The sequence below is a fragment of the Chrysemys picta genome, chromosome 2 (assembly GCF_011386835.1).
Source record: "Chrysemys picta bellii isolate R12L10 chromosome 2, ASM1138683v2, whole genome shotgun sequence".
In the NCBI taxonomy this organism is placed as follows: domain Eukaryota; kingdom Metazoa; phylum Chordata; order Testudines; family Emydidae; genus Chrysemys; species Chrysemys picta.
Genome location: NC_088792.1, coordinates 114,485,364 through 115,022,130, shown reverse-complemented (window position 1 = coordinate 115,022,130; position 536,767 = coordinate 114,485,364). Strand labels below are relative to the sequence as shown.

The 536,767-nt window shown below is 43.2% G+C and overlaps 1 protein-coding gene, 2 long non-coding RNA genes and 1 other non-coding gene across 11 annotated transcripts; 1 reads left to right on the top strand and 3 right to left on the bottom strand.

The window, feature by feature from the left end:
* The first annotated feature begins 49,852 nt into the window (after positions 1 to 49,852).
* On the top strand, positions 49,853 to 425,553 carry MOCOS (molybdenum cofactor sulfurase). Of its 8 annotated transcripts, none has more exons than XM_065584014.1 (16): positions 49,997 to 50,133; positions 50,559 to 50,611; positions 99,010 to 99,099; positions 103,969 to 104,035; positions 205,955 to 206,596; positions 274,337 to 274,413; positions 334,791 to 334,990; positions 375,446 to 375,562; positions 378,398 to 378,808; positions 385,684 to 385,846; positions 394,696 to 394,777; positions 402,596 to 402,720; positions 403,364 to 403,463; positions 409,113 to 409,239; positions 413,754 to 413,858; positions 425,302 to 425,553. In XM_065584014.1, exons 3-16 carry the CDS (start codon positions 99,012 to 99,014, stop codon positions 425,446 to 425,448), a joined length of 2,451 nt encoding a protein of 816 aa, XP_065440086.1. In that variant the 5' UTR covers positions 49,997 to 50,133; positions 50,559 to 50,611; positions 99,010 to 99,011; the 3' UTR covers positions 425,449 to 425,553. The 8 variants fall into 8 exon arrangements, with proteins under 8 accessions (XP_008167553.2, XP_065440086.1, XP_065440085.1 ...); XM_065584013.1 differs by lacking the exon at positions 50,559 to 50,611 and adding an exon at positions 50,241 to 50,343 and having other exon boundaries at positions 50,003 to 50,133; XM_008169331.4 differs by lacking the exon at positions 50,559 to 50,611 and having other exon boundaries at positions 49,853 to 50,133.
* Positions 171,909 to 171,991, bottom strand: TRNAL-UAA (transfer RNA leucine (anticodon UAA)). Its single transcript has one exon. It is a non-coding gene; the product is annotated as a tRNA-Leu (tRNA).
* On the bottom strand, positions 302,428 to 311,166 carry LOC135981447 (uncharacterized). The gene is made up of 3 exons (XR_010598471.1): positions 310,785 to 311,166; positions 303,638 to 303,836; positions 302,428 to 302,506 (listed from the first exon to the last, which is right to left on the bottom strand). It is a non-coding gene; the product is annotated as an uncharacterized LOC135981447 (long non-coding RNA).
* On the bottom strand, positions 342,469 to 345,499 carry LOC135981448 (uncharacterized). Its single transcript, XR_010598472.1, has 2 exons — positions 345,266 to 345,499; positions 342,469 to 344,264 (listed from the first exon to the last, which is right to left on the bottom strand). It is a non-coding gene; the product is annotated as an uncharacterized LOC135981448 (long non-coding RNA).
* Positions 425,554 to 536,767: the final 111,214 nt, after the last annotated feature.

Sequence of the window (536,767 nt, the reverse complement as noted above, 5' to 3'; positions counted from 1 at the left end):
TGGAGGGTGGCTAGAGTTACAAACCACACCCTTACGATGAAAGAAATAAGAGGAAACTCCATGATGACAAACTCCCCTGTTCTAATCCCCCATTTGGGTTATTCCTTCAGTAAGGCAAGGGGTTCTTTAATCATAAATTATAATCTTGGCCAGCTAGTGAATAGGAAAGTCTTGAGTTTTCAAACTTTAAATAATCAAATGTCTGTGGTGTTTGAAATTCACAGCAGGATGCATGTTCAATATATGAAGTTTGTTTTTTGAAACCTAAGTTCTTCATAAAATTAAGATTTACCTGCCATTGTTCTTAATTGTGAATACACACCATGCACACACACATTTGCAGACTGGAATTTGTTTTAGGGGCAGACCAAGAAACTACGAAGACACTCTCAAAGCCAATCTCCAATCTTGCAGAGTTGACCTCAGCATTTGGGAGCTCTTAGTCCATGACAAGATCTGAAGGCAGCAGCTCTGCCTCCTCGGACTGAGACATTTCACGAGCTCGTGGATTGATGCCCTCAAAGAGAGATGTGTGAGCAGATAGCTAAAAGCAGCACGCATTCAGCTACAATTGTCTTCTCCTGTGGCACTTGCAGATGGGGTTGCAGGTCCAAAACTGGTCTTTGGTCTCATCTCAGGACCCACAATAAGTGGCTACAGCTCATCAGACTCAACTGGAGATTCCATTACAAACACATTTAATATTTACTTTTCAAACCCCATTTTTTGGCTTGATCATGGTGGCTGGTGAGTTTTACTCCTGTCCTTCAGTACTGTAAAAATAACTTGCAAAAGGCAGGTGACAGGCTATTTCACACCACACATATAGTTAACAAGATACAGGGCTGTCAGTTGCTCAGATTTCAAAGGATTGAGGCAGTATCCAGAAATAGGAAGACAGCACTGATTATATTCTGAACCCTCATATTACGGTATATTCTATGCCCTAATCAGCTAAATCCCAAAATAGAGCACAATAAATTTTGCTTAGCCAGAAAACAAGTGGCTCAGGAAAAATTAAATCAAATGGATTTGACAAACTGATTATATTTTTATTTCCTAGTAATTATTTATCATGTCATATAATTTAAGTGAATGAGAAGGCTCACGTTCCCATTGTCCCATGGTTAGATAGGATTAGATTGTAATTTTACAATTGGAGCTGGACAGGAAATAATTGTCTTGTACCATGACAATTTTCAATATTTCAAAAAACTTTCCCATCCCAAACTGGGACGAAAAGTCAATCTCAAAAATAATAATAATAATTCTGGGATGTGACAGTCCATAAGCAGCCTGTCATGAATTATAGCTGCACAGAATCTGTTCCAGTGTATGAAGATGCTCCTAAGAATTATACACTCTGTCCATAAATTTCTAATGCCATCACTGTAGTACTGAGATCATATATACATAAATGGCACCATATATTTTGGCTAAAAATAGTGTAGATATTCCCTCTTTTAGGACTCTATTTTCCCACATTTATATCTAGTACTTTGCTCAATGGGTATTCCTGTTTCATTGATTTTAATAACTCACGGAATAAGGTACAATACTACATAACATAAAAAAGGTTGGCAGAATTGGACCCATTGTAGTTCCCCTGATTGGGATCGTTTCAGTGATTGCTTTCAGGAAAACTGAAACTAGTCATTCTGTAGCTCTATTACTGGCATCTCATTGTTGGTGTCACTAGGCATAGCTACCAGGTAACTTGGGGGGTGAGGGGGTGGAAGGCCATAAGTGCTGATGAAATCTCCCTGTTCTGGGTCTAAGTGAACCACAGAACTCCATCTTGTGAACTTTCACCTACTTCCATGCTAACAGCCTATGTTGAAGCAGAAATGTGATGGTCAGCTTTTCTAGCAGACAGCTGCAGTTTTGCTCGCACTAATAGAAACGGTAGTGATAATGCGGGGGGAAAGGGGGAGGGAAAGGCCTAGTGCATAGGCCTTGCAAGGTCAAAGATAAGCATGTAAATGGGAAAGTTTCTAACATGCACAATGTGTACCTGTTGGGTAGGGAGGGGTAGAGGGAAGAGTAACAGAACAAAGCTTACACACAAACAGCTTGGAATATAAAAGGGAACACTTGCTTGTATGTGCTGTGCTTGATTTGACACGTTCCTGTCTCCCTGCACCACTTTGAGATCTCAAATAAACTTTGTTTGCTTCTCCACCCCTGGTGTGTCTATTGGTGCGGCGCACACCGGGCAACGAACCCTGTTGCCCCCTCGGGGCCCATCTGGGCCGGCAACATCATGAACTCCCCAAATGGGCTTATGTAGATTTTTAAAAGTATGGATCAGCCCTGTAGGACAAGAAGGAGTTGCTTCTCGTGTCTCTCTGGGGTCTGTTAGAGAGGAGTGAGCAGACCTAGATTGAAGCACCTCTATATTCCTTTGAAGTGTTGTAAATAGACAATAGCAACTCATGGTAATTGGTATCAAAAGCATTGTCTTTGGGTCTAGGGCCAGAAGGAAGTCATACTTCAATGCCACCAGAGTTGTCACCATGTCATATCCAGATTTGAAGCCTAATTGAAAATGGTCTTGAGTATCGGTGGATGTCTAATGATGCCAGTATCTTTCAATGATTTGGCCCAGAAAAGAGAGGTTGTAGATGGATCAGTATTCACAAGAGTTGAGAAATGGCTTCTTTAGCACCGCTAAAACTTTAATTTGATTCTAGGTGGTTGCCAGGTTGCTTTCCATGAGTGAGGTAATGATGATGTCAGCATTCTAGAATGAAGTATTCCTTACTGGTTTTAACCAGCCAGAGAAGTGTGGGACCATTTTGCAGGAGGGGAAAGAGAATCCCATAGAACCTTCAGACCCTCCGCTTATTTTGTTGGCATAAATTCCACCAGGGATGGTGATACAGCCACTTCTGCCTATTTTGACATGTTTCCATTAAGTTGTTGAGACACACTCAAATTCAATGGAATTCATTTGTATGTGAAATATGATACATGTTCCATGTTTAATAATATTCTTTGTCAACCTGGCACAGGACACCCTATCAAAACCAAATGTCCCAAACCTAATGGCACTATATATTTAATCTGTACCATTCAAAAGCCTTGAGTTAATGAATTTGTAACTCTTACATTTGTATTATTCAGCATCAACCCAGCACTGTTTTTTTCAAATATTATGCTCCCAATAAACATTTTTCCTTCTTATTTTATTTTCCCTTTGAAAAAAATCTGATCTATTAGCATGTAAATTACTTTCATGAGTATAATGACATTGTCTTTGTCAGATTTTGAGGAAACCATCTGACAATATTAAGTTGTTTCTCTTAAACTGTAGTCCTAGTCTGAAAAGTGTCCCCATAAAAGAGCACCATCTTACTCAGCAGATCTGCTCCCCATGTGTATTCAGAGTCCTATCTGCTAACTTTAGCCACTCAAATACAATTGCACTGCTTTTTATCCCTGTTTGCCCTGCAGAGCCATCACAGCTAAGAGGGTTTTTCTTGTGCACCAACAGACTTTTTCACTAAAAGCCAAAGAGTTCCATCAATTGATGGCAATGGGTTGCATAACTGTCACTGAGATCACAATTTAAAGGCAATAGGGTTGTGCGGGTGTAATTGGAGCTCTAATCTGGTTTTGCAGAAAACCTTTTATGACTAATGAAGATGGATGAAAAGGAAATAATCCAGTCTGAATGTCTGATACCACAGGAAATTTTCAGGAGGGCTGATGGAGGGGGGTGGAGGATGGACAGAATTACTTGTAAACTGAACAAATCTGAAACTGAGTAATTGAAACATAATAAATAGAGCTAGTCAAAAAAACAGAATTTCCATCCTGCAGGAAATTCTGAGATTATGAAATTGTATTTAATTCTGAATTGGGACAAAAAGACTAAATCTTGGAATTTTTTGCAAAACAAAATATTCTGAAATATTTTGTTTCGACCTTATTGAAATGAAATGTGTCTAAGGTTGAAACATTTGATTTCAACAAGGTTCAAATGTTTCCTTTTGACTATCATTTTGACTTTTATGAGTTGTATAATAAGCCAAAAGGAAACATTTCAACCTTATTGAAACATTTTGATAACTAACTATTGAAAACTGGGACAAAATAAATTTGTTTCTATGAAACATTTTAATGTCATCAAATCAGCATCTTCCAACAGAAATTTTTTTGACGAGCTTTAATAATAAACCTGGAATCCTACAAAACCATTTTCACAGTCAATTCTGAAAATTAAGCGACTTCTTTAGATACTTTACATGGAAGTGTCTAACTTACCAAAACCAGATAAAGAACACATGGAATATTTGCCATTACATAAAACACAATCCTGAGGCCCTAATTCCCTAATTCTTAGGAAAAATTTACTTGGTTAACCCTCACAGAGATGTTAAAAAGGATGAGTAATGAAGCAGGCCTGGGGACTGAAGGCCCAATCAGGCCGTCAGAGGGAGTAAAGGACACTTTGAAAAAAAAGCCACTTGGTAAGAAGTTGAGAATGCCTTTCAAAAGGTTTATTGTGCCCATAGTTTTTCTGCTTTAGCTTTTGTTTCAGTACGTAAGTTATGTTATGTCTTAATTGGCATCATGAAGACTTGGTACGATAAATCTCATAACTGGAAGTACAGGCAGGACATACAGGCAGGAGAAAAAGGAGGAGTTGTTGCATTATACATCAAGAATATAGACGTTTCTTCTGAGGTCCAGAAGGGGATGGGGAGCAGGCAAGTTGAGAGTCTATGAATTAAGATAAAAGGGATAAAAATAGGGGTGATGTCATGGCAGGGGTCTACTAGACCACCAAATCAGGAAGAGGAGATGGATGAGGCATTTCTTGAAAAAAATAACAGAAATATCCGAAACACAAGACCTAGTACTAATGGGGGAATTTAATGACCCAGATGTCTGTTGGAAAAATAATATGGCAAAAACCACAATTTCCAATAAGTTCTGGGAATGCATTGGGTACACATTTTTGTTTGCGGAAGAAGTAACCCTGGTGGACATCCATTTTCGACTTCATTCTGACTAACAGGGAGGAATTGGTAGCGGATCCGAAGTGGAAGGTAATTTGTATGAAAGTGATCATGAAATCTGTAATTTCATGATTCTAAAGAAAGGCAGGAGTGAGAGAAGTAGAATACGCACAATGGTCTTCAAAGGGCAGACTTTAACAAACTCGGAGAACTGGTAGATAAGAAAATCTGTGGAAAAAAGGAGTTCAGGAAAGCTGGCAGTGTCTCAAGGAGATGATATTAAAGGCACAACTGCAAACTATCCCAGTGTGAAAGAAAAATAGGAAGAAGAATAAAAGATCAATATGTCTACATTAGAAGCTCTTTAATGACCTGAAAATAAAAAAGGAATCTTGCAAAAAGTGGAAATGTGAACAAATTGCTAAGTGGGAGTACAAAAGAACAGCATAAACATTTAGGAACAAAATCAGAAAGGCAAAATGAGTTACACCTAGCAAAGGACGTAAAAGGGAATAAGAAGATGTTCTTCAGATATATTAGGATAAAGAGGAAAGTGTAGGTCATTTTACTTAGTGGGGAAGGAGAACTAAAAATGGGTGACATCAAGAAAGTTGGGGTATTTTGCTTCATTCTTCTCTGAAAAGGTTAATGGTGACCGGATACTCAATACCAATCTTATATAACAACAAGGGGGAAGGAAAGTAAGCCAAAAATGGGGAAAGAAGAGGTTAAAAAATATTTAGATAATTTAGATGTATTCATGTGACCACGCATGATGAAATTCATTCTAGGGTACCTAAGGAACTAGCTGAAGCAATCTTGGAACTGTTAGCAATTATCTTTGACAATTCATGGGAGAGATCCCAGAGGACTGGAGAAGGGCAAACAGGTGCTTATCTTTAAAAGGGGGAACAAAGATGACCTGGGGACTTTTAGACCAGTCAGCCTCACTTTGATACCTGGAAAGATACTGGAACGAGTTATTAAATGATCATTTTTTAAGTACCTAGAGGATAATAGAGTGAAGGAATAGCTAGCATGGAATTTTCAAGAACAAATCATGCCAAACCAACCTAATTTCCTTCTTTGACAGGGTTACTGGCCTAGAGGATAGGAAGAGAAGCAGTAGATTTATTTTAGTAAGGCTTTTGACACTGTACCACATGACATTCTTATAAGCAAACTCAGGAAATGTGATCTAGATGAAATTACTGTAAAGTGGGTGCACAACTGGGAGTGTGTATCTTGTGGGGCATGAAGGGATCAGTCCTGGATCCAGTACTAGTCAATGTTTTCATTAATGACTTGGATAATGGAGTGGAGAGTGTGCTTATAACATTTGCAGATGACACCAATCTGGGAGGGGTTGCAAGTACTTTGGAGGATTAGAATTTAAAACAATCTTAATACATTGGAGAACTGGTATGAATTCAACAAAATGAAATGCAATAAGGACAAGTGCAAAGTACTTCATTTAGGAAAGAAAAATCAAATGCACAACTACAAAATGGGGAATAACTGGCAAGGTGGTAGTACTGCTAAAGAGGATCTGGGGATTATTGTGAACCAGAAACTGACTGAATCAACAGCATGATGCAGCTGAGAAAAAAGACTAATATCATTCTGGGGCCTATTACCAGGAGTGTCATATGTAAGACACAAGAGGTAATTGTCCCACTCTATTTGGCACTGGTGAGGCCTCAGCTGGAGTACTGTGTCCATTTCTGGGCACCACACTTTAGGAAGGCTGTGGAAAATTGGTGAGAGAATCCAGAGGAACAAAAAAAATGATAAAAGGTTTGGAAAACCTGAACGAGGAAAGGTTTAAAAAAAACCTGGGCATGTTTAGTCTTGAGAAAAGAAATTGAAGAGGGACGTGTTAACAGTCTTCAAATATGTTAAGGGCTGTTATAAAGAAGATGGTGGACATGGAGAAAAATTGATCACAGAAGGTAGGACTAGAAATAATGGGCTTGATCTGCAGCAAGGGAGATTTAGGTTAGATATTAGGAAAACCTTTCTAACTTGAAGAGTAGATAAGATCTAGCATAGTCTTTCGAGGGAGGTTGCGGAATCCCCATCATCAGAGGTTTTTAAGAACAGGTTGGACAACACCTGTAAGGGATGGTCTAGATTACTTTGTCCTGCCTCAGCACAGGAAGCTGGACTTGATGTCCTCACAAGGTCCCTTCATGTCCTACATTTCTATGATTCTGGCTATGTTACACAATTTTGTTTTCTGGTTAGTGTTAAAACTCTCTAGCCCTCAAAAATAAAACCCCAAGGAAGAGTTCCTTCTGACAGTGATTGTGCTTATTTTCCTTTTGCTGTTGACCATGTGGATTTGAATATTCCACAAGTTTGCATTACATTGTTAGACATTTGTGACAAAAACAGAATCCTCCAAGCACCAAAGGCTCAGAAAAACATTGAACTTGGAGGCTGCAAAGTCACATTTTCCCTGGATTCAAGACTAGAAATGGTTAGCATAAGAAAAGACTTTAGTCCCATGAAGAAAGGATTCTTGGTTTTGAACACTGCAGCAGCTGTCCTCTGTGTTTCTCGTTATCATGATTCTTTTCAGTCAAGACACAGAGATTCAATTCTGAGGTACACAACTGGGCTTTCCTGATAATACCTGCACTGCATGAGTATTCACATAGTGTAAATTTAAAATTCCCAAGCCTTGTCCCAGCATGCACTGGGCTTAGTGTAAAATCAGGGATGAATTCTTGCTTTTTTGTAAAATCAGGAAAATGTAAGAAATGTCCCCCAAACTGTACACCATCTTCTGTTAATAAAACTGCAGAGGTAAAACATATATTCCAGAATATACTTTCTATGAAGCAGCTCCTAAGGAAAGTCAAAAGAAGAATATTGAACTGGATGGGATGGTATTTGGAACAATAATGAAGATGAAGGCTTTCATGGATTCTTTCAGGTGGCTGCTTTCACAAACAATTTGGATAAAGGTATAGATTTGTTTTGTTCAAATGACACTAATCTATGCGGAGAGCTTACCTGAAATTTCTTCTGGTATTCTTTAAAACTGCACTCCTATTACAAATTATTATAAAATTAAGTAAGTTCATGATGTCTTGGAGTGCCTAGTATATTTTCAAATGCAGAAAGAGAAACTCTCTCTGAAATAAACCCCTATATATAATCATTTGCATTTAAGGGGGAAAGTACTGTATATTCTATTTGATTATGCTAGTCCAGTCTTTATTTGATTGTGCTAGAAGTCACAATTTTTTAACAGGGTAATAAACCATTGGAGTCACCACAGGTTGTGGTGGATTCTCCATCCCTGGCAATCTTTTAATTAAGATGGGATGCTTTTTCTAAAACGTATGCTCTAGTTCAAACAGAAATTAATCAGCCCAGGTGAGTGTTCTAACCATTGGGCTACAAGTTGTAAGGTTGGCACCGCACAGCCACCACCTCCTCATCCACCTAGATTTTGAATGGGATCCAATCTAGCAGGTACCTTCTGAGCACACCTACAGGATTAGGCCCTGCATGAGATTTAAGCAGTCGAACACCTGTCTTTCCCTGGTCTGTGACTCACTCTGGGGCTTAGGCATGAGATAGGCATCCGCTTGCCTAGAGGGAGCAGCAGTGCACATGCACATGTAGAAATATTGGCACTAAGGTAACTTTTTCCCTGAAAACTTAGGGGCCAAGTGAGTTTAGGCACCTACAGGGTTTGGTAGGAGCTTTGTGGATGGCAGTGGAGTGTAAAACTGTAACGCAGGTGTCTAAGTACCTTTGTGGAACCCACCCTAAATTGCAGTCAAAGTTTCTAAAAGACAACGGCATTTTAACCAGGGTGAACAGGTACAACATTGCTGCTTGATAGTGGATTCCCTGGTGCCAAACCCCAGCTTGCCACATAATTGTCAGCATCTCTAACAAAAAAAGCAATAGATTGGATAAATTCAGGTACAAGCCATTAGAAGCACCTGCCATTCTTAAAGTTACATTAAAAAAAACAGTCCTGGTATTAGGAGAGAACTGCATGATATTGCCATGATACTTTCATTCCATATTTCTATTATTGTTCCAATTCACTTTTTTATGTAGAGAAGTCCCAAGAGACATGAGGGTGTAGGGCTTACTGCCTGTTAAAGCTAATTACCCTTACCATTATCAGCCATTTAACCCCAACTAATGTCAGAAGGAAATGCAGTCAGTGTCAAGCCATTTTCAACAACTCTATACAAATGAGCTTAGGAGAGTTGGTAATGACCTCTTCAGGATGTACAATGGAAACTCAGGGAGCTCAAGCAATGCATTCCCATGTTAAAAACAGTCTGACCACAGGGAAAAATCACAACTCTCCTAATCTCCTGTAGAAGAAATTTAGAACTTTAAATGGGATGATATAAGTAATCTGAGAAATGCTGACATAAAAGCCCCAAACAGATAAATACTTGTTTAGAATTAGTCATGTGAGAGTATGTGGGGAATCAGATACGACTAATCTAAATCATAAAAAAAAAATTCAAAGGAAAAAGAAAACCACTGTTAAACATTTTAATTCCCAATTTCTTAACATACATATCTCACTCTTTAATTTTCTGTGAATCTTTTCTACACTAGGTGGGGCTAGTGGAGACCAGCAATCAGTGTTTTTATGACCATGTCATCTAATAAGGGCTTGTCTTCATTGCATTGTTCGCTCAAAGGATAACAAGTTTTGCCCCTCACCCAACTCCCATCCAGGCACCAAAATTGCTTTAAGCTTGAGCTCACTGGCCCATCAGGGGCTGTGGATTGAAGGCAGACACACAATGGATAGGCAGCAGCAGCTCAGGTTACAACTCATCAGTTGCTGATCCAATAGGTCTTTCTGTCTGTGCTAATCAAATCATTCTGCAGCTCCAGTACTGTTTCACAGTATGGCCTCTCTCACTCAGGAGACTTTCACAACAACCTCACTATAGACATAGGGCTGGTTACAGAAGAAAACGTAGGTTGACCCAGCTACATTGCTCAGGGGTGTGGATTTTTCACACCCTGGAGCAACATTGTTAAGCCTACCTAACCCCCGGTATAGACAGCCCTAGTTGGAGGGAAGAATTATTCTGTCAACCTAGCTACAGGGCTGCAACTGTGCCACTGTAGGTTTCAGTGTAGACATAGCCATAGCCTTTGACTCTGAGGCCTGGTCTATGCTATAAAGTCAGATTAACTAAAGCCACCTTGCATCAAACTAGTTGTGCATTTGTCTACACTTAAATTTGTCTCCCACCACCAGGGCGAGCTCCAGGCACCAGCGCAGCAAGCAGGTGCCTGGAGCGGCCAACGGACAGGGGCGGCACGTCCGGCTCTTATTCGGCGGCGGGTCCCTCAGTCCCTCTTGGAGGGAAGGACCAGCCACCAAATTGCTGCCAAAGAATGAAGCGGCGTGGTGGAGCTGCCACCGAAGTGCCACCGATCGCGGCTTTTTTTTTTCTTTTCCGCTGCTTGGGGTGGCAAAAACGCTGGAGCCGGCCCTGCCCACCACTGTAAAGGCCATGAGTGGCACTGAGCCATGGTCAAGGTACTATTGTTGATGCAGCATGAGTGTAGGGACTGCATTACCTATGTTGATCCCAACAGTCCTCCAGCAGCTGTCCCACAGTGCCTGATTCTGACCACTCTGGTCACAGTTGTGAAAGCCACTGCCTGGGGGTCATGGAGAGTGGAAGGCCCCATCCTCTTAAAGTCCCACGAATTTTTGAAATAACTTTTTCTCCTGATTGTTCAGTTTGGCGAGCAGGCTTAGCTTCCATTGTTGTATGGAAATACCCAGCTTACCATGCTGGTGACATGCTCCAGCTTGGAGTACACAGGAGATGTTGGATTTCCTGGGCCTATGGGGAGAAGAGACTGTACAAGCACAGCTACAGACCAGCTGTAGAAACATGGACATCTACAAGCAGATAACCTGGGGCATTCAGAAGAAAGGAGACAACAGGGACCTGCAGCAGTGCTGCGTGAAAGCAAAGGATCTGTGTCAGTTTATCCAGGAGGCCAACAATCGATCTGGTGCTGAGCCACAGACATGCCGCTTTTACAAAGTGCTGCGTGCCATACTTGGTGGAGACCCCCACCAGCACCCTACAGACCACCCTGGATACATCCAAGGAACCTGAGTCACAGGCCCCTGGCATGAACAGCGAGGGTGAGGATGGAAGAGGAGGAGCATGGGGAACATGTGACCAAGGGGGTACAGCTATGCCACGATCCAGGATCTGTTTTGAGACTCCACTACAGTCCAGTCAGTCCCGGCAGTTGAGCACAGATGAGTCTGATGCAGGCCAAGTAACTTCAGGTAAGTGTGTAAACCTATTTCCCCTTACACTGATGGTGCCACCCAACTTTGCAGGACACATCAATAGACTTTTCATTCATTTACTCATACTACAATGGGCAGCGGTACAACAAATTGAGGTAGCGTTTCTTATCTGGGTTTCATTCCCCTGTAGAGGTAGACAGGAGGGCCATGCAGAGCAGTTTGTTTATGGATTCAGGGATGCCCCTTGAATTCTCTTGAGAGATCTCGATGAAACTTTCATGGAGGTGTTCTGCAGTCTGTGTCTACAGATGGCAGCCTTATTTCTTCCTCTGCAGTAGGACATTTCCCCATGCAATTTAGCAGTAACTTCAGCAGGCACCATTGTAGTAAACAAGCTGGCAACATAAGGCCTAGGTAGCTTTGAGACACCACCAGCAGCTGTGTTCTCTGTGCCTTTGTCACCCTCAGGTGTGAGATATCAGCTAAAATCATCACCACCTGTAGAAAAGGGTGCCAATATTCAGTGCCACTGCCCTCATAGTTTCATGCAACCAAAGAATTCCCTCCTCATTTCCCTCACCCCTGGTGGGCCGAACTCACCATGGCTGGGGCTGTGAGTGGCGCTGTGCACGAGCATTCCCAAGCAGAACGGTTAATAAACAGGTCCTGTTTAAAATTTTAAGGGAGCAAGGGAAGGAAGATCTAAATCTTAACTCTTGCTTTCCTTTGTGACGACATTGACAGGTGTACCTGTGATGGAATACACCCTTGTGTTCACACTCTAAACACTATTGTAATCTTTGTACAAGGTATGCCTGGTAAGGTATCATTTGAAAACTCAAATTTGGTGGTCAGTATTGTTCTGGTAAAATAAGTCTGGGAATATTGTATGTGAAGTGATAAGATTGCCCTGTATGATGTTATTAATACATGTCCAAACCCCATAGCTCTGCCCAAGCGGATGTTGGCAAATGGTCTGTCCCAAACAAAGAAATGTGTGCCTGCCTTAATTCGCATTGAAGCGGTAAACAGTCATCAAGCAGAAGGGAAAACAAAGGAAGTTCAAACAGGTGAAAAAAACATCTCCACGTAGACTTTTTCTCTCCTGGGTCTCAGCTGGAAAAGTTTTTCAAGAGGGGGACTGAAACTATAAAAAGGAGGGACAAATATCCCAAAGGACCTCTCTCTTTCCCTGCCTATCACATTCTCTGCATCTGAGAAGACAAAAGGAAACAGCTGTTGGACTTTAAGGGAGGGGTCCTGACCTAAAAAGTTTGATCAGTAATCTGCTGGAGCATGTGGTGAGAAAGTTTGCTTTGCAACTACAATGGTTTCTTAAATAGATATTAGTATATGTTTTATTTTTATTTTTCTTGTAACCATTTCTGATTTTTATTCCTCATGACTTATACTCACTTAAAAATCTCTCCCTTTGTAGTTAATAAACTTGTTTTACTGTTTTTATCTAATCCAGTATGTTTAAACTGAAGTGTCTGGGTAACTATTTAAGGTAATAATCTGGCATATTATTCCTTTATAGGAATAAGAGACTTAATACATTTGTACTGTCCAGGAGAGGGCTGGGCAGTACAAGACATACATTTCTGGGAAAAGATCTAGGACTTGGGGAGTGTTGTGGTCACCCTGCAGTATAACCAAGGCTGGTGAGAACCAGGGTGTAGCTGGCAGGCTGCAATTACACACACACACTCAGGGTGTTGCTTGCATGTTGGAGGCTGTTTGTGAGCAGTCCAGATGGGAGTTACTTTAGCAAGGCATTGTAAGGCACCCAAAGTTTCAGGGCAGGGGTGACACAGCCCCCCACTGGTCTGGATTGTGCCCCAGTATGTCACAGTAACTCTGTGTGTTTTATCTGTAACTGCTGTCGTGGCATTGAGGAGTTCTCTCTCTACGTCAGCAGAATGCCTGAGCCAGATTTTCCTTTGCACTGGTTTTGTTACCTTATAAAAGTCTATTTGGAAAATAATTCATCATTATTAGTTCACAGCATATGCTTCAGAGTGCCTAGCAGTTCATAAAGCACTCACTTACTTGTTACTGGGCAGTGTGATACAACTCACAGGATGAGTGACAAATACTGTCTAATAATCATAAATGTACAGCAAGCACCGCAAAATTAATAGGTGCACTGACAGTGTTATATTTATAGATGTACACCAAACACCACATAATTCCTAACAGTCCCCAAAACAGCAGGGCCAGGCAGAGCACTATGCATTACTATGGCTTAGTGTTCAAATGCTCTTTGAAAGCATCCTTGAGCTGTATAGCTCTGGGTCAAGCTCTTCTAAGAGCCCTTCTGGCTGCTCAAACTCAGCGGACAGCCACTCCACCTCTGCTCTCCACCTCAACAGCAACTTCCCCCTTTTGCTTCACAGATATTATGCAGGACACAGCAGGCAGCTATAACCACTGGGGTGTTTTTTTCATTGAGATGTAGCTCTTAAAGATGCAAACATCATGCACCTTCCCTATCCAGCCCACACTGATATTGGTGAAGCATTCCTGGTGATCCACCAGTGCTTGCATAACCATAGAAAAGTAGCCCTTTCTGTTGATGTGCTCTGCGGCAAGGTGGTCTGGTGCCAAAACAAGGATATACATGCATCTATCACTCTACCAGTTTTGGAACCCCATTGCTGCAAATCCATCTGCTATGTCCTTGCATTGCCGAGAGTCCCAGTCCTGAGGAGCAGGAGACAATGAATGGCCTTGCACATTTGCATGACAACAGCCCCCACAGCAAATTTCCCAACTCCAGAATGATTTTCCCATTGACCAATAGCAATCCGGTATTGCAAGTTTCCACAGTGCAATTGCCACTTGCTTCTCCACAGTCAGTGCAGCTCTCATTCTGGTGTCCCTGTGCTGGAGGGTAGGGTGAGCTTAGCACACAGATCCAGGAATGTAGCCTTGCACATCTGAAAGTATTGCAGCCACTGCTCATCATCCTAAGCCTGCATTATGATGTGATCCCACTGGTCAGTGCTCAGTTCTTGGGCCCAGAAGTGGCACTCCACCATCTGCAGCTGCTCCATGAATGTCACCAACTTTGAACTAGTTCTTGCTATGTCCCACAGCAATCTGTCCTCCATGAAATCATCATATTCCCCACTGATTCAGTTCTTCCTGCGCTTCTGCTAATACTGAAGGATCATCCATCCTGTGCTTGCAATACTTATGACAATAGTCCAGAGCTGTGCAGACTCCATGCTTCTGTCAGAGATGATGGACAGTGAGGAAGGCCATGCAGTTTTGTGGGACTTTTTAAAAAAGACGTGTAAATTATGGGATATAGATGACATTATAGGTTGAAGACAGCTGCATACTGTTGACCCCTTGCTCCCAGTTGCACCCCTGAGCAACTTGTTTCTGCCCCACCATGCATTGCCAAAACTTCCCATAAGACCATGCGCTAGATGGTGGAGGGTTGCACACTGGGATGTGTACCCATGGTGTGCCATGCTGTGCATTGCCACAAGCACTGCTGGTGAGTACTTGCACCACTAATGCAAGAAGCCAAGTATGTACACATGTAAGTGATATGCTAACTGTGGCAGCTTTATGCCTACGTAACTTGTGTTGGCAAAAGGTTGTACTAAGGCCAGGTCTACACCAATTGCTCTTCATTTTGTGATGCACACGATTCATTTTCATTGGGCATGAAACAGTTTTACTGTAGAAAACTGATTTTTGTCTTAATTTAGTGTGTGTGATGACATGCATTTTGTACAGCTTTTCAGCTCTTGAACTTCTCTGTTGCAGTCCTGAGCCTGATCTTGCCTTCCTCATCCTCAGACCAATCTTCCACTGAGGCAGGATTAGTCTTCCTGTTTTACAGAGGTCCCAAGTGCAACTGATTTTGTCGTTCTCATCCTAGTCCATTATGCACATCAAAAGAACCACAAAACCACTACCCAATATTCAGCACAGCTGTAATTCCCAGCTCAAGAAAGCCCTAGGGCTGAGCTATCATGGGAACTGCAGATCAGGAATGAGATGTATTGTTACAACTGTGTGGTGAAAACTGCACAGCTCCCTCCTACACCGTCTGGCAACAATCCATGCTATTAGTTGCTCACTTTTAAATATGTTCTAAAGTTACACTTCAAATTTAATCCTACAATCATAGAAATGTAGAACTGGAAAGGACTTCGACAGGTCAAGACTAAGGTGTTTGTCTAACCTGTTCTTTAAAACCTCCAATGACAGAGATTTCACAACTTTCCTAGGTAATTTGTACCAGTGCTTAAATACCCTAACAGAAAGTTTTTCCTAACATCTAACCTAAATCTCCCTTGCTGCAATTTAAGCCCATTTCTTCTTGTCCTGTTCTCAGTGGGTAAGGAGAACAATTTATCACCTTCCTCTTTATAACATTTTTACATATTTGAAGACTTACCATGCACCCTCCCTCGCCCCCTGAGTCTTCTCTTCTCCAGACTAAACAAACCCATTTTTTTCAATCTTTCCTCATTAGGTCATGTCTTCTAGACTGTCAATTATTTTTGCTGCTCTTCTCTGGACTTTCTCCTCTTTGCCCACAGCTTTCCCAAAGTGTGGTGCCCAAAGCTGGACACATCACTCTAGCTGAGGCCTTGCCAGTGCTGAGTAGGGTGGAAGATTTACTTCTTGTGTCTTGCTTACAGCACTCCCACTAACACATCCCAGAATGATGTTTCCTTTTTATGCAACAGTATTGTTGACTCATATTTAGGTTGCGATCCACTGTGACCCTCAGATCCTTTTCTGCAGTACTCCTTGCTAAGGCAGTCATTTCCCATTTTGTATGTGTGCAAATGATTATTCCTTCCTAAATGTAGTACTCTGCATTTTTCTTTATTGAATTTCATCCTGTTTATTTCAGACCATTTCTCCAGTTTGTCAATATCATTTTGAATTCTAATCATGTCCTCCAAAGCACTTGCAACCCCTCCCAGCTTGGTATCATCCATAAACTTTGTAAGTGTACTTTCTATACCATTATCCAAATCATTTATGAAGATATTGACGAGACCCAGACCAGATCCTTGTGGGACCCTTTCCAGCTTGATTGTGAACCATTGATAAATACTTTGAGTACAGTTTTCCAACCAGTTGTGCCCCTGCCTTATAGTAGATTTGTCTAGGCTGTATTTCTCTAGTTTGTTTATGAGAAGTTCATGTGAGACAGTATCAAAAGGCCCACTAAAGTTGAGCTATATCACATCTACTACTTGCCCCCATCCTCAAGGCTTGTTACCCTGTCAGAGAAGGATATTAGGTTGGTTTGACATGATTTACTCTCGACGAATCCATGTTTACTATTACTTATCAACTTATTTCTTCTGCTTACAAATTGATTTTGATTATTGCTCCATTATTTTTATGGGTGTAAGCAGAGTCAGGATGAGTTCTACCCTAACTTCTGGCGGTGAATTGTGGCAAGTTGTGGAAAAGAACTTCAGGGGCTGATCTTGTTTGCATAGGCACACCCACCCCGCCTCGCCTGAGCCCACGGCAGCCCAAATGGTCACTTTGACTGCTGTGGGATCCCCAGTTTCTCTGTTATTGGGGCAGGAAGAATAAAGTGTTTTTACCCTGATTATGTGAATCAAGGGTAGTAGAACTGTACTTGGCATTTTATGATGGAAGGACTCGCCATCAACTATGTAGCACTTGCTAGACAAGGGGCATGGGTTCCAAAACCCAGTGAATGGAGAGAGGCTGGGGACAGGTATTTGTACCTGATGGTATGGGGTGCTTTTGAGGGCCTGAAACACCAATTGCACCACCTCCTCTCTCCACTGTTGAATAGTAGAGCTAATTTTGATTCTATTAAGAGTCTAGCTACAGGCTGCTATGCTGAATTCACTTTGGGCCAATGGTGCACCAACACTAGGGCTCCTCTACTATGAGCTGAAATCACTAAAGAGCTAAAATTACTGAGAGCTGAGATCACTGAGAAGTCTGGAGAAGTGGGAGAGCCTGAAGATATATTGCTAAGCAGCTGGCAGAGCTGAGCAGTTTGCGGGATGATTGGAGCGGCTCACGGGATGGCGAGTGGAGTGAAAGGGGGCGGAGCGGTGCAGTTGCCGGGACAGCTGGAATGGCTCACAGGACAGCTGGTGGAGCAAAGCAGAGCAGCTGGCGGAGCGGTGCTGTTGGTGGGACAGCTGGAGCGGCTTACGGGACGGCTGGTGGAGCAGAGCAGCTGGCGGAGTGGAGCAGCTCACAGTGAAGGCTGTAGCAGAACCCCCCGGAGAGGCGGGGCAGTTGGCCTGGGACCCCGTAAGGTGCCCCTTAACACCCCTGCGGGGGGGTAGGGCGGCGCATTTCCACCCAGGCTGGGAGTAAAACTTTTGAACTCTGGGGCTGCACCAACCAGGGACAGAGACTTTGGGTTGTTGGACTTTTGGGTGATTTTTGGGTTGCTGGACTCAAGAGACTTTTGGGGTGTTGGACTTTTGGGATTTTGGGTGATTTTTTGGGGTTGCTGGACTTAAGACCCTGAGGGGAAAAGGACACTGCCAAACTTACTTGGGGGGGGGGGGGGTCTTTTGCTCATGGTCTGTGTTGTGAATCCTGTTTGTGGTGTTTCCCCAACATAATGCCACATTGTTTCCCTCCTTTATTAAAAGGATTTTGCTACACTCAGACTCTGCTTGCGAGAGGAGAAGCATTGCCTCTTAGAGGCACCCGGGGGTGGTATGTAATTGTCCCAGGTCACTGGGTGGGGGCTTGAGCCGGTTTTGCATTGTGCTATTGAAATGGAACCCTTAGATACTGAACCCGGCCCTTGTTGCTGCCAACTCAGACGGGCTGAAGGGTTACATGGGTACTGAAGTTAAGCTGACTGGTCTATAATTCCCCGAGTTGTTCTTATTCCCCTTTTTATAGATAAGTACTATATAGGCCCTTTTCCATGCCTCTGGGATCTCTCCTGTACTGCATGAGTTCTCAAAGATAATCGCTAATGGCTCAGAGATCTGTTCAGCCAGTTCTTTAAGTATTCTAGGATGTATTTCTGCAGGCCCTGGCAACTTGAAGACCTCTAACTTGTCTAAGTAATTCTTAACTTGTTCTTTCCCTATTTTAGCCCCAGGTCCTACCCCATTTTCAATTATGTTCGCTATGTTAGGCATCTGATCACTGCTAATCTTTTTGGTGAAAACTTTAACACTTCAGCCATTGCTGCATTTTCTGCTATTGTCTCTCTCTCTCTCCTCATTCAGTAATGGGCCTAACCTGTCCTTTCTCTTCCTCTTGCTTCTAATGTAATTGTAAAATGTTATGTCTCTACTAGTTTAATCTCGTTTTGTGCCTTTGTCTTTCTAATTTTGCCCCTACATACTTGTTTTCTTCTTCTTTTTTATATTCAGCTGTCATAATTTGACCTACTTTCTATTTTATTTATACTTTTTTTTTTTTTTTGGAGTTTCAGGTTGTTGAAGATTTCCTGGTTAAGATGGGCTGGTCTCTTGTCATACTTCCTATCTTTCCTACTCATTGGGATAGTTTTTTTTTTTAAATAGAAATTAAGGGCACAAGAGCAAACTACCAATGCTGATCTTTTATTTTTCTTTTAGATTTACCTACCAGTTCTGTGTTTGCTAATATCTGCCTTCTTGAAGTTCATTTCAAACAAAACAGCAAAATGAAAAAAAGGAAAAAAAAGGAAAATCGCAAAACTGCTTTTGTGGAAAGTTACTTTCCTGAAGCCAGTTAAGAGTACATTAGATAGTTTGCCCAACAGTGGTCATCATTAAAAAAATTACAATTTTGTCTAGTTTGCTTTGAGGTATTCATAATATTCCCTATTACTACTATCGTTTAGTTATCACATCCTAATATTTCCTATACTTATTAAAGGAATAACATAAATATAATCGCAACATTAATTCAATAATAATCAATTGCAAGTCTTCAAGGTTGCAAGTCTGTCTAGGAGGATGTGGTCACACTGTGCAAGATTCTTGCAATATTTACTGAGCGAATGGCTTCAATCAAGCCACAATGCATAGCCCAGAAAATAGGCTGATCTGGCCAAGATAGGCGGGTGGGCAGGGACATTCAAAAGATCTCTAGCAGCCTCCAACAGTGGAGCTCCTATGGAGTCTCCAGTAGAGTTTATCGCAAAAAGGCTGTGTGATAAGGCATCTCCTTACTGGCCCCACCTGCATCAGTGGGAGTGAATCCATCCCACCCTTTGTAAAGGATTTTAATGATGACCATTGTATAGCTGACTTTTTCATATATTTAATTACAGGGTGTGTAAGCCAGAGACACTATTTTTTTTACATTATTCTGTTACTCAATATGCAGGATGACAGATATTGTGATGTTGACAATAGTTATTCCAATTATGATTATTTTAGTGCTTTTTAAAACAAAGGGTGGAGAACATAGCATGTTTAATCTTACTTATTTTGTAACAAGAGTAAGTTACAGTTTTTTAGTAACTAAACAAATTCTTCCTGGATCAGAGACGGTACCGTACAAAATACACACCCGGTTAGTTCCTTTTACTTTGCTATCTTTTTTCACCTGTTAAAAGGGATCATGTTCCAACACACCATAATGTGTGCCAAAGTCATTTATTTCAGGGGAGAGTATCATACATATAAGTTGTTTACCATTGTAATATTTATCTTTGAAACTGAAATAAATGTATAATATTTCATTTCCTACTGGACTACAAATAGTAATGAATACAATAAAAATATTGTATTCTATGAACAGCTGTGAGGTGACTGAATGGTATTAGACATAACGGAGGGCATATGATCTAGTGTTTAAAGTATACAGCTGAAAATCAAATTTGTACTGCAAACTCCCTGCATCGTGTTGGCCAAGTCACTTTATCTTATTTTATCGAATTTACGGCACCTATCACAATAGTATTCCAGCCTAGTTTGCTATGCCTTAGCTTTCCCGTCTATAAAATGGGGACAATAGGACTTATAATATTACCATACTGGATCAGACCAATGATACATCTAGTCCAGTAACCTGTCTATAACAAAGGCTGATGACAGGGTTCAAGAAACTCCAAAGTGGCAATTTATGGAGTAACTTGCCTCTAGGCAAACTTTCTTCCAAACCCAGAATTAGCGATTGACTTATGCCTTTAAGCATGAACCTTTCCATCCGTTCCAGACTTTAATCTTTGTCGAGTATTTTGATCGCCTTGGGTGAAAGACAGTGCATGAGTGCCAACTATTACGGATGTTAACTCTTCTATAATACAGCGCTAGACAAAATCTGAAAACCACATTTCCTTTGGAGCAAGTGGTAGAAGTGAGCAGGTTGTACAACCCAGAACAGTAAGCATGGAGACGCTGAATTGCCTTCATGTCACTTACAGCAATGGCGGTTTCAGGACTTTCACTTTTCAGGTTCTTCCAGCATGAAGATTCTTCTTCTGTTTGCCTATGATAAGTGCAAGTAGCTCTTTCACTACCTGGGAAAGGAAGAAAACTATGTGAGAATCATAGAATGTCAGGGTTGGAAGGGACCTCAGGAGGTCATCCTGTCCAATCCCCTGCTCAAAGTAGGACCAACCCCCAACTAAATCATCCCAGCCAGGGCTTTATCAAGCCTGACCTTAAAAACTTCTAAGGAAGGAGATTCTACCACTTCCGTAGGTAACCCAGTCCAGTGCTTCACCACCCTCCTACTCAAGGTGAAATAGAGGCTTGTATCATCTGTTGCTACTGTGAAACTGTCTCTGACCCTTGAAGCAGACATATATATATTTTGTTGGTGTATTGTACAAGTAGGACTCTACCTATGTTGTGACTTTGCTGTGCTTTCTCCTGTCGCACCTGACCTTCCTGACTGGTGAACTGACATATGAGATTTAAAATCTTTAGATGGTGTCTGATTCTGAATCTCACAGGACTCAACTTGGCATTTTGTGTAAAGTTATTTTTTTCTTTCCTACTTTGAATATATGGAACTTGCAGCAGTAGAAGCAGCCACATAAGACATGCAGCCGCTAAGGCCTCTATATTTTATGAGCAAGAGACTGAAAGAAATACATGTACATGTCTTCTCCTGCAATAAGGAGTCTGCTTCTGCTCCCCTCAATGGGAGCTTTGCCAATGGTTTCAGTGGAAGCAGGACTGGGAACCAGGTATATTTTCAGTTTCTATGAGAGATTTTCCTTGAATCCCCATGATAACCTTCTTTCCAGTTAGGATAGATTCCCTTTAGAATGCCACTTCTAGATGACATGACAGTCACTGAAGGTGACATGAGGTGATCCTGTCCTTTTCTCCCTAGAGCCTGAGCACCCTGCTTCTGCAGCACTCCCAGGTCCTCCTAACTCAGAGAGCAAGAAACTGAATAATTTGCATGGTCAGTGCACAGCACTAGCCAAAAAGCCACAAGGCTGGCTTGAGAGCTATGCATCCGGAGCCAAGTCTTGCCCTCAGTTACACACTGTGCAACTTCAGTGAAGGATGCGAGACAGGGCAGAATTAGGCTGATGCTTGACAAGAAAGGTCCAAAAGTGGACGGACATTGTTAAAATCTTTACAGGGCTGAACACAGAGAAGGTTTTCTGTTGCTGTCCAAAGCAAGCTCTCCAATCCAAATTGATATTTTGCCATCATATGACACATTAGAAACAAGACTCCAGTCAAATATTACACAAACTTCATTAATAAAATGAAGTAACTTTGGACACACAACATTCTTTTCACTTAATCTTCTTGATTTGTCTGTTGCTTAGGTATGGCCACATGTCTCAGCAGTAGCAAAGGTAGGAAGTCAATTACTGGAGAGAAAGGAAAGTTGGTATCTCAAGAAACATGTGATAGGGTGGTCTCCCTTTAAGGGCCAGGAAGCAACTGGCCCTGTTCTGAAGGAAAGTACAGCAGGCAGGTGCTGGGAATCAGCCAACCCAAGTAGACAGCAGCTAATGATTGGGTCTGATTCCTATCTGGAGGATATAAATGAGGACCATGAGGGAGCCTGGGACCAGGGGAGAGCTGAGTGCAACACCCCTGTGGCTGCAGCAGAAGGCCCCAAGAGGGAAAGCTAGTCCTGTGTACCTCGCCTGGGCTGGGAAAGTACAGACCCTTTGGTTACTAGAGGCTGAGGGCCTCCAGAACCGCAGGCAAAAACAGGATTATTGTTTTTGTTGTTGTTCTCCATTTCATTTGTTTTGGTCTTGAGCATAAATAGAGCCCAGGGAAAAGTGCTACTAGCGGAGCCAGGCATGGCTGATTGTTGCGTTGCCCTAGGCTGGTGGTCAGGACCACCAGTTTACAGTACAGTGGTTTAGTTTGTCAATGCATCCTTTGAAATATCTGTGTGTTACACACTCTGTTTCACTGCAAGCTAAGCTCAGTCAGAGAAACAAAAATTGGAGGATGGGGACAAATCACACTTAAAAATTTTACTCTTTCAGTGTCAGATTTAGCTTTTCATAATTTACAAGAAGAATAAACAGTGTTAGTTTTGATCAGGAGACACATGCACGATTTCTCTGAAGTTAACTCCTAGAACACAGATCCTGTTATTAGGAGTAGCTTGTAATGCAAAATCTTTCTGTGAGGAAACATTATGTTTTGGCCACATCTTTTCTAGCTAAGAGAAGTAGCTAATTTTTATGTCAATCCCTGGCTTTAGCCTCCTGACCAGCCTCATTCAAGAGCCCACATGGTGTGTACAGAGTGAATTCTGACTACATGGATGCAGAAAAATTTAAAGTGAAACTATATCACACCATTTCCTTGGAGTGAAAATCTCTTCAGATAGGAGCTTATTACAAATTCCAGAACCTCAGTTTCTCAGGTAGCAGACACATCTTGTTCTCAGCATAAGACCTTATAAGCATGGCTCATACTGCTAAAGCCCCAGGAGAGACACAGATTGCCAGAACAGAAAGATTTTACTTTCATTATTTACTTTACATTATTCCATTTTGCCCAGATATTGTTCAAACTGCATAGAGATGAGAGTCTGAGATATGTCTCTCTAATATCCTGGGACCAACACATCTACAACAACAAAACAACAACATGGCAAACAACAGTCTGAGATGTGTCATACTAAGGACTGTGAACCCTTTATTCAAACTAGTGAGCAGTGACAGGAGTAATTCCAAGAGTAACTGATCACCATCCGGAATAAAAGGCTCATAACCTGGTTCTTTATGAGGGCCGGGCCCCTTAAAAATGTTCTGTTTGTACACCTACTGCTAACAAAAAGAAGCTTGTCATCACAAGATAACTTCTCTGAGCAATTTCTGTGTAACAAACACCATTGACCGCCCAGCCAACGTCTGATATGAACTTCTTTTGCTTAAATGACAGCTGGTAGGGGGGAGTCTCATTTTTGTTAAGGGGGTTCCTACGTTATATTGCCATTGGCATTTAACTTATTTACAAATTACTACTGCAGTCCTTTTCCCTTAAGCTGATAATATTTTCTACAAATCTGAGGGACACCAGAAATTGTTTCCCTTTTCAATTTCCTTTTCACAAATCATCTAAGGCTTTGTTGTGTACTATAAATAATATCAGATTGTTTCCAGCACTCTGCAGGGATATTCTGGCAAACTGAATACCTGACTGAGGGCTCCTGTCTGGCAATCAGCTGCTGTTGAGTGATGCTTCCTTTTGCAGGCAGGCAAGATGAGAGACAGACATACTGGCAACAGCAAGTATACATGTACCGATTGCCAAGTGTCAACTCCAATTACAGAACACTACCTCCAAATTGTTATAAAAATCCAGTCCCTTATAGAAGTACCCAAAGTACTTCTTAATTGCAGGAAAATTCTATTTCTTTAAATTTTTTATGAAGTAAAACATAAAAAAATTAAATGAAATGTTTTAGGAGCAATAGCTTGATAAATAAAGTGTATTTGTACTATTGCTCTAGCATGTCTGATACTAAGCACTATCCCATAAATTGGCTTAACAATTTTCTGATAAAATATTTCATGGCTGTTTATTAATACTTGTTTATATTTAATGTCAGGTGGTTGTTTTTGTGGCTGGAAAATGTAGCTTCTTTTGATTATACATGACAGGCCTGATTCAAAGTCTGTTGAAATCAGTGGAATGAGTCCCATTGAATTCACTAGATTTTGGATCAGCCTTTTTTTAGGTCATTCTGGTGTCAATCATACAAACCTTTTCAGACCCGTGAATAGGTAAAAGAGAAAGTTAAAACAGCCATGCTTCAAAATGAGTACAACCTGAAAAAGAAAATCAGAATGTGCCAAATCCGTCACTGGTGTAAGCCCAGGCATGAATTTGGCCCGCCGAGTTTAAGTATTGTTGGTATGGTCTATAAGCAGTCTATTAAAAATATAAATTACAGTATAACAGCACTCCTGCTACTTACAGTTTCATGACTTTCCTAAACAATATATCTACCATCCAGCAACAGATTTACTACCATCCAGCTGAGTTATCTTCAGCCATAAGACAAGAGAAAAACAGCTTCAGCAGAAAAACTATCACACAGATTTTTACCAAAGATTGCTTCAGATATCTTTGGAACTGGGCTACCACGAGGCTGGCCTGATGCTGACCACCTCAATGTCAAGGATGACATTGTCAATCAGAGTTTGTACTAATGGTCTTTGTGTGACTCCACAGACCAGTGTGGGAAGAACAACATTTACTGCACTGGCCACAAAGCCATTTGTCTAGTTGTGGTGATGGAGCTGCATGTTATTTCCATGCCTGGTGCTGTCTTCCAGCTGCTCCAGGTGATTCTTCTCAAAGTCAGGGACACCCACCCTTATGGTGTGGCGCCATGCGATGCAATCAACTGCCAGTTGCCCAAAGGTAGAGTAAAAAATGTTTGTTTTGTGCAGATTGTTTCAAAGTATTTTTGAAGTGTTTCATCTGCCCTCCATGCTTATGACTGCAGGAGCTTAATTCAGAATAGAAGACTTGTTTTGACAGATTGGTATCAGGGAGGTATTTGAATTACGTGGCCAGTCTATCTCAACTGGGCACAGATCAAATAAGCCTTTATACCAACCACATCAGCTGTGCCCAGGACTTCCATGTTGGAAACCCGATCCTAACTTCTGATACTCAGCAATAGTTATAGATGTTGCAAATAGAAGCTGCCAAGCTTTTCAATGTGTTGTTGATAATGGGTCCATGTTTCACACCCATTGAGGAATGTTGTGAGGACACCAGCGTTCTAGACTTTGATTTTTGTTCTCTAGATAAATTTCATGTTGCTTCCAGATTCAGTGATAGAAGCCACCAGACACGGCTCTAGCTTTAATTCACGCACCCATTTTGTGGTCAATTCTTGCTTCATTGTTCAGCGTGCTGCTGAGATAAGTAAACTGTTTGACAGCTGTGAGAGCGATGCCTTCTAGGCTTATTGATGAGTCTTGGTAAGGTTGTTAAACTGGCAGGTACGTAATCTGTTTTTGTTTGGAGGATTGTGAGGCCAAAGTTACGAGCCCCCACAGCAAAAAGGCTTGTAAGATCTTGTAGTGCTGCTTCGGAATGTGCTTTCAAGGCACAACAAACAGAGAAATTCCTGGATCAACGCTTCTATCACCTTGGTGTTTGCGCATAGATAGGAAAGATTGAAGGGCTTGCCAGTGTGAAAGTGTAAAAAATGTCATTTGAAGCTCCCTGGCTTTCTCTAGCATCACAGGAAAGAATAGACCAAAAAGGCTAGGAGTGAGGACACATCCCTGCTTCATCCTGTTCATGACTGGAAGTGGATGTGTTAGATCACCACCAACTCTAGCTTTTCCAGCCCTGCCTTCATGGAAATGCTGAATTATGATAATTAGTCTGGATATCCAAATTAGGTGAGCAATTCCAGAGGGCAGGGCAATGGACTGTATCAAATGGCTTAATTAGTTCGAGAAACATGATGTACAAAGGTTGATGCTGTTTGTGATATTTTTCCTGTAATTGTTGAATGACGAAGATCGTGACCACAACACCCTGCTGAGCATGAAACACACTGGCTAATGGGGCTGTGGCCGGGTAGACCAGGTTCATTAACTTGTGTAATTGGGCAACTGGTCTAAGAGAAGGTTACTCCAAATCTGCAGCCAGCAAGTCCTCCAATTGTTTTGGTTTACCTTGCCACTGGAAATGGTCTTGTTGGCCAAGAGAGTGTGCAAGTTGGTGCAAAACTGCTTGTCAATTTTAAACAAATTCTCAGGCACCCTTCAAAAATCTAGTAAGTCTCATGGAGATGGGGGAAATGGCAAAAGTGATGAACACTGCTGGGGAGGGGTCAAGACTTTGGTCACTCAGCATTGACCTGGTATGACACTGTAGTTCAGCAGCATCTTGATTAACTCAGCTGCTTTATTCTGGGATGGTACAGCTGACCTCAATCCAAGGAGATGGCTAGAAAAGGTGCCCTAAAAATTGCTCATCCCGAACAGCCATGACCAGCTTATTGTGGCTGGAGGGTATTCCATCATGTGGCCAAAATTCAAACATACTTCAAATGTTTTTTTTGTCTCAATGTTGTGACAGGGTTCACTTCTTGATCGTCCAAACCAAACTGACTGCTCTTTCAGGTGGTTTGTTCTGGTTGCTCGACAGTTCGAAAGACATTGTATTAACACTATGGCACTGAGCGAGATGCAACATGCTGAAGAGAGAGCTGAGTATACTTTCTTCTGGAAGGGATGCCCACAAAATGAGCCATGCAACACAAGAGGCGGCTTTGCAGTCAGAAAGAATTTTGTCTCTTGTTTGGAGAGCCTACCCCGGAGTATAAATGCCAGACTGATGAAGCTCTGACTGCCCCTGAGAGGTGGGTGTTTAATATGAAGATATATCTATTTCATAGAAGTGGAAGGGACCTTGAAAGGTCATCGAGTCCAGTCCCCTGCCTTCACAGCAGGACCAAGTACTGTCCCTGGCAGATTTTTGCCCTGATCCCTAAATGGTCCCCTCAAGGATTGAACTCACCCCTTGAGCTTCACTGATCAGTACTTAGGAACTTACAATGACTTATTCTGATGAGTGTAAGGAAGAATTTAGTTTGGAATAAAATGACCTGATCCAATTGACTTCCTGAGAAGACAAGTTAATTATTTTAGGTGACTTTAACCCTTGTGTTGGTGGTGAGGATTTTACGTGGAGTAGTATAGTTGGCAAACATGGCATTGGCAAGATGAACACTAGTGGTCAACTTCTACTGAAGACATGTGCCGAGCATCACATACTGTCTTTCCAACAAATACAAAAGGATCTGGATATACCTTTGCTCATGTCATTTGCATCTGATTGACTGACAGCAGGACCTCTGAGATGTGTGTATGACTCTGGTATTATGTAGAGCTAATTGATCAAACAAGATGTTGGTCAGTCCAACAAAGCTTTCCCTCTGTTTGGCCAAAATGCATAAAAAGCCATCGGTTAAGTGAGTAAATATTGCTTGGCAGAGTGATCTGTCAATCACCAAACAATTTTCAACACAGCTAACTACTGTTAGGAGAATCTGGGGAACTACAGAACAGTCAGTCTCACCTCAGTCCCCAGAAAAATCATGGAGCAGGTCCTCAAAAAATCCATTTTGAAGCATTTGGAAGAGAGGAAGGTGATCAGGAAAAGTCAACATGGAGTCACAAAGGTCAAGTGATGCCTGACCAATCTGATTGCCTTCTATGATGAGATAACCGGCTATGTGGATATGGGGAAAGTGGTGGACGTGATATACCTTGACTTTAGCAAAGCTTTTGATATGGTCTCCTACAGTATTCTTGCCAGCAAGTTAAAGAGGTATGTATTGGATGAATGGACTATACGGTGGATAGAAAGCTAGCTAGATTGTTGGGCTCAATGGGTAGTGATCAACAGCTTGATGTCTAGTTGGCAGCCGGTATCAAGTGGAGTGCCCCAGAGGTTGGGCCTGGGGCCAGTTTCATTCAACATCTTCATTAATGATCTGGATGATGGGATGGATTGCATCCTCAGTAAGTTTGCAGATGGCACTAAGCTGGGGGGTGGGGGAAGAGGTAGATACGCTGGAGGATAGGGTCCAGAGTGACCTAGACAAATTGGAGGATTGGGCCAAAAGCAATCTGATGAGGTTCAACAAGGCCAAGTGCAGAGTCCTGCACTTAGGATGGAAGAATCCCATGCACCGCTACAGGATGGGGACCAACTGGCCAAGTGGCAGTTCTGCAGAAAAAGACCTGGGATTACAGTGGACAAGAAGCTAGATATGAGTCAACAGTGTGCCCTTGTTGCCAAGAAGGCTAACGGCATATTGGGATGCATTAGTAGGAGCATTGCAGCAGATCGAGGGAAGTGATTATTCCCCTCTATTTGGCACTGTTGAGGCATCTGGAGTACTGCATCAATTTTTGGGTCCCCCACGATAGAAAGGATATGGACAAATTGGAGAGAGTCCAGCAGAGGGCAATGAAAATGATTAGGGGGCTGGGGAACGTGACTTATGAGGAGAGGCTGAGGGAACTGGGCTTATTTAGTCTGCAGAAGAGAAGAGTGAGGGGGGATTTTATAACAGCCTTCAACTACCTGAAGTGGGGTTCCAAAGAGGATGGAGCTCGGCTGTTCTCGGTGGTGGCAGATGACAGAACAAGGAGCAATGGTCTCAAGTTGCAGTGGGGGAGGTCTAGGTTGGATATTAGGAAAAACTATTTCACTAGGAGGGTGGTGAAGCACTGGAATGGATTACCTAGAGAGGTGGTGGAATACTGCATGCAGATGTGGCCACCCCATCTCAAAAAAAATATATTGGACTTGGAAAACATTCAGAAAAGGGCAACAAAAATGATTAGAGGTATGGAATGGCTTCTGTATGAGGAAAGATTAAAAAGACTGGGACTTTCCAGCTTGGAAAAGAGACAACTAAGGAGGGATATGATAGAGATCTATAAAATCATGACAGGTGTGGAGAAAGTAAATAAGGAAGTGTTATTTACTCCTTCTCATAACACAAGAAATTAATAGGGAGCAGGTTTAAAACAAACAAAAGGAAGTATTTTTTCCCCATACAACGCACAGTCAACCTGTGGAATTCCTTGCCAGAGTATTTTGTGAAGGCCAAGACTATAACAGGGTTCAAAAAAGAACTAGATAAACTCATGGAGGACAGGTCCATCAATGGCTATTAGCAGGATGGGCAGGGATGGTGTTCCTAGTCTCTGTTTGCCGGAAGCTGGGAATGGGTGACAGGGGATGGATCACTTGATGATTACCTGTTCTGTTCATTCCCTCTGGGCCACCTGGCATTGGCCACTGTTGGAAGACAGGATACAGGGCTTGATGGACCTTTAGTCTGACCCAGTATGGCTTTTCTTATGATTAAACAATAGAATGTCATTTAAATATTTTTTACATTTTCAAATATTTTTATTTCAATTACAACACAGAATACAAAGTGTACAGTGCTCACTTTATATTTATTTCTGATTACAAATATTTGCACAGTAAAAAACCAAAGAAAATAGTATTTTTCAATTCACCTCATACAAGTACTGTAGTGCAATCACTTTATCATGAAAGTTGAACTTACAAATGTAGAATTATGTACAAAAAAACTGCATTCAAAAATAAAGCAATGTAAAACTTGAGCTTACAAATCCACTCAGTCCTACTTCACCCAATCGCTCACACAAACAAGTTTGGTTACAATTTGCAGGAGATAATGCTGCCCGCTTCTTGTTTACAATGTCACCTGAAAGTGAGAACAGGCGTTCACATGGCACTGTTGTAGCCGGCATCACAAGATATTTACATGCCAGACAAGCTAAAGATTCATATGTCCCTTCATGCTTCAATCACTATTCCAGATTCTTAAACCTTGGGTCAAGTGTTGTAGCTATTTTTAGAAGTCTCACATTGGTACCTTCTTTGCATTTTGTCAAATCTGCAGTGAAAGTGTTCTTAAAACGAACATGTACTGGGTCATCATCTGAGACTGCTATAACATGAAATATATGGCAGAATGCAGGTAAAACACAGAACAGGAGGCATAAAATTTTGCCCCATTTTTTTTTTTAAACGAGCATCGTCAGCATGGAAGCATGTCCTCTGGAATGGTGGCTGAACCATGAAGGAGCATACGAATATTTAGCATATCTGGCACGTAAATAACTCGCAACGCCGGCTACAAAAGTGCCATGCGAACGCCTGTTCTCACTTTCAGGTGACATTGTAAATAAGAAGCAGGCAGCACTATCTCCCATAAATGTAAAACTTGGGGGGAGGGATAGCTCAGTGGTTTGAGCATTAGCCTGCTAACCCCAGCGTTGTGAGCTCAGTCCTTGAGGGAGCTGTTTAGGAATCTGGGGAAAAATCAGTACTTGGTCCTGCTAGTGAAGGCAGGGGGCTGTACTTGATGACCTTTCAGGGACCCTTCCAGTTCCGAGATAGGTATATCTCCATATAACTTAGTGATTGGCTGAACAAGAAGTAGAATTGAGTGGACGTGCAGGCTCTAAAGTTTTACATTGTGTTTTTTTAATGCAGTTATGTTGTAATAAAAAAAAAAATCTACATTTGTAAGTTCAACTTTCATGATAAAGAGATTGAACTACAGTACTTGTATGAGGTGAACTGAAAAATACTATTTCTTATTTTTACAGTGCAAATAACTAATCAAAAATATAAAGTGAGCACTTTACATTTTGTATTCTGTGTTGTAATAGAAATCAATATATTTGAAAAATGTAGAAAAACATCCAAAAATAAATTTCAATGTGTATTCTATTATTTAACAGTGTGATTAATAGTGATTATTTTTTATCACGATTAATTTGAGTTAATCGTGTGAGTTGACTGCAATTAATCGACAGCCCTAATATAAAGTAAAGAAGTGAATAAAAAACTAGAGCAATCAAAATTATGAAATTAGAGCGTGGCACCCACTTGCCACAATGGGTGGAAGATTTGGTTGGGCTCATGGTGACTGGGACAGTCCCCGCTGAAAGGAGGAGGAGAACATACGGGGGGAGGCAGAGGTGACCCTTCCCGCTCCAGAGTCTCTAGCCACTCATGAGCCAGCCGAGGGAGGAATGGAGCTGATGGGAGGATGAGGAACCACTTTCATTAAATTAAATGCTAGCCCGGGCCTCTATTTGTTCCAATTCAGTAGCCCCATCCAGTATTGATAGCTTTGGAGCGGTGTTTTGTGGCTGCTGCAGGTTTGACCAATCACCTCTTTTAAGGAGGTCAGAGGGCCAGGAAGGATTTTTTTTTTCTTCCTGTAGGGACCAAACTAGCATAGGCTGATTGGGGGCTGGGGGGTCATCCTTTCTCACACCATCCTGGAGGCACAGTTAAGTTAAATAAGAATAGGATTTAGTAATTAGTGGGAAGGATGTTAGTTTCTTACAATTTGCGACTGGTTTCCAATGTTGATGGGCCTTGTGCTCCTGGGATGGGGGAGAACCTATGGCCTTTGCAGGCTGAGGATCACCTTTTCAGTACCCTCTGTGGGGTCCTAGAACTCAAATGAGCTAGCTGAGTCCTAGGAGTTGGCTGAGAAGAGTCTACACTGAGTAATGTGTTATATGTAGAGTCCTACCAAATTCACAGCCATGAAAAACACATCACAGACCATGAAATCTGGTCTTTTGCATGCTTTTACCCTATACTGTACAGATTTCACAGGAGTGACCAGCGTTTCTCAAATTGGGGGTCGTGACCCAAAAGGAAGTTGCAGGTGGGGTCACAGTATTACCAGACTTACTTTTTCCACTGCCTTCAGAGTTGGGTAGCTGGAGAGCAGCGTCTGTTGTCCAGGCGCCCAGGTCTGAAGGCAGCGCCCTGCCAGCAGCAGCGCAGATGTAAGGGCGGCAATGCTACACCAAGCCATCCTTACTTCTGCTCTGCTGCTGTTGGTGCTGCTGCCTTCAGAACTGGGCTCTCTGCCAGCAACCGCCGCTCTCCAGCTGCCCAGCTCCAAAGGCACCTCCGCCACCAGCTGCAGTGCAGAAGTAAGGGTAGCAGTACCGTGATCCCCCCTACAATAACCTTGCGACCCCCCTACAACTCCTTTTTGGGTCAGGACCCCTACAATTACAACACCGTGAAATTTCAGATTTAAATAGCTGAAATCATGAAATTTGTGTTTTTTAAAATCCTGTGATTGTGAAATTGACCAAAATGGACCGTGAATTTGGTAGGGCCCTAATTATATGGGAGGAGCCCTGTAATCCGTGCACTGGAACCGCTTCAAATATTTGGTATGTACGTATGGGTGACAGGACAGGTAGTGGCCTTCCCCTGTGTTGAGTTTAATTAAATCCATCCCTGTGTTTGTCCTCATTCATCACCATGTTCAGATCAAACCAAAAGGAGATCATTCAATCAAACAAACAAATCGTCACATCACACAGACAGATGAAGGCTAGCAGGCTGATAGCTATCTTGCACTTGTACTCTGCTTGCCACCCCTACAGGTCAAAATTTTCACATGTAGGTGCTTAATCCCTGAATCCATACATACACACCTGTCATCGTCTCTCAGTGGGTTCTCTTGAGGGGTCCAGGGTTCTCCTGACTGACCCTCCTTAGTTTGCCCTCAGTCAGATCAGTTCCTGGACCCTCACATCCAGTTAATCTGTCAGTCCTTCACTTTTCAGGCTTGCAGTCTCCCAGCTGTTTCCTTGGAGGCAGCCTGGTACAGCATTGTTGCTCCTTTGCTCTCCCAGGCCCTTTTGCCTCCCTTTCCTGCGCTGTACTCTCCCTTTTATAGCAAGCCTTGTTTCCTCTATTGGTTGTAGCTGTGGGTGTCTGTCTCCATGATTGGCAGCTCTGACACTGCGAGGAGTTGTGATCAAGCTGCTTGCCTGTAAACAGGAGACACTCTTCCCGCCCCCCCCCCCCACTCCATCTGTGCTCGGTATTGGGTTTGTGGACCCTACTACAGCACCTAAATAAATGGCCAGATTGTCAGTGGGGGTGAGCACCTACAGCATCCTTTGAAATCAATGGTGTTACTGCAGAGAGAACTTGGCTCACTAAGGCTCCTTAAATGAGCTGGTGTGCTGTATTCCCTGTAGCAGAATGGACTGCAAACTCCACTGCAAAAAGATCCAGCCTGTGAAGTTTCACTAGAGAAAGTGGGTGCACTTAAAATTTTTTCTTCTAGAGTTATCCCCCATTTGAAGTATATATAAGGCTATATCTGTGAAACCTTTCCATCTCCAGAATCAAAAGGAACCATGTACCCATTGTAGATGTATAGTTTGAACTTCCACCAGCCAATCAGATTCTCCTTTCTCATGACACTTTATAAATCAATGTACTGAGCTAATCATTTGAGATTAATTACCATGGTCAATGGAGATTCTGAAATCAGCATTTACACTGTCCTTCTTCAGGAAACCTTCAAAAGAAATGAATCGAATGAGAGTGACCAATCAGCAAAGCCTTTCTAATACACTCATGGAGATTCTCTGATTAAATGAAGTTATAGCAAAACTTTTTCTATAACACCCTCCTTTCCCTGTAATGGAATTTGTCTGCACCCCCCCAGGAGCTGCAATTGGGAGCTGGGGCCAGGAGCGGAGTCATGGATGGGAGCCAGGCCAGAGCCACGGTCAGGAGCAGGCCCACATTCGGGAGCCAGAAGCGGAGTTATGGCGGGGGCTGGGAGCAAACTTAATGCTCGGGCTGGAGCCACAGGGCTGTTAATGTGATTATATTTTTCTCTTTCTTTTTTCCTGATTTATCTTTCATCTCTCTTCCTTAGTACAGTAGATTATTTCCAAGCATGTGAAATCCTGATCCCATTGAAGTTAATGGAAGTTTTGTTATTGACTTCAATGAGGCAAGGATTTCACCCTTGGTGAGTAATTTTATCAATCAAAGTCATTGATTTTTACCTGGAAAATCATGGATTTTACCAACTATTTCTAATCACATACATATTGATAGACATAGAAATCAGAACTAATATAGCTAAAGGAATGACTATGACTGCTGAATTACATGATATCTTTTCATAGATTCCAAGGCCAGCAGGGACCTCTATGATTATCTAGTCTGACCTTCTGCGTAACACAGGCCATAGGACTTCCCCAGCACAATGCTGCTGTTTGAACTGGCGCCATCTTGATTTAAAAGTTTCCTGTAATGGAGAATCCATCATAGTTCTGGGTAAAATGTTCCAGTGGTTAATTATCCTCATTGTTAAATTATTCACTATTTCCAGTCTGAAATTATCTAGCCTCAGCTTCCAGCCATTGGATTGTGTTGTACCTTTGTCTGCTAGACTGAAGAGCCCATGATCAAATATTTGTTCCTCACATAGGTACTTATAGACTGCGATCAAGTCATCCCTCAAGTCATAATAGACTGTGATCACGTCACCAAAGAGATTGAGCTCCTTGAGTCTATCATTTATAAGGAATGTTTTTCAATCCTTTAATCGTTCTCATGCCTCTTTTCTGAACTCTCTCCATTTTTTCAACATCCTTCTTGAAATATGAACACCAGAACTGGACACAGTATTCCAGCAGCAATTGCATCAAATATAGAGGTAATATAACCTCCCTTCTCTTATTCGATTCCCCAGTTTATGCATCCAAGGATGTGTGTGACAGAATTGCAAGTTGCTGAGAAAATATCACCAAAGAAACTTGAATTAAAGAGGTTTATTTATGAGACAGCAGCTGAGCAGAAATCACTATGGGAAAAGTCTAAATTCAAAATAACAACAACAACAATCAGCTATGCTAGATTCCATTTAACAGCAACCCAGACATTAACAACTTCAGATTAATAGCAACATTTTGCTGGGAACCAATTGCGTACCATTGACTTGAATGTTAATGGGATTCAGATACTGGTAGCAGTATGCTGCTCATTGAGAACATCTTTTGGAAGAAAGGCCCCAGGTGCAGGCAAGTTTGCAAGTCTGCAGCCAGAGAAGGAGTTGCTGGAATTTGTCTTTTCTGGCTGCAGCCACCCAAACCTGCCTGCGCACAGGGACTGCACAGGAGGTAAGGACTGCAGGCTGGGAAGGGAGGCTGGGGCCAGGGCAGTAGCAGGGAGAAGGGCTCCAGATGCCAAAGCTGCACGGTACCTCTCCCTGGGTTCTCCAGGCTGCAGCCTGCTGGAGGCTGTAATCAAGAAAGGAAGTGCTGGGATGTGCTAAGCCCCCTACCCCTGGAGAATGCATGGCGATGTACCATGCAGTTTTGTGGGACCCCAGGACCTCCACTCCCCATAGAAAACCCCAGCATCCAGCCTGCAGCCTCTTTCCCCGCTTGCAGGGCTACGGCTAGGGAAGGCACGTCCCAGTGCTGCAGCCCTGCAAATCTGCCTTCTACTTACTGGCAACAGCCAGATAATGGCAACTTTTGGCTGTGTAGCCTTTTATTATATTTAAAGTGAATTTAGTAGCGTTGTATTACGCTACTGTGGGTTCAGCTCTGGTGGTTACAGTTTCAAGCTTAACAGAGTGAAAGTCACCTTTGCTGCTTGCTTCAGATTTAGAGTCTCTAGGAACACATAAAGACCAAGGGTAGTGACCACACATACATTTCCAAGTGCAAGATCTAGTTTGTTTTATCAATTTTATTAAAGTTACAATTAAGGTTATGATTACCCAAGCATACAGAAATCCTATAAAGACCTATGCACAAATTACAAATATAGTCATACTCACATCCTTAATGATATTCTTAAGGTTTGATGCACGTCTTGCCAATTAATCATCAGTAGAGGGACGGTTCCTGTGGAGTTGTTCTACAGGGAACTCATTTTACCCAATCTGGGAACCCTCTTTTAACTTGTGTTTCTGACTATAGCAAATACTCTGTACATGTGTGTGTGTGTTAGAAAAATGTGACTACGGGGTACCTTGTAATAAAAAAGTAGGGTTAATTTTTGCACATCCTTTCCCGTAATCTTGTAGCATAGGGTAATTCTTTGGTCACTTATGTCAAGCATTTCTTAACTCTAAGCCCTAGTATGCCTAAGCTAAAACCTTACATGCCTCAGCCTGTAGGTCTTGTGTTACAGCCTTACTTACTTAGATACCTAATGCATACTTATCCCTTCTGACTACTGATCAATCTTATACTTCTATAATTCTACAATTTAAATCTATATAGCATACAATGATTATATATAACATAGCATGTTAGTTAATCATAACATCACACAACACACAATAAATCAGTGGTTCTCAACCAGGGGTACATGTACCCCTGAGGGTACTCAGAGGTTCTCAACCAGGGGGTACATCAACTCGCTTAGATATTTGCCTAGTTTTACAACAGGCTACATACAGACAATGACTTGGTTATACTGCTCTCTATATAATGAAATGTAAGTAACATATTTATATTCCAATTGATTTATTTTATTCTGTGGTAAAAATGAGAAAGTAAGCAATTTCTCAGTAATAGTGTGCTGTATATCTCTAAGGGAAGGATTCTATATAAAGCAAAATTCTAATAAAAAAGTATCATTATTCAGAACGTCTCATGGTGCTTCCAGAACTGGCAAAATAAAATAAATAAATAACAGCAGCAAATGTACTTTAACTTTATGTTTGGATAGATATGTCAAATATGGCATCAACATAGACACAGGCAGTAGTTAAAAAATAATTCAGAACAATATATTCAAAAAAATGAGACTCAACTGCTAACAGTAGCTCATCATATAATTGGTATTGTTCAAAGACATCTGAATTATTCAGGCAAAAATAATCAAGCTGGGGATAGCAAACCTCTAAGAAAGAAAAAAAACATTTTTGCATATCCAAAGAGATCTCTTAAAAATTAGAAAGAGTATCTCAAAGAAATATAAAGGAATATAGTTTCATATAAAGATGCCAATATGTTATAACTTGAATTCTGATATTTTTTTACTTTGTACTACATGCTAATATAAGGGTAAATCATAAGCCTCCATCATAGATGTAAACACCATATACATGAATCTGTTCTTGCTATCATCAAAAACCTCCACTGCAGCTCTGTATGCTGATATATATGAAATGTCACAGAATCCCAAAACAACAGAAAGCAGTTTATCATTTAAAGTCAGTATCACTAAGCCTCAACCAGCAACATTATGATTCTTCTATCTACATTAATAACTCATAATAAGTGTGAAATATCTTTGGGTCTCTTGTAGGCCTAACATGCTGTCAGAGATTTAAAGAGTTTACATTTTCTGGGTATGGTATACTATAAAATAAAAAGTGCTAGTATGCAAAATTATTGTCATGGTGGATGTGCTATGATATGAAATCTAGAATTCTAAAAGCTACGTTGTATTATCATTAACTTTAGTTTCTCTTTAGTTACAAATTAGTGCAACACATGAAGCCATGGATGTACAGATGGAGGCAATTTAGGGTTGCCAACTTTCTACTCGCACAAAACCAAACACCCTTGCCCCGCCCCCTGCCCCACCCCTCCTCCAAGGCCCTGCCCCCGGTCACTCCATCCCCCCTCCCTCTGTTATTCGCTCTCCCCCACCCTCACTCACTCGCTCATTTTCACCGGGCTGGCTCAGGGGGTTGGGGTGAGAGCTCCAGCTGGGGGTACGGGCTCTGGGATGGGGCCAGATATGAGGAGTTCAGGGTGCGGGAGGGGGCTCTGGGCTGATGCAGTGGGTTGGGATGTGGGAGGAGGTGAGGGGTCCAGCTGGGGGTGCGGGCTCTGGGGTGGGTCTGGGGATGAGAGGTTTTGGGTACAGGAGGGGGCTCCAGGGTGGGAGGTGGAGCCGAGGGGTTTGGAGTATGGGAGGGGCTCTAGGCTGAGGCAGGGGGTTGGGGTGTGGGAGGAGTTATGGGCTCTGGGCTGGGGGTGCAGGCTCTGGGTTGGGGCCAGAAATGAGGGGTTCAGGGTGTGGGAGGGGCCCCTGGGCTGGGGAAGAGGGTTGGTGTGTGTGTGTGGCGGGGTGAGGGCTCTGGCTGGGGGTGTGGGCTCTGGGGTGGGGCTGGGGATGAGGGGGGGTGGGATGTAGGAGGGTGCTTTGTGCTAGGACCGAGGGGTTGAGAGGGCAGGAGGGCTGGGGCAGGGAGTTGGGGCACAGGAGGGGGTGAGGGGTTCAGGCTCCAGGTGGTACTTATCTCACGCGGCTCCTGGAAACAGCAGCATGTCCCCCCTCTGGCTCCTACCATGCAGAGGCGCAACCAGGCGGCTCTGCACACTGCCCCATATGCAGGTGCCGCCCCTGCAATTCCCATTGGCCGCGGTTCCCGGCAAATGGGAGCTGTGGCTGCCCCTACGCCTGGGGGGGGGGGTCACACCGCTGCTTCTGCGGGCCGCGCGGAGCCACAGCAGGCAGGGAGCCTGCCTGCCTTAGCCCTGCTGCACTGCCAACCACACTTTTAACAGCGCTGACTGGAGCCACCAGGTTCCCTTTTTGACCGGGCATTCCAGTTGAAAACTGGGATGCCTGGCAACCCTAAGGCAAGTTGTAAAATTTGGATCTGTTTTTTGTCTCTGATTAGCAGAATTTGTTTATTCTTGTGTTTACTTCAGCACTTACCTAACATTTGCCTCCTGTCGCTGCTCAATACCTTTCACAGTGATAAGAAGGCAGGCAAATGAATATCTCTTCACCCAAATTTGCTTGGGCCATTAGGTGACCAGTTTGGGATGACTTAACAAGAAATGTACTAATCATGGTTTGCCAAACCTCTGTGTTGTTTTTGCAATAAATGCACTCATCCTTTTGACGGCACAGACTTGTGTGTTCAGGTCTTCCTTTGAAATCCTGAATTCTATTTAGTGGTACAAACCTTTGTCTTGCTGTTGTTTTCAATCACATTTTAATAAATATTAAACTCCTGATAAAGTTCTATAACAACATTTTCAGAAATTAAATATTTTTAGCAAATCATGGTGCTTATGGCCTAATCTTGCTAGGTACTATAAGGGTCCAATCACCCAACCACTCATTATTACTGTTTTATATAGATAGATAGATAGATAGATAGATAGATAGATAGATAGATAGATAGATAGATATTATGGTAGTGTCTTGGCACCAGCTGAGAATGAGGCCCCATTATACTAGGCATGGGACAAACATATTTAGCAATAGTAGACAGTATGAATAGACAGTCTCTGCCCCAGTGCTTGCACAAGACAGATGAAAGGTAGGGGAAAGGGACAGAACAAGCTGAATGAACAGAGTGGTTCATGACATGTTAGGTGTACAATTTTTTTGGAGGGGTGAAGGATGGGGCTAATTCTTTAGGTGGGGGTTATGTGGGAGTGGATTAGCTAAACAGAGAGGAAAAGGGAGTGAGGACATTGAAGGGATCGAGCAGGGGAGAAGACAGGAAGGAGGGGAGGATGGAGGACAGGTGCAGTGAGGCAAAGGAGAAGAGACTGTAAGCAAAAGGGCAGAAGAGGATTGGAGCAGACAGACAGCACAGGGAAGAGAATGTCCAGCGTGAGAACTGTAGAAAGCAGTCTGATGACATCTTCAGTGCCTGAGAACCTGCTGAGGCTAGTTCTGTGTCTGCTCTGTTGACTTAAGAGTTGCTGTGGTCCTCCGATCTGGCTCTTGCCTGGAATTTCTTTTTTTTGGTGAAGCCCATGTGACTTAGGGGAGGCTGAATGCTGCATAATTCCTACCTCCCGGGGAGGGGAGGAGTTGACCATTTTGGGTCTTTGGGGTGCTAGGGTGGAGAAGAGCAGCACTGGCTGGATCCCAATTTTCCCACTTTCACTGAGGGCTGCTTCTGTGTCTGCTCATGCTGGCCTGAGAGTTTCTCTGGCCCCTCCCTGGAATTTCTCTGCCACTGAAGTCAGGAGGACACTGAGCACCTTGCAGAGTCAATGCATTAATCAGTTCAGTTTACATCAGCAGCACATGTCATCACATGTGGGGAGGGATAGCTCAGTGGTTTGAGCATTGACCCTGCTAAACCCAGGGTTGTGAGTTCAATCCTTGAGGGGGCCACTTAGGGATCTGGGGCAAAATCAGTACTTGTCCTGCTTTGAACAGGGGGTTGGACTTGAGGTCCCTTCCAACCCTGATATTCTATTCTATGATCACCCATGCTCTATAGTTATGTTCTGTTTGCCACTTGGCAGGCGGGGAGAATGGAATAGCACAGAGATTCTTTTTCTAATAATTCCTTAGGGATAAACCTAGCTCCCAGTGAAGTCAATGGCAATAGCCTTATTGACTTAATTCAGGCCAGCATTTGACCCTTAACTGCTGATACATTTTCTATGATTTGATCACATAATATTCTTCTACAGTGCCACCAAAATTCATTGTCTATGCCTTCCTCTGTTATAACTGCAGCATGATATTCAGCTTGTTGGGGAGTATTAAAGTGGTTTTAAAAAAAATTATAAATGGGGGAGTGCAACAGGCTGACAGTCTACATGTTTTGCAGTCTTAAAGCCTAATCTCAGGAGAAATGTGCACATGTATATTACTAAAGACAATAATCTGGGAGGGCTGTATATCATCCTACTCTTGAAACGATAGCTTTGTTGTTATTCTGATGTCCAAAAATTGCATGGTAAGACAGCTACATCGTGTAAACCTATACTGGAATATCACTGGTATGGCACATGATTTACCCAAAAGTGGGAGTCTCAACTCTTAGTCAAGGGTTCTGAAACTGGGGTCATACGGTTTTTACATGGGAGGTCGTGAGCTGTCAGCCTCCATTCCCAAATCCCGCTTTGCCTCTAGCATTTATATTAGTGTTAACTATAAAAAAAAGTGGTTTTAATTTATAAGAGGGGGTCGCACTCAGAGGCTTCCTGTGTGAAAGGGGTCAGCAGTACAAAAGTTTGAGAACCACTGCTCTACATTTTGTATCAATTATTCATATCCTACAGTCTCAACCAGATGTATGAGAAACACTGTTTCTAGTAATTAATTTTATATACATGGTGAAATGAACAGCACACCTGAACCCCCTCAGATAGCAGTCAATAGGCAATCAGCTTCCTCCAGTACCCAAAGTGTACAAATTATTCAGTTAAATCAGACCCAAAGGCAAAGACCCAGTATTCAGTGGACCTGTAATGCTAATTGGGAAATCCTGAGGACCATAAACTATTGAATGAATTATATTACACTATATATGTAGTCTTTCTTGAGTGGCAATTATTTGTGGCTAATCTTAATTTATTAAGTAAGCTGCAATCAAAATAAGATATTAATTTAAATTAAAAATCAGGGATGGATGTGACAATGCAGTTCTGGTGGAACCCAACTGAGAGTGCCAACTCAGGACAAATTGCTAAAACAGGGCAGTTACAGCCCAAGGCTGGGGTTTTTCCACCTCTAAGGCAAACCAAACCAGCCAGACTAGGAGGACTTCGGTCTCATCCCACTGGCTAACCGCAAGTCTCACAAGCAATCTCCTTAGACACTCCAGTTTCCCAGTATTACCACCAGTGCCACTCGTTATGGGGATGAATGGTTATGAAAACCAATACCCCAGTAAAAGAAAAAGGTTCTCCTGATCCCAAAGGACCAAGCCCCAGACCCAGGTCAATATACAAGTCAGATCTTACCCACAAATCACGCTGCTGCCAATCCTTTAGAATCTAAAATCTAAAGGTTTATTCATAAAAGGAAAAAGATAGAGATGAGAGTTAGAATTGGTTAAATGGAATCAATTACATACAGTAATGGCAAAGTTCTTGGTTCATGGCTTGCAGCAGCGATGGAATAAACTGCAGGTTCAAATCAAGTCTCTGGAATACATCCCCAGCTGGGATGGGTCATTCAGTCCTTTGTTCAGAGCTTCAGTTTGTAGCAAAGTTCCTCCAGAGGTAAGAAGCAGGATTGAAGACAAGATGGAGATGAGGCATCAGCCTTATATAGTCTTTTCCAGGTGTAAGAACACCTCCTTGTTCTTACTGTGGAAAATTACAGCCAAATGGAGTCTGGAGTCACATGGGCCAGTCCCTGCATACTTCGCTGAGTTACAAGGCATATCTGCCTTCTCTCAATGGGTCCATTGTATAGCTGATGGTCCTTAATGGGCCATCAAGCAGGCTAGGCAGAGCTAATCTCAGCTTGTCTGGGATATCACCCAGAAGCATAGCATAAGTTTGCCCTACAGACAGTATAGAGCCAATATTCATAACTTTAACTACAAAACTGATACACACATATAGACATCATAACCAGTAAACCATAACCTTGTCCTAGACACCCCATTTGACCCCCTTTATACAAGATTTGGGTGCCACTACAGGACCTTGGTTGCAACAATGATCTAGACGGTCCCAGTTTATGTCAATAACGTCACACCCCCAATGCAAAATTGATGCAGGAAGGGATGACACAAACATCACTGACTGCATCCCAAGAGCTCCCCATCCTGGGTTCTGTCTCACTACCGCTAGTATTGGGTTAGAAGCCATACCAGTGTATAACAGAAATGTTTTATCAAAATCATGTTCAACCACATGAGTGAACCTCTTTACAAACTCAAGGTAAAACTTAGTTAGAACAATAGTGGATTGGATCTGCTCTGGCAGCATCGTTCCTGTATGTCTCATGTGATCTTGCCAAGAGCTAAAGAAAACCGCTACTTTATCCATACAAGCTCGGGCAAATGTTTGGAACCCCATTAACATCGAATAAATGCAGATATTAATGTTCTTCATAGTACAGGAATCTTGGCATTTAGCCATGAAAGCAATATGGTAGTGTGCCTCAGTCTTCCTTTTCATACAGCACATTAGGTCTGGAATGTCTTTTCCCCTGTGAAAAGTTCCCATATTGTTTATAGGCATGAACTGTGAAACACCAGTGTAACAAGGCCTTTTAACATAACGTGTGTTCTCATGTATTCCTTTTAACATGTTCAAGGGATTCTCCAAAAGATTAGGCACATTGTACATTTTCACAGTTTGTGGCAATAGCAACACATTCATTACAAAATTTAGCAATAACAACCAGTTCATTGCAAGTGTCCATCTACAATCATGTTTGTCATGCCACACCTTTGGCTCAATACCATTGGAGTTTGGGCATTTTAGGGTTAACCTGTGGCTTCCCTTTGCAAAATTCAGTTTTCTCTTTCCTCCTTGTCCTGCAGGATCAAACCCTGATTTCTCTGGCTCAACAGAATTCACTGGCTGATGGGGTGGGCCCTCTGTGCTAACAGCTATTAGCAAGTCCTTCCTCTCCCAGCCAGGCAGGTAATTTGCACTACCCCAGACCAGAGCCAGTCCACCAGTTTTCATATTCGTACCTGCTATCATTTCCAAGGCTGGACTCTGTCTTAAAGCGATACCACAAAAATCTAAAGAGTCTGAGGGTGAGAGTTTGCTTGCTCTCCCCCGCATCCTCAAGCATTTAGCCATAAAACTGCTGGCATTTTTACTGTGTTGTCTAGCTCCAGAGCTAGTTTAAATGCTATGGTATTAAACGTGCTGGAGACTAGTTTACATTAGTCTTGTCACCTTTTCTAGCATCCATGGAGCTACACCTGTGCTACAGCAGTGGTTGGAGATTTTGAAACATAGCTCAGTGTAGATATAGCCAGTGGTGCCTGCAGCTATACACACGTTATGGAAAGTATGTGCCATTGGCAGGGGCAGAGCCAGCAGTAGTGAGGAGAAACAGCTCTGGACGTCCCACTGCCACACAGGTTTGGCCCCAAGGCCCTTCATCCTGACAGGAGTCAGTGGAGCCAAACTTGAATGAATGGCATTCTGATTTGCCACATGTGGGTCTCAGCACCACTCAGGTCATGGGAGAGGGCTCCAGGGCCAAACCTGAGTGGTGCTGCAATTACTATGCTTCAGGTCGCAATGCGTTTTGGCCATGCTGCACCCAGTCATGATGGAGAGGCTCTTGGGCCAACCTGAGTGGGCTGTGTGCTGGCCAGCACTGCTCCTCCTCGCCGCTGCTGTGGGACCAGCTCTTGCACCAGAACTCCCTGCCCGCCCAGTCGCCTTCCTGGCCACACCCCACTTCAAACAGCCCATGTCCCCTCTGCTCTGCCTGTATGATTCACTCAGTGACAGAATCAAGACCTGCTACAAATAGAGCAAGCTGCGATGAGAGCCACCCAGGAGAAGGGCAGTGGGGAGCCCTAGAGGGTGGTGGACACAAGGGGATTTTGCGTCAGGAGCAGTGTTGGGTCTCGGTAGAGGACTCCATTTTGTTTCCATGCTCTGGGTTGGAGTGTTTTGTGAGAAGAAACTTTGGGTCAGAACCTGCAGAGGCACCATGCATTGTATGAACCATGTAAAAAATTTCTGGAAGGCGTTCCTGGACATGGTTTAGTGACAGTGAGCATGATTTGACAAAGGCTTCAGCACTGGAGGTTTATGATACCTGGTCTTCATGTAATGAACAACATTTTAAGTTGAATATATTGTCTAGTATGACCATCAGGAAATATGTCAGGCTGTCCATGGGAACCTTGATTTCTCTGCAGTTAACATTAATAAATCTGCTCAATATATTTGTTACCAATACTATTTATTAAAATTTAGCCTCTTTCTTGGTTATCACATTCTCTGTCACCTGATCCTGCTTTTCAAATATATTCCCTATTTATAAGTGCCCTCTGAATAACCGGGAAATACTGTTCTAATTATTATTTGTTATCTGCATTGCAGTACCACGTCTAGAAGCCAATCAATTTTGTGACCCCATTGTTTTAGACACTGTACTAATGTAAAAGAAGACACAGTCCCTGCCCTGATGAGCTAATAATTTTCGGAATATGCGTTGTTTGTAAACTGTTTGCTGACATTATTCTCTATTGACATGTTTGTGGTATGTGATTAGTTACAAAAGTCACATGATATTGTCTCAGCTCCCTGATTCAACCTTTAAAACAGGAGAATAAAAAATAGTAAATATTACATAACAGATTTCTGGTATGAATTTTTAGATGAAAAGTAAATGGTTGTAAGAGTCATGAAACTTTCAGGATTCACAAATCACTGTGCTTGCTATTTGACCACCTCTAAACATTACTACACTGCAAAGAAACAAAGGAATGAGTGAGCTAAACTGCTCCCTCTTGCATGTGGTTTTAGGCCTCCAAAGAAAAGAGAAGAACTCTCAGTCACTACACTGCGAGTGTGTGCATGTGTATGGCATTCCTTTCCAAAACTGAACGTTATGGAAAGGAATGCCACACATTTCAGATCATTTCAGAATTTTATTCTTGTGAAGTAGAATCTCTATATAGCATCTCCATTTTTATCTGTCTAATCTAATCTACCTATATACTTATGTGGCCTAATCACATATTAACAAGCATCTGATATCATTTGTTCCCTGAGATATCAAGAGAACAGGATGAACTCTTTAGCCACCTATCCATAATGCATGGAAAGAAAAATTGTGTTGTTATGGGGGACTTCAGGTTGTGAGAGACATGCCAAAAGTCTCCCACAGCCAGTGCTAAAACATTATTAGAGTTTCTAAAAATTATAGATGGTAATTTTCTAACACAAAAGGTATTGCACCCAACATGAGGTAACTCTATTTTGGACATCATTATGACCAATCAAGATGAATTAATCACAGGACTGGAAGTTGGTGGTTGCCTAGGAACCAGTGATCATGACCTGATTACATTCAATATGGGCAAACAGAGGACAGTTACTAGATAGAATATACTTGTTGCTTCAAAAAGTCTAATTTTCCAAAGCCGAAGAAAATTATGAGTGAGATTGATTGCGAGGACAAATATAGACAGAAAATGTGAGTGAAAATTGGGAGTTCTGTAAAAAGAGTTTATTAGATGGGCAAAACACCATATTCACAATGAAGGAATAGGACAAATTTGGGTAAAAGCCCATCCTGGTTCAATGGGGAAGTGAAGGTAGCAATGAGAAATAAAAATAATTACATAGAAAAAAATCTAATGTTACTGTGTTAGTGTCAGAAAATATTTTCAATATTTTAATAAAGCTGCTCAGAAAATTTTGTGTGTGAAAAATTTTAATAAATATGTTTCTTTTTTCATTAAAAATTTTCTTGGAAATTTGTTGAGTTTTCATTGAAAATCTGAAACTACGAAAACTGAATATATTTTGGTTTTTTGTTGCTGCAAACTGAACTTTTTTAAGGGGGAAGGTCATAAAAACATGAATGTTTTTCAATTAAAATTGATATTTTTTTTGGCTAAAATTTTCATTACATTGAAAAGGTTTTGACAAAAAGATTTTTAACCAGCTCTTGTTATTCTGAATGTATTTAAAACAACTGGAAATGAAGGTAGGGAAAATATGTTGTTTTGCTCATGTTACATTTTGCTGACATTTCCAAATGGTAACCTCCCATGTTGGATATGCTGATAAGGCCCAGATATATATTTAACTTAGAAAAGTGATTCTCAAGGTTTATTGATTCCCATACCACATTTTAAAAAATAGATTTTTGAAGTACCACATTCAAATGTTTCCTTTTTTTGCGTGCATTTATTTTAGGCCTTGGTCGGCTTAAGTATTTCTGAACTCTATCTAATAAAATAAATGACAAGCAAGCCTAAAATGTTTGATTATAATAGTCTTTTTAAACATCCGAGGTTTTAGACATCAGAAAGATATACAATGAAGCAGCCCTTATGATTATTATTTGTCTCTAGTGCTATTCAAGTTACAAGAAACAATGAAATATGTCTTCAGTGACATTGATGTGTTTTGATACGCTGCTGAACTATATTCAGTGGCTTGACTTTTTAACTTGTCTAATGTAAGTTCAAAGCTCCTGCTAATTCTTATCTGGATTGTTGTTGAACACAAATCGGAGTTCACTTTGCTTCCCTTTCACAAAACACAAATCAAGAAAGATACACAACGTTTTGAGTCGCTCTTGGAGAAAATGGAAAAAAGTGCCATTAATAGGGTGACCAGACAGCAAATGTGAAAAATCAGGACAGGGGTGGGGGGTAATAGGAGCCTATATAAGAAAAAGACCCCAAAATCTGGACTGTCCCTATAAAATCAGGATATCCGGTCACCCTAGTCGTTAATAAGAAGGGGGTGTGTTTGTGTGGTAAAGGGTAGGAGGGCTCTGGTGTGAGAGTGTATGTGTGTGTGTTTTGGTCCACAGTAGCTCCACCCTCATCCCAAGCAAGGCCTTTGGATGTCTGCAAATGCTGGACAAACTGCACAGTGCCTCCGCCCTGCTAGGAGGCTCATATTGCAGCCAGCCATCTGCTATGCTCCTGAAGAGCCAGAGGACTCTCAGTCCTGTAGCCAAGCTTTTATCCACCAGACTGACCCCTATGCCTCCAAACTTCCCTGCAGAGCCAGGAGGGAATTCCCCATGCACCACCTGCCTCTCAGCCCTGCAGAGCAATCAGTCAGTGCAAAGGGAGCCCCTGCTCTGCAGTGGCTTCCTGCGCGAAGGCCCTTTGATCTTGGTGCTTCATGAGACTACGGGTTATGCAGCTGCTCTGACTCATGCCTGTATGCATGTGTCTGTTTGGACAAGAGAAGTTCTGGTGGCATGATATGGAACTTTACAGGCTTATCTCTGTAGCTCAAGCTGTGTGGCCCAGCACAAGCTGACAGCTAGGCCTAGCAGAAAGCCAGCCAGCTTTGCAGCAAATGAGAGTACAATGCCCGCCTGCACAACAACAGTGTACAACACATTGCTAAATAAAACTACTGTGCTGGCATGATTGGCGAGTGTTATTCACCATTATGTATGAAAGCAAATGGGAGAGTGCATTTTGCTTCCTGGGTATTTTCTGATTCACTGCAGTGCATTCGACTGTTCGTTTGATACTGAAAGGTTTTGTTTAGAGTTTTTGTGGTACCACTTCTAATAAGCTCACGTACCACCAGTGGTACATATACTTCAGTTTAGGAGCCCCTGATTTAGAATATGTAAAACTTCCATGTTTCTATAATAATGTCTGTTTGGATTTGATATTTTTCCTGAAATATGATTACCAGGTTGACCTGTAGGGCTCACTTGCTGCAGTTTTTAGAGGGTGTAAGGTTTTTTTGGAGACCATTTTTGTAGGTGACAGTAAGACAGAGAAAAATAGAGGAGGGGGGCAGAGTTCTGTGGGACACAGATATACGGTACTGGGGTGGACACAGAGGGATCTAGACCCTGGTTCAGGGGGGAATTAAGTCCTGGGGTGGGACACAGAGTGCTATACACACACATAGTCACAGTCATGCTCACACTCAAACAGATAGCACACCTTGATAGTGGTGGCAGCTGGTAGAAACACCATAGCCAGGGTTGTATTCTAGGATGTTAAGCCATCTAAAGTTGTTTAGGCACATTATGATGACTATCATACACCACAACATTAACTCTGCCCCATAGGGATGCCAGTCATCACCCCCCTTTACCACTACCCCCTCCCAATACCACATCCTACTACACCTAACATCCTCAACTAACAAAATTAGGTACTTTGGTAAAGGAGCATATACAGAAGGTTGGGCTGAATGGGCAGAGTTAAGGTTGGGATGCATAGTCTCCAACACCCCAAATACAAGGAAGTATGAGTGTGACAAAGATTTCCTTGAGCTACCAGGAATCGTACAAGATGTCTCGACAAAAAGGGATGAGGAAAATCTGTGCCTCAGTCTGGGAGAAAGGAGAGAAATAGCAGAGATGGCATTACACTACATAGCACTAGATCAAGAATGGACGGTAATGATAAATGGACACAGCAGATCAAACCCAGGTGTGTAACTGAATCCTTGGTGGGTCATACTCACCTGTGCGACACCTCAGGGGTCTGTCATTCTCCTACACCTTTATATCTTGTTATGCCTGGACTATGTAAGGTGGCTTCACTTTTCACTACCTTGCTTAGTGGGGGTGGGAAGATGCAGGTGTCAGGCATATTGTGTGTAGTAACATGACCTGCTTTTGTATATTAAAGAGACAAGATGGGTGAGGTAGTAGCTTCTCTGAGACCAAGTTCTGTTGGTGAAAGAGACAAGTTCTGACCATACACAGTGGCCATGGTGCTACTTAGAAGCTTTCAGGAGGAGGGTAAGTGAGCTCACCTGTGGAGCCAACTCTTTGTTCCCCAACTTTGAGATAGAAAACTACTCTGTTATCACTTTATTTTGGTGGTTACATTATATTTCTCCTCTGGAAGAACCTCCTGCCCTCCCCCTGCTATCTCTGCTTCCTTCCTGCCAAAGAAACTCCCTCCTGGTCTGTCTTCTTCGTTCTTCCCCACTTGCCCCCCTAAATCCAACTTCACCACTACCAACTTCTCTGAGGTGCCTTTAGAGTTATTGCCGAGGGCCGGGCAAGTTGCTGGTAATTTTGCAAAGTCAGCCTTCAACTTGCTTCCCCCGACCCCTAACCACGTTCATGTGGGTCTGACAGTGCAATGAATAGGCACCCGGAAGAGGATTGTCTTTTCTTTTCTTTCCAGAATACCTTGGCCATAGGCCCTAGGGGACTGTCACAGTGACACAGGGAACATCTAACCTCAGATCCAAGCCAATCCGGAGTCTGGGAAATGCAATATAATAATTAATGATTATAGCATTGGGTTCTTTCACCAAGGGGCTTCTCTCAACAACCTAGAACAGGCGCTTCCCCTCCTCCGGCAGCGGGACAAGGGCTCTGAGTGCGCACAGGGAGGAAGCCAGTGGTAGGAACAGGCCTTGAGAGCAGAAGCAGGCGCTGGGTGGAGCGTCCTTTGCTGGGGGCGGGCGGCAGGAGGAGCTCGCCAGATCTCCGCCTGCCCCCGCTGAGCGTCCGTCATGTGCTGGGAGGGGTTCGCCCCGACTCCTATTTCAGGAAAGTTTGCAGCAGCTCAGGGCTTGCATCATGGCAGGGCAGGCGCAGAGCAGGGCTGAGCTGCAGCAGCAGGCGGCGCCGCCATGGGGAGAGCTGCTGTCCTTCCAGTACTTCCAGCGCTTGTGCCCCCCCGGGGCCGGCTACGGCTACAGCGGGGGCAGCATGCAGGGGATGCGGGAAAGCGAGTTCCGCAGGCTCGGAGGTAACCCGATCTGTAGTGAAGGTGGCTGGGGAAGGGGCTGTGAGCTCGGCTCGCTCACTGAGAGGGCCTAGGACAGGCAGCTGCTTATACAACTTCTGCCCCCCTAGGCACAGTCCCTGTGAGGCACCGCAGCTGAACCGAAACTAACACACCAAGTTTCCTTCCTTCGCAGAAGTTTGAAGAAGCGCCGGCAAGTTGAGTGGTTGGAGTGTAAGTGCAGGCTCCTTGCAGGAGAGGACCCCAAAGACTAGGAACGTCCTGTCTCTACGCCCCAGAGCTAGACAGCCCAGATTTTACCCCTTCAGAGGTTGGGTGTTTGCTGTAGAAAGGGTCAGGCCCGGTCCCTAGCGTTTGAGACCAAGGGCTCTAATCAGTCTGATAAAAAATATTCTCTCCCTACTTTCTTTGTTGGGCCTGCCTTGTAGGAAGTAACTGGGTACTCGTCTGGCTCTGTCAATCTGTTTTTTCACTTCAGCAGGTGGGTATCGTAGTTTTAAGAATGCTTGATGGAGATCTCTCCCTACTTGTTCACCTTTCCCTCCCTTTGCCCTTTGGATGTCACTATGTCACCTGTTCACCATCCTAGGCAGGACTTGACTTTCTAATTTAAAAAGCTAGGGGAGAAAGCCTATTTAAAAATAAATAGCAATATTGTATAGGGCTATAAGCAGCAAAAAAAAGGACACAAACCCTGCCTGTTTTCCCACCTTTTCAGGTCACCTTTAAACAGGACTTAAATTTTCTTCATTGGTCTTAATAGTGACATAAGTAAAGGACATTCTTTTTTATATAAATTTTTAAAATTGTATTTGTGTAAAATGATACAGATCTTCACAGGGAAATAATGACAAAATGCAGCAATAGCTTTAAAAACAACAGTACAATTCACAACTTTTAGGCGGGTAAAGATTTTAATCTCAACACTTCTCTAAGTGAGTGACATTTCTCTTTGAAAAAAAATTTATTTTTCAAAGTCAAACTTTGCTTTCCCATATCCAAGCTGATATTATATTGGCAATAAGAATAAAGGGCATACCAATGGTGTACTGTTATGTTTTAAGATTCATGCCCATGGCTGCTGTGACCACAAGACTTTTGGAAAAATTAAAATAACACAGGGAGCAAAGTAAGTAACATACACACAGTTCCAATGCTAGATTTGTGATCAAGTCAATATGCTCGTTTTACTAAGAATATTTTTATCGTGTCTATTCTCTTTCATTACTTCTGTGAAAATGTTTCTTGTAATAGATTATAGGATCTGTGTTTAAGTCGCTAATGGTTTAATGTGTGACGCTGGCCTTTAAAATTTACATCAAAAGGCGAAAACGAGTGAAAGAGAGCAAGGGATAGTTTGAGATGATTGAGCATTTTTTCTTTAAAGAAACAAAGATTTATAGAATTTTAATTTGAAGGCATCAGTTATTCATATTTGTGAAAGTTTGAAAACAAGTTTGTGTGTGACGAATAAACTTGGACCAAAATTTTAAAAAACGGTGCTTAAAGTTAGGATTCTAAATCCCTATAGACCAGTGGTTCCCAAACTGGGGTTTGTGAACCCCTAGGGGTTTGCAAAATGTTACAGGGGGTTCATGGAAAAAAAATCCCTAATAGTGGACAGAGCTGTCCTTGGGGCCCCGGGCAGCATGGGGCCAGCAGCCCGGACCCCTGGACTTCCAAGAGCTAAGCAGATCAAAGCAAGCATATCTATCACACTGAGGAGATGTAAACTTCAAGACTCATAAGAAATGGAAAGGGAGGTGGATATTTTTTGCTGTTTTTAAAATTAAATAGGCAGCTAGTATTGTTTTTTAAAATTATTTTGAAGAACAAGTTTAAGCTTTGTTGTAACGTGCGTTGTTTGCCTGGACTGCTCAAGACCTGAATGTTTGTGTAGGAGGAATGATTTGAGTTGGCTTCTTAAATACCTTCATGCTGTTTCACATCTAATACTCCTTGATGAAACATAAGAGCCTTGTCTTATAACAGGCTTATTCAAAGTGATACAAGCTACGAAAGTGAGATATTGGAAGAGTGTTGCTGTTTTCATAATGTAATAAAATACTGTGATGATAAATAATAATAAATAGCGTGTAATAAGCATGTCATAAAAAACACATTTTATATTTCCAAGATCAATGTTTTTATAATTTATACTCGGGTAAAGGAGAAAATCCCTGGAAATATTCATTTTTAGGAGGGGGTTTGCAAGACTTGACATTTTAGTGAAAGGGATTCACAGGTTGTTAAAGTTTGGGAACCACTGCTGTAGACACGTATACAAGTGACCTGATTTTCAAAAGTGCTGAGAACCCAGTAGCTCCTATTAACTTCAGTACTTTTGAAAATCAAGCCTTTTAAGTGTCTATAGCTTGGGTCTTTCAATGACCTCTCTGTGAATAAATCTTTGCACCCACGTTGCAGAATCAGGGTCTAAAAAGAGAATTAGGATCCTAGCTTTAGGTATCCATTTAACCGTGTGTGTATGTGTATATATGTGTGTGTGTATGTGTGTGTATATATATATATATATATATGCCATGATAACCCTAAATTGCATGTTAGTCTGTGGCAAGGTGACCTGAATTGCCCAATCTAGCTGGCATTCAGTTATCTCTACTTTTTTGCCTGTCCCTCCCTCCCTCCCCCCGCTTTCAGTATGTAATTTTTTTGAGTGTTTAAAAGGCTCCAGAGCATTTAGCCAACCAGCAGCTTTCAGTAACCTGTCAGGATCTCCCTACTGGGGCCATGACTAGAAGCTTCATATCATGGAGAGTCCCACGTCATCTGTAAATATGGGTCCGGAACATACAGAGTTTTTTCAAACTAACCTTCAGATTGTCCCTTCCTCAGCTGAATGAATGTTTTTGGGCTTCTTCATTTCTGCTGCAGGAAAACTCATCCCTTCTGGTACAGAAAGTAATTGAGCAAGAGGTGAAAGAGGGGGGGGAAAATATTTCTAGTCGTTCCTGATAATGAATAAGACAATAGGGTTCAAGGTATATGTGGTCAATAAAAGCGTTCAAGATATTCACAGGGAAATCCTCATGCCATTTCTAGAGGATGGCAAGGGACTATGAACTTTGGACCTTGTAGAAGCTTACATGCACATAGGAATACTCCCCAAGTACTTAGAAATATCTTATTTGTAGAGGAACAGCTCTGCCAGTTCAGTGTTTTGCCTTTTGGGTTGGCTTTTGTGAAAAGCTTAGTCATGACTATCTGCACAGGCTAGTATTGCATGTGTTCTCCTGCGATGACCTAGTCCTTCTCCCCATGCCAGGCAGGAATCAAGTAGACCTAGACCATCCCTGACTAGTATTTGTCTAACCTGTCCTTAACTGACGGGGATACCACAGAATCCCCACGTAACAGGCTCCAGTGCTTAAATATCCTTAGAGCGAGAGAGTTTTTCCTAATATCTAACCTAATTCTCCCTTGCTGCAAACTAAGCCTATTGCTTCCTGACCTACCCTCAGTGGGCATGGAAAACAGTTTATCACCGTTCTTTATAACTGCCCTTAATGTATATGAAGATTGTTATGAGGGCCTCCCCAGCCTTCTCTTCTCTAGATTAAACATGCCCATTTTTTTTTTCAATCTTTCCTCATAGGTAATGTTTTCTATACCTCTTCTCATTTTTATTGCTCTCCTCTGGACACTCTCCAATTTGTTCATATTTTTCTTTAAGTGTGGTGCCCAAGCTGGATAGTACTCCAGCTGAAGCCTCACCAGTGCTCTGTACCGCCAAACAATTATCTCCAGTGTGTTTTGACACTCCTGTGAATGCATCCCAGAATCACGTCAGTTTACAAAAGGAGCGAGCTTCAAGCGTTAGTGATTGATCCATCTTATACCAGATTTTACAAAGTGGTCCTTTGGAGTCATCCAAGATTCCTCTCCAAGGTGGACAGTGTCCTTATCTCACCTTAATGAGCTTGTTGTCTTGACAACATTTGCCCCTCACCCCCCACCTTAGTATAGTCATCCTAAAGCCTTTCTCATAATGCAAGAGGATAAAGTGTCCTAGAGTTCTACTTGGAGTGAACTAAAGCATTCAAAGTCCTTCCAACTGTTTGTTTTCAATTGACATCAGTTCCTTAGATGATGCTGTCACTAAATGGACTATGCTGAAATGCTCTTTGATTGTAGCTTGCGTTGCTATGGTGTGACTGGCCTAAAAGTTAGAAGGCCATATCAAGGCTTTCTCGATCTTACACAGGGTGGCTTCCACTGCTAGCCTCAGGATCTTTCCAACAAAGACATCTACAAGGCAGCTACAAGAGGAATCCTGTTTTGATCCCTCAGTTCTGCAGAACCTGTCTCTAAAGTAGGGAAGCCCAAACTTTCTTAAACCTAGAGATGTCATTTCTTTATGTATATCTGAGTTCATCACTTTGTGTTATTTTTAAGCCTATGCTTTTTTGGAATCCTCCTACAGGCTATATGTGAATTAGGGCTGATGTTTTCTTGGGAAGCATCTTACTCCTTTACATAATTCAAATCAAGCAAAACCCCCATTATAATTTTCAGTTCAGTTTCTGCTGTCTGTTGCACTTGTTTGATGGTTTGCACTGAGAAGCTCTGCTGTCACACCATGACCCGGGGAGAGTAGGGTCCCTCACCCTGGTCTCTATACAGACATCCATCTCACAGCCTCACTACTCCCCCTTGGTGCTGGGTTGAGCGATTGTGGCCCTAAATGCATAATGGTTCTCATGATTATTGGAAAGAAATCAAAGGTGGGTATGAAATACAGATCTGCTCTGCCTAAAATAAAGGTGAGATTTGCCAGAGTGCTTAGCATTGGCCTAACCCTACTCCCATTGAAATCAATGGGAATTTCACCACTGACTCCAGCAGGAAAAAAAAAGTTGCCCAAATCCCACTTGTAAGGCTTTGTGAAAAGATAAAAAGAACTAGAGCAGCTCCTTAAATCATCAGGGGTCTGTTATGCTTAACACATAAGCCTTAAGACTTTCCTTTTAAGCAAAAGTTTATCTGTAAGTTTCTCCTTGGAGGACTATTAACTGACAGATTGGGCAATACTTTCTAAACGTATGCGTGGAGGCTATTAAACTGATCCCTATCTTATAGGCAAGAGAATACACAGAATGTGTGACCTTGGCCTTAAACTCACGAGCAAAACACTTATCTATAACATAGGGTCAGAGTATTAAACCTTTAATTTAGAAACAGTTAAAAAATCAACAGTGTTTCAGAGTCTGTTCTTAAGTAATAGGATCTAATATATTTTATATTGAATGATTTGCTCTAATGAAATCACAGCACTAAAGAAAAAAAAAATCATGTTCTAGCTGTACAGTATCACGTCTTTGAGAAGAAGCGGATGTAATGTATATAATTTACATTTAATCCCAAAGTACTTTTCCAGTTATGGGTCTGTTCCTGTACTCCTTTCCTAGAAAAAGCTCTCATTGACTTCAGTGGGAGTTGTTGCAAGAATAATAGGGCTGTGCTCATATACAGATGCACCCAGAAAGAAGAATCAGCAGGGCACTAGAGTGACCACCTGTCTTTTAAGAAATAAATAATCCTCACTTGCTGCCTAATGTCCCAAATCCCATATCAAGTTAATAGATGGTGCTCATCCATATTTCAGCAACAGGCATGCAAAAATATCATACAATACTAAGGTGCTGTGAAGTCTGTTGTGCATAATTTTGTACAATTGATAAAAAACATCATGGGTGTTGGTCCTTTAATAAATTTAGTCTTGAGTTATTAATAAAATTGTCCTTTATTTCCTTGAAATGCGGGTGGTCACTCAAAGTTGTCACCTATTCTCATTCTGTTTTTCAATAACAAAACAAATAACATTTAGGTATTTGACCTTTTGTCTTCTCCAAATAATTACGTTTTCATATTACTGTTAACAGTTATCTTGGGTCTTTGTCTCTAAATAGGATAGTGGGGCAAATAGTTCTTCTCAAGACAGCATTATTCTGTTGTTGAGGGTTATTAGACAAGCAGTGTCAGTTCTGTCCTCTGAGAGGAGAATAATCATAGGCATGAGTTTATCTCCTATTATGTCCCGGTTGAAATCAAGAACTAGTGAATGAAGGTTGGAAAGATTTTTTTTTTTCTTCTTCAAATGCTGTGAATTAATTTTTAGCCTTAAATCTTTTCATAATCCAGCACCACTCAGATTTATTATTTACTCCGCAATGGTAAAGATGAAATCATTTTGGTGTTTGATCTGAGAGTTGTGTCATATGTATATGAATCCCTGCTGATTTGCAGAACAGTAATGATTTGTACACTGGCACGTCTGCCCTTTTAATCTTTGTTTTGTAGGCTGAGACCTGCTTTCCCCTTCAGCAAAAACTTCTGTTATTTACTGTTGGCGGTGAGAACATGTTAGTAATGGTCTAGTCTCAATATGTGTGTAAAGATTACTTTGATAATTAGGATTATATTTATGTCACTAATTTAATTATCACCCAACCGGGTTAAAAAAAAAAGTGCAGGCATGTTCTAGTCAGACAGAAATAGCTTAATTATGCCTTGTTGAAAGCTGAGCCACCCATGCCCTGACAGTGGCTGGAGATATTACACCTTTTGAAAAAGTAAAAGGTCTTCACTGGTATGAGGGGGGTGAGCATGCAGGTGGAAACCAGTGCTCCCCCCTCCTGCCACAGTGGAGCAAACCTGAGGTGCAGGGGAATGGATGGGGCCTGCCCAAATGTCGCAGGGTTCACTCACTGCAAGTCACACCTCCTCTTGACCATCCTGGGGATTAGCTCTGGCCAAGCATTGTGCCCTCTTCCAGCAATGTCTCTCCCACCACCCTTTCCTCCTGCAGACCCTCTCGCTCCAGGAACTGCGACCTCCTCTTTGTGACTTTTTTCCCAACTTCCTCCTGAAAGGGGGGGGGGATTAGAAGAAGGGGGAAAGCAAACTCACCCCAATTTTTTCATTTTTGAATTTCAGTACAAAAAAAAATTAAAATTCCTAAAAATCTTTTATAAACTTTTTCATTAGGCCTTTTTTCCCCCTGCCAACCAAAAGAAATGTTAGTTTAAACTTTGTCAGCTCTGATTCACACTCATGAATCCTCAGTCCTTTTAACAAGAGAAACAAAAGCCAAACAAGTATGTGAAACATAGATACAAACAAGCGACCTTAAGCACAATGGAGCACTGAATAGAATACAATGCTACCTAAACTTATCTGGGAGATTTATTACTATTTGTATGATCGCTGCGTCAGACACCTGAATCAATGATCAGGGCTTCATTGTGTTAGGCGCTATACACAAATCACAAAAAGGTAGTCCCTGCCCCAAAGAGCTTACAATCTAAGGGCCAGAATATGACCCGTCCTATGTGCCAATGGAAGGCAGGAGAGGGGGCAGCAGGTGACCTTACTTTCTTGGACTGGTTCACTATACCACCACTTCCTGTGCAGACTTTGCAGAGCGTTGTCCAGGTAGGTGGGAAGGTCAGGAGAAGGCATGGAGTGGGTGGGAGCCTAACAAAAATTACTACTGCCCAGAGCCAGGTCTAAATAACAGGCTCCCCCCTTGGGCTGCTCCAGGGGCAGTACAACGCCACACTCTGGGCTAGATCACACATTGATGGTTTACCCCAGGTAACGATAGCATACATGGAGTGCTATAAAGGTGTACCAGTATGAGTCTGGGAGTGTCACACACAACTGATAAACCACACGTCCGTAATGGCAGTCATCTCAACAACATGCTAGTATAACCTCTATACCACATCACACTGTCATGTGTCCTGCATAAGCCACATGTTTTACAGGGAAAAACCGTTTCAGAGAATATACAAAAATCCTTGCGGGACTATTTTGGCATGTTTCCTGTGAAGCTAGTTGATCCAATGGACTTGAAGGGAGAGGAAAATTATAACAAATACATTTTTAAACCCGCTAACAATGATCTAAAGTATCTTTTCTAGGCATAAAAAAGGTCATGACTTAAAACCCCAGCAGCTCAGAAACTACTGGTTAGGGAGCGTGAGTAGAGGAAACTGGGATTTGCTCTCCCCAACCACACAGAACTTGCGTTTCTAGCTCCCATTAGGCATGAATTACGTGACAGTAAATCTGTCATGGGCCAGTACTGAATGTTTCCTCATGCTGCACTGCATTTTAGAGGGGTACATTTTGGTTTGTTAGGGGAAAGAAGCTGGTGTTTGAAGGTTTGTAACATTAGAATACACCTCAAAGAAGATGGATTATGGGTGGAGTGCTGGTGGTGAGAGGACCGTGTTATATGCAGCTTATTATATGGCTGTTCAATTGATTGCATTACTAACATGACAACAATGTGATATGACACAATCTTACTAACAGTTCCTGTAGTTTGATTGTGTAAATGGTTAGCTGAATATGACCATTTCTTAATGTATTTGTCTGTGTTATCTAATGATCTCACACTGAGAAGTAGAGTAGGAGCTATTTGAGTGTAAAAGGATTTAATACAGAATATAAGCATAAAGTCAACAATGCATAGATGTTTAAATTTTTTTTTTCCTTCACAAATTTTTAGAGCAGCAACATGTCATTAGGAAATAGTCATCTGGCGCATCATGATTCAAAAGGTTATCACTAGTACACATGGTGTAGCACATGCAGTGCTGCTTGATCTTTTGCTCTGGTGTTGATGGACTGAGCTCCAAATAAACAGTAGTCCCCATCATGAAACTGCCATAATATTTCAACATTGAAGGAATTTTTAGTTTTGGAAGAGGAAAAAGATTGCCCCAAAGATTCAGGGATTGTTCTGTTTCTGGCAATTGCACTACTCAGATTGATGTATGGAATGTAGTTTCTAACCTCAGCTTTGTCATTACAATACATTTCTCAGAAGTATTTGAGGAACCATTGTACTGGTTCATTTAAATGCATGTGTTCTAGTATGAGGCTTTTAAAACTGTAAGCTTAGCTGAAGAGTCTAGGAAACAAGTCTGTAAGTAACAAGTCTGCTGCTGCTGTAAGTAATGGTTCAAGTTCAGACTTCTCATTTGTACTTTACAAGTACAGACAGGATCAGTTGTGACTAGATCCTTTGGCGAAAAAGGTTCAGATTTGGGTGCCTTAGGCACTTCTATCCACATTTAGACTCCTGTGTCTAAATCAATGTCTTGATTTAGAGAGGAGCCTCTGGGAAGTCAATGGGTGTTGCACATTCTCAGGCACTAATGACTAATTTTCAGCACCCGAATTTGAACATTTTAGTTTTAATGTTCAGATATGTTAGTGTGGGATCCCTGTAAGGGATATCTATATAAAGCATAGTAGTGTTCACTTTGTTGTATAGTATATGAAAATGTCAGTACAGGGAAGAGATTATATTGTAAAAGGAGAAGCTGCTTTCTGATCGTTCACTGAACAAATTGAGCATATATGAAACTTTTTGTTGCTCAAATACATTCTTGCTGTTGAATTTTTATATTCAGCAATGACTATTTCCAATTAAGGTTTTTTTCATTGTAATGTTGCCATGTGGTAGTTCCATGTGTAAGATAGAAATACACTGGTAAGAAAACACCTATGTACATATTACATTCCATTGTATTAGATATAGAGCTATTTCTTTTTTAAAAATAAGGTTATTAATCCAAAGAAATTTCATACATTTTAAGGCAGAGACATGGTCAAGTTGATATCAGTGGAATTGCTACTCTAGATTTACACTGGTGTAAGTGAGATTGGAATCTGACCCACAGAAGCGCTGCTATGTCAGGGGTGGGCAAACCTTTTGGCCCAAGGGCCACATCAGGGTGCAAAACTGTATGGAGGGCCTGGTATGGGAGGCTGTGCCTCCCCAACAGCCTGGCCCTGCCCCCTATCCGACCCCTGCCACCCCGTGACTGCCCCCCTCAGAAGCCCCCACCCATCCAACCCCCCTCACTCCTTGTCTCCTGACCGCCCCCTCCCAGGACGCCTGCCCCTAATCTCCCCCCAGGACACCACTATCTAACTCCCCCTCTTCCCCATCCCCTGCCCCCCCAGAACCTTTGCCCTATCCATCCGCCCCACCCAACCACCCCCTGTCCCCTGACTGCCCCCCAGAACCCCCTGCCCCTTATCCAACCCCCGGCCCTGTGGCTGTAGGAGAGGGGGAGCAGCGGGGGAGGGGCACGGGGCTAGCCTCCCGGGCCAGGAGCTCAGGGGCCAGGCAGGACCGTCCCCCAGGGGCTGTAGTTTGCCCACCTCTGTGCTATGTCCATGTATTATTAGTGATTTGTTTATTGTAGCACTTACCATAAGTGCTAGATGCTTTCCAGACATTCAAGAAGGGATGGGTACTTGCTCCAAGGAGCTCCCAGTCTCAGGACAGACACAAATAAACAGAGAGGGGAGGGGCAGTTTATATGCCAATCAACTTGATTCACTATATACATCATAGCAGAAATGGATCTTTAAGAGGATCTTAAATGTGAAAAGAAGCTTTATGGTTAAGCTGGGGAAGATCATACCAGGCACAGGGGGCTGCCTTGTAGTAATCACCAATGAGAGATGCTGACAAATGGGCAGACAAGACTAGGAACATGGGCAGAGCAGAGAGGATGGTGAGGGAGACATGAATCTTGGCCAGGGAAGATATTTGGGGAGGGGGAAAAGGGGGCATGTAGAGCTTTTTAAGATGTCTCGAAGGCATCTATAACAATGGTTTCTAAGCACAAGTATGAATGTATACTAGGCATATTTTACTTAAAATGGCATTTTAAAATATTTTGTTAGGAATGTTTCTGTACTTCACTGAGGTCACTGATTCAGAACACAGCAGTTCGAAAAGGGAACTGAAAGTGTTTATGAACAGTGAGTCAGTTTTGTGCCAGTTTTGTGTTTTTGTGCTCTCATATTCATCCTTGATAGCAAAATAAGTTGTAAAATATACTTGTCATGGGACTGCTACCCTACACAACCACATTAGTTTTCTATCTGGTGTATGAAATCTGGGTATGAAACCAGATAGAGAAATTTCCCCAAACAAGATCTATCATTCTCTTATTGTCCTATTTCTTATTATCTTCCTCTTTCTCTTTCTGTGTAGGAGCCAAGGGAATATTATGTTTGCAAGAGGAGGAAGAAGATGTGATTTCAGTGTTCATTCAGACCAGGCTCTGAAGCAACATGATCTAAAACATTTTCAGAGCAGCTTAGGAACAATGTTAATCAAACAACGTTTTTCTCCGTTCTGGATTCCCCTGAGTAGAGACTTATCCAATTTTGTGACATGCATAAATGAAAGAGTAGGATGACAACAACAAACTCACTTTTACTAGTAAAATAACTAGTACTTGAACTTGAGTCTCTGGAGATGGAATCATGTGCTTGTTTAATGTTTGGAAAGATGACAACCTTATTTTAACAAGTATTCATTAATGTAATGTTGTGAGATAATTTTAACAACATATGACCTTAAGATACTGAATATCACTATGCACATCCCTATGCATATTTGTTAGGAGTGCAGCTGAAGGTAAAAGGCCACATGAATGACCTGAAGTAACGATGCAAGCCAAACATCCTACCTCCTATCTGAGAGAGAAATCGAAAGTGCAAAACTTTCCGATTTTTAAGACTCTTGTGCTCTTATACCACTGCGTATAAGAAGTTGTCATAGTTACTGCTTTTGTTGGGTAGTTACTAATAGTTTCAAGGATGCTGTGATGTGTAGGCCTTTGTGTATGCATATCAGTGCCCTTCATTAAAACAGGATAGACCTGATGATGAGTAATAGTCCCATCCACTAGTGCCATTATGTCTCCAACAGCATATTAAGCAGAGGCCTGTGATTGGGAACAACATTTTTTTCCCCCTTTTATTTGTACTTGACAATAATCTCTTTGTGAAATCATGAATGTATTTTACCAAATAAAATGTAAGTGAAAAAATGTATGACAAGATCTATCTTTTGAAGCAGAGAAGAGTTTGGAGTCATTTCCTCCCCTCCCCCTGCACTTTTACCACAAATCTGTGAGTAAAACCAACAAGTGACCAAAATGAAAAAAAAAAGTGTAGTGTAAGAGAGCAGAACACGGCCTTTTCGTTTCCCCCTGCCCAAGCCATATAGAATGGAATAATTTACCTTGTCTTTTAGGCTGGTGCCCCAGTGTGTCAGCATCCCCCTTTGGTCAGACAGGGCACTGCGGAGTCAGACAGAGCACTGCAGAGTCTGCACACCTTTTTTGAGTGTTTATAGTCCTGTTCTGGAGCCAAGGATATTAATATCTGTCTCACAGGAGTATACAGGTTTCCCCGTATGTTGCTGGGGATTATCTGGCCCTTGCCCTGAAGGGACCTGGAACCCCTTTTGCTCTTAAGTCCCTGTTTAGAGTCAGGTAGGGGAACCCAGGCCCACCCATGCCATTGGATTCCAGCTCAGACCTCTTAAACCAGGCAGGCAGAATCAGTCCTCCACATTTCTCCTGTTATACCCTGAGCTCCCTCTTGCCTCCTTTGGTTCTGTAGGCTTCACCAGCCTGTGGATCTGGGCATCCCTTCTTTGGATTGTTGTCGCAATCACAATCACCAGCTTACTGGGCAGGGCCTTCTTTCTCTGGCCTGCTTGTTCCTCTGGCAGCCATTCCACCCCACTGCTTCTCAGCTCTTTTATTCTCCGAGCTGTTGTGAGGCTGCCAATCAGCGCTGGCCAGCAGTTGCTGCATTTACTTCTTGGTTGGTGGTGACATGCCTTCTCACACTGAGGTTGGATCAGAAGCAGATAAATAAAAACAGGAAGGCTCTGTGTTTATGGTGCTGACTGGAGTGAAACTAAGGATTTTACCAGAAATTATCTTCTACTTCTTCAGAAATTGCTCTTCACTTCTTCATATATATATATTGTTCCATTCAAAATTTATATAATATATATATTAAAAAAAGACTAAAAAGAGTTTCAAGTATCTCAATGCTGCAAAGAGATAATGTCAGAAAAGCTGCAGTACTTAATACTGCTATTCAGGAGAACATACCCAGGAGATATAAAAGGTACTTGTGTTTTGAAAACTGGGAAGTGAACCAAATTGACATTCATATGAGAATGTATGGGGATTATTGTACTCTGAGGAAAAGTATACTACTGGAGCATCATGTATTCAGTGCTTGCAACCAAACAGATGAAACATTTGATTAGCTAGCAACAGACTTTAAATGCTGTCCATAAACAATGTGAACATCTTAGAGGTGACATTTCTTGCTAGAATGTCATAGGGGATCATTAGAGATAATAAGAGCACAATTTTCGGCACACCTTAACCACAGAAAGATCGTGACAGATACGTAGCGCTGCAGAAACTGCACAATAATAGAAATGGAAACTGATTGATGGTTATACATCAAGCTGTACTAAAGGAGACCATATAGCATTAGATCAAGTAAATAAAAGCAAACTGCAAATACTTGTTAACACATAACAGGTGAATTGGATTTTGGGAGGTCCAAAAATGATCCATGTGGTATATGATGCCAAAAAATCATGTAAAAGCACAGTAGGCACAACACAAAATAGAGTGTGACATATGATATTAAAACAAGTAAAAATATCCATGTAGAAACCACTTTACAAAAGTTCATGAGAAGTTGTGACACAGCTGACTTTGAATGGTGCCTGGGACAGTGCCATCCAATTAGCCTGGATTTGTTTGTTCTCCATTCTGCTGCTGACAGCAGTTTGTGTCTTGATTAGGTCTCTTTGTCTCAATTTCTCCACCTATAAAATGAGGACAATAAAAGTTGACTACTTCAAATTGTGAGGATTAGCCAGTTAGTTTGTATAATACTTTAAGAACACCAAATATTAATGTGGTTTTGTCCATCTGAGTAGCTCTTTAAACTTGTCAGGGAGGGAGGATAGAGGAAAGGGGAAAAACCTATGAAAGCATCTTGGAAATTTTTTTCCAAGGTGGGTTAACTAACTGCAAGAGCCATACTTTCAGTGGAAAGCCACTGGTCATATGATTGTGTGTTTTTGGTGGAGTTCATGTGTGTATCTAGATATTATTGAAAACATTATTCCTGATTTATCCATTAGTGGGTCAAATTTATTACTAATTTCAGCAGAGTTATGCAAAGTGGTACAACCTGGAACTGTGGGACTTTAGTGCCCCCTTAATTCCCCAGCCTGGGCTGTCTCTCACCATGCTGTGCCACTGACAAACAGAAAACCCTTCCAGGTGCTGTGATCACTCAGCCATCAGCGTGTGGAGACTCACACTCAGCGAAATTGCATAAAGGCTCTCTAAGCCATTCATGAATCATACAGAGAGAAGCATCAGCCAATCAGACCAGCCCCGAGCCTTGCACCCCAGGAATATACTGTCTGACACTGCACTGCCCCCTTGGACCATGCAAGCTCATTAGTATGCCACTTTGTCAAAGGAAAGTGGACATGCACCAGCCTTTGTAATCTGAGCTGAGCTTCCCCAAGCATTTCAACCAAAAGGTGCTATTTTGAGGTACAGCGTTACAGGTACAGAGCCATGTTTCTATGCAGACTAGGATTCCAGTTAAATGTAGTTATACTCAGAAAGTACTCTGGAAAAACATTGTTGTGGGATTCTGTGTTTTTCAACGATTTCCATATCTAATTTGCTCAGTTTTTTAACAGTCATATTTTTTTCTAACTACTTGGATCTGAAAGTCAAGTGTATTATCTCTGACTTGTGCATCGTCACCAGTAATAAGTCTGTATTTGGAATGTAGTTCATAATTCTGTCATGCATGCCATCAGTGGAATAGCAGCCAGTTCATATACTTTTAGCTTTATTGGCTCTACAATGCTCTTATGACTAACAAATATTAAAGGATTTCTTCTGTGTTCAAAATAAGTACACTAGCTATAACTCAGAATACAAGGGAGCAGATCTCTTGAGTAAGAAATGGCCAATTTTACATAGGCATTTTTTCAACCATTATTTTATACTGTGAAATAAACTTGTAGCTAATGATGGTGAACACTGATCCCCAATTCAGCAAAAGTTTGAAGTTCCCGATGTGCCTGCAAAATGCACCAGCTGAGCTGGAGGGATGAGGTGGCAGGATGGGAGCACAAGGGAAAGAGTATAATATTTTTATATTGTTCTTTCCTATGGCACAGGCAGCTCCTTTTAGTAGCAACCCCTGACCATTTTGATAGCTCATTTGTAAGTAAAAAAACAGCCACCACATAATTTGAGAGATACTGAAAATGTCATTTTGGTTTTTCAATTAGAAAACGAGTTTGGAGTGGCCTCTAGGCTTGAAGCAAAGCCAGACTTGTGGTCAGGCAGAGTGAGAAAAGTGCTAATAGGCCCCAGAATACACTAAGTGTCAGTGTATAGACAGTCGCAGAAGCCAGCGGCGCTATCTAGGTCTCCCTGATGTAGAAACAGGGAGGTGGCAAAGCTGCCTCCTACTCAGAAAATATCTTGGGAACGCGTGGTGGTGTGGGGAATGACCATTTCCTGACAGCCCTGCTCACGGATGGGGAAACGGGCCAGCTAAATCTACCCTGATGCCCTGAGAGGCACCAGCCTGAGTTCCCCCTTAGAAGAATTGGGTGTAGCTGGCCACTTGGCTGTTTCTCCAGAAGAGAGCACCAGGTAAGGGCATTGGGGTGGTTGTCCCATGACCTACGAAAAATTTGACTCCAGGTGCGTTATGATAGTTTCATCTTCAGTCACCTGAGTTTCCATGGTTTCACCCGGAGTGTTGGTGCTTAAATAAACCCGAGAGTTGTTAGGAAATGGGAACTTTTTCCTAAGCATTTTAGTTAATTTTTACCCTTCATTTCTCATTGGAACTTTGTTTTCAACAACATTTCTGATCTGCTCAACTGAAATACCAGGATAAACTCTGGGATCCTGATCCCATGTGAACCAAATCCATCAGTACGTTGTGCCAAAACTCCAGCGCCTTGAAACAGGTGAGTTCTGCACAGCTGTAATAGCGTGGCACACTTCTCAGTGTATGAAAACACCCTAAGCATGTCAGGTCTTCTGCAAGATTAAATTGCTGTTTCTATGAGAACCACAGTCAGCTTTTACTTATCCATTTCTGCAAGTACAGAAAAGGACAGGGTGTGTCTGTAAGGTGTCACCGTGATTACCCTGGAGTTAATTCAAGCTAAAAAGAGTACTGTTGCATTAGGAGAACATTAATGCAACTAATCTCTTGAAAATGTAACAGTTCTTTCATAAACTGGGAGTGCAAAAGTGAATAATTAAATTATCCTATCTTAGAGTCAATATATACTGGTATTTCAACATTTAACGTTAATTGTCATTGTTTTTGTTACTGTCCACTGTGGCAGTGGCATGTAAATATGATTACACATTGAGTGACCAGATGGCACTTACATGTGTTATAACAACAAAACTCGCCTTCAGATTTTAATGTTCCACTCTGAGCGCCTTTAAAGTACTGGCACTAAGGAGGCAGAGGGAACAAATGCAGAAGTGGGTAATTAGAATCTCTTCACAAAAAGACCTTTAATTGTATTCATCAACGTGCCCATAATGTCTTTAAGAACAATCTCAGTTTTTATAAGGACTCCATCAGCTCAGTATCTGAGTACTTCAGCTGAATAAAATTGTTAACAATCAATAACATAATCTTCCTGAGTACAGAGGAAAATGGAGAGAGCTCCAATATCCTTTTTAGTCTCTTAGAGTAATCTTTAGAAAATGTATTCACATCAGCTAGTTCTGTTTCAGGTCTCAGGTGCCAAAGAAAATTGTTGTCCCCCTGCCCATGGCAAATTTCAAATTTTTTTGAGGAGGGAGGTTTGGGAGGAGAGCAGGGAATGGAAATTCAGAAACCAAAATATTTCAGCCAAAAATCTAAATATTTCTACTTGGAAATGCAGCTGTGGTGCTTCAAGGGAGTTATAGTCCAGGTGTTTCATGCTCCCAGTCTCCTCTATACACTGGGCTCCTTGGTTGGACAATATTTCCCATGATGCACCATGGTATATCCTCTTGAAGAGGAGAAGCAGTCGATCAGGGAAGTTTCTGGCCACATTGAATCATGGGAGATGTAGTCTGGCTGGACAGCTTTGCCCATAAAAGAGAATGGAGACAGTAGGCAACTGAACTATTATTCCCATGAGACATCCTGGGAGTATGTCCAGCTAGGAATATTTTGGTTTTCAGGCTTTTTTCTTTTTAATGAAAAATCAAAATTTTCTACAGAAATCAGACACTTTTAATGAAAAATTTTGTTAAGTTGAAAACCCAATTTTCCATTGAAAGCCATTTTTTGACCAGCCCTAATGACAACCCATGGGGAAACAGGTGTTGTGAAACTTTGGTCTGGGTAGAAGAGAGTGGGAGAAAAGAAGGGGACAGTAAGGAAACAATTTCTATATTGCTTAGTTGAGGGCTCAATCCTACTTTGGTTGACATCATCGGGAGTTTTGCCATTGACTTTACGGAGAACAGAATGGCTTATTCTTTCACAGGTCTGGATTTGAAAAGCCACTTCTTTTTAGATGATCTTGGCTGTAGGTATGTGTTTTAAGTAAAGTATTTGGTTTGTTTCTCTAGTTATGCCGTGTTGCCAGTTCTCCTGATTTTATTGCAAGTCTCGGAATATTGAGAGCTTTTCATAAGGCACATACAGTTATACAGTTGTCTGGCTATACTGAAAGAAGGACAGGAGACATTTGATATGAGTTTAAGCAGGCCGTAACTTTATTAATAGATGTCTGGGACTACCCAGCAGATAAGTGTACAGTATAGGTAACCCCATGTTTATTCTGTAATTACCAAGGGTGCTTCCACCAGCTCCCCCTCTTTTTCCATTCAGGTGCCCCCAGCCAATCCATTGTTGGGATCTTACCATCCACCATCCCCTGACCCTGTAGGAGGGCTAAGGTGGGCTATAAGAAAGGGGGTTGGCTCCCTGTGTTATCCGGGGTTTTCAGAACCCCCAACAGGGGCAACTTAACTATTTCACTCCTGGCGGTGTAAGGAATAAATCAACAGGAACACAGCACTTCCATCTGATAGAGCACACTTACTTGCATGAAGTTTATCTAAAATTGCAGTTTATTGGATTTAAGCACACACAAACATAAGCAATAGGTTTAACAGAGGTTCTCAAACTTTTGTACTGTGACCCCTTTCACATAGCAAGCCTATGAGTGCGACCCCCCCCTTATAAATTAAAAACACTTTTTTATATATATAAGAACATAAGAATGGCCATACTGGGTCAGACCAAAGGTCCATCCAGCCCAGCATCCTGTCTGCTGACAGTGGCCAATGCCAGGTGCCCCAGAGGGCGTGAACCTAACAGGTAATGATCAAGTGATCTCTCTCCTGCCATCCATCTCCACGCTGTGACAAACAGAGGCTAGGGACACCATTGCTTACCCATCCTGGCTAATAGCCATTAATGGACTTAACCTCCATGAATTTATCTAGTTCTCTTTTAAACCTTATTATAGTCCTAGCCTTCACAACCTCCTCAGGCAAGGAGTTCCACAGGTTGACTGTATGCTGTGTGAAGAACAACTTCTTTTTATTTGTTTTAAACCTGCTGCCCATTAATTTCATTTGGTGGCCCCTTGTTCTTATATTATATTACTTTTCCTTATTCACTTTCTCCACACCACTCATGATTTTATATACCTCTAGCATATCCCCCCTTACTCTCCTCTTTTCCAAGCTGAAAAGTCCTAGCCTCTTTAATCTCTCCTCAAAGGGGACCCATTCCAACCCCCTAATCATTTTAGTTGCCCTTCTCTGACCCTTTTCTAATGCCAGTATATCTTTTTTGAGATGAGGAGACCACAGCTGTACGCAGTATTCAAGGTGTGAGCGTACCATGGATTTATATAAGGGCAATAAGATATTCTCTGTCTTCTTTTCTATCCCTTTTTTAATGATTCCTAACATCCTATTTGCTTTTTTGACTGCCGCTGCACACTGCGTGGACATCTTCAGAGAACTATCCACGATGACTCCAGGACCTCTGTCCTGATTAGTTGTAGCTAAATTATTGTATATATAGTTGGGGTTATTTTTTCCAATGTGCATTACATTACATTTATCCACATTAAATTTCATTTGCCATTTTGTTGCCCAATCATTTAGTTTTGTGAGATGATCCTGAAGTTCTTCACAGTCTGCTTTAGTCTTAACTATCTTGAGCAGTTTAGTATCATCTGCAAACTTTGCCACCTCACTGTTTACCCCTTTCTCCAGATTATTTATGAATAAGCTGAATAGGATTGGTCCTAGGACTGACCCTTGGGGAACACCTCTAGTTACCCCTCTCCATTCTTAAAATTTACTACCCTACCCTTTGTACCCTTTGTTCCCTGTCTTTTAACCAGTTCTCAATCCATGAAAGGATCTTCCCTCTTATCCCATGACAACTTAATTTACGTAAGAGCCTTTGGTGAGGAATCTTGTCAAAGGCTTTCTGGAAATCAAAGTACACTATGTCCACTGGATCCCCCTTGTCCACGTTTCTTGACTCCTTCAAAGAACTCTAATAGATTAAGCAACAAAGAGTCCTGTGGCACCTTATACGCTAACAGGTATTGGAGCATAAGCATTCGTCAGACACATGTAATCTAATCGATTAGTAAGATATGATTTCCCTTTACAGAAACCATGTTGACTTTTGCCCAACAATTTATGTTCTTCTATGTGTCTGACAATTTTATTCTTTACTATTGTTTCAACTAATTTGCCCGGTACTGACGTTAGACTTACCGGTCTGTAATTGCCGGGATCACCTCTAGAACCCTTTTTTAAATATTGGCATTACATTAGCTATCTTCCAGTCATTGGGCACAGAAGCTGATTTAAAGGACAGGTTACAAACCATAGTTAATAGTTTTGCAATTTCACATTTGAGTTCTTTCAGAACTCTTGGGTAAATGCCATCTGGTCCCGGTGACTTGTTATTGTTAAGTTTATCAATGAATTCCAAAACCTCCTCTAATGACACTTCAACACCACTATAAATGCTGGAGGCAAAGTGGGGTTTGGGGTGGAGGCTGACAGCTTGCAACCCCCCATGTAATAACCGCGTGACCCTGTGAGGGGTCCTGACCCCCAGTTTGAGAACCCCTTAACACATCCCAGATATTTACCTAACATCTAGAACGGTATTGAGTAATTAACAGCAGGTTTGCAGTGGCCACTTGCTCACCCATCGAGGAGAAAGAGTGTCAGGAAAAATGTCTCTCAATATGGCTTCAGAGGACTGCTCTAAAGTACACTCTATTAGTTAATCTTTTATAACTAACTTCTACAAAACTCATAGGTCGTAATAACCCCTACTGGATCATCACTTTTCTAAATTTCAATAAACTTTTAATATCAGAGGCATCTAGACTTAAGGTTTTCCAACCACCAAGGTTTTCAGTCTCAGTTGTTTACTTGTCTGTGCCCTCCTCCCATTCTGATTAGCAGAAACTGTAGATAGGCTTTCAGCAACAAGGTTAAAACTGTCTCCACATTAATCCATAACTATGTAGTGTTCTATTTCATTAATTCAGAGTAGCTGAATGCACATAATATGGTTGCAATTAGCTTGATAACATTCTGGGGTATACACATCCCTCAAATCCAGGGCATCACTTGCCATACCTATCATAGGAGTCCCCAGACCCCTCCTGTTCATTCCTTTAATGAACCCTTCCTTTTTAAGTCCTTTTCCAAGCCATTTATCTGGTCACTGTATACCTTTCCTATGGAGTACCTGCACTGGACATCCGCCACACACTTACATAATGAGTTGTGACAAATGGACTACCGCACTTCATACCATGCATGAACAGAGCCCTTCCTGAACCTGCTGGGGGGGAAGGTGAAAAAAACCCAACTGCGCCTAGGCCAATATGGTGGTAAGGGAAAAATTCCTTCCCAGGCCCCCTAAAAAGGGGGTGGCTAGCGTAATGCCCACAGCAGGTCTTGACCAAACCTGCTATTTCACCATCTGAAGGGAAGGGAGGGTGGGTACTGCCTCAGCCTGCTCCATGTAAAAGGGGACTTCAGACACAGAGCTGCCCCTTTTAAGCCCTTCATTTCCAGGGGATGAGTCAGAGACCATGCTGACCCCTCCTCCGCTTTTGCAGCAGTTTTCCTCTTCCCCCCCGCCCCCAGCCATAAAACACTGTTCCCTTCATTCGGCCAGCCAGCCAAATACTGCCCCTCCCCAACCCCTGCTTAAAGGTGCAGTCATTGGGTGAGATTCTCAGTTTTCATTAAAGAAAAAAGAAATTTCTAGCCCTTGTGGTTGTGGAGAAAGCTTGAAAACATACCTACATACATACCCTCTAGAGGCTCAAAAGGCAAAAACCAAATAAAAAAGAACCCCAGATTACTATTTTGAAGCCAATCTCATGATTTTGTGGGGCCTGATTTATGTTTTTTGCACCCTGGGAGCAGGCAATCTTGTGTATGAATAAAAGCCTGTTTAAAGTCAAAATACACTTAGAAGACCTCAGGGGACAGGGATCATGTCATCTTATGTGATTGTACAGCACAATGGGACCCACTATCTTGATTGGTATCTCTAAGAGCCACTCTAATATACATTTTTGTCAATCATAATAAGCCCAGGAAAATATAATTCAACAACATAATATTAAAGTAACCCAGAAGATGACATGAGGCATCAAGAGAAAAACAAGAAACTTTCAGCCTATGGCAGGCTCCAGTGAAAGTGACAGGCAGATGTGTATGCTAACAGTGGGCAAAAAATAATAATACATAACTCTTATATAGCACGTTTCATCAGTAGCTAGCAATGTGCATTACAGAGGAGGTCAGTACATTATCCCCATTTTACAGATGGAGAAACTGAGGCACAGAGCGGTGAAGGTCACTCAGCAGGCTAGTGGCAGAGCTGGGAATAGAACTCAGCCCCAGTCCTTTGCTCTTTCTAAGGGGCCACACTGCCTTTCTCAAAAGCAAGATACATTTTGTATGACCGGACTAATTAAGATCAGAATACATACTGCAGATCAAGAGTGAGTGGCACTTGTGAGCATTCATGTAAAACTTAAAAAATACACCTAATTTGGCAGCATTTTTTAATTGTGCGACATGAAAATGGCTCCCAGGCTCCAAAAGAAGCAGTCGTTTTACAGCAGTATCAGACTTCTGAGGGTCTATGCTCTAGCACTGCTCCGTTTTCCTTAGAAGCCAAGTATATTAAAAAGAGAAAATAATCAGAAAGCGAAATTATTTCCTCTCATCATTTCCTAAGGCAATCATGACAGGTTTTCTTTTCAATAATTTATTTTTCCTTTCTCCTCTCCATTCCCTTCTCTTCTCTGTTTGTGGTTTTATTGTGGCTGTTGAAAAGCTAAATCAAAAGTGAGTTTTACACTTCCTTCTGAAGGCAGCGAGATTTGTGGTCCTTCTAGCCTCCTGTCATTAAGAGTTCTAACCCCTAGGCCCTTCTCTTGATAGCACACCTTCTGAGCACCTAATTGCCTCTGCATTGTAAAGCTTCACTGTTTTATGATTGGGGAAAGGCAGGAAGGAACACAAGCCACAATAAAGAAAAACAGGTTGAAGAATATTTGGATGTATTCAAGTCAGCTGGGCCTGATGAAATTATCCAGGGTACTTAAGGAACTAGCTGAAGCAATCTAGGAAATATTAACAATAATCTTGTGAACTCATGAAGGACAGGTGACGTCCCAGAGAATTGGAGACGAGAAACATAGAATCTATTTTTAAATAAGGGAACAAAGAGGACCTGGGAAATTATACCCCAGTCAGCCTAACATTGACCCCTGGAAAGTTACTGGAACAAATTATTAAAAAATCACTTTCCAAGCACCTAGAAGATAATAGGGTAATAAGTAATAGCTAGTATAGATTTGTCAAGAATAAATCATGCCAGACCAACCTAATTTTCTTGTTTGACATGATTACTGTCCTAGTGGATAGGGGGCTGCAGTAGATATGATATAGCTAGATTTTAGTAAGACTTTTGATACCATTCCACATGACATTCTCACAAGCAATCTAGGGAAATGTGGTTTAGATGAAGTTACAATAAGGTGAGTGCATAGCTACTTTAAAGATAGTACTCAAAGATGGTTTGCTGTCAAACTGGCAGGATGTATCTAATGGGGTCCCGCAGAGGTCTGTTAATATTTTCATTAACTATTTGGATAATGGAGTGAAGAGTATGCTTATAAAATTTGCAGATGACACCAACCTGGGAGGGGTTGCAAGCACTCTGGAGGACAGGATTAGAATTTAAAACAACTTCAACAAGTTGGAGAATTGGTCTGAAATCAACCAAATGAAAGTCAATAAAGACAAGTGCAAAATACTTCACTTAGGGTGGAAAAAATCAAACACTCAACTACAAAAGAGGGAATAACTAGCTAGGTGCTGCTGAAAAGGTTCTGGGGTTTCTATAGATCACAAACTGAATATGAGTCAACAATATGATGCTGTAGCTAAAAGGCTACGATCAATTTGGGATGTATTAACAGGAATGTTGTATTGTCCTGCTGTACTGGGCACTGGTGAAGCCTCAGTTGAAGTACTGTGTCCAGTTCTGGGCACCACACTTTAGGAAAGATGTGGACAAATTGGAGAGAGTCCAGAGGAGATTAACAAAAATTATAAAAAGTTTAGAAAACCTGACCTATGAAGAAAGCTTAAAAAAAACTGGGCATGTTTAGTCTTGACAAAAAAAAGACTGAGGGGTGATCTGATAACAGTCTTCAAATATGTCAAAGGCTGTTGTTCTCCAGATCCACTGAAAGTAGCACAAGAAGTAATGGGCTTAATCTGCATCAAGGGAGATTTCAGATGGATATTAGGAAAACCTTTCTAACTATAAGGGTAGTTAAGCACTGGTACAAGCTTCCAAGGGATGTTGTGGGATCCCCATCATTAGAGGTTTTGAGGAACAGGTTACACAAACACCTGTCAGGGATTGTCTAAATATACTTGGTCCTGCCTCAGCACAGGGGATTGGACTAAAGGTGACCTCTCGAGGTCCCTTCCAGCCCTACATTTCTATGATTCTAAGAGAAAGCCCAGTCTCCTGTTCTCACAAGCTTCACTCTTGCTACTTACACTTTCATTCTTATTAAGGAATGTAGCTGCCACGGAATGTGGTCATCACAAATAGTGGTGACCAAGCTTGTTACACAAGCTTGTTACAACCTTGTGTGGGCCAAACAGATTCTACGTGGAGTGGAGATATTTGCCTTCTTGTAAATCCTCAGGGAGTAGGCTTAGTTAGAGATGTCTAGAATCCAGTCTGGCTTAGCAGTTCCTTTATAAAGGTTGTACTGTTGTTGTTTTGCTTTTTGAAAAAGTGGTTGCTGCTGAAGCATAGGGCTAGGGAAATATAATTTGCATGAGAAAAAGGACAGCCCAGAATTAAAGTGTGATGTTTGCCTCAAATAGATTTAAAATTCTTAAACATTCTCTATAACAAAGCCCATTGTGTGTATGTGCGCGCGTGCGCGCGCATGTGAGAGAGAGAGCAAGAGAGAGAGTCTTTTAAAAATACATTTTCTTTCCCTGTTTGCCTCTTGTCAAGCGATTAAAAAAATTAATCACAATTAATCGTGCTATTAATCTCTATATTAAGCAATAATAGAATACCATTTATTTAAATATTTTTGAATGTTTTCTACATTTTTAAATATATTGATTTCAATTAGAATACAGAATACAAAGTGTACAGTGCTCATTTTATATTTATTTTTCATTACAAATATTTGCACTGTAAAAAAGAAACAAAAGAAATAGTATTTTTCAGTTTGTCATACAAAGACTGTAGTGCAATCTCTCTATTATGAAAATTGAACTTACAAATGTAGAGTGATGTACAAAAGATAAATGCACTCAAAAATAAAACAATGTAAACTGTAGAGCCTACAAGTTCACTCAGTCCTACTTGTTCAGCCAATCGCTCAGACAAACATGTTTATTTACATTTGCAGGAGATGATGCTGCCCGCTTCTTGTTTACAATGTCACCTGAAAGTGAAAACAGGTGTTTGCATGGCACTTTTGTAGCCAGCGTTGCAAGATATTTACTTGCCAGATGTGCTAAAGATTCATATGTCCCTTCATGCTTCACCAGAGGACATGTGTCCATGCTGATGACAGGTTCTGCTTGATAACGATCCAAAGCATTGTGGACTGACCCACGTTCATTTTCATCATCTGAGTCAGATGCCATCAAGAACGTTGATTTTCTTTTTTGATGGTTCGGATTGGACGGTTGCTCTTTTAAGACTTCTGAAAACATGCTCAACACCTCATTCCTCTCAGATTTTGGAAAGCACTTCAGATTCTTAAGCCCTGGGTCGAGCGCTGTAGCTAGTTTTAAAAATCTTACATTGGTACCTTCATTGTGTTTTGTCAAATCTGCAGTGAAAGTGTTCTTAAAACGAACAACATGTGCTGGGTCATCATCCGAGATTGCCATAACATGAAATATATGGCAGAATGCAGGTAAAACTGAGTAGGAGACATACAATTCTCCCCCAAGGAGTTCAGTCACAAATTCAGTTAATGCATTATTTTTTTAATGAGCATCATTGGCATGGAAGCACATCCTCTGGAATGGTGGCCAAAGCATGAAGGGGCATACAAATGTTTAGCATACCGGGCACGTAAATACCTAGCAATGCCATGGTGCCGTGCGAACACCTGTTCTCATTTTCAGGTGACATTTTAAATAAGAAGTGGGCAGCATTATCTCCCGTAAGCATCTTTGCATGTAATAAGGAACTTTTAGGGTAGATTTTAGATTCTTTAAGTAAAGTATTTTTCAAGTTTTGCTAAAAATAAGCAGAAATTACAAATTAATATTAACCTTAATAACAAATAAGCAGCTTTAAAATGCAAATGATAAGTAACAAAACACATAAAAATGTTCAGTTGAGCAGTATATATACTTATGTTTTAGATCTTGCACTATTATAATTGAATTAAAAAGCAAATTTATACATTTGCACAGTAATATTAGGGCTTACACAAAAACGTAGACCTACATATTATTCCATGATATCACTTTTAGCTAGTTACTCTGAGGATGCATTTAAAAATTGGCCAAATAGAAATTAGCTCCGAAATATTAGCAAATTACTACCACTTTTCTGCTTGTGATAACATTTCTCATTATTAATTTAAACATTCATTGTCATTAATAATGTTCAGCTCGCTGGAAAGTCCTTTCCATTCTGATATCATTGTTTCATGTTACCAAGTTAATTCTTGCATTTTTTTAAACTCCTTCCAGTGTTTCCTTTGCCAACCAACGTGCCTTCTCCATATAAGGAATCTATTTGCTCATCAACCTATTTCATCTAGAACAGCCATGGGCAAACTTTTTGGCCCGAGGGCCACATCGGGGTTGCAAAACTGTATGGAGGGTTGGGTAGGGAAGGCTGTGCCTCCCCAAAAGCCTGGCCCCCGCCTCCTCCCACTTCCCGACTCCTGACTGCCCCCCTCAGATCCCCTGACCCATCCAACCCTCCCCCGCTCCTTGTCCCCTGACCACCCCCTCCTGGGACCGCCAACCCTAACTGCTCCCCTGGAACCCCACCCCCATCCAACCCCCTCTGCTCCCTGTCCCCTGACTGCCCCAACCCCTATCCACACCCTCGCCCCTGACAGGCCCCCCAGGACTCCCACGCTTATCCAACCCCCCCCATTCCCTGTCCCCTGACCGCCCCGTCCCAGAACCTCCACCACATCCAACCCCCTGCTCCCTGTCTCTTCACTGCCCCCTGGGATCCTCTGCTCCTTATCCAACTCCCAACCCCCTTACCATGTCGCTCAGAGCAGCATGTCTGGCAGCCATGCCGCTTGGCCGGAGCCAGACACGCTGGCGCGCTGTCCTGCAGGAGCTCGCAGCCCCACCGCCCAGAGCGCTGGTGGCACGCAAGGCTGGCTCCAGCATTTCTGCCGCCCCAAGCAAAACAAAACAAACAAACAAAAAAGCCGCGATCGCTATCGTCAGCGGCAATTGGGGAAAAAAAAAAGCCGCGATGGGCGGCGGCAGTACAGCGGCAGGTCCTTCGCTCCTAGAGGGAGTGAGGGACCTGCCGCCCCCGAATTGTCGCAGGTGCCGCCCCTCTCCCTTGGCCGCCCCAAGCACCTGCTTGTTAAGCTGGTGCCTGGAGCCGGCCCTGGTGGCACGGCGAGCTGCGAGGGAGGGGAGACAGCAGGGGAGGGGCCTGGGGCTAGCTTTCCCCGCCGGGAGCTCAAGGGCTGGGCAGGATGGTCCCCGTGGGCCGAATGTGGCCCACAGGCTGTAGTTTACCCATCTCTGATCTAGAACTACACCTCCAGAAGAGACATCTTTTCAGGGAGGCAACATACTCTAGTGAACAGGGCACAGGCCTGTTCCAATTTCTTTTGCCACTGGCCTTCTATGAGATTTTGGACTAGTTAATAACTTCCTTGTGCCTCAGTTTCTGCATCTGTTTAACAGGGAAAATGATACCTTCCTATTCTTGCATATTGGTTTGTGATTTGCTGATGAAAAATGCTATACAGATACCAAATATTTATTATTCCTGTGAATGTCCTACATCCAGAATATGTGCCCTTTTCCTTGATGCTTCTCTGATGTCACACACTTTCATTGGTATTGGTATTCACTCTCTTCTGATTCCAGTATTCAGCCATTGCATGCGTGCCCTCACTGCTTGTACTTGCTGGTTGATGTCCTTGCCTTCTCCCTGGTGGTAGGTTGAAGAATAATCACATTGATTGGTTACAGTCTTCTCTACACATATACCAGCTGTTTCTTTACTTATAATAGTTAAGCTTTCCAGTGCAGAGGTGTGTGTGTGTGTGTGTAATTTCAAACTATATTGGGATGCCACAAGTCTGAAAATCAGTGGAGAAAAATTCATCTATCTATCTATCTATATATATCCATTTAGGGATCTGCAGCAAAAATCTGTCTGGGGCTTGGTCCTCCTTTGAGCAGGGGGTTGGATTAGATGACCTCCTGAGGTCCCTTCTAACCCTGATATTCTATGATTATTAAAATGTTTGTGTGCTTCAAAACATCAGATCTGGCGTTATTGTCTGCAACTCAAATTCAATACAGTTGTAACTGCACTTACTCCAGGTATGAATTTGATCCATTAACTTCAGGCTCTGAATCTGTTCAGGATATATGGTGTGTTTTGTGGGTTTTAATCTGCTTTGTTTTTTCAAGGATTTCTCCTCCATTAACAAAATAAGATATAATTATTACAAATGAAGAGTCTGAACTTGTCACATTGAAGTTAATGACAAAACTCCTACTGACTTTAGGGGGATCAAAATCAAGCCATAACTCCTAACTTTTTGTACTACCATACCTAGAAACAAAATGCAATAGCTGATTTTGTGATAGTGAATTGTGATAGTAGGCTCAGAGTTTTGTGATTAGGGAAATTTTGGTGTTTTTGTGGTTTTGTCAAGCATGACTGTTTTCTCCAAAAATAAGTATAGCATAACATTAATAAGGCCCTTCTCCTGTACTCCAGTGAGGATAATTGCTCATCTCAAGCTGTTTATTTTGAAAGTAATTCTCCCAGACTTCTAATATCATTAGTGTTCAAAGGAATTCTTTAACCGAGAAGAATCAAACTGGAAGCAGGAGTTGGTCATGTGCAGCACACTATTTCTGTACATGTACATTTAAACATTAGACAAATTTTTTTAGCTGCTTTAATGTAAGACCTAAGAATGAGTAAAAGGATCTGCAATGCATCTTCATGTTAGCAGAATGAGCTTATCCAGAAGGTCATTTCCAGAAATAAAATTCTGTTTGTATCATTAGTGAGCCCCTCTGTATCACTGTGCTCAAGACATGAAGATACCATGTTTTCTTAATTACACTAATATAAATCCAGATGAACTCCACTAAAGACAGAGTTCCAAATTTTGCTTTCATTTAAACCCACTTGACTTCACTAATCTCAATTGGGTTGCCTGGATGTAGGTGAAATGAGAATTGGGCTGAATGGACTAATTTTGACCTAAATTATATACTCAGGTTTCCTTATTCAAAACAACTTTATTAAGTGGTTTATGCCCATAATTTAAATGACCTTAAAGTTGTCTTCTGATAAGGCATAATCATGTGTTTTTTAAGCATCTTTATTTAAAAACAAATCAACAAAACAAACAAACAAAAAACAAAGTAAAAAATCACCACAAATTCATTTAAGAAATTTAAAAAGCAAATGTTAATTTTTGTGCAGCATTAAAAAAAGACCACTTTTGTTGTGTAACCATTAGAGCAGGTTGGGAACTTTTCAGTTAATTTTTTTTTGTTGGAAAATGGAGATTTGTCAAAACTGAAATTATTTGCAGAGTAGGATCAGATTGACTAATTCCTGGAAAGTGTTGTTGACAGTATCTTGTAGGATCTTATTACCGTTAGCTAGTAAATGATTTTCGTTCTTTTTCATTGCTCATTGAATTGATTTGAAAGAATCCCATCGATTTCAGCTAGCTTTTTGGTCAGTCCTCCTGTCTCTTTCCCACTAACATAAACATGACAAATTGACATAGGAGATATCTCTCTCTCTCACTAGGATAAGATATTCTTAAGGGTAAAGTATAATAGGGCATAAAAACACCACAAACCATTGTGTACTGCACTGTAATGTTGAACAGTATTTCAGGCTTTTCTAGTCTGATAATTTCTTCAAAGTTTAATGGTGCATTAGAATTAAGAAGCACTTAGTGTTAGTTTTAACAAGAGTCCCCATGTCCCTGAGCAGACTATGATGTAAGCAACCGTTGTGGGACCGATTTGAATCTCACCCCAGTTATACACTATTGTAACTCCACTGACTTCAATGGAGCTACTTTTAATTAACATCAGTGTAAGTGAGATGGGAATCAGACCTTATATTTGAAGCTTCTTCATAGGAAAGTAGGACAACAGCGTGATTGTTACCTACCTAGAAAATCCCCTGATAGGTGCCTACAATGGATGAAAAAAAAGGGGAGAGAGACAACTCAGGCAAGGAGAGAGGGTTCTGTATTTATACGATCCCCATCCTCTTACATGTTGTTTCCCTAAATTTTGCTATGTGAAGCAACTGAATAAACATCATTAGGATCTTAAGGGATTTTATTTATTGATTTTTATATATCTTTAACTATGCATGGATGTCTTACCTAATTAAAATTAAATACAAAAGTAACAAAAAAAGATGCTGGGCCAGATCCTCATTTATATAAATCATAGAGCTTCATTGCTGTCAATGGAGCTATGCTGATTTAGGCCATCCGAGGATCTAGCCCTCTGTATGTTATCTGCCAGTATTGCACCTAAAAGTATAGGTGGGTTAGTGAAAAAACATGATCAAATAGTTACACCTTGCACTAAGCCTTGAAGTTCCCCAGACTTGGGCTCTGGGCTTCCAGAGGGCAAAGGTTCCAGAGACTGAGAATGTCCAGTGGAGTTTACCCCAAGAATGGATAGCAGAAGGAAAACAGCAAGTTTTCTATAAGAAGAGAGGTTATCTCTCAGGATCCAAGATCATTTAGGGTCTTCTGTAGATCAGAACCCATGGGAACCAAAAAGAGTGTTGAGAGTGGCACTGATATTTTTTTTATGCCCATGAATGGCTTATCTCACAGATGAAGGCAAGCTGCTGCATTCTGCACTAGCTCCAACAGAATGATTCCCATTACTTCAAAGAACTTTGGATCAGACCCATAATGTATGTTTTCTTGTGCAGTTTGCTTAGAGTCTGTGACCATTCCTCAGAGATAGGGACTCTGACAATAATCCTCACCTCCGTGACTGCAAAGCTAGCTGATTGCAAAGCCCTTTACTGTGGGCTATCATAAAAGAAACTGAAACGGAAGTGCCCTGAAAACCCGTGGCGGGGGGTCCTTACGGCCCGGGACCAGCTGCCGAAGTGCCGGGTCTTGGGCGGCAATTCGGCGGCGGTGGCCCACTGCTGCCGAAGTCCCCAGGCCCCCTGAATCCTCTGGGTGGCCCTGGACCCTATGTGCCATTGCTGTCAGTTGGGGATCAAGGAGCAACAATGGATCTGATAATATCACCAAACTACAAACTGTACTGGCAATAGTCTGGCAAATAACCCCAACAAAAAGCATCCTCATGCATACAGCCCAGTCCTCCTGACTGTCAGCATCACTTCAGTATTGAGTCTAAACCATCTTACTTCCACCCAAAGCCCTGCCTCTTTCAGCCACCCGAGGAGGAAAGAGTCCAGAGTGTCTGCGTTTGGGGGAAAGAACCTGAGAGAGCCACAGGTTCATTCCACCCAACCTCTATACTATGGTAATGAATTATGGTCTTTCCAAAAAAATGATATGTGGTGTATCCTGTGCCCCACATGATGGTAATTTTAACTTGGGTCCTTAAGCATTTGACAGTGTCCCTTTAATTAAATCATTTTATTCTACACTTACTAAAATATATTGTACTGCATTTAACCTCCAAAATGTGTAAGAGCCATGCACTGCTATTTTTATTCAAAAAAGACCCTTGGTAGGTAGAGTTTTCATTATATAAGGCTGTTCAGGCAAGTTCATTAGCAAGTTGATTTCCCCCCCCACACACACACACACACTTGTCATGAATAGTTAGTGAATCTCTACAGCTGTCATGTTATTTCAATATAAGGAAATGTGGTTTGCAGCAGCATATAATTTTTCCGGTAAACTTACTTTTCTCATTCCTAACACCCCCCTGGAAATGGTCATTGGAGACTGTTTGAATCTGTGCTGAGAATGGTACCTAATTAGTGGAAAACAAGCTGTAGTAATTAATTTAGGCCAGATATAATAAAGTATTAATGAAATAGCTACACAGATTTATAATTGCATTCCTATTAAATTATTGACAATAAGCACAGAATTTGCTTCTGTCAGATTTTTTTTGTGAGTGGGAAAATGTAGTTTTAAAGTCTGAAGACATTTTCCGTAAAAAAAATACCGCACCGTATATGGAGATCTTAGAAAATTAGGTCCAGTCACACATGGTTCTGCATTAGTATTTGAAAAAACAGCACCCCTCCCAGTAAAGTAGATTCAAAGAATAATGAGTTGGTATTACTGAAGCATATACATATATAATATATAGTCTGTGAACTTCAGTGAAGTGAAAGTAATTAATTTAGTTTAGTCTTTTGATTAGATCACTGCATTCAACAATTAAATAAGTGAAAAAGTCTCCATTCAAGCAACAGCTAAGATCAAACTAATGAAGAATAAACATTAAACGGGCTCACTATCTGGGGAAATAGCTTCTCACCATATACACCTACACTTGGGAAACATTTTTTTAATGTAGCTTCCCTGATCTCTCCAATGTGTAACCATGTTATATATATATATATATATATATATATATATATATATAAAAACATCCGTAGTTCTGTAGTTTATTTAAAGAGGTTCTCAGTATGAATAATTAAAGGTAAATATAGGTGTTTTGTTTTGTTTTGTTTTTTTATTCTAAGTTACAGCCAGGGTCTCGCTGCAGAAGACTCTGTTGTCAAAAGCAGCTGCTGTGTTTTACTTGTGGTCCCAGTATAAATTGGTGACTAGGTTCAGGTGAAAAGCTGACCTGGGAGATTGTGATAGGCTGTTTCAGATTACCCCCTTTTCAAGCACAGCTAGTTCCTGCTATAGTCACTTTGTTTCCCCTGACCCTCAGACAGAACTGTGCTGGAGTGGAAAGAAGGCGTTTAGGGCTCTGGTTTACTTTTTTTCAGCTTCCCAATTTCAAAGAATTATAGAAATGAGATATAGTGAAACCAGTTAGTTCATCTAATAGATCACATGGGGTCTGACAAAAGTGTTCCCTACAATATATTCTCCAATATTAGTTCAGCTGAGTTTAAATCACTAGTGATAGGGCTTCCACCATTTCTCATTGGAAGCTATTCCACTAACAGATCACTCATTACTCAGTTTCTCTTTGTTCTTAATTTATACCTTCTTAGACTACTCCTTACTATTTCTTTTCTTTCTTGATGTTCACATACGGAACAATAAATCACTTACAATCTGATCCTGACACAAGAATGTCATTCATCAGTATTAGGGTTACCATACTTAACAAATAAAAAAAGAGGATCCTCCACGGGGTCCTGGCCCCGCCCATTTCCCACCCCAGCCCGCCCCAACTCCGCCCCTTCCCCGCCCCAACCCCGCCCTAATTCCGCCCCCTCCTCCCTCCCACTCCCATCCATGCGGAAAGGGCTGCCCGAGTGCTACCGGCTTCACGGTTTGCCAGGCAGCCCCCAGACCCTGCGCCCCCGGCCGGTGCTTCCCCAGCACAGCTGGAGCCCGGGAGGGGAAGGGCCCAGCCGGGGGCGCAGGGTCTGGAGGCTGCCTGGCAAACCGTGAAGCCGGTAGCGCTTGGGCTTCGGGCAGCCCCCTTGCCTCCAGACCCTGCGCCCCCAGCCGGGCACTTCCCCTCCCGGGCTCCGGCGGCGCAGGGTCCGGAGGTATGGGGGCTGCCCGAAGCCCGTAGCGCTCGGCTCTTAAACAGAGCCGAAGAGTCGGGGAGGATCAGAGCTGCCGCGTCCGGAGGCTCTGCTCCTCCCCTGACTCTTCGGCTCTGTTTAAGAGCCGAGCTGCCCCAGCGCTACTGGCTTCGGGCAGCCCCCATGCCTCCGGACCCTGCGCCCCCGGAGCCCGGGAGGGGAAGTGCCCGGCCGGCGGCTGGGGTCCGGAGGCAAGGGGGCTGCCTGAAGCCCATAGCGCTCGGGCAGCCCGGCTCTTAAACAGAGCCGAAGAGTCAGGGGAGGAGCAGAGCCGCCGCGGGAGGGGAAGTGCCTGGCCGGCATTTTCCCGGACATGTTCGGCTTTTTGGCAATTCCCCCCGGACGGGGGTTTGAGTGCCGAAAAGCCGGACATGTCCGGGAAAAACCGGACGTATGGTAACCCTAATCAGTATAAGCAAATGACTTCCCTATCCACAGATGCTATGGTGGTGAGAATGGACTGAACCCAGTAACTCCAGCAACAAAATACGAGTCTCTGCTACTTCAATTAAAGAATAACTTCATTCTCTCATATGTAGCCGGCACATATCTGTGCTGGAGCTTGCCACTGGAGTGAGATATTGTCACGCACTCTAAACCAGTGTATGACAAAAATCTCATCACCAACAAGAAATAGCTATTACAATTTTTTTTATCAATATGGCTGAGGATAAATACATTAGACAGTGAAGTGCTTTGAGATACATTAATGAAAAGGGCTGTATAAGAGCTAGATATATTATACTGATTTCATCTGCATGTCATTTACAGTTTCTTGCCCTCACTAATTGTTAGGCAAGAGTTTTTATTCTGTACCAAGGTTATTTGTTGAATCTGTTGATGCTGTCATCTGCAAACCCTACAATGTTTATTTTGATATTCGTATGTAAGGAATTATCTTGAATGTGTTTTATTTTTCTGAATGTTCTGGAGACCAGTAAAAATCATTTTTAAAAGGGCTTCCATATGTCAGTGCACATTTCATTTGATGTATTTTGCTAGTGAAAGTTTGGAGTAGTTAATTTGTACCAAGGTTTCATATGAATCTGATTAATCCAGGTCATAGCACATTTCTGGTCAATATCCGGTATTATCTTCACATATTGCAGTGAGCCTTTGGATTGGTTATGTGACTAACAAAAAAAAAGCAGAGTCAGAGAAAATGATAATGGAATAGTTTTAACTAATGATCCTTATTGTAAACAAATATCACTAAAATTCCCGAAGCCCTGCCTTCACAATTATGGTTTCAGTTACTGATAATTTTACAAAATTGAAATCTACCCAAAGGTGACTATTTTGTGAAAGTTCGCACAAAAACAATTCAGGCATTTTATTGTGAGAGGAGAACATAAAAACACTTTTCTATTATTTAAAAAGAAAGTGCTTTCAATCTTTCATTTGAACAATTGCTCTAGTGACAAAGGGTCTGGGGCTAGAAAATGGAAATTTGTCAGGGCAATAGTCCTCATTGTGAAGGGAGCAGTAGTGCCTTTGAGTTTTCCCCTGCAAATTGGATTTGATATGGCTGAGCTATGAGGGTTTGAAGATCTTGGCAAATTTGCAGTGTTTGAGGTTAGTATTTTAGCTTTTTATATATTTATTTCAAACCAACATTATGAAGCTGCACCGCTTTGTGCATTCCTTGTATGGCTTGCTTGTGTCATGTACAACACGTAAGTGCCTCAAACAGAACGTAGTGAAGTCTATGGAAATAATCTCATTGACTTCAACTGGCACTGAATTAGGGCCCAATTGTGTAGAAAAGTTCACATTGAATTTGACAAAGGCATCATTCCATGAGCAGTGAAGTGCATTTTGAATAAAGCAAAGTATCATAGATGATGCAGAGAGACCTGGTAAGGTGGGCACTGAATGCGTCATCTGCCCTTGCCTCATTCAGCATACACCTTGTGCAGGAGGTAACAAATAATTCAATATGATATCATACAATACTTTTATACTAGCTCTTTAAGATGTATCTTGTATGATGGGAAGTGAATGAGGCAAAGGCTCAGAAGATGAAATCATTGACTCTTTTGCTGCTCATCTGGACCCCAGTCCAGCAAAGCACATAAACACACGCTTAATTTTAAGCAGTTGAATTCTCCCGACTACTCATGTCCTTGAAGTAAAGCATGTGCTTGAGTATTTTGGTGGAGTGGGACCCAGATATATAAATAACTTTCATGGAATCTGTCTGATTTTTACAGAGAAGTAACATATAGTAGAAGATTCTGCACAAGTATACAATGTTCACTGTTAAACTGATTTTAATATTCTCTATTCTTCACTGCTGACAACACCACCATGAGCAGAAATAAAATAGTCCAACAGAAAGTGGAGAAAAATAATTGGGAAGTTGGCATACCTAAATGTAATTATGCATTTAGTTGTTGTGCCTTTTATAATCAATCTGAACCCCAAATGCATTAATTAAATACTGCTTTTCCATAGTGTCTAGTGCAGTGTTTCCCAAACTTGGGACGCTGCTTGTGCAGGGAAAGCACCTGGTGGTCCGGGCTGGTTTGTTTACCTGCCCCGTCCACAGGTCCGGCTGATCGCAGCTCCCACTGGCCACAGTTCGCCACTCCAGGCCAATGGGAGCTGCTGAAAGCCGCAGCCAGCACGTCCCTCGGCCTGCACTGTTTCCAGCAGCTCCCATTGGCCTGGAGCAGCGAACTGCAGCCACTGGGAGCCGCGATCGTCTGGACCTGCGGACGGGGCAGGTAAACAAACCGGCCCGGCCCGCCAGGGGCTTTCCCTACACAAGCGGCGTCCCAAATTTGGGAAACACTGGTCTAGTAACTTGAAGCAGTCTTTTAAATATTGATACCAGGGTTACATGCGGACAACCCAGATTAGCATTTGAGAATCAAGTAGCGTTTTGATCAGTAAAATTGACAAACTCTGTAGATTCACTTATAATGGAACCTAGAAACTGCCCCATGGCAGCAGATGGACTACTCAGTTACTTAATAGAGCCTGTATCAATAAATCAGAGATCATGCTGAGGAACAGTCTCCTTTATCTGCCTAATAACTGTTCAAGCTTTCATCATCTATGGCTTGTCAATCACACTGTTTTAGTGAGACAAGGTGGGTGAGGTAATATCTTATGCTTTTGTGGTCTTTTGAAAAGTTCCCTGCTGTAGCAAGAGAAAAAAAAACAGCACCTTGTCTAGTAGGGACTTTAGGTAAAAGACACATTGACATTCAGAGAACAGATTCTGGTTTTGATATTTTTTTGTCCAAATCAATGCCTAAAAGGAATTGAAGGTACAGATAAGGGTCGGTTTACAGTATGTGCCAAATCTTTTGCTCAGAATACATCTAGATAAAGTGAATCCCAAGCCTTATGCCGTAGTGTTTTTTTTCCCCCCTCATTAAACCGATTTCATGAATGGCTTATCACACACAATCTTTAGTTATCTGGGTATATGCACTCCCACTGTGTGTGTATTATGCGCTGCATCATATGTGCCGATGCACTTATTAGAGGTGGAATTCATTAAGCTACTTAGGCATCTAAACCCAGATTTAGGCACCTAAATCCCCCACTGTGATCCACAAAACTCCAGACAAACCCTGCTGCCTCACTCTAGGCATCCAGGCATATATTTCTCACCTAGGTGCGAGTGATTCATGAAGCAGGGGAAGATAGACATTAGGCCACCTAAATCACATGTAGGCACCTGATCCAGGTGCCATTCTAAATCAGGCTCCATTCTAAAGCTGGCAGGAGGAGGCAGTGGGGATGGTGCTGCCACCCTATAACCTTTAGCCTAGCGGGTAGAACACTCACCTGGGATGTGTGAGACATAGCTTTGATTCACTCTCCCTCCCAGTGAGGGAGGATTGGAAGAGGTGTCTCCCACCTATGAGAGAGTGCTCTAACTACTAGTGCTCTAACTATCTAGGGATATTCTGATGTGGGGTTCCCCCAATCCCTCCTGTTGAAGCTGTTCTCTACTGTGGATAAATAATGAAAGAGTGATTGGATTAGGGGGACTTGGCCCAGGGTCTTCTGCCCCTCAGGTGGGTGCCTGACCCACAGGACTACAGAGTCATTCCTTCTCTTTTTCTCTGGCCCTATCACTTTTAAAGAAAGGGCCATGGGGGGAATCAAACCCGTCTCTCCCAGACCATAGATGGGCGCTCTAACCATTAGGATAGACACTATCAGATCAGCACCCTCCCTCCTCTTCCTGCCATTTTGAGTGGAGCAAGGCAAACGCCTAACTCACTGTCAGAAGAAACTACGGAGCCACCAAAGCCAGGAGAGAGGTTCCTGTTTGTGTAGCACTAGCAGAGCGAAACGCCTCCCTGCAGCCTGGCCTTAGTCACCTATTTATGAGAAAAGGGTGGGACTTACCACATCACTGTTTCCCATTGACTTGCTTAGGTGGGAAGCTGCCTAGCATGTTGGATCACAGTTTAAAGTGCATCTCTCTTCCCCATGCATTGTATAGGGAGTTTAGGCACCTACCTCAGCTTTGTGGATCGCAGTATTGTTCCTATGTTTTGCTAGGTGCCGGGATGCTCAGCATTGCAATGCCTACATGCTTGCACAGGTTGCACCCAAAGGCTGTCATGCTTACTCCACTGAAAGATCTGCCTCAGCCCTCCTTCCCCACATTAAAATATTAAATATGCTTCCGTGTCACCGTTGTTTCCTCTATTAATAATTTTCAGTCCCTGTGGCGGAGTCCTTCCCCTACTTACCTGTTTATATTGATGCTGCTTTGTTTTGCATTCAGTTGAGTATTTTTATATTGTCTGCTTCATTTCAAAATGTGCAATGCATATATATTCTCTATAATTGTATTCTTTCAAAGTTTGATAAAGATTGCAATACTGTTATATTAGTTTTTGGACTGGTTTGTGCATTTCATAATTTATTTCTCTTTTATCCTTACAATTAATTCTTTGAATAGTGAGTTCTAAAATGCCTAACCTGTCCTAGCTGGAGTAATTATCATTATTACTTTTATTACCATATTGTGCTTTGTCATTCATTATTTAAAGTGGTACAATCAAATAATCGCCTTCTAGAATGTAAATTTAGCTTGTATTCACCTTAGCAGTGCCAGTTTTTTTTAAAAACCCGTAGCTAAACACACACCTTTAGACACTGTGCAGATGAAGGTCGCTTATTTTCAAATTGTAATTTTAATTATATCTGTAAAATAACTTAAAATTCATACAAAAATAAATGCGGTTCCAAGTCTGATACTAATAGTGATGATGGAGTCAAATGGTAGTGAGTCACGTATCAGCGGCTCTCAACCAGCTGTCGTGGGCTCCCTGGGGGGGCCGCAAGCAGGTTTCAGGGGTCCACCGAAATAAACCAGATAGGGGCCGGTTAGACTTGCTGGGGCAAAGGGTGGAAAGCCTAAACCCGAGCCCCACCGCCCAGGGCTGAACCCGAAGCCCGAGTAACTTAGCTTAATGGGCCTCCTGTGGCCTGGGCCCTGGGCAATTGCCCTGCTTACTAGCCCCTCACGCTAACCCTGGCTTTTCATCTACTGGATATGCATAAAAACCAGTTGTTGTAGCAGAGGCGGGCCGTGGAATTTTTATAGCACGTTGGGGGATCCTCAGAAAGAAAGAGATTGAGAACACCTGACGTACATGATTGTGATTGGTAAACATAAACGCTAAAATAATTAGAAAAATAAATGTCCGTTCTTAATCAAAGATTAAAAATCCCTTAATCGTGTATGTTAAAATTAAGTTAAATATGTTTTTAGCGGAGTAAAAAACAATCGACTAAAATAGAGTAGTTAATGGCAGTGACACAAAGTATGTCTGTTAGAGAACGTAAGCAGATTTTTTTATTTTTATTTATCTCTACTAAAGATAGTGTACAAAGGATCAAATTTGCGTTTCTGATATTTGTGTTAAGGCTCCAGAAATGATACCTCAAGGCTTGGGATAGGGAATATCTTGCTGTATTATCTCCTGATTATTCTAAACTTATGTGTATATAAACTTAAAATATGGCTTTAATTGGTGTTTGTCTATATGTTTTTTTCTTTATATAGGAATTATGTATGGTGCTCCTGTCAGCTAATTTCTAAGTTATTATCTGCAAAAAAATCTAGTTTTCAGGTACCTAAGTAGCCCCTGGGCTCACAGTTAAAGTTGCTCCCCACCCCACCAGAATCTGAACTGGCACCTCTGCTTCCTCCTGACCTGGTTCACATCCCTAGCATGCAGCTCCCTGCCACGTGCCTGCTGCTGCTGCACATGCTCCGGCCCAGGCTGAGGACGCTTAGATTTGCAAATTGACTAGGGCTCAGGAGCCACAAAGACCCGCATCCATCCCCCTTCCCTCCCACTGCCTCCTCCAGTGGCTGCTAAGGATGGAGGACAGAGCACCAGTAACACCTCCTCCAGCACCTGGGATCAGTTAGCCCTCTCTAGCATTGAGGCCCCTGCTCCAGACTGACCGCAGTGTGAGTTGTTATATTATGGCTCTGAGTTGCCAAATCTTCCAAATATCTTACATGTGCAAATGGTTAATTTTAAAATATAATACAATACATTATCCAATGTAAAGTAATTTGCTATTAGTATTATTTAACCAGTAATTTTTTCCCAGTAGTTGGCATTTGTTTATTGTTATTATTAGTTTGTTTATTTAGTTATGGGCTTTTTTTCCTGTTGATTTTCAGTGAATAAATGTTGCACCAGTGAGCTGCCATAGATGAAGTTTAAAACCAATCTGTCTGTATATAATTTTTATTCTCCGTTTGAGGATAACATAGATAAAAACACACAGAGTTTAAGTGTGTATTGTTAAAAAAATAAATGTGTGCCCACAAGATGTATAGCACAGTCCCCCAATTTTCTGTCTAGCCCACCTCAGCTCCCCCCACCGGGAAGAGGCTGGAGCTGACCCCGTTGAAGGCTGCGTGTGTGTTGTGTTTGTATTTTAAATAATATGAAGAGTTGGGAGGGACAACAGAAAAATAACCCATGTTTTATCAAGAGAGATTAATTCCAGTGCATGAAGAGAATAGATAAGCAATAGAGACCAATAGAGACTGTTTCAAAGAACTCCATATATAGAATTCTTTTGCAAGTATATTGAGATGCAGGCATTTAACCATCAAAATAAACTTTTGTTAACCAATTTCCCAGAACTGGTAGTTAAAAATTAATCCTTTTGGAGAGACATATACAACAGCTTCATCTAGGATGTAGATTTCATCAAACGATCAATACATTTCTGGAACAGTGACATAAATTACACTTTAAATATGCAGTGTTGTTTTCTTAGACCTGAAGAAGAGCTCTATGTCAGCGCAAAAGTTTGTCTCTCTCATGAACAAATGTTGGTCCCATAAAAGAAATTACCTCACTCACCTTCAATATACAATAGTTTTCATGTCAATTATATTCAATATGGTATTAAATTCCCCTCCACCCAGGTAAAACAGAGGGTCTCAATACATATTATATTTTAACTTTCTTTCAATTGATGCTTTTAATAAACAATACAAATCTTCACTGTTGACAGATTGTGTACTGTGTACCACAGAGAATTAAAGGGATCTAAATTATCCAGTTTGTACTAACAAATCTGTTTGGTTAATGAGGTTATTTAATAAAGTTAAAATAGAAGATGTTATTAAGAAAGGGGAAAACTGCAAATAAAATAACATCCTTAGCTTTTGTATGACTCTTATGCATGTGGGACTAATGTTTCTGTCTAGAAATAAGCAAGTCTATTGAAATGAAAAGAGAGGAAAATAAAATTATCATATAATAAAGATTCTATTCACTTGTTGAATGCAATCTCAATTTACATAAAATTCTTCTTTCACTCAGTTAAGATTGAATATTAAATGCTGTTTACTGTCTTCAATTAATCAGCAAACATTAAAGATAAAAAGAAAGAAATGTTTAACAGTTAGTAATTTGTTTCAGTCTCAAGCGAACTTCCTGTAAACTGTTCCAAGAATGCATTCTGGGGTGAAACCCTGGGCTCCTTTGAAGTCAATGGCATTTTGCCATTGATTTTAATGGAGACAGGATTTCTGCCTCTGTACTTAGCCACAGAATGAAACAAGCTTAAATACTCATTTCTGGGCACTACAAGGAACCTCTTGTAATATAATTTTGAGAGTGTTCTGCACAGGATGGGTTCTCCCTCTTGCCAGCAGGATCCCTTGTTTTACTAGTGTCCTAAGAGGCTGACTTCAGTAGGCCTCTTATTGTTCTCTGTGTAATGTATAGTTACGGTAATATTTGTACATTCATAAATGGTCCTGTCAATGTGAGGATTCTCAAAGTGTTTTGCAAACTCTGGGCCATTTTTCCCAACAAATATGTATATCATACTGCAGTTAACATCAAGATAACACGGGTTGGGTATAGGTATCTAGGGGCAGACTTTGACTTCATGTATTATCCTTCAAAACAGCAGCATAGGTCCCAACTCCTTGGGTGTTCCGGGGCTGGAGCACCAACGAGGAAAAAATAGTGGGTGCTCAGCACCCACCAGCCACAGCAATTCCCCGCCCGTGCTCATCAGCTGATTGGGGACTGCTGCCAAACAGCTGATTGGGCAGCGGTGACACTGCCAAACAGCTATTTGGCAGCTCAGAGAGGAGCTCGGGAGGGTGCGGAGATCAGTGGGTGGGCAGGAGCCTTGTGGGTGGCGGAGTGGGGGCAGGAAGAGGTGGAGCTAAGGTGGGGCCTTGGGGGAAGGGGTGGAGTGAGGGTGGGGCCTCAGGGTGAAGTGGGGTTTGAGCACCCCGGGAAAAAGGAAAAGTCAGCGCCTGTGACAGCAGCCATTTGACATCCTAAAATCTATTGCAATGTTATACAACAGGCTTGGAAGTGATGAACATCTTTCCTGTTTGAAAGGATTTTTAGGTAAACAGAATGGATATTTTTTATACATCACCTTGGGGGAAAAATAGAAAAATCTTCCCCAAAAGATGAGGTATTAAAATTTCCTGGCTGCCAAATTCCTATGCCTCTTTTTCTATATATCTATGTCAATTAATAATTATCTATCTATGCTTTGATTTTAGTCCAGAAAATAACTCTGAGATACGCTTTTTTGGGGGCAAAGATGGGGGGAGGGAAGTTAGAAGACTTTTCAGAAGTAAAAAAACAAGAAAGAGAGGGGAAAAAAAATTTTTCCCTGAAGCCCTCCAAAACATTTTTCCTGATTAACTTCAAATAATTAAAAAAAAATCTTTTTGGCTAGGGACTACGCATGAGAAATTTGAAGCAGAAAGTTAAAGGGATAAAGGGTGTCCAGATTGGTTTTATAATTGAAAGTATCTCACATCCTCACCTACTGAGTTACTGCTGTAGCACTATAGTAATATATATTTTTCAAGTGTCAAGGATTCCAGTTATGAGCTTAACTGAGCCTTAAATCCTTGTGGAAAGGAAAGACCTTTTAAAATACTTATTAAATGCTAATCTTAATCATATTCATCGTTATTAAAATTTGAAATAGGTTGAAATACTTACATTACGTGAAATGAAAGACTAGCGATGGATCTGAGACACTCTGAAGAAATGGGAGAATAATTGCCAAAGATTAAGAAAGCAGAAATGGCCAAACAAGAAAAGACCTTAAAATGTCCAGTTAGATTATTTTTCATTAGAATAAGCTTTTCTTTCAAAATTTTACAGTAATTTAATAATAATAAAAAAGAGCTTAAAAATTAATTGAGACTTAAGTGCAACGAAGTAGGAAGAAATGTTTAAATTCTTGTATTTGGGGTTGTTAAGGATGCTTCAAACTTTCCCATGCACACTGTTCAGGCCTTACTAATTCTTGAGACTGTTGATTAGTCAATAAGACTCGGGGCAACATTATTTATTTATATAACGGTAGTACCTATGAGTCCTGGTCATGGGCCAAGAACCCTGTTGTGCTGGGTGTGGTACAAACACAGAACAAGAAAATAATCCCTGCCCCCAAAGAGTTTACAATCTAAGTCTGGTTAAAATAAAAGAAATGGCATTAAAATAAGTTACTTTAATTTCAAAATGTAAAGAGATGATCAAAACTTTGTATATGTGCAGTACCCTCCTTCCTGGTCTACACTACAAACTTATGTCGGTATAACTACGTCGCTCAGGGGTCTGGAAAATCCACTTTCCTGAGCGACACAGTTATACCGACCGAACTTGCAGTGTGGTCAGCGCTATGTCGACAGGAGGGCTTCTCCCATCAGCATAGCTAATGCCTCTCAGGGAGGTGGGGTACTTACGCTGACAGGAGAAGCTCTCCCATTGGAGTAGATAGCATCTTCACTAAGGGTATGTCTGCACTACGAGAGTAGTTTGATTTTACTTAAATCGAATTAGTGGAACCGATATTACAAAGTCGAACGTGTGTATCAACACTAAGAACAGTAATTCGACTTTGTGAGTCCACACTAATGGGGCAAGAGTCGACATTGGAAGCGGTACACTGTGGGCAGCTATCCCACAGTTCCTGCAGTCCCCGCTGCCCATTGGAATTCTGGGTCGAGCCCCCAATGCCTGCTGGGGAAAATAATGTGTCGAGGGTGGTTTTGGGTAACTGTCGTTATTCAACCGTCACTCCCGCCCTCCCTCCCTGAAAGCGCTGGTGGGCAATAAGTTCGCGCACTTTTCTGGTGAGTGACAGCACAGACGCCACAGCACTGCGAGCATGGAGCCTGCTGCGACCATCGCTGCAGTTATGGCCGTTGTCAACACCTCGCACGTTATCATCCACCTTTTTCAGAGGCAGATGCTGAGAAATCGGGCGAGGAGGCTACGGCAGCGCAGTGAGGACATTTAGTCTGAGAGTGGCACAGACCTCTTGCAAAGCACGGGACCCCGCGCCGTGGACATCATGGTGGCAATGGGTCATGTTGATGCTGTGGAACGGTGATTTTGGGCCCAGGAAACAAGCATGGACTGGTGGGACCACATAGTGCTGCAGGTCTGGGATGAATCACAGTGTCTGCGAAACTTTCGCATGCGTAAGGGAACTTTCCTGGAACTTTGTGAGTTGCTGTCCCCTGCCCTGAAGCGCAAGGACACCCGGATGCGAGCAGCCCCGACTGTCCAGAAGCGAGTGGCCATAGCCCTCTGGAAGCTTGCAATGCCAGACAGCTACCGGTCAGTCGCGAACCACTTTGGCATGGGCAAATCTACCGTGGGGATTGCTGTGATGCAAGTAGCCAACGCAATCGTTGAGCTACTGCTCTCAAAGGTAGTGACCCTGGGAAACGTGCAGGTCATCACAGATGGCTTCACCGTGGTGGGATTCCCAAACTGCGGTGGGGCTATAGATGGAACTCACATCCCTATCCTGGGACCGGAGCACCAGGCCAGCCAGTACATTAACAGAAAGGGCTACTTTTCAATGGTGCTGCAAGCACTGGTGGACCATAGGGGACGTTTTACCAACATCAACATCGGATGGCCGGGCAAGGTTCATGACGCTCATGTTTTCAGGAACTCTGGTCTGTTTAGACGGCTGCAGGAAGGTATTTACTTCCTGGACCACAAAATAACTGTTGGGGATGTGGAGATGCCTATAGTGATCCTCGGGGACCCAGCCTACCCGCTAATGCCCTGGCTCATGAAGCCCTATACAGGCGCCCTGGACAGTGAAAAAGAACTCTTCAACTACCGGCTGAGCAAGTGCAGAATGGTGGTGGAGTGTGCTTTTGGACATCTCAAGGGGAGATGGAGAAGCTTACTGACTCTCCCTGATCTCAGTGAAACCAATATCCCCATTGTTATTGCAGCTTGCTGTGTGCTCCACAATCTCTGTGAGAGCAAGGGGGAGACATTTATGGCAGGGTGGGAGGTTGAGGCACATCGCCTGGCTGCTGATTACGCCCAGCCAGACAGCCGGGCGATGAGAAGAGCCCAGCGGGACGCGCTGTGCATCCGGGAGGCTTTGAAAGCTAGGTTCCACAGTGAGCAGGATAACCTGTGACTATTAAGTTTGTTTAAAGAGAAGCTGAACCTGCCCCTGTTTCTTTACCCACTTAATGTTGACTATCCTCTCCAGTTACATACCCCCTTCACCCCGTTGCCCCCCTTCCAACACACCTTTAAAAATAAAATAAATGGAACTTTGTTCATTAACACCATTTTCTTTATTAAGGGTTTCGTGGTAAAGGGTTGAAACTGGGACGCAGACTGTGGTGAGGAGTGGGTGTAGTGATGGAAAGGACGCTTCTAAACTCGAGGAATGACAGGCTCCGGCTCCTAGAGCGGTCCGCAGTGGTGGACTGGTTGTTTCAACGGAGCCTGCCACCCCTCCTTTTTGGGACTCTGTGTGTGGGGGCTATGTGACTTTGTGGCGGGGGAGGATGGTTACAGATCCTCTGCTGCGTGGCTCTGTCATCCAGGCTAAGGACCGCTGCATAAGATCTGTAACCGCCCTCCCCCCGCCACAAACTCACATAGCCCCCCCCACACAGAACATGAAAACCACCTCCCAGACTGACCAGGGTGCCTAGTGACTGCAATGTGTGTGTGACCTGCTGCTGAACCTGCCCCCGTGTCTGTACCCTGGTAAAGGTGACTGTCCTCTCCAATTACCAACCCCCTTCCCCCGCTTCAAACACACTCTCCTCTAAAAGAACCTGACGGAAACAGTAATTAACAGAAACTTATTTTTTATTAACAACTACACAGTTAGGAGATGACACTGGGACGGGGGCTTGGGTGAGGTGCTTTTGGAGTGAAGGAAAGGACTTATCAAAACTTTGGGAATGAGAGCCATCTGGTACTTGAGCAGTCTGCAGGGGTGGAGTGACTGTTTTCACGACCCCTGCCGCCCCTCCTTCTTGGGACTTTGGGTCGGGGGGGGGATGGGATTTTGTGGTGGGGGAGGGCGGTTAGAGAGAGACTGCAGCGGGGCTCTGACCTCCTGCCTCTGGTCCTGAAGAACATCTACAAGGTGCCGGAGCATGTCTGTTTGCTCCCTCATTAGTCCAAGCAGCGTTTGAGTCACCTGCTAGTCTTCCTGCCGCCACCTGTCCTCCCGTTCGCTGTGTGATCGCTGGTATTGCGACATGTTCTCCCTCCACTGGGTCTGCTGTGCTGCCTCGGCTCGGGAGCAGCCCATAAGTTCGGAGAACATCTCGTCCCGTGTCCTTCTCTTTCGGCGCCTAATCTGCGCCAGCCTCTGGGAGGGGGATGCTGGGGTAGGTCGGGAGACACTTGCAGCTGTGGGATGGGAAAAAGGGAGTGAATTCCTCACAAAGATAATTTGTTGTGAACAATGAACATAGTCTTTCTCTGTGAACAAGACCATGCACAGCACCTATCACATGCGCACTCAGGACAAGGTAGAATTTTCGGCCTTCCCATTCAGTGCCTGGGGTCTTGGAGTACAGTTCACACAAGCAGGGCAGGACGGTGGAATTCGGGTAGCAGGCGGACATGGTAAGCTGTAGAATTTTGGCTGCTGAAAGCTTAATTTATAGTAGTGCCCTCCTTTCATGTTCAAAGCAATGCCCCTAGCGTTGGCCAGTTCCTGTTGCCGGCAATCCAGCCAGCATGAACTCTGCCCCTGTCCCACCCTCCTCACGGCTGTCCCCAGGAAAGATCCCTGTATGCTGCCCCTGTCCCGCCTCCACCGCGTGGCTGTAAACCACCACAGTTACAGTTATGTAAAGGAACAGGCAATCAGTCCCAATACTAACATTCCCCTAATTTAAAACAGGTCACCATGAGTGATATCACTCTGATGAGGATTTCGGACACAGAGAAAGACCGCATGCTGCATGAATGCCAGCAAAAACCAGGGCCGTATGCGGCCATGCTGTGCGAGGCACTGATCCCGGAGTACTTGCTGCTAGCCTGGCGCAGAAAAGTTTCCTACCATGGAGGACGCAATAAGGCCGCTCTCCCCAGGAACCTAATGCAAAGGCTTTCAAATTACCTCCAAGAGAGCTGCGTGGAGATGTCCCAGGAGGATTTCTGCTCTATCCCCGGATATATTGACAGAATTTTCCAGTAGCTGCACTGGCAAGGACTAAAAAGTAGAGCGCCTAGGGCAAAGTTATCATGCAAAACTGGACATTTTGAGATACTTTTGCAGTAGTTGCACTGGCAAGGACTAAAAAGTAAAGTGCCTAGGGCAAAGTAATCATGAAAAACCTATTGTTAATATTCCATTCCTGTTCTGATCAAAATAAATGTTTACATGTTTAAAACACTTACCGACTGATCCTTCCCCTGATTCAGGGTCAGGGTTAACGCCTTGGGAGGGTTGGTAAGGGATCTCCGTGAGGGTGATGAAGAGATCTGGCTGTCGGGGAAATCTCCAAGGAAGCGGCCGTCGATAATACCCCATCATCAGAGTCCACGGTCAGTGGTGGGGTAGTGGTGGCGGCCGCACCTATAATGGAATGCAGTGCCTCGTAGAAACAGCATGTCTGGGGCTGAGATCCAGAGCATCCGTTTGCCGCTTTGGTCTTCTGGTACCCTTGTCTCAGCTCCTTGATTTTCATGTGGCACTGCGTTGCATCCCGGCTGTATCCTCTCTTTGTCATGGCTTTGGAGATCTTCTCGTAGATCTTCGCATTCCGTTTTTTTCGATCGCAGCTCCGAAAGCACGGACTCATCGCCCCACACAGCGATGAGATCCAAGACTTCCCGATCAGTCCATGCTGGGGCTCTCTTTCTATTCTGCAATTGCATGGTCACCTCTGCTGGAGAGCTCTGCATCGTTGCCAGTGCTGCTGAGCGATGTCCAAACAGGAAATGAGATTCAAACTGGCCAGACAGGAAAAGGAATTCAGATTTTTCCCGGGGCTTTTCCTGTGTGGCTGGTCAGAGCATCCAAGCTCGGACTGCTGTCCAGAGCGTCAACAGAGTGGTGCACTGTGGGATAGCTCCCGAAGCTATTAGCGTCGAATTCCATCCACACCTACCATAATTCGACATGGCCATGTCGAATTTAGTTCTACTCCCCTCGTCGGAGAGGAGTACAGAAATCGATTTAAAGAGACCTCTATGTCGAACTAAATAGCTTCGTTGTGTGGACGGGTGCAGGGTTATTTCGATTTAACGCTGCTAAATTCGACATAAACTCCTAGTGTAGACCAGGCCTTAGTGATGCAGCTACACCACTGCTGCAGTGCTGTAAGTGTAGACAAACCCTCCTGTATTTTGCTGCTTATGAGCTAAAAACTTACTGGGGAAGCACTTAGTGATGGCTGCGACACAAACTCCTTAGAGAAATAAAAAGCCATACCTATGAGCTTTTGGACAAAATGGACTTGCCATGGTATATACTGTAGTTTTTTAATTTGCTCAAGTGACTTGTGCTTCACTTTGGTAAACCTAGTCTCTATGGGAGGTTAGAATTTAATATTAAGAAGCTTAATATATTTATTGTACTTTTTTATTTTAGGAATGACATACCTTGACCATGCAGGCACAGCACTTTTCCCACAGAGTCTTCTTAAGGAGTTTACTGATGATCTCAGTAAAAATATTTATGGTAAGTACCAAGCAACTTTCTCATTGTTTTCTGAGATTTAATCTAAATAGGCTAGCATCATATGTACTTACATTCTTTATACTGCAGTGGTCACGTGACAAATATGATGGTCTTTGTCATAGTTTGGGACAACTGCACCTCCTCAACCATCACCTCTATTGGGCAGAGACACGCGTCTCACTCCTTCCTGACCGGGTTTTTTTTCCAGACTGTACAGTTCCCGCTCTACACTATGATATTCCCAGCAAGCCAGATCACCTAAACAGGCCAGCATCTCTGTTTTGCTTTCTCTCCAGAGGCTATGAACAGTGTAATTGCCACAGTTATAAGTTACCACATACCTCTTTATAAGCAAGCACATTTATTCTTAAGGTGAAAGCATTACAGAGAAAACATTAAAAACAATAAAAAAACATACATGTATGCTAAAAAGCTTGCCAGACATCACCCCAACTCCAACTTCAGGCTCTGGTAGGAATCATTCCTTCAAAACCCACAACTGGGTTTTCCCTGTGGTTAGGAGTTCATAACAGTCTCAGATTCAGAACTAGAACCACCATGAATTGTTCAGTCTTTTCTTTATATGGCTTGGGCCTTTGATCTTGGCCTCATGTAACAGGTGATCAGCAAACAGTGGCCTGCTCCTCCAGCTTCAAAAGGCTGGGTTTTGGCATAACCAGAGGTGTAGAATTCCCATTGACCTCCTCCTAGATATTCCTCAGAAAAACTACTTCATACTTTTTGTTCTAAACATCCATTCTTGCCGGTCACTTTCTTCTGTATAGTCCTTTGAACCCCCAGATCTCACATCCATCTCCTGACTTGAGAGGTGACATACAATCCAGGCTCACAATAATACATAAACCATTAATTTAATATAATGGACCCCAAAGATACTTACACTTAATTCAGTGAGGTCTTCCAAGGATATTGCAGGAAATTGCCACATCTGTCAGTCATATCTTGACTTTATTCCCAGCTCTGTCACTAGCTCACTAAGTAACCCTGAGAAAGGCGCATAAACTCTCCAGGCCATCTTGTCCTGACATGTCCTCTATACACAGTTTTTTGCCGTGTTTCATGTGCAGGGGGAGGCAAGTCAGTCTTCTTTGTGGGTATCTCAGCAAGTTCAGGACTGGCATGGGAGGAATGGGCAGGAACTGGGCTGCCAGAAAGTGAGTAGCCTCATCTTGGGTGGACCCTTTGTTTATGGTATGTGCTCCCTGCAGCTCTGAGCAAATGATTGCTGGCTTGGGAACTAGCCATTACCCTTTAACCAAAAAGCCATATTCTTTAAGGCAAGGGACACACATCAACATATTTGTGGGGTGTAATGCTGAGGTCACCTGTGTGCAGGGCCGGATTTAGGGGCAGGCGACCAAGGTGACTACCTGGGGTGCCGGGCTTGGGGGGGCGCTAGGCTCAGGGTGCTGTTTTTGTTGTTAGCGACAAAAGGGAAAATAGAACGTTCAAAGTAAATGTTTCAGATATATGAATGTTTTGAATGAGAATAAAATAAAGCCTCTGGACTGCCGTGGCCACGATTACGACAATGGCATAAACATGAAGGGAAGAAACAGTGGCATCCAGGCAAGGATCCTTGCACTGAATCCAAGAGCTTTCTTCCTGCCTTGTGGCTGCCACTCCCTCAACATGGCAGCATCATCTTCTTTAGATACAGTATCTCTCTTCGGAGTACTGCAAAGGATATACATCCTATTTTCAGCATCAACTCTCAGGACTAAGATCCTCATGGATAATGTTACAAATCTGACTGTGAAGCTGCTAAGTGACACTTGCTGGGAGAGCTGCATTGAAAGCATAAGGCTAGTGAGATACCAAATGACTGAGGTTTACAATGCCCTAATGGAACTGGTGCAGGTGAGTAAAGTCGAGGCTGGAATCTGACATGAGACGCAAAGCCTGGCAAACCAGATCACTGACTTCACATTTCTGGTCTCAATTGTGGTTTGGCCCAATAGTCTGTTCCAAGTAAACATTGTAAGCAAAGCATTACAAACTCAGTTGATGGACATCACAACCACTACTACCTTGATGAGAAGCTGCCTTGATTTCGTTGTGGCCCACAGAGAAATTAATTTGAAGATGCCATTACTGCTGCCAAAGAAATGGTGGAAAACTTAGGAGTTGAGCCTGCCTTCAAGGAAACTCATATTCATTATCAGAAGAGACAGTTTGGTTACGAGAGCAGAGATGAGGTGATGGAAAGTTCGGAAGAAAAATTCAAGAGGGAGGTTTTTTTGCTCTCTTATTTTGCTCTAATATCCATCAACGAAAGATTTGGTCAAATGAAGCACCACAAAAGACCTGAATTTTTTTGTATGATGACCTTAGTAAGCTGCTGACGGACAGGAAAACACTCTTGAACAATTGTACAGAACTCCACCGGATGCTGACACATAGGGAATGTTCAGACGTCAATGATAAAGACCTGTATGTTGAATTGGACAACATCCATCACATTCTGCAATGTGGGAAGCACTCTCTATTCCAAGTTCTCCAATTCATTCATGAGATGAAGGACACTTTTCCTAATGTGTGGATAGCTTTGAGAATTCTTCTGATGCTGCTGATCTCAGTCACGAATGGTGAACGCACCTTTTCGAAGCTCAGGCTCATTAAAACATATCTTCAATTGATGATGGCCAATGAGAGACGGACATCACTTGCTATTTTATCACTTGAAAGTGCAATTGGCCAGTCTTGGGATCTCTCTGACACTGTGCTTCAGTTCGTGAGGGCAAAGGGGAGAAAAGTTACCTTTTGAACTAAAGGACTAGGGTTAATATTCTAAGACTATCACCTACTGTAACACTATTTAATACTGGTCCACTCAATGTTGGTGCACAGTTCAATTTCTTGATGTTAGTACATTTCAGTTATTCTTAACATTAAAAAAATTCTATAAGTTTAGAGGAAATGAATTCTTTTATTTGCTTATATTTGGCATGAATAAATACAGATTTACAGATCCTAGTGTGCAAATGTATCATTTTCTATGACAGGGATAAATCATGAATGCAAACTGTGCATCAAAGTTGCAGAATGGGCTACAAATCTAATAAAAAAGAAGATATTCAAAAGTTTATCAAATGGAGGGAGAGAACTGAAGACATTCCTCGCCTGGGCTGCCATTTGGTCCAGGACTGGACCTGCCTGTGTGCCACAGATGGATTCTGGCTGGTGCTTATTTTGTATACAACTGTTTCCTCTCCTTCTCCATTGCCATGCCAGGGCAGCAGAGGACAGAATTTAGAATGCAGCTAAGTTCCACTAAGGCTTAGAAATAATTCCTAGTGTAGAGGTTTTAGCTTGAAATGTAGACCAACGAGTGAGTATTATAATAGTATAAGTTGATTTGATCTTAGCAATGTGCTTTATTTCAGAATTTTTTATTCAAGTGCATATTAGTGATATTAAAATTAATGTTCTGTCACTATAGTCATTATAAAGCCTAATATTTGTAGTCTAATCTCAGCTATTTCAAATAACATTGAGCTGAAATCTGATATATAAATTACTGTCCCCGATGGAAATTTTAAAAATATTTCTGTTAAATTAGTGAGTCAGTCTAATGCTCATGCATGTGAAGTAACATCTTAATCCAGAACTTTATAGGATCTGCAGTGCTATGGAAGAATGAGCTAAATCCTAATATTTTTTCCCCTTTTCATCAAAATTGTCAATTAAATTTCAATTACAGGGCCAATTTCTCTCCCCAGTTACACCTGTGAACCTCATGTAGTGCTGCTGGGTGACACAGGTGTAAAGAAAAACAGTATTAAAAGACACTGATGTAAGTAAGTAAGGGTAGACCTTGTTTGCAGATCTTAATTTTTGGTGATTATTCACAGCTCTAAAGGACCACAACTTGCTGAAAGCTTGTAAATTGAGCAGACTCTATTTGGAAATCACTGAGCTACAACAAATATGAGAGCCCATGGAACCTATTTTAGAGTCCATTTTCACAATGAAACTTCACTTTAAGATAGAACGGTATTATTCTGTTTAAGGTCTCCACTCTAATCCCTGCAACAGTAAGAAACCCAGTGATTTTAGAAACCATGTAAAATAGTTAAGACCATGCCCTTTTACTGCAAAAATTATATGAATCTAACAATTTAACTTTTTAAATTTTATTTCTCAAATGTTTAGTCATTAGGTGAATGTAAGTGCTTATTAACATGAAAGAGTGATGTGCTTGCCTTGAGGTCCACATACTCTTTCTCATAGAGATCTACCACATTAACTTCAGTGAAATCTTATTGCCTCTCTGTTATTTAATTTCTAAACAAACCCTGCCAGTTTGTTTTGAATTGTGTGAAGCTGGCTGATAATATTGCGATGGAGTGGATATCCACTAAGACCTGCAGTCAAACCACAAAAATTATTTCCATTTAAAACATAGGATAGATTAAACCCAGCTGACCAAAAATTAATTGGTTGTCACTTCAACATACCATACCTTTTAACCCTCCGTTATTGGCTTCGTAACTGGTGTGTGTGTGTGTGTGTGTGTGTATTTATTACATATGCATACTCTATAGCTTCCTTCTAGCGGAATAGTAGACAGCTGTAATTTCCTTCTAATGGAACTCTCTTAATATTAGTAATTGATCTAATTGTATCTGCCAGCTGAAGTTTCAAGGTCTGTCATAATTGTTTTCTTCTGTTATATGTCTCTCCTCTTGACTAACTACTCTAAGAAGCTTCAGGGCAGCACTGTGAAATATTCATTAAATCTCTTTTTGTCATCTTTTCACTGGCTTGGTCTAGTACTTTGATAAAGAAAAAAAATATTAACAAAACTAATTAATGATTGTCTTCCATGTCTTTGTTGTCTCCTAGGCAACCCTCATAGTCAGAACATCAGCAGCAAGCTGACATACGACACTATTGAGCATGTCCGATACAGGTAGAATAATCTTTATTTTATTTTGCATTTTGGTTTCCAATGTACTGTTTGGATTATTCCTTGAAGTTTTTGTGGATTTTTCGTTGCATGTGATAGTACATCTAATTTATAAATTCCATGAGACATTCGTCAAGCTCTTGTTGGAGGGATTAGGAGATCACCAATGCTTTCCCCCACACTGTCAATATCACACCTTTATTTATGTAACTACATGATAATGGAGCCTGAGCCTGCAGTTGCATTAGGATGTAAAGGCTGAAACCTTAACCCCATTTTGGTCATAATGATTAACAAGAAGGTGTGAGAGTGCAAGGTCATGGTTCAAATGTAGGAGGCATGCTAAAAATGACCTAATAGACTGCAGGAATTCGTACGTTACTTTTACAGAAATTACTAAACTACTTTATATATATCTTAAAGTAGTTTTAGTTTTAAGGAGAACAAAGAATATTAAATGAAGACTGTGAGATACTGAGTGTAAGTGCTTTTTGTTCTGGTTTAGAGGGGGAGCTCAAACATAAGACCATTTCTGTCTCCAAATAATTCTGAGATAGGTATGCTAAGAATTTTCTTTTAGCCATTAACTTACCAAAATAGAGGGAAGCTGGGATTAGTTTAGCCAGTCATTGATTTTAATTGTTGGCACTGGCAACTATAAAATTAAGGTATGTATGTAACTAAGTATAAAAAACTTTCATAGTAGTATAACAGTATGCTCTGGGCCTTTGCCTTTAGTGCACTGTTTGCCCAAAGCACAGAGGTCTTGGCCCTTATTCTGTATAGCATCTTTCTTACAAACTATGGTGTATCCCAAAGCACTTTACAGAATTCAAATCCATAAAGCCATACCACTGTGATGTTTGAAAGTGTTCTAATTCTGAATCAACAAAATCTGCAATTTATCCTTTTCCTCTTTGATCTCATAATGGAGATTTACAAAAGTATAAGTCTGACAAGACTGTTCTGAAGAGATTGCAGTCCATGACCCAAATCCTGCTTTCTTTACTTTCTGAAAATGTAGCCTTTGCTTATACCTGCCACAGCGTCTGTCCAATGGGATGCAGGATTATAATCTATTAAATTAGGCCAACATGAAATAAATTAGACTAATTAAGTGAGTAATGATTATTCACAGGCGTAAGGGTTCCATATCAGGCCCATAGATTGCAATGCCCATAACATTGTCCAGTCCCTGTAGTAAGAAGCAGAGTTTTACAGAGATTATGGGCTTCCATGGGGACTAATTTCCACAACAATTGCTAATTCACCTCTAGTTTTCCTAGCACTGATTTTGTGAGGGACATTCAGTTCCGCTACACATTTGTGTGTGAAGCAGTCTCTCTAACATGTTCAGCTCAGATCTGTAGCTGCTGACTTATAAAGAATCATTTCACAATTAAACAGTTAGGGCTAGATTGTGATTCCCTTAGGCCTTGGCTACACTTACCTGCTAGTTCGACGGCTGGAAATCGAACTTCTGGGTTCGACTTATCGCGTCTAGTCTGGACGCGATAAGTCGAACCCGGAAGTGCTCGCCGTCGACTGCGGTACTCCAGCTCGGCGAGAGGAGTACCGCGGAGTCGACGGGGGAGCCTGCCTGCCGAGTGTGGACCAAGGTAAGTTCGAACTAATTCGAACTAAGGTACTTCGAACTTCAGCTACGTTATTCACGTAGCTGAAGTTGCGTACCTTAGTTCGAATTAGGGGGGTAGTGTAGACCAAGCCTTACATACACTGTAGTAGTACCTTATGTGGCAAGAAGTCTCATTGACTTCAGTGGGATTACTCAAACTGTAAGGTACTGTTCAACATAGGTGAGGGTAACAGGCTAACCCTTAATAACTGCTTTAAGACCATTTTTGAAATAGCCAGTGCATTATCTAGAGTCATGGCTTCATAATCATATTGTATGTGGGGGGGAAGAGTGATGGTATCTTAAAGTTCTGCTAATATTTGGGGGGAGTGGGCAGATTGCTTCAAATTTCCATATGTTTGTTATATATTCTACCATACTTTTAATTTCCACTGATTAATAGAGGATTATATAATCCACTCTTTCATGTTCCTTTTTAACTGATCTCCTCTCATGCAAGCATACCTGAAGATGTACTTTACTATAGTTTCTAGAAATATTGTAGTGCCCAATTATTATTATTTTATTTTATTATTATAGGGTAAGAAAGAATGACTTTCAAATTAATGCTTGTATGGATTTCTCTAAAAGAAACTAGCATTTTCAGCTAGATTTATTTTGGACCTTGATTTGGAAGAGTATAATGATTTTGTGTGTGCGCAAAGAACAGCAGGAAAGAAGTTTAGAAGCATCTTAGTAAAAACAGCCCGTGCCCTTCTGCCCCCACACAGACATGTACTGTACTACACCTAATAGGCTTTGTCAGCCAGACAGACTGTTAGAAAGTTTGTCGTTATTTCTCAATAAAAGTTTGAAAAGCACAATCATCAAAACAGCCTATTCATAAAGGTTCAGGAAAAAAGAGTCCAATAAAAGAACCCTCCGTAAATCAGCTATCAAAAAAGCAATAAAAATATAGTTTAAAAAATCTGTACTTTCATGACATTGCTTGTTTTTGATTAGTTGCAATGTGACAAGATGAGGAGGCAGGCAGCTCTATTCTGCATCACAGCCACCATCTTTGATTTCCTCAGTAGAGGAAAAAAATCCAGCTGGCAGATTTAGATGTTTGAAAATGCTAGTTTGCTTTTAAATCTGCTGTTTGAGCAGAAACTATGCTTAGAGAATGGCTTTTAGAAAAGTTCGCAATATTCTGACATAACCAGAATGGGGCAGCCATTTTAGATTTTTTTTTCTCTCTGACAGAGGATCCAAGCAAGTATGTTAAAACAGAAATTAAACGTTTACGTTTTACGTTAACGGGATGTATGTTTTGCTCCAATAACATACAAATTGTTCCATAATACAGAACTATATGACTTGATCGCTCCTCAAACTTTGTCAGCTACAGGACATTCTTGGAGTATAGACTTGCATTCTATTAACATTAGAGCTTAAATATTGGAAGCTGTAGAATATTTTTGAATTTACAAAATTTCAACAAATTTTTCACAAAAATTGCTTGCTGTTTTTCAACCAGGTCTATTAAATAAAACAGAGTAAAAATAATAATGATTCATTCTTTATAACAGCATCAACATTTGTCTTGGATACCTTTTCCCTGCTTGAAGATGATTATCTATTGATAAATCTCTTAAATATTAAGTATACTCTATATACTAAGTGACAATATTGCAAACAGACACCTAGCTAATGATGCTACTATGTTTATCTCATGACAGTCTTAAATAAATGCTAAAAGTACCTTAGTGTACTTAACTGATGTCTTGTGCACTGGAAGCATGCTCCTTTCTGTTGTTCATCCATGATATGGAAATACCATCACTACAGTTTCTTTCATGAAGGCTAAAGAGTATGACTGTAATTCACACCTCTGGTGCTGTATAAATAATACCCGAGTTTGCAAGTTCAACAGTTGTTACATTGTTTTTAGTTAGTTGTTTTGTTTCTCATACAGGCATTTTAAAATATTTGCTTTCTGAATATTTTAAAACAGTTGCTCTTTTAGATCTTGAACTTGCAATCTCAGACGTTGCATCACTGTTCTCTCGCCATTAAATCAGACAACTGCATGAGAGGATGTTATTCTTTTTCTATATCTATGTAATGTATTAAAATATAGGGTCAAATCATCAGCTAATGTAAGTTGACATATCACCATTGAATTCAATTGAACTAGGATAGTTTATGCCATCAAGGGCCTGGCTGTAAATTAAAAAAACAAACACAAGAATCTAAATATGAAAAAAAATCAAGAAATTCCCCAGCAAAGGTTTCAACACCAAACTTGGATCTCATCCAAGACAATAAATAGTACAGAATGGAGTGGGATCCAGAGAATGAATCTGCTCTGATTGAAGTCAATGGGATTTTTGCCATTGAGATAAAGGGGAACAAGTTTGGGTCCAGATCTAGACCAATATACTTTTCATGACGGCTGCTCTCAGCTGAAAAGAACTCAGTAACTTTTTTTATAGGTCTACAGAAACTACAGGAGAAGAATAATCTCTCTTGCCTGGGAATACTAATTGAAAATGTGAAAGAGGAGTAAAATTAATGTAAATGGTTAAATTTAGTTATTACTGATGAAAATGGTTGTGCCTCTGTAGCAATATATACAGTTAAGAATTATTGGGTTTTGCCAAGAAAATAGCCTTACATATTTTTTGGATAATTTCTCTATAGTGTATTTCAATAAACCATTTAGCAACATGCAGAGCTTTAGTTTGCTACCCTGTACGGACAGCATACATTATTTATCAAATAAAAGATGGTGAGTTTCAAAGCCAGATTTATTTTTAAAAATAGTTATTGTGGGTTCTGGAATATGATACACAAGATCAGAAATCTTTCTGTACCATAGTTCTCCAGTGCTAAGCAATCTGTGTCAGAAAACAGCAATGTTGGAATGGTTACATACATGGAAATTGCTTGACCTTTCATACACAGTAAGAAACAGCAGATACAGTATCTTCTTAGTATTGATTTGTCCTTTCTAAAGGTCACTAACTGGAGACTGTATGGATGAGTGAAATCTAAGCATCACATTCTGCCCTTCCTAATGGTGCACACCTGCGTGGAAACCTTGTTTAAAAATCAGGGTGACTCAATTCTTTTACAATACTGGGTTTATAAAATCTTTCTTTTGCAAGTGCTGCTTCCTTCGGTCCACCTGGCCATACTGAAGTAACAGCACTTCTATTATTCAGTAAGGAGAAATGCTACATGTTTAAAGAGCTAAGGGTTCCATACTACTCAGTGAGTTAGGAGAGTGGAAACACCTGAAGTTCCCTGAAATTCTTCCATCTGGAGGGGTTTTCTTCCTTACCCCAGCCCTGCAGAACCAGCCACTTGCAAGCTTTGCACATTTAAAGTGGTGCATATTCAACTCAACATTAATGTCAAAAGTCAAGCCAATAGAAGCTGTATTCAGTATGATGTTTGTCAGTAAGGTACATTTTGATGTCCTTAGCAATACAGGATAATTAAGAGAAAAAGAACAATTTTGGGGGTGAGGGACTCATTTTTGTGCAGAGTTTAAATAATATCAGTCTTTCACAGGCATGCACAGAAGTGATCTCAAGTGTACATGGAGATGTCTTATGCACTGTTGTCATAGCTGTGTTGGTCCCAGGATAGTAGAGGGACAAGGTGGATGAGGTAATATCTTTCATTGGACCAACTTCTGTTGCTGAGAGAGACAAGCTTTCGAGCTTACACAGAGCTCTTCTTCAGGTCTGGGAAATGTAGCATGCACATAGGAGAGTGGAAAAAGCCGTTGTGCCCATATAGACTGACCCCGTGACCACTGGCCTGAATTCATGTTCCATAACACGTTGAGTGACAACAAAATGGTGATGTAAACCATTCTGTTCAACAAAGCCACACTTTCAATTTTCCCTCCACAACAAGCAGCCTTTCACCTATTCGCTGAAACATATTTTTTCTAAATACTAAAGAGGAATTCCCACGGGAGTTAGGCGCCTAAATACTTTTGAGGATTTGGGCCTCAGTTTTGCAAACACTTGTCTCTGTGATTCATTCCTTTGGGGACTGCTCATCATTGCGAATACTGAACTGGCTAGTAAAAGTTTGCAGGCAGGCCAACAGGTACCATTCTACAGGAATAAATTGGCAGACCAACCCATTATGCTTGGAATTACATTCACTTGCAACGTCAGAGCTAGTGAAACACCTCTTTATTCCACTTTGTTAGCTTAGCTCCTGGACTTTCATCTCTGTGGTGATAAATTCATTAACTGCTTACTTGATAAGTAGGAGCTTTAGGAAGTAATGTGTTAATGTTCTCTTTTATTCATCTGCTAGCAAGCTTTATGGCATCTGCACTCCCTATAAAGAGAATGTGATAAACAACATCTAAACATTCATAATGTTTCTGTCTTGGCATGCTAAGAAATCCCAGTTACATAATCTGAAATGCTAAATGTTATTTAAAAAAATAAGCAGTGAAATATGTAAAATATTATAAAATCTGGAGTCTGCACCTGATAACATTTTGCAACACACACAGGGTCAATTTTTTTATGGATTTATTCAGACAAATCTCCAATTGATTATAACCAGAGATTTACTTACATAAGGTGTACAGGATTGCGCTCTCTCTATATATTTATATGTGTGTGTGTGTGTGTGTATTTTTATATATATGTGCCCATGAATCTGAATGTAAGGACCCACCAGGAAGTAATTGTGACCACCATTATACTTCCTCTGAGGCTTATATGTGAGAAGTCTGGGTGACGCATGTAATTCAGTATTGGGGAAAAATCTTAATTTGGAATTTTGAGTCTGATTCCCTCTGTGATGGATTTGGAGGTACCTTGATAATTTATGAATGCTGTATGTTGACCTGGGTAGTGGGAGGTTTACTGTATGAATATAATGGTTTTGTTTAATATGTGCTGTTGGGGGACAATGAGCATGAAGGAACAGAATGCTTCAAGATGCCTCCACAAATACTTATGAGACCATGATTAGCTTTGATTTTACCTCTTGCTCCAGCCAAACTAAAAACTGGTTTTGACCAAAAAGGCCAAGGCCAGGGAATGCAGAAGAGGAGAACATTGATAGTTTAAAGAGGGAGTCTCTTTCAAGAGTGGGGCAGTTGTTTAGGGGAAATCTAGTGAGATGCAGGGTTCCTGCTGGGGAGTATCTGAAGAAGTTAGGCCTGCCTAAATTACCACTCAGGATGGTAATCCTTTAGGGAAAATAGACTTGAGTAGGCTGTTGTGTTAAAATCTTTTTTTCTCTAAAAGCTTTGTTCTTACTGCACAATAAACAATAACTTAAGAAGGTGGTTTGGGGTCACTGTATACACCACTGGTCACAGATGGCCACAGGGAAGAATCGTGGGTGCTCAAACCCAGGCAGCCCTGTTTGGTAAGCATGGTTGATACATAAGGTACTGCAGCCCGGGGTCAGGTTCAGGAGTGGGAGTATTGTGGGATTGATAAAAGTATGAGGTCTGACACCTAAAGGGGCGTGCTCTAAGAGACCAGAAAGGGGACAGAGGTGCAGTTATAACACATTCTGCCTTTTCTGGAATCCAGACTGCAACAATCAAGCCAGATTGACACCCCCTTTGATGAAGGAACAGCCTCTGTGGCAGTGAAGTCAAGCTTTACCTGGACGGATCCCTAAATTGTTCCCTAAAACAAAGTAAATGTTATTTAACTCAGGTTCTGAATGAGAAAGATGGCCCTGTGACCTTCAGTTTTTCTGCTGCATTTGGAAGAAAAGTCACAAATTTGCTGCCATAATATTGCTGGGCCAAAATAGCAACAGAGTTTAAAAACTATACAGACCAGGGAAGACTGAGAGAGAATTAATTGAGAAACACAGAAGTTACAATTCAGGTGATTAAAATTATGCAACAGAGAAAAACAAATACATTTTGTGGCCTCAGAAGAATGGATGAGTGTTGGTGACGGATAAAGGTAAGACAAAAATTGGCAGTGGTAAACTAATTGGGGATGAGGTGAGAAACGGAGAGCCCAGTGATGTGCAGGGATCATTGGCTGCCAATTTTCAGCTAAGCCAGATCAGAAGAATCATGCCAGTCTAGGTAATGCTGTTGAAGATACAGTAACAAAAGGGGTGCTATTGACTGCATAAAAAACAGGTTTGATTGAACATCTAACTTGATTGACGTGCTCTGGATTCCAGAAAAGGCAGCATGTGTTATAAAAGCAAAGGGGAATGACACAGGGACATCTCAGATAGCTGAAGGAAAGCAGAGGCACAGTATAGGTTAGAACTTTGGTTCAAAGATCAGATAAGTTTGTACAGTCCAGAATGGATTGTAGCACGTGTTTTATTGAATTGGTTATATGCTTTTGGCGAGAGGGCCTGGGGCAGAATCCTTAGAACTTGCTGGAAGCCAAAGCATTTGCTTTTCTTTGCAGAATGCTTTTGTTTTAGAGTTTCATACCAGAATGATGTTGAACTGATGATCCGTAAACTGGCTGAGATTGATTTGAGCGCCAAACTGAGCAAAAAGAGAGAACATGCACAGACAGATGTTACTCCTACATCTTCTTGAAAGGAAAAATCATTTGATTGATCTGATTCTCTGTCATACAGAGCAACTAGTTCTTTAGAGTAAAATGCATTGGCTTTCATGTGTGGCTTGAAAATGCACAGCAAATGTGTCAGTAAAAACTTCATGGAACTTTGCAGATTGTTGCCAGTCATATAGAATTTTCTTTTGACTTAAGAAAAACTGCTCCTTTTCATTATGCCCAATCAATCTGGAAGAAATTCTGACTTTTATCCCTCTACACAGTTCAGTGATTCAAGTTTCTGATCTGCTTTAAAGATACTGTTTCTTGTGTTATGAGTGCTGCAAGTAATGAGAAGGAAGAATTCCTTCAAGAAGCAATCTGAGCCATGATAGGATGTAGGAGCATGAAAGATGTGTAAAGAGTTGGGCAACATCTGTGCACATAACTGCTTCCTTTTTTGTGAGGGTTAATAACCAGCTAAGAATTAATGTTTTGGTGTCTAATTTTCTAATGTATCTAGATTTTATTTGTTTGTTTGGTATTTTTCAGAGCAGGAGGAAAATGCATTGGTCTTATGTGAGATTCTCCAGCTGAGTAACATGTTTCTAATATTTAGAATTTGTTTGATGCTTTTTAAAAGGTAAACAAACCCATTTCAGAGACTAAGACATGCACATCATGAAATCTTTATGAAGACTCCTGCTTGGAATCCGTTCAGTGTTCACATCCAACAGTGTCTAGCTTAACACTGACATTTTTCAGCCATCCTGCTATTATCTCTCTCTATTTAATTTCCTTTGCCTTTTTAAAGTGATTTAGCTTTCTCTGATGTTCATTCATTTTGAAGTTTATAAAGTCATCTCTGTGGATTTACATTGAAATTTTGCCTGAATGCACATAAATCAGTGCCCATAATGTGGTAGGAAAGATTCTAGACCCTTAAGCCACCAAACGTCCACTGAGAAACACCCATATTCTAGTTGCTTAAAAAACCTGGCACTATAAATGTGCACTCTATTTGCTTATGGGTTTTGGACTATATTAAGATTTCTAACAGCATTGTTTAGCAATGCACAACAGTGACAGAACCAAAGATGCTCAAAAACGCTAAACTCAAGATCTGGAATGCAATGCCAAGGCTTTGCATGCTGGACCCAGACCCATTAATGTGGCAGATATTTGTGCTGACCTATCTTTGTCCTCTTTGAATCAAAGTGTCTGGCTATTGCTAGTGAAACACTGCTTTGTAGAACACTCCTAACAAGCAGTACTCATACTCTGTAAATTGTACTGAATGGATGAGTATGCCTCTCCTCCTGAACAGTGAGTAGCATCTCAACCTTCCACCAATCTGCCGACCCCTCCTAGTACCACTGAGAAGTGACCCAGTCCCCTTCCGCTCTCTGACCCTTGTACAATACCTCATCCTCCAAAGAGCCTTCAGCTGCCCTTTTCCAGCTGCTGATTCATCTCTCCCACCTTTCAAATGCTCATCTCCCTCTACACTGTATTAAAACTCCAATTCAACCTGCTCTCCACTTTCATCCCTTCTGACTTAACCAATACTGAATTAAATCTGCCTCTTAGATAGAGCTGGTCAAATTCTAACAACTAGTTTTGTGGGAAATTTCTAAATGTTATGGGGGGATTCGTTTTGGTTGAAATTTCACACCACATTTTCTTTGGTTTGTCAATGAAAAACTGAAACCCTAATCTGAAATGTTTTTATTATTATTTATTATTATTGTACTTTTTGAAAAAATGGTTTAGTAAACATTGTGGGTTTTCAACATTTGAACATTTTTACTGAAATATTTTTGGTTTAAAAATGGAAAATTTGATTGAAAATGATGATTTCTGTAAAATTGTTTCTGATGAGAAGCCATTTTCCATCAACATTCCTTGTCACGTTTTTTGTTGTAAAAATCTACTGTCAGTTGCCAGAATTTTTCTCAATGCAAGCCCTGACTCAACTCACCTCCAAGTGTCAGATGTAGTTCCTCAGTATGTCTCATGGAGCATGCCTAGGACTCAATAGCTGGCTACTTTTTTTTGCAATTGTACCAAAACATTTAATGCAAAAAAACGGATGCAATGAAGACCCTATGTATATAGTGTAATTTATGTGCTGTATTATATTTAAGTAAAGTAATTAGAAAAAAGTATTCTATCCTTCAAAGTGATATGATGTCTTTTAGCCTTTACTTGGTGCTTTCCATGTTCAAACCATTGTACAGATATTGAATAATCATTGAAGCATGCCAGTGAGCTCAAAGTATTATCATCCCCACTATTCCGATGGGGAAACTGAGGTACCGTGTGGTTAAGTGGCTTGTCTAAGGCCATAAAGTAAATCAGTGATAGAGTAGAACTCAAGACTTCCTGACTCCCAATGCTGGGCTATTCCTCCCAGACATATTGTATACTACATGTAGGGGTACTACAGATGTGAGGGATCTCTGAAAGAGCTTGTCAGAAGTACTGAGACCATTTTTTTCTGAGTCTATCTTTAAAGGTTAGGTAAAGTAATTACTGAATAGCCTCAGCATTTATTTTTTAGCATAAGCCTTCAGCCCCAGCCATTGGAAAGCTTTTGTCTTGAGATGAGGGTATTCCTGCTTAAAGAAGTGTGACTCTTAGTACACAAAGTATCTGCTCGCTTCTTTTGTTGGGATAGGTCTGTGAGTTCCCCTACTCCCTCAGGGTAGAAGCCAGGAGGAGGATTCTGTCCCCTGGACTCACAGGGATCAGTGAGTATCAGCACAAAGACCACTGATTCCAAACTGCCTCCCTGACCGTTCATGTGATCCATAGCCTGTGGAGAGCACTGCCACATAATGGGGATTCCACAACCCGGGGTGTGGGGAGCAGCACACTTTGATGCCCCGGGTGTGCAGGAGGGAGGCAAAAATCTGGCTGAGACCTGTGAGCCCTTCACCCATGCCAATTCTGAAAGTGGTGTCCAGTAACTCCTCCCTGCTGTCAAAGGGCTGATTCAAACATTTCTCTTTTAAAATCACAGTGTGCAACATTTTCAGCTCATAATCAAATTTATATTTTCATTTTAACCCAGTTGCCCTTGAGGGCTACAACTCAGTGCTTTTGGCAGGCCACAGGTTAGAAGCCAATAGACTACGAAATAATCATTTTTTAAATTAAGCCATATTTAGCAACAACCTAGACGCATAGACTTTAAGGCCAGAAAGGACCATCACGATCATCTATTTTGACCTCCTGTACATTGCAGGCCACAGAACCTCACCCACCCACTCCTTTAGTAGACCCCTAACCTCTGGCTGAGTTACAGAAGACCTCAAATTGTGATTTAAAGACTTCAAGTTACAGAGACTCCTCCATTTACACTAGTTTAAACCTGCAAGTGACCCATGCCCCATGCTTTAGAGGAAGGTGAAAAACCCACCAGTGTCTCTACCAATCTGACCTGCGGAAAGATTCCTTCATGACCACAACTATGTGTGGGCACGACCCACCAGCCAGACACCCGGGAAAGAATTCTCTGTAGTAACTCAGAGCCCTCCCCATCTAGTGTTCCATCACCAGCCATTGGAGATATTTGCTACTAGCAGTCACAGATCAGCTACATGCTATTGTAGCAGTCTCATCATACCATCCCCTCCATAAACTTATCAAGCTCAGTCTTGAAGCCAGTTAGTTTTTTGCCCCCATTGCTCCCTTTGGAAGGATGTTCCAGAATTTCACTTCTCTGATGGTTAGAAACCTTCCTCTAATTTCAAGCCTAAACTTGTTGATGGGCAGCTTATATCCATTTGTTCTTGTGTCCATACTGGTGCTTAACTTAAATAACTCCTCTCCCTCTGAGGGTATTTGTCCCTCTGACTCTTACAGAGAACAAACATATCTTCCCTCAGCCTTTGTTTGGTTAAGCTAAACAAGCCAAGCTCTTTGAGACTCTTCTCATAAGGTAGGTTTTCCATTCCTCTGATCATCCTAGTAAGCCTTTCTCTGCACCTTTCCAGTTTGAATTCATCTTTCTTAAACATGGAAGACCAGAATTGCACACAGTATTCCAGATGAGGTCTCACCAGTGGCTTCACAAATAACAAAAGTTTTTTGGGTGGAGTTACACCAGGAATGAATTTAATCTTTCGACTGTTTAGATTATACACAATAGAGTCTTTTTAACTCACATGGAAAACCCATTGTCACTTAGCGAATTAGCAAGTAAATGAACAAACAGGTTAAAGACAGAGAGCAAGAATACTGCATTACAAAATTTATATTATTTATTTGACAATTGTCGTTCTCTTTTACTTTGCAGTAATATGTTACAGGACAGGCATTTTTATACAACATCAGTGAATGAGTCCTAGTGGCTCTTATAAAAATAAGACCTACTAAAATGAGACTTCATTTTGACACTGCATCTGCTAAGATAGAGAGAGAGAGAGCAATTTGCATGTGTGGTTTATAAGGTATGTGCATTAGCAAAGTCCTAGTGAACAAGGTTGTACCTGCTGTAGCTTTTAGTGATGGAGGGAGACAGGGCCAGTGTTACCATTAAGGCGAACTAGGCAGTTGCCTAGGGCGCCAAGATTTGGGGGCGCCAAAAAGCGGTGCCTCCAATTTTTTTTTACAGCGTTCCTCCCCGAGCGCGCAGTCGCAGCTCCACTTCTTCTGCCTCCCAGGCTTGCAGCGCCAATCAGCTGTTTGGCGCCGCAAGCCTTGGAGGAGAATTAGAGGGGGGGCGGCATGCTTGGGGAGGAGGTGGAGCAGAGGTGAACTGGGGTGGGGAGGTGCTGCACGGCTCCCCAGGCTGGGGGGGGTGGGGAGCTGCCACGGGGGTGCCTCAAGGCGGGGGGGGGAGCTGCCACAGGGTTCCCCAACCCAGCTCACCTCTGCTACGCCCCCTTCCCGAGCACGCCGTCGCTGCTCCACTTCTCCCAATCAGCTGTTTGGCGCCGCAAGACTGGAAGGAGAATTAGAGCGGGGGTGGCGTGCTCAGGGAGGAGGCGGAGCAGAGGTGAGCTGGGGTGGGGAGCTGCTGCACGGCTCCCCATGGAGGGGGTGCTGCTGCGGGGGGGGAGGGGGTGCCGCTGGGCGGGAGGGGGCAGGGAGCTGCTGCAGGGCTGGGGCAGGGGCGCAAGGTGGAAGTTTCGCCTAGGGCACGAAACTTCCTTGCACTGGCCCTGGAAGGAGATTATGCAACCCATCCTGATATATCTACTCTCTGCTCACTGTTAGTAACCTGTTATCTGCTTGCCTAAGTCTTTCTGGCAGGCTGTAGGTAGGTAGATCCTGCCTGATCCCTCACACTATGCACTTGAGTTGTGTATTAATGAGCCACATCTGTCATGCCGTATTGCTTGAATGTATATCCTTTCTGTAGGCTACATTATATTTTTATACCTCCTTTACTTTTAGGAATTGAAGATCATCCTAAGGAATGAAAATTATTTCTTATTGCTACCAGGGCCAGCTGCAGCGTTTTTGCCGCCCCAAGCGGCAGAAAAAAACAACAAAAACCCACGATCGGCGGCACTTCGGTGGCAGCTCTACCGCTGCCGCTACATTCTTCAGCGGCAATTAAGCGGCAGGTCCTTCCCTCCAAGAGGGACTGAGGGACTCGCCGCCGAATTGCAGCCGAAGACCCAGACGTGCCACACCTTTACGTTGGCTGCCCTAAGCACCTGCTTGTAGCGCTGGTGCCTGAAGCCGGCCCTGATTGCTACCTCCTCCTCTTACCATAACATGCTTTTGATTTGGGCACACTCATATAAGCTGAGGCTGCAGTTTTGTTAAATCAACCAAGCCTTCTGAAGGGCAATGAGTAGAAGGGAAAAAAAGGCAAACACTGGTTGCCCCAGTCAGGGTTAAAACCTAAACATCCCCAATCAGGACCAGGAAGCCAAGCCTTCCTGTACCACCCATTTATTCCCCCAACCTGACCCAAAAGGGGTGTGGTCAATGCCCTTGCTTCTTACTACTCCCACATGGCTGACAAACCTGGCCAAGGGAGAGAGGAAGCACTTCTGATCCTTCTAGGTTTCCTAAGGATGTCCATTCCCCTGCCTGGTCCAGCCAAAGCCCCACTACAATGAGCAGTGATGGGTGCATAGTTTCCTGTAAATCCTCTGTGCACGGATTTAATCCCCAGTGTGGGGTAATTTTAGCATGCCCAAAGCCTATAGAGAACCTTCTAGGGGACCAAGGTCATGCATATTGTGGGAGGGTGAGCCAGGAGAGGCCCGGTGTTGGCAGGATGGACTGGGAGGAACATGCATCTTTCCTCCCAGCAACCAGTGGGAAGTCCCTTGTTATCCTCAGATAATGAGGTTTTGACCTGTTGTTTCATCCATCTGAAGAAAAACTCTGCCGCTCTGACAGGGTTTGGGAACAGGTACACAATGGGGAATCTTGTGCAGTTTTCCTCCTCCTTGATCCCCTCCTGTGGGTTTTGAATATGGGTGGATATAATCTGTCTCATAATGACAGGTCAGCCACAAAAGGTTTGATTTGAAAAAGCAGAAAGTATTCAGATGCATCTCCAAACTTGTCTGAACACGTTCATATGTATAAACATCTCAATGGAAGGAAATTATTCCAGTATATAGTGCTGGGAATTTAGCATTTGTAATGAACTGCAAAAACGAGTTTGATGAAGTGTATTTTTAGTATACAATCAGAGATCAGCCATAGAGCAAAAATGTGATATTATAGGTAGTATTCTTAACAATGCAGTGCAAATGAAATTCTGCCAGCTTTAATTAAACAAGCTTACACTTCACTGAGATTTTGAAATTTAATTCTGTTAAGCTCAGGTCTCAGATCCTGTAAATTGAAAGATATTTTGATACGTTTCAAAGGCTGTTTATACTTACTACAACAGTCAGGATATTTCAGTATGTTAATTGCAGCCATTTTAGTTTCTTTAGGCACTTTACTGTTGAGTGAAAATGAAACACGTTAACCTTCCATTAAATGTAGCCCAAGAAGGTCACAGACGTAACTGCAATTAGTGTGAGGGTTCAAGGTGTTAGAATTTTAGTATAACTGTCTTGTGCATGTCTAGTGTAGCTGCACAGTGAGAAGTGTGAAGCAATACATTGCGGTGAAGCAATAGGGACAACGAGTGAGTAAGAGCTCCTGTGGATCTTGTAAAGTGGGAAGGGTTTGAATGAAGATTCTTGCTCACTTTGTAAAATGCATTGGAAGGAATCCTACCGTGGTAATCTTTAGACGTGACATCCTGGCCCCATTGAAGTCAATGGGGAGTTTTGCCAATGATTTCAATGAGGCCAGAATGTATGCTAGAAGCTCCATAGCTCAGATACCATTTTAATGGGCATGGTGTGTGGCATTAGTTGTGAATGTTTAGAGCCACTATTCATAGTGGCCACTAGAAGAAGGTGAGCGTCTTTGTAAACAGAAAAGGAAAACAGTCTGGCATTCATCCCAATCACAGTCTCCTGGGTCTATGTCATCTCCACAGGACAGCTAGGGAAGGCACTTTGTGGAGCTCCAAAACTTTGTAGGAGAGTGACTCCTTGCTGCAATCATAAGGTGTGAGGGCAGAGACATTCTAGTAGTGTCTAGCCCAATAGCTCTAGATTATGAAATTACCTACTAGTGCCAATGCTAACTGCTTCTTTCCTTGCATTGCAAGTAAGAAACTGCTGCTGATTTGAAAAAAAAAAGTATGTGGTGCAAGAATTCTGATGAAATTATTAAAATATATTCCTTAGAGAGAAGAGAATGGATTGCATCATTAGGGCAATGAAATTTGTGGGAATAGAAAAGGATAAACATGTTATTACTAAATGCTACACAAATGTATTTAAGGTGTTAAAAATGATAACACTTATTTTAAAAGCACTATGCAATTATGTAAGTGAAGACAGTAGCATAATACATATGTGCAAGAAACAGAGTTAATATTTCCTGACTTGAGTGCTTAACTTCATAGCATTAATGACCTGAAGAAGAGCTCTGTGTAGCTCAAAAGCTTGTCTTCTGCACCAACAGAAGTTGGCCCAGTAAATGATATTACCTTATCCACCTTGTCTCTCTAATATCCTGGGACCAACACAGCTCCAATGCTGCAAATAGCATTAATTTTCTCAGTGTTGGTTTTTGTATGCAATTATATATAGCTTCCATGTTTATTTACGTCAGCTACTGAAGTAAATTAGCTATGTAGCTACAAGCCATTGCTAGGGTAACATTCAAAAACGATGTATGAGTCAACAGTGTAACACTGTTGCAAAAAAAGCAAACATCTTCCTGGGATGTATTAGCAGGAGTCAAGTATCAGGGGGTAGCTGTGTTAGTCTGTATCCGCAAAAACAACAGGGAGTCTGGTGGCACCTTAAAGACTAACAGATTTAGTCTTCAGAAGTGAGTTTTTTTACCCACGAAAGCTTATGCCCAAATAAATCTATTAGTTTTTAAGGTGCCACCGGACTCCTTGTTGTTTTTATTAGCAGGAGTGTTGTACGCAAGACACAAGAAGTAATTCTTCTGCTCTACTCCACACTGATTAGGCCTCAACTGGAGTATTGTGTCCAGTTTTGGGCGCCACATTTCAGGAAAGATATAGACAAATTGGAGAAAGTCCAGGGAAGAGCAACAAAAATGATTAAAGGTCAAGAAAACATGACCTATGAGGGAAGACTGAAAAAATTGGGTTTGTGTAGTCTGGAGAAGAGAAGACCAAGAGGGGACATGATAACAGTTTTAAAGTACATAAAAGGTTGGTACAAGGAAAGGACAAGAAGCAATGGGCTTATATTGCAGCAAGGGCGGTTTAGTTTGCACATTAGGAAAAACTTCCTAACTGTCAGGGTGGTTAAGCACTGGACTAAATTGCCTAGGGACTTGTGGAATCTCTGTTATTGGAGATTTTTAAGAGCAGGTTAGACAAACACCTGTCAGAGATGGTCTAGATAGTACTTAGTCCTGCCTTGAGGCATGGGACTGGACTAGATGACCTCTTAAAGTCCCTTCCAGTCCTACAAAACTATGATTCCATGATCTATGAGATGGCAAATTTTTGAAAGGGTAAGTAATACACTATGGCTATGAATGCATTGGAGTCACTTCAGACAAATATTTTCATAATCTGAAGTATTTTGTTGGTCTCCATCATGAGTATTAAAAATACAAAAAACAAAAGGAAATTTTTTCAAAAGCACGTACGGGCTAGATCTGCAAAGGGAACTTTGACTCAGCATTACAATGCTTCATGTTTAGATGCCCTGTCACCCAGTGGAATCCTCGGATCCAAATAAGGATTCCAGGCTCCCTACACAATGCATGAGGAGAATCAGGCACCTAAGAATGGGAGTCCCAAAAGCCAGAATGCTGAGTGGAGAGCCACCTAAATTAGTTAATAGGAAACGCTGAGGAGAGGGGGCTAAGCCCTGTCCCTCAAAGGGAGTTAGATGCCTAATTCTGGGCCAAAGGTAGACATCTCCCTCCACTTGGAATTCAAATGTGAACTCCCTCCAGGAGTTTGGTATGTATGCCAGGTCATCCCTTTCTCACAAAAAAATTGAACCATGCTTCAGCAGGAGACATGAAGACTGCCAACTCCAAATAAGTTATAGCCTGGTGGTTAGGGAACTCACCTGGGAGATGGGGGACCTGGGTTTAAGTCCCTGCTCTGAATCAGGCAGAGGCGGGATTTGAAGCTGGGTCGTCCATATCCTGGGTGAGTGCTCTAACCATTGTGCATTAGACAAAAGAGGGCACCACCTCCTCCTTCATTTTTGGGTGGGTCTCAAATTGGTAAGCAGCCTTGAGCACGCCCAGCAATTGGACCCACAGGCAAGAGAGGTGGGGGAATGCCTAGTCTGAGGATCTCACCAAGGCTTAGATGGTTTCAGGATTTAGGCAGCTTTGTGCCTGGCCCACCAGTAGAAATGCAGGTGCCTCAGGGATTTTACCAGTGGAAATTTGGATCAAAATTGTGGATTTGGTGCCTAAGATGGCAGTTAGGTCCCTATATTCATTTGTGATGCTAGCCCTAAGTGGCTTATCATTTAAGTCCCATTGAAACTATGACTTTCAATGGGCTTAAGTTCCAGAGTCGCTTAGTGTGAAAATGTTATCTAACATTACTTTTGAAGAAGACAGAATTATATTGTGTAATTAATACTATAATGGTCCATGAGGAACCTCCTAGTAGTTCACTTTAAATGAGACTGATTGCTTGGCAATGTTTAATAACATCTGATTATATACAATCTGTAAAATAAAGGCTTTAAAATAGGCATGTTCAAAAGTAATTTCTTTCAAGTACACATGGTTGGTTAGAAAAAGAATATGGGTGGACCTGATAACTTAGAGTATAATTACTGAGGGGAAAAGCATATAGCATATCATTTTAAAATTTGTGAACAGTAGCTCTGTGGGAAGGTTCAAAGTATAAATATTGCTGTACTTTTCTTATAACCATATTGAAAGACATTCCTTTGGGGAGAAATTCTCCATGGTATACAGATTGGAGTCTTTTTCCAAATGTGTTAACCATAAAATATACTTTGAGGAAAGCAAGTGTTAGCATAGCACTGCACCAATAGGTCCTGATTCAGCAAAGCATTTAAGCACATACTTACGTTTAAGTACATGCAATGTGCTTAAGTGCTCTACTGACTAGCAATGGAATGTCTTATGTGTTTGTTAAGCATGTGCATAAGTGACTTGTGTAACTAGGTCCATAGATTTTAACTTGGTGCCCTACCTGCAAAATATTTATTGAATCACCACAACAAGAATTCTCCCCTTGCATCTTTTCCTTTTAGATTTTTTTATAAGTTTGTGCAGGACTGTTCTTTAAACTTGTCATTGTTCTATCTTTTTATAGTATATAGCGGGGAAGGAGCAATCCTTATTAATTAGGGTGAGATTTTTCCTCTCAAACTGCTGAACATCTGTGTAATTCCACTGAAGTTATGTCTAATTTACACCATGAAAGTGAAAGCAGAAACAAGACTGAGGCTCCAACCCTGCAGTTCACTGCATGGTCGCACGTTGCAGGAAGGGGTCCTTATTTTGGGCCATATACTTCTCGCCTGACTCACACAATATTCTCATCAGTGGGCGTGCAATCTGATTTGGCTGTGTCACTGGCTCTAACACAGACATATAGGACTAAGAAAGGCATGGCTTTGTACAGGAGAAGCAAAGCCACTAGAAAACTGTAAAAAAAAAAAAAAAAAGAAAAGAAAAGAAGATGAGGAACTTTAAGGCAACCTGTGAGAGTGTTGTTATCACATTAAGACATAATGGGGTTTGTTTTATTGGGCAATGAATGCACATTCCTTTGATGCATTGAGAGTCAAATGCCACTGGTTGGTGGCCTTCAGGAACCTAGGACATCTATAGACCAATAAGCACAACCTCTGTTATGTCTCCATGGTATGAACATATTTACTTATTTTATTTGTTATTATATAATAACTAGCTGCTTCATAAAAAAATTAAAAACATAAATTACTAAACTACCAGCAATGGGCAGAAAAAACCAGGGCTGTTGATAAAACAACCATTTCTGTTTCCAGAAAAAACATAGATAGCCTAGTTGCCTGGAATCAAACAAAGTGAAGGGAAAAGCACCTTGCGAAATGAAACGCGAAACAAAATGAAAGTCTTGTGTCCTCCTTGAAGGCCACCATACTCAGTTTGTTGTAAGCCAACAAATAGGAGCTCTATATATGGACAAGTGAATTGTAATTACATTAAAATATATTTTTCTGTATTTTTGATAGATCTTTCCATTGTGAAAAATAACTTCTTTGAAAAGTGACAATGTAAAAATAGCATCATTTCTCTCCGCCAGTCTGCTCCTTGTGTATGTCCATAGGTTAACTGCTGACTTTAGTAGTAATGCAAATAAGCTTTTATTGCTTTTGACTCCTGTTAGCCCTGAAGAATTGACACAGCTACAGGAGAGAGAGAAGGGTAGAACTTGCACAAGGAAAACAGAATCTAATTTTCCCCCTCTGTTACAGCTGTGCAATCCCAAGGATTTGGCTTGCAGAACCTTGATTACAGCTGGTGATGTAAAAGAAAGAAAGAAACCCCGTCTTGAGTTTGTGGTGCTGGCCAGCTGAAAAGAAAATCTCTTCACTTGTGACCTAAGCAAATTGATATGGAAGTCACTGAGAGATGAGAGGGAGGAGATTGTGTGCTGGACCTCTAATAGCACAGAACTCGCAGTGCGGGGGAAGAGGTGGAGGCTAAAGTGGCATAAAGGGTATAAACTTTTATACCCTCTGATCCCGAGCTGCTCTAGGAACTGGAGAGACCCAACTGTAATTCAGACAGCTCTTGGGTGGGGCTGTCTGTTACAGCGGCCTCTCCATAGCACTGTGGGCCTTGCCCCTATCACGCCTCTCCCATCCCCCCTGCACTGCACCCGAGCCAGGGTTTGCAAAGGGTCCTTGACAGGCATGGTTATAGCTATATTCACAGTACCTGCATTGGGGAAATTTCTCCCGGTTGAAATCAGAGCTTTTAGGGCCCCTTATCCTGGTCTTACCCAGTGCGAAAGGGCTAGAGTGGTGGTGAGGATCTCCAATTTGACAGGGGAGACTCATACTTGAGTAGTAGAATAAGAGAAACATGGCTATTTGTCACTTTGTTTTCCACAGCTTTAAGATGTTTCCCAAAATACATGTTTTGTGTCTTTAAAATGTGATTTTTCTTCTCTCCCCGTCACAGACTAGCTTGCTTTTGCCTGCTGCAGTCTCTGTGCCACCTGTTCAGCAGGGTCTCGCTGACAGCTCAGCTGCTTTTGAGATTTATTTTCTATTTTTTTTTAAAAAGCTACATTGAGAGCTCACTCTGCTCTTGATATGCCCATAGTGAAACAAATCTTGAAATCAGCCCTTGCTGCTTCTGAAGAGCTGCTGGAAAAGCATCAGATGCCAGCCTCTGGGGAGGATTGTTAAGATGTCTGTCTCTATAGCACTCAAAAGGGATGTTGTACACTGCAATATGGCGCTCTTTCAGCGTAAAGTCAATCAATTGTAAGTATCCTGCACAAAGTCAGGTGAAATACCGGACATGTATTTCTGCCTCTTAAAGCTTCCGTCCTGCAATTATAGTCATGCAGGTGTATCTGGTGTCCATGCAAAGTCCCTTTGACTCTTTGGGTGAATAGCAGAGGGCAGAGGCCCACCTACATGGATCCAGCTGTAGCACTGAAGCTGCAATCTGGAGCTTCTGCTCCTGAAAGCTGAACTGACCTGGGAACAGAAGCATTTTGTTTTAGTCAGTGTTACCAACTTCTTTAATTTTATCCCGAGTCTTGCAATAACTGGTGCTTTCCTTACAACCCCATCTTCTGGATAGAAGTTATTAGAGGAGAATCTCTGCTATCATTTATTATAAAGTAAGTTTCTAGCTCTTGGGGTTGCAGAGAAAAGCTTGAAAATATGATCCAAGTGCACTCTGAAGGCCCAGGAAGCATAGAAAAAGAATCTGAATGTTCTTGGTTTAAAAAAAAATCATGATTTTTAAGCCAATCTCATGATTTTTGATTATTTGGGATTGGCAAATTGAGTGCTTTGAGATTACTGTGACAATTCTAACTTTGGTAGCAGTTTCCTTGTTTAAATTGCTGATTAGTTAATAGAATCATACAATATCAGGGTTGGGAGGGACCTCAGGAGGTCATCTAGTCCAACCCCCTGCTCAAAGCAGGACCAGTCCCCAACTAAATCATCCCAGCCCAGCCTTTGTCAAGCCTGACATTAAAAACCTCTAAGGAAGGAGATTCCACCACCTCCCTAGGTAACTCATTCCAATGCATCACCACCCTCCTAATGAAAAAGTTTTTCCTAATATCCAACCTAAACCTCCCCCACTGCAACTTGAGACCATTACTCCTTGTTCTGTCATCTGGTACCACTGAGAACAGTCTAGATCCATCCTCTTTGGAACCTCCTTTCAGGTAGTTGAAAGCAGCTATTAAATTCCCCCTCATTCTTCTCTTCTGCAGACTAAACAATCCCAGTTCCCTCAGCCCCTCCTCATAAGTTATGTGCTCCAGGCTCCTAATCATTTTTGTTGCCCTCCGCTGGACTCTTTCCAATTTTCCCACATCCTTCATGTAATGTGGGGCCGAAAACTGGACACAGAACTCCAGATGAGGCCTCACCAATGTCAAATAGAGAATGATCACATCCCTCGATCTACTGGCAATGCCCCTACTTATACAGCCCAAAATGCCACTAGCCTTCTTGGCAACAAGGGCACACTGTCGACTCATATCCAGCTTCTCATCCACTGTAACACCTAGTTCCTTTTCTGCAGAACTGCTGCCTAGCCATTCTGTCCCTAGTCTGTAGAAGTGCATGGGATTCTTCCGTCCTAAGTGCAGGACTCTGTACTTGTCCTTGTTGAACCTCATCAGATTTCTTTTGGCCCAATCCTCCAATTTGTCTAGGTCCCTCTGTATCCCATCCCTTCCCTCCAGCGTATCTACCACTCCTCCCAGTTTAGTGTCATCTGCAAACTTGCTGAGGGTGCAGTCTATTGAACAAAACTGGCCCCAGGACCGACCCTTGGGGCACTCTGCTTGATACCAGCTGCCAAGTAGACATTGTTCCTGAAGACCAGCAAAAAAAGCATTGAGTACATTAGCTTTTTCCACATCCTCTGTCACTAGGTTACCTCCCTCATTCAGTAAGGGGCCCACACTTTCTTTGACTTTCTTCTTGTTGCTTCTTGTTCACTGCTCTGAGTGAAACATCTCCTTTCTATCTGTTTCACCAGTAATGTATTCCTGGTGCCTTTTCTTCGTACGTGTGTTTGTTAAGGAGAGCTGAATCAAGTGCCCATTTTCTGTTAGCGTGAAAAGGAACCTGCACCAGCAGAGTAGTGATGCTGGAAGGGGCAGGGTTGGATGATGAAAGAGGAGAAGATGCACATCATCTAGGATCCTACAACAGGGCTTTCTTTTGAGCCTCTGCCTGGCTGTGGTCCTGAGCAGCCCTTCCCTGACCTTGTGGGCATCCTCATAACTAAGTTCCTAAAGAAATTTTTTGGAAGCTGTCTGAGGTAGCTTCTGTCAGCTACCGGGTTACCCCAAATCCTTCCCTCCAATAACATGTGTCTGGCAGAGCTGCTACCTTTTCTTCTAGGTGGCAGCCAATCTCAATCTCCTTGTGTTGTCACTTTGGACATTCCAGCCAATCTCTTCTCTGCTTAATGAAGAACTCTGCACTAAGGGCCATGTTTGGGTGTGACAGAGTGCTGAGAACCAGCAGCTGAACCAGCATTTTGGTCACTGGAAGTCCAATTAGTTTCCCTGGAGAAGGGTTTGATTGAGGGAAGTTGGGGCTAATTACTCAGATGGATCTGAGGTGAGGCGAGCTAAGGAGCTAGTTAACCCTTAACTGGAGGAATAGAAAGGCAGACAGGAAGGAAAGACAAGCGGGGGGACAGGGAAATGAAAGAGTATGTGGGAAAGGCTAGCAGGGCCAGGGTAAAGAGAGATCTTTGCATAGAGAGCTCTCTTCCTCTGACAAAAGGGGATGATGTTGGTATATCACTGTAAATGGAGCAGATGCATGGGACTATAAAAAGTGGTGGTTGACATAATGTAAATAAAGTACACATTGGTGTTTACAAACCAGAGGTGTTTAGAGCCATTTGTATTGTTAGAAGGCTTTCCCTTCCCCCCTTCCCCTGGTTCTTGTCACTCAGACAGAAAGCAGAAGACCAGAAGTCCGAAGTGCAGGCAATGTGATGCTTATTGGGGTTAGTTCCAAGCAAGCATATCCATAGCTCTACATGCCGGCAGAGTCTGTTTCCCCGTGTTCCGTTCCCAGCTCTGACACCGCAGAGCCTTTACCCCGGAAGTGGGCAAACTACGGCCCCCGGGCCACATCCAGCCTGTGGGACCGTCCTGCCCAGCCCCTGAGCTCCCGGCCAGGGAGCCTAGTCCCCGGCCCCTCCCCTGCTGTCCCTCTCCCCCGCAGCCACGCCGCTGCACAGGCAGCGCTCTGGGCATCAGAGATGCATGCGCCTGCCGAGCAGAGGGGCAGCGTGTCTAGCTCCAGCTGAGTAGCGCAGCAGCCAGACATGTTGCTTTGAGCAGCCTGGTAAGTGGACTGGGGTCTGGGCCGGGGGGTTGGATAAGGGGCGGGGGATCCCAGGGGACAGGGAGCAGGGGGGTTGGATGGGGCGGAGGTTCTGGAGAGGGCGGTCAGGGGATGGGGAACAGGGGGGTTGGATAGGCATGGGGTGCCGGGGGGCCTGTCGGGGTGTGTGGATGGGGTTGGGGCAGTCAGGGGACTGGGAGCAGGGGGTTGGATAGGGGGTGGAGTCCCAAGGGGGAGGTTAGGAGCAGGGGTCCTGGGAGGGGGCGGTCAGGGGACAAGAAGCAGGGGGGGGTTGGATGGGTCAGGGGCGGATAGGGGGTGTGAGCCAGGCTGTTTGAGGAGGCACAGCCTTCCCTACCCAGCCCTTCATACAGTTTTGCAACCCCACTGTGGCCCTCAGGCCAAAAAGCGTGCCCACAGCTGCTTTACCCCATGTCCCCCTTCCCAGCTCTGATGCTGCAGAGCCTTGCCTGTGTCCCGATTCCCCCTTCCCTATTCCCATCTCCTTAGCAGGCCCAAATATACCTGCCCCATCTGGTTGTGGGAAATTCAATACTCAGTGTCTTTGTTCATTGTTCTTCACACATATTAGTATAAGATATAAGAGTATCAAAAATCAAACCCCAAATTCTATCTCAGGCTGACAAGCAAGCTTATATACGAACATGTATGAGAAGACAGAAGCAGAGGGCTGCACCCTGTCACAGGTTCCTACTCAGGTTTGGGTAGATCCTGGCTCATCATTACACTGGAAAACTAACATAGCCAGTGTGATACAGGAGGGTTAGGGAGCAGTGGGAAGTGGTAGAAGGGAAGTATATAAACCTTAGGCTAATTAAGGTGTGGTTCCCTGTAGACTAAGGAGGGTTGCTACAGGTTAATTGGAGCACCTGTAATCAATTAAGACCCTGTTAGAAACCTAATAAAACCCCCTGCTTCAGGCAGTCAGGTGGAAGGAGAGAGGACTGGAGTCTGGAGGTTTGCTGTTAGACTTGGAGGAACAGAAAACTGGAGTAAGGGAGACCCTTCCCCAGTATTTAAGGACTGAAGGTACTCCACCCAAGGGAGAAGAGGGTAAGAACCTGCAGGGGTTGAGAGGGGTTGGGACTCAGAGTGAGGAGCAAACCCAGATCTCTCCCCTGCTTTCCTCCTTTACCACCTTCCTGGGCCACTAATGGGGCCCTTGGTGCCCCAAGAGCAGGAGTAAGGGATGGTATTTTAGCCCCCTCCCCCCACACCAAGAAAAGTGCAGGACCCACCATACTATATTGCCCATCTTGTCACACCAGGCACTCAAGAATGTTGGTAATCATCTTTTAATGTTTAGATAAAAAGTACAACTTAGAAGATGTGGATCTTGTATCCCCTGTTAGTGGGAGCACCATAAACCATGGCACTGAAATTGACAGCAAGAGACATAACTAAGTTATACTGGTAAGCTCTTCCCTGTGTGACTATGTTAAAAAGCTATGTGAATGACTTGTGTTTCAGTTTGCTGGCTGTTCCAAAAAATGGGAGAAAAAATGCATTGTGGGTTCAGGGTATTGAGGCGAGTAGACTGCACAGGCCCCCTAAAACACCTTGCTGCTCAGGGAAATGTTGATCCTCTCTGAATCACAAGGCCCCCTTAATTTCCCCCATGGCAGTACAAGTCATCACCCGAGCTGGCCAGTGGCCTAATCCCACAATGTGGCTGAAGTCCTATATCAGTGAGCACTGAGCTCAGTGTAAAACATGGGAAGAATTATCTGGGAATGCTCTTCTTTACTTTGGTAGCTGCAAAGTCCTGGTAAGCTATTTGGAAGACTTGTCCCTCCACAGTTGTTATAGTGTCTGGAGCATCGGTCTTCTTTTCTAGCCAAGTTGTTAGAATTGTTTCACTGCCAGACACATGAAGATGTGGCAGGGCAGTGTATTGCCAGTAAAGGAAGTATCCAAGCAACGGGACATGGTTGATGTTGCAAAGTGTTTTTAATATTGGATGCTTCAGTTGAGATGGAGTCTGGGTTTTTATCCATTAAGAATCAATAAAACGTGCCTGCTTTTCATCACTAGTTTTGAATTTAATTATTTACCAGCAAGTCAAATTGATTACACAATACAAGTGTCGTACAGCTTCAAAGATTGAATTGTAGCAAACGACTGGTTGTATCATCTAGAAATTGATAGATTTAAAGTACAAAGTACCAGTGTTCTTAATTGGAAAATTCCACATTTTTGTACTGCAGTCTACATGTTTGATATGCATGAAACTGGGAAATATATTCTGTCACAAAAATGCAAATGGCTGCTAATTTGTTTTGACCTTCCATCTTGCGTGTTCAATTATCAAAGGATACATGTTTGTTTATGCACCCGCTGTAGTTTGGGCATGCTGCAGGGGGAAATGCAGGCTGTTCTAGTTCAGCTCCCTTGATTAAATCTATGTAGATGTTATGCAATGAATGACAGGAGGGGGAAGGATAGCTCAGTGATTTGAGCATTGGCCAGGGTTGTGAGTTCAATCCTTGAGGGGGCCATTTAGGGAACTGGGGTAAAAAAATCTGTCTGGGGATTGGTCCTGCTTTGAGCAGATGGTTGAACTAGATGATCTCCTGAGGTCTCTTCCAACCCTGATATTCTATGAATTGTCTTCCAACCTAGTCAGGAATGTGCTGCCAATATTTTAACAAGGGGTTTCTATGATTTTTATTCTGTACCTCTTATAAACTCCATAAAACAAGTAGTGGGTGGAAGAGGTGTTAGAAATCATATTAACATATATTCCCATTTAAATGAAAATGTTCTCTCGCTATCATAGCCAAGAAAGGAGGCAGCAGTGCATGGCAAACAAACTTGTATTCTGTGCATTACCTAGAAATATTTCCTTTTCTTTCATACACAGGTGTTAGACTTGTATAATTTGAAATGGGAGGAAGGGAAGCAGAAAATGGGGACAAGGAACTTTTAGCCTTGCAGAGGAGTCTGAGAGTATCTGATTTCATTTTTTAAATACCTGAAACTCAGTGCCATGTGGTGCATTCCAAAGTTAAACAATTGCTCTTCAGAAGCATTTCTATGACCCTCAGGGAAAAGTCACCCCTTTTCAGGATGATTTTGCATATTCCAGAAAAGAAGTGATTCTATTAGAGGCAAGGAAATTGCTCCAAATTTATCTTCAGTTTGGTGGCAGAGTTTTAATAAGGGAATCCCATTGATTCCTCAGGAGTACATTTCTGAATCTAGCTGAATGCTGGTACCATTATTTATTGTTTGCATTTCAGTAGCTGAAGCTGTTTCAGAGGACCCAAGAAAAATCAGTGCCCCATTTTGCTAGTTATGGGACATACATGTAGGAAGAGACAGTATCTCCTCTGAAGACCTTAAAAGCTTAATGTACAAGACAGACCAGATGGAAGAGAGGATATATTATCCCCGTTTCCCAGAAGGGAAATGGGTATGGATGGAATAAGTGACTTGTCCAGGATCATACAAGAAATGTAGGGCAGAGCTGGGGAATGAACCCAGATGTCCTGAGTCCCAGTCAATGCCTGAACAAATCTACACGTCATCTTGTACAAGGGTACGTAAACATAAAATGTTAATTCCTTCACACAACAGTATCCAGAATACTTTACCATACCAGATTTCAGTTACTTTGTGGTGTTGACTGAAAAAATCCATACAATGAAATATATTAAACGAAATCCGTTTAAATTTCTGGGGAAGTTCTTACACTGATCTTATATATTTGATACTTCTAATCATCATTTTAGCTGTTGCTCTCACTAAGAAGTCATGCTAAGCACTAAATGCTTTCAATAAATGGAGACAGTGAAGCCATGTCCACTTGTTCAAAACTTGAAATAGGTGGATGCTAAAAGCTGGTTGAAATTTTCCATAAAAATATTTTTGAGAAAATATTTTTGACAAATGGAAATTTTAGTTTAAAAAAAATTCAAAATCCATTTTGTCAGTAATATTTGGGGGGGGGGGGTCTGGTTTTCAGTTTTTCCATGAAAGCCAAACATATTTTCAAGAAAAATGTTGAAAAGAGAATGTTTTTATTTAAAATTTTCACAGGAAAAAAATAATTTCCTGATCAGGTCTACTTGACACTAGTTCTGTCCTAGCTGATCAATCATCTAGAAGAATAGATTGGTTATCAAATGTCTGGGACAGTATCATGTGCCTGTTTCGGGTCCAAGAGACTGCTCAGTCAAGAGGAATTCTGATGCTACATTACATTATGGCAAAAATGTACTGTATAAGTAATGAACAGTACAATATTTGGTGAGCAGATCCTCTCTTCTGTAGCTTTTTAATCATGTCAGTCAGACTGTAAGGGGCAAAAAGGTGATATGAAGCATAAAAATAAATAGAAATATTTTCAATTGCTCTGAGAAACATCAGCAGGTCACCCAATAATATGGTAAGGAAAAAACAATTTTTGAAATGACAGAAGCAGAAAATATTGACACTAGAGACACTATTGGCAGTTGTTGTTACTATAATTCTGAAGCCGGCAGAGATACGGTGATATTAGCATAATACAGAAACTTGAGTAGAAGGTCATGCACAAACTTTTGGAGAAAGTCAATTGCTGAGAGGAATGGTAATATATGATGGAGAAGCCTTTATTTCTGTGTCATTGATGTGAATCCTGCCTGGGTTGAGCAGTGGCAGCACCCTTAGTCTAGTTCCTAGTGGGTAGGGATCTCAGGGATCTGATCCAAAGCCCATTGAAACCAATGAAAAAACTGATTTTCAATGTGTTTTGTTTCATTCCTTTATTAGCCTTTTATATTAAAAAAAGTGACAAAGTTGTAATGTTCTCAGCCATTGCCGGTCATTCCCCCACAGCCCTTAGGACAATAGATTTTTCCTTGTGATTGCTAGGTAAGTTTAACTGAATGTGTGATTTGAGACTGGAAACAAAATACGCCAAGAGGAATATATTTTGTTAATGACCGTTCCATCACACATTTAAATAAACAGAGCTCACAGACTCAATAAAAAAAAATTGCCACCAAGAAATAGACCAAAATGTTGAGAGATAAAGCCACAAATCTTTGCCATTTTGCAAACCTAGCTAAAACCTATTAATCATGTCTATTTTTGCAGAGGATGTGAACACTTTCTCATAGCTCTTTGGGAATAATGTTTCATGGAGTAGCAAGAGACAATATAATTCTCAGCAAAATGTTGGGGCTTTAAGCAGCTAGCTAGAAAATATGGTCTGACTTCAAATTTCTGCTGAATAAGCTGAAAATATGAAGAGCTCTTAACAGCAGAATTCTATACAATCTCTCTACAGTTGTGCACTTAGGGACACTGAATGATGGTCATGGATTTGTGCGTGTGTTCACTAGCATGTTATTTTTATCGTTCAGGTTTACACATTTTAAGGAGCAATTCCCCCCAAAATTACTCACATTCCCAATAAAAAAATTTGCATATAAATCAGTGCATGTCAATTGGAATAGAAGATTCATTTTTAATAGTAATGTATCAATATAAGAGACAAAATATCTTTATTTAATGTATATTTGCATTTTGCTGCATATTTAATTTTAACTTTATCCTGACCCGACATGATCTGAAAAATAAGGTCACTTATTGACATGAAAATCAGTAGAGTCTTGTGTTCTTTGTTCGGTTTCAATTGTAAGGTGACCAATTAAATTTTAACACACAGATCAATACAGTTTAAGGGCTTTTCTGATTTGCAGAATCATTGTTAGAGTAATGGATAGAATATTATCTGCAAAACTTTTTAATGATATTCCATGCTGGGGTTCAGGGCTCATGGTTGGAGGATTGTCATAGCTGGATATATTATCTTCTACTTTAGAGAGACATTTTTGGCCATGATGCTGCAAGGTGCTGAGCACCATCAACTCCTTTCTTTCATAGTAATGCAACCTCCAGGCTGGAGGACTTGTGCCAGGAAAAATACCACTTTGCATCACACTGTAAGATGCATCTTTTCATCATGGCTTTGAGCCAGAGAAGAAAACCTGAGCTGGTGCTCAGAGGTAGAATTCCATGATTAAGCCAAGAGGAGAGGGGAGAACTGGTTGCCTTGAGGGACAGTCTGATTGTTCCCTATGTTCCATCCTCACAGCAAGTCTAACTGACTAGGTGTTTAACAACTATGTGTCCAAGGGAGCCTCGTCTACACTAGGGCTCCCACTGTTTGTACAGGGTTTAGCTGGGCTGGTGTTAGCAACAGGGGGAAATGTCAAGAAGACTGACATAATGTAGTCAAGGCTTCATCTGTATCTAAGATGTCTCACTCCCACAAATTGCCTTCAGCAAAGTACCGTCTTTTCCCTAGGCATTCAGAAGGGCATAAACGGAACAACTCATTTTCTTGCCAAGCTCAGGCCTAGGAGTGAGGAAAGAAGGAACAGCAAATTTTCTTCTGCTACCTACAAAGTGTTAGGAAGGGGATTTGCAGCAGGGGATCTTCTTCTCCCCTTTCATCAGAGCTATTAATAATAATTATAATTAATAATAAAATCCCTTTATACAAGTGGAAAGCTGAGGAGCAGCAACAACAGTCATGAAGTGCAGACCTTGTATCAAGTTACACGGTTTACAAATCCAATTTCTAAACTGATTTGAAGTGTTTGTCGTCACATGGGGTTATTTTTCCACTGGCATCAACAGAGTTAAAATCAGCTGAGAGGATCACTAATGCTCTTTCACAGATGCCACATAAGCACCCTTAATACACATTTAAATAAATCAAAGGAGGAAAATAGTTCAGTAAATAGTGAAAGCCACTAGCATTTGTAATAAACTGCAAACCAGTAAGTGTGTTCAAGTATATTTTTAATGTACAACTGGAGTTAAGCCATAGAACAGAAATGTGGTGATATAGGTAGTATTTTTAACTATGCAGTGCAAATAAAATTCAACTTGCTTTAATTAAACAAGCTTACGCTTCACTGAGTTTTTGAAATTTAATTCTGTTCAGCTTAAGTCTCAGACCCTGAATAACTATTGTAATTTGATAGATATTTTGTTATGGTTGTGAGTGAGTTTATGCTTATGGAAATATCCTTGCTGTTTTATAGTGTAAACCTCTGAGGCCACTTAGTTTCTTCAGGCATTTTAAATTTTGTGAATAGAAATGTTAACGTTTTTAAAAATATATATAGAGAGAGAGAGAGAGAGAGCACAAGAAGGTCATATCCGTTACTGCAGGTATTGCTTTTAAATGTTAGAAATTTGGCAAAATCCAGTCCGCATCCGGGCTCTTAATATCCTTGATTGAAATGTCTGCTATGAGGCGTTAATGGCTAACATGTGCATTTTATTTTTCTCTGATTCATTGGCTGTTAGCTGGAACTGGAAATAGAATCCGCAATGTTAACCAAATTGTTAAAAATAGGTAGTGAAATACATGACATGAAGGAATAATACTGTATCTCTGGAATGGTCTACACCTACCCAGTCCGAAATAGCCCAAATCTATTGACTTTCCAGGTATGCTGCAAGACCCATCTATATCTGCAGACAGCTGCAGATGTGGACTTTTGAAAGGAATCAGATTTGGAGTGGTAGTTTTGAGATCTATGAGAACTTAACTTTTATTTGTTGTAATTTATGCATAAAGGTGCCTTTAGCCCTATATAGGTGTCTCTTCATTTTTTCATATAAAACCTAAATAAATAAAAGTGCTGAGTAGCCATTGAATTCAGTGGGGACTTGTGGGCAGCCAGCACTTCTAAACATAAAGTAATTTATTTAGGACCCTAAATAGGGATTTAGAGCCTAAATTTAAGCACCCTTTAAAAAACTGATGTCACATAATTCCTTTGTGGTATTGGACACATCTCTTAACCTCACTTCCCCATCTGTAAATTGGGGATATGTTCCTTCCTTAAATGGATGTCATGAGTCTTCACACAGTAACAGTTGCCAGCACTTTGAGATCTTTAGAGCAAATACTATTATTGCCATCGCTGGTAGCAAAATAAGTGTCACTAAATTCTATAGCAGTTGTAACAAATGGAATTAACATGAGGGCCTTGTTTGTACTCCCAATTGTATGTGAGTCATTGAAAAATCTGGTTTAACTAAACCAGTGCAAAACACAATGTTAGCATCCATAATTCATTTTAAACCCAGCTTATATTGATGTATTTATAGTGTTTATATGTAGTAATGGGGGCCTCACAGTCTTGAATGCATTTATCCTCAGAACACCCTTGTGAGTTAGGGAAGTACTGTTAACCCTATTTTACAGATGGGGAACTGAGGCACAGAGAGACTAGGGGCCATATTTTCAAAGATATTTAGGCACCTAAAGACGCAGGTAGGTGCCTAGTGGGATTTTCAAAAGTGTCTAGGCACCTAACTCCCATTGAAATCTAGGGAAGTTTGTGGATTTGAACCATGGTTTCCTGAGATTCAGGCTAGCACCCTAACACCGGACCATACTTCCTCTCAATTCCTTAGTAAGCTAAATCAGATCGGCCAAGTTTAAATTGGGTTTTGCATTGATTTAATTGTCACCTTTTTAATGATTTTATGTTTAAACCAAATAACTGAATATAAACAAGACCTGCAAAACTTGTTTAGCTTTGGTATTCTCCATCATCATCAGTGAAATACTGTGCTTTTTCCAGGTACAGAACAGGCCATGTACCTGTTTCTCCTCTCAGTTTCATTGGTTTTACAATGATGTAACTCCGCTGATTTTAAGGAGTTGTTCCTGATTTACACCAGGGCTGACTGAGAGGATCAGTTTAGTACACGTTACTGTGACACTGAAAGGTATAGTGTACTGCTTTAGACCGTTGCTAAACAGACAAAACAGGCATTCTAGACTTTCTTCTTATGTATAGAAGAAAAAGGTGCACACTCGTGTGATTCACAAACCCCTCAATACCCACTGGCAAGGATGTTACAAGAATATCCCAATTTATCAAAGAATATCATGTGATTTCTTAGATGAAAGCCAGGGCCACACTGGTCGTTAATATTAAATGTATGTGCAGATACTATGCAGGTAGTTATGTATGTGTGCTGACAATGTGTTCCTAAATTCTATATCAAAACAGGGTTGACAAACAGGTTTTCTGCCAGACAAGAAATTTTTTTTCCACTTACCTCTTGGTCAAGATGTAAATCAACACAATCAAAACTCGATCTAAATAGTCGTTGTTTTCACTATAAATATATCTCAGTGCTGTGATATTATACAAGGAGCTGATCCTGAGTTGAATCACACAAGCTGGTGGTATACTCTTCCTCTGGGGACAACAGACCTGGTATTTCATTTTTGTGTTCGGTGGATAAGGGGCTGAACACTACACAGTAATGTGCCAAAGGGGCTCAGGGAGTGGGCTACACCGGATGTTAACCTGCAAGACAAAGTCAGGGCTGGCATAAGTCAGGGAGATTGTTTGGGTAGCTAACCGATTGGAGAAATCAGGGAGCTGACACCCTAGTTAAGCACCAGCAAGGTGTTACCTCCCCCCACACCCGCCCCAGCAGGGATGTAGGGGGAAGTAACAAGGTGACTCACAGTCCTGGGTACCCCCAGAACCAGTCACAAAAGACAAAGAATGACTTCCTTTTTTATGTATTGGGGGGGGGGAGAGGGAAGGGTGCAGAGTTTTGTGGGAATTGTCTTTGTGAAAACCCTGGATTGTGATATGTAAAAGAGATGAATAATTCACATCCAAGTTGCAAAGTACAATGGCTTCTTTTTGAGATAATTTGCATCATCTCCTTGAGCTGTGCACTTTGGTCTCAGCAATGAAATAAAGTGAGGTTTTGTTATCTTGCTTTATGAATAACTAGCTCAATCTCATTCATCACTACTTCAATCAGTTGTAATCCACCGCATGTATGTGCTTTTATTATCTTCACCATCCTTTCTTGTGTAAGGGTTAAATGAGCAGTTTACTTGGCTGTTTCTAAATAATTTCAAATTGATTGTACATATTGTGTAAAATGATGGGTTTTAAATTGCACACATCTGAAGCTAATTTCTACAACACACAGATGGCTTTGAAAGTCAAAAGAAGTAGTATGAACCTAATAACTTATTTCAGAGGAAAATATGTATGGTATCATTGTGACATTTATGTAGCTTAGTGGGATGCTTCAAATGTGTCTCTTGAAATGACTATGGCTTATAGAAGCAAAGGATATTTGATCTCCTATGAAGAAATGGGATGTCTTGAGTAACTTTAGGCCAGTTGACATGACACTGATCGTGGGCAAAATCATGGTAAGGCTAATATAAGATGCAAACAGTAAAATAATTAAAAGATGGCAGCATAATTAATGGCAGTCAACCTGATTTTCTGGTAAATAAGTCTTGATCTCAAAAAATGAGATTACAAGTTTAATTGGTAACTATTGACATAATGTACTCAGACTTCTGAAAAGCATGTGGTTTAGTACCTCATGACATTCTGATCTTAAAAAAGAGCACTATGCAAAATCAATGCAGCATATGTTAAATTGGTTAAAAACTGGCTAAGTGATCTCAAAGTAACTGTAAATCAGAAATCCTCATCCAATAGGAGCATTTCTAGAATGATCCTGCAGGGATCTGTTCCTGGCCCAATGCTGTTCAATATCTTTATCAATGATCTGGAAAAAAATTAAAATTATTGCTGGTCAAGTTTTCAGATGACAAAAAAAGGTGGTAAATAAAAGCAGGGTTTACAGAGCAATCTGGATTACCTGGTAAACTGGGTTCACTAACCAATATGTGTTTAAATATATCTAAACAAAAGATACATTACACTTACATGATGGAAGATTGTATTTTGGAAAACAGTGACTCAGAAAAAGACTTAGGGGTCATGGTGGATAACAATATGACCAGTGGCTAAGAGAGCCCTTGTGATCCTTGTCTGTATAAACAGGGGAACAGTGAGTAGAAGGGAAGTGTTTTTACCACTTTATGAAATATTCATGAGACTTTACTGGAATAGTACTATGCCCAGTTCTGGTGTCCACAGTTGAAAAAGAATGCTGAAGGTTTGGAAAGGGTTCAGAAAAGGGTTACAAGATTGATTTGAGAAAAACAATTTATTTAAAGGAAGAAGGTGAAGAGGTGACTCGATCATGGCCTACAAGTATTTACAAAAGGATTTTTGGTAGTAGAGGACTCTTTAATCCAACAGAAGGAAAAACCTAAAAATCCAGTGGCTGAAAACTGAAGTTAGACAAATTCAGATTAGAAATAAAGTGTACATTTTAAACTGTGAGGGTAATTAACCATTGGAACAATTTACTAAAGGATGTGGTGCATTCTCCATCACATGAAGTCTTTATATCAAGATTGGATGCATTTCTAAAATATATATTCTAGCCCAACCAGAAGTTAAGGTCTTGATGCAGGAATTCTTGGGTGGAATTCTATGGCCTGTGTTATGCAGAAGATCAGATTAGATGAGCATAATGGTCCCTTCTGGATTAAAATCTATGAAATGCCAGTACAGCAAAAAGATTGGCCACAAAAAAAGGAGTGTTTATAAGTTTCAAAGCAAGCCAGGACACAGCATCACAAGTGCCTAAAGTTAGTCACTCACCCAATTTGGGAAAACTGGCAGACACCAAGATGAAAGGGCAAAACTTGGAGGTACAAGGCATATCCCCATGCTTTTTGTATAATCCACGCAGCTAAATAACAATGGCAGTTTGGCTACTGAATGTGTACTAATGACTGTGAAATGCAGAGGAATTGTGGTCACAGGCTTGAGTAAGAAACTAAAATGTTAAAAGATCCAAAAATTGTGCAGCCATGTATGATACAATATTGTGAGATCATCTCCTAAAAAAGAGCATGATAATAGGCCAGATTCTGGTACCCTTATTCGTGTTGTCTATTACCTTATTCCACTAGTAGTTCCCAATAGGCCTCAGAATTTGGACTGATAGGAGTAGTTCTCAGGTTCAAGAGAGGATATATGGTAAGCTTGTTTGTAGGCTAACCACAATAATCAAAGCCTCAGGAGACTGACTAAACTATCCACATTTTTATTTTCTGGTATTTGAAACCATATTCTGTACTTGCTGTTTGTTTTCATTCATTTCCCAGAAATTCCTAATTACAAGACAGAGTGTGTAAAACATGCCAGAATGTGTATCGCCACCCTTCTTAAGTGCTTTGACAGTGGTTGCACATTGACACTAAAAGGCATCCTTGTCCAGAAGAAGGACATTCTCTCATTTGTTGTTGACACGATTCACACAATAGACTCAGCAGTGCCAGGTCTTGAAAGCCTTTGCCATCTGCAGGTGGCCTTGCAAGTGTTTACAGTAAATGAAGACAAAGAGAGTCTATGACCACAACCCTCTGAGTACCTGCATCAGACTCTCAAGGCTCAGTGTGCTTTGATTTTTGCACAGAGGGGAAGTGAAATCACAGAGGAATGCTGTGCTGCATTAAATATGCATCCACCAACCATTATTCACAACCACTGGAAAGGACATAAAATCCATAATTCCCCTCTCAGATCTTGGAGTGAGAGCAATAGACTTGTCATGATGATGAGTTCTCAGGAAGTATTGTTTCTGTCCTTAAATATGTGACACGTAAATGTCTTATATTTGGGCACTTGTGACAATCTCATTGAAAGCTGCACTTTTTTTGGTGGGGGGTTGGACTCATGGAGTTAGTCAAGGTAGGAAAAGGAGTGGAGATAAAAACAGGGATGATAACTATAGAAATTGTCTTCAGAAATTGTCACCCTTTTTGTGTAAAAAGGGGGGGGGGGAGAAAATGTCACCAACAATCTGTCATCCTCAAGGGCCTGGTTACACAAATGGTTTTTAGTTTCTCATTAGAGGTATGATCCTAAACAGTATCAATCTCTTCTTTTGTTCTGGTGCCATATATAGAGGGTATGGCCAGTATCCAGTTTACTGACCACAGTAGTGCAACTTGCAGATGCCATGCTGTCCTTTTCATTTGTGGTAGAAATAACTGGTCCAGATTCATTATGACTAAGGTGTTCGTCACAAAGGCTGCCCCCAGTCTCACTAAAATGATGTGTGATTGGACTGATGGGGGGGGGGGGTCCATGAAGATGACTCCTGGGGCCCTGAGAAAGTTAGGGACAATGGGACATGCACATCTTCCCCCTCCTGTACTGTCCAGAATGTGTATGAAGGTCGGGCCTGGGAGGTGGGGAAGGGGTTGGGGGAAACAGATTTCTCAGTCTCTCCCTGCTGCCACTGGCTAGGTCAGGAAGGTGGAAGGGAGACTTGATTGTCTCTTGCATCCCCCTCTCCCACACCTAGGGCATGCAGCAGCATTTCTACTGTGGTTGCTGCCCCACCCTCCCTGCCGTATAACGGAAGCATAGTGTGGGTCTGTGGGTCTGACTGATCACCAGGAAGGAACTGATCCTGGTAGGATTGACAAGGTGTCTGGTGGGTTTTCTTTTACCTTCCTTGCAGCAGCCGAAGGCCCAGTTGTAGGCTAATGAGCAATAAGGGCAGGATTTAAAAGTTGTAAGTTTTTTGTATTTTTGTTGCAACTTGTGGCTGCTGCCCAGTGTGGCGAGGGAACAAAAGGGGCCCAGCTCCCAGAGATAAACGTGAGACCCGAGAGATTACTGGTGAAGCCTATGAGCCTGGAGGAAATAGGAAATTTTTTTTTTGCAGAGTGAGGTACCTTACAGGTATACATTCCTGCCCTCCCCCTGTGAAAGGGAATGAGGGTTCAGAGGTGGGCTGAATCCTAGGGGTTAGGCTGAAGAGGGCCAACTCTGGCATGGAGGCCATTGAACACCACACTGGACCCAAGTAAATACATGGTGTTTTAGGGAGGAATTAGTTCCCCCACCCACCCCTCCAAAGTTTAATGTTAATAAAGTTGCAACCTTCCATTTTAAAATCCATCCCTGGGTTTGTTTTGTTCTCCTGTGTGACCTGATCAATAGGCTTAAATAATAAGTGTATTGAACAAGGAAATAATGTAGCCACTTGCTCTGCTTTTTATCCACTTTGTTCTTACATTCTACAGGAAGGAGAAGGGGTTGTGGATCCATTATTTATGGATGCCAATCTTTAGAAGAATAGGGGCATGAAATTATAGTAACGGTGGTAGTAGTACCGTATCTTGTAAGCACCAAAGACTTGTCAGTGCTATTACTGCCAATTTTGTCTTTAGCTGTAGCAGGTATCACTTCTCTTGTTATGGCTTTAACTTATCTGATATAGAGCAATTGACCCAGTATTAATGCTTCTGATGGGATCCTGGGAAAAAACATCCTCATTCTGATTATCACCTCACTGCTCTGCTGCACGACAGTATGTTATCTCCAAGTTCCTCATTTCCACAATATCCACCTCCAGCAACAGAAATAACATTAATTTTTCTAATCTACCACAGCTCTGGTAATTTTAGGAAATCTGTAATGTTGTAGCAGCCACAATACATCACATCAGCCCGGAGAGTGGCTGGACAGTATATAAAGAAACAAGGTTAACTTTCACAAGTGACTGTAATGAGAACTAGGGGTGCTCAATGCCACTGAAAATCCGGACATGTTTTAGGTATATGAATAGGGATTTAAGGATGTCTGCACTGCAAAACAAAAACAAAAAACCTCACGGCAGCGAGTCTCAGAGCCCGAATCTCCAGACTTGGGCTCATGCTGTGGTGCTAAAAATTGCAGTGTAGGCGTTCCCACTCAGGCTGGAGTCAGGGAAGGGGGGAGTCAGACTGAGCCCAAAATCGAGCCCAAGTGGGAATGTCTACACTGCTATCTTTAGCACCACGGCACAAGCCTGAGCATGTAGACCCAGACTCTGAGACTAGCGGATGCATTTTGGGGAGGTTTTGCAGTGTAGACATATCTTAATAACGAGCACCTACTGCTGCACCTTTTACAGAGCACTCTTTTTTGTAAGACATTTTTTTTCTTCTCCTGTTTTCCTGTTCCCTCTCACTCACATCTCCCTTCAGATGACTTCAGCACAAAGGGCCTGTTTCCCCTTTCATTTAAATTGGTTCTACTCCAATTTGAGCTCTGACTTCAGTAGAGGAATTCCTGCATATAGGTGGCTGAAACATTTCAAAGTGTGTGTGTGTGTATGTGTATTTGTTTGTTTGTTTTGTTTTTTGTTGGGGGGGGGAGGGGATCTTTTTCACAAAATCTTTCACAGAAAAGGTTCCCATTGTCTGACCTGTGCTATTTATTTATGGGTTAGAGGAAAATCAGGTCAGCAGCTGCCATATGGGGTGAGAATCCCATATGACTGTAATTCTCCTTTTGTATCCAGGGTTGGAAACAAGAAGTCTCTTGACACCAGCCAGTGACTACTTCCTCATTCAAAATAGGAAAGCCATTTTCCAACCAGGATGTCAACTTGTTTTGTCAAGGTGACACTGAACTCCAGCCTTGGAATGAATGAATGAATAAATAAATGAGAATTTTCAGTTCTATTTCACACTCACAGGGCTATAATAGATTTGAAAATCAGTAAAATGTGTTCACCCATCCCAAATATAAATGAAAATCCCTGTCCACATAAGAGAAGCACTATTTTAAAAAGTAAGATTGAAGCTCTTCAGGGATATCAAGAACCAACGTTTTATCTGGCCTCCCTCAGTGACATGGGAGGAACCATTATTTGCTTTATTAGTATGTTCAAATGCTTTTTTCTTTTTCTTTTTTTTGTGTAAAAAATAAAATAAAAATAAAATAAAATAAAAAAAATTTATTGAGCACAAACAATCCCCCCACATTTGCCTGCAGCAGTTAAGGAGCTCAGCTGAATATTTGTTCCTAAGTGTCAATTGTTAGAATATTAGTTATTGAGAATTCTCTTTGATTTTACTTTTGATCTGGCCTCGGATTTTGGAGGGGGCCTCCTGTATTAATAAAGTCTGTAAACATATTACATTCTCAATGAAGTAAAACAAATCACCAGCCCCCTTCCTCTAGCTCACCTCCACCAAAAACAAAAAATCTGCTCTAAAACTCCACTGGCACCATCTTATCTTTATTTTTTTATTTTTCATTTATTTATTTATTTATTTTAGAAAAACCTCATAGCCTTTCTTTGTTGCTGTGTAAAATGTTAGATGATTTCCAGGCCTAAAGAAAGTGTATGTTTGGGTGGAAAGGAGCTCAAGGAGGGCGATAAATGTGTTATTTTTCCATATAAGGAGTGAGTAAAATTCTCAGTTAAAGTTTAAGTCCTTCCACAAGTGTAGCAGTTACCAAGACATTTTGCATATTGTTTATTTTCGGAAGTGATCCCAATGAAGATCTAGACTCTTTGCAACTTATGACTTGATCCAAAACCTATTGAAGTCAATGGGATTCTCTCCATTGACTCCAGTGGATGTTGGATTAGGCCCTTGGAGACTGATTTAAGTAGAACTTAGATTGGGCCCATAATTAGGAGTCAGTTCTAAAAGTGGGGGGTATTTATGCATTTCCTTGACATCAGGAAAAGAACATAACACTTACTGTAATTTTCAAGCTGCAAGACATTGTTGATGTTCTAAGAGGTTTTTCATATTGGCCATTTACACAACCTATGTGTCTGTGTTTTTTTTAATCCATTTGAAATCAATACATCTTGTCTAGGGTTTTTTTACTAACTGTAATTTACTTATCTGCAAGCAAGTCAAATTCATTACACAATACAAGCAACTTACTGCTTTGAAAAGAAATGGTTGCATCTTTAGATTTGACTAGTTATCATGTGCTAGTGGCTAAAAGCCAATATAACCACTATCTATTAAGGTTCTTAATAGGAAAATAGCACTTGGACTGACCGTTTTATACATATGATGCATAGAAATATACTGTCATAAGAATGAAAATGACTTCATTAATTTTGATCTTCTCTCCTGAGTTCTCCATTATTAAAGAGTACTTGTCCATGTATGTACCCCTTGTATTTTGGGTGTATTGCAGGGGGAAATACACTTTTATAGTTCAACTCCCTCATTTTAATTTATTTCATCTTTTTATTTTTTAGCTAGGGTCAGGGGCATCATTTGCTATGGGAAAGGGGGCCACTGCCTCCACAGATCTTGAGCTCCTCACCTGCTGGTACACCTCTACCCTGATATAACGCTGTCCTCAGGAGCCAAAAAATCTTACTGCATTATAGGTGAAACCGCATTATATTGAGCTTGCTTTGATCCACTGAGGCGTGCAGCCCCGCCCCTCCCCCCCTGGGTCACGTTATATCTGGGTAGAGGTGTACTATAGTGTCTAACTCTGGCCTGCCAGGCATGGAGCCCAGGCTGGGCCAGGGTTCCTAATTGTTGCATTGTTAGTGCAGCCCCTGGCCCCCTCCCCGTTCCCCGGGATAGGACCAGCACGCCACTCCCCTCCCCCTTCCTGGATGGGATCGGCCTGACGAGCAGCCACAGCCTCAGTGGGGAGGCAGAAGCAAGGATGCTGACCCAACTTCACCCTTGCCCCAGAAATGTTCTGAAATGGTGCCCCTGGCAAGGGTCCCAGTGCAGCATAGCACTTAAGCATGTGTTCATCTTGGTCAAAGCCCAGGAGAATCCCATCTTGTAGAAATTAAGTGTAGAAGTGGGTGGGTGTGAATCTATATAGTGACAGACTTGATCCAAAGTCCATTGATGTCAATGGAAGTCTTTCAATTGACACAAAAAATTAACAGCTGTTTTCCCTTGGGTCACCCCTTTCTAGTCTTTACTGAATTTCTTCAGACTTAATTTGAAAAAGGAGGCACTTAAAATATTAAGGTAATGAATGAACTTTCTCCAAGGAGAGAGAGAACGAACAAAGGACCTCTAAAAGTGCGAATGTAGCAAGATGTGGAATATCCCAGCGGGAAACAGGATCTAAGGAAGAAGAAAGGAGAACTCCTGGCCAAGTAACAGATGTTCTCCCTCAAGGATAATGATGGAGCAGACACTATGGAAAATGATCCAGAGGACAGCAGAATTGTTTTTCCACCTGCAATGTCAGAGGGATGTGTCTAGAGAAATGTGACAAGAGGCATCACCTTTGATATTGAAAACACAAGATAAAAAAATTGATAATTACAAATCTCCATGTAGGAAGACAGCAGAGGGAAAACAGCACAGTACATGAGGTCAAAAGGAGGAGAAGGCAGCTCCTACATAATAAAAAATTGCAACTCTTATTTTAACATGTTTCAAAGAAAGTGTTGCCTGGGACTGGATGGTAAATACTAGACTTGCTGTTCTAGTACCTGTAATGTACAAATATTCATTAAGGTCATGCTTCAAAGCCTGTGGAAGTCTTTTCATTGCCTTTCAGGAGTTTTGGATCAGACCTTTTAGTGCGGAGTAGTAAACAACTAAGGTTAGCTGGTAGCAAATATTTGACTATTTTCTTGTGACAAATTAAATTGATTTTTCAACTAGTTGAAAAAATTTAGCAAAACAAGTGTGCACCTAGCTATACCTATCCAACAGAAAATATATTCTTCTCCCCCTCTGTTTTTGCCTATTGGAATGCATCTTGATAGCACAACAATAATCTGTGAGCCAAGTTTTGCCCTTTGATACACAGCTCCTGTTGGTTGCAAGTCACTGGGGACCATCTGAGGACAAAGTTTGTTCTTTTGGGATTATGTAATTTTAATGTAGGGCCTGGTCCTGCCATTATTTATACAGTGAAAGCCCCTAGTGACTTCAACAGCAGCTTGAGGATCAACCCCTGTAATTTTCCCCTTGTAGGGCTTGCGGCTGTTGGAAAATGCGGTATCATGCTGCTCCTGAGACTGAGCGGCTGTGATCATGTTACATTCTACCGGTATTCTTTACACTGATGGTCTATAAAGTGATGGACTGTTTTTAAGGTGCCCCTGTTGAATTTAAAGTCTGGTGAGGAAGATCCTGTCTCTATTTAAGCCCCCTTCCATGAACCTCACACAGACAATCTCCTCTGCTCTGATACCAACTAACCATAGGGGTCCCATTATCACACTATAGGTTGTCAGGTGATTGAAATTTGCTGCAGAGACCCTTAGGGTTTGGAACTTGCTCCTCTGAACACCTGTCTCATTTTTTTCTTCCCTCCCGCTCCTCCGCCCTTTTCAAAAGTGATGGAGAAAGCAACTTTTTCTAGAGGTGTCTTCAGTTTCAATCACTGTCATCTAACATGGAGGAAACCCCTGCCTCTCCCCATATTTTTAATGGTATTACTTATTTAGCTTTTTAAATATTTCATCCGTTTTCTGTATTGTTTGTGTTTTCTTTTGAAATAAGAACAGCCATACTGGGTCAGGCCAAAGGTCCATCTAGCCCAGTATCCTGTCTTCCAACAGTGGCCAAGGTCAGGCACCTCACAGGTAATGAACAGAACAGTAATCATCAAGTGATCTATCCCATATCACCCACTCCCAGCTTCTGGCAAACAGAGGAACACCATCCATGCCCATCCAGCCTAATAGGTCCATCAATAGCTATCCTCCATGAACTTGTCTAGTTCCTTTTTGAACCCTGTTTTAGGATACGTCTATACTTACTTCCTGGTCCAGATGTAAGTGATCGATCTTCTGGGATTGATTATCACGTCTTGTCTAGACACGATAAATCAATCCAAGATCAATCCCGGAAGTGCTTGCCATTGACGCCGGTACTCCAGCTCAGCGAGAGGAGTACGCGGCATCGACGGGGGAGCCTGCCTGCCGTGTCTGGACCCGCGGTAAGTTCGGACTAAGATACTTCAAATTCAGCTGTTATTAACGTAGCTGAATTTGCGTACTTTAGTCCGAAGTGGGGGGTTAGTGTGGACCAGGCCATAGTCTTGGCTTTCACAACATCCTCTGGCAAGGAGTTCCACAGGTTGACTGTTTGTTTGTTATGTGACTGTTTGCTCAGGGCCCCAAGTGCCTGTGCAGGGGAAAAACAGTTTTATTATTTACAGTATCATGAATGATAGTTTTGTGATATCAACGCAGTCAGCATTCATGTTGATGCCTAGATGCCATGGCAATAGGTGCACAGGAAATACTTTCACAGACAGCACTGCTTCAGGTTGGGGGGCTGTCTGTAAGCAAGGATTGGCCTGCCTTCCAAGACCTGTAAGAGTGGGGGATCATTTTCCAGGATAGGTTAAAGATGGTTGATGCGCTGGAGAGGTTTTAGCTGGGGGCTGTACGTGATGGCCACTGGTGTTCTATTATTTTCCTTGTTGGGCTTGTCCTGTAATAGGTGACTTCTGGGTTCCCGTCTTGCTCTGTCAATCTGTTTCTTCACTTTCCCAGGTGGGTATTGTAGTTTTAAGAATGTTTGATAGAGATCTTGTAGGTGAAGCAAATACTCACCAGCAACTACACACCACACCACAGAAACACTAACCCAGGAACCAATCCCTGTAACAAACCCCATTGCCTTCTGTCCTCATATCTACTCTAGCGACACCATCATAGGACCCAACCACACCAGCCACACTGTAAGGGGCTCATTCACCTGCACATCTACTAATGTGATATATGCCATCATGTGCCAGCAATGCCCCTCTGCCATGAACATTGGCCCAAACTGGACAGTCGCTACGTAAAAGGATAAATGGACACAAATCAGACATCAGGAATCGTTACATACGAAAGCCAGTATGAGAACACTTCAATCTCCCTGGACATTCAATAACAGATTTAAAAGTAGATTAAAACGGATTCTTCAACAAAAAACTTCAAAAACAGACCTCAAAGAGAAACTGCAGAGCTACAATTCATTTGCAAACTTAACACCATCAATTTGGACTTAAATAGGGACTGGGAGTGGCTGGCTCACTACAAAAGCAAATTTCCCTCTCTTGGTATTGACGCCTCCTCATCAATTATTGGGAGTGGACTACATCCACCCTGACTGAATTGGCCTTCAACATTGGTTCTCCACTTGTAAGACCTCCCTTCTCCTCATGTGCCAATATATATATTTATGCCTATATCTGTAATTTTCACTCCATGCATCTGAAGTGGTGTGGTTTTTTTTTTTGTTTTTTTTTTTTTTTTAACCCACAAAAGCTGATGCCCAAATAAAGCTGTTTATATGGTGATTTTCCTTCATTGGGACCAATGAGTTTTGCACCATCATGCTGTAATCAATTGTCCTTTGAGTGCTTGTTTTCTTAAATTGTTCTTCTCATCCTTTATCTTGTTCTTTCATCAAGTCTCTCAGGGAATTATCCCATGCTGGTTTTGGTCTCAGCTATCTTGTCCCCATTGATAGGTGCCTGTCTCATCTTTAGAGTTGTCAATCTGCCCTCCTCTGACATTTCAATAGGGGTGCATTGCAATCTCATGGTGCCCTTAAATTCCTCCCTAGAACATCTGGTTGGGTGATGGCCTTCACACTTACCTTCTAACACAAACATTCCTCATTCACACACAAAACAGGATCGATTTACACAGAGCATTTGAACAGAAACATCAAATTGCAATGCAGGAGAAAACAATCATTGCATTCTTTTACTTTATTTTAAAATGCTAAACCTACAACAAATTGGTAACCCTAAAGGTCTGTCACTGCCTTGAAATCAGCTTCAGACACAGATTCTGGCTGATGCATCTTTACCAATGGCCCATTAGGCCATTCCTTTCTGATTTCAGAAAGGGTGGCTGGCAGGATATGGTCAAATCATACACCAATACATTTAATACATGCTATATTATTCTTTATCCTTCATTCCAAATTATACAAACCTAAAATCCCACTGCTACATCTTGCCTGGATTTGGATCAAACTCAAAGGCCATGTGTACACTAGGCGGTGTCCTACACTCTATTGTGGCTGGTTTCCAGTTTCCTCTTTTGAAATGAGGGTTTGTGGTTGTTCTCTCAGCCACACTCTTACTAGGAGGTGAATTTACAGTTGTTAAGGGATATTCCCCCTATCCTGGTGCATCTTGAATAGTGTCCTGTTCACTTGCTTGTCCAAATTCTTTGCTGACATACATGCTTTGCAATCCTTTTGACTTCAGTGCAGATGTGCAGGGTGTAAATCAGGGCAGAATCTGACCCACTCTACTTCATATCTCCTTGAAACAGCAGTAAAAAATTTATTTGTGTTTGGAAATAATTTTCCTAATAAGTTTAAGGTTCACCATGACTCAATTTCCACACAAGCATTTCTTTATTAATCCAAAGGCCACTTGGTATCAATCTAAGCATATACACCCTCATAGTCTATATCCTTGCAACAATACAGTTATAAGCATTAGCCGAATATGCACGACCTGATCAGCCCCAGGAGACCCCTTCCTATCATGGCATGACTCTAGAGGGATAAGGAAAAGTCGGACAAAGAACCCCTAGAAAACCTTGCTTTTTTATACACTAACAAGTGATGGCATTTCTAGCTAACTTATTGAACCTTCGTGAAAGCCAGCTGAAGCAATTTAGGGCCAAACCCTGCTCTTTTCAAGGGTTTTTTTTCCATATCTGACTTTGCCATATTTTCCCCCCATTACTGGACTAAGCACCAATTATTTACTACTCCTGGTGCCCGATTAACTGTTTCCTTTATTTCCCGAACCTTAGATATGATAACACTGGTATTCCAAAGAGTCACTACAAGTTTAACACAAATGATCTTTCTCATGAGTTCATTCTTTTTTGTCATGTGCTTTGGGCGTGATTGCTCATGTGAATATTCAAACTCAATTTAAAACCATAGTTCACTCAGGCCTAATATGGGGTCTATATTCCTACAATTCAGGAAAGGAAAATGTTTCTTAGGGCTGCTTTTATGAGGTATTGAGTTTCCTGGAAGTCCTGAGCCCCTTCAACTTCTAGGTCAATGGAAGTTGAGGGCACTTTGCATTTCCCAGGGAGCACTCAGCACCTTAGATGAGCAAGGCTTTAGTGGGCAATGTCACCATATAAGTGAGAAGGTTTCTTGTTTTGTGTCTCTGAAATGTACATGTTGTACAATAACATATGTTCTTTAATAAAATAAATCTAGTTTTGTGACTAGTGATTTCCTATCTTGGGTTCAGGTGTGTTTGCAGATGTTTAACCACTTTAACTAGACAAAATTCATTTAAATTATAAATAGGGGGGTATTAAAAATTGACATAGCAGAGGCCAAAGATCAGTGATTTCAGAAAGCAGACTTCTGCTTGAAGATGAACGTTAAGGTATCAAATGGCATGTCCTCTTAAGAGGCAAGCAATCTTTCCTAGAACATCAGCATTTATATGGCAGTAAAACTACATATTAAAATGGAGGAAATTATTATCAAGGCGCAAAGCCCTGGACACTTAAAAACTGAGCAGTCAAACAAAGGGAAGAGAACATTCATATTGGCAGAAGTACAGAAATGGCAACTATGGTTTATCTATTTACAAAAATGCTTGTTTTAAAATGGAAAGAAAATTAACATAGACATCAGTGTAGTTTAATTCAGTAGTTCTCAAAGCCAGTCCGCTGCTTGTTCAGGGAAAGCCCCTGCCGGGCCAGGCCAGTTTGTTTACCTGCCGCATCCACAGGTTCGGCCAATCGCAGCTCCCACTGGCTGCAGTTCGCTGCTGCAGGCCAATGGGGGCTGCAGGAAGTGACATGGGCTGAGGGATGTGCTGGCCGCCCTTCCCGCAGCTCCCATTGACCTGGAGTGGCGAACCACGGCCAGTGGGAGCCGCAATCTGCCGAACCTGCAGACGTGGCAGGCAAACAAACCGGCCCGGCCCGCCGGGGCTTTCCCTGAACAAGCGGCAGACCGGCTTTGAGAACCACTGGTTTAATTGATATTTGACGGTTACACATTTCTACTGTAAGTCTGTCGTTTCAATGTCAACATTTTAATTTAAAATGCATGGATAGATCTGTGCCATAAGCTTAGACAGACCACACAGGGCCAGATTCTGACCCTTGCTGCTCATTCATATTGAGGCAAAAGGGTGGAAAGAACTCTTTTGTTTCTCTGCACAAGCTGCACCAATAAAAGGGCTGGTTCAACTTACTTCTCTCATGCAATATGCTAGCCCTGCCTCTGAAAGCATGAGGACATTTGAATCCAAACCTAAATTTCACAACTGGTCCCTATTTCTAGATTCAGCCAACCCAAAGCTTCAGATCTTCATTAACAACTTAGATATTGGCATAGAAAGTACGCTTATTAAGTTTGCAGATGATACCAAACTGGGAGGGATTGCAACTGCTTTGGAGGACAGGGTCATAATTCAAAATGATCTGAGGTAAACAGGCTGAAGTTTAACAAAGACAAATGCCAAGTGCTCCACTTAGGAAGGAAAAATCAGTTTCATACATAGAGAATGGGAAGAGACTATCTAGGAAGGAGTACAGCAGAAAGGGATCTAGGGGTTATAGTGGACCACAAGCTAAATATGAGTCAACAGTGTGATGCTGTTGCAAAAAAAGCAAACATGATTCTGGGATGTATTAACAGGTGTGTTGTGAGCAAGACACGAGAAGTCATTCTTCCGCTCTACTCTGCGCTGGTTAGGCCTCAACTGGAGTATTGTGTCCAGTTCTGGGCACCGTATTTCAAGAAAGATGGGGACAAATTGGAGAGGGTCCAGAGAAGAGCAACAAGAATGATTAAAGGTCTTGAGAACATGACCTATGAAGGAAGGCTGAAAGAATTGGGTTTGTTTAGTTTGGAAAAGAAGACGAGAGGGGACGTGATACCTGAAAACTGCTATCTAAAAGGGTGTCATAAGGAGGAGGGAGAAAACTTGTTCACCTTAGTCTCTAAAGATAGAACAAGAAGCAATGGGCTTAAACTGCAGCAAGGGAAGTTTAGGTTGGACATTAGGAAAAAGTTCCTAACTGTCAGGATGGTTAAACACTGGAATAAATTGCCTAGGGAGGTTGTGGAATCTCCATCTCTGGAGATATTTAAGAGTAAGTTAGATAAATGTCTATCAGGGATGGTCTAGACAGTATTTGGTCCTGCCATGAGGGCAGGGGACTGGACTCTATGACCTCTCGAGGTCCCTTCCAGCCCTAGAATCTATGAATCTGAGCACCCCATCTCAAGGAGAGTTCAAAACTGGGTCTGAGTTTTCCCACTTGGGCCCATCTTGCTCTAACACTTTATATTTATATAGGCTACTAAGTTGGCGCCCAGAGCTAGGCACTGAAGTAATAATAATCTGTATTATAGTAGCACCTGTATAGCACCCAGCTGAGAGTGGGACCTCATTGTTGGAAACACTGCATTTCCTGCCCTGAACACCTTGCAGTCTAAACAGACAAGAGGAACAGATGGTGGGAGAAAGACAATAGTCTCCCCTAACTATTCCAGATGGGGGAATAGAGGCAGAGATTAAGTGACTTCCCCAAGGACCCACAGGAGGTGTATGGCATAGCTATGGATTGTACCCAGGTCATCAGATCCCAGTCCAGTGTTTTGACCCCAAGACCATTCATATAAAAAATAAACAAGTGGATGGATTTCAGAGGTACAGTAACTCCTCACTTAAAGTCATTCTGGATAACATTGTTTCATTGTTACGTTGCTGATCAATTAGGGAACATACTCGTTTAAAGTTGCACAATGCTCCCTTATAACGTTGTTTGGCAGCTGCCTGCTTTGTCCACTGCTTGCAGAAAGAGCAGCCCCTTGGAGCTAGCTGGTGGGGGCTTGGAACCAGGGTGGACCAGCAGCCCCCCTAACAGCTCCCCACTCCCCTAAGTTCCCTGTGCGGCAGCCGCCCAGCAGGCTATCAATTGCCGGCAGTTCAGCTGTCCCTCCCCCAACTTCCATGTGCTGTTCCTGCCCTCTGCCTTGGAGCTGCTCCCAGGAACCTCCTGCTTGCTGTGCATGGGGGTGGGAAAGAGGGGGGGCTAATATCAGGGTGTCCCCCTCCCTCCTGCCCATCTCCAAAGAGCAGGGCTCAGGACAGAGGGAGCATGCTGGCAGCAGTTGCTGTCTCAACTTCCTGGTCTACTTAAAAAGGCAGTGTACTTAGAGTCGTTCAGCATACTTAAAGGGGCAATGCGTGTCTCTCTCTCTCTCACGTGCAGGGGGTGTGTCTCTATCTCTGTCTGCTATACTGCCTCCCTTCCCTCCATTGGTGCTGCCTTGTAGAGTATGAGGCCACATTAACAATGTATTAACCTTGAGGGCTCAGCTGAGTTCTAGCTCATCATTTAGCAGTAAGGCATTCCCTGGGAAATATCCCACCCTCTGACTCCACCTCAACCAAGCTTCACAATCATCATTGCTGTGTACAGTATTATTTTTTTTGTTTTTAACTTATACTGTGTATACATATATAATACAGTCTTTTGTCTGGTGAAAAAAATTTCCCTGGAACCTACCCCCCTCCATTTACATTAATTCGTATGGGAATATTGGATTCGCTTAACATCGTTTCACTTAAAGTCACATTTTTCAGGAACATAACTACAACATGAAGCAAGCAGTTACTGTACTGAGCATCTGTAGCTCCCATTGTTCACAAGAAGCATTTCACAACAATATGCTTTATAACGGCACTGCTTCTGTTGTAGGGAGCAATACAGCCAGCCGGCATCCAACATGCCACACACATTTTGGAGTGGCATATTTGGTCAGTTTCCCTTGCTACATGGAGGCTGTACAGCTTATTCTTTCAGTGTGATTGCAAGCTCCATGGGGTAAAATCATCTATCTGTCTCTTTAATTATGCTAAGCAAATGATTCCTCTTCCATTCTGAGGATAGAAATAGCCAGTTTTGGCTTCTCTATTTATGCCATATGTCCTGGCTCTGCTGAACCCAATTAGACCTAATAGATGTATTGTCGTGTGACCTGACAAGTTTTTATGCTTTTACGTATTTCTTTTTTTGTTTTAGAGCAGCTGTTCTCAACCCGCAGCCCAGTTAGCGCACAGCTGCAGCCCAGCTGTGTGCTAAGGGCCGCCTGGCCACGCAGCAAGGTCCAGCTTCCCAGCTGCCTGGCCGCCCAGCGTGGCCCAGGACTGCTGGGCGGCGCGACATGGTCCGGGGCAGCCATCCGGCATGGCGGGGTCCAGGGCTGCCAGCCAGCCCCACACAGTCCAGAATCCAGGGCTGCCGCCTGGCCCCACAAGGCTTGGGGTCCAGGGGCTGCCCTATGGGGTTAGGGTCTGGGGTCGGCGTTAGGGCTTCTGGCCAGCTCTGCGGAGTCAGGGTCTGGGCTGCCACCTTGGGGGGAGGGATAGCTCAGTGGTTTGAGCATTGGCCTGCTAAACACAGGGTTGTGAGTTCAATCCTTGAGGGGGCCACTTGGGGATCTGGGGCAAAATCAGTACTTGGTCCTGCTAGTGAAGGCAGGGGGCTGGACTCGATGACCTTTCAAGGTCCCTTCCAGTTCTAGGAGATGGGATGGGATATCTAGCTGCCCTGCCACCCGGCCCGGTGCCCAGGGCTCCACTCCTAGCCCCACTCTGTGGAGGGGTCTCTGGGTGGGAGATGCTGGGCATAGTGGTCTGGGGGGGGGCAGATTCGGGCGGATGTGTGCACATTGTGGTTCTCAACCTGCGACCAAGTAACACATTGTGGGCCGCATATGCAGCCCACGATAAATAGGTTGAGGACCACTATTTTAGAGTGAAGTTGGTGAGAGTGAAAGTTGCTGAATGAAATTTCCTCCACAGAGTAGCAGGTAGCACCTAGTCAGTAGCAGGGAGAGCTACCACACACTACCTTGGCAATATATTTCAACTAGCAATGACTGAATGCAACAGAAATAATATTGATGAAAGTAGGGTAGTGCTTTCGCCTTTGTTACTTCCTTGTGTTTGTTCACAGTAAATGCATTATGATGTTCACAACCATAAAGGACATTACCTAACAATTCACGCTACCCGCGCAGCTTTCATATTTTGGAGGTCTCCTATTTACATTAAATAAACATAAGAGCAAGTATTTGTTTGACTTCCAAATGGCTGTCCTGTTGAACCATGTTTGTCTCTTTTAATTCACTATTTCTGAATCTTCCTTGAGTGTGTTTGGTTACATGACTGATTTGGACCATAGTGAATGTTAGAAATATACTCTGCCTGTATGATTACAGATAAAAATTATTTGCCAGGTCAAAATAATAAATAATGCATTTTTCTTAAATATTTATTTCTATTATGCTATTTCAAAACTTGTGAAAAGTTCTTATTCTTGGAGGGGGGCAGGGGTTGCATGTTCAGTGCCATTGTATCATCTGTCTGTTTGTACAGTGGTTAGCACAATGGGATCCTCGCCCATGACTAGGGGTCCTAGGTGCTATATGTGACAGGCTACCCGCCCACACACACTCCGGGGTGCCACCTGATATATTGGGGTACCACTGAGCCTGCCTATTCCACCAGCCTCCTCCAGCACACACGCAGGTTGGGACACACCTAGCTACAGAAAGACGCAGACATTGAAATCAGCTCTGCGTGGGTAGGCTTCAACTAGGGAATTGCCCAGCACTCAAGTGCACACCCCCTCTGGAGTGTAAACCCAAAATTGTATTGTCTTGCCTTGCACAGAAATCTGTACAGAGTGAGCTCATGAGATTCACTCCCTCCCTCAGTGTGGTGAAAGATATGCACAGCTTTTTGTCCCCCACCCACAGTTATGAATTCCACAAACTGGATTTTAGAAAACAAAACTCCTTTATTAACTACAAAGGATAGAGTTTAAGTGATTGTAAGGGTTAGCAAACACAACAAACCAGATTACTGAGCAAATAAAACAAACATGCAAACTAAGCTCAAGTCACTAAAGAAACTGGTGACAAACCCCCCCTGCTGGACTCTATCCCCTGAACCCACCAAACCTAACTGAATACCACCACGTGAGGGTCACCTCATCCCCATTACCCAGCCCGCTTACTTGTACCCATGACTGTCTGTACTTTCTGTATGAGTGATGGACCCTCACTGCTTGTCGGCTGTATATTGATCCTGCCCACCATTTATCCCCCCACTGGGGACATTGCAGTCTGTATATATTATGTGTGCTGCCTAACCCCAAAATACTAGCATCCCCCTATACCCTGTATGTTACTCCCAATGACCAATAACTGACGCTTCAAACCTTCTGTATCGTTTATTTTTTAAATATTTCTCACCCTGAATGTTGTTTTAGGCATCCTGTTTAGCAGTTATCCTGGGTCGGGATTCAGTGAAGTAGGAGCCCTGATTAACTCACTTCCCTGCCTTAAATAGGATTTACATATGGCGGGATTCCTTTGTTTCCCCAGTTTGGTTTCCACCCCTTTTGTGGAAAAATACTAGCACGCCAAGATGGGTCCAGTACCAGGTGACACGATCATATGACCCTGCAGTGTCAAAGCAGCATCCCAGGAAGCTTCTCAGGAAGGTGGGAGATTAGCATCTTCAAAGACCTATAGTTCTCCCTAATGGTTTATTGCCTAATCAGCCACACTGATTGCATTTTGTCTGGTGGGCATTCCCCAGGTACAAACACTTTTGCAACTGATACATAGTCAATATTTCTAACTTCAGATACAGAAATAATGCATACATATAAATAGGATAATCACATTCATTAAATCATAACCTTTCCAATGATAACTTACATGACACATCTTGCATGAAACATATCTTAGTTATGCCATATTCCTATCATAACTATCTCTATGAAGAATATGGGGCGTAGTATTACAAATAGTTAATAGTAATAATGGGCTATAAAAACCCAGCGCTATTTGGCAGTCCTCCAAAAAAAAAAAAAAAAAAAAAAAAAAAAAATTAAAAATGAAAGTTTAATCTTCAGAAGAATTTAACTGTGGCCTGTTACCAAAATCAATAGGTACTTTGTGCTTTTACTGTCTAATAGATGATCTGTTCCCCAACATACCATCATAAATACTAAAATCAAAAACAAAAAAAACTATGCACAATTCATCCCCCACACCTAGTGATCACTTCACCTGCCACTGAAGTTAAGTACAGCAGCTGTTTTGACAGTAACACTATACAAGAGTATATTAGAGGAAGTGAAAAAGAATAGTATAGCCAAGTGATGAAAAGGAAAAATATATTGTCATTATCCAAGTCAAAATTAGGCCAAAGTGCAAGGGTTAATTTAACAAATTTCTATTGTTGTGAAATGTGCCATGGGATCTGTAATAACCACAAGTGGTTGGTTACTTCATTTTTACATTTTGTCCACGCTAATGCACATCTAAAAACCCAGTGCACTCTAGCTCTGATCAATGCACAGAAAAAGCCTAATGTCTTGGAAAAACTCAAAAGTGACACCAACCCACTAATTTTTTGGCTACATGTTTAGCTGGTCATCTCCAATATTGTGTACATAGTGGGTTGGCCATGTATTGCCATGGCCAGGGGCTAACATGACCTTAAACAGGACCTACGATTGGCATTATATGCATGGTAACAAAGATTGATTTCTTTGTAGATACTCTGTGGGGAAAATAATTGACTGAGTGTGCTGAGGTGGTACATTTACAACATATTCTATCAGCGTGTTCTGTTCTGTTTTTTCATAGGCTAGTGTTCTTGATAATTCCCGAGGTACATCTTAAAGAGAAATCCAGTGAATATCATGAACTAATCAAGTGGAAAAGCACAATAGGCTACTGTATATTCTAATGTGAGAAACAGACATCCAAATATTTGTATTTTAATAAATAATTACCTGATTTTAATGAATATGCAACTATTATATGCTGCATTAATTAGCTGTTGATTACTGCTACATAAATGTGTTTCCAGTACAATAATCATATTTCTTGCTCTCATTATTGAACAGGCCTACCAATTAGTTAACAATGTGAAGGTGTAGGCACTGATTATAACTAAGTTATACCTAAGTCAAAAGAGAATGGGGCTTCTTTGTTTTAAAATCTGAACCTATTAATAGCCCTCTGGTGTATAGCCTTTTGATTACTATTGCTATTTAAAACAAACATGCATCTGTGGATCTCTGTTGTTCTCTGGATAGAAGAAGATGCTAAGAGTGGAGTTGTTGGAGCATTCTGAGCACTCTTGGGCTATGCCATGAACTCTCAACACCTAATGTTACCACTGGAAGATGAGCGTGCTCAGCCCTTGGAGGAATACTCAGCACCTTTTTCTAATCTAGCTCCAGCTGAAGTCAATGGAGTCTTTACTCTGACTTTACTGGGCTTTGGATCAAGTCCTTAAGATGTCAACATTCTTAGAATAATTATACACTGACATTATAAAATACATGGTATTACTTCATTAGTCTTCTTTATTACCCTCTATATAAGAGTCAATATTTATCTTGCAAAATTTGGTGTAAAATTTTAATTTTCCTTGGTTTAATGAAAGCATTTAAGTAAAATTAGTATTACCCAATCAAAATATTAAAAAAGGTTAATTGATAAAATGGTTTAAAAATTTCCCATTCCCTTAGTTCAGATTTAAGGCCTGTTGTGATTTTGTTGACGGTGAGCAAGCCAGAGCACACTTTCTCCTAATGGGACCACATCATAAATCAAATAACAAAGATGCTTTAAGAGCACTCTAACTACTGTTCTTCCATGTAAATCAATAGGCCAGATCCTCAGCTGATCTAAGTTGGCCTAGTTTGAATGGAGAGAACTTCAGTAGAGCTATGATGATTTACAACAGCTGAGAATCCTCTGTAGGGATCCTACACTTCACTAAAGTTCATGAGTCTAAAGGCCATTGATTTCAATGGGACTGCTCATGTATTTAAAGTTAAACACATGGGTAAGTGCTTTGGTGGATTGGGCCAGGATGCTCGGGACCCTGCAGGATTGAGCCCCATAAACAGAGAGCAGCTTTCTTGATCTAAATTAAATTTAATTCTCCATCTAAGAAAACAATCATTGTTCTGCTTTTCTTGGTATTTAATGTGAAGTTGTTTTAATCCTGCTCAGCTCTAGGGTTGGTATCTGAAGATGAGAGACTATTGCATCTCCCTTCCCATCAGTGATATCTAAGGAAAATTGTATGCTGGTGGGGACTCAACACTTTAGGTAGAGGCCCTGGATTTGCTATGTTATAAAGAAGCAGGAAAGTGAGGTTGGGGGTGGCTAAGAATTGAATCATAAGTGTATTGTTTGCTTCTAGACTTGTCTGTGTGCCATCTTTTTACAGGCAGTCTCTTTTGTTAAGCTTCTCTTATTGTTTGTTCTGTTGGTTTCTTTACTCAGAACTGGGTATGTTAAAGAAGTGTAATTACTGAAGCTGATCAGAGTTCGAATACAGCAAACCCTTAAGATACCAGAACCGTACTGGGTGTACCATGACTTCAAGGCAAGCACAGAAGGTGCTTCAGCAGCTAGGCCTTATAGGAACTAGCCCCGGTAGGTCCCAATAGCCTTTCAGGTAGCCATGTGTCTGAATGGTTATTTTACTAGGGCTGTCAGGAAATAAGTAGGTTGCAGATACCTTAGGTACAGAGGCTTAACAGTACAGTTCAAGTTAGCAATAGTGGTAATTGTTTTCGGTCTCTGGGGCAGTCCAGTTGAGAGCTAGGACTTTTCAGGGCTACTGCCTGGGGTGCTCTATTCAAGCAGATAAGATAGTGGTATTCAATTACATTTTATGGCAGCCTGGGTAAGGCCATATCTACATCTTGGAAGGCCAAAGGGCTCTTCAAGTTTTTGCTCTATAGTGAGCCTGCCACTGGCCAGGGGTCACAGTGACCATTTCAGGACAGTGTGCTGGACTGTATTTATTAATCTCAAAATAACAGGTTAAACATGCCAGTAGACAAAATACCAATAAAATTCTACAAACAAATCGTTATACAGATACCCCGTAATGCTATTTAAACAGCATGCTATTAATTCTATTAAAACGATGAAATTAAAATTAGAAGTTAAACTTCCAAGAAAAGGATGGACATCTAATTTCCCTTTCTTATTGCCTGAAATTTTGACACTTGCTGTGTTTTAAAAAAAAAAATATTGTGCAGCTATCAAGCTAACTAATGAAGGCATGTCAATTACTGATCGCTTTATGTTGTATAAGCACCTGATTAAGTGCCTGATTAAAAGGGCACCACTGTAAGTTGAAATAGAGCAACACCGTCTAGCTCAAATATGTTTACATGCAAATGAAAAGTTTCTAAATTAAATACAAGGCATAATGGTAAACAGAGGGAAAATAAACTGAAGTGCATCTACCCAGCCCCCCTCAGTTCAGGCCTCCATCAGGTCTGCCCTCTAGTCCACCCATCTGCTCAGCCCTTACAACTCCCAGCTCTCCAGCCTCTGCTCCTATGGGGGTTCTTTACCCCTCCTCTCCCAGGCTGGGAGGAGGGCTGCAGTGGGGAGCAGCTCTAGGGTTCTTCCCCGGCTTCATCTTTCCCAGGCCAGGTGTTACAGGGGGGAAAGAGCAGAGGAACCATCCCTGCTCTCAAAAACAGAAGGGTGAAGGAGAGGAGCCATCCAGAGCAGCAGGGCTCTTTCTGTTCCCCACTCCACTTCTGGGAGCACAAACTGCTCCTCCTCCGCCCCTGCCCCTGCCCCTGCCCCTGCCCCTGCCCCCCATGAGAACAGGCTAGGATCCTGAGGGGAGGGAGAGAATGCTGCTGCTGCTTCCCAGGAGGCATGAAGGAATAGCTGACACCTGGCGGTGGGTGGGCTGGAAGTGGCCCTTGGCCACCAATTGAAGAACACTGAGATAGGAATCCAGTAAGCACCTGCCAGGCTCAGTTTGTCTCTCTCATTGGGGCACTTCTGCATTGGCTCCCTGCCCAGCTGCTGCTGCTCCCCCATAGGTCTCACACAGACCTGCACCCAGCTGTGATTGGCTGTCACAGTCTGTCTCTTTCCATCCATCTTCTCTGCAGCTCCTATCTCATCATGCAGCTGCTGCTTCGAAACAGAGCCTGGCCATTTCCTGGGTTCCCTGCCTGACCAGGTGAAGGGAATGTGCAGCAGGGAGAGGCTCATGGGAGTTATAGTCCCCTGCTTAACAGATCCTTCACAGCAGCAACAAGAACTTTTTTGTTGTGTTGTTAACATTGCAAAAGAGGACAGGGAGAATGAAAATGTGGAATTATATAAAATATCAAGGTCATTTTCCCCAATCAATAACAAGTCAGCATGATAAGGTTCCAATTTAATGTCTTTTTAGAACTCTGCAGGCTCTTTTTTTGCATTTGCAAATGCACTATTAGCCAGCAGGTTCCCCAGTGGTACTAGAAGCTACAATCAGTTAACATTATTTCCCTGTGCTACTTGGACAGCAGCAAGCTGACTGAATCAACCACATCTATTGGAAGGCTGCTTCATCAAATAAACCCTCAAAAATGATGCTGAAAAAGGCCCTCTTGTTCCTCAGCAAAGGAAGGACAAAAAGTTTGCAAGAGAAACAGATCTGAATCAGGGTGACAGTCCATTCTGGTTTTTACCGGTAGTTCTATTTGTTTAATGGGTTAGATTAAAATAAACCTCCAGCTCCAAACATGCCATATAGCTCAGGTACAACAGAACAGGAGCTACAACAGGAGCTTGGGAATAGAGAGAGGAAATTTAAAAAAAAAAAAATCAAAACAAAATGATGATCTGAATAAGCCAGTGGATGTTACAATGCAGTGTTTTCTCAGGGTATGTCTATACAGGAGCTGGAAGGTGTAATTTCCAGCTCAAATAGACATGACTATGCTAGCTTTGATCAAGCTAACGCACTAAGATTAGAAGTATAGCTTCCACAAAGAGAGGCCAGCCTCCTGAGTATGTACATATAGTTTCAGAGGGGCTGTTCTTGAGGAAGCTAGTCCTTCCTGCTGCCCACACCAGTGTGGCTACATTTCTATTTTTATCGCACTATCTCAGTCAGAGCTAGTGCGGGTATGTCTGCTCATGCTGGAAATTACATTTTCCACTTCCAGTGTAGATACACCCATAGTTGCTTATTTCAGGGCAAGCATCCTTCTGAGCTGAATGAAAGATGGAAGAGGTTCATGCTTATGTTCCTGGACCTCATGCCATTGAAGAATTGAGGACTCCAACTCATTCGTGCAGACACAACTAAAAATAATAGATAAGAAGGAAGGAGGAGAAAGAGAGAGAGAAACTATTTCTCTCTATGGGGGTCACCAAATGAAATTAATAGGCAGCAGGTTTAAAACAAATAAAAGGAAGTATTTCTTCACACAATGCACAGTCAACCTGTGGAATTCCTTGCTAGAGGATGTTGTGAAGGCCAAGACCATAAAAGGGTTCAAAAAAGAACTAGATAAATTCATGGAGGATAGGTCCGTCAATGGCTATTAGCCAGGATGGGCAGGAATGGTGTCCCTAGCCTTTGTTTGCCAGAAGCTGGGAATGAGCAACAGAGGATGGATCACTTGAAGATTACCTGTTCTGTTCATTCCCTCTGGGGCACCTGACACTGGCCACTGTCAGAAGACAGGATACTGGGCTAGTGGACTTTTGGATTGACCCAGTATGGCCATTCTTATGTTCTTATTTTATTATCTTAAATCACTGACTATTTTAGGTGAAATAAGGTGGGAAATTAGATCACTGGCCTTTTGGCATTTAATATTACTATTCTCTTCTGGAAAGCACTCCTATACTGTGGTGATGGGCACTATAAGAACCTAAATAGATGTAGCTAGAACTTGATATAGGTAGTTTTATCACTAGAATGAACTCCCCCCCCCCCCCATTATTTGGAAAATGTTGTTCTCTCAGGCCTTAGTTCAGGAAAGAAGTTAAGCACATCCTTATGTTCATTGCTATTCAGGACAGCACTGAAGCATAAGTTTAAGTCCTAACTGAGCATCTCAAGCATACACCTAACATTAAGCATGTACTTAAGTGCTGTCCTGAATAGGGATGCTCTTCCAAATCAGGATTCAATTTTGTAATATAGAAACATATAAAAGAAAATACATTTTATAGGTTTTTGATTCTTTTTTGTGTTCAGATACCTCAAATATTGCTAAATAGGATTTGAAAAGCACTTAGTCCTTAATGGGGATAGATCACTCTCTTTGAAAACTAAACAAACCCATCTTGTTTGTCTGATGAAAATGAAATGCTTTAATATCAATGGCATGAGATACCCCTTTCCCAACCACTTTCATTTCTGCAGCCTTGCAAGTATACATTATGAGTAAAGTCCTCTGTTCTCTTGCATCTCCTGCTGTCCATTGTTAAAGGCTTTCATCACATAATGACATAGACATTCGTATCTGCAAGAAGGCAGAATGGTGACTATAATTTTGGCTAACATTTTCAAAAATATGGAAATCAGTGGGCCTTGTGCTCTTAGGTCACACAAGTAGTTCCGAAAATCCCACCTGTATGAACTTTGGAGCCTGACTTTAGGCTCCAGTGTTTAAAAACGTAGGCCTTTTTTTCTGTGTACTTTATTGTTACATTTCTGAGTCTCCTGGGGCAGCAGCCATTGTGTGAAGAGATACACACTATCTGCTCTCATTTCACTTTTGTTCTTTCTTGTTTTGTTGCGTTCTCTTAATGTAAAAAAAATCAGCCTAGAAGTTTCTCTGGGTGTATGGAAAAACGAGCATAAAGGGAGTGGTAGGGAAGAAAGGGATCAGACACAGTCCTAATGGGGGCAAAAAAGTAATGAGGCAGGGCATGAAGAAACTTTATACCAGATTTTTGTAAATGTACATCTTTGACTTGAAAAGGGAATATCAGTTAACAGGGAAAACTCTGAAAACTAGCCAGTCCCCAGGTCAAATCTATCTGGGGAATTAGCTACTTCCTCAGAGGCTGAACCACCAAGAATTAGAAGAGTTGGTCAACTATTTATATTTAACGAAATTCTTCAGTCCTTATTTTTAGGCAAAGCTTCCATCTACTTCAGTATGAGATTAGGCTGTCTATGGACTTAGTAAAAGCTGCATTTGGCCCTTCGTATATTCAATTAATTTTAGATGTTCTTTGCTTACTTCTTTTTAGCTACAGTACCTGCTAATCCCCAGTGACAATGACCTGCTATTTTGAGCACAGAGGTAATACATTATTGATCAGCCTAACACAGACTGCACTTAGAGTGGTTGCACTTTACTTACATATGGTATCCAGAAATAATAGCTTAGCATTTCAGAATCTTTTTGGGATAGATGGGTTTTCTGTGTACTGCACAATGTTTCTTTTGAGTCTTTTTTTTTTTAAAGAAAATATTTTAATGGGATAGTAGATATTCTTTTAATTTAGTTACTTTTACATTACAATAATTTGTCATTAGCAGTCTTTTTCTGTGTGGATGTTTTGTTTGAGTAGAATAATAGTTTAGCTGGCATTATGTTGTTCCATGAAAATAAATACAAACTGGAAAGGGACTGCATTAGAAGAAAATGGTTTATAAATCAGCTGACAAAAGACAGAATACATGCAATGCTTCCTTGAAAGGGGCAACAAGAAGCCAGTCAAACTAGGTGGTATGGAGATAAAGTCTGTGCAACAATTTAAATATCTCTGTTTAGTTTTGAACCATGATGGGACTGTGGATGCAGATTAAATCTCAGGAAAAACTTCCCAACTGTAAAAAACAGTAGGACAACAGAACAGACAGCCTAGGGAGGTTGTGGAAGCTCCTTCACTGGAGGTTGTCAAAAGGAGGCTGGATTGCCATCCAACTTGGATGGTTTAGACACAACAAATCCTGCATCTTGGCAGGGGGGTTAGACTAGATGACCCTTGTGGGGTCCCGTCTAACCCTATGATTCTATGTTAGAAGCCTCATGAAGCATGATTAATTTAGATGGGTGAAGTTGACAGGAATTCTGATAGATATATAATGATTCATCGGCGATCCCTCGAGGTTGAGGATGATCTTTTTCACAGGTTTTATTTTTCATGGGTCCTTTGGTGACTGAGGAGTCCGATCCTTGAGCCACAAGCTCGCTGGCAGATGTTGCAGGTGGGGTTGGGCCACAATTGCTGCATGACAGTTGTCTTTCCTTTCTTTTCTGGCGGTTTTCTGCGACCAGGGCAAGGCGATTTTCCTTTGGTGAGTTGGGCGTACAGCAGTTGTTTTGGTAAAGCGTATATCAGGCATGAACCCACAGTGCCTGCTCCACCTCAGCTGGTGCTGGATAATCAGGGCCTCAAGACTGAAAATGTTGGCCTCTGTGAGGATACTGACATTAGTGCGACGATCCTCCCACTTTATATTGAGGATCTTCCGAAGAAAGCTCTGGTGCTGGCATTCCAGGTTTTTCAGGTGTTTTCTGTAGGTCACTGTAGCGGGGTGGTCACCCGCTCCAATCCTGGACAGGGCCATTCAGAGGGGGAGGGCAAGTGGGGCAATTTGCCCTTGGCCCGGCGGCGGTCCGGGTCTTCGGCGGTGGGGGGCCCTTCAGTGCTGTCGAAGACACGGAGCAACTGAACCCCCCCCCCCCCCCCCCAAAATGCCGCTGAAGACCCAGACCGCCGCCGGGTGAGTACAAGCGCTGCTGCTCCCCCGCTTTGCCCCAGGCCCCCTGAATCTTCTGGGCGGCCCTGGCCCTGGAAGGGTTAAAGGCTAGCCCTGGGAGAGGGCTGAGGCTGTGAAGCAAAGCCTGGGCTGATAGGGGAAGGCAGTAACAGCTGGGGCCACGCCCCAATCAGGCCCAGCTGGTCCCTAGAAGAGGCTGCAAGACAGAAGCCCAAATACTCTCTGCAGGTAGAGAGAGTGTGGCCTGGCTGCTAGGGAGCCGAGCAGGGTACTGGGAGTGGAGCAGGGCTGGGGGAAGGCTAGAGGAGCTGGGGAGCTCCAGCCTGGAAAACCCCCAGGCTGCAGGCCTAGCTGAGGGCCTAAGACAAGTATTGGGGTTGCAAAGGGGCAGCCCAGCAATAGGTAGAGGCAGCAGGTCCAGACCCAACCTTGCCTATGATGAGTGGCTTACAGTGCAGTCTGCCCCAGTGCGTGGGGGCGAGTTGGTGACTGGCAGTAGCCTACGACTGAGGTGGGGGTAGTGGGTGGAGGTTCCCCTAAATGGGGAGACCCGGAGAAACAGTGGGGGTACTGCCAGGGGTCAGGGACACTAGCGGCAAACTGAGACACCAGCCAACAGATGGCGCTCCGGAGGCTGGAAGCTAATGCCCTGAGATGACCAGCAGGAGGTGCCGCCAGGCGAGTCTACGCACCGTTACAGTCACCCAAGTCTCACAGCCATTGAGGAGAGCTGGGATTGCCACTGCTTTATAAACGAAAAGTCTAGTATGTGTTTTGATGTTCTGTGCTGAATCTTGACATCTATGTCTGCCCTCTGTGAGAGATGGCTGCCAAGACAGGCAAAGTATTTGACATTTTCCAGTTATTCTTGGTCAATGTAAATCTTCCTTGCTGGGTCTGATGATTGACCAGGGACTGGCTGTTGGAGAACGTTTGTTTTGCTGATGTTCAAAGTGAGCCCTTGGCTTTTGTAAACTTCAGAGAAGCAATTAAGGGCTCCTTTGAGTGTTCAGCTACAGCACGATCACCTGCATACTGGAGTTCAGTTATTGTTGCCAATATTACTTTAGTCCTGGCACAGAGATGAGAGAGGTTGAAAAGGTTGCCATAACTCTGATATCAGATGCCAATGCCCTGTGGCAGACGGTCTTGGGTTAGTGTTTTCATACCTGCTAAGAAAATGGAGAAAAGGGTGGGTGCCAGTACAGTCTTGTTTTACGCCAGTTTGGATGACAAATGGCTCAGAGGTAGAGCCACTGCACAGGATGGAGGCAGTCATCTGGTCATGGAAAAGTCTTACAATGATAATAACTTTGATTGTTCAGCCAAACTTTGACATGATTTTCCACAGAGCCTCATGGTTGACAGAGTCAAAGGCTTTGGTCGATGGATAAAGGCCATATACAGCTCCTGGTGTTCTTCTTGACATTTTTCCTGGATCTGCCTGGCTGTGAAAATCATGGTGGTGGTGCCTTGTGATGGTCTAAAGCAGGGATGGCCAACGTGTGGCTCCAGAGCCGCATGCAGCTCTTCTGAAGATAATATGCGGCTTCAGCTAGGAGCCAACTCTGGGGAAAAAATGGTGGGTGCTCAGCACCCACTAGCAGCCCTATCAGCCCCCCTCCCCTTCCTCCAGTGCTTCCTGCCTGCTGGTGGCCACCGTAATCAGTGCCTCCTCCTCTCTTCCCCCATGTCTCCCGCCTATCGCAATCAGCTGTTTCGCGGCATTAAGGAGGCTCTGGGGGGAGGAGGAGGAGAGAGGATGTGGTGTGCAACCTCCCCCCTCCCTCCCCCAGCACCTTCTCCTCCCTCCCGCCCACCATGATTAGCTGTTTTGTGACTCGCAGGAGGCTCGACAGGGGTGAGGAGCGAGGACACAGCTCACTCGGGGGAGGGGGGTGGGAAGAAGTGGGGCATAGGTGGTGGTGGTGACTTGGGGAAGGGGGTGGAGTGGGGGGCAGGGCCTGGGACAGAGCCAGGGGTCCAGCACTCCCTGGCCAGCACCAGTGTCTCCTCGAATAAAGCACATGGTAACTAGCTGGTGTGGAAATTTTTAATCAAAATTTTTCTTACATCATCAAACAATGGAAGGCAAGTGCAAACAGAAAAGAAAATACACAGATGAAAATCGAGGGCTCTAACAGGAGTCAGAGAATAAGTACTTTTTTGTTGAACATAATGGTAAGGCCATGTGTCTTCTTTGCCAGAAGTGTGTGTCTCAGTTCAAATCTTCAAATTTGCAGCATCATTTCGATTCGAGCCATGCACATATGGATCAAGAATTCCCACAAGGTTCTGAACTCCACACTTTAAAACAACAAACAGCTGTAGAAGCCCAGTTCTTCACCAGATTTGCCAGCTGATCGCAGACTGTGACATTAGCCTCCTATTATGTGGCCTGGCACATAGCCCATGCGAAAAAGCCCTAATCTGAAGGAGAGCTTATAACAACATGCCTCACTGATGTGGTTTCAATCCTCTCACCAGAGAACGAGAATCTACAGAAGAAAATTTCTGGCCTGCAGCTTTCACACCACACAATAGAACGCAGAATCTCCGACCTGAACAGTGACATCGAATAGCAACTGCACTCACAACTTCAGCAGTGTGAGTATTTGAACATTGCTTGGGATGAGTCGCGCCATGCACAGGATAAACCTCAATTATCGGTATTTGTCCGCACTGTGTCGGACGACTGTGTTGTAAGGGAAGAACTCCTCAATATCATGTAATTAAAGGACAGAACTTGTGGACGAGATCTAAAGGAGGCCTTGATGTTGGTAGTTGTGAAAAGCCACTTGCCTTTACAGAAGTTCACTGCCATTGCAACAGACTCCGTCCATGTGAGGATCTCTGAATGGATTAATAGGGCTTTGTAGGTCTGACGAGAGCTTTCCCGAATTTTGGACATTCACTGTATTGTTCATCAGGAGCAACTGGTATCTAAAAATCTCAAATTTGATCACGTCATGAAACCTGTCTTGCACATTCTGAATTTCATTCTCTCAAATGCACTCAATCACAGACAATTTCAAAATTTTAATTGAAGAACTGGATAAAGACGACTCCCCTGCCATTTCACTGCGAGTTCAATGGCTCTCAAGAGGTAAAGTTATTTCCTGTTTTTTTTTGAGCTCCTTCAAAATAGTTCTTCATTTGTTTAACTGCTTTTCAGACCTGCTCAGGTGTCGGTGGGTTGGCAAGAGTTTCCCAATTTGGGTGCTGAGGGATGAAGTCGATGGTGTCGTCAGTCACAGTCGATTCTCAGTTTAGTAGTAGTGTTCCTTCCATCACTCTTTGGATTTGTTATCTTTAAGAAGGGTCCTACATCTTCGCATCCCAGAGGTGTGAGGCCACATGAGCTTGGTCCATATAAGGTCTTTGTCTCTTTAAAAAAAAAAAAAAAAAAAAAAAGGCTCTACATATCATGTCTGTCTGCGAATGTTTGGATTTCTTTTGCTTTGTCCTTCCACTATTTGTTTTTGATTTCTCGGATCCTCCTTTGAACTTCAGCTTTGAGCTGATGGAAAGAGCTCTGCTTCTGACTAGATAGTGGTTGGTTTTGCCAGTCACAGAAAGCTTTTCTCTTCTGGCCCAAAAGGGCCGTAATCTCAGGGTTGTTGTCATCAAACCAGTCCTGATGGTGGCAGGTAGCAAGGCTGATGGATTTCTCACAAGCCTCCTGGATGGTCTGTTTTAGGGCTTCCCAGTCTTCAACACTTGTGTGGTCATGTCCAGATGTCCATATGGTCCGTTTGTCACTGAGGGGTATTTGGAAGTTCTCTTGGTGCACTGAGGATTGAAGTCTTTGGATGTTGTATTGCCGTCTGTGTGATATGGGTTGCTTTCTATGTTTCGGTGCAATCCTTATGGACATGACTGACCTCACCAGGTGGTGGTCAGTCCAGCAATCATTGGCTCCTCTCATGACACAAGTGATTTGGACATCTCTTAGATCCTGTGTTTTTACAGTGACATAGTCTAGGAGCTCCCACTGTTTTGAGCAGGGTTGTTGCCAAGTTGTTTTGTACTTGTTGCTTTGTCTGAAGATTGTGTTTGTGATCACAAGGTCGTGCTTTGCACATTTGCTGAGTACAAGGATGCTATTGGAATCGGTCTTGCCCACTCCTTCCCAATGGTGCTATTTTTGGAATGGATGACAAAATTTTGTCAAGGTCAGTATAGAAGGATTCTTTCTGTTCTTCTTCAGCGTCAAGTGTTGGTGCATATGCACTGATGATGGTTGCAAAGTGGATGCAGAGGGTCATAAGACACTCATTAATGCCAACGGGGAGCTCAGTCAGGTGGCTGACTAGAAGGTTTTTGATTGTAAAGCCAACACTATGTATTCGCCTGTCACTTGCTGTTTTTCCTTTTCAGAAGAAATATAACCACTGCCCTCTTCCCTCAAGTGGCCTTCATCTGCACGTCTTGTTTTGCTGAGAGTGGAGATGTTGATGTTGTACCTCAAGAGTTCTTGGGCAACAATTGATGTTCTGCGTTTGGATGTTTCACTTTTTGATTCATCTAGTAGGGTACGGACATTCCAAGTTGCAAGAAACATTTTTGGTTTTCGACCACATTGGGAGTGATCCCTCTGGATGTGATTATCCAGTCAGATATGATGGGATAGCCTATGTTTGGGGCACCTTTTCTAGCCCCTTCCCTGAATGGGGTGAGCAGAAGGGTTCCTAAAAAGTCCTGCTCGGTCATGATTAGGGAGCCATGACATATGGATTGGAATGCTAGTCATTTAGGAAGAGAGAACAACTAATTCACACTGCTGAAATGAGAATGCTTCATGGATACTGAGTAAAAGGGAGCTCAGAGGCTATGTAATGAAATGGTCTGAGTGATGATGTAGGTAGCCCCCATCAGAGAAAAGCTGAGGGAGTGTTGACTGAGATGGCCAGGTCATATGAGACAATGAGATGTGGGATATGTTGGCCAGAGAGTACAAGATCTAATAGTCCTGGGATGAAGACCATGAGGAAGACATAAGAACATAAGAAAGGCCGTACCAGGTCAGACTGAAGGTCCATCTAGCCCAGTATCCTGTCTACCGACAGTGGCCAATGCCAGGTGCCCCAGAGGGAGTGAACCTAACAGGCAATGATCAAGTGATCTCTCTCCTGCCATCCATCTCCACCCTCTGACAGACAGAGGCTAGGGACACCATTCCTTACCCGTCCTGGCTAATAGCCATTAATGGACTTAACCACCATGAATTTATCCAGTTCTCTTTTAAAGACCTTGAAAAACGTGGTTCAAAATGGTGAAGGAAGACATGAAGGCTGATGTCAACTTATTCTTCATAGAATATCAGGCTTGGAAGGGACTTCAGGAGGTCATCTAGTCCAACCCCCTGCTCAAAGCAGGACCAAAAACACCAGCTACCAGGAGTGGGGTTTGAACCCACGTGGACATGCATCCATTGGATCTTAAGTCCAACGCCTTAACCACTCGGCCATCCTGGTGCACTGTTTTTGTGAAGTGCATCTTCCAAGGTGAAGGTTAAGAAGACTAAGGCGAACTATAACCGGTTATCTGTTAAAGGAAAGATTGTGATTTACACACTCCATTGACACTTAAGATAGGCCAAGAAAGCTTTTAAGGTTTGCCTGGAAGCAAGATTCCCATGATGCTCTGCAATTAAGACAAAGATAACTTTAAAGAGTAGAATTTTACCACACAGTAACCCATAGTATATTTTGCAAAACTGTTTGTTATAGAGATTTTGGCAATCTTACCTGCAAAGTGTGAAAACTGCTGTTGCAAACATATTCGCAATATTAAGTGCAAAATGTGTTACTACTTATCACCTTGGATTATTTCCTAAGTGCAAAAGGGAAGAAACAGAAAAGGGCTAGAACAACAAAGGGTATGAACACCTTAGCACATCATGAGGCAGTAGAACTATCTACAGACTGGATTCAGATGCTCAGGAAACTATAGGGCAGGTCTCCCATAGCGGCAGGAAATTGCATGCCTCTCTGTGCCTGGGCTGCTTTTACTAACTGTTAATCCATAAATCCAGCCAAGCTGGCTTACCTGAAGTTTGTTGTTAAACTAATTGGTATTGGAGAGAACTCCTCTTGCTAGACATGTAAACACAGTAAACTCTTACCTGTCAATTACTTATGTAATAATTTGCCAATAACCAATTAATTGATATCAGTTATTTATGAACAACTTCAAACTGATACACTATAATTTTAATAATCTTGGGATCAAAAGAATAGTCCTTCATCTATCATTTCCATGTTTTATTGATGTTGGATACCTTTATAAGGCTGTATTTTAATAGGGTATGTGGGTCCCAGTACTATGTTTACTCTGGGTTTCTGGCATTGAGATAGAGCTCTGATGCCACTAAATTTCATGTTTTCAGAATATTTTATGGCTTCTGGGTAACCTTTGCATAATGTTTTGTTTGTTTGTTTCTCTCTCATTGGTACTAATAGGTACCTGCCCAGAAACACACTTATGAAACATTCTAGGTTCTACTATTTGAAGGAGAGACTTTGGGCATCTAGGGTAAAATGATCAGAAAGTGCCTAAATTGACTTTCAGTGGGACTTTGGCTCCTACGTCACTTAGGTGCTTTTAAAAGTGAACTCTGCTTTTGTGTGCCTCAGTTTGAGTGTCCAACTGGAGACTTTATTTTCAAAGGTACTGAGCGAGTGCAGATCTTCTTGACATCAGTTGATGTTGTAGGTACTTCTCCTGAGCCTGATTTTCAGAAGTAGTGTCAAATTAGGTAACCAAAATCAGAGGTCACTTTTGAAAACATTGGCCTTAACCTCTCTGTTCCTCCATTACTCTCTCTGTATAATGGGGTAATAATATTTACCCACCTTTACAAAACGCTTTGAGATCCAAGGGTTGAAAAGGTGCTGTAAAACTGCAAAGTATCATTACATTAATTTGTATTTACTACTTGCATCCTTTCCCAGTAATTTCACACTGTATGAATTCCTCATCCAAAATTTAGCAGATAAGTTATCAGACTAATATTATTGCAATACAACGAAATAACTGTTGGGAACTAGTAACCCCATTGTGTTAGGTGCTGTATTACCACAGAACAAAAAGATGGTCCCTGGCTCCAAGAGCTTACAATCTAAAGTATAAGAAACAAGACAGCAGCTGGATACAGACACATGGGGAGTATGGGGAAACAATGAGACAATTTTGGTCAGCATGGTAGGCCGTGGTCTCAGCACACCATCTGCCTAACCATTGTCATGAGTTGTGAAGCCTACAAAAATCTTGAGAGTTTTAAGAAATGATCTGAAGGAGGATAATGAGGTAACTTTGTAGATGTTTACAGGGAGCAACTCCCAAGCTAGAGGGGTATGTATGGGAGAAAGTATGAAGGTGACTGTTTTAAAATTTAACTAGTGGATGATGAAAGTTGGCATCACTGACCAATCAGAGGCAAGAGTCAACTTCTTGGTAGCGTATGAGAGATGATAGATACCAAGGGAAAGGCTGTAAAGGGCCTTGAAAGAGAAGCAATTTATGTTTGATGTGATAGAGAAGGGAGAGCCAGTGGAGGGATGCAAAGACATGGTCAAAGTGACAAGCTAGGAAAATTTTCTTTGGGACAGCATTTTGAATGGCTATTAGTGAGGTACAATAGCATTTGTGAAGGCCAGAGAAGAGGTTGTTGCCATTTTAGCTGTGTGAATAGGTAGGAAAAGCTGTATCTTTGAGATGTTTTGAGGTGACATATGAGACATCGTCAGTTCTTTGGAAAGATTCAAAGAAATTCAAAAGCCAATAATTTTTCAAGAAAAGTAATAGAAGGAAACGACTCAAATGAAATAAAGAAACAATCAGTGCTAATAATTTTGGTCAGGAAAAAAAAAACTTGAGACACTTTTTAATTGTTGTGTTATAGTCCTTATTCATGCATGTAATCCCATTACTGGGCCTACTTGCTTAGGTGAGGATTTGCAGGATCTGGCCTATGTACTTTGAACTTCCTCAATAAGGATTGTAAGATCTGGGCCATAGAGCTTTTAACTTTTAAAGAGTTTTGCCTGACTAAGCGCTGAAGAAGGACGGCAAGATCGGCCTCAAATGAACATTAAGCGGTCAGACTTAAAGTTGGGTGAAACTCCTCTAGTGAATAAAATTGCCAAAATATGCATTTTCAGGGCACCAAACCTCTCTTCATCTTCTCAGAGTCAAATTTGGCGAATAGTTTTGGCTGAAAAAAATTGTTGTTGGTTTTCTTTTCTTTTTTTCCCCAGAAATGTTGAAATGTTTTGTTTCAGCATTTTTGAAACAAACCATTTTGACATTTCATTTTGAAATATTTTCAAAACATTTTGTTCAAACGGAGCTATTTGGGGTGGGGAGGGACTGTTTCTTTCAGAATAACAAAAAAACAAAATCAGGTCTGATTCAAAATGAAATGAACCAAAGTTGTTGGGTTTTTGTTTGTTTTTGTTTGTTTTTTTTAATGATTCTTTTGGTTTGGCCACCAGACTGAAAAATCAATTGACTCAGCTCTTGTTAGAATGTAGCTCGCCCTTATGCCGGTACACGGAGATGAGGATGCAAGAAGCACTCAAGGGCCAAGCACATTGCAATTCCTGCCTAAGCCCCACCTATTTGCCACAAATGTGCAAATTACTCAGAAAGGGATTGGCAAGAAGCAGGGCCCTGGGAATGGGAGAAGTGCCATAGCTGGCTGGAGGCATTCAAACGGACAGTGCAGAGTTGCGCCTTATTTTACAAGTGAACTCTAAGCTGATATCTGAGCAAATACTGCATTCACTTTGTAAGTTATTATAAAATTGTCTGGTTGTTCACCCGCTCTATCTATTAGGATGAAATGTTCATTGATTTCTAAGCAGTAGTTGTAATGCAGAAAATAAATAACAGCCATTTTTACCAGCTCCACATCATGGTTGAAAGGCAAACCTCTGCCAGGTTTCTCATTCAGACTGTGCTAATGGCACCTCTGTTGATCATAAAACAATGCAGTTTTGTAGCAGATCTATTCTAGAGTGGTTTTTTTGCTCTGTAACGTTGCTGAGCAATATTTAAAAAACAACAACAGGTTTAAAACTCATGGGAACAACAAGGCTAGAAAATGATCTCTATGGATACACATTAAGTTCTAAATACTGTATTCAGTATTCTTGCTGAAGACCTCACAGAAGCTTTTGTTGTTTTCACGGTAGCTATTTCTCATGCACGCCGATCAATTATCTTTGTCCTGTGGGAAATGGAAGAAGGCTCTAATGCACAGTAGCCACTCTGTTACCCAATAGGCAGCTTCACAAATATCCTAAAGACTTCCAACTATTCTGAAATAATGTTTGCTTTGTTTAAATGTATTTTTTCCTATGCGCACAATGGATATTTACAATATAAAAAGGCAATTTACACATTAAATTATATATATTAAATAAAACAGCATACAATAAAAATCCTTTCTATGTTCCTGACTGTCCTCTCCTGCAGGCAAATCAGCAAGAGGTGAAAACTACAAGGTTTTTCCTCAGAATTCTTCCCAGTCATTCTGTCTGGCACTGAAGTGGTTCACAAGGTCCTGCCACAAACCTCCGGGATCTTGGGGCATCAGTGGGAGGTCAGGTGTATCCATAAGCTCTTTGGGGCAGGGATATCGTCTTTGTTCTGTGTTGTGCACCTGGCACAATGGGGTCCTGGTCCATGACTAGGGGGCTCCTACTCACTCAAGTGATACAAATAATTAATACTAATAGACATCACCGATTTGGATGACTAAATGTACCTTCTCTACATGCATGCACATCATACATCATTTGAAAGCTTAATAGGTCTTCTTTAAGATGAGGTACGACGCGGAGCTGTCAAGTGGTGCCACTACCATAGGAATGGTGAGAAACAATGACACCATCAACATGTGAATGATCACTTTTGAATATTTGCATTCGCGTCTCCATGTATTATTTCAAGCCACAAAATTGGATTTCTGTGACCTCAAAGTATTGCAACAACAATCTAAACTGTAAAACAAAATCTAATAATAAATGTGTACAAGTACACTGCTACCTTGATATAACGCAACCCGATATAACACGAATTCAGATATAACGCGGTAAAGCAGTGCTTCGGGGGGCGGGGCTGTGCACTCCAGTGGATCAAAGCAAGTTCAATATAACGCGGTTTCACCTATAACGCAGTAAGATTTTTTGGCTCCCGAGGACAGCATTATATCGAGGTAGAGGTGTATCACTGAAATGTAATAGTGTTTCTAACATTTTTAGTCAACATCATTATTGTCATTTTTGTTCATTGTCTCTGAGCGTGCGCAGGTTACCACAGTATCCATTGCCTTGGCATGCAGGACCAGCTCCAGGGTTTTGGCCGCCCCAAGCAGCCAAAAAAAAGCTGCGATCGAGATCTGCGGCGGCAATTCAGCAGAAGGTCCTTCGCTCGGAGCGGGAGTGAGGGACTGTCCGCCGAATTGCCGCCGAATAGCGGGACCTGCCGCCCCTCTCCGGAGTGGCCGCCCCAAGCACCTGCTTGCCAAGCTGGTGCCTGGAGCCGGCCCTGTTGGCATGTATGGAGTTCTGTGCAGGGAAGATTGTTCTGACTACAGATCCAGTTGATTCTGCACTGACCCTTACTGGTACAGACATAGATAAGGACCTGGAGAAGCAAGGGCCCAATGGTCCCTTGAAGGATACAGGAAGTAGTTCATCATCCACATATTTCCATCCATATGCCAATGGTGGTCCAATATCTGGTTTACCCATATGCGAAGACATCCAAATCTTTGTTTCTCAAGATGCTCTTTTGACATGCTGTTCAAAACTGTCATCACATGGTGGGAGTTTGGCCAATGACTTTTCCTTGTTGATGGCTAGATTGAGGCACAAGCAATTCAGGGCTGTATGTGTCTCCTTTTCTTTCTTGCTCTGGTCGTGCAGCACAGCTACCAGCATCCTTGCAGCAGAAATTGCTTGTCCATCACTCTTCCCATCAATTTAGCAAGATCTCTGAAGTGGTACATTCCTGTTGATTTGACAACTTTAAGCACAGATTTTTTCCAATATAAAATAGGGATGACAGAGTCACATCCTGTTATTGCCCCTATAGCAGGAAGTATGCTGCAGGAGTGAGTGTGTCACAATTTGGATGCACAGGTTTGAAGCAATGCTTGTCAGTTGTGCTGGTAATGGGTCCTGCTTCAATCTACTTCGTATCTATGTACTCCATTTTTGGAAAGTAGTGACTAGAAAGGACTAAAACATCTGTATCAGGTGACCTAATTACTATGGTTTCTTTGACATCAAGAGACCCAAAAGCCATATTGGCACATACAGCATGCAGAAGCATCCATGTATCTGCTTCCTCTTGAGTACTGTACAAGTCTTGGACTTCTTCAGCACCTCTGCTGGGAATGAACTTTGTTACTTCACCATTGGAAAAGCCTCCAGCAAGGAGGAGTGTTTTTGTTGAGTGTGCTCCTACACTCTCAGGTGCATTTTGAACCGTGTGTACATACAGGAATTTTACAAGTGACTGCTTGTTGGACTGCTTGTTTAGAAACTTTTTCCATGGAGGTGCAGGGCGTCCACCAATCACCTGGTATTTCTTACATCCAACTGTAGATCCTGTCCAGTGCTGTCTTTCTGCAGTTTTCACAAAGTTACTGTTGCCATGTCTGCCAAAGATTTAGCTTACAGAATTGACTGTCAACTCCTTTTAGGACATACCTCAAATACTCTCACCTAATTTATCAAATGTGAAATTTGTCTCCAGCCATCATTTGTATGACAGCCATGGCATCTCTGGTGTACACTGTGGTGTCTTTGTTGCATGCCCTTAGTTCATAGATTCAAATTAAAACCTTCTACCAGGCAGCCTAGATGCTACATTGTAGTTACAAAAGCTTAAAAACGGAGAAGCGTTACAACAGGAATTCACGTACATTTATCTACTCACTGTGCAGTACAAATTGTGGCCATGCAATCAATTGCTACCTGTGCACAACTGTCAGTAGGAGACTGTTCTGGTCAACAAATTTCAATTGAAAATATAGAAAACTGTTATAATCACTTGTGAGATCCTTTGACAATTATGAATGTGATGTGAAAACATTTCATGTTAGTATTTTGCAAAATGTTGATATTCACCGTTTTTGCCACATGCTAAACAGCTTCATCATTTCTAAAAAATAACTACTTGCCCACGCAAAACCAATAACAATCTTTTCATACATTGTCATTTGGTATGTATGACCAATAAACACAACATTAAGGTGTTGAAATCAACTTAAACTGTAGTCATAGTCCTGTTCAGTTTTTCTGGAAGTGTGCTAAAAGTGACACTTTCTCATTTTGGGTACCTTTATTCCACCTCACCTACAGACTTATGACACCACTCGACAGCTCCACATCATGCCTCATGTGTGTGTATTATTTTAGATGTACATAAAATAAGCTTTTAAAATGATATGATGTGGTGTGTTTAGAGTGAGTACATTAAACACCAAACTATATGGCCCTTTCTGAGAATTGCATGCCTATAATAATATGTAGATCCATGCCACTATATGTTTCTCTGTAATGAGAGAAAATCCATTTTTAACTTTGCACCTATCCTATTTAATTTTATAGTAGTTTATTTTTTCTAGGAAAGATGCTCTAGGCAAAGACTGTGTGTTCAAAAAAGGCAATTAGACACATTTTTAAAATTGTATACATCTTTGTAGTAATATGGGAAATCACCAGGTTGAACTACTAAAGATAACCTTCCAAGTTCTGTTTAACTGAATGTATAGGCAATTATATCTTTGGAGGTGATACAATGTTAGTTGAAGTGCAGTGTTTTTTGAAGACTGAGCATATCTCTTCCAGAATCTCTGTAACTTGAATCATTTCTTAGAGCTGCTGCCTACAGGATATCCATGCAAACAAACAATCTGTGGCACCAAAAACATTACAATCCTGTAGCTTGTTCCTAAACTGTTATCCTCTTTGAGGAAGACAAGGTTTCAGTGGCTTCCTCGGGGAACAGAAATTTGACTTGTGACCAGTCACATCTAAGCAATACAATGGGAAATTGAACATTGTGTTTTGAAGACTCCTATAGAATTATTTCTGATTAATTTGTAGTGTAAAATAAAGTGCAAGCAAGGAGACTGAGTTCAAAGAATATGTAAATGTGAGAAAATAGCTACTTTAGGCATTCTGATGGGGGTACTTTCAATGGGCTTGTTTTTTCAAGAACTACAGTACTCCTGTATAGCTTATATTTCCATGAAATCTGAAATATAATGGTGAGCATTAGTTGTGGTTTGGTATTTTTAAGCACTAATAGCATGCCTGGTGCTGCACAAGGGCCAGAAAGCCTTCTGCCCTGAGGAGACTGCAAACTCAAGGCTTGTCTATACTGTGTGCTAAATCGACACCACTGTGATCAATGCAGTGGTGTAGATTTAGTGGGTCTGGTGAAGACGTGATGAGTTGATGGCAGAGCGCTCTCCCATTGACTTCAGTACTCCACCTTGCCGAGAGGTGGAAAGTAAGTTGGTGGGACAGAGTCTCCAACCAATATAGCACAGTTAGGTCAATGCAAGCTACGTCGCTCAGAGGGGTGATTTTTTTTCACTTAAGCGGCAGTATAGACCAGACCTAAGACCCCAGTTCAGGAAGGCACCTAAGTACGTATATAACTCTGAGAACACGAGTAGTCCATTGAGGACAATGGAACTACTCACTCACTAAAAGTTCAGCACATCCTCAAATTCTTTCCTGAATCAGGGCCTATGCACCCAATAAATCTACTGTGATTTTGTAACAAACGCACCCCAAAAACATTTCCCTATGCACTTTAATGAAGTGTCCTGGCTGCATCTGCTGCTTCCAATGAAAAAAGGCCGTGGTGTGATAGTCACATGCCGCAGAACTGTCTATAATAGCTTCCTAGTGGGGGAGGGGGAGAGATCAGTCACATTCTTATTTCAAGAAAAGAAATGAATCAATCAGTAGCTATAAGAAAAGAATCTAAGAGTCTGCCCAGAATCTGTTGTATGAAAAGCTGTTCAGGAAACATACTGCAGCAAGGTCTGCTTCGTAATCAACATTTTTTGGCACTTAGCCTTAAGTGGCATATTCAGACAGTCACCTGAGATGATTTATATGGTATAAATGTCAATAGTTAGCAGTGGTAGGTCATGGATATTGAGCTATACATTAGCTGTAGGCATAAATAAAAATGTACGGTTAAGTTATGTTTTTGGGGATAAAAGAATTGTCTCCTGAGTGGTTTTGACGTGAAACCCAAAGAAGTGGAGTGGTTCTGGTGTCTGGATTGTTCTGAGGAATATGAAGCATGGATATGAAGTGGATATCATATCAGCCAAAGCGTGCACTGAAAACATTTATTCTGGTTTCAGTGTGTAAAGGTTTCAGAGAGATTCCCTAGATTTTAAATAGGTCATACTGCAGGAACCAGTAATATCTCTGAACTGGAGTGAATGTTTCAAGTGCACCGATTGTGTATACAGTATTGTATACCAAAAAATACCTGTGTTAAAAGAAAGCTATTTTGGTTGCAACGATTATTTAAATTTCAAACGATGGAGGTGTGAGATGTTCAGAAAAAGACAAAGAATTTTTTTATAATAGAAAGTGTTCGGCAACCAAAATATGAGTCACTGCCCTCTCCCCCTAAAATAAATCTAAAATACAGCTTTTAAAACTATAAACCCAAATCCTGCCAGTCTTTCTGTAGTGACAGAGGGCCTAAAATTCTATAGAATGGATGCCAAGTGAAGAAGAAGATGCCAAGTGCATCCGAAGAAGTGAGGTTTTTACTCACGAAAGCTTATGCCCAAATAAATCTGTTAGTCTTTAAGGTGCCACCAGACTCCTTGTTGTTTAAGTGGAGAAACCGTACAGAGGGGCTCTCTCCCAATTGTTGTTGGGGAGAACATGGTCTGTTGACCTGAATTTGATGGGTTAGTTGTTATGGCTCGCCACTGATCGCATCCGACCAGAAGATGTATAGGTTCTTGTCCAATTTAGACTACAGAGTTCAAGAACTCAGAGTTCTATATCGGAAGAGGACTCACGGGGTGTTTGGCAAGAACACTGAGGACAATACCAAATTGATAAAACCTTTATTGAAATCAACATAAAAATAAGAAATGCAATGAAACTTATAACTGCAAAACAGTAAAAGAATTCCAAAATTCCTGGTGCTAACATTTCTATTATGAATACCGTAACCTAACATACTCTCACCCTTCCTTGAGGCCCCGGTAATAGGGGGTGAAGGACCAGCCTCACTCCTGGCATGTCCGATTACACGATGGTGCTGGCTTCCCCAATGGTTAGGAATGTTGAGTAGTTATACTATACTACACAAGCTGAGCTGATAGATGAAAAGGATAGTCTCTAAAGTATAAGAGAACTGGAAAAAGCACTCCAAGAAACTGAAGCTTCAGGAGTTGGAAGAGCCTAGAACTGAGAAGCGCTCTCTTACAAGGTATTTTATAGGATCCTGACTTATGTAATTCAGGCCCAACCTACTATACCCAAATTTTATTTCTGTACCCTAAGAAATGTATGGGTACCCTTATCCTATAGGTTAGTGGATTATGACACTTTCTAAATATATTAATAAGGATTATCTCACTTCAAAACTGCCAACCTAGGCTCTCTTGATGATCTCCAAGTTGTGGTGTACCCTGTGGTTGCCAACCGGTTGTAGATGCTGGATAAACCTGTGATGTGGATAGTTCCTCCCTTTGGTTCTTCAAAGTTCAGGGACTATTTGTATCTGTGCCAAAGGTTGCCAGCTTTTATGCTGACATATTCATAACTGATTATACTTTTTGCTATATAGCAGGTCTTACCGGATCTTACAGGCCGGTAGGCTTCTTGCATTTCAGCAAAACTTATTATTAGGAAACACATGCCTCAACACATCCTAAATTCCAAGGAATTAATACTGATAAAATATAAGAATAAAATGGATTAATTTCAGAAAAAGAAATATATTAATTAGTACTGCTGGCTGGATTAGTAGGATATAATAGCTAGCAAAATGGGCTACAGGTCAATGACTCTGGGAGCTACAAAGATTTACTTGAAAAAAATCCTGTAGTAACCACTAGCTGATTGGGTAGGATCTATACCCCATGGATGAAATCCGGGCTCTGCTGAAGTTAATGGCAAAATGCTCATTGACTTCAGTGGGGTCAGGATGTTACCCTATGTCTTGTGTTAGGGGAAAGTATGTCTTGCCCCATCCCACCCTCCCCTTTCATGTCACCTGTATAAGGCCCTTTCACTGGGGCTTTGTGGAGTGGACCATCATTTTGCTCTTGGTTTTTATAGCTTAATATACAACAAGTTTATGAAACGTCTGAAGTTTAGGAAGGGGAGGGTGTTAAGTTTAAAAAATAAACTCATCCCTTTAGAAAATGTCTTTGAGATCCTTGCTTAATGAGGAAAAGCATGATAACTATGTAATGTGAATAAAGAGAGACAAAAAGAAATTTCCCCCCACCAATCAGATTTTTGTAATGGATGTAGCTATCACTTAAGCCAGTGTGAAAGTAGATTTGTAAAGAACTCCTTCACTTTCTGTAGTTAAAAATGAGTCTCTCCCCTAAATGTTTCTGACCTCCTCCACCAGTTGCCATAGATATCTTCCCTTGATAGTGTCCCTTGATAACTCATGCAGTCTCCCTTCATTCTAGCTACTCTCACAGTTGAGTCAAAGTCAGGTGGTCTGAACTGATGACCATAATATAAACACTGAATAGCCACCCCCCACTGAGCTGTCACATTAAACAAACACTTACTGAAATCTGAAATTGTAATGGCTAAAAACAAGTCCTGCAGCACAATAGATATCATACAATTCCTCTGGTATTGAACTCAGGGTTTGAAATTATGCTGAAGACACTCTCCTTCAAAAAGTGCTCTATGTGAAAAGAGAGGTTGAATACCTTGCCTCTCGGAATCCAGTTGCAGACAAATTCCTGGCAAGGCATGAAAGAGCGATAACTAGAGCAGGGCATATAATTTAGATTGAATAATTTATCCAATGAATTTTGCTTCTTTCACTTTGGACATAAATGCTTTGTGGGCTATTAGTCACCAGGCAGTATTTATACATCACTCTTGCTCCATAGATTGTTCACAAGTAGCTCGTTTTGAGCATTTGCCATTCAAAATCATAGTTGTTTGATAGGACACAAGTCACATGTTATGTTTCTGCTCCCTGATTGGTGGAGCATGACACTTGATATCAGGTTTCTAGAGCAAGGTTACAAGATCAACATTGCTTCTCCTGAAAATTCTGTAATATTCATTCTAAAACTCACTGCTGATTTGCAGATATGCTTCCAGAAAGTAACGCACGAAGGGCATGAAAAAGACTCAATGAATTTGTGTAAAACATCAAATAAATATTCACAAAATATATTTTGCAGTTTTTGTCTATTTCTACAGAGGTTAACTGTTCCCTAAGGAATTAATATTCAAAGAATTGGAGGTGTGGGCAGGTCATTAGAAATACTGCAAAGCCATGATGGTCAACTTCAGTGCACTCAAAGAGCAGAGAGGACCATATGTATACTATATGAAAGACCTTTATACAGTACTGTGTGGCGAATTCTATTTCCTTGCCTCACGGATGTGAGGTCTGAGATCCGGCGTCTGAACCTGGGTTTCCAGGGGATTGAATTGTCTCACACCTGATGATTAGACCACTAAAGCTGTCAATTGTTTGTAAAACCTCACCACATCTTACATCCTATATCTGATCTGGTTCATATTGAAAAGACTATTTCCACAGCACCTCATCTACTGCACCTGGTGTAGCTCAGTAATGGATGGAGATGGTTGGCATGTTCAGTTTTGTGGAGTATAATTCTTCTGGCCATTAATAAAGCTCTGACTATTCCCCCACCCCCCTTTCCAATTTTGGTGAATGTATAATATGGTTAGATTACCTAAAATAAGAGGGTTACAGTTTATATCCATGTTTGGTATAAGATTTATTCATTCAATTACATTTTCTCAAAAGGGTTTTATCATTGTGCAATCCAATAGCATATGCATTAGTGTGGCTAGTCCTTAGTCTGAGCTTTAACAGACTTTAGGATCTTTGATTCCTGCAGCTGTCACTCAGTTGGGATGCCAATAAATTCTGAAGGCTATTTTTCTTTAGAAGTAACTGTAATTTATAATCAATAGAGGATTCCCTTTGATATGTTGCAGCAATTACCTAACAGTCACTAATGTGACTCACAGCCCTCTCTCCGCCCAGTGACTATAATAGGTGGCACTGCCTCAGTGCATGCAAATCTAACAATACGAACCACTGATTGTGGGCATGGGGAAGAAGAGCTGCAAGCAGGGGACATGCGGCCAAATTCAGACCTGGTGTGAGCATGTGCAATGATGGAGTTGTGCCCACCCAGCAAAGCCTAAACTTGCCAGAAAGTGTCTAGATTTAAGAGAGAAAAATGGTTTTCCTGATTTTATTAGCTAGATATGCAGTTAGCTGGCAGCTTGAGGGCACTGAAAGGCTGCAGTTATGAGCTATGACCACTGCCTGTCATGCTGACCAATCTTACGTCATTGTTTCCTTGTACTGCCCCATCAGTCTGTTCACAGCCAGCTGTTGTCTCTTGTCTTGTACTTGGATTGTAAACTCTTTGGGGCAGGAACCATCTTTTCATTTTGTTTGTTTGTACAGCGCCTGCCACCATGGGTTCCTAGTCCATGACCGGGGCTCGTAGGCGCTATAACAATCCATATTTTGCCTGTGGGCTGCTACATACTACTCCTATTTGTTCATGTAGCTAAACTTTTGTCCCCTGAATCTGACTAAGGGGTTTGTCACATGTGAACATCCCAGTGTAACACCCCCTCCAAACAAGGCAAGTGTTAAGGGATCCAGTCAGATGCTGCGACAAGAGCCACAATCTTCTTTTGTGACTAATGTGGACGGTAACCTATTCAGCACAAATTCTTGAACATTGTATTTATTATTTGTCAGAGTATGGGTTACAAGCACTCAGACCCAATCCAACAGACTACATCAGCTTAACTATAAGCATATGAATAGTCTGATCTGTTTTGCCCGGTGCAGCCCTCACTGGAAATGCAAAGGTCAGGGCAGACTTCAAAAGGGAGAGCAGATACTCACCCACCAGTCTTGGAACACTGAAGTTAAACCTCCTAACCAGTCACAAACTGTGCTTCTGATCCCCGACACTGGTTATCGAGAAGCAAAAAATAATAATAATAAAAAAAAAATCACACAGCCCCCTTTATTCCATTCCAGTTTCTGGCTCCCAGTACCTAAATCCAGTACAGTGAGAAGTTATTTTAAACTCTGCTCACATATACAAAATGTTCTTCTGACCCCAAGGGTCAGCCACATTACCAGGTCAGTATAGGTTTGGATCTTACCCAAAATACCATGCTGCCAGCCAATCCTTCAGTGTTTAAAACTAAAGGTTTATTATAAAGAAGAGGAGAGATGTTAAATGGTAAAACAGTCACATACATACAAAGACTTCAAAATCCATATATCAAGTTCCTAGCAGTATTGGTGAGTTTGCTGGCTTGAAAGTCCTTCTGGAATACATCCACAACTTGGATGGGTCATTCAGTTCTTTGTTCAGAGCTTCAGTTTGTAACAAAGTTCCTCCAGAGGTAAGAAGCAGGATTGAAGACAAAATGTAGAAGATGCAGCTGCCTTTTATAGTCTTTTGCCATACATCCTGTGCTTCCTTTATGTCTAACAAAAAGCTGCCCAGCACATGGCCTGGAGGCTTTAGTGTTCTGTCCATAGGCATGCTCCTGCATGCTTTGCTGAGTCATGAGGTATATCCGCCTTCTCTCAATGGGTCAATTGTACAGCTGATGGTCCTTAATAGGCCATCAAGCAAGCTAGGTAGAGCTGATGCTCAAACTGTCTCGGGGTGACACCCTGAAGCATAGCACAAGTTTGAAATACAGACATACATATCTATAACTCCTAATACAAAGGTGATATAAACTCATAAATGAGATTATCATATCTGGCAAGTTATAACATTTTTGCAGATACCTTACATGGCATATCTGGCATAACTCATTACAATTTTATAATATTAATATCCTCAAGTGTCCCCCAGCTTCCATACAGTGTCACATAATCCAATGGGACTACTAAAATGCTTGAAGTTCAGTGCTTTGCTGAATCAAGATCAAAATGTTCAGCATTCTGTAGGATCAAGCCATAATTGAATATTATTGCGGATGTGCAAGAACAAATATGGGCTGTGCACTATATGACCCTCAAAGCTGCACTACAAACTCTACCCAGTTCCCCTCTCTTGGCATAGCAGTTTTTAGGCCAGGGGTTGGCAACCTTTGGCACATGGCCCATCAGGGTAATTTGCTGGCAGGCCGCGAGACATTTTGTTTACATTGACCATCCACAGGCACGGCCCCCTGCAGCTCCCAGGGGCTGCGGTTCACCATTCCCAGCCAATGGGAGCTGCAGGAAGTGGCACGGGCCTCAGGGACGTGCTGGCCACAGATCCCACAGCTTCCGTTGGCCAGGAATCGTGAACCACAGCCACTGGGAGCTGTGGGGGGCCGTGCCTGTGGACAGTTAAAGTAAACAAAATGTCTCGCGCCCCGCCAGCGGATTACACTCATGGGCTGCGTGCCGAAGGTTGCCAACCCCTGTTTAGGCCAAGCTAACTATACAGATGGATTGTAGAAAAAATTGGAAAGATCTGGTTGATACAGAAACTGCTACTCAGCTATTACTATGTTGCAGGTACAGTACTGCCACTAATTGTCACATAGTGTGTACAAACCAACAACCTACCTATTGTAAAAAGAAATTCTGTGGTGGTGTAAAAAATGTTTTCTCCTGCTGTCTATAATGGCTCCTTTTCTACTCCTCAACACAGAGCACAATGTTATGACCTATCTAATTAGAACATAGGTTTTTATTTTGTTTGGCATAACTGGATGGCATGAATTTTAGATTCTTTGATTGGGTGTTGCCTGTCTCAACACACTGTTAGAATGTGTTCAAAAACTGGATCTTATTCCAGTGCATAGAATGCCATGCAAGTTAAAACAGGATTCGAAAGACAAGAAAGTCAAAGGAGTCTTAGCTTTCTTTTATTATATTTCACTTATATGCTAAGTGTGTGTGGATAGAGGAGGTATCTGTGTTAAGGGGTAAGATTTATTCACCTGGCTGTGACTTTTTTTGAATTACAGATTGAGTTGGTTTGGGCTTTGGATTTTTTTGAGATCTGACCTCACAAAACATCTTTCACTTCCCTATTTACGAGGTGGTGTGCAAAAAAGGGAACTAACCTGCCTGAGAGCTCACTGATACTAATCCAAAGCCTCAACTAGTGTAAATTGGCTCACTCGATTAGCTTCAGTGAAGTTACACTGATTTACACCAACTGAGGATCTGGCCATCATTTGTGTCCTTAAAAAGTTTTTTGTTCCAAAATATTTGGAACACATTTGTCAAATTCATGGTATGGATTAGGTCCCTTGTTCATCCTGATTTCCCAATCTGCTAAATATTAGGGAAAAAAAGAGGGGAAATCCGAAGGTAACTGTCAGTCTTTTATTCTGATTTCATGACTAGCAACCTTTACAAGGAGAACACTCTTTGTATGGAAGAATTGCAGAAAATTGTGCTCTTCGGTGCACTTCCTACTTACCTTTGGATTTCATGACATTTTTATTCACTGTCAAGCAGTGTAACTGTGCCTCTAAGGTGCAAAAAGGAAAGCTTAATTAAAATGGGTGTCCTATAAAGTGAACTTTCTAATGAATAGGGGTTTTAAATTTACATCAGAATGAACTGATTGGAGACTTTAAACGGTATTACCTAATGTTAGACTATGATTTTTCTGTCTGTCTTTGTCTGAAACAGAATGGTCTCAGAGAGCATGAGAAAGTTGGCAGTGGATTACAGAAATCCTCCAATTCTCTCTCACACATAGTTGTTAGTTTTTGAACTAGAATAACATTTTCTGTTGAAATTAGTAAAGCAACGACATTTTTACATGAGTTTCATGATTCTGTGTTTTATGAGAGCTCTCTAAGCTGGTTGCATTTCATGATCGTAAAAACAATCTCTTTAAAATGTTATGGCGTCTCCTTATGTTTGTCATAGACTGCAAGCAGATCCTGTTTAAGAGAAGTCAGGAATATCCCTAAACAATCATTTATGCCTTGTTGCATCTGTCATGTGTAGAACAGTCTCTCCCTCAACTGGTAGAAGTAATGGAAACATAGTTGTCAGGATTTAAAAGGAACTAAGTGCAGTTCTCAACTTGACAGGCTGAGATGATGGTTCCTATATGAACTAACATCCATTCATATCATGTCATAACTCTTCTAAGAGTTTGAACCAAAATGTGAACATAAATGAAATGAAAGCGCACTGATAATTTGATCTGGCTTAATAGTTTAAAAAATAACAAACCTGATTTGGGAATATTTTCATGAATAAGATCACTCAATTGGATTTACTAATGGTATTGGCAAAAAGAAGAACAGGAGTACTTGTGGCACCTTAGAGACTAACAAATAATGGTATTGGGTTATTTGTAACTCACTAGTGATCAGATAACCGGCCATTATTCATAAAAAATATATGAGATGACTGAAAATTTCACGGATTCTAGTACAAATAATTTATTTTTTCTAATATTCATACTAATATTCACTCTTCTAACCATATAACATGAAAAATGAATAGCAATAAATAAGTTATAGTTCTTCCTTTGTGCAAGGGGAGGTAGAAGCCAAAGTTGCAGGTTAGTTTTAGTTTGTCCATGATTCACATTTTATATAAAGGAGAATGATCTTTAAATGTACACCTCTACCTTGATATAACGCTGTCCTCGGGAGCCAAAAAATCTTATTGCATTATAGGTGAAACTGCGTTATATCGAACTTGCTTTGATTCTCCGGAGTGCGCAGCTCTGCCCCCCCGGAGCGCTGCTTTACCACGTTATAGCCGAATTCGTGTTATATCGGGTCACGTTATTTCGGGGTAGAGGTGTATTAATAGAATTATATAAACTTTGTATTTTTAAAAGCAGATTGAGTTTTCAAGTTGACCGTCCATTCAAAATAATTAACATGGAAAAGCTTGGTAGCTGTGGTACATAGCCCTTGGTGGATCAGTGCTCATTTATTCTTATAGCCCCTATCACCAGAGAATCTATACACTTTCCAGGTAAATTAGGTCTGCATGGTGAGAACCTTAGTGAGTTTCAAGGAATTTTCTTCTCTCCTTGGATAAAAAGGCTCTGTTTGGGGGATAATACTTGTAGTGGCCATCGTTGCCAGTTATGATCAAAATACTTTGTCAAAGAAGAGGGTCTTGTAGGTCATCCTGGTATTGGTCAATCTCTGAAATAGTTTGATCTCCCTTGGAAGTTCATTCCACAGCAGAATCACCTGGACTGAGAATGCTTTCGCTCTGGCTCCCACCCACTTCATCCTGGGCTTTGTAAAATTAATTGCCCCAGAAGAAGACATCTGTAATAGGTCCAGGATGGAAAATGTGATCAGTGCTATAGCTGGGTCTTCAGTTGTTGTTAGTGGCTCTGAAGATCAGGACCAAGGCTTTATACTGGCTTTGGAATTGGACTGGGAACCAGTGGAGGGATGAGAGCACAGGAGGGTTGTGTTCACAGTGGCTCAACCCTTTGAGAAGGCAGGCAGCTGCCTTCTGGACAAGCTGTAACCTGTGCATTGCTTCCATATTCAGCCACAGATAAAGTGAAGGACAGTAAGCTAGCCTAGAGGTGATGGACATGTATCATTGTGACCAGATTCTCATCCAGAATGAAGGGACAGTTTCCTAGCAAGCTGCGGGGGGGGAGACGGATGCTCCCCCCCCCCACCCCCAATGCTACAAGCCTTAGCAATGAATTGAATGGAACTTCTGATGCTTCACACCTTCTTCATTTGTTTGGGGATTTCAAATTTCACAGATGGGAAATAACCTCCAACCTTTAAGAAGAGGCAGGGAAGAAAGAGTGTCTGGAACCTACCCCACTTAGGATCCTTGGTCAAGTGAACTCAAACTAAGGAGTCCTTTCCTGTGTGAATTTTGTAAAGCAAGGATGCAACAGATAGAAGTGGAATGCCTAGTACTGATAGATGAGAACAGAGCTGATGGGGTTTCAGCTGAGATGAAGTGAGTGCATGTTAATGGGATTCAGACATTCTGCACCCTGCACCTTGTTCACATGGCTGTTCTGATTATTCCATTGGGGTGTAATTCATTGCAACTGTATAAAACCAGGGGCTTTGTGGGTGAAGTTCTGGAGGAGGTGAATTGGGGAAGTGAAATCCAGCCCCAGCAATCCAAGGCACCTTCATTCTGTGGGCTGGGGTATGGGGTGTTGTGGTCACTATCTGGTGTCTTCCTCTATTTCTCCCCCTGTGGCACCGTCTGTACTGACTTGTGTGGAGGCCAGTATAGAGAACCCCACTGGCATGCAGTAGTCCAATAGCCCCTCCCACCCCCAGTTCACAGTTCCTTTGCTAATACCTCCAACTCCACCCTCAGTCCCAAGCCATCCCACCAGGGCGGGAACGTGGTAAAGAGGGTCCTCCTTATCAGGGTGAGCATCACTCTTGTTCGATAGCATGAATGTGTGAAAATGTCAGGGGTCTGAATCTGTGCTTTGCAATGTTCTCTGCACTTATTGAAAACGCAAAATGACATGCAAATGTGTAAAACTATAGTTTTCCATTTGCAAATCTATTTTGTGATCGACCATATTCAATTACTGGCTGCTGCAAATGCATTCTCTGGCGCCAGTAGTGGAATGAAATTGACTAGGATTATAGTGTCTAGAGTACTGGCCATATTGTTTCAGAAAATGTAATCCCAATCAATTTTGTACTCCTTCCAATGTCTTGAGAATGTTTTTCCTGCTGACTTTAATTGGGTGCAAAGCCTCTTCTTGAAAGATGCAGACAGCCTGAGAGAGGAGAAGTTCCCCGGAATGTATAGTACAAAGAGCACAGCTCAAATAGAAACAACCCCCTTAAAGAAAAATTAAGCAAAGAATAAAAAATGTAAAGATCTGATGGTAATGTCAATTATAAACAAACATACACACCTTGCATTTCTGATGGAAGTGTACAGAATTTTTAATTTCTCAACAGAGGTTATTTAGTAGGTCAAAGATTGTAACAGACTAAAGAGACTAGAGTCAGCAGAAGACCCAAGCAGGCTATTTCTTTAAACATTTTTTTCAAACAGTCTTTAAATCTTCACCTATCACATTATTCTGCACTGTGGGAGGAAATAAAACAGCCAGCTTTTACATTTAGATTTACCAGAAACAGCAAGCAAATAAAACTAATTGCTGGCCAGTTATAAGCAAGTGTTCATCACATATATAGACATCACATAGATGATGCTTGCTGAGACATGTTGAAACTTTGGAGAATCTGTGCTAAGGGATGGAGCTCTGTGCTAAGAGCTATGAAAATGTGCTGTGATTACAGATTTAGGTCTAGTCTATACTTAAAAGTTAGGTTGAAGGAAGCCACCTTAAATTAACCTGTTAATGTATGTGTCTACACTATCGGGTCCTTTACGCCGACCTAAGTCGTCTCTAATATTGACTTCTGTAATCCACCTCTGCGAGAGGCGTAGCACTTAATTCAATTTTCATGGGTCGACTGCGAGGTAGTGCAGACGCAGCATTGTGTAATTTGACTTAATTGGCCTCCAGGTGGTGTCCCACCATGCTCATCTGTGACCACTCTGGAGATCATTCTCAACTCTGCTGCACTGCAGCCGGGTACACAGGAAACAGCCCCAGGAATTTTTGATTTCCCGTTTCCTGTTTGATCAGCATTGGGAGCATGTCAGCTTGAGCACAGCTGATCATGGAGATTACACGCCCCAAATACACTCCAGCCTGGTCTGCACAGGAGGTGGTGGATCTCATTGCTGTGTGGGGAGAAGAGTCTGTGCAGGCAGAACTCCGATCCAGCAGAAGAAACGCTGACATCTATGCAAAGATCAGTCATGGAATAGGGGAGAAGGGCTACACAAGGGACACACAGCAGTGCTGTGTGAAAATAAAAGAACTTCGCCAAGTGTACCAGAAGGCAAGGGAGGCAAACAGTTGTGCTGGTGCTGAACCCCACACATGCCATTTCTACAACGAGTTGCATGTGATTCTCAGGGGTGACCCTACCAGCACCTCCACAAGCAACATGGACGCCTCACAGGTGTGTGAGTCTAGGGACAACAAGAAGGATGACATGGTGAATGAGGAAGAGGTGGAGGAGGAGAATGGGAGACAGGAGAGAGGGAGATCCATTCTCCTGAGAATCCTGGAGCCCTGTAGGTCACAGGAGATCATGGTGGCTGACCGTGATGCCGAGGAAGGCACCTCTGATGAGTATACAGTTACAATCAAAGTCCAGCTAAACTTTAGCAGGCACACACATTCGGTGGTACTGCATGTTTATTGTGAAGAAAAAGTGAGGTGCTTTGGTTCTTTGCTTACAAGAGGCTGCTCCAGCTACACAGAGGGTGGCCCCTGGAAAAGACTTTTTATGTGGACTGGGATAGCCGGGAATCTTCTATGGATATCTCTAGAAAACTTTCATGGAGGTACTCTGCAATCCTTTACAGAAAGTTTCTGGGCAGGGCAGTCTTATTTCTTCCACCATGGTAGGAAACTTTCCTACGCAACTCCTGAATTAATTCTGCTGGCATCATTGCGGTACCAGCATAGCAACATAAGGACCAGGTCTATACCCAGACGCTTGCAGCATCTCTTTCTTTCCGCCTGTTACCTTCAGGAGACTGATATCACATAGGGTCACCTAGTGGAAACGGGGGAAGTTCTCATTAAAAGTGCTCTTACAGGAAAACAAAAGGGCATGTAGACACACACACACACACACACACACGCCTCATTCCTCATCGCCAAACCACACAGCCGCTAATGTACCTTTACTGTGCTTGTTATGGGTTGGCAAGTAGTTTAAAGTGGCTGATAGGGGACTGGGACCCCACATGAGAGATTCCGCAATTTGGGAGTGAAAACATTCTCTCCTACCCCGTTCATAAACAGCTTCCCGTGGTGCTATGGGGAAGGGCCATTGTTTGACTAGCTGCCTCTGCTCCCGACATGAGCCTGCCATAAACCATGATCCATGAGGTGGAGAGAGGGGGAGAGGAAACTCACCATGGCTGGAGCAGCAAAATGGCACAGTGAACGGGTACAGATTCTGATTATAAGAACATAAGAACAGCCATATTGGGTCAGACCAAAGGTCCATCAAGCCCAGTGTCCTGTCCTCTGACAGTGGCCAATGGCAGGTGCCCCAAAGGGAATGAACAGGCAGGTTATCATCAAATGATCCATGCCCTGTCACCCAATCCCAGCTTCTGGCAAACAGAGGCTAGGGACACCATTCCTGCCCATTCTGCCTAATAGCCATTGATGGACGTATCTTCCATGAATCTATCTAGCTCCCTTTTGAACCCCATTATAGTATTGGCCTTCACAACACCCCCTGGCAAGGCGGTCCAGAGGATGACAGTGCATTGCATGAAAAAATAATTTCTTGTGTTTGTTTTAAACCTACTACCTATTAATTTCATTTGGTGGCGCCTTGTTCTTGTATTATGAGAAGGAGTAAATAACACTTCCTTATTTACTTTCTCTATACCACTCATGATTTTATAGACCTCTATCTTATCCCCCCTTATGTTATGTTATGGCATTCACCTAGTGTAATAAGGGTTTATTTTTTTTAATGAAAACGGCCTTGCTATGGAAACCTTTTATTCATGTAAAATGGCTCCTTTCTTTTTTCTCATGACTGACAGCTAGAAATGTGTCCTTCGGCGTGTCAGCCACACCTGAAAGCAGACTTTTGCTGATTAGAAGGAGGTGAAAGAGAACGCAGGAGGACATGTTCACCAAGATGATGAATGCCTCTGGGACAGTTGACACAGAGCTGAGAGCGTGGAGGATTTCACTGTCCGAGAAGTTAGACAAGGACATGGACAGCAGGAAAGCTTCCAATGAGCAAGAGCTTGTGGTGCAGGATGAGATGCTTTGGATTATGAGGGACCAAGCAGACATGTTGAGCCATCTGGTTGAACTGCAGGAACAGAAGCAGGAGGGTAGAGTTCCTTCTGCAGACCCTGGTGGACAGCCAGCCAGCATCACCTGGTGCAGGATCACCCTCCCCCAAGCGTTCCATGATTCGTGGGCGAAAAGTCCATTATCCCTTTCACGTAACTCAGGGGGAGGGTACAAGGAACAGAAGGTGCCCATTCACAGACCTTTGATGGTCTGGAATGTGGTGGTGTTACACAGCTGAAAATGTTTCTCCCGTTCAAACTTTACAACCTCTTTCCCCAAGGTTACCTTTTTTTTTTCTGTTCTCCCTCTTTACTTATGTTTGTTAAATAAAGTAAATGTATTCAAGAAATACATGTTCTTTATTGAGTAGAAGCAGTGGGCTTGGGTCAGGGGTTGGCTTTACAGGGACAGTGATACAAGGCAGGTGAAGGTTTGGGAAAGCACAATGCAGACAAGCAGCTCACATTACTGTGACTCATTATTGAAACGGCTTTTCATAGCCTCGCAGATATGCAGTGCCGCTTGCTGTGCTCTTCTTATTGCCCTGGTGTCTCGCTGCTCAGAAATAGCTGCCACGTGATCTGTCTCAAATGCCCACCCCTGCAGAAAATTTCCCCCCTTTTTTCACAGATATTATGGAGCACACAGCAGGCAGCAATAACCAGGGCTGCCCAGAGGTTGAGGGCAAGTGGGGCAATTTGCCCCAGGACCCGGGCCCCACAGGGGCCCCCACGAGAATATAGTATTCTATAATATTGCAAGTTTTTTTTATGGAAGGGGCCCCCAAAATTGCTTTGCCCCAGGCCCCCTGAATCCTCTGGGCAGCCCTGGCAATAACCATGGGGATGTTCTCTTCACTAAGGTGCAACCTTGTTAGTAAACTTCTCCAGCACCCTTTCAAATGACCAAAGGCACATTCAACCACCATTCCACACTTGCTGAGCCTATAACTATTCCTTACTGGTGTCCAGATGGCTGGTGTACGGCTTCATAAGAAATGGGAGCAAGGGGTAGGCTGGGTCCCCCAGGATAACTATTGGCATCTCAATGTTCATTTTGTGGTCTGGAAAGAAAGTCCTGGATTGCAGCTTTTTGAAAAGACCCGAGTTCCTAAAGATGTGCGTGTCATGAACCTTTCCCAACCCTCCTACGTTGGTGTCGGTGAAATGCCCCCTGTGATCCACCAGTGCATGTAACACCATTGAAAAGTATCCCTCTCAGTTTATGTACTCTTTGGCAAGGTAGTCTGGTGCCAAGATGGGAATGTGCATGCCATCTATCGCCTCACCGCAACTAGGGAATCATCTACTATGTCCTGCACATTTCCCAGACTCACTACCCTTCATAGTAAAAGTTGATTAATGGCCTTGCAGGCTTGATTCCCCACTGACCGGTAACTGTCTGGCGTTGCAAGCTTCCAAATAGTGATCGCCACTCGCTTCTCCACTGTAAGAGCAGCTCTCATTTTTGTGTTGCTGAACTGCAGGACAGGGGAAAGCTCTGCACAAAGTTCCTGGAAGGTGGCGTTCCACATTTGAAAGTTCTGCAGACACTGCTCGTCATCCGATACCTGCAAAACGATGCAGTCCCACCAGTCAGTCTTTGTTTCATGGGACCAGATACGGCACTCAACAGAGTGCAGCTGCCCTGTGGCTGCCAGCAGCAACTATGAATTGTTTTCTTCAGTGGCTTGCAGCAGGGCTGCTTGCAGGACATGGCTATGTTCCGCATGGTGGACCCTACTTCAGCTCTGGAAATTCTGCAGGAGAAAGCACAGGGTGTTTGAGATGCTCATAGCAAGAGTGCACAACTGAGCAGGCTCCATGCTTCTGGGGTTATGGCGTATGCACTGCAGTTTTAAGATGCGACAATCTCTGCGTTGTTTGCCGTTGAGCACAGTGCATCATGGGAAGATGCAATGTTCCCATTCTCCCCTGCGACAATGTTTTGGTCCCATGAGGCATTGCACAAACTTCCCAAAACACACTGCAGCAAGTTGCACTTTGGGACAGCTACTGGGAAAATACAGTAACAGTAGTTTGCCAGGGTGTCCTACAGGGTAAAATGCTATAATAAACCCATCACAATTTAAAGCTGTAAAGATGTAGTAGAAATGTCCATACTAGTAAGAAGTTCTCCTGATGGTTGTCTGTGATCTTGCTTCTTCCTGGTGTCTATTACAAGTGGTTTAATTATTTATTGGAAATAATATTTGCTGTAAATATAGCCTGGTTTTTTACTTCACAAATCATTCACAAACTGGTCCTGGTTTATTCTAGTTCATTTGTTATTTGTAAGTATCTACCAAATAGGTTATGCAAATAAATTTCATTATGGTTTGTTCATAAACTGCTCACAGCGATTATTCACTAATCATGTGTAGTCTTGAGAGTAATTGGTCACCTAAATTAAAGGGTATTTTTTGTGCTTCCTGGCAGGATGACTCGAATAACACACACGATGAATAATTAATTCGAAATAACAAATAAAAGTCTTATGGTGGGAATTTGCAGACTTGCTACAACTGAAGAAACTTTTGGGATTCACAAGCATTTTCACAAATACCTGGCAGCTATCCAAATACCTGATCCCTACCAGTTAATAGGAAAATGATTTTGCAACTTTTATTCACTAAAATGTTCACAAATCATTTTTGAAACTGTATGACTCTTTATCCCCTTGTCTATCAGAGAAAATGTAGGATTAATTACACAGAATTCACAATCACCACATGAAGGTTTTTTCATATGCCTGCCATGTTTAGTAGCGCAGGCTGCTGTCAAAGATGATAGGGAAGTTTTTGCTTTATAACAATGCTGTTCCAACAGTGTGGAGTCAGTCTGGGGAATATTGCTTGGTGTGTTTGTCAGTGCCCTGTGCTTGTGTCAAGATTCAGATTGTATATGATACCATAGCACCAACTGAAATTCTACTATGTAGTACAGATATGTCTGAGACAAAACCCAGGATCCAAACACCTCCTGGAACTGAATTCTGTAACTTGGGTTGAACCGTATCTTTACTTTGCAGTGTATGTTTCTGTATCCTTTACCAGTTGTGCATCTTCTCCTGCAGGAGACCATCAGGTAGCCTTTCGACTCCAAATATTACTCTGAGCATAACATGAGGCAAACCTCATACAGACTGCTACATTAGTAGCTTCACAGAATTTGAGGGAGGTTTCACCTAGTAAAGACCAACCATGTCCATGGGTAAACAAATGGCTATTCTCCAATATATCTCCAGCTGTGACAATTGGAGCTTATCAAGTACATCCCCACTGGCCGGATTTTTAGGGGGCCAAATTCAGTGATGCCATAAGCAGCAGTGATGTAAGTTACAGACAGTGGGTAAGATTCTATTCTCACGTACATCAGTGATAGTGGGAGTAGCTGAGATCTAAATCTGACCCGTTGTGTACATTGGTCAGAAAATGAGTATAACTGGGTATAACTGGTGAGTATAAGTAGCAGAACTGTAGGAAATCAGGTATTTGGAGCATGATTGTAACTTGCATGTTGGCAGCAGAAAGAAGAAAACTGAAGCTGGACAAAGCAACTAAAAGGATGTTGAAAGAGAAATACACAGGACTAAATACAGCTCTCATTTACATGCGGGTCACTTCATTGAAGTCAGTGGAGCTGCACCTAACTCGGTGTGCATGTAGGGGAGATAGTGCCTCTTAGATTTGTTTTGAAAACAATTTTAAGAAAAAGAAAAACTTACATATTTTCTCATCCAAAGAACTCTTTGCTTTGGAAAGATAAACTGGATAGAGTAGGTTCCAGCTTGAAGATACTTAGTATATAAAACATGTCTAGGTTTCAAATTGGTTTTGGTTAGGAATTGAGATGTACATAATAAGGAAAGGAGAGCTGCAATTTCACATGATGCTGTGGAAAATAGGGACTGAAGAAATCTTATCTCTGCACCACAAAGTACAAGATGTTTCCTGAAGAGCTTTCTATTTAATTCAGATAATCGATGCTCAAATGAGGGTTATAATGGTAAGTAGTTGTTATGCTGCCTCTTTTATTACTGCCTGCAGGGAAAGAAGGGAAAATGCCAGAGTGTGCTATTAGTTTTAAGTGATGCACATGGCTTTGCACTGGGGTGGATTTCACCCTAACTGAGGGTACTGTGCCTATGGGTCATGTAAATAGGGAAATAAGAACACACTAAAAGGGTCGTTGCTACATATCGCAGGTTCAACAGTATGATGACTCCAGGGACTCTCAGCTGGGTCCTGTTCAGATGTTGTTAATGACTACAACAGTGTACATTGCTTTAGGGTGTCATTTTAGTCCTCACTGAAGTCAGGTATTTGAAGCAGGACTGTAACTGAAGTCAGTCTTTCAATTGACTTTGCCAGGAACAGGATCAGGCCCTTAGCTGATCAATGAGAAATGTTTCACCCTTTCAAAGAGAGAGAGATTGGTTGCAGAGCAGAAAAGCACAGAGATGGTGAAGTCTTCGGGGAAAGGACTGCGCACCACAGAGAGTCTTTGAGTGGAGCCTCTGAGCACCATGGTAACAACAGTATTCAATGATCATAAAAGTAAAGGATTATGTGCACAAGGGCAGCTGATGATGACACCCTGTTTGCTGAGCATGATTTAAAATCATGCCTATCAATAGACAACTATGGCTGTATCTTCAATTCAGAAATCTTTTGGCATGATGACTTTCCCAGCAGAAAAATATCCAATTCAAAAGTGAATGTAAACGTCAGTACTAAAAATCACAAACCACTTTGCCACATTTGGGCCATGCTAACAGTAACATGAATATATGGGAACCAGTTTTAATTATATTGTAACATGGAAAGCAAATCAAGCAATGCGAGTTTTTATCAGGGTTTTAAAAGTCTTTTTGGAAAAATTTTCATTCCCCTTGATTTTCAGAGAGTAGGGAGGGTAGAGGCAGGACTTTGCAAGGTAGCACATTTTGGAAGTATTTAAAGCCTAAAAGCCTAAAAACAAAACAAAGACAGTTAAGGGTCAAATCATCTCACATCAGTTACTCTCCCGGAGGAAAATGGAAAGTCCAAGGCTGCATCTACACTAGCCATGTTAGGGATGGAGAACTCTTCCACCATTACTCTAGCGCTGCTACAGCTCTGCCATTGGTAGCCACAGTGGAAGTGCGAGTGTAGATGGCCACTGGCAGTCTTACCATAGTGTTGTCTCGTCCTGGTTAGTGTTTATCTAGATGACATGGTGCTTTAAATACCAGTGGCTGCTGGCGCTTTCTCTGCAGTTGACTTCAAGACCTGTGGTGACCCCCACCAGAATTTGTGAGCTCCTTCTCCTGTTTTGATCAGCTTATAGAGGGACCATTGCAGAGCAACACCGGTTGCTGGACTACAAAACCTGGGCTTGCTGCCACCTCAGCCCTGTCAAACCCTGCTTGCACCGGAGCAAATCAGGTCTCAGACTTTCTTTCATCATCCCCCATATGGCAGTGGCATCAGTATCTTTAAGGAAACAATGATCCTGGTAATCATTTCTTGCTGCAAGTTTTTTGGAAGGTAAAAGTTTGTAACAATATAAAATACGACTACAACTTGCAGCAGTGAGCTACAGTGGATCAAGCCATCAGAGCTTCCTACAGGAAGACTCTAGTCCCGCTGACAACACCACCTTATGTACTGCGATAAATAAAATCTTCAAGAGTGTAATAAAGGTGATGAACGTGAACTGCATTTCACTATAATGGGATATGTTTTCTACTGAGACACAGAACATTAGGGAGTCTATGTGTAATAAATAGCCAGTGCTTCCCAATCTTTATGTCAAAAAGGAGACTATAGTACTGTGAATTGCAGTGTTCATTCAGAAGTATGAATGCTACTACCCTTAAGTACTGTGATTTAGTTATGGCAGTGCTGCTATGGTTCAGGGGTTGATGGTATTTCTTTTATAAACCTTAGTCTGAGGGGCTCCGAGGTCAACTTTTTTCATCAGTATTGTGTTCAAGAGTAGACTATAAATTCTCAAACAGGAGTAATTTGGGAGGATAAAATTACTTTAAAGGTGTTTTTTTGTTTTGATTTTTTACTTTTATGATGTCAAAAATGCTTCAGCCAAAATATCAGACTAAGGCCCAGATTTTTTAAAGTTATTCGTGTGTTGCTCCACTCAGTGCTGCAATACCTAACTAATTTAGGAGCCTGTCTTAATCTCAAAAGTAACTTAGGCCCAGATCCTCAAAGATATTTAGGTGCCTGACTCCCATTAATTTCAAACGTTAGGCACCTAAATGCCTGTTACTTTGGCTTAGGCTCCTAAACCAATTGGGCACTGCAACAATGAGAGGAACAACCTGTAAATAATTTTAAAAATCTGGATTTAAGTCCTTTTTTTCAAAAGTTGCTCAGGGTCAAATTTTCAAGGTATTCAGGCACTTAAAGATAGACACCTAACCTGCTTAGACACTTTTGTCAATCCCATTAGGCACCTAACTCCCATTGATGTCAATTGGACCTAGGCCCCTAACTTGCTTAGGTGCTTTTGAAAATCCCAGGAGGCACTTATTTGCATTTTAGGTGCCTAAATACCTTTGGAAATCTGGCCCATTAGGCTTCTGAGTCATGTAGGCACTTAATTTTTACCCTAAATCTTGATTCATTTGTTTGAAACAGTCACCTGCAGCTGGTAAAGTGAAATACTTGGAATCAGATACAGCAAAAATATTCCATAGATTTTATTCCAAGAATTGTTCGCTGCTCCTAAATTTAACTTATAAAAGTAAGTAGAGTTAAAAATGGATTTCTCTTTGAGGTCAGTCATAGAGCATATATGACTCTTTCAAGTCTACATAGTTGAATTACATATCCTTATGTTTTAACCAGAAACCAAAATATACTTTCCGCTGTAGGTTTGCAAAGCTGCATGTATGCTCAAGTTCCCTTTAAATGATGGGAAATATTCATGTGTCTTATTACAAGAGTATTCACCTGCTCTGCTATGCGTTGTTAGGCAACAGCCTGGTTTTATTAAACTCTAATCCCCCATTCCTGTATCTCAGCTTTTGTCATTTTAAGTCTTGGGCCAAATTTAGTGCTGGGGTAAGTGAGTGCAATTCCCAGTGGGAGTTGCACCTACTTATTCTGGGGTTGAATTTGTCCCTCTGTCTAGGTCTGCCTCTCTTCCAGCTCAGTTCTGCAGCACAGAAAGGCTGGCTGGGAAGAAGAGCAAGGAATGTTTAAAAGGTAGATGAGGGCTCAGCTGAGACAGATCCGATAAGCTCCTTCAGTATAAAATGTTCTTTATGGCTGTTCTGCTCTTATGAAAAGATGCTAAATCTGAGTGGTTTGTTCATGTTACCTGGTCTCTGGAATAAAACTGTGGGCTCAAAATGTATCCTTTGAGAGTGGTTATATATTTTACTACAATGCTGAGACACATCAACACATAAAGAGCTCACTGTGTTATAGAGGTTGGCTTGTTGTGTATAGAGTCTAGCTTTTTGCAAATGCTTTCAAAACTCAATTAAAAAAATAGAGAGACCCTAACTATAATCTCTCTCTGTGTGTGTGTGTGTGTGTGTGTGTGTGTGTATATATATATATATATAGAGAGAGAGAGAGAGAATATATATGAATTTAAGGTGCCACAAGTCCTCCTGTTCTTCTTATGAATTTAATGTTACAGGCACTACATCATGGCTACAGAAGTGATCTTAGCAAAAAAAAAAAAAATTATTTTGGCCACAGACAATCCTACTGACTCACCCACCCACCAAAAAATTACTTATTCCTGTTCCACCCTTTCCCCAAGAAAAAAAAAGCTAACTGACTTGTCAGGGGCTAGGGCATGGGCAGTCATGCCTAATGGTCAGAGCAAGGCTGGGAATGATTGCTTAGAAATTATCACAGCTACAGGCTTAAGCACTGAGCAGTTACTAGCCAACACCCATTGCTGGGTTTAAGAATGGACCTGGCAATGCCACTTAGCCAATCAGGTGCTCTGGTCGATGAGGTGTTGTAGTTGCAGTTAGTCAGCTGATCCAGGCTCAGCTGCAGGCCCCGATCTCTGACCATTCTAGTCCCCCATTCTCACACCTCTCTGCATTAATGTGAATGAAGGAGAAGAAAATCCGATTGAGTCAGATTAAAGTCAAGGCAGGCAGCTCAACTGCACTTCTACTACCATATGTAGAGGGCTACTGTCCCAGCCGGGGTTCTGTTCACCTCTTCTGCTCTGCATATGAGCTGCAGATTGTGACAGAATATTGGAGGTAGGAGAGTACAAAGGGTGGGGACCAGGGACTATGGATGTGATAGAATGAATGGTCGGGTGGGTGGTGAGGATATGAGGCCAAGACCTACAGTAGAAAAGGGGAAGAAAGAGGAGAAAGCAGCAGAGAAAATATCTGGGGGAAAAGGAAGAGAAGACAGAAGCACAGAAAATGTAAGGAGAAATCTGCACTCTTCCCTGCCCACATTCTCATCCTGTGAACACTTCTCTCACTGCCCACCTAAACATTCCCTCTTGCTAAGACAATGGCAGCTCCGAGAGGCTCCAACTAAGATCAGGGCTCCTTTGTACTGGGTACTACAGTATACAAACACATAGTGAAAATAGATCCCAGTAGACACAGAATGGGACAGGAAACAGAGAGGTGCCTTCCCCTAGGTCACACAACAAATCAGTAGTAGAGTTGGGATTAGAACTGAGGTGACCTGAGCACCAATCCAGCATCATATCCACCAGGCTAATCTGCATCTCTTACAATAGGCTTTTTCCCTCCAAGACAAATATGCTGGAAATTGAGTGTGGCTATATGGTTGCTCTATAAATTTATCCTAAAATATAAATATACTATCAGACTATAAACATTTGCAGGAATTCAAACTCAGCTGATCAGTTTCAGAAATACCTATCTAATTTCTTTCAGATTAATCAAACAGTTGTATTTAAAGGTTAAGTTCAGGTTCTACTGATATTACTGCAAATCCTAAGAGTTTTTCTTTACTTATTGAAGACCTCAGTTGAGCCTTGGTTACATCACATTTCAAAAAGCTAGTATTCTGAAGAAGCCAGACTGAAAGGTACAGTCAAGAAAATACTCAGTAGAACACACGTGTGTGGATAAATCTGCTGCGGTCTATTTTCTTTCCAGCACAATTAAAATTTCCTGGTGGTGACCAAGGTGCAGTTGGAATAATTTCAGCACGACTTTTTAGCTCTGTAGTCGGTTCTCAGTCATCACTCATACTGGTTATTTGTTTTGTACAATGTCTATGAGAGTGGCATGCCAGGCCCAGGTTTAGCGTTTTGAGGCAGGCCCTAAACTGTAAGGGATTCCTGCCCACTCATGGGTTAGGGAGCCTTGGGTGATCTAAAGTAATGGTGCCTAGAGAATTGCACCTTTTAGTTTCTGGCTGCCATAGTAAAGGAATTTTCTGTTACTTAAAAAGTTTATGGGGACCCATCAAGGGCTAGAGCTGTAGAATCCAGTGCTTGGAGTAAAGCTGGCAGCCCGCAGACCAGACTGGACTAATACATTACAACACTCCCTGCAATAGGTCCAGTTCTAATAACTCCCTCACTGGTCAGCAGCACCTATGCTCTGATTTGCTCTGTAAGAGTTGTGATTTATTTTGCTTCACATGTCATGTCTATTCTCTCTTAAATAACTGTGTGTAATTCCCAGTGATGTTAATGGAAGTTTATGAAAATGCATCATAAGAAAAGACCCCGTGGCTAGCAAGGAAACTGCATAAAAGTTACAGCTGCTAGTCTCCCTCCTAAGAGACCAAGTGTCACTTCTGAAACATGTTCAGTTTTCTCAGTCTGGATCACTGGAAGTCACGAGGTTGCTTCTGATGTAGGGTCTCCCATGAGGCAGCACCGAGAACAGCCTTATCTGTGTACATCTGCTTATTCCAGTTGCCCCCTTCTTATCTTTGGTGGTGGTATTATTATTGTATAAGTATTTTACAAGCAGACGGCAACTTTCTGTGCTAACATACTCCCCCATACAATCCCACTGACTTTCATTGGGGTGTACAATGGATAAGAGAGATTAGAATTTACTTTATCCAGAAAGACACTTAATCTGCCCCCAAAGAACTTACAACCTAAAATAGTTTGAGAGTTATGAATTGGACAGAGTAGATGGTGAGTCTCCATCTAGCTATTACTTTTTAATGATGATGTTTGAACTGTAAGTTCGTTTACTTTTGGTGACATCATAGCAGAATTTTTGGAAGCCTTCTCAATCCATCACTAACTTCACACACTCAACAGCCGACCTCCTAGGTATCTACTGCACACCCCTTCCATCCATCTCCCCACTGGTCATCCCCTACCACAGTGACCCACTACTTTTCCTTGCATGATAACCTTCTCAAGCTTATTTCTGTCTCTATGCCCACAGTGACCAAAGTACTTAAGTTTGCACCTGTTGATTTCTGAGAACAGTCTGCTCCTCTCCAATAATATTTCTAACACTAAAAAGTACAGGAGATGGAATAAATCGGTTCTTGCTAGGATCTGAATTAGGATTTCTCAGATCCAAAAGAAACTGGTTCAACACTTGAACTAAAGAAAAATTACCATGATCTATAGGTAATAAACATTGCTGTGCTGTGCTCTTCTGGCTTTTCAACCAGAAGTAGGGGAAATCAGAACACAATTATCTCATTTTAATAAAAATACAAGACCCTAACAGAGTATTCCATCACCGTGTATATTGGGTGAAATTCACCCCTGCTTGGAGGGCCAGAAGAAGGCATTTTTATGATTTAAGTCATACATAAAACCTCAAAACTGGGATTAAGTGAGTCTTAAATGGTGATTAGACATTGTGCTTATAGCTGCACTGTGTTAATTTCACCCAGTTTTGATTTTCATTAAAAGTTTGTGATCAAAACCAGAACTCAAGCAAAATTCATGTAGAGTTCACCCCACCCAACCATAGACTGCCATTGAAGTCAGGGAAATTTTGCCATTATCTTCAATGCAAGCAGAGTTGGGTACATATTTTGTACGATTTTGTCACTGCTCACAGTGACATCAGTACGACTCTGTTGTGCCTGTTTTTACAAAATGTGAACAGAGTAACTTCAGTCATACTGGTGCAACTCCATTCTGCTAACAGTGAACAGTACTTGGCCAGCCTGTCTACTTAGATTTTATTTAGGTCCTGTGGTAAAATAATTTATAGCAAGAAAAAAACAAATGTTACTTTTTGATACAATGCACAATAGATATGAAATACAAGAAAATAACTCCCTTGGTGCTTGTTTTTTTTCTTTTCTTTGCAGAATATTACAACACTTCAATACAACTGCAGAAGATTACACTATCATTTTCACATCTGGAAGTACAGCTGCACTTAAGCTGGTAGCAGAAACATTCCCTTGGATGCCTGAAGGCTTGGGGCACCCCAGCAGTCGATTTTGTTACCTAACTGACAGCCACACATCTGTGGTGGGTATGAGGGGGATAACTGCTGCGATGAATGTGTTATCTGTTCCAGTGAAACCCAAGGAAATTTTATTATCTGAGAAAAACAGAGTACCAGCTGAAGAACAAAACTGCATGACACCTCATCTTTTCTGTTATCCAGCTCAGAGCAATTTTTCAGGTATCAAATATCCTCTTTCATGGATACAGGAGATAAAATCTGGAAAACTCTGCCCCATCAAAACACCAGGGAAGTGGTTTGTTCTACTGGATGCGGCTTCATATGTCAGTACCTCTCCATTAGACTTAACAGTTCACCAGCCAGACTTTATCCCCATTTCATTCTATAAAATCTTTGGATTCCCTACTGGTTTAGGAGCATTGTTGGTAAACAACCAAATTGCACCCTTCTTGAGGAAAAGTTATTTCGGAGGTGGAACTGCAGCTGGCTACCTAACAGGAGAAGAATTTTACTCCCCAAGACCATCTGTAGCAGAAAGGTAATGTGTTCTTTCGCAAAATCAGAATTCATGTGGGTGTTGTTTGCATTAGAAAAATTTGTGTGTTCTGGCAGTGCTTATTTATTAGACTATGAAATAAATCCATATTTAGTATGCACTTGTAAAGAGCTCAATATCTAACTTGGTATTCGAACATTCCGTTATCTTATTAAAAATCGTCATAAAAATATCCTGTCCTTAGTTTGTCGTAGTTTGTTGTGACTGGTAAAAATATAAGCATTCATGTGGTGACATGAAAGTCAGTCAGTAGCTTTATTTAATTTAGAACCAAAGACCTCAATGAAATAATGCTGTGTTTGAAATCTCCAAATTCTGAGCAAATAAACCACAGTAGGACATATATGGTGATGGGCCACACTTAAATTTAAAGTTAAGGTCCATAGGTATACCAGGTAAAAGTTTTTGAGATTGCTGTTAATAAACTTACTCTGATTAATCTCCTATGTGCTTACAATACAGTATATTACATTGGACAACTATTCCAAGGTCTGTTGTGATTCTGTGAGCAGGAGCTGTGCCTGGAGGAGGAGCAGTTCTCAGGGAGGGGCCGGCGGGTTGGCGTGTAAGGAAAGGTGGGGCTGTGGACACGTTACTACTCTTCCCAGACACACATCCCTCTGGGACCTGGAAAGCTGAGCTCAGTGATATTTGGTTTTTCTGCTCCACTCCCGCAGTGCTAGCAACCACCTATGTGGATGCACTGAAGAGATGTGGCTCTCTCCTGTGTTTCTCATGTCCAGCACAAGTGTACAGAAGGCAGGCTTAAGGTTAGCCATTAATATTAAACTACAATAGTTGGGGGGAGGGATAGGATGTAAAACCAGTTGTGAAGTAAAACTTTCATTCATTTATAGAAATGACCATCATAATGTATATGCACATCAGCCTGTATCCGTAATCATTTACCTGTCTCTGCTTTACATATAGTGCAAACAGCTGCATGCATTCTTCACCTAACTGTATGTATGACTACATTTAGAACATTTAGAATGTTCCGCATGTGTGCAGTGGTACTTTCATTTTGGTTGCATTTTACAGTAGCAGGCTGTTTATTATCTCCCGAATGATGACCGACACTGATTGTACACTTAATGTTTAGTTTTAAAAATATTGCCAACAGCCAGCCCCGCCCAGAGTCCTGGTTCTGAGCTCAATCTCTTGCTTCTCAAGCCAAGAAGGGTTAAAAGTTGGAATCTCTATCGCTGGAGATTTTTCAGAGTAAGTTAGACAAACACCTGTCAGGGATGGTCTAGATAATGCTTAGTCCTGCCTTAGGTAGAGGGGACTGGACTAGATGATCTCTCGAGGTTCCTTCCAGTCCTATGATTCTTTTATTCTAAGTATGATGGAGGTATTTGAAGGTTGTGGTAGTGAGGGTAAATGGCACCAAAATGATATGATCTCAGGGAATCCTTGCCTCCCATCCAAAGCCAAGTATAAAATGAGCATTAATTTAACCAATGCATATTTCAACTAGGGAGTACTGTATTTCTAGAGGTAATTGGGAATTGGTTGTTATGAGAATGTTATTCTTTGAAACTGATTGTGTGTAAGATAAAATGTTCTGAAATATTTTTTGCTATTTTAAAAATGTCAGTCTGTCATTGAACAGAGATTTGTTTATAGCATTTATTTCAAAAATATTTAGGTGACGGGCCCACTGTGAGCCATGCTATTTTGCCTAAAAGGCTCTGACTGTGAGCTTTGGAGGCTGTGTCCTATTAAATCCAAAGAGGCTAGTTCTATTTATTTTCACTACAGAGTTGGAAATGAGGCCATTTTTCAATCTGATTCCTCAGATAGGCTGGTCATGTGTCATCTAATTTTCAGATATGGGGGCCTCAGATACCCAAATCCTACCACTGCATACTCAGGCACATAAATGACTGTTTCACATACCAAAGAATCAATATGAGTATCCGACTGCTGGATTTTAGTCATTGTGTTTGAATATTGACGTCTAACCCTTTATTGATTATTTGAACTCATAACATTTTCTTGTTATTCACATTTAGCATATAGTCAATGCTGGCCAGAATTGTAACAGTATTATGCATATCTAAAGTTTTGACTACTGAGGCTGAAATTTTCAAAACTACATCAGGAATTTGCATCTCAAATTCCCATTAGAAATTAATGGGAATCTGTGTGGCTTTGAAAATCTCGGTCTGAATCTCTCAACTATTTATCAAGACATTTCTTTACAAGGTTATGGGATTTTTTTTTTAACATGTTATTTCTAGTCACAACATTGGAACAGATCAAACTGTTGGGACCCAGCTGTTATGTTTAAAATGTACTTCCTGGCCATCATTGACAAGGCTAATATGCTAACCACATTTCTGGGCCCATGATTGATGCAAATAGGGTCATCTGTGCTCATAGAGACAGTAACGCTTGCCAAGTTATAACTGCCAGCTTCTATTATCAGATGCACTTCTTTTAAGGCTCCTTCTGTCTTTTATCATTTGATATTGGTATGATTTTAAAGTACTAGTTTCTTAAAAGTGCTAAAAAGTTCTTTTTAAAGTGCTAGCTTCACACTAGGAGGGAACATAATAAGAGATATTCCGATTTATATTTTATTTCAGAAGGAAACTTTTTTTAAACTAAAAAATATTCACAAGGTAGATTAGAAAATGTATCTCGGAAACCCATCTGGTGGAAGGAATTCCCTGTCCTCACATAATCAGGGCTTAGTTTACTAAGGAAATGGCTTCTTCCAAGACTGTGTGAGACTTGAGTGGAGAGTTATAAGGTGGTGTAATTCCTTCTCCAGGCTGACACAACTGATACTTTTGCCTTATGGATACACTTTGTTGATGTTACTTCCATACTGAGAACATCAAAATAAGGTATAATTGGCATCATCCTGGACACTTTTAGATTCCATAGACTCACTTAAATTCACCTCTGATTTTTTCCCATTGTATGGTAGTAATCTCTCTTCCTATCCCTAAACACACTTAAAAACTTAGTTTTTTATATTTTCATCCATGTATCAAACAGTTTGACAGATTATTATCGTCATTCAGAAATCTAACCTCATTTTCTGTCTTTTTTTTTCTGCACAGCAGGGGATAATAACATAATATGATTTGTACAGCAAGTATGGAGTGATAAAATATTCATCCTCTGCCCTATTTTTCATTTGTATTTGGGATTGCTATTCCGATGCTGATCATTCTGGAACACTTAACTAAAATACACCAGAAGCTGTTTCTATACCTGTCAATAGGATGGTTGTGTCTATCCACTAATCTGGAGTATCCCAACCTATTAACTGTTTGTTTGGGAAGCACGTTTCATTTCTGAGTGTATCTTTTAAGAACAACCTTGAAATCCATTCACCCCAGGGTCTACACAAGGGCCAATGTACTACTTAGCTCCCACTTCAAACACATGTTAAAGGGCAAATCCCTATCACAGTATGTAGCTGAATTACATTGGCTGGGTACTGGGGAGTGCTGCAGGAGCAGACATCTCTGCTCAGGGGTGTGGAGCAGCAGTAGTTCCACTTTATGGAGGCTACTTCCACTGACAGGCTGTCATAAACGGGGGGAGGGATAGCTCAGTGGTTTGAGCATTGGCCTGCTAAACCCAGGGGTGTGAGTTCAATCCTTGAGGGGGCCACTTAGGGATCTGGGGCAAAATCAGTACTTGGTCCTGCTAGTGAAGGCAGGGGGCTGGACTTGATGACCTTTCAAGGTCCCTTCCAGTTCTAGGAGATAGGATATCTCCCTTAATTTAAGTATTTTATTTAATTAATTAAATAGCCTCTGTCTATTGCACCCCTTCTCTCAGCAGGAGGAAAAGACCAGAGGATCTATGTAGTGGTGGATACTCTGGTCCACTCCCCGACTCTACTTTAAACGCACTCTCCATACCAATAAGTGGGGATCATCTATGCACCTGTGTTGCACAGTGAGGGCATAATACCTAAATGGCTCTATCTAGAATCCTGCCTTCCCTACGCTACAAAAGTACACCAGTTCCACGCCCACCGAGTAAAAGGCAATCTGTCCTTACTTACTTAATTGTAGATAGGGCTTGTATAGGGGTCTATATCTGGATACATTTCTCCCTATTAGCTAGTCCTGTATGTTCAAAGACTTTTGTTACTCTATTATTTCTACGGCATTATAGTATTTAAAGTGTTAAAGGTCCCTATAAAAAAAATCCTTGTTATTTTCTAAATTTAAAATTCACAAAATTACTAAGAAAAATTTAAAATTCTCTCACTCTGTCTCTCCCCTCAATTGCTTTAAGAAATGTGATTTTGGTGACTGGAAAGCTCAAAGGATCATTAAAGAGCTACCGAGACTTTAATCTATAGGCAGTACTGGGTTTACTACGGTGCCAATGGTGCCGTTGCCCTGGGCCCAAACTCGTAAGGGACCCATAGTAACTACATATATATTTAGGTGTACACATCGTGAATCGCAATACACACATTCTCTATTGAAATGTATATAGTAAGAATTTGGTGCTACATTTTAAAAAACAAACTATTTGAAAAGTATGTATATATTTTAAGTGCCACATAAACATATTGTCGTGGTGTTGTAGTTTACATTTTATTTCCGCACCACAGTCATTTACAGTAAGACGCATTGCGTCACACTCTCAGCAGTGTAATGTTCCTATGCACATACCTTAGTCTCCTGCAGGCATGGGTGAGGTGTGGAGCAGGAAACTATAAACATAGAATGAATGAACAAGTCCAAGTGATAAAGAAAATAATTATGAAAAAAACATTTAAGTGGCACTCAAAAATGGAAGCATAAAGCAGAATCAGAAGATCAGAATGCAAAACTGCATTGCTTAAGCAGAGACTCTCGGTGGTGATACTAATACTACTAGCAGTACTAGTAATGATGATAATCATGTAATTGATTATACTAGTATGGCGGCAGGTGCAGCCTACATTGATCATGACTCTGAAGAACATGTTGTTTCTTCTAATGAAATCTTTTTGCCAAATAAAGAACACAGCAATAACCTGCTGCTGCAAAATACACCAGCACGATTACCTTCCTCTGATGCTGCCCTGTGGACTGTTGATGTTTTCACCCAACAGTACTGCATAGACATTTCTGCCAAAATTGTGATGGAAAATATGCAATGTCATCAAGACCACATAAGGACAGAACAAGGTAATTATAACTTTTTATGGTTTTTTTTTTAATACATTACTTGAGTCATTTTATGAGATCAAGTTTTTCCAGCCGGGGTTGACTTAACCATTAATTTTGTGAGACAATTGAAATAAACAGATTTTTGTTGTATCTAAATGTAAAAATGTACATTCTAAGTTGCTCATTACTATACTATGTTCCACAAGTGTGTCTTTTTTCAACTCAAATGTTGGAGCGTGTGCATTGATATTAAAATGTTTTTGATTTTAGGAAATTCTGTGATATAGCATTCAATCAAGTGTCCCTGAATGTTAGAACTATTGAAAGGCCCTGGCTCATATACTCACCATCGACTGGCTGTGTCTTCTGCTTTGTGTGCAGATTGTTTTCTCTGAATAGCACATCTGCACTAGCCAAGACAGGATTTGATTCATGGGATCACACTGGCAGACTTGGTGACCATGAAAGTTCTACTAAGCAGCGACAAGCTCTCACCCACTTATACAGTGTGTTTATCAAAGACTCAAACCCTTGATAAACATATAGTAGATGGATATATTAAAGAAAGAAATTACTGGACAGAAGTGTTGAAGCAAGTCGCATCAGCAATAAAATTTCTGACAACACAAGGTCTGGCACTGAGAAGAACTAATGAAACCTTTGGCCGTCTTAATAGTAGCAACTTCCTTGGCTGCTTAGAGTTCTTAGCAGAGTACGACTCTTTCCTGGCCTGCCAGCATTGATTCCATGCCAGATATTAGCCATACTGATCAGCTGACATTTATTGTGTGCTATGTGCTGAATAACTGTAAGCCTGTGGAACAGTTTTGGAATTTTTCCAACTACATTGCATACAGGTCTTCATCTGTTGAATGTTATCAATGAAATCCTAAGTGACGAACTAAATATCAATCTAAAGGACTGCAGGGGTCACACATGCAACAGTGCTAGTAACATGTCTGACACTATTCTGCTGTGCAAGCTCAGGCAGTTATGGTCAACAAGAAAGCAGTATACATCCCATACATGACCCACTCACTTGATTTCTGTGGTGTTGCTGCTACAGAGTCATGCACTGATGCAATTACATTTTTTTGATTTGTCCAAAAACTGTGTGTGCTTTTCTGAGGATCGACTTATCGCTGGAGCCTCTAGCGAGATTCTCTGAATGAGGAGACATCTGAGGCCAGTAAGAGAGAACTTTTCCCCAAGTGCCTCAGTGACACAAGGTGGTCAGCTTGAGCGGATGCACTTTGCAGTTTATCATGCAATTACAAAAGCTACAAATCTGTGCCTCAGGCTCTTGGTGTGGACACTCTGCAGAAAAGTGACACAAAAGCAGACGCAAACCCATTAGTTGAAACCATGGATCAGTTGGAGACTGCAATTTTGACAACAGTTTGGAGTAGTATCCTTACAAGAATAAACAAAACAAGTCAACTTCTGCAGTCTGAAACAATGGACTTAGGCCTATCTGAGTTTGTTGCAGCACAATGGAAAATTTTTAAGGAATACCATGAATCTGCGACCTCTTTAAGTTCTACAACTAACTTTCAGTTAAAGTGGCAACATCGTCCAAAGCATATGGCTGATGATAGCATAGATGCTGGACCTAGGAGTGCTGGGGGTGTGGCAGCACCCGCTGGTTTGAAGTGGTTTCCATCATATACAGGGTTTACAGTTTTGTTCAATGGCTATCAGCCCTCCCACTATAAAAATTGTTCTAGCATCTATGGATGATAGTGAAGACCCTGCTGTTGTGCTGACTGGTGAAGAGAAGTTCAAAGTTGAATCATCCTCTGCCATAGTTGACTCACTTGTCAGCCATCTCAAGAGAAGAATTAATGCATGTTAGAAATAAACAATCATTTTTGTTTTTTTTTTTAACAGGTGACCTTGATAGTCACCAACTTGTCCTCGTCCGTACCTCCACAAATGCAAGTCGACGCCACACCATTCTATTTTGTTGCTAGCACGTTCTTTCCATTTCTAGCCAAAGAGTTTTGTCATGGGATTGACCCAGAGTGTTTTTGGTCTGCCCAGCAATCGCCTGTGGTCTCTGGGGATGCAGTCACTGATGTGGGTTGTCCACCTATTGTCTTGCCTGTGGACTACATGACCCGCCCAGCTTTGCTTTGACCTTGAGAGTACTTCTGTTAAAGAGTCTCTCAGAAGTTGAATTGAATTCTATTCAGATGACCTCAATGAAAAGATCTTTGAAAAATGGGTACAGTGGATCTCACTTGTAAAGCAATTTGCCTCCAAGCCATTATCACAAGCTCTGCCTACACCACTGCAAATGCTGACCATAATGAACATGCATAACTTGTAAACAGCCTTTCCAAATGTCTTTACTGCACTACGCATTTACCTGACACTACCGGTCTCAAACTTCAGTGGAGAAAAGTCTTTTTCACATTTAAAAAGGATAAAAAGTGCTACAGTGGGTCAAGAAAGACTTGATAGTCTTACTCTATAGACTTCTCCAGTTTAACTGAAACATTTGCTGCAGCAAAGGCATGCTGAAAAATCCAAAGACATTTTTCATCTCTGTAAATGGAACGATAGTTACACGCAATGGTTTTGTTGAGTAAGTTATTCACGTTAATACTTGTTATGTAATATATAAATTACTTATCTGAAGCAAGACTAATATGAATAATGACACTGTAAATAAAATGTGTTAAAGTTTTTCATATTTTTTATTTTAAAACAGCTTTAAGTCTGCCCCAATTTCATACAAAAATTTAATTGAAATCCTGGTAGTTCCTATGAGAAATGTGAAGGGTGCGATAGTGCGACAGTTCCCTTTTACTGGGAGCAGCACACGACTACTGTTTTGGCCAGCTTTGGTTTTTGTTAGCTGTTTTTTTACCCATTGGGCTTTATTTTGTATTTTTTTCTTTTATAATTTATTTTAGGTATATTTGTATGTATTCTTTTTTCCCTAGGGCTGCCATTGCTGGTACCCTAGTGGCAGCCAGCACCATCTACAACATAAACTTGTAAATAAAACCTGTGTGCTCTGTCAGACAACTTCTATATCGATCTCCTGTCTTTTACAATCATTCCCCATGGGGACCCACAAATATGTTTGGCGCCGGGCCCACAAAAGGTTAATCCGGCCCTGTCTGTAAGTCAAATGTGAAAGTCAGATGTGGAAGCAATCTGTCTCCTTGGGAACCTAAATTTGGCCTCTTGCTTTAGTTTTCTGGGTGACAGGGCAGAGTCTCCCTGGGCAATTGTGGCAAATTCTGCCCAGAAGCATGCACAAGGGGAGCCAAGCAGGGGCACAGAGCCCCCCAGTAATCATCTCTGCCACCGCCCTTAGCTTCTGCCGTGGCCCCTGCCCCAGGATTCCCTCCCCCGAGTCTGCTAGGGTGAGAGTTGGGTTAAGCGTGGCTGAAGAGATGTGCTTGGGAAAAGCACTGTAGCTAGCACTCCTGCTGAGCTCCACTAGATGGCGCCAGAAGCAGAGAAGCTGGGCTGGTAGCACAATCTGCGAGAGGGAGCGCGGGAAGCAGGGCCCAGGGCACTGGGTAGGGGGCTGATGTTTAAGTCTCTAGTTGGAAGTTAGCAAAAACTATTTGATGGGTCTTTTAAAGGCCTTTGTAGATTGTACTGGTGGTCTCAGTCCAGTTTCTAGTTGATTAGGTGTCCACATTATGAAACCACCAGTACTGTTCACAGTCTTGTTGGCACTTGGCAGTGTCAACAGAGACATCAAGGACTGACCAGGCTGCAGAAAATGAACTATCCTCCCCTGACAGCTGACAGGACTGTCGCGCTTGAGCTGAGCAGTGTAGGAAGCTCATGCTGCTGGTGTCTTGGTTCTAGGGATAAATAAAGCACTTCAATTTCCAGTGCTATCAGTCTGTCAGCTTGCACAACCACCACCAAATTCACTCTAAAAGAAAAGGTGTAAGAAGGAACAGGGACGTTTTGCTTGCTGAGTTAATATCTATTCAGGTGACCCATTACTCTTTCCCTTCTCTGCTTCAAGTGTAAATATGTACCAGAAAGTCTCTTACAATTTAGTCTGTCATCTTTTTAGAGGTTTGATTCTGGCAACTGGCATTTTATATTCTATTGCTCTGCCTGGTGTCACTATAGCCAAACATCATCTTGAGCTCTCTGTGTGAAGAGCAGTGAAAGATTTCCCCACCGTTGGCTGATAAGTGTTTTCAATATTCAGTATGTACCCTAAGCATATTTGTATTATTCCGGGTGATTATTTCTCAGTAATAAAGCTGCATCATTGCCTGAAAATGTAGAGGGACTTAACACAATCACAATAAATCCCCAGTACAATTCACTGAAAATTTAAATATATAAATAAAGAAATCCCCAAGGGGTTGAATATTCAAGTCGAAAAGGCACTGTTAATAAATAAAGGAAGAGGTTCTCTGTATTGCATGAATACCTTTTATTTAGTCGCTTAGGGCATGTCTACACTGGAATTTTGCTTCTGTTTTAACTAGAGTTACTGTTGTTGACTGCCAGTCAACCTGAGTTAGCTAACCTATTTGTAGGTGCTAGTCTAGACTAGAGGTGGGTGACATTTTTCAACTGAAAAGCAATGGGAGTTAGGTGCCTCTGAGGATCTGGGAATATGTCTGTACAATTTATTAATTCCATGTGAGATTGTGATCCCTGTGTACCTGTGTTGGGGTGCAAACTACATTTTGAATGTGCAGCCTTTTGTCTTTTCTATTGTCTGTTTGCCTCCATGTTGGGTTGAGATTCCAAAGGCTGGTTGCAAAATAATAACAATAGGAGGTAATTGACGCTAACTACCCAATTGTTAGAAATCTAGTCACTCTAGACAAAAGACTGGTCCCTGCCCAGGAAGTCATCTTAGCCACAAAGTCACCTGGCAGGGGATTGTACTCACGTGGGGAAGTGGGAAAAGGTGTCCCCTGATACAGGGTGGTGTAGGTTTTAAAGGGGCAGAAGCTGGTCTTCTTAGTGGGACAATTTTTTCCAGTCCATGAGGGAGAGGCCACTCTCTTCATGGTGAAGCCTGCCTGAGGCAGGTAACATCCTGCCTGCCTAGCTTCCTGGACCCAGGTTGTCCCCCAAAGACTCCATAGGAAAGGGTGAGATAGAAGGTGACATGCATGTAGTGCTTGTTGTTTTGTATGACTTGTACTCTCCTGTACTTTACATGATTAAGTATAAAAGCGCATAAAGGTATTAAACTGTGTGCAAAGTGTGTGACTGTGTATTAAGTGCTTCGCAACTGCTGCATGCCCCTGAGAGCGTTAAATAGTAAACCAGAAGCTTCACACCTTTTGGGTGGAGTTCTGGGAGAGTAACCGGGGTATCTAGGGAAACCAGAGCAGCAAAGGTTTGGATTCTCCTCGCCACAGCAGCCCTAGTGGGTGAAGAGGAGGGGGTGCTCGCTAGACACTGTCACAGATCCTAACTCAAATGTTTTAATAAATCACATTGGGAAGCAATCTGTCTCCTTGGGAACCTAAATTTGGCCTCTTGCTTTAGTTTTCTGGGTGACAGGGCAGAGTCTCCCTGGGCAATTGTGGCAAATTCTGCCCAGAAGCATGCACAAGGGGAGCCAAGCAGGGGCACAGAGCCCCCCAGTAATCATCTCTGCCACCGCCCTTAGCTTCTGCCGTGGCCCCTGCCCCAGGATTCCCTCCCCCGAGTCTGCTAGGGTGAGAGTTGGGTTAAGCGTGGCTGAAGAGATGTGCTTGGGAAAGGCACTGCAGCTAGCACTCCTGCTGAGCTCCACTAGATGGCGCCAGAAGCAGAGAAGCCGGGCTGGTAGCACAGTCTGCAAGAGGGAGCGCGGGAAGCAGGGCCCAGGGCACTGGGTAGGGGGCTGATGTTTAATGCGCCTTCCCCCCCGGAAAAGTAGTCACATTTAAATCCCTGCGCACACCCCTGATTCTGCCACAAATTCAATCTTAACATTAACTAGAAAACCAGATTTATTATTTTAGAAAGAAAACAAATGTGGAATTATACATGGGATTTCAAATGACGTATTGTGGGGATGAGAGCAAGACTTGAAGGAAAGGAATTCCAATGCACACCTATACTTGATTTTTCTCTTTGATCTAAGCTAAGGGAGTTTTACCTGAGCAAGGGTATGTGTTTGCAATCACAACAGCAAGTTGTCGTGATACATGTTTGACCATGTGGTGTTCCTACTCTCAAATTAGAATCAAGTCTTCACCTTAAATCTCTTGGAGAAACGGTGTAAACTTTTAACGCAGGCTGTTGGGATTTTATAGCATTTGATGCCCAGTGACAATTTTATTGTATTGTGTTATTTGTTGTACTTTGTAGTTTTCACATTGGTTACTGATCATATTGTTTGATAAAGGAAGGAAGATATTAAGTAGTTCAGTGTAACAATAAAATTGTTCATTCCAGGACTCTAGTTATTGGATATACTTATGCAATTCATGATTAATCGTATGTAAGAAAGTGATGCTGGCTTTTGATCCATACAGTATTTAAAATATACACACCAGTCCTGTTCAAATAATGTTCCGGTTCTGATTTAAATCTAAGACCAGGAATTAAAGCATCTTGCTCTATTTTTGCCGCTGGCTGTTCTGCCAGGAATGGTAGCAAATCCTCTATGGTATACTATATAATTAGTATAGTGCTCCTGAAACCTTAGCCACAACAGCATGAGTTGAGGAGGACAAAGTGGGAAGCTGTAACTAGTACCAGGGGGTTAATTTAGACACTCAGCATTACTTAAACATAGTTTTTATGTATTTCAATTCCTTTGGCGTGTGCTTTTTAAATTAATTGACAGTGTCACTGAAATCATCACAAGTTGGCTATTGAAATTTTATTGGTTTCTTTGGAACCACTTTAATCTCAGGGTATGAAACACTGCTGGAGGTGCATCAAAATATGCCAAGCCTTAGCAATGCTAGATGGTGAGCTAGACTGTGCCTTTAGGCACAGCCCTGTGTAAGGCACAGCATGTAGCTATGACAACCCAAAGAGCAGCCAAAGAAAGAAATTGTGGCTCAGGGCATGTCTACACTGTGGGGGCTACAGCAGCAGAGCTGTCGCACCATAGTGCAGTAGACGCTTCCTGCATCCTGGAAGGTGTTTTTCTTTTGTTGTAGGTAATCCACCTTGCTGAGCAGCAGTAGTTAGGTTGACAGAAGAGCTCTTCCATCATCCTAGGTGCATCTGCACCCAGGGGGTTAGATCGGCTTAACTATGGCACTCAGGGATGTGAGTTTTTCACACTCCTTAGCAACATAGCTACTTCGATCTAAATGTTAAGTGTAGATCAGGGCTTAGTCATTAATTCACCTTGTTCCCTGGGAAGAAATTGCTACTATCCCCTTCCAGTGTCAGATTATTTCCTTCCCTCCCCCATTACCCTCTCCCAGTGCTGGCAAGAATATTGGGAGGCAGAGTCTAGACACCACGTACTCATGGCACGGCATGTGTCCCACCTGTATCAGAAGTGTCAATGTAGAGAGGTTGAGCAGAGGAGGGGAGAAAGTGGATGTTGTTCTATTTTTCCCTCTTATATCCTTATATGACCACATAAGGCTGGGCTGCAGTCTGGTCCACTGTATATAGTATGGATTGAATGGTATAGTACAAACGAGTGATGAAACACAGTCCCTGTCTCTAAGAATTTACACTCTAAACAGACAAGTAGAGACAAGGAGGAAGAGGATGAGCTAATGGTAACCACAGAGTGGGAAAAGGAAGATGAAGGGCAGAGGGTGAACATAAGAACCGCCATACTGGTCAGACCAAAGGTCCATCTACCCCAGTATCCTGTCTTCCAACAGTGGTCAATGCCAGGTGCCCCAGAAGGAATGAACAGAACAGGTAATCATCAAGTGATCCATCCCCATCGCCCATTCCCAGCTTCTGGCAAACAGAGGCTAGGGACACCATCCCTGCCCATCCTGGCTAATAGGCATCTTCCATGAACTTATCTAGTTCTTTTTTGAACCCTGATATAGACTTGGCCGTCACAAGATCCTCTGGCAAGGAGTTCAACAGGTTGACTGTACATTGTGTGAAGAAATACTTCCTTTTGTTTGTTTTAAACCTGCTGCCTTTTATTTTCATTTGGTGATCCCTAGTTCTTGTGTTATGAGAAGGAGTAAATAGCACTTCCTTATTTACTTTCCTCCACACCAGTCATGATTTTATAGCCCTCTATCATATTCCCCCTTAGTCATCTTTTTTCCAAGCTGAAAAAAATCCAGTCTTTTTAATCTCTCCTCATATGTTCCATACACTTAATCATTTTTGTTGCCCTTTTCTGAACCTTGCCCAATTCCAATATATCTTTTGAGATGCGACGACCACATCTGCATGCAGTATTCAAGATTTGGGCATACTATGGATTTATATAGAGGCAATATGATATTATCTGTCTTATTATCTATTCCTTTCTTGATTATGCTCAATATTTTGTTAGCTTTTTTGACTGCCGCTGCACATTGAGTGGATGTTTTCAGAGAACTATCCACAGTGATTCCAAGATCTTTCTTGAGTAGTAACAGCTAATTTAGACCCCATTATTTTGTGTATATATATAGTTGGGATTATGTTTTCCAATGTGCATTGCTTTGCATTTATCAACATTGAATTTCATCTGCCCTGCCATTTTGTTGCCCAGTTACCCAGTTTTGTGAGATCCTTTTGTAGCTCTTCGCAGTCTGCCTGGGACTTAACTATCTTGAATAGTTTTGTATCATCTGCAAATAATGCCACCTCACTGTTTACCCCTTTTTCCAGATAATTTATGTATATGTTGAATAGGACCGGTCCTAGTACAAACCCCTGGGGGACACCACTATTTACCTCTCTTCATTCTGAAAACTGATAATTTATTCCTACCCTTTGTTTCCTATCTTTTAACCAGTTACCAATACATGAGAGGACCTTCCCTCTTATCCCATGACAGCTTACTTTGCTTAAGAGCCTTTGGTAGGGACCTCGTCAAAGGCTTTCTGAAAATCTAAGTATACTATATCCACTAAAAGAATAGGAGTACTTGTGGCACCTTAGAGACTAACGAATTTATTTGAGCATAAGCTTTCATGGGCTACAGCCCACTTCATCAGATGCATAGAATGGAACACACAGAAAGAAGATATTTATACATACAGAGAACATGAAAAGGTGGGAGTAGCCCTACCAACTGTAAGAGGCCAATCACTTGAGATGAGCTATCATCAGCAGGAGAGAGAAAAAAACCTTTGAAGTGATAATCGAGATGACCCATAGAAGGTGTGAGAATATTTTAACATTTTTTTAATATTTCCTCATGTTAAAATATGTTAAAATAAATTAATTAGTCTCTAAGGTGCCACAAGTACTCCTGTTCTTTTTGCGGATACAGACTAACACAGCTGATACTCTGAAAACTATATCCACTGGATCCCCCTTGTCCACATGCTTGTTGACCCCCTCTAAGAATTCTATAGATTGGTGAGGCATGATTTCCCTTTACAAAAACCATGTTGACTCTTCCCCAACAACTTATGTTCATCTATGTGTCTGAAAATTTTGTTCTTTACTATAGTTTCAGGCAGTTTGCCCTGTACTGAAGTCAGCCTCACCAGCCTGTAATTGTCAGGATCACCTCTGGATTCCTTTTTAAAAATTGGTGTCACATTAGCTATCCTCAAGTCATTTGGTACAGAATCTGATTTAAATGATAGGTAACAAACTACAGTTAGTAATTTGGCAATTTCACATTTGAGTTCCTTCAGAACTCTTGGATCAATACCATCTGGTTCTGGTGACTTATTACTGTTTAGTTTATCAATTTGTTCCAAAAACTTTGGGAATCTCCCTCAGATGCTCAGTCATGAAGACCAATGCAAAGAATTCATTTAGTTTCTCCGCATAGGCCTTATCATTCTTGAGTGCTCTATTAGCATCTTGATCGTCCAGCTGCGCCACTAGTGGTTTAGCAGGCTTCCTGCTTCTGATATACTTAAAAAAAAAAATTGCAATTACTTTTTGAGTCTTTGGCTGGCAGTTCTTCAAATTCTTTTTTGGCCTTCCTAAATATATTTTTACACTTAATTTGCGAGAGTTTATGCTCCTTTCTATTTTCCTCACTAGGATTTAACTTCCACTTTTTAAAGGATGCCTTTTTGTCTCTCACTGCTTCTTTTCCTTTGTTTAGCTATGGTTGCACTTTTTTGGTTCTCTTACTATGCTTTTTAATTTGGGGTATACATTTAAGTTGAGCCTCTATTATGGAGTTTTTAAAAAGTTTCCATGCAGCTTGCAGGAATTTCACTTTTGGCACTGACTGTACCTTTTAATTGCTGTTTAACTAACCTCCTCATTTTTGTGTAGTCCACCTTTCTGAAATTAAATGTTACAGTGTTGGGCTGCTGTGGTGTTTTCCCCGCCACAGGGATGTTAAATTTAATTATATTATGGTCACTATTACCAGATATATTCACCTCTTGGACCTGATCCTGTGCTCCACTTAAGACTAAATCAAGAATTGCCTCTCCTCTTGTGGGTTCCAGATTTGGGGGCAGCAAACCCACAGAAACGTTAATTTATTCTTTTGCTGGGAGACATCCTTCATTTCCATCTCATCCCCGCTCCCTCCCCCCCCCCCAAAAAAAACAGTTTACAACTCCCACTTGGATATATTCAATGACATAACACTTGTTGCTTGGTTTTGTATATAATTATTTTCAAGGATAGTTTTTCTTTCTGCTCTCCAGGCTACCTGGCTCCACAGCCTCTTCCTTGACTTCTGTTGTGTTCTCTAAGCTGTCCAACTCCAGTCCTGGGCCCGCTGGCTCCTTGGCTGCAAGCTGAACTCCAGCCGTGGCTCCTCATTTGCCTGCTGTCTGGCTGCATAGAACAGTGCAGGGAGCTTGCACAGTTATCCAAATGAACTCCCCCTTGTGGGCAAAACTGAAGAGCAGGTGGACAGTTCCAGACTAAAAATAAAATATACGGTGCCTGGCTCCAAAAAATTAGCAAATTCCATGGTAGAAACATTGAGTTCTTTGGTGTCATGGGGCAGAATTGCAGCATCCCAGGGTCCCTGAAAAAGATGAATGGGGCAGTTTTCACACTTCTCAGAGCTGTTATTTCAGATTGTCTGCAGGGTCGTACAGGACCCACTGCATTGGTTTACAGTCTGTTCACGTTTCTCCAAAACCATAAGGGCTAAAAAGCATAATTTAAAAAAAATGAAAATTCAGATTGTGGAGCAAAATTCTGCACATTCAGGTGAATTCAGTGGCCACAGAATCATGGAATACATAAGTTACAGAAATGTCTTTGTTTAGTTTATATAATTCCATATTTCCCTAGATTCCCTGACCGTTTATAATATAATAAACCCTACATTAAGGTAAGTAGGAAAGAAAGTGGGGTGAACGATGGTCTTGTGATTATAGCATTGGACTGGGACTCAGGAGATCTGGGTTTATTTCCTGGCTTTATCACAGACTTCCTGTGTTTCATCAGGGAAGTCACTTAATCTTTTACTGTCTCAATTCTCCATCTGTGAAAGGAAATGATGATACTACCTCATATTTCTCGTCTCTTATTTGTTGTTTCTATTTAGACTATAAACTCCACAGGGCTGGGACTATTTGTTTGTACATTGCCAAGTGCAATGCTACCCAATCATTACTGGGGCCTCTAGACATTATTGTAATATAAATAATAACTAGACACTTATTAGAGAGAGGATATAAAAGCAGTCTCAGGAAGGCTGTGAGAGGGGCCCTGAGGAGAAGAGGAAATGTTCTCCCTCCCCAAGGGCAAACAAGGCAGAAAGGAAGAAGCAGGAAACAGAGTGTTGCTATTCTGCTTAAAAGAGATTTTGTAAATGAAGGATAGTTTGCCATTTTGCTAAAGTTCAAGGTTGGCTGGGCAGTATGAATTAATCTAATGGGGTCACATTATGTATTGATGGATTATGTGACAGTGGGGAACTGGCTGTATCCCTTAGTTGTTCATTTCCGTATGTTCTAACATTGTGAGGATGTAAGATTTTAGTAAAGAAAAAGTGATGTGGTTTTGGGGTGATAGCTGGATGCCCCATGAACTCTTTTCTAGCAAAGGTTCTTGTTAAGTAGTGTTTTTTTCCTCAAGTCCATGGACCACCACCAGTCTCTGAGATCTCCCTGACACAGTTTAGGAAGGCAGCAAGCTGGTCCTGGTTGAGAAACACTGGGCTAAAGGATATTATAAAATAAATGGAAATGGGATTAAGCGAAATGGAAAAAATACAGAAAATGGGATTGAGACAGACTAGTCCAGGTAGTTTTTTCCCATTACTAAAATGTCTTAGGGCCAAATTTATTATCCGCACTAGTGGTAGTTATTCACACAAGTAGTCTCTGATCTCAGCAATGTGAATAAAGTGTGGGGTTGAGCTGCAATGTAACTTGCTGGTGTCGTTTTGTGTATGCTTACTGACACGATAGTAAATATCTGTACTTTGTGATATGAGTTGTATTTTCTATCTATCTATCTTTATAAATACACGTGGTGTAGAACCCCTTAGGCATGTCCAAATGTCAGTAATAACTGACTGAGTTTAATGATTTCCCACATATGCGTGCTGCCAAGGAACCCGCCAGAGCCTGGTGAGTCTACAGAACAAAGCTTCCTCAGCTTTGAAGTTCATAGCATAATTAAGATTATTTTGAGGGCAAATGTCAGTGTTCAACTTCGTTTAGAATTTAATCCCATTTTACCCTGTCCTTCGGATTCAAGCAGAAAGCAGCTAATATTATACAGCCTTCATCCAGAAAGGTCTTGCTCCTGGATTACCATTTTGCAGGATGATTGAAAAGGCAGCATTTGCCTCCTCACGAATGAGACCGACCCTTTTTCCCCAATAAAAAGGAGTAACCTATAGCACTAGCTCACTGCCTGTGGTCCAGACTATCGGAGTGTTTCTTCCCCGAGACAAGCATAAAGTAGCTCCTGTTGATGACTTCTCTCTTCCTATCAAGATGACATCATAAATTTCCAGATGTTTTTTGCTTCCTTTAACTTCCTCCAGGTGCATTCTCTCATATTCTCTTAGATATTGATTTGCAGCATCAACAAATAAGGAATTAAAATAATGTAAAAATTCTTAATTATTGACCTGCTTTAATCTGCTACTGTGATGAGTGGGAAATTAAGTTTTTTAAAGGAGATGTTCAAATATTCTTTGTTAGTTTTATTTACAAATATTGATCCATTATGTTAACTTGGATGGTCTGCAGGGTTCAGCAATCAAAATGCTCCTTCCATATTACATCAGCTCTTCAGCATTGGTTTCCAGTCACCGGTAGCATTTTTTACCACTTGCATTGTTGGCCTGATTGTGTTTCCCAGCAATTTAACCTTTTTATATATTGTTTTCATATCTTGTTTTCTTGATTCCTCCTTCAGTTGTAACCTCCTCTAGTTGTTGAGCCTCTTCTTTCCAAAACATTGGCTTTTCTGATCTTTGTGATTTCTTCACCGTTTTGCAGAATGCTTTTACTTCTACTGCTTTCCCAGAAGTCTTGGCTGGTTTACACTTTTCCTGTAATGTTCTTGTTCCATTGCTTGTCCAGCTTTTCCTCGTTTGCTTATGCCTTTCAATAATGTCCTCCACTATATTTTGTCTCACTTCCTTGAATATTTCCCATCCAGTTTGTAGTGAGATCTTCTTCATCATCACAAATTAATGCCTAAAATGCCCTCCAAGCATCATGCTACCCTCACAGAACTATCCTTTTAACCTGTCAAGATGGAATTTGACTCCAACTGCACCTATCTTTTTCTTGAACTTTAATCTTAATCATTCCCATTAGTAGTTCCTGATCACTGCCACACTTGGCACTTCTATATACTCTAACCAGGGGCGGATTAGGGTTTTGTGGGGCCCCGGGCCAGAGCAAATGGAGGCCCCTCCACACCTCTTCTGCCTGCAGTCCCCCCCCACCTCTCCCCGGCACTCCTGATGGGGAAATGGGGTTGGGGCACAGGGGCTTGCCCCACCCATCCGGTGCACCTGCCAGGGACCGGGGTCAGGGTGTGGGGGCTTGCCCTGCTCCTCCCGCCTGGTGCTCCTGTTTGGGAGCTACAGGAGTGCTGGGCGGGTGGGGGGAGCGAGGCTAGCCCCCGCACCCTGATCCATTCCCTGGCAGGAGTGCTGGGTGGGAGGAGTGGGTCAGGGTGTGGGTGTATTTGTTTTTCCAGGTCCCCCCAATTGGCTGGGGCTCGTGCCCAGTGGCTAGTCCGCCACTGACTCTAACATCTAACAGTGACCATCTATGCTTTTTACAGATAGTAATGGGGTCAATCTGGTTTTTGGTCTGACCATTTGGTGAGTTCCATGTAAACTTGTGCATATCTTTGTGAGATAACCAAGTACCACCAATAAGCAGCCTAAACAAAGAATGCAGTGAAACAGCAGTTTACAGTGCATATAGAAAATAGTGGGTTAATAGCAGAATTATCACAAAAGAGTCTTGCAAACTAAAATGCTCAGAAAAGTTTCTTTGTGGGAAGGTTTCCGTAATATTGTGTATTTTATTTACATGGTAAACTAAGCTACAAGGAACTAGATTTCAAAAATGCTAGTAGACATTGACTCGCCAAGTAGAAGACAAGAATTATTATAAAGACAGTGGGCACTGCAAATGTTTAGATGATATCATTCAGGATAATACTTGAAGATTAGTTGTGGAAACACAAGTTCCATATTTATTTTATCTTCTTAATGGCATACTGTGTGCAAACATGCATTCTATATCTGCCGGGAACATGGAAAAGAAACATCTAAGAGTTTCTCAAGAAGTTCTCAATTCAAGGGAAAAAGGAAACAATTTCTGTTATTAAGAGAAAAGATTTAGAATCATTCCATGACTTTTGAACTAAAACCCAAAGTTTAATGAAACAGAAATTACTAAGATTTAGTGAAACACTTAGCCATCATGGTTCAGCACGTTCACATTCAATTAAAAACAACTTCAGAGGGATTGTCTATTAGAATGTATTTTTTCACTTTGCACACATTTGTATTATCATTTAAAATCTGTATGTCTTAATAACTACATCCAGAGATTGTAATAGCTTAGTTTCTGGTACAATTTATAATAAAAAAAATATTTCAGACTTGCAGAAGAGAATGTACTGAAGCTGAACAGATTATATCTCCTATTTCATACTTCAAAGCAGACACTTTGCAGTTTTGATTTTGGGAACCAATCTAAACTTGCCCTGTTTTTGTCAAGCTTGCTTTATAAAACTAAGTTAAAAAAATCTGCATAGATATTTTTCATAACATTGAATTGTACTAGTGTGAGGAGTTGGCTAAGCCTGAGAGTATGTCTACACTACGAGAGTAGTTCGATTTTACTTAAATCAAATTTTTGGAATCGATATTGCAAAGTCGAACGTGTGTGTCCACACTAAGGACAGTAATTCGACTTTGTGAGTCCACAGTAACGGGGAAAGCGTCGACATTGGAAGTGGTGCACTGTGGGCAGCTATCCCACAGTTCCCGCAGTCCCCGCTGCCCATTGGAATTCTGGGTGGAGCCGCAAATGCCTTCTGGGTAAAAAAAATGTCTTGTCTCAGCTCCTTGATTTTCACGCGGCACTGCGTTGCATCCCGGCTGTATCCTCTCTCTGACATGTCTTTAGAGATCTTCTCGTAGATCTTTGCATTCCGTCTTTTGGATCGCAGCTCAGAAAGCACAGACTCATCGCCCCACACAGCGATCAGATCCAAGACTTCCTGATCCAGTCCATGCTGGGGCCCTCTTTCTATTCTGAGATTGCACGGCCATCTCTGCTGGAGAGCTCTGCATCGTTGCCAGTGCTGCTGAGCTCGCCACGATGTCCAGACAGGAAATGAGATTCAAACTGCCCAGACAGGAAAAGGAATTCAAATTCAAATTTTCCCAGGGCTTTTCCTGTGTGGCTGGTCAGAGCATCCGAGCTCGGACTGCTGTCCAGAGCGTCAACAGAGTGGTGCACTGTGGGATAGCTCCCGGAGCTATTAGCGTCGATTTCCATCCACACCTAGCCTAATTTGACATGGCCATGTCGAATTTAGCACTACTCCCCTCGTCGGGGAGGAGTACAGAAGTCGAATTAAAGAGACCTCTATGTCGAACTAAATAGCTTCGCGGTGTGGACGGGTGCAGGGTTAATTTGATGTTACAGCGCTAACTTCGACATAAACGCCTAGTGTAGACCAGGCCTGAGTTACCTTTGAGCCTGAGCCTGCTTCAGCCTGATGAGTCATTCCTGAGACAGAGAGTGTGATGAGTGATCAGAAGCAATTACCTGAAGATCTTGTGATAGGCCACAGCCCATTCACCCAGAATTCAGCCAATCACAGGCGAGGACCCTCCTACATGATCCTAACGCAGGTATATACGTTCCTAAGGGAAGCAGTCTCTCCAGCCTGCTCAATGTTACTACCTGGCTGAGAACACTCCCATTGCCAGTTGTTTCAACAAACCGTTCCTGCTTCAGCTGGCCCTTGCCCCCGCCTGCTCCTGTTCTAGCCTGTGCCTGTTTCAACAGTAGCCAGCCCCTGCTCCTGCCTCAGCTGGCCACCCGATGATTCTGACAATGAGGTAATAATTAAGAACCTTATTCTCCTGTCATTCACACTAGTAAATCAGGAGCAATGAAGACTTCATTGGGTGTCAGTGGAGTTACACCCATGTACAACCAGTGTAAGTGTAGAGAGGAATGAGGTCCTTTCTGTCAACTTTCCATCAGTAATATATAGAGCCTAGCCTCCCTTCTTCGGCATCAAAGAAAATAAAACCAAATTGTGATACCCAAATTAACCCTCCTTGCTAAAGCAGACTTCTTTTAAGTTCTGGTGCTGTCAACAGAGACAAAATCTATAAGCATCAGTAGCATCAGACTTTGTGTTCCTATTTTTCAAATCTAAAGTAAAACTTAAAGCTGAGAAAAAGACAACAACCTTAGAAATGGATTAGCTGTGACTGAATTAAATAAGACACATATATGCAAATAAATATTTTTCTTCTCCTTGAGTTCATAATCCTTTACTTAATGTGTAGAGACAAAATTATATCTAGTCATATCTTGTTGATACTGTGTAAATGGACAGTCATTTTCCAATGTGGCTTAAATCTCATCTCCATGGGGCAGAAATTTTCTTGGTTTAAAAAGGAGTTTGTAATATGTGAGATGTTTAGGACCAAAGAATATCCCCCATAAGATATGTCACTCTGATCTCATAGATGTGTTCCAAATGATGCACTCTGTCAGTGCATTCAGACATTAATATGCTAGTGAAGAAGATCTGTATACTACATATGAACTTGAATCTATGGGTATGTCAACACTTCAGTTAGACACCTATGTCTGGTTCGTGCCAGCTGACTTGGGCTCACGGAGTTCTGGCTAAGGGGCTGTTTAATTGAGGTGCAGATGTTCAGGTTCAGGCTGTAGCCCAAGTTCTGGAGCCCTCACAGAGTCCTAGAGCCTGGGTTCCAGCCCTAGCCCAAACATCTGCACCTCAATTAAACAGCCCCTTCACCCGAGCCCTTCAAACCCGAGTCAGGTAGCACGGGCCAGCCATGGGTTTTTAATTGCAGTGGAGACATACCCTATGTTAGCTAATGAGCATGCTGTATACTGTTCCACCTAGGGCCAACATAAATGTGTACACTCATTATGTGACAATATCTGTCCATTCTGAATACTGCATGTTCCTATATTTTATATATGGATATGAAACACTCATCTCATGTTTAGCTATGCTCCTTGTTTCTGAATGTGCATTCTCACATCTGGATTGGATGCAGATCCTGAAAGCCACCCTGTTTCATACAGATCATAATGCATGCACATCTAACTTTTAGTGTATTGCTAGAGATATGTAGTGATGTCATGCTCAGGACACCCCAAACTGAGCCACTGTGTTACTCCTCTACCTTAGCAGTAGTGAGAGCTTTGCTGCTGCTAAGCTGTGTCTGCTCCTAGATACACCAGCCTCTCTGACTTGACAGCAAACTCTTCAAGACTCTGCCAGTCTAAACTTTGCCTTTCAGGTAACAGTCAGTGAACCCCAGTTCCCAAGTTTCCCATAGACCTCCCCATGCAGTGTCCCGTCCTCTCACTGAACACTCACAGAAATTATTAGGTTTGCTGCCTCCAAAGGGACAAAGCACACATCAGCCTGTTAGGTTAACTGAATACTCACACTTCAGTTTAATAAACAGCACTCAGAGGGCTTTGTAAGAGAACAAGAATATGTTCATTAATAGAGAACAGAGATTTAAGTGCATTAAACCAGAGTAAAAGAGACAGACCAGGTTACAAATAAAACAGAACTTGCTTTCTAGTGATGAAAACTTTATCTTAGCAAGATACAATCTTTGCTGAAGCAGTTTTCTTCCTTACATTAAGTTATCAGCATCCCTAGCCCTTCAGACTATGGGATCCAACTTTCACAGGCTCCGAGCATGCTGTGCCCTATGTCCCCTCAGTATTGGATAACTAAAAGGTCTTTTTGCTCCCCTTATATTACTCGAAGTCCATTGTCATTGCCTCAAGAGCCAGGAAGGCTTCCCGGGCTGCAGATTCTGTCCCCTGGTGTGATTGTTAAACAGTCCTCTTCCCCACTTGCTTAGCTTGATGGCTTTGTTTACCTTATTTGTAAATGTACTTGCATTGTCCTCTGCCAGTAACCAATCTGGTCAGACAGGTACATACACATTCCTTTGCCTAGGGCAGGCTCGGTTTTATGTTCTGCCTCCCAAACACATTTTAATAACATATTTTCAGCACATATCTATAATTCTTTGTACCCAACCCGTACAGGCATCACACAATGACTGTTGGGACCAACGTGTCACCAGTTTGTGTATGACACCTTACATGACACCTTTGAGATATATATTATGACAACAGCATGTTGGGGCAATGAATGTCAGACTTGATGTGAGTTATTATATGGAGGGGCTCTGTGTCTAGAGGAGGTCCTAGGGTCACACATGTATATGTCACACAACATATTCACTCATTTGCAGATTTGCTTTAGAGGTCTAAGAACAGATATTAGTCCATAGTTGTATTAATGCATATTAATCTTAGATACTGTGTGCTATGTGGAAGATCAAATTCTGCAGACCCTAACTCAGCAATACTATAGGAGTTTTGCTTGATTAAGCACTATAGCATTTGGACCAATCTTATTAAAGTGTGGATACACAGAAATGAAAATATCACTTAAGGTGTTTTTTGTTTTGTTTTGTTTAAATGAGGAAGCTCACATTGATTTTTAATAGGAAGCATATAGCTAACTTCCTGAAAGTACAAAAGGTCTCAAAAACAAATCTTTCAATTTGTTATAAATTTTTGCATTGTGGTAATGCCCCAAAATGCCTTAGACTTAACATAAAAATGGCCATACTGGGTCAGCCCAATGGTCCATCTAGCCTAGTATCCTGTCTTTTGACAGTGGCCAGTGTCAAAATACTTCAGAGTGAATGAACAGAATAGGGCAATTATCAAATGATCCATCCCTTTTGGCAGTCAGAGGTTTAGGGACACCCAGAACATGGGATTGCATCCCTGACCATCTTGGCTAATAACCATTGCTGAACTTCTCATTGTTTTTTTAATCCAATTGTCGTTTTGGCCTCCACTACATTCCTTGGCAAGGAGGTCCACAGATTGACTATGCATTGTGTGACGAGGTATATCCTTATGTTTGTTTTAAACCTTGTGCTTATTAATTTAATTGGGTGACCCCGGTTCTTTTTGTTATGTAAAGGGGTAAATAACACTTCCTTATTTACATTCTCCACACCATTCATGATTTTATAGATCTCTATCATATCCCACTCAGTTGACTTTTTTCTAAGATGAATAGTCCCAGTCTTCTTAATCTCTGCTCATATGGAAAATCAAAATCTTCCATACCTGTAATCATTTTTGTTGTCCTTCTCTCTACTTTTTTCAGTTCTAATGTATCTTTTTTTGAAATGGAGCAACCAGAACTGCATGTACTCTTCAAGGTGTGGACATACCAGAGATTTATAAAGTGGCATTATGATATTTTCTGCGTTGGTATTTAGCCCTTTCCTAATGGTTCCTAAAATTCTGATGCACAATGTTTTCAGAGAACTATACACGATGATTCCAAGATCTTTCTTGAGTAGAAACAGTTAATTTTGTACCCATCATTTTGTATGTATAGTTTGGATAGTGTTTTCCAATGTGCATTAGTTTGCACTTGTCAATACTGATTTCCATCTGTCATTGTATTGTCCAATCACCCAGTTTTTTGAGATCTCTTTGTAACTCTTCACAGTCAGCTTTGGACTTAACTATCTTAAATAATTTTGTATCATCTTCAAATGTTGCCATTTCACCATTTATTCCTTTTTCCAGATCTCTTATGAATATATTGAACAGCATAGGTCCAGTTGCAGATCCTTCGGGGACCTCACTATTTACCTCTCTTCACTGTGAACACTGACTATTAATACCTACCTTTGCTTCCTATCAGTTATCGATCCATGAGGACCTTCCCTCTTATCCCATGACTGCCTACTTTGTTTAAGAGCTTTTGTCGAGGGACCTTGTCAAAGGCTTTCTGGAAGTCCAATTACGCTATATATGCTGGATCACCCATGTTCAAATACTTGTTGACACCCTCAAAGAATTCTAATAGATTGGTGAGGCACGATTTTTCTTTACAAAACGTGTGTTAGCTCTTCCCCAATGTATCATGTTCATCTGTGTCTGATCATACCATTCTCTACTATAGTTTCAACCAATTTGTTTAATACTGAAGTTAGTCTTACTGGCCTGCAGTTGCCAGGATTGCCTCTGGAACCTTTTTTTTTTTTTTAAATTGGTGTTACATTAGCTATCCTCTAGTCGTCTGTTACAGAGGCTGACTTAAGCGATAGGTTACATACCACAGTTAGTAGTTCTATAATTTCATATCTGAGTTCCTTCAGAACTCTTGGGTGAATACCATCTGGTCCTGGTGGTGACCTATTACTGTTTAATTTATTCATTTGTTCCAAAGCCACCTCCTATTGACCCCTCAATCTGGGACAGTTCCTCAGTTTTGTCAGCTAAAAAGAATGGCTCAGGTGTGGGAATCACATCCTCTGCAGAGAAGACTGATGTAAAGAGTTCATTTAGCTTCTCCACAACAGCCTTGTCTTCCCTGAGTGCTCCTTTAGTACCTCAATCATCTGGTGGCCCCACTGATTGTTTGGCAGGCTTCCTGCTTTTGATGTACTTAAAAACAATTTTGCTGTCAGTTTTTTAAGTCTTTTGTTAGTTGCTCTTCAAATTATTTTTCCTCTAACCACCTCTTTTTTATTCTCTTGTTTATCCATGGTGACATTTTTCTGGCCCTCTTGCTGTTTTTTTTAATGGGGTGTACAGTTAGGTTACACCTCTATTACAGTGTTTTTAAATAGTTTCCCATGCAGTTTGCAGGCATTTCCCTCGTGTGAATGTTCCTTTTTATTTACATTTAACCAGATTCCTCATTTTTGTATAGTTCTCCATTTTAAAATTAAATGCTACCATGGTGGTTGTGGGGGGGGGGGAGGGGATTAAAACCTACAAGGATTTTAAATTTAATTACATTAAATCTTTTACTACTGAGCAGTTCAGGTACAGACACCTCTTGGACCAGATCATGTACTCCACTTAGGACAAAATCAAGAATTGCCTCTCTCCTTGTGAATTCTAAGACTAGCAGTTCCAAGAAGCAGTGATTAATGGTGTCTAGAAATTTTATCTCTGCATCCTGTCCTGCAGTGACCCAGTCAACATAGGGATAGTTGAAATCCCCCATTATTATTGGGTTTTCTGTTTTTGTAGCCTCTGTAATCTCACAGAGCATTTCACAATCACTGTCACCATTCCTGGTCAATGGTCAGTAGTAAGTTCATAGTGCTATACTCTTATTATTCAAGCATGAAATTTCTATCCATAGAGATTCTGTGGTAGAGTTTGATATGTTTAAGTAAAAGAGAGAGTAAGAATGAGAGCCACAATCAGAATCATGAATCAAAGATAAAGTGAGATTTATCGTCGTAACTTAGATTACTTAAATTCTGTGTTTTAGGTGGTAAGTCTCGGGAGATCATTTCAGAGTTAATGAAGCAGTTTTAGCAGTAAAGGAGACCTACCTTTAGCAAATTAAATAGCTGAAAGAATTTTCTAATTTTTACATGCTTATAAAAATTCTCAGCATGATGTCTTGTTTAAGAAAACATTTTCTTTTTATCTCAGATACCTTTCTGGTCAAGGATTAATTAGCTATTAATTTAATATTTCTGAAACATTTCTTCTTCAGGTTTGCAAATAATCTGAAAAAAAAAGAAAGAAAAAGAAAACCCACAGCTGTAGCTAAGTGAACTGTTCAACTGTGTCTTCTTCCTTTATATGCCTCTGAATCTGTGGTGAAGAACTGAAAGGATGTGAAAAAATAGAAGACAATGCTTCACAAATTTGTCAGGGAGGGTTAAATAATGCTTGTTATTATATGGGTGTACTAGAGAAGAGAGATGGTGCAGGGAGTTTTCACTAGATCTATGCCTACAAATGATATTGTCCACACATTTTGCACGTGCAAATTGCACCAATAAAAGGGAAGAAATCCATATGAAAATGTACCCATAAAAATAACTGGAATATAATTAGTGCATCCGCAGTTTTTCATGAGATTATCAGACAAATGGTTTCTAATCTATGGGAACAGACGTATTTTATTCCAAAAGATGAATAGTTTTTCTCCTGAATATAATACTGAGCATTAAAATCTCCTGAGTGGTGCAAACAGGCTGAAATCTGGCTTCAGGTGCCTATTTCAGAATTCCTTTCCCATGAGGGAAGAATTTTCTGGAGGTGTAAAGCCAGAGAATTTGACTTCTATGTCATCAGATCTCCAGATCTCCCTTCCACCAGTGTAAAGTGTTTCAGACACCAGGTGCTGTAGCTCTGCTCTGCCACTTAATGTTGGAGGACAGTTCCTTAGAAACCATAGCCTCCGGTTGTAAATTAGAGCAACCCCTAGGCAGATCTAATTTACATTGGGGCCAGGGCGGATTGAGAATCAGGGAGCTGTAACAAGCTCCTTAATATTCACTCCATCTCTCCTGCACCAAGCCAGTCTTGGTGCACTAAAGAACTTCGCCTTAATCCAGGGTTAGATACTGTTTGTCTGACGGAATCGTATTTTTGTTAAAATTTGGGTTGAAATGTGGATTGGTTACAAACATCTCAGTCCAGAAAGCCCTGTAAGAACTTGATGATATGTCAAATGTCAACATATATCAATGCTTGGCCTAGTAAATGTGACAATGCTCTGTCAATTTCAGAACTTCTTTAGATTCAGAAAATCTGAATGTTATAATTTTCTGTGACCATCATTGTTCAAAAGCATCTCCTCCTTTAATTTAAAGTGATGAACTAACTACAAAGAAAAATTTGAAAAATGTAAAAAAAGTGTTTAATGTTTGGAATGCGTATTCCTGTTCTTAAGTATTACTGCCATTATTGTGGTGTGAATTCCTTTTGGCCTAGAAACATGAACATTTAAGAGTGATCTCCAATTCAAAGGTTACGTTATCAAGAACCTTGAGCTTAATTCTCTTTAACTTGCAAGTGGGACTGTTACAGATTTTATTCTGAATCTGCTTCTGTGACTTTGCTTCTGATTGGATTCAAAACCAGAAAAGGCTTGTTTTCCTGTCCTGGCAAAATTCTTGCCAGAGTGACTCATGAGATTTAGGCACTATTGAATCAAGAACCTAGCCTTGATTCACCCTTGAAATCAAATACAGCTCCAAACGCGACCTTTTATTTCAGATCCATCGCTAGTGTCAGGGTTCCCTCCCCAATCTGAACTCTAGGGTACAGATGTGGGACCCACATGGAAGACCCCCTAAGCTTCTCTCTACCAGCTTAGGTTAAAAACTCCCCCAAGGCACAAATTCTTACTTGTCCTTGAAATGGTATCCCTGCCACCACCAAGTGAGTTAGACAAAGATTCAAGGAAAAGAACCACTTGGAGTTCCTGTTCCCTCCAAATCCCCCCAAGCCCCTTCACCCCCTTTCCTAGGGAGGCTTGACAATAATATACCAACCAAATAGGTTAACAAAGTGGGCACATACAAGCCCTTGGGTTTTTAGGACACTAAAAACCCATCAGGTTCTTAAAAACAGAACTTTATTATTTAAAAAAAAGTAAAAGAAGCACCTCTGTAAAATCAGGATGGAAGGTAATTTTACAGGGTAATCAGAGTTAAAGCATAGAGGATTCCCTTCCAGGCAAAACTTTAAAGTTACAAAAAAAAAAAAAAAAAAAAAAAAAAACAGGAATAAACCTCCCTCTTAGCCTAGGGAAAATTCACAAGCTAAAACAAAAGATAATCTAACGCATTTCCTTCCTATTACTTAAAATTTGTCATCTTAGATGCTTATTTCAGGTATGGCTTTAGGAGATGTATTTTCCGTGCCTGGTTCCTCGTTGACCTGGAGAGAACTCAAAGAGACACAAAACAAAAACCTTCCCCCACAGACTTGAAAGTATCTTCTCCCCTCATTGGTCCTTTTGGTCAGGGGCCAACCAGGTTATTTGAGCTTCTTAACCCTTTACAAGTAAAGGAGGGATTTTATGCTACCCTTAGCTGTATGTTTATGACAGCTAGTTAAACTGGGAACCAAATTCATGTGTAATTTGCATGAACTCAACGTTATTACAAAGGTGAAAAATAGTTAATTCAAAAAGTACAACCTATTTTTACTTGATTTGGAACATATAATTATTAATTGTAATAGAAATTTTGTGGTTTCATTATACAGCAGTGATTTGACATCCCATGGGGTTATAATTTCTACAGGCATTACAAATCTGTGAGGGTAGAAGGCGGAAGAAGAAGAAAACAATGACTGTGTCATTTGTATGATTTCCATAGGGGAAAATATCTGTGTGGCATCTGTTTCAATTTGCTACAGAAAAAAGAATTCTGCCTTTTCTGACAAAACTCATTGGATAACAGCAGGCTAAACTGCACAGGAAACAAAGATAATCTATTTGGCAATATACTTATGGATAAACCTTAAGCCTAAACAGATAAAGTGAGGCTTCTAATCTTGCTTTTCTCTAAAAGTGTACTTGTTTTTTAACCTTAAAACTCCTAAATCAGTATAAATGAGCTGTGTCTAGTTTGGAGACTGATTTTGTCTGGGAGATTTGTTAGTTTGCTAATTTTCTTCATGGTATCTTAGACTCCAGAATGAATTTGACTCTGCAACCTCTTGCAATTAAAATTCAATGATACATGCTGACAATTGTGTTTTCTCTATTTGTTTAGTAGTATACCCATCTAGATAGTCACAAATAGGTTTGGAAGGTTAGGCCTCTGGGTTTTTTTTCTTTTTTGTTTGTGCAGACTTCACAAGACAGCATTACATTGTACTTTTCTCAATATCCTACCTTAAGTTTATTTCAATTACTTCTTAGATTCTGGGGAACATAGCAAATGTTGCGATAAGACCTTAAATCTTGTTTGCCCCATGGGATTTGATTACTTTTTTAAATTAGTGTTACTTCATGATGCAGATATTCAAAGTTTGTCTTTTCCCTTCCAGCATTGCCTTACAGCAGTATCTTAAGTAAATCAGACTTAGTTGGTATCATATGATATGTGCATCAATAATAATCCTATTTGCAGAAACTCTGCTTCCTTAGAAAATGTTGATATTCAAACTCAAAATTAGTGACACATTTTTTAAGTTATACTTTTATGATCTTCATTGTATGATCATCCCAGTGAGGGATTGACTTATTCTTATATTTTCTCCCTATTGTCTTTTTTATTTTCTTATTACAATCCTCTGATTATACTTAGCTCTTAAGAAAAGCTGTAGTGTGCCCTGTATTTGCAGCTTGAATTCTGATTGTGCCAATGTGCATAACAATTACATTACAAATATTTCCTCAGTAGTTTGATAAAGCCTCAAATTAAGAAAAATAATTACCAGTACAATTACAATTATATGTAATTACACTATATTCATTGTATAGTTTATCACCAAACTCCTCTCACAACACTCGATTCACTGTGGAAGAATTAGATCTTAGGTTAATTTATTTGTTAGGAATGAACATGGATTTTGCTGCCCATTGCCTCAGTTTGTATGCATGAAGAGGATGCCAAGTATATCCCTATTGTCTTGCCAGAAAACAGTACCGTTTTGCATTTTAGCTTCAGGTCTCAAGAGCCAAGGTTTCAGATACAGATTTTTTTTTTTTTTTTCATTTTTTGGTCCATGTGACGGCCTAACAGTTTCAGCATCCTATTTTCTCTTAGGGACATATTTTGTCCCCACTATACCACTGAAAACCCAGATTAATTGTATTTAGGCCAACACAGTTAGTTTGTGTGTACACTGATGTAATTAAAAGCAGTGTATGGTCTATAGTCAATTTCTTAGGCAGCAAAAAGCAAACATTTTTATTACATTTTCAGATACCCTTCAAGTTTTGGCCTTTGGTATGTGGAATAGAGATCAGTGGGAAGACTTTGGCTCTTACATTACAGAAATATTAGTCTTCTGCTAATCTCTTTGCAGCTAAACATACTAATGAAGTTGTCACAGCTAAAATCCACATGCTCATGTTCTTTGCATAGCCCTCGTGGATCTCTAGAATCCTGAGAAGTCCTGGAGAAACATAACTGTTGTCTCATTTTGGAAGGATTCATCGGTCCTAATAAGCAAAGGCTGGAAGAATAAGAGGTGTGGGAAATTTATTTGCACACTCCTTAAAAAAAACAGATGCTCTATTTGTTCCATTTCTTAGTTGATAATCTAAAAATATTCATTAGATCTTGACAAGAACACAGTATTATCAGGTATCCTATGCTTCTCAAATTCTATACTATTTTGCTGACCAAAGCTGAGTACGATATGCATAATATGGTGGTAGTACTGATTTATACAAGGTGATTCTAACATATCTGTTTTATATCCTATCTCATTTTAATATAGCCTCATATTCCACTGGTCTTTCTGAGTATAGCTTGCTTATTGAGCAGACATGTTAATTGAACTTTTCTCTGGTCATTGTGAAGAGTATAATTAACATGTCTGCTCAGTATGCAAGCTATACTCAGAAAGACCGGTGAAACATGCTCTATATAGATGATCCTAAACCAAAACTTCATATGTGAACACCCACAAACCCTTGGCGAAGCTCAAATCCAGACTTTCCCCTCTGTCTTTGCAATACGCTAAACCAAAAGCCCTTGATTGAAATGACAAGTCGATTTTGGGGAAATTCTTCTGTTTCATTCTAATCCTCCTAGCAGCCAGACTGTCTCTATAACTTTGTGGCTTGGACTGATCAAATTGTTTTGGCAATATTTTATTTACTGTACAATCCGTTAGTGCATGCTCATCTCCAGAGAGAGGAGGGATGATCTGTGGTTAAGGCCAATGACTAGGATTCAGGAGATATGGGTTCTCTCCCTGACAGTGCCACAGCCTTCTTCTATGATTTTGGGCATTTCTACCAATATTTTCCTAAATGGCTGTGGATATTGACTGCCTCCTTTGTGGTGTTCTCTGCCAGAAGTATAGGGTATTCACACCAGCCAAAGATAATAGGAACTGTAGGTGCTCAGAACCTCTGAAAATCAGGCCTGAGACATATGTCTCAGATTGGGCATCCAAAATGACTTTTGAAAATCTGGCCAACTCTTTCTCTCAGTCCCTGTGCCTAGTTCTCCCTCTGTAAAGTGGTGATAATGAGAGTTGTGAAGATAAATTAATTAACAAATGTGATGTCTCAAATTCTGTGGTGATGATCACCACAGAAAAGAATATAAATAAAGATAATACCTTACACTAGGGTTGCTAACCATCTGGGATTGGCCTGGAGTCTCCCGGAAATAGCGTTGATCTCCCGGTGACCACTGAAAGCAATCTGGGAGATTTTAATAGGATATTTTAAGAAAATGATTTTACGTCTTGTTGGGGGAAAATATCTCCTGGAATAGCTTCAGTCAGAGTTGACCAACTCTATCTTACACAGTTAGTATAGCTTGCCTGGATTGCAAGGCTATCTTTATGGCCTTTGTGTGTTCCTTATGGTTATGTCTTTACTAAGATAAAAGGTGTTTTGTCGACATGTTAACTAGCATGTTCAAAAGCTCCTGTGGAGACAAGGCAAGTTGTCTTTAGCATGTTAGATGGCTGAGTTGAATACTACTCTCTCCCTGTTGCAGAATGTGTTACTTAGAATGTGCTAGCTAACATTATTTAAAAAAAAAAATCAACCTCTTAACCTAGTCCAGAAAAACTCTGTGCCAGACAGATGTTGAGGTCTTATATCTCACTGGCACATGGGAGCGAGATTTGAAATAATTTAGAAAATATCTTTCCATACTGAACGATAGCTCATAGAGATATACCTTGCTCATAAACTAAACCCAAAATGGCCAAGGATTTGCTTGACCAAGGAAAAGAGTAAATGTGACCTGCAGTGTGGTTTTTGTTTTGAGTGGGCTCCCTTTTTCATCTTCCTTGGGCCTTGAAGACCCACTTCTGCTTTATTTATTTTTGTCAAACCCCCATTTTCATATTTTTTTAGAAAATTAAAAACTAGTGCTGATGCACCACTCTCTTTGTGGAAAAATCCATGTGAGAGAGACTTAGAATCTTGTCTACACGGGGTAGTTATTCTGCAATAAGGTAGGGTGTGAATTTAAACACTGTGGCTATTCCAAAATAACTCCTGTATGGACACACTTATTTAAAATATAATATATGGAGATATACCTATCTCATAGAACTAGAAGGCCATCAAGTCCAGCCCCCTGCCTTCACTAGCAGGACCAAGTACTGATTTTTGCACCAGATCCCTAAATGGCCCCCTTCAAGGATTGAACTCACAGCCCTGGGTTTAGCAGGCTAATGCTCAAACCACTGAGCTATCCCTCCCACATGAGGGGAGTAATTCCAGAATAGTTTATTCTGCAATAGTTCTTCAGGTCAGTTTCCCATACAAATCAGCCTTTAAAGTCCTTCCCCCTGCTGACATCATTGCTATTTGCAGGCCAAGCAGAGGAAAACACCATTCCTGTTTCTCTCACTCTCCCTGCTTACTTATACCTTATTGAGTTAAAGAGGCTACGTTGTTTGGGTTAAAGTGTTCCCCAGTACACAGGGTGTGGGAAGGGGAAAATATTATTCAGGGAAAATGCTCTCAAACTCAAATTATAGTTATTAACAAGTCCATGGAGTTTGATGTCACTGTTAACATATGAGTGCCATTAGAAAAAAATCAATCGAGCTTTGCAGGTCACCTTTTAAGTTAGTGTCCCCAGCCACAGGACCTCATGCTTATTCAGAGTCAAACATTCTCCACATCTCAGTATGAATCCGAATCCTTTCTGCACCATCTGACATTGCTTAGGGCACAAACAAGGCTCTGCCATCCAGATCTACCTTGGGCTGCTCTTTGTATGTTCTTTGTTGTGTTAAGCCCCATATGTTTTCCCTCTGTTAGTAGTGTTCTTTCAGTCAGCCCCTTTTGCACGTGCTTTCTGCTACCCAATGAGATGCCTACCATGGTACATGCTGTGTCTTCATTCTTAATACATGACCCAGATATTTCCATCTTCTTTTCTCTGGATAACTTTAGAGATAAGGGATCATTGAATTCTCTGACAAATCTCTGCATTTGTTATAAATTAATTCCTTTTAATACTTAGTGTTTTTCTAAGGCTTTTGAAAGCACCCGTTGATGGATTTACAGCTTTCACATTGCCATATTAAGATGGAAATAACATCTGAGTTGTAGATTGGTAGTTTGGTCTGTGAGTTGTAATGAGTTTGAATGATCTAAACTTGCTTAAAGGCAAATTCAACTACTGCCTGGCCAATTTGTGACATTATTTCCTTCTGGACAACCCCGTTGGCTTGCATGTTATTGCCAAGGTGTGTGAATCGACTCACCTCTTGCTTTGGCTTCTAAAATAATGGTTGATTTGGGGGTTGCTGGGGTTCTCATTAGAATTGTTTTTCATAACAAATTATTACCCCAACTTTTTGGTGATACTGGACAGCCTTTAGGTCTTTATTTGCATGCTTGCTGAACTGTGACTTCTTCAAAGAGTTATGTTTTCAGCAAAAGTCTAGGACTAGTATTCTGTTGTTGCATCACATGATGCCTGTGTTGCATCAGTCTGTTTTTTTCTCACAATAAAGTCAATAGTCCTCAATGCATCCAATTGTTTTGTATTTATTTATTTAGGTGAAAGAAAACATGTTGTAGAGATATTTTCTGGTTGATTTTGCCTAGCTTAAAAATCCCCAAAACGTTTGGGGATCTTTTTGAAGATTAGGTCCCTAATACTAGCATCCTACTTATATGGTAGAAGATTTTAAATACTTTATTAATGCACCATGTTTTTCTCAAGAGATCAGTTGAAAGGGCTGTTGTGAAATTAAACATCAGAGCTCTGATAGATGGTACAAAAGCTAATTGAACACAAACATTAGCCAAGTTCTATTAGAAATGTTATCTGCAAAGCTGAAGTCCATTAGTAAATGTAGTTAAAACAACTCTAGAAAATGCAGTTTTGTGTTAGATAAATATTCATAGTAGTGATCTGCATCTTTCTTCCAAGAAAATACATAGCAACAAGCACCAACTGTATCAAAAGGGGTTGCTAAGGAGGTACCTTAGAGAATTTGATTATTTCAAAAAGGTAAGCCAACAGTTATTTAAAGGGGTTATGACTGAAAGGGGATTAGAGGTAATTTCATAAAACACATCAAATATAATAACATGATGTCATTCAGTTATCTTTACAGGTTTACACCAAAGAAATGGTGTCTCAGTATTGTTTTCATAAGATTGGCAGAGCTCAATAAAAGATTAAACATAGTTCATATCTCAGTTGAGCTGTAAATGATATTAATTTAAATACATAGCAGCTAGTTCTGCCTTCAGAACGATTTCAGCGCAGAGTTGCAGCTGTGTAGCTAAGGGGAGAACTGAGGCCTTAGTGTTAATTTTAACAATACCGGGATTGGCTTACTGCATATTAATGGACAAGTGTTGAGTACAATGAAGTATTCAAGCAAAATTAAAAAGACTTGTAAGTTACATAAAATTGACTTTTAAATGGTTTTCAAGCCAGACTGTGTTTCATACAAAATTGTTATCAGCAAACGAGGACAACAAATTTGGGCAGTGTTTTTCTACTCTCCTCTCTTGGATGGCCATAGTGCGTTTCAAATTTTAAATTATAATAGTAATAATACCTAGTCCTTATATAGTGCTTTTCATCTGTGAATCTCAAAATGTTTTATGAAGGGGGAAAGTATTCTTATTGTTTAACTGAGCTGGTCACTGGAGGTCACATGCTATTGTTGCCGGCACAGGGGCCCGAGGATAGCAACAGTGAGGTTCGGTGCCCGGAGTGCTTCACACCAATAAACATACCGGGGTGGAGAAACAATCAAAGTTTATTTGAGATCTCAAAGTGGTGCAAGGAGACAGGCAAGTCTCAAATCGAGCACACCAGCAAAAACAGTTTCTCTCTTCTTTATACATTTTACAACTAAGCCCCCCCTTTCTCCCCCTCTCTACCACCCCCCCTCCCCCTCCCCTTTCTACCAAAGGCATGTTTATACATTTAAGTAACTAAATCATTCTAGGGCTATAAATCTAGTTTGTTAGTAACTTCTCTCTAAACAGTTATTTGGTCCTGTTTACCCTTAGTTTATTACTCCTTCCCCAGCTAGAAACAGGCAAACCTCATCATTATTGTTTGGTACCTGAAATGAGCAAGGTCGTAATTGCTAACTAGCTATTTACACATTCCAATACCTGTCCTTGGTTGTTAAGGTTGATCAGAGTTAAACATGGAAGGACAGAGTTTAAACATGGAAGAACTCTGGCTCAGGCAGGCATAGTAACCCCAACAGTTCCCTCCTTTGAGAATACTCAACAAGTTTTTGACTGAGTTTTCTCATATTCTGTAGACAAGATACGATTGAGTGCCATGGAGCTGGGGTTCTCAATGAGAGAGTATGCTGGGATTTCTGGGGAACGGGGGGCACACAGCTTACGGAGGAGCAATTTAAAACAAGCAATCAGGAGGAGGGTGACCAGGCACAGTACCACACCTGTAAGGAGGAGATGCACAAGGCTATTACCCAGTCCTCCCAGGTTGGGCAACCAACTCCAAAGGGAATCAAAAACTGTGGGTTCCCTTTCCTGAGCCTTCCACTGATCAAAAGCCTGTTCGGCTGACAGGACGTGCTTGTTAATGTCCTGTGAGTTTTCTGGGACATAAGTACAACATTCACTCCCAATAAGGACACACACCCCGCCCTGGGAGGCTAAAACATAATCTAAGGCCTGTCTATTTTGCAGGGACAGCAACCGGAGCTGGTAAAGCTCTGAGTTAAGGCTTTTCTCTATGGCCAAGGTCTCATTGGCATACTTGGTGAGAAACACAGAGAGCCTACAATAAAATTGAGCCAGTCGTCCTACCCCATAGGATGGGAGAAAGATCATACCCAATCTGTCTCCTTCTGTAATGGGCTCTGGAGTGGCATACAAAGATCTATGCTGCCTGGCGCGGCCAGGGGGGCAGTTTAGGGAGGACACGAAGGGGAGGGGCAAGATATCCTAGATAACAACTTCCATACCACTGATGCGATAGCCACTTATAGGCAGAGGCACCACAAATATAAAAGGAGTGGCCATTTCCTACCAAGCCATTATAACCGCTACTCCACCTATTTACTTGTCTGTCATTAAACGATCCGAACCGGGCAGTAGAGTCGGATTTGCTGTTAACATAGACAGGGATGGAAGCATCACTGTCAGGGGATAAATAATACTGACAGGTGCTATTCCCAGCAAACCAGGTGTGATTGCTGGACTTAAACTGTTGATAGCACACCAACCCAGGGGCTACTGGCCGTAACCTAATAGGGGAAGGGATATATGTTGAGTTGGCCTGCGGTTTCCAGGGGTCGTCCCTTAATGCATACTGGAACTCAATGGTACAGTTCTGTGACAAGGGGGTACCTGAGGCATTTTTCCCCCTACTGAACCATCCCCAACAGATATCTGACCAATTCTGGGGAACCACCCTCCAGGGTAACCCTGCAGCATGGTGTGGGATTTGGGAGCATACCCAGCAGTTGGAGAGGTTAAACTCTTGGGCAAAGCGAACCTTCAGGGACTCATATGTGTTTGTCTCTAAGTTAGTAGGGATTCCTTTCTATCCCGCATGTGCCTGGGGGGAAACGGGAGTTAACAAGAGGAGTGTCCCTATGGCAAAGAGCACCACTATGGCAGACCCTGGATCTGAACTCATATTAGGCAGGTGATCCTAGGGCCTAACAATCACAATTCCCCAAATACCCACAAAATAACAATTACCAATAATAAGCAGATTAAAAACAAAAGGGACCAGGCCACCAGGTTAGGCCGATCCTGTGAAAACAAACACAACCAACGCTCAGAGGTCTCGCGGGGAGTGCGCTGTGACTGTCCAAAGAGATCATAGGGCATTCCCAGCAGACACTATTGTCGTCTGAATAACAGCTTAAGTCCCAAATCGTCGCTGGCAGTCTTCTCTGCAGGATGGACGGTTCACCGTTCAGGAGCAGGCACTGCTTTCAGACGAGAGTGATGAATCCAGTTTTTGTGTCCCTCAACCTTTGCTGCTGTATGGGAGACCAGCAGGATGGTGTGGGGTCCCTTCCACTTCTCTTGGAGAGGCTCGTCCTTCCAGGTCCGGACGAGTACGGAATCGCCTGGCTGCAAGGAGTGGATCGGGGCATCCAGCGGGAGAGGTTGCAAATCTTTGGTATACCTGTGGAGAGAACAGAGAACAGCAGACAGAGAGCACATATACTGAGATAAGAAGCCACACCCCATTTCCCACTCCCCTGCCAGAACCGGTGTACCATTCATAGGCCATGCCCTTCCAAACATAATCTCGAAGGGACTGAGCCCTAACCTGCCCTTAGGGAGAGCGCGAATGCGGAGCAGAACAAGGGGCAAAGCATCAGGCCACTTAAGGGAAGCCTCTTGGCAAACCTTTGAGAGGTGCCGCTTAAGTGTCTGATTCGTACGCTCCACTACCCCACTGGCCTGCGGTCGCCATGGCGTGTGAAACTTCCAGGGGATCTGTAGGGCATCCGATATCTTTTGAACAACTTGGGATGTGAAGTGTGTTCCGTTGTCAGATTCCATCCACTGGGGGAGTCCGAAGCGAGGAATGATCTCTTTGACAAATTTAAGAGCCACTGTTTTGGCAGTGTTATTATGGCATGGGAAGGCTTCAGGTCATCCGCTGAATCGATCTACCAAGACGAGGAGGTATCTGAATCCTTGGGTCCGGGGAAACTCAGTAAAATCTATTTGCCACACCAGTCCCGGGCCTGGGGTAGGCTCCAGAGTGGCTGGCAGTACTGACGCTCCTGGTCGAGGGTTGTTCTTTTGGCAGACTAAACATTCAGCCTGCACCTGGGAGGCCAGAGGCCTAAGTCCAGAGGTTAAAAAATATTTACCCATTAGCTGAGAGAGAGCCTCTCTCCCTGCATGAGTGGTTTGATGTAGTTTCTGCAGCACTGACCGAATTAGGCTCTTTGGTAGTAGGATCTTTCCTTCCAGGGAGTGGAACCACCCCCCTTTCTCCTGGAGACCGAATCTGTCGGCCAGATCCCTTTCTTCGTCAGAGTACTGAGGAGTCGGGAGCTCACCCACTGATGGGATGAGGGCATGCATATGGGCATCTTCAGCTTCTAGTGATTCCAGGGTAGCAGCTCGCCTAGCTTCCCTATCCGCCCTAGCATTACCTCTGGCCACATCTTGATCTCCCTTTTGATGAGCCTTGCAATGTACCACTGCTACCACTGTGGGGAGCTGTACCGCATCTAAAAGCCGGAGAATCTGGGATCCATGTTTGACAGGAGAGTTTTGCGCTGTCAACATTCCTCGTTGCTTCCATAGACCAGCATGGGCATGTAGTACTCCAAAGGCATATCTGGAATCAGTAAAAATGTTAACTCTTTTCCCTTTTGACAGTTCAAGTGCACGAGTTAAGGCTACCAATTCAGCCAGCTGGGCTGATGTCCCAGCAGGTAAACTCTCTGCTTCCACAGTTTCATAGAGAGATACAATAGCATAGCCAGCCCTCCTTTGCCCATTTACAACTGTACTACTGCCATCTGTATACCACTCATAATCAGCATTCAGGAGAGGTTGATCTTTCAAGTCTGGGCGGCTAGAATATTGGGCATCTATGACCTCCAAACAGTCATGTTCCTGCTCCTCTGTCTCCGGTAACAGGGTAGCTGGATTAAGGGAGGGACAGGTCTGTAAGGTAACTTCAGGATTTTCTACAAGCTTTGCCTGATACCGAGCAACTCGAGCCTGTGTAAGCCAGAGACCACCCTTAGTATCCAGCAGGGCTTGAACCATGTGGGGAGTATACACTTGCACAGCTCCTCCCAGTGTCAATTTCTCAGCTTCCCCAAGCATTAGGGCAGTTGCTGCGACCGCTCGCAAACATGCCGGCCATCCCTTAGCAACTTGATCCAGTTGTTTAGAGAAATATGCCACGGGACGTTTCCAGGTGCCTAATAACTGAGTAAGCACTCCCAGGGCCACTCCTTTCCTTTCATGGACATACAGTTGGAATGGCTTAGAGAGGTCTGGCAGACCCAGGGCTGGGGCTTCCATCAATTTCCTTTTTAAAACCTTAAATGCCTTGTCGGCTTCTGGGGACCAGTGAAAGGGGTCATGATCTGCTCCCTTAACACATTCGTACAAGGGTTTAGCCCACAGTCCAAACTCTGGGATCCATATCCTACAGAAGCCTGCCATACCCAGAAATGCCCTGAGCCGCTTACGATTGCTTGGGATAGGAATTTGACAGATAGCTTCCTTCCTTTCATTTGACAGCTGACGTTCCCCCTGCCTTATATAAAATCCTAAGTAGTGAACTTCTGGAAGGGCAATCTGAGCCTTACTCTGTGCTACTCGATATCCTCGGAGTCCAACAAAGTTCAGGAGGCTCACAGTGGCTTTAAGGCAAGAGGTTAGACCCACTGCAGCAATTAACAAGTCATCCACATATTGCAGGAGGAGGACTTTGTCCTCATTGTCCCACTCCTCCAAGTCTCTAGCCAGGGCCTGGCTGAAAAGGGTGGGGGAATTTTTAAATCCCTGAGCCAACACTGTCCAGCAAAGCTGCTTTCTAACCCTCCTTTTATCCTCCCATTCGAAGGAGAAAATCTCCTGAGACTGGAGGTCAACCGGAATCGTGAAGAAAGCATCCTTTAAATCCAGGACTGAAAAATGGGTGTACTGCCCCCCTACAGAGGCCAACAGTGTATACGGATTTGGAACAAGGGGGTGTAGAGTCTTAACCCGCTCATTAACTGCTCTCAGGTCCTGGACCAGCCGGTATGTGCCATTGGGCTTTTGTACAGGCAAGATAGGAGTGTTCCAAGCTGACTGGCATTCTCGAAGTACCCCACACTTTAGGAACTGGTCTATAGTTTCCTGCAATCCCTCTCTGGCTTCCCTTTTGATCGGATACTGCTTAATTCGCACTGGACCTTTTCCTGGCAAGAGCTGAACAGTAATAGGAGTATGATGGGCTGCCTTTCCTGGGATCCCTGATGCCCATACCAGAGGAAAAACCCGCTTCTCCCATTGACTCCACTCTGGGGATTGCATGGCTGAGGGCTCAATTGCAAGTGTCATTATCCAGGCATTCTCTGGGGGGTAAGGTGAGGCTTATTTCATCTTGAGTGAAATGCAGGGTGGCACCTAAGCAACAAAGCAGATCCCGTCCTAATAGAGGTGTTGGACAATCAGGGAGGTAAACCAGTCTGTGAGATAGAGTTCTGTTTCCCAAAGCACATTCTGCTGGGGCATAGACTGGGCACTTAGTTCCTTTCCCTGTGGCTCCCACCACAGTGAGGGAATCTGCCACAGGCAGCTGAAGGGGTTGGTTTACAGCAGTTCGTGCAGCTCCAGAGTCTATTAAAAAGTCTATGTCTGAATCTCCCTCCCGCATTTTTACTCGGGGTTCCGGGGGCAGGATAGTCCGTCTCCCCTGACACCCCTATTCTTGATCCTCTGCTGCCATCATAGGGGTACCTTCCCTTTCGGGGCACTCATTTTTCCAATGTCCCTCCTTTCGGCATATGGCACACTGGTTGCGACCCAGACGCCTTTCCTGTGAGCCAAGGCGCCCACGTCCACGTCCTCTCATTCCCCGGCCCCTTCCACCTTCCTGAAATCTTCCCCTGCCACCAGCCTGTACTGCTGCAGCCATCATTTTCACTTGCCTCTTTTCCTTTTCTCCCTCCCTAAGGCTGTAAGCCCTGTTTGCAGTTTCCAAAATCTGTGCCATTGTCATGCCCATCAAATCCTCCTTTTTCTGCAATTTCCTTTTAATATCAGGGGCGGCACGGCTGGTAAAGATACCCTTCATAATTGCCTCAGTAGCCTGATCATCAGGGTTTGCATTAGTAGTTTGCCTGATAGTAGCCCGAATACGCTGCAGAAAAGCAACCGGACTCTCTTTTGGCTCCTGTACTAGCTCATACGGCTTAGCCCAATTGTTATGTCGGACAGCTGAGTGTCGGAGACCATGTAATAGGAGCTCCTTGTATACAGTGAGACAGGTGAGATCTGCCGGCACATTGGGATTCCACCGGGGGTCTGCTGTAGGGACCTGAACTGCAGCAACAGGAACGTTTGCTGCGTTTGCCTCATGTCTAAGCTGTGCCTCCTCTCGTGCCTTAGACACAACCTGATTACGCTCCACCTCAGACAGCAGGGTCCGCATAAGGACATTACAGTCATCCCAGTCAGGCTTATGGCTAGCCAGACACCCTTCAAAGACCGAGATAAACTTGCTTGGATTCGTAGAGAATTCCCCTGCCTGTGCCTTAAAAGCTGCTAGGTCCACTGGGTTAAAAGGCACATGGGTATAAACCTGCATTGTAGTGGCTGGGCGATTTTCTGTTCCAGTACGGGCTATCCGAGTGTCAGTAATCAATGGATAGAATCCCACCGAGGGGGCAATCTCTGGGACCTGAGGCACCCTATCTTTATATGGTGGGGGTGTTGGAGCCGAAGGGGACACCGACTCTGCCATTACAACCAGGGGAGGGTTCTGAGGACTAACAATAGTTACTACCAAACCTGTCGGAGTCAAATTACACTTTTGCAAAAGATCTGATCTATCTCTTAATAACATAAACAACTGTACATACATATGTTCATTCCATTTACCCGTACGCTGACAAAACAAAAGCAATTGAAGGATCGTATTATAATTAAGTGATCCCTCCGGTGGCCACCTTTCCTGATCCTCTAGCTGATATTGAGGCCAGTCTACTGTACAGAATCTTTTTAATTTACTTTTAACCAACGGATCCGATCGAAACACTTTCCAGTTCACCAGAATGCATTCTAAGGGCGTACACCTTGCCCTGCCTGCAGTACTCTGTCCTTGCCCCATACTCTAGGGAGACACTGGGCGTCCCCAGGTCAAAACAGGTAAAGTCCCCACTGGACTGTTCCTACCTTATCCAAGGGTCCGGTTCTGCACCGTCGCCCACAGCTGCTTCTCCACTAATCAAGCGCGTTGCACCGTTGTGCCCTCCGGGGTCGACCAAATCACGTCTCCGCCGAGGCCCCCGATGAAGTCACTGGTGCGCGCTGGGCGTTGGTCATCGCCGTAATCCGTCGGCCACCAGGAGGGATCTGGGCAAGGCTAAATTTCAGCCTCGAGCCCACCCAGGGACGCCAAGACTGTTGCCGGCACAGGGGCCCGAGGATAGCAACAGTGAGGTTCGGTGCCCGGAGTGCTTCACACCAATAAACATACCGGGGTGGAGAAACAATCAAAGTTTATTTGAGATCTCAAAGTGGTGCAAGGAGACAGGCAAGTCTCAAATCGAGCACACCAGCAAAAACAGTTTCTCTCTTCTTTATACATTTTACAACTAAGCCCCCCCTCTCTCCCCCTCTCTACCCCCCCCCCCCCCCCCACTCCCTCTCCCCTTTCTACCAAAGGCATGTTTATACATTTAAGTAACTAAATCATTCTAGGGCTATAAATCTAGTTTGTTAGTAACTTCTCTCTAAACAGTTATTTGGTCCTGTTTACCCTTAGTTTATTACCCCTTCCCCAGCTAGAAACAGGCAAACCTCATCATTATTGTTTGGTACCTGAAATGAGCAAGGTCGTAATTGCTAACTAGCTATTTACACATTCCAATACCTGTCCTTGGTTGTTAAGGTCGATCAGAGTTAAACATGGAAGGACAGAGTTTAAACATGGAAGAACTCTGGCTCAGGCAGGCATAGTAACCCCAACACTATGAATGGTCCAGTTCTCTCATTGTCTGTGTAGGCCTCAAGTGTTCAGGGAGTTCAGCAGAAGCCATTTTGACTGTTTCCTCAGCAAGAGACTGCATCATTTCTGTTCTCTCAACCAATCAGAGAAAAGTGTATGTCTTCCTTTTCTAGTATCTGAGATTCTAAATGATAATTCTACAGTCTGGTAAGTCGTAGTAGTAGTAGACCTGGGAACTGATTCTTGGTTTTGGCATCTGTTCTACAAGCCTCACTTAGATTTTGCTTATTCCTATTGCTCATATGATTATTCTCTCTTCCATCCTCTATGCCAGTCCAGACACTTGGACATACTTCCCACTGGCCAGCAAATCAAGACAAGTACCCAAACTATTTTTATTGGTGTTACCTCCTGAATACAATGGTTTTGTCTGCTTAGTGAGTTCAGTTGTTGCAATATCTTTACTGACCCTACACATTTTTGTTTTAAAATTTAAAAATCGAAAAGACCCAACCTTTAATTAATGCGCGGCTCAGAAAATTAATGTTGTTGTTTTAAAAATAGATGTATTTGGTGAAAGACCAAAAGTACAAGGGTTCAGCATCAGCATATGGTTTACTATGGATTCAGCCGGAAAGTCTGCCAAAGGAGGAAGCTGCAGGAAATGTACAGTGGTTGCAACCTTCCTTCTGCTGGGAGATCTGTAGGGGCCCAGAGCAGCTCAAAAAGGAAGGTGGTGCTAGCTACAAGTGGTGGTGGAAGGGCATACTGATTCATTGCATATCCCTCACAGCTTCCACCAGTGGAGCATTGGCTCTAAACCTGGAGAGAGGGCAGCAATAGCAGCATTGTCCTCCCTCCCTTGGAGTGAATCCTCCCTGTACACAAGACATTTAGCTCACACATGAAGATGGAATTCATACCTTTCTGCACCAGTTTCAGTGAATCTGGCCCATACTATTTATGTTTATTTTTTTAGAGTTCATTTTTGCATCAAAAATGTTGATCCAAGCAAGCATGTGATTTTCTCTAAAGAGATCACTATAGAGCATATTTAATAACATGTTACTTACTTTAAAGGAAAGTATTGTTGAATTAGAGTTTAATGGAATATCTCACACTAGAAATGCAAAATCCTAACAGTAGATTAATTCATCATTGTTAATGTAACATGATTAAGCAGGAGTTTGAAAAACAAATCAGAGAATATCAGCTCTCCTACAAGAATATATTCCCACAGAATAACAGTGCAGAAATGATGTGTGGCGAGGCACACTTTTGCAGGGCTGTATTTCTTTTCCCCCAATTCTAGCAAAAGCCATCTGGCCAGCATTCAGTATGTCACAAAGTCAAAAGAATAATAAATAAAACCCCAAAGAACACAGGGAGAATTACATTTTCCCCTTCAAATATGGTTATACCGTCTCCTAAGAGTAGAACTTTCATTTAAAACTTTGCTGACTTCCTGTACCATTTGTTTTTCAACTGTGAAAGTAATGAATTTATTCTCTGTGGTTATTTCTTCTTCTCTACCCAATCTTTTCCCTTTGAGTAGAAACAGGTGCTAACATTCTGGGACACCAGTTATAGCTATCAGTTATAAATTTGTTTATTTTTAATGTGCATTAATAAATGTAAAACTGCCTTCCACAAAAATCTGTGCGAGTCACTGACATCTGCACTATAAGTATATGGTGTGTAGCTCTTCCAGGGAAGCTTTGAATTTGCTATGAAGCAAGGCCCCAGTCCTTCACAAGGATCTGCTAGCATGGACACCTGTGGCTGGAATGGGACTCCTCATGGGTACAATAGTCTAATGCAGAACTGGGTCTGAAGTGACCAAATGGGATCGTACTTTGACTACAGAAACTGTTGGGAAATAACATAAACATTTGAAGTCTATCTTATCTAGAGCAGGCCTAAAATGTGGGGGGTGGGGTTAAGTCTGAGAATCTTCAACCCTGTGTCTGTGTGTTCAGAGGGAGATGTCTTATCTTTTTAAATGCATTAGCATAAAGAACAAAGGGTATTTTTCCCACATACCATCTGATAATATGAATTTTTATTTTTGCCTTTTGGATTTATCATTAACTTTACTACATGTCTAAATTATTTAGTGATCATATTTCACCTAACAGATGACATAAGACTTAAAGAGCTTTTGCTGGGTTCTGGCACTTGTCGCTACATTTTGCCTGAAGCTGCTTTTGTATGAAATAATCTTCACATAGTTAACATTCAAGATACTCTGCAGAGCATCTTAAGGAGACTTAAATGCTACATAACTGTCACATAGCAAGTCTTAGTATTATTGCACCAAATTACATTGCAGGCAGCATGATAAACAACATCATAATACGTTGGCACATTCATCATTAATTATAACTGAAATCTAATCTCAACTGGATATCTTTTCAGTAATTATAGCCTGTAAAGGCAAACATTTACATATACAGGGGGAGTCTTTCATAAACATAGGCAATGTATCAAAATATCGAATGGCCTGACAAGTCTTAATAGGCCTTTTTTTAAAAGTTACATTTGTTATATGTTAAAAAAGAGACATCAAAATATCTGGAATTTATTCAAAATTTGTTTTGTAAAATTAATTGTTTTGGAAGCAAAACATGTTTGCAGCAGCCAGATGGTTATGCTGCTTTATAATGATGTGCAAGGCTTCCACGCCAGATCACACCCCATTTTTGTATGTTATCAGAGGCTCTGATGGAAAAAAATCCACTTAAGCACATACTTAATTTTAAGCACATGAGTAAATCTTTTGTCATAGTGACATAGGATTGGAAGGAACCTCCTGAGTCATCGAATATAGTCCCCTGCTATCTGATGCAACCCCCAAAATATAATACCATTCCCATGTCAACAGGACTACCGAGTCTTAAAATTAAACATGTGCTTAAGTGTTTTGCTGCATCGGGGCCAAAATGTGCAATGGTACAAACCTATTAAGCAAACGGAGATCTGACAATAGTTCAGCTCTCTGATACAGAAAACTAAATATTATAAAAATTCTGTTCTTTATTTATACTGAGCTATGCTGAACTGAGTTTTAGTGATCACTAGTTGCATCTCCTTTAATTTCTAGAATCCTTCCAGCTGGTCCATATTGATATGCTTCATCTTTTTAATATTTTTGTTGTCATTTCACATCTAAGCAGAATCATCACTGGTGGGGTGGAGCCCAGGGCTGGGGCGGCAGGGGGTGCGGGTGGGGGAGGAGGGAAGAGAGAGCCCAGGGCTGGGGTGGCAGGGGGTGCAGGTGGGAGGGGGGAAGAGAGAACCCAGGGCTGGGGTGGGGGGCAGACAAAAATTTTTTTGCTTGGGGCAGCCAAAAACCTACAGCCGGCCCTGGCCCTCATCCACCATATGCTTTATCTTAGTTTGAAATAACAAGTACTTTCAGCTGTGCCGAAGTAAAAATTTATGATGTAAGCTAATTTCAGGAGGAGACGTAATTGAAAGTATAAGCATGTATGCTGCCATATTCGAGTTTAGCAAAATTATCTGGTAAAACAAGATACAGGATAAAATCCAACTACCCAACTGGCATATGTTAAAAAGTTTGAAACATCTATTGTGAGGCTGTTTCCCAGGATAGCTTCTAACTGAATTGCAAGATAAATAATACAGGGAGAAAAATAATCTATACAACAATCATACTTGAATTATTGGGCCAAGTGTTCCATTTCAGTTAAACTGTGCTTAACCCAAGACCCAGGACAGGGATGCAAAAGTGGCTACAAGTGACCATTGTGACCCCCACAGTCCTCTGCACTGATGTGTGCTGGTTCAGATCCCTCATGCCAACTAGGGGAGCCTAAGGCTCTCTGACTTAAGTCAGCAGCCCACAGCCCCCATGGGGTTTGTTCGGGCAGTCAAGCTGTGCCTGGTAACATCCTGGTCATATTCCCTTTCCCCTCTACTCAACCACTGTGAGGACTAGGATGGGGTGGTGTAGGAGTTGCTACTGTAACTCTGTTAGGATTTCCAGGTCTCCAGTTTTTGACTGGAAAGTCTGGCCGAAAAGGGAATCTGCTGGTGTCCGGTCGGGTGTACTGACCAGACACTAAAAGTCCGGTGACAGTGGGTTGGGGGAGAGAAGTGGCAGCCTGTTGCCTGGCCCTGAAGTGGCAGCTCTAGGGTGACCAGATAACAAGTGTGAAAAATTGGGATGAGGGTGAGGATAATAGGCGCCTATATAAGAAAAAGCCCTGAATATCGGGACTGTCCTTATAAAATCGGGACATCTGGTCACCCTAGGTGGCTCCTAGGGCAGCGTGCATGCACCAGCTCGGGCTGCAGGCAGCCCTTTTGAGGAGCACAGTTTGCAGGGCTGCAGTGGAGGACATAGCAAGCAGGATAAGGAGCTCCCAGCAGGCATGGAACGTTCCCCAGGAGGGAAGGAATGCATGCTGCCCCAGCAGCCAGTGCTTCCTCTGGCTGCGCTCACAGGCATCTCCAGGGCAGGGAGGGCTTGAGCAGGCGGAGAAGAGGGCTGCTGGGCAGGCAGCGCAGAGGGAGGCGGGAGGCTGCTGTGTAGGATGGCCATATCCTAGCTTGCCAGCAAGACTGCCTGGTTTCTCCCGTGCGGCCACAGCACTCCTCTGACCTGCACTCCCAGGTGGCCTGCTGATTCCCTTGGAGTTTGCAAGTCCCTTGGGGCTGCTCACACTGGAGTTTAGGGGGGAAAGCAGTGAGTGATGGGGTTGGGGGAAGAGGAGTGAGTGGGGGACAGCAACTCGAGGGAAGAGGCAGGGCAGGGGTACCGGGGAAGAGGCAAGGCAAGGGGGTCTGATTTTCAGACATTAGAAAGTTGGCCACCCTAAACTCTGTCCTGCTCAAGAATTCCCCAGTGCAGTGGGAAATTTCAGAGTGTTTGTTAAATCTGCTTCTGTTTGAATATGGGACCCTGGTAATCACGTATTCCTGAGTTCCAGTCTCAGCTCTGCAAATCAGTTTGGGTATGACCTTGGGAAAGTCACTTAACAGCTTAGCCTCACTTCCCAATCTGTAAAGTGGGATAGTAATTCTACCCTTCTTCACAGGGCTATTGTGAGGCTTAATAATATTGAAACGTAAAAATCCCAACTATTATACTGATTCTTCAGTCCTAAGCTGTAAACTTATTACTTTGTTTAGAATTAAACCCAGTTTTGCAATAAAGCCGTTTATTGCCTGAATGTTATTGAACCGATGGACCACATCTTATTGTTAGTGTTTCATCAAGCAGGAGGGGAAACGGGAAATGATTTCTCATACAGTCGCCTCTCGGTGAGTTATGTCCAAGCACCCCCGTCTCTGAAGTGTATGGTGCACATGGCAACCAAAATGTTTCTTAGGATGTCATCATTAGATGAGAACTGTGCGCAGAAGTATTACTTGTATTTGTCTCCCTTTTCAACTTGCTGTGACAATTTTATTATTATCACAAAGGTCTCAAAATGCAAACTAGCTAATCAGATTTTATTCTGGATCCAAGCAGCTTTATAACTGTGATTTAATAATGCCAGTCACATCACACTGCCAACCTGTTTTGATACCTAAGTTGACATTTGTGTATATTGTACATTAAACATAATTGATCAGCCTAGCATTTACCCCTTAATGGCTCTTTATAGTTAACATAAACCAATGACTGCAGACACTTCCACGTATGTACATATTCTGATCAGAAGGAAAGAACAGTAAATGACTGGTAGGAAACATTGATAACATTGTATTCTTGATGCTAACTACTACATAACTGGCATATAAATGCAGGCTTCTGAATATGACATACTCTCAATTCTCATTTCTATTTCTAGGAAAGAAAATAGTTTCTTAATTGTGCCTTGCCTCGAGTCAATCTAGAGATGAAAGGTGATAAGTACAATTTATCATTATTACTGCTATGCTGAATATTGAGGGTCAGAATTTCAGCTAGTCACTTACTTCAGTAGCGCTCCATCAGTTTACAGCTGCCAAGGATTTGGCCTTGAATGTTCACCAAATTAATTAATATATGGCCTGATCCTCTGAGGTGCTAAGCAACCTAAACTTCTAGGGAAGTCAACTTTCAGGGCGTGCTCAGATCCTGCAGGATTATACTCAGTCTCTTGTTAGTTCTTCCTCATCAACATCTTTTAAAAATGTTTAAAATCTGAGTGAAAGTAACTTTTGACCAACTTTTTCTTTTTCAGCTGAAAAAAGTAAGAACGCGTGGGGGAGGACACTGTCTCTGTCTCCAACTCCCCCCCCCGGTTCCATTAATTTTTTTCCCCAAAACCCCATTTTTTGTCATTGCTTTTACCTTCTCTGCTTTGTCCTTTGTTTCCGGCTTCTGCCCAGGGCTCAATGGCGGGGGAGATGACCAACATGGGCAGTTTTCCGCGAGTCCATAAACCCGTGGAGTTTGAGTGAGTGGCCTTGCGACTTGGCACACAGGGCTACAGCATCACTTAGATTGTTGCCGATGACAGAGGGGCAGCAAGGCCAAACCTGAATGGCGTTGCAACTATATTTCCCAAGTTGCAATGCCCAGAGCAGGGAGTCGGGCCCAGCCCCACAGGACAGGAGCCACCATTGCAGGGTGAGTGGGGATAGGCTCACTCTCCAAATCCCATCCCCACCCCATGACTCAGTTTCAGGGTGGGAGGGGGCTCAGTTTCATATTTTGCCCTGGGCCCCCAAAAACCTCTCTGCATCCCTGCTTATATCTCCTTTCAGATTCATTCTATTCAATGTGAAGTCGTGGTTTGGGAAGGGCGAATGTGTGCATGGGAGTGTCCTCTCATCCCATGGCTCAATATGGAATGATTTCACCCTAAATATTTTGTTAGTGGAGGGCCTGATTTTCAGAAGATCTGAGCACCCACAATTCCCAATAACTTCAATTGGAGTTGTGGGTATTAAATGCCACTTAAAATCAGGACCTTAAAGAGTTGATAGTAATAGGGGAGAAAAGCTTTCTGATGAATGAGATCAGACCACTTCTTCACCCCCACACTAATGGAAATGGCAATTATAAGTTGACCAGAATTGCATACATTTGTATCTTTTCTGGAACCAAGGTTAGTGTGAGTCCATATCTTCTGTGTATCTACTCACTGATCCCACACAGCTGGAAACGCTCACAGAGGATTTTTCTTTATTATCCAGGGATCACTTGCTACTAACATGACTCAGTTCAATAACCTGAGGTAACTGTTGCACATGGTTATACAGTTGTATTTTCATGTTACGATTTGCCTGGATAAATTCTTATTGAATGCTGGTCTGCCTAATTTTAAACTTATTTGTCTTTAACGGTTCATTAAAAAGTTAATCTCTATCCCCAAATGTGCCCATTTAGTTGAGTTAAAGATTACAACTCTGTCTTCATGAGACAATAAGCAAATCAATTTGCTACTCAATATGGACAGATGATTAGGGCTGGACAGATTATTCTCTGTGAATAATTTCTCATGAATGCCTTCCTTTTTTTATCTTTGCAAATTATACACTGACTTTGATTTTTATTAATGTATTCATTATTCATAATTGATCAATGAACAGTCTATGCAAACAAATTTTGGCCTGTAATTTGTTTTGCCAGCTGTTCACTTTGACTATTATTTATTATTTGTGGCCTTGACTGGACACCAAATTCACATGGTATCATATCTGCTCCCTGAATGGATTGCAACCTTTTAAATAGAATAACAAATAGCAAACATCAAAATACTCTTGTTAATCTGCATACCATGTTCACAGGTAAATATAGAAACAGATTGGGAGACCCTTACTCATACTGAGTAGTACCCACTGACTTCAATAGGATAACTCATGGTGTAAGGTACTACAAGGGAATTACAATCTGCACAGCAGGAATTTGTATGTAGAACAGCCATTTCCCAAATATGATATGATAAACTTGTTCACAAATTTCTTTGTAAACAGCCAATTAACAAGGACACACATGTGATCAAAGGAAACCACTGTTTGAAATGTGAAAAGTGTTGGTGAGCACTATCTTGCGTATTTGCTCAGTTCTAATAAAAGTGTGTTCATCAATTTTTAAGCAGAACAAAGACTTCTACTTTTGAATAGCCCTGTATGGAATACTGTGTGCTTTTACTGCAGAAGTAAAAGGTCATGTTAGAAGTGTTGAAAAATACTAAGAAATATTAGAGGTTTTGTGTATTCTGTCTTTGAGGGACAGAGACAGTGATGTTAAACTTTGTGTAAGAACCGCAGTTATATTTAGAACTTATTTAGCAGTTTATGTGTTTGAATCATTGTCCCAGCACTAACTATTTGATCACCACAGCATCACTATGCAGAAGGTAGGCATGTGCTGGTACTCTCTTTTTATAGATGGGGAAACTGAAGCACAAAGGTCAAGCTACCTGCCCAAGAATACACAGTGATAAGAGACAGCATCAGAGCTGAGCCACTCCTGATTCCCAACCCTATGCATCCAATCCTCTAGGCGACAATGTCTTTCCCCAGCTCAGTACTTAATGGCCCTTTGTCTACATCACAGGACCACAGTTGACAAGTTTCTTGTAACAGTGTGTCTTGCCCACTGGGCTGGAGAGTCTGTGGCTAAGCAAACCCTGATGACAGAATGAGTTCCATCTGAGAGGGATCAAGTGAGTTCCCTGTAACAAGCAACTGGAAGTTGCAGTGACGATGGGGGGATGCTCATGGAGAGCAGAGACTGTTAGGAGTGAGCAGGCTCCAGCAGAATCCTGGGATTTGGGAATAAGGCTATGTCTCCACTTAAAATGCTACAGCGGCACAGCTGCAACACTTCAACAGTAACAGGAGGGGTTCTCCCATCGCTGTAATTAATCCCCTGCCTGAAGAACATTAGCCGGGTTGATGGAAGAACTCTCCCATCGACCTAGCTCTGTCTACACTTCGAGTTTTGCTCGGCTTAGCTACATCTCTCAGGGTTGTGGATTTTTCATGCTCCTGAGAGATGTAGCTATGCTGATGTAACTTTTCAGTGTAGATCAGACCTAAGGGCATGGCTACACTTGCAGATGTAGAGCGCTGTGAGTTAAACCCGCCTTCGGAGAGTGCAGTAGGGAAAGCACTGCAGTCTGTCCACACTGACAGCTGCTTTCACAGTGGTGTGGCCACATTTGTGGCACTTGCAGTGGCATTGGGAGTGGTGCATTATAGGCAACTATCCCAGCATGCAGGTGACTGCAACGTGCTTTTCAAATAGGTGGGGTGGGGTGGAGTGTGACAGGGAGTGTGTTATGTGTATGTGGGGAAAGAGAGAGTGGGTTTTTGGGGGGATGAGAGCATGTCATCATGCTGTCTTGTAAGTTCAGACAGCAGCAGACCTCCGTCTCCCCTCCCCGCCTCTCTCTCTCACACACAGCATTCCACACTATTCTTTTTCAGAACAGGTAAGCAGCCGGCTGTCAGAAATGAAGCTTTCAAACGGCATAGCCACATTCCAGCAGCAAGTTCAAAACAATGGGAAGAGTGGCCACTTGACTTAAGGGGATTATGGGATGCTTCCGGAGGCCGATCAGAGCACAGTAATGCAACACCTCGTCCACACTGGCACCAGTGGAGGTGCAGCAAACGTTATTCCACTCGCTGAGGTGGAGTACCAGCAGCGCTGTAGCCACGGAGTCAGAGCGCTCTACGTGCCTTGCCAGCATGGAGGGGTAGTGAGCTAGTGTGCCCGGGGCTCCTTTATTGCGCTGTAACTCACAGCCGAGCCCTGAGACTCCAGACAGAAAGGTCTTGGAGTTGCCTTCTGAAACAGGAGAAGCTCTGAGCTAGCAGCGGAAAGTGTGCAAAAGCTCCCTAGGCAGAGAGGCCTGGGAGTAGCAAGAGAAATGTTTGTTTGTTGAACATAGACTTTGCAACTATGCATTGTATTTTGAGTTATTTTCTGTGAATAAACCCAGACCTCAAGGAGGGGTATTTTGACCACAGAAAAGGGTGTGTGGAGTCTGTGTCAGGAAACCTTAAGAGTGGGAAATGGAAGCAGGGGGCTGCAGAGTGGGAGGCAGCCGGCCCGCTACAAACTGGACAAGATGGAGGTTCAGACTGAGGTGCATTGACGTAACTTTGTGGGAAAGCTTGCAAAGTACCTGGCAACACAACAGGCCAAATTCACCACTGGCATAGGCCTATGCAACTCTGATTCAATAGCATTGTATCCACTTGTGCCAGTGATACATTTGGCCCAAGGTCAAGTTTAACCCAGTCTGTGCAGTCTCATTCTGTCCGGAATGCCAAATTCATACAACAATGATTTAAAAAAAAAAAAAAAAAAACACCACACTTACCAGAATCTGCAAACTTCTACATGTAACTAACACACCCTTAAAAACACTATGGGATAATTCTGTTTCAAAATGCACACATGAAGTGGCCATTGACTTCAAGGACAGCTGTTATTGCCAGTGCATATCTCAGGTCAGAAATTGGCCCTTATGTTTTTCTTTTTTTAAACTAGATTTGAAACAAAATTATGTAAACTATACTTTTATCTTAAAGATAATATAGCATAACACCTGCATCTGTTAGCCAGCAAGTCTGATGTCTTTGAGCATTTTTTTAATACACTATATTTCTTAAAGAAATATTCCTATGCAGTATGGAATCTTTAAGGGGAAGATTAATGTTAATCTTTTTGTCAACGAATACAGTCTTACTGGTGCAATTTATGAATTCAGAAGGACATCTTTTATCAACGACTGTAATAGTACAAAGATTTTTGTAACTTCTGGAACTTCTCACTAGGAAAAAAAGATTTTTTTTCATGTTCGGTGACCTTGTAGAGTCCACATTGTGGAAAATTTTTTATCCCCTGGATGCAAATGATCTTTTGTTGAATGGCAGTGTAACACTGTATGGTTTAAATGGTGGTAAGAGAAGTTCTGTTTGTCATTTCTTTTAAAAATAATATTGTAGAATACCAGCTGAAAAATTGTAGTCATGCAAGAATTGTAATATTTTATTAAAAATTTGCATCTAGCTGAAACTAATTGAAATGCAGTATGTAATATCTAGTTCTCAGAAGCATCACTCTTGTTCACAGATTGAGAGGGCCTGAATCTATAAAATCAGAATGTGTCATTCAGATTGATTTGAATAACAAATTCAAAGACTTTTTTTTTTTTTTTACACACACACAAAGAGGGACGATTTCTATACCTGTAAATGGTGAATAAAGTTAGCAATTAGAAGTTCACCAAAGCAGATCCAATCCAAGAGGCAGCCCCCCCTGTGGCACAGCAGTATCTGAGAAATAAAAATTGATTGATTCATTCTGTTTTCTACCCCACGAATGGTAGTCATTCAAGCACTGGGTAAGCATATTAATCTCATTGCATTAGAAACAGTCATCACTCATGAATGTGTAATGTATCTCTAACTGAGGTAAAAATTAGTTGTTGAAATGGCTAGAAAGGTGTCTTATTTAGAAGTCTGTAATGTTTTACGGTCCTGCTATGATTCAAATTCTTGGCTCATTGAAGCACACCATTGTGCAGGCAATTACAGGAAACTCAGGTTGCTGTATAAGTATACATTAACCATAGCATGCACATCCTTTACAATGGGCCGCCTCTAAATTTGATTTTTATTTGCACAGGTGGCATCTACTGTATAGGAATGTGGAAATAACTATGAGGCAAATATACTCAACTGATAATGAAGTTATTTACATGTAAAAATAATTTTTGAGATCCGTGGCTCTGATCCTGCTCCCAATAAAGTCAATGGCAAGCTACCATTGGCCACAGACAGTGGGGCAGGATCAGAAGCCAAGGGGTGAAATCCTGGATGCATTAAAATTAATGCAGAGTTTTCCCATTGACTTTAATGGGCCTCGGAGTTCACACATGATTTTCAAAAGTGATTGATATTCCCGTGGACCCTGGCCACTGTTTTCAGAAGTGACTAATGACAATGAGACTGCAGCTAGGTGCTACAGCACCAAAAGTGCGTGGCACTGGCTCAAGAGAGACAACTCCAAACTAACTGTGAGATGCACTAAATCAGCAGCATGTGTATGGTAAGTCAGTCTCCAATGGAGAGCCCCAATTATAATTATAAGATGGCTCAGAAACCTAGCACAATTGGAGTTGGTAGGCCTATATAAAAGCAGAATTGGGTCCTATTCATTTAAGTGGACAGTAGTTATATGTTTAGATTAAAGAGAGCGAGAAAATATAGCTTATTTTGCCAATGGTGAGTGTTGATGTTGTGAATAAGCAGTGAATCAATTAAATTCCTTCTCCCTGATAATTTTAGAGATTGCATTTACCACTAACATTAAAGCTTGTATATGATTGAAAGTAGTTTGTTCCTGAGGTCATACTGTTATACCAATAGAATAAAAACCAGCAGGATCTTATTAAGAGGGATAAGGCAAAGATGCCACATTTATTGAAAATATAATGATAAAGCAAAAGATAAAAGTAAACAACATTGTTTTGACTACTTATTCCTATCACTACTTATTCCTTATACACACACATATATTCATTCACACAATCATTCATTTAAGTTCTGTATAGGTTTTATAGTTACCAGCCTAGAAGTTGCTCATGCCAAGTTACTGGCCAGGTATCTTGGGCATGAGGATGGAGCTGAGTCTGTGTCAGGTGCACCTGATGCTCCTGGAGGTTGGCAGCAGAACCAGAGACTCAAAGTCATCAGTCTTTAGAGTCCATTCTTAAAGGATTTAATTCCTATGTTAGTCTATGGGAGCTGTTTCATCCTGCTGTTGCTGACTCAATCAGCAGATGGCACATTCTTGGGCACATTCCTGGTGGCTCCAAACTGTCCAAAGTTTGTGTTTCTCATCCTTCCAGGTGATGGGGTGGATCCCAGTTTACCCTCCGGGGGTTTCTGGTCATCCACTTGACACATTCTTTGGCCGATGGATACTCCCTTTCTAGGCTGGCACCTCCCTAACCATTCATGTACATCAAGCATTCATCAACATACATTCCATATCTTAACCATATTTTAATTTACTGTCTCCACCACTTTCAGGGTGTGTGCTAATTCATATGAGACTCCCGGCCCTTTAATCACAGAGAGTGGGGGTCTAGGAGCCGTTGCTGTTACAATGAAGTGAAAGTCACTTAACGGCTTATAGTGTTTGTTTACATTGTATCAATTACTTCAAGAACAAAGTCAATTAACTTGTTTGTAAGTTTTATGTAGTAATAAAGTATCTTTCACAGGATAGATACAATTAATGGTTTCTACAGACAGTAGTTTACAAGTTTTAACAGAAGACCCAAGAGATTTTTGTACTTGGGGAAACTGTTGGATTTTAAAGTGTGGGGGACAAATTACATTGCTCTACAGCCAAAATGCTTCTGAAATAAATGTAGTCAAACTTTACTAATTCTGGGTCTCTGAGAACGAAAATGATGCTTAAAATTGATGATTGGCTCTAGTTTTCAAGATATGCTATTGGGTCAGTATATACGACCCTTGACTTGGGAATGGCGGAGGATAAGTGAGTTATAAAGGGAAGGGATCTCAATTTAAACCAGAAATGACTAAAATACATCTTTGACTGGATCTATGAATACATCTATGACTGGGTTTGGACAGTACTTGCTTTTTAGGCAAAACAATGAATGATGCAATCTGAAGCTGGTATTGCATCATACATGATATGAATTGCATCATGTTATTCCTAGAAGTCATGGATGATGCAATCATAACAAAGCTTACATCACTCTGCTGAACAAATTGCGCTATATCAGCTCTAGAAATCATACAGTGTCGTCCTCTCTTATTTGTCAGTGTTTGATTTTGCAAAGGGACACATTTCTGTTTAGCCAAAGTGAGCAGAGATGCCTCATACTTGTGTGAACAGTGCAGATAACTTCTGCTATGTTTGTGGTGAAGTGACTTTTGCATCACAAAAGTGCAGTATAACCACTATGGTTAAGAAAGCCTATCACCTTTATTTTGGCTGCAAAATTGGAGATCAGGACAAGAGGTGGACCCCACACATATGCTGCAACACTTGTGCAACAAATCTTCGCCAGTGGTTGAACAGGAAAAGGAAATCTATGCCTTTTGCAGTGCCAATGATTTGGAGAGAGCCAACAGATCATACCAGCAATTGTTACTTCTGCATGGTGCCTCCAGTTGGGAAAGATGTGTCGAAGAAAAAGTGGACTGTGCATTATCCAAACATTCCATCAGCTATATGCCCAGTACCCCACGGAGAAGGACTGCCGTTCCTGATGCACCAGAATCATTCTCACTTGAGTCAGATGAGGAAGACGAAGAGGATGAAACTTCTGGTCCTGAACCATCAATGTCACAGGACCCACATTTTCTCCCATCCTCCTCCTCCTCTGAACCACACCTCATAACACAAGGTGAACTGAATGACCTTGTCAGGGATTTGGAACTATCCAAGAGTAAGGCAGAGCTGTTGGGCTCCAGACTACAGCAGTGGAATCTCCTGGCAGGTGATGTTAGGGTTTCCATGTTCCATGACCGTCAAAAGGATCTTGTCCCATTCTTCTTCATGGAAGGTGATCTTGTAGCCTGCAACAACATCGATGGTGTGATGGTAGCCCTCAATATCGTTCACGATCCAGATGAGTGGAGACTGTTCATTGATTCATCGAAGACGAGTCTTAAAGCTGTTTTACCGCATAATGGCAATGTTTTGCCATCAATTCCAGTTGGTCATGCAGTCCATATGAAGGAAACCTATGACAACATGAAACAACTTTTGAGGTACATAAACTATGACCAACATCAGTGGCAGCTTTGTGGTGATTTGAAGGTTGTTGCTCTCTTGCTTGGTCTGCAGACTGGATACACAAAGTACTGCTGTTTTCTCTGCGAATGGGATAGTCGTGCAAGAGATTCCCACTACATCAAGAAAGATTGGCCATTCTGACAGTCATTGGAGCCTGGGAGGAAAAGTGTTCAGCATCCACCACTTGTTGAATCAAGGAAGATTTTGTTACCACCTTTACACATCAAGCTGGGTCTGATGAAGAACTTTGTCAAGGCCACTGACAAAACACAAGCAGTTTTCAAGTACCTCCGTGGAAAATTTCCAAGGTTAAGTGAAGCTAAGATAAAGGAAGGTGTCTTTGTTGGTTGTCAGATTCGTGAACTTCTTCCAGATGATGCATTTGACCATGCACTGCGTGGCAAGGAAAAGACGGCATGGAAAGCCTTCCAGTTAGTGGCAATAAATTTTCTCGGAAACAACAAGGCAGACAACTACAGGCTGTTGGTGGAAAACCTCCTCAAGGTATACAAAAGCCTTAGTTGCAACATGTCACTAAAGATACATTTTTTGCATTCTCATCTAGATTTTTTTCCACCGAACTGCGGAGCAGTGAGCGACGAGCACGGCGAGCGATTTCACCAGGACATTGCAACAATGGAGAAACGCTATCAGGGCAAATGGAGCCCATCAATGCTTGCAGACTATTGCTGGACAGTGACAAGAGATGCTCCATTTAATGAATACAAGAGACAAGCCAAGACGTGCCGAGTAGACACTGAATAGGACTAAACTATGTACAGAATAGTTTTTTGCCTTTTGTTTCATAATAAATTTTATTTATATAACCCTTTTGCTGATTTTTAAAGTGTTACATAAACAGGACAGGTGAAATATTATCATGTAAAGCAACCATAAACACATGAAAAGACCTAGGTTTACAATTTATGATTAAAACTCTACTATCTACACAATATACATAGACATAAAATGTAAAAACTTAAATATCTTAGAAACAGTAGCCAATCAGTTGTTTTAATTGTCATATTTGAATTCAGCACATCAAAATACATAATAAATAGCACATTTTATCTCTGAAGCAGACGACTTCTCAAAATTGTAGACCAGTGTTATTGGGGGGTCATTGTCACTTGGGGGAATCATTGTTAGTACCTTCTTTAATATCCCTACAATACTTTCAGCATTTCAAGCCCTCAGCTCCAGGTTAGTTCCACTGCATGGCAGTTTAGAATAAACTAAACAGTTGTATTTCTACAAAACATAAAAAACTAACATTTTATCAAGGTATTTTGTTTCAAATATAGGTAATACAGAACTGATCTAAAGAGTGAAAATAAGCTATGAATGAGCTACTTTTAAATATGTATGTCAGTCATTTCCCCATATTGTTATGCTTTTTTAATTAGATGAAAATAAATGAATTGAAAAGATGAAAGGAACTTCTGCAATATCTCACTTCAAAGTGCAGTTCTATTCTAAGAAGGGACTATGGAAAAAAAAAGCAGCTTATTCAAGAAATCTGCTCTCTGTATATTCAGATTCCCTTTTGCTTGCTTTAGAGACAAGGGACAACTTCTGCTCCTTTGACCTAAATGGAGTTATTCTAGATATATACATATATAAATGAGAGCTGAATTTGGACCACAATTAAATTTCTGCTATTTGTATTCTCTTGTTTTGACTCCGCAAAACCACACAGAAAGAGCTGGAGTTTTTTGACCATGTGCATTATTAATTTAGTGGAAGAGTGCTGGCAAGTTGCTCAGGCTTTTCCTTCAAAAGGAAGTTAAAAGTCTGACACTGGACGATGAAAACCAAGTACAGTCCTGAACTTCTTGAACCTTTGGACTTTTCCAGACTGCCAACCAAGTGAATGCTTTTGTGGATGCCTATATATACACCTAAATGTGACTTCAATTTCCTTAAGGCTAATGCTTAAACTATTTGTCATCTAAAATACGTGATGGAAAATTGTATGTTTAGATCTATTTCCTGCACGTGTCCCAGGCTCTAGATACATTGACACAACAATTTACACTGAAGCTGTTTCAATAGAATAGTAAGGTCCTCAGTTAGTCCTAGAAGTTAAAGAAGTAGATTGCAAAATAGTTAAGATATTATATATAGGGGACAGAGTAATAAAGTGCAAAGTGCTTAAACAACTCATTCATTTGCGAGTCCCCAACCTCTGCTATAACTGATTTCATGAGCAGATCTTTCATGACCTCTGAGATTTTCCAAATGGGCAACTTCCAGAATGTAAGTCCATGGGCTGGGGGCCCAATCATGGAACACAGACTTCTGTTCTTGTGTGAGAAGTGCAGCAACTCCTTTCAGAGGATCATCTTTATAACCCTGTGATATATTTAGGTTATGTAAGGGTGCGGACTCACCCCTGTGTCACCCCCAACTGGTTGCTTCGGGGAATCAGCTCATCTAGCATCTGGAGCACCCTCTGCAGGCCGGTGATCCCCCTTGTCCCTACTTCTGCCCCCTGTGTCCCTCCCAGGACCCGGTGCCCCTATTACTGGGATGCTGCCCCTTGGCAGTATCCCACAGGTCTGGGTCTCCCCTCCCTGGGGAACCCACACCCACTATCCCCACCTCAACTCAGTACTAGGCCACTGCCAGTCAGCAGCTAGCCCCCGCTCCCTGGGGCAGACTGCAGTATAGGCCACTCATCATTGGCAAGGGGGGTTTGGACCTGCTGCCTTGGCCTAGCCCTGGGCTGCACTCTGCAACCCCCAGTACCCCTTGGCCTCCTACTAGGCCACAGCCTGGGGCTATCCAGGCTGTAGCTCCCCAGCCCTGCTCCACTACAGGTACCCTATGTCTCACTCCCTACAGCCAGGCCCTTCTCTCCCTGAACACAGAGACAGACTCTGGCCTGAGCTTCTGGCTCCCTGCCTTTATAAGGCCTGCTGAGGCTGTTTGGGGCATGGCCCCAGCTGCAGCCACTTCCCCCAATCAGCTCAGCCTTCATGCTGCCTGCTCCCCAGGCTATCTCAGGCCCTTCCAGGCAGGAGCAGGTGTCTACCTTGCTATAGGTTGCTTGATCTATTTTCCAGTATGCAGTTAACTGTTTTTAACCAGTTAGTCAGATAACTGGTTAATATAAGATGATATAGGTTTTCTAAACATATGTAATTAAGCAGCTGATCCAGGCTGCAATTATGTGGGCTCAGTTGTAGTAAAAAATAGATAAGGGAGCTAGTCTGTAGTGTGGTGTTGAGATTCTGAAGAGGTGTTCTTTGTAGTCTGAAATGCATCTATGTTATCTGCTGTGAGAACTCTCTGATACTTCAGGAAATGACTGTTGGATCAGCTTTCAAATGAAGATCAGATTAAGCTCATTATTCTAGCAGGGGAACTACAGTTGAATGGGAAACAAGTTATTTGAAGCATCAATTACATCAAACATAAAAGTAGCCATTGAACTAAATGTATTGTGATGCAAGGAGTTTCTTTGCTCTTGTACCTAAAATGCTGTTAAATATTCAGTCAGAACGCTCCCTGTGTCCCAAGAGATGGATAACTACCCCTTGTAGTCCTATGGTTTAGCTTAATACTAATTAAAATTGCCAAGGCATTTAAGGCTTCGTTCATTACAAAAACAGAATTCTATATGCATTCCACAAATTTCCCAGGGGCACAGGGGTTTGTAAGTAGTGTTCAGTTCAGAAACTGAATAGTGGGGAGATGACATGATTGTCTGAAATAGCATGTATTGGGGTTTAGTAAATCTTGAAGATGTGCATGAAAATCACTTGAAGAGAAGGTAAATATACAAATTCTAGGAATAATGGAAGAATTGTTCTGACTTCAGCAAAGGGTCTAAAATGATAAACAAAGTAAAGCATAACTAGACTTTGGGTGCGGGGGATATAACCATATAAAATACAAAATGGTCATTTGCAAAGAGTAGGCTATATCTACAAACATATCTGGAAGCCTGCCTCTCTTTGGAAGTTGAATCTAATATATCATATTTGTAATGGGTCCATCTCAGTAGTGACTAGGTAACCTTTGCAATCAGCTGAAAATGTAATGGTCCTTAGATGTATTCTTCTGGTCAGTGGCAGAACCTTGGTGGTGAGTCCTTGGCTCAGAGACTGTTGGTGGGGGGCACAACTATATAGACAGATATTTATAAATGTATAGTTATTTTCTGTGCTTGTGATGGAGGCTACAATAGATGCAAATGGAAATAATAAGTAATAATATAGTTCATGACAATGCAGTTTGTGCATGCTATTTTCTTAATTATATTCCCTTTCTAGCAATTCTTTAAAAACATTATGGCTTGTTTGCGTTAAAAAGGAAGAGATTCCTAAGTTCAGATCCATTGACTGAATGCATCTTTTGTTCTCTAAAATAGTATTGTGGCTTTCACATATCTTATATTGATAAGAATGTGATATACTGCAATCATCTCCTTGCTTAATCACTTATTTTCTCATGTCTGTAACCCTAATTTTCTTAACCTCTCCTCTTATTGTAGTTCTGACCCCTGAGGCTTATCTTTTCTGTGGTCCTCTTTGTTACCTTTTGAAATGTTTCATTATCCGTCCTGTACCAGTGTGTTCCAAATTGTGCAGTGCACCAGGTTTTTTTTTTTTTTTGCTCTGTTGTTCTGAACAGTGCCAGCATTTCTGCTCTGTTTCTTTATTGACACAATCCCAAAGGTTTGTTTGCTTTCCTAACTGTGGCTAATGAGCTGAGTATAGTATATTTCTGTCAAGTCTCTCTCTCGGATCTTTTCTATAACCTGTCATCTGGGACTATGTGGGACCTAACCCAATAAGCCATTTTCCAAACTTATCTACATCTTTAATCCTTTCAGACATTCAATTTGAAAGCCACTGTCAGACCCTGCCCTCATTTTTTCCATTGCCCTTTGTGATGGTTCTTGAGGCACCCAGCACTGAGACATGTTGTTATATCTGCCTCTAATGAGAGAAGTCTTCCCTGTGGTTCCTGGGTGTCAGCTCCCTAACACCACCAGCCTTTCAGCCACTCAAGCACTCTCCTCTGGGCTACGCCAGCCTGGTCTTTGCCTTGCAGGTTAACAAAAGGTTCCCCATTCCCCTTGAAGCATTTTCCCTGTGATATCCAGCCCCTGACACTGGCTACTCACAGAAATCCCTGATCCTTTGCTTCCAAAGGAACAGTGTACCCCAATTGACCAATTTTCCCTTTCGCCACTGCTGTCTAACACACAGCACTTGTGAGCATTTGCAATAAGTCCAAAGAAAGTTTATTTAAGATAAAATAGAGATTTCACTAGAAACAAGAGCAAGTGATGGAAACATGGTTACAATACAAAAGAAAACGATAAAACGTGAATTAGGACCTACAATTATTAATACAGTAGTTACCTTTCCTATCTATTAAAGTAGGTTTTCCCCCCAAATTTCAGCCTGCTGCAGAGCTGGCTGGCTTCCCAGGAACCAAATGCAAATGTTCATGAAACACGCTGTTCAACAAGGAGTCTCCTCAGTGAATGACTGCAGAGTGTCTTTCTCTATCCTGTGATATACTTAACCAGTCTTCCATCTTAATTCACAGATAGGGTGATCTGTTATAAAGTTCCTTTTTACCTGGAAGGGTTTTGATTGCTTGCATTTGTCTTTGATGGTTTTTCATTGACTGTTGTGGGATAGGGCAAGAGTAGACAACTGAACCTGGCTTTACACCACTGGCTGACCAGGGGGAGGTGACAACTCCCTCCCGCTTGAATGAAGACTCCCTGGAGACTCAGTTTTACTCCCAAACCCATAAGGCATTGTTTTCACTATACATTATCCCTTAAATATTTCCCATATAAACATCAATGATTATGTGTATTGATGAGTTACAAGCTTTCCATATAGACCTCATACTAGCCTTCATGGATACATACCATGAAAGTAGTGTATTAGGTGTAGTGATTTTGTCAGGTCTGAGACAGAAGAAGTTGCTTGTAAAGAACAGTGAACCCTTTGCACTTCGTCACCAATGGGCCTTTTTGTTACACCTTTGGATCCAGTCTTGCCCCTCTGCAGCATTGGTGTATTCTCTCATTCATATCACCTGCAAATGTGTATAAGCTGATCTCTAATTACTAGTCACTAATGTATAGCATTGGGTTGTGTATGCTGCTATTGAAATCAAGAGAGGTTTTTCCATTGGCTTCTCTGGAAGCAGGCTTAGGCCCTAATTATTCTAGCCTTAAAATCTATTAATCTATTCTCCCTTGTGGCAGTCCACCACTTATCCATTCCTACTAGATCTGTAATTATTTACCCCATTCTCTGGCCTCTTTTATCCACACAATTATTTTACTCAATTGAGCATTTCACCATCAAGACAGTATTTGCTAACTTTACATTAGTCATTTATGTGAAAGTGAACATCTTTTTGAAGTATTATATGTTCTCCTTCACTCGAGTCTCCTATTAGAGTTGTTGATTAAAATACATAGCAAATTGTTTTACTGCGCTCATGGTTCATTCTTAAGTGTTCTAGAGAGTAAATAACTGAACATAGCCAAATTTATTGTCTAAAGACAAAGAAGAACAATATGAAAAGGAGACATACATATCCTCTTTCTGAGAAGCAAATTTTCAGTGTATTCACCTTACACATTTCAACTAGCAGTATTTATACAGTAGTATTTACTTTTTAGGTTACAAAACTCTTTACACATCACTAAAATCCAACACACAAGTGTGTACCAGTTCCTTAACTAGTTGTTCTGTACCTTCCTTATCTTTGTTTGAATACTAATATTCCAGGTACCGTCCGTGAAGGTATCTTTCTATACTTTCCCATGTCATGTTTTGGATACTTCATTCAAAGTGTTGATGAGCCCTGAAAGTACTCCCTAACAGTACGTGGTACAAAGTATTCACACAGTTTGCTTTGACAAGTTTCCTATTTTCTAGTCTGACTTCAGCTTTGCAAAGTGTTGTGGGATACTTGACATGGGTGAACAAATTAGTGGGAAGAGCATAATACATTAACAACTTCCGTATATATCATGTAATGTAATGTTACAGTAATATCATGCACATAATACCCATTGATGTGGTGTAGAGTACATCTAATGTATATGTATTGGCTAATGGTGTAACTTATATTGTTTGAATTTGTTGATAATTGTAGAAAAATGAAAAAGATAATAGAGAAAAATCCCCTGAATGTTTCAAGAGATAGCGTGAGACCTATTATGCCATTCTATTAAGGGTTGTTTGTTTGTTTGTTTAAAAAGGACATGTAGTTTGGATCAGATTTTTTTTTTTTAACCTTTCTGTGCCTTTTTTATTCTATCTTTAACTGTGGCAATGACACATCTTTTTTCCATATTTTGAAAAAGATTGTGTCATATCTAAAAAGCCGAAGTCTATTCTCTAGGGCATTTGTTGTGCATGTGTATGTGTGCTCAGTCAGCATAATGCTTTGCTACACAGGAATTGCCATATTGGGTCAGACTCATGCTCCATCTAGTCCAGTATTGTGTCAGTGGCCAGTACCAAATGTTTCTGAGAAAGGTACAAAAAACCCCAGATCAGGTTGATGTGGGATAATCTGCCCCCATCCTAATCCCTAATAATTAGAGATTGTCTTAAACCCCGAAGCATAAGGTTTTATCTCCCTTCCAATCCTCTTGCCATTAGCATTCATTATTATAATTCTGAATATTCTTTTTATCCATGTAAACATCCAATTATTCCTTGAATCGTGCTAAATTTTGGCTTTAGTTTCATTCTAGGGGAATGAGTTCAACTGTATAATTACATGTGGTTTGAAAAAGTGTTTCCTTTTATCAGTTTTGTATTTGTCACCTTTCAATTTTATTTCATGTCCCCTTGTTCTAACATTAGGAGACTGGGAGAACAGAAGCTCTCAGTCTACCTTCTTACCATTTCTAATGATTGGTGGTGTTAGAGTGGACTTATTTTCCATTTCCAGGAGCAGTGCAGGGTGGGAACTGTGTTACCATTTTCCCTCCTTGCCCTGGGGAAGGGAAGCAATTTATTACTTGCATTAGTTGGATCGGTGTGGGGGGAGGGGAAGAGGCAGAGCTCCAACTTTTCCCCAGCCCTTCCTGACTAGCTAGTTAGGGGGAGGAGTCAGCATTGCATAGTGTTCCGTACCCCTATGCCCTCAGACCGAAGGTCATGCAGGAGAGTCTTGTTCCCTTGGTGGAGGTGCACAGTCCATGTGGAAATCTAGCCCAAAGAGTATATTCTGACTGCACAGGATAGTACAGGAGTGGGAGATGAATCCCTATGGGAAGAACTCCTTTCTCTGGGAATTAGTTTCACTAGATTTCTAGTAGTGTTATGAAATGTATTTAAAATCATGTGTGTAGAGTAGCTATGTGATTTGTTTACTGGGCTCATTTGTTCCCCTCTACTTTTCTGTAGGTTTGAAGATGGCACCGTTTCGTTCCTTGATATCATTGCACTGAAACATGGATTTGATGCTTTGGAAAGACTTACAGGTCAGTCGCACACATAATTCTAACTCCAAAGAGGAAAGTTCCAGATGAATACACAGGGCTTGATTCTGATCTTGTTGACACCACTAACTTAATTCAATTGGATAGAGTTATGACTGATGTTCACTATGTGAGATTGGAATCGTATGTGTCAGTGGTGTATTCAATTTTAAAATATCAGATTTTTCCAAGCCATTTTGCCATTGTCCATAAGCAAAACAAAACATTGATGGATTCTTCTAAATAAACATGTAAAGTTTTGAGCAGGTGACGCATTTGTAACCTGAATCACATTCACAGCTATATGGAAGGATTTAGTAGAAAAATATTTGCATTAATTAGCTGGGCTTCATTCAGCTGTAGTTGGCAGCAGTAATTTTTCCTACTGCATATTAGAACTTGATGATGTGATTTGGTGCTGAAGAGCTATTTTGTGATAGGGAAACCAGTAAAAACAATTTAGTGAATTCCCAAAAGCTTCTTGTTAAATAAGAAATAGTGTTCCATTGTCTGTTTGGCTATGTTCAGGCAGTAAACTTTCCAGGCAATTTTACTTTTTACACCAGTCTATATTGCATTATCATGATGTCTTTTAATGGAAACCATTCTAAAATAGATTGCCTTTTACATTTCTTATTCAGCCTTTTCTTCTGGGCAGCTACATCTCAGGGAATAAAATACATGACTGTGAAGCCACTGTAGAAATAATTTAAGGATTTGAGCATGAGTAATCACTTTTTAGATCATTCATAGAAGAATCTGAAAGATATTGGTGAATTCAGTTCTGTAGAAGGCTTTCTGTCCTCGGCTGACATTTAAAACTAATCCTATGAGTGAATTTTTGTGTTGTCTCATTTTTATTTTTTTCATAAATATTTATATTATATAATTCAAGTGTGACTCTCTGCATAATTAGATGGCATTGTTATAACAATCAGATCTGATATAGTAGCCCACCTAAGTAGTGACATGCATCCGTTGGGAAAAAATAGTAATCCCCTCTCTCTCAAAAAAAAATCTTCCTATTGAGATGCACACCACGTTCAATGAAATTTGCAATCTCCTTTCACATTTGGGTAAGTGATTTCCTTTCTGCTGTGTTGTCTCCTACATGGTAGTAGGACACAGTTAAATGAAATGAAAAGTATTTTCAACTTCTGTTAGCAATTGCCACTGAAAAATATTGAGGTTTATTAAATGTTATCCAAATATTTACCCATATTTATTTCTGTCATCCCATATTCTGTTGGGTGGATCACATAAAAAGATGCATATTGGGTGAGTGCTACTCATTGGATTATGGAATGAAAGTTCTCCAGAAACTAGACTATATCTCCGCAGAAGGTCCACTAGGGAGGAGGTTACAGTGGCCACATTGCCATAGCCTCCTTTAGGCAGGAGATTAGGGAGTTTTAAGGAAACAAAACAGTTCCCAAAATAGGGTTGCCAATTTTGGTTGGTATTCCTGGAGGTTTCATCACATGACATAATCTTTAATTAAAGATTAATCTTTTAATTCCGGGATACTCCAAGACAATCCTGGAGAGCTGCCAACCATACCCTAAAAGGGGCATGAACCAGGCTACCAGGAGATGTCTTGATTCAGAACCTTCTCTGTATGAGCTCCTGCAAAGCTGTTGGAAGGAATCAAAGCTGCATTCCCTGGTGGAAAACTTTGGAGTGAAGGGAATTAGAACCAACAGTTCCATGTTAAAGTGAGTCTCCCAGAGACACAAAAGGTCTTTTTGACTCCAGCATGTGTAACGCATTATTCCTTGCATCAGCTGGTGCTTGTCTGGCCAAGTGTCACAAATCCATGAGATGACCATTTGTGCTAGATTTTGCATTAAATCAGAGATTTATCTGAAAGATACATAAAATTACATGAAGCCAGAGAGCTCCCTATTGACCACATATATGATGAGGCTTAACTGCATTTTTACTTGTATGCACATAGAATATATTGTGCTTATGGAATGTGCTCTTGGCATATCGGTTTCAGGTAGAAATATAGGTATAGGTGATGTGTAAAGCCTACATCTCTCAACTTTCTTCAACGCACTCTTCAATTTGTTATTTTCAAGCACATACCTGACATAAGTGTCCCCAATCCAGAAAGGCACTAAGCATCTGTGGGGCACTTGTAATACCTGGTGGCTGTTGTGATGATTTCAGATGTTCAGTGCCTGAGGATTTGGCCCAGTGTTTTGAAAAGTGGCTGTGTTCCTTCCTGATGTCCCAAGGATTTTGTGAGGAGCCTTCTGTGACCCGGGGTGCCTGGGGCAGCCCTCACTGGAAATGCCAAGGTCAGGGCAGGCTGTAAAAGGGAGAGCAGATACTTCCAAGACTGGTGGGTAACACTGAAGTTAAACTCCCCAACCAGTCACAAACTGTGCTTCTGATCCTCCACACTGATTATCAAGAAGCAAAAAAAGAAATCACACAGCCCCCTTTATTGCATTCCAGTTCAATGGCTCCAGTCAGCACATAGGTCCAGTTCAGTGAGAAGTTATTTAAAAAAAACTCTGCTCACATATACAAAATGTTCTTCTGACCCCAAAGTGTCAGCCACATTACCAGGTCAGTATAGATTTGGATCTTACCCAAAATACCACACTGCCAGCCAATCCTTTAGTGTCTAAAATTAAATGTTTATTATAAAGAAAAAAGGAAGAAGAAGAAGAAGGAGAGATGTAAAATGGTAAAACAGTCAAATACATACAAAGACTTCAAAGTCCATATATCAGGCTCCTTGCAGTATTGGTGAGTTTGCTGGCTTGAAAGTCCCTCTGGAAAACATCCACAACTTGGATGGGTCATTCAGTCCTTTGTTCAGAGCTTCATTTGTAGAAATGTTACCCCAGAGGTAAGAAGCCGGAATGAAGACAATTTTGGAAAAGATGCAACTGCCTTTTATAGTCTTTTTGCCATGCCGCTTGTGCTACCTTTGTCCCAAACACAAGCTGCCCAGCACATGGCTTGGAAGCCTTAGAGTTCTGTCCATAGGCATGTCCCTGCATGCCTTGCTGAGTCATAAGGTGTATCCCATGCCTTCTCTCAATGGGTCAATTGTATAGCTGACGGTCCTTAATGGGCCATCAAGCAGGCTAGGCAGTGCTGATCAGGGCCGGCACCAGGCAACCAAGCACATGCTTGGGGCGGCACCTGGTGCGGGGAGCGCGGTGCTGCATTCTGCGGTGGGGGGGCGGGTGCTCTGGCGGCGCTCGGCGGGAGGGGGCGGTCTCGGCGGCACGGCGCTCGGCGGGAGGGGGTGGTCCGGTGGCGCTCGGCGGGGGGGGTGGCGCGGGGCACGGCGCTGGGGGGGGTTCCGGCAGCGCTCGGCGGGGGGGCGGTGTGGGGCGTGGCGCTCGGGAAGGGGTTCCAGCGGCGCGGCGTGGCGCTCGGCGGGGGAGGGACTTGGGGGGCGGCGCTTTTTTTTGCTGCTTGGGGCAGCAAAAAAGTTAGAGCCGGCCCTGGTGCTGATGCCAAACTTTCTAGGGGTGTCACCCAGAAGCATAGTACAAGTTTTGTAATACAGACATACATACATATATCTATAACCCAAAATATAAAGATGATACAAACACATACATGAGATTATCACATCTGGCAAATTATAGCATTTTTGCAGATATCTTACATGGCATCTCTGGCATAACTCACTGCAATTTTACAATATTGGTATTCATAATATCCTAAAGTGCCCCCCCCCCCCGGCCGATTCCATATAGTGTCACAACTTTTATAGCTCCTCAAAGGCCTGCTCCTCTTGAAATCAATAGCAGAGCTTTCATTGACGTTAATGAGAGTAGGATTGAGCCCCAAATGAATAAGGAGATTTTGGATGCTCTCCATATACAGACAACAGTTCAGAAATGGAGCCTTTGGTATATTGTTGATCTATCCATAAAATAAACTGCTTTAATAGTATGTATATTCACTACACAAACCTGTTCTGTGGTGAAGGAGCAGTTCTGTGGAATTCAGAAGCAAACTTCTTTGGTTGACGGTGCACAAACATTACCAGGGACCTGACAGGAAAGGAGGCAAAACATCATTCCTCCCAATGCATTTCTTTTTTCATCTTAGCTTTCTTCTGGCACCTATTTCAGCTGAAAAATTTATAAATCTAATGAGGGTACTAGGCTGAGGAAAAAACTGCTCCCCTCCAGTCCTGGTCCCAGATAAGCTGTATGGTAATAATGTGATGACGGGATAAATATAGGCATGAATGAACAGTTTGAGGCCTTTTGTTCCCGTTTTTGATTTGCTTCCTGGTCTGTATCTGTGATGAAAATCTAAGACCATACACATACAAAAAAGACTTTGTGTAGATTTGTCTAAATTCTCTGTGTTGTCTTTTGTCTTCTAATTTTGGACTAATTCATTTGTCACTGGTGGACTTTTTTATTTTACCTTTTTTTTTCTTTATCTTTTTCTCCCTTTTTTTTTTTTAGGAAGCATTTTCTATGTCTGGCTTGTATGTCAGTTCTGGTCATGAATTTTCTGTAGAATACAAACCAATGCTTCAAGGCAAGAATAAATTCCTTCACAGGGACAGACTTGAAATGATAGCTTTCTGTGTGAAAAAATCTGTCTCTGGTATTTTGGATACATCAAATTTTATTTTCTCTATCACTCATCAGTAGCCATGTTTAACTGCAAATCGGATGTATTTATACTACTCTGGAGTGAGTGTGGTGAATAATTGTATTTGCTTCATTAATAAAACCCTCTTTTGACCATGTTCTTGGCCAATATGGGTGAATTAAACGGTCTTGTAATGAGCTTATGGTGTTCATTATCACCTTCAGAAGAATTATACATTACTTACTCTCAAGAGTCTAAAACACTTGTGGATGGTTTGATAAGTTTGCCATAATTTTTTATATAACAATGCCTATACATTGAAATAACTTCATAGAATAATTCAGAATTCTTTCTTGCAATACACTGTAGATAATGTGATTTATAAATTAAATATTAGGATGAACTTTGATTTTTTCCCCACTGATATCTCTTACTATAAGGTTGACTTTTTTTTTAACCCTTTTTTGAAATTGGAAATTTTAGTGATCTTTTTAAAGTGAAAATGAGGAAGTGTTTTGTTTTGTTTTAAATATTCTTTAAAAAATTGGAAAACTATCATTTTAGTTGCGGGGAAGAGGGCGGGGATTGTGTGTTTGGGCGTTTCAGTTTTAGTTTTCCATCTCCCCCTTCCCTACTCCTTGCTTTTCAGTGGCAACACGGAAAAGGGGAGGAAAAGAAAAATAAAGGGGGAGCGAGTGGAGAGGGAGAGGAAAAAATTCTAAAATGAAATATAAGACACCTAAATAGTGTGATAAAAATGTTCACATAAAAATTTAAAATAAACTAAAAAGTATTGCTTTTTGAAACCTGTGTGGAACAAAAGTGACTTAGTAATTTTTCCCAGTTTCTTGACCAGCTGTACCTAATTATGTTCAATCACAAGATTAAGCAGTAATTCTTCTGTGTGGCAAATCTAGCTAAGGTTCTTCTGTGGCCCCCATTACAGTAGTATCTGAGTGCCTCCCAATTTTAATGTCTTTGTCTTGACAACATCCCTGTGAGAGAGGGAAATACAGCTGCACTGGGAGAAGGGGATAAAATGGGTCCCAGATGGGGCCACCCCTGCATCCTCCTGGGCAAGGGTGACCCTCCTCCGCGACTCTGGGGAACTAAGATCCAGGTGATGTCCTTGGAGGAAAAGTGAAGAGCAGCCATCCAGAGCTCCAGCCAGTAGGACCAGGAGCAGTCAAAGCAGGGATCTAAATATTTCAGGCAAACCTGTCGAATTTTCTGCAACTTCCTCTGTCCTGTGCTGATAGGCTGTTTGCTCCAATCCTCCTCCTTCATCTCAGTCTCATCTGCCCCTCCTTCATTTTCCTCCCCTGCTGTGTTCCCCTCACCCACCCACCCTTCCCCTCCTTCTGCCCATTTAGGGCATCCCCTCCAGACTAAACCCATTTAAAAAAGAATTTTTGGAACTGATATGACGTTTGCCGCCATCAAATTGTTCACTCTGCTTGTGTGTTCTACTCTTTCCCCTGCCCTCTGTAAGCTCTTTGGGGCAGGAACCATCTACTACTCTGTGTTTGTTCAATGTCTGTCACAATGGGACCCATGCTTGATGGGCCCTGAGGTGCTATCATAATAAACATGATTAATAATAATGTCCCCATTTTACAGATTGGGAACTGAGGCACAGAGAGACTAAGTGACTTGTTCAAGGTCCCACAAGTCTGTGGCAAAGCAGAAAATTGAATGCAGGCTAGCACCTTAACCAGTGGACAAACTGTTTACTCCAAACTATGCCTATAATTCATGTGGTCCTATAGCAGCATTTGTGGTCTCATATTATTCTAATTTTGTGTTCCAAATAGACAGGAATTTACCCCCTCTTCTTGTGCCCATCACACTGAAACTTAAATGATTCCAAACCCATTTTCTTTTCTTCACTACTTTCACTAAACCCTTACTTCCAGTTTACTAAGGCCTTGTCTCCACTGGTGGCAGCATGTAGGGTACAGGTAGCTACACAGTGCAGTGAAAAGCAGGCTGTGTCCACACAGTGGTGTGCAGATACATGCAGCAGTGAAAGGCTCTATAAATGGGGGAGGCAGAGGGGAAATGCTCCAGCAGCAGGGAGCTGTGGAGCCTTTCCCCACTGCCTCTCCCCCTGCCAGACCCTTTCCCTGCTGCCAGATTCTTTCACTGTGGCAGAGAAAGACTCCAGCAGTGGCAAGGCAGCAGGACACTGTGCTACAAAATGTAGCAATGTAGACATGAGAGGCACTGCTTGAGCGAGTACAGAGCCATGTAGGGTCCTGGCATGTCTTTACTTTACTTACCTAAGCCGTGCCTCACTGTCCACACTGCTTGGGATGACCATACCTTCCGTTTGGTCAGGACAGTCCCCTTTTTAAGCCATGTCCTGGCTGTCCCAACTTTTTTGGCAAAATTGTGCATTTGTGATCAACTGTGATCATCAGCTGGCAAAAGCAAACTGTACAAATGAGCAGTTTTGCCAAAAACATGAAGCACGACCCCTAGTGGGGTGCAGAGGAAAGTGGTGGGGGACGAGCAGCAACACCAGCCCCATGCAGGAGGGAGGGCTCAGGAAAGTGGCTCGGCCCGGGCCAGCCTCACACGGGTGGATGGCAGGGGGTCTTGGGCTGGCCCCACATGCAGGGGGTAGAGGGAAGCCTCTGGCTAGTCCTGGTTGGGTGGCGGGGAGGACTCGGGCCAGTCCCACGGGTGGGCAGGTGGAAGAGGGGCTTGAGTCAGCCCCATGGGCGGGCAGGTGGCAGAGGGGCTCCAGCTGGCCCCGGGCGAGTGGGCGGGTGGCAGGGTGGGGGCTCGTGCCAGCCTCACGCATGGGAGAGAAAGGAGGGCCTTGGGCCAGCCCCGCGGGCAGGAAGCAGGGAAGGCTGGGAGGGGAGAGCTCATGCTGGGCCTCAGGCCCCCCTGTGCAATGTCCCATTTTCCTTTTGGGAAAATGTGGTCCCCTTAACACTGCTATATATACCTGTGCTAACAGGGTGTGCAGCGTAGGTACTCTACAGTTGCCGTAAGTGTAGACATAGCCTAAGCAGCAGAATATTTTTCATTAAGAGCTTGATCCTGCAGCGACCAGATCAGGTATTTATAACCATGAAGAACCCTGAATGGTGATTGGAAGATGTGGTGATATGTCGAGCATGACCCATAGTATGGAGCAGTAGTGCATTATTCAGTACAAAATGTCTTCTGCAAGCCTGTTTACAATACTCAGTATTAGGGTGAGCTTTCTGAGCCTTGACTCAATAGTACCTGGAGAATTGCTAGATGGTCAGATAAGATCTATTTATTTATGTTCCTATTTTGTTTTTAATATAAAATAACATGTTCTGGTGCTGTTGATCTAATGGATGAAGGCTATGGATGGAGGTTATCTAGGGTTTTAGAACTTAAGCTGTGGTTTTTCATTATTGTATCACATGTCAATTCAGGACCCTGGTATGTGATATCAGGAGAAAAGAACACGTTTAACTATGATAGATCCTACTTGTAAGCATGAATCAGAACACAAAATGTGCCTACTTGGGCATGTGTGCCTATGCATCTGTCCCTATACCCACCTGCCCCTTGACTTTGTGCAAAGATGTGATGCACTACTCATAATGATATATTGATGTTTCTGGCCAAATTTGATGTATAAAAATAAAAGAGAAGGTTAGTTCATAAACACAGAAGATTATGCCTGATTACATGAAAAAATTCATAGACACGATTTAAAAAAAAATCCCTTAGCCAGATCATGTTTTTCCCCATATAATAGGAGTGCATGGGTGTGTTCCTGTAATCCACACATGCCAAGTTTTGTGCAGCTCTGTATGACATATATGCAAATTATTTTATTTTTATTTCATTTTCATTTATTATTTTCAAATAATTTACATATAAATATAGTGTCATCTTAACAAATATTTAGTGGCTTTGCACTGGTGAAGCATATCAGCATATTTCACCACCAGCTGGGGATGTCAGAATTGAGGTGAGCATTCCAACCTTAATACAGCAAGTCTCTTGTGTGTGTGGATTATGCTACAGACTTTAATTTCACGTTTCCATGTTTACATATTGTCCCTTTCCCTGTATAGATTATCTTTAGACTTTGAACCCAGTACCTTCAGAGCAAAGACCACTGCCACTTGAGCTTGAGGAGTAATTGTTGGCAGTTGTATAAGTTGTTATATTTTCATTGACCAGTCCCTAGATGGAGACATGATACAAACCCTTTGCAAGTAGGTTATACAATCATTTGTGAGAGAGTAGTGGCATGTTAGATAACAGGTTCCGGGGCTCTATTCTTTTCTTTGGGAGCAGAGTGTGGTCACATGTTTAAAGCAGCAGTTACAGACTGGGTAGTAAAGTACACATATTCCATCTGAAAAGCCTATGTGAGTGAATGGATGACTTGGCTCAGTTATACTACAGATGTGGATTGTATTCCCAGCTCTGCCTTAAGTGGCATCATGAAATCTCTGTTACCTTATTTATGAAATGAGAGAAATAACAGTTTACTGCCTCTTAAGGTAAAGATTTGAGACCTTGGTCTGTCATAAGGGTTGTGCAGTGTGTAGAAATATTAACAACAGTCAGGAGGTAATACTAGAACCTATTGTCCCCTGGCTCCTAGCTTGGTGCAACTTCTCCCAGGGCAAAGGGTATCTGTGTATCTCTTTCCTGGCCTACTCACCCCCCAGATGCCTGGTAGACATGAACGAGTTGCCAATGCAAGTGTCATGCAAGATGCTTGACATTTGGCAGTCAGGTCATGAAAGCCTATGGAATTCCTTGTGTGAAAGGAGGACTTGAATAAGGATTGTGGGATAAGTTCCTATAATAGTGTCTTTTGGAGCTCCCCTTCTAAATTGAGAATGTGTGAAATTACTATAAAATCAAATTGAGAACTAGACATTTTTTAATTTTTAATTTTTGAAATATAGGGCTTGGTTTACATGTGACCTTTAGCCTAGGAACTTACTTCCCTGTTGTGCTCTTTTTCTTATAACCTCAGATAAGGGATATTGAAATATTTTCTATTTATATAAGATTTTTATAAAGTTATAGCTATAAATCCATAATTAAAAGGGAAATGAAAAAATATGCATAAATCAAATTCCATTAAAATGTTAAACAATGTTCTGCATTTTCAATTAATTATTAATGTTAATAATTAAAAAGGAAAACACAAAGAAAAACATGTTACCGTGTGGATACATTTTTCCTTGACTGCTGTATGATCTGTTTCCTTACCAAACACACTTGGGGACTTAATCTTGACAGGCTGGTGAAACAGAGTTAATATATATGAAAAATAAGAGAAGTCTTTGGTTAGAGAATGTATCGGTTTTTGGCATTCATAAGAGTATGCATCTCATTGGAATCTTATATGTGCACTTTAGTCATCCTTTAGCAGATGTCAAGGTTCTAATTCCAATGCATATTGGGTACGATAGCAAGGATTACCTTATTTCATTTCTTACATTTTTAATTTCTGAACTAACTGGATCCAGCTGTTCCAGCTCTTAATGAAATGCAGAGATTTTATGCTAAATCCAGAAGGGCTAAATTAAAGCAAAATAAAATTTGCATATTGTGTAAAACTCCACTTGTTCAGCAGCTCCAGATTATATGGTGCTAATCACAAACACTAGATATAGTAAATCCTCTTGAAGTCACCCTGGGGTTAAGTCAACTGCTTTATGCTCTTCGACATATACCCATGAAATATGTAATCAAGTCTGTTTGACTTCCTTTTCTAATTACTGTGTATATATTTTAAACAGATGCCTTTCCAGCTGATGTGTGCCTTATGAGACCTTTTTCTCACTATTAATCAGAAAACCGCTCTATATGTGAAAGGCAAGTGCCAATTAAAAGAAACTAATATTAGTTTCACTGTTCAGAAACTGAGTTTGCAAATAAGACGAATGCCAGATAATCTATAGATGTAAATAAAATATAAGGATCACTGGAATGGTATCCATTGGGGGTACAATTATTTTATAGTGTACTGTGCTGTTTTAGAATATCATAAAAATAAAAACTTGTTCGACATGCTGATTTTTGGTAAGATGGGAAATATTAAGTAAATAATATTCTCTGTTGGAAATAGGAATGGTTAACAAATATGCCATATTCTAGAAAGGACTGTTGTGTCTCTCCAAAAGCCAGAGTTTAATTTTTTTCAAGAATGAATATTTTATTTATTTTACTGTCAAGAATTCTAACATATAATTTCAGCCTTTTGTGTTCTTAAGTAGCATAGTGGGGTCTATGACTAGGTGCTATGATAATACATATAATAATAATAATAATTCATAAGATATATTTTGCAAGATATTAGGAGGGCAAAGGAATATTTAATGAGCTAGGAGTCATTAGACATGAAATAAATAACAACTGATTGTTACTGAGTTAGCTACTTTAAAATAAAAGTCTTCAGAAATAATCTGTAAATTTATTTTTTCCTAACTTTAAAGTGAAAAGATGCAAATTGACCCATGGCTCCTACTGAAGTTTATAACTGCTTATATTAACGACAACATGTTTAGCAGAGACATCTGCTGGTTGTCTTTAAAAAATGAACCAGCAATCCCATGTTTAAATATTACGACTCTATTTCTCTCACTTCTACAAGGAAGATCTTTTAAAAAGAAAACTAAAAGGGTTTTGAGTCTTTACATGAATATCCAAAGCATTAATACTATTACTTCAGAGGAAACATTATAGGTATAATCAAATAAAATAATTACCAAAGGTAAAATAATTTTCTTGTTGCATTGCTGAGGTCACTTCCTGTTGAATCTGAACATAATTGGAGATGTATATATGAGTGGAAAAAAACAAACAAACAAAAAAAAGGCGGGAGAGAAATTCCCCAATTGAAGACATCAGTACCGATACTAAAATGATACATACAGTAGCCAAACTAAGTCTCCATTGTCTTTAATGTGGTGAATAAGAAGAGTCAGCACACCACACACACTAACTGATTTAATGTCCAGTACTTACCCCATTCTTCGAGTTTGCCGTTCTTGTTCAATAGAATAACAAAAAATAATTATCAGCCTAAGCTTTCTCCTTAGCTTGGTTTGTTTGGTTCTCTCAATAAGGCCCTACTTTTCCTCTTATATCTCAGAGATCTTGTCTATGCTGTTTTGCTGTCACTCGTGCACCTCCACCTGTTGCAGCACTGGTGGGAGTACTGCTGCCAGCAGAGGTTAAAACACTAGGGGCTGATCTACATTGTAGTTCCCACCAGTACTCCCACCTGTGGATCTGTGGCAAGGATAACAATGCTAGGAAATTAAATGGAAGTCTAATGTGTACAGTCAACCCTCTTTTATCTTAGTGACCTCGACCCCCTATCCCAGTCTGGTCTGGCTTTCTGCAGAAGCCAGCATGGATCAGCAGAATCGTCCTGTCTCTCCCTGCAGTAGGCTAAACCCTGATGTTCTCTTAACAGGTGTCCACTTATACCAGAACTGAATTTGGCATTAGGTCTACTTAAACCATGAAAGGAAGTAAAGAGATTAAGTATTTTTATGAATTTTAAACCTTTTTTTAAAAAAATGGTATGATAACTCTGCTTTTCAGTTTACCCTCTGCAATTTTAATTAGATTACTATTCCAAGAGACTGAAAATGAGCTCATGATTGTGTTCTCCATGCATATCTTCTTTATTGTTGATTTCAATTTGTAAAATATATTAAATAATACCTATCATTTAAAGTCTGGATTTAAAATACTAATAGAGTCATAATAACAGACATGAGATTTTTCTGTTACAAACCTATAGTGGCAGTGGTTTGTTTTTAAAGTAATTGTATTTATTTTAGTAAAATGTTCCTGTTCTCTGAGATAAATATTCAGTGAGCCACTTTTGATGCAGAATATAGGCTACATTCTTCAGTGTGCCAGAACTCTGGATGGTGTGATACTTTTTTGCCACCAAAGCCTGGGGGTAATTTCCAGCCCTTTGCCCAAATTAGTGGAGCTTCAGAGCTGCTCTTAATTATGCCAGCTTCCAATGGCCCCTTAAGTGCCATTGTGCAGGTGGACATTGCTAGAGCACAAAGTGTTAGGACAGTTCTTTGCCATTTGGGGATGTCTTCATGTCAGGGGTATCCTCAGTTACCCTTTGGGGACAGCTCGAAGTCTCCTCTGCGTACCCAGAATGATACAAAAGGGACTTTGATGGGCCTAGTGTCTCACCCTGTGTTTTTTTCCCTTCAATTCATCAGTTGTACATTTTCATTACATCCTATATTTATTTTGGTGACATTGGTGTATTAAACTAAAACAACTTTACTTGTTTTGTGGAGGACCTAACCAAGAATTATAGTCTACTGAACTAACTTTAATACAAAGCCCTTATGATTTATTGAATTTAACTGGGTTGCTGCTAATACTGATTGTTTCATTGTGCTGTCTCGAATTGGGAGTGAAATTTCAATCAATACTATTATTTTGACTCAATTATTAGTTTCAGTATTTTTTCACTGTATTAACTGAAATTCCTTGATGCTCAAATTCTTGTTTGGTTTGTATTTTAAAACATAAATTTGAGAAGCAGATGGAACCTTTACTGTCTTTTCTACTGCATGCTATGGCTCATAAGATTTTAAGATAATCATAAAAATCTATATATTTTGTAACCATTAGGCCAATGCCAATGATATCCTCAAATGGATATCCTATCAAATGGAGCTGAGCTTGGAAAAAGTACAGCAACACAAATCTTGAAAATTCTTCGGTAAGATACTATTGAATAAAGGCTACTTTGATATAGTTAGAGGAGGTAGATATGTAAGAGACTTCTTAGATTGTCCAGTCTGTCCCAAGGACTGAATAAAGTAACTTTAATAATAGATCTGGCATAATCAGATCTCTGGCTACAATGTAGAGTATTACTAATAGCAGAAGCAATAAGGATTTAAGGACACCAGGTCTTTACTTACAAATTTTGCTGACATACTATATTGGTGTGGAGTGATTTTTACACTATGGTTATGCTGGCAGAAGCCCTGGTGTAGGTACAGTTACACCAGCAAAAAGTATTTTTGTGTTATACCTTATTTTGCTTGCTGAACTGGAATATGCTGTACCGGCAGAAGCACTTTTGCCAGTGTAAGTTGGGTCTACAGTAGGAGGGTTTTGATGGTATAGCTATATTGGCAAAACTTCTACGTGTAGACAAGCCTTTAGCTTGTGAGGAGGAAGAGAAATGACATTCAAATGTGAGGACCTGATTTTTCTGATGACTTGCATCATGTGTAGTCATTTACCCCAGTGCAAAATGAGTGTGTAATGATACTATTCTGATCTGGCAGCATTTTATACCCACTTTCCACTTACGTAAATGAATGCCTGCAGTGCAGGGCAACAGATAATCAAGCCCTGGTGTTAGATCTCAGCTGGTGACACCAGTTCCACTGACACCAGTGGAGGATTTGCCCCCTGAAGGCTGCCACCAAAGAAGACAAGGTGAGGGAGGTAATAACTTTTATTGGACAAGCTTCTGTTGGTCACAGAGACAAGATTTGAGCTTACACAGAGTTCTTCTTAAGGTCTGGGAATTGTACTCATAATGTCACTGCTAAATATAAGGTAGAACAGATTGTTTAGCATAAGTAGTAAACACATGGGACCTTTCATGTTGAAGTGGCCCATTAACACCTCTCCAGTCACAGGTGGGAAAGAGCAGGGGCTGGTAAAATGGTTTACAGATTGTTTGTAATAAGCCATAAATCCAGGGTCTCTGTTCAGTCCGTGTTTTTTTAGTATCTAGAAAAGTTATGAATTTAAATTCCCAGGCTCATCTTTTGAAGGTGCTGTACAGGTTTCATTTGAGGATGATGACTAAGAAGTCGGATATAGTGTTTGCTTGTGAAAAATGTTCACCCACAGGTGATATGGTGTTTTTGTCTTTTATCATTTTTCTTTGTGAATTCATTTGAGAGCATAGTGATTGTCTGGTTTCACACACATAGCTTTTATTGGAGCATTAACTGCACTGGATGAGGTACACCACAAGTTATGATAGGCATGTGTAGGACCCATGGATCTTGAATAGTGTCTTGATCATCATGGTGGTGGAGATATGTCTACAGGCTTTGCATCATTGTTCTAGTATGGTCTGGTGCTGCTTTGAGTTGGCATGTCCAGGTTTGTGGGGAGCTTGCTTGATTATGAGCTTGGAGCATTTGAAGGCCGGAAGAGGGGCTTCATAAAAGCTTTCTTTTAGGATGAGATCCCCATTGAGCATGGGTTGTAATTGTTTGATGATACCCCATTTGGATTCCAGTGCCAGGTGGCAATTAGAGGTGGGCTGTCAGAGGTGGATTTATTTCTAGATTGAAGTAGGTTCTCATGAGGTATTGGGGTGGCCTGTTCTATGATCTTTTTCTATAAGGATGCAGGGACTAAAACCTATGTCTGCAAAGCCTGGGATGGCTGATAGTCCCATAGTGCCACAAAGAGGCCAGACAGAGCCACACCCAGGGAACACTGGAGAATAGGCACTGCACGAAGTACCCCCTGAGGACCCAGAATGGCAGAACCCTGCAGTCCTCTGATTGGCCAACCACCCTATTTGACCCTGGAAGTTGTCTGAGCAACAACACAGACTTTAGGCTTGCTGTGACTGCAGACCTCACCTCATCTCCTGATCTCTGGCCTCTGACCCCAGGCTAACTCTGACCCTCATTCTTGCCTCCTGACTCCAGCCTGTTAACTACCTCTGATCTCCAGTCTCCAACCCCAACCTGACTTTGACCCCAACTCTTGCTTATTGAACCTGGGTCTAGCAATTCATCCAATCCCTGCTCACTGACCACCATTCCTGATGTGTGGACTTCAGTCCAGCTGTGACTACTAGCCCAAACTGCCTATGCCCTGGTCCCTTACAACTTCCCTGGTGGAGTGTCCTTGTCTGCTGAAGGTGGTTTTAAGTGTATTAAATTATATATCCCGGACTTTCTCCTTGGAGTATATTCTGTCGTATCTGAGTGCCTGGTGCAACAGATTTCTTGGGGTGTTTAGGGTCATTACTGAATCTGTGAAGGTAGGTGTGGTGATCTGTGGGTTTCTGGTATATAGTTGTCTGTAGGGTACCATTGTTGAAGCTGATCATGGTATCCAGGTAGTTGATGCTAGTGTGGGAGTGTTCTAGAGCGTGTTTAATACCTAGGGGGTGGTTTTTGACGTTGTGTTGGAAATCTATGAGGGAGTTTAGATTGTCTGTCTGTCTGTCTGTCTAGGGGATGAAAGTATCATTGATGTATCTCAGGAATATCATTAGTTTTGTGGTGCATTTGTCCAGAAATTCTTCTTGAAGGTGGCCCATGAAGATACTGGCATATTGGGGAGCTATCCTAGTACCCCGGCTGCTCCCAAGGTTTGGACAAAATGTTTGTTGTTGACAGTAATATTGTTATGATGAGGATAAAACAGATGAGTTTGGTGAGGATATCTGAGGGCAGTCCATTATCTTTAAATGTTTGAGGCAGACAGCGATGCCATCATTGTGAGGGATGTTGGTGTATAGGGAGATGACATTCATGGTGGCAAGGAGAGTGTTTTGAGAGAGGCTGTTAATGTTGCAGAGTTTGTAGAGGAAGTCAGTTGTGTCCTGGAGGAAGCTGTCCCTTTGTGTGCTGAGTGGTTTGAGGATAGTTTCTGTGAGTCCCAATATTGCTTCAATAAGAGTGCCATTGCCAGATATGATGGGACTGTGTGGGTTCAGTTGTTTCTGTATCTTAGGAAGCATGTAGAAAGTCCCTGGGATGGGTTTGTGGGGGATGAGGTTGTAGAGTTTCTCTAGGAGTTGTTTGGGTAAATGGGTAAATTATGGTGTGGAAGAAGATGCAATTTATAGGCATAGTTGTGAAACATTGTTAAAACATTAAGAACCAAATTCTCTGGTGCCATAACTCCATGGACATCAACAGAACTATGCCAGCAGAGAATTTAGTCCTGGACATCAACATGCCAGCAGGGAGACTGCATTATCGAGCTTTCTGTTCTGTTTCTTTTCCTGATGACACCCAAGCTTAAGCAGCATGCTATTGCCGATATAATGTTTCTACTGAAGCTAGAGATGAAATGTTAGATATTTGCACATCTTCCATTCATTAGGAAGTTTAATCAAAAAGAGATCAAAGACTACATATGGAATGAAGTTTTTAGATGACTTAGGAAATGACTAGATTGGTTGGTTGCTTACAGAGAGGTATTTTTTTTAAGGTTGCTCTTAGGTTTGGGATGGCTTTTGTTTTGCTCTTTTTGTTTTGAGGTTAGGGTTTGATTATTTTTTCCAATATGTATTCAAAGGTCACACTAATGATAGGCTTCCCTTCTTGCAAGCAGATGTTAACCACGAAGTGCTATTGCATTTGTTTTTTTTAATGTAGGAGCATAAGTTATGTTGAGTGATCATATGATTAAGAAGGAACTATGAATGTTCTATTTAATGGTCATAATATTCTGTCTTTTAAAATGTTCTGTTGGGGGTATGAACAACACCAGAACTGAGAGAAATCCCAGTACTGCTTTAACAAGGGCTTTGCGAGGATCTGTTCTTGGTTTTTTTTTAACCCGCTTTTGATTTTCCCCATTAATTGCAATATATTTTGTGTTAAACTTGGAGCATTTTTGCTGGTTGAGGCACTACAGAAATATTGTAATTGTTCTCAGATAAAACATGATTATGTAATCATCTGTCACAGAACACATGGGGTCAATTAGATTCTTTTTCTTACTTCTTGGTACTTCATTGTGTGGGTTGTGGGAGGATTTGTTCTTTTTCTTGTTGTGTTGAGAAAATATGTTGCCTCATATTAAACAAATGGGGCCTGAGTCTGATCTCACTTAGGGTGCCTCTACACTGCAAACAAAACATACTGCAGGAGTGAGTCTCCGAGCCCAGGTCAATTCAGTCAATCTTGTGAGGCTCACACAGTGTAGAATAGATGCTACCGCCCAGACTGAAGCAAGGGTTGCCAACTTTCTATTTGCAGAAAACTGAACACCCTTGCCATGCCCCTGCTGCACCCCTTCTCCAGGGCCCCGTCCCCCACTCACTCCATCCCTCCTTCCTCCGTTGCTTGCTCTCTCCCACCCTTGGTCACTCACTCATTTTCACCGGGCTGGGGCAGGGATTGGGGTGCAGGAAGGGGTGAGGGCTCCGGCTGGGGGGGCGGGCAGGCTCTGGGGTGGGGCCAGGTATGATGTTATCTGATTAAAATATGACCATGTAGATCATTGTTGCTAGCACTGTTATATAATTGCAAGAAATCTTGTATAAATTATGTCAAGTAAGGTGTCTATGGAAATGTTATGATTTGCTGGATATGATTATGCTATTTGTATGCATGTATCATTTTTGTATTTGAAGTTAGGAGCATTGGCTCTACACCAGTATTTCAAATATGTTGGCTCCTGCGGCAATGCCCACAAGGTATTTACCTGCACATCTTGGGACTATTCAAGTTAAGTGGCCCATCAAAAGAACACTTAACTCACAATGGAAGATGCCCATCTACACTGAATGGACTTTCCTGTGAAAGTTCCATCTGAAGTATATGTAATGGCTTCTACTGTGACTAAGCAAAATCAGGCAGGGACATGTGACTCGCCCATGTGACTCCAAACACCATCTTGCTCCCTGTAATTTTCCATTAGCTGTGCTGAGAGCTTTGTTTGAAACAATGGGTTTCTTTCCACATGTCAGAAGCTATAAAAGGCCCTGGAAACATCCCCATTTTGTCTCTTCCCTGCTCAAACCTCTTTCTTCTTTCCTGCTCAGATCTCTGAACTATGAACTTATACTAATGGGTGCATTCTAATCGAGGGATTGAGGACCTTCCAATGATTTGGAAGCAGCCAGAGACTTGACTTAAGCCAGCAGTTTGTTCCATCACTGCCCCAAGCCTGAACCAAGAACTTTGCAATTATTGTATGTATTTGATTCCTTTAACCAGTTTTAACTCTAACCTTTCTTTCTTTTTATAAATAAACCATTAGATACTTAAGGATTGGCAACAGTATGATTACTGGGTAAGATCTGAATTATATATTGACCTGGGTGTGTGGCTGGTCCTTTGGGATCAGAAGAACCTTTTGTGTGATGAAACTGGTTTTAAATAGCCACTCATCTTTCAGTCTAGTGTTTTTGGTGGTGATACAAGGACTGGAATGTCTAAGGAAACTGCTGTTCTGTCTTCTTGTTAGCCAATGTGGTGAAACAGAAGTTTACTTTTGTTGCTGGTTTGGTATATCTTATGGGAGAATAACCATCAGTTTTGGGGTGTGTCTACCCTATTTCTCAGCAGTTTGTCCTGAATTTGGTATTCTCAGTTGTGACCCATGGATGCATGGGGACACCAGGGATGAAGGGTTTCGGGTGGAGGAGGGGGTGAGGGTTCCAGCTTGGGGTGCGGGCTCTAGGGTGAGGCCGGAGATGAGGGCTTTGGGGTTTGGCAGTGGGTCCTGGCCAATGGGAGCTGTTGAGCTGTTGCTGGGGGCAGGGGTAGCTCACAGAGCCCTGTGGCTGTCCCGCCATCTAGGAGCCAGATGGAGATGCCAGCAGCTTCCCGGGAGCCACTCAGAGCTGGGTAGGGAGCCTACCTGTGCCACCAACTGGACTTTTAACGGCCTGGTCAATAGTGCTGTCCAGAGCCACCAAGGTCCCTTTTTGACCGGGCGTTCCAGTCGAAAACCAGTTGCCTGGCAACCTTAGCAGGAGCCCAGGCTCTGAAATCCCAAGAAGGGGATGGGTTTCAGAGTTTGGGGTTCAGCCTGAGCAAGAACATCTACACTGAAATTTTTAGTCCAGCAGCACAAGCCCAAGTCCGTTGACCAAGACTCTGGGACTCATTCCCATGGGTTGTGTTTTTATTATTTGTTTGTTTTTTCAATGTGTGCAGATGTACCCTAAGTTTACAGCAGTGGTGTCAGTGAGATGAGAATCAAGCCCAACTTCTCTGTGTGTATCTTTTTCCCCAGATTCAAACAAGCTAAAAAACTGGGACACTAAGTGGCTGGATTAACTCAAGCAATACAACAGCGGGCATGGGAATACTCATTCACACAATAAAAAAAAAAGGGGGGGGTGGGGATTCCCAGAAATGGAAAAATAAATTTTGGAACAAAATATGGATCTAGAATAGAACCAGAGTGATATCTGTAATTAATGAGATCAAACCAATTACAAAGGATAATTATAATACAAAAATTCAAAACAGCAAATTTCTGGGAAAGCGGGGTAAAATTAAGTGGGATATAGTGATGGAGAGAAAAAGAAAAGTGAAAATATTTTAAGAGCTAAGAGAGGCGCTCAACCTTTCCAGAATACTTTGCCCCTTTCAGGAGTCTGATTTGTCTTGCCTACCCCAAGATTCACCTCACTTAAAAACCACTTGCTTTCAAAATCAGACATAAAAATACAGAAGTGTCACAGCACATTATTACTGAAAAATTGCTTACATTCTCATTTTTACCATATAATAAAATAAATCAACTAGAATGTAAATATTGTACTTACATTTCAGTCTATAGTATATAGAGTGGTATAAAAAAAAGTAATCTGTAGGAAATTTTAGTTTGTACTGACTTCGCTAGTGCTTTTTATGTAGCCTGTTGTATAATTAGACAAATATCTAGATGAGTTGATGTACCCCCTGAAAGACCTCTATATACCTCCAGGGTACATGTACCCCTAGTTGAGAATCCGACTGTAAACCTGTTGTATCCTACTAGCAATAAATACACTGAGAAACACAAAACATAGACCAAAGTGAATAAAAAGTTTAAAAAATAATAATGTAATTCAGGGTGTGAAACAGGACATAACTGTAGTATAATATGTTAGGTGCAGAGGACATGAACTTTACATAGAGTTATCATTGAGAATCATACAGAAAATATTAGTGCCTTTCTATACATCAGTTACCGTTATCTGACATACTGTATGCGGTAATAGCGCTCCCCCCCACCCCCACCCCCAAATGTGCAGAATCAAAGGAAGTTGAGAGATGAGCAACAAGAAAGATTACAGGCATAAAAAAAGCTCTTTCATGAAGAGAGATTGAAAAACATTGATTGTTCACAGTGATGAATAAGAGAGTACATGATAAATATATGTATACAAAATAATGACTAGAGACAGTAGATCAGGAGCTTCTGTTCTCTCTGTCTCATAACACAAGAAGGGACATTCAATTAAACTGATAAAAGGAAATGGTATTGCATATAATACATAATTAGACTGTGAAAATCATTGCCACAGGATGTCATTGAGACCAAAAACATATCATGATTCAAAAAGGGATTGGATGTTTATATGAGTAACAAAAACAACCAGAGTTGTTTATAGTAAATTTTTTTAAAAGTAGTTTTTGGAAGGGGTATAAGTCCTCATGCATTGAGGTTAAAAGTGATGTCTGTTAGAATCTAGGAAGAGACTCATTTGGAGAACATGTTCAATATCTGCCTACTGTGGAGTTCCTTGAACCTACTCTGAGCACCTGGAACTGGCCATTGGCAGAGACAGGATACAAAGCTAGATGGACCACACGTCTGATTCACTATGGCAATTCCTCAGTTCCTGTGCATAATGAAGTACTGTAGAGGAGCTGACTCATCCCTGCAGCGCCTCCTGCTGGTGACTTTTGGGAATTAGCTCAATCCAGCCTCCGGAGCACCCTCTGCAGGCTGGTGATCCGCCTGTCCTCTGGCCCCTGTGTCCGTCCCAGACCCCGGTGCCCTTTTATCTGGGGTGCTGCCCCCTGGCAGTACACCCCTCAGTACTAGGGTCTCCCCTTCCCAGGGAACCCCCACCCACTATCCCTATCTCGCCTCAGAATAAGGCCACTGCCAGTCACCAACTAGTCCCCGCTCCCTGGGGCAGACTGCAGTACAGGTCACTCATCACAGGCAAGGTTGGGTTTGGACCTGCTGCCTTGGCCTACCTATGGGCTGCCCTCTGCAACTCCCAGTACCCCTTGGCCTCCTACTAGGCTGCAGCCTGGGGCTATCCAGGCTGGAGCTCCCCAGCTCCTCAGCCTTTCCCCAGCCCTGCTCCACCCAGGTACCCTGTGTCTAGCTCGCTGCAGCCAGGCCCTTCTCTCCCTGAACGCAGAGAGAGACTGCTGAGCTCTTGGCTCCCAGCCTTCTTATACAGGCCAGCTGGGGCCTGACTGGGGCATGGCCCAGCTATGGCTACTTCCCCAATCAGCCCAGCTTTTAGAGCTGCAGCCCTCTGCCAGGGCTGTTTTAAGCCCTTCCAGGCAGGAGTAACCACCTCGCTACAAGTACCAAGGGCAAAACGTATTGGGCTGGATTTATCATTTGTCCTGTGGGTGCAACTGAGAGGAGAATGCAGAGGAACTGGTTATGGCATCCTGATTTTGGAGCCAGTCCCATGCTTTGGCGCACTTTAGAGTATTCTAGTGGCTGTTGTGAATTAATTAAAGGCAGTCTCTACTAAAACATATAGAAATAGCTATATAGAGTCAGTAGTCTCATGCACCAGAGTCAATGTTATCATACTTTTACTAATTTGATAATGTAATAGGGATAATGTTATCCAATGGATACTGCACTGGATTTGGAGTCAGGAGACCAGGGTTATGTTCCTGGATCAGCCATTAACATATGTGACCTTGGGCAAATCACTGAACTTCTCTATGCCACGCTTTCCTCATTGGAAAAAAGAATGATACATCTTTGTAAAGTGCTTTGAAACCTATAGATGAGAAGAGTTATGTGAGCTTAAATTTATTATTGTGGCAATTTGCGTTATCTAGCCTATTAAAACCAACCTTAAGAAGGTAGTGCACAATCAGTAGCTTGTCATCTTTTTATATTTGCTAGAGGGAATTTTTAAGAGTTCTCTATTTATCAAAAAGTAGAATGGTTATTTAGATTTAAAACGTCTTTTGAGAAGCACAAAGCTTATTTCAAGTGATTGCTGTACACAAAAAACTCCGATTGGATTCCTACTATTGCCAGTTGGAATGGCCTTTACTATTCTCAGAAGCAAGTTTATAAATCATCACAAGGGGAAAATCTGTTCAAAAATAGGGAAAGAAACTGTAAGGACAATCCAATTGTTCCTCTACCACTTGATTCAATAAGTGCAAGAACATTTAAATGGATTTGGAGGTTGCAAGGTCCTATCATAGTGGTTAATGTACCATATGTGCAAAGATCAATGAAGTGGCCTTGAGCTAGTCAACATGCACTATTGACCTGGGTAGTTGAGCTTCAGAGTACATCTAATTGTTAAACAAAACAATGAAGCTCAAGCTAGAGGCTATCTTGTCTTCCATGTGATAAATTCAGAGACATTGAGTTGTGTTATTTTAGAGGGAGTTCTTTAGTGGAAAAATAAAAGTTAAATTGGTAGCCATAGTTCCATTAATCAAACACAGAACTTTACATTGTGAAACCCTCTATCTGTTATCACAATCTATCATCTACATATGAGTGGTAGACATTACAGTGATGTAAAATCTAGAAGGAATTCCTAAATTTGTCAAAAGAGCTCATCTAACTCTGTGAGCCAAATCAGCTGGAAGGAGAAATTTAATCAGAAAAATATGAATGATAACTGGGAATCATTTAAGAACCCCTTATTACATGCCCCAAAATCCACAATCCCACAACCGAGGAAGAAGGCTGAGCTGGTTAAAAAAGCAACCTGAGTTAGCAGACAAGTGATGGCACCTGTTTAAAAAAAAAAAAGAGAGAGAGAGAGAATAGATAGCAAAGATAGCAAATGGAAGAAAGGGGAAGTTGATAGTAATGAATAAGGATACAATTCTGTCACACAGGTCACAGATTCCATAACTTTGGCGAGGAGGGATAGCTCTGTGGTTTGAGCATTGGCCTGCTAAACCCAGAGTTGTGAGCTCTAATCCTTGAGGGGGCCACTTAGGGATCTGGGGCAAAATCAGTACTTGGTCCTGTTAATGAAAGCAGGGGGCTGGACCTGATGACCTTACAGAGTTCCTTTCAGTTCTATGAAATAGGTATCTCTCCATATACTTTATTTATTTATTTTTATTTATAACTTTCTGGGACCTCTGTGACTTCTTCTGCATCAGAGCTGGAGTGGCTGTCAGCCCTGGGGCTGCTGAACAGCGGCTTCTGGAACTGCTGGCCAGCAACCAGCCCCAGGGCCACCAGGGCAGCAGCCGGCCCCAGGGCAGCAGCCTCCAGAACAGCTGGGTCATCAGTCAGCCCCAGGCCATCAGAACAGCTGACTTCAGCGGCTAGTGCTCTGTGGCCCTGGGGCTGGCCACCAGTTGGCTGTTCCGGCAGCCCTGGGCCTGACTGCGTCCCGGCAACTGTCTAAGCAGGCTGGGAAACACTTCCCTGGCAGCAGCCACTGGAAAAACTGAGCAGCAGTCAGCCCCAGGACTGCTGAAAGCTGACCTACTGCCAGGGCAGCGGTTCCTGGCCCACCAGAGCAGTGATCAGGGCTTGGTCAGCCTCTCTGGGGCTGGAGCAGCAGCTGTCAGCCCCTTCCACAAGAGCAGCGGCAGAGCTGTTTCCCCCCCACACCACCACCCTCAGGCTATTTTTAGTAAAAGTTAGGGACAGGTCACAGGCCCATGACATTTCCCTGACTTCTACTGAAAATACCTATGACTGAATCTTAACCTTAGTACTGAATATAAATCAGAAGTTAGGAATTGTAGAAAATTGATAAGGGAAGCAAAGGGACAGAAGCAGAAATCTCTGGCTAGCAGAGTTAAGGACAATAAGAAGGAGTTTTAAAAATATATTTGGAACAAAAAGAATCATGAGAATGGTATTGACCCATTACTAGATGGAAATGGTAGAATTATCAATAATAATGCAGAAAAGGTAGAAGTGTCCAATAAATATTTCTGTTGTGTATTTAGAGAAAAACATATGATATAGTCTCATCATATGGTGATGATTTCCATTCCACTAGTATCTCTGAAGAATTTTATACAGAAGCTTCTAAAGTTAGACATTTTTAAATCAGCAGGTTCAAATGACTTGCATCCAAGATTTTTAAAAGAGCTGGCTGAGGAGTTTGCTGGACAGTTAATGTTGATTTTCAATAAGTCTTGGAGTTCCCCAAGACAGGAAGAAAGTTAATGTTTTGCCATTTTTTAAAAAGTATAAATGGGATGACCTGAGTAATTATAGATCTGTCAGCCTGCCATCAATTCCAGCTAAGATAATGGAGCAGCTGATATTGGATTCCATAAATAAAGAATTAAAAGAGGGTAGTGTAATTAATGCAAAAAACATGGGTTTATGAAAAATAGATCCTGTTGAACGAACTTGATATCTTTTTAGGGCTGTCGATTAATCACAATTAATTCACGATTAACTCAAAATAATTAATCACGATTAATCGCAATTTTAATTGCACTGTTAAACAATAGAATGCCAATTGAAATTTATTAAATATTTTGGATATTTTTCTACATGTTCATATATATTGTATTCTGTGTTGTAATTGAAATCAAAGTGTATATTATTTTTCATTACAATATTTGCACTGTAAAAATTAGAAACAAAAGAAATAGTATTTTTCAATTCATCTCATACAAGTCCTGTAGGCAATCTCTTTGTCATGAAAGTGCAACGTACAAATGTAGATTTTTTGTTACATAACTGCACTCGAAAACAAAACAATGTAAAACTTCAGAGCCTACAAGTCCACGCAGATCTACTTCTTGTTCAGCCAATCACTAAGACAAACAAGTTTGTTTACATTTACAGGAGATAATGCTGCCTCTTCTTATTTACAATGTCACCAGAAAGTGAGAACAGGCATTTGCATGGCACTTTTGTAGCTGCCATTGCAAGATATATACGTGCCATATATGCTAAACATTCATATGCCCCTTCATGCTTTGGCCACCATTCCAGAGGACATGCTTCCATGCTAATGATGCTTGTTAAAAAAATAATGGGTTGATTAAATTTGTGACTGAACTCCTTGGGGGAGAATTGTATGTCCCTTGATCTGTTTTACCTGCATTCTGCCATATATTTCATGGTATAGCAGTCTCGGATGATGACCCAGCACATGTTGTTCACTTTAAGAATACTTTCACTGCAAATTTGATAAAACGCAAAGAAGATACCAATGTGAGATTTCCAAAGATAGGTACAGCACTTGACCCAAAGTTTAAGAATCTGAAGCGCCTTCCAAAAACTGAGATGGATGAGGTGTGGAGCATGCTTTCAGAAGTCTTAAAAGAGTAACACTCCAATGTGGAAGCTACAGAACCGAACCACCAAAAAAGAAAATCAACCTTCTGCTGGTGGCATCTGACTCAGATAATGCTTTGGATTGTTATCGAGCATAACCTGTCATCAGCATGGATGCATGTCCCCTGGAATGGTGGTTGAAGCATGAAGGGACATATGAATCTTTAGCGCATCTGGCACATCAATATCTTGCAATGCCAGCTTCAATGGTGCCATGAGAATGCCTGTTCTCACTTTCTGGTAACACTGTAAATAAGAAGAGGGCAGCATCATCTCCTGCAAATAAAAACAAACTCGTTTGTCTGAGCAATTGGCTGAACAAGAAGTAGCACTGAGTGGACTTGGAGGCTCTAAAATTTTACATTGTTTTATTTTTAATGCAGTTTTTTTGTACATAATTCTACATTTGTAAATTCAGCTTTCATGATAAAGAGATTGCATTACAGGTCTTGTATTAGGTGAACTGAAAAATACTATTTCTTTTGTTTTTTTTACTGTGTGAATACTTGTAACCAAAAATAAAGTGAGCACTGTACACTTTGTATTCTGTGTTGTAATTGAAACCAATATATTTGAAAATGTAGAAAACATCCAAAAATATTTAAATAAATGGTATTCTATTATTGTTTAACAGTGCGATTAATTGCAATTTTTTTAAACCTGCGATTAATCACAATTTAATTTTTTTAATTGCTTCACAGCCCTAATCTTTTTTTGAGAATAGAAGTTTGATTGCTAAAGATAATACTGTTGATATAATATCTTTAGAGTTCTGCAAGGTGTTTGACTTGGTACCATATGATATTTTGATTAAAAAACAAGAACGATATAAAACTTACATCCACACATTAAATTGATTAAAAACTGGCTAAATGACAGGTCTCAAAATGTAATTGTAGACAGGGAATCTACATATAGTGGGTGTATTTCCAATGGGGTCCTGCAGGGTTTGGTTTTTGGCCCTATGCTATTTAGCATTTTTATTAATGAGCTGGATGAAAATAAAATCATCACTGATAAAGTTTGCAGATGGCACAAAAATGGTGTGTAGTAAATAATGAAGAGGACAGATTCAGAGCGATCTGGATCACTTGGTAAACTGGGCACAGGCAAACAATATGTACTTTAATATAGCTACATGTAGATGTATACCACTAGGAACAAAGACTGTTGGCAATACTTAAATGGTGGGGGACTCTATCCAGGGAAGGAGTGACTCTGAAAAAGATTTTCTGAAATCTCAAAATACTTTAAAATAAAACGATGCATTTATATTAGTTTTTCTTTTTAATTTTCTTTTGCTCTTTATGTTTTTAGGGGGAGTAGGTAGGGAGAAGTTTGTTCTTAACGGGGGGAGGGGGGGAGAAAGGCACATTCCTATTTCATTTATTAGTGGAAGTTCATAATGTGATTACCCAGATATGAATAACAATCAAATAATGTCTTATTCCCTATGGATAACAAAAATAAATTTCAGTCAAATGTTTCCAGCAGAAATCTCAAATTTGTCATGCAAAGTACTTTTCTGCATTCCAACTTAATGTATTTATGAGTCAGAAACATCAAAGCTTAGAATAAATAGCAAGATTATAAGTACTGTCTTCTTATGAAATGATTGGAAAGGAAGTGCAGTTAATGAAACTGGCAGAACTGTTGCAAAGCAGCATTAAGGCCTTCAGATTTAGAGAAAACATCCATGCTCGCTTTATGTTATGGGATAGGGGAAACATCTAGGGACTGATTCTGCTCCCACACCAGCTTTACAACTGTGTAACTTCAACGGAGTTATTCGTGATTTACACTTGTGTGAGAAAAAAATCAGGCCCAGAGTTTACAAACTTCTCCCTAGCCTGATATTTGCACATACATGCTTCCAAAATTGTAATAGGGGAAACCACTGAAAATGTGTACTAAGCAAATTATCTCATACAATAAATGAAATCTCTCATGTTTTTATACAAATAACTTGTCTACAATAATATAAAGAATAAGCCAGGGCTCAAAAACAGCTGGTACATGCCCACATGCTATACTGGCACTGCTGTGAGTCCATCACCGTCTTGCCCCACCCATTCAACTTCACTGGCCTATCAAAACTGTTCCCTGTGCTGATGAGGGTCCCCACCCCCTCCATACCTGCTGATGAGTCTTTCACTCTTTCCTGAATGCTGGAGCTGGTTGAGGAACAGTGGCTTTGTCCCTCTGCTTCCCACTCAGTCTGGAAGATGAAGGTCCCCCAATGCTGTTACACCCATCAGGCCTGGAAAAGTGGGTGTATAAATTGTGTGAGGACCTCTGTGTGTGGGGCGAGCGGGTGGAGGGTGATATAAGTTACAGAGAGTGTGTTGGGGCATATCAATTGGGGAGAACCTGTGTGTGAAGGGGGTGGTCTGCAGAGAACACATGAACTAGGAGGAGCCTCTGTGGGTACGTGGGTGGGGGTCTGTAAAATATTGGAATTCACCAAATGTGGGAGGTCTGCGTTCATTGTTTGTGTGTGGTTCTTTGTGGAGAGCAGTGTTTCTGAATTGTGGTGAGGCTGTACATTGTGTGGAGGTCTGCATCAACAGTCTTTGGGCATTTCAAAGGTGTTTCTGTATCAGTTCTGTGCATGGAGGGTTTGTGCCAAGTGTGGGGTGTAGAATTGAGTGGGTCTCCTTTGTAGAGGCAGAATTAAGCAGTCTGTATTGTAAGGACTGCTAGAGTTAATTGGTACTGGGTAACTGTCAACTGGCCTGTGTTTTCAGGAGTGGACAGAGCTTCAGTGGTGGGGCTTCAGCTATTACCATCACTTTTTTTTTCCTCTCCGATCCTTGGGAGTGATATGGAGAGTTTCTTGCAGCTGTGTTTATTTTCATTTATTCAGTTTAACATGTGCACATTACTTTCATGCATTCATAGCAGAGCATTCAGATTACATTGCCATGATGCAGTCAAACAGTGTCCTACCAAAAAGGCCTTTCAAAGTATTGTGGAGTTTTAGACTAATGTTCAAGTCAATACTGTACTCGTTCCATAGAAAGGCTTGAGATCTATTACTAAAACAACTTGAAAAGTCTAGGTCAACCTCTGAGGAAAGATTGAAAAAATTGGGTTTGTTTAGTCTGGAGAAGAGAAGACCAAGGAGGAGATAACAGTCTTCAAGTACGTAAAGGGTTGTTATGAAGAAGAGGGTGATAAATTGTTCTCCTTATCCACTCAGGACAGAACAAGAAGTAATGGTAACTACAAAAAGGGAGATTTACGTTAGACATTAGGAAAAACTTCCTAACTGTAAAGTAGATAAGCACTGGAATGAATTACCCCAGTAGGTTGTGGAATCTCTGTCATTGGAGGTTTTGAAGGGCAGAATAGACAAATACCTGTCCAGGAAGGTCTAGATAACACTTACTCCTGCCTCAGTGCAGAGAACTGGATTAGATGATCTATCAAGGTGTGTTCCAGTCTGTTCAGTGTAGTTTTAGCTGTGTCAGTCCCAGGATATTCTGCTCCAGCTTGCAGTTAGGTGTGATGCTTGGAGTACCTTTCTGAGACCTGAAGAAGAGCTCTCTGTGGCTCGAAAGCTTCTCTCTCACCAACAGAAGCTAGTCCTGTAAAAGATATTACCTCATCCACGTTGTGCCCCAAAACTATTCGTGAATTTGACATGAAGAGTTACGGCCATTCACAAAATGGCTGGAGGAGGATCTGCTGCTGCTGCCCTTTAGCCCAGTGGTGAGGGCACTCACCTGAAATGTGGGAGACCCACTTTGAATCCCTACTGTGGTACAGACCCAAATTTGACTTTTTCGCTTCACCAAAAATTCCAAACAATTTCAGATTTGGTTCCTTCCAAATTGATTTTTTCAGACTATACCTCTTTTTGCTTTCTTGTAATAAGGTATGTGATGACCTCTTGTTTGTACATATGAAATAGCCTGTGACAGCTATAGGGCCAGACTGTGTCCTACATATGTTCCTAAGAGATGGAGAAGCAGCAAGGAGACCTCGTAACTACAGGGATGGCATCCCAGGGAGTGCTAGCCAATCTCTAATACCAGCCAGTGGAGCTGGCTAGCTACACACACAGTGAGAATTCTGTACAGCAGGGCTGGCTTTAGGCCGATTCCCCAGAATCGGGCCCCGCGGTAAGAGGACCATGTGCCCGTGCCTGACAGGGCCCCGCGCCTTAGGCTCACCCGGCAGTGGTCTGCTCCGGCAGCATTTCGGCGGCGGGGGGGGTCCGCTCTGGGGTCTTCAGTGGCATTTCGGTGGCAGGGGGTCCTTCAGTGCTGCGGAAGAGGCGGATTCCCCCCCCCCCGCCGCCGAAGTGCCGCAGAAGACCCGGACCACGGAATCGGGCCCCACAGGTCCTAAAGCCAGCCCTGGTATGGAATATAAAAATTGTAAGCGCAATTGTTCATATTTGGTCAAATCTAGTGGAAGGCTGTATATTAAATTCATGATCCATCTTTTGAGACTGGAAATTCAGATCCAGTCTACTCTTAGTACTTAATAAGCTACACCGAAAAGGCTGATGACCATAAATAAATATGCTAGTTATTATATAGATTATATACAGACTAATGATGCACGTATAGGACTTAGAGATAGGAATTCCTAAATTCATTTCCTGTGTCTCTTAACAATTCATAATAAATTTTTGTACATCGAGCCTGATCCAAATCCCATTGAAGTCAATGGGACTCTTTCCCTTAACTTCAATGGACTGTAGGTCCTGCTCTTAATCTGTCTGAATTTCCCAGGGAGTGATTGTCCCCTGCCATCCACTTCGTGTAGTCATTTACATCTATCCAGAATGAGTGCTAAGTCAGTGTAAAACAAAATCATTCTCATTTGGTAGTATTTACACTCCCTCTGCCTGTGTGTAAATGATTATACAAGGTGCAAGGTAGTGGATAATCAGGCCCATGAAGACTCTTAGTTACAATAGGGATGATGCTATTTTGTGGTTGTTGTGAAGCTTAGTTAAAGGAACATTATTAGTTAATATCAGAATATGTAAAGCACTATATAAGTAAATATTATGTATAAAATAGGTAATTGAATAGTGGTATAGGTCAACCTAGCTAACATTTTTTTTTTGAATTCTATTCCAGTCCACAAATTATGAAATCATATTATTACAGCACATTAAATAATATAAAATATTATTTGTTTAGTTTATTGCAATTATGATGAGTGGGCTCCGCTGTTATTCATAGGACAATATTATTCATTGTTCATGAAAATTCAAATTGCCAACCACTTTAATCATGAAAATGTGCACAAATCCATGTTCCAAATAAAATGTGAAATGATAATTTGTTTAAAATGAGTACCAGATGTGAATTACTCATCATTCTCCCATTTTTAAAAAGTGTCAGTCATCTAATGAGGGAGCAGAAAAAATACATTATAACTTAGGTGACCAGTTGTACACCTTACATACAGCTAAATTAAGATATGATTTTCAAAATGAACAAGTTGTGATCAACAACCTGCTGAAATTTATTCATGCAAACTCTTTAGAAAATATTTACAAATAACCAATACATTAGTAGAAATTCAGTTTCCCAGTGATTTTGAACACGAAAAATAAGTCTAAATTTGCCAGATAATTTATTCATAATGAGTAACTGTCAGCAGCACATGTAACATAGTGCATTTGGAATGATCATGCAGCAGAGTCATTCATTCAGAAATATGCCATGTAATTATGCACTGCAAGTAATCAAAACAAAAAGGATTAAAAACAGAAAGTATAGTATCAAGCAATAACTTAAATTATATTTCTAAATGTGAGTGAGAGATAATCTTAATCATGCATTTAACTATTAAGCATATTAGTCAATAGAAAAATGCAAATAAAACTAGATTATGATTTAGCTATGAATATGCATTTTAAAAATACACTAAGTGATATGACTGATAAAATTAGTGTTTTCACATAGGCTTGTTAATTCACGTACATAAAAGCATGTACATATTTATAAGTGTGGGTTGGCAGGGTATTTTGTTGTTGGTTGTTTTGAAGAATCTGTTTCTGTTAATGTCAGAGGTTTCGGAGCAAGGGTAGGGGGTAGCTAAGACTGAAATTATAGTGCAGGATAAATCCTCTGAAGCCTTCTTTCCTCTCAGTGGTGATTGTTGCATTCCTCACTCTCCAGTGGTCTCTGATCCAACTCCTACTGAAGTTGTGGATATGTTTGGATGTAGCTGGTGTGATACTTATTCTAGACTGAGGGACAATATAAAGATTAATGTTTGGCCTATTCATTATAATATATATATATATAATATCCTATATCGGTCAAAATGGGCTGGGCACCTAAGATTACTTCAGCGACTGCACTAAAGTAGCCTCTGCGACTTCTCTGTTATTTTGAGGGGAGAAGGATTGTTTCCTCCACCATTGCCGTGCTGGAGATACCTATCACCCAGCTGACTCGCTGGGCTGCGTAATGAATACCTGGATTTTGGCCCTCAGCAGTAAGGGTATTTTATTATGTCTTCTACCTATAAAGAGAAGTTGGGCAAGATCACCAGGTTTTTGGTGAGAATGAATATGGGCATGATCCAGCAGTTATTGAAATCAATGACAATATTCCCATTGCTTTCGGTGGGTATGGGGTCAGTCCTTCAATAGCAAGAGTTAGTGAATTTCTGGTGTATGTGAGGATGGAGTGCCATTTAGAAAAGGAACAAATGTATGGTGCATGCATGTTTATGGTGGTAAGGGAGGAAAGTGGGGGTTGCAGGATGATGTGGGCTTAGTAATAAAAAAAAATTGCTGAAACTAGTTTAAAATATTCAAGGTTTTGTCCCTTCTGGAAAAAATCTTTTAAAGAATTTTATATAGAAAATTAAAAACTTTTCTATAACTTTTCTAACCATATGAGAGCATTTAATAGAGAATTGTCCTTCATGTAGACTCCTATAGGATGGCTTTAAAAACAAATAAAGAAATAAGCAACCCCTGCCCTCCCAAACCCTTAAAGTATATCATTAAACTATTAAGCTCTCTGGGTTTTCACAGTAATTTCTAGAGAACCCAATGGATAACATCTGATTACATTTTATAGGACTTTAACATTAAGGTTTTCTTAGAAGAACATAAAGTATTAATAAAGTGATTGCAGGATTGATGCCTTAATAAAGTTTAACTTCCAAACAGTCAAAGTTAGGTGATAATGTCACTGTGACGTAGTAACTCTGTATTCAGAAAGTATTCATTCAAAAGCACATTGTTTAAGCATTTAAGCATAGGCGCCAACTTCTCCTGGTGCTGGTGGGTGCTCGACCCTCCAGCGCCCCAACTCCACCCCTGCCCTGCCCCGCCTCCATTCTAACCCCTTCCCCAAAGTCCCTGCCCCAAATCCGCCCCCTCCCTGCCCCTATTGGTCTCCTTCCCCAAATCCCCGTCCTGGCCCTGCCTTTTCCCCACCTCCTCCCCTGAGCGCACCACGTTCCCGCTCTTCCCCCCTCCCTCCCTCAGTTTGTTATGCCACAAAACAGCTGTTTTGCGGTGGCAAGCGCTGGGAGGAGAAGCGGGGACGCAGCACGCTCGGGGGAGGAGGCGGAGGTGGAGGTGAGGTGGGACATGGAGGGGAGCTTGGCTGCTGGTGGGTGCAGAGCACCCACCAATTTTTCCCCGTGGGTGCTCCAGCCCCGGAGCACCCACAGAGTTGGCACCTCTGCATTTAAGTATTCTTCTTAAATGACAGCATCTTTGGAGGTATGTATACATCAGACTACTGGATCTGTATATACAATATCATAATAAAAGGAAAAGAAAGTAAAAGTCCATGGGTGGTTAAGGTTGTGCTTACAGTGAGTGAAACTGCTGTACCTTTGTAGTGTGTGTGTATCAGTAACAGTCAAAGGTCTCTTGTTCAAACACACACACATACAGCCCTACATTTGTGCACATTCTTAATAGACAATATGGCTCGAAAAGAGAGGCAACACACCTTCACAAAAAAGCAAGTTTTAAATTTCAGTTGTTTTTAATTTTTTCCTCCAGCAAACCAAAAATTACAGGGGTATGTATTACGGACTGATTGCTTGTCAAATGTATGAGGCTTTAAATCAGCGCTAATTTTGAATGATAACACTGCAAAAACATCCTAAAATGTCAAAGTCATTAGTGTTCAATGGCTTTTATGTGGTCTATGTAAAATGACTTTGTGGTCTAAGTCCTGGACAAACATCCATATCATAATCCCCTATAGTCTATGTATAAATAATTACTTCATACTCAGGTGGGATTAATCTGGCATTTTTCATGAGCAATATATTCACTAAAAATAATATTAATTGATTTTAAAAATATTAAAACCAACTGCCATTCTCTCGAATGTCCTACTTTTAAAATCTAAATATTGCCAAACAGACTTTCAGGTGGTCTTCATGTCAAGTCTTAAATGGAGTGACCTTTCACATCTGAGTTATAAGCCCTTCAAAATACAAATTATTATCGGAAGTATCGGTACCACCTTTTCCATAGTTTTGTGAATAGTGGAACACTCGTATTCTTCCTATTCTCTTAGAACAGATTATTTATCAGTACATATTTTGACAGAGTATACTAAAATAATAGATATCATGTTCTGATTCCCTTCAACCAGATTTTTTCCCCATTTTAAATGCCATATAATGGCATTTTGATAGCTATACAATTAGGGGGAAATCCGGCCCCAGGGATATACAGCAAAGGGCTCTTTGTATTTCCTATGGGTTCCTCGTTATAATTCTGCCACCAGACTGAGGAAAGTCTTGGGATGACTTCCTGTGCCAGAAATGATCTATCCCGTCGTCATAAAAAATACTGGAAACAAATTTTATTATCCTTAGAATGAACCAAATTATACAGAAAAACAGGTTATTTAAACAAAAGCCTTCTTGTGGAGGATAATGAAGACCATCTCACAAGTCTTCCATACATACATACATCCTCATACATCCAGCCCCAAACTTCAGGTTAAACATTCAGAACATTATGGGCCTAATTCTGCTCTCCCTGTTAACCCTTTCTTAACTAATATAACCCCACTGACTTCAATGGAAATTGAATCAGTTATACGATAGTTGTTCACTTGCATGTACCGTAATAAATATGCAGGGCCGGCTCTAGGCACCAGCAAAACAAGCAGGTGCTTGGGGCGGCACATTTCTAGGGACGGCATTCTGGCACCGGCCATCATAGGCACCGACTCCGTGGCCTGGAGAAAAAGTACCCCCGCCGCCCCAGCTCGCCTCCACCTGCTCCCCTGAGTGCACCGCCACCACTCCGCTTCTCCCCCATCCCTCCCAGGCTTGTCGGGTGCAAAACAGCTGTTTCGTGCAGCAAGGCTGGGAGGGAGGAGAAGCCAAGTGGCAGGGTGCTTGGGGGAGGCAGTGGTGGTGGAGTGGAGGTGAGCTGGAGCAGGGGGCGGTTCCTCTCCCCCTCCTTACTTCCTGCACCCCCCCGGTTACTTCCTGGGCCCCCCCACCCTAGCTCACCTCCACTCTGCCTGCTCCCCTGAACACGCCGCTGCTCCGCTTCTTCCCCATCCCTCACCAGAGAGGGAGGGGGAGAAGCGGAGGGGTGGCGCACCTGGGGGAGCAGGCAGAGCGGAGGTGAGCTAGGGCAGGAGGTCGTGGGGTGGGCGCAGGAAGCAATGGGGAGGGGGAAATGTGGCACCCCCGGGGGAGGAGGCGGGGCTGGGGATTTGGGGAAGGGGGTTGGAAGGGGCGGAGTTGGGGTGGGGCTCGGGGGGGGGCAACATTTTTTTGCTTGGGGCGGCAAAATCCTAGAGCCGGCCCTGTAAATACGATACCAGAGGATGCTTACCTGTGTTCCTGCATCAAACAATCCTCTTCAAATGTAGATCTGAAACACTGCTCAAAGAATAATTATGCTCATCTGGTGTGAGAGCAGAATCTTGCCATATGCTTTACTATCAACATACTGAGCATGTTTTTCAGGAATTAAAGGTAAACATCTCTAGCGGTGTGGTCTTAACACAAGTTTGTTTGCTAATAAATTCCTTCTCCCTCCTTGGTTATGAAAAACAGATTTTATTTAAAATTGTAAAGTAAATGAATTGATTTCTCCAGTCCTTTACACCTCCAGTCTATGAGCATATGCTCCCTGGGATACAGGGTCTATTGCAAGGTACATGGGGAGTGATATATTTATGGATGGGCCTGCTAACATAATTAGTATTAGTAGCAAATAACTGTACTAATTAATGCTGGGTAAAATTTTTCACTGGAAATTTTTTTTTACCAAAAAATGGCTTTTTTGTCAAAACAGATGTTTCTGTGGGAAATGTCTACTTTGATAACATTTGTAAAGTGTAAAAAAATGAATTTGTTCATGTTCTGCACTGAACACCAAAAACTTATGTCTGAACACCAAATTTTTTTGTTTTTATTTTTATTTTACTGAAATAGTTTCTTTTGGAGTTTTCGGTGAAAACTTTAGAATAAATATTTTGATTAAAATGAATACTGTTTGTTCATCAACATATTTCATGGATCAAAAAAATTTAATGAGAAGATCTAGTCCTAACCTCTCATCCAGATCTCGTGACAGTCCTTCGTATGAGGGGAAAAGGCAGGATGTGAGGAGTTCAACTTGACAGAAAGGGTGGAGTCCATGGGAGAGTCCATTGCCACTATCCTTTCTTCATAATGGAACAATATGGTCATGGAGGATTCTGTAGCTTCTGGGCTACAGTAGTATTAATAGAGCAATTCCACAGCCTCAGTCTACTGGGTCTGGGGAGATTTTTTTCCACTGAGTTCCCCAGGCACACAGCTTAATATTCCAGTTGTGCTGAGGATGGGTGGATTTAAGCCTAAGTAAACAGTAGTTGTTGACTTACATGTACTATAATAGGCATGACCCATTTGGTACTTAGCTGTGGCCTGTCATCAAACAATCCCCTTCAAATGCAGATCTGAAATAGTGCTCAAAGAATAATTATGTTCATCTGTGACAAGCTAGCAGACTGGCTGACAGAACAAGTTGCATTAGTCAAGTGTGGAGACTGCCAGCATCAATAGTGATTGTATGTGCCATTTCTGCATGTGATGGGCTGCCAACTCATAAATGCCAAACAATTGAGTGACCTTGGACAAACCCTTTCCAGTAATGATACAACGTTGGTTTTAATGTTTAAGCGTCAGGAAGGAAAAGATCACAAGGTATCTTTCTTCCATGCAATTCTTCCTGCCCTAAATGGATGCATCTCATCTGAGTTTAAATGTTCCCTTCATCTCATATGCAAAGCCTCTTTTTATGGTATTAAGAATGTCTTCATTTCAAAGCTTAGAAAAGTTAAAGGCGACTGAGGGCTGGAGTGGGGGAAGGGAAATACCATTGTTATACTTGGCAGTAGCTGCTATCTGCATAGCGATAGCAAAACTATTCTCGGGAGCTCAAAATTCTACTTCATTTCATCTCAGGCACCTACTTACATTTAATGTAATCTATTTGGCATTAGGAGTGTAGGCTGATTATGCTAAATTTGTTAGATTTGTCAAAGGGAAAATAGAAGACACCGTGGTGTCACGGTAAACATGTAAAACAGAACACGCTTTCTTTACATTTTGTTTCACATATTTTGATCTAAATGCAGAAAAATACAAACATCTACAACAGTCTTAAAAGGCCACATTCATTACAAGAAAAACCACCCAGCAGCAGAATGCAGCCCTTAAGCAACAAAATTAAATGAGTAAGATCAGCCACTCTTTCAGTGGAGCAAAATATACCTTGCCCCAACAACATAAAAGAACAAAGGCCCTTCAAAAAACCTGTCATGCCCTCAGCCTTCCTCAATACTGCTAGTAAATGGTTCTTTTGGGTGCTTTTGTATCTTCCTCTTTAATTTATGTGTAGTCCCCTTTTTCAGCACTTGCTCTTTTTTCTCTCTGCTTCTGTGTATTGTTGTGTAGTGACTGGCAGCATGTTAATAGCCATGCCTTCAACACTGATCTGTGTGACGCACAGAACCATCCCCATATTAGTGCTCTTGCTTCTGGACCAAAATGTTGAGCGATTACCAGCCTATGACTCAGCATAAACACCTCGGGGCTTGCTGCACTTGTTAGAAGTGCCATCCTTGAATGAGAGGTTGCACTGAGGTCCCTTTTACAAGGCTCTGATATCAGTTCAGACGATCTAAATGTCTTTTTGAAAAAGAATGCAGAATAACCCTGCTGTCTGGGCCAACATATATTCCTTCAACAAAAATGTTTGATGTGCAGCAAGAGTGAAGCTATTGCTGTGGAATATAATAGTTGTGATGTGTAGCTACAGAGAGACTGTGCCACCACTATCTCAACCCATTACTTTACAAAGTGCTTTCAGTGACTTTGCTTTGAGCATAAAAGAGCACCCTAATGGGTTATGTCTGTGTAGTATTGTCTGGTTTTGTATTGTCTGGTCTTGCAAAAGCTTCAAGAAGTTGTAACATTGTGTAATTTCATAATTGTATTGGAGAGCCCCAGGAAGTATGCAATATTTAGAAACATACAAGCTGTAAGTCATTTACCATTTTTGTACTTTTAATTGTCGATTCTTTACGAAAATGATACTTAATCACAAAAACGAACAATTACTTTTATTTAATCTCTCCATCCCAATATTTATTAATCACAAAATGTGCTTATACTTCTACTATTTAGGGCCTTTTATTGGTAGTTTTGGAAACTTTTTAGCAGAAGTACATTCACACCTAAAAAGGTAAGTAAGACGTGGAGAGTTGAAGTGCTATGCACATTCTGGACAAATGCAGTGAAGCACACTTACAGTGAGTCCAGGAAATTAGAGAATATAAAAGAGAAGCTTTGTGCTACTGTAGAGTTTCACTCTTACCCAGTAGAGCTGTATCGTGACAAAATGGTTAAAAAATTACTAAGGCATTCATAAAAGCACATATAACTTCCATGGCATTCAGTGGGAGTTGTGTGCATATGACTGAAGGAAGAATTTGACCCTATGATTTAATTCTTTGCAATTGCTTTAAAATGTATATGTAGGATTCTACTAAAATATTCTGAAACTTGAAGGCTTTGCCTTGTATGTCAGAAATATGAGACTGTCCTATTAAGCATAATACTCTGTACATTGCAAGAAATGTACCTTTTTATGACTGCAATTAAAATTTCCATGCAACTGTTTTACAGGTGTTATATGATCCTTGAGGGGACATTTACAACTATTTAATGAAAATATTTGGGACTTAATTATTGTAATGTAACATTCGCTTTTTAAAATAAAAACAAAACAAAACAACAACACACCAAAGATCTTGTTCTTAAAACAACAGTTTTATACGTTGATATTTGAATGAACGTTTGCAAAATCTAAAAATCCCAGTTAATAATTACTGGGCTAAATTCTCTGTTTCTTAGCAATCTACAGGGACCAAAATCTGGCCATAACCACCAAGCTGAGAATTTTCTCAGCAGACCGGAATTCTCAGCTGGACTAAAGAGGAAATGCATAGATGGATGGATTCCAAGGCCAAAAGGGACCATTGTGATCATCTGGTCTGACCTTCTGAAAAACACAGGCCATAGAACTTCCCCAACATAATTGCTAGAGCAGATCTTCTAGCAAAACACCCAATGTTGATTTACAAACTGTCAGTGATGGACAATCCACCATGACCCTTGGCAAATTGTTCCAATAGCTAATTACTCTCTCCATTAAAAAATTACACCGTATTTCTAATCTGAATTTGTCTAGCTTCAACTTCAGCCATTGGAGTGAGCTATGCCTTTCTTTCCTAGATTGAACGGACCATTATTAAATATTTGTTCCCCATGTAAGTACATATAACCTGTAAGACAGTTACCCCTTAACCTTCTTTCTGTTAAGCTAAATAGATAGACTCAGAGACCGTAATTACTTAAGGCATGTTTTCTAATCCTTTAATCATTCTCATGGCTCTTCTCTGAACCCTCTCCAATTTATCAACGTCGTTCCTGAATTGTAGGCACCAGAACTGGACACAGTATTCCAGCACTGGTGGCACCAGTGCCAAATATAGAGATAAAATAACCTCTCTACTTCTACTCAAGGTTCCCCTATTTATGTATCCCAGGATTGCATTAGCTCTTTTGGCCACAGTGTCACAGTGGGAGCTCATGTTCAGCTGATAATCCACCACGACCCCCAAATCTTTTTCCGAGTCACTGCTTCCCAGGATAGAGTCCCCCCATCACTTAAGTATGGCCCACGTTCTTTTTGCCTAGACATATACATTTACATTTAGCCATATTAAAACAGATATTGTTTGCTTGTGCCCAATCTACCAAGAGATCCAGATCATTCTGAATCAGTGACTTGTCCTCTTCATTATTTACTATTCTCCCAATTTCTGTGTCTTCTGCAAACATTATCAATGAAACAAGATGGGGCAAGCTGATGGGCATTCACTGAGAGGAGTCCTTAGCTTTGGACTTAGCTTTTTTACCTTAGCTCTTCCTGCTGGTTTGCCAGAGCCTTTATTTGTAAACCCTCTAGACACATTGCTAACCCCATTTCTTTTCTCAGACCATGAAGGAGACGGTGGGCTTGAGCACTGGTAGTGGTTGTATTTATTAACAGTCCTTTTGTGTTCTGGTTTCTGGTTCCTGCCACAGCTTGGGGTGATCCTCAGGTTCAGTGGGTGAGCTTCTTCAACCTGCTTCTCCAGGTAGAGATGCAGAATCACATGTTCCTCTGGGGTCACTGATGCATCCTTGCCCTGGCTCTCATCAGTGTCCTGTTGGACAATGAGGCCAACAGGGTAGAGGAGGGATCATGGGCCACTTCAGGCTCTGTACTAGGAGCCCTTGACAGCACCCAGTCAAGCTTCTCGTAGAAGGGGGATGTATGATGAGCCCTCCCAGATCAATGGCATTCCTGTACAGGAGTCTCAAGTGTTTCATTCATTCCCAGCACTAGGATGGGGTCCACTGAGTGACTGCCTGCTCCAGCTGCCATGACATTTCTCAGTACATGTGCCAACCAAGCTGCTGGTCTTACAGCTGGATCCATTTTCACCTGGAAAGGGTGCAGCAAGGGACCTGGACTGTGTAAGGGTCCGGAATAACAGGATTAAATGTATTGCGGGAATGGGCATGGAGGAGTAATTAAACTAGAGACTTAGTACGTGCAGGAGCGGCACCAGGGTTTTTGCCGCCCTAGGTGGCAGCGCTCCTCCTCTGAGCATTCGTTGGCGGGGGTCCTTCCGCTCCACGTCTTCGGGGCACTTCAGCGGCGGGTCCCGGAGCGAGTGAAGGACCCACCACTGAATTTCCGCCGAAGATCCGGAGCGGGAGAACCCCCCTGCCGCCGAATTTCTGCCAAGGACGGCAAAATGGCATCCCCCAAATCCTGCTGCCCTAGGCAACCGCCTAGGGTAGCCTAGTGGAAGTGCTGGCCCTGAGTACGTGTCCCTCACTCCTGTTCACACAGCAAACAAGAACAGGGCCGTGCCACAGCCTAAGGCATGCTAGCTTATTCGCTCTCCCATCACCTTGAGACAAATGCTTCTAGGGTTAAAATTATAATATATGGAGATATACCTATCTCATAGAACTGGAAGGGACCTTGGGTCCAGTCACCTGCCTTCACTAGGAGGATCAAGTACTGATTTTGTCCCAGATCCCTAAAAAGCCCCCTCAAGGATTGAACTCACAACCCTGGGTTTAGCAGACCAATGCTCAAACCACTGAGCTATCCCTCCCCACCTCCCAAAGGTGGGTAACAGGAGGTTCTGGTACAAGCCTGATCATGGAGACGTGTACAGTTGCTAGTGTAGACATATCTTAAATTAGATCCGAATATGGCCTGTTTTTCCTGTAGGAAAGATTTTGGTCCTGTGATAGGAGTGTCTACACCCAACATATTAACAGGTGTCAGAGGTCTCAGTTAGCCTGCCTTGCTGCATCTGGAATGTGTGTCAGGCTTGATTTGTTATTAGGCCCACTTGGGGAGGAGCTGAGTCTTCTTCATAAAAGGAGGAGGTGAGAGCTCCAGAGAAACCCAGGAGAGAGGAGGTAAAGAGTTCCTTCTCTCTGGGAAGGGCCTGAGGAAGGCAGACTGACAAAGGCCACAGGATGGAAGCAGGGGAGAGGGCTAGGAAGCAAAAGAGAGGCTGTGTTAACCACAGGCTGCAGAGAAGCAGCAAAAAAGTGGCAGAGGCAGGATGTGGCCCAGGGAAACAGCAGAGCATCTGAAGGAGTAGATATAGCTGCTTAATACAGGGTCACTGGACTGGAACCCAGAGCAGAGGTGGGCTTGGCCCCCCCCACCCCCCCAATGTTAAATTTAATTATATTATGGGCGCCATTACCAAGTGGTTCAACTATGTTCACCTCTTGGACCAGATCCTGTGCTCCACTAGGACTAAATCAAGAATTGCCTCTCCCCTTGTGGGTCCAGGACTAGCTGCTCTAAGAAGCAGTCATTTATGGTTCCTTGAAACTTTATCTCTGCAACATGTCCTGAGGTGACATGTTCACAGTCCTTATGGGGATAATTGAAATCCCCCATTATTATTGAGTTTTCTATTTTTGTAGCCTCTCTAATCTACCAGAGCATTTCCCAATCACCATCACAATCTTGGTCAGATTGTCCGTAAGTGTATTCCTACTGCTATATTCTTATTATTCAAGTATGGAATTTCTATCCATAGAGTTTCTATGGTACAGTTTGATTCATTTAATTTTTTTTTTACTATATTTGTCTCCATGCTTTCTTTTGCATATAGTGCCACTCCCCCACCAGCGTGACCTACTGTCTTCCCATATATTTTGTACCCTGGAAAATATGTAAGTTGTAAAAGTATCACTAGTTTTTTACAACTCTTATACACACCATGTTAGGCAGCAGCTTGCCATACATGGAAGGCAAGTTTCAGAGAAAAACTATTACATTCAGTTCTTATATCCTTCCTTCAAATAGGAAAGGAACTAACCTCATTTACTATTAAGACTTTTAAACAGCAACAATAAGGTTGACTGAAACAAATGGAGTTACAATAACAAAAGGGGAAAAGAGAAAAATTGTTTTAAGTGTATCAGTTAAGAGACCATTAGGACAGATATGATATCACTGACTAAATAATTTTAACCAACTGATTAACCATACTAAGGCCTTGGCTACACTTACCCGCTAGTTCGACGGCTGGAAATCGAACTTCTGGGTTCGACTTATCGCGTCTAGTCTGGACGCGATAAGTCGAACCCGGAAGTGCTCGCCGTCGACTGCGGTACTCCAGCTCGGCGAGAGGAGTACCGCGGAGTCGACGGGGGAGCCTGCCTGCCGAGTGTGGACCAAGGTAAGTTCGAACTAAGGTACTTCGACTTCAGCTACGTTATTCACGTAGCTGAAGTTGCGTACCTTAGTTCGAATTAGGGGGGTAGTGTAGACCAAGCCTAAGCTTGTGACACATTCACTGAAATTCAGGTTGTTTAAGCTAAAGCATAGGTGAACTTTGACAGAACTTAAGTTTACAATGAAATTACAGAAAATAAAAACTGCTACAATAGTATTCAAAGTTTACGTGACTTAATTTAGCATAGAATGTTAGAATTTAAATACAAACTGTAAGTTGAAGCTGTAAGTTTCTCTAGTAAGAAGCTCTAGTGCTTTCTGTCATCTTAAACTATTTGGTGTTTTTCTGAAATCCCAGACTCCTCGAGTCATGTGATTACATGAGAATTTCCTCTTTCATTATATAAATAAAAGAAACTTGCTAGCCCTCATGGTTGTAGAGAAGAACTTGAGAATGTGAACCCTGAAGCTCAAAAATAAAAAGGGAATACTCCTCCTCTAGACACGCGCACACACACATTTATTATTTTTAAAAATCATCTGGTTTTTAACCCACTTTCTATTTTGCGGGAGCTAAATCATGACTTTTGAATGCTTGGGATAAGCAATAGTGTTTGTCCATCCCTTAAACCAAACTTTTTATAACTTAAAAAAAAAAGTGTTGTACATTTATTTTCCTGCACTTCTGCAGTTTCCAGTGTTTGGCCGGAGAGACATATGAGAGGCTACTTTTGTAGTATTTCTGACTCTGTTACAAGTAGAAAATATTGGAAATTGCATAAGTAAATCTGTTTTTGCAAGATCTCTATCCCAATTTTCTACTGTATTTGTTCCAAATTATCTGCTTTCAGTGGTCAGGGAAAGGCTGATCCATGGGGATTGGTTGCATAGTGTAAATTTTATTTTAAGTAAAAAAGTATGGGCAGCCACAAAATTTAGAAGGGGGGGAAAAATCAATACACAAAAACATAAAACCATTTTCAGCAAGAGAGATTGGGGTAAGGAGAGCAACTCACCAAATGTTGCATAATGGAAACAGTTGCTTAGACCACACAGCAAAAGCACAAGATTGTGGTGTCTATATCAGGAGTATGCCTATAAGTGATTGTTACACTCTCAAGGCAGGGCAAGTAGTTAACAAAAATGGGGTGTGGTTAACCAAAAGTGGGAGGCTCATGTAGCAGTTATTAGCATACTCCTGTCTGGGACTAATTAAGGGCACATTTCATGATAATAGTATATAATAAAAATGAACATGACCTTTGATTGTTCCGAATTCTGAAAATCTGCAATGTGGTTCTAAAGGCAAAAGCAAGCACATTATTTAAAACAAAATTTAATTGAACTGTTAGAGAACATTCCTGATTTTTTGTAATAAACTACAAAAGCAAGGAGTTAGTAACAGGGGGAAAATGAGAACAAGGAAAAGATAAAATAAGGGGAGTAGAAAGTGCTAGAATTTGAAACTAATGACTTTTATAGATAGCATTTTATAAATTCAGAGTCTTACCCAGTAACAAAACTAATCCATTAATTGAATAACATTGTAAGTGTTTAAAAGCAGTCCATTTTTATGGCTGTGTTAAGTGGTCAGTAATATATATTGTGCATTCTGTTGCATAAATTGGTCCTAAAAAATGTCTTCCCGTTCCTGACACCAGAAATTCTCCAAATCTGTCTCTGGGCATCTTGCCATTCTGTAGCATTAATAGATCATTCTGTTCTGACAGGAAAGCTGCTCAACAAACAGCTGTGTGAAGTAGAGACCTGGCCTCTCTGTCATTTGGTCAAAGACTTCCTGTCCCCACCGCAAAACAGAATTAATCATACATATATACAGACAGAATGTTCAGCTAAAAACAGACAGAATGTTCATCTAATGTGATAAAATTTCATAACATTTTGAAAAGGTAGATTCACATTTCAATATCATGTGGGACAGAAAGAAGCTCTTCTGGATTAGTCCAGAAGAGCTTTACAGCTGTTAAGAATCTTGTCCATTTTAATGAGCTCTAAATACATTACTGGCAAGCTGGCTGACACGCAACTGACATTAAACTGTCTGATCCCTATGACACACCCATTTGTCTCTTCCATGTGTGAAGATCAAGGGGCAAAATTTGTGGAAAGCAAACTAATCGCTACAGTCGCCTCTCCATCGGAAGATCAGAACTTTATAATAATGTGTTTAGCTTCCTGCTTATAGAATGTATTTAGAGTAAATGATAAATGTATCCTACACAGAGGTTAACAGGGAAGGACCGGAATAGAGGGAGGAAAATGGCAGTGTTAGTGTAGGGGGGCGCAGAATAGCTGGGCTGAGTCAGCTGTGAGGAATTAATTCCCCTCACCTGCACCACAGTATGTAAGATGGATGTTGTGATGTGGGTTGAGTGAGAGTCAAGATCTAGAGGGCAGCAGCTGAGAACAGAAGTAGTGATAGTTGTCTCTGGCTGTTGAATAAAATGCTCTTTGAAGTTTGTCTTTGGACTTGGCTGAAGCAAGCTGGGGCCTAAACTCTTTGGGCTGACCGAGGAAATTCCTGTTGGGTTTGACCTTCCAATTGCATTGTCTATTTTTTCATCAGTTTTACCATCAAACAGACAACTGAGGTGTTTCAACTTTTGGCCACTTAAAAAATATTGTGACCTACCATGGTTTATGGGGATTAATTTTACTGTTTTTCCCTCAGTGTTACAGAAAGCAGGAATTACAGAAAGCTGCTAGTTAAGATTAAGTTAGTGTCAATTCCCCAGCCTTGGGATACACTTTACTCTTGTGAGAAGTATTGTACCCTCAGTGTTTGTCCAAGTCCTCCACACCACTGCAAAGCATTTTCTGAAAGTGGATATATTTGCTTTTGCAGTCAGTTGTTCTCACTCTTTAAGCAATGCTCAGGGAGTGGGCTTAGTGAGGCAGAGTGAAGAAAAGGAAGGACATAGAGTATTTTTGGAAAGAACTGAGAGATATAGAGAGCTGTAGCTTTTCACTCTCTAGCCAGTGCACTCTCTTGACAGCGGACAAAGCGATAGGAGAAAGCAGAATCCGTGAAGGGTTCCACACTACAAACTCCCAGCTGTGCCTTGATTTGGACCTACAATTCCAGGTCATGGAGGTTGTACTAGCCTACTGAGAGTGGACTCTCTACTCAGGAAATGAGGGGACTTGGAGTGGACTGCCTGCTGTGGCAAGAGAGGCCACTTGCACTTTTAGAGAATATTTCAATCCCTTCTCTCTCTCTCTTTTTTTTTTTTTTTTAAGCTTTCCAATAACAAGCATAATGGGAGAATTATAGCGGTATATCCCAAATGTTTCTATACCAGGGAAGGAACAAGAGCAAAAGATTCCGTGAAGTCCACTAGGGACCTCACCATGTGTGACCAGGTTCCTAGTGGGGAGCCAGCGGTGGTCACTCAATTAGAGTGAACTGCAAAGAATGGGGCAGACAATCCCCATAAACCTGGTGGATATTGCAATACTTAGATTTACAAAGCCAGAAGAAAACAGCTTCATTACCTTACTGGTTATTCAGAAGTCCAAACAACACAGTTCCCCTAAAGTGATCCAGCCTCAAGCCTCCATCCAGGTACCCATGTCAAATATGATGAAAGTTTCTGTAAATCTTATTTCATCATATAAAAGAAAAGGTTCTACCAATCCCAGAGGATCGGACATATTACCTCTCAGGTTAATGAATGTTTCAGATCTTACCCAAATACACACTACAGCCAATTCTTATGAATTAAACTAAAATTTATTAAAAAGAAAAGAGAGAGAGTATGGTTAAAAGATCAATATACCTACAGACATGAGTTCAGTTCATTTAAGTGCAGCTTCATAGCAGAGATGGTGAGCTTTGTGGTTGCAAAGAGTTCTTTCAGAAATAGTTCATAGATTATAGTCCAATGTCCAAATCTCGTATTCAGGGCGTACCTGCATAACTGGGACTCAGTCTTGCAACTCAAACTTCCCCTGATGAAGTCTAAGCAGATCTGCGATGACAGAATCAGGACCGAAGGATCTTTTATACAATTTCATGTCTTTTGACTAGTTGGGATTTCCTAGGGGAACAAAAGGTTATTAGGATGACTTTGAAGGAGGTCTATCACCGGTACTTAGCTATACAAATTAACATAAGGCCATTTGCTTGTTTCTCCACCATTCACAGTACATTTCAAAGAGAGATGAATACTGAGATATCCCGTGTTTACAATTCATTTACATGATTGGATGTTCTTTTGACCTCTGAATTATCAGACTACAGCCTAGACAGGGACTGTTGATTACATTGTCCACCCTACTCATACATATGTAAATACACAAAAACACAAACATTATCTCCCCACATGTCTTTTGAGGGTTATTTATTTTGCAGGATGTTTAACCCTTTCTAGCCATGCGTCACACCATGTAAGCCAAATTTATTTGGGGAATGCTCGATATCACATCTACATCTACACTACTAGCTGGGGCTGTGATTCCCCTGCTCATGTACAACTACTTACGCTAGCTGTCATCCAGCTAGGACAAATATAAATAGCAATGTAGCCACGACAGCACTGCTATTGGCAACGGAGCTATGACTGAGTATTTGTCATGGTATTTATTAAGGCTCAACCTTGCTCCGCTGCTGATACCTGCGCTACCGCGGCTACAATACTATTTATACTAGTACTAGCTTGATGAGAGTAAGTGAACACAAGCAGGGAATCACACCCGTAGCTCACAGTGTAGACCAGGGATCAGCAATTTTTGGCACATGACCCGTCAGGGAAATCCGCTGGCGGGCCGGGACAGTTTGTTTATCGGCAGCATCCACAGGTTCAGCCGATTGCAGCTCCCACTGGCCGCGGTTCACCATTCCAGGCCAATGGGGGCTCTGGGAAGTGGCGCCGGCCGAGGGACGTGCAGCCAGTGGGAGCTGCAATCGGCCAAACCTGCGGATGCTGCAGGTAAACAAACCGTCCCAGCCCGCAGCAGATTTCCCTGACGGGCCGCGTGCCAAAGGTTGCTGATCCCTGGTGAGGAGGTAGATTAAGATGATGTGTGCTACACAAAAATTTTAAACAGATTGAGATGGAAGGGGTGGAGGAGTGACTGAATTACATTGAAGTAAACACTTGTCTTCAGGTTTCAGAGTAGCAGCCGTATTAGTCTGTATCCGCAAACAGAACAGGAGTACTTGTGGCACCTTAGAGACTAACACATTTATTAGGTGACTCAATAACTTTTCATGTTGAAAACTATGTGCAGTAACTTGTGTTCATGGTAATGGACAAATGGAAAGTGTAGTTTTTAAACATGTATGTTTTAAACATGTATGTTTCCAAGTAGTTTTTAAACATGAATGGCCAAATTAGGAACTCCTTGTAATACTTCCATTGAGTTCAATGAATGTTTTGCCAAGCACCACACAGTTTATCTCAGATGCTTTTTCTCTTGCAAAACTGAATGATAATGTTCCCTGACATATTGATTGTCCCCTGTTCTGAAATACACCACCATGCAGGAGAGTTATACTGAGTAAAATGTGTAAACTTCTCCTAAATGCACACATTCACACCTGACACAGGCAATATTTAAAACTGCAGTTCTTAATTATCAAAGCTTTTTTTTTTTCCTTGTGAGTTTTAATTAAATATTTGAACAGTTTGATTAATCATTGCAGCCCTAATTGGTTAGGGTTTAAGTGCTTTTCCTGGATTGGTTCTTTTGCAGCATTTTAATGCACCTCTCAAGAACTGCCACTGTGGGTTGGCATTATTACTTTAGGATTCTTCTCAGTCACAATACAACCAAAACCACCAGAGGCCTTGGTATGTGGCTATAGAAGTATCACAAACTCCAGCATCAAATAACCAAGTTACATTGACCTCTGTCTTTACTTAATTCAGAAGAGGGTGTCTATAAAGTGTCCTAGGAAACAAAAAGAGAAAAATTGATTGAATCTTGCTAAATAAGCCTCAAAATTAATTGACAAGTGAGGCTAACTCCACACAAGGCAGTCTAAGGGAGTAATCCCTTAATATTCAATGAAAGACGTTGAATGCCTCTTACAGACTGACTAAAGAACCCATTAGGATGGGAAAGCCAAGCAGTATTAGACGAACATATATTACTCACATAAAGTTTTTACACTCACATGATTATATTTCGTTTTAAAAGGTCTTACAGTAGGCTAGTAACTATCCTTTCATGAAAGTCAAATTACCCTTCTCTAAGATAGATAAGAAAATACCTACCTCAGAGCAAGGTTATATTCCGGTTACATTAATGGTTATAAAAGCTCTTTAAGATCGTGAAGGCACCGTAGAAATGCAAAATAGTAGTATTAATGGTATCAGTGTGTAAGCATGTATTGTGATTAATGAGTTCCTTTTGTTATACTTCTGTCTGTGTGGAGCAGTTAGGGTTGCCAACCCTCCAGGATTGTCCTGGACTCTCCAGGAATTAATCTTCAATTAAATATGATGTCATGTGACGAAACCTCCAGGAATACATCCAACCAAATATTTAGCGTTTACACTGATTTGGGCCTAATAATATGCAGAAGGATAAATCAAAATAAAAAAGAAAAGCATTTTACAAATTAATTTTTTTAAATCGAGGAACCCGTGCTTTTGCATAAAGGCTATCATAATGAAATCTATTCAGTGCCACAAAACTGGAGATAGGTAAACTTTCATAATCTGAAGCATCTCTGTGTATTTAAAGGTCATTCAGCTAAACTTGTGTCAACTTTCTTTGCTGACAGAAATAATACTACCTGTTTTGTATAGCAGTCATATGGACTCTGACTCAGTTTTAAAGATTGCTCTTTGATAATGCTGTAAGTAGCAAAGCCTTTTCATAGTCATGCTTTTGATTTATAGTAGCTGGTCTGCACATCTCCTTCTCATTTTGAGGGGCAGGATGATCCAGGCAGGAAGAAAGAAATTATTATTTGTACATGTGGTTCTTTAAACACTGAGAGCCAGGTTTATTATTTATTTATTTTATGAAACCAGAGTCACCTATCTCTGCACTCCAGGTAACCCTGACAAATACAATAAATCAAAGAAGAAACCGCTACATCACATATAGTACTAAATAGCCAAGAAGTACAAAAAATAAACCATATTTTTCCATTTCCCCTATCACCCCTAATAATATTAACATCTTCAGCAGACATCTTAAAATATAAATATCTTGTAGCATGCCCTGAAGTTCAGCAGTTTTAGACCAAGGTGTGAGGAAAAGAAAGAGAGCCTCACATGGGGCATCCTGCTAGCAAGCTCCACTCTTTTATACTCTTTTATTTCCCCCCACTGAGAGGGGACCAGCTCAAGAGCTTCTGCTCATATCACCTGTAGCAGTATGTCACGGGAAGAGAGGTGGCATCTGAGGAAGGAAAGTTTGAAGTTATTAGTGTGTCTCTCGTCCACGCCACTAATAGGCCCTTATTTTCTTTCATATGACTGTAGTGGAAATTGGAAGTGTTTTCCCTTATGAATTTCCATTTGAAGCCAAGGTCTTTATCTGATCCTGCCTCCAGGACAGAGAATTATCTGTAGAGGCAATTCTCTACTTTGATGCATATGGTCAGATATTAATTTATGACTCGGAAACATTAATTTACAAGTGCGAGTCACACATGTCGTAAAATACTTCAGGTCTCTTGAACTGGATCTAAAGCACAGATTCCATCTGTTCGGGGAGTTGCTGCTTATTTATGTCCTTGTAGTAACTATATTTAGGATGTTGCATAAAAGCTTTTAGTCAAGACACTACTTATTTAGGAAGTAATTTTCCTTAGCTAGGAAGCAAAAATTGCTTTATTGAAATTTATTTTAATAACCTAGGAATACTTTGACTATAACAAGATTATCAATATTTTGCTCCTTTTTACTGTTCCTGTTTACTGTTTCTGATATTTTTATACCTGCTTTCTCTTTGTTTTCTTTTTAGTGGCCTTGAACACTTGCAACTGATCAAAATACATCTACCCTATACTTTACCAAATTACAGGTGTTCAGTCTTTAACCACCATACTCTATTATTACTTTTAGTTCCCCGTACTTAGAGTGCACACAGTATTTTAGGTGCCAGGGATTTCAGAAGCTATTAGGACCAAACACTGTGATGATGACTTACTGATGGTTAATATATAGCAGCACTGTTCAGCACTGTTGCAGAACCGCTGGAACAGGAGATTGGAAGAAGAGGTTGAGTATATCCTTCAGGAATGCATCTGAAGAAGTGAGGTTCTTACCCACAAAAGCTTATGCTCCCAATACTTCTGTTAGTCTTAAAGGTGCCACAGGACCCTCTGTTGCTTTTTACAGATGCAGACTAAGGCCTTGGCTACACTTACCCGCTAGTTCGGTGGCTGGCAATCGAACTTCTGGGTTCGACTTATCGCGTCTAGTCTGGACGCGATAAGTCGAACCCGGAAGTGCTCGCCGTCGACTGCGGTACTCCAGCTCGGCGAGAGGAGTACCGCGGAGTCGACGGGGGAGCCTGCCTGCCGAGTGTGGACCAAGGTAAGTTCGAACTAAGGTACTTCGACTTCAGCTACATTATTCACGTAGCTGAAGTTGCGTACCTTAGTTCGAATTAGGGGGGTAGTGTAGACCAAGCCTAACACGGCTACCCCTCTGATACCTCAGGATTGGCTGTACTTTGATTAAGAATACTGAACTTCTCATGTCTTTTTGAAGGACCTCTTGATGAGTGAGACTGGCACTTGCAATTGCCATGATCACCCAGATTTGTTCCCTAAGAGTGTGCAGCATTGTGTCAAAGTAGCAAGTTCTGCTTTTCAGATCTCCCGTTCTTTAATTTGTGAAATTTTATGAATACTCAAAAATTTTGCCCACACAAGTACGTGGCCAAGAAACTACATGAGGCCTGAGCCTGAAGGACTTTGTAGTTCCAGACCCTGCCAGAAGAAATTCATGTGTGAAGAAAAATATGGTGATAGGTTTTCCTTTCCTTCCCCACAGGCATGTTGTGAGGTAAAACTAATTAATGTTGAGCACTTTGTTGGGTAAAAGATAATATAAACGGGTAAAACACAACTATTCAGCTGGAAGTTCCTGAATCACTGAGTTATCTGTGTGTTGTGTAGTGTCATTTTGGCTGGTTAAAGTAATAGGCCAAGTCCTCTGCTGATATAAATTGTTGTAGCTCAGTTGAGGCTTTGGCCCAGTAATTCCAGTGATTTGTGATATTAGCTAAATAATCTTTAATCCCTGTTAAATAGGTCTAAATAAAGGCAATTTCAAAGCAGGTTTTTCGCAATAGCTGTCACTGTTCAGTATCTCCATGGAGTGAATGAGGCTGGCGTTTCTTCAGTGGTTGCTGATATTCTCATGATGCCTAGCCCAGCATGATGGGGCAGAACAGAAGTCAAAGAATCATCTTTGCCTTATGAAAGCAATGGAAATCAGGAGGCTTAAAGTCAAGATAAAGGATGTTTTGTTATTTAAATAAAAATGGAGAACAGTAGAATTTACCTTACAAAAAATTTAAACTTGCAGATTTTCATAGGTTTTTAATGGCAAGGCCACTTCATCCATTCAATTGCATATACTTTTCCCTCTGGGGAGAGAGTGAATGAACAAACAACATGTAACAGATCTTAGTCATGTTGCTTAATGCACTGCTTGAAGTTGCTCAGGTACAGCAATATTGAATAGAATAGAATCTGCTTTTCTTTTGCATTGTCAGGATGGTGGCATCCACTTTAATTACTTCTTTTTTAATTTACACTTTGTCTATACATTTTTCTTTTGTGTAATTAGCTTTTATATTGCTATGCTGGGTTAGATTACCAATCCAGCTCTGAAAAGGCCCCAGCACAACTCATCTGGGATTGCCTGCAACAAGGTAGAGCTGGACCAGCAAGAATTAAGTGGTTTATTAAACTATAGGACCTAGCTGTTAAGTATAAGAAGGAGAAAGGGGAAATGCCTGCTCTGATTATGCACTGGAAGGGAGATGAGCTTTGATTGGGGCCTAGTTTATACCCTAGGGATGACTTTGATTTGGATCTGTCTTACTCAGAAAAAGTAAGGAAAACATTGCTGGGTTTTTGTGTGTGTTTTTGTAAGCTACTCTCACTGCTGGTAAGGGAACCCCCATTTTGTGATTATTGTTGCTACAAGCTGCTGGTTAAGTGTATATTACATTAATCTCCAGGCCCATTCAGAACAAACTACTGGACCAGTAAGGAAGTCATGAGGCCTTCAAGTGGACTGCAGATTGAGGCCCTAAAGAAAAGTTCTTGGAGAGAGGAATTGCATTTATCTCAGGTCCTGCTCGTGTCCCAGATTCTCTTGCCAGGCGAGGTAGAGGAAGTGGGCTGTAGTCCACGAAAGCTTATGCTCTAATAAATTTGTTAGTCTCTAAGGTGCCACAAGTCCTCCTGTTCTTCTTTTAGTGTAAAAAGTTGCTCTAGTGGTTGGCCATAATGAAGTACATTTTGCCCCTTTGCCATAATAAAATGCACAGTAAGAAGATGTGGCTGGGGAATAAAGTAAGGGTCTTGGGGGAAGAAAAGTCAGTGCTTAATAGTAAGCTAGATTTATTACCCCTGTCTGTGTGAGATTGGAGCATTGAGAGAGGAAGAGGTCACTGCTTCCTGATTTTTCTCAGTACTAACAGACTGGCTTTCAGGAGTTGGAAAGACCAGTCACCAAGATGCAAGCTCTGGAAAAGCTCTAACATGATGGTTTCAAGAGACTGTGCAGTGTAGGCTTACTCCATTAGACAGAGAAAGGAGAAAGCCACATGAGGCTGAGCCACTCATAACAGAGCGGCTTGGTTGTCACACTCCTCTTTGCAAGGGATGCTGGAAAAGAGAAAGATTTCAGTGCCTTTATAATACAGGCTCCTCTCCCACTTAATAGTTGAGAGGACTGCCAAGGGAGGATGTGGTTTCTGCTGGACTGAGAAAGACCCTGGGAGATAACACCTCCTGAGCTCTGCTTGTATAAGTGTTTTAGGTATGGATTTATTGCTCTGTTAAAGAAACTCTGAGGACTTATATCAACTAAGTACTTTGGAGAGCTAGTCTATAAGCTATTATATACAGTGTACTAAATATCCTGGGTTTTTCAAAAACCTCTATTTCTGTTTTCATCTATCCTACCACTTCTCTGGTGGGCCAGGGCCATTCTGAAATGTTATGCTTTGTATAGTCTTTTTAGTAACATGACCAAAGCCTGTGTTCATGAAAGGAAGTAGGAGGGGGGATCTCATTGCAAGTAGTCATTGAAATGACTTAAATTTGTAATTTAGTACCATACAGTGCTACAAATCAATCAAACAAGTGCCTAAACCAAATGGAATTTCACTAATAATTAAAATGGATACGTTAAGAATCAAGCCAAAGAACATGTGCAGCATCTCCTCTCCACACTGCTCCCAAGAAGCTGAGAACAAGGAAATTCTTGAGGTTGTGATGTTTGAAAATTAATAGCTGCTTTTCTCAGAATGTTCTGCTTAGTTTACTCAGAGTAAAGACTCTGAACCTTCCTTACCATATAAAGACAGGAGTGTAAATTAGCTGTTCTAAAGAAGGGAGAGATGGGGCATCAAAAAAGCCTTCTGCTCATTAAGATAAACACTGGGTATGTGTTTCATGTTTGGTCTCAGTAGAACATCCTGAATGGAGGATTAAGCAATTGCTTTCCACAGTCTAAAACTGTTGAGGTGGTGGGGGAGAGAGATGAGAATAAAAGGATTTGAATTATTATGCACAGGATTAGTGCTGAGAGAGTAGGGATCCCTATATTGCACACAATATTATGCATGGAATTAGTGCTGTGAGTGTAGAGGGCCTCCATATTGTATACACAGTAGGTGCATTTTAAAGATTTGAATATGCTGCAAGACTCTATCCAACTTTAGGCACAGACACTTGGTTATGTGGGGAAAGTAGCATATTTTGGTCACAGAAAGTGAAAGTTCTTTCCTTCTGTGAATTATTTATTGTATCCTCAGAGCATATGAGAAAGTGTGTCATAATCTATACATTGCTAGAAATTAATTTGGAGGAATAAAAATCCCTATACTGAGACAGATTGTGACTCCCCGTATTTACACAGGTAGACCCATCGATGGGATGATTGGTATGAATAAGGAGGTAACAATCTTTCCCATGACTGACATTTTTATTCTTAAAAAAGCATTTCCACTCATATAGTTTATCATTAAAATAAATGGGACTGTTCTAGTGAGCAACTACTCATTAGTGTGGATAAGGGTTTCAAAATCTGGCCTATATCTTCTATGCTTTCTCCGTTTAGATCAGGGGTCGGCAACCTTTCAGAAGTGGTGTGCCGAGTCTTCATTTATTCACTCTAATTTAAGGTTTTGCGTGCCAGTAATACATTTTAACGTTTTTAGAAGGTCTTTTTCTATAAGTCTATAATATATAAGTAAACTATTGTTGTATGTCAAGTAAATAAGGTATTTAAAATGTTTAAGAAGCTTAATTCAAAATTAAATTAAATTAAAATGCAGAGCCCCCCGGACCGGTGGCCAGGAACCAGCCAGTGTGAGTGCCACTGAAAATCAGCTCGAGTGCCACCTTTGGCATGAGTGCCATAGGTTGCTTACCCCGGGTTTAGATGAAACTCTACATACGGTCTGTTTCCCAGTTCTACAGAAGAAGACCAAAAATCTACATGTTCTCTTCTGCTTCTACCTTCCTGCGTGGCCATGTTGTTCCTGTTCATGGTGAATAGGTGTGGAAGGCAGAATACCCTGTCAGAGGTCTAGTCCTGGAGGGAGCTAAGCTCGGTTAAAGGCATCAGCATTTTGCAGGAACAGGCTCAAAGTCTGTATTGACTTGTGTATCCTACTTGCATAAGACATCAGTAATAACTGTTATTTGTTTATCATCACACTCTAGGGACTGGGAATTCATTTTAGGTTAATCTATACGGAGCACTGAACAGGAAGCAGAATAGAGTGAAATTCTCACATTGTGTATGTGTTCATCACTGAATAAAGTATAATGTTTATTGGATTTAGTTCCTGGCAGCAGCAAATAGATTTGATATAACCTAGAAAGCTACTCAGCAGCCACGCAAATGTAAAAGATGTATTGGTTTTCCATCTGAGTATAATGGTAGACAGTAGAAAGGAAACACTTTTCTTTTTTGCACAAGAGGGGCAAGAAAATTACAGATGAGAACAGCTGAGGCAAAGCCCATCAAAGTCAGTGAAAAGACTTTCAGTGACTTCAGTAGGGTTTGGATCAGGCCATAAGAGAACAAATCCAGACAGAAGAAATATAGTCTGGTTAAAAAAGGCAGGATATGAACTTGTACCTGCAACGTGCCCTCCACAAACAACTGCTGCTCTGGCTGAGCGGTACCATTATGAGCTAGTTAATATGAGTGATGGCAGCAGCAACACAGCAGCCATGGAGTAAAGGAACACCTCGGACCCAGTGACATTTCAGCACCACCATCCCATCAGTTTCTGTAATCAGTATGAAAGGCTCAGGGGTAAAGCAGCAGTGTCAACGCCTGTGCTGACACCATCATGATGCCTCAGGGCACAAACAAAGAAATGGTACAGCCAGCCAGGATAGCATAGTACCTAACACCAACACCACGGAGTAAATGGCATATTGCTGGAAGGGGGTCAGTGCGGGAAAGTAATGAGCAACTTTTGGCAATCTCTGATGTTCAAAAACCATTGCAAATACTTGTTATGCTATTCACTGTGCCAACAGATAGTGTGCAAAATGCTGTGTCACTAGAAACAGAAAATATGAAATGCTGAAGCCTGAAATGACATTAAGTTAAAACACCCACACACACACACACACACACACACAAGTGATAAAGTAATAAGAAAAGCATTAGTGGAAATATATACATTTACACCAGACAAGGAAGTCTACCTTATGAATTCATGCCTTAGGCAGAGGTATACAGTAGTGAATGCAAATTACACAACAATGCATAACCTCTACAATAGGTATGTGCCTGCACACTTGGTTTTGGTCAACAGTAGTAATCAAACTCCATCAGTAAGTGTGACCTGGTCTGCCCTAGATAGGTGTCCATCACTGAAATAATAATATATAACATGTATGCTGCTCGCCATTTAAAAATCATTTAGATTAATAAATAACTGCAGAGTCTCTTAATGCAACAGCTAAAATTCACTAAAATTATAGACTGAGTGAGCCTTTGACCCCCCCCCCTTGCAATGAGCTGAAAATCACAGGCCATTCCTCAAATATATCCCCTTCAAAAGTTTTAAAAGCTGCCACCACACCTGACACCAAATAGGCACTTCATAAAAAAAAAAAAAATCCAGATGTTCAGTGTCATGGAACCTGACATAAGAACAGTCACAGAAATTTATGTGCAGGGGACAAAATGCAGAAATAAAATACACTAACAAATACCAAGTAATCAGTCATAATATCTGGTAACCAATCCTTATTTATCTCAAATAGCGTGACCCCCCTTGATTTTATTCCCTTCTACCACCATGTACGACCATGTGCATTGATTCAGGCACATAGCCCCCAGAGGGAGGCTGAAGATCTGTTGCAATTCTTCTTCCCCTTCCTTCCACTCCCTGGGTCACAGCAGGCAGAAAGGAAGTTGGGGAATCACAAAAATTATGTAGGGGGCAGCACAGATCATTCTGTAAAAAAAAAAAAAAAAAAAAAAAAGAAAGAAAAAAAAATCATGAATGAGTCATATATTTGTGATTTTTTTTGTCAGCATTAATCATTGGCAATTGTTTTGAATAATTTTCTTTGACAATCCGTCAGCCCTAATTGTGACTCATTCTGCTCTGTGAAAATACAGGCACTTGGCTACATTACTTGCCATCTACCCCCTCGGCAGGGGGCAGGAGTAGGGAAGGGGACAACTTCAGGCTGTTGCATTTGTGTGAGGATAAATAATTAAGAGACTCATCAGTCTCTCACCAATGCACAAAGAAATGTGATTAAGAAATTTTAAATCAAGAATGGCTAAAGGCTAATACAAAATTGAAGGCAGGATACGTGCTCCGAAAAATAGACTGAAAGACTTTCTTTGTAACTTGTTGAAGAAATATCTTAGTATTCCATCAAAAAGTTCCTGCCAATTTAGAAAAGCTCTGCATCAGGCGATTTAAGACATCTCAGAAACTGCCAGTATAGTCAGATCTACTAAGGCAGCTAGCACTGGCAGTATCACAGAAATAACCTTTCTCAACAACACTACCACCTTCTAGCAGAAAATATGCAGGACATCTTAGGCTAGGCAGTCCTTTTCTTCTCAAAGTCTGTGACACTATGAAAGTCCTTTGGGAGCTAAGTGTTAGAGAGAAGTTTGCCAAGTTTATCACGACAAACATCAGCAAATCATGCTAAATAGCTTCTCACAAGATTCCTTGAAGGGCCTTCTGGTGTTCAAGATTCCTTGAAGGGCCTTCTGGTGTTCATTTAGGAAGGAAAAATCAATTTCACACATACAGAATGGGAAAAGACTGTCTAGGTAGGAGTACGGCAGAAAGGGATCTAGGGGTTATAGTGGACCACAAGCTAAATATGAGTCAACAGTGTGATGCTGTTGCAAAAAAAGCAAACATGATTCTGGGATGTATTAACAGGTGTGTTGTGAGCAAGACACGAGAAGTCATTCTTCCGCTCTACTCTGCTCTGGTTAGGCCTCAGCTGGAGTATTGTGTCCAGTTCTGGGCGCCACATTTTAAAAAAGATGTGGAGAAATTGGAAAGGGTCCAAAGAAGAGCAACAAGAATGATTAAAGGTCTTGAGAACATGACCTATGAAGGAAGGCTGAAAGAATTGGGTTTGTTTAGTTTGGAAAAGAGAAGACTGAGAGGGGACATGATAGCAGTTTACAGGTATCTAAAAGGGTGTCATAAGGAGGAGGGAGAGAACTTGTTCACTTTAGCCTCTAAGGATAGAACCAGAAACAATGGGTTTAAACTGCAGCAAGGGAGGTCTAGGTTGGACATTAGGAAAAAGTTCCTAACTGTCAGGGTGGTTAAACACTGGAACAAATTGCCTAGGGAGGTTGTGGAATCTCCGTCTCTGGAGATATTTAAGAGTAGGTTAGATAAATGTCTATCAGGGATGGTCTAGACAGTATTTGGTCCTGCCATGTGGGCAGGGGACTGGACTCGATGACCTCTCGAGGTCCCTTCCAGTCCTATAATCTATGAAACTATGAAACTATCCTGTATCTTGTTACCCCTCACTGTGCAGAACATAGAGGTTCTTCACCATATGTCCACCATTTCTATGACTACACTCACTTCATTTTCCCAACTAACATAGCTAAAAAGGACAGCATGCCACTTTGAAACTGGAAATAAATACTACAAAAATAATGTATTTTTTCTGTTTCAGACAGTAAAAGTATATTATTGTTGTTTTGATTAGTCTCAGATGTTGACAGCTCTTTTCTGTGTTAAAAATACACATGACAACAAACAGATGACACGGCTGTTGCTCAGAGGAGATTAGAGCATAATGTTGCAACTTCCCCAAATATCCTGGTACTGAGTTACAGGTCTTGGAGGTCCTCACTTTTGAATCATTAGGTGTAGCAAAGAAGGGAAAGAAAGCATACTGCTGTTTACTGTCCAGGCCAAATTCTGTGCTGACTTACACCCTGTGAACCCCACTGAAGCAAATGAGTTTTCATGAGTGTGAGCTAATGCAGAATATGGGCCATCCCCTCTCTTTCCTCTTCTGCAGAAGTGTAGACTGAGAGGAGTATCCCTTCTGTATAAAATTAAATAACTGTCATAGGAGATGGGATCAAAAATGAAAACCTTTGTTTTGTAGCCTCATATAGGACTATGCACTGCAACTAATCTTCCATCCTATGTTAGTACTGGTATACAGTTTCCTGATCTGCAGCACTACTTTTCCAGTCCTTGGGCTCTCCTGAGCAAAAACTGCCATTCTAACAAAAGTAGGCCAGAATGATTTTGTGATGTGTACAGACCCATTCAAATTTAAACTCAAATTTTCCCAGCTGAAAAGTTATGTGGATTAACTCAGAGGTAGGTGACTCTTGTGACATTATAGCACCACTAAAGCTCATTGTAAGAAAAGAAAATTTTGAGAAGTATGATGATTTAAAGGAGCTAATTACGGCTTTCCAGGCTTTGCACTGGTTGGCTTCCAGCTGTGCTATCTTATTAAACAAAAAGTTTCAAGAGAATAAGGTATTTGACAGATATGTTATTTTCCTCTTAGGTGGCATGGAGAACATAAAACATCATACCTTTGCTTTATCTCACTACACCTACACTGTGCTGTCTACCTTAAAATATGCGAATGGAGCACCCATTGTGCGTATCTACAGTGATTCAGACTTCAGCAGTCCTGATGTCCAGGGTCCAATAATTAATTTTAATGTACTGGATGAAAATGGAGATGTAATCGGCTATTCCCAGGTACACAAACAATTTCATTTCACTCATCTTAATGTTCAGTTTATACATTAAACACTTTTGTGATTATCTTTTCCTCCCCACCAAATATGCTGTACATAAAAATATTCCCTATGTGTATGCTTTTTCTTCATACCTCTAGATGACACATGTTGTGTTTATTTATTTTAAAGTAATTGAAAGATAGGGAAATAAAAATGTCTGCCGGATGTAATGTGTTTAATAGCTGATGCCAACATCTATTGCAGTTTTTAATCTATTGCAGTGTTGTTTATCTATGACTACATCTATGAGCTAGGAGTGTGATTCCCCAGCTTGTGTGCACATACTCACGCTGGCTCACTCCAAACTAGCACAAGTATAAATGGCAGTGTAGCTGGGTAGAATGGGTGGTTGCAATGGAGGCACGGCTGAGCTGTGCTGTGTACAAACATGCCTGAAACATGGCTCAGCTGCTACTCGTCCTACCACGGCTATACTGCTATTTACGTGCTCTATGAGAGCAAACATGAATAGGTGTACATGAGCTGGGGAATCACACCTCTACCTCTTGGCGTAGAAGTAGACTTAGTATTACCAGCCCAAAAGATGGGGATGATTCAGTATAGGAGGCACCTTCCCTTTTTCCTTCAATCAATGCTCCAGCAAGGTGCTAGGGAGTACTTTGCTACGGCATGTGCTGCCATTTTAGATAAGATTGAAAAATGAGGTCCTGATCATTTTTTGTCCTTAAGGGATTCCACAGAAGTGCAAGCAGTTGGCCAGGATACCAGGATTAGTCCCCATTTCCCAATATGGATAATTATTGGAGATGGTTGGCAAAATTCTGCAGAACAACTGTTTTTGTCAGAATTTGCCTGTTTGTCAAAATTGAAACTCCATGGAGACTTCAGTTTTATTAAAGTGAATGTTTAAAATGAAATATACACGAGATAAGAGGGAAGGTACTGTACATCTGGGGTCAGGCTTCGGTTATGGGGGGTACAGGTATCATTTGTAAGGATGAAAAGATACATACATATCGCATAACCTGCATAGTCCCAGATTGGGGTGCAAGGGTTTTTAAAGTGTCAGTGGATAAGTGGGCTTGGGTACGCCACCCATGGAATGATTAAGGAGTCCAAGTCTGTATTGGTGTAGCGGATAAGTATGTGGGTGGGGTGCGTCCCTTGGTCCGTCAGGGAAGGAAGTGGGTTATTTCCCTGGTCGGTGGTCTCAGTTACTCAGTATGGTATTGACGGTGTCCTGTGATGTGTTCTGTATAAATGTCTCTGGACCACCTGATAGTGTCGGACACCATGAGCTGTCTCATGAGCTGGGCGTAACGTCGACCGACTCTGCACGCTCTCAGAACCGGCTCGTTGTGGGGGTCCCACGAGCCCAGGGCTCCCACGATCAGGGCATGTATCTGGACCTCATAGCCCTGGGCTCTCAGGGTCTCGGCCAGCGGGGTGTACTTTGACGCCTTCCGTGCTCGGGCCTTGTGGAGGGCCGGTGACCGGTTTTCAAAAGGCACCACGACGTCTACGATGAGGACCTTCTTCTTTTCTGCGTCCGTCACGACGATGTCGGGTCGCAGTCTGCTGTCTGTTCCGGGGAACTAAATTGCAACAGAACCCTGCCTGGTTTTCTGCCAGCTTGTCTGCCTGGCTTCTTGGCTGACTGCTTGACAGACTGCCCTGGAATCAGAGACCTCAAAGCTTTCTAGGTTCCTGGCTCCAGGGTGGACTGCTTGGGAGTTGGGGACATCAGGGCTTTGAAATTGTAATGAAACCAAATTTCAGAATAACAAAAACCTCCACAAAACAGAATTACCTTTCTCTACTTAGCTCTAGCAATCATTTTTTTTTTTTAATATTCTTGAGGAGACTTAAGTTTCATTGAAATGCTTTTATGTATGATTACATGAACAGTATAATGGTTTTAAATCCGATTCATTGTCTGATTCAGAAAGCCCCTAAACTTTGGGCTTGTCTGCACGGTGAGGTACTGCTCACTATGGGGATGTGATTTCTAAAGTGCACTTTGGCCAATGTAAATAAGGAAGTGTTATTTACTCCTTCTCCTAACACAAGAACTAGGGGCTGCCAAATGAAATTAATAACCAGCTGGTTTAAAAAAAATAAAAGGAAGTATTTTTTCACACAACGCACAGTCAACCTGTGGAATTCCTTGCCAGAGGATGTTGTGAAGGCCAAGACCATAACAGGGTTCAAAAAAGAACTAGATGAATTCATGGAGGATAGGTCCATCAATGGCTATTAGCCAGGATGGGCAGGGATGGTGTCCCTAGTCTTTGTTTGCCAGAAGCTAGGAAGACGGGGGATGGATCACTTGATGATTACCTGTTTTGTTCTTTCCCTCTGGGGCACCTGGCACTGGCCACTGTCGGAAGACCGGATACGGGGCTAGATGGACCTTTGGTCTGACCCAGTATGGCTATTATGCTTTTATATGTTGTGCATTAATTGGTCTTTGTTGTCACTGCTGGTGCACACTAAAGCGCAGTAGGGAAACTTTCAAGTGCACTAGCAGGTCTACAAGGATCAATTAAAGTACAACATTTTAGAAGCCATGTCCCCATAATAAACATCACCACAACGTGTAGACAAGTCCTTAGTCTGTCTCAAATTCTCTTGCTCTACTTCCTCTTACATACCCATAGGATCTACCTAATGGCCCTATGCCACAGTTTTGACTAACAAAGATTGCCTTATTGTATAGTACCCTTATAATTGCAACAATTCAGATAACACCTTTCCCCATCCTGTGGCTGTCCAGGAGACTTTGCCCCATTCAGACAGATGAGACTTGGCCATGGTGATCTATGACTTCTTGACCTTCGAACTTCACAACACGATGCACTGTATTTGGGAGTGTAATCAGAGACAGTCAAGAAAATTGTTGGCCCAGAAAGCAGCAGTCCTTCCGCTGAGCAACTTAGGCCAATGGTAGCACATAAAACTAGTTATGCTTAATACAAACGTCTTAATTCTCTTCATTGAGTGCCCATCAAACAAGTCAAGTTCAAGAGTCTTGTCTTGATTTTCAATGATCTGGGCCCAGGCTGCCTCAGAAACCCCTCTTCCTCTGCAAGCTAGAACTTTCAAGACAGCTGCATTCCTGTGGGAAGATGAAATTCTGAACAACAAAAGAGAAAGTAGTGCAAGCTAAAGAAAAACTTTCTCTGAAATGATTCCTGTGGCATCCCCTACTAAAGCAGTTGAGAATGGCCACAAATTTTACCACCATCTGAACAGATTACTTCTCCAATCTCTGTGCCATAACTTTTCTATAATTAAATGATGAGAATACATCCTGTTCTTTGAAGTGAAACAGTAGAACATCAACTTGCATTTTTATCTATTTAAGTGCTCACATAACACACTAATGAATTTGTCGAGCTGGAGACATTGTTATTCTTTACTTATTCACCTAAAAACTGCTTTTCAGTGTTCCTATGCTTTGTAAAACAGTTGCCACATTTCGTTCCATAGGTCACGGCATTTCAGGGATGAATGAATTCTACATATGGTCTGTAAAGTGCTTTGCAGGCTTTCAGGAAGAAAGGTGATTGTAGCGAGGTGATGTGGCTCCCCGCCACCCAGGAGGGGGAAGAGCCCATCCGGAGGCTGGAGTGGGCGGAGCTAGGGAGCTCAGAGCCCGCCCCCCAGAGGATCAGGCGGTGACCCAGAAGTATAAAGGCTCGCCCTCAGAGCTCAGTAAGGCGCTAGCCGCCAGAGACACCAGACGTCCCCAGCCTAGCTCGTGGCTGCGAAAACTCCGCAGCCCAAGGCGGCCGCCAGGAGCTGCCGGGCCTGCCCTGCGCCCGCTATCTGGAGGAGCCGTTGGGCCTGCCCCCAGAGGCCAACACCAGGACCCAGGCAGTCCCCGAGGGGGAGTGTGGAAGTAGCCCGGGGGCAGCCAACCCCAGTCTGGCTGCAGCACTGCCAGAGCCTATGTCGGTGTGTTGTGGCCAGGATCCCCACTGACGGCAGCGGGTCTTCTGCCGCTGCTAGGGCCCTGGGCTGGGATGTAGTGGAGTGGAAGGGCCTGTGTCCCCACTGCCACCCAACTCGTGGGTGGCAGACTCCCCCTCTCCCTGGCCTGAGAAGGCTGGGACCTGTTGTTACTCAGCTCTGACTAAGGGCCTGAGATCCTGACTCAGCGTTTTTTGACCCGCCCTGATTTAGGGCCTGGGCTTTTGTACTTGTTACTCAGCCCTGACTGAGGGCCTGAGATCCTGACTCAGTGTTTGTTGCCCCACCCTGACCTAGAGCCTGGGCTTAATCCTCTTTACTTATTTGTTGCTCAGCCCTGACTGAGGGCCAAAGGCCTGACTTGGCATTGTTGCCCCTCCCTGAGCCAGAGCCGGGCTTACTGTGTTTCTTCTGGCTACAGCAAGAGCTTCCAAGAGAGACCCCACGGCCGGACGAATCTTCTCCAAGCTCAGTGGGGTGTAGCGAGCCGGTGTGGCTCTCCGCCGCCCGGAGAGGGTCGAGCCCCAGCAAACTCTTGAACAGTGATATATAAAAATAAGGTGGTGACGTTATTAATTATTATCATCATTATGTACTATAGTTGGGAACAACCATTCAACATTCCCTTTGAGTTGTCACCAGTTCTTAGCAAAAATTAAACACAACTGCTGCTTGAGCCAAACAATGTTTTTAAACTTAAAAAATGCTCTGAACACTCAAAGAAAAAAAAACCTAGGCACATAATTTCATTGTTGCTGCTTGCTGTTAGAGCTACTCATAAAAAGATGACTAAGTGAACTGTATGCTCCGGATTTTGAAATACAGCAGATTGGTGTTTTTCAAGATTTTTTCATTTGCAGGCCCCTAAAAAATTTAGAATGGAGATGTGGATCCCTTTGGAAATCTTAGACATAATCTGCAGACCCCCAAGTGTCCGCAGACCACAGGCTGAAAACCACTGTACTAGACTCTGATCATTGCTGACATCAGTATGTTGACTGAAAGGATAATAAAGATTCTTCTTTGAGTAGATGTTCTTCTGGCAGTTGGCTCTCCCATATGCCTTCCCCCAATCCCGATCATCCCTCAAGTCATTCTCAAACTCTAGGTAGATTAGGCCGAGGTCATTCTCATTGCCCCGGTGTGGCCAATACATTGCTGGTTCTCCAACCTTCTTGCTCTCTCTCTTCAACCTCCCATATCACTCCCTCTCCATCCTAATTTATTCACTCAGAAACAGAGCCGCACCTTGCATCCAGCACTCAGTTCCCTGCATAGCATGGCTGAATGAGAAGGAAGATCTGTGTTTGGCCACTGACCTACAAGTCTTCCTTAACAGTAGAAAACCCTCCACCAGGATGACCTAGTCAGCTAAATGAAAGTTATTTTTGGTGTGGTCATTAGCCCATGGAATCCAACCAACACTGGCCTTTTGGAGTACCTGCTGCACTTGCAGTCATTGGGGCTTGCATTGAGTTTATTGAAAGGGCATCTGGCAGCGATACCGGCATTTCATCTCACTATTCAGGGAAGATCCGTCTTCTCCAATGCCATGGTAACAAGATTCTTTAAAGGGTCCTTTGTCTACTTCCTCTGGTCCAAGAACTGGTTCCTCTGTGGGACCGTAACTCAGTCCTAGTGGCCTTAATGGGATTTCCATTTGGGCCCTGGCCTCTTGTCCATTTCCACTTTTAAGTCAGAAAACTGTGTTCTGTTAGTGATAACATCTTCAAGCAGACTGTGTGAGTTGCAGGCTCTGGTGGCAGAGCCTCCCTATACACAATTCTCCAAAGACAAAATGACTTTATGACCACATCCAAAATTTGTGTCCAGAGTGGTTTCTCAGTTTCATTTGCACAAGCCGTATATTTAACTGTGTTCTTTCCTAAGTTCATTGATCTCTTGAGGATGATGTTAGATGTCAGGAGATGTCTAGTCTTTTATCTGGACAGGGTTAAACCATTTTGTGCTTCACCTCATTTGTTTGTGTCATATCCTGATCGCATGGAAGGTCAAGTGGTCTCGCCACAGATGATCTCCAAATGGATAACATCCTGCATCAAGACTGCTTATGAAATAGCTTCGGCTGTGCCCCTCAGCGGGTGCTAGTTCATTCTACAAGGGCACAAGCAATGTCCATGGTGTTCCTCAATGATGTTTCCATATTGGACATTTTAAGACTGTTGCATGGTCATTGATACATATGTTCATGACTCCTTAACCACTTCTTCCAAGGTGGATGCAGGCTTTGGTAGAGCATTCCTGCAGTCCTTGTTTTGGTAGACTCTGACCCCACCTTCTGGGGGGTACCGCTTGTGAGTCACCTACGTGGAATATACATCTGCATCTACTCAAAGAAGAAGAGATGATTACTTACTGTAACTTTAGTTCTTTGAGATATGATGCAGACGTGTATTCCACAACCCACCCTCTGTCCTCTCTGCATTGGAGTTTTGTTTCTAGGCATTTGGTGTGATGGAACTGAAGGAGGGTCAGGGCAACTCCACCTCATGTAGCGAGGGGGAAGGTCTAAGGCAATGAGGCACAAGCACTGCCCCTCTATGGGTACTGCTAGGCAATTTTCTCTGGCTCCGATGCGCTGGGCGCCCAGATCTTGAAGAACCACAGTTACAGTAAGTAACCATTTCTTTGAAAAATACATTCTAGCAACATTGTATCTGCACTAGATGTTAGGCTAATTATTTGGTTAAAATAATGTATAGTTTCGTATGTTTTAAAATTCACATCCAAGTAACACAGTGCAGTCCATATAAGGAATATATATGAACCACATTTGGCTTTTATATGTAGTCACATTCTTCACAGATCTAGTATACTAGGTGGAAGATTAGAAAAGTTTGATTTGACAGAAGGTGTGTATACAGTGCTGAGAAAGCTACATCCAACTATCAGTGTAATCTCATTTGCTTTATATCTACAGCACTATTTTTATATATGTCTGCCTACAGGCAGGTCTATTCAAATCAGAGCAAAATCTAATAGTTTGGTTTCTGCGTATGGAAATGAAATATGTTTACTTTACCGTAGTCATGTTTGTGACCTGCTAATTTGAAAGCTGCTAAGTTTGTCTTTGATTTTAGGATTCACTGCTTGGTATACAACATATATCAGCCTTGGTGTAAACTTCATCCACTTGTTTAGGAAAACACCAGATTCAGAGGCCAGTTAGCTAAGGCACTGGTCTTGGGATCACTTAATTAAGAGAAAATGGGACAACATTTCTATTTGAGGAGAATAATACTTCTGAGAAGTATCTATCTACTAGTAGACACCTAACTACTAATTAATTACTCAGATTGTGCTCCAGTTAATTTAGTCAAATAGACAAATTCCTAAATGTCTGATTTTATTACTGCTGATGCCCCTTCTGTAAATAATGTATTCATAACCAATCATCCAGATCATTTCTTCTGTCTATCTGGTATTTCTTCTGTGCCCATTGCCATGGTATCTGAGCTGAATGACTCATTCTACAGAGAATTTTATGGTGAGGCTTGCAAGAATTTTATTTGTAGCATTTGCGTTTGGTCAGAAAGACTTTAAAAGTAAAAGCGACAGTCTCTTTGGCAGATACCAAGCTTACAGTTAATCCTTCAGATTTACATAATTTACTCAATATTCAAAACTCTGAAATAAGTCCAAGATATTTAAGATTTGAAAGGCATGCAATCAAATATGTGACATTTAACACTGCTACTGCAACATGAAAGCAAGGAAAATCATGTCTTTTGTCTATGCAGCATTTTGAAGGGAAGCAATTCTTAGCCTGTTACTAATGTTAAAGTCCGCTCCTAACTATTGTCAGAGTATTATCATCCACAGTTAACAAGATCGTGTTACTAAACACAAACACACTTGAATTACACACACGGGGTCATTTATTCAGTGAGGGAATAGCCATGGGCTGCAGATTGATCCTTGAGTAAACACTTCATTCAAATGTTGAAGATCAAATAAATGAATCCCCTTGAAGCCTAACGCAAATGAGACTTTGTCATGATTGCATCTCTGAAGGGTGACAATGTTTTTGACAGCTTACTGTCCCAATAGGTATGATTTATAATACTTGAAGGTTTAGAAGTTATGAGCTGGATGTGAAATAATTATGAAAAGTTGTGCTGTTATCCCACTTTTATCTAAATATATCCTTGCATTTAATGAAGGTTGTCACTATTTTCAAATATTGTTTATTGAAGAAACCTGACCTGAATATTAAATGTATGTTATCAATTTAATGGGCAGCTTAATCACTGGAATCCATTCAGCACACTGCTGCCAGTTAAAATGATTTAAACAAAAGGATTTGGAGACTCCAAACACAGTAGTCACTCACAAGGTTTTGCTAACATCCCAATCTTTCCGTGTAAACTTGCTTTCTGAGCTAGGGCCTGGCTACTGTGATTTTGCAGTCTCAATAATCTTCTTGCTCTTAAACTATACTAAATAATAGTCTTCTTCTTTGAGATGCCCTTAGGGCTCCTATTCCTTCTCCTGAAAATGCTTCCTCTCAGTAAAGCTGTCTGTACACTACCATTTGTAACCAACTATAGTAATGAACCGAAGAGACACCTGCATTCGACTCACAAGTTGTCTGGCTTTTTCAGCATATATCAAGCAGTATGGTGATTGCCTCTTTATGGAATACCTTATGGATTCTACTAACTAAAACATAGGCATTACAAGTTTTCACTATTGATATTCACAGTAACATATAAATCTTTAGCACATGTGGTGCTTGTGAAAGGTATCAGAGTAACAGTGCTGGAGACTGAAGACCTCTGTTTATCTAGAGTGGTGGTGCAATATGGGAAGTAACAATGCTGGCTTCTCAACACTGCTTCACCAAAGTAGCTCTGTAGCAATCCTTTGCTTCTCTACTGAGACTGCCAGGAAGGGTACCAATTAACACCAGATGTGGTTGTACTTTTTGTGATGTCACAAAAGTGAAGTCACCTGTTCATTAAGCCCTGGACTGATAGTACAGACTCATCAACACATGAAACAAACATTGGATCCTTAACAATGATGAATAGTTGTCATTTGTATTGTATTCAAATGTGTGATCACATTCATATCTCATTACAAATACTCAAGCCCTCCACCCTCTCAAATGGTAAGTGTTGGACTACAAGCGTTGGTAATGAGTGGACTACAACTTGCATTCTTAGTCATCATTATAATTATTTGTTGTTTGACACTTGTAAATAATTCCAGAGGTGTGCAACTTTTAAGGTTCCAGCATCTTCTACGTGCAACAGGAAGAGGAGATGGAACAGCTGTAAGAAAGCAAAATTGTTTGGAAATTTAAAAAACAAAGACAATAAAGTGACAGAAAACAGAACAAAAACTAACACCCCCCCTACACCCTGATTCATGTGAGATTAAATCAAATCTGTTTTACCTATTCCACTCCAAGATCAGAAAAATATACAGGCTTTTTGTAAGATGTCTGTTGTGCTATTATTATTTGTACATTTTTGCTTTCCTTGCTGCTTTAATGTGGCAATATATTCAGTTAAAGAAACACTATCTTTTTTGCTTTACATATTTTCATAAGGGGTACAGCTCCAATACCTGCCTCTCTTCCATAACTTAGTCTTGTATTTGGTCACAGACAATGCTTAATTAGTGCCAGGGCTTGCCAGGCTGAGCCCCGGCACCTTTAGGCTTGGCAGTTCATAGCCCTGGCACCTCTGGACTTCGTGCATTGGTTATGAATGTAAAAAAATTGCTTGAGCCCGGCACCTCATATCATTACAAGTTAAACACTTGTCACAGCTAGCTAGTATGGTGAAGAGTAGGTAACAGCCAGAGCAGGTCAGCCAGATTTTTGGCATAGCTATTCCCCAGCTATTCCTTGTAGGCAACTCCCATTTTTCTTGTGCTGTATATTTATGCCTGCCTACTGTAATTTTCACTCCAGACATCTGAAGAAGTGGGTCATAGCCCACGAAAGCTTATGCTCTAATAAATTTGTTAGTCTTTAAGGTGCCACAAGACTCCTCATTGTTTTTGCTGAAACAGACTGCCCCTCTGAAACTTCTCTCTCTGAAACTTTACTTGCTTCCATTCTGTGGAGTCCTGAGAGAACTCTTTGCCTTTCTTTTTTCCACCCTAATTGTTTGTGCCTTAAGCTTTTTTTTAACCTCATAGCTACCTTTGAAAAATGACCATCAGTTCAGCAGAGGATTAGCAGGTTCCTTTCAACTTCTCTACTCTACCTCCTTTGCCTATAGCCTAAAGCAAAAGAGAAGGTAGTCCTCCTTGATTGCCTCACCTGCAAAAGTTTCTTCAATGTCTTGCCATGCCTGCTAGCGATCCTGCCAGGAAGACAGCAAACAAGGGTTCATTCGCAGCTCCAGTTTTCCTACCCATAGCCCTGCCATATCACATTCAGGGTTGATAGACAAACTGCTAAAACAGGAGGCCCCTGCAAAAAAATAGGAAATGCAAACATTTCAGTTCTCCTCACAAGGCGCCTGACTATAGCTTTACATGTCAGTGAGTTTTGCCCTCCCCACCTCTCTTAAGATTACTGAGAACACTGCTCAAATAGATTGTGGTCAGCTGTGGCAATCAGGTTACATTTACACTGCATGCTTTTTCTGGCAGCGTGTAGAGTACATACTCAAGTAGTTCCCCTAGCACAAGTATAAATCACAGTGTAGACAGTGAGGCACGGCTTAGGCAATTCGAGTACTCGCACAAGTTGTGCCTTCCTGTCTACACTGTTATTTTTAGCCATATAGTGTCCCGCTGCTGGAGCCTTCCACTAGCACAGGAAAAGACTCCAGCATTTGGGAAAGGCTCTGGCAGGAGGGAGGCAGTGGGGGAAGGGCTCCACCAGCTCCTTACTGCTAGAGCCTTTCCTCGCTGCAAGGAAAGACTCCACGGCAGGGAAAGGCCCTGCAAGGGGGGAGGAAGCAGAGAAAAGCCCTGGCAGGGTGGGCTGTAGGGAAAGGCCTAGTCTTTCAGTGCTGTCTCCCCAGCACAGCTTCTCAACAGATACCTCTCCGGATATGTACAAGCAGCCCAAATTTAAAATGCAATTTACATTATGGCTTTTCATAGAATCATAGAAATGTAGGGCTGGAAGGGACCTCAAGAGGTCATCAAGTCCACCCCCCTGTGTTGAGGCAGAACTAAGTAAACCTAGACCACCACTGACAGGTGTTAGTATGCCCTTAAAAACCTCCAATGATGGGGATTCCACAGTCTCCCTTGGAAGCCTAGTCCAGGACTTAACTATCCTTAGAATTAGAAAATTTTTCCTAAGATCTCCCTCACAATCTCCCTCGCTGCAAATTAAACCCATTACTACTAGTCCTCTCTTCAGTGGGCATAGAGAACAATTGATCACCGTCCTCTTTATAACAGCCTTCAACATATTTGAAAACTGTTATCAGGTCGTGCTCCCTCCCCCCCCGCCCCAACCTCAGTCCTCTTTTTTTCCAAGACTAAACCAGCCCAGTTTTTTTTAACCTTTCCTCAGAAGTCAGGTTTTCTAAACCTTTTAAAAATGTGTTGCTTTCCTCTGGACTTTCTCACCAATTTATCCACATCTTTCCTAATGTGCGGTGCCCAGAGCTAGACATAGTACTCCAGCTGGGACCTCACCATTGCTGAGTAGAGCAGGACAATTACCTGCTGTGTCTAACATATGATATTCCTGTTCATACGCCTCAATATGATTTATGTTGACTTATATTTAATTTGTGATCCACTGTTGTCCCCAGAACGATTTCAACAGCATCACCATCTAGCCACTTATTCTCCATTTTGTAGTCGTGCATTTGATTTTTCCTTCCTAAAGGTAATACTTTGCACTTGTCTTTATTGAATTTCATCTTGTTTACTTCAGACCAATTATCTAATTCATCGGGTCAAGTATCAGGGGGTAGCCGTGTTAGTCTGTATCTACAAAAACAACAAGGAGTCTGGTGGTACCTTAAAGACTAACAGTTAGTTAGTCTTTAAGGTGCCACCAGACTCCTTGTTGTTTTTCTAATTCATCGGGGTCACTTTGAAATCTAATTCTGTTCTCTGAAGTGCTTGCAACACTTCCCAGTTGAGTGTCATCCTCAGATTTTATGTGTGCTCTCCACTCCATTATCTAAGTCATTAATGAAAGTATTGAATAGTACCAACTCCAGGATTGATCCCTGAGAGACCCTACTAGATACATCCTCACAGTTTGACAGCAAACCATTCATACCTACTCTTTGAGTACAGTCTTTCAACCAGTTACACTCCTACCTTATATACCATGGCATTTGCCCCCATTGACCTGTACTGGTAGAGGATAGACCCCTATCCTATTGATCTTTTCCATCTCTAATTTCTATCATTCTAAAGTGTTAGGGGGACTTCCAATGGGACTTGTGCTCCTAACTCACTTAGGTGTTTTGGAAAATCCCACCCTTTGTCATTATGTGCTATGTGCTGTAGCCTCCCACCTGTTTGTGTTGAACTCATTTTCCATACTATGCCGTTTTCTCTTTGTCTGCTCCTCTGCTTCTTGTTTTAATAATGAGACTTTGGATGATGGATGGCTTTGTGATATGGGATTGTATTTTCCTATCTACATATTTTCCCTTACAGAATATAATGAAAATATCAGGGCTGGCCCTGCTCTATAGGTAAGCCATGTAGTTTCCTAGGATGGCACTTCAGAAGGGCACCCAGTGTCTTTCAGTTGATCAACAGCTCAACTTTCTTCTACAGCTCCCCAGTTGGCAGCTCCTTCCTCTCCATGCTGCTCAGCGGCTTAAATCTGATCTGGAGTTACCCTCCCTTCTAGGGAGGGTGTGGGAAAAGGACAGGGCAAGGTGAGAGATAGGAACGAAATGGAAGCCCCAGATTAAGGGATCAATATCTAGGTCTAATGGTTTATCATTTTTAAATTCCAGCCTTGTAATTGGTTCTAGTTGGTTTAGCACTTCTTTGAAGTGTTCCACCCATTTATTTTCTTGTTCCTCCTGTGTTTTCAAAATTTCTCCTTGTTTCCCTTTCACTGGGACACTTCTAAATCTTGATCCATATCGTGTTAACTGTTTCAGGAGCGTGTAGACCAGTGGTCTCCAAAGAGGGGTGCACGCACCCCAGGGGGTGCGCAAGACGATCCCTTGTGGGGGGCGCGGTAGGAGGAGCACCGCCGGGGGGGGGAAGGGCGGCTGGAGGAGGAAGGGAACGAGCGAGCGGGGAAGCTGTCGTGTGTCCCCCCCACACTCCCGCAGGCAGGGCCACCCGGAACCCAGGGGATTTAGGGGCTGCAGCGCCCTGGGCTAAGGGGGCCCCGGGGCTCTGGCCTGCAGCTCTAAATCCCCTTTCAGAATGTGGCCCTGAGTCCTCCGGCCTGTGGAAGAGCAGGGGCAGCCGCACAGCCAGTGGCCATAAAGAAGCAGCGCTTTCCCCTTCAAAGCCGGCTGGAGAGAAATGGCGCTTTGAAGGGGAAAGTGCTGCTTCTTTCCGGCCGCTGGCTGCACAGCTGCCCCTGCTCCTCCTGAGTCCTCCAGCCTGTGCTCACAGGGCCGCATTCCGAAAGGGGCTTTAGAGCTGCAGGCCATGGCCCAGGGGCCCCCTTAACCCAGGGCCCTGCAGCCCCTAAAGCCCCAGCGTTCCTGGTGGCCCTGCCGGGGGGGCAGCTCCCAGAATGGTGGCCATGGGGGCGGTGCTGCGCAGAGCCACCTGCACCAAACATCAGAGGGGTAGCCGTGTTAGTCTGAATCTGTAAAAAGCAACGGAGGGTCCTGTGGCACCTTTGAGACTAACAGAAGTATTGGGAGCATAAGCTTTCGTGGGTAAGAACCTCACTTGCATCTGAAGAAGTGAGGTTCTTACCCACGAAAGCTTATGCTCCCAATACTTCTGTTAGTCTTAAAGGTGCCACAGGACCCTCTGTTGCTGCACCAAACAGGAGCAGCCCCAGGTAAGTGCTCTGCACCTCCTGCCTGCCCCAGCCCTGAGCCTCCTCCCGCACCCCCACCCTGAGCGCCCTCCAGCACCCTAACTGCCTCCCAGACCCCACACCCCATCCTGAGCGCCCTCCAGCACTCTAACCCTAATCCAGACCTTCCAATCGCTGTATCACAAAGTGTTAAACCAAGATTTTCAGAAATAATTAAGCATATTCAATCACATTGCTCTCACTAAAAATATTAATTTTATTTGTGAGAGCAAAAAGGTTTTTTGTATCATTAATAAATAAAATACAATAAAAAAATTTAAAATATTGTTTATTTCATCTTTATCTCATCCTTTTTTAATTTCTATTGGCCTGCTAAACCCAAGGTTGTGAGTTCAATCCTTGAGGGGGCCGTTTAGGGATCTGGGGCAGAAATCAGTACTTGGTCCTGCTAGTGAAGGCAGGGGGCTGGACTTGATGACCTTTCGGGTCCCTTCCAGTTCTAGGAGATAGGATATCTCCATAATGTACATAATATATTAGTATAGTAGTACATGTATATAATCTATACATAAATAAATATACATCTATTGGGGGTGCGTGCTCAAAAATGTTTTACTGATAGGGGTGCGCGATCAAAAAAGTTTGGAGACCAATAGTGTAGACTGTTCTTGTATTGTTTCTTTCCCCTGCTTCTTCAGCTTCACTAGCCTAACTTTCTATCCAATTTTGCTTATCTTTTTTGCATTATTTCTTTACTGCTTTGTCAAAGTTCCTGTAAGTTTGTTTTGTTTCTTCATTCGCATGTTGTAGTACTCGAGCCTTTTGTTTTCTTCTTTTGTCTACAATTTTCCATGTTTCTTCTGAGATCCACGGTTCTTTATTGCTTCCTCTCTTTCTACCAATTATCTTTTCAGCTGCTTCTAGCATAGCTGTTTTGAAAAGATCCCAGTATTTTTCCACTTGGTTTTCTTCAAGATCTTTAAGGGCCTCAAACCTATTCTTGACCTCAATCTGGTACTCTTTTTGCATCCTGCAATCTTGTAGTTTCTGTGTATTGAATAATCTGAGTCTGTGTTCTTTCTTTTTAAGTGCTTTAAACTTTAATTGGATGTTTGCTTTCAGCAAATAATGATCGCTCCCTATATCTGCTCCTCTGAATATTCTTGTGTCGAACACTGATGTTTTCCACCTCTGACTAACACAGATATAGTCTATCTCATTTTGTGTACGGCCATCTGGTGAAATCTATGTCTTTTTGTGTATATATTTATGTTGGAAGAAAGAATTGTAGATGACTGTTTCCCGACCTCTTCTTTCATTTCCGATCTCGGCATTAAAATCTCCCATAACCAGGACAAGATCGTGGTTTGGTATTTCTTTCATTACATCATTCAATTCTGTATAGAATCTCTTTGTCCTGTTCATCTGCATCATTTGTTGAAGCATATGCCTGGACTATAGTGCACTTAATGTGCCGAGAGTGGAATCTAGCTGCCAGTAGCTTATTTGATATTGGCTGCCAATTCATAAGTGATTTCTTTGCGGCGCTATTCATGATGATTCCTACACCTCTCATGTTTGGTTCCCCCTGAATATAACATTGTTTTTTCTCCAGATGTTATTAGACCTTGATCTTTCCATCTAACTTTCCACTCTAACAAAGTCCTAGGATGTCAATTTTATATCTATCCATTTCTTTGATTACCTGTGCTAATTTTCCTGCACTATTTAGAGTTCTTACATTCCAGGTAGCTATGGATGTACTCTTTCTGGCCATCAGAATTTGGACCATCGAGTGGGTGACTTCCCGATGGATTTGAGCATCCACTGTCATATGCGCATCTGAACGCTGTCCATCCTCCTCCGGCCGTGAGTTTTGGTTTATGTATGTAGTTCCTGTAGCTAGAACGGGAAGCCACCCCATCGACCAACCCGCCTCCTTTTTGATCCGGGCTTGGGACCGGCACTGGCGGAGCTTTGTGAGTCTAGGTGGGAAAAATACCACATAGTTGGTGTAATCAAACCAAATGCTCCGGACCGTCCTGGGAAACATTCCCTAATACACAGTAGCCTTCCTTGTCACTTTCAAACCATTACAAACATTGAATCTATCTCCCCTTGTAAGTATTCTCACACTTCTTATCAAACTGTCTGTACTGGGCTAGCTTGATTATCACTTCAAAAGTTTTTTTTCCTCTTACTTAATTGGCCTCTCAGAGTTGGTAAGACAACTCCCACCTGTTCATGCTCTCTGTATGTGTGTATATATATCTCCTCAATATATGTTCCTCTCTATATGCATCCGAAGAAGTGGGCTGTAGCCCACGAAAGCTTATGCTCTAATAAATTTGTTAGTCTCTAAGGTGCCACAAGTACTCCTGTTCTTTCCTTGTCACTGGCTCCATTATTTCCTGTCCTTTCTATTTTGCACATTTTGTTTTCCTTTAGCACTATTTTAATAAGGTGTTAATAAGAAAAGAAAAATGGTCCTGGGGTTAGGGCACTAGCCTGGGACTTGGAAAACTGGTTCAATTCCTTGGTGTATCACAAACATATCCTGTATGACCTGGAGCAAATCATGTAGGGTATGCCACAGTGCCGCACAGGTATGCAAGCTTGTGCTAGCAGAGCTTGAGCTAGCATGCTAAAAATATCAGTGTGGCCATTGTAGCTTGGGTGGCAGCTCAGGCTCTCAAGGCTCCTCCCTCCTCCCCCCCCCCCCCAGGTCTACACTGCTGGTTTTAACGTGCTAGCTTCAGTCTGGCTAGCGTGAGTCTGGGAGAATTGCTCCCAGCTGCAGTGTAGACGTAAACATGAGTGTCTCCGTTCTTCTCTTCCCCATCTGTAAAACGGTGACAATTGTACTTCCCTACCTCACAGGAGTATAGTGAGGGTAAGTGTGTTAAAGATGGTGAGGTGCATAGATATAGCTACCATGGAACCACCTAAGATAAGTAGATTTCTTTAGGAACAACTGTAGTTGCAGGACACCTAAAGTGACTTTCTCAGTAGTGTGCCAGTCCTACTCCAGACTAGTAGATGTCTGTGTTCTTAGAAGAGCAGCTTATAACTATGAAAACCCTACTGCATTTCCCAAAAATGGAAAGGAGTTGCCAGATCCATTTGTCAAAATCACTGAAGGGATTTTGGTCAACCTACCGACATAACTGTACTTATCATAAAATTCATAATCCGTGTCCTTAGAGATGCTAGTGGGTTGATAGTAAGCAGCAAAAAGGTGTCCTTTTTACATTATCTTATCTGCACAGATGGGTTTATTTTTTAGACAAAGCAACTTAATCGAGATCTTTTCAGTTTATAAATAAATATCTATTTATTTCTGATCCACCTGTGTTTTTAGATATCATGTAAAACTATCATTGTGTAGATGGATAAGTTGACAGTATGTACTGTATATTTTTCTTCTAAAATATTATTGGAGGAGCGGGGAACAAACACTTTTTAATTCCAACAAAGAATATGTCTGTACAAGATGGTCAAAAGACTCTGAATTACTTATCCTAATGCTTTTTGGAACATATCCACTCATTACATTAAATGCGATGACTCAAGGAAAGAAAAATATTAATAACATGCCTAATGGGATTTTTGGCCATGTTCCCAACAGCTACCTAAAAATTACCGGGGTGATTGCTTGCTATTGATTTTCATTATTGATTTAGCTGTTAAGACTTCAGGAAACCAGGGGCAGCTGATAGACCAGTGGTGTAGAATGCAAACAGGATTACAAGGAGAAAAACATTGTTGCAATGACTCTTTTTAAAACTCCACTAATTTCTTTGGTTCTCATCAGTTTGTGCTGCAGACATCTTGTAAGAGGCACCCTTGCCACAGTGGTGATTTGCGTTATCTCCTGTACTATTGGGAGAGACCTGTTTGTGGTGCAGTAAGCCAGAGTGAGTTGTCATTATAATGATGTGTTGTTATCTCAGACTGACAAGATGGGCCATTACAATATGTGTCCCTGCTTACATTTAATGGAAGTTAGTTATGTGGTATTAGACGTCAAAAGTCATTTCTCCCAACAGGATACTCTGTGTTCATTGACCTAGCATGCAGGCCAGAGATATGCTGTGCTTGTGTAGAGGGATTAGATTACATGTGGTAACAAGCATCCTTGGCAGGCGAATTCAGGTCTCTTGCTCGCTGAGCAAGTTGGGTGGCAGGGATCAGGTGGGATTGTTCTTTGTAATAGTTCAGCTCTGTGGGGAGCAAAAAGCATCCTAGCAGGTGTGTTTGAAATCTCCTATTATTGAACTGCTAGTATGAAAGGGTTATGCTTACAAACTCCATCAATTCCTATGCTGAGGAGGCTGTCTGACATCACTTCTTTTGAGTGTCCTTGTATGCTTTGTGTTGCTAGGGAAACTGTGATGGAGATAAAGGAAAGAAACTCATGCAGCTCTTAAAATGAAAGCATCTAAGGGAGAACATTAAAGCAAAAATATGTAGATACAGAACCAGAGTGATGTTCTAAGACACTGATTCCACTGAGGAGGGGGAGAGGGAATGTGAGAAGAAACCATGGGGCATCAGCAAGAATCCCCACTAGCAGCAGGCTCTGCTGGAATTCCTCCTGGGACTGTGGAGAAGCAGCTCTGCTACCCTTAGAAAGTGTGCAGTATCCAATTTCAACCCTCCAGCCCACTTCCATTGGCCAACGAGAGTATGAGCATGGCACCATCTTACTATCACCCTGCCTGTTCCTTCCTGTCCCCTCTGGGGAGTCTATCAAAGCATTCATATGGCCCTCATCGCTGTCATATATAAGCACCTCATGTGCATGAATGGAATTTTATCCTCACAACAGCCCTATGAGCTTAGGAAGTACTGTTATCCCTCTTTTACAGATGGGGAACTGAGGCCAAGGCAAGATTAAGTGACTTGCCCAAGGTCACAGAAGAAGTCTGAGGTTAGAGCAGGGGTGGGCAAACTACAGCCTGCGGGCTGGATCCGGTCCCTCGGGGCTTTAGATGCGGCCCACAGGATTGCCCCCTGTGGTGCCGCGGGCCCCGCACCGCTTTCAGCAGTGGCCAGCCCAACGTCCCTGTGGCCCCCAGGCCCTTGCCTCCAGGCACCGCCCCCCGCAGCTCCCATTAGCCAATGGGAGCTTGGGGGGAGGTACCTGGAGGCGTGGCAAGGGCAGTGCACGCGGAGCCCTCCGCCCCCACTCCCCCAGGGGCCGCAGCACTTCCTGGAGTGGCCTGGGGCTGGGGACAGGGCAGGCATGCAGGGAGCCTGCCTTGGCCCCGATGCGTGCCACTGCCACCCCGGAGCCCGAACCCCTCCTGCACCCTGCCCCCCAACTCCCTGCCTTAAGTCTCCTGCCTGCACCGCACACCCTTCCTGAACCCCAACTCCCTGCCCTGAGCCCCCTGCTGCATCCCACACCCCTGCCCTGAGCCCCCTCCTGCACTCTGCACCCCTCCTGCACCCTGAGCCCCCTCATACTTCCCACACCTCCCCCTCTGCCCCAATCCCTTGTCCTGAGCCCCTTCATGTACACCGCACCCCCTCCTATACCCCTTACTCCCTCCCGCATCCCAACCCCCTGCCCCTGCCCCTGCATACAATTTTCCCACCTAGATGTGACCCTCGGCCCAAAAAGTTTGCCCACCCCTGGGTTAGAGCCAAAAATGGAACACAGGTTTCTTGAATCACTGAGTCTTATGTACTACACCATCCTTCCTACCCAAAGTTCAAGCTAGAGTTGCCACTACCACTAGTTTATCACAGTTCTAGTTTCCCCTGTCATTATGTTGGTTGGTCCCTCTGCAGGAGTGCAGAATGGCAGGGGAGCTTTATATGCCCTGTTTCTCACCCCCACACCATGCACCTTTGCTTTGTCAGCTATAATCTGTTGCATAATTATTATCCTGAAGAATGGCTAGAGATGCATATTGGATTACATATGCCTGCTTCAGTACCCATGAGAGGAAGCTCTGATTAAGTTATCTATGATGTCACAGATGATTTATTTCTTTGTTTTCCTTTTTGTATTTTCCATTCCTATGCTGGATGGCATTTTAAAATCCTATATATGAGCCCAAATTGTATTTGGGTATGAACGCAGGCAAATGAGTGGCCAGGGAGAGTGAATGCTTCTGCCTGAAGATATATGGGTCCATGGAAATATGCCCCTTACAGGGGAAGACTCCAGGGCTTGGCTGAATCACTGAATCTTGGACACCATCTTGCTTGATTACTCCATCAGGTATGCATATGTGGCCTATTGAAATTCAATTCTTGAATCTTCCAGTTCACAAGGTGCACCAAGCAGAAGAAAAAGGCAATCCAGAAGATGCAAGATCATCCATTAAGAATCAAGATAGTATTTCAAATCTTCTCTCGTACTGAAATTCCTCAGTCCCAAAACAACTAGCAGTTTCTGGATTTGACACGTAGAATCATAGGACTGGAAGGGAACTCAAGAGGTCATCTAGTGCAGTCCCCTGCACTCATGGCAGGACTAAAGTATTATCTAGACCATCCCTGACATGTGTTTTGTCTATCCTGCTCTTAAAAATCTCCAATGATGGAGATTCCACAACCTCCCTAGGCAATTTATTCCAGTACTTAACCACTGTGACAGTTAGAAAGTTTTTCCTAATGTCCAACCTAAACCTCCCTTGTGGCAATTTAAGCCCATTGCTTCTTGTCCTAGCCTCAGATGGTTAAGAAGAACTACCTTTTGTGTAATTGAAAACTGTTATCATGTCCCCTCTCAGACTTCTCTTTTCCAGACTAAACAAACCCAATTTTTTCAATCTTCCCTCATAAGCCATGTTTTCTACACCTTTAATAATTTTTGTTGCTCTTCTCTGGACTTTCTCCAGTTTTTCCACATCTTTCCTGAAATGTGGCGCCCAGAACTGGACACAGTACTCCAGCTGAGGCCTAATCAGCACGAAGTAAAGTGGAAGAATTACTTCTCATGTCTTGCTTACAACACCCCTGCTATTCCATCCCACAATGATGTTTGCTTTTTTGTGTAACAGTGTTACACTGTTGACTCATATTTAGCTTGTGGTCCACTATGAACCCCAGATCCCTTTCCGCAGTACTTCTTCCTAGGCAGTCGTTTCCCATTTTGTATGTGTGCAACTGATTGTTCTTTCCTAAATGGAGTACTTTGCATTTGTCCTTATTGAATTTCATCCTGTTTACTTCAGACCATTTCTCCAGTTTGTCCAGATCATTATACTCCTATCCTCCAAAGCACTTGCAATCCTCCCAGATTGGTATTGTCCACAAATTTTATAAGTGTATTCTCTATGCCGTTATCTAAATCATTGATGAAGATATTGAACAGAACTGGACCCAGAACTGATCTCGGCAGGACCCCACTCGTTATGCCCTTCCAGCATGACTCTCTAGGTATGGTTTTCCAACAAGTTATGAACCCACCTTATAGTAGCTTCATCTAGATTGCATTTCCCTAGTTTGTTTATGAGAAGGTCATGCAAAACAGTATCAAAAGCTTTACTAAAGTCAATATATACCATATCTATTGTTTCCCCCCTATCCACAAGACTTGTTACCCTGTCAAAGAAAGCTATCGGGTTGGTTTGACATGATTTGTTCTTGACAAATCCATGCAGACTGTTACTTATCACCTTATTATCTTTTAGATGTTCACAAATTGATTGTTTAATTATTTGCTCCATTATCTTTCTGTGTACAGAAGTTAAGTTGACTGGCCTGTCATTCCCCAGGTTGTCCTTATTTCCCTTTTTATAGACTGGCACTTTACTTGTCCTTTTCCAGTCTTCTGGAATCTCTCCCATCTTCCATGACTTTTCAAAGATAATCACTAATGGCTCAGATATCTCCTCAGTCAGCTCCTTCAGTATTCTAGGATGCATTTCATCAGGCCCTGGTGACTTGAAGACATCTAATTTGTCTAAGCAATTTTTAACTTGTTCTTTCCCTATTTTAGCCTCTGATCCTGCCTTATTTTCACTGGCATTCATTATGTTAGATGTCCAATCACCACCAACCTTCTTGGTGAAAACTGAAACAAAAGTCATTAAGCACCTGTGCCATTTCCACTTTTTCTGTTATTGTTTTTCCCCACTCATTGAGTAACGGGCCTACCTTGTCCTGGGTCTTCCTCTTGCTTCTAATGTATTTGTAGAATGTTTTCTTGTTACCCTTCATGTCTCTAGCTAGTTTGACCTCATTTTGTGCCTTGGCCTTTCTAATTTTGTCCCTACATACTTGTGTTATTTGTTTGTTCATCTTTTGTAATTTGACCTAGTTTCCACTTTTGTAGGACTGTTTTTTTTATTTTTAGATCATTGAAGCTCTCCTGGTTAAGCCAGGGTGGTCTCTTGCCAGACTTCCTATCTTCCCTATGCTTCTTCCTCTGGATACTACTTTTCACAGAACTCAGGGACTCTATAGGATGCATGTGATCAAGCAGGAGAAATCTTCTGGGTCAGGTCCTACAGGATGACTACCTACATGTTCTGATTTACCCACCCTTCCAGAGGCTCCTCTGGTTCTTTTTCCAGGATGTTACTTGCTTTCAGCACAGTTCCACCAAGTGAGCTGCCTTTTTGCAGAAGTTCTAGAAAGGGTCTCTTCATCTGCTAGACACTTGGCTCTTCATCTATTTCTCTGGCTGACATTTTTCCCAACAGTAAAAACTTCAACATTATTAATCTTCACTTAGATCTTCAGTCGAACAATAATGAATACAGTTATGAGCAACCAGTAAACACATACTTGTGCTGCATGTGCCTGATTCCCCCATATTCATCACACTTCCTAATGAAAACAGCTCAGGTACAGATTTAACATAAAAACAACGAGGAGTCCTTGTGGCACCTTAGAGACTAACAAATGTATTTGGGCATAAGCTTTTGTGGGCTAGAACCCTCTTCATCAGAAGCATGGAGTGAAAAATACAGTAGGCAGGTATAAATATAGAACACATGAAAAGATGAGAGTTGCCTTACCAAGTGGGAGGTCAGTGCTAACGAGGCCAGTTCAGTCAGGGTGGATGTGGTCCATTCCCAGCAGTTGACAAGAAGGTGTGAGTATCAACAGAGGGAAAATTACTTTTTGTCGTGACTCAGCCACTCCCAGTCTTTATTCAGGCCTAATTTGACGGTGTTAAGTTTGCAAATTAATTCCAGCTCTGCAATTTCTCATTGAAGTCTGTTTTTGAAGTTTTTTTGGTTGAAGAATGGCCACTTTTAAGTCTTTTTATTGAGTGTCCAGGGAGATTGAATTGCTCTCCTACTGGCTTTTAAACGTTACAATTCCTGATGTCCGATTTGTGTCCATTTATTCTTTTACGTAGAGACTGTCTGGTTTGGCCAATGTACATGGCAGAGCGGCATTGCTGGCACATGATGGCATATATCACATTGGTAGATGTGCAGGTGAACGAGCCCCTGATGGTGTGGCTGATGTGGTTAGGTCCTATGATGGTGTCCCTTGAATAGATATGCGGAAAGAGTTGGCAATGGGGTTTGTTGAGGGATTGGTTCCTGGGTTAGTGTTTCCATTGTGTGGTGTGTACTTACTGGTGAATATTTTCTTCAGTTTGGGGGGCTGTCTGTAAGTGAGGACTGGGGTGTCTCCCAAGGTCTGTGGGAGTGGCAGGGTTACTACAAAAAGTAATTTTCCTTCTGTTGATACTTGCCTTCTTGTCAACCGTTCGGAATGGGCCACATCCACCCTAATTGAATTGGCCTCGTTAGCACTGACCCCCACTTGGTAAGGCATCACCCATCTTTTCATGTGCTATATATTTATACCTGCCTACTGTATTTTTTCACTCCATGTATCTGATGAAGTGGGTTATAGCCCATGAAAGCTTATGCCCAAATAAATTTGTTAGTCTCTAAGGTGCCACAAGGACTCCTCATTGTTTTTGCTGATACAGACTAACACGGCTACCCCTCTAAAACCTGTCACCAGATTTAACATAGAATTTCAAACCAATTAGCAACTGACCCCAAACAAAATCCTGCTTCAAAGCACCCATGAGGTTTAGAAAAGTTCAGAACCAGATCATGCCCATCTCTAAGGAAAGGTCTACCCTACATCAGTGCAGCTACTGCTACAGTTTAGATGCTTCCTATTTCGACAGAAGGTGTTTTTCCATCAGTGTAGTTAATCCACCTCTCTGAGAGATGGTAGCTCAACAGTCCATCCACCAAGCCATCAGCCTAGCCACATCTACATGGGGGTTAGGTCAACCTAACTACGGCACTACAGGCATGAAATTTTTCACAGCCCTGAGCCACCTAGCTAGGTGCATCTAACTTTTAGTAGTAGACCAGGCCTAAAGCAAGTAGACAAATTGGTACATACATCAATTCAAAAATGCCTAATAGTAATAAATTACCATTCTCACTGTCAATGCATCCAATGTGCAGTTCCAATATACATTTAAGGTCTGACTCTCCGCTGCCTTGTACCCAGTGTATTCATTTTACTGGAGCAAAGTAAGTGCTGAGTGGGTGTAAACTGCTAGCATTCGGATCTGGGAGTGTTTTACACCCACTTTGCAATTCATTTATACACATGTAAATGACTGCAGAAGATGCAAGGCAGAAGAAAATCAGACCTTTAGACAATATGGGCTCTGTCCCGACTAGAAATTAGCACCTCAGGGGTGAATGTATATGTTTTGTACAAAAAATATCATTTTGCAGGAAACGATCTGGTTAAACTGATTTTATGTCTTAGTAACTGAACAAAGATGTCATTTTTTTTCTTTCTTCTAAATAATGATTTGGAAACAAGTGCTGATTTTCTCTTCAGACCTATTTCTGGATTAAATTACATTAAACAAGATTAAGCATGCATCATTGGCAGCCACAACATTTCACAATCAAAAGCTGGGTGACAAAAAGAGCTAGCTTACTTTCTCTCCGATTTCATGCAATAAATCAGTGAATTAATTTACCAACTGATTTGGAGAAGAGTGTCACAAAGTCAGCTTTATAACCAGCCATCAGTAGTGTGCAGTGAAATTCTTGTGATGAGCAAATCCATCTGACAAACCTACTCCAGAAACACTGTGCTCTGAAGTTTGGTCACAGTCTGAGAACTGAGTAGAAATCCAGACTGCCATTCTTCCAAGAGAATAAATACTGTTGTGACGAGGCTTCTTGAACTGGATGTTTTTTTCCATCCTCGTCGTACGAAATTATAAAAAAGTCAAGATTAAGGGCCCAATCTGACAACTTCTGCTCATGTGAGTAATTCTGTTGACTGTAATGGAACAACTCATATGAGTAAGAACTGCTTGTTTGAGTAATTGGTCCTATGATTTAAAATGAGATTTTTAAAGGAGCCTATAGAAGTGGGTGCCTTCCATTTTTAGTGATTTAAAATCATGCAAAACTATATGGTATCTATAAATCTTAACTACCACATATTTCAAATCTGCTTACAGTAGTGGTATTGCTCTCAAGCATATCAATAGCACTAGAATATGGAGGAGGATTTATATTCGGATTAAACATTATTATTGTTGTAGTTGTTATTCATGAATCCCTCTCAACTTAGATGCTCCAGACACTAAATAGTTAAAGTACAGTAGTAATATAGGGTTGCTAACCCTCCAGGATTGTCCTGGAGTCTCAAGAAATTAAATATTATGTCATGTGATGAAACCTCCAGGAATACGTCCAACCAAAATTCGCAACCCTAGGAGTAAGCAACAAATAAATCTGTATATATAAAAAAAAAAAGCTCAGACATCAAAGCAAAATGGCATAATTAAAAGGAAGGAGGAGCAGGAGCGCTGACTCTGGTTAAAACAGAAATTACTGGGAAAAAAAATGAAGTTTTAACTCTGTGATCAGGAGCGGCTCCAGGCACCAGTGAAGCAAGCACATGCCTGGGGCGGCAAGGCGCGTGGGGTGGTGTGCGGTCACCACGAGGGCAGCAGTCAGGCAGCCTTCGGTGGCATGCCTGCGGGAGGTCCACTGGTCCCGCGGCTTCGGCGGCAATTCGGCGTCGGGTACGCCGAAGGCATGGGACCGGCAGATCACCCGCGGAAACGCCGCCGAAGGCTGCCTGACTGCTGTGCTTGGGGCGGCAAAAAACATAGAGCCACCCCTGTGTGTGATCGTAGTAAAAAAATGGATGTCTGTTTCCTAGCTAGTGTCAAAGTTAGAATCAGGACTCACAATTTTGTCAAGACCACTCTGTTTATTAGCACAGCGCTCTGCTAATACAATCAGATAGTGTGAGCCACCATGCAAGATTCAAACAGTCTTATTTATACAGATAAAAAGGTGCAAACTAAACAAAAGGACAGAGAGAGCAAAACTGTAAAATATGCATGGAGCACAATATGCATATCCTGCTTCCTTGTTAACTCTTATCAATCTAAGACTAATGCTTCACCAATTGCCCTTAAGTGGCAAGTTAAGCAGTTAATGTCTGCTTTCCTGCACACCTGGCTTGCAGCATTTCTAATTTCTACTTAAAGGTACATACAGCATTCTTTAATTCCTTCTATTTCTTTAGTATAATTCATTTCACTTTCACAATCCCTCCTTTTGGTCAAGCTTACGCAAAGACCAACAATTACTGGGTTCCACATATTAATAGTTCTTTATCTCTACGTTCATCAGCGATATTTAACATCATCATATTAGCACTCTGTTTTGGGGTAGTCACCTGAGTGGCATACCTTACACAATTCTGGATACAACAGGAGATTAACTGAAAACATACAAAAATCATTAGGATTCCACACAGGATAGTCAGGGCTCCCTGAAACAACCAGTTTCCTATGCCAGAGAAATTGAATAGGTTACTTAGCCACTTCCATAAAGAACTTGGCTCTTCATGGGGAAGAGATGCAATTTGTTCTAAGTGACTAGCGCGATCTATTACCTCATTGGTGTCGTCAGGTATGAACACACAACATTCTTTTCCAATGAGAGCACAGGTCCCTCCTTTGGCCGCCAGCACTATATCCAGTGCCTGACGGTTTTGGAGGGCCATCTGTCGGATCGCCCCTGTTTCTTTGGCCAGGGTTTTTAAACTCTCTCCGGTTTCATTTGCCATTATTTCAACTACTGCTTGTAACCTTAGGAGCCTTTTTGCATGGTGTATTACTCCCCCAAGTGGGATAAGGGAACTGCCAATGGCCTCTTCCCAGGTCAAGGGGCTTATGTTATTTACATACCATTGGGCATCTGATAAGTCCCTTCTTCTTCGCCTGAAATTACGCAGGCGTTCTCGTGGGAAGGACCCCAGCACTCGGAATTGTGGGAAGAGTCGAGCGGGATAACAGATACCTGACCAGTTAGCTGGTAACACAGTATAAGCTTTGGTCCCACAAACCCAATGATGGCCTATTAAGGCTGGGAAGGGTCGGTTGCACCCATTTGTCACATAGGTGCCTACAAAGGAGGAGTAATATCCTCCGAAGGGCACAGGGTAATTCTCCTTACGAGGAGTGGTGTTATTTGCATGGCATTGGAAGATTGTATTGTTTCCACTAAGATTACTGTAGGGGGAACATGAAATTGATTTTTCTGTTTGATCCCAGGTTGAGAAAAAATTCATATCCCCATACCCAGCCCGCCACTCTTTAGTTTTGTTCGAATAATCCCATACACCATTTGCCACAATATGCTGAAGGCAACGACTTTTTCCCAGATCCAGCCCTGTCCCATTACACACCCAACACCAATGACCTTTTCCCTCCACCACACTTATCCATTTAGATACGTTTATTCCCACTGCTTCCCAAGTGTCATTGCTGTTCCATATTTTGTTAAACGGACGAAGTCCCCCAGTGAGCTCTGGGGAATTGAGTGGGATTGCCAGGACAGGAACACCAGCTTGAGAGTGAGCTGGGATGTGGCTGCAGACCCAGCAATTAGAAATATTAAGAGTCTGAGCTATCCACACTTGCTGCTGGATAAAAGAATTGTCATTGTGGGCTCCCCAAGCCTTAAGACACCAGCAGCCAAGGAACAGGCGCCACCAGAGGTGCATTGTTGGAGGCAAGGCCCTTCTGGTTCTGACAACCTCAACTGAGGGAACCGTAGTTACGGTTTTACGTCCACCAGGCAGCAGGCGCTAGGCTCACTACTGCTCCTTCTCGGGCCTTGCTTTAGGTTGTCGTCTGCTTCTGGCAACCCTTACGAGAGCGTAGATTGTAAGGTATTGCAGGCTGTTCCTCTACGTCTTCTTCCGGAGTCAAAATTGACTCTGCGCAGTCCTGAGGTGATGATTGGTTCACCGGGGAGGGTGTCTTCTTACACTGCGAAGCATGTATCCACGCTGCAATGCCAGATAGTTTAACAGCTGTCTGGGTAGTAAGCAGTACCTGATGAGGACCCTTCCACCGGGGTTCCAAGGCGTGTTTTCGATGATGGTGCCGTACGTAGACCCAGTCACCTGGCTCGAGGTTGTGGCAAGCGTCAGAGGTGGGTTCTGTTGGCCAGGCGGCTCGAACCTGTGAATGGAAGTGACTTACAGCTTGCATTAATCCCTTGCAATATTGAAGGAGCGTACTGTGAGTCAAGTTCAAGTCTGGGACTGGAGTAATGGTAGCCATAGCTCGCATGGGCCGTCCCATAACAATTTCAAAGGGACTCAATTTATGCCTTTGGGATGGAGTGGATCGCATTTCCATAAGGGCTAGTGGTAAAGCTGCTGTCCAGCCTAACCCTGTGGAGTCACAAATCTTAGCAAGCTTATTCTTAAGTACACCATTTCGCCTTTCCACAGCACCTGCACTTTGTGGATGGTAGGGACAGTGCAGCAGGTGTGTGATATGTAATATACGATCCAGGTGTTGAACAATTTGTCCGGTAAAATGTGTACCCCGGTCACTGGACAGAGTGGCAGGAATTCCCTTGGCAGGCATAATATGATTTAACAAACATTTAGCAACAGACAGTGAATCAGCCTTGCGACAAGGAAAGGCTTCAATCCAACCAGAAAATAAACATACCATAACCAAAATAAATTCATATCGTTGACACTTAGGCATTTGTACAAAATCAAGTTGCCAATGCAAGAATGGTGCCTGGGGCAGGCCCCGGAACCCCTGAGCCACTTTTACAGGTTTACCAATATTGTGGCTTTGGCAAGTGGTACAGGCAGCACAGTGGCGGGCTGCAAAGGAGCTGAAATGCGGGGCCCACCATCCTGCCTTAGTTACAGCAGAGACCATCCCCTCCTTTCCGACATGCGAAACACCGTGTAGCAGGTCGGCCAGCGACGGATAGAGTGAAAAGGGGGCCACAAAGGCACCAGTAGGCGAACGCCAAAGGGAATCAGGATATAGAGAGCAACCTTGGGCAATCCAGGAGTCTTTTTCAACTTCTGGGGCAGAGTCTTGGAGCAGGGTGAGGTTAGTGAGGGACAGCGGTGGTATAGAAACAGAAAGGGAACCTAGAAATGCATCTGGGGAAGGTTCTATGGCAGCAGCATGTTTAGCAGAGGCGTCAGCAAATGCGTTACCCTTAGCAACATCAGTATCTGCCATCGAGTGGCCAGGGCACTTAACAATAGCTAGGGCAGACGGAAGTAAAACTGCATTCAAGAGGGCAGCGATGTAGGGGCCATTCTTAATAGGGGTACCGGCAGAAGTAAGGAAACCCCTAGCTTGCCAGAGGGTGCCAAAGTCATGTACAACCCCAAAAGCATAGCGGGAGTCAGTGTAAATAGTGGCGGAGCGTCCCTCTGCCAAAAAGCAGGCACGGGTGAGGGCAACCAATTCGGCAACTTGTGCTGAGGTTACAGAAGGTAAAGGCGCAGCTTCTAGGGTCTCAGCGAGTGACACTACAGCGTACCCTGCAAGGAGACGACCTTGGTTGTCTCGAAAACAGGAACCATCAGTAAACAAAACAAGGTCAGAGTTAGGGAGAGGGGCATCAGAGAGATCAGGGCGCGGGACGGTGACAGCAGAAACAGTTGCAAGGCAGTCGTGGGGATCACCGTCATCAGACAAAGGAAGGAGAGTGGCAGGGTTTAACTGAGAACAACGCTTCACAGTAATATACGAAGCTGACAGCAGTAAAAGTTCATACCTAGTAAGGCGAGCGGAGGAGAGGTGGCCTGTGTTACGTTGTAACAGCAGGGTTTCCACAGAGTGAGGGACCATGAGGGTAAGGGGAGAGCGAAGGACAAGGGATTCGGACATTTCAACTAGGCGCGCTGCAGCAGCCACAGCACGCAGACAGGGGGGTAAGCCTTGGGCCACAGGGTCCAAAGTGGCAGAGAAATAAGCCACTGGGCGGTTCTTGCCTCCGTGCACCTGAGTGAGAACTCCAAGTGCACACCCAGATTGTTCATGGCAGAAAAGGGTAAAGGGCTTAGAGTAGTCAGGCAGCCCTAAAGCAGGGGCAGAAGCCAAACCCTGTTTGAGGGAAACAAAGGCAGAGTCTGCTTCAGGGGGCCATGGCATGGGGTCAGGCACAGAGAGTCGAGTGAGTTCCTGGAGAGGTTTTGCAAGGGAGGCATACTGGGGAATCCATTGCCTGCAAAATCCAGCCATGCCCAAAAACTTTCGGACCTGGCGTGGGGAGCGGGGTCGGGGAAAGCTAAGGATAGCCTGGACGCGGGCGGGAGAAAGTGTACGGGAACCCTGGGAGAGGAGAAAACCAAGGTATGTGACAGAGGCTTGACAGAGCTGTAGTTTTGAGCGAGAAGCCTTGTGACCTTTTTTTGCTAGGGCAGTAAGGAGCACTAAAGAATCAGTTTTTGAGGCAGATAATGAGGGGGAACAGAGGAGTAGATCATCTACATATTGGACTAGAGTGGACCCGGATGGGAAAACAAGGTCAGCTAGGTCTCGGGCTAGTGCCTGGGAAAAGTAAGATGGGCTTTCAGTATACCCCTGGGGAAGCGTAGTCCATGTATATTGCTGTCCCTTGTAAGAAAAGGCAAAGAGGTACTGGGAGTCAGGGTGAACCGGAACAGAAAAGAAAGCAGAACACAAATCAACAACAGTAAAATGAGTTGCCTCTGGTGGGATAGAAGCCAGAATCGTTGCTGGGTTAGGGACAACAGGAAAGGCAGGTATGACAATACGATTAATGGCTCGAAGGTCCTGAACAAATCGCCATGATTTGCCATCAGCTTTTCGAACCGGGAGGATAGGGGTGTTACAGGGACTGGAGCAGGGAACAATAATGCCTTGCTCCCGCAGGGCGGTCATGACCGGAGCAATGCCAGCCTCGGCTTCGGGGTTTAAAGGGTATTGAGACAGGCGAGGCAGAGGTTTGGAGGAGTCAACAGTAATGCAGACGGGGTCAGTATTTAGGTGGCCCACCTCAGAGGGATGGGTTGGCCACAGAGAGGATGGGACCTGCGAAATTAGGTGTTCAAGGGACGGGACCAGTGTGCAACAAGGGACTGGGGTGGAAAGGGGGGTCTCAGACAGCAGGGTGGCCACAGAATCACTCAGAGAGGACTGGGGAATTTGCAAATAGACACCATCCGGGGAACAGTATATGGTGCAGCCAAGTTTACATAACAGATCCCGACCCAAAAGGTTTACTGGAGTGGAGTCAGAGAGAAGGAAGGCATGATCTGCAGATAGGGGACCAACCTGGACCGGTAGAGGTTTTGAAAGGGGATAAGGGGTTGGGATTCCCGAAATGCCCACAGCAGACACAGTTTTTCCGGAGCAGGGAACCGCAGGCAGGTCAGTAGTACGAACTGCAGAGAGCGAAGCTCCCGTATCAACAAGGAAAGGGAGAGACAAATCATTGATAGTTAACACACACTCACCCGTGGGAGTGAGAGGTAGTAAAGGAGCTAAAATTTCCTGAGGTTCCCTGGCATCCCGTCATTGCTGTGGGACAAAGTAAGGCTGGGGACTGACCGGCTGTGTCGGCAGGGGGTCTAGCTGGTTATTTACAGAGTTATTAGGCCTGCTCGGACATTCGTTCTTCCAATGTCCGGGCTGCTTACAGTAATTACAAACATCCCCATAACCCGAAAATCCAGTTCCTCGGCCCCTCCCTCGACCACGTCCCCGTCCCTGGTATTTTCCCCGTCCCCGGTACTGTTTGCCCTGTCCTGAATAATGCTGTATTTGCAGGGCCATTAACTGTTGAGCTGATTGTTCCTCCTTTCCTTTTAAAGTACGTTGGCAGTGCTCTGCCACTGTTTGCAATTTGTCCATGGTTTCGGTCTCCCACCCAACACTTATTCGTTTTAGCATATTACCAACAGCAGGTAGGAGGCCATTAACAAATGCATTAGCCAGGGCGCCCTGTCCATTTTTATCCGGTTGCTGTATACCAGAATGTTGCAGAAAAATGTCAGTTAACCGGGAGCGATAGTCACCCGGGTTTTCTCCCTGTCGTTGCTTACAGCCGTTTATGGCCGTCCAGTTAGTTTTAGGAGTCCATACCCGAGGGATGGCTTCAAATAGATTTTTAGCTCGCTCCTTACACCTTTTCCGGTATTCAGCATTAGGACCAGTGTCTGGTAAAGTAGAGTGGCGGTCAGCTGCGAGCCAATTTGCTGCTGTGAGCCATTTTTCATGCTCACCAGGGGTAAGTAGCTTGCACAGCTGCAGGAGGTCTGCCTCAGAGGGTTCATAGGTGTCACATACTAACAAAAATTCCTCTGCGAATTTGGTAGGATTTTCCCGGGGCTTTGGAAAGCCTTTTACAACTGAAAGGAGTTCTGTACGAGTCCAGGGTTTATAGCTCCAAGTGGGACCCCCGTCTTGGCCCCCAGTATGCAGGATTCGGAGGGGAGCCTGGATATTTTTAAGGCCCAAGCGTAAGCTTTTACGGGGCAGAGCGGGATCAGAGGAATGGGCCTGGGTGGTATCGGACGATCCAGATGGGTCTGAACTGGAGATCTCTGGAAATTGTTCCTGAGCTGGGGAATCTGGTGACAGTTGTTCCTGAGCTGGGGAATCTGGTGACAGTCTATTGATCCGACGCAAGGCTGCCAAGCCAATTAATGCGTCTTCCTCATCATCATCCCCAGAATCTAACAAGGAGTTTTCTTCATCTTTTTTCACAGAGAGACAGGAGTATGAAGGGGGATCTGCTCGGAGAACGGGAAAAAGGGGAGCGCTCGGTCTGGTGGTGGGAGAGGAGGTTTTCAATAAAGCTTTTAACTTATCATTTGAATCTTTGAGAGAGGCGAGTTTCGATTCTGTCCACCTACGATTTGCCTCTTCCCACCACTGCATGAAACAATCAACCTCTCCTCTGGCCAATTTAGTTTTAGATTGGCCGAGTTTGTCTTTTAAGACGTCTACTCGGTCCTTGTCCCAAGATCCTAACAGTGGCCACTGAGTTTTGGGATCTCCCTGAGTTAGCCTAGACCATTTTTCCAGAAATTTACAGGAGTCCGGACCCTTCCTAAAATACATAAAATGAGCCGGCGTTCCTTTAGGGAACTGTCCCGACTTAGACGTCTGGTTACCCATACAGGAGGACTTTACACACACACCAATCACACAAGAAGGAAATTCGGGTTCGTCAGAGCGATGCCCGGTGCAACACACAAAAGGAGCCCACAGGCTACTGCCTCACTCACCCTTGCTTTCACACCAAGGGTTTTACCCAAGGTGCGGTGCGGCTGCGATTGTGCAGATTTCACTCACTCAGACCGTGGGGACAGGAACCCCTTGGTCGGCCGATCCCCGGACGGAGATGGCACCCAGACTCAAACACTCCACAGGAGGACAGATAGACACAGAGACAGGACAGTCCTCAGTCCGGACAAAACACAGAAATAATTACCTGACCAGATTCCTGATGTCAGATCCTGGGATCCCTACCAGAACAGAGTGGGAACCAACAGGTTCAATGGCGTAGACCTCACTGTGGTTGTGTGCCCTTCCGTTCAGGAGGAGGACCGCTCGGGCCAAATGCCCAGGTGCCGGCTACCACGGTCGTCCTACAAAAACGGTCAGGAATCACACAGCCCCAGTGAAGACGGTTGCCATCTCGGTAGAACCTCCAAATTGTCAAAGTTAGAATCAGGACTCACAATTTTGTCAAGACCACTCTGTTTATTAGCACAGCGCTCTGCTAATACAATCAGATAGTGTGAGCCACCATGCAAGATTCAAACAGTCTTATTTATACAGATAAAAAGGTGCAAACTAAACAAAAGGACAGAGAGAGCAAAACTGTAAAATATGCATGGAGCACAATATGCATATCCTGCTTCCTTGTTAACTCTTATCAATCTAAGACTAATGCTTCACCAATTGCCCTTAAGTGGCAAGTTAAGCAGTTAATGTCTGCTTTCCTGCACACCTGGCTTGCAGCATTTCTAATTTCTACTTAAAGGTACATACAGCATTCTTTAATTCCTTCTATTTCTTTAGTATAATTCATTTCACTTTCACACTAGTTCACCTATCTCTGTTAAAGCACAAAGACCCTAGCCTTGCAAGACAATGAGCCGCCTCTGCTCTCATTAAATTCAAGGGGGCTATGAGGGTGCTCGGTCCCATCCAGAAAATGCCTGGCATCCTGCAGGTTTGGGCTCACAGTAAACTGCTTCAGACATAGAACTGAATACTAAGGGTTAGCTGATAGAAAGGACTCCAGGTCTTCCTAGTATCTTAATTACCATGTACATTCAGTGTAGAATCAATAAAAATGCTGTAAGGTCTATGAGTTTGCAATTAAATTGTAAAAAATCAAGTTTACAAAAGACCCAGGTCACCCTAGTTCTAAACATCAGACCCAGGGAAGCACCAAAACTGATGATCTGAGTACCTAAAGCTGTGTACCTGCCATTAGCACTTTTTCACGCTTCCATGCCCTTATTGATGAACATATCCCTGGCTCCTAAACAACAGCCTGTGTTGTTACATGCTAAGCTGCAAACACTCTGCTGCACTTTGCAACCCATAGGTCTATACTACTTATTGCTCCTTATGGCAGTTTTCAAAATGTGTATTATTGAAGGCTTTTTTCATCGAAACAGACTCTAACAGATGGTTTATATTCTATTTGTTTTGCTGTATGCTAACACCCCAGAAAGAGATTAAATTAACTCCCGAAGTAGCATAGTTCCAGGGTGAAGCTGAGCGACAGGACCTAACAGTATATGTCCAAGCATTTGTCCAAAGAACATAGGTCAGGACCTGCAATCTTTAGAGACACAGGGTAGATGAGGTAATATTATGGTTACCAAATGTCTAATCGCACGAACACCCTTGCCCCACCCTCTGCCCTGCCCCTCCCTGGAGCCCTGCCCCTTCTCTGAGGCTCCACCCCCCACTCACTCCATCCACCCTCCTTCCATCACTTGCTCTCCCCTACCCTCATTCACTTTCACCGGGCTGAGGCAGGGGATTGGGGTGCAGGAGGGGGTGTGGGCTCTGGGCTTGGGGGTGGGACCAAGGGGTTCAGGGTGTGGGAGGGGGCTCTGGGCTGAGCCTGGGGCAGGGGGTTGGAGTGCAGGAGGAGGTTCGGGGTGGACTCTGGGAAGCAGTTTCGGTACGGGAGATGGCTCAGGGCTGGGGCTGGTGGTTGGGAAGCAGGAGGGGGTGAGGGGTGTGGGCTCTGGGCGGGAGTTTGGGTGCAGGAGGGAGCTCAGGGCTGGGGCAGGGGGTTGGGGTGTGGGAGGGGATGAGGGGTGTGGGCTCCAGCCAGACGGTGCTTACCTCGGACGGCTCCCGGGAAATGGCCGGCATGTCCAGCTCCTAAGTTCAGGGGCAGCCAGGTGGCTTTGTGTGCTCCCTCTGCCCACGGGCACTGCCCCCACAGCTCCCATTGGCTGCAGTTCCCAGCCAATGGGAGCTGTGGAGTGAGTGCTCAGGGTGGGGGCAGCATGCAGAGACCCTCTGGCTGCCCCTACGCCTAGGAGCCGGACATGCCGGTCACTTTCAGGAGCTGCATGGAGCCAGGGCAGGTAGGGCACGCTGCCAGATTTTAGCGGCCTAAAATCTCCCAGATCAGCTTCAGTAGCCTGCAGGAGATTGAGCCTGATTCCAGGAGACTCCCAGGCAATCCGGGAGGGTTGGCAACTTTAGGTATTATCTTTTATTGGACCAACTTCTGTTGGTGAGAGAGACAAGCTTTTGAACTTACATAGAACTGAAGAAGAGCTCTGTGTAAGCTCAAAAGCTTGTCTCTCTCACCAACAGAAGTTGGTCCAGAAAAAGATATTACCTCCCACACCTGGTCTCTAAAATCCCGGGACTGACACTGCTACAATAGCATTGCATCCTGCAATCTTTACTCATTCAAGTAGTCCAATTGATGGCAATGGGAGGAACACTTCATATTAGTAAGAGTTATTTGCAGGATTCCCATGTGAGTTTATGCTTTGCATAGATTGGTAATAAAGCTCTCTAGAGTTCAGACAAAAGGTTATGCTTAACTGGTCTTTCTCGTCTTAAAAATAATTCTCTTTCTTCCTTTAATTTGGTCTCTTTTTTTCTCTGCCAATAATCCTTGGGCTGGTCTAATCTAAAAACGAATATAAACCGATCATATAAAAGTGTTATTGAGAAGGGTTTTGTCTTACGTTGCAGTGTTTTTCTCTGGAATTCTGACACATGCTTATATGAAACAAAAGTCCAGGTTTTGCATTAATGAATAATGATGATCTGACAAGAACAAAAACAAACAAACAAAAAAGAAGAAGAAGAAAGAAAGAGAATCTAGTTGCTAAACATTTCCTGAACTCAGGGCATGGCAACTCAGTCTTTAAACATCCTGTAATTTTAAAAGCAAACAAAGTGAAAGAGGTTATTATTTGAGAAAGATTATAAATTTTGGATTAAGGCTTTTGATATACTGAACAAACCAAACTGAATGCTGAACAACTTCAGCAGTGAAATAACTGTCATGATTTTTGCCCTGCTTGTCATCATTAACTGAATGATGGATCCACCCACGAGTCGTTAGAACCATGACAACCCTTGTTATGTCAGGATGACAACTTTTCTCATCCAAATGAGAAAATAACGCAAGAAACTGTCACTGTTTTGTCAGAAGGCTTCTATCTGGGAACAAAGTTAAATGACACCACAACAGTCTTTCTCAGCAGATGCCTTTTACTATAACTTTGATTCTTAGAAACATGCTTGGAATACTGCACGGATGCACTAATCATAAATAGAGATGTTGGGTCTGATACTCCATTGCACTTGTTAATCAGGATCTGTTGTGCTTTTGATTGTGTTTACATTAGAGAACTGAACAATTCATAATTGAAACAAGAGGACAGAACCAGTTTAAGCACAAACATGCTGATTTGTTTTCTGCAATGCTGCAGTTTTGGCCTGTGCCATAATATTGTTTTTCTAATGTGTTTCAATTGCAATGGTCTCTGATAACTTATTGCACAGAAGCAGTGGGTTCTGGAAAACTTCAGAAGAACACTAATGCACGGTCAGGAAGCAGTGGGAGGACCACCTCACTGTTTTCACTGTGACCTGTTTTAGTACAGTCTACACTGACACTAAGGACCTGATCCTGCAAGTACTCACACTGATGGGAGTAACTTCATTCCTGTGAGGAGTCCCTTTGAAGTCAATAAGAATACAGACATGAGTACAGTTAAGCACATGCACAAGAGTTTACTGATTGGGAGCTAAGACCATGAGCCTGCAATGAGCTTCTTGAGAACAGATCCCTGCACCTCGGGGTGCAGGGATTCACCCATTCAGAGGACATTGCAGAAGTTGGCAACCATGATTGCAACTCTCCATTCTGCCCCCCCCCCCCTTTTTTAAGTAAAAATATAATGCTTTTAATTAGTGCTTCTGTCAAGGACAAATGCTTAACCAAAACAGACAAGAGGCTACAGCACCTGCAGTTTTTTCCAATCACTAATAGAGTACAGTAAATTGAAGGATATATATTTTATTTCTAATAATGCAACTCCTCTGGTAATTAATGAGTTAATATACTTAGGTATAATTATTCAATAGTTACATCATGATAGCACCCAGAGGCCTCAATCAGGAGTGGGGTCCCATTGCTGTACCAACATAAAGATAGACATGATTACTACACTGCATAACAATATCCTGGCTGTGTACATACATCACGTTTGCCTGCATTTTCTTTGTTTTTTATCTATGATATTTTTGGTGTTTTAGGGCCTGGATAACAGCATCCACTAGCTCCCATGTGGAATCTCACTGAGGTCAACCTCTGCCATATCTAGCGTTGATCTACAATCAATGGGTCTTAGGTTCCTATGTTACTGAAGTGCTTTTGAAAAGTGTACTCCTTGTCTTAATGTTAGTGATACAGAGACATTCATACTTGTGTACGTTGGTAGAAATTGAAGAATATACCCTGGATCAAATATGTCACCCCCAAATAATAAATATAATGTAAACAGAGACAAATATGATGCATTTTTTGCCCTTGTAAATGCTACAAAGCATGTGAGTTCACCTTCTATGCACTGAAATCGAATGCATGATTAGTTTCATGGTTATTCTTTGTGTCCTGGATAATAAACTGTGATTTTGAGACCAGGACCATTAATTTAAAACAACTCTTTGTTATTTTAACAGACAATTTAAGGAGCCCGATTTTTCACTGTCTTGAGTTTTGGGTAAATACAGCTGTGCCAAGTGGGTGTAGAACCATTCCCAATGTCTTGATTGTGTTTTACACTTGCTGCAAACTCATTTTACACAGGTGTCTTACATTTATATTTCCATTTGTTTCCCAAGCATTCTTGTGTAAAACCCCTTGTGCCCACACCTAAAAGTGCTCCAGATGCTTTGTGTGCACCAAATACTATTAGGATTGCTTTGCGCAGGTCTAAAGATCGACACAGACTGAATTAATTCCTGCACTAGGTTCCAATGTAGGACTTGATCCTGCAAGGTGCTGAGCACAGAAGTATTGGAGACAGTGGAAGTTGAGGTTGCTCAGCAACTCATGATCAAGCTCCACAAGAACTTACTTTTATTGTGTATTAAATGGGTAAACTGAAGAGAGGTTGTGTTACATGGCCAAGATCATGCAGGCAGGAATCTGCAAAGTCAGGAATAAAACTTAAGCCAGTCCCTTAATTTAACTGTTCCACACTTACTTCCTCTACTACAGAGCCTATATAAATAAGGTGATTATACTATATTGCACTGCACATGGGAGGTGTGATTGCAGCAAGTAAAGACTTTCATATAAGGCAGTGAAACCCACAGCAGCACAGGCGGCAGTGTTGAGCTAGACCTACCCACTCAGGACACTGGATCCCATACTCCAGCAATAATCATGTATACCATATTGTCCTTACAGCCCTTGTTATCTCTTGTTAAAATCCATTTACTTGGAGAGTTTTGGGAGCCATAATGTTTCTCAAATGGTCTTTCTTCTTTATGCTTTGATAGGAATACTGGGGGTCCCTAAAAGTATATCTCCCTCTCTCCTGTCACAGGTCTCTTCATTGTGTGAGATTCTTTCTGTTGTACAGACAGACATGATCTCCCATGCCCCCTACACACTCACATGTTCATTCTCTCTCTCTCTTTCATATTCACATAATTTATTCATCCCAATGAGTCATCCATTAATTATTGTATTTGTGTCCATTAATTATTCAGTGTTTTTTTTTCTTTAACTGGCAGTTTTAGAAATATTCAGAGACATAAAAGCATAACATCAGGGAAGGTAAATGGGTCAGCCTAGTTGGTGCACAAAGTGGTCATGTGTGGAACATTCAAAGAGGTCTCTCTATTCCTGTCCTTCCAGACTAGTGCCTGCCCTGTCGCATGCTATTGCTTACTTATGACCTCATCCATCAAGCTTGCAGAAATCTCTAGTGTGCAGAAATCTCATTGGTTTCAATAATTTCCTGCGCTGACAGTTTCCCTTATACCATAGAGTATATAGATATGCAAAGGAAAGATGTTGTCGTTGTTATCATTTGGATTGTGGTAGTATATAGAAACCCCAGGCAAGGACCAGGTTGTGCTAGATCAGGGGTTCTCAAACTGGGGATCATGAATTGGCATGGGACTGACAGCCTGAGCCCCTGTTAAATTAAAATTAAATTAAATTACCCACCCCTTTAATTTATAATGGGGGAGAGGGTCACACTCAGAGACTTGCTGTGTGAAAGGAGTCACCCTTTCAATACAAAAAGTTTGAGAATCACTGTGCTAGATACTACACATTTAATTGAAGAAGAGATCCCAACCCCCCACCTCCAAGCGGAGCAGTTGCTGCTTTATTTGTAACGTTCTGCATCGGAATGGAAACAAAGCACTGACCCTGGAAACACTTACACATGTACTTAACTCTCAGCATGTGATTAGCCTAACTGATTTCAATGGGCTTCTCCATGTGTTGTTTAAAGTTAAGCACGTGTGCAAGCATTTGCAGGATCACTGCTTATTTCTCTGTTTCTTCCTTCTTTGTTGTTTTACTTCATCTGAAAATAATAAAACTGAAGAATACCTGTTTTCCTCATAGTGTATGTGAAAATACAACTGCTCCAACAACCAAACTGCTAATAATTTAGCGAAATAACTTACTTCAAGCAGCCTTTATTTATAACATAGTATATTTAATATGATCTCTTTCATTCTTTTGTTATTTGTCCTGCTGAATCTGTAAGGTGGACAAGATTGCCAGTCTCTACAACATACATGTTCGTACAGGATGTTTCTGTAACACTGGCGCCTGCCAGCAGCATTTGAGCCTCAGCAATGAGGATGTCAAAAGGAACCTTCAGGTCAGTACCAAATCCTGTTGAGGCCAAGTAAAATCACTTGAATGATTGAATAATGAGAGGGTTGAGGGGAAGAATAAAAACTGAGTATAGTTAAACATGGGTTTAAAGCAGGGGTTCTCAAACTGCGGATCGGGACCCCTCAGGGGGTCACGAGGTTATTACATGGGGGATCACGAGCTGTCAGCCTCCACCCCAAACCCTGTTTTGTCTCCAGCATTTATAATGGTGTTAAATATATAAAAAAAGTGTTTTTAAATTATAAGGGGGGGTCGCACTCAGAGGCTTCCTATGTGAAAGGGGTCACCAGTACAAAAGTTTGAGAGCTACTGGTTTAAAGCATGTATATACCTCATATATATCACGGGGCATGGGTTTTAGATTTGGGAGGGAGGCAATTTATATAATGGTGGCAGGTTTGTATTGTTCTCCATTAGACTTCAGTTTAACACACTACTACTGAAGGTACCTTCATTTAATAGCACCCACTTCATTCGAGCTGGCTGAAAATTTTTTGACTGTCAAAAAATGTGGTTTAGTTGAAATCAAAATGTTTCATCGGATTTTGATGGAGAAAAAGTCAAAACATTTGAAAATGTTTCATTCTAATGGTTTCATTTCGATCCATTTCATTTTGACTTTAATATTGTATTAAAAAATTAAAATATTAATTGTAATACGTCATATTTATATACAATATATACCATGTACTGTTAAAGTTGAAAATTAATTAATCCAAATGACACTATCAGAACAAGATGTTTCAACATTATTGAAACAAAAGACTTCTGAATTTTTGTTTCACTGGAAATTTGGAAATTTCGACTTTTTTTTTTTTCTGGTTCAAAATGGAAAAAAATGAAATCTCAGAATTTTCCACACAATGGAAATTGTAGTTCCTGACCAGTTCTAGTGAACATCTTGCATCTTTTGTTTATTATATTATTATTAAAGTGTCCTAATTGTGCTTGTCAATTTTCAATAAATAAAGACTTAGGGTATGTCTACACTGCCCACATTACAGCGTGGCCGCGGCAGCACTGTGACATGGGCAGCGTAGACCCGCTTTCTTGCCGGGGGAGAGCTCTTCCAGCAATAAAATAAAAAAAAAAACACCCCGAATGAGCAGTGGTCTATATTGGCGTTTTCAGTGCTAAAACTTTTGTCGCTCAGGGGGGTGTTTTTTCACACCCCTGAACAACTAAAGTTTTAGTACTGAAAGTGGCAGCGTAGAGACAGCCTTAGGCCAAGTCTACACTATTGATCAGTATAACTGTGTTGCTTTGGGGTGTGAAAAATCCACATCCCTCAGTGATATAGTTTTACCAACCTAATCCCTCGTGTAGACAGCACTGTGTCACCAGGAGAGCATCTCCTGTTGACATATCTATCACCTTTCAGGGAGGTGGATTAACTAAGCCGATGGGAGAAGCTCTTAATTTAGGAGCGGCTTAATTTAAGCACTACAGTGGTGCAGCATTTTAAGTGTATACCTGCCCTTAGTCTTTCCCCATTGGATGCATAGTCTAAAAGAGACAAAAATTAGATGGGGAAAAACAATAAGAAAGTACTCTAGCATTGAGAGGATGATGACAGTTTAAAAAGATATGTGCATATGACATGTCTACAGAGATTAGAGGTATATTAGGTAGGGAGCAACTTAAATTTTAAGTTGCCAAAGTATGAACAAACTTCAACTTGCTAGCTGCGCTCTCGTGACCTATTTTCTGCTGATTGTCATTCAAAAGATTTGGGTAGTATGCAGCATATGTTACAAAAAACCATGAGGGACTTCACAGTTGTAAACATGTCATAGTTTGATATTGCAATGAATTAGCAGAGAACAAGCCCCAAAGCTTACTAAGGACATTTTTCAAAAGTTAAAAAATGTATGACCATATTGATATGGTAGCTTCTTCATCATTACATTCAGACATCTAGATACATGCTGAAAATACATAGATGCTGCAATTAGATGTAGGGCCCTATGTAAATCATGATTTCATGGCAGGCATGGAAATGTGCCTGCCAAAGCTCCTATTATGTGATATGGGAACACAACTTAAAGAGCGTTCAAATGTGTTCTACCATTAAACTTCACGAAAACTGGTCATCTTCTAATATTGTTAGTATTTTATAGATTGCCATGTATACTACACGTGAAACATTTATGGAAGAACTAATAAATATAACCAAAAGGCAAGATTCAGACTTCAGTCACACCAATGTAAATCCAGAGTAACTTCGTCCATTTAAATTGTGATTCTCTAGATTTGTAACTGACGGTTGTAATGTGACCCAAATGAACTATTTCCCTCCTATAGGAGTTCACATTGTTTAATTTTGACTGAACATTAAGCAATAAATCAGTAGGATTAAATTGGATTGTTCATTCAGCCAAACTAAAAGCTCTTCACCGCCTTGTTCTTTCTCACACACTCCTGGGGTTCTCTAGTGTGTTTTGCATGTTGCTCATATGATGTTAGATACAGCCCAGCAATTTCATAGCAATGCTGACGTCTGAGCTCTGGGAAAACATGGTATGGGTTGATCATGCTTGTGTTTGTCTGTCTGCACACAAGGTTCTTACCTATATGGTATTTGGGGACATATAAGTACCTTAGTTAGATGAACAGATAGATATTATGTGTAGCAAATGAGACAGGGAAAAGATTTTCTCCATTTTCCTAATCTATTTATGTATTCATTATGCTGTTTTTGGAATGGATTTTTCTGTTTCGAGTTAGCAAAATGAAGTATAAAGTTGTAAAACAAGAAGGGAAAAAAATGAAAAGTTTGTTCTAATAGCTCATTGCTTTTCTTTTTATTTCAATCTAGGCTGGCCATGTCTGTGGAGATGATATAGATATAATTGATGGACGTCCCACTGGGTCTGTGAGAATATCATTTGGCTATATGTCTACTTTTGAAGATGCACAAACCTTTCTAAAGTTCATCATAGCAACCAGACTATCTGAATCAGACTGCAAGTTTCCCTCCCAAACCACCACAAGAGAAACTATTACACAGAATGACCATACTGCCAATAACAATGCAAAGAAATACTCTCTGAAAACTATCGTCTCAGACACGGGACATTGGAATAATTCATCTGCAGCATTGAAGAAACCTGAACCTAGCAGGGCTGTTGTTTCTGATAGTGCTATACCAGTATATAGAAGTGGGAGCAAGCCAATCACTGTCACCAACATTTACCTCTACCCAATCAAATCTTGTTCTGCATTCGAGGTACATATTTAAAATGAATTTTAGAGATTCATTTGAGCCATCCCCCATTTTTTCCCCCTAGCTTCTCAGGAATATTCTGTGTTAAGTATAAGGCAACAGCAGGTGAGTATTAATCTTATTTCAAGGAGTGGTGTTCACTTTCTCAAAACTATACTGTAAATTATCTGAACACTTGGATATTTAGTTTTTGAGGGAAATTCAATTAGATGAAGTCATGGAATGCAAATTTATTACATTTTCCTAACCCCCGTCCAGAAAATCTGCACGTAATATGTATCAGAATGAATAGTTTGGATTCCCAAAAACTTGAATAAATTATAATCAAGTCATTAGTATGCTTATACTAAATGACACGTGATGGACTGCAAGCATTGATGGGTGTGCAGCAATTGAGAAATAACTTGATTAACATGTTATAATTGAGAGGAGACTGATTTACATTACAAAGAAATGTTATCATTAAAAATACATTTGCAACAGAAATATGACATTTAAGTGTTGCAGCCCTATTTGAAAGTTCACTCTTTGAAGATTTTAATTGCTTTTTTGCCAAGTTAATAATATGGTCACCTTAGCTGCGACTTTTTTTTTAAATAATGCATGATGAAATAGGTGTATGCGCTGCACATTGACCTAGAATCTGACTTTGCTTCGCACTGTGCTGTGGAGCAATTTAATGAATGTCAATAATGGTATAACTTTCCTTATGGAAACTTACCAGTGTGGGTCACTATCACACATCTGAGTGGAAATTGGGGTCAAGCTTGGTGACAAATCACCTGTATTTAAAATATAGCTTCTCAAACAATACGATAATCATATTTTTAAAATCTGAGGGACTTTAAAACAAAATATAATGAAGTGTGACCATGGAAGTCAATTTTTATATAAACATGCCTTGGGTTTGCGTATGATGAACACTGCCCTTAATTCAGAGGCACAGCCTAGGAAAATACAAAAACAAACTTTAATTAGCTGTCTAGAAAGGCAAGTACACCCTGCATTTTATAAAAGAATGTTTCAACCTTAATTCAACTGCTGCAGTTTTTTGAATTGTATTATAAAAGCTCACTCCTGCCAAAATGTTTTACTGCTGCATAGACGTCCATACACCACGCAGGCATGCATAGGGTTAAATTGGGGCTTTAAGCCATAGACTGCTGTCAGGAGAGTTGTGCCACAATAAGTCTCTTCTAGAGGATTTGGATGCTGTGTATCCAGGCACAGGCAGGATGTATCTTGGAGTGACAGGGTGCACTAGGATTTCTCCCACATAAGCAGGGCCAGATATCTTCCCTCCAAGGCTAGCATCACAGCGGGTGCTAAACTCACTGAAACCTTGCACTCCCCTGAAGAACAGCTATGTGATTGCCAGCAAGGTTTTTTTGCACTCTCGTGATAACCTGCCTTCCCCATGCACCCATGTGGTGCAGCACCTACTGTATATGCTTATAGACTAAACATATCTAAGTTAGCTGGAGAAATTGCAGGTAGATTGTGAAATTTTGTTAGCCTTGCCATAGAATCATAGGGTTAGAAGGGACCGCAAAGGTCATCTAGTCTAATCCAGGACTTGTTGTGTCTAAACCATCCAAGACAGATGGCCATCCAGCCTCCCAGGTTTACAGTCAGCTTTTAATAGTACTAGAAATGTAATTTATAGTTGTTTAGTATTTGACACTTGCATTGAAGCTGTGGACAGAGGCTCAATCAGCATCAGGTCCAGTGTGCTAAGCACTGTACAAACACAAATAGACACAGGCCCAGATCCTCTGAGGTATTTAGACATCTACCTCCCATTTAAATACCTTTGAGAATCTGGGCAACAACGTGGACACACAATTAAGTATATACATGCTTTATGTGCATTAGATATTGGAGTTTCAGCTATCCTCACCTGTTTCTCAAACTGGCCAGCATTAATTGGTCCATTTCTTATACATGTCAGAGTAGAGATGGGGTCTGAGGAGGGATTAGTAGAAAGAGAGTAAAATGGCCTTGCTGATCAGTTCAGGAAGGATGTTTTATGCATAAAGAACAGCATGGAAGCAGGCCTGGATGGGAGGGTTAAGAGTTGAGAAGACTCCCAGATTATGGGTTCCAGCCATGTGGAGAATGGAGGTGCTATCAAGAGTGACAGAGAATAGGGGGAATGGAAAGGGCTTGGAAGCAAAGACCAGAGTTCAGTGTTGGTTGTATTAATTTTAAGTTGGTGATGAGACAGCTAGGAGGAGATGTTAGAGAAGCAGGAAGAGATGTGGGACTGGAAGAAGGTAAGCAGGTCAGGAAGGGTTCTTTCCTTTCATTATCCTCATCAGTCACACCTGTCTTCAGAGTTCTCGCTCCAAAACTCCTAGAGACAGAACTAGACTTGTCACTCACCACTTGGTGTTTAGGGCTGCCCTATGAAAAATCACTCCATCAAATTTTCTGCCTGTAAAAGCAGTAAAAATAGCAACCCCCAGTTCACCATTTGTAAAGAGCCCTAAAGGCTAATTGTCCTCATTTTATTACCAGTCCAGCTGAGGGTGAAATCTAAAAGCTATTGTTTATTTTGACATGGTATTTTTCAAGTCAGATGAGATTTCTTTGGCTATCAATATTTCATGGAAGTCACTTAACTCCATTCTAAATCCAGTTCCTGCTTGGCCTCTATTCAAGGCTAGGAGTAGGACTGCAAGATGAAGCAGATACCTCCACACCCCATCTCATTGCTAATTGCAGAGTGAGTCACTCTCCCTAAGACTGTAGGGATATGTCTACACTGCAATTAGACATCTGCAACTGGCCAGTGCCAGCAGACTTGGGCTCATGGGGCTTGGGCTAAGGGGCTCTTTAATTGTGGTGTAGATGCTTGGGTTGGAGCCTGAGCACTGGTACCCTCCTGCCTCACAATGTCCCAGAGCCTGGGCTCCAGCCTGACCCCAAATGCCTACACCTCAATTAAACAGCCCCTTAGCCCAAGCCCCATGAGCCCAAGTCCGCTGGCACGGGCCAGTCATGGGTTCTTAATTGCAGTGTAGTTATACCTTAAGTGTCACTATTGCAACTTCAGCCTTCATTATTTTGAAGGGTGAAAGTCTCAGATGCTACACACATTGGTGTTTGAAGTGAAACATTCTAGAACTACCTTCTCAAAAAGGAATGGAGAAGGAATGACATTTTGAAAACTAAATATAGCCTTTCAGATTGTCACCGGAATTCAATCATTCTGCATCTCTGTTGTTTGTCACAAAAGAGTTAGCTAATACAGAAAATCACAAACTTTGCCAGTCTTCTGATATAGTGATCCTAGTAGTAGGGACTGTTTCAGTTAATGTTGCCAAACAACATCTGTTCTAACACTGGTCATCACAAAGCTCATAACTTCCTGAAACATTTGCCCTTTTGATTGAAATGTTCTATTCTTGGTCACTGGTTACAAGGTTTTAGTTCTTTAGACTTTCAGTTCAATTTCAAATTTTTAAAAGTAAAATCCCTTTGGCCATTTTGTAGTTAACGGAGGATTAAAAAAGTTTTTACCACTTATAATTTGGATTCTATTTTTTGATGATGGTGGAACATCTCTAAACAGACTAAACTATTAGGGCTTTAAATTTTATACTGCTGTAAGTGCATTCTTGTCTTTTGCCTGCATACAGGAGATCATGGTCAGGTTTGTTACTTCAAGCATGGGACTCAAGCCTGCATTGTACTATTGACATTTTGGCATGGAGAGTAAGTAGGTCTGAATGCGAGTACATGTTCTGTTGCAGTGCAGAAAGAAAGAAAGAAATGCCAGACTATGCATGTGCACAAGAAAGTTCTGTTAAACTGTTTGTGCTTTGGACAAAACTGCCGTTGACATTGGGTGCAGGATTCGGTTATCAAAAGATAAAGTTGGTGAACATGTGTATTGCTTGGCCTTTTTTCAATGACTAGGAGTAGAACTGCAAGATGCAGCAGGTACCTCCATACCCCATCTCATGACTAATTGAAAATCGCTGTTTGACCTCCTCTCTAGTGAAAAGTCCATTAATATAACCCACTAGCTCTAAAACTTCACTCCTCCTGTGTCTAGCTGCCCTTGCACATAAGGCACTGGATGCCAAGAGAAAATGAGAATGCAGGGGATGAAAATTAAGGTGGGGATCTGGAACTAACAGGGGGATAGTTAGTCCCTATTCCATATATCTTATAAAATGTGTTTGACAAGGAGTATTTGTCTACTGCCCAGTCCTGCTCCATGCATGCGTTACCAAATGCACAGAAAGCAGAGGACCCAGATGGAATACGATGTTTTATGGACTTTGGGGGAGGAAGCTCTACTTTCATTTCCTGACAGTTTTTATTTCAAGCTGGGGGGACACAATCAAACCGGAGACGAAGAAGTTCTCACCCTCCCCCACCTTCTTTTAAGATACACAAGATTGTTTAAAGTATGCATTTTTAAACATGAACATTTTGTGTCCATTAATTTTGTATTGTTACCATGCTCAATGAAAAAAGGTTAAGACTTTAAACATTAATAACTTTATTATTCTTATCAGAGATTCTAAACTATAAAAATTGCATGGTATCACCCAAGACTATATAAATAAATAGTTTTCATTTAAAATACAACACATACTTTTAGTTATCAGTGGACAACAATATATACAGGTGTTATGAACATAAACTTTTCTTACACTTGTATAATTTAAAACCTGCTCAGTTAATTCTCTTCATATGTTCCAAAATACAGTAACTGTAATACCCACTCTATTGTAATCAGAAAAAAAAGTCAAAAAGCATTTTAAAAAAGAATTCTAAAAAGATGAAAACGGGTTTCTAATGGAAAATCTGAATTGTAGCATCACTAAGCACTATGCTCTGCTTACTTTTCTTGCTAAATTTTGTTTGATTTGCACAGAAGAACTCTTTTTAGCTAAAAACAGGTAGCCCAATCTGTGGACCAATAACATGAATTGGCTTTATTATGCAATGGTCTGACTCATGACTGGTGGAGAAGAAGATTAGCAAGCATGAGAAATAGGAAGAATTTGGACTTTCTACTGGTCTCCTGCCCTTCTTGGAATAGGCAATCAAGGAATGGATTGCCAAGCTCTGATCCTCCTGGGTTTCAGGCCTAGATACATAGGTGAATGGAGGGGTTTCATATTCACCTGAGCACATCTCCAGACATCATATGCTGAAAAATTAACTATGTCATTTACTGATGTTCTGCCCAAGAGGTGGGGCATGCAATTATCTTATATTATTGCAACTTTCTTATGTGGGATCCCGGTAATGTAAAAATGATAGGAATTCCGATGTAGAGGGAAAAGGAAGTACTTGGCAAATATCAGTGACATAAGTGGAGGGGCTTTATTACTGGGCACCTTTAGGTGATCAATATCTTGGGGAAGAGGGAGAAGTGAGTTGTGGACATGCAGTCAGGGGTGCAGCATCTCAAAGTTGGAGCATGGAGGTTCCTACAATCATCCTGAACCTACAACAGGCGAAGTAAATTGCATGGGATGATTGTTGCTATCTATCATTTATCTGATTTTTTTCTGCATAGTGCCTATCGCTATGTAGTGCATTATTGAAGGCCCTGACTGAGGAAGGCACTTAAGACATGTTTAGTTCTAAGTATGTTCATAAGTCATGTTGCCTTTATTCGCCAGCTCGAATATCAGATTTCTGGCTGAAAATTCTGTACCTACTGTATAGGTACATGAAGCACATAAAATTATTCTCATTTTTTAAAGGAAGTAGAAAAATATTTTTCTATTTTTTGTTTTTGTTTGTTTGTGTACTTCATGCATTTTACAGCACTCTGGCCAAGAATTTTAAATGGCTACTGCAGAAAGGTCTGACTGAGAGGTTGAAAAGGCCCTTATAAATATCAGCAAGGGAGAAAATAAACCCTTTTAGAAGTTTTTAAGTTTGTTTTCAGTTGTGGAGATGATAACGATGTTCTATCAGAAACTTGATTTTTAAAAAATCTATTTAAATTATGCTGACATTATCAGTCACTTGAGGCTGAATTTTGCCCTCCGGTAGATGCATGATAGGAAGTGTATGCATGTATCTGAGAGCAGAATTTGGCCCTCAATATTTACTTGCTAGAGGTATCTTGTCAGTTAGCTTGCCAATAATCACATGGACTGTTCAGGGAGTATCTCAACTAACATATATGAAAATACAACAAAGCTTAGTCATAGTTAACTCTCTAAATATATTACTGCTACTGGAGAGTACACGTGATCTGAGACAATATGTTTAAAAGACCAGCTTTCAACTAAGTGGAAATCCTCAAACTGAGGTTCTCTCATTTTACTTTAATTTCACAAAGTAGTTTCAGTTTCACAGAAAAAAACAGGGTCTCTTTGAGCAAAAAATCTTGAAATTTTCAAAATGTTGATTTTCAAATTTTTCTTTTTAAAAAACTCAATTTTTGCATTCAGTCACATTTTTTTAAACTTCCTATGTTTGGATATGAGAAGTGGAATTGTGAGACTCCTAAAATGGCCCAGATAAAGCTGAGAACATTTTCCACCAAATTTCACGAATGATATTCACTATCTTCTCACAGCCCCACTTGTTAATCGTGGTGTCTAAAAGCATGGTGATGTGTAACAAACAATAGTAATAAAACTCAATTTAGATTTGGCACCTTCCTGCAGAGATATTTCTCTTTGATTTGATAATTAAAGCTTCTGTTAACAAGGCTGACATTGACACATACATGAGTTTTCCTATTTCAGTTTCAAAGGATTTCACTAGGGGAAAGTTTCTTTTCCCTTTCCTTTTTGTGCAGTGCCTTTCCAGTACTACAGCTAAAGATCTTTATTAAATAATTGATGTTGAGCTTTCTTTCCCATTGTATTTTTTTTCTGTTGCTATGCCAGGTTTCTGAGTGGCCTGTAGGAAACCAGGGATTGCTGTATGACCGAAGCTGGATGGTTGTGAATCAGAATGGCATTTGCATCAGTCAGAAGCAGGAACCTAGACTGTGTCTGGTACACCCCATAATTGACCTGGAGCAAAAGATTATGGTCATCAAAGCAGAAGGTTAGTAGGCAGCATCCTTTCCTCTCCCTTATTAATACTGAATAATAATAAAAAGAAGTACAGAATGTCATGAATCGCTAATATATTAGGGACAAATCTTGCTCTTCCAGCTGTGGGTACGGAAGTTCCAGACTTGAGCAGAAAGGATAGATTTGGCTTATGTATGGGGAAGGGAGATCTCCACAGTGGCTCCCTACATGCAACTATGGAGTGGGTGCCAAGGGCAGGAATGGACAGTGCTGGTAAAATTCACAACTATGCAAGTCCACTGGCCATTCTGCTTCTCCACATCATGGAGACCGAACACTAGCCTCAAGGGGCTACTGTAGCCCTGCAGCTGAAGAACTGGCCATCCCACAGCCTGACCACAATCTCTTCAGCACACAGCTGGGTTACTTGGGCTGTGCAATGGAGACAGACTTTGCTGCTTGATGAGTAGATCATCAGTGGGGCTTGGTATCACTGAAGTGATGACATGACATTTTTTAACTGATTGCTTTACAGTATCCTTTCAACTAAAGGAAAATATCTCATTCTGGCTGCTTTTCTGAGCACACACTCAATGAATACACGAAAGAACCATATTTGGAGAGTCCTGGGGTTCTGGAAAGTTCTCCCCTACTAGAGGGGATATACTGTTTCTTTCACTGACAAAACTATTAACATTGAACTAAACAGCAGGCTTGTCGTCTTCAGAGCTCATTATTAATGCCTTGTTTGCATATAGCTGAACAGTGTTTACCTTCTCCCTGGGGTCTAACATTTGCTCAGCCTGTGCATCAGTTAATAATGTATGTGCTCATATTTGAGCAGCTAGGCCCAAACAAGTTAACTCCTTTAGGTTTTTTTCCTGTTGTCATAATTCATTGTCAGGGTTGTTTCTCTTTCCTCGCGGAACTGCAACAAGAGATTCCTCCCTCAGGATGATGGTTTAACCTTCAGAATCATAAGGTGCAGACTCTGTGATACCCCTACAGTATTGAGGTCAATAGGACCTATCCTGTGCACTGAGAGTCCCCATTCTCTTCTCATTTGCTCCTAGGGCATTTGAAATCAGTGGGAGTGTTTGAACTACAAGTTCCCTGTTTTAATTGGCAGGGCAATTTGATGAAGGGCATTTGACTCAGAAAGTTGCATCTCCCTAGATCTAGGAAAAGCTCAATTAGTGACCTAGTGGATAGAGATCTGGACTGGGTCTGTGGAGACCTGGTTTCTATTCCAAGTGCTGCTTCTAGCCTTCTGGATTACCTTGGGGAAGCCTTGGGGGATTATCTCTAAAGTGGGGATAAAGATACTTCTAAGTAATTTTTTTTTTTTTTTTTTTTTTTGCGAATTGCTTTGTGATCTACTGTTGAAAGATGCTGTATAGGACCTGGGTGTGATTATTCAGAGCACGGCTTATGCATTTAGCTGGGGTTTCAAGAATGCATAGAGAGTATAAATAGGGTTGAAGGAGGGGTGGTTTTCATTTATTCATCTGGACAATGGAGGGGTATCCTGGGTGAGGATATTAATCTTTTGTTATTTGTTTATTTTGTATTGACTCTTTTTCATGTTTTGATGTATTCATGCTGAAAGAGAAAGGAAAGGCACTTTTTTAGACTCCTAAGTACTTAATGATTAAGTAAACTGAATATACAGTGAGCAGTAATGCAGTGTCACTAGTGAACTATTTTCAGGGTGATTCTTGTGGGAGATACTGGATATAGGATAGTGTGCAAAAAGAAAATCAATTTGGAAAACCCACCTATAAATTATCTGGCTTTGCCCTGTTCACAGAGATGTCTCTTTATAAAATGGAACGATCTGGTACTGTCCCTAAGTCTTTAATACATTAGGTCATCTAGCCCACTTCTTTGCAATAGCAATGCTATTTTCTAGTATTTATGGTATAGTTTCAGTCTAGTAATAGTTTTAAATGACTGGTGATGTCTGCTGTTTACTTTAGGAGATTATTCCAGAGACTACATGCAGTCAGATACCAAGTAATGGGGGCTTATAAGAACCTGACTGGAAGCCTGAATAGTTACACAAATTGAGAAGACCTTCATGATATCCAGACTAATTTTCCTCCTCTTAACTTCAACTTTAGGATTATATTCCATTGTACCATACTTTTTTTTTTTTAAAGTGGAGATATCCCATCTCCTAGAACTGTAAGGGACCTTGAAACGTCATCGAGTCCAGCCCCCTGTCTTCACTAGCAGGACCAAGTACTGATTTTGCCCCAGATCACTATGTGGTCCCCTCAAGGATTGAACTCACAACCCTGGGTTTAGCAGGCCAATGCTCAAACCACTGAGCTATCCCTCCCCACTTCTACGAAATAATTACTCTCTTCCTGGTGTTTACACCCTTCAGATATATAAACGATTGTTACATCTCCCAGTTAGTCATCTCATAGTAAAGCTATTCTTATTTGACTTGTTTAATCTTTCCTTATAAGACAGTCCTTCAGGCTCAAAATCATTTCTGTTGCTCTTCTCTGAATTCCCTCCAATTTGTCAATATTTTGTTGCTATTGAGGTGTGTAAAACTGAATACTATATTTCAGGATCTTATAGGCACACCACATCTTTACAGAGAGAAACTGTCAGCCCTTTGTCCTGTGATGTGATGCCTTTCTTTCTGCAGCCCAAACTTCATTACCCTTTTATCCTGTCATTTCATATTTCAAATTGATAATATTTAATTTGTTGACTACGATCACCTCTAGTTCTCGCTAGGCATTATTTCTTCATGATTTTTTTTCCAGTGCTTGAGGAGAACAGGCAGTCGACTGAAGTAGTAGGAGCCAGTTAGGCCCTTAAGATGTTGATATCTTCCCTCACTCAGGCCCTGCTACCAGCCTGCTTATTTGTCCCCTTCAATTGAGTGTTGAGAGCCACTATAGCTGGCACAGAAGAGCAGTCATGAGTGAAAGAAGAAAACGCCCCTCTGGGGCAGCATTCAAAAAAAGAAAGAACGCAAAGGAAGCTTTTCTATATAAGCAGGAAGGAGCTCTCCTGAGATACATAGACACAAATGTTCACGGTGAGCCTTACGGCCCCTGTGAGGATGTGAGTGGTGAGGAGATGCCTGATCTTCCAGTTAGTCAGAGTGCAGGTGACCTGGCAGCTACTGCAGCATCCATATCACCATCTCAAATGGATGTAACCATGTACATTCCTGAAGAAAAGTGTAGATCAGAGAAGAGTGTGGTGGACGTGCAAGAAACAGCTGCTGCTGAGTTTAGTTCCTTACGTCTAGATGATCCAGGACTGTGGACCCACTTGAGCAGTAGCCTGAGGGACTTCCTTGTACTACATGGGCCGCAGCAAGTGAAAAACGTCATGTTCCCCAAAGACAATGAAAATAGAAGTTTCCATCCAACACATTACTGGCATGAAATCCCCAACGGTGACAAAGTGGAGAGGCCATGGCTTATGTACCCAAAAACCCAGAATGCTGCATACTGTTTTTGTTGTAAACTCTTCCAGTCTAATGTTCCAGCTACATTGGGTTCTACAGGAACAAAGGACTGGAAAAATCTGGCTAGAAATCTGGCATGCCATGAGAAGGCAGCAAATCACCAGAGAGCATTCCATAGGAGGAAAGAGCTTGAGATGAGACTAAGGCTAAAGGCCACCATAGATGATCAGCATCAAGAGAAGATCGCATCAGAGTCTCTTTACTGGCAAAATGTTCTGAAAAGGCTCATTGCCATTGTGAGAATACTTGCTACCCAAAACCTAGCACTGTGTGGCACTTCAGATCGGCTGTATGTGCCAAACAATGGAAACGTCCTTAAAATTGTGGAGCTGATGACTGAGTTTGAAGCTGTACTCCAGGAGCAGCTAAGAAGAGTCACCACCCAAGAAATGTTTCAGAGTAGCAGCCGTGTTAGTCTGTATCCGCAAAAAGAAGAACAGGAGGACTTGTGGCACCTTAGAGACTAACAAATTTATTAGAGCATAAGCTTTCGTGGACTACAGCCCACTTCTTCGGATGAACCCAAGAAATGTACACACATCACTACCTTGGAAAAACAATTCAAAATGAGATCATACAGTTACTAGCAACAAAAGTCAAACAGAAGATTGTGGCAGATCTGAAGTCCACAAACCATTAATCTATTATTCTGGACTGCACACCTGACATCACCCATATGGAACAAATGACTTTAGTGGTGCTTTTTGTAACAACAACAGAACCTAGTGAAAATGTCCCGGCAATGGCGACTGTCAGAGGGCATTTTCTAGAATTTATTGACATTGATGATACTACAGGAGCTGGTATGACAAATGTGCTTCTTAAAAAGCTGGAAGATACAGGAATTGCGATAGCTGACATGAGAGGTCAGGGCTATGATAATGGTGCCAATATGACAGGAAAGAACAGAGGAGTGCAGACACGGATCTGAGAAATACACTCTCAAGCTTTTTTTGTCCCATGCAGTTCTCATTCATTGAACTTGATGGTCAGTGATGCAGCACCAGCTTCTAGTGAGGCTGCTGAATTTTTTAATGTAATTCAAAGCATCTATGTATTTTTCTCTGCATCAACGCATTGATGGCAAATTTTGAAGCAACGTCTGGGAACATCTTCTCTGAAACTGAAACCACTGAGTGCCACACAATGGGAAAGTCAAGTGGAGGCGATAAAGCCTATCAAACACCAAATTGGGAAGATAGATGATGCCATAGTTGCCATTATGGAGGATAATGCTATGACAGGAACTGTTCGGGGGAGAACAGTGGCAGAGAGAAATGGAATCACCAGAAACATACATAGCTTCAAATTTCTGTGTGGCTTAGTGTTGTGGCATGACATACTGTTTGAAATAAATGTTGTAAGCAAGATACTCCAAGGTGTTGACCTTCATATATCTGGAGCAATGGTACAACTGGACAAAGCAAAGTCAGACCTACAGTCTTACTGGTCAGATGAGGGATTTCAAAACATTCTGAAGAGTGCACAGAAGTTGGCAGAGGAACTTCACACTGAAGCTATTTTCCCACCCATTCAAGAATACAAGAGACACCGAAGAAGAAGACATTTTGATTATGAGGCATGGGATAATCCCATAAGAGACCCCCAAACAACAATTCGAAGTTGAATTCTTTAACCAGGTGCTAGATTGTACAATACAGTCAGTTGAAGAATGTTTCATGCAGTTCAAGGAACACAGCAGTATATTTGGGATGTTGTATGATATTCTAGAACTCCTCACTATACCTGAAGAAGACCTACACGAGCAATGCAGGGCACTAGAGACAGTGTTGACACATGATGACATGTGCGATATTGATGCGAGTGATTTAGGTGATGAACTGAAATCCCTTTCAAGATACATTTCAGCAGGATCAACTCCAAAGGCTGTTCTGAAATATATGTGCACAAATAAGATGACCACTCTCTTTCCAAATGCTTTTGTTGCTCTGCGCATACTTCTAACACACCCTGGAACAGTTGCCAGTGGAGAACGCAGCTTCTCTGAGCTGAAGTTAATAAAAAACCATCTATGCTCCACAATGACACAGGAGAGGCTGGTCGGCCTTGCAACCATCTCAATAGAGCATGAGCTGGCCCAGACTGTGGACCTTCAGGAAGCGGTTCAAATCTTGGCAACCAAGAAGGCACGGAAAGCACCACTTTGATTATTTGAACAGATAAAAATGCCAGGGTTTACTATGCAGACAAGAAAAGTTACATTTGCTGTTCAGGTGTTTGAAAGTTAAGTGTTACTTAAAATTTTTGAACAAGTCATTTTAAGTTGTTAGTTCTCCTTTATTGGGGTAGGTAGCAAAGCAGTACCATGAGAGGAGTAGAACAGGAAGAAGGCAGAATTGAGACCTTTCAAAGTTTTGGCCCATGCGAGGGGGCATTGGGGCATCATTTGAGCTCCCTGCCTCAGGTGCCAAAATGTTGTGGGCCAGCCCTGGATAGACCACCTCTCTCTCTCTATGCGACACTGCCACACCTGTAGTAAGTAAAGATGCTCAGGGTGTTCTCCTCTAGCGCCATATGACTTAGGAACTTGCTCTCTGATGTAGCTCAGTCTGTTAACCTTTCAGCATGCTGCAAACTTCATCTATTCTCTCAAGCTTGAGGAGAGGAGAGGAGTGGTGGAAGAGGGGAATTTGTGGTGTTTATTTTGTATTTGGTTGTATTGTGTTATGTGAACTTATTGTGTCTGTGGTTTCTAAGAATTATATTTTAAGTTTTGTTATTCCCGTTTTTCCTAAGCTACAGGTTTTCTGGCTAACATTCGTTATATTCACCAGAAAGCTTTTTCATATGCAAATTATAATAAACATTTGTCATATTAAAACTATATTTGATAAACCAGTAATACAATTTTATGTAAGCTCCTTTGGAAGCGAAAGCCTATTATACCTGGGCCTAGCTCCCATTGACTTAAAAGACAGCATGAGCAGATCCTCCATTTCAAAAACCCCCTATTGCATGTTATGAAAATAGAATCCTTTTTGTCTTGCCTCTGTTAAATGCAGACGGCCAAATTCTGGTTGCCGTTGATATAAATAAATATAGAACAATTCCATTGACTGCACCAGACTTGTTCCTGATTACACTGGTGTAAGTGAGAGGAGAATTAGGCCAAGTGTATGCTGCTGTGAAAGGCCAATTTATCTCTTTCCATTTCAGCTAACAGAGTCAGCACTATCCTTGCAAGTTGTGAATTAGTTTGTCATTGCACAGAAGCAAGAATTTTGAGTGTTGTGAAATCTCTTTAAAACATTGGAGTAGAAAGAGACTAGCAAAATTGTGAAACTAATTACACTTTATAGATTTTATTCTCCCTTCGATGCTCATGTGTAATGCCAGTAACACTAATAGGAATTACGTGCACATGCTGAAGAGAGAATATACATGAATAGTTTATATTTCAGTATGTTGAAGTAGCAGACTTCTAATTTTTGCCACTAACTCAAAAGAGTAGCTTTAAAGGCAGGGTTTTTTTTTTCTTTATAACTAAGACTGTGAACACAGCTGTGAAATTTATTATCAAGCAAATGACCATGGAGAATGACAGCTTTTACAGTTAAGTAACTGGCAATCTTCTAGCTTTTTTTTTTCTTACGATGGAATTAAGTTATAATTAACCATGTTAAACTGACCTAAATATGGCTGTAAAATGTGTACGTTTCAATCAGAGTATGATATACTGGCTGATGTGTAAAATCAATCACCTATAAAACCCTGAGCCCCCATCTGAGGAACTTGCATGTGTGCTCTCTGTTAAGAATTGTTTTTATAAATGATTACAGTTAAACAAAAAAAGTTCAAACCTTTATCATTTTTCTTTTCTTCCAAGTGAATGACACTGATATTTTTCCATGGGGGATGGGGGTGGAATAATCATACGAAGGTGTTTGTTACACTCACAAGACAGTAATATTTGTCAATTTTTACCTGGATTATTGCAACTGGGTTAAACTGATTTGTTGATTACATGTTTTGTTTTCCAAGTGTGTCCAGCTTTTCTTCTCCCATCTTAATTAATAGGCAGCAGGTTTAATACAAACAAGAGGAATTACATTTCACACAACAAACCTGTGGTACTTATTGCCATGGGATGTTGTGATGTCCAAAAGTATAACAGGGTTCAAAAAATAACTAGATGAAGGATAGGTCCATCAGTGGCTATTAACCAAGATTGTCCAGGATGCAACTCCATGCTTGGGGTGACCCTAAACCTTTGACTACCAAAAGTCTGCAGTGGAAGATGGGGGGGAAGCGGGAATCACTCCCTAATTGCTCTGTTCTGTACACTCCTCCTGAATCACTGGTACAGGAAACAGGATACTGGGCAAGATGGACCATGGTCTGACCCAGCATGGCAGCTCTTATGTTCTCTTGTCATCTTTGTAGTTCTGTGCTAAAACAATACCACCAGTCAGTTTAAGTTTGGGATGATACTGAAGTTAACAAATACCATAAACCTTTCTCTTTTGAAATCGTGTATGTAGAACAGAATTGTGGCATGGTGAATCTGAGTTAAACTTCCTTACTCTTCCAAATAAAATCAAACAAATCCATTTTTGTCATATCATAGAATTAAGGGGAACTGATTCTCCTTTTATTTGCACTGGCCTAAATCAGGAGTAACTTCAGTGAAATCAAAGTACATTGATGTAAAGCAAGTGTACATGAAATCAGAGTCTTTTCTGCTTTATGTAGAAGTGTATATGGTGAGCATTAGGGTTCACTGCAGCATGATAGTAAAACGCTTTGTTGGCCATTTAAGATTATTGTTTTCAATTAACAAAGAGCAGTGCTGTACACATTTTTTATGTTTCATAAATCAGTACAGCATGGTGCTCCTTTCAGCCCATTGAGCTTTATTATACTGTTTAAATTCAAAGATTATATATGCCCCTGATCTTTACACAGCTAAGTAGTTCGTGAGACATATTTCATTTTTGAACACGTTTCTCTTTTTAAAATGTGTTTATTTCTATTCTCTCTCTCTTAGAATGATTATACTCATATCCTGATTTACTAGGGATAGTAGAGCTATGATAAGCCTGTCCTTTCGACAACAGCCATGATTGCTGCAGAAATTTTGTGCCAATCTCAATGTAAGAGATACACAGGGAATAAAGTTACTAAAAGCTGAAATAGTATATTAGTTAATGTGGTTTGAGTACCAAGGTCATCCAAAGCCTTTGTTCTTGCATTATCATTTGGAGCCACCTGCAGGTAGAGAATATAACTCTGTCAAAAAGTGATCAGAATTTGTGTGACTGCTGTGATCCTAAACAGTCAGGGAATATGTACTTTATTCATAACATATGATTCTGCACAAATACTTAATTCTTATAATTTGTTCTTGATCCATAAAGGAATGGACCCCTTATCTGTGCCTCTAGAAGAAAACACTGGAAGAGAAATTCAGATTGGTCAGAGCAAAGTTTGTGCACACAGGTGAGTGAGAACAGATACACTAGAAAATTCTAAGCTGATGATCTTTTGTAGGGCTAGCTCAGGATGACCATAATTGGAATGCAGTTTCAAGGGTTTTGTGAGAGTCCAGAAGATATTAGCGTAAACAAAATAAAACAAGAAGAAAAGAAAAAAGCTCAATGATGTAATGAAACAAACAGCAGAGTGGATTAGACTTGTTTGGAAAATTTAGCACACAAAGCACATCTGATAAAATAAATAAAAATCAGGTTTAGCAGATTTTGCAGCCAGTAAGTTAGGAAAGATCTTTGGTTTGCCATCAATAAGAAAAATCTGCAAGTATCCTGTACACTTTCACATGCTATGTGGCTGCCCCAACTTGATATTTGGTTTCTGTTAAATTACTCACTTGTGCTGATGTTAGTAACTTTTCCTGTTTCACATTGCATTGTCTCAAATTTTCTGGACCCAACTGATGTTTTTAAATAAATTTTCCATATTCATAACAACTCCTAATCTTATTTTGACCACAAATGTTGCTCAGTATTCAGTTATACTTCTTTGAAAAGTTATTAGTGAATATGTTGAATAACATTAGCACCAACTCTCTGCAGTACACCGTTTGATGCATTGTCTTTCAATAAGATATAACAGTGCTATTATTAATAATTCGGTTTCCTATCTGTGAGCCAAGTGTTTATCCAACATGTGGTATGACTATCCATAAAACAAATATTTCTCCAACATCAGTAAGTTTTCTGAGTAGCTCTGTACTGAATGCCTTGCTGACATCCATGTTCATTACCTCCTGCATTTCACTTACCCACCAAGGAGCCATTTGATTAAAGTGACCTGAGTAACTTGTGCTTCACAGACAATTATTTACTGCACTCTGCTTCCTCTCTTAGTTTTTCCCTGGTACAGTTATTTTATATGTTTTTCAGAGTACTAAAGTCCAGCCTAGAGGTCAAATATGTACATACCACAATTACTGTACTTCCCTCTTTAAAGACTGAACCTGCACTAACCTTCCTTCAGACCCTGAGCTCTTCAGGAATTCCAAGATTTTTCAGATATTTTCTTTTATACAAGTTTATTTTCTCTACCCCCCTCTAGCACTTGCTTCCCAAAACAGCAATAAATTGCCATGGGACCTAAACGCCCTCCTATGGGGCCATGATGGTAATTAGCATGTCCCCCAGTTGGCAACCTCTTGCATGCCAGATTGGAACCCTGCACCACTGCTGTTAAGGAGAGAAGAGGTTCCTTCCCCTCTCTTTCTCCCCAGTGCACACCCCACAGCAGCAGGGAGGTTTTTGCCATATGTCATAATTTAACATTTTGGTTTGTTTGCCTGATGTTTCTAGACTCAGTTTATGGCCAATTCACTTCAGTTTCTCCTAAGTTTTAATTAATTTATCATGATGTTGGCTTTGGTGAATAGTCTAAATGGAATGCATAAGGTATGTCTATATCATGTATAATACACACAAATTTTTGCTTTTCTACCTTTTGTATTAGGAAAGTATCCTCCACTAAATTAAAGTAATAAAAAAGGACTTTTCTTTGGCAGGATATTTTTCCCAACAAATTTCTGGTTAGTGGAAGTCACCCAAAAGTCATTTGTTCTAACCATTAGTCCCATTTCCCTTCATATTGACTCATCCTTATCTTTCCAGAGGTTAGCCCATCTCTAATAGATCCTGCTTTTAAAATATCCACGATTGCCTTGCTTGCTCTGCATTTCTTTTGCAGTGACACCATCATAGCCTGTCTCAATGTCATTGGCTGCATTTTTTTTTTTTTTTTTTTTTTTTTACTGTATGAAAAGGGAAATTTTCATGAGAGGCTGCCCAGTGTTCTCAGGGGGACAAAAGCCTGCAGTGGAAATGGCAAAGCAGGGAAGGAACCAAACAAGAATACAGAGTCAATTAGGGCTGTCAGGTAAAAGATAAGGGTAACAGAAAAAGCAGAATGAGTGAATGGTAGCCAAACAGAATAAGGGTAATACTGGAAATGACAGAGAGAAAGAAATGCATGTTAAAAAATAGCTCCATTGAACAAATAAGGAGGGCAACGAAATCCAAGACATTCATAGATTCTAAGGCCCGAAGGGGCCATTATAATCAACCAGTTTGACCTGTTGAGTAACATAGGCCATAGAACTTCCCCAAAATAATTCCTAGAGCAGATCTTTTTAGAAAAAATCCATCTTGATTTAAAAATTGTGAGTGATGGAGCATCCACCATGACCCTTGGTAGATTGTTCTAAAGGTTAATTACGCTCACTGTTAAAAATGTACACCTTATTTCCAGTCTGAATTTGTCTAGCTTCAATTTCCAGCCATTGAATTGTGTTATACATTTGTATAGCTTAAAGATTCTATTTTCAAAAATTTCTCCCCCATGTAGGTATTTATAAACTGTGATCAGGGCACCCCTTAACCTACTCTTCATTAAACTAAACAAATTGAGCTCTTTGAGTTTGTCACTATAAGCCATGTTTTCTAATCCTGTATTTATTCTCGTGGCTCTTCTCTGAACCCTCTCCAATTTATCAACACCCTTCTTCAATGTGGACACCAGAACTGGACACAGTATTCTAGCAGCGGTCGCACCAGTGCCAAATACAGAGGTAAAATAACCTCTCCGCTCCTACTCAACGGTCTCCTTTTTATGCATCCAAGGAATGCATTAGCCCTTTTGGCCACAGCATTGCACTGGCAGCTCGTGTTTAGCTGATTATCCACCATGACCCCAAATCTTTTTCAGAGTCACTGCTTCCAAGGATACCGTCTCCCATCCCGGAAGTATGGCCTACATTCTTTATTCCTAGATGTATACCTTTCCATTTAGGCTTATTAAAATGCATATTATTTGCTTGCACCCAGTTTACTGAGCAATCCAAAAAGAATAAATGATGATAATTGACCATATCTTAAGACCTGTTTCACAATGGTTAACAGAGAGGCCAAATGGCCCTGTGGTAAAGTCACTGGACTCTGAATGAAGATCTGAGTTCTGGTTCCACTTCTGCTGGACATCTTGTGCTTTGGGCAAGTCACTTTAACCTCTTCGTGCCTTGGTTTCCTCAATGCACATGAGTGTTGTGACACTATCCCACTCAAGTATGTTTGGCACTAAGATGTTATGGTGATAAGCACAATATGAAAAAACTACAGATAAAGACCTACTAAACCTGCTAAATGGAGGTAGCCTGATTTTCAAAGGTGCCAAATGCTAACAGCACCCATGGGCTTCATTGGGACCTTCCATAGATTCAGAGAGTCACAGAATGTAAGGAATTTAGATCTAGTCTGTCCTGTGTATATCGCAAGCCATGGCATTTCATACAGTTACCCTGTATTAAGCCAAATAACTTGTGTTTGACTAAAGCATATCTTCCAGAAAGGCATCCAGTCTTGATCTTATAGACTTCAAGATGGAGAATGCACCCCTTCCCTTGGTAGTGTGTTCCTGTGATTAATCACCCTCATTATTAAAAATGTGTGCTTCATTTCTCCTTTGAATTTATCTGATTTTAGCTTCCAGACATTGGTTCCTGTTATGCCTTACTCTGCTAGATTAAAGAGCCCTTTAGTACTCTCTGAAGGTACTTACATACTGTAATAAAGTCACCACTCAATCTACATTTTTATAAACTAAACAGATTGATCTCTTTCAGTTTCTCACTTTAAGGCATTTCCTCCTCAAATCATTTTTGTGGCTCTTTTCTACATCCACTAGAACTGGGAGCATTGTTGCAATATCAGTCTTACCAGGCTTCCTGCTTCTGATATATAATTTCAGCTTTTAGTAACTTTATTCCCTGTGTATCTCATACATTGAGATTGGCACCATATTTCTGCAGCAAAGTTAGGAATGGATGGCAGGGGATGGATCACTCGATGATTGCCTGGTCTGTTCATTCCCTTTGAAGAACCTGGCATTGGCCACTGTTGGAAGACAAGATACTGGGCTAGATGGACCATTGGTATGACCCAGTGTGTCCATTCTTATGTTCTAACTGTTGTCATCCCACATCTCCCCACAGATGGGGAGGTCTGGGGTTAGCGATTGGCCATAGTTCCAACTCAGAAGAAACCCTTGAAATCAATAGAAACTTTACACGAGTACAGACTGTCCTAGCCAAATTCTGCTTTCAATTATACCAGTGTAAATTAACTTCAGTGGAATTAATCTGGATTTATGCTGATATAGCTGGGAAAACATGTGGCCCAAATCTATTGAACAGTCACCAGAAGGAGTTCCTTGGGTATGTCTACATTTGAGCTGGGAGGTGTGATTCCCAGCTTGCATAGATGAACCTGAGCTAGTTCTGCTTGAGCTAGTGCACTAAAAATAACAGCATAGCCAAGGTAGCACAGACAGCAGCTCAGACTATCCACCTGAGCTCATACCTGCCCAGACCCCCTCAGTATGTATATTCTGGCTGCTAGCCTGAGCTGCCGCCCATTCTATCCTGGCTACACTGCTATTTTTAGTGCACTAACTTGAGCAGAGCTTGCACGGGTATGTCTACACGAGCTGGGTATAAACCAAGAAAGCATAAATGGTAGCAAAAGACAAAGAACTGGTTAAAAAGCAAAACAAGGTGAATTCAGCTTGTTGTGGGGGAATGTAAGTGGCATCCCACTGGGATCAATATTCAGACTTCGGCTGTCCTTGTTTTTCAGTCTATAAATTACCTATCTGGAGGGACCAGCTGTAAAGTACTGAAGCTAAATTTGTTGATGACACAATAGTGGGCTGAGTAGTGAACACAAAGCACACAGCAGGTAAAATGTGAAAGAATTAGGGCCCGCTTTATAAATTGGCTGACATGTGCCAAATGAAATGTAATGTTGACAAATGTAAAGTAATACTCAAGCAAAATACACACGAACAAAATGAATGGAACTGAACTACAGCAGAAGGACTTTGACAGGGACCTTGAAGAGACAATGGGCTTCACTCTGAAAGTGTTTAGACAATATGGGAAAGCAATTTGAGACCAAGCAGACTCAGAATACAGAAACTACACAGTGACCTTCGATGAAATACTATAATACAATATAGCTATAGCTTTTCATCTCAGCCACTGTGTGGTATAAAATACTTTAACTATCTAATAAAAGAGGGCCAAGTAAGGAGAATGTAAGTCCCAACAGACCATATAAAGCACAGAAGATCAGGAAGGGGCTCTTAGTTGCTCTGTGGGCAGGAGGAGTTTAAGTGGGGAAAAGAATTTGTGTAAACGAGCTCTCCATACCCCACCGTACTGCAGCAGCCCTACGTGTTGGCCTTAGCCTCTTTCTCAATGTCACGGGGACTGTTGAGGATACAGAAGTTATTACTGCCCTTATGAGCACCTTTTCAAATGAGTTTGGAAATCTAAGGAATTGCTTGCATTCACTGTGAATCAGGAAAGAAGGCATGACAAGAATTTACTGTATGTATGTCATAGCTGTTTACTGGTTTAAATAACAACCGCGTGTGCTTGTGAAGATAGAAATGAGTCACAGGCCGTGTGCTAAGATGAAAGGCAATTTTTATCTTCACATTCCTCTGCCTTAAGACATCGGAAAACATGAAATATTCAAGCAAACATGACAAATGTTTCACCCTCATTAACATGATTTTTCACAGTTTTCACAAATAGTGATAATTTTTTTCACAGGTCTGTGACAGACACGTAACTCTAGCAAAGTAGTCAGCTGACTTTGATGTGTACAGAAAACAGCAAAAAGTACCCCATTATAAGGTGTGGGGAAGTGGGATATAATTAGGCCAGAGCTTGAAAGTTGTACTAAAATCAGAATTCAAGCAAATTGTGCATCTGGAAAACGGGGAGAACAAGGAAGAGAATTAATATTGATAGTTCAATAATTTTGACCTGTTTTGGCTAAAATCTTTTCTTTCAGTTTGTTCTTCAAAATTCCAGACAACAACTGAAGAGAGATCTGAGTCCTGCTTCTGATCTCACTTATATTGGCATTACATCAATGTAACTCAATTGAGCCTGCATAATTTTTACAAAGACAAACTGCCTCCCAGCTCAACCCCAGAACTTAGCATCTTTTGCTGTGGTGAACTATTTTTTTACTTCACAAAGTAATCATCTGCATTCAAAACCGTCCTTCTAGCTAGAAGAAGCAGCAAGCTGATTACAGGACCAAAACCACAGTGCCTTCCTCCTTCCAATAATTCTCCCCATAGTCATGAGGACACTAATGGTTAACAGGGTGTCTCCATGGCCTTTTTGGCTTGTGAGAGAGAATCCAGAAGCCATTTCATGGTTAATTATCAGAACTCAAGGTGAAGGAGAAAATCTGCCCACCAACCCTGAAGAATGCCACAGTGGAATTAGTACTAAAGGAACCATTTGATAGGAGCAACCTCTCAAGCTGCCATCTTGTTTCAATTGCTGTTAGTTTATGTACTAAGAACATGGATTGAATGAGGCAGTGGGCAACACTGTAACTGATGTATCATTTAAAAAATTCTTATTGTCTGGCTTGAGGGGACAAGAATAAAGGCAGCTGTGCTTGTGCCACTGAGTTACAAAACCAAAAATGTTCAGACTCCTTTAAAACACCTTTCTCGGCTAAAATACTGGGATTAAGAAGCCTTTTATTTGAACAATTTACAACACAATGTTGCAAGGCGCCCCTAATTGTTTCTTTCTATTATTTATTATTATTTTATTTTCTTATTTGTATTATTATAACACCTATGTAATACAAACAACAATGATAATAATAATCAACCTATCCCTTACACATTTTTGCCCAGTTTTGACCCCCTTTTAAATGCATATGTACAGCGCACCGAAGAAGACGTCCTGCATTCATTTAGAACAGAAGCTTCCACATAATGGTCCACAGAAAACTGACTGTTCACTTTTGGTGCTCACTCTCCTCCATATTTCCATCAATATTATTGCATTAAAAGAGACTGTGATTAAATATTGTCCTAACATTATTTTTCCATGTATGCCATTGCTGTTGTTGCCACAGGGAAGCTGTGTGACAGTGAATGGGAAGGGCAGTACTATGATGTAGTCTGTGCTATGAAAACGCTTGAGAACACTGATTGGTATCGATGGATTTGATGTCATCGTTAGACAAATACGTTTAGTCCAGATTCATCAGAAGGATGAGGTTTCTGTAACTCTTGTGTAACAGCTGGTGGGATGGCAAAGAGATGCATAATTCTAGATAGACTTGGTTGCTTTCAAAAGTTCAGGTGTTTGTAAAATTCTAATCCGGGGCCCCAATCCTCCATACATGTATGTGAGTAACATTATACACATTATGAGACTACTCATGTTAGAGATCTATCTAGGTTTCATAGACATGGTCAGACTGCATACTTGCATAAAATTATTCATGTACGTAAATATTTACAGGATTGGGGCCATAGAGAGGACAGCATTACTAACCATATGTTTTTAAGTATTTGCAAGTACTGTGATGCAAAAAAGGGTCATTTTTAGTTTGTCATACGTGGATTACTGTGTCAGTCAGTGTCATGAAATACAGACTTTCTATCCCACAGTAAGTTATATAAAACTGAATAATGTCTCATCAATAATGAAGTCAAGATTGACAGAATTCCAGCAAATTTGGGAAATATATTTGTGCATAATAGTACTTCACATCTCAGCTGTTTCATTCATTAGTGTTATAATAGATGCTGCATTCTGGATTGAAACTGGAAGAACAGATATCTGATTAAATATCTCCACCAGCTGTCCTTAGTTTTGAAAATGAAGGTTTTGGCAGTCAGATTATTGCTTAAATTAATACTAATCACTTCTCTTCCCCCTCTTGATAGAGTACAAACATATGACTGTGGAGAGAGAATAGCAGAATGGTTCTCTGAATTACTTGGTCGCCAGTGTCGCCTGATCAGGCAGAGTTCAGACTTCAAAGGAAATGCAAATCAGAAACATGAAAAAGGTACATCAATTTGACATGGTTATTAGAAAATAGATACTCCAGCTCAGCATATTAAAATATTAGCGTGGCTCACATACTTTATGCTGAGTGAAAAATCCCCTCCATGAAGTGGTGTGGGGGAAGTCTTGAGATATTAAACCCAATCGGCAGCAAAGGGTACATATATGGTCAGACTCTGCTATGCTATTCCTCCGTCTTTTGCATGTGGGGAAACTTCATAGATCTGTCTAAGTTTTTATGTTACCCCTATCACCTTTCCATCTGCAAATGTTATGACAATTAGAAACATGAAAAATCTATTCATGTTGAAAATATCCTTATGTTGAAATGCCTTCCTGAATAGAACAAATAGGGAAGAACGTTTAGAAAATCCAAATATATTGATTAAAATTATTCCACAAAAATGGGGGGGGGGTATCTTCTCAGCTTTATCTCGATTCCAAAATACATTGCATCCCTATGAGTCTGAGAGGATTCGTGCTTCTAAACTTAATAGGATAGAATCTTTCCTTAGCAACTGAAGTCTAATGAATCATTTCTTTAATTAAAATGGGTAAAGTCATTGGGGCAAGGAGTGGGGGAAGTTACCAGTATTATAGTCATTGTTTCTAACAATCATTTTATAATGCTGTATTGATTTTAGGTCAGGCTACAACAGTCTCGCTTTCTCTTGTGAATGAAGCACAATATCTCCTGATAAATACAGCGAGTATTTTACAACTGAAAGAGCAAATTACTGAAAGGTAAGAGCCTGCTCTGGTGAGGTAGCCTTTTTATAGAATCATAGAACTGTAAGGGACCTCGAGAGATCAGTTAGTCCAGTCCCCTGCACTCAAGGCAAGACTAAGTATTATCTAGACCATCCCTGACAGGTGTTTGTCCAACCTTCTCTTAAAAACCCCCAATGATGGAGATTCCACAACTTCCCTGGGCAATTTATTCCAGTGCTTAACCACCCTGACAGTTAGAAAGTTTTTCCTAAGGTCCAAACTAAACCTCCCTTGCTGCAATTTAAGCCCATTGCTTCTTGTCCTATCCTCGGAGGTTAAGAACAATTTTTCTCCCTCCTCCTTGTAACAACCTTTTATGTACTTGAAAACTGTTATCATGTCTCCTCTCTATCAAACTCTATCATGTCTGTGGTGCTGGCATCCAGAATCCTGTCATAAGATATAAATACCACCTTCTTGTTCAGAAATTTGAGATTTTTACTTCTCAGACTTTGAATCAGAGCAGGACAAAGTATGGTCCTATCCCTTCCCTCCACATAGGCCAATGGAACTGCCTGCCCCACTGAGAAAAGCTTCCATTTGTTGGTGAAGCTTCACACTGCCCCAGTGCTCAGTACTGTGCCTTCATGGCACAATCTGGCCCTAAGAATGGAAAATGTCAGAAAATGCACCATACATTTAAATTACTGCAGCATGTATATATCCATTATTTAATGGAGTCCACTCTAGGACTGCTAGGGTTTATACTTATTCTCAATGGACAAGAGAGAATCTGTGGGCCAGGAAAATACAGTAGCCATTTCCCTCATCTATATATTTTATTATTTTTATTATTCATGACATACTAACAGCATGCTAGGTGCTTGCAGACATGTAAAGGAAAAAGGTCTGTGCCATTCTAAGCAAATGGAGGGAGAAGGCTGAAATTAAACAGAAATCAGCATATGATTGACCACTGGAATTTGGCACATATGTTAAAGCCATGCATTTTTTTTTAAATATATGTGTAAAACAAATCAGTAGATCCCACATACATGTTAGTTATAATTTCCAAATTTACCATTTATTTTTCACAGAGTTTCATCAAACCCTAAAGCCTTTACTCTGTTTCTACTGAATCCTCATTCCAATCAAGCAGTCAATGACTTCAGTAAGAGTATGGTCAGAGCAAGGAATGAATAAAAGCTGAATAATGAGGGTCCCTTTATGCAGAAGACCTGTCTTAGAGTATTAATTAGTTTAAGTAGGAGTTCTGTCTAAAAATATAGGCCAAAGACTTAAGGATTTGGTTCAGCACTTTTTTCTTCCTCCATAAATCTATGAAAATGATGAATTGCTGACAAAATGTCATTACCAGGAATCTGTGTTTTCCTTCTTTCTTATTTCATGCTTAACATTTTTCACACAAAAATTGATATGCTAGTCCCTCTAGGTGACTAAGTACAGAACTATATAACCTCTTCTTGAAAAAGGCTGACTGCAGTCACTTGAATTCTTTAATAATATTTTATATTTCAAAGGAGATGATCTGCTCTCAGATCAAATAATACTCTTTAAGACAAGTTTTATTTGAAAATATCTTTAAGTATTATTTCAGGTTCTTTAAAACCTTTATGAACCATGGGTCAGCAAATATTAGCATTTTGAGAGTAGCATATGGTTCCTTTAAGATCAATTGAAAGTCTCCCTACAGTGTATCTTTTAGGATCACATTTATCTGTAATTCTTAACATTGAAACGAAGGCAGTTAATAACCATATGATATATTTGTAATATACCTACTTTCATGTCCCCTTCAGTGTTTTTCCAACAAAGTTCCTTTGAAAACAATTTCAGCTGTTTGCAGAAGTCAGTGGATGAATTGCAATTAAAATTGTGTCCTTTATAAACATAAACCTCAAACTCCTATATTAACATGTACCACAATCATACTCAGCTACTGATCTGAAAGTTCAGGTTAAATGACTGAACCTAACTTATCTGTCAGTAACCTACAAAAAAATGCAACACATTTTCTTGTCAAAAAATCTGTCTGCAGAAATCTGTTAGGAGCATGCCAACATCTAAGCTGACAATATGTTTTAAGGTTCAGGCAACAAGTTACTCCAGTTGCTGGGAACAAGATATTAATTAGACTTCTCATCTAGGATGCAAGACTGCACAAGATAAGTCTCTTGAAGGATCACATGTTAAATTGAAAACAGAACATCTCTTAATACCCTTTGAATGTCCTTGTCTCTTTACTGGAAAGCTAAATATTCAGTACAAAAGAGTTACTTTTTCATTTTTTCTTAATTGAATGTTGCTATATTCTTACAAAAATGGGGAATAAAAACAGAAAATCAAGCATTCTGTCAAAGACAAGCAAGACCCTTCGAATCTAAATGCTAAAAGCTAATATTGTTGATTTGTTATTTACAGTATATCACTAGGACTAGCTTTCCTCCCTAAGTTGCATTTCAAATTCAATCTTCTTCCACCTCAAGCCTCTGCCCAGTACTGCCCCTCACTACATCTTTGTTCTCATTTCCTCCCCTTTCCCACCTCACTGCCTTTCTTCCTAACAAGCCTCCTGCTTCCTATGCATGGAACTCCCTCTCTCTTTCCTTGTTGACCAGCATAGGTTGGAAGCATCCCCCGCATTCCACCATGCAGAGCAACTTTATAAGGGTGCTGAGGAGAGAATTATAGCCCAAGGGTGCAGCACCACTCTGTAGCTATTCCTAAATCACTGGATGGTAACTTTCCAAATACTGAACTGCATGATTTATTTTCAAAAACCTATACCTGCTAAGTCTGTATTAAAATTCTTTTCCCCCCGGGAAACAGTAATTAGTTTAATTACATATAGGGTTGTTTTATTTGATGAAAATTCATTATACTTTATAGACACTTTAAGTTTTCAATTCAGTTTTAATAGTTTTTCTTTATTTTTACCTTTCCTATACAAAAATGAATCTTCCACTTTGCAGTCCGCTCTAGAGAGGTGATCTAAAACAGTAACTGCAATTTAATTAAAAATAAGAATGTAACAAAATGCTGCAGAATCATATCCCTACAGAGACATCCATCTCTCTGGTGTTATTGTTGCTGATCACCTCCCTGAAGATGGACAAAAAATGCCACTATCTGACCTAACACTCGAGTTTTTTAGTTGAAATACGCACTTGAAGATGCACATAATTTTTTTAGTTTTATTTATTAAATACATGTAATAAAAGAGATGGACCTGAACTAAGATTCTGAATCCAACCTCTGGATTTCTAATTGGCCAAAACGGAAATCTAGATCTGAATATTCCTAAAACCCAGCTTTTGTCTGGCACTAAACTATATTTCATGTAGCTGCAAATGCTTTAGTGTGCACTAATTATTGGGATGGCCTCCATGAACTTGGTAAGACACCCATATTCCCTGGATTGTTCAGCATTTCCTAAGCAGGACATACAACCTACTCCTATGCCATGGTCCCATCTCTAATGAGACAGAGACAATAAATAAGAACCATAGATATGTTGCATTTTATGGAGCATTAAGCAGAGTCGATGAAGTTACTGTGTAACTCAGTGAATACGCTTTTCTTCTTTAGAAATAAATATCTATAGCTGTCCAAGTTCAGAGGTCCTATGCCAAATTTCCCCGCCTCCAAGTGATGAGTACATCATCCTGGTCCTAATGCCAGCCCTTCTCCATCCCTTCTGCATCCCCAATAACAATTCTCCTGTTTGCCTCCTCCCATCTAATGAAACCTTCCCATCTAGTGCAGTGACAAGTGCAATCCCTCTTCACTGCTAGAATTCCCCCACACCTGTCTCCACTGACAGTTCTACATATAGCCACTCCTCTCTAAATGTATGGGCTTCAAAACAATATTGAGAGAGATGGTGATCCACAAAGAATCAGCAGGGGCATATGCTTTTAAGGGGAGGAGCGCTGTCCCCTAGGACAGCCACAACTATCAAAGCAACAGATAGATTATTCTCTAATCCAGAAACTAGAAACACTGGCAGCAACAAGGTTTATTGCTTTCTCTGGTCCAGCACCAAGATCCAGTGTTGTGCAGGACCTCAATATGCAATAAATAGCACATCCCGCCTATACTGAAAGCTGGTTCTGACAAAGTGTATGAACTTCCACTCTTTTAAAATGTAAATGTTCCTTCATTCCATCCCCCCCATGCATGCCCCATCCCAAGCACAGGGAAGAAACCTATGTAAAATGATTGCTTATTTACAACACACTCTTATTTCTTCCCTTATAAACTATCAGTAGCCCAATGTCAATTTTTATTGACTCCCCTATGCTGAAGTTATTAAAAAGAGTGTCTCAACTGTGTGATGTGCTGTAGTATTACTATGGAGAATTTTGCCCCCCAACAACTAATCCCTGGACTCTCTGCAATACAGTAAGAGATCTCGGTTTTGGTAATGTTGGTTGTGTGATTTGGTGTGAAAATCTACATATGCGTTTATTAGTATGTACATTTGTCTCCTAAAGGAAAAGTCATGTTATTTTGAACCAAACAAGCTCTTTTTTTTTTAAACAAACACATCAGTTTTGCCAAGATAATTGCTTGAAGCTAACAATTTTTGTAGAAGTTTTTTCACACAGTTTTCCACCATTTTAATTAAAATACAAAACAATTTAAAATATTTTCTAATATTTTCCTAAAATATTTTACTAAAAGAGAATCCTCTCTGTTTCTCCAGGCTTCTGTCTCTATTTTGGGTGACAGTTCAAAGCCCTCGGGTCTCAGGTGGTGGTATTTTTTGAAGTAGTTCATGTACATCTGAGCTTAGACAAAATGAAATGGCCCTCACATGCTTAGGAGTCGTGGAGCACTTGAGAGAGCATTCTCTGGAAATCCCAAGGCTGGCATGTTCTTCCCACTAGCAAAGTTTCCACTTTAAAAATGAAAGAGAAGAGTGAGATTTCAAGGTTATAGCCAGCTTTGTGAAATGTGTATGCTATATGCTATCTGCCACTCTGTCTCTCTCACATACACAGGTTTGCACATGCGCACAAATGCAACACACTCACACATCTATACGCTGGCAAATAAAACATTTGTAGGGAGGTGTGGAAATCTTCATCCGTGGATTTTTTTTTTTAAACATCTGTCGTTTGGTGCAATCTGATGCATTCCAAAAAATCTCAGGGATAAGTTCTCTCTCACAACATTCTCTTACTGATCTGGTCACCTTCACAGGCCACTGAATGTCCTCTGAGTTTTCCCCTATTTCGTTCTGCTTCCTCTTTAGTTAGATTTAACCAGTTATTTGATCAGTTACCCAAAGATCCACAAATGCAGAACTACAGCCCTTCAATACAGTAGCTAATGCTTACATTAAATTACAGTGGTCCTTCCCTGGTGTGCATATTTATCATTGCAGTGCCACATACTTCCATATCTACCCTTTTAGTTCCAGTTTACACCTCTTGAAATGCCTTCTAGCGGACTACAATTTTTATTCAAATAGCTAACTGTCCCGTTATCATAACTTCTGTAATAAAATTGCATTATAAACATGTTCTTAACAATTGTGTAGAAGAAAAATCTTATTGAATAAGACCAGCAACTAGATATTCTAAGTGAGTGAATAATTACTGCAGGCTAATTAGTATGGTCCATTTTCTTCTGCTCTGTGAATCTCTGGGACAGACTGAAAGAGCCATTACCAACCGAGGAACTAATCCAACGCTTCCGTGCCAACGTTGTGATAAGTGCAACAGAGTCTTTTGAAGAAGAGAAGTGGGCTGAGATTTCCATCGGTGCTTTGTGTTTCCAGGTACAGTCTGACTTCAGTAGTACTTTTTTGTTATAAAGCATTCTGACCTGAAAACAGAGCAAATTCTTCGCAAAATTTAGGCCAGGTCTAAACTACAAACTTACATCGGTATAACTATGTTGTTTGGGGTGTGAAAAATCCACCCCCTGGAGCAACCTAGTTATACCAACATAACTCCCGGTATAGATGGTGCTATGTTGATAGGAGAAGACCTCCCGTCAGCATAGCTACCGCTTCTTGTAGAGGTGGATTAACTATGCCAATGGAAGAAGCTCTTCTGTCCATGTAGTCAGGGCCGGCTTTAGCATCTGCGGGGCCCGATGCTGCGGTCCAGGTCTTTGGCAGCATTTCAGTGGCGGGGGGTTCTTCTGTGCCGCGGAAGACACGGAGCGGACTCCCCTGCCACCGAAGCGACCCCCCCCACACACAAACACAAACACCAAGCAATAGGCACAGAGAACATAGGATAAAGAGGAGAATTTAGAAACATTTTATACAAGCCACTGCTGAGATATGGTGATTTCTATGGCTTACAGCCTCATAAGTATCTTGAGACACTGGAGTTGTCATCTTGAGTTGTCTGCATATGTGTGTGAGGGTGTTTTGGGGGTGGGGGAGGGGTTAAGTTGTATTAACCTCCTGTGTCCTTTTCTGGATAGTGCGCTCGATTAAATAACCCACTGCCGATACACCAGCTCTACAGAGTCCTTTTGGTTGGGACATTTAATGGGAGATTGCATTCCCTGATTTTGGTGCATCTCTTCTCCTTATATATAGTTGCAGGAATGGAGATTACGGGCACCTTTGACTCTTGGGCTATGCAAACTGGGTGCAAGCTGTAGCAGTTAACTATAAAAAGATCTTACAGTCCAAACCTTAACAATTTCAGTGTCAATTCACTCAGATTGTCTCTTCCTATTCTTATCAATGTCTCTTTTTGTCTTAGAGAAAATCTTGCCATCTTTTTTTTCTATTATATTTAGGGCTAGCAAAAGAAAATTAAGAAATCAAGGGTCTATTTTTGTTTCATCATTTATTTTAGCATTGAAAGAAAAGATCCTTAAATTCTACCACTGTTATATCAGTTGTAATGTTAGATAATGTTCTAATTAGGCATGGGTGAATCAGCTCTGATGAAACAAGAAGCAACCTGGGCCTACACCCAAAACTTCAGCTTAAATTTTTCTGAGGTTTGAAAAATGTTTCACTTCTGAACTTTAGCAGTTTTCCTGGTTGCTTTCTGGAGTAGTAAAATTAGAGAGGAATACAAACCAAAACTGCAGAGCTGAACTTTGCGGAAGAAGGGCCCAGCATTCAGATCTAGATTAAAACTGGGCAAATGACCTCTACCTTTGTAATGAGCCAAACAATGACTCCAGATCTCAGCAGCCCAGATTTTTAAGGGTATGTCCACACAGCAATGTAAGCTGTGGAGTTTGGGGGCTAGCTCCCACTCATCCCCCTGCCAGTGCACACTGCCCAGGCACTGCTGCACACACTGCTCCGTAGGGGGGTAGGGGGAGCAGAGTAGAGCAGGGGCCAGGCGGCTGTCCTGCAGGGAGTGGGAGTTGCTGCGGAATTTGGGGTCATCCTCCCCCAGCCGTGCTGAGCTGGGAGCCCTGCTTCTCCCCATCCCTGCAGGACAGCTGCTTAGTCCCTGCTGCACTCTCTGGCCTTTGCTCCTGGGCCTCCCTCCCTGGGGCTGCGTGTGCATCCTGGCAGCATGCACCAAAATCTGGCTGTGGACTTGTGACCAGGAAGCAGCTCTCTTTGCAAACCACTGAAAACCCGGCAGTCTCTCTGATAGCATGCTGGCAGACAATGGGTTAACACTGATCTGAGCTGCTGCGCACAGGGTGGTGTGGCTTCCCTTTGCAATAGAGTCCAATAGACTGCACCACAGATTGTCGGCATAGAGAGGACTAAGGAAGTTGCCCCAGAGAACTCTGGGATACATCTAGAGGACTTCCGGGACCCCAGTCAAACTGGGGCCATGTGCACACAGGAAAGCAATAGGGCTCAGAGCCTATGTCCCATCTGAATATGGGTTCGGACTGTCCAGCCCTCCACGGTCCTGGGACCTTAGGTTCAAGCCCTAGGTTAATACAATTGGTGTGTGGATGCAAGGGGGGTTAGTCTTGAGCCCAGGCTCGAGCCTGGGCTTACATTGCTGTGTAATGTCAAGTATCAGAGGGGGTAGCCGTGTTAGTCTGGATCTGTAAAAAGCGTCTGACGAAGTGGGTATTCACCCATGAAAGCTTATGCTCCAATACATCTGTTAGTCTATAAGGTGCCACAGGACTCTTTGTCGCTTATTGCTGTGTAGACACTCTAAGGGGTCAAAGGTTGGTTGGAGGCTGGGCCAGGAGAAAGTTTTGTTGCTAGAGCCCATCTCTTACTGAAATATGGTAGAATGGCTACTCCCCTAGTATTTCCAATCTGGATGAAATCAATGAGTACTAGTCAGTTATGCCTCAGATAAACGAATGAACCTTTTGAGATTCACCAATCCTCATCATTATGATTATTTTGTTAATATTTGTATATAACACCATAGATACACATCATTAATGTAAACTTTATGTACCGGGCCTAACCCAATCCCATGCCTAATACAACATTAACTGCCAAGAAAATACTGCACTATCCGGTTAAGCCAATGGATCAAGTAATTCTTGTGACAGAAATCTGGGTTGCCTTTATGATATTTCGTCAATGAAGAAGCCAAATGTGAGACCTTAGGTAGCGATCCACATATGCGTCAAACGTTGATTTGTTTGACTGGTCCATATCTATACGATATGTATTTGTAGGAAATGTATCACCTGGAACATAGAGGTGGCTCGTTCGCTGTTCTGCTTAATGATGCTGATAAATGTGTGAATAGCAGAAGTGCTGATGCAATGACTAGAGGCTGTCATGAAAATAACTGCCCTTTTCCTGAGCTCAGTGCACTGTAAGAGAAAGAGAGGCAATTGTTTAGCAGCTTGTCTATAGTATGTACCAGAACAAAATATATGACTTGCCTCTGCTTGTCTGAGCCCCTGCTGTTCTTTGCTCAATTAGCTATAACAAATATGAGACACAGCAAATTAAGAAATTTCTTTGTGGGTTAAAACACTGTACAAAGGACAACTTTGACCTGCAGCCAAATCATTTCAGTATTATTATTATTTATTATTTGTACTGCAGTAGTACTCAGGAGTCTATTGTGCTATGGTATTATAAAAACAGAGAACAGAGTTACATTCCACTTTAAAGTAGAGGTTGTCTCAAGCAGCAAAATTTTCAACTGATCTTGATATCAAACACCCCCAAACTTAGGGATATTTGGAGCTGGGGTTTTGGTTCTGGCTGATCTCTAGTTTATGAATAGTATAGCCGAATGATTTTAGAAATTTTAGCCTTTGTCTGCAACTTAAATGGTCTTTTCTAGCCTCTGGTAAATCCTTACTTAGAGTTGATGCAAATACAAATGAAATAATAGGAGGAATTATGTTAATGGTGCTTGATGCCAGTGAAATGGTACCAGAAGGTGCTACTGCACTGAGACAAAGCAAAGCAGAGATAAAAAGTCTCCTTTTTTATCTCTTATTCTTTCTTTTACTCAAATATCGACTATGCTAGAATTCAGCAATGTATTATCTGAAGAATCAGAGCCAAATGTATAGTTTGGATGATTACACTGGAAAGTTTTACTGTCTGCTTTAGATACACCCTAAAGAATCCAAATGACACCCAAATCAGCATATAGAAACATTTACCACATGACTTTTGATTATTTGCCCCATTATCTGTTTGAGTTTTATGCTTAATCTTACAAAACTAAGGAAAATTGCATGAGTCTATGGAAGCTGAAATACTGTAAGAACTGTTGATTACTGTAGTGTTCTGCAAAAGTTTCTGATGCAGTAATTGAGTGGAACTGGCATGTGTCATCTTTATTCTAATCCCCAAAAAAGACAAAAAGAAATTCATAACAGTGTAGTTATAGTTCATCTTAAGAAAATGCAGATTTTGCTTTCCCAACATTCACAAAATACCACTGAAAAGAATGCAAAATGAGGCTAAATCTGTTCATTTCAGTCACAGTGAACAAAGGTGAACCAAATCCTATTATCTTACTTATGGGAGAACTCTTCTGTTCAAATCCTAAAGGCCATACCCAGTTTTTACTCATTCTTCTACCAATCAAACTTTCCCTTTATGTCAATGAGCCAAACAAAATCAGTGGGAACTACAGGTGCTCAGAATGTCTCAGACTTAGCGAAGTGGGAGTTTGCCTGAGTAAAGAGTGAGTAAGAATTGAGTAAGGACTTCAGAATTTGACCCTTTGACTACATAGCTGAGTCAGGTGAATATGATTTAGCCCATTTATATAGTCAAAAGTGTTCAAAAGGGTCTCTGAAATGTTTCAGTTATTAAAATACCATGAAGATCAGAGACTAGTTCTAATATGTTACTGTTTGACTAATATGTAACTGTCTGAGAACCTATTTCTGTTGAAATTTCAGGTTGTAGGTCCATGCAACAGATGCCAAATAATCTGCATAGATCCACAAACTGGACAACGAAACAAAGAATTTCTGCAGACTCTGTCCTCCATCAGAGGTAGAAAGGTCAGTGTTACCCTGTAAAATATCCATGCAGAAAGGTTTAGAGTCTTAATGATGTATATAATGTAGCATCTTTTGCTGGAATATTCAATGTTAAGGTGTAATAATGATCTTCATTTGTCTTGTCTGCAGAAAGATGTTGCATTGAAATCCTAACATGACATAGTTTATTTATGTAAAATGTTCATCTCATTCTTGGTTCATAAATTGTTCATTAATGTACAGGAGATGGAATATGTATTTTTACCAAGATTTGATATGATTATTTATATACCTTCAGCTTTCTTATGTATTTATTTTGGTTATTAGGAACCCAAATGGATTCCTACTAGCCTTTTTTGTTATTCAAGAACAGAGATCTGCAGAAAATAATTGTTAGCCTACACAATGTTTATTACAGAAATATTGCCTTTATTGTGAAAGTCACAAACCTGGAAGGGTGGATCAGAGATGTGAGTATGGTTGAAGAGAAAGCTGATCAAATAGTAAAGAATAGATTTGTGAATATTTGTGAATAAAAGGGCCTGGTATGGTTCATTGTGGTTCCTGAGGTCATGTTGGTCTGGAACTATGAGTATTCAGACAGCTTCTAGGTATCCATGAATCCTAAAAGAACCACAAATTCATCCCATAAATTCATGATTAAGTACTGTTCATTATTCTCCTGTTTATGCAATTTGTTATCCAACCAGGGAGCAAAAGCCATACTATGTGACATAGCTGATTAGTCATACAATATGACTAAAAATAGCGCATAGTCAAAGCTAACAGTTTGTGGAGAAATTATTAATTCGGACTATGCAGCAAACACTTATACAGTATGCTCCCAAATGGCCAAGTAGCACAGAGCACATGGATTTTATCTGGATAATCGGGAATTTGGATATTCTAGAGGCAGGAGCCATTCAGCAGTGGGGTGGCCTCCACACAGCTGCGGGTTCATTCTTCTCCTCTCAGTTCTGGCCAGTGGTCTTTGCTCTGCCCCAAGGTCTCTGCTCTGCTCTGCTCTTCCCCACTCCCTGCATTGCCACAGGACTGACAATACCTGATCCCTGCTGGCACAAGGTGTGAGGGGAGGCTGTGGTCCTGGTGGGCCACAGCAGAGACCACTAGCCAGGACTCTGCTTTGCTCCTCCAGGTTCGCAGCCTTCTCCGCACCTTGCTTGAGCAGGGATCGGGTGTCACCGGCCCTCCGGTGGAGCAGGTAGTCCTCTGCAGCTCCACTGTCAGGGCCCCACTCGCTCACTCACTCCTGTGACAGCAGGGCTGCAGAAAGCTCCCTGCACTGCTGCAGATGCCATTCAGCAGCAGGGTAGCCTCCCCTGCAGCTGGGGCCTATTCTTCCTTGCTGTCCTGGACAGAGTCTCTGCTCTATTAGCCAAACCTCCACATTATCCAACTTGCCTCCTCGCCCCCTAGCCTATGATACATGCTGCGGAGGGCACATATCTCATGCTGGAGCACGGGGAATAGATGTGGATAATGCAGAGGTTCAGATAATAGGGTTTCAGAGAAACAAATTTATTCACTGGAAAAAAATAAAATCACTTTGAACAATTCACTAACCAAACAAGGGGCTATATTTGTAATGAATATTATTTGCAATGAATAGTTCAGTCAGCTCTAAAAGCTAACCAGCCCAGCTCAGAGTAAGATGACTCAAAAAAGATAGGTTGGGGGGATGCAGTTCGAGGCACAATGTACTGCTGATTTGAAAAGGAGCAGGATGTATTCCTAGCTTGTACATACAGATGACAGCATCGTGTGCACTAAGTAGCTGGGCTCCTGGCTATACCATGAAGCCTGAGGACAAGAGCTCCTTAGGGCAACGGTGAGCAGCTGTTGCAGTAACTGGGCCCCTGTACTACGCCCTCTTGAGTACCAAGTAGGAATCCTGCCCTGCTGCATAACAGTTTTGGTGGGGGGAGGTTGACAAGACTCTCCCCACCTCTCAAGTGCCACCCACACTAAACTTGGCCCCTAGTATTTACTCAGTCTCCATTGAGGGAATCCTCTCCAAACTCAAGGAAATTCTCAAGAGACAAGAAAACTGTCCCTGGGACACAAGCTCACAGAAGAGACCAAAATGAAGCGTGTCCTACATACTCCCCACAGCAGTGATAAGCTTCTATTTGCATTTCTGATTTAATCATAATCAAAGGCTGTCTTGATACAAATACCCCTAGAACCAAATAATGCATTAACACATAATTCAAGCAAAGGGAGCAATCTGTTCTTCTTAGAACATAGCATCAGATAAGTGAAATATGGCAAACAGAGAGAGCTGTAAAACATATTGCAGCTATTCACAGAGGGGAAAGAGTTCTGCTCCCCTATTCTTGAACCTTTTGCCATTTGTGGTGGAGAGGGTGGTTCAAATGCCTAAACAACTGAAGATGTGCAACTCCTTTGGTAATTCAGGTGCCACATATCTTCACCATGTTCTTTTCTTCTGAGGTGTTTACTATCTTTTTATTTTTGAGGGTCACAGGAAGATAGCAGTACACAATTATACAAATGCAGTGGAAGAGCCCTGGCAAAGTGTTAGTAGTAAATAATTGTCCATAAGATAGTTATTACAAGTGCAACGAGCAAACAGAGTGAACAGGATTTAAGTTAATAGTTGTTACATGGCGAATCCACACATAATAAATAAATAAATGCACTGGTTTTGCAGCTTGGGTAGCCAAGTTATTAAAGGCAATGTTGTGTAGAAACTTTAGCATTGTAGAAATAAGCTTCATTATGACTTAACTGGCATCACAGAGACTTGGTGGGATAAGTCTCATGACTGGAATACAAGGGGTACAGCTTGTTCAGGAAGGAAAAGCAAAGAAAAAAGGGAAGAGGTGTTGCATTATACATCTAGAATATATACACTTGTACTGAGGTCCAGAAGGAAATAATGGAAAGTGTCTGGATATAAGATAAAAAGGGGGGTGGAAATAAGGGTGGTGTCATGGTTAGGGGTATCCTGAAAATCACCAAATCAGGAAGAGAAAGTGAATCAGGCATTTCTAGAACAAATGACAGAAATATCCAAAACACAAGATCTTGTAGTAATGAAGGACTTTAACTACCCAGATAGCTGTTGGAAAAGTAATATGGCAAAACAAAATTTCCAGTAAATTCTTGGAATACACCGGGGACAACCTTTGGTTTCAGAAAGTGAGGAAGTAACCAGGGGGCAGCCATTTTGATTCTGATTAAAAGTGAGGAAATTGATTGTGAATGTGAAGGTGGAAAGCGATTTGGGTGCAAGGGATCATGAAATGATACGTTTCATGGTTCCGAGGAAAGGAAGGCATCAGAGCAGCAGAATAAGAAAAATTGACTTCAAAAAAGCAGACTTTAACAAACTCAGAGAACTGCTAAGTAAGGTCCCATGGGAAGAAAATCTAAGGGAAAAAGGAGTTGAGGAGAACTGGCAGTTTTTCAGAGAGACAAAATGAAAGGCGCAACACAAACTATCCCCACGAGAAGGAGAGATAGGAAGAATAGTAAGAGGCCAATATGGCTCCATGAGGAGCTCTTTAATCTGAAAATCAAAAAGGAATCCTACAAAAAGTGGAAACATGGACAAATTGCTAAAGAGTACAAAAGAATAGCACGATCATGTAGGGACTGAATCAGAAAGGCTAAGGCACAAAATCAGTTACACATAGCACGTGACATAAAAGGCAATAAGAAGAGGACAAAGAGGACCCAGGGAATTTATAGACCAATCAGCCTAACTTTGATACCTGGAAAGATACTGGAAGAAATTATTAAACAATCAATTTGTAATCAGATAGACAATATTAGGGTTATAAGGAATAGTCAGCATGGATTTGTCAAGAACAAGTCATTCCAAATCAACCTCATTTCCTTCTTTGACAGAAATACTGGCCTAGTGGATGGATGGGGAGGTGGAGCAGTACACATGATATATCTTGATTTTTAGTAAGGCTTTTGACACAGTCCCATATGACATTCTCATAAGCAAATTAGGGAAATATGGTCTAGAAGAAATTACTATAATGTGAGTGTGCAACTGGTTGAAAGACCATACTCAAAGAGTAGTTATCAATGGTTCACTGTCAAACTGGGAGGGTGTATAAAGTGGGGTCCTGTAGGAGTCAATCCTGGGTCCATTACTAGTCAATATTTCTATTAATGACATGGATAATGGAGTGGAGAGTGTGCTTATAAAATTTGAGGTTGACACCAAGCTGGGAGTGGTTATAAGCACTATTGAGGACAGGATTAGAATTCAAAACAACCTTGACAAATTAGAAAATTGTTCTGAAATCAACAAGTTGAACTTCAATAAAGACAAGTGAAAAATATTACATTTAGGAAGGAAAAATCGAATGTACAACTACAGAATGGAGATAGGTGGTAGTACTACTGGAAAGGATCTTGCAGGTTATAGTGGATCTCAAACTGAATATGACTCAACAATGTGATGCAGTGGCAAAATAGGCTAATATCATTATGGGGTGTATCAACACGAGTGTCATATGTAAGCCAGGGAGGTAATTTTCCCACTCTACTCAGCACTGGTGTGGCCACAGCTGAAGTCCCGTGTCCAGTTCTGGGCACCACACTTCAGGAAGATGTGGATAAATTGGAGAGAGTCTAGAGGATAGCAATAAAAATGATCAATGTTTTATAAAACCTGACATCTGAGAAAAGGGTTACAAAAATGGGTGTTTTTAATCCTGAGAAAAGAAGACTGAGTGTTTGCAGTATTGTTGTAGCCATGTTGGACCCAGGTAATTAGAAAGGAAAGGTGAGTGATGCAACATATTTTATTGGATCAACTCCTGTTGGTGAAACAGAAGAAGTTTTTGAGCTATATAGAGGTCTTCTTCAGGTCACTGGGGGACCAGAAAACCATCTTCAAATATATTAAGAGCTGTTATAAAGAGGATGGTGATCCGTTATTCTCCATGTACACCGAAGGTAGGACAAGAAGTAATGGTCTTAATCTGCAGCAACGGAGATTTAGGTTAGATATTAGGAAAAGTTTTCTAACTGTAAGGGTAATTGAACTCTGGAATAGGCTTCCAAGGGAGGTTGTGGAATCCCCATAATTGGAAGTTTTTAACAATGGTCTAGATTTACGTGGCCCCTCATTGCAGGGAGTTGGACTTGATAACCTGTCAAGCTACCTTGCAGTCCTACATTACTATGATTCTATGATATCAGATTCCACATGTTTAATAAAAAAGCGAAGTATCAAAATATATTGGTCATTTGCCCCATGTTTCACATTACAGTAAAAGCTTTGTTATCCGGCATGTTGGGAGAATGGGGGGGGGGGGGGGGTTTGACGGTAAGTCAAAAATTCTGGTTAACTAAGAGGGAGGGTGTTTGGGTACGGGAGGGGGCTCAGGGCTGGGGGTTGGGGTGTGGGAGGCGGTGCAGGGCACAGGTTCTGGGAGGGAGTTTGGGTATGGGAGGGGGCTTGAGACAGGGTTGGGGTGCAGGAGGAGTTTTGGGGTGCTAGATCCAGGCGGCGCCTCCCTTGAGCAGCTCCCCGCAAGTGGCGACATTTCCCTGCTGCTCCTAGGCGGAGGTGCTGCCAGGCAGCTCCATGCGGTGCCTCTGCCCGTAGGCGCCACTCCCGCAGCTCCCATTGGCTGTGGTTCCTGGCCAATGGGAGCTGCAGAGCCAGTGCTCAGGGTGGGGCAGAGGCAGTGCATGGAGCCCCTATGTCCGTTCCTCCACCTAGGAGCAGCAGGGACATGTCACCACTTGCGGGAGCCATGCGAAGCCAGGTAGGGAGTCTGTTGGCCCCGCATCATCCGAACACCTGGCAACCCTACAGAAGATAAGAAATGCCAGTTTATAGAGCTTTCCGGTTGATAAAGTGCCAGATAACACAGCTTTTACTGTAGTAAGTTTTTCATGATAAAAATATACCAAAATTTAGCAACTTAGTTGCCCTACAGTAGAACTCTGCCATTGAGCTATAATAGTAAGTTAAATTAGAGTAAGAAATACAAAGATAGTCAAATGTTTATAGCTGAAATAGTATTTTTGCCTGATTTTTCAGAGATGCAAAGCATCAGGAGCTCCAGTTGAAGACCATGGGGTCTACAGGTGCCTAGCACTGCTGGAAATCAGGCCCATTAATTTTAACTAGTGACACACAGATTGTTGTTGATAACCTAACATAAACCAGAGCAATGCAGCCTATCCAACTGCATTTATTTATTAAAACTTTGATAATGTTGTTTGAATCAACATTCAAAGACACCTGCAAAGGAAACCTGATGACTACTACCATCAATTTTAAAACAGCATTAGTTAAGAATTCCATCTAACTTTTGTGGCCGAGTTAAAAAAAATTAACTCTCCTTATGTGACAGAACTCTGTGATGCTGGAGGTTCCTAGGTGTATGTTCTGTAATAGAGTAGAAAAGACTAGACAAGCATATAAATCAAACATAAGTCAAAATACCCACTAACTCTACCTAGGGCGCTGCCCTATGTGAAATGTATGCAGTGCATTTCCTGGGTGTCTTTGCATTAATGTTGTACTGCGTTTGCTGCAGTGGAGGGCCCCGCTGCAGATGCAGATCACCTTGTAAGACTGGCTTGTTGTTCAGTTACCAGAATTAGTCATACTGTTGCAAACCCCATTATGCACTAGTGCAGTGTATTGATATTGCCAGTTTGTTCTGATATAACTACTGTTCACGGATATAACTACACCAAGCCAAATTTCCCTACTATGCATTTACTCACTAAGGGTGTGGTCCTGCAAGATGCCAAGTTTCCCCTGGGCCTGCAGAGCCTTCTTTACTCCCAGGGATGTCAGCATGAATTAGGAGTGCTCATCGTCTTCCAGAATTAGACTCCAGCTTACACAAACTTTGCTAGAGTTAGACAATGACTTCTCTTATCTGATGAATCGTTATCACCATCACCATCTTAATGATACAGTGCTTTACACTATGCTAGTGCCTTTCATTCCAAAGATCTGAAACACTCCTACAAACATTAATTACTGTACTTAAACTTTGCAACACACTAGTGAGTTAGTGAATTGTTTATTATAACCATTTGCTACATATTGGTAAAATGTGGCCCACAGTGTGAGAGTTTAATTAATCAACTGATAGACAGCAATCCTCTTGGCGATCCAGTAATGGAATCAAGGAGTGCTAACTCTCAGCCCTCTGAATTAAGTTCTAATATGCAGAGCCTTTAATGTGATGGTTACGGGTTAAAGCAAGGCTATATTCTCATCAAGTTATAATCTAAACTAAGTAGAAAATGAAGAGAAGTATTTTAAGAAGAAAGTCTTTTCTGTCCACCTCTTTGTCAGCCCTAGCACCTCAGGCTTTTGTCTTGTGGAGAATCAGACCCAATATATTTATAAGTGAATAAGAAGTATGCATTGCATGGACCCATTTATGTGGTATATATAATTGAAATGACACTTAGGAATGGCAGTACTTTATATCTATCACCCAAAGGGAAGATAAGGACAGTCCTATGAGGATAAGTGTATTGCACTCAGATGCCTGCTGTTATGTATTGTGCTTTTACCACACAAGTGGTTTGACAGTTTTCTCCCCTATGGTGATTAAGAGCAATGGGAAACTAATGTTACTCCTCCCTTGCTGAGATCAGAAGTATATAAAGCCACAGACCTCACAGCTCAGCACTCTCTGCTTCATTCTTGGATTGCACTGGAGAGGTGGTATGCAGAATAAAATGCCCTTGAAGTCAGAAAGGGGTAGGCACACAGAGAGATTAAGTGGTTCATAACTCTGCAAACTATAATCTCAGGGACTGAAAGCCTCATTTTTTAAATAGTGAAATGTTAAAAGGACAAAATCCTAGTTTTTGTGGTCTTCGAAGTAAAATTGGCTTGGCATGGAAATCTTTTTAGGAAGGCTTGTTTTGCTATTCATTGTCAAAAATATTGCTGATCTAATAATTCAATAAAAATGGTAAATTTGCTTCAGTGATATTAAACACTTTCGTTTACTTTTAGTTAGCACACAGTACTCATCCAAATACGTATTTGCACGACTATTTACACACAGCCATCTTGAAAGCTCTTTGGAAGTCATCCAATTAGGGAGCAAAAAAAATAATAATAATGTCACTTAGGTGGCTGATCAAGCAGCAAATTTTGAATTGTGACTATTTGAAATAGTGTTTGAGCAATCCAAAATTCTGAAATATGTTCACATATACAATTTGTTTAATAATTTCAACTAATTAACAAATTTATCAATATCAAAGTTGGGTCTGAAATCATTCAGAAAAATAAATTTTAAAAAAGATAAATTAAATTGTACACTGTGAATAATTTGTCCAATTCTATTCTAGAAGTAAACCAAGAAGTCAATACAATAAAATGTACACAGAAATATATTTGTATTATAAATAGTAGAGTATGTTTATTTAGAATGAGTTATGAAATTTGTGTGAAATGTGTTGCATTGTAACCTAATATTTTATTCATTTTACAATATTATGTTTCTGTTTACCTGATTTTTGAAAGTAATACAATTAAGGCACAATATTAGCTTTGCATTATGTTATGGGGAAAGAAACCAGTTCCCAGTAGGTTAACTACAAGGCTGAAAACAAATAATCGATGCCCATGAAGAAAGCAGTTTATTGCCAAGAAAAAGCAAAGTGGGAGTAAATCATTTAATGCAATAGAAGATTTTTAAATAAACCAGACAGTAATATTTAAATTTTAATGTTATGGCTGATCTGGATCATATCTTGGTAGCTATAGTTTTTGAAAAGCATCTTGATACATCATTATTATCTTAATGGTTTTCAGAATTTCTGTACAGCACTGATTCTCAAATATGTTACCATTGTACCACACTTGAAATAGCAGTGCAAATTAACTCAGGCCTCACCTTCACATGTGATAGAGACAATATTCACATACATCAATTATTCACTAAATAGCAAATCATTGAGAGTGAAGGAGGAAAGACACCACTGGTGCTGGCACTGCACTGGCCCCTGGTGGCAAGGAGGAATCATTTATGATAAACACTGGTCAGTCCTGGCAGCCCTGCTGGATGTCTGAGATCCCAGCGAGTCTGTGGAAACACATATAAGGAGTTAAAAAGAAAATCCCATGCAGTTTTTCTTATTTTCAAGATTGTAAATTAAAAACTGAGACAAGTGTTTCAGGCCCACTGAGACACTCTCCAGGCCCCTACTGTTTAGTATTCACCTTGCCTAAAAGGAGAAGACCTCTGCATTGAGTCATGCTCACTAATTCTGCATTAAGACTTAAAATTATTGTCTATTTCCATGTTACCTTCCTTGCATAGGACAAGAAAGGTGTCAAGCATACTTTTCTAAACTCAGCTACTACGGGGTTCTTATTTACAAAAGACCCATTTACTTAACAAATATTTAATTAACCTGAATAGGTTTGCTTTATTTCTCAATTTCAGTTACTTTATTTGAATTCTGACAACAGAGCTACTCAGAAAATGGAGAGGGGGGGTTCATGGGAAATTATAACTTTTTGTCAAAAGGCTCAACCTGAATTTTTTACAGTTTTCAGAAATTGAAAACTGAAAAAAAATTGCCTGTGGACTGCCAGAAAGAACAAAATTGATCAAAATCTGCAATAAAGAAGGAAACACTTCAGTTTTCAGCTGAAATTTTTCTGTTTTCAGGTTTCTGTTTTTCTAATGAAAAAATCAAAAATTTTGAGTCAAGCAGACACTTTATGTTAAGATTTTCATTTAGTTTAAACCTCAATTTTCACTTTAAAAAAAGGTTTAATGCATAAGTGACAATTTTCTTCATCTAAAACTATTCTAAGGATCTGGGAATATTTTTCAAGATAGCAAGACTGATAGCAAGACTTTTCCTGCACATTTTTAAAATTACCAGCAGTTAGGAAACAAAAGCATGTTGGGGAAAACACATCCTGAATCACCTCAGTAGTGATCAGTTTATTTAACATAACATTTAAAAAATACATCCAAACATCCGTTGCAGTCAACAGGACAATTCATATGCTTAAATTAAGCATGTGGTCAGTACTTTGCCAGACTGGGGCCAGACTGCTCATCACCTTAGAGCAGTGGTCCCCAACCTTTTTCGTCTGGCAGGCACCAGACGACGCACCACCGGGGACCGTGGCGGTGGACGAGCATCCGCCAAATGCCACCAACAAGCGGCAACGTGAATAGGCGTCGCCACCGAAATGCTGCCGAAAATTGGCGGCATTTCAGCGGCGCCGCCTCTGGATGACGCTGCTTCTCAGCGGCATTTCGGCGGATGCTCGTCTGCTGGCCAGTACACGGGCACACTTAGACGCTGCGGCGGGCGCCATGGCGGGCACCGCGTTGGGGACCCCTGCCTCAGAGAATCAAAACTGCAGCGCATAAGATAGATGAAAGGTCAAGGAGTAAGGCTAAGTTTTTGTCATGGATATTTTTAGTAAAAGTCATGGACAGGTGATGGGCATTAAACAAAAATTCACAGAAGACTATGACCCATCCCTAACTTTTACTAAAAATATCCCTGACAAAATGGGGAGGCGGGTTCAGCATCCACTGCTGCTGGGGCTCGCAGGGCCGCCCGCCATGGCTGGGCAGCTGTCGGGAGTCCCCTGCTGCCCATTGCGGCTGGGCAGCTGTAGGGGGCCCCCATCACTGTGGGGGCTGGGAGCAGACGGGGCTGGGGGCAGAAAATGTCATGGAGGTCAATGGAAGTCATGGATTCTGTGACTTCTGTGACCTCCGTGACATAATCGTAGCCTTATCAATGAGTGAAGCAGCTGTGCAATATTGTTTATCTCCATTGTTCAGTATTCACATGTATCACAGAGATATGTATATAAATATTTCTAATATTTATCTTTTGGATGGCTTCACAGCTAATGACAGACACCAAGCTACAGCGTTACTAATCAACACAATTCAAAATAGTTTCAGTAAAATTTACCAAAATATTCATGAAAACAAATGAAGGGAACATTCACAAAGGCTAATCAGAACAAAGTTCTATTAACAAAGCAAATAATGCATGGTAGGAGATGCAAAGCTTTGCTTCACTGTTTGAACATATGTGCATCCTTACTCTGTTTAGGCTGTGGAAATTGATCTCAGAAATACATTAAATATATTTCTCAGAAAGCCAGAATGCTAATTAGATTACCAAGTTGTAAAGGAGTGTAAATTAAATAGGTAAACTAAGGGACTGGTGATGAAATATTCTTTTATTTATTCAGTTACTTTCTAGGTCTGCATCTTGAATAACCTGACATTGACTCTCGGTTACCAGTCTGTTGTATTTAATTAATGAAAACCTATTTAATAATATAGAGTTGGTAGTTTTGTCCTTATAGCAACATTGTTCTTATAAACATTCTCTTTGTCATGATATCTGCTGGAGATTTGACAGTTGTGGATTTGGCATACACTGATTATTTTTTCTTGTTCTTCAGACAAACTTTGGCATATATCTGATGAACCAGTCCTTGTGCTCATCCCTTCCAAATATCTTGTCAGTGGGATCTCAAGTATTTCCAGTGTTGAAGGAAGATAAAGAAATTCAAAGTCCTCTATCCAATGAAGAAAAAACTTCAGGATAGCGTCTTTGGCTGGACAATGCATAATTAAGGCTCTTTAACAAACACATTACATGTATTTAAAAAATCTGGTAATTATTAAAAAAAATTCTATGGATTTGCTTCTGATTTTATTCTACTCAAATTATTTTTTTGTTTGATGAAGATGTTAGAATCCTCAGTCTTTACATAACCAGTAATTACACACCACCTACTCTTTTTTAAACCCTCCCATGAATATGTTGCATCAGTCCTAACAACTCACTTAACTCAGCTGCTTCAAGATGTAACAGGTTTGGGCAAGATTTATTGCAGGATGGATGACTCCAATATTGAGTTTAATGTTGTTGTCATAAAAAAAATCTTAATGATGGGAAGGTCTGCTCTTTCCTGACCCCCAAAGGAGTCCAACAATTTGTGATATTTTCTTCAAGGATGCTCTCATCCTTTTAGTGGATCTGAAGTCCGATTACTGAGATTAGGCTGGTTGTTCAGTCTATTGCATTATGGTAGGTGAAATTCCAGCCCTATTGAAGTCAATGTCAGAATTTCCACTTCGTAAGCTATGGGGTTTCCCTGGGTTAACGTTGGCACAGGCTGACCTGCGGCAACCCTTGGTTATTTCAAATTTGAATAGAGCCCGAGAGCACAACAGTAGGTCTGCTGAGAATCGTATGTCAAACAGTCAATCTGAAACAGGAATTATTAACATAGAGTCATAGAGTTTAAGGCTAGATCATCTGGTCTCCTGAACATCAGAGGCCACCAACACCAGCCAGGACCCACACACTAAACCCAACAGCTAAAATTAGGTCAAAGTATTACAGCCCACAGGAAACCAAACTGTTATGTGAATAGAGAGAGACCAAGGGGTATGAATGTCTGAGGCCGCTGCAATGACAAGGAATTGATTGAGATATACTCAGATATACCAAGTGACCCCCACCCTGTGCTTCAGAGGAAGATAAACACCCCCATCCCACCCCACCCCCGCCCCAAGATCACTGACAATCTGACTTTGAGGAAAATCACTTCCCAAACCAACATATGGTGATCAATTAGATCCTGAGCATGTAAGCAAGAACTAGTCAGCTAAGCGTGTGTGTGTGAGAGAGAGAGAGAGAGAGAATGCTTGGTACCACCACAGAGCACTGGTTCTCCCCATCAAGTGTCCCATCTCCAGCTGTGGCTTTCTCTGATGTTTCAGAGGATTTAAGAACAAAAGACATAGGCCTGGGGGTCCTTTATAGTTTATCAGGCTCTGCCCATTACCATCACAAGCAACCCCATCATATAACCCCTCTCTGAAATGTCTCCAGCTGTCTCTTAAAACTAATTAAGTTGCTTGCTCTCTTGATTCCTATTGGGAGGCTGTTCCAGAACCTCACTTCTCTGAAGGTTAGAAGTTTTCTAATTTCCAGCCTGAATTTGTTCATGGACAGTTCATACCCATGTGTTCTTTTGCCAACTTTCTCCTTTAGTTTAAATAGCTCTTCGTCCTCCCTACTGTGCACCCCCTGATATATTTATAGAGAATAATCACATCCGCCTTTAGCCTTCTTTTTGCTAGACAAAACAACCCAAGCTCTTCCAGTCTCTTCTCATAAGACAGGCCCTCCATTCCCCTGAGCTCCTAGTAGCTCTTCTCTGCAACTCTTCCAGTTTGAATTAATCTTTCTGGAATGGAGGTGACCAGAATTGTACACAGTATTCCAAATGAGGTCTTACCAGTGCCTTGTACAATGGCATTAATATTTGTCTATCTCTACTGGAATTTCCTTGCTCGATACATCCTAGGATCACATTTGCCTTTTTTTTTTTTTTTTTGCTGCTGCATCACATTGGTAGCTCATAGACATCCTGTGATTGACCAATACACCCAGGACTCTCTCCTCCTCTGCCGCTTCCAACTGATGAGCCATATCCGAGTCTGATCTGGGGATTTGTAGCAAATCTCTAACACTATCCCAATAAAATCTCTTCTACAATCCTTCCCTAAAGTGATGTTGAGGCAAACAGATTCTGTTTTGTCCAAGGTATCACTTAGTATTTATTTACCATTTACTGGGGTGACATTCCCCAGGGTACAATCTGGATTGATGGACAGCTGTGTCCCCCCAATCACCAACCTGGGGTGGCTTTTATGCTGCTTTGTTAAGAACTACCACTCCTGGTCTGTTCACACAGAGCCTCCAGCAAGCAAAATCACTCCCAACTGAAATATGAGTGCTTCTAGCCTGCCACTCCTGAATTATATTGCAGAGCAACACCAGCAAACTTCCAGTCACAGACTTGTCCCCAGGAATGTGCATCTTGTACCGCCTGGCTCTTTCCTTCTGGACAATACAAGCTCATAGAAAGTCCATCATTTTATTAAAAGAAAATGATATGCATAAAACCTGTTAGCTAAAATGGAGATTGCCAAACAATTACATCTAAACACACACTGGTTTAGCTAAAACAATAAAACAAGTTTATTAACTACAGAAATATTTTAAGTGATTACAAGTAATGAAGCATAAAAGTCAGAATTGGTTACAAAGAAATAAAAGGTAAAACGCAAACTAATACCTAACTTAACAAGGTAAATGAATTCAAAAAGCAAAGGTTTTTTTCACCACATGCTTTTACCGGCTGAATGCCTTCAGTCAGGACTACTCCCCCAGTTCAGTGTTCCTTTAGGTATCATTAATGCCATGAGAAGAGAGGTGATTTGGGGGCCTTTGTACCTCATTTTTATCTTTTCCTCCTCTTTGAGAATCATCTCCAGCTGGGGTTCAGGTGACAGTAAGTCTGTTTCTTTGCTGAGATGTAGACGTCTCACTCACAACATTCTTCCTGCCAAAGACTGGCTGTTTAACCAGGTGACAGTTCATTTGATTATGTTTACACCTGGGTGAGGTGTTGGCTAGCCTTTTGTCTCTGTGTAACTGGTCTGAAGCTGTTTTCCCAGACGTGGAACATGCCTTATGCGTTAGAATGTCATAATTTTACATACAGTGTTGCCTCACAGATTTTACCGGGACAATAATGCTCAGCAGATTGAGTTTTCAAATGATATCTCAAAAGGCATACTTTGTACAAAATGTATCATAGCCTTGTAAAAATGGTTATCATAAGAGTACAGACTGTCACAACCACTTCATTAATGTGCAATTCTATCCCACCGCCTTTACCTTTATTTCTCTCTCTCCTAAACAGCTCATACACATCAATATCTATATTCCAGTCAGGAGTGCTATTCCACCATGTTTCAGTAATCCCTATAATATCTGGTTTGACCTCCTGCATCAGTAGTTCAGTTCTTCCATTTTATTGCCCAGGCATCTTGCATTTGTGACAAGTTGTTTCCCTCAGATGAGTTTTCTAGATGAATTAGATATAGTCCTTTCACCGCCCTGACTACTACTCCAATCAATATTGTGCTTTCTTTCTCCTTGCAGTCCATACCCTTACCAGGTGATGTTCCATTATCCCTTACTATTTCTTCATTTAGCTAGTTTTAATTCTGGGTCTTGAAGCCAGGCATGAATATTTCAGGAGTTTCTTCCAACCTTCTCCCTTTATATTTCTGAGCTGAAAACCTTTTTTATCAGTTCTGCCAGCCTTGATCCCAAAAGATTAATGCCTCAGGTACACAAGTGAAGTCCACTTGTCAAAAAAGTCATCTTTCTGTGAAGACCACCCAATGGTTGATTATCCAAAAACCTTCCTTGTAGCACGAGTCCTTGAGCCATCTGTTCATCTTCATTATTTTGTCATGCTTTCACCCTCCTTCTCTAGGGACCAGCTGTATTCCCCTGAAGATCTTGAGTTGTCTGTACCACCTCCTCTTTTCTAGCACATTATACCTTTAAATTCCCATCTGAATTCCATCATTGTGTCTAGCTCCATCTCTAATCCTTGGATCTTTTCTGCCCTGAGCTCTATCATGTGTCTAGCATGCATAAGTAGCTTCCATCAGATATCCATTCAAGGATGATATATCTCCCGCAGCTTCTGCATCCCACCGTCTATTTTGTCTCCTCTCCTCCATTGGTCACTTCTAGTGCTGCCTCAGTAGCCATCATTGTCTTCTCTTCCTAATCCCTACTCCTAGAGAAAGAGAGGATGACCCCTGTGATGGGATGCCCCCCTTCTGGGGTACCACTGAGCCCACCTGTTCCACCAGTCTGGGCTCCCTTACACTGCCCTGCTGAGCCAGGCCTCCTCTAGCACACACACAGGTAGGGACACACCCAGATGCAGAAAGACACAGACACCGAAATCAGTACTGCATGGGAAAGTTTTTGGCTACGGAATTGCCCAGCACTCAAGTGCATACCCTCTCTGGAGTGTAAACCCAAAACTGTATTGTTTTGCACTGCACAGAGAACTGTACAGCGTAAGCTAATTGAAATTCGCCTTCTCCCTCAAAGTGGAGGAAGATATGCACAGCTTTTTGTCCCCCTCCCCCAGTAATGAATTCCACAAACTGGGTTTAGAGAAAACAAAAACAAGTTTATTAACTACACAAGATAGATTTTAAGTGATTATAAGGGATAGCAAACAGATCAAAGCACATTACTGAACAAATAAAACAAGCACCCAAACTAAGATTAATACATTAAAAAGACTGGTTACAAGTAGTAATTTCTCACCCTAAGTGTTGTTTTAGGCACTTCTTTCACAGGCCAGACACCTTTTCCAGCTTGGGTTCAGTCCTTCTCTCCCCCTTTCTCTTTGTTTCGTAAATGTTTCCAGCAGTCATCCTGGGTGGGGAGTCACTGAAGAATGAACCAAAATGAACTCACTTTCCTGCCTTAAATAGGATTTACATATGTCAGGAATCCTTTGTTTCCCAGTTTGATCCTCACCCCCCTATTAGTGGAAAAATACTAGTAGTCCAAGATGGAATCCAGTACCAGGTGACATGATCACATGACCTTGCAGTGTCAAAGCAGCCATGAGTCAAGGTTGTTTGCAGCATCCCAGGAAACATCTCAGGAAGGTGGAAGATTAACATCTTCAAAGTCCTATTGTTCCCCCTAATGGCCCTGTCTGGTGGGTGTTCTCCAGGTGTAAACCCACTTGTAATTGATACATAGTCAATATTCCTAACTTCAGATACAGAAATGATACATGCATACAAATAAGATAATCACATTCAGTAAATCATAACCTTTCCAATGATACCTCACGTGACCCATCATGTATAAAACATAGCTTAGTTAGCCATATTCATATTGTAACACATCTCTATGAAGAATATGGGGGGTAATGTCACAACCCTCCACCCTGGCCCTCAAACTCCCACTGAAACTGCTAGCCAGTCTTTGCTCCAATGTTCGCTATTGACTGGCTTGTAAACTTAGCCAAACTAGATCATCACTACCCCCTTGTTAAGCAACATTAGCAAACACAGGATCAAGTCAGGACATAAAATTACCATTCTCCTCTCAGGCCAAACTCCCACACTAACTCCACTGTTAGTTGCTAGCTGTTCAATGCCTTGCACAGAATCCGATGTATTGGAGAGAGGGAATGTATCCAAACCACTGTACATTTGAAAAGTTCAGGAGGGCTCTTATTCTTTTAAAGAACTGGTTTTCCATCCATAGCCCTACAGTTCAGTCTGAAATGGCTGTAATAAATCTCTAAATAGTAAGCTTTGTGATGGAAATTAGGAAAGACATTATCTATTTCTTACATGTAGGAACTGCCCTAATTTTCAGAAAAAAAAGAGGTGTTTTATGTTTATCGAAACTGTCATTTTTGCTAGAAATGCATAATATTTAACAACCATAATATCGTACCTAAATATTTACTTTGAATACCATGGTATGTGTGTATGTATTAGCTAATTAGCTGATGCTTGTAACAAGCAGGTATTTGGGATTATTGAAACGCAGTTTCCTGATATCTAAATCTTTAATTTTTTCATTCTTTTAATTATCTGTCATAAAAAATATTGTTTTATTGGCTACAATGTCAGTGCTGTTCTGGCAGATTCCATGTGAGAAGACCAGCTGTATTTTGGCCTTCAGATGATCTCTGGCACCTTTTTCTGCTTGCCCTTACCTTTCCAATATGTTGTTTGTTTAAAATGGCACAAAAATTAGAAAAGGAAATAGTCTCACTTTCACATGTTGTTGGATATACAACAGAATAAGTCACTTTAGTACAAAATAGCTTGACAACTGGTGGTTGTGAATAGCTTTAGTACAATGTAAGATAACTAAGGATGAGAGAATTTGAACTTTAAAAAAGTCATTCTTCGTCACTTTGACCTATTATTTACAATGCCATTATGCTTTATCTGTCCTGTGGTTTAGTAATATTAGAACAACAATCATTTTGTAATTTAACAGAAACTTTCCCTGATATATGAACATATTCAACAGCATAACTGTGCATTTCGCAGAAGGTGTATCCTTGTGCTATGATGACAGAAAATTCTACACTGCATTAGACTGATGGATCTGACATAAGGAATCTCTCACTTCAGCAGATGATAGTATTTTTCCTCCTAATAAGAGGAGTCCTCCCATCAGCATCAAGATGTTGTTTTTCCCATGAGTGATGGGAAATTATTCATGATACCAAGCACTTTGTAGAAAAACTAGACATTAGAACATTTTAAATTACATGTCTTATAAGTTTTATATGAGAATATCCTTACAGTAATGTGAAAACATTGTAAGAAAGAGCCTTTCATAGTGCAAGGCCAAGTCCCACAGTAATGAAAAAGCTATAAATACCTCAATGGAATATATATTCAATAGATAGAGTTTACCTGTCATTTTGATGGGTTACACTTCCACGTTCTGAGAATATAGGAAAAAGACAGTTTCATGGGGACATAGAATTTTGCAAATAGGTACTCCAGCTGCTGCAAAAATAAGTTTTTAAATGTATATCTACTATTACGTCAATCTCTTTGTGGAAGAAAATCAACCTAATAAAAGTCTTTCCAGAAAATTGTACATAGTAAGTTCTCTATGTATTAGAAGACCAAACCCATATTTCCTTACAATAAATTATTCACATACATTCCATTTTCTGTGTGGCTTAACTCCTTCTCAAATCTCAGAAAAAAAATAATTATTACAAGTTCTAATAATAGCTAAGAGGCTAATATTGCTAAATGGAAAACAGTATTTTGAGCCTACGCCTCCAAACTTTCGGTTCCTTAATATGATTAGGAAATGTCAGACATAATCTATAGATATGTTTTTGACAAGCATTTTACAAAATGTGGACCAAATCACGAAGTCGTCATGCAGTTAAAATTTCCATAAAAGCCGAACGAAGGACTGAGTAAGGACCTGAGAAGCTGTCTCTATATTAAGATTATGCTAGGCATTTCTTCTTCTTTTTCTCATTTCTTCTCTTTCAGAAATGAGATCAATAAAATATATATTGCACCTGACATGCCTATTTGTGTAGTAAACATTATGGAATGCAACTAACTTTGAATTCACTGAGAGCTGATGGCACTAATCATCTTGAAGTAGAGTTCCCTATATTTGGATGCCATTTGCAGAAATACCTCTAATAGTGGTACTTCTATGTACATGTAGCACAGTACTAGTTAGTCATTGTTTTTCCCACTGCTCACTTGCCATTTTTGGGAGGACCATTTTCAGGAGAAGTGCCTTCAGAAAAAAGAAAGATCATGTTAAAATCGAGGTCGGAGGTAGCAAGCTTTAAGAGTCACCATTAAAAAGTCAGCAAGAGTGTCTGAAATACATACTACCCATTGCAGTACACAGAACATGAAAAAAAATCCCAAATACTGCCTTTTTAATAGGCACTATTGAGCCCATCTCATTTGAAATACCCCAGCAGAAATGGTTAATACAAAGTTCCCATTTTTCTTCAGCCACTATTTGCACAACACAATCCATGACTAGAATGAAAATGCCTCAGTAGCACTCAAGACTAACAGGTGGTCTTGGAGCCTGAGTACATGTGTGGAGAGGCAAAGGGGTTCCATGAAGATCGTTTGTTCCATCCCCACTTTGTGCCAATAATAATAATGTTAGAATGTAAGTTAGGCCAAACTGGAGTGGGTCATATTTTCCCTTTAATTAACGGACAGTTGACAATATTGGAAAGTTTCCAGTGTGATCATCATATTGCAACTTTATTACTAATCTGGAGTGATGCAGTTCTGGAAATGTATTCTGTAATTATACATACTCTTGCATTCATTTGGATATCCTTATTCCTTCTGTGAGCCAGTCAACTCCAGACACAGAGCCAACACTCACCAGCAGAGTGCAGATACTCAAAGGGTGTTAACATCAGCTCCCCAAGAATTATCCGTGCATCAACCTTGAGGCTCTCTCGGGTTCTGTGTTGACTTTTCTAAGTATATAAATATTCTGTCTAGATTATAGTATGTTGGGTAGGGTTTTTGGTGCAGACAAGATCCCTCAGTCCCAAGATCAAATTGTCATTTTGCTTTGGCATGGTCAAAGTTTTCATCAAACTGTGTTTGAAAAACTGCTGACTATGGGAAAAGTCTGTTACTATGTTGTGGGTGTAGTGTATGGATCACCCCAAGCTGTTAAATGTTCTGGAATTCTCATTTCCTAAAGCAAAACAGAGGTGTAGGGCCTGTGCTGTGAGTCCTATGCTTTTACTCTGTTCTCGTCACTTCTCAAAGTGAAAATTATACTGTTGTTTTAAATGACTGCTGTATTTGAGGCATCCATCTTCTGGTTGGCCTTCTCTGGATAGGTGATTTCGATACTCATGTAATTAGCTGTGAGATGTGTATTACGGTTTTGTCATTTCATGGGTTTAGCTATAGCTGAACTAACTTTAAATAGCTCAGGACACATCCTGCCCATTTCCCTTATCTGGTGCCTTTTTAGAAAATGTTAATAAATTAGGTCCTTAAACAATTCAGTGAGCTTGCCTCTTATCAGTTGAGTACCTTACTTGTTATGTTAAGGAATGACAATACACTGAGTTACTCAGCAGTTCAGATGATTAAGTATTTGACTGTAAAATCATTAGACTTGATGTGTGAAACTCAGTATATTGACTTAATTAGAGAAGACAGACCCTGGTCTTGTTTGTTTTTTTCCCTACCAGTGAGTAGTGTGAGGAAAACACTTTCAAGTATTCTCATACAGAGTGACCCAAATAGAATAAACACACAATATTCCATAATAGTGGGCCACAGCACACTAGTTTGCAATTAAACATAAGGCCCAAGCCACAAAGTTTAGGCCCAGATCTCAAACACCTCAGATTTCAGCTCTTGGAGTCTGCATGGTGTTGTGTGTGTCCATCCACAAGAGCAAAACTCTCTAAACCGGTATTCTTTTAGTCAAGAAAAAACAGGAAAGAACAAAAGTAAAGTCTTCATGAGACTACAGTGTGTGATTGTCTTTTAATATCAGGCAGCAGCAACTCTGAAAACAAAATGGCTGCTGTCACTGTCAACAGGCAGAGTTGTTAGAAATGTAAGAGTGAAGTACACAGAAAACAAAGAAATCATACTTTCAAGCTACTGTTTATCCCTTTATAAACCAATGAGCAACTGGCAATGCTTTAGCTAAGACATGAGTTTGGATTTCAAACAACACCAAAGTTTAGGGACATCCAAATCTAGAGTTTTGGTTAGGAACTATCTCTGGTTATCATAATGTCACTACAGAGGTTTGGCTGTTGTTGTAGAGCATTATTATCCATATAATAAGATTACAGGATTGTCAGCTGTGTATCTGTCACTCTGAAGCCTAAAATGTCTGTTGAATCAGTGTGAAGTAATGGAAACAGCTACAAACATGACTGAAAGCTCTATTGGTTGAGAATATCATGAGGTTCAGTTGTTACTGGGATTTGCGGCATATTACCATCTAATTTTTAAGTTCTCAACTATTCTGACATTATGAATTACACCTGTGAGGTATACAACTACAGTAACACAGATATCTAGGCCATGCCAAGAGTCTTAGACCATTCTGATATCAGAGGTAACTCAACCAATCACCATCCTTATCTACAGCTAACTTGCATCCAAGAGCTTCTTTGGTTGTTTGAGGGAGACTGCACGGATGGTGGATTACTTGGCCCAACTGCATGGGCTTTCAGCTACTAGTGCATATTTAACTCAGAGATCCTTGTTACAATTAAAAGCTAATGCATGTAGCTAATTTAGCTTGCAAAGCTTGGAGGAATTTAGTTAGTTAGTTGTGCATGATATTGTATTAGAGGAGCACTTTTATGTCAAATCCTCCTACTATTTTCTGTTCTCTTGTATTGGCATAACAAATTCATTTGGTATTCATTGAATCTCGTATGCCTTTCCCACAGGTGGTGCATGGTAATTTGGAACTATTTAAGTGTAAAGAGAAGAATATGTCAGGAAAGAGAGACTGTGACATTTCATTGAGTGCCTAACCTGAAACAATTGGTTAAATTGGTCAAAGAAGATTGAAAGCTTATATATTTGGGCCTTGGTGGAAATGTTAAGGAAAAAAAGAAAAGAAACAAGTGGACTCCTTCCTTATTCTCTCTCTAGATGCAAAAATGAATAAAAATTGACAAATACTATTTATTTTGAAAGATAAATACAATTTCACTGAAATACTCAGGCACTATAATAGGTATATTTATCCAGAATGGTATTAAATAAATATTCTGCTTTGGATAAAAACATTGATTTGAAAGAATGTCCTACCTATTGTCATATTTATCAGCTTTTCTCATACCATTTGCTCCACAGTAGAGTAATGAAATGCAAAAATATTAAAAAAACAACAATCCACGTTTTGCTTGGAATAGGCAAAAATAAAAATACATCACCTTTCCTTGGCCCTAGGATGCCCAGAAGTTCTGAGCTGAAAGACTAACATCTGGCGGTTAACCATAATCTTGATATTACATATTCAATCATTTGTAAAAATGACCATGACATTCGTCAAAGAGAAGAAAATCAAGGATGATACAGTTGTTGCTGGGGTGACATTCAGATAGTCATTATGTTATCTGTGGCAAGGACTGTTATCAGGGAGAGAATTTTCTTAACATACAGATACATCTCTCTTAGAAACCACCCATAACAGGAAGGTTTTCAGATACGTGCATTACTCACGGTTATTTTTCTGAAGTCTCTGATGGTGAACTGTGTGCTTTATGCCACACAATGAAATGGAAAGCTGTGTGGGGCCATGAATGACAGAACACAGGGAAATAATGGAATTTTTTGGCTATCAGCTGCAGTCCCTGGAGACAAATGGCCTCAGAATAAAGTTAATATGAGAAAGAAAGAAGGAACTGACTAATGAAACTAAATAAAATTCTCTTGGTCCTGTAGAATTCACTGTTGTGAAAAAGAAAGGTTTATCGATTTGTGTGGTTCCACCTATTACTACAATTCACTAACTTCTGGGTCCTAGCTGAAATCACTTTCTTATTTAAAATCTTACTAGTGTTTGTGAAGGAACTATGGTAAAGAATATCAATGATGGGGTTGGGATGGGCTGTTTAAGTTACATTCATGAAGTTGATTGCAAAGATTCCCACAGGTCAGCAAAGGCTAGCTGCAGAATTTTTGTTTGGGTGCATCTTTAGTTTAAATGAAAAGACCATTAATTCTAAAAGCAGGGAAAATCTTAAATTTAAGCCAAAAGTTCTTAACCTGTGGTGCTGTGCACTTGCTGGTGGAATAGGGAGAGCTGTCAGGTCCATATGATGATGTTTTTTCCAGTTTCCAGGTGTGAAATTGCATTGAGAAACAATTAATTACCAGTGTTGCCAAGTCTTGTGATTGTCTCATGAGACTCATGATGTTTCAGGATTTTCTTGAAGTTGATTAGGGGAGAATCAGCTTTCATTAAAAAGAAAATGTAAATGACTAGCCTTCATGGGTGCAGAAAACCATAAATATAGTAAATCCTGAAGGCTCAAAGAAACAAAACCTCAAATTAATTATTTTAATAAATCTCATGGTTTTTAAGACAATCTCATGATTATGGAGGGACTGATGATTTGTGAACTCTTGGGGCTGGCATTGCTGATTATATGTACATACTTTCGTAAGATGACTTTTTCCATATAAGTAATTGCTATAGTTGTCAGAAGAGGATGCTATGTGATCATAAATGGCAGGGGTGTGGTCTTAAGGTGTGATCAGCAGAATGAAAAAGTTTGTGAAACCCCAGTGTTCTTAGAAAAGAGGTCCCCAAAGTGTGGGGCATGTCTCCCCCTCCCCTCCCAAGGGGGTTTGAAGGAACATCGTAGGGTGGCAGAGCCGAGGCGGGGGGCAGGGTCAGTAAAGGACCTGGCCACGGGCCCGACTGCCGGCTTCCACTACAGCCCAGCTGCGGCTCTACTCCCCCCCCTGCCCCCAGCCTCGGTCCCTGGCTGTGGCCCCACTCCCAGACTCAGACCCACCCCCAGCTGCGGCTCCAGACTCAGCCCCCTTACCCCTGTCCACGCCGCCCCTCACGCCTGAGCTGCAACCCTGCTCCCGGCCCCAGCTCCAGGGGAGTGGGGAAAGGGCATGGATAGGGGTAAGGAGGGGGGGGGGCGCGATCCTCAAAAGTTTGGGGACAACTGCCTTAAAAGCACCGAACACCAAATTTACAGCTGTAGACTATGCTAATAGCATAGAGCCAGTAGCATGAGTGCAGCCTAGGGGCTGTCAATCACAATGTCCTCTTTATGACCTTTGTGGATCTGCACATGTGCAGAAGGGACACCTGGCCTGAGGCATGGGGTACTACTTTTACTCTGCCCAGCAACAGTTACTAGTTTACCCAGCAAGAGTTCTTGATTTGTTAATCTGTTAACCTATCAATAACTCCCACATGCTCTGATTTGATTGGTCAATACTGTTACCAGTTCTTTGGCATTCCCTGGCCAGGAGCTATTTGCTGGCCAGGTTTCTGCACTGTGACACTGCTTGTCCAACAAAGCTCCAGTGTTTATGATTTTACTTTCATAATAAAAGCTATTGTTTAAATACTTACCAAAGACTCCAGAATTGGATATCTCAAACCAAGCAAGTAGCAGGAGGAACCTGCAAAGGAACCTGCACTATTGCTTGGGAAAGGAAAGATTGAGCAGGGCCCAACAACACCCATGCCTTGTTTCCTCCTTGAAAAATTAAGTTTCATGAAGGCTGGAGTTATGCTGCTCTGATACTGGTACACGGATTTCTCTCAAATAATCTCTTTTTGATGGAAGCAGTAAATATGTAACCTACTGAGCAGATAATTTAAAAAGTAAATTGCAACAGGATTTACAACAGTAAATCTCCATTTTACCTACCGGATTAAAAAAACCTGGCAAGATAGGCTTTTAAATTAACTCACTCACCCTGAGGAATGGGGTTAATTTAATTTTTAACATTATCCCATATTCAGATCTAGGATATTAATTTGCTTATTGCCAGCTTGCTGGCAGCTTCCCTTTTCAACTCAGTCCAGGAGAGCTAGATAAGAAAAAGCATATTTTTGTAAATATTTTAATGCATCTAACAATACAGTTGGATGGGGATGGTGAACATGGGTGAAATTCTTGCCCCATTGAAGTCAATAGCAAAACTCCTATTGACTTTGATGGGATGAAATCCTGGCTCCATTTGAAGTCTGGAGTTAATCACTATTTCTTTCCTCAGTAGGGTGTGAATGATCTTCAAACTTTTAAAAAGTAATAAGTGATTTGGGTGCCTCCATTTTTTGGTACCCAGTTCCAAACACTTTAACGGTGCCTTATTTTCCTAGGGTGTGGGCTCAGCAATGTCTGAAAAACAGTTGCCTTTAGGGTGTATCAAATTGGCCACCCAAAGTACTTTTGAAAATTTAGGCCAATATGTATTATTTCCTATTTTATTAAATTAACTTAATCCAAATGGAGATTATGAAACTTTCCACATGCCAGCAGGCAAAATGGTGACAGCTGTTGAAAGCTGTATCTTGCATGTTTATCTGTTGCATATATTCTGTGCAAAAAGTGCTGTTCAGACAGTATATGTTAATACAAAAATAAGACACAAGTGGCAGCTGTAAAACTATCATGAGAATGAAAAAAGGATTGAACAGTCAACAGGCCTGATTTCACAACCTTGTGTACTCACACACCTATGCAAAGTGAGCATAAAAGGCTACTACTGTGTAAGTGGAGAATTCTGATGTAATAGCATTTCACAGTCACTTTGCTTGGGGGTAAATAATCAGCACAAGATAGAAGACAGTAAAGGATCAGGTCCACTGGGACTTCCTGATTGGGTGGAGGATGGAGAACTAAAAGCCTTTGTCCACTTAAAATAAGAAAGCTAGAAAATAATTTGCCTTACCATTCCCGTCTTTTCTGGTTTAATAGCCTTAGAAGTTGTAGGATAATGCTGGTGGAATAATAGCTAAGTTTATTTTAAGTTTAAAAATAAGGCAGTTTACCTGTGCAGCTTAGTGTTTTACAGTCATATAGTGAATTCTAGTGATGGCCTATCCAGAGCAGCCAAAACTGGGTTGATTTGTAGGTTTTTTTCTCTTAAAATGTCTTGATAACTAGATTAGTGAGTGAAAGTACTGAGGCCTGTTTAAAACCAGCAGGTAACCTGAAAGATTCCCAAGAGGTCTGTTAATTTCTGGAGGAACACCACTGACTTCAGTAAAGTTACATCAGGGATAAATTTGACCCAGTATATTAGTAATGTGCTTTGCCCCATAAAGAATACTCTGAAGGGACTGAAAGAGATTTCTGATGCCAGCACACTTCCATTCGTGCTCTAAGCAGTAGCCATGTTTAACCTCCTTTCACTTTACTGCTTACTTTTGAGCTGGTTTGAATTCTACATTAACATAGGGTTACCATTCGTCCGGATTCCCCCGGACATGTCCGGCTTTTTTCAGTTAAAAATAGCGTCCGGGGGGAATTTGTCAATGTCCGGACTTCCCCTTCCCCCCCCCCCCCCCCCCCCCCCCCCCCCCGCAGAGCGTGCGGGGCTTACAGGGCAGCCGGATGGTGCCACTCGAACGGGGATCCGGCAGCCAGAGCCCTTCCTCCACTTCCCCCCTCCTCTCTCCTGCAACTTGACACCACTCCCCTCCTCTCCCTCCCTCCCCCCCGCCCTGCATTCACAGATCGCCGGCCATCGCCTCGGCCTCCGGCCGTCTGGAGCTCCGACCCTCATCCCCTCCCCCGCTGTCGAGCGCGCTGCTCTGCAGCACAGTAAGGGGGTTGGGGGTCAGAGAAGCGGCAGGGAGGTTCTGGGGGGGTGGTAGTCAAGAGACAGGGAGCAGGGGGGAGGGTTGGATGGGTCAGGAGTTCGGGGGGGGCTGTCTGGGGGTTGGGGGTGTAAGGTTTTGGGCAGAGTACAGGTGGGGGGGGTCTCAGGAGGGGGCAGTTAGGGGACAAGGCATAGGGAGGCTTAGGTAGGGGGTGGGGTTCTGGAGGGCAGTTAGGAGCAGGGGTCCCAGGAGGGGGCAGTCAGGGGACAAGGAGCGGGGGGGGGGTTGGGAGTTCTGGGGGGGGCTGTCAGGGCGCAGGAGTGGGGAGAGGGATCGGAGCAGTCAGGGGACAGGGAGCAGAGAGGTTTAGATGGGTCGGGAGTTTTGGGGGGGGCTGTCAGGGGGTGGGGAGTGGTTGGATGGGGCGTGGGAGTCCCAGGGGTCTGTCTTGGGGTGGGGGTGTGGATAAGGGTTGGGGCAGTCAGGGGACAGGAAGGGGGTAGAGTCCTAGGGGGCCAGTTAGGATGTGGGGAAGGTCTCAGGAGGGGGCAGTCAGGGGACAAGGAGCAGGGAGGCTTAGTTAGGGGGTGGAGTCTTGGGGGGCAGTTAGGGGCAGGGGTCCCAGGAGGGGGCAGTCAGGGGACAAGGCGTGGGGGGGAGGGTTGGGGGTTCTGAGGGGGCAGGAAGTGGGAGGGAGTGGAAGGGGCAGGGGCGGGGCTAGGGCAGGACTCCTCCCGTCCTCTTTTTTGATTGTTGAAATATGGTAACCCTACATTAACATATTTTTGCCAGAACTACATTATCTGCATAGCTCATATACAAAGGTTAGTGGAAGTGAAACTGCTAATTAAAGAACTCTTCCCAATTTGGCCAGTTAAATCTTATTATCGCTTTAAACCCTACAGACGTCTGTGAGATTTCTACTGCAAACATCCTGTTATTTTTCAAATTAGGGCCTTAAATTGCTCATCATATACCTTTTACTAGCAGAAAGTTAGCTGTTCTTAAATTTCCAAAGCAGATTATAAAAGGGAAAATTCATGTCAAACAGATGTTTACCGCAGCTGATTGAGGTTTTTGCAAGAGATAATATGCCAGCTGAGCAGAATCATTTAGGAGGCATTTTTCTTTCTTTCATCATAAATCTCATTAAAGCAGGAAATAGTTTGAAGCATGAAAGAAAGATAAATGAGTCTCATTAAAGGAAGTATGGTGTGATTAAACCATAGGTGCGTGTCATGTTGAGCTATCACCATATTGGGAAGTATGAGTCTAAGGGACAAGTGCTTGCTGACACCAAAAGGAGTGGTCAAGCAAGACACAGGTCCTAAGGTATTTCATTGTGATGTACTTATTGGAAGGGAGAGATTTTCAACATATTTTAAACATTTTAACCACAAGATTATCCTTAATCTCTGAAAGTAAATTTGGAAGAACAGGAAGCTAATTAGTTATCAAACAGTTTGACCAAATTTACCTCTGGTGTAACCAGGCAGAACATCAGAGAATTGTGTCCAGGACAGAGCTTAACCACATCACCCTCTGCTATATAAATATGCCCATGAAAGGGAAAACACAAACATAACATTTTTTCTCTTGCTATTTTTGGGCCCAAATCATGGTAAAAGTATGTTTGATTTCTAAAGAAGCAGGATGGAGCAGTTTGTTTAATTTGAATAAGTCATCCTCATTGAATGTCATGGAAATTACTCGGTAGCCCTATTTACTCTTTTACCCTGCTGAGCCTAAAGCCGGGAGGAGATATTCCTTTCTAGCCAATGAAACTAGAGTAGTTCTCACTCTGCTGGCAACCTCTTTGAAGCATGTGTGCTAGAGGGCAAAGCCAAAATTTGAAATAGAGGCTTTATTAACGAACAATGCTTTCAATTTTTAATTGGTGAGTGACCTTATGCCTAGCAGTGCACCTAGACATGAATAATTACTCCATTGCACTTACCCTGCTGTGTCCTATTGCTTAATTAATGGATTCTTATGCCTCCAAATTAATTTGAAGTTACTTGGCATTTTTAAAATGGGTATGTGGCAATGCATCCCTACTGAAAGCTCCAGCATGCAAGCTCCCTTTCATTTCTAAAGCCAGGAGGCCTGGTTCTCCTTGGCCTTGTATCTTGTAGGCATTTGCACCTGTCCTGACCCTCTGTTCCATATGCTTTGAACTGCTCCAGCTGGACAAAGTAGGTGGAAAGCTGACTAAGCCGACAAGGTGAACAGTATGTCGCTGCTCTGCATAGAGGGTGTATTAGCAGGTGTGGCTGGGAGAAAAGGTTGTGACCATAGTGCTGCTGAACAGCCAATGTGGGCTAGACTATATGGAATCTGAGAGTCAATCTTCTGTAAGGGGCCTAATGGAATTTTTTTTAAAGTCAGTGAAAACTTTTTCCAATGTAATTTGAACCTGCATATTTTGAAAATGGTTTTTATCAAGCTGAATTTTGATGTTTAGACCCTCAGACTTGCAAATAAATATGGCCACCAAAATTAACCAGAAACACACCAACAGCATGTGCATGAACTTGTTAGTAAAATCAAACTGCTTGGCATAATTCATTTTTAGTCTATTAAGAACAGAAATGAGAAGAGACACATCTTGGTTTTAATACCTATTGTACCCTAATATTCAACTTTTTATAGCATTGAGTGATCCTTATATCATAATATTAGCAAGAAGTTAATCATAACACAGAAGTTATGTTTCCTGTAATATCTGAAATCATCTTCTCATTTTCTTTTATTCTGAATATTTGTCTTATAACATATATTGCACAGTAGTTAGAGGAGAATTAACACAGAAGTGATGGAGATTGCATTTTTTACAAATAGAGCAACAGTAGTTAGATGAGGTGGTGGTTTTGACACTCACAGTGGTTACAGTTGTATGTAAACCATGGAACTGATGGTAAGTCTCATGCCAGTTTCCTACAGTCTTTGCATTGTTTGCCAAGAACCAAGTAAAGAAGGTGTGCGTGAAGCAGGATTGCATAGAATAAGGGAGGCAACGGACATTAGAAAGCAATTGCAAGATGTCAAATACAGAGAGGTCATTGACAAAATTGAGCATTGGATCTTCCAAATATAATGCATTGGAAACAGGAGGACAGAGGTCTGATGCCACAATTCACTTCATTGCCACCTATATCAGCTGACTGCATAGAGGCAATATTCTGTAGCTGCACAAGTCAGAGATGTAGGTACAGGACAACACAACATGTTTGCACAGGAGCATGCGAATTTAGAGAACTGGAACAAGGTTGTCTGTGTACTTGACACTTAGTGCTTAAGGACAGTATTATCAAATAAGTAGTTTTGTCATAATAAGTGACCTAATAATATGTTGATTCAATCTGCCACTGTATACCAAAATTTCGTGAAATAGTACAACATTGACATGGATGCTTAACTTGTGTGCATTAAAATGTTTACTTAATGTTTAGTCAAGAAAATATTTTCACTTGTTTTCAAAGCAGGTGTTTTTACATTATGTGCTGTATTTTTGATAGTGAAATCAGCTGCTATACTTTTATTTCAAGGTGCTAATGCAAATGTAAGCGGGGGAATAGTCCCGCTATTGTGGGGCACTTCCTGGCTTCTGCACTACCCCGGTGAAATGGGCTAGCGGAAGGATCTGAGTCCTCGCTCCCACTTCCTTTAGCCACAGGCCTCTCCAGGGCCGATGAGAGGGTGGGGAAGCCAGTACAAATTACCAGGGCCCGGCGGTCTGGAAGGGGGCCTGGCTTCCCCACGTTCTCATCGGCCCTGTTTAGCTGGGGGGCCCACCCTTGCTGGGGGGCCCAAAACATTTTTTTCACCGTGGCCCGAATCCGATCTCGGCGGCCCTGGGCCTCCCTGCCTTCAAGGACTCCCCTTGCATTCTCCTGTCTGGCAGAGTCCTTGTAACCCCAACAAGGCTGTTGCCGGCCCAGAGGGCCCGAGGAGGGCAACAGGGTTCGTTGCCCGGTATGCGCCGCACCAATAGACACACCAGGGTGGAGAAGCAAACCAAATTTATTCAAGAGCTCTGAATAGGCACTAGGAGACCAGCATGTCTCAAATCAAGCGCAGCAAATACAAGCAAGTTTCCCATTTTATATTCCAAGCTGTTTGTGTACAAGCCTTTGTTCTGTTCCACCCTTACCCCTCCTTGCCCAACAGCGGTTACAGCAGGCATTACATTGTGGCATGAGAGAAAAGTTCTCGTCCGCATGCTTATCTTCGACCTTGCAAGCTCTACGTAGTAGGCCTTTCCCTCCCCCTTTTCCCCTCATTATCACTAAAAGTTCTGCTAGTGTGAGCGAAACTGCAGCTGTCTGCTAAAAAGCTGACCATTACATATTCTGCTTTTAGGCTGTTAGCATGTAGGTAGGTTAAGGTTCACAAGATGGAGTTACTGTGGCTCACTTAGACCCAGAGCAGGGGGGTTTCATCGGCACTTGTGGCCTTCCATCCCCCCCCGAGTTACCTGGTAGCTATGCCTAGTGACGTCAACAAGGCTGGGCCCAGGATTCCTGGGGGGCTTGCCCCCCAACCCTGCTGTGGTCACCTAGGTCAGGGGCAAGGATGTCCTCACTCCGGGTACTCTCTCTGCAGTGGATGCTTTCCTGACCCACTGATTTAAAGCAATAGTTTATTTAATTAACAATTGGTTTAAAAAGGAATAAGGAAAATGGGAAAGGTTAAAGGAAACACATCACCCCGCTCTGTGGCAGGGAACATCACAAACAGTGTCTCTGGAATGTCAGGGCAGTTCACCGTCTGTTTCTTGTAGGTCCCAGGCCGCCTTCTCAGGCCCGGGCTGTGCTGCAGGGATGCTGTGGGTTGGAACACTTGCTCTGGCAGTGGCAATATGCTCCCAGGCTCTAGGTGGCAGGACCCTTCTTCCCAGCGTCGTCCCCTCTTGGCTGAGGCATCTCCCTATGCTGGGCCCACTGCCCAGGGTCCCCCTCGCTCTTCCCAGTTGCTCACCGCACCCAGCTCCGGACTGCTCCAGCCCCAGCTCCACCTCCACTCTGCCTCAGCATAGCTGCTGCTCTGCCTCCAGCTCCCTGGGCTGCTTCTCTGGCCCCTCTGGCTCTGGTTGCTGCAGCTCTGCTCCCAGGACAGGTCTGCTCTCTCTCGGCTGTGCTCTGGCTTTGGGGCTGCAGCTCTGCTCCCAGCAGCTTAGCTCGGGCCCCTGCTCTCTCCTTAGCTCGGCCCCACTCTGTCTGACCCAGGCAATTCCAGCTCACACAGAAGACAGGACCCCCCCTGGCCTCCTGACTCCTTGATTAGCCTGCCTGTTCTGTCAATCAGGCTGACCTGGAGTGTTGGCCTCTCCCCATTGCCCCTAGGGACTGTCAGTCTCAGGGTCCTGATTTCCCATCGACCCTTCCCCTTTTGGTACTGGGAGCTAGCCAACCAAAACACCCCCACTGAACGTTAGTAAGGGGATAACAGTCCCCTTACATTCCCCCTTGCTAAAATTCTGCCACAACCACAATATTCACACCAGTACTTCCGGGCCCCCATATTAACAACATATACCCACATCATATCATATCAAAAACCCATTAACAATTATCAGAAGTACATTTAACATATTAAACAGTCCGCATCTATTTCTTCATACTATGCATGACAATATTCATTAAAACACTACATAGAACCAATAACATAATCATCTCTAATTTTAATAGGCAGTACACCCTTATTAGCCCTGTGGGACCTTCTTAAGACTGGTGGTTTGTTACCCATATTGTCTATTTCCCTGTCCTCGGGTAATACTGAGTCAGTTTGAGGGATCTGGCCATTCTTGTTAGGATTTGGGTTTACCCCATTGGTTTCAGTCTCCTCGGGAAATGCTGCTCTATGCCTCCTATGAGCCCTGGTCAGACTAAAAGTCCAATGCTTTAGCTGGTCCCTATGTACTACTCTCTCAGGACCTCCTAGTTCAGGCTGGATAGTGTACACTGGCAGTTTGGGATTGTTGTGGGTGACCACAGTGTGGGGATTTGGCTCCCATTTGTTCTGTATTTTATTACGTCTCTGGCGTCTGTGGCTACTAACTGGTACACAGTCACCAGGTCTGATGAGAGCCCCACTGGACTTGCGATCATAAGTCCTTTTCCTACTTTGGGCTGTGTCTTTAGCTGTACTGAGAGCAACTTCGCTGGTTGTCTTTGGCCTGTCATGGACACCTTTGACCTAGTCATCAAAATTGGTGACCTCATCCTTAGAAAAGGCTTCTTGATGCTTCTCTGGCAACACTCTTAAGTTAGTCACCTGTGCAGGAATCAGCCCTTGACATGCCGCTTGAACTGGAATTGGGAGTCTCCCACCACATTTTTCTTGAGGAAAGGTAACTTGTTCTCCCTTCTCCCCAAATGTTACCTTCACCTTAGGGATCACCTCCTCAGACTGCAACTCCATAGCCTTCATGCATGAGTTTAGAAGACTCACTGCTACTCTTCCTTTGATGGCACTAGTCAGTACATTGGCTGACCAAAGTCCATTAGATAGGCTTGACCCAGATGTAGACTCTACCAGCACTCGATATTCATTGGTATTTCCTGGCATCCAGCAGCATTCATTAAGGATCTTCACTCTCCAAGGAGGAATAATGGTCTTCCGTTTTCTGCCGACTTTAACATTTCCAGTCCACCTTGTGGGGCCCAGGGAATGACTCTGTCTCTCCACTTGAGCCAGTACTCCACTCAGCACAGCATTTTTCTTAGAGTGCCCATGACGATTCATCCTCCTGGTTCCTTTTACTGGCCACTGTAGCTTCTTCAGCTCACTAATGATGTTCATCCCTAGAATCCCTGGGACTCCTTCTCCTATATGGCTCATTTTGGAGGCTTTGTCTTTCAGGATGAAAATACATTTCCCTGGCAGTGTCTGGCCCATGTAGTCTATATCTGCTTCGAGGCATCCCACCACTGGGATTGCTAGTCCATTAACTGCTGTTAGATGTACAAACTGTGTGTTGTGCATGGTCAGCTCCTTGTCTTCTGAAAATGTGACTCAGTAATGGTGGTGACTTCTGAGCCAGTATCTAACAAACATCTGGTCTTCATCCCTGCTATACATACTTGAGCAGTTAGTCTCCAAATGCTCACTCACAGAAGTTGCTAGATATGCTGGCGCTGCCCACGTTCCACTCAATCACTGTATGCAGAGTGATTTTCCACCAAGGACAGGCCTAAGAATCCTTTTGCCACTGCTTGGCCTTCTACTATAGATGGACCATTCGCACCTGGTGCCCCATTGATTTCGAGTGCCAGGGACTCTGCTCTCCTTCTCAGTGGACATTCTTGGCTAGTATGCCCTGGTGTCAAGGTGTCACCCCAACTCTAAACTGTAGGGTACAGATGTGGGGACCTGCATGAGATAACCCCTAAGCTTATTTACCAGCTTAGATCTAGTATCTGCCACCACCAAATAATTTAAACAAATGTTTATGGGAGAGTCATTTGGAAATTCTGTCTTTCCCCCAAAATATTTCCCCAGTCTTTATCCCCCTTTTCCTGGCAGGATTGAGACTGATTCACCTCCCACCAAAAAACCCTTGGATCTTAAACAAGGAAAAATCAATCAGGTTCTTAAAAGAAGACTTTTAATTAAAGAAAAAGGGTGAAAGGAATACCTCTGTGAGATTAGCATGCAAGCTACTCTCACAGACAACAGATTCAAAACCCAGAGGATGTCCCTCTGGGCAAAATCTTAGTTACACAAAGAAACCCAATTTGATTCTCCCTCTATGCAAAAATAAATCACAAAAGAAAATAAACATAATCTAATACATGCCTTCTCTAAACACTTACTACTTTTAAGAAATGTTAGATGGCTGACTCCTGGATCCTTCACTCCGGCACAAACTTTTCTGAACAGACAAAAGACTGATTTCCCTCCTCCCTCTTTGAAAACATCTTGTCCCCCCATTGGTTCTTCTGGTCAGGTGTCAGCTAGGCTATGTGAACTTCTTAGCCCTTTACAGGTAAAAGAGGAATTAACCCTTAACTGTCTGTTTATGACACCTGGTCTTTCACAAGTGTAACAGATGTACCTTCCCAGCTCATCCTTCAGTGGGGCTCTTTGCGATCCCAATCTCCTTGGATACTTTGGCATGCTAACTGGATTTTTTTCTTTCATCAACTAGGTCATCACTTTCAGCATCGCCCCCGTTGGACAGCCAGTTTTTGGACAGCTTCATGTAGACTTTTCAATGTTAGCTGTGTTTGGGGCAGGGCCTTTTCCCTAGCAGCTGCATTCACCAAGCCCCCACTTCGCATATGGGGGTTAGGCTTGGCCCACTCTGCCACAGGAACTTCCTCTTCTTCTGACCACATAATGGCAGCCTGCATGAGTTCATGGAACTTCTTACTGGGCTCTTCTTTAAACCTCCTTTTCATTTCACGTCAGAGGGAGTCGTCCCGGAGCCCCAACACCAACTGCTCTTTTAGAAACATACCGGGGTCTGGAACTCGTTGAGAGTCTTGCCACTCCACTTTGCTCATTCTCTCCTGGAGGCCATATGCGTATGCTCGGATAGTTTCACCGAGCTCCTGCTTTCTCTCCAAGAACTCCTTTAGTCAAGTTCCAATAGGTACCTTGTCTCCATACACTTCTAGGAGGAGTTCAAACACCTTTTCCACATCTTTCTTCTCCGCCATTGCCATGAACTTTACTGTGGCCTTGGCCTGGCCCTTGAGGTGCTCCTCTATGAAGTCCCCACGATCTTCTTCAGGTACTCATAGCACACGCAGAGCCGTCTTCACAGACTTGACCCACACCTCTACCGTAATTATTACATTACATTACGTTATTTGTAGGGCTGTTGATTAATCGCAGTTAACTCACACGATTAACTCAAAAGAATTAATCACAATTAAAAAATTAATCGTATGTTTAATCACACTGAATTTTGAAATTTATTAAATATTTGTGGATGTTTTTCTACATTTTCAAATATATTGATTTCAATTACAATATAGAATACAAAATATACAGTGCTCCCTTTATATTATTATTTTTATTACAAATATTTGCACTGTAAAAATGATAAACAAAAGAAATAGTATTTTTCAATTTTCCTTATACAAGTTCTGTAATGCAATGTCTTTATCATGAAAGTGCAACTTACAAATGTAGATTTTGTTTGTTTGTTACATAACTGCACTCAAAATAAAACAATGTAAAACTTTAGCGCCTACAAGTCCACTCAGTCCTACTTCTTGTTCAGCCAATCGCTAAGCAAAACAAGTTTGTTTGACATTTGTGGGAAAAATGCTGCCCGCTTATTATTTGAAATGTCACCTGGAAGTGAGAACAGGCGTTTGCATGGCACTTTTGTAGCTGGCATTGCAAGGTATTTATGTGACAGATATGCTAAACATTTGTATGCCCCTTCATGCTTCGGCCACCATTCCAGAGGACACGCTTCCATGCTGATGATGCTCATTAAAAAAAATTAAATGTCTCCTGCTGTTTTACACGCATTTTGCCATATTTTTCATGTTATAGCAGTCTCGGATGATGCCCAGCACATGTTGTTCATTTTAAGAACACTTTCACTGCAGATTTGACAGAACAGAAAGAAGGTACTAATGTGAGATTTCTAAAGATAGCTACAGCACTCTACCCAAGGTTTAAGAATCTGAAATATCTTCCAAAATCTGAGAAGGACAAGGTGTAGAACATGCTTTCAGAAGAGTTAAAAGAGCAACACTCCGATGAGGAAACTATAGAACCTAAACCACCAAAAAAGAAAATCAACCTTCTGCTGATGGCATCTGACTCAGGGCAGGTCTTCACTACAGGGGGGGTCGATTTAAGATACGTCAATTCAGCTACGCGAACAGCGTAGCTGAATTCGATGTATCGCAGCTGACTTACCCCACTGTAGGGACGGTGGCAAAATCGACCTCTGCGGCTTCCCGTCGACGGCGCTTACTCCCACCTCTGCTGGTGGAGTAAGAGCGTCGATTCGGGGATCGATTGATGCGTCCCAGGATCATAGTGCTGCTGAACAGCCAATGTGGGCTAGACTATATGGAATCTGAGAGTCAATCTTCTGTAAGGGGCTTAATGGAATTTTTTTTTAAAGTCAGTGACAACTTTTTCCAATGTAATTTGTAATCTGCAACAAGAGTGATGAGGACATTGATATGGACATAGACCTCTCACAAAGTACAGGCCCCAGCAATGTGCTAATCATGGTGTTACTGGGGCAGGTTCATGTCGTGGAATGCCGATTCTGGGCCTGGGAAACAAGCACAGACTGGTGGGACCGCATCGTGCTGCAGATGTGGGATGATTCCCAGTGGCTGCGAAACTTTCGTTTGGCCTTTGAGGCCCTAGGGCATGGGGCCGAACGGGATTGGCGTTAGGACAGACGCCTTTGTTCCCTCTGCTGCTTAGGCGGGGGTTCGTATCTGTCCCGAGCTGGAGGAGCAGAGGTTTGAAGCCTGGGCTTGTCCTTAGGGGGCGGGATGTAGAGGCCCAGCATCTGCAGGGTGGTGCGGGAGTCCTTCATCCCGTGCAGACGCGTGTCTGTCTGTTCCGCAAATAGGGCCTTGCCATTAAACAGCAGGTCCTGCATTATGGATTGGGACCCGGCCGACAGCCGCGAGAGCGAGAGCCACGACGCCCGTCGCATGGAGATTGCGGAAGCCATCGAACGAGCGGCTGTGTCTGCTGCATCCAAAGCTGCCTGGAGAGCTGCTTTGGCTGCTGCCGCACCTTCATCAATCAGAGCCTGGAACTCCTTTCTATCTTTATCCTGAAGAAGGAGCTCAAACTTGGGGAGGGATCCCCAGAGATTAAACTCATACTGGCTCAGCAGTGCCTGGTGGTTTGCCACCCTGAGCTGGAAACTTGCAGGCAAATAAACCTTTTTTCCAAAGGTGTCCAGTCTACGAGCGTCCTTGTCTTTTCGTGTGGGTGCGGGCTGGCCATTCCGCTCATGGTGGTGGAACGACTCTAACACCAGGGAGTTCGGAGCTCGGTGGGTGTATAGGTACTCGTGGCCCCTTGTGGGGAGGAAGTACTTCCTCTTGGCCTTTTTGGAAATAGGCCCAAGAGATGCCGGGGTCTGCCAGAGGCCAGTAGTAATGTTGGCTACTCCCTGATGAAATGGGAGGGCCACACGCCCTGGTACCGAGGAGGCGAGGACATTGAACAGGGTATCGGAGGGCTCCTCCATCTCCTCGGCCCGGAGCGCGAGGTTTGCTGCCACCCTCCTAAGCAGCTCTTGATGCTCTTTGAAGTCCTCTTGGGAAGAGGGAGGCGGCACCGCAACTGAATCACCCTGCGCCGAAGAGGTGGATGGAGCGGTGCCTTCAGCCACCGACGGCATCGTGGGCTCGACGGCCGGTGCCGAAGTTGGTGCCGGGGGTTCGTGCCCACAGTCTGATCCCGGTGCCGGGGAGGTGACGCAGGGCGGCCCTGAAAGGCTCCCGTCACAGAGCGAGGTCCTGGCTGCGCAGGTGCCTGAGGCCACGGTGCCCACTGGCACCATTGTCCTTGCCAGGGAACTGCCTGGAAATGAGACGCATCGGGCGCCGGCAGGGCTGGTTGCTCCTGCGGTATGGTGTGGCCCGGGGAGAGGCGGCTGTGCACTGACGCCGAAGTCCGGGAGGAGCGCACGGTGCCGTAAGAGCGACTGGAGCGGTCTCTATCATGACAGCTCCTGCCCCGAGACTTTGACCTGGAGGAAGTCAAGAGACAGATGTCCGCGGAGCTGTCTCCAGACTCCCTGTGGCGCCTGGCCTAGGTGCCGGGGACTCTCTGGATGCATCCCGAGCATGGCCTCTGTGGCGGCGGGTGCTTGAGTATGAGCGTCGGTGCCAACGGCGTCGAGACCTGTTCCTCTTGGACTGGCTGGAGGAGGAACGGTGCCGCCTCTTGTCACCTCCTCGACGGCGTCCGAGACCGGAGGAGTGGGATCCGCTCACTGAAGAGCCGGGACGCGGAGTCGACGTGCGTCGCGGGGCTCTGCTCGGCACCTCGACCCGGGAAGGTACCTCGACCTCCGACACCTCCGGGGAGGGCTGATGGGTGCCCAATGACAGCTTCCCATGGGACCGGGGGCCCGAACGGGGCGGCGCGCCCGGCACCAGAAGCGCTAGGATATGAGGCCTGAGCTGCCTCTGGCGTTGAAGGCATGCGTACCTCAGACGAGGCTCGCGCGGACAGGACCGGACTACTCCGCTCAGCACAAGTTGGAGGTCTATGTCCCGATGGGGATTGTGGACTGCCCAACTCGGGTCTGGCCTCACCCCTCTCCTTCTCTTGGCGCCGCTGAGTCTTCCCTTGCTTCTTAACAGGGGAGCAGTGCCGGCTCATCGACGGCGCCTCGCTGCGCACCGAGGACACGGTACCGGGCGCAGAATCAGGACGGCGCACCAGAGGCGCTTTGCTACGCGCCGAGGACGAGGTGCCTGGCACGGGGTCGGCTCGACGCACTGGTGCCGGGGCCAATGCCGACTCCATTAGGAGAGCTCGGAGTCGGGTCTCATGCTCCTTCTTTGTCCACGGCTTGAAGGAACGGCAAATTTTACACTTCTCACTAATGTGAGAAGACACTGAGGGTGTGGATTGCTTCTGGGCATGGAGTTGCGACAGGAGTCGCACGACTTGAAGCCTGGGCCACGGGGCATGCCCTGAGCCAGGCACTCGCGAAAAAAAGTTGAGCAAGAAAAAGTCAGTGAAAACTGGATACCACTAAGCTATAACACTGCAGCCAAGGCTGGACCACAAAGTTCCGACTACCTTCACTGGTGGCAAGAAGGAACTGAGGGTGGGAGGAACACGCAGCCCCCTTTATGGCGCGATATGTCGGCGCCACTCCAGGGGTCAGAGCGATGCTCCCCCACTACGAAGACTGCTAAGGGAAAAACTTCCAGCACCAGTGCATGGGGCGAGCACGCACACCTATAGTCGAATACACCTGAGCAATCACTGGAAGAAGAACTAGGGGTGCTAGGGGTCGCATCCCCTGGCTTGAAGTGGATTCCATTATGTACAAGGTTTACAGTTTGATTCAATGGCTCTCAGCACCCCCACAATAAAAATTGTTCCAGTGCCCAGATTACTCAGCATAAACAAGGTGATAAAACACTCCTACTTTTTTTTCCAATAGTTATCCACTGACAAAAGTAAAACAGGCTATTTATTTGTTTGTTTGTTTATTTATTTAGCTTTGAAGGTATTTGCAGCCAATTACTAGTTGTGGATGGCCACACATCATTATTTGCATATTTTGATTAGATTGTTAAAGGAATCTTATTAATGGAAAGGAAGGGCCACTAGGTTCTCCCAAAGGACACCTCCACATTTCGTGCTACAGCACTGTGGACTCAGGATATGACCAGAAGGGTGGGGAGCTGTGTCCCTAAGACTTACAGCCGGAGGACTGCACCCCTGATTCCAAACGAGTGCTACAGCAATACCTGCTGACAGAAGGATGTCTGGGGGCAGTAAAGATGTCCACCTTCACCCCAAAGGGGTATCTTAGTGGTATCACCTATGACAGGGCCCAATCCTATTCCTAACTCTAACTGACTTTAATTGTTCAGCATCAGTCTCTGTAAAAAAGAGAAAGTGGATTTCCTTACTGTGCCTCTAGATGGCAAACTTTATCTTTTCTATTAATCTTGTCACTTATTCAAAAGTAGTAAATATATTTTAGCTTGTCCACACTGCAGACATCATCCTGAATGGCAGGGACCATCAGTCAGCCCTGGAATGGCAAGTCCTAGATTCCTAGGTAAATTTGTTTAGAAAAGAAGTCAGAGGATGTTATATAAAGTCCTTAAGAAATGCCTTTTGTTGTTTAACATGATTCATAAGGGACGTTAGTGAAGTCTTATACCAAAGATAAGGTTTCATGAAAACTTTTTCCCCTGCACGGGTTCATGAAGGGTGTTGTTAGGGGGCTTATTTCTTCACCCTCTTACTTCCCTGGTTCTTCTTGCATGAACAAAGAGCAACAATACCCGAAGTCCAAAGATGCAAACAATTTGATATTTATTGGGGTGAACTTTCAGCAAGCATGATTCCAGTTTCCTTCCTCAGTGTCCCCCTTCCCAGCTCTGACACCACAGAGCCATCCCTGTTCCCATTCCCTGTTCTCATTACCCCCTTAGCAAAACATGATTCCAATTTCCCCACCCCCATTCCCTGTTCCCATTCCCTCCCCTTACTTCCTGATTGACTGCAGACTATATAGTAAAACTTAAGTTCTGCTTAGCTATACCTTAACCAATCATTTTACTAAAATTTACCTAACCAATCCTAACATATTGTAACATGATTATTTAATGAATTATATCCCACCACCTTAATTGGTTTACACCCAACAAAATTAATTATACAGCAGACAGAAACAATCACAGAACCAGACAGAGACCATGCAAATAAACATACAAAACAATACAAAAGTAAGAATTTTACATCCCAGCTATTAATAAGTAAGTTCTTGCCAGACAGGATGCTATCAAACTAAGTTTCCTTTTACATTTTCTAGGCTTTTTCCTTTCTCTGGAGGCGATAAAAATATTAGGACAAAATTGTATTCCTAACAGCCCAATAGCACCTTATTTCCATGTGACTAGTTTAAAATGTAAGAATGTGACCATTTACTTCCCAGTTTATGGCTGCCTCTGCTGCTTAGCCAAAGGCCTTACTTAACTAAAAAGAAAGCCTCAGACTGTCCCTTACACATACAGAAAGTAATTTTAATTCTTTCTTTTATACCTTTATAACTAGCTAAGTGATAAAAATACACCTAAATTCTTAAAGTATAGGCCTTTACGGACAGACCTGAATATCTATATCCTAACAGGTGTCACTCATTTTGCACTCAGGTGTATTTGTCACGCATAAACCTAGTGCAATCTCATTGTTTATTAATGTCAGTCATTGACTTCATTACTGGTGTGTCATTAAACAGCAAGTATAAGGAATTTGATATATAGTGAAGAAATGGATAATCTAGCCCTGAGGCCTGATTCGGCTGAGGCCTAACCTACCGCAGCGTAAAGTAGACATAAGTCCACTGAAATAAAAATGATATCATATCTGTGGCCTTTAGGTGTTACCACAGTATAAATCTTAAGTACAAATAATAAAGCCTTGACAATCCAGTACCTTGTGGCCTGTATAGTCACTTATATAAGTACAAACAAAGGCCTAAATCCTCAAAGCTGTTTAGGCACTTCACTTCAAAGTGTCTATGTTTCCATTCTGATATGGAAATGTTTTATACCCACTCTGGTGTACATGACTCCACAGAGAGCATGGCAGTGGAGAATCAGGCCCATATGTCTGTCTGCCATCTCACCAGGAAAACAAGAATGTATTCCCAGCCCAGTACTTTAAGCTTTGTGTTTTACACTGAAGGGGGGATGGACTTTTCAAAAACACTCTGCATCTTCTTCCACTCCAGCCCTTGCCACTGTCCAAGCTGTCCTTGTCACTTTCCCCAGGTGACAGGTCTGAAATTACTTTGTCAACTCTTTTTTTGCAGGCGGGGGGGTCATCTTGTTCATCTCCTAGCCAATGCTGGACACTGCTCCATATTGTATTTTGTCCAGTCATCTTGAAATAGTCCAGCAATGGAGTCTGTCACTTACTTTGGGAGATATCTCCACAATCTTGAAATACTCCACTTAATTCTGTTCTTCAGTATAAATGTGGCCTCTCTTAGTTTCATCCCATTACTTATTATTACAACTCTCAGCTTCCTTGTTGCCTTTTCTCCTCTTACTCCTTGTTAGAGTCACTTGTTGTGTAATGTCTACAATTAGATTGTAGATTGGGCTAGGGATTTTTATTTGTTCTATAAAACATCTGAGTAAACTTTAAGCACTGTATAAGTAAATAATTATCCCGGTTAAACTAGTTCCACCGCCCTAAATAATCGGTCTCCCTCCTTTGTTTTTACACCCTTCAAATACCTGCAGACTATTATCATGTCTCATACCCTTCATGACTGCTTCGCCTAATCTTAATCTTTCCTCACATCAATCAGTCCAGCCCTGAGATCATTTTTGGTACCCTTTGAACTCCCTTTAACTTGTAATTAATTTTCTGATAATGAGATCCCCAGAACTCAATGCAATATTGGTGGTGTGGTCTCAGCTGAGCCACAGTGAGAAGGTTTATTACTTCCCAGCTCTTTGAAGCAATGCCTCTTGCAGTAGCTTTTTCTGCTGCCATATTGTATTTGCAAATTCATGTCTAATTTGTTAACCATGATCACTCCTAGGCCTGTTCCAGTATTACAGCTTTCCAGCTTTCTCCTTCCCACTGCATAGCTGTGCTCTGGATTATGAGCCAGATTGTGGCTGGCACGTTAGCAGCTGTGCAAGTTGAGGGAACATAAGGAGCCTTTTCTTATTCACCCCCTATTGTGCCAGCCACAGCTCAAGTCCCTGTGCTCTCCTGAGCTCCCTTTTAGCTCCCCAGAAGCACTAACTACCCAAAAAGGAAAAGGAATGATTGGGTGAAGCTAATAATCCTTTGCTGCACCAGCCAACAAAGTTGGTTGGCAATAAGGGGGACATGATATTGCAATGCTGTGACAGATATTGCAACCCAGTGCAGTATCTTTGGGTACCACTGTATTACATTTATGAATGGTTTAAGTATGATTGTGTTCTACTCCAGGAGGGTAGGGTTACCACAGCTTCTCCAGGAACTAAAAACAGTTGGGGTGATGAAGGTGAATTGCTAAAGCTAAACTGTTTCAACCCCTGGTTCAAACTGCGTTTTCCAGAGACTCAAACAAGGAAAGGGCTTTTGGAATAAAAAGACCCTTCTGATCTGATCCAGCAAACAGACAGGACCCCTCTGTCCAAGGGGTCCTGGACCTTGCAGAAAGATTAGAAAGACTTTGGGCTACTAGGGCACTCTAAGACTGGTGGGTGGCTCCGGTATGTTTCGTGCGGGTTTAAATCTATTTTTAATACGTTTCTCAGCAACGCTTTTTCCTTAAAAATAAATGTGCTTGCTTAGAAAGAGCGGTGTGGTCACTTGCAACTGCTGGCAATACTTGCTCATAGTCCTCAGAGAGAACAAAGCACAGTTACTCACCTTTAGGCAGACTGGCTTGCTGGGGATATCACAGTGTAAGGCAGGCAGGTGTGCAACTTTAAAACTCTTGGTCAAAAGACAGTGAGACAAGGGTCTCTGCCCAGAGATGGATGATGTCTGGAGTCCTGAGATCTGAGACCATGGAAGGAAGGATACTGGTGCAATTACCCTGAGCCTGTGACACAGAGTATACTCTCATAAGGCATGGCACAACAATGCACACAAAGCTTCCTTGCCTTAATCTGGTTCTTTATTTTCACAGATAGATTTAGCTTTTGTTTTTGCCTGTTGAATCCCATTTTGCTTCCTGCTCATATTTCCAGTCTCTCTCTATGGCCCTTTAAATGGGTTCTTTGCCCATACCAGGGTTCATAACACTCTCCAGCTTAGTGTCATCTATCAAGCACACTGATGTGCTGTTTACCCTTCTTCTAGACTGAAAGTGAAGATGTCAAATAAGACTGGACCACACACAGATCTTTGTGGTGCATTACACACTTCCCTGCAATCAAACACCTTGGTTTTACATCAGGGAAGAGAGAAGCAGCCAGCATTATAACTGCCTCTTTCAATGCAGTAGGCTTTAATTTCAGCGTATTCAAGAAGTTCCTAATGACAAAACTGATATAAAGACATACTTCTTGTTCTTCAAGGTCACATCAGGAAAACTCCAGGAAACTTCTTGGGGAAACAAGATCAGGGCCAGAGTGGAAAATTATTAGGTTATTGACTTCTGTGCAAAATATGCTGAGACGGAAGGAGTGGCCATGTGCCTGCTGGGAGATCTGAGCTCAGGATTTATTTCTTTACTGACTTATTTGTGATACATGCCATAGATTCTGTGTAGTCCAGCTGAACAGTTCATGCTAATGTTCTTTTTTTTTATTATGCTTCTTCTGTTATGGATATGTGTGTGGTCACCCTGTACATCAATCTTCAGGGAATTTATATTCTATTCTTCCCATTGTATTATTGGGAAATATGTAGTCAGAGTGCCGAAGCATTTGTATTTCTTCATGACTTAGATTTTTCTGGCATCCTGGCACAAATGTCAATGGAAAATTTCTGAGGAAATTAATTTTGTTTGTTTCTAATCACACTGGACTAGGTCATGCAAACTACACACACAGCCCAAAGTTAAGGAAGGTTGTAGACCCACTGCCACTGGACAGAATGTCAGATCTCCTGGAGTGTATGGAAACTACCACATCCTTTTGTGGGGTGCACCTATCACCCTTGAACTTGCCAACTCTGCTGCTCAGTGTGTATGGGGATTAGGGCATGAGCAGAACCACAGCTCTCACTCCTCTTCAAATGTTTCTCCTCATGCACTACCCCAGTTGGCAGGAAGCAGCCTCCTGTGAATATTTTGCCTTTGATTCCAATCTCACTCATATCAGCATCAATCAGGAGTAACTTCAGGACAGCCAGTGGAGTCACACAAATAAAACCAATGTAAATAAGATCAGAATCCAGCAGGTCATTTATTCATTCATTTGATAAATAGAGGAGTATAGTTCTTGAGTTGATAGGCCATTTTAGAAGAAAAAATATACATAATGTGAGAGGTGTCTGAAATGTAGAAGGAATGGGGCTTGAGAGTAAACTGGTCCTTTAATCACATTTGTTACTGAGATTGGTCTGGGATATAGTGTACTGTATATTTATGTGATGTTTGTGCATCATACTTTTAAATATTTAATCAAGATGCTCTAAAAAAACTTCTGTGCTTCTGCATGAGCCCATGCTTTGCAGGTCCATTCTATATATTACCCTAAGTTGTGTTCAGGATAGCAGATAGCAAAAAATAAATATACTTTATCAGAAAGAAAAAGAGAGAACTGCTGAAGAAGGCTGGATAGAGTTTTCTATATGCCCCATCCCAAAGCAGGGACTGTCCTCCTTGAGTGTCTAGTACATAGTGGGTGCTTCCTGCTGCTTGCTTAGAAACAACCACTTCATCTTTCCCAGAACAGAAAAGATGGTTACTCACTTTTGTAACTGTTGTTCTTCGAGATGTGTTGCTCATATCCATTCCAATTAGGTGTGCGTGCGCTGTGTGCACATTCGTCAGAAGATTTTTACCCTAGCAACACTCGGTGGGTCGGCTGAGGCGCCCCCTGGAGTGGCGCGCTTATGGCGTCAGATATATGCCCCTGCTGACCCAGCGCCCCCTCAGTTCCTTCTTGCCGGCTAGTCCGACAGTGGGGAAGGGGGGCCGGTTTGGAATGGATATGAGCAACACATCTCGAAGAACAACAGTTACAAAGGTGAGTAACTGTCGTTTCTTCTTCGAGTGCTTGCTCATATCTATTCCAATTAGGTGACTCCCAAGCCTTACCTAGGCGGTGGGGTTGGAGTGAGATGTCACGGAGCGAAGGACTGCTGAACCAAATGCTGCATCATCCCTGGACTGCTGCACTATGGCATAGTGGGAAGCGAAGGTATGTACCAATGACCAACTTCCTGCCCTACAGATCTCCTGTATGGGTACATGAGCCAGGAAGGTCGAGGACGAAGCTTGAGCCCGAGTGGAGCGGGCGGTCAGGTGTGTAGCTGGGACACTAGCTAAGTCATAGCGCGCACGGATACGTGATGTAATCCAGGATGAGATGTGCTGGGTGGAGACCAGGAGGCCCTTTATTCAGCCTGCCACAGCTACAAACAGCTGGGTCGTCTTTCTAAAAGGTTTCGTTCGCTCGATGTAAAAGGCAAGGGCCCTGCAAACATCTAGGGCGTGCAGCTGTTGTTCTCGTCGAGAAGCGTGCGGCTTCGGATAAAAGACTGAAAGGAAGATGTCTTGGTTGACATGAAAGGCAGACACCACCTTAGGAAGGAAGGTGGGGTATGGTCATAGCTGTACCTTGTCCTTATGAAATACCGTATACGGTGGTCCCGATGTGAGAGCTCTAAGCTCCGATACTCGTCTTGCCGAGGTGATAGCTATGAGGAAAGCTGTCTTCCAGGAAAGGTACAGGAGCGAGCAGGTCGCCATGGGCTCAAAGGGGGCACCCGTGAGCCTGGAGAGGACCAGGTTAAGATCCCACGTAGGGGCTGGCTGTCTAATTTTTGGGAACAGGCGCTCCAATCCCCTGAGAAATCTAGTGACCATGGGATTGGAGAAGATAGAATGCCTGTTCTCACCCGGGCGGAACACTGAAATACCTGCCAGTGCACTCTGATGGATGATATCGCCAAGCCCTGCTGTTTTAAGGACAAGAGGTAGTCCAAGATGACAGGAACTGACGCCCGTGGGGGGGGGGTCTTATGATTCTGAGTGCACCAGCAGGAAAAATGTTTCCACTTGGCTAAGTATGTGGATCTGGTAGAGGGCTTCCTGCTACCCAAAAGTACCTGCTGAACCAAGTGAGAGCAGCACAGCTCAGATTGATTTAGCCATGCAGCATCCACGCTGTGAGGTGGAGAGATTGCAGGTTGGGATGACAGAGCCGTCTGTGGTCTTCAGTGATCAGGTCTGGCCACAGCGGGAGTGGAATCGGAGTGTCCACTGACAGCTCCAGGAGAGTGGTATACCAGTGCTGCCTGGGCCACGCCGGGGCAATCAAAATCAGCCGGGCTTTGTCCCTGCGCAATTTGAGCAGGACCCTGTGGACTAGCAGGAATGGTGAAAGGCATAGCACAGGTGAGGCTTCCACTGTATTAGGAAGGCATCCGAGAGAGAACCCGGGGAGCAACCTTGGAGAGAGCAGAACACCTGGCATTTCCGATTGTCCCGAGAGGCGAATAGGTCTATCAGGGGAAACCCCCACCTCCGGAAGACAGAATGGATGACATCCGGGCAAATCAACCACTCGTGAGCCAGGAATGATCTGCTGAGGTGGTCCGCTAAGGTGTTCTTGACTCCAGGAGAAACGACGCCACCAGATGGATCCAGTGGGCTATGCAGAATTCCCACAGACGAGTGGTCTCCTGACAGAGGGGGGATGACCGGGCTCCCCCTTGCTTGTTGATATAAAACATGGCCGTTGTGTTGTCTGTGAGGACTGCAACACAACGGCCTTGAATACGCTGTCAGAATGCTTGACATGCCAGGCATACTGCTCTGAGTTCCCGTACGTTGATGTGTAGGGATAACTCTCCTGCCGACCATAGTCCCTGTGTATGGAGATTCCCGAGGTGGGCCCCCCATCCCAGGGATGATGCGTCCATGACCAGGGACACGGAGGGTTGTGGGGCATGAAATGGCACCCCTTCGCACACTACCTTGGGGTCCAGTCACCAGTCTGCAGAGGCTGATATTCCTGGCGTAATAGTAACTACCGTGTGCAAGCTGTCCCAACTTGGTCGGTAAACTGTTGATAGCCAGACTTGCAGCGGACGTAGTCGTAGTCTGGCATGCCTGGTCACATACATGCAACTTGCCATGTGTCCCAGGAGGCATAGGCATGTTTTCACGGTTGAGGTCAGGAAGGTTTGCAGGCCGCGGACGATGTTTGCTATGGACTGGAAGCACGCGTCCGGCAGAAGTGCCCGGGCTAGGCCAGAGTCTAAGACTGCTCCTATGAATTCTATCCTCTGGGTTGGTACCAGAGTAGATTTCGCGACATTGAGCAGTAGGCCTAGTCGATCGAACATGGTCATGGTGGTCTGAACATGAGACTGCACCTGATCTCTGGAGTGACCTCGAATGAGCTAATAGTCAAGATACGGGAACACTTGAATCCATTGTTGACGAAGGGAAGCAGCTACAACAGCCATGCACTTGGGGGCCGTGGAGAGGCCGTGGAGAGGCCAAAAGGGAGGACGGTGAATTGGAAGTGCTGTTGGTTGACCACGAAGTGGAGGAAACGCCTGTGGGGCGGGTAAATCACTATGTGGAAGTACGCGTCCTTCATGTCGAGGGCGGCATACCAGTCTCCAGGATCCAGGGAAGGAATAATGGTCCCCAGGGAAACCATGCGGAACTTCAATTTTACCATGAATTTGTTGAGTCCATGCAGGTCCAGAATAGGCTGTAGCCCCCCTTTTGTCTTCGGGATTAGGAAGTAATGGGAGTAAAACCCCCTGCTCCGCAGTTCTCTTGGAACCTCTTCTATCACTCCGATAGCCAGGAACGACTGCACCTCCTGTAGAAGGAGTTGCTCATGAGAGGGGTCCCTGAAGAGGGACAGGGAGGGAGGGTGGGAAGGGGGGAGAAAACAACTTGGAGTCAGTATCCACTTTCTACCATGCGTAGAACCCAGCGATCTTATGTTATGTGGGACCACACAGGGAGGAAATAGGAGCGGCGGTTGGTGAAGGGTGGAAAAGGATCCTGTAAGGAGACTGGTGCTCCGCCCTCGGGCGCACCTTCAACAGTTTTGCTTGGGCCCCACCGATGGTTTGGGGGGGGTCCTAATTCTGGCCCATCTGAGGGCCAGATTGTCTCCTCCTACCACCCCGGCCACGTCTTCTCGAGAAGTCCTGCCTTGGCCGAGGGGGAAGGTAGAATCTGTAGGGCTGCGGCCTGAAGGGTGTTACCAGTGTATGCATGCCCAGTGAACACATGATTGCCCGGTTGTCCTTCAGACTCTGCAGCCTTGAGTCTGTCTTTTCAGAGAACAGACCCTGGCCCTCGAAGGGTAGGTCCTGGAGAGTCTGTTGCAGCTCTAGTGGTAATCCAGAGACCTGCAGCCATGAGATGCAGTGCGTGGCTATGCCCGAGGCCAGGGTCCTAGCCGCCAAGTCCGCCGCGTGCAGAGAGGCTTGTAGGGAGGTTCTGGCCACCTTCTTGCCCTCCTCTACTAGAGCCCCAAACTCTTCTCTGGACTCCTGTGGGACCAACTCTTTGAATTTGGACATAGATACCCACAAATTATAGTCATAACGGCTCAGGAGTGCCTGTTGGTTGGCCACCCTGAGCTGTAAGCCTCCCACCGAGTACATCTTGCACCTAAACAAGTCTAGGCGCCTAGCATCCTTTGACTTAGGTGCAGGGGCCTGCTGGCCATGGCATTCCTTCTCGTTGACAGAAGCCACGACAAGGGAACACGGTTGGGGGTGTGTATAAAGGAACCCGTATTCCTAGGAGGGAACAAAGTACTTCCTTTCCACTCCTTTGGCTGTCAGTGGAATAGAAGCCGGTGACTGTCAGATTGTCTTGGCAGTGGCCTGTATAGTCCGTGTGATGGGGAGGGCCACTCAGGACGGTGTCTCCGCCTACAGAATGTCCACCACCGGGTCCTCTACCTCCACCACTTCCTCCACTTGGAGGTTCATATTGCGCGCCACTCTGCGGAGTAGTTCCTGGTGGGTGCGGAGGTCCATAGGGGGAGGACCCGTAACTGTAGTGCCCGCCACCGCCTCATTCGGCGAGGATGAGGAAGATACCCCCGGGGCTAAAGGATCCTGGGTGAGGTCCTCCTGTGGAGGGTCTTGCTGTTCAAAGTCCGTCACATTAGCAGAGTGGGCCTGCAATGGCACTGGAGCAGTTGCCTCAGCATCCCCCAGAGGGGGGCAAGATACCGTGGCCTCCAGTATTCGTGGCTCCGAAAGGGCAGAACGAGAGGCCCTTGAAGGAGCCCCTTGGGCTTGATGGTATGCCCAAGGGGTCCAAAAATACCACTGTGGGCGTTCCTGGCCCAGGTCCTGGCCTTCTTCCAGCCACTGGCCTGCATTGGCCTCGCCCTGGTCCTGGGCATGGAAGCCACCTTGTGAGTGTGACGACGCAGTAGCGGAGTGAGACGGCCAAGGTGGTGCCGTATGGGATGGTGCCGTGGTGCCGTGCGGTGCCGGGGACCGGTGGCGTGATGAGGAGTGGTACTGAGACGGCAAACGGTGCCTGCGGTCATAGTGGTACCATGCGCCTGATCTAGATCTCGATGGAGACCTCTGACGAGATCGGCCCCGAGATCAGCTCTGGGACTGGGACTGGGAGCGGTGCCGAGAGTCCGATCGGTACCGGTCGTACCACGATTCAGACCTCCGCGAGCCCGAGTGGCAGAGCAAGTGCGACCGGCACCGAGAGCAAGATCGGTGCCGGGACTGCGAGCGGTGCTGAGACGGGTCCCGGGACCATGATCGGGACCAGGACTGGTGCCGTCCTGCTTCACTGGGCAACGGCGGTCACATCAGGGACGGCTTCCCTTTTGACCGGAGTGTCCGCACCAGCAGTGTCGGGGGCTGCTGAAGAACCGGATCCGTGAGCGCGATCAAGTCCCACGCTGTTGAGAAGGTCTCTGGTGTAGAAGGCAGTCCCAGCTCAACGACGGTGCGCCCCGGGGAGCTCACAAGCACCGGACTCGATGGCCCTTGCGGTGCTGGAGTCGACGGTGCAGGAGCTGCTACTTGTCCTATGCGCTCCAGCAACAAGTGCAGCTCTGGCTGCGGTGAGAGAGGCGCCGGCGGTTGGTGAGCCAACGAGCTGGAAGCAGCCAGCACCTGTTTGGGATACTTCTTCCTTTGACTCGGAGACAGGGACCGGTGCCGTGGTGGTGGAGGTGCCGTGGAGATCTGGCGCGCTTCTTTCGATGAGTCCGAACGCGGTGCCGGACCAGTCGGTGCTGCAGGGGCACTCCGCCCCGACGATGATGGTGCCAGGTCCCGCAAAGTGGAAGGGACGGAGCTAAGTGCCGCCTCAATGAGGAGCTGCTTCAATCTGGTCCTTGGCTTGAAGGCTTTGCAAATGTGGCACTTGTCCGCTTGGTGGGATTCCCCCAGACACCGTAGGCAGGAGTCATGGGGGTCTCCCGTCAGCATCGGCCTCAGGCAAGCCGAGCAGGGTTTGAAACCCGGAGACCCCGGCATGGGCCTAGGCACCGGGCCAGGGGAGCGGGAAGACCCCACTCCCTTTCAGAAAGAAACTAATCTAATCTAACTACACTAACTACTACAACTGTAAACAACTATTAACAACTACTTATCACTAATGAGAACTATTAACATGTACGAAAGATAAATGCTAGGGAGGGTGGAGAACACCTAGCTGCGCTCCACAGTTCCAACGACCATCACGGGCGGTAAGAAGGAACTGTGGGGGCGCTGGGTCGGCAGGGGCATATATCCGGCGCCATAAGCGTGCCACTCCAGGGGCACCTCAGCCGACCCACCGAGTGTTGCTAGGGTAAAAATCTTCCGACGAACGTGCACGCAGCACGCACACACCTAATTGGAATCGATATGAGCAAGCACTTGAAGAACTGTTTCTTGTCTATTTGCAGACAATATAATAAAAAGTAAACTAAAAAAACCCTGGGACAAAATGCAGAGCCCTACCAGAATGCCAGTGGGCAAGGAGCTAATTTCTTGGCTTGATCTTCTGCAGGTGTACAGGGTTGGGGCAGGGATAATGAAGCAAAGAGCCCAATGCCTGATCAGGTACTCAGGACAAAACCAGGGAACTCTAGAAAGACCTCCCTGGTATTGCAAGAAGCCTGAGAGGAGGGAGAGTTCCACACCTAGTTGTTAATGGGCTGGTCATAACCAAGGCTGGGCTTCTTCTGTAAAAAGCCTTTCTAATGTAAACAGTGCTCTTTAGGTGTCAGGAAAGCCTTAGGGAAAATGACTCGCTTTGTGAAAGATCCTTGTTGTTCCTGGACCTGCTGGCCCACTCAGCAGCTTACATCTCCTCACTATGTTTGGTCACAGTCATATTATAAATACATAATTGTATATTTAGCTAGTAACTCCTATGTTAAACCTATAATTACAAATTAGATTCCTTCATTATTTTAATCAGCAATGCTCCCTGTATGAGCTCAATGCTAACCTATAATAAGCTAATTTGTAAATGTATTTCCCTCAAGCCAGCCTAAATGTGAAAATAAAAGGACAGACTGCTTCTGTGAATCATCATGAGGCCTTCTTTCAAAAACAGGGCTGTGCTGGTTAAAATGCATTTGTTAAGGACTATATGCACTTAGAAAGTCTCTTAGCATTTTCTCAGTTAAAACTAGATCATCAAAATAAGTGAGCCATGCTCTTTTTGGTAGGTTGTTTTTACACATCACAGCATTGTTCATATGCAACAAACAACACCGGCTAAATGATTGCAATGGTTTGTAATTTGACTTTTGAGAAACAGGCAAGCCAAGGGTTAAGGAAGCACTTATACATGGGCACATTTCCAAAGCAATATGAGATTGAAGTTAGTAGAAGAAAACATGTTTTAGCGTGACCTTCGGGAAGCTTTTAAATTTGTTGTTAACATGTCAACCATCTCCTTTCCCTCCAGTGTTAACAGTAGCCTCTCCCAGCGTTCTCAGTACTTAGATGAAATCAGCACACGCATAAAGGGCATCTGGCCAAAAGTGAAACTGAACAAGACTGAGGTGATGGTGATAGAAAGAGCTCTCCTCCTCCATAACAGTCCCACACAATAAAGGCACCTGTCCCCAGGTCATGATGAAGTTGATTCAAAGCTTTATAATCCCAGAATGGCCACAAGGCTAAGGAATGGTCATTGCCATCTGCACTGGCCTGAAGATTGAGCCTGATCTTATTGAACTCACATTTGGCTATAACAGCTGGACTCAGCTACTGCAGTTTTCTGTATCTAGCAATGAGATCCCCTGAGAAAGCTTCTGGTGGTTTAGAGTGCAGCAGCCTACCTGCTTGGCTGGCAACACATATTACTCCAATATTCTGATCTCTCTACTGGTACTGTTTCACCCAGAGCCCAGTTCAAAATCTCTGTCCTGACTTTCAAAGCTCTCCATGAAAGTGGGCCTAGTTCCCTGAGACTCAGTAACAACAACCTCACAAGGCAGCTTTGATCCATTGCGATAACGAACTGCATACCAATAGGACAACCAATCGAATCTTTCTAGTACCTAGGCAAAGACAATTTCACTCGCTACCAGGTTAAATAAGAATGACCACTAATGTTTCCACATTTAGAGCAAAATGCAAAACCCATCTATTCGCCCGTGCTTCCCCCACCATAGTACCTAAGGAGCAAATCCTTCCCTCCTAGGGTGACACGCACAGGCTGGGAATAATTGGTCAAACCAGATTCTTCCCTGGAGTCAAGGGTGTGTGGAGGTGTGTCCTGGCTGTGACGCTTATCAGTGGAGTCAGTGGGTAGTGGAGGAGTGGGCGTGAACCCCACCTCCAGAGTCATGTAGTGAGAGCCTGACAAACAGGTCCTCTGCTGCAATCCAAAGAAATGAGCATGTTATTTCCTGACCTATTGCATGACCTGGATCAAGTCTCCAAAGGCAAATACCCTTGCCTCATGACAGGGGTCAGTTTCTAGTATACTAAAAACTCCACAAGGCATGATCATCTGCAGAAAAATCATCCCCAACCCCATTGATTGTGGGGCATCTCTGTGCTGTGCTGGAAGCGATGTGCTGTGCTCACACCTATACTGCTGCTCCCTATCCCCATTAACAGCAGTGAGCGCTCAAGAACCTGTCGCTATTGGCGTCTGTTCTTAACCAGCATACGCATTTTAGCCAAATTTGCTGTAATTCTTTATTATGGACTGTACCTTTTTGCCTATACAGCAAACGTCTTAAATAGCTTCCAATGTTCACTCACATATTTCTGTCTACATTTTTTTCTCACAATCGATTTTGCTAATAATTTTCTTCAGCTTCAGGAAAGTTCTCCTTTAGAAGCACCAAGTATAAATATTACTGGTTGGGATTGTCCTCTGTTTGCCTATATTCAATATAATCAGGTCACTATCACTAGTCCCTGAACAACCACCACCTTCCTATCTTGTGATCAATTGATCTTTAAGCATCATAATGAGGTCCAAAATACTTGCCTCCTGTTGGCTGCAATAACTGTTTTGACAGTTCTGAGGTGTGATTTAAACCTCCTCCCAGTTGTCTGCTGCTTGAAGTGGCTTCCCTCCCCCCCCCCCCCCCCCCCCGCCCCTGGTCTGGGGTATGGGCCCTGAGGTCTGTATCTTGGCTTCTGCTGCATCCACTCAAGGAGGCCCCTCCCTGTGCCTGGAACACCGGGGTGTTGTCCCTTGGGGAAACGTTTACTACCAATTAATATACTGGGTGTCATAGGTGCTGGAACTGGGGGTGCAGGAGCACCCCCGGCTTAAAGTGGTTTTCATCATATGCAGGATTTACAGTTTGGTTCAATTGTTCTCAGCACCCCCACTATATACAATTTTCCAGAACCCCTGCTGGGTGTGTTGTTCAATATACAAGAAATAAGATAATTATCACAAGCCCCGAAGTAATTATACAACAGGGGATTTTATTAGGTACATTGAACAAAGGCTTGGGGATAATGAAAGGAGTAACTAGAACAACAACACTTTAAACCCTCTGTGACACTGTACCCCATATTCTTCATAGTGATATTATTATGATATGATTATGACATAATTATGATGCATTTTATGCATGATAAGTCATGTGAGGTGTCATTATACCTCACAGCTGTACAGTTCCCCATGCAGCACCAGATGATATAATTTTGTGTTTAAACTCCACCGGGGGTGCGTGCATGGAGAGCTGGGAGTTGCCTTTGCTATAGCCTTCCTATGCAGAGGCTGGTCAGAGAGCCTGCATGTAACTGCAGCTGGATGTGGCCCTACCTGTATGAATGCTGGTGAAAGTGCAGGCTGGAGGGCTTTGCAGCTTGTCACAGCAGTACAGTGTGAGAGGGAGCCCAGGCTGGTGGGTCAGGGGGCTCAGTGGTACCCGACTTCCAGATGGCACTGCGGGGAACCCGTCACACCCTCCACCTCCCAACACTTATAATGGGCCCTGTTACCCAGCTCCCTACCAGCACTTGACTAGGCAGATAGTGAGTTGAGAATTAGTTCTTCGCTAGGAGATGCAGCGCTGTAATTGTTGGCTGGCTTAAAACTCACAAGGAAAATAAACAAACATGGGATTTCTTACAAGGTCTTCACCCTAAAATGGTAGGATTATCCTGAGGCTCCCTGGTCAGCAATCCATTGGAAAATTAGGTCTGCTCTGAGTAGCCTGACCTGGAATCACTTCTCAGCCTCCTGGGTCTCTGCTGGGCTGACATTCTTCAGTGACCCACTAGCTACCCACCAAGAGAACCCCCTTGGGTCAGAAGGGGAAGTTTAATGGGAACCTCCCAGGCTGTGATGCTTCTCTCTGCTCCACTCTAACAACAGCCAAAATGGAATGTAATTAGTAAACCAAACCCTTTGTCTCTGAATTCTGGCTTATGATTGGGTCTGGTGGTAGCTTCCAGCTTGTTCTGTCTCTACTCAGGACTCTAGGCAATCTGGGAAGCAGAGTCCTGAGCCCCCCGGTAGAATATACTTTCCTGCCGAAGAGGTCTAACTTCTTATAGTCCTTAGCCTTTGGCATGGGCCTCTGTTGTCTTTGCCTCTCACTCTCATCTGTGGCTGCTACCACTAACGAGCCCAGTGGTGGGTGAGAATACAAATATTCAAACCCCTTTGATGGGACAAAGTACTTGCATTCTGTCCTCTTTGCTGTGGGGTGCAGAAAGGCCAGAGTCTGCCACAAATTTTAGTTGTGGCCTGAATAGTCTTAATCAGCAGCAGGGCAACCTGAGAGGGGCCAGCAGGGGCTAGGATGTCCACCATGGGGTCAATGGTCTCGGAGACCTACTGTACTTGGAGCCCCAAGTTCTGCGCCACCCTCCTCAGGAGCTCTTCATGGTCCTTAATGTCCTCAAAGGTGGGTGTCATGGATGTCCCCAACATAGCCTCGTCTGGGGACAAGAAAGATGATGCTCAGCCAGGGACGGGCCCTTGCTCTTGTCCTTCTGCCCCAAGGCTCCTCTAGCTCGGCGTCTGGCTCGGTGCCGTGATGTTCCTGAACCGAAGTGCGGGGAGCTCTGCTCTCCGAAACCATTGAGAGAGACCTCCTGGAATATGACCCCTGAGCCCGAAGGAACGCCCATGGTGTCCAAAAGGGCCATTGTGCTGGCACTTGCCATTGCGCAGGCCAAAGCATGAGAGGAAAGGGCTGCCCCATGTCAGTCCTCGAATGCCTCTGCTCAGAGCGGTGTCGGCTCCTCCTCGAAGTGTAGGACTCCAGCTCGGACTCCGAAGGGGAATACTTGCTCTGTGGTGACCAAGGGGGAGCGGTGCCAAGGTGAAGGCGACCGTTGCGGTACCATGGCTGGCTTCCCTTTTGACCGTACTGATACCAGACACCTCTGTGTTCTTGGGGAACCAGGGTGCAGTATTCAGCTTGACTCATGAAAGACACCACCCCCCTCCAGCCTCTGCTTAAACCAAAACCCATCAGAGGAAGAAAACTTGCAGAGAGCAGTGAAGGGCGTTGGGAGACACACCTAGACCCCTCCTCACAAGGGTGACAAGATTAAGACATCTCCATTAGCATACAGAATGGAGAGCAGAGACAACTCCCCTAGCCTCATCTGCATGAAAGATGGGACAGGGAGACATCTCAATTTGCATACAGAATGGAGAACAGAGAACCACACTGAATTCTGGGACCAGAAAAAGCAGGGAAGCACTGCATCCTGGGAATCTCTGCTCCAGATGCTAATGAACCTACGCCTGCACACACACCCAGCTCAGCAATTATCAGACCAATTCTAGTAATGAATCCTTAATTGATATCCAAATACTGAAGCAGCCTAGTTGTATTGTGAGCTCCCTGGAAGAAAACACCACCCATAGCCAAGAGTGATCAGCTCCTATTGTCTAGTCTAAAGAAAACCCTTGAGCCATCAGTATACCTATACAAATCTAGTGTTCTCCCTTGAACCATTGTATTTTCTCTACAAAAATCCCTACTCACCCTCTAGTCAGGATTCTGATGCTTAGATCCAAACTATGCATCAGTTCCACTGGAACTCCATCTCCTGACTGATCGTGCTGGGGGCTCTGCCTTTCTCCAGCATTCAGGACCCTCAGCTACCACCATCATCTGGGAACCCTGACCAGTTCAAGCCTCATGGAGTGGGTGAGACCCCGCCCCACTCTTTCTCTCTCTCTCTCTGTTTTCCTTTCTACCTTAGGTATTAACCTTTAATAATGTATGGTTATGTTGGTTTAGTCCTCCTTGTGTAGTTATTACTATTATTCAATAAATAACTTTTATAGTTAACTTGGTTGCTTATCTCTCTCTTGCTAAACTTTACTCTTTTGTGTTTTTAGCTTCCCCCATTCACTCTACAGCAACGCTTCTTCTATCTAAGCTAAAGATCCCTGCAGCGCCCAAAATACTATGGGGTTTGCTCATCGAGTAGGTTATTGCCAGTACAATTGTGTTGGGGGAGTGGGGATAGGGACATGCTGAATTTGGGACGCATAAGGGTAACAGCTTGAAAGTGCTGCTTGACCTAGTCCATGGAGCCCCGGGGCATATAAGGAAAGACAGCTTGAAAGTGCTGCTTCCTCCAGCCCAGTGAGTCCAGAAACATAAGGGGTCAGCCTGACAGTGCTGATTGACCCGGTCCGCTCAGACTTGCTCTGTTAATGTACGTGTGGGTGTTCATCCGGTTCTGGGGTGGGAGTAACCCAGCCCTAGGGACCCTAGGTCCCGCAGGATAGCTCCATTGGGAGGGGACTTGCAGAAGGGAGAAGTAGAGCTCCATATGTAAACACAAGTGACACAAGCAGTACATTGACAGGATTACAGAACCCCCTTCCCCAGAGGAGTAACCCGAATAAATAAGTAATGGGCACATCTGGTAACAGTACCTTGGACAAGGGACCAGTCACGGTAGAAACGGGATAGATGATTCAGGAAGGGATAACTGGCTGGGTTTTGCACTGGTAGTCCGTCCTTGAGTGCACTTTCAAAATGGGCGCTTAGGGGGTGGGGGGGTGGGGCTTGGATTGGCCCTGGCTCTGTCCCGAAGGAGGGCATGATGGTCTATGCCATGGGTACCTGCTTCTCCTACGGGAGAAGTCCTGCCTAGGTCTGGGCGGGAAGGGGCACTGTTGTGGGGGCTGAGGCTTAAACGGCTTTCTTTGAGTTGCTGGGGTATGCATGCCCAAGGATTTTATGGTGTTCCTTGTGCCTTTCAGGGTATGCAGGTGAGAGTCAGTTTGCTCAGCGAACATGCCCTGGCTGTCAAACAGAAGATCCTGAATGGTATGTTGCACTTCAGGTGGGAGGCCGGATGACTGCATGCATTCCCACGCATGGCGATGCTGGAGGCCAAAGTGCGAGCTGCCACGTCCGCGGTGTCAAGGGAGCCCTGGAGGGAGGTTCGGGCTACCAGCTTGCTCTCCTTGGCGATGGCCCGCAGTTCCGTGCGGGACTCAGATGGGAGGAGTTCCTGGAACTTAAGGATCGCAGACCACAAATTATAACTGTATCTGCTGAGAATTGCAAGCTGGTTCGTGATTCGAAGTGAGAGGCCCCCCATAGAATAAATTTTTCTGCCAAAGAGGTCCATGCGTTTCGCCTCCTTTGATTTTGGGGCGGGCCCCTGTTGGCCCTGTCTCTCCTTTTCATTAACCGTGTCCACTACAAGAGAACATGAGGCAGGGTGAGTGAAGAGATTCGTAACTCTTGGTGGGGACAAAATACTTTCTCTCCACCCCCTGAGATGTAGGGGGGATGGAGGACAGGGTTTGTCAAAGTGCTTTGGCATTAGATTGGATGGTCTTGTTCATCGAGAGGGCCACCTTGGAAGGACCGCCTGGCCCAAGATGTCTACCATGGGATCTTCTTCCTCCACAACCTCCTCCACTTGGAGGTTCATGTTTAGGGTTACGCGCCTGAGTAGCTCTTGTAAGACCCTAAAGTCCATGGGAGGTGGGCCTAAGCGTGACGACGGGTGAGCAGCGGGAGGGGCACCTTGGGCCTGGTGGCATGCCCAAGGGGTCCAAAATTGCCACTGAGGTTGCCAGTGTAACGCTGAGGGATCCTGTCCCAGGCTTCCCAGGCCCGACTGAGGGATGTCTGAGGCCCCTGAGGCTCATCCCGATCTGATGGAGGGGGACCAAGAGTGCGATGGCCAGGGGAGAGTGGTGCAGGAGTGCGTGGAGGGGGGCACCGAGTCCCTCGACGGGCAAGGCTCGTGTGATGACCAGTTCCGGTATGTGGAGCAGCGCTTAGAGGGTGAACGGTGCCACGCCATGGAGCAGTGTCACGCTGGGTGGACCAGTGCCGTGAAGGAGACCGGTGCCGTGAACGGGATCAGTGCCATGACATGGACCGGCGTCACAAAGATGATCACCAAAATGTGGATCGGTGCCACAATGATGATCGGTGCCGCAAAGGGAACCGGGGTCAGGTAGGGGATCTGCAACGGGCCTGAGAGCGGTGCCGCACAGGGGATCGCTGTGCAGATCGGTGCCGGTCCAAATGGTGCCGCGGGGTCGCCAAACACAATCTGGACCTCGAGCGGGACCATGTCCTGGCGGCCGACGATGACCTGTAGCGTGAACAGCTCCGAAGGTCGGGGCTGCTAGACCAGCACCACGAGTCTAACTGGCATAGTGAGTCGGACCGGTGCACGGTGCGGTGCCGTGCCGGGACTCCGAATGATGCCGGGACTCAGAGCGGTGTGGGAAAGCTAGTCTGGGAACAGGCGGCCCGAACATCGCCGGTTTACCCCTCAATGGGGAGTCGTGCTGGGGGCGGCGCCAGGATAGGGGACACCAGTGCCGTCATCTCAATAAGCCCCCTAGTGGCCTCGAAGGTGTCCGGGGTGGAGGGCAACGTAGCTTCCTCCACTTGAAGAGGCCCTTGGGGCGCGGGACTAGTATGAACAGATGGAGGTCTCGCGGTTTTGTCAGGCTTTGGGGCCTGGTCAGAGCTGTGCTCAGTTGGGGCTGTGGTGACCTTTTGGAACGTCCTTCCATCGCTTGCTTCTTATGAGCGACCGGGGAGTGGGAGCGTTGCCGAAGTAGATGTCTTTGGGGCCTGGGAGATCGTTGGTCCCGAGGAGGGCGAGGGTCCTTGTGCGGTGCTGTGGGCGGCACCGCCGGGGGAGCACTGCGCACCGATGCACTCGGGCCCGCATCTTGAGAGGGACACAGTGCAGACTCCATGAGGAGTTGCCTGAGGCGGATTTTCCTCTCTTTCCTCGTGCAGGGCTTGAATGCTTTGCAGATTTTGCACCTGTCCGCCTGATGAGTCTCCCCCAGACACCTAAGGCAGGAGTCATGGGGGTCGCCCATAGGAATGGGCTTGCCGCAAGAACTGCAGGGTTTGAAGCCCTGGGACGGCATGCCCCAGAGCCCCGTAGGGCACTCGTTGAAGGGGAAACACCCCCTCCCACAACCACTATACTACACTTAACACGAAGATAACTACTAACGATTAACTAACAAAGAGAACTATTTACAATGATAAGAGAATTCTAGGGAGTAGTGGAGCACTTGCTAGCAAGAGACCACTGTTCCAACAACCGTCACGGGCAGTAAGAAGGAACTGGCAGGAGACTGGCAGGATCCTATATAGAGCGCCGTATCGGCGCCACTCCAGGAGGCTCCACAGCTGGCCCGACGGGTAGCTGCTAGGGAAAAGTTTTCTGACTTCCGTGCACGCGGCGCGCGCACACACCTAACTGGAATTGATATGAGCAACCACTCGAAGAAGAATTACTGATAACTCTAACGCAGGTAATGGTGTCTTTAATGTAGAGCACCATCCTCCCCACATCTTCTACTTACTCTGTCCTTCCTATAAACAGATTGTAACCAGTAATTTTAACATTCACAGAACACCATTGCATGATTGGGAAGATATATGCAGGGCAGAGATGGGTGCCATCTGACAAAGAAGGGGTAGGACTTTTTAGGTCTCCAGTTCACTAACCTAGTGCAAAGGGCCCTAAACTAGGATTGAAGGGGGCCAGTGACAAAAGCCCACAGATAAGTAAATATGGTGCCCTGGACAATAGTCTGCAAGATGAGGAGGGCAAAGGGGCAGAAATATGGGAAATTGCAGTAGGGTCATTAGAGAGACAATAATGGGACAACCTGTCAAACATCTTAGCTGTCTATATACTAATGCAAGGAGTATGAGAAATAAACAGGACAGACTGGAAGTCTTTCCTGGGTTTCCTTACCTCTCTGATGTAGCAGCAGCTGATAGAGTTGGTAAATCCCCTCCCTGGCCTTCTGGCTGATGTCCTTGGCTGGTCAGTTATGTGCAGACCCAGCTGAACCACGAGGTTCCCCATCTTGGGGAACTGTGCTGAGTTCTAATGGAAGGGAGAGGGAGAGGGGACTCCATCAGCATTTTCCTGTCAGCTCCCAGTCCCCCCCCGGCCAGGACTCTCCTTCCCCTCAGCAGGAGATGTTGGGGGAGAGGAGCTAGAGCTAGACCCTTTATTTTCTATGCCCCCAAGGGAGCCTGGAGCAAAGGGATGTGGGCAGGGTCCTCCATGAGCACCCCCAGCTGCTCCAAGATAACAAGAACAGACCCAAGGCCAGGCATGAACCTGGCTGGAGCAGGGGCTGGAGCACAGTCCCTTTAAATGCCCAGAGTCACCACTTAACCAGGAAAACAAGAACTTGACTCAAGCCAAGGTCATTCCCTGCTCTGCCTCCCCAAGAGGAACACTCCTAACCCGCAGCCCCTGCAGCAGCAGATCTTACAGCCAATCAGAGCCAGCCTGCCTATGCCAAGAGTCAGGAAGCTGGGGTCAGAGGTCACTTATGTCAATCTCAGGGAGGGTGATGGTGAATCTGAGCTGGGCCGTGCTGCTCCTAATGGCCCTGGATCTCTCCTGGGACACCCTGGACACGATCCAGTAGTTGACATGCTGTAGGGGAAGGAGGCAGCTCAGGATTAAAGGGCAGGTGCATGTGTTGTGCTAATGAGCCCCTCCCCATCCCCAGGGGGCTGAGACATTGTGCACAGGGTGGAATATCTGAGTCATTGATCGCAGAGCTTTAGAAGGGAATTGTTGCCCCAAGGACGATGCTTGTATCCTGCAGGTCACAACTTGTCATTGTCTCTCTAGACTGGGACAATGTTCAGTTTCGGGGCTGGTCTCATCCTCCCTGAACTCCTGATTCCTGAACAGCTCACCAGGAATCATAGAATCATAGAATATCAGGGTTGGAAGGGACCTCAAGAGGTCATCTAGTCCAACCCCTTGCTCAAAGCAGGACCAACTCCCAACTAAATCATCCCAGCCAGGGCTTTGTCAAGCCGGGCCTTAAAAACTTCCAAGGAAGGAGACTCCACCACCTCCCTAGGTAACGCATTCCAGTGCTTCACCACCCTCCTAGTGAAATAGTGTTTCCTAATATCCAACCTGGACCTCCCCCACTGCAACTTGAGACCATTGCTCCTTGTTCTGTCATCTGCCACCACTGAGAACAGCCGAGCTCCATCCTCTTTGGAACCCCCCTTCAGGTAGTTGAAGGCTGCTATCAAATCCCCCCTCGTTCTTCTCTTCTGGAGACTAAACAATCCCAGTTCCCTCAGCCTCTCCTCATAAGTCATGTGCTCCAGACCCCTAATAATTTTTGTTGCCCTCCGCTGGACTCTTTCCAATTTTTCCACTACATCCTTCTTGTAGTGTGGGGCCCAAAACTGGACACAGTATTCCAGATGAGGCCTCACCAATGTCGAATAAAGGGGAACGATCACGTCTGCTGGAAGGAGACAGACCCCTCGCCCCTTCCAGGCTCTCAAGTCATTGGTTGGATGAAGGGACTGACTGTGAGCACAATCCCCCCCAGGAATCTCATGGCCCATTGGAGAGAAGGGCTCATTCCCTGGGGTCCTCCTGTTTCTCTAGGAAGGAACCTGTCCTCAGAGAAGAGGCACCTTCTTCCGGATCTCACGGTGGGGGGGGGGGGGAGAGTTCAGACTCTCACTCCCCAAGCCAGCCAAGGGCCCTGTGGTTAGTGCTGAACAGAACCAGGCAGAGCTCTGGCTTGAAATCCCAGCCCCTTCCTCTGTCCTTCAAGGAGGAAGGACCTGATCTGACACTGCATTGCACTGACTACCCTGACCAAGGATGGCCCACTGGGGGCCCAGCTAGGAAGACAGACTGGAAAATGGATCTTCCAGTCTCTCCTTATAAGTCCTCCTAAGAGTTAAGGTAAAATTGCCCGCCATCCCTCCTCATGGGGTTCACCTCCAAGATGTAGCGGAGCCTGTCTGTGACTGGGGACTCTGCCAACAGAGTCCCCAGCATGGCATCCAGGAGGTCTGGCAAGACCTTGTTCAGAGCCTTCAAAGCAAGAGAGAGTCATGGGTCAGAGTTAGGAAAACTGGGGCTACACCTGCCACAGGATGGGAACAGGGGTCTCTAGGATGCACCAGTGAGACCCCCAAGCACATATCGTGGCCTCTCTCATTCACATCCCATTGTGGGCAATTAGCAATGATTCATGGCAGGGTTACAGCTGGCTGTTCTATCCATGAGCTTAGCAGGTCTCTGCGGAGGACCTCGTAGGCAGCAGAGTATGGAACAGCCAAGCTGCTATGGATGGAAGCCGGGCTGCTGGTGGAACATGGCATGTGCAAGGAAGGAATCCCCCAGGGAGGGGTAACATCATCCCTCCATGGATGGGAGGATCCTACCCTGCAGCTTGTTCCATCTGTGTCCACCCCATCCCTATCTCTGGAGCTCCAGTGAATCAAGGGAGCAGTGAGCAGAGGTCACTCCTGCTCCTGGCAGGGAGGAGTATGAGGATCATCTACCTGGACTTGGGTGGTGTCCTTCTTTGTGCCAGACTAAAGACGGAGTACAGGGTAGCTCGCAGGAGGTGAGTCTCGAGCTCTGGCTCCAGGGCAGGTGTCATGGTGCTGGCAAGACAGAGGAGCCGGTATTAGACTGTGCAGTATGGGGGTGGGACTGGCACCAACACAGACGTGAAACTGCAGGAAATAGGCAGAGACTGGTGAGAATGGAAACTGAGGTACTGAGCCAGGGAATGACAAGACCAAGGCCTCACAGATAGACAGAGGCAGGGGAGGAATAGTGCCTGTTCCATGGACCCTGCTGCCCCTTGTGTATCTGACCCCAAGAGTGAGCCTCTCCCCAAGGCCCCCGTAACGTTATTGGACTGAAAAGAACAGTGCAGCCAGGAGAGAGTGAACCTTCCCACCACCTCTGCCAGAGCAGCCACCCTTGGGAGGTGACCTGGGAATGGGAGGGCCTACCCAGGGCCTGAGCAGCACCGGGGTTAGGGGAGCCGGGCGGGGGGGTCTCGGTACCTGAGGTTGCCCACAGCAATTAGGGAGTTGGCCAGGACAGCGCCAGGTGGAGAGTCCTCAGGCTGCTCCTCAATGAGCTCCTGTGAGATGCAGAAGAGACAAAGGAGCGTGTGAGATTCGGGCCCCATTGACACTTCGCAGTGAGGAGATTACACAGCCAGCGCCCCACACAGCCAGCAGGATCCCCCCACCTGCCTCCTGCTCCTCTGATTCCTTCCTGCCCATCAAATTGGCCCCCTCCCAGGTTTCCTGCCCAGCTTGGTCCCATTCCCCTTCTTCCCTCCTCCCTGTCAAAACTTCCCCCATCCAACAGCATCCTGACTACCAAGCTGGGACCATTTGATTCCTTGTCCCACAGCCTCAGCTGCCCCTCCAGCCCTGTGATTCCCCCACTGCCCACTAGTGACCAATCTCAGAATGTCTGCCATCTCTTCTTCCCAGTCCTCAGCCCCAGCAATTCCTGCCTTCTGCCGCCCCCTCCAGCTCCACCCAGCCCCCATCCATTGGCCCGGGGAGACCCCTGACCATTCCATGTTTCTCTCCTCCCTCCAGCTGCCGGGTGCTGTGTCTCGCTCACCACAATCCTCTCCACAACAGCCGCCTTGCAGCAGTGCGGCTCCAGCTGTGCAGCGAGATACGCGGAGTGGATGGCGTGCTTGAACATGAGCTGCTGGGCCTCATCCTGCACCCACCAGGAGCGGGGTTAGGGGAGAGAGAGCCAGTTAGCCAGGGACCTCCCTGCCCCACCCACACCAGCTACAGGAATCAGGCCTCAATAGAGGATGGTGGGGAACTGCCCATTTTCCAAATCACCCATAACTCCTACAGAAGCAGGGTCAGGAACTGGGTTAGTGCCTGTGGGGGGAGGGGACCCGAGCTTGTGGGAGACAAAGGCCCCCATCTTGGGGGGTCCCAGATCATGTTGGATAACAGTCACAATTAGGGATGGCAAGTGTAATAGGTCCTAGCCGGGGCTCGACCCTTCCGGGCAGGAGGGGAGCCACACCGACTCACTACTGTGGGAACAAGCAGTCAGTTAGTCCCGAAACTCCTGCTCTTTGGTGCAGGGTCGGAGCAACCACAGTTAAAGCTCAGGCCCTTGACTGCAGGGGGCTGAGCGAGCAAGCAGTTCAGGAGCCCAGGCCCTGGATCAGGGCGGGGCAAACACAGTTCAAGCTCAGGCCCTTGTTTGCAGGGGCTGAGCGAGCAGACAGTTCAGGAGCCCAGGCCCTGGATCAGGGCGGGGCAAACACAGTTAGCTCAGGCCCTCGTTTGCAGGGGCTGAGCGAGCATACAGTTCAGAGCCCAGGCCCTGGATCAGGGTGGGGCAAACACAGTTCAAGCTCAGGCCCTTGTTTGCAGGGGCTGAGCGAGCAGACAGTTCAGGAGCCCAGGCCCTGGATCAGGGCGGGGCAAACACAGTTAGCTCAGGCCCTCGTTTGCAGGGGCTGAGCGAGCATACAGTTCAGAGCCCAGGCCCTGGATCAGGGCGGGGGAACAGTTTCCGGCTGAGGTATAATACGGGGTGGTCCTTTCCCTCCACTTCTTGGGACAAGACTGCCCCTAACCCTACCCCGGAGGCGTCCGTCTGCAGGATGAATGGGCGTTTAAAGTCCGGGCTGGACTTTCCCGACGAGGGGCTTGACCCGCCCGCCCCCGACGGTATAGCCGAGGTAGTTGGTCTCTTGCCAGGCAATACGGCACTTTTTGGGGTTGGCGGTCAGGCCCGCCTGTCGTAGGGACCTTAGGACCGCCGCAACCCGGGGCAGATGGTCCTCCCAGCCGCGGCTATAGATGACCACGTCGTCTAGGTACGCTGCTGCATAGTCCTGATGGGGCTGCAGAAGTTGGTCCATCAGCCGCTGGAAGGTGGCTGGGGCTCCATGGAGACCGAATGGCATCCGCGTGAATTGGTACAGCCCCGTTGGGGTGGCAAAGGCGGTTTTCTCCTTTGAGGTCTCCTCGAGGGGGATTTGCCAGTAGCCTTTGCTGAGATCCAAGGTGGTGATATACTGGGCCTCCCCCAGGCGGCCCAGTAACTCGTCCACACGGGGCATCGGGTAGGCATCGAAGTGCGAGATGGCGTTTACCCTCCGAAAGTCGATGCAGAAGCGGCGGGTGCCGTCCGGCTTGGGCACCAGAACCACCGGACTACGCCACTCGCTCTGGGACGGCTCAATGACGCCCAGAGCCAGCATGGCTCTTACTTCCTCCTCGACCGCATCCCGCATCCGATAGGGCAGGGGCCGGGTCGTCTCTCGAACCACTTTCCCTGGCTCGGTCTGGATGGAGTGTTTGACCAGGGACGTGTAGCCCGGTACGGCCGTGAAGGTTCGCTTGAAGGCCTGCAGCAGGCAGTTAGTCTGTTTACATTGCTCTTCCGTGAGCGATTGTCCTAATTGGGGTGCCGGGGGGTCATCCGTCGAGGGTACGTGGGGTCCCAATTCCGGCTCGGGCGGGCATGGGTTAATTAAGAGGCCCTCCCGGTTTCAGCAGGTTTACGTGATACCGTTGGGTCCCCTTCCGCTTGTCCGGTTGCCGCACCTCGTAGGTGACGGGACCGACCTTATGCACGACGTTGTAAGGTCCCTGCCACCGGGCTAACAGTTTTGACTCACTGGACGGGAGGAGGAGTAGGACACGGTCTCCTGGTTGGAACTTCCGGACTTGGACTCCCTGATCGTAGGTTCGTTTCTGCCGCTCCTGCGCCGTCTTCAAATTTTCGCGGGCCAGGGCTCCGGCCTGGGCCAGGTATTCCTGTAACTGGATGACATATTTCAGGAGGCCCTGGGCTGGGGAAGCTGACTGCTCCCAGGTCTCTCTCATCAGGTCTAAGAGGCCCCGGGGTCTGCGTCCATACAGCAGCTCGAAAGGGGAAAAATTCGTTGAGGTCTGCGGGACTTCTCGGATGGCTAGCAGCAAGGGTGGAAGGAATTGGTCCCAGTGGCGGAGGTCCTCTGCTGGGAATTTCCGCAACATGCTTTTCAAAGTGCGGTTAAACCGCTCCACCAACCCGTCCGTCTGCGGGTGGTACACGGACGTCCGGAGTTGTTTGATGCCTAAGAGGGCACAGACCTGTCGCAACAATTGGGACGTGAAGTTCGTTCCCTGGTCGGTCAGGATCTCTCTAGGCAGCCCTACTCGGGCGAAGATTTTCAGCAATTTCCCCGCGATAGTCCGGGCGGTAATACTTCGCAGGGGGATGGCTTCCGGGAACCGAGAGGCATAGTCCACCAAAACCAGGATGTATTGAAACCCCGCGGCACTTTTCGGGAGGGGGCCCACGAGGTCCATGGCGACCCGTTCGAAGGGCGTCTCCATCACTGGCATGGGGACCAGGGGTGCCTTGGGGATCCCGGGCGGGGCGACCCGCTGACAGTCTGGGCAGGAGGCGCAATATTCTTTCACCTCCTGAGAGATTCCTGGCCAAAAGAAGCGCGCCAGGATTTGAGCGAGGGTCTTCTCTCGCCCCAGGTGCCCGGCGGCTGGCACATCGTGGGCCAACTTCATCACCGCCCGCCGGTGACACAGGGGCACTAACAGTTGGGTTTGTGGTTCCTGGGTGCGGGGGTCACGGTCCACGCGGTAGAGCCGCTCCCGGCGCAGCTCAAAGTGGGGCCATAGGGTGGCCCGCTGGGGGTCCACAACACTCCCGTCTACTGCCGCGAGCTGCTCGTAGAAGCGGCTAAGGGTGGGATCCTCTCGCTGGTCCCGACAGAAATCGGTATCGAAGCGGGGCTGAGGGGCCGGCTCCGGCGGCGGTCCCGCTGCGTCCGTGTCGTCTATCTCGGTCGCCGGGCCCTGCTCGGGGGTCTCGGATGAGGACCCCAGCCGATCAGCCTCCAGGGCTGGCGTGGACCGTAGGACTTCCTCGAAGGCCAGCCAGGCCCGACTGAGGATCACAGGGTATGCAAGATGGGGAGCTACCCCAACCACCAGGTGTCGGGTGATCCCCGCAATGATTAGGGGGACCCGGGCGCTGGGGTATGGTCGGACATCCCCATGGATGCATTGTAGATGAATACACCCGAGGCGGGTATCACCCGGTGGTACCAGGTGCTTACGGACCAACATCTGGCCACAGCCCGAGTCGATCAAGGCCCGCGTAGTCCGTCCTCCGACGGCCGCCGGGACGGTCAGCTTGGGGTTCATGGCTGGCCGGGCTTGGGTGTGGCCCGCCCACACTTGCCCATAGCTGCAATCCATCCCCGGACAGTCTTGCTGGAGGTGCCCCACCTTTCCACAACCGAAGCAGGGACCGAGTTCAGGTCGTCTGCTCCTGGGGCCCTCTCGGCTTGGGCTCCGGGGGGGGCTTCGCCGAGCCCTTGGGGGCCCCTGGCCCGGGGCCATTGGTCCGGTCCGAGGAGCCGGGTCCGTGTGCCGGGTCCGGGTCTCGCGGCGGGGGTCGGGCCTCGGTGCGGGGTGTCGTGGTCCGCTCGGGGGTTCCCCTTTCTTTTCGCCACGGGCTGGTTCGGGCCCGGGGCGTCGGAAGGTGGGCCCTACTGCATCTTCGGCGGCTAGGAAGTCCTCCATAAGCGACACTGCCTGGGCCAGCGTCGTCGGCCGGTGGCGAAGCACCCAGGCGCGTCCTCGGGAGGGTAGGGTGTGCACGAACTGTTCTAACACCACCTGTTCGGTTACCTCCTCTGCCGTCCGGGTGCCGGGCTGTAGCCACCGTCGGCAAGCCTCTTTTAAGGTTTGGGCCACTACCCGCGGTCGGGCCCCGGTGGGGTAAGTCTGGCCCCGAAACCTTTGTCGGAAAGTCTCGGGACTGACGTCAAGGGCGTCCCATATCGCGGCCTTCACCAGGTCGTAGTCCCGTGCTTCCTCAGCCGCCAACCCACGATAGGCCACCTGGGCCGCCCCCGTCAGGTAGGGGGCTAAGAGGGTAGCCCACTGGTCCCTGGACCACCCGGCGATGAGGGCTACCCGCTCGAACGTGACCAGAAATGCCTCAGGGTCGTCGTCTGGGCTCATCTTAGTCAACCGAAGGGGGGCAGCTAACCGCGGCATCTCCGCAGCCTCCCCCGCCGGCCCCGGCGCGGGGCGAGGGAGCGTGACCAGCAGCTGCTGCAGCTGGACTCCCAACTGCCGCACCAGCTGCTGCTGTTGCTCGAGCTGGGCCGTGTGCTGCTCCTGCTGCAACTGGAGTTGGGCGGCATCTCGCTGCTGTTGCTGCGCGAGCTGAGCGGCCTGCTGTTGCTGTTGCTGCTGCAACTGGGCCGTCTGCTGCCACTCCTGGCTCTCCGCGAGCAGCTGGAACAACCGCTCCATATCCATTCCTTCGAACGGGGGGGGGAGGGGGGCAACGGCCACTCCCCCTCTAGCCCGTTCTCACAGGGGCAGGGGCTCGGGCCCCACGTTGGGCGCCAAATGTAATAGGTCCTAGCCGGGGCTCGACCCTTCCGGGCAGGAGGGGAGCCACACCGACTCACTACTGTGGGAACAAGCAGTCAGTTAGTCCCGAAACTCCGGCTCTTTGGTGCAGGGTCGGAGCAACCACAGTTAAAGCTCAGGCCCTTGACTGCAGGGGGCTGAGCGAGCAAGCAGTTCAGGAGCCCAGGCCCTGGATCAGGGCGGGGCAAACACAGTTAGCTCAGGCCCTCATTTGCAGGGGCTGAGCGAGCATACAGTTCAGAGCCCAGGCCCTGGATCAGGGTGGGGCAAACACAGTTCAAGCTCAGGCCCTTGTTTGCAGGGGCTGAGCGAGCAAACAGTTCAGAGCCCAGGCCCTGGATCAGGGCGGGGCAAACACAGTTAGCTCAGGCCCTTGTTTGCAGGGGGCTGAGCGGATAAACAGTTCAGGTAAGGCACGCCTAGGCTTCTGTAGCCGAGCGTTGGGTGAGGGGGAAGCCTGCCACCCGTGCGGAGGGTGGCAGGGGGGAACGCAGGCCCACCCACTCCACTGCGTTCCAGCCCGGGGCCCTAACAGCGGTTGCTGCCGCTGCTGGTCAGTGGGGTATCCAGACCGCAACACACTGACATAGGCTCACACTCGGTTACAGCCGGACCGGGGTCGGTTACCCCCGGGCTGCTTCCATGATCCCCCTCAAAGCCTACCTCGTTCGTCGCGCCGGGATCGGGCCAGTCCATCTGCATGGGCTCCTCTCTGCCCGGGCTCGGCGGCAAGTCCGGTAGCTCTGCCGGGAAGTCCGGCCAATGGTCCTCAGGCGGCTCCTCTGGATAGCAGCAGGGGCGAAGGGGTTCGGGTCCAGTCTCACCGTCAGGGTTAGTGGGGTGCGGTTCCCAGGGATTCTCCCAGTGGCGGGCGTGAACGGGCTCCGGCGGCTCCTCCTCGTAGCGGGCCCGGGGTAGCTCAGGCCAGCTAGGGTCCAGGCCTCGGTCTTCGACGGTCTCCTGGCCGGGAGCTCCCGGCCGCACGTCTGCTCCCTGTGGTGGCTGGCCGCAGACTGAGCTCTGGCGGCCGGCCTTTATAGTTCCTGTCCCGCCCCTTGACTTCCGGGGTCCGCACGTGGGCTCCCTCTCTGGGGTCTGCACGTGGGCTCCCTCTTCTGGGCAGGAGGGGAGCCACACCGACTCACTACAGCAAGATCCCCTACACGGGGTTGGGATGCTGGGAAGGGGCAGGACAATCTCAGTTCCAGCCCAGGTGGGGAACGTTTGTACCTTTTCTCTGACCTGGAGCTTCTCTCGAATGTTCTTGAGAGCAGCCTCCTCTGTGGCCACATCCACCCATTCCTCCTTCTCCTCATCCTCTGAGTTCCTGGGTGTCCCTGAACCAGGGAGAGAAGGGGACAGGGTGACTCCTGCTGCCACTCAGGGGAAAGACAGGGGCATGGTGGGGAGAGCAGGGTTAATGTCCCTCCTTCCCATCTCAGGGACCCATGGCAGATCCTGCTGGGAATCAGGGCTGGGCTCCTGGGTCTGGTGCTTTCCACACAAGAAGCCCAAGAGCCACCCTACCTGGCTCCCCTCCTGGGCTGGGTCTTGCCTGCCCAGCTGCATCCTGGGCCAGCTGCATTTGGGCCTGGCCGCCACCTCTCCAGCCTCGGCACCTGTGCTGAGAGCGGGTTTCCTCTGCCAGCAGGCTGGGCACTTCCACCTCCTGGCTTGGCCATAAACTGCTTCTCCACCAGCAGGGACGGAGGGGCCGCTCTGCTCCTGGGAAAGATGGCGACTGCTTCCCTCAGATGCTGGGGCCACCTGCAGAGTCTTCTTCCTGAACATCTCAGGAGCCTGGCCATCCTAGAAGAAAGCGGGAAGCAGGCGTGAGTCTGGGGTCAAGGCAGCCTCTCACTAATGGGCCTTTTTGGTCCCTCCCCATCCCTGCCCCAGCCACAGCAGCTCCTCCTTCCCCCCCCCCCCAAGGGGTGCAGGGAGTGCAGGCTATACACACTGGCAGGAGTTCTTTGCATGATCTGCTCCTAACGTTCCCCCTTGTCATCCCTGGTGCTGCAATAACCGGGGAGTCTCATCCTTTTGGAGCACTGGGGTCAGTCACAAAGACTATCGGTTACTTTGGACAATCAGCCTCCTCCTGCTGTCCTAGGCCACATTCACGCCCTGTCTAGAGAAGGAACAGAATCCAGCGGTCCAGACTTCTCCTGGGAAACCATTCCCCACATCAAAGTCAAAAAGTCACATGTCATAGGAAGCCCAGGGCCCTCTCGTTCCCTCGTTCCCCATTGATTTCCATGCTGAACAGCTCACAGGGTCTGGCCCAGCTCAGAGACTCTCAGCCTGGGGAACAGTCTCCCATTGCTGGGACATTTCCAAACACACTAGAGAGGGCTCTGGAGAAGCCCCTACCAGGTCTGAGAGCGAGGGGCTCCTGGGGGCTGTTTGCAAATCAAATCTCCTTTGGGAGCGATTTTCTACCCCTGTTTCTGCCTCTCCCCCAACAGACAGGGGACACCACAGAGGAACCCTAATGCCACTCACGTGCTCTAGGTGATGGAGCGATGGATGGAGGAAGCTCAGTGTCTCCAGCTGTCCCTACTAGAGCTCAAGCAGTATAACTTTCTAGTGTAAACAAGCCCCTGGTCACTAACACTCATGCCAACAGGGAGAGAGCTTGCCTCACAACAGGAAAAATGACACTCAGGTAATTGGCACTCAGATATTAGGGTGATGGGTACCAACTGAAGAACCTACATAAATAGCTCCCTATGCCATGTAGAATAATGAATGTAAATGCAAAGATGTCATGGGGTTTCTGGTCCCTTTAGGGCAAGAATTTTAAAACTTTTTTGCTGGGTCACACTTTGAAAATATTTCAGACTGTGACAACCCCCCTCCCCCCCCCGAAGAAAAAGTGATAGTGTATTACTGTAAGTACTTATAGGATTTATAGGACTATTGAATGAAGCATGTAATCATTATCCCTGCAGTCCAAGACTCTGAAGTCTTTCCAAAAATGTAAAGCAACAATTTTCAGGAATAAATACAATCTGGATGGATGACCAGGAGGCGATGGTTGTTGAAATCTGTCACTACCAGATGGCCTTCATGATTGAAAGTTACACCTCTTGGAGAATCAAAGTGCTTCCAGAGTGCCCCTTCGAAGCCATATTTATTCATATTTAAACTAGGAGATGGGGGAAAGCCGACTGCTGCAGCGGAGCACGTGGATCGGACAGAGACTTCTCTTAGAGGAGAGTCTATTGATAGAGATTCTCTAGGTTTTAGTCAGGAGGAGAGGATGGAAGAGGACAATGTAAGGGCCAGATCAGATGAGAAACATTCACATAAAGAATCAGACACATTAGAAAAGGGCAGACAAATAAACAGTGACAAGTTTTTAAAGTGCTTGTACACAAATGCTAGAAGTCTAAATAATAAGATGGGTGAACTAGAGTGCCTCATGATAAAGGAGGATATTGATATAATAGGCATCACAGAAACCTGGTGGACTGAGTCAATCAATGGGACACAATCATTCCAGGGTACAAAATATATCGGAAGGACAGAACAGGTCGTGCAGGGGAGGGAGTGGCACTATATGTGAAAGAAAATGTAGAATCAAATGAAGTAAAAATCTTAAGTGAATCCACATGTTCCATAGAATCTCTATGGATAGTAATTTCATGCTCTAATAAGAATATAAGATTAGGGATCTATTATCAACCACCTGACCAGGACAGTGATAGTGATGATCAAATGCTAAGGGAAATTATTAGAGAGGCTATCAAAATTAAGAACTCAATAATAGTGGGGGATTTCAATTATCCCAACATTGACTGGGAACATGTCACCTCAGGACGAAATGCAGAGACAAAATTTCTCGATACTTTAAATGACTGCTTCTTGGAGCAGCTGGTACGGGAACCCCAAGGGGAGAAGCAACAGAGAGTCCTGTGGCACCTTTAAGACTAACAGATGTATTGGAGCATAAGCTTTCGTGGGTGAATACCCACTTCGTCAGATGCATGTAATGGAAATTTCCAGAGGCAGGTACAAATATGCAGGCAAGAATCAGTCTGGAGATAACGAGGTTAGTTCAATCAGGGAGGGTGAGGTCCTCTGCTAGCAGTTGGGGTGTGAATACCAAGGGAGGAGAAACTGCTTTTGTAGTTGGCTAGCCATTCACAGTCTTCGTTTAATCCTGATCTGATGGTGTCAAATTTGCAAATGAACTGAAGCTTAGCAGTTTCTCTTTGGAGTCTGGTCCTGAAGGTTTTTTGCTGTAAGATGGCTACCTTTACATCTGCTATTGTGTGGCCAGGGAGGTTGAAGTGTTCTCCTACAGGTTTTTGTATATTGCCATTCCTGATATCTGACTTGTGTCCATTTATCCTTTTACGTAGTGACTGTCCAGTTTGGCCAATGTACATAGCAGAGGGGCATTGCTGGCACATGATGGCATATATAACATTGGTAGACATGCAGGTGAATGAACCGATGATGTTGTAGCTGATCTGGTTAGGTCCTGTGATGGTGTTGCTGGTGTAGATATGTGGGCAGAGTTGGCATCGAGGTTTGTTGCATGGATTGGTTTCTGAGTTAGAGTTGTTATGGTGCGGTGTGTAGTTGCTGGTGAGAATATGCTTAAGGTTGGCAGGTTGTCTGAGTCAATCAATGGGACACAATCTGCCTCCCAAGGTCTGTGAAAGCGAGGGATCATTGTCCAGGATGGGTTGTAGATCACTGATGATGCGTTGGAGAGGTTTAAGCTGAGGACTGTAGGTGATGGCCAGTGGAGTTCTCTTGGTTTCTTTCTTGGGCTTGTCTTGTAGCAGGAGGCTTCTGGGTACACGTCTGGCTCTGTTGATTTGTTTCCTTATTTCCTTGTGCGGGTATCATAGTTTTGAGAATGCTTGGTGAAGATCTTTAGGTGTTGGTATCTGTCTGAGGGACTGGAGCAGATGCGGTTGTACCTCAGTGCTTGGCTGTAGACGATGAATCATGTGGTGTGTCCGGGGTGGAAGCTGGAAGCATGAAGGTAGGCATAGCAGTCGGTGGGTTTTCGGTATAGGGTGGTGTTAATGTGACCATCACTTATTTTGTAGGTGACAAATCCGAGGAACTGTCACAGATTGAAGTGTCACTAGAGGAGGTTTTGGAATTAATTGATAAACTTAACATTAACAAGTCACCGGGACCAGATGGCATTCACCCAAGAGTTCTGAAAGAACTCAAATGTGACGTTGCGGAACTGTTAACTATGGTTTGTAACCTGTCCTTTAAATCGGCGTCTGTACCCAATGACTGGAAGACAGCTAATGTAATGCCAGGATTTAAAAAGGGCTCTAGAGGTGATCCCAGCAATTATAGACCGGAAAGTCTAACGTCAGTACCAGGCAAATTAGTTGAAACAATAGTAAAGAATAAAATTGTCAGACACATAGAAGAACATAAATTGCTGGGCAAAAGTCAACATCGTTTCTGTAAAGGGAAATTGTCTCTTACTAATCTATTAGAGTTCTTTGAATGGGTCAACAAACATGTGGACAAGGGGGATCCAGTGGACATAGTGTACTTAGATTTCCAGAAAGCCTTTGACAAGGTCCCTCATCAAAGGCTCTTACGTAAATTAAGTTGTCATGGGATAAAAGGGAAGGTCCTTTCATGGATTGAGACCTGGTTAAAAGACAGGGAACAAAGGGTAGGAATTAATGATAAATTCTCAGAATGGAAAGGGGTAACTAGTGGTGTTCCCCCAGGGTCAGTCCTAGGACCAATCCTATTCAACTTATTCATAAATGATCTGGAGAAAGGGGTAAAAAGTGAGGTGGCAAAGTTTGCAGATGATACTAAACTGCTCAAGATAGTTAAGACCAAAGCAGACTGTGAAGAACTTCAAAAAGATCTCACAAAACTAAGTGATTGGGCAACAAAATGGCAAATGAAATTTAAAGTGGATAAATGTAAAGTAATGCACATTGGAAAAAATAACCCCAACTATACATACAATATGATGGGGGCTAATTTAGCTACAATGAATCAGGAAAAAGATCTTGGAGTCATCATAGATAGTTCTCTGAAGACATCCACGCAGTGTGCAGAGGCGGTCAAAAAAGCAAATAGGATGTTAGGAATCATTAAAAAGGGGATAGAGAATAAGACGGAGAATATATTATTGCCCTTATATAAATCCATGGTACGCCCACATCTTGAATACTGCGTACAGATGTGGTCTCCTCATCTCAAAAAAGATATACTGGCACTAGAAAAGGTTCAGAGAAGGGCAACTAAAATGATTAGGGGTTTGGAATGGGTCCCATATGAGGAGAGATTAAAGAGGCTAGGACTTTTCAGCTTGGAAAAGAGGAGACTAAGGGAGGATATGATAGAGGTATATAAAATCATGAGTGATGTGGAGAAAGTAGATAAGGAAAAGTTATTTACTTATTCCCATAATACAAGAACTAGAGGTCACCAAATGAAATTAATGGAAAGCAGGTTTAAAACAAATAAAAGGAAGTTCTTCTTCACACAGCGCACAGTCAACTTGTGGAACTCCTTGCCTGAGGAGGTTGTGAAGGCGAGGACTATAACAGCATTTAAAAGAGAACTAGATAAATTCATGTATGAGGTGGCCAGGGAGGGGTAGTACCTCTAATGGGGGGACTTGTCATACCCTTTGGGGGTAGTCCATCAACTTTGGTCCCCACCTGTCACTCAGCTCTCACCTGTGGCTCCAAGTAGCTGCAGCATGCGCAGCGGCCACACCCTAAGCTATGGCTTCGACAGGCCGGCCAAACCAGGTGAGTGTAACTGATGGGACTCAAACCCTCAGTGAATTTGGGATATGCCTACCCCGCATGCGACGTCAGCTCCGGCGGATTGGGCAAAAGAGATCACTAAGATCCAATGGCCAAGAAGGCGGTTCTGCAACGCTTTGTGGAAAGTGAAGGACATGACGAGGCACAAAAGACATCAAGGCCATCCACTGCAACCAAAGAAGTTACCAGTCGTGATGATTTTTCATACCATTGGTGTCTGGCTTCTAAGGTAGAGAGAGTGGGATTGCTCCCTTGCAACAGTTCTACCACTCAAAAGCTTTCACGCACAGGTCCTGTGCAAATCATCAAACATCATCATCATCATACTACCCAAGTCCTGCGGTGATGCGGGAGGGGCAAAGCGACAGGTGGAGGTTACCACTGGGAGTCGTAGTCCCAATCCTGCATGCAGGCGGCCTGTGGATAGGTGGTCGTCCAGATCTGTACTTGGGGCAGCAGAGTTGCCCAGCAGCATCCCAGGCGTCTGAGCAGCCCTCTTCAGGACAGCACTGCTCACCCTAGTAAGGGAGGGGCCTAGAAAAGGTGGCCTAAAAATTGCCTGCCCTATAACAACTGGCCAGCAAGCCGCGGCTGGCAGTTCAACCCAATCTGCGGCCGAAAACAAAAGAAAAATTTGAGAAAACTTACCATTGGTGTATGGAATGTTCGTACCCTCATGTATCAAGAAGCTGTTGCAAGACCTGAGAGAAGAACAGCCCTCATTGCTCGAGAACTAGTCCGTTATAATATCGATATAGCGGCATTAAGTGAAACAAGATTGCCTGGGGAAGGTTTCTTGAGTGAACCAGGAGGTGGTTACACCTTCTTCTGGAAGGGTAAGTCTGAGACAGAGGACAGAATACACGGAGTTGGTCTGGCAATAAAAACCTTATTGATGCATCAACTCCCAGATATTCCAGTGGGTATCAATGAAAGATTGCTGAAGCTACGCTTCCCACTAAATGCCAAACATCATGTCTCCATCATCAGTGCATATGCACCCACTTTAACATGCTCTGACAACTCAAAGGAACAATTCTATGAAGATCTCGACAGACTGATCAAGGCCACACCTGTAACAGATAAACTACTCCTACTTGGAGATTTCAATGCCCGAGTCGGGGCTGACAGCGAGAACTGGAAAGGAGTAATCGGGCCACATGGTGTAGGCAAAATGAACAGTAATGGACTACTTCTTTTGAGTCTTTGTTCTGAAAATGACCTGACCATTACCAACACTCTGTTCCAACAAGCCGACAAATACAAAACGACGTGGATGCACCCTAGGTCCAAACAGTGGCATCTGATAGATTATGCCATTGTTAGAAGGCGAGACATCCGAGACGTACTGATTACCAGAGTAATGCGAGGTGCAGAGTGCTGTACAGATCACAGATTAGTCAGGACATCTCTACATTGTTCCTCTCGGCACAAACGCCCTAAGCATGTGCGACCTGCTTTCAATATAGCCAAATTGAAGGATGCTCAATGTTTCAACAAATTCCAGAAGAGTCTTGATGACAAACTGACATCCCACGGACAACTGATCGGTACTGTAACCGAAAAGTAGACCAGTTCAAGCAGATAGTGACTACTGTTTGGACCAGTGATTAAGAAATCACATCTCTTGGACCAAAGAAAAGAACACATCAGGATTGGTTTGATGAGAACCAAGAAGAAATATGCTCAGCATTGGAAGTAAAGAGAAAAGCCTTTATCGAATGGCAGAATGACCCCTCCTCAGTCTCTAAACGGGACCATTTCAAGTACCTTAGAGCAAAACACAGAAAGACCTCTGTCAGATACAAGACAACTGGTGGGAGAGTAAAGCCAAAGAAATTGAGCACTATGCTGAGACCCACAACTTAAAGATGTTCTTTAGTGCTATTAAGACTGTCTATGGACCCTTTAAACCAAGGACCACCCCATTGCTCTCATTAGACAACACAATGCTGATTAAAGATAAAGAAGGCATCAACGAAAGATGGCGAGAACACTTTAGCAACCTTCTCAATAGACCATCAACCTTGTCCTTAATGTCCTTAATGAAATTCCACAACAACCTGCTCTGACAGATCTTGACGTTCCGCCCACTATAGATGAGATTAAGAAAGCTGTTAGCCAGATGAATTCAGGGAAAGCTCCTGGAAAAGATTGGATACCAGCAGAGATATATAAAGCAGCAGGTCCAGCAGCACTAGCAGCGTTCCACAGCGTGATCATCAACATCTGAGAGGATGAAAACATACCACAGGACCTTCGCAATGCTACTATTGTCTCTCTTTTCAAGAACAAAGGCAGCAAAGCAGAATGTGGAAACTATAGAGGCATATCCCTCCTCTCTGTTGGAGGGAAGATCATCGCCCTCATCATCTTGAACCACCTAATAGCCAGTATTTCCAAGGCAAATCTACCTGAAAGTCAATGTGGTTTTCAACCTGGCCGGAGCACAGTCGACATGGTGTTTGCTGTCAGACAAATACAAGAGAAGTGCATTGAACAGAACATGCACCTGTATACTGTCTTCATAGATCTGACAAAGGCGTTTGATACCATCAACAGGGAAGTCCTTTGGACCATTCTAACACGACTTGGCTGCCCAAGAAAATTTGTCCAGATTATACGCCTTTTTCATGACAGGCGAAGTATTGTCTGATGGAGCCACATCAGCCCCCTTTAACATCACCAACGGCATGAAACAAGGATGTGTTCTCGCTCCTGTCCTATTTAACCTGTTCTTTGCATGTGTCCTTAACCATGCACTGAAAGATCTGGACCAAGGTATATACTTGAAATACCGGCACGATGGTTCACTTTTTGACCTCCGTCACCTGAATGCAAAGACTAAGACAGTGTAGAAACTCCTTCTTGAGGCACTCTTTGCTGACGACTGTGCCCTCATGGCTCACACTGAAAATGATCTTCAGCACATTGTCAACAAGTTTGCTGAGGCCTCATAACTTTTCGGACTATCAGCCTCGAAAAGACAGAAGTTCTCCATCAACCTGCACCTGGATCAAATGCTTCTGTCCCGAGTATCTCCATTAACAGCCCTCAGCTGAAAGTAGTGGAGAACTTTAAATATCTGGGTAGTGTCATATCCAGTGATGGATCACTGGATAATTAGATCAATGCACGAATATCCAAAGCAAGCCAGGCACTTGGCTGTCTGCGTGTCAAAGTTTTAAATCACCACAACTTCCAGATGTCAACAAAACTGCTTGTGTACAGAGCTGTTGTTCTTTCATCTCTTTTGTACGGGTGCGAAACCTGGACACTTATATAGGCGTCACATCAAGCAGCTCGAAGCATTTCACATGCGCGGCCTCCGCAACATTATGAAGATCCTCTGGCAAGACAAAGTGCCCAATCTCGAGGTCCTCGAGAAAGCCCAGATGACAAGCATCGAAATGATGATCATGAAGTCACAGCTATGTTGGACCGGTCATGTCAGCCGCATGGATGCCAACAGAATCCCCTGCCAGCTTCTGTATGGTGAGCTCTCCCAGGGCATCAGGCATATAGGTCGTCCACGGAAACATTACAAGGACACCATCAAAGCCAATCTGCACTACAGCAGTATCAAACCTAGGGACCTTGAGGACGCCGCCAGCGACAGAACACAGTGGCGTACAACAGTCAAAAATACCTGCATCACCTTTGAGGAAGACCGCTGCCGGTGTCTACAAGAGGCACGCGAACGATGTCACAGAGCATCAGCAGTGCACAATCCATTGACCGCGAACTTCCCATGCACCATCTGCAGCAAAATGTGCACCTCTAGAATTGGCTTGTACAGTCACCAGAGGGCACACCATAAGACCAACAACTGATGATCTGCACAGATTTGTCATCATCGGATTCGATGGACTACCAAGAAGAAGATTAAATTCATGGAGGTTAAGTCCATTAATGGCTATTAGCCAGGATGGGTAAGGAATGGTGTCCCTAGCCTCTGTTTGTCAGAGGGTGGAGATGGATGGCAGGAGAGAGATCACTTGATCATTACCTGCTAGGTTCACTCCCTCTGGGGCACCTGACATTGGTCACTGTCAATAGACAAGATACTGAGCTAGATGGACTTTTGGTCTGACCCAGTACGGCCGTTCTTATGTTCTTATGACATTTAAAAAACATGTTTTCTGAAAAAATATAGACAACAGGATACAATTTGGGAAATTGGAAGTGTTTACCAGTGATTGTGGCAATAATCATCACATTGTCCAAGGATTGTGTCTTTATACACAACTATATACAAAAAAGTATCTGGACACAATGCGAGGGGTTCTGCTGTTTTGACAGGGTTACCATATGTCCAAGTTTTTCTGGACATGACCTCTTTTTTGGTCCTCTGATATCCATCATGGTGGGTTTTTGAAATATGAAAAAATGTTCTGAGAATTTACAACCCCATCAGCGGAAGATGTGGGAAACCCCCCCCCCCAACCCAAGAATTATTGGCCGTGTTGGACCTAGAGGTCTTTGGGGAATTCCCTAGTGCAGCATTTCTCAAACTGGGGATCCAGACCCAAAAAGGGGTTGCAAGGCTAGTGTAGGGGGGTTGTGAGTAAGGTGACCATATGTCCAGGTTTTCCCAGACATGACTTCTCTTTTGGTCCTCTGATATCCATTCAGGCGAAATTTTGAAATATGAAAAAATGTCCATGATTTTTTCTTGCCTTCAGATCTGGGAGGCTGCAGACCGGCGGCTGCTCTCCAGCTGCCCAGCTCAAAAGGCAACACTGCAGCCAGCAGCAACACAGGAGGAAGGATGCCAATACCACACTGTGCCACCCTTCTTTCTACGCTGTTGATGGTGGTGGCACTGCCTTCAGTGCTGAGCCTGGCCAGCGGCCACCATGCTCCAGCCGTCCAGCTTGGAAGGCAGTGCCAACGCCAGCAGCAGTGCAGAAGGAAGAGTGAGAATACCATACCATGCCACCCTTCCTTCTGCGCTGTTGCTGGCAGTGGTGCTGCCTTCACAGCTGGGCATCCAGCCAGGAGATGACACTCTATGTCTGTCCAGATCAGAAGGCAGTGCTGCCATCAGCAGCAGCTCAGAAGGAAGAGTGGCAATACCATACCATGCCATCCTTCCTTCGGCGCTGCTGTTAGTGGCTGCACTGTCTTCAGAGCTGGGCACCTGGCCAGCGGCTGCCGCAGTCCAATTGCCAAGCTTGGAAGGCAAGGAAAAATCACAGACTTTTATTCATATTTTAAAAATCCACCCCAACAGAGATGTCTGAGGAAACCTGGACATATGGTCACCCTACTTGCAATCCCCCTGCACTAGCCTTGCGACCCCCTTTTGGGTGGGGACCCCAAGTTTGAAAAGGGCTGCACTAGGAGATTCCACAATGACCCCAAGGTCCAAAACGGCCAGTAGTTTCTGGCAGACCATTTCCCACAATTTCCACAGGATTCTCAAGGACCTTTTCCCCCCATCTTGGTATCCACATGATGGGAAGCTAGATGGTTTATTCTGGCAGTGATAAGAACACCGAGGGAAGGTCTTAGATTAGCTATTGTATTTGCTGTTTCTGTTCAGGCTAGAATAATGAATTAAAGTCACTTGTGGGCTGAGCTCATTTTCCAGTGGAAAAGGTGTTATGAGGGGACCCTCTTGATCCTTCCAAGCTGTCAGCTGGTTCACATGGGTACGACTATGTCTCTTTCCTCTTCCCTGAATGGTGGATTTCATAATCAACTACTCTTGCCATGTTTACAACCTTGAATGGTTCTTGCCACTTGGCCAGTGGTTTTGACTTCAGGGTTGGCAATAACAACCATCCCTATCACTGGGCTTAAATTTTCACATCCTGGCCCCTGTATTGTAGGTCCATTCCTGGTTCTACTGAGATTTCAGCAGATTCTCTCTCAAGAAAACCCTCAGGGTCTCTACGTTTTCCCTCAAATAAAACATATTGTCAAGGTTCCTTCTCCACTCTGAACTTTACGGTACAGATGTGGGAGCCTGCATGAAAACTTCTAAGCTTAACTACCAGCTTAGGTCTGGTCCGCTGCCACCACTCCCAATGTACTAATTCCCTTCCCTGGGTAGCCTTGAGAGACTCTTCACCAATTCCCTGGTGAATACAGATCCAAACCCCTTGGATCTTAAAACAAGGAGAAATTAACCATCCCCCCTCCTTTCTCCCACCAACTCCTGGTGGATCAAGATCCAACCCCCTTGGATCTAAAAACAAGGAAAAATCAATCAGGTTCTTAAAAAGAAGGCTTTTAATTAAAGAAAAAGGTAAAAATCATCTCTGTAAAATCAAGATGGAAAATAACTTTACAGGGTAATCAAACTTAAAGAGCCCAGAGGACCCCCCTCTAGCCTTAGGTTCAAAGTTACAGCAAACAGAGGTAAACACCCTAGCAAAAGGTACATTTACAAATTGAGAAAACAAAGGTAAAACTAACACGCCTTGCCTGGCTGTTTACTTACAAGTTTGAAATATGAGAGACTTGTTCAGAAAGATTTGGAGAGCATGGATTGATGTCTGGTCCCTCTCAGTCCCAAGAGCGAACTCTCCCCAAAAACAAAGAGCACAAACAAAAGCCTTCCCCCCACCAAGATTTGAAAGTATCTTGTCCCCTTATTGGTCCTTTGGGTCAGGTGTCAGCCAGGTTACCTGAGCTTCTTAACCCTTTACAGGTAAAAGGATTTTGGAGTCTCTGGCCAGGAGGGATTTTATAGCATTGTACACAGGAGGGCTGTTACCCTTCCCTTTATAGTTATGACACATGTATTGTACCATGTTGGTTGTTCCTGGATCTTTCTCCTCCCATGTCTTGCGGAAGAGATCTAGATCCTGTGGGGCTGCCTCCCATACAGTAGCTCAAATGGGGATAATCGGAGGAGTGGGATCAACCAGGCCCAGTGATGGGAATATGAGGCCAGAAACTTCCTTAGCATTTTTTCAGTGTCTTATTAAAATGTTCCACCAGCCAATCCATCTGAGGATAGTAAACTGACATCTCTGAAGCTGTGATTTTCAACAGACCACACAATTCCTTTATTAGCTCTGAAGTAAAGATGGTCCTGTGGTCGGTTAGTATCTCCTTCGGTATTCCCACCCAAGCAAAGATTCAAAATAGTGTGGCACTGGTGGCTGCTGACATCGCTGAGCAAAGGGGATGGCCTTGGGATACGGTGTGGTGTAATCTAGTATCAACAAGATGTGCTGGTATCTGCTTCTTTCCAAGCAGCCCCACCTGATGATCCATACCAATCCTCTCAAAGTGTTCTTGAACCACTAGGAAAGGCAGTAGCAGACAGCCATCTTCTAACCAGATCACCTTTCAGGTTGGAGCCAGAGCCAACATTTCTAAAGGCTCTGGGCCACTGCTCGAAATCAGGCTCTCAGTGGGTCTGTCTTCCAGAAAAATAGCCCAGTGCTCAGGTGGCCACTGTGCCACCATGGCGACCTGGTAAAAGGTGACAAGGATGGCTTCTGGGTCAGCTTCAGGCACCTTTTTTGTGAGTTTTATTGGAGTATTTGGAGCTGGAGTGGTGTTTGAAGGTCTTGCTGCAGGATTTACGTTTCACCCCTTCAGTTGTAAGAGGGTCACTATTTGTTTAACTAGGTGTTGTTGCTGTTCTTACTGCTGCACTGTCAACTTTTGAATGAGCTGCTGCTGTTGTTGTGTTGCCTGTTGTTGTTCCTGGGCGGCCATTTGTTGGAACAGCTGGTACTGTTGCTGCTGTTCAGCTTCCTGTTGTTGTTGGCTGTCCAACAACCACTTCAGTACTTTTTCCATATCTATCCCTTTTCTCTTTTATAGGACTTACAGCAGGTCTGGGATGTTGCCTGCTTTCTTTGCCAAATTGTGATGGGGACTAGGTGCCATCTAGTGGTTAGGTCACTGGGTCTCAACTGTCCCCTGTGTCTGGCCTCCCTTGCCAACAATCACTCTAACGCTATGACAGTCCACCTTTCAGTAATGACCTTGCCCTCTGGACAGTTCATCCATTGAGTTCTGAGTTAACAGAATCCAACAAAATGTATACAGTCCAACGTCCCCACATAAGAATGGGTCTTCAACCCACCTCCGGTTGTCTGTGAGTGGTACACCCTTGACTCAGGGCTGATAATGTTGGATCATATCAGGGAATTTCTGTATTAGAACCATAAAGTGTAAGTGTATAACAAGTCTGAGGCCAACAGAGACAAGGGGTAAGATTGAATTCAATTGAATTCCCCGCAGCTTAGGCCTCTTGCTTTTTCCATTTCTGTGTCTCTCCCTCTCTGTGAGAAACATGCAAGGCCAAACTGCTAATTGTGTTAACACATCCTAAGACAGAAAGTCTGTTCTCAAAAACAACTGTAATTGTTCTTCCAAACAGAACACAGTTTAGTAGCTTTTAACTTGTTTGTTATGTATGTTAAAGTTTAAGTAGATGTACAACATCCTGAGAGTTGCTAGAAGTTAAGAAATAGTAAAGTAATAAGTGATAAATGTATGTTAAAATAGAGGATGTATGTGAATGGATGCTTGATTTAGATAAAGGATAACTTGATTTAGATAAAGAATGAATAGTCAGGGAAGTGCCAGCCTAAGAATTACAATTCAATCTCAATTGGCCGAAGAATGCGCAGACTAGAGAGAACCAGATGACCCCCAGAGGATAGGCCGGAATCCACCCAAGTGCCCCCCCCCCCCCCCCCGGATGGAGGGCTGAAGACTCTGAGAACAAGATAACACTCAGACATTCAGTCATCAGAGATGTGCCCCCTGCTGTTGGATAATCACCTCAAACAAACATCATCAGAATGAAGCAATTCCCATAGACTTGTATAAGGACAAAATCCTATAAGAACAGAACTAAAAACTCAGGAACTTGGAGTCCGGTTCTGCAACCATCCTCCAGGAACATCAGCGGCGCATCTGACAAGGACTCTGCTCCCCTCCTCCTCGTGTGCAGGCTGCCTGGCTAGTACTCTGCCATGAGCAACCTCTAAGCTGGTAACTATAACAACTGCAGAACTTGTATGAATGAGCGTGTGAATGAATAAGGAATGGTAGTGAAATAATATTGAATTGCATATCCTGATTTCTCGCTCTTTCTCTGTATTTACAATAAACCTGGCATTTTTGCCTCATCCCTCTTATAAGATCCTGTTGGTATTATTTTATTAGTGCAACAATAATGTCTCTATCCTCTCCTTGTCTCCAAGGGAGAGAAAGGGGTTTTATGTCCCCTACATGAAAAGGGTGATTGGTAGGGGAGCCTGGGCCTTCCCTCTTCACTGAGCATATGGTCAAATGCCTCACCCATGATCCTCCAGAAGTTAGAGCAAAGGGTTCCTAGTCTTAGGGAAGGGTTAGCCCCTCCTCTGAAGCCTGGGGTAGCTGCTGCTAGTAGAACCTCTCCTGCAGCCAGGACTCCTACTGCACCATTTTTCAGGAACTCCTGAGGTAAGTCTCATTCTCTTCTGTCTCTCCCCCTTCTGAGCTGCCAGGCTCTGTGAGGCAGTGCATCAGTTAAAGGTGCCTCCCTGGCAAAATGGGGAGCATGGCTCTGGCTCACTCAGCAAAGTGGGGTTGTCAGTCCACTCTTGGTGTACAGTAATCTGGACAGCCTCTATGTTCTCAGATCCCTCAGAGGGTTGGTAGGGGAACCCAGGCCGTCCCACTGCATGGGGTTCTAGCTCTGGGCTCTCAAGCTAAACAACGAGAGTCAGGCTATGCTGACTCTGACAGTGCTCTGAGCTCCTTCCTACCTTCCCTTGGGCCTCTGTAGGCCCTTCAGTCTGTTGGCCTTGTGATGTGGCATTCCATGTGCTTTATGGAAATAGGCTTATGCTATCAATGTGCATAACTGAGATATAATTTGTGCAAGATGGCTCATGTAAATTATCATTGGAAAGGTTATGATTTACTGAATATGATTATTCCATTTGTATGCATGTATCGTTTTTGTATCTGAAGTTAGGAATTTTGACCTGTGTATCTGTATTTCATATTTGCTGCTTTGGGTCACTCCCACTGCTGACACTTCAGGTACTACAATGGAAAAGCCAGACAGGGCTAATGGCCCATCAGCAAGAGACAATGGACTGTAAAAGAGCTTAGTCTTCCTGTGAAGGTGTGGTCAGCCTGTGGAGAATGGACTCCTGCCTTATGCAAATCCTATTTAAAGGTGGGGAGGTAATCCTGGTCCTCAGTTCTCTCTTGCAACCCCTCCCAAGATGACTGCTGGAAACTAAGACTGAATAGGGGGAAAGAACTGGGGCCAGGCTGGAAGGGTGTCTGGCCTGTGAAGAAGATTATTAGAACCACATTTAGGATGAGAACTCACATGTAATCAGTTTCTTTAGCTTAGTTTGTGTGCTCTGTTTTATTTTCTTAGTTCTTTTATTGCCTTGTTCTGTCTGCTACCTCCTTAACTACTTAAAATACACCTGTTATAATTAATAAATTTATTTCTGGTTTATAATATAATCCATTTTATGTGATTTCTAACTGGGGGTGTGTGAGAAATTGTGCATACCCTCTTCCACATTGAGAGAAGAGGCAAATATAATATATCTTTGGGTCTGTACTCCAAGGGAGGTGGACATCTGAGTGCTGGAGCAAATCCATTAAGCTGAGTCTTCTCAGAGCTGATCTGCAGTTGGGTTTGGCCCTGTCTGTGTGTGTGTTAGAGGAGGTTTTAAGAGCCTGGCTCAGCAAGACAGGTAAAAGGGGGCCCATTGTGCAACCTGCTTGCTTGCATATATATATCTTTTCTTTTAGTTTATTTGGTTTACTGCAATAGGTTTATAGATTTATATTAAAGTAAGTTTGGCTGTAATGCAAGAGACCTACAGGCCATATCCTGTATGTTAAGCTAAAGCAAAGTTAGCATATCTTTATTAAGACCTTTTACTCAGAAAGTAAAGTTGACCTGTAGCATGTTATCTAAATAGATAAGCCTATGTCTATGACCTTTTATCTAGACCAATAGACAATGGAGAATGGCATAGGGTTTTTTTCAGTGTTGTACCCACAGACTTAACAAGTACATCACAAGAGACTGATGTGCATACATACCTGTCATCAACACGCACATACCATACTAGTCTATGGGGTAAGTGTGTACCCTAACATTTCTGTGGGTGAGGAATGAAATTAGGGCATAGGAGGAAGGATTTCCAGCACTTTGCCCTATAAAAGAGGTGACCCACCTCAATAGAGTACTCCATTTCTTACTTGGCTCCAGTTCTCACTTTACTCCATTTCTTACTTGGCTCCAGTTCTCACTTTACTCCATCTCCATTCTCACTTTACTCTATTCTCACTTACTTCCTCCACTCTATCTATTCTATCTATCTACAATGACTTCTACTATTCGTAGGCTATAAGTGTTCTTCTTAAACTTTAAGTTTCAAGGGAACTAGGCTAAGCTCGGTTTCCCCAAGTTTTATTCTTAGTTTGTTTATTAGGTTTTGATTTAAGTTTAAGTTAGTTAAGTAAACCCTAGTCAGCTTTGATAGCTCTTAGCATTTTCTAAGCACTGCATCCCTCACTCAAGAATTGAGAAACCTGAACCGCAAGGCTGTTCCTGTGTCTCTTACCACCAGGTTATCAAGAAAGGGTGGGAGTATATTAACCAAAGCTTTGTTGCATATAATACTCTATTATCATATGTATCTTTTGAATAGCAGTAATGCAATTGTAACTTTGTAACTCTGGTTATTTTACCATTTACTTACTATTATTGATTTTAATAAAAAGTCTTTAAGGTTATATCTGTCTCAGTGTGAGCTTCCTGTCATACCCCCCAGGGTCCTTTGTAAATTCTGTGGAGCCTGATTCAGGACAAGAACTTTTATCTTCTGATCAAACAGATTGGCGAGCCTAAAACCCATACTATTAATATTGATGATAATAATTATTCATATTATTATTAAGATTAAATTAAATTAAATTAAATTCCCATATTATCCAAATTAATATTATCAGTACACCCTAAATCAGGCTACACCATGCTGGCAGAACAGGTAGACTCAGTGGTATCTCAGCACATCAGGTGACTTCCTAAGGGGGTCCAACCCATCACAGGCCTCTTTGCCCCTTTCTGGGGTGTTGTCCCTGTGAGGCTCTCTAGCAGTCAGCTGACAGGAGTTCCTTTCTCCTGCTTTCTCACTCCTCTTTAGCCACCCCGTCTGTCAGCTTCCCAGCCCTTTTATGTTCCCAGCTGCTGTTAGACTACCAACCAGTCTAACCTTTGGTTGAAGGGTTAGTGTAGGGTACAGACACCCCATGACAGGCTCCCTTTTAAAGTCCTCTTCCCGCTTGAGTAGGTTCTGCAGGTGTGGTGGGAGGGGATCACAGTGGCACAGGACTGCTCTCTAACTCCTCCTGGCTATAGGTGCTGGAACTAGGGGTGCTGCTAGACCCCCTGACTTGAAGTGGTTTCCATCATATACAGGGTTTACAGTTTGGCTCAATGGCTCTCAGCATCCCCACTATAAAAATAGTTCCAGCACCCCTGCTCCTGGCTCAGTGTGGGGTTTATATACCCCATCAGAGGCGTCCTAAGAGGCACAGGCCTTCAGAGCCTTGGGCAACTGGTGAAAGGATCGGATGGTGTGGAGCTGATACATCACATTGGCCCTAACAAAAACAACAAGGAGTCCGGTGGCACCTTAAAGACTAACAGATTTATTTGGGCGTAATGCCCAAATAAATCTGTTAGTCTTTAAGGTACCACCAGACTCCTGGTTGTTTTTGTGGATACAGACTAACACGGCTATATGCCACCGAAGCATACTTGTCATCCTGGACTACGCTGCACGGTACCCCGAAGCCATTCCTTTAAGGAACCCCACGTCCAAGACAATCACAAAAGAACTGGTGCAGGTTTTTGCTAGGGTAGGCATCCCTAAGGAGATCCTGACAGATCAAGGAACTCCCTTCATGTCGAGAGTAATGAAAGACTTATGTACCCTGCTCTGCATCCAAGTCTTGCGGACCTCGGTCTATCATCCCCAAACAGATGGTCTGGTTGAGCGATTTAACCGCACTCTCAAGAGTATGATCCAAAAGGTGGTGGCCCAAGACGGAAAAGATTGGGATACCCTCCTACCATATCTGATGTTTGCAATACGAGAAGTTCCCCAAGCCTCTACTGGTTTCTCCCCCTTCGAGTTACTGTATGGACGCCACCCATGTGGCATATTAGACATAGCGAAGGAGGAATGGGAGGAACAACCCAACCCAGGGAAGAATGTCATTGCACACGTAGCCCAGATGAGAGAACGAATAGCCCCAAGTGACCCCCATAGTACGAGAGCATTTGGAGAAAGCACAAGAGGCCCAACGAACCTACTACAATTGTCGGGCAAAACCACAGAAATTTCAACCAGGAGAACGGGTGCTGGTGCTGGTATCAACAGCAGAAAGTAAGCTCCTGGCCAGTTGGCATGGACCCTATGAGATCGTGGAAGCTGTTGGGGAGGTGAATTATAAGGTAAAGCAGCCAGACCGCTGAAGGCCAGAGCAGATCTATCATGTCAACTTACTGAAACCCTGGCACGATCGGGAGACATGCCTGGCCATCCTGCCGGCCACACCCCAGGCAGATGGCCCACAAGGGCAGGTAAGGATATCCCCCGAATTAGCCCCAGAACAATGAACAGAGGTCATTGAAATGATCCAGCGGAACCAAGATGTGTTCTCCACACAGCCAGGCCATATGACGCTGATCCAACACCACATTGTCACCTGTCCCAGAGCAAGGGTGACCATAAAACCATATCGCATACCGGAGGCAAAAAGAGAAGAAATTAGGGCAGAAGTAAGGAAGATGCTGGAACTTGGGGTGATTGAGGAATCCCACAGCCAGTGATCCAGCCCTATTGTCTTGGTCCCCAAGCCTGATGGCACCCTGAGGTTTTGTAATGACTTTCAGAAGTTAAATGAGGTATCCCAATTCGATGCCTACCCGATACCACGTGTTGATGAGCTGGTGGATCAGTTAGGCAAGGCCCGATACTTGACCACCTTGGACTTGACAAAAGGCTACTGGCAGATCCCCCTGGCTGAGGACGCCAAGGAAAAAACCGCTTTCTCTACACCTGATGGCCTCTTCCAATATACCGTCCTCCATTTTGGGCTCCATGGGGCCTCCGCAACTTTCCAAAGATTGATGGACAGATTACTTCGATCCCATGCCAAGTATGCTTCTGCCTATTTAGATGACCTGGTAATCCATAGTCCTGACTGGGAGACACACCTGGGGAAAGTGGAAGCGGTACTAGATACTCGTAGACAGGCTGGCCTCACCGCTAACCCATCCAAATGTGCAATAGGGCTAGCCGAGGCCAGATATCTCGGGTATGTAGTCGGAAGGGGCCTGGTGAAGCCCCAGTGGAACAAAGTGGAGGCAATACAGAAATGGCCCCGCCCAATCCGAAAAAAACAAGTCAGAGCATTCTTAGGGATAGTAGGGTACTATCGCCGGTTCATCCCTCACTTCACCACAAGGGCAGCGCCTCTGACGAACCTAATAAGAGCTCGGGGCCCAGAGATAGTTAAATGGACCGAGGAAGCAGAGGAAGCTTTCAAAGACCTAAGGACAGCCCTTTGCAGCCATCCAGTGCTCATAGCCCCAGATTTCACAAAGGAATTCATCCTACAGCCGCCTCGGATCCGATCCTTTATCTCAGCCGAAAGCTCCTGCCCAGGGAGCAACGGTACGCCGTAGTAGAAAAGGAATGCCTAGCAATTAAATGGGCCATGGAGATTCTACGGTACTACCTACTTGGGCGGCAGTTCACCCTTGTGACGGACCACGCCCCTCTCCAATGGATGCACACAAATAAGGAGAGGAATGCACGAGTGACTAGATGGTTCCTGTCCCTACAACCTTTTCACTTCCGGATCCAGCATAGAGCCGGCAGCCAACACAGCAACGTGGACTGCCTATCATGACAACACTGTCTTTCGTCTCAAGTAGCCCAACCCCATGGCGTTGAGCAGGGGAGGGGGATATGTGATACAGGAGGGCCAGGAAGCAGTGGGAAGTGGTAGAAAGGAAGTATATAAACCCTAGATTAATTAAGGCATGGTTCCCTGTAGACTAGGGAGGGTTGCTACAGGTTTATTGGAGCACCTGTAATCAATTAAGGCCCTGTTAGAAACCTAATAAAACCCCCTGCTTCAGGCAGTCAGGGGGAAGGAGGAAGGAGAGAGAGGACTGGAGCTTGGAGGTGTGCTGTTAGACTTGGAGGAACAGAAAACCGGAGTAAGGGAGACCCTGCCCCAGCAAGGGAGGGACATTCCCTCCCCCAGCATTTAAGGACTGAAGATACCTCACCCAAGGGAGAAGAGGGTAAGAACCTGCAGGGGTTGAGAGGGGCTGGGACTCAGAGTGAGGAGCAAACCCAGACCCCGCCCCCGCTTCCCTCCTTTACCACCTTCCTGGGTCACTAGTGGGGCCCTCAGTGCCCCAAGAGCAGGGGTAAGGGGTGGTATTTTAGCCCCCCCCCCCCACCAAGAAAAGCGCAGGACCCGCCATACTATATTGAACATCTTGTCACAGGGCCCATGGCTCATGTTTTAATACCCTTCTCCATAACACGTTTCTGAACACCTGCAACTCCTCAGGAGTGCCTTGAAACACACCATCTGTATTTGGTACTCTTGGTGTTGGAGACTCTTTAAACCCTTCCTTATTAAAGGGCTTTTTCCCTCTATAATTGGAATTAACCTTGTTGCTATTAGGGTTTTTGTTCCTTGCATTTTTAGCAGTGGCGTTAAATGCTGCTTTTTTCCACCTGATCCAAGCTTCCTTACCCAGGTCATAGGCTTCACGGGCCCTAGCCTCTAGTTCCCTGAGGCTTACCACATGTGAATTCACTGGACCCATTGCCAGTCTTATCATTGGCAACAAACCTTGTACATAAAGCTCATGGATTTCAGGGGTGTCATAACTGACTATCCTGTTAACCACAGGAGCCAACCCAGTGAGCCAGTATAAAAGTCGTTTTCTGGCTAAATATCTCTCAGGACGCTCAGAGGGCTTCTGCCTCTCTGAGTATGCTTTCCCCTTCGGGTTTTCATAAGGGAAAACAATTTAATTACCCCCAAATAAATGTTAATCATTTCATTAACGTTGCCCATAGGTATTTTGTGGGGCAATGCGTTGAAATCATCACCATCCGTACACTCTTTTACAACAGTCACCACATCTTCCTTGCTGAGATTAGGAGTACTATTCAGCTGAGCAAGCCAATCAAATGCACTTTCTTTATTAAGGGGACCCATTTGCTTCCTGATTGTTCTCACTTGTTCTGGAGACAAAATCTTAATCTCATATTTTGCCTCTTGTGGCTGATTTGGGCCGTACTGAACCACTGTGGTAGTTATTGGAGCAAACTGGGGGCACTGACTCCCTTCCTGGCTCTCTTCATGGCTGATGGGGCCAATGGTAATGAGCCGTTATACTCTGAGTAGCTTGGTGGTAACCCTTCATGTTCACAGCCTGCATCTGACTCTGACCCATCAGAGGCAAATCCAGCCAGACGGTTTGCCTCAGTGGCATGAATTACCCCTTATGATTTTTTAAGCTGTTATTTTAGCTTCTGCAGCTTCTTCTGGCAGGCATCATGGTTAGCACTGCGCTCACCAGACTGTCTTGCTTCTTTTAACAGCTGCCTTACAGTGGCCTGGGAATCCTCTAGCTTTTTACTGAGGACAAAGTTTTCCCTCTCAGCTGTCATCAGTTTCTTGTTAAGGTCTAGCAGCTGTTCTTCCAACTGTGTGAGCTGCATAGTTTGGTTAGTAACTTGAGCAGCTGCGGCATTGTGTTTCATCACTGCTTTTCTAAGTCCAGATCTTTACTCACTAATTTATTTTGAGCTTGATCATTTGAGTCTTCAAGCAATTTTACTTGTTTGTCAAGCTCCTTGCTCACCATGGCTAGACTGTAAATAAGAGCCTTTTTTTGTGCTTTCTTTTTAAGTTGTGATTTCCACACCATGCATAGGCGCCGACTCCGTGGGTGCTCCGGGGCTGGAGCACCCATGGAAAAAAATTGGTGGGTGCTGAGCAGCTCCCCATGGCCCCGCCCCGCTCCCCTGCTCCAACTCACCTCCTCCTCTGCCGCGAGCGTGCCGCCGCGTCCTGCTTCTCCTCCCTCCCAGCCCACAGCTGATTCGTGGGGCAGGGAGGGAGGGGGAAGGAGGGGGAAAGCCACACGCTGGGGGAAGAGGTGGGGCCGGGGCAGGGATTTGGGGAAGGGATCCAATAGGGGCAGGGAGGGGGCGGAGTTAGGGTGGGGACTTTGGGGATGGGGTTGGAATGGGGGCAGGGCCTGGGGTGGGGATGGGGTGGAGTCAGGCGGGACCAGGGGCGGGGAAAGGGGCGGGGGGACGCAGGCACCCACCGGCACCAGAGAAAGTTGGTGCCACTGACACCATGTACCTTTCCCATGTTTTGCTTAACTTCTGGAGGGAGTCCTCCCCAGAGAACAACCCCTCCTGCCATGGGTTTTGCCCTTTCTCGAATAATGACACGCCGTACTTGAGTGAGGTATTATTAAGCTGCCTTGTCCAGCCTGAGATCCTGAAGACTTTTTACATCTTCTTAGTCATCTTATCACCAACCAACACAGTAAAGTTCACTATTGCTGACAGCTCCCCAGGCCCTGTCAAGGACCCTAGCTGCAGCCGTGTATACCGACTCCTGTGAGCCAAGATCCCTTAATGGCACAAGCAGGGAATTCGCTTGTAAGGTGCCACTGTTCAGTTTCCCCAGGATGGATGGCTGGCCAAGCCTCTCCCTGAAACTTGAGACTTTTTCCAAGACTGCTCTCTCCCACTTGTGAGGAAAGTCAGCTCCCTCTAAAACGGGATTGCTCCTCACCACCTCGTGAGGCAATTCCCCGGGACTACCTTCCAGTAACCTCAAAGGGTCACTAGTCCCAATTGCCAGTTGCTTTGGAAAGGGCGGCAGCAACCTTAGTCACCCGACAGCCCGATGTCTGCCCACAAGTCAGGCCCACGAAACTATTTGAGCTGGCACCTGCTTGCCCACAGATCTATCCCAACCGCATATCTCCCCTCTGTAGAATTCCCTCCCCGAGTCGCTGGACCGATTGCAACCACAATGCAAAATAAAAAGGTAAACTAAACAAAATCACTAGGTCAGGACTGACAAAGGTTAGCTACTCCTCTGCCAGTCCTGCCGTGGTTGCCAGAATCCGTTACATTCAAACTAGTAGATAGAGGTCAGGTAGTTGAGCTGGCCTACAGTATCTATCACCTGTGGAGTAGAGATGTCAGTTCCTCCCGCCGCCCTCTTAACTTTAATGAAGAAAAGACAGAGAGAGATTCTTCAAAAACACGAAGAAGATGTATTAAGGAAGCGATAACATGCAATTGTGGTTGCCCCAGAAAGGTAGGCATGAAGCCTGGTCTCTCACAACCCCTTTGGCAATAACTTCCAACAGAATAAATCCTAAACAAAACACTCCAAAATATACTGTGTCATGACGGATGACCTTAGTCTCGATTAGGTAGCTGATGGTGATATCTATCCTTGCAGCTCAGGTTCATCGGATCTTGGACCTATGACTGACCGCGCAGCCCAGTTATGACTGAGGGCAGGAGGAACACCGAACCATCCAAGTACAGGAACCAGGAAACAGCAACTCTGGAACCAGAATTAGGGAGGTTGTCTCAGGTGTTAGATGACGTTGACTCAGGTGTAAGATGTCGTCCAGATAGATGGGGTAGATCTTGATCCTGTTGCCTTAAAGGATGAAAAAGGTAACTCTTAGAATAAATCAGCTGTGGTAGAGGGAAAGAAAATGGATATCCCTATTTCTCAGAAGTGCAGATACAACCCACTCTGGTATCTAATCACCCAGTGGATCAATATTGACCAGGTATGGTGTGGTGTATAATAAAGAGGAGACAGGTAAGTAAGGTAAAAGCAAAGAGATGTGTATTAGGGATAAGAAAACAGTTAATAGGGAAGGAGGAAAACCACAAACACAAACCAGTATTACAACCAATAACAATCATGACAGTGACTTCCAATGGGGCATAAAGCCCAGACTCAGATAAATTCCTCCCTTGGTCAAGTACCCTATAACAGAGATTGATTTCTTCCTACTTAATCTAGATGCTGAATTGTGTGCGGTGGTGATGCTCAGGACCTCAACTATCGTGCTAGTGGAAAGCCATCAAAGAGGAATTCTGAGGATTCCATCAGATGTATGGTGATCTCCGTGGAAGAGAAGCCTTCCAGAGGTGGAACATCAGAATAAGGTAAGTGTTGAAGGTCTTCTCCGGTGTCTTCGGGATAGGTGTCACTCTCATTGATATGGTCGGAACCACAATGAGACCCATACTGCACCGCGCAGAGGCTGCTGCTCAGGTGGACAGCCCTGCATCCACACAGGGGTCAGTCTTTTATAGATATTAAGGCGGGAAAAATTGGACTGTTCCAAATAGCGATGCCAAGCAAGTCTGAGTTGGTAGAACCTTTAGGGATTTGGGCGGTAAAATCCAGTCCTGACCAGTTGGGGCTAGCTTAGAGTCAGTGCCCCTGAGGTAAACAAGGATGGAGTTTTGAAGTCACATATCACAGACTCCATTTTGTATTTCTTATTTCAATTATCCCAACATAATCCAGGTGTTGGATGACGTTGATTCAGGTGTAAGATGTTGTCCAGATTGATGGGGTAGATCTTGATCCATAGAGGTGTTCCTCGAAGCCCACACAAACAAGTCTGTGCAGACTCCCTTTTGAATCAAAGGGTCCATTAGCCATGTTACTTTAATTAACACATTCCTTATAACTATACGTTGAAAACAAATTACATTCAGTATAGACATCAACATGAACATAAATGAGCATTTATATAGGGAAACTTCCCTACGCTTCTGGGGCACAGCTTGTCTCACACGAAAAGTCCAAAGAGGTTTTCCCACAGAAAGAAATCCTTCTGACCTCGCTGGAGCTCTTGCTCAGCCTGCAGCCCCCTTTCTGGGCCTGGTAACCCTCTCTGGGTGCATGTACACCCCCTTCTTTGGGGCTTGTAGGGGAACCCAGTCCCACCCTGACACTGGTAGCAGCCCAGGGCCCTGTACCCAACAGCTAGGTCTGCTCCTTTCTCTTTGCTGCAGTTTTCCCTGGGCACTTCCTACCTGTCTTCTCAAGTTCCCCTCTAGGCTTTCCTTGCTGCTCTGAACTTCCCACCTAGTTCTCATTCCAGTTCATAGCCCAGCTGGTTTTATCACCACTGAAGTCTGGCTCTTTAGGGGGAGGTACATGGTCCCTCTTGTTATCCGGGGTTCTTTCAACCCAAAGCTCTTGGTAACTTTTATTCTGTGCGAGGTGGTGTCAGGAAATAAATTAAGGGAGACATGGCCGTCCAACCGATAGATGGCTGGCACCAACAGGACAACACAAGAGTGTTTTCACTTAACGATAAACTTTACTTAGTCTCAAGCACTTGCACATGTCTGCAACAGGTTAGTAAAACACCCCCAACCCTCAATAATTACCGAAGCTGAGTGTGGCTCTCGAGTGGCACAGCGACAGTCTTCCCTTGGCCAAACTTCCATCTGCCGGTGGGGACCACAAGATGCGTCCAGAGAGAGAGTCCCTGAAGAGACCCTCCAGGAGAGTCCTACTACCTCAAACTTTTGCCCCTAATTTATACATTAGTAATATAATGACATGTCACTTAAAGAAAACTTGCTAAGCAAGCAATTTTTAAAGGTCAAGCAAGAGGTTTTCTTCTAATCATCCATTAACCAGATGTGTTTTTTTCCAGAGTGTGCATGCCTTGAGGCCCTGACAGACACATTCCTGAGGGCACATATAGACTGTTTTTCTAAGATATATATATCAGCAATTTCAGTATTCTTAGCAGGAAGGACGCGGGGTCAAGCTGCCCTTTCTGTGGCACCCAAAACTCCCTTCCCTCCTGCCTTGGTTAAGCTAAGGCCAATTTACAGCCTGATGACTTGGCTACTTTTATCAATAAGCAATAGTGGTTCTTCTTCGAGTGCTTGCTCATATCCATTCCATTAGGGTGTGTGCGCGCCGCGTGCACGATCGTCGGAAGATTTTTACCCTAGCAACACCGGCGGGTCGGCTGTGGAGCCCCCTAGAGTGGCGCCTTCATGGCGCTGAATATATACCCCAGCCGACCCGGCGCCCCCTCAGTTCCTTCTTACCGCCCCTGACGGTCGTTGGAACTGTGGAGCGCTGCTTAGCTGTTCTCCACTTTCCCTAGCTTATCTTGTTGTATCATAGTTGTAGTTATAGTTATAGTTCTAGAGTTTGTTGTAAATTAGTTAAGTAGTTTTAAAGTTGTTCTAAGTAGTCCAGGGGATTAAGGGGGTCGTCTCCCCCCTTTCTCCCCCGGCCGCGGGGCCGGGCTCATGCCCAACGCTCCCGGCTTCAAGCTGTGCGCCTCCTGCGCTAAACCTATGCCCACGAGCGACCCGCACGACTCCTGTCTGAAGTGCCTGGGAGAGTCACACCAGACAGATAAGTGTAAAATCTGTAAGGCCTTCCGACCGAGGACCAAGAAGGAGCGGGACTTTCGGCTCAGGCAACTTCTGATGGAGGCGGCTCTTAGCCCGGACACTCCTTCCACGGGCAAGGCCCCGGCACCTAGCACCTCGGTGCGCAGTGCCCCGGCGGCACCGGCTACGACGACCACGCGAGTGGCGTCAGACAAGCCTCCCCGGCACCGGACCTCGTCGGCACCGCAAACACAGCAAGTGCCTCGGCGCCGGTCCTTATCCCCAGGGCATAAAAAAGCCCATAAGACGGGGACATCCGTGCCGAAGACGCCAGCTCCCCCAGTGCCGGGGGTAGAGCCGCGTCCGCCGGTGGAGCAACGAAAACAGGTGCCTCCGGCACCGTCGACTCCGGCGCCGAGGCCGTTGAGTCCGGTGCAAATAGCGTCTCCCCCCAGGCCGGCGGTGATACAGTGCCTCCCGTCGACTCCAGAGACCTTCGCGGCGGCGAGAGACTTAATAGCTCTCACGGAGCCGGCACCGCCTCAACCACCGGCACCGACTGCACCGTTGACTCGCCCGGTCCAGTCGAGGGGGAAACCTGCCTTGATGCGCCCGCCATCACAAGGGCTGGAACCTCGGCACCGATCCAGGTCCCGAAGCAGGTCCCCACGCCGCTCGCAGTCCCGGCACCGAATATCGTCTCGGCACCGGTCGTACTCGCGGCCAAGATCTTCTTCGCGGCACCGCTCTTCGTCTCGGCACCGATATGATCGTCGGCACCGATCAACGTCGAGACGTAGCTCTCGGCACCGCTACGGTCGACGCTCGACGTCGAGGGGTCGCTCCCGGCACCGGGCATACTCCAGGTCCTCGTCGAGGTCCAGATCCGACTCCCGGCACCGACGAGGTCATCGGCACCGGTCGCGGTCCCGGCACCGATCGCCGGCACCGCGCAGAGATAGATCATCTCCGGACCGGCACCGTGCGGCACCGCAGCCCACCGGGATGGTTTCATCTCTCTCGGCACCGCCATGGCCGTCAAGATCGGCGTCTCGTTCCTCGGAGGACCTGTCGAGATCGGCATACCCCCCTCAAGGGCACGCCGAGGAACAAAATTTCGGCCACTGGCAAGGGATGGCAGAGGACCACTCTCATGGACCATCTCACTGGTCGTTTTGGACCCCGTGGGCGTACCACCAAGAGCAAGGGGCTCCAATACCATCGACCTCTCGCTCGGGTCACTCGGTCAGAAGGGCCCCAGAATCCACCATCTCTCGGCCTCCGCCAGGAGGCATGGAGGCTTCGGTGTCCACGCCACCCGACACCAGGGACCCAAGTGCAGGTGATGCCCCGGCCCAAGAGCAGGGGGATCAGGAACCCCCCTTGGATCCGGTACCGCCGGAGGCATCCTCTTCCTCCTCTCCGGACGAGGCAGTGGCGGGCACTTCATGTACGGGTCCCCCTCCGATAGATCTTCGGGCTCACCAGGATCTCCTGCGTAGGATGGCCCGTAATATGGACCTGCAGGCGGAGGAGATAGTGGAGGTGCACGACCCGATCGTGAATATCCTTGGAGCAGATGCCCCATCGAGGGTGGCGTTACCTCTGATCCGCACGATCCAAACGAATGCGGATACGATATGGCAAACTCCTGCCTCCATTCCACCCACAGCGAGAGGGGTGGAAAGAAAATACTTTGTCCCGTCTAAGGACTATGGGTACTTGTATACCCACCCCCAACCGTGTTCACTGGTGGTGGAATCAGTGAATGCACGAGAGCGCCACGGCCAGCAGGCTGCAGCGCCTAAATCAAAAGAGGCTAAGCGGCTCGATCTGTTTGGCCGTAAGGTTTACTCAGCCGGAGGGCTACAACTTAGAGCGGCGAACCAACAGGCGCTACTGAGCCGCTACAATTTCAACTCCTGGAACTCTATGGGGAAGTTTAAGGAGTTGATTCCCCAAGAGTCCAGGGAAGAGTTTGGAGCCATGGTAGAGGAGGGCAAGAAGGTGGCTCGGACCTCCTTGCAGGCCTCCTTGGACATTGCAGACTCAGCGGCGAGGACCCTGGCTTCGGGTATCGCTATGCGCAGGATCTCCTGGCTTCAGGTTTCGGGTTTGCCTCCGGAGCTGCAGCAAACCCTACAAGATCTGCCTTTTGAGGGTCATGGATTGTTCTCAGATAAGACGGACTCTCGCCTGCAGAGCCTCAAGGACTCGAGAACAATCATGCGCTCCCTGGGGATGCATGTTGTGGGCCCCCAGCGCAGGCCATTTAGGCCGCAGCCTCAGCGCTTCTACCCCCCCCGCCTCGTCAGAGACAGGACTCGGCCCGGAGGCGAGGGCGAGGTGGTAGAAGAAGGTGGACCGGCCCTCAACCCGGCCAGAACCAGGGGCCACCTAGACCACCTTCAGGCCCCAGGCAGAACTTTTGAAGGTGCGGTCGAGGACGGCGCCCCAGTCATCCCCCAGGATCCAGCCCCCTCCTTTCGGGATCGCCTCTCCCACTTCCACCGTGCTTGGTCCCTTATAACTTCGGACCGTTGGGTCCTCCGCACGGTGGAGAGGGGATACGCTATCCAGTTTTCTTCATTTCCCCCCTCCTCCCCCCCTTCCCCGTCCCTCTTCAGGGACCCTTCTCACGAGCAACTTCTTATACAGGAAGTTTCTACGCTCCTCGCTATGGGGGCCATAGAGGAGGTTCCAGTGGAATTAAGGGGCAGGGGATTCTATTCCCGTTACTTCCTCATTCCCAAGTCCAAAGGAGGTCTGCGACCCATCTTGGACTTGCGCGGACTCAACAAATTCGTAGTAAAGTTGAAGTTCCGCATGGTCTCTCTGGGGGCCATTATCCCTTCCCTCGATCCTGGAGACTGGTTCGCCGCCCTCGACATGAAAGACGCATACTTTCACATTGCTATTTACACGCCTCACAGACGCTTCCTGCGATTCGTGGTAAACAGGGTGCACTACCAATTTGCAGTCCTTCCCTTCGGCCTATCCTCGGCCCCACGGGTGTTCACGAAATGTATGGCTGTCGTGGCAGCGTACCTTCGTCGGCAAGGGATACAGGTGTTCCCGTACCTAGACGACTGGCTGGTACGCGGTCGCACCAAAGAACAAGTTCGCGATCACATCCACATAATAGTGCACACATTCAACAGGTTGGGTATCCTACTCAACAAGGACAAATCCACTCTAGAACCTACCCAGAGAATAGAATTCATTGGTGCGGTTCTAGACTCCAGACGTGCACAAGCCATCCTGCCAGACAACCGCTTTGGCACCATCACGAGCCTCATTCAAGGACTCAAGGCCTTCCCAACTACCACGGTGAGGTCGTGCCTTACCCTGCTGGGTCACATGGCTTCCTGCACGTACGTAACCAGGCATGCCAGACTTCGGCTTCGCCCACTACAGATCTGGGTGTCATCAATATACCGCCCACATCGGGACAGCCTGAATATGGTGGTCACAATCCCGAATTCGGTCCTGACCTCCCTCACATGGTGGCTAGATCACAATGTGGTTTGCGAAGGGATGCCGTTTCACGCCCCACAACCCTCTCTGCACCTGGTCACAGACGCTTCATCCCTGGGTTGGGGCGCCCATCTCAACGAACACCATACCCAGGGCCTGTGGACTGCACCCCAGCTAGCCCTACACATCAATGTTCGGGAACTGATGGCGGTGCGCCTGGCGTGTCAGGCATTTCTCAACCTCCTACGTGGTCGCTGTGTGTTAGTTCTCATCGACAACACCACGGCCATGTTCTACATCAACAAGCAAGGAGGGGCACGCTCGTCAATTCTATGCCAAGAGGCCATTCGCCTGTGGGACTTCTGCATCGCCCACTCAATCCATCTCACGGCATCGTTCCTCCCTGGAGTCCAGAACACTCTAGCGGATCGACTCAGCAGGTCCTTCCAGACGCACGAGTGGTCTATCCGTCCGGACATCATACATTCCATCTTCCAGAGGTGGGGGTTTCCCCAGATAGACCTGTTTGCATCCCGAGACAACAGGAAGTGCCACCTGTTCTGCTCCCTGCAAGGTCGAGCTCCGGGCTCCCTCTCGGATGCGTTTCTCCTTCCCTGGAAAGACCACCTGTTTTACGCCTTCCCTCCGTTTCCTCTGGTCCACAAGGTACTGCTCAAATTGCGCAGAGACCAGGCACAGGTAATTCTGGTCGCTCCAGCGTGGCCGAGACAACATTGGTACACCACGCTGTTGGAACTCTCGGTTCAGACACCGATCCCGCTTCCGTTGTATCCGGATCTCATCACGCAGAACCACGGCCGGCTGCGTCACCCCGACCTGCAATCACTCCACCTCACGGCGTGGCTGCTCCATGGTTCACCCAGGCAGAGCAACAGTGTTCACACTCTGTCCAACAGATTCTGCTGAGCAGTAGGAAGCCCTCAACACGGACCACATACTTGGCCAAGTGGAAGCGGTTCTCCTGTTGGTGCGAACAACGAGCCACGTCCCCGTTGCACGCACCTATTCCTCTTATTTTGGAATATCTCCTCTCCCTAAAACAGCAGGGGTTGGCGATATCTTCAATTAGAGTTCACCTGGCCGCTATATCGGCCTTCCATCCAGGGGAACTCGCGTCCTCGGTATTCTCTAACCCGATGGTCGTTAGATTCCTCAAGGGCTTAGACCGGATGTACCCACAACAACGTCAGCCCGTTCCGACGTGGGACCTCAACCTGGTTCTCTCCAAGCTCACAGGTCCTCCATTCGAGCCACTGGCCACCTGTTCACTTCTGTACCTATCCTGGAAGACAGCCTTCCTCGTAGCCATCACCTCAGCAAGGCGCGTTTCTGAACTCAGGGCGCTTACATCCGAGCCCCCTTACACAGTTTTCCATAAGGATAAAGTGCAGCTTCGTCCACATCCTGCCTTTCTCCCTAAGGTGGTTTCTCCATTTCATATCAACCAGGATATATTTCTCCCGGTCTTTCACCCTAAACCACATGCTTCTCGCCAGGATCAACGTTTGCATTCTCTGGACGTACGCAGGGCCCTGGCCTTCTATATTGACCGCACAAGGCCCTTTAGAAAGACGACGCAACTCTTCGTTGCAGTGGCCGACCGAATGAAAGGCTCACCGGTCTCATCACAACGCCTATCCTCCTGGATTACGTCTTGCATCCGGACTTGCTACGACCTGGCAGGTGTCTCAGCACCCCACCTCACCGCTCACTCCACGAGGGCCCAAGCTTCCTCGGCGGCTTTCCTGGCGCAAGTTCCGATCCAGGACATTTGTAGAGCTGCGGTTTGGTCGTCAGTCCACACGTTTACAGAACACTATGCACTAGTGCAGCAGTCCAGGGACGATGCTGCCTTTGGATCAGCGGTTTTGCACACAGCAATGTCTCACTCCGACCCCACCACCTAAGTTGGGCTTGGGAGTCACCTAATGGAATGGATATGAGCAAGCACTCGAAGAAGAAAAGACGGTTACTCACCGTTGTAACTGTTGTTCTTCGAGATGTGTTGCTCATATCCATTCCAAACCCGCCCTCCGTCCCCACTGTCGGAGTAGCCGGCAAGAAGGAACTGAGGGGGCGCCGGGTCGGCTGGGGTATATATTCAGCGCCATGAAGGCGCCACTCTAGGGGGCTCCACAGCCGACCCGCCGGTGTTGCTAGGGTAAAAATCTTCCGACGATCGTGCACGCGGCGCGCACACACCCTAATGGAATGGATATGAGCAACACATCTCGAAGAACAACAGTTACAACGGTGAGTAACCGTCTTTTCTTTTTCGAGTGCTTGCTCATATCGATTCCAATTAGGTGTGCGCGCGCTGCGTGCACGATCGTCGGATAAATTTTCTACACTAGCAACACCCAGTGGGTCAGCTGTGGAGCCCCCTGGAGTGGCGCCTTCATGGCGCCGGATATATACCCCCAGCCGACCCAGCGCCCCCTCAGTTCCTTCTTACCGCAACCTGCGGCACCGCCCGCCCTTCGGTCAGTGCAATCCAGGGGCAAGCCTGCTCTGGTACGCCAGCCGTCTCCGAGCGTGGACTCGCGGCACCGCTCCAGGTCTCAGAGCAGGTCCCGACGCCGCTCGCAGTCCCGGCGCCGACTTTCACCCCGGCACCGGTCGTACTCGCGGCCTACGTCCTCTTCACAGCACCGATCTACGTCTCGGCACCGTCGGGATCATCGGTACCGATCGGAGTTGCGACGTAGCTCTCGGCACCAGTATGAGCGCCGCTCCAGTTCAAAGGGCTGCTCCCGGCACCACATCTACAGGCGGTCGTCGTCATCTCGGTCCAGATCTGGATCTCGGCACCGACGGCACCGATCTCGATCACGGTACCGCTCACCGGCACCGCGCGGGGACCGCTCGCCTACGGATCGGCACCGTATCGTACGGAGCCCATTCAAACGCATTCGGCACCACCTTGGCCCTTGAGATCAGCATCTCGCTCCTCCGACGGCGCTTCGCGATCAGCATACCCTCCTCAGGGTCAAGCTGCCGCTGACTTGGGTCACTGGCAGGAGGGGGCAGAGGACCCTGCGCAGGACTCTACGCATTGGTCTTTCTGGACTCCGTGGGCGTATCACCAAGCGCAAGGGGCTCCACCATCAGCCTCTCGCTCGGCACGCTCCGAGCCCAGAGTCCCGGAGGCTACCATCTCCCGTCCTCCCCCAGGGGGCATGGAGCCTCCCTTGCCTACACCTCAGGCCCTAGACCCCGGGGGCAGGAGACCCTCCGATTCAGGGAGAGCCGGACCCCCCTTTGGACCGCTTGCCCCTGGAGGCATCCTCCTCATCTTCCCTGGATGAGGCGGTGGTGGGCACATCAGCCTCGGGCCCGCCCCCAATAGATCTTCATGCCTACCAGGACCTATTACGTAGGGTGGCATGTAATATGGACCTCCAGGCGGAGGAGATAGTAGAGGTGCAGGACCTGGTGGTGAGCCTCCTGTCAGCTGATGCCCCATCCCGGGTGGCATTACCACTGATTTGGACGATTCAGGCTAATGCCACTACCATATGGCAAACCCCTGCCTCCATTCCACCCACAGCCAGAGGGGTAGAAAGAAAATACTTTGTCCCATCCAAGGACTATGAGTACTTATATACGCACCCTCCACCGTGTTCACTGGTCGTGTCCTCGCTGAACGCAAGAGAGCGTCATGGCCAGCAGGCGGCAGCGCCCAAATCGAAGGACGCTAAACGCTTCAATTTGTTCGGGCGTAAAGTGTACTCCGCCGGGGGTTTGCAGCTCAGAGCCACTAACAAACAGGCGCTCTTGAGCTGCTACAGTTACAACTCATGGAACTCCATGGGTAAATTCAAAGAGTTGGTTCCCCAGGACTCAAGAGAGGAGTTCGGGGCCGTAGTGGAGGAAGGTAAGAAGGTGGCTAGGACCTCCTTGCAAGCCTCTTTGGACATAGCGGACTCTGCCGCCAGGACTCTAGCATCGGGCATAGCCATGCGACATGTCTCCTGGCTCCAGGTTTCGGGCTTGCCGCAAGAACTGCAGCAGACCCTGCAGGATTTACCGTTCGAGGGCCAGGGACTGTTCTCGGATAAGACTGACTCTCGATTGCAGAGCCTCAAGGACTCGAGAACTATCATGCGCTCCCTGGGGATGCATGTCCCAGGGCCCCAGCGCAGACCCTTTAGGCCCCAGCCGCAAAGGTTCTACCCTCCCCCGCCTCGAAGTTCCGCATGGTCTCCTTGGGGTCCATCATCCCCTCCCTGGATCCTGGAGACTGGTTCGCCGCCCTCGACATGAAGGACGCATATTTTCATATAGCAATCTCCCCCCACACAGGCGCTTCCTTCGATTTGTAGTAAACGAGATGCACTACCAATTTGCCATCCTTCCCTTCAGCTTGTCCGCGGCTCCGAGAGTGTTCACAAAATGTATGGCTGTCGTGGCAGCATACCTTCGTTGACAGAGGATACAGGTGTTCCTGTATCTAGACAACTGGCTGGTGCGTGGCCACACCAGGGAGCAAGTTCAAGCTCACGTCCAGATAATACTGCAAACATTCCACGAGTTAGGCAGCTCAACAAGAAGAAGTCCACTCTGGAGCCAACCCAGAGAATAGAGTTTATCGGGGCAGTCTTAGACTCCAGACTCGCCCGAGCTCTTCTGCCAGACACTTGGTTTCACACCATCACAAACGTCATCCACGGACTCCAGGTCTTCCCGATTACCACAATAAGGACGTGCCTCGGCCTGTTGGGACACATGGCCTCTTGTACTTACGTAACCAGGCATGCCAGACTTTGGCTTCGCGCACTTCAGGCCTGGGTATCGTCGGTGTACCGCCCTTATTGGGACAACCTGAGCATGGTGGTCATGGTTCCGAACTCAGTCTTGACCTCTCTCACTTGATGGTTGGATCACAAGGCGTTTGCGCTGGAGTGCCGTTTCACGCCCCACAACCCTCCCTGCACCTGGTCACAGACGCTTCATCTCTAGGATGGGGCGCTCACCTCGGGGAGCACCATACCCAGGGCCTGTGGACCGCATCCCAACTAGCTCTGCACATCAATGTTCGAGAGCTGATGGCGGTGCGCCTAGCCTGTCAGGCATTTCTGGGTCTCTTGCATGGCCGTTGTGTGTCAGTCCTCACAGACAACACCACGGCCATGTCCTACATCAACAAGCAAGGAGGAGCCCGGTCGTCTCTCCTATGCCAAGAGGCCATTCACCTGTGGGAGTTCTGCATTGTCCACTCGATACATCTCACGGCATCGTTCCTCCCTGGAGCCCAGAACACTCTAGCGGACCGTCTCAGCAGGTCTTTCCAGATGCACGAGTGGTCGATTCGTCCAGACATAATCTATTCCATCTTCCAGAGGTGGGGATTTCCCCAGGTCGACCTGTTCGCATCTTGAGCCAACAGGAAGTGCCACGCGTTCTGCTCCCTACAAGGGCGATCTCCGGGCTCCCTGTCGGACGCTTTCCTTCTGATGTGGAAAGACCAGCTGTTCTACGCTTTTCCTCCATTCCCACTGGTCCACAGGGTACTGCTCAAGCTACGCAGAGACCAGGCACGTATGATTCTAGTCGCTCCAGCTTGGCCAAGGCAGCACTGGTACACCACGCTTCTGGAGCTATCGGTTCAAACTCCGATGACGCTTCCCTTGTGCCCAGACTTCATCTCTCAGGACCACGGCCGACTCTGCCACCCCGACCTGCAATCGCTCCACCTCACGGCGTGGATGCTCTATGGCTGAATCGGACAGAGCTACAATGCTCACATCCCGTGCAGCAGATTCTGCAGGGAAGTAGAAAGCCTGCTACACGGACCACTTACTTAGCCAAGTGGAAACAGTTCTCCTGTTGGTGCGAGGACTGGGCCATGCCCCCCTTGCAGGCGTCTATTCCTTTTATACTCAAATATCTCCTACCCTTGAAACAGCAGGGTTTGGTGATATCTTTAATCAGGGTGCACCTGGCCACTATATCGGCTTTCCACCCAGGAGAACTCGCTTCCTTGATCTTCTCTAACCCAATGGTCGTCAGATTCCTCAAGGGCTTAGACCGGCTGTACCCACAGCAACGACAACCCGTGCCGGCATGGGACCTCAACCTGGTTCTCTCCAAGCTCACAGTGCCCCCGTTCGAGCCATTGGCTACTTGCTCACTCCTGTACCTATCTTGGAAGACAGCCTTCCTCATAGCCATCACTTCAGCAAGGTGCGTTTCTGAAATCAGGGCGCTCACGTCTGAGCCTCCATACACAGTTTTCCACAAAGACAAGGTGCAGCTCCGCCCCCACCCTGCCTTTCTTCCCAAGGTAGTTTCAGCTTTTCATGTGAACCAGGATATATTTCTCCCGGTCTTCCATCCTAAGCCGCACGCTATCCGTCGAGACCAGCGTATGCATTCCTTGGACGTACGCAGGGCCCTGGCTTTCTATATTGAGCGTACAAAGCCATTTAGGAAGACGACACAACTCTTCGTTGCAGTGACCGACCGGATGAAAGGCTTACTGGTCTCCTCACAACGTCTCTCCTCTTGGATCACGTCCTGCATTCGTGCTTGCTACGACCTGGCCGGTGTCCCGACGCCGCGCCTCACCGCCCACTCCACAAGGGCCCAAGCCTCCTCGACTGTCTTCCTGGCTCATGTCCCAATCCAGGACATTTGTAAAGCAGCGGTTTGGTCATCGGTCCACACCTTCGCTCCTCACTATGCGCTGGTACAGCAGTCCAGAGACGATGCTGCATTTGGATCAGCGGTTTTGCACACAGCAATGTCTCACTCGGACCCCACCGCCTAGGTAAGGCTTGGTAGTCACCTAATTAGAATCGATATGAGCAAGCACTCGAAGAAGAAAAGATGGTTACTCACCTTTGTAACTGTTGTTCTTCGAGATGTGTTGCTCATATCCATTCCAAACCCGCCCTCCTTCCCCACTGTCGGAGTAGCCGGAAAGAAGGAACTGAGGGGGCGCTGGGTCAGCTGGGGTATATATCCGGCGCCACGAAGGCGCCACTCCAGGGGGCTCCACAGCCGACCCACCGGGTGTTGCTAGGGTAGAAAATGTATCCGATGATGGTGCACGCGGCGCGCGCACACCTAATTGGAATGGATATGAGCAACACATCTCGAAGAACAACAGTTACAAAGGTGAGTAACCGTCTTTTCAGTACAGCCTGCTGACTTGATGACTATTAGCAATAAGCAATAGTGATTCAGGCACTTTACTGGTTTGCCAAAATCTCCCCTTACACTCTCAGGGCTCATTCTGTAATCAGTTTGGCTAAGCCCCAGGCTCTTCAGCCCAGGGGAAAGCACCCTGTTACAGGCCTGCTCTGCCCAGTCCTGCTGTTACTGGGTTGAGATCCTTGCTCCCCATTTCAGACCGGGTTTCCAGAGGTGCTGAGTACACACAGCCTCCACTGGCTGGAACCGAAGTTCTTCCAGTGATTGTTCATGTCCATTCCAACCAGGTGTGTGCGTGCCGTGTGCACGCCAGCCAGAAGATTTTCCCTTAGCAGCATCCGTAGGGTCGGCCTGGGCTCCCCCTGGAGTGGCGACTTCATAGCACCCAATATAGGGCCCTGCCGACCCTCCAGCCCCTCAGTTCCTTCTTACCGCCAGTGACGGCTAGCTGGAACTTCGCTCGCTCCTATAGCAAGCGCTTTAGCAGTGTCTGACAGTATACCATGTATATAGTTTCTGAGTTAGTTAATAGTTGTTCTTTATAGTTGTAGTTAGTTGGTTTGGGGGATACCCCCCCCCGACAATGTTTCCCCTCCTGGGGTATGCCGGGGTCTCCAGGGCTTAAGCTCTGTGAGGACTGCAGCAAGTTTATGCCTAAGAGTGACCCTCACCCTTCCTGCTTGCAGTGCCTTGGTGAGAGTCACCAGAAGGAGAAGTGCCATATCTGCAAGGGTTTCCATCCCAGAACCCTCAAAGACCGGGAAGAGAGACTAAAACTTCTGTTGATGGAGGCGGCTTTGAGGCCACATTCCGACCTGGGACCCGCTGAACCGGCACCGAACATGTCCCCATCGTGTGCAGTGCTCCGGCATCAACGGTGCGCAAAATGGCTCCAACTAAGAACTCTAAGGCCCCCCGGCACTGCCACAGCTCGGGCCATAAGAAGTCAGCCTCAGCACGGCACCACTCTCAATCCCTGGTGCTGGTAAAGAAGAAGAGGCGGGAGATGGGTCGGTCGCCTCATTCTAAACCTAAGAGGTCTGCGGCGTCCATAAGTCTATCGGGACAGACCGCCTCCTCCCTGCAGCCGCCCAGGGTCTCGTTGGCTCCTGCCCCAGCCGGGGTCCAGTTGAGTCTGAACCCTCCTCAGTCTCTGGATCACCAGGGGGACATATATCTCCCATCAACACCAGAGGCATTTGAGGCAGCCACAGACCTGACGTGCCTCCAGGTGTCGTCCTCCCCCCAGAGGAGGGACCGCGCGCCCCCCTTTCCATGATAGGGGCAAGCCAGCCATGATGACCCATCGCCCTCCATCCCCGGCACCCCCGGCACCGCCTGCGCAGACAGAAGGGACACACTGTTCCTCGGCTTTGGGCACCACTCACCAGCGACCCAGGGTACTGCTTCTCCGTGGTCCTACTCGGAGACCTTGGAGTTGGAGGCGGACTCTTATTGCTCCAGCAGATCGTGGAGCGGGATGTCCAAGTCACGACGGAGTTACCAGCCATACCTGGCACCGTGGCCGCAGCAGTGGGAGCCATCTGCTCAGTGGCCCTTTAGGACACCCTGGGCTTACTACCAGAGCCAGGGTCAAGTCCACGGCCCGCGATCCAGGACTGGGTCAGTGTCTTCGGCACCCTTCGTGCCACAGACAGCACTGGCACCGCCAAGAGTGGCACTGTCGTCCGAGAGAGCCACACCACTGACGCGACCAGCTCCAGCACTGTCTCTCCAGGCAACGGCACTGCCAAGGGCTCCAGCTTCGACCCCGCCAGCACCACTGAACTTATCGGCCCCGATACCGGCCGCGGTGCCGAATCCCCCATTGGCACTGGCACCACAGCTCAAGTACCATGTGCCAAGGGACCCCAAGGGGGCTGAGGGTAGCGATCAGGGTCCACTGCTGGTCCTCTCATCCTCATCCTCGCCTGATGAGACCCCGTAAAAGGGCCAAGGGGAGAATAAAGGGCAGGAGGTGAAGCTAGCCCTGAGCCTCTGTCCCACCCCCACCTCCTCAAAAGTGGGGCTTTCTGAGCTTCAGTTGGGCAGACATGCTGTAGTCCTGACACCATGGCCCTTCTGCACCATATGGGGCAGGGAGAGCTCTGCCTGGGAGCAGGGAGAATGGGATGGGGGTCAGGCCAAGGAAAGGAGGGAAGGGAATGGGAGTGAGTGGAAGAGCTCATGTCCCAGATGAAGGAATTTTGGGGGCAGAGGGAAGGACCCTGCCCCACAGAGAGGGGAGAGAGTTTCTGTCAGTGCCAGGGGGCTCCATTTCCCCTTCCACTATCTCCCCATTTACAATAAGCCAGAGCAGTTCCTGCAGCAGGGAGCAGGAGTTGCTGGAGTCCTCAGAGGCACAGTCCCTGCAGCGCCTCAGGCACCTGGCGCAAGTGCCGGATGATGCGGAGCTGGCGCATCACGTTGGCCATGACGTCCTCCTGCTGCAAGGGAACGAGAACCTGTCAGAGACTCAGACGCACCCAGGAATCAGGGGGGATTAATGGCACCTGGAACCAGCAGCATTTCCACCCAGCACCTGCCCACCTCTGAGGGATGGATTCACCCTTGTGACCCCCAGTATGGAGTCTTGTTGTCCTCCTCAGTGACCTCCAGTGCCAACCCCCCTCCTTGTAGGGTGAGCGCCTGCCATCTCCCCCTCAGTGCTCCTGACAGCTGTTCCACCTCCAACCCTCCAACACAGCTCAAGTTCTCACAACCCTCTCCTCCACCCCACCCCCACCCAGGTTGGGCAGGGAGGGGGCTGTAGCGGGGAGGGGGGACAGGAGGGATTCTGGCAACAGTGAAGAGGGGTGGGGAAGTTGAGACCTTTCTCCAAGTCACCCCAGTGACTGATGCTGAAGCCGCAGGATGTCAGCCCTGGTGAATGGGGCAGGTCAGCAGCCCCTGCTGACTGAATCCTCTGGTTCTCTCTAGAGTGGGCCCAGCCCTGCCAATTGCACAAGCTTCCCCTGCCCACGTGCCTCAGTCCTGCCTGGTCAGTTGCCATCACCCATCAGTCCTTGGCCTCCCAGCCTGCCAGAGTAGGGAGCAACTCTGGGTGGTGGCTCGGGTGACACGGACACTCGACCACTGGGAACTGGGTGCAGCCCTGTGGGACAGGAGAGGATCGCAGAGGGCAATGAGAGGACTTGTCTGCCCTTGCCAGGAGCGATAGCACCGTGTTCTAAGAATATAAGTCCATGATGAGGTAACGCTTGTAATTAATTAGCCTTGCTAAAGAGCTGGATCTACGCAGGCAATAGTGACTCACTGACCCAGTGCTCTCCTCTCAGACACTCAGGTATCAGACAAGGAGACAAGGAGCAGAGAGACACCCAGAACCATAATCCTACATTAACTCACCCACCAGGGATTCTCCTTAGGCCATGTAGCAATAAATCCACGTCAGACACTCAAATCACAGCAACTAGTGAGGTTCCAACGAGGACCTTTAGTATCAGCCTCTCCCACTGTGGGCTGGATGACGAACTCTGAGCTGGAAATAAGGAGCAGGCTCTTGTCCTGTCTCCAAGAGGGAGCCACTGCAGGGGACCAAGCCAACCCCATTCCCTGAGCTGTGCCATGCCCTAGCAGAGTGTCCTTATCTTCCCCACCCTGGCAGTGTTCCTGTAGACCAGGGCCCTGCTGTCTTGGTGCCAGTCCCAGCACCACAGATCTTCGGCCTCATGGATGGTCAGCCCTGGGAGAGACACACACACACATTTGTCATTCTGGTTGCAGTGTCTGTGTCCTTCCAATTCCATTGGTGGCTGCACAGTGGGCAGAGTCTTCGCTGCATCCATGGCCCGGTAGAATTGCAGGGGGTGGAGAAGAACAGAAATAGAGACTCATCCTCCTGCTGGGGTCAGTCTGAGAGAAATTGGCTGGGGACTCATTACCCAGCTGTGGTCACTCTCAGTCTCCTATTGGGTCCCATTTCCCAGCTGGGTTCCTTACCCAGATGGTAGAGCTGGTAAATCCCCTCCCTGGCCTGCCGGCTGATGTCCTTAGCTGGGTCACTGATGAACAGAGCCAGCTGTGCCACATGGTGACCCATCCTAGGGAACTGTGCTGAGTTCTAATGGAAGGGAGAGGAGAGAGGACTCTGTCAGCATTTTCCTGTCAGCTCCCAGTCCCCCCTGGGCCAGGAGTCTCCTTCCCCTCAGCCCCTCTGCAGGAGATGCTGGGGGCGAGGAGCTAGAGCTAGACCCTTCATTTTCTCTGCCCCCAAGGAAGCTTAGACTGCTCCAGGATGCCAAGAAGGAACCCAAGGCCAGGCATGAATCTGGCTGGAGCAGGGGCTGGAGCATGGTCCCCTTAACGGCCCAGGGTCAGCACTTAACCAGAGAAGGAAGAACTTGACTCAAGCCAAGCTCATTCCCTGCTCTGACTCTAGCTCTCACTGCCCCCACTCCGCAGTTCCCCTTGCTGAAGGGGCAGCTCTGTGGCTGCTGCTAGTGTCAGTGGGGTTCACGTGGCTCAGGCCAGACACCTGAGCTGGGGACATGCCCCCCAGGGTGTTCACAGCCCCATCCTCACCCCTCCCAGAGCCCATCCTGGCTCCTCACCTGGAACAAAGCAGCGGCGCCCATCGGCCTCGCTGCTGCCAGAATCCCAGGAGCTGCTGCTGACCCATTGGGAGCGGGCCAAGCTTCTGGTGCTGGGACAGGGATCCTCCACCTCCTGCCCTGGGGAGGCTGGAAGGTCCTCAGTGACTGGGCAGGGCGATGCCTCCTGCTGGGAATCAGGGCTGGACTCCTGGGGCCGGCGCTGCCCACACAACAAGCCACAGAGCCACCCTGCCCGGCTCCCCTCCTGGGTCCTGCCTGCCCAGTCATATCCTGGGCCAGCTCCATTGGGGCCTGGCTGGTGCCTTTCCCACCTCGGCACCTGCACCGGGAGCAGGCTTCCTCCACCAGAAGGCTGGGCACCTCCACCTCCTGGCCTGGCCAAGACCTGCTTCCCTGCCAGCAGGGATGGACGGGCTCCTGTGATCCTGGGGAAGATGGTGGCTGCTTCCCTCAGGCTCTGGGGCCACCTGCAGAGCCTTCTTCCTGAACAGCCTCAGGAGCCTGGCCATCCTGGAACCAAGTGGGGAGCAGGTGTGAGTCTGGGGTCAAGGCAGCTTCTCATTAACGGGTCTTTTCGATGGCTCTCTCCCCCGCAGTCAAATGGGGAGGGATAACTCAGTAGTTTGAGCATTGGCCTGCTAAACCCAGGGTTGTGAGTTCAATCCTTGAGGGGGCCATTTAGGGATCTGGGGCAAAAATCTGTCAGGGATGGTACTTGGTCCTGCTATGAAAGCAGGCGACTGGACTTAATGACCTTTCAAGATCCCTTCCAGCTCTATGAGATAGTTATATCTCCATATAATTAATAAAAAAGACTAGAGTAAAGTGCTGGGAGAATTCCTCAAGCAAAGCTGCTCTGTCAGTGCTAAGGAGCATCTGACTATTCAACCTTGGCACATACTGCCAAGGAGGAGTGTTTGGCTCTGGGGTTTCATATTCAGCCCAGTCTATAGAAATGGGCAAAGCCATAGAGTTTGGCTCAAGGAGTCCAATTTGTTAAGGGTGTTTTGAATTCTAATCCTGTGTTCCAAAGTGCTTGGTGTCATCTGCAAATTTTATAAGCACACTCATCACTCCATTTTTCAAATCATTAATGAGAATATTGAATAGTACCGCACTCCGGACTGATCCCTGCTGGACCCACTAGGTACACCCTCTCCTTTGGACAGCCAAACATGGAGAAGGACTCTTTGAGTATGGGCTTCCAACCAGCTGTGCACCCACATTATACTAATTGCATCTACACCACATTGCCCTAGTTTGCTTGAGAAAATGTCCTGTGGGACTGTGTCAAAAGCCTTATTAACACCAAGCTATATCACGTCTCGTGTTTACCCTCCTCCACTAGGCTAGTAACTCTGTCCAAAAAGGAAATAGGATTGTTTTGGAACAATTTGTTCTTGACAAATCCATGCTCATTAGTCCTGATGGGCTGGCCCCAACTGTGTCTCAGTCTCCCACCTGTTAAATGGGAATAATAAATGAAACCTTGATTAGCTCTATTTTATAGTTGGGGAAACCGAGGCACACAGAGGGAAAGAGATTCGCTCATGGTCACAAAGCCAAAAATAGAAAATGGCTGGTCTGCTGATAGCCAGTCCTGGGTCCTACCCTGGTTATCCTGGCCTCTCGCTCCAAATTCAGTCACAGACCGAGTAGAGGTTTTCTTCTTCTCCATGTCCTTTAACTTTACATCACTGGAGAAGAAAGATTTTCTCTTAGACAGCTGGCTCTAATGCATGTGGATGTCGTTCCAAAAGACGTGTTCTGGCTCAGTCACGTCATGGATTTGCTGGAGGAACCACTCGGTGACATTCTAGGGCCTGTGTTATACTGGAGGGCCGACTAGATCATTGGTTCTCAAACTTTTGTACTGGTGACCCCTTTCACATAGCAAGCCTCTGAGTGCGACCCCCTTATAAATGAAAAACACTTTTTTATATATTTTACTCCATTATAAATGCTGGATGCAAAGCGGGGTTTGAGGTGGAGGCTGACAGCTCGCGACCCCCCCCCCCCCGATGTAATATCCTTGCAACCCCCTGAGGGGTCCTGATCCCCAGTTTGAGAATCCCTGGACTAAATGGACATAATGCTCCTTTCAGACTTTAATATTTTTCTGCTGCTAGGAAGATAACGCTGGACCTTTTTTCCCTCATTCACTTTCAGTTGGAATAATTTAAATTCAGTCCAAAGGATTTCCTCTTCCATTGTGTCTTCAGCATCTTTCATAGCAAACATTTATTGTTGGCCCACAGGCTTCCAGTTTCAGCCTGTCCCAGGGTGAGATGGCCAGGTTATGCAAGTCCCCAGGTGAAGGGAATAAGTGCAGGGGTCACGTGACAAGGAGCAGCATGTGACTAGGAATCAGGCCTGTTGGGAGATATAAGCAGGGGCAGCTCCAGGCACCAGCGCAGCAAGCACGTGCCTGGAACAGCAAGCTTTTGGGGGGGCAGCCTGCCAGTCGGTGTGAGGGCAGTAAGTAGGCGATTTTCAGTGGCGTGCCTGTGCGAGGTCCGCCGGTCCCACGGCTTCGGCAGCAATTTGGCGGCAGGGACGCTGATGGCATGGCACCGGAGGACCTCCCACAGGCATGCCGCCGAATCCGCATGACCAGTGGACCCGCTGAAAGCCGCCTGCCTGCTGTGCTTGGGGCAGCAAAAAACATAGAGCCGCCCGCCCCTGGATGTAAGGGCAGCCTGTGCTCAGCCAGGAGAGAGACCTCAAGGGGGGCAGGCTTGGATAGTCCTTTAAAGGTCAGGGACAAGCCAGGAAGGGGCCAGACTGAGCACATAGGACAAGGCCCTAGAAGCAGGACCGGCTCTAGGCACCAGCAAACCAAGCGTATGCTTGGGGCGGCACAATTCCAAGGGCGGCATTCAAGGAGGGTTTTTTTTTTTTCTTGGGGTGGCAAAAAACCTAGAGCTGGCCCTGCCTGAATGGCTTCAAATGTAAAACTGTCTACCACAATTTTGCTTTCCTGTGCAGTATAATTAAAAGGAATCATAAAAAGCCAGTAGGCTTGGGGATTGGTTATATTCTTATTGAACTCTCAATGACAAAGGAGAGAGAGATTTAGCAACCTGGCTCTATTGAACATTATGCAACAAGGGCCAAATCCTAGTTCGACTTTCTATAGCACATGTTGCATAGAGTTTCTCGCTGATACAGACAGGCTACAAAATACGTGGGGCCAAATTCTCGTCACTGCAGAGATAGAGCTGTACTGATGTAACAAGAGGAGAATTTGTTTCAGATGATAGAATATCTTCCTTCATATTGCTTGTATTTGAGAACAATCACTCATTTAATTGTTGTATAATTTGATGACAACAGTATTTCAATATGTCAGGGAAGAAACCCGCTCCACCATGCAGTGTGACTAAATTAGTCAAGAACTGACAAGGACTCTCATCCTGAGGTACCGAGGAGCCCCAACTCCCATCGAAGTCAATGGCAGATCAGAACCTTTCAGGCCTGGGCTCATAATGCATGTTACAGGCTCAATCCTATACTTATTCAAAATATGGGGAATTTTGATGCTGGATCAGGCCCTTTTATTCCTGCACCCCCCAGACTCTTATGTGATGACATTTATGTTTTGGTATGAATTTGAATTGATTTTGTGCAGTAGAAAATTACAATACTAATCTAAAATGCTCATGTCAGTAATTATATATACAATATTCACAAATATTGGCTCTCTTGGTTCCAGTGCACATCCAGTCTCCCAGACCTTCCACCTGTCCCTACGCCCTTACCAAGAGAGAAGAAAAATTAGGATGAAATCCGGGCATCATCCAAGTCAATGTCAAAACTGCCATTGACATCAAAGGGGCAGGGCTTTCACCCCTAACATCTTACATCTCCTAACTAATAGACATACTTGTGATACGAGGGGCTAAATCCTGGTCACCACACTAAGCATAGTAAAGGGGGTTTCTCTAGGAGAGCTACATGATGGACGGGAAGATGAAATCTTTTCCCCAACCTAGCTACAGCATCATAGCCCAGGAGCTTTAGTAATGTCCATGCAGTTGCCCATCCACTGAGCAGGAGTTTTGGCCACTTGATCTCACTAGTCACAGACCCACTGGCTATTTCATGCCCTCACCACTCACCTATCCCTGATCCCTCCCGCCCCCCGTTCATTGGTGCACAGGGGTAGCCTAGTATTAAGAACATAAGAATGGCCATACTGCGTCAGACCAAAGGTCCATCCAGCCCAGTATCCTGTCTATCAACAGTGGCCAATGCCAGGTGCCCCAGAGGGAGTGAACCTAACAGGTAACGATCAAGTGATCTCTCTCCTGCCATCCATCTCCACCCTCTGACAAACAGAGGCTAGGGATACCATTCCTTACCCATCCTGGCTAATAGCCATTAATGGACTTAACCTCCATGAATTTATCTAGTTCTCTTTTAAACCCTGTTATAGTCCTAGCCTTCACAACCTCCTCAGGCAAGGAGTTCCACAGGTTGACTGTGCTCTGTGTGAAGAACTTCCTTTTATTTGTTTTAAACCTGCTGCCCATTAATTTCATTTGGTGGCCCCTAGTTCTTATATTATGGGAATAAGTAAATAACTTTTCCTTATTCACTTTTGCCACACCACTCATGATTTTATATACCGCTATCATATCCCCTCTTAGTCTCCTCTTTTCCAAGCTGAAAAGTCCTAGCCTCTTTAATCTCTCCTCATATGGGACCCGTTCCAAATCCCTAATCATTTTAGTTGCCCTTCTCTGAACCTTTTCTAGTGAAAGTATATCTTTTTTGAGATGAGGAGACCACATCTGTACGCAGTATTCAAGATGTGGGCGTACCATGGATTTATATAAGGGCAATAAAATATTCTCCATCTTACTCTCTATCCCTTTTTTAATGATTCCTAACATCCTGTTTGCTTTGTTGACTGCCGCTGCACACTGCGTGGACATCTTCAGAGAACTATCCACAATGACTCCAAGATCTCTTTCCTGATTAGTTGTAGCTAAATTAGCCCCCATCATATTGTATGTATAGTTTGGGGTTATTTTTTCCAATGTGCATTACTTTACATTTATCCACATTAAATTTCATTTGCCATTTTGTTGCCCAATCACTTAGTTTTGTGAGATCTTTTTGAAGTTCTTCACAGTCTGCTTTGGTCTTAACTATCTTGAGCAATTTAGTATCATTTGCAAACTTTGCCACCTTACTGTTTACCTCTTTCTCCAGATCATTTATGAATAAGTTGAATAGGTTTAGTCTTAAGACAGACCCTTGGGGAACACCACTAGTTACCCCTCTCCATTCTGAAAATTTACCATATATTCCTACCCTTTGTTCCCTGTCTTTTAACCAGGTCTCAATCCATGAAAGGATCTTCCCTCTTATCCCATGACAACTTAATTTACGTAAAGGCCTTTGGTGAGGGACCTTGTCAAAGGCTTTCTGGAAATCTAAGTACACTATGTCCACTGGATCCCCCTTGTCCACATGTTTGTTGACCCCTTCAAAGAACTCTAATAGATTAGTAAGGCATGATTTCCCTTTACAGAAACCATGTTCATTTTTGCACCAAAAGTTATGTTCTTCTATGTGTCTGACAATTTTATTCTTTACTATTGTTTTGACTAATTTGTCCGGTACTGACGCAGGTCCTCAATCCAGCTCCAGTCCCCATCACAACACCGCTCCCCCGTGCGGCACCGGTCTCCATCGCGGCACCACTCCCTGGCATGGAACTGGTCTCCATCGCTGCACCACTCCCTGGCATGGCACCGATCTCCATCGCAGCACTGCCCTTCTACACAGCGCCGGTTGTGGTCACAGTCACCATTACGGCACCACTTTCCACACTGGCACCGATCACCGTACAATCCTCGCCTGTCAAGGGACTCGGTGCCTCCCTCGCCGCACTCGCGTACCGCTCCCCCTTTGCCGTCACACTCTCAATCCCCTTCCATTAGGTCGGGGAGAGCTTCAGGGGCTTCGAACATTCCCCATTCGGGCCCAGGAAGCCTTGAACACGACCCCTCAACGTCCCACTGGCAACCCCAGTGGCAATTTTGGACCCCCTGGGGATATCATCAGACCCAGGGTGCCCCCTGTTTCCCTTCTGCCATCACGATCAGGCACCCAGCCTCCTGAGGCAACCCTCAGCCGCCCTCCTCCAGACAAGGCACAATCCATGAAGCCAGCCCCACCCATAGTAGAGGCTATCTCAGGCACCCAGGAAGATCTGGTCACAACAGACCAAGGGGCCACTTCCAATCTGGCTCTCCCTGTAGCGTCAGCCTCGTCTTCCCCTGACAAGGCCGTGGCTGGCACCTCCATGTCTGGCCCTTTAGAGTCCTGCAGGAACTGCTCAGGCGCGTAGCCCTAAATATGAACCTTCAAGTTGAGGAGGTTGTGGAAGAAGAGGACCCTATGATAGACATCTTAGGTACAGAAGGGCCTTCTAGGGGAGCCCTCCCAATGAACAAAACTATTCAATCTAATGCCAAAGCACTCTGGCAAACTCCAGCCTCCATTCCCCCCACAGCCAAGGGAGTGGAAAGGAAGTATTTCGTTCCCACCAAGGGATACGAATACCTCTTTACTCATCCTGCACCATGTTCTCTCATGGTGGATGCGGTGAATGCAAAGGACAGGCAGGGCCAACAGGGGCCGGCCCCTAAATCAAAGGAGGCCAAACGCCTGGACCTCTTTGGCAGAAAAATTTATTTTACTAGTGGCCTTTCACTCTGAATCGCAAATCAGCTTGTGATCCTCAGTAGATATCATTATAACTTCTGGTCTGCGGTCCTTAAGTTCCAAGAACTCCTCCCATCCGAGGCTCGTACGGAACTGGGGGCCATCGCCGAGGAAGGCAGGTTAGTAGCTTGCACCTCCCTCCAGGGTTCCCTCGATGATACGGACGCGGCAGCATGCACTTTGGCATCCGGCATTGCCATGCGTCGGAATGCCTGGCTCCAGTCATACAAACACTCCTCACCCTAGGAGCAGTGGAGGAAGTGCCTCGAGAGCTCAGGTGCAAGGGGTTCTACTCGCGTTATTTCCTCGTTCCCAAGGCAAAAGGAGGCCTAAGGCCCATCTTGGACCTCAGGGAGCTCGACAAACACATCATCAACCTGAAGTTCCGCATGGTCTCCTTGGCCACAATTATCCTCTCACTGGATCCGGGAGACTGGTATGCCACCCTTGATATGAAAGACGCTTACTTTCACATCTCGATTACCCCACCCCACAGACGTTTTCTCCGTTTTGTGGTGCACAAGATGCACTATCAGTTCACAGCCCTTCCGTTCGGCTTGTGCACAGCCCCTCGTGTCATCACCAAATGTATGGCGGTCGTGGCAGCTTTTCTTCACCGACATCATGTACACGTGTTCCCGTACTTCAACAACTGGCTTATATGGGGCCAGTCGCACCAACAAGTTCAATCTCAGGTGCAAATGGTCACAGACACGTTTAATCCCTTGGGCATCATGCTGAACATCAGCAAGTCTGTCCTCTCCCCAACCCAGACAATAGAGTTTATTGGTGTCAAGTATCAGGGGGTAGCCGTGTTAGTCTGTATCTACAAAAACAACAAGGAGTCTGGTGGCACCTTAAAGACTAACAGATTTATTTGGGCATAAGCTTTCGTGAGTAAAAACCTCACTTCTTCGGATGCATCCGAAGAAGTGAGGTTTTTACTCACGAGAGTTTATTGGGGCAGTCCTGGACGCAAATCAAGCACAGGCTTTCCTCCAGAGGCCTGGAATCTGGCTCTGGCAAACATAATCACCAATCTTTGCAGATTCCCCACCACCACAGCGAGGCAGTGCCTCCAGTTGCTGGGTCACATGGCATCCTACACCTATGTGGTGCAACAGACTAAGACTCAGGCCCCTACAGACGTGGTTAGTGTCTGTGTATCGACCAGGCTGCAACAACCTGGATATGGTACTCACGGTCCCAAGCCATACCCTCAACTCCCTGTGCTGGTGGCTGGATCCCCAGATGGTGGGTGTTGGGGTCCTGTTTCATCCCCCTCAACCCACCCTGACCCTGCTTACGGACGCATCTGCGCTGGGATCGGGAACCTGACAACACAGGGTTTATGGCAGGAAAACAAGCTAACCCTGCATATCAATATCAAGGAACTCAGGGCGATCCGCCTCGCATGCCAAGCGTTCCTTCCCCGCTTACAAGGCCGCTGTGTGGCAGTCCTGACAGACAACACCACGGTCATGTTTTATCTGAACAAACAAGGTGGAGCCCGGTCATCGCCGCTTTGCCAAGAAGCCCTTCTTCTGTGGGAATTCTGTTTAGCCCACTCCATCATTCTTCAAGCTTCATATCTGCTGGGTGTTCAAAATGTACTGGCGGACAGATTGAGCAGATGCTTCCTTAGGCACAAATGGTCTATTCATCTGGACATCATTCACTCTGTTTTCCGCATCTGGGGATTTTCCCGAATTGACCTGTTCGCTTCACAGACCAACAGGAAGTGCCCAGCCTTCTGCTCCTTCTGAGGCCACAGCCTGGGCTCGATTGCAGACGCCTTCCTGATCACGTGGTCTGGCCAACTACTTTACGCCTTCCCGCCATTTCCGCTGGTCCACAGCGTACTTCTGAAGGTCTGCCGGGACAAGGCCGACGTCATACTGGTGGCTCCTGCCTGGCCCTGTCAGTGCTGGTACCCCATCCTGTTGGATCTGTCGATGTGGGCTCCCCTGCGTTTACCTCTCAGCCCCGACCTCATCTCACAGAACCACGGTGGTCTCCTGCACCCGGACCTGCAGTCACTCCACCTCATGGTCTGGAGGATCTGTGGTTGAACCAAGCTGAGCGTGCCTGTTCAGACTCGGTAAGACGGGTGCTCCTGGAAAGCTGCAAACCTACTAGACTTACTTACAAAGCTAAATGGAAAAGGTTTTCCATCTGTGCGCTCAGCAGCAGGTGCCCCCACTCCAAGCTTCAATCCCGTGCATCCTGGACTACCTGATGCACCTGAAGGACCAACACCTAGCCTTTGGTTCCCTTAAGGTTCACCTTGCAGCCATTTTGGCATTCCACCCAGGGCGCTCAGTGTTCACACGTCCAGTCATGCAGCGCTTCCTGAAAAGCTTGGAAAAAATCCATCCCCCAATGAAGCCGCCC

Bases quoted from the DNA above. Each gene is read 5' to 3' on its own strand.
- MOCOS (XM_008169331.4), top strand. From the start codon at position 49,962: ATGGCAGGGCAGGCGCAGAGCAGGGCTGAGCTGCAGCAGCAGGCGGCG. The intron at 334,991-375,445 runs GTACACAAACAA...TGAATCTGTAAG, and splicing joins ATGTAATCGGCTATTCCCAG to GTGGACAAGATTGCCAGTCT. The intron at 385,847-394,695 runs GTTAGTAGGCAG...TGATCCATAAAG, and splicing joins TATGGTCATCAAAGCAGAAG to GAATGGACCCCTTATCTGTG.